The following is a 576,716-nucleotide window of genomic DNA, read 5'->3' on the forward strand; positions in this document are numbered from 1 at the left end:
CTCTATCAAAGTACAAGTAGCATTCTTCAAATGAATAGAAAAAAAATCCTAAAATTTAGAGTGAACCACAAAAGACCCCAAATGGCCAAACCTATTCTGAGCAAGAAGAACAAAGGTCAAGGACTAATTGACTTCAAAATCTACTGCAAAGCTATAGTAACCAAAACAACATGGTCCTGGCATAGACACAGACACATAAACCAATGGAACAGAATAGAGAATCCAGACATAAATCCCCACATTTACAGCCACCTCATCTTCAACAAAGGTGCCAAGAACATACAACGAGGAAAGGCAGCCTTTTCAATAAATCGTTCTGGGAAAACTAGATAAGCATATGCAGAAAAATGAAACTGGATCCCTATCTCTTACCACACATAAAAATCAAAATAGTTTAAAGATTCAAATCTGAGACCTAAAACTATGACACTACTATAGGAAAACTCTCCAGGATATTGTTATTGGCAAAGATATTTTGTGTAAGACTTCAAAAGCACAGGCAACCAAAGCAAAAGTAGACAAATGGGATTATATAAAGCTAAAAAGCTTCTGCACAGCAAAAACAAACAAACAAAAAAACAAAAAAACAAAAACAGAAACAAACAAACAACAAAAAACAAACAAGCAAAAAACCATCAACAAAATGAAGAGATAACCAACAGAATGGTATAAAATATTTGCAAACTATCCATTAAAGAAGAGATTAATAACAAGAATGTATAAGGTACTCAAACAATTCAATAGCAAAAAACAAATAATTAGTTTTTAAAATGTGCAAAAGATCTGAACAGACATTTCTCAAAAGAAGACATACTAATGGCCAACAGGTATATTTCAGAAATGCTCAACATTATTAATCATCAGAGAAATATAAATAAAAACTATCATATTCTCTCATTTTAGTTAAAATGACTTGTATCAAAAAGACTGGGAGTAATGGATGCTGGAAAGGATGGAGAGTCAGAGGAACCCTCGTACACTGTTGGGAGAATGTACATTAGTACAGTCATTATAGAGAACGGTATGAAAGTTTCTCAAAAAGCTGAAAATAGAATTACCATACGAACCAGCAATCCCACCATATGAGCCAGTTATCCCACAATAACCCCTAGGTATACACCCCAAAGAAAGGAAATCAGTGTATCAAAGAGACATCTGTACTCCCATATTTATTGCAGCACTATTTGCAGTAGTGAAGATATGGAATCAAACTAAGTGCCATCAATGGATGAATGGATGAAGAAAATGTGATATTTATAAAAAATGGAATGTTATTCCACCATAAAAAGAATGAGATCCTGTCTTATATGAGTTCGTTCTGAGTCCCCAGCCAAAACTCACCTTGAATTGTAATAATTCCCACATGTCAAGGGCAGGACCAGGTGGAGATAATTGAATCATGGGAGTGGTTTTCCCTGTGCTGTTCTCATGATGGTTAGCGAGTTCTCATGAGATCTGATGGTTTTATAAGGGGCTTCCCCTTTCACTTGGCACTCATTCTGTCTCCTGTCACCCTGTGAAGAGATGCCTTCCACCATGATTGTATGGTTCCTGAGGACTTCCCAGCCATGTGTACTGTGAGTCAATTTACTAAACCTCTTTTCTTTATAAATTACCCAGTCTTGGATATTTCTTCATAGCAGCATGAGAATGGACTATCCACTGCAGCAACATGGATAAAACTGCAGGTCATTTAGTTAAGTGAAATAAGCCAGACACAGAAAGATAAATATCACATGTTCTCACTCATAATGTGGGAGCTTAAAAAGTGGATCTCATGAAGATAGAAAGTAGAATGGTGGTTACCAGAGGCCAGGAAGTTTGGTGGTCCATGAGGAGATGTTGATTAATGGGTATAATTATATTGCTTGATAGAAAAAATAAGACCTAGTGTTCAATAGATCAGTAGGATGATTATAGTCAACATTAATCTACAGTACATTTCAAAATAACAAAAAGAATAATTTGAATGTTCTAGCATAAAGAAAAGTTGAATATTTAAAATGATGGATATCTCAATTATCCTGATTTGATATTTACAAATTATATTACTGTATGAAGTTATCACATGTATCCCCAAAATATGTACATCTACAAAAATATGTATATCTACAAAAACTATAAATATCTAATACAGTTAAAAGATTCTAGAAATCAGGGAAACAAGAGGAAGCTAGCAGTGCAACAGGAAAGATAATGGCAAAGAGAGATTGTGTGTGTGTGTGTGTGTGTGTATGTGTGTGTGTGTGTGTGTGTGTGTCTGTATGTCTGTGTCTGTGTTTCAGAGGAGGAGGAGAACAAAGAGGAAGAGAAGGAAGAAGAAAACTGTGAGGACGAAGAGGGAAGCTACACAGAGAGACAGCTCGTAATTTTTTTTCACAAGATTTAGAGAAGCTGGAACATTCTTTATCTCCTAGTCCTCTAATTTTGTAATGTTTTCCGTTTTCTGTACAACCTCCTTGCTCCTTACTATTTACCACCTGAAAGGGCATTGCTAAAGAAGAGATCCAAGCAAGTTTTCCAATCTCATTTCGATAGCAGCAGCAGCTGCTGCCTGGAATTTCAGTAGCAAGTAACTGAACACATCAACTTTCTGCAACCTTTCCAGTCCTTCTATGCTCACTTGTGATCTCCCTGGAATTCTTCCTTTTCTCCTTCTCCCCAAGTTAAAGTTAAGGTAAAGGTTATTGTGAGGAGATTCATAAAAATACACAGACTTAAAGAGAGCCTAGACTAACCTATGGGTTAGCCCGTATGTTTCTCCTGTCCTCACAAGCATTTCTGGACCATCTAACATACTGGACACGCAATGCTCTCTCTTTCTCTCCTTTGCAACTGTGGCTGTTTATCTTCTTCCACTTCCACCCAAGCTGGTAGTTTGTAATTGAACTGATGGATGGTAGGAACTATATGAAGCCAGTCATTTGTATCTTATAAAAGCCTAGACTCATTAAAGAAATTATTACATGCATCCACAATGTGGAGAGTAAAAGGAGAAGATCTTTGTAGACAGTAAGAGACAGAGAGAAAAAAAAAAGAGCCTAGCAACAGGGTGAGAAAAGGATGGAATTTGGTAGGCAAGAACAACGCAAACTCACTCTGCTTCTAGCACTGCCCTGGGGATGAAGGAGGAGAGAGTTTGGGCAGCTGAGTTTTAGCACCAACAAAGACCAGTCTGCAAAGGAGCACCAGAGCTCCAGGTATCTTGAACATCAAAGGATTGTGAGGACTTAGAAGCAACACGCATCTGAAAGGGACCAGCATGAATCCCATACTGGAAGTGCCTCCTAAAATATTTGCTTTGCATAAAACTCTAGGACCTTTGCACAATCCTAGAGGAACATGGAGGATTTTGCCAGACAGACTGGTGGCATAGGAGCTTAGGTTTGGATTTAAATTCATTTTATGAAATGAAGAAATGTGATGTTTCTTACTCTGACTGCTCTGCGAGTATTATTAATATAAAGAGGTACACATACAAAAAATACACAATCATGATATATGTTTATATGTGTATGATTATATAATCATCAAAAACATTATTTCTGTAGATTACATGTGGAAGATAACAATCCTTTTAAACAAATGTTAGTCTCCCCTTTGAGGGTTATGAGCCTCATTACGGTCAGGAATTCCTCCCTAACGGAGTCCTTTGCCCCAGAGCCCCTTTTGTGGGCATGCAGAATTCTAATACTCATGTTCTTGGCTCTCCATCTAATTAGAAACTAAAGAGAGGTTTTTGTTTTCAGCTCTCATAGTGCAATTCCATCTAAAACAGTTGCTACCTTAATTCTCTGAGGTGGAGTGCAAGCCTATGTCAGCCTGTTCAATATTTTAAGACACAAGTTCCTCACGTCTCAGCAAATGGAAACCTTCAGGGTTGTGGCAAGTCTTCAACATGTATGTCTCTCCAATTCTCCATTTCCTCTATTTAGTAGCAAGTTGTATGTGTGTGTGTGTGTGTGTGCGTGCATGCATGTGTGCATGTGTATGCACATGTATGTGTCTGATTGGTGGATTATTCCTCTATTTTTGTATAGCATTATCATTTCTCATTTTAAAACATTATTTCCTGTTACTGACCCTCCGTTCCAGAAACACATTGCTTTCTTTCTGTGTACTGGAGTGTAGCAACACAAAAACTCAGCCAACAATTTCAGTTGGTGGTCTGATGAACTCTCATAAATGCCTTGTTTACAGCATAAGAACGTAAGTACATATTTATGTATATCTCTGACAAAATATCCTTTCTGCATATCTGATGGCCATTAATTTGGACTTAACTAGTTTTGTCCCGAAATGAAATTCCAAGGGTCAGGAAAGAATATTAGGTACTTGAAAAATTTCTTCTGCCTGGTACAAATATTAAATTAAATTTATATGCTAATTGGAACAATAATGGTCCTTTGGATGATTCTGCATTACAAGCATCAACTGAAATAAGGTCCCCAGTTGTCACTGAGAACATCAAAGGGATCTTACCTTGAGGAATAAATATGTGATTATAGTGATTATGTGTGAATTGTGGTTATATTCTTCAATAAAGAAACATGCTGGGATTTACAACTCTCCTCTGAGACTTAGTCAAACAAATTAACACATATTGAACACCCACAGCATTCCTGGAGCAGAATAAACAAATTATTTCACCAACCTGCAAAACATCAACTAGTGGACTAAGCTGCACAATGAACTCAGCTGAGCATGGCCCCAAGCAGAACAATTAAGCAGGCGGAATTTATTTTCACTGGGGATTACGTCTCCATTGTGCAATCTAGAATGGTTTGGACTGGACGTCAGAACTGGATTCTGTTTCCAGCTGTGGCATCTGATAGCTGCATAAGGGTATCCAAGACACTTCACCTTCCTGAGTTTTAATTTCCTAATTTTGAAATGGGAAATCACTGCTTCTGTCTCACGGAGAGTTTCAAAGGAAACAACAAGTGGGAAATTACTATTCAAATTGCTAAACATTCTACAGTCATAAAATATTGTTTATCTGCTTCAGTTTTTCCTCAATACTTTCCTAAAGCAGTTTTTATTTTCATGATCTAATCCCTCTTCTCCTTTTTCTTCTAAATCTTCTCTCCAATCCCCGCTACATTGCTAAATCAGAATGCTGTCCAATTCTCAGTTCTCATCTTACTTAACGAATCAGCAGCGTTTGACAGAATTCACAGATTACTTTATCTTCCTTAAAACATTGTCTATATTGAAGAAATAACATTCCAAGGATACAGTGCACTGTACACAGATATATCTTCTAACATATTTGTCTATATCTTCTATCACTTTATATCTTGGGAAATAACTTTTTTATTGTCTTTCTGCACATTAGAATGATTTTTTCCTTGGAAACAAAATGCATATCTTTATGTTTTGGTACTTTTTTATCCAAAGCAATGAGAAAAATGCCTGGTATGAAATAAACAGACAATAAATAATTTTTAAATGAATGAATAAATGAGTATCCTTGTTACTGAACCTGAATATAAAACTAGCCTTAATAATTTTCCATTCTAGGGAAAAAGCTTTGTGAGATAAGAGAAGTTAAGTGGCTTTTAAAGTAGACACTTTTACATCGATTGAAGTAGGTTTGATTGTTTGTGTCTAGAATTATTTACGAAGCTGATTCCAACTAGCATATCAATTTGAAATAGCTGGGGGACCCAGACAAAGGGGAATTTATATACATTCACAATCTCTTTCATGGTTCTTTACTGGGTACTTATAAGACTGGAGAAAAGAGAAGAAATTGGCAAGAGCCCCCTGCTTAGTAGTGCATATGTGAGAAGGTGATTGGATGCTTCTGGAATCAAACACAAATCATAACCCACTTTCCTGGATTCTTCCCTCCTATGTTGCCAAAAAGCTGAGCCTCTGGGGCAGGCATAGAAAACCCTTTTATCCCAGAGCACGGGAAGAGATTCTTGTATTCTTATGTAATTGTTTTAATATTGTTATATTTAAATAAGGCAGAAGCTATATTTCTAATACTCCTGTATGCCATTTTTCATTTTATGTTGAAATTAATTTAACATAAAATGAAATTTTATTTTATTAACAAATGAAAGTTAATTGTTCTCTGGAGTTCCATGGGTAATTTTTTTTTTCATTTTAGCTTTAAAACTTTCTCCCAAAGTAGCAGGATGCCAGGCAATTTTGTTCAAGATTTCAGCAACTCCAGTAATAGGTTTCAGACACCATTACAATGGCCCTTTCTAATATTCAGCAGGGAGATGAAAGTTATAAGAAAGTGTCAAGTAAAATGACTTGGAATTCTTTTTAAAAACCATGATATCAGAGGTGAAGAATTCTTTTATGTAGCCTATCAATAGTCTTGAAAGAGAAGAAGAAATAATGAATGAACATGAAAATAAGTCAATAAAAATTACCAAAACTGAAGCACAAGGAGAAAATAGAGTGGAGAAAGGGAAACAGCAGAAAAGGGCATCCAAAAGCTGTGGGCTATGTGTCAGTCTGACATATATACACTTGGTGATCTTGGAGGAGACAGAACAGAGCAGATGATTATGTGAAAATATAATTGCAAAAATGTACCAAAAATAGTGGAAGATATCAAACCATGGGTCCAGAAGATGAGAAAATGTCAACATGGTAATTCTAAAAAATAGATACATTACAGTCAAACTGCTAGAAGCCAAAGCTAAAGAAAAATCCTACAGGCAGACAGAGGAAAGAAAAAGAAATGTTATCAACAAAATACACAAAAATGACGACAAGAATCATAGCAAGATTCTCATTAGAAACTATATTATATTATATTATAGTACCCTATGCTGTACTATATGACTGTATCATGCACCAGAAGACAAAGCGTTGGCTTTGAAATATTGTCAACCCAAAATTCTATACCCAGCAAACATATTTTTAAGAATGAGAGATACAAATGTCAAAAGATGAAATAAACATGTTTTCAGAAAAACAAGAGAATTGACCGCTGGTAGAACAATATGTTTTTAAAAATAGACTTTCAGTTATAAGGAGTGTGAGATCAGACCAAAGCTTGGATCCACACAAAGAAATAAAGAGTGCACGAAATGATAAAAATGAGGATAGTAAGATAGATGTTTTAATCTAATTTTTAATAACTTTAAGAGATAACTGTCGGCTCAAGCCTGTAATCCCAGCACTTTGGGAGGCCGAGACGGGCGGATCACGAGGTCAGGAGATCGAGACCATCCTGGCTAACATAGTGAAACCCCGTCTCTACTAAAAAATACAAAAAACTAGCCAGGCGTGGCGGCGGGCGCCTGTAGTCCCAGCCACTCGGGAGGCTGAGGCAGGAGAATGGCATACACCCGGGAGGCGGAGCTTGCAGTGAGCTGAGATCCAGCCACTGCACTCCAGCCTGGGTGACAGAGCGAGACTCCGTCTCAAAAAAAAAAAAAAAAAAAAAAAAAGATAACTGTCTAAAGTAAAACTCATAGGTTTAGAACATATGAAACTAAGTTGTTCATCCAATAATTCTGTTCAGAATAAATTGGATGACAACAATCATGTAAAGAAGAAGGGGAAAAACTTGAAAGTATATGATTGTAAAGTTGTTGCACACTGCAAATGAGGTGGTAAATATTTAAAGGTAACCATGGTAAGTTAATGGTTTCTTTTGTAATCTATAAAGTACTAAAAACATGTACACCTAATAAACCAACAGTAAAAATTAAATAAAGTTATTTTTGAAAATATTCAATTAATCCAAAGAAAACAGAAAAAAGAAGAAAGGTGAATGAACTTGGATGTGTTCAAATAGAATACACTCATGAGTTAGTAAATACAAACACAATTATATTAAGAATTATACATAATGTAAATGTCTAAACACTCAAATCAAATGGCAGACATTGAGAGACTGGTTAAAAAATTCCAACCACTGGCTGTCTACAAGAAATCCAATTTAATTATAAATATGTGTAGAGATTTAAAGTTAAAGGATGGGAAATAATTATAGTATGAAAGCATTAACTCAGGAAAGCTATACTCACTATTTGTATCAGATAAAGTAGACTTCAAAACAAATAGTTCCAGAGGGAAAAAGAGGTATTATATAATAATAAAAGAATCAAGTAGTCAATTAGCTCTAAAAATTCTGTATGTGTATGCATCAAACTATGCAGTTTCCGAATGCATGAAGCAAAAACTGGTAGACCTGCAAAGAGAAATAGAAAAGTCTACAATTGTATTGGACATCTCAATATTCCTCTTTTAGTAACTGAATAAGTAAATGGGAATCAGTAAGGATAATGAAAACCTGGACAACATAAGCTGGGCATGGTGGCTCATGCCTATAATCCCACCACTTCGGGAGGCTGAGGTGAGTGGATCACCTGAGGTCAGGAGTTCGAGACGAGCCTGGCCAAGCTGATGAAACCCTGTCTCTACTAAGAATACCAAAATTAGCTGGGCATGTTGGCAGGCACCTGTAATATCCCAGCTACTCAGGAGGCTGAAGCAGGAGAATCACTTGAACAAGGGAGGCAGAGGTTGTAGTGAGCCAAGATCATGCCATTGCACTCCAGCCTGGGCCTCAGAGCGAGACTCTGTTTCAAAAAAAAAAAAAAAGAAAGAAAAAAAAGAAAACCTGGACAACACTACCAACAACTTGACTGAATTAATATTTTGAATACACTATACAGCATGAACTAAATACGTATTTGCATAAGCACATGAAACTTTTGCCAAGATACACTGTATTCTCAGCTATGAAGAAACATCAACAAATTTTGGACAATTGAAATCAGGCAACATATGCTATCTCACCAAATGGAATTAAAATAAAAATCAATAATAGAAAGAAATCTAGAAATGCTCAAATATTTGAGACTAAATAACACGCTTTAAAATAGCCCATGGGTCAAACAGCAAAACAGCAATAGAAACCTAAAAATATTTTACACTGAATGAAAATGAAAACACAACATATGGAACACACCTAAAACAGTGCTTAAATTGCCATTTATGTAACATTAAATGCCAATTTACAAAAACAATAATATTTTTGAAACAATATTATAAGATTTTAAGAAACCATGAAAAATAAGAGAAGCAAATTAAACTCAAAGCATGCAGACAAATGGAAATAGTAAAAATTAGAGCAGACTTCAATGAAATTTAGAAAACAAAACCTGATTACTTGAAAAAAATTAATAAAAATATAACAAAGATACTCAAGTAAAAGTTTAGGACATGATAGCTGCACAGCTGAATTCTACCAAATATTCTAAAAAGAACTGGTTCCAATCCTTTTCAAAATTTTTTAAAAATCCAAACTCATTTTATAAGGTCAGCATTACCCTGAGACCAAAGCCAGAAAAGGACACTACACGAAAAAAAATTTACAGACCAACAGCCCTAATAATCATAGATGCAAAAATTCTCAATATTAGCAAATGAATCCAACAGCACATTAAAAGGATCATTTGCCATGATTCAGTGGGAGTTATTTCTGGGATGCCAGAATTGTCCAACATAATCAATAAATGTGATACACCACATTAACAAAATAAAGGATAAAACTCATATGATCATCTTAACAGATGCAGAAAATGTTTTTGACAAAATTCAGCACTCTTTCATGATAATAGCTTAAGGATAGAATAAATATATATCAACATACTAAAGGCCATATATGACAAGCTCACAGCTAACAACATACTTAACGGTGAACATCTGAAAGCTTTTCCTCTCAGATCAGGAGTAAACGGAAGTGCTCACTCTCACCACTACCACTTAAAATAGTGTTCAAAGTCCTAGCCAGAGCAATCAGGCAAGAAAACAAAATAAAATACATCCAAATCAGAAAGAAATAAGTTAAATTGTCTGCAGATGTAATCTTATGTATAGAAAACTCTAAAGATTTCCCCCAAAACAGTTAGAACTAATAAATAAATTCAGTAAAGTAGCAATATACAAAAATCAACATGTAAAAATCAATTGTATTATATCTCATGCTCATGGATTGGAAAGTTAACACTGTTAAAATATCTATACTACATAAAGCAATCCACAGAGTCAGTGAAATCCTTATCAAAATTCCTATAGGAATTTTCACAGAAATTGCAAAAACCACCCTAAGATTCTTACGAAATTACAAAAGACTCTAAATAGACAACATAATCTTGACTAAGAAGAACAAAGCCGGAGGCCTCATACTTCCTGATTTCTAAACATATTACAATGCGTAGTAATCAAAACAGTTTGTTAATGGCATAAAAACAAACACATTAACCAATGGAACAGAATAGAGAACCCAGAAACAAACACACACAAATGCAGTCATTGTGGTTTGAATGTGTCCCGTCCAAAATTCAGATGTTGACAATGTGATGGCATTAAGAGGTTGGGCCTTTAAAAGAGGATTACACCATGAGGGCTCCTTCCACATAAATGAGATTAAAGTCTTCATAAAAGAGGTTTCATGCAGCATTCAGCAACTTGTCCTTAGAACTTTTGCCATTTGAAGTCATAAGTTTCTCTTTTTCAGGGAATATAGACATCACCAGATGACCAAAACCTGCCGGTACCTTAATCTTGGTCTTGCCAGCCTCTACAACTGTGAGAAATAAATTTCTATTCTTTATACATTACCCAGTCTGTAGTATTCTCTTATAGCAGCACAAATGGACTAAGACAACAGTCAACTCATCTTTGATAATGGCCCAAGAGTATACAACATGAAAAGGATAGTCTGTTTGATGAGTAGTTTTGGGAAAACTGGATATAAATAATTTGAAAGGGAATACAACACTTTCATCATTCATAGGTAATGTGATTGTAAACATAGAAATCTAGAATAATCTAAACAGTTTTTTAAATTAACAAAAGGATTTAGTAGAGTATCTGGATACAACCTAAATATACACATAGCAATGTATTCCTATATAACAGAAAAAACTAGGAAAAAAGTATCACTTACAATAGCATTAAACAATCTAAAAATATTAGGAATTCATAAAATTTGTGAAAATCTCCATGGAGAAAATTATAATTTTATTGAGGAATATTAAAAAGACTGAAAGTAAAAGGAAGGTATGCTATGTTTATGGAAAAAATATTTTTCAGATGTAAATTTTATCAAAATTAATCTATAAATTTCATGAGATTCTCATATAAAAGTGAGAAGAAATAAGAACAGGAAAGATACTCTTGAAGCTATGGTAATTAAGACAGTGTTTTTTTTTTTTTTTTTTTTTAGCACAGAGATAAGGAGCATAGACCAGTGACACAGATCAGGAGTTCAAATACAGGCCCTCATATATATGGACACAAAATGACAGACACCGTAACATGTCAATAGGTAACTGGCAAGCTTCAACAAATGGAACTGGGCCAGTGAAATGGCCACTTGAAAAAAAAATTTTTAAGTGTATTTCCAGATAGATGAAGAGCCTGAAAGTAAAAGACAAATCTATAAAACTTTAGGAGATAAGAAAATATCTCCATGAAGCAGAGTAGGAGAATATTTCTTAAACAATATACAGAAGTCACTAAGTAAAAAGGAAATATCAAAAAATTCAAACACATTCAAATTTTTAAAAATCATTCATAAAAGCAATATTAATGAGAGTGAAAAGCCATTGGAAGGGAGGTTATGATTGCAACACGTATCTTGAACAAAGATCTGGTATACCAGTGAAATCTTACAAATCAAGAATAAATACACCACCACCTAAAAGAAAATGAGTAAATAAGGCTTTAACAGTTTCCTTACAAAAGATGAGATCCAGGTGACCTGTAATGCATTAAACTGTGTCTCTCAAAAATTCATATAGTGAAGTCCTAGCCCCCAATATTGCAGAATGCAATAAAATTTACAAATTGGGATTGTTGCTTATGTAATTAGTTAAGATAAGGTCACACCGAAGGAAAGTGAGCTCCTAACTCATTATGATCGTCGTCTTATCAAAAGAGGAAATATGGACACAGACACACACACAGGGAGAATGCCATGTGAACATTACGGCAGAGATTGGGTTGGTGCATCTAAAAACCAAGAAACACAAAAGATTGCCAACAAACCATCAGGAGCAAGTCAGGAGGCACAGAAGAGATTCTTTCTCACAGCCCACAGAAGGAACCAACACTGCCAGCACCCCAGACTTGCAGCCTCCAGAACTGTGAGACAGTAAGTGTCTGTTTAAGCCATCCAGTTTGTGGTCTTTGTTATAGCAGCCCAAGCAAACTAATTCATGGTCAATTAACCTAAGAAAATGTGACCAAGCTAGTAATTAGGAAAATCAAAGTAATAATAACCTATTTCTACCCACCCATCAGATTGGCAATAGTACAAAAATATCAATGACTGGTGAGGATGTAGAGCAATAGAACTATCCTGTCATCCACTACTTTTGACAACCACTTTCCAAACAGTTTGGAACAACTTGATATCATCTGGTAAGTTAAATCTATACACTATTTCCTGATTCAGAAACTCTACTGTCTGGTGTATACCCTAGTGACTAATCAGTGTGTATAATGATTTCTATGCACCCAGGATACATACACAAAAATGTGTAATTAGAAGCTAAATGAGAAACAAACTAAATCTATCAATAGCAAAGTAAATAAGCAGATCAGTGTATATAGTTGACACTTGAACAAGACAGGTTTGAACTGCACGGGTCCACTTACATAGGAATTTTATTTTTCAGTAAAAGCAGTAGGCGCTCTATATGGGCAGGTTCCATGTCCACACGTGGATCAAAAATACTGTACCTTATTCACAGAATGTGAAACCCTTATATAGGCAGGTATAACTTTTCATATCTGCAGGGCCAACTGTGAGACTTGAGTATGTGCTGATTTTGGTATCCATGGGTAGTCCTGGAACCAATGTCTCATGAATACTGAAGGCCAACTGTATTTCTTGCAGCAATGAAAAAAAGTAAAGCTACGCACAACAATATGGATGACCATCACAAACAAAATTTTAAAAATGTGATACAGATGGTGACATAGGTGTTTGCTTTATGATTATTTGTTAAACCAAATCAGCACATTATTTGCTTTTCTTTAGTTATATTTCACAGTTTAAAAATTCTAATATTTGTTTTCTATTTGGGGGAAGTCCCACCCAATGTCTTCAATCTTCAGGTAGAAATTTGCCACTTGGCTACCTCTAAATGCACAGTCCAGAAGAGTAAAAACAGCAACAATGACAAGATTCTGTTTAAGAAAAAAGAAGAAGATAGATATTTGGTAAGGAATTAGCAGTATCTGCTCCCCTCATTCTAGTCATTGTTTGACATGCATTCTGCAATTCTACTTTTTCTTTTTTCTTTTTTTTATATACTTTTAAGGTATATATTTTTTCATACAACAATGTGCATAAATGAGGTCTGCTCTAAAACTTGAAGAATAAATTTTCTACATTGAACTTAGTGTGAATGAGTATGTCAGCGGTTACCTTGATTTACTTCTAAAAAACTTTCAAGCGGAAGTGTGCATCCTCAAGAACTAATCCCTCTGTGGGACAGATTATAGCCTATCCCTCTTCTGTGGAGTTGGCCTCTCACTCAACTTGGCATAGTGATCTAGAGAGGCCAGGCCTGGAACTATTTCCTGGTTCTGCTGAAGAGATAAGGAGATAAATGGGATTATACTTTTCAGAATTTATCATTGCATTTTTACCTCAGGATCACTCTTCTTTTTTCTAAATTTCAGAGGTTTTTGTGTGATGCCTGAAATCTTCTGTGTGATGCCTGAGCCAATCCTTATTCATAATTCTTTTCCCCCTAGTAACTTAAGGAGCCTCTCTGGAAGTGGGGAGAGACAGAAGTGGAAGGGCTGCTTCGAAAACTTTTGCTTTGTTGACACAAAGGGATCTTTTCTGCTTGTACAGAATGTTGTGGAGATGTTGGCAGGTGTGATGCAGCAAGCATGGGGACTAAAGCAAATCATGGATTGTGGAGCAGAACTTGGACCAAATCCAAATCCCAATAAGCATTGCTGAACACTTGCATCAGCTCAGGATTGCCTATCTATAGACTCCCACATCACACACCATTAGATGCAGAGGCTACATCCTAAGATGTATTCCAGAAATGTTAGAACATAAAAATTATTTCTCACTCTGTCTACCTGTAGAAAAATAGAGGCCGTTGTTGTAGGGCCCCATCCAGGGGCCTATGTCATATAAATTACTAAACAACAGTTTATCGATCCATTCTCATGCTGCTATAAAGAACTACCCAAGACTGGGTAATTTATAAAGAGAAGAGGTTTAATTGACTCACAGTTTCACAGGCTGTGCAGAAGGCACGGCTGGGAAGGCCTCCAGAAACTTACAATCATAGCTGAAAGTGAAGGGGAAGCAGACACATCTTCATATGGCAGCAGGAGACAGAGAGAGTGAAGGGGGAAGTACTACACAATTTTAAACAACTAGATCACATGAGAACTCTATCACAAGAACAGCAAGGGGGAGGTCCACCCCCATGATCCAATCACCTCCCACCAGGGTCCTCCTCCAACACATGGGGATTACAATTCAACATGAGAATTGGGTTGGAACACAGAGCCAAACCATATCAGACAGTCATTTGAAATTTGACTTAAAATCAGGAAACTACCTAGATAAGAGATTATAAATAACTTCAAAAACAATTTGGTAATAAACTCCCGATAAGTCATATATTTTTTAAAAATCCAGCTAAACTAAAACTAAACAAAAATGCTAATAATAGAGAGGCTTTCAAGTTCAGAAGAGATAACACTAGTTTAATTCCTCATCTTTATTCTCTCTCTCTCTCTTTTTTTTTTCTTTAGACAGAGTCTTGCTCTGTCACCCAGGCTGGAGTGGCATGATCTGGGCTCACTGCAGCCTCCGCCTCATGGGTTCAAGCAATTTGCCTGCCTTGGCCTCCCAAGTAGCTGGGATTACAGGCGCTGTGCACCATCACACCTGACTAATTTTTGTATTTTTAGTAGAGAGAGTATTTCACCATGTTGGCCAGGCTGGTCTTGAACTCCTGATCTCAGATGATCCACCCGCCTCAGCCTCCCAAAGTGTTGAGATTACAGGTGGGAGCCACCGTGCCTGGACTCCTTATCTCTTTTCTTACCTTAAAGAAGTTAACTAACATTTTAGTCTCAATTACTTAATCTGTTACTTAGTTAGTAATACCTTTTTTATAACATTATTGCTATACATGGAAAACAGCAATTACATTTCTAGTACATAGTACTTTTTCAATAAATAGCAGCTATCATTAAAGCTCACAAAATCATGTCATTCCCTAAGGTCACTAGCCATGTCAATTGATTCTTTTTGGGGCAATTGATTTTTCTTTTATATAATAAGTGGATTAGACAAAATGACTCTAATGTTCTATAACTACATAAGACAAAAATTGTCCCTATAAAGCAGCATCTCATACAAGTGGAGTTGCAGAGACAGAAAATGATCTTGAGTTCTAGTCCTAATTCTACTGCTGCCTACCAGGTCAACAGAGAAACCACAGATCCCCTCTGTGTAGAATTACGGGGTTGAGTGAATATGATCTCTGATAGTCTCTGATGCTGTTGGTATCAGACAAAAATGTCTGATACTTTTGGTCACGGTGGGCAGAAAACATGTGAAAGCAGAAGTGAGTTCAAAGCTGGAAGAGTTCACCATATTTCAGGATCAACTGCTGAGAGTTGGATGTCTGGCACTATTTTGATCAAAAGCTCAAACCTGTGCCCCTTGACTCTGGTGTCCAGTGCTGGGAAGTCTATTTGAGACAAAGTTGCTTCCCTTGCTCTAGGATAAAAGGGAAGTTATAGGCTCGTATTAATTAAATGTCTATAAAGTGTGGATGAGTGAGGCACATATACAATGAAAGTGAAAAGGGATGTAACCAGCCTAAGGAAGGAGTTCCAAATTCCATCAGCACACATTAGGCCTATACGAAGAGCTAATACAATAATTATAGAAAAGGGATTATAAGCACGAGGACCTGAAAATCCCCTTTGATTTTTTTTTTTTAATGGAGACGGAGTCTCTCTCTATCACCCAGGCTGGAGCGCAGTGGCATGATCTCACTGCAACCTCCGCCACCTGGGTTCAAGCAGTTCTTCTACCTCAGTCTCCCAAGTAGCTAGGATTACAGGTGCCACACCCAGCTATTTATTTATTTATTTATTTATTTATTTATTTTTTGTATTTAGTAGAGATGGGGTTTCACCATGTTGCCCAGGCTGGTCTCGAACTCTTGAGCTCAGGCAATCTGCCCGCCTTGGCCTCCCAAAGAGCTGGGAAAATCCTCTTTGAATGTAAGGGACAGGTTACCTAAGAGAAAGGCACAGCATTGCAAACATAAAATTAAGTAAGTAGCTAATTTCAGAGGAAAAGACTGAGTTTTAGAAAGCCCCTGTTCACTAGCAATAAAAAATGTGACCATACAAAACAGCCTGTAGCATCATTTCCAGCTTAGGCCAGTTAGTAGGGAGGAAATCATGATGTGTTGTGTGTGTGGTCTGGGCCTCAAGCCATTGGAAAATGCTTAGAAGTATTTGATCTACTATGTTTGTAAGTCTGATTTACTTGATTTACAATTTCAGTACTTAGCAAAATGTTGTTAGATCTGTATTTGAGTGTTTAAAATAAAATCTGTACGTATCTTAGTCAATTAAACATTTGAGATAATACAGATGTTTTAAAGTTGTCATTGTAGTTTAACATTTCCAAGGCAATTTTATTAAATACATAAAATGGTTTTGTTTGAAAAAGAATTTGATCTCAAATATCAAATTCAGAAAAGCATTGTTTCAAAATTACTGAATGTAAAAATAAAATAAGATTTATAATTCAAACTTAACGTCTTGAAAATTTTTAATTTAAAAATTGTACATTTAATCATAGGAATATTGATTAAAATCCAAGTTTTGGATGGAATTCCTGTTCCTGAACAAAATCTCCACTGGTATTATTCCTTTCAGTATTTGTCTTCCTCTAGTCTGGCTACCCTAGGCAAAGTGCAGCAGAAGGTAGAAGAATCCCATCATCAGTAGGTAGGCACAAATCTAATAAATGTTTCTGCCCATGCCTGCATCTGTAGTGCCACCTAGTGTCAGAGAGGGATGATAACATTTTTAGAAGTCAAGCGTGGAGCGTGAAACCTATTTCAATTATCAATTTTTTCTTAAATTCTTAATGCGTGAAATTTTCCAAAATCATGGTGTCTAAAGCCCTTTTTTCCCCTTCTGTCTCATGGCATTTTGTGTTTTCTTGTTTATATTCCCATAGCACAGTCTATTCATATCATTGAGTATATTTCTTTGCTTTGCGTTTAGTGAAACCTCTGCCTCCGTGCAGCTTGTGCACTAGTAAGATTTTCACCTCTGTCATACCATTTATCACAGTTGTTTCATATCATCATCCTTTATATATGTCCACCTCTTTTATTGCCTGGGAGTTGTTTTCTCAATAGCGCCTCATTACTAAAGAGGGCCCTGCATTGTGTTCAATGAATACTTACGGAATTAAATAGATGTGCAAAAAAGAATATTGAGCATGATGTACAAATAAATTGATTTTATAGATTTAATGTTCCTTTCGTCTTTGTGTGTTTGGTCAACAACTATTTTCTTCATCTGTTTTATGCTGGAAGTCACACTGTTGTATACTTTCTAGCTAGAATAAGATACAAGATAATGGAATTTCTCTTATTTTGCATGAGAATGATTAGATGCTTATAAAAGAAAATGACCAAGTCTATGATTTTTACAAAATAACATCATTTGGTCATCTTTTCTACTGTATTCTATTTCCTAATTTATCAAATGTTATGTGTCATGTGAGAAAAATTATTCAAGTACTACATATACAAACATCATCTTCCACAAACATGTCATACTGTTAAATAAACATATCATTAAAGAATCACAATGTTCAACTCATTAAAAGAAATTATAATTTTTTAAAAAGATAATTAATACTGGATGAGTTGAGGTAGAAATAATAGGTAATAATAATAGTAGTAGAATAATAGAAATAATAATGAATAAAAAATAATAGAAATACTTTATTTGATCCCAGGATACCTGATATCAAATGTACCATTTTAAGGAATCTTATATACTAGTCTTTTAAAAATGTAAACAATATTAACTAGATTCGCAATAAAGAAGCTGGTCTCCATAATTTTCATGTATTTGAAGTTCATGCAAATACAGAATGTAAAAACACCTATGATTTTTGTTTCCTCATTCTAACCCCTAGAATGTGTGAATATGCAATATAACATAGCAAAGTCAGGCTAAGGTTGCTGATAAAATGATATTTCCTAATCAGCTGACCTTACAAAAGAAAGTTTAGCCTGGCTAATCCAGGTGGGCCCAATGTAATCATGAGGATCCTTAAAAGTGGAAGAGAGAATCAGGAGAGAGCACCAGAGGTGGTAGCATGAGAAGAAACTCAGCCTGACTTTGCTGGCTTTGCAGATGGAGGAAGAGGGCCAAGAGTGAAGAGCGCAGCCTCTAAAAACTGGAAAAGGCCAGAAAACAGATTCTTTGTAAGAACTCTCAGAAAGAAACACTGCCCTGAGGGCACCTTGATTTTAGCCCAATATGTTAGTCCATTATTGCACTGCTATAAAGAAATGCCTGAGACTGGGTAATTTATGAAAACAAGAGGTTTAAGTGGCTCATGTTTCTGCAGGCTGTACAGGAAGCATAACAGCATCTGCTCCACTTCTGGGGAGGTCTCAGGAAACTAACAATGATGGTGGAAGGTGAAGGGTAAGCAGGCATGTCTCACATGGCTAGAGCAGGAAGAAGAGAGTTGCAGGGAGGTTCGTGGAGGGGATGGTACTAACCCATTCATGAGAAACTGCCCCCATGATCCAATCATCTCCCACCAGGCTCCACCTCCAACACTGAGGATTGCAGTCTAACATGAGATATTGACGAGGACATAGATCCAAACCATATCACCCAGTGAAACCCGTGCCAAACTCCTAATCTAGAGAATTGCAAGTTAATAAATCTGTGTTCTTTCTTTGCTACTAGATGTGTGGTATTGTGTTGTGGCAGTGATAGGAAATTAATTCATTCCTACATTCTTCTACTAAAGAATGATAGAAACTGTTAAAATTGCATTCCATTAGCTGTCAATATTGTTTATATTAAGTATTTAAATTAGGCTGCAAAAGTCAGGCAAGGAATAAACAATCCAGCCTTTTGATAGCAATACCAGAAGGAGTTCATTAACTTGGGATTTCCTAACATCCAGTTAGTAATATATTGAGAAAGACCAAAGATCAAACCCCTATTATGGAGTAAGAGTTATAGTCATTTATTTAGTATATATGTATATACAAATTGTTCGTACACAATATATAGTATATATGAGCAATTTATTTCATAACTTCACTCCATATATATGTGTGTGTGCACATATACATATACACATATATACATATTTTTTCACATGCATATTTTATACAGATGCATGTGTACATATGTGTGTGCATACACACACACATATATATAAAATCAGGAACGTGTAAAAATATAATATAGCAGACAAAACATCTTAGTTAGTTACTGGCCAATCTGCATTTGACTCTTTTCCTGTGCTTTAAAAGTGATATTGAATTTTCTCTGGATTTTCTATGCTGTTCTGATCCAGTTCGTGTTGCAACCCCATTTTCTTGTACCAAAACCTTTATCACAATTTGTAAAAGAGTCTCAGTACGTAAAATTTTAATTGCTTCTAGATTTTGTAATAAATACTTTTATAAGGTTTTGCCTTCTCCAATAGATGTGAAAAATGCCAAGTTCTTACTTTGCCTATTATCCCAGAGTGACTTTGCTTTTAGTTTTTTCAGTGCTTCAGCTCTGCACTGAGTTCTGATGTCTCTTCTAAGTCCTCTGTCTGTGTGTACTCACAACATTGGTAGAGCGAAGTTAAATCCTCCAATATGATATCGGGTCAGGAGCGTAGCTTGAGATCTGTTTTCCTCACGGCTCTGCTACTTATTACCTATGTGACTTGGAACAAATTTTGTTGTCCTCCTTATTACTCCATTTTCTCATCTATAGAATGGGAGATATTAATACACACCTAACAGAGTGGTTGTCAGGATGAGATGAGTATATATAACACTCATCCACACAAACATCTACCATATAAAATACCATTCCATGGTAGTGAATGCTACCATGAAAGTTGTGCTAACCAGAACTAGTATTATCAAGAAGTACAAGGGGACTTAGCTTCTACATGTATGAATATGAGTACTGGTATGATATTGTCAAGACTCTCTTCCTCTCTTAGATCTGCTTTTCATTTGCACTTATCTCATTTTCAGGGTCTCTTTGTGGTAGCAAGATGATTGGCAATAGCTTCATCTTCTGAGCAAAGATAGCAGGATAAAAACAAACAAACAACAGAGTATATCTTTATAAGTGCTTCAATAAAAATCCCAGAAATAGTTCTGATTGGCCCCAATGGAATCATGTGACCAGTCCCTAAACCAATCACCATGTCCAGAGGAATACAAGACTCTTTTTGGACAGCCTGGAAACAGAAGCAAAATAAAATCCAGGGAAACAGAAGTGAAAAAGCTGACACAAATAACAAGCAAAAGCTTCCAGAAACATCTCTGCATTCAGCTGCATAGATCCTGTACAAACGAGTCTGGTGAGGGGCCCAAGCAGCTGCTGAAATCCAGTCAATTCCCTCTTGTCCCACCTGACTGGGAGCCGAAGACCATCAGGTGTCGTTTGTGCTAGCTGTGGCCCGGATCACATTCCCTTCTCCACTGCATGTCCCCAGGCAATGAGTAGGGCCAAACTGAGAGAAGGAGAAATGCTTTGAACTTTGTCAGATGAGTAGGTTGCAAAAATTTTCTCCCATTCTGTAGGTTGCCTGTTCACTCTGATGGTAGTTTCTTTTGCTGTGCAGAAGCTCTTTAGTTTAATTAGATCCCATTTGTCAATTTTGGCTTTTGCTGCCATTGCTTTTGGTGTTTTAGACATGAAGTCCTTGCCCATGCCTATGTCCTGAATGGTACTACCTAGGTTTTCTTCTAGGGTTTTTATGGTATTAGGTCTAACATTTAAGTCTCTAATCCATCTTGAATTAATTTTCGTAAAAGGAGTAAGGAAAGGATCCAATTTCAGCTTTCTACTTATGGGCTAATATCCAGAACCTACAAAGAACTCAAACAAATTTACAAGAAAAAAACAAACAACCCCATCAAAAAGTGGGCAAAGGATATGAACAGACATTTCTCAAAAGAAGACATTCATACAGCCAACAGACACATGAAAAAATGCTCATCATCACTCGCCATCAGAGAAATGCAAATCAAAACCACAATGAGATATCATCTCACACCAGTTAGAATGGCAATCATGAAAAAGTCAGGAAACAACAGGTGCTGGAGAGGATGTGGAGAAATAGGAACACTTTTACACTGTTGGTGGGATTGTAAACTAGTTCAACCATTATGGAAAACAGTATGGCAATTCCTCAAGGATCTAGAACTAGATGTACCATATGACCCAGCCATCCCACTACTGGGAATATACCCAAAGGATTATAAATCATGCTGCTATAAAGACACGCACATGTATGTTTATTGCGGCACTATTCACAATAGCAAAGACTTGGAATCAACCCAAATATCCATCTGTGACAGACTGGATTAAGAAAATGTGGCACATATGCACCATGGAATATTATGCAGCCATAAAAAAGGATGAGTTTGCGTCCTTTGTAGGGACATGGATGCAGTTGGAAACCATCATTCTTAGCAAACTATCACAAGAACAGAAAACCAAACACCACATGTTCTCACTCATAGGTGGGAACTGAACAATGAGATCACTTGGACTCGGGAAGGGGAACATCACACATTGGGGCCTATCATGGGGAGGGGGGAGTGGGGAGGGATTGCATTGGGAGTTATACCTGATGTAAATGACGAATTGATGGGTGCTGACGAGTTGATGGGTGCAGCACACCAACATGGCACAAGTATACATATGTAACAAACCTCCACGTTATGCACATGTACCCTAGAACTTAAAGTATAATTAAAAAAAAAAAAAAAAAAGAAATGCTTTGAACTGAAGGGGAGATTAAAGTCTTATTTTGATTTGACGAGGTATTTTAATACCTAAAAATTACTAGTAATATTCTTTATGTCTTTAAAAAAGACATAAAGAAGAACATTAAAATTACTCGTCATTCCATCTACCCGTATCATTCTTTTTTTTTTTTTTTTTTTTTTTTTTTGAGATGGAGTCTCGCTCTGTCGCCCAGGCTGGAGTGCAGTGGCCGGATCTCAGCTCACTGCAAGCTCCGCCTCCCGGGTTCCCGCCATTCTCCTGCCTCAGCCTCCCGAGTAGCTGGGACTACAGGCGCCCGCCACTACGCCCGGCTAATTTTTTGTATTTTTAGTAGAGACGGGGTTTCACCGTGTTAGCCAGGATGGTCTTGATCTCTTGACCTCGTGATCCACCTGCCTCGACCTCCCAAAGTGCTGGGATTACAGGCATGAGCCACCGCACCAGACCGTAATATTCTTATAATACCTAAAAGGGACTGGAAAACCGTGGAATCACCCAAGATACATTAAGGGATGAAGAGAGATAAGACAGAGCAAACCCGAAGATAGTAGTTGGAACAAATGCATAAAACTGTGTTCTGGTCGTGCCTGTTAAGTCAGCTCACTCACTAAAGCTGGTTACTTGTGGGCATTATGGTCTCTTTATACCACTGCTGAATTTAAAAATTTGTATCAAGAATATATTTATCACTAGGCACGCACCAGAAAAAAAGTTTCATTTCTCTGAAAAACTGAAGAAAGAGGCCAAGAAAGGAAGCCAATCTTTATTGATGTGAACTATGAACTCAGCCCTGTACCTTCTTGATCCCCTGGAATGCTCTCGAAGATCCTGAGACACGTTATTGTTTCACAGTTGAGGAAACGGAAGCTCAGAGATGATAAGTGATTTAACCCAATTCAAAGCAATGGTATATGGTGTGGGGAGGGTCAAATTTAGTCCATTTTGATGAAACGGTATTGAATTTCTCATCTCCTATTGTGTGAAAGTGAAAGCAGTTGTACAATGGGCCCCATCTAAATCTCCACAGTCATTGAGCACTTCCTTGGGAACCCACACATTGGTCCCTCAAATCTTAACCTGCCTGGAGTCACCACACAGCCTTGACCTAGGTTAAAGTGAACTGAAGCTGATAAGGGTGTTGCGTAGTCCAGTTTCTAATCCAAACAGCTGAAGAACAGGGTGCACGCCATAAATCACTGAACTTCACAACAGTGAACTTTTAATGTGGAGGCAGAGAATTTTTTTCATATTTGTTCCAAAAAAAAATTAAGTTAAATTTTTGCATTCAAATTCCATTCTGTTCCTGGGGAAGGTGTGCATTCACTGGCGGATACATCCTCCTTTTCTCTTTGCGGGAACTGCAAAACCTACAAAGCCAAAAAATCTACTATCTAGCCCTTTTGTTTAAAAAAAAGAAAGAAAGAAATGCCAATCCCTGTCCTAGAGTGTTGGTTGTTAAAGTTGATTGCATATTACAATCACCTGAGGAGTTTTTAAAATTCCAGATGCCCATGCCACAGGCCAGACCAATTAATTCAGGACTTCACAGGCCAGACCAATTAATTCAGGACTTCACAGGGGGTGGAACTGGTGTCATTTTACAAAGGTCTCTACTAAGTTGAGAACTCCAGAGCAATGGTTTTCAAATATTGGTGAGCACAGCAATCACCTGGCCTGACTGTCAAAAATGCAGTCCAGGGCCACGTTTCCAGATTGTCTGATCTGATAGGACTGGCAGGGTTCCAGGAACCTACATCAGCATATCAGGGCTTCTGACATAGGAGCCTGAGGACTTTATTTCAGAACTGACCAAGGCACACGCCTTCTAATTTCATAAAACTTGCTTTATTAAAAGTTTCACATCAACTCAAGTATTTACAGAACCACGATTTACAAGAATGAGTCATTATTACAAAGTACAACCTGTACCAGCAGTCCTACTCCTTTTCATTAAAAATGATCCTGCACACAGAAAAAATTTCACCCACATCCTATTTTACTTAACCTCTGAGTGTCATTACTGCTGTAAATATCAGGCAAAAAAGACGAGTTTCTCCGGAACAATTCACAGTCTCTATGATTGCCCTTAGGAGTCTGCTTTTTATTAGCATAGAAAGAAGGAATGAATAACTGTTAATAATTTGAAACATCTAGAAAGATTTTTATTCCTCTGACTGTGCTTAAGGTTGCTTTAAGAATTAGCAGGACAAAAAGATCATTTTTATTTAATGGTAACATTTAAAAATTAATAATAACTTACCTTTTAGGGCAGCAGTGTCAGTGACCAAAATTTCTAATCAAATTATGATAAATGTGAACCAAACCTGTTGTTTTTACAGGGTCACTGCACTATCTGCCTAATGGCAGGGACCTTAAATCAGTAGTTCCCACATGACTTCACTTTCTTTTTTTTTTTTGCTTTGAGACGGAGTCTCGCTCTGTGGCCCAGGCTGGAGTGCAGTGGCCGGATCTCAGCTCACTGCAAGCTCCGCCTCCCGGGTTCCCGCCATTCTCCTGCCTCAGCCTCCCGAGTGGCTGGGACTACAGGCGCCCGCCACCTCGCCCGGCTAGTTTTTTGTATTGTTAGTAGAGACGGGGTTTCACCGTGTTAGCCAGGATGGTCTCGATCTCCTGACCTCGTGATCCGCCCGTCTCGGCCTCCCAAAGTGCTGGGATTACAGGCTTGAGCCACCGCGCCCGGCCTGACTTCACTTTCTACATTTGCAGGACCTGTGTGTGGCAGTGGCTTTTCAGATTCCTCCTCCTTCTTTGGGCATTACTAGGATAAATGTAATTAAAGTAGTCAGTGAGCTCCTCATTAAGCCTGCCTTTCACAACTACTGAGATCCTAGTGGAGTTTCACATAGGTCTTTCACAGTCTCATGGAACAATCACCATCTGATCACTTATTTTCCTTTTTTTTTTTTGACAGGGTCTCACTCTGTCACCCATGCTGGAGTGCAGTAGCACAATCTCAGCTCACTGCAACCTCCCTCTCCTGGGTTCAAGCGATTCTCCTACCTCAGCCTTCCGAGTCATTGGGACCTACACCCGGCCAATTTTTGTATTTTTAGTAAAGACAGGGTTTCACCAGGTTGGCCAGGCTGGTCTTGAACTCCTGACCTCAAGTGATCCACCTGCCACAGCCTCGCAAAGTGCTAGGATTACACTCCTGGCCTATTTTTATTTCATTTATCCTCATGTCTCCTAAAGGCTTGTTAGGATCCCGATCGATATCTGTGCAGTCAGGCAACGGGAGAAAAGTGAAGGAAAGCACACGTGAGATATTGATTGATTGCTTTAGGTTCTAAAATTCAAAGAAATCAAAATATCCAATACGGTTCTAAAGAAAACCTAGCACGTCCCTCCTAGTAGCATAGTCATTTGGCTGCATGGATTAACAATCCAACCTTCCACAAGATGAAATAACTTTTGGAAAAAAATGAGTTTTTTTTTTCTAGAAGAGGAGATGCTAAGCACCAAAGAGATGAGCGGGAAGGAAGGTCAGTTTTTCCTCAGTGCAGTGAACAGGACTGATTCTAAAGCAAGGAACTCCTGGCAACTTGCGGTTCCTCCCTCAGTGTCAGAATTTTAAAAACCAACAAATGCCATATTTCAATTGGTCACAAGATGGCAGAATTTCAGCACATTCACACAGATAATGGCCTCCCCATCAGGATTAATGGATGGTAGTGATTTAAGCGTGACACTCTCCTCTCAAGAGACTTCATACTCTCATAAATGAAATACGAATATGGTTCAAGGGCTTATGTTTTATAGTCTTAAAATACCGAGAGTCAGCGATTCACATAATGTAATTGGCATCCACAAATGTTAAAGCTATGGAAAAGGTTCTAGTTTTGTTAATGGGCCTCTCATCTATCTCGCTGGATGAGGCCTGGGAACCACCTGGACTTTGTTTTCCTTTGCTAAGCCTTTCTCAGAAGGAACAAGTCTTGCTGCTACTGTGGACGCACAGCTTCTGGGAGTTCCACAGGACCACGTGCGGACAAAGGAAGGGACGCAAACTTTGACGGTAGAAATAAAGGAAAAGGGGCTGGGTGTGGTGGCTCACGCCTGTAATCCCAGCACTTTGGGAGGCCGAGGCAGGCGGATCACGAGGTCAGGAGATCGAGACCATCTTGGCTAACATGGTGAAACCCTGTCTTTATTAAAAATACAAAAAATTAGCCGGGCGTGGTGGGGGGCGCCTGTAGTCCCAGGTACTCGGGAGGCTGAGGCGGGAGAAAGATGTAAACCTGGGAGGCGGAGCTTGCAGTGAGCAAAGATTGCGCCACTGCACTCAAGCCTGGGCAACAAAGCGAGATGCCGCCTAAAAAAAAAAAAAAAAGAAAAGAAAGAAAGGAAAAGGTTGTGGGGAGAAAGAGAATGTTTTAGCTTTGAGTTAAAGAAAGATGGACGAAGAATTGTCCAGTAGGGTACAATCTGTCAGAAAACCGTAGACTGTGATATAGCTCTAGCACATTCATTCATTCGTTCATTCATCTGTCCATCCGATATTTATTGAGCAATTGTGTCTCACTAGGCAGTATGGCGGTCTCAAGGGATGGGAAAAAGGGGGAAAAATATTCTACCCTCAAAGAGCCAGTCCATTAGAACATTTCTTGAAATGACTGAGAAAAAGAAAAATTCCATATGATAACTAGACTAAAACAAAACTACAGAACAATTGGGAAAGGAACTGGTGGAATTACAAGCCATGTGAAAAATGCCAAGAGCGCACCCTGCAGCGATTATCAATAAGGAGTAATGGGGGCCATGAGATCAGATAAAAAGTCAGAAATGGGGTGCTTCTGGGGAGTTAGGGGTTGAACATTTATTTGTAGGAAGGTTGGGACCCTATGTGGTGGAGGAACTTGGGACTGGAATTAGAAACAACAAAAAATAGTTGAGTTTCATCAGAGATTTCAGAACTGGCTCCTTGTACGACCTTGAGCGATTAGCTAAATCTTTGTAAGCTTCAATTCCTTCATCTGTAAAATGGATCCTGCAATAACTGACTCGGGGAGCTAATAAGGATGATAAAAGTGAAAACATAAGGGAGTGTGCCTGGAATAGAATTGTTCATTACGTAATGTCAGTTGTTCTTTTTCCGTGTCAGACCATTTGAGAAAGTTAGCAGAAATTATAGGGAGAGCAGGGCCCTCCAGGCTGCATAGCTAAACAAACACACTTTCATCCCAGAAGCCCAGATCCTCCTTGGCACTCATACCTGCAGTAAAGGCAACCGTGATGGATTCCTGGGCTTAGAAATCCAGAGCTAACTAGATAGAGGCCCCATACTGCATTCCACCAAGGGACATGGAAACACACTGTTTGCCTTTTTACACAAACATGGATACATGCTCCTCATGATGAAGAGAAAGGGAGAGAGAGAGTTTAAACTATGAACCCTCTTTACACAGTACAATCACATGCTCCTGTTCATGTAACTACACAACAGTCTGGGATGTGATCTCCTAGCTTTTGACTGATGTGTGTGTGTGTGTGTGTCTGTCTGTCTGTGTCTGTGTATGTGTGTGTGTGCATGTGTGTGTATGTGTATGTCCTCATATATGCATGTCCGTGTACCTGTACCTGTAACTCAGATGCTGGCCGTCTCCAGAGGAACCCATCTCTTTCCCTTTCCAATCTGGAAGCTGATGGTAGCATTTTTCTATACTCTACAAAAAGGAAATTCACTCCACAGAGCATTAGGGAGTGATGTAGAATTTGCCGAAGTCTCCTTCACCCTATGGCAATTCTTTTCTAAGTCTTCCTTCACCACCACCACCAATTGGGAATTCACTTCTCTTTTCCCTAACACTGCACCAAGCCTTGAACCTGCCCACTGCCTTTCTTTATCATACTGAGCCTCTGCCTCCTTCCCTGTGAACTTCAGTCCTCAGGCTGAGGCACTTTTCTGATGTACAAGGGTCTTTTCAAAGCTTCTTTTCAACAAAGATGATCCCTTCGTCAAAATAATTTCTGTGCCAGTTATCATAAAGATTAATAATTTTCTCCATGCTATAATATCTATATGACTATAACTGCATACATTATTACATATACGAATGTTTTTAACATGAAATGGAATCATACGATCATATCATGCACATTGTTTCCTGATTTTCAGTTGCTTCTCAATTATATATTTTGTGTATCTTTCCAAGTCATTAGAAATAAGTCAAACTCATTTTTTAAATTACTGAATAAAATTAGTACTTTAATGTGAGACATGGTCAATTTCTTTGTGCTGTAATTTTGTTATTGACAAGATAGAACATAATAACACAGAGCTATAATGAGAATTCCTCAGCTACAATATTAGAGACCTTCAGTTGCTTAGAATAAGTGAGCTACATAAATAATAAAAATTACGTTAGCTATATAAACAATGCTAATCAAAGTTGCTAATACTTCATCAGCATTTTTCTATGTGCCAGGACCTATTCATAGTCATTTATATGCACTAACTCATTTAATCCTCATAGCAACCCTATGAAGGAGATACTATTATTATTCCCATTTTATAGATGATCTTTCTGAGTCATGGGAAAGTCAGTACATTGCTCAAGGCAACACAGCCAATAAGTGACATTGCCAAAATGCAGTGAGTCTGGCTCTAGAGTCTGTGTTGTTAATCACTAAACCATCTATCATTATCTCCAACAGGAAATACTTTGTACAAGCTTGCTTGCCAGGGACCCGAACTGGCTGTCATTGACCAAATTTAATAAACATGCTCACTGCAAGTGGCGCTCCAGCTGATCCTGGCGTGGGGCTCTCTGCACTGCTCCAAATTAGGCAGCCAGGCCAAAAGAAGATATGTAGCATCCATGGGGAACAAAGCGAGGCAAGGTCTGCTGAGCAAGGCATGGTTTGGAGGGAAAAGTGGGGTTGCCGGGAGAAGCTACAAGGAGTCAGAATAAAATAATTAAGAGGAATACTGCCAGGCACCTGGCCCAGCTGAGGAAGCCTCTGAGGTGTGCATGCCAAACCTCAGCAGCTCCAAGCCCAGCTCCCAGAATAGCAGGAAGAAGGCACACTGCCAGCGAGCCACTTATTATAGCCAGAGCTGGGAGCACTTAATCAGATGCATCCGGTTTGTGTTCACAAGATATTAGGCGGAAATATGTGGTCAACTGCAATGAATTGGCATGCCCTGTAGTGGGCCAGCCATTGCCGGAAGCCATGTCTCCGGCAAATTGAAACCTAATCTTTCTCTCCTCTAAGTGCCTGCCACAACTAACTGATTATGTACATTTTATCTCTGTATGATATACTATCTAAGGAAGAGGAAATATTTCTTTTTTTTTTTTTGTGATGGCCCAATGGAAATTGAGAATGCATAAAGCTAGTAGGACCAAATCCATGGAATACCCAAGGCAAGTACCCATCAGATAAGGCCAGTCTCCTACCTCCAGCAGGTTACTACACAGCGAATGTCATCTGATGCATCAGGCCCAGGGAGACTGGCATAGAAAACATGAAAACATTATGGAGAGGGTTAAAATGACCCTAAGTATTGCTGAGCTTCCTTTTCTGCCAGGAATTCCCACAAATGACATATCATTGTTGCTAGTTGGCTCCAAAGTCTTCCTGAATTAAGAGCTACCAGTTGGCGATCTCAGTGTACTTGGGGTGTTTAATATTCTTTTGAGTATTTTTTTTTCTCCTAAAATAGCATTGCAGACACTCCTGGTGTCCTGTCCAGATTCCCTTACCAGGCAAGTGCAGTCATCATCCAGTTACTGTGACTGTTCCAGAGGATTGCCACCTCACCAGGACATGACTGGAAGATTGTACTAATCCTACAAATGTCCTATGGCCTGTGGCAGACTGAAGTGAGGTTACGACAGTTCAGCCACCTTACCCACAGGCAATGCAAACTTTTTGTTGCATTTAAACTTTAAAATTCCTTGGGGGATCAGTCTGAAGCTAATATTCTCCTAAAACCTTGATTTGTCTCATTTCTTATTGTGCCCTATCTCGTTTCCCTTCCTCCCTCGTTTCCCTTCCTCCCCTATAGGTTCATCCTGAAAGTGTCCCCTCAGTAATTCACCTATACAAAAATCCCTGCCTCAGGCTCTGCTTCTCAGAACCCTGGCCTAAAACAGCATGTAAAATCTTTGTCAGCAAAAACCTTATAGTAAACACATGCCACCAGAGCAATACAATGCAGTTTTCCCAATCTCAGCTGTTCATACACTACCTACATTATTTTCCCATACTTGCGTATTGCTTATACAGCTATTTACCTAGCAGTTATTTGTAAATAGTTTTCAAACTAACTTCTTTTTCAAAAAACTAACCTTACCCTAGAAAAATCATAATTCTGCAACCATGATTTTGAGGCATTAATGAGATGTATCAATTACATATTGAAATAATGTGTTTATATATGTATATTTACATATGGGCATTAATCTATGTATAACTTAAAATTATTCTATCTTTCACCATGAATTATATGTACATGAGCCACGTCTTTAAAAACATCATAAAATGAAAAGTATGGTTTGTAAAAATCTGTTTTTCTACTTTATAGTGCTACTGCAGAGCCATCTCATATTGAAGGTAGAATAAATTCTTGCTGATGTTTCTAAATTCAATAAATACTTTTTAATTTTCTCTTAGCCCCTGATCTTGCCAATAGTTCTAAGGGGATGCACAAAACATGAACTAAAAAGAGGAAAGAAGGATCAATTTTTTTAAAATAAAGAAATAATTTAAAAATCCTTAGCATTCTATCTTCAGTGCTTAGATTTTTCTGGGATCATCTGCTAATCTGCTCCTGTCACACAGGAACATTTTACTCAATGATTGAATTGACAGAGACTTGCAAGGAAAGAGGAGCTTCCAGAAACTTGAAATTCCTGTTGCAAGGATGATTATCTGATATCATGAAACTCAGATACTCCTCTCAGAAAAGGAAGAGCCATTGATGGCCATTACGGCAGGTTTTGGACCATACAAGAATGCTTTACATTGTACCTTTTCCTCCAAGTTGCAGCAATGCATAAACCACATGACCCTCACACAGAGTATTTCAGTGTGGAAGGTAAAAGCTCAACTGTCAACAAAATACTTTAGGGTCAGGATTTTGATTCTCATCTCCAGCATAATGTCTTTTCTGATCCATTCATCCTTCATAAATTCTTTCAGGAACAATCTAGTATTGAGGAAGTAGAAGCCTGAAGACCACTGTGTCTTGAAATGCATGCTTTGCACAGTTGCAAAGATTGCCAAAATCATACGTTTCAAACCTGACAGGACAAGTTTAAAATTAGACACTAAGGAAGCATAGCACCTGTAAATCAGGGAAATGAGTGCAAGCTTGGTATTAAAAAAACCTACTTAACTAAGTCATAAAATTATTTCCAAAACTAAAACCTGTTCTTTAAAATGTAATTCCTCATGTTTTTATCCACCTGAGCATGCTTCATTGAATGACAAGATCTGCTGACAGCAGAACTTCAGCTCCATTAATATATCGATTAATATATCTGTGCCTAGGATTTCCTGGTACTGGGTATAGGATTTCTCTGATGCAGGAAAGTACATCATCTTGGTCTTATTCTTTAACTGGCAAGGAGTTTTCTTTTATAAGAGATTTGATTATATATTCCAGTAGTAGTTATATGAGTTTAATTTTTTAAATACAATCCCTATATGTCCCTTCATTCTCAGAGGGTTTTCTTCTTAAAGGCTCCTTATTGTGAGAGTAGCTGCTTGAGTGGTCTGTCTGCTTCCATTACTCAATAGTTATAGCCTCAGAAGTCTAATTCTGTCCTTTCTTGTAGCTCTCTAATTTAGCTGAGTATATCAACAAGAGACATTATACCTTAAAACCAAGTCAATCCTCTCTCCGTGGTGGAATGTGGACCAAAATATAAGAACTTTTAATTATATACTTTAAATTAAAAAATAGGAAAGTAAGCTTTTCTAACACATCATATCTGGATTTATACTGGTGTCCTAATATATTTATATGGAAAAGAGGCAAGTGTCACATATGGTCACTGAGGCATGCTGGGAGAAGGGCAGAAGTTCTAAGTACAGAGGAGGGGTCAGTCCTGGCTTCATGCCATAGACTTCATGCCATCTTGCAAAAAAACATGGACTAAACATAATAGGAATAATCCACAGACAAAGAAAAATTGGCAGAAACTTCCACTTCTAGTTTGACCTCTTTACCAAGCACATCAAAAGGTTGAAAACAATGAGGATGTAATTAGATAAGACAGGAAGTAAACCAAAATGATTTGAAATTATCCAGGTTGTTTGAATCTCATGCTAGGTGTGTTTGCTGCCTTGAAATGTTTGCAAATGATAATACAGAGTCATCATGATTAGTGAGACATTTGGGATCTGAGCATCCAGAGAATGCAGACAAACCTTTACAATTTTTTCCAGTGATGTTTCAAGTCGCATTAAGCCCAATTTGCTAGCCTGTTCAGGGAGAATTAGTGATTGTCAGTAATGTGCTACCCAGAAGATATATTTCTCAAAATAAATATATAATCTATTCCTCCAAGGTAAAGGTGAGTTTTTTTTTAACAAAGAGTGAGAACCTACCTATTTTTAAAGGCACTTGTCATGCAAAATATATTTGAGAACTGCTATCAGTTAATGTTTGGATCGGTATGTGATTTTGTTGCTGAAAATTACATCACTTATGAAAACTCTCATATCTGCATGCTTAAAAATACAGCCATAAATGTATCATTTAACCTGTATCAAAAATATCCCAAATAGTTTTGATGGATTTTGAATCGTATTTTTAAAAAGAGAAATGCAACATATTACTACTTATTTTCAAGAACAATAATCAACATTGGGGAAAACAGAAATACAATAACTGAATTTTAACAAAAACTTTTGTGTAATTGATGGGTGGGATATAAAAATCAGTATCATAATACTGATTTCCAAACCTTTGGAAATGGAAACAATAGTACCCATAGTGAATAATAAACTAGATAGGAGAAACAACAGATTAGATATTGCTGAAAAAATGTTACTGAATTTAAAGGCATAGTAATGGAAACTTCCTGAAATGAAACAGAACAGAAACAGAAAAAAGCACCACTGATCTGTGGGACAATTTCCTAATATTCATGTAATTGGAGTCCTCAAAGGAGATGAGACAGAGGAGAAGAAATATAAGATGAAATATGGACAAGTTTTTCTTCCACATCTGAAGAAATATATAATATAAATGCACAGATCCAATAATCTCAATAAATGCTAAGTATATGTTGAGAGATATGAAGAAAATCACACCAAAATACATCATGTGCAAACTGCTCAAAACCAATGATACATAGAAAATTCTAAAAGCAGCCTAAGAAGTGAGACCTGTTAGGTACAAAAGAACAAGAATAAGCATAATGGTAGATTTCTCATTAGAAACAATTAAGCGAGAAATAAATGGAGTGAAATCTTTAAAGTACTGAAAGAAAAATACTGCCAGCCAGATTTTATACTCAGATAAAATATATTTGAAAATGAAGACAAAATAAAGACTTTTTAACACATAAAAATTTAAAGAATTTATCTACAACTACTTAAACTTTAATTGATGTTCAAGAAAGTCCTTTAGGAAGAATTAAAATTACAGTAGATGGAAATGTGGGTCTACACAAAGATACGAAGAGCAATGGAAATGGTACCTATGCAGGGAAATCTGTAAGATTGTTTCCTTATTATTTAAATGTCCTTAAAGAGTAATAGATCATTTAATCAAAAATAATTACAATGTACTGGTAATAACATATGTACAAATAAAATGTGTAACAGGAACAGCATAAGGATGGGAAAAGAAAAATGAAAGTATACTGCTACTGTGTTTCTTACACTATACATGAAGTAGTATGATATTACTGGAAAAAAAAGACTGTGATAAGATAAAGATGCATACTATAAACCTTAAACCAATCAGTAAAGTAATGCAAAAAGAATTATAGCTAATAAGTCAAAAAGTAGATGAACTCAAATTATAGAAATTTATAATTTATTCAAAGGAAGATAAGAAAGGGATAAAATGGAAACAAAGAACAAATAAAACAAAGATAAAATAAGATCATACATTTAAACCCAACTATATTAATAATCTTATTAAATTCAATTTATGTAAACACCCAATTATAATGTGAAGATTGGCACATCTGATTAAAAAAGCAAACCTATCTATATGTTTTCTGTGAGAAACACTTCAAAAATAAAGATAGAGTAGGTAAAAAATAAAAGGATAGAAAAAGATATACCATGCGTACCCTAATCCAAAGAGAAGGAAATGGCTATGTTAGTATAAAGCAGAATATGTTTCAGAGCAAACAGTATTAACATGGATAGAGTCATTTCACAATACAACAAGCTCAATCTACCCAGAGAACATAACAATTCTAAGTTTTTGTACCCTTAATAACAGAGCTTTTGTATACATGAAGAAAAAATGGATAGAATTGTAAGGAGAAATAGACATATCTATAATCATTGTTTGAGACTTCAACACCACTTTCTCAATAGCTACTAGAACTATAGAGAATATAAGTGTATAGAAGACTTGAACAACACTATCAACCAATTTGACCTATTTGACATCTATGTGATATTCTACCCAACAGCAACAGAATACACTTTATTTTCAAGTGCACAAGGAATATTTACTACGATAGACCACATTGTGGGCTTAACTTTTGACAAAGTTAAAAAGATTTAGGTCATAAAAAATACTTTCTCTGGGCACAATGACTTAAATAAAAAACTAATAACAGAACAGGAAGATCTCTGGAAAAATACTCAAATGTTTGTAAAGTAAGCCCACGGATCAAGAAAAAATCAAAGGCGGAAATTATAAAGTATTTTGAGCAAAGGTAAATGAAAACACAATATACCAACATTCATGAGATGCACCTAAATCAGTGATTCTCAGCTCGGGTAATTTTGCCCACTTGCCTTCAGCGGACATTTAGTGATGTCTATAGACATGTTTGATTGTCACAATGGTGAGGAAGAGGAGAGATGCTATTGGCATCTAGTAGGAAGGAATCAGGGATTCTGCTAAACCTCCTACAATGCACAGGAGAGCTCCCTGTAATAAAGCAGTATCCAGTTCCAAAATGTCCATAGTACCTCTATCGAGAAATTTTGATCTCTACCAATAACAAGGGAAAATGTTATAGCACTAAACACCTATATTTAAAAAGAACAAAAATCAAATAAATGAATTCAGCTTCTGCTTTAAGAAACTAAAGGATCAAATTAAGCCCAAAGCAAAAGAAAAGAAATAATAAAGACTTGAGCAGAAATCAATATTTTTAATGGAAAAACAATAGGTAAAATCAATAAAACCTAAAGTTGGTTTATTCTGAAGATCAGCAATATTTATAAACATCTAGCCAAACTGATCAGGAAAAAGAAGAAAGAAGACACAAATTATCATATCAGAAATAAAAGAGATATTCAAATGATAATAAGTTCATTCAAGAAAAAATAGATACCTTGCATAGATCTATACCTATAAAAGAAATTAAAATTTTAATTACACGACTTCCAAATAAGAAAATTGTAGGTCTGGATGGCTTCACTGGTAGATTCATGCAAATATTTAAGAAACAGATAATACTAATTCTATACAAACTTCTTCAGAATATAAATGGAACTTCATCACAAATTGTGCTATGATAACATTACTCTGATACCATAACCGCACCATGATATTACAAGAAAATAAACTATATTACAATATCCTTCTTGAGCATAGGTGTAAAAAAATCCCAGAATTATTTTTAAAACTCTTAACAGTGTTTATGTATTGGAAGACTCAATATTATTAAGATTTCAATCTTCTCCCAAGTTAATTTACAGATTCAAGGCAGTCTCAATCAAATTGCAGCAGGCTTTTATAGAAATGTACAAGCTCATTCTCAAGTTCACAGGAAAATGGGGGAGACTAGAATAGCAAAGCAACCTGTAAAAAGAATAAAGTTGGAGGACTAACACTACCTGTTTTCAAAACTTGTAAAGCTACAGTAATCAAGATAGAGTATTATTAACCTCAAAATTGACAAATAGATTTGTGAGACCGGTAGGAAGTTCAGAAATAAACTCTTGCATATAAGGACAACTTATTTTTCACAAAAGTGCAAAAGCAATTTATTGGAAAAAGGTTTTTTTTTTTTTTTTTTTTTTTTTTTTTTTCAGAAAATAATGCTGGAAAAATGTTCCTTTTTTTTTTTTTTAAAAAAAGAACTTTAATCCATACTTTATATACAAAAACTAATTCAAAATGGATCACAGTCTAATTGCTAGAAGAAAACATGTGAGAAAATCTTTTTGACCTAGGGTAAGGCAAAGATTTTTTTGATACAACACCAAAAACATGATTCAAAGATTTAAAAATATGATAACTTGAACTACATTAAAATAAAAAACTTTCTATTATTTGAAAGACACTGTTAAGAGAATGAACAACAAGGAATAGACTGGAATAAAATATTTGCAAATTGCATAGGATAAAGAAATTTTATCTAAAATATATAAATAACTCTTGGAACAAATAATAAGAAAAGTAACGACTTAAACAAAAAAGGGAGAAAAGGACTGAACAGACAGTTTACCAAATAAAAGAAATGGATGGCAAATAAACACCTATGGTAAAATTAAATTTATAATTTAGGTACAGTAAGAGGTTAGCAATAATAAATAATAAAATGAAAATTATAATACACTGTAATAAAAATTATGTTAGTGTAATATCTCAATCTCTCTCTCTCATACACACACATACACACACACACAATATCTTATTATACAGTACTCACCTATTTTTGGACTGTGGTTGACTGTGGGTAACTGAAGCCACAGAAGACAAAGCCACAACAAGAGGTAACTACTGTATATTTCTTTCCTAATCATTCTGGTTCTGCAGAAATAGCTATAGAATAGGTCTCCGTCTCATTGGACCAACTGTGAGATAGATTTGACCAAGGTCAGTCTGTTTAATTAGATCTTGTCCTTCATAAACTTCCACTCTGATAATCATACTGATGTGTCATTATGAGCCTCCAAGTGTTAATGTCTATTCTGTCAGTATCTAATAATTCCTGGGAGCCCTAGGACATTTTCCTGTTCCCATTTCACAGCTGCTCTAGTTAATGGCCATAACTCTCTTTAGAGAAGACTTGGGACTGGCTGTAAAACATGGTCTCCACTTTATTTGAGAAGTTTAAAGCTTGTGAACTGAGTGAAAACTAGCTGAGAAGCTGTAAACCTTTTTTGAAGGCTCATTAATATTAAAATTTTAATTTTAACATTTTCTGATGTAGAGAGTCAAAGTCTAGGTTTAAATTTAGTTTTGTTTAAATATTGCTTTTTATTCTCAGTACTTGGGTGATGGGCACTGAGAATAAACTCCAAGTTTTGGAGTCAGCATCATGCAATATATTCAGGCAACAAACTTGTACATATACCCCCGAATCCAAAATAACAGTTGAAAACTAAAAAAAAAAAAAAAAAAGACAACAATGTTTCTAATATATTTATTGGAGTATAGTTAATATACACAAAGTGTACATATTTAAAATGCACGGTGTAATATTTTGACCAATGTACATACCCATGAAGCCATCACTATAATCAAGATAATGCAAACATACATCATATTTTAAAGTTACCATGTATCCCTTGGTAAGCTCTCCTTCCTGTCCCTCCTCCTTAATCCTAAGGCAACCACTGGTCTACTTTCTGTTATTTTACATTTGTTTGCATTTTCTAGAATATTCTATAAATGGAATCATACAGTACATACTATTTTGTGTATAGTTTCTTTCACTCAGCATAATCATTTTAAGATTCATTCACATTATTGCTTCTATCAATAGTTCAATGCGAAATAGAATTCCACTGCACAAATATGCCATCATTTGTTTATCCACTCACATGTTGATGAACATTTGGATTGATTCCAGTTTGTGGGCTATTACAAATTAAACTGATATAAACATTCATGTACAAGTTTTTGAATGGACGTACGCCTTCATTTCTCTTGAGTGAAAACAATAGGGACATGTTCTAAGAAATGCATCATTAGGTGATTTTGTAGTTTTGTGAAGACCATGAAGTATTTACACAAACCTAGATAATATAGCCTACCACACACCGAGGTTATGTTGTATAGCCTATTGCTCGTAGGCTGCAAACCTGTACAGCTTGTCACTGTACGGAATATTGTAGGCAACTGTATCATAATAGTATTTGTGTATCAAAATATGTCTAAACATAGAAAAGGTACAGTAAAAATATGGTACACAATACAAAAATGGAGGCTGGGCAAGGTGGCTCACACCTGTAATTCCAGCACTTTGAGAGGCCAAAGTAGGCAGATAATTTGAGGTCAGGAGTTCAAGACCAGCCTGGCCAACATGGTGAAACGCTGTCTCTACTAAAAATACAAAAAAAAAAAAAAGAGTCAGGCATGGTGGTGTGCACCTGTAATCCTGGCTACTTGGAAGGCTGAGGCATGAGAATAACTTGAACCCAGGAGGCAGAGGTTGCAGTGAGCCAAGATCATGCTACTGCACTCCAAACTGGGTGACAGAGTGAGACCCTGTCTCAAAAAATCTCTCTCTATATAAATGGTGCCCCTGTATAGGGCATTTACTATAATGGAGCTTTCAGGACTGGAAGTTGCTCTGGGTGAGCAAGTGAGAGAGTGGTGTGTGAATGTGAAGGCCTAGGACATTATTACATGCTAATGTAGACTTGATAAACACTGGACACTTAACCTACATTAAATTTATGAAAAAATGTTCTTCAATAATAAATTAACTTTAGTTACTGCAATGTTTTTTACTTTATATACTTTTTAAATTTTAACTTTTGACTCTTGTAATAATATTTAGCTTAAAACACAAACACAATGTACAACTATAGAAATATTTTCTTCCTCTATGTGCTTTTTCTATACAGTTTTTTCTGTATTTAGTTTTTTGTTGTTGTTAAAAACTCAGACTCAAGTGCACATATTAGCCTAAGCCTACACAGTGTCAGGATCATCATCACTGTCTTCCAACTCCACATCTTGTCCCATTAGAAGGTCCTCAGGGGCAATATCACTCATGCACTGTCATTTCCTATGATAACAATGCCTCTCAGACGAATACTCCTGAAGGAACTGCCTGAGGCTGTTTTACAGTTAACTTCAGTTTTTAATAAGGAGAAGGAATACACTCTAAAGTAGCAGTAAAAAGTACAGTGTAGCATTACCAGGTGGTAGGAAATTTGCAATGGAGCTAACCATTACAATCTTACAGGACTGCATCATATCTGTGGTCCACCATTAACCAAAATACTGTCATGCAGAACATGACTCTATATGGGGTTTGGAACTATCCATGGTTTCAGGTATCCAGTGTGGGCCTTGGAAGGTATCCTCCACAGTAAGAGGTCGGCAGGGGCGGGGTATTATTGTAATTGGTAAAAGACGGGACCTTTAGGCTCGTCCCCTGATTCATGACTATCACGATATGAAGGATCAAGTGAAAGTTCCTCCAATCAAACCCCCGTCCAACTCCCTCACCAAAGCAGTAAGTCAAAAACAACACCATGTCCCTAGGTGTAGTAAAGAGATTAGTGCTACCGTCTAAGAACTGAACATCTCTGGGTACAGTTTTTACCATTTAACTTGCCCATTTGGCTGGTGCAGAGGTTAACAGGTTCTGGAAGAATGACGGTGAATTATTGACAACATAATCAGAGGTAATCCTAATCACAGATGTAGCTCAGAATGTGGTATCTTTATTAGAGAAAATTAGCATAGCACCTGGCTCATGGTATGCAACTATTCTGGATATGGAAATGTCTTTCATGTCTGCAGGGTTTCTATCCAGTACACATTTGTAGGACTTACAGAAAACCATCTTCATTGTTGTGATATCTTGTCCAACATCACATCCAACTGGGATACCTTTAATGCCTAGAAAGTACAGCAATGAGCTCTACTTACAATTCACTGATGTTTCATGTATCCTATCACCCAGAAAAACCAAGCAGTAGAATGGTCTGTTGAGAATTCATTATGGTACCAGCTGGCATGCAATTCCTTAAATATGGGATGCTGTCCTTTTGGATGTGGTATGTGGCATCACCCAACCAACGGACGATACATGGAATGCTTTTAAAATCTAACTCCAAGATTCATAATACTTACGTTCTTAATTGAAAATGATGTTGCAACATTGTTTTCAAATAAAGAGGCAACCAGAGTATGCACTAAAAACTGTAGGAAAAATTACAATAAAGATGTGACGGATACAAATATAGGTTATTTTTCTGGATTTTTTATAATGTCTGAGGTATTTATTAACATTTGTTTAATTTATTGAGATTCTGTCCTCATTCAAAATAAATATTTGCTTTTACATGTAATATTGTATTTTCAGTTGTGTATTCTTTTTCTTAAAAAAGGCTTCCCAAACTCTATAAGCCTTAAGGCTGTATATTTACCTTTGCCTCTAAAGTTGCTCGGTGTCACTTGACCAAGTCATTTCTCCCACACTATCACACAGTTCCAGGCTGTCACCATGTAAAGGGTCTAGGATGGTCACTCTCCTTTGCTCTATTATTAAGGTGATTTAGGAATTTGACATTAGTTACTTTCTAGAGGATTCAAAATAGATTTTTTTAAACCGAAGCTTCACAGGACCCAAGTATTCTAAAGCATGAGAATATGATACATCACCCACTAATAAAACTGACTTCATTTTAATATCCCGACTGGAATACTGCAGAATGATTTTTAGGTAGTTGTTTATTTATTTAGTTTTAAATATAAGCCTTTTCTACATTTAACTTGTTTCCAAAATGCATGTGTGCTTTCAGTCATCAGCACCAAAAATCTGGACTCTTATTAATTACTTAGAAACATTTCACATAAAATACGGAGATGCCAAAGTATTTTAAATTCTCTCTGATATAATTTGAGAGTAGATATAAATAAATGACTCCCTTTGTGATGAAATAGATTATCAAGTCCTCCAATTTGAATATCAGAAATACTAATAACACACACACGCACACACAAAATGCCCTAGAGTGAAAACGTGTGCTTGATTGAATGAGAAATATAAAAAGGCATTTTGTTCCTATAAATTACAGAATCAAATTATTGATAGAATTGGATGTGTATGTGTGGAAGGAAACAGCCAAAATACAGTTCTTGTTTCCTCATCATCCTTATCTCTGCTTAACCATGGTAGGTTAATGGAGATATCTTACTGGATCCATTATTTCAATACAGATGTCACTAACTTCTCTCAGACATAGTTTAATTGCTGTTAGTTTCTAATGAAATTTATAATCCTGAGGGAAAGTGAACCTCCTTCAATAAGGTTCACTAGCTCACTACAGAATACTAAGCAGCACAAATTACTGATACTGACATAATTAATAATACTGCTTGGGAAGAAATTTATTCCAAAGGTTTGGCCAAGAATTAAATGTATTAGATACTATACAGAATAATATATTTTCTAACCTATCACTATTCTAATGTAATATGCTACGATAATATTGATCATTTTTCAAAATATAGACTAAGAATCCCTTATTTGCAACACTAAAATTCATAGCAATTCTGACGCCTGTATTTTGTCATAGCTGCTGAACTGGAATTTTGCCAACCGAGATATGAACAACATTGTTCTTAATGTGTAGTAAGATCAAGGGACTTTTTCCTACTGATGTTTATTTTGATAAAATGTTATATAAAATGGGAAGCCGAGCAAGATGGCTGAATAGAAGCCACCACCGATCATCTTCCCCACAAGAATACCAAATTTAACAGCTATTAATATCTTCATTTAAAAAGCACCTTCATAAGCACCAAAAATCAGACAAGTGATTGTAGTACTTAGTTTTAACTTCGTATCACTGGAAGAGGCCCTGAAGAGGGTAGGAAAGACAGTCTTGAATTGCTTAGGCCACCCCTCCCCACTCCCTGGCAGCAGCTGTGTGGTACACAGAGGAAATTGTGGGACCTTGCGTTAGAACTCAGTGCTGCAAACACCGGGTGGAACTCAGTCAATGCCCATGGAGGGAGCATTTAGATCAGCCCTAGTCAGAGGGAAATCACTCATCTCATCAGTCAGAACTAGAGTTTTGTCAAGCCTCACCACCACAGGTTAAAGTGACCTGGAGTTCTAAATAAGCTTGAAAGACTGTCTAGGCCACAATGACTGCAACTCCTATGCAAACAGTAGTGCTGTGCTGTGCCTGGAGCCAGTGGACTTGGTGGGCACGTGCCCTAATGAGACACCAGCAGTGAAAGCTAAGGGAGTTTTTGCATCACCATTCCCCAAAGTCAGGCAGCATGAGTCACAGCTCCAAAAGAGACCCGTTTCTTCAACTTGAAGAGAACAGAAGGAGTAAAGAGGGCTTTGTCTTGCACATTGGATACCAGCTCAGCCACAGTAGGAGAGGGCACAGGACAGAGCCATAAGGTCCACATTCCAGGCCCTAGCTCCTGGATGACATTTCTGGACACTTGCTCCCTTGAAAGGAGGCGCCCAATCTTGCAGGATTTTTTTTACCACCTGATGACTAAAGAGCCCTTGGTCCCTGAAAATCAGCAGCAGTACTTATGCAGTACTCACCATGGGATATGGGTTTGACTCTGGTATGTGCTGACTTCAGGTTTGACCCAGCACAGTTCCAGTGATGGTGGCCACAGGAGTAATGTGTCACCCCTGCCCCAGCTCTGGGTGCTTATCACAGAGAGAGACTTGGTTTGTTTGGGAGAAAGTAAAGGAAGAATGTAAGAGTCTCTTCCTGGTAATTCAGAGAATTCTTCCAGATCTTATCCAAGATCACCAAGGTGATACCTCTGCCAACTGGTAAGAACCACAACATTACTGCACTTGGAATGCCCCCTATTGCAGATAAAATTGCGGTGAACAAAAACTTAAATTCCAACACCGAAGTCCTTTTCAATACCTGGAAAACCTTCCAAAGAAGGACAGTTACAAAAAGAGTTCAGACTGCAAAGACTATAATAAAATACTGAACTCTTCAATGACCAGAAGCCAGCTAACAATCACAAGCATCAAGACCATCTAGGAAAACATGACCTCACCAAACAAACTAAATAAGAAATCAGAAACAAATTCTGGAGAGACAAAGATATGTGACCTTTCACACAGATAATTCAAAATAGCTGTGACAACATTTAGCTCTGTATCCCCACCTAAATCTCATGTCAATTGTCATTCCCAGTGTTGGATGAAGGGCCTGCTGGGAGGTGACTGAATCATGGGTGCAGACTTCCCTCTTTCTCTTCCCACGATAGAGTTCTCATGAGATCTGGTTATTTGAAAGTGTGTAGCCCCTCCCCTTTCTCTCTTTCTTCCTCCTGCAGGCCATGTAGGATGTGCCAGTTTCCCCTTCACCTTCCGTCATAATTGTAAGTTTCTTGAAGCCTCCAGAGCCGTACTTCCTGTACAGCCTGAAGAACTCTGAGTCAATGAAATTTTTCTTTGTAAATTACCCAGTCTCAGGTAGTTATTTACAGTGGCGTGAGAATTAACTAATACAAGCTGTTTTGAGAAAACTCCAAGAAATTCAAGGTAACATAAAGAAGGGATTCAGAATTCTAACAAATAAATTTAACAAAGAAATTGAAATAATTTAAAAAAATCAAGTAGAAATTTTGGAGCTGAAAAATGGAAGTGACCTACTGAAGAATACATCATGCCTATACGATCTACAAAAAGCCTTAAAAGGGGAAATCTAAGAATTATTGGTTTTCAAGAGGAGGTAGAAAAAGCTAGGTAGAAAGTTTATTCAAAAGGATAAACAGATAACTTCACCAACATAGAGAAAGATACTTAATACAAAAAGGTTATAGAACACCAATATTTGAGTACAAGAAGGTTATAGAAACCCAAGAATATTTAACCCAAAGAAGATTAACTCAAGGCATTTAATAATCAAATGGCTAAAGGTCAAGGATAAATAAAGGACTCGAAAAGCAGCAAGAAAAAAGAAACAAGTAACATAAAATGGAGCTGCAATACACCTGGCAGCAGACTTTTTAATGGAAACTTTACAGGCCAGGTGAGATTTGCATGACATATTTAAAGTGCTGAAGGAAAAAAAATAAAACTTTACTCTGAAATAGTACATCTGGCAAAAATATCCTTCAAACGTGAAGGAGAAATAGACTTTGCCAGACAAACACAAGCTGAGAGATTTCATCAACACCAGACCTCTCCTACAAGAAATGCTAAAGGGAGTTCTTCAAACTGAAAGAAAAGAACATTAATGAGCGATAAGAAATCAAGTGAAGATAAAAAAACTCACTGTTAATAGTAAGTACACAGAAAAACAGAATATTATAACACTGTAATTTTGGTATGTAGACTCCTGATACCTTCAGTAGAAAGATGAAAAAATGAAACGATAAAAAATAACTACAACTTTTCAAGACATAGCACATTAAAGTTTAAATAGAAAAGACAAAAAGTCTAAAAGCAAGAGGATGAAATTAAAGTGTGGAGTTTTCATTAGTTTTCTTTTCACTTGCTTCTTGTTATGCAATCAGTGTTAAGTTGTTGTCAGTTTAAAATAATGGGTTACAGGATAGTACTTGCAATCCCAAATTGAAAAACATACAATGAATACACAAAAAATTAAAAGCAATAAATTAAAACATGCCACAAGAGAAAATTATCTTCATTTAAAAAAAGACAAGAAGGAAAGAAAGAAAGAAGAGATCAAAACCCAAGCAAAAAACTAACAAAATGGCAGGAGTAAGGTTTTACTTATCAATAGTAACATTGAATGTCAACGCAATAAACTCTCCAGTGAAAAGACACAAACAGGTTGAATGGATTATAAAAAGCAAGAGCCAACAAACCGTTATCTACAAGAAACACACTTCACCAATAGAGACACACATAGATTGAAAATGAAGGGATATAAAAAGATATTCAATGCTGATGGAAATCAAGAAAGAACAGAAGTAGCTACACTTCTATCAGACAAAATAGAATTCAAGAAAAAAGCTATAAAAAAGACAAGTTCGTTTTATGATAAATGGGTCAATTCAGCAAGAGGATATAACAACTTTAAATATTTATGCACCCAACATTGAGGTACCCAGATATATAAAGCAAATCTTGTTAGGGTTAAAGAGAGAGATAGACCCCAAAAGAATAATAGTTGGAGACTCCAACACCCCACTTTCTACATTGGTCAGATCTTCTAAACAGAAAATCAGCAAAGAAACATTGGACTTAATCTGCACTATACAGCATATGAACCTCATAGATATTTACAGAACATTTCATTCAACAACTGCAGAATACACATTCTTTTTCTCAGCAAATCGATCATTCTAAAGAATGAATGATATATTAGGCCCCAAACACGTCTCAAAACGTTGAAAAAATTGAAACATTTTCTCTGACTACAATTGAATACAACTATAGATCAATAACAAGAGGAATTCTGGAAACTATACAAATACAAAGAAATAAAACAATATTCTCCTGAATGTCTAGCAAGTCAATGAAGAGATGAGGAAGGAAATTGAAAAATTTCTTGAAACAAATGATAAGGGAAAGAGAACATACCAAAACCTGTGGGATAGAGCAAAAACAGTAATAAGAGAGACGTTTATAGCTATAAATGCCTACATCTAAAAAAGAAAAACTTGAAATAAACAACCTATCAATGCATCTTAAGGAACTAGAAAAGCAAGAGCAAACTGAACCCAAAATTAGTAGAAGCACGGAAATAACAAATATTAGAGCAGAAATAAGTGAAATTGAAATAAAAACAATAATACCAAAGATCAGCGAGATAAAGAGTTGTTTTTTTGAAAGAATAAAAAAAAATTGACAAAACTTTAGCCAGAATAACAACCAAAAAGAGAGAAGACACAAATAATTAAAATCACAGATGAAAAAGGAAACATTACAACTGATACCACAGAAATTCAAAGGACCATTATAGGCTATTATAAAGGACTATATGCCAACAAATTGGAAAATCTAGAAGAAAAGAATAAATTCCTAGACACATACAACCTCCCATGATTGAACCAGGAAGAAATATAAAACCTGAACAGATCAATAGTAATTAATGAGATTGAAGCTGTAATAAAAAGTCTCCCAGTAAAGAATATCCCAGAATCCTATGGCTTCACTGCTGAATTCTACCAATCATTTAAAGAAGAACTAATACCAACCCTACTCAAACTATTTCTATGTATTAATCCATTCTCACATTGATATAAGAAAATATCCAAGACTGAGTAACTTATAAAAGAAAGAGGTTTCATTGACTTGCACTTTTATGTGACTGAGAGGCCTCAGGAAACTTACAATTATAGCAGAAGGCACTTCTTTACAGGGCAGTAGGAGAGAGAATGAGTGCAAGCTGAGGAAATGCCAGACACTTATAAAACCATCAGCTCTCAGGAGAACTTACTATCATGAGGAGAGCATGGGGGAAACTGCCCCCATGATCCAATTACCTCCACCTGGTCCTGCCATTGATATGTAGGGATTATGGGGATTACAATTCAAGGTGGGATTTGTGTGGGGACACAGAGCCAAACCATATAATTTCACCCTGGACCCTCCCAAATCTCATGTCTTTTCACATTTCAAAACAAATCATACCTTCTCAACAGTCTCCCAAATTCTTAATTTCAGCATTAACTCAAATGTTCACAGTCCAAAGTTCATCTGAAACAAGGGAAGTCCCTTCTGCCTATGAGCCTGTAAAATCAAAAGCAAGATAGGTACTTCCTAGATACAATGGGGAAACAGACATTGGGTAAATGCTCCCATTCCAAGTGGGAGATTTAATAAGGCAGTCATTAAACCTTAAAATTCTTTTGACTACATGTCTCACATTCAGGTCATGCTGATGCAAGAGGTGGGCTCCCCCAGCCTTGGGCAGCTCCACCCCTGTGGCTTTGCAGGGTACAGCCCCACTCCTGGCTGCTTTCACTGGCTAGTGCTGAGTGTCTGCTGATTTTCCAGGCACACAGTACAAGCTGTTGGTAGATCTGGCTTTCTGGGGTCAGGAGGATGGTGGCTCTCTTCTCACAGCTCCACTAGGTGGTGCCCCTGTGGGGACTCTGTGTGAAGGCTCCAACCCCACATTTCCCTTCCACATTTCCCTATCAGAGGTTCTCCACAAGGGGCTCTGCCCCTGCAGAAGAGTTCAGCCTGGACTTCCAGGTGTTTCCATACATTCTCTGAAATCTAGGCAGAGGTTCCCAAACCTCAGTTCTTGTCCTCTGTGCACCTGTAGGACCAACACCACATGAAAGCTGTCAATTCTTGAGGCTTGCACCCTCTGAAGCAACAGCCTGAGCTGTACCTTGGCCCTGTTCAGCCATGGCTGGAGCAGCTGGGGCACAGAGCACCAAGTTCTGAGGCTGTACACAACAGGGGAGGGGGCATCCCAGGAAACCATTTTTCCCTCCTAGGCCTCCAGGCCTGTAATGGGAGGGGCTACTGTGAACATCTCTGACATGCTCTGAAGACATTTTCCCCACTGTCTCGGTGATTGGCATTTGGCTCCTCTTACTTATCCAAATTTCTGCAACCAGCTTGAATTTCTCCCCAGAAAATGGGATTTTTGTTTTCTACTGCATTGTCAGGCTGCAAGTTTTCTAAACTTTTATGCTGTGTCACCTCTTGAATTTCTAAGATTTGCTCTTTAGAAATTTCCGCCCCTGGATATTCTAAATCATCTCTCTTAAGTTCAGAGTTCCACAGATCTCTAGGGCAGAGGCAAAAAGCCTCTAGTCTCTTTGCTAAAGCATAGCAAGAATGACCTTTACTCCAGTTCCCAACAAGTTTCTTGTCTCCATTTGAGACCACCTCAGCCTGGACTTCATTGTCCATATCACTATCAGCATTTTGGTCAAAGCCATTCAACAAGTCTCTAGGAAGTTCCAAACTTGCCCACATTTTCCTGTCTTCTTCTCAGTCCTCCAAACTGTTTCAACTTCTGCCTGTTACCCAGTTCCAAAGTCACTTCAACATTTTCAGGTATCTTTATAATAGCACCCCACTCTCCATGGTACCAGTTTCCTGTATTTGTTCATTCTCATGTTGCTACAAGGAAATATCTGAGACTGGGTAATTTACAAGGGAAAGAAGTTTAATACTCACAGTTCTGATTGACTGGGAAGGCCCCAGGAAACTTATAATTATGATAGTAGGCACCTCTTCACAGGGTGGCAGGAGAGAGAATGAGTGCAAGCAGAATAAATGCCAGATGCTTATAAAAACCACCAGATCTCTTGAGAACTCAGTCACTGTCATGAGAACAGCAGGGGTGAACCACTCCCACAATCCAATTACCTCCACCTGGTCCTGCCGTGTGGCGATTATGGGGATTACAATTCGAGGTGAGATATGGGGGGGAGGGGAGGGGACACATAATCAAACCATATCATCCTATAAATAGAAGAGGAGGGAATACTTTTAAACTCATTTTATAAGGCCGGTATTACCCATATACCAAAACCAGTCATAAATGCATTGGAAAAAAAAAAAAAAAACAAACTACACTCCAATATCCCTGATGAACATTGATGCAAGAATCCTCAACCAAATACTAGCAAACAAAATTCGACAGCACATTAAAAAGATTATTGAATATGATGAAGTGAGATTTGTCTAAGGGATGCAAGAATGTTTTAACATATGAAAATCAGTCAATGTGACAGCATATAAACAGAATGAAGAATAAAAACCATATGATCATTTCAACTGATACTGAAATTGCATCTGATAAAATTCAATATTCCTTCATGACAAAAACCCTCAAGAAACTGGGGTTAGAAGGAACATACCTCAACACAATAAAAGGTATATATGACAGACCAACAGCTAATGTCATACTGAATGGGGAAAAACTGAAAGCCTTTCCTCTAAGATCTGTAATATGACAAAGATGCCCACTGTCATGACTATTGTTTAACATAGTACTGGAAGTCCTGGCTAGAGCAGTCAGACATGAGAGATATAAAGGCCATCCAAACTGAAAAGCAAGAAATCAAATTATCCTTGTTTGAAGATGATATGATTTTATATTTGAAAAAATCTAACAAACCTATTTCCTTAAAAATTATTGGAACTGACAGGCAAATTCAGTACAGTTTCAGGACACAAAATCAACATACAGAAATCAGTAACACTCCTATATGCCAACAGCAAACAATCTGAAAAAGAAATCAAGAGAGTAATCCCATTTTAAAAAGCTATGAATAAAATTAAATACATAGAAATTAACTGAACCAAAGAAGTGAAAGATGTTTACAATGAAAACTATGAAACACTGATAAAAGTAATTGAAGAGGGCACAAGAAATGGAAAGATCTTCCATGTTCATGAATTGAAAGAATCAATATTGTCAAAATGCCCGTACAACCCAAAACCATCTACATATTCCTTGTAATACCTATCAAAATACCAATGACATTCTTTACAGGAATACAGAAAACCCCTCTTAAAATTAATATGGAACTGCAAAAGACCCAGAACAGAAAAAGCAATTCTGAACAAAATTAACGGAACTAGAGAAATGACATTATCTGACTTCACATTATACTACAGAGCTATAATTACCTTTAAAAGCATAGTACAGGCATAAAAACAGACACATAGACCAATGGAACAAATAAAAAACCCAGAAACAAATTCATACATCTACAGTGAAGTCTTTTTTGAAAAAGTTTCCAACAACATACATTGAGGAAAGGAAAGTCTCTTTAGTAAATGGTGCTGGGTAAACTGGATATCCATATGTAAAAGGATAAAATTAGACCTCTACCTCTTGCCGTATACAAAAATCAAATCAAAATGGATTTAAGACAAACCTAAGACCAAGCTATGAAACTACTAAAAGAAAACATTGGAGCAACTCTCTAGGGCATCCGATTCAGCAAAGATTTATTGAATAATATTCTACAAGCACAGGCGACCAAAGCAAACATGGACAAATGGGATCACATCAAGTTAAAAAGCTTCTGCACGGCAAAGGATGCAACCAACAAAATGAAGAGACAATCCACAGAATGGGAGAAAATATCTGCAAACTATCCACCTGACAAGGGATTAATAACCAGAATGTATAAGGAGCTCAAAAACTCTGTAGGAAAAAATCTAATAATCTGATTTTTAATATGGGCAAAGGACACGAATAGGCATTTCTCGAAAGACATACAAACTGCAAACAGGTATATGAAAAGGTGCTTAACCTCACTGATCATCAGAGAAATGCAAATCAAAACTACAATGAGATATTATGTCATCCTAGTCTAAAATGGCTTATAACCGTGCTTGCTTCGGCAGCACATATACTAAAACTGGAACGATACAGAGAAGATTAGCATGGCCCCTGAGCAAGGATGACACACAAATTTGTGAAGCATTCCATATTTTTCATACTGAATGGGCAAAAACTGGAAGCATTCCCTTTGAAAACTGGCACAAGACAGGGATGCCCTCTCTCACCGCTCCTATTCAACATAATGTTGGAAGTTCTGGCTAGGGCAATCAGGCAAGAGAAAGAAATAAAGGGTATTCAGTTAGGAAAAGAGGAAGTCAAATTGTCCTTGTTTGCAGATGACATGATTGTATATTTAGAAAACTCCATTGTCTCAGCCCAAAATCTCGTTAAGCTGATAAGGAACTTCAGCAAAGTCTCAGGATAAAAAATCAATGTGCAAAAATCACAAGCATTCTTATACACCAGTAACAGACAAACAGAGAGCCAAATCATGAATGAACTTCCATTCACAATTGCTTCAAAGACAATAAAATACCTATGAATTCAACTTACAAGGGATGTAAAGGACCTCTTCAAGGAGAACTACAAACCACTGTTCAACAAAATAAAAGAGAACACAAACAAATGGAAGAACATTCCATGCTCATGGACAGGAAGAATCAATATCGTGAAAATGGCCATACTGCCCAAGGTAATTTATAGATTCCATGCCATCCCCATCAAACTACCAATGACTTTCTTCACAGAATTGGAAAAACTACTTTAAATTTCATATGGAACCAAAAAAGAGCCCGCATTGCCAAGACAATCCTCAGCAAAAGGAACAAAGCTGGAGGCATCATGCTACCTGACTTCAAACTATACTACAAGGCTACAGTAACCAAAACAGCGATATAGACCAATGGAACAGAACAGAGCCCTCAGAAATAATACAAACATAATTTTCTCTTTTTAAAACTGACATGGTATATACATATGATTTTAGCTGCATTATTATGCATTATTATGCATACTCACCCACATTTAAAATACTTTACAAAAAAATTAAAGGCAAATTGCAATCTAAAATATTTTATTTGCAATACATATTACATGTTAAAGAAGATTAAATTATGAGACTACATAGTATTTTTTAAATTAAATAAAAAGTAGAATGGGAAATCAAATAAAAAATGGGACTGAATATAAACAAGAAATTCACAAAAGAAATTTTAAAAAATAATGTGTTCAACCACTTTAGTAATCAGGAAAATGCTAGTTATACTGTATGTATTGGGCATATATTATATCTCATTAATTTGAATGATATTATGCAATGTTTCTAAAGGTGTAAAAAGCTCTTGTATTCTATTGGTTGCTACACTTTCCTCTTCAGAAAGCAATACACTTAGTAGTTTTTTCTATCCATTTATACATATGCTTATTTTTTGTACATAAGTGGGATCACACTGTAAACACTGTTCTACAAATTTCTTCTTTCTGTTAATATAAAAGTATAAACATTTTATAAAAACTCATAAACTGTTGGTTGTTAGGCATCAATTTGAGGGTAATTTAGAAAAATTAATGAAAATATAAGCTATCCACACTTTCTTGCCTTAGCTAATTTACTTCTATGACTCTGTCATACAGATTGTGTGCATGTACACACGATGTATGAAAAGGAATATTACAAGCAGTGTTGTTCATAATAGTAGATCATAGAAAGCAATGTATGTTTCATCCCAGGCAAGTGATTTGCTACTTAGTGGAATATTTCATGTTATACTATGGTAATTGCTGAAAAAAATAAGGTGCTCTTAAGTGTGCTGAAGTATAAAGATACACAGATATTGTTAAAGAGAAAAAGCAATTTGCAGAATCCTACGTACAATATGATCCCACTGATGTACAAATGCATATACATATGTATAAATGGAGAAAAAAACGCTAAGAGTATTGCTTTCTGAAGAGGGCACTATAATCCACAGAGTGGGTACAGAAAGGAAATTTTTATATTTTATTCCACATACTTTTATAATGCTGAAAAATTTACATTCAGCGTGTGTTTGATGAGCCCATTGGCTTTAGAGTATATAAAATTTTACACAAAATAGTAATATAAAAATAGCAATAGTAAGGCCACCAATTAAAAGAAAGATGTGGAATATTATAGATTAATTTTAAAATGGATGGATGAATCAATTTACTAAACACATGGAAATATTGAGGACATAAGTAGGAACACAATGAATATGTTTGAAATTAAATAAAAAGATTAGCCTTATATAATATTTTTAGAATGTAATTTTTTCAATTTTAATTTTTAAAATTTTATGGGCATATAGTAGTTATATATATTTATGTGATATGGGATATGTTGATACAGTCATATGATGTATAATAATCACATCAGCGTAAATGAGATATCCATCACCTGAAGCATTTATCCTTTGTTACAAATCATCCGACTATACCCTTTTAGTTATTTTAAAATGTACAATTAAATTATTATTGACTATAGTCAGCCTGTTGTACTACCAAATATTGATCTATTCATTCTTTCTGTGTTTTTGTACCCATTAATCATCCACCCTTTACACTCCTTACTACCTTTCCCAGCCTCTGGTAACCATCTTTCTACTCTCTCTCTCTGACTTCAGTTGTTTTAATTTTTAGCTCCTGCAAATACGTGAAAACATGGGACTTTATGTCTTTCTGTGCCTGACTTATTTCACTCAACATAAAGACCTCCAGTTCCATCCATGTTGTAAATGACAAAATCTCATTCCTCTTTATGGCTGAATAGTATTCCATTGTGTATACCTACCTGACACTTAGGTTGCTTCAGAATCTTAGTTATTGTGAATAGTGCTGCAATAAACCTGGGAGTGCAGACAGTACTTCAGTATACTGATATTCTTTCTTTTGGGTGTATACCTAGCAGTAAAATTGCTGGATTTTATAGCAGCTCTGCTTTGAGGTTTTTGAAGAAACTCCAAACCGTTCTCCATAGTGGTTGTACTAATTTACATTCCCACCAACAGTGTATGAGAGTTCCCTTTTCTCCGTATCCTTACCAGCATTTGTTATTGCCTGTCTTTTGGTTGTAAGCCATTTTTTTTTCATTATACTTTAAGTTCTAGGGTACATGTGCACAACGTGCAGTTTGTTACATATGTATACATGTGCCATGTTTGTGTGTTGCACCCATTAACTCGTCATTTATATTAGGTATATCTCCTAATGCTATTCCTCCCTCCTACCCCCTCCCCACAATAGGACCCAGTGTGTGATGTTCCCCTTCCTGTGTGCAAGTGATCTCATTGTTCAATTCCCACCTATGAGTGAGAACATGTGGTATTTGGTTTTCTGTTCTTGCGATAGTTTGCTGAGATGGATGGTTTCCAGCTGCATCCATGTCCCTACAAAGGACACAAACTCATCCTTTTTTATGGCTGCATAGTATTCCATGGTGTATATGTGCCACATTTTCTTAATCCAGTCTGTCACTGATGGACATTTGGGTTGATTTCAAGTTTTGCTATTGTGAATAGTGCCGCAATAAATATACGTGTGCATGTGTCTTTATAGCAGCATGACTTATAATCCTTTGGGTATATACTCAGTAATGGGATGGCTGGAGTCAAATGGTATTTCTAGTTCTAGACCCTTGAGGAATCGCCACACTGTTTTCCATAATGGTTGAACTAGTTTACAGTCCCACCAACAGTGTAAAAGTGTTCCTATTTCTCCACATCCTCTCCAGCACCTGTTGTTTCCTGATTTTTTAATGATTGCCATTCTAACTAGTGTGAGATGGTATCTCATTATGGTTTTGATTTGCATTTCTCTGATGGCGAGTGATGATGAGCATTTTTTCCTGTGTCTGTTGGCTGTATGAATGTCTTCTTTCGAGAAGGGTCTGTTCATATCCTTTGCCCACTTTTTGATGGGGTTGTTTGTTTTTTTCTTGTAAATTTGATTGAGTTCTTTATAGTTTCTTTTGCTGTGCAGAAGCTCTTTAGTTTAATTAGATCCCATTTGTCAATTTTGGTTTTAGTTGCAATTGCTTTTGGCATTTTAGTCATGAAGTCTTTGCCCAAGCCTATGTCCTAAATAGTATTGCCTAGGTTTTCTTCTAGGGTTTTTATGGTTTTGGGTTTTCACTTAAGTCTTTAATGCATCTTGAGTTAATTTTTGTATAAGGTGTAAGGAAAAGGCCCAGTTTCAGTTTTCTGCATATGGCTAGCCAGTCTTCCCAACACCATTTAGTGAATAGGAGATCTTTCCCCATTGCTGGTTCTTGTCAGGTTTGTCTAAGATCAGATGGTTATAAATGTGTGGTGTTATTTCTGAGGCATCTATTCAGGTTCATTGGCCTGAAGTTTTCTTTTTCTGTTGTGTGTCTTCCCAGTTTTGGTATCAGGATGATGCTGATTTCATAAAATGAATTAGGGAGGACTCCCTCCTTCTTAATTGTTTGGAATAGTTTAAGAAGAAATAGTGCCAGCTCCTCTTTGTACTTCTTGTAGAATTCGACTGTGAATCCATCTGGTAGCGGGCTTTTTTTTTTTTTTTTGGTTGGTAGGCTATTAATTGCTGCTTCAATTTCAGAACTGTTATTGGTCTATTTAGGGATTTGACTTCTTCCTGGTTTAGCCTCGGGCGGTATATATGTCCAGGAATTTATCCATTTCTTCTAGATTTTCTAGTTTATTTATGTGGAGGTGCTTATAGTATTCTCTTATGGTAGTGTGTATTTCCGTGGGGTCAATGGTGATATCACCTTTATCATGTTTTATTGTTCTATTTGATTTTTCTCTTTTCTTCTTTATTTGTCTAGCTAGTGGTCTATCTATTTTGTTAATTTTTTTTCAAAAAACCAGCTTCTAGATTCAATGATTTTCTTTGGAGGGTTTTTTGTGTCTCTATCACCTTCAGTTCTGCTCTGATGATAGTTATTTCTGGTCTTCTGCTAGCTTTTGAATTAGTTTGCTCTTGCCTCTCTAGCTCTTTTAATTGTGATATTAGGGTGTCAATTTGAGATTTTTCATCTTTCTGATGTGGGCATTTAGTGCTATAAATTTCTCTCTTAACACTGCTTTAGCTGTGTCCCAGGATTCTGGTACATTGTTTCTTTGTTCTCATTGGTTTCAAAGAACTTCTTGATTTCTACCTTAATTTCATTATTTACCCAGGGGTCATTCAGAAGCAGGTTGTTCAATTTCCATGTAATTGTGTGGTTTTGAGTGAGTTTCTTAATCCTGAGCTCTAGTTTGATTGCACTGTGGTCTGAGAGACTGTTTGTTACAATTTCAGTTCTTTTGCATTTGCTGAGGGGTGTTTTACTTCCAATTATGTGGTTGATTTTAGAATAAGTGCCATGTGGCTCTGAGAAGAATGTATATTCTGTTGATTTGGGGTGGAGAATTCTGTAGGTGTCTATTAGGCCCATTTGATTCAGAGCTGAGTTCAGGTCCTGAATATCCTTGTTAATTTTTGTCTTGTGGACCTGTCTAATATTGACAGTGGGATGTTAAAGTCTCTTACTATTATTGTGGGGGAGTCAAAGTCTCTTCATAGGTCTCTAAGAACTTGTTTTATGAATCTGGGTGCTACTGTATTGGGTGCATATATATATTCAGCATAGTTAGCTCATCTTATTGAATTGTTCTCGTTACCATTATGTAATGCCCTTCTTTGTCTTGTTTGATCTTCATTGGCTCAAATTCTGTTTTGTTAGAGACAAGAATTGAAAACTTGCTTTTTTTTTTTTTTTTTCTTTCCATTTGCTTGGTAAATTGTCCTCCATCCCTTTAGTTTGAGCCTATGTGTGTCTTTGCACATGAGATGGGTCTCCTGAATACAGCACACTGATGGGTCTTGGCTCTTTATCCAATTTGCCAGTCTGTGTCTTCTAATTGGGGCATTCAGCCCATTTAAGGTTAATATTGCTGTGTGTGAATTTGATTCTGTCATCATGATGCTCTTTGGTAATTTTGCACACTAGCTGATGCAGTTTCTTCATAGTGTCATTGGTCTTCATATTTTGGTGTGTTTTGGCAGTAGCCGATGCCAGTTTTCCTTTCCATATTTAGTGCTTCTTTCAGGAGCTCTTGGAAGGCAGGTCTGGTGGTAACAAAATCCCTCAATACTTGCTCTTCTGGAAAGGATTTTATTTCTCCTTTGCTTATGAAGCTTAGTTTGGCTGGATATGAAATTCTGGGTTGAAAATTCTTTTCTTTAAGAATGTTGAATATTGGCCCCAAATCTATTCTGGCTTATAGAGTTTCTGCTAAGAGGTCCACACCTAGTCTGATGGGCTTCCCTAAGTAGGTGACCTGGCCTTTCTCTCTGACTGCCCTTAACATTTTTTCCTTCATTTCAGTCTTGAAGAATCTGATGGTTATGTGTCTTGGGGTTGATCTTCTCTTGGAGTATCTTAGTGGTGTTCTCTGTATTTCCTGAATTTGCATGTTGGCCTGTATTGCTATGTTGGGGACATTCTTCTGGATAATATCCTGAAGTTTTCCAGCTTGCTTCTCTGTCTCCTTCAGATACTCAAATCAATCGTAAGTTCAGTCTTTTTACAAAGTCCCATATGTCTTAGCGGCTTCGTTGATTCCTTTTCATTCTTTTTTGTCTAGTCTTGTCTGCATGCCTTATTTCAGCAAGGCGGCCTTCAAACTCTGATACCCTTTCTTCTGCTTGGTCGATTTGGCTATTGATACTTGTGTATGCTTCACGAAGTTCTTGCGCTGGGTTTTTCAGCTCCGTCAGGTCACTTATGTTTCTCTCTAAACTGGTTACTGTAGTTAGTAGCTCTTCTAACCTTTTATCAAGGTTCTTAGCTTCTTTGCATTGGTTTAGAACATCCTCCCTTAGCTCAGTATTTTTTTTTTTTTATTACCCATTTTCTGAAGCCTACTTCTGTCAATTCTTCTGTCTTATCCTCTGTCCAGTTCTGCACCCTTGCTGGAGAGGTGTTGTGATCATTTGAAGAAGAGACATTCTGGTCTTTTGGGTTTTCAGCACTTTTTCATTGATTCTTTCTCATCTTCATGAGGTTGTCTAGTTTCAATCTCTGGTGCTCCTGATCCTTGGATGGGGTTTTTGTGGGGGCTTTTTGTTGTTTTTTATGCTGTTGTTGTTGCTTTCTGTTTGTTTTCTTTCAATGGTCAGGTACTTCTTCTGTGGGGATGCTGCAGTTTGTTGGGGGTTCACTTCAGGCCCTATTCATCTGGTTCACTACCGTGCCAGCAGATGTCACTTAAGGAGGCTAGAGAACAGCAAAGATGGGTGCCTGCTCCTTCTTCTGGGATTTCTGACCTCAAGGGACATCAACTTGATGCCAGTAGGATTGCTCCTGTGTGGGATGTCTGACAACCCCTGTTAGAGCGTCTCACCCAGTTGAGTGGCATGGGGAACAGGACCATTTAATGAAGCACTTGGTTGAGGGGACATGCTTCACTGGAGGGAAAGACACTCATCTGCACTGCCAGGATTCCTCAAAACTTCCAGGAGGAAAGGCTAAGTCTGCTGGGTCCACAGAGACTGCAGCCACCCCTCCCCTTATGGGCTCTGGCCCAGGGAGACCTGACTTCTGTCCCTGAGCCTCTGACTGGAGTTGTTGGAGTTCCTGCAGGGAAGCCCCACCCAATGCAGAAGGAAGGCTGGATCAGGGTCAGGTCTGAAGAGGCACTCTGGCTGCAGTCTGCCACAGCTGGTGTGTTGGGCTGTGGGGGATATGTTTTGGGATATCAAAACAAGCCATCCAGTCTCCCTGGCTCCAGCAGGGGAAAAGCACAGCCTGGAACTATAGAGATGGATGCTGCCATTACCCCACCCAGGGAGCTTAGAGTGTTAGGCAGTTGTGAGTCCCAGTGCTGGCTGCTGCCCCTCCCCCAAGGAGCTCAAATGGCTTAGAAAGCAAGCAGTAGCAGCTGTGGTGCTGGTTGCACCTCCGGCCAGGAGCTCAGTAGGCTTAAGCATATTCCAGCTGAGAGGCTGTTGAGCTGAATGGCTCCGGGGTTAGGACGCTAGGACTGGATGGCATGGGTTCACAAGTGGGATCTTCCAATCCCTGGGTTGCACAGTTCCGTGGAATAAGCATGGTTCCCCGGTTCCCCGGTTCCCCAGCTGGGTAGCATGCTCACTTACCGCCTCTCTTAAAATGACAGTGGGGTGGGGCTCTCCTGCCCCGTGTGGCTCTCACAGGGGCCACTGCACCACACTGTTCCTTCCTCTCCGTGGATCATGCCAGCCTCCTAGTCAGTTCTGATGAGAGAACCTGGATACCTTGGTTGCCAGTGAAGGATTCACGGGCTTATTATGTTCTTTTCAATAGGAGCCTCCGAACGCTGCTCACCTCTTTTCTTGTAAATTACCCAGTCTCGGGTATTTCTATTTTTCTTTCTTTCTTCTTTTTTGAGATGGAGTTTTACTCTGGTCACCAAGGCTGGACTACAATGGCGCGATCTAGGCTCACTGCAACCTCTGCCTCACAGATTCAAGTGATTCTTCTGCCTCAGCCTCCCAAATAGCTGGGATTACAGGTGACCACCACCATGCTGGGATAATTTTTGTATTTTTAGTAGAGATGGGGTTTCACCACGTTGGCCAGGCTGTTCTCGAACTCCTGACCTCAGGTGATCCACCCACCTGGACCTCCCAAAGTGCTGGGATTACGGTCATGAGCCACCAGGCCCTGCCTCAGGTATTTCTTTACAGCAGTACAAGAACAGCCTAATACAATACCATTATGGAAAACAGTCTGGAGGTTCCTGAAAAAAATTAAAATAGAATTGTCGTGTAATCTGGCAATCCCACTACTGGATATATATCTAAAAGAAATGAAATCAGTATGCCAAAGACCTATCTTAACTTCCATATTCATTGCCACATTATTCACAAAAGCCAAGATACGATACAATCAGACTAAGTGTCCATTAGTGCATTAATGGATTGATAAATGTGATATATGTGTATATACAATGGCATATTATTCAGCCCGAAAAAAAGAAAGAAATTCTACCATTTGCAACAATGTGGATGAACCTGTAGGACATTATGTTAAGAGAAAAAAGGCAGGCCCTGGAATACAAATGCAACATGATCTCACTTAAATGTGAACTTAAAAATTCAAACTGATAAAAGCAAAGAGTAAAATGGTAATTACCAGGGGCAGTGGGTGGGGTGAGGGTGGGGGTAGGTTTTAGGAAATGCTGATGAAAGAATACAAAATTTCACTTAGGAGGAATAAATTCAGGAGGTTTATTGTAAAATATGGTGAGTACAGTTAATAATAATATATTGTGTATTGAAAATTACTAAATGTAGATTTTAAGTCTTCTCACCATGAGAAAAGATCAATATGTGAGGTAATATATGCATTAATTAGCTTGATTTAGCCATTCTACAATGTATACATATTTTAAAACATCACGTTGTATATCATAAATTGCACTACTTTTATTTGTCAAAAATAAATTTACTTTAAAAATAAAAGTAAAATTAATTTGTCAATTAAAAAATTTAAAAACACAATCTACTATATAAATTCATCAGTTCAAAAATCAGAATGAAAAGTTAAAAATTGTTTTAACTTTAATAACATTACAACTTATGAGTTATAAATAAGAGAAAAATTTGTAATATAGAAAAATATACTAAAAGTTAAAAGTAAGACACTGAATGTTGCATCTAAGTTTTCATATAAATTAGTTCTTTATAATATCTTCAAGCTTAAAAAAATCTGGGAATCAAAAAGCCGCCTAATTTTTTGTTTTCAATGTTTTTTCTTTATTTATGTTATCTTAGCCCATCTTACCAAAAGTTGTTTTTTTATTTGTCTTTTCAAAAACTAAACTTGCATCTTCTCTTTTTAAATTTGTTGGTATATGGCAGGTGTGCATATTTATGGGGAAGATTAAGTGTTTTGATACAAGCATGCAATGTGATATAAGCATATCATGGAGAATGGTGTCTCCATCGCCTTAAGTATTTATCCTTTGAGTTAGAAAAAATTCAGTTACACTCTTTAAGTTACTTTAAAATATACAGTTAAGTTTATTATTGACCATAGTCGCCTTGTTGTGCTATCAAATACTAGGTCTTATTCATTCTTTCTTACTACTGTTTTTGTACCCACTAACTATCCCCACCTTCCCCACCATTTCCAACCTCACCTTCCCACTACTCTTCCCAGCCTCTGGTAGCCATCTTTCTACTCTCTATGTCCATGAGTTCAATTGTTTTGACTTTTAAATCCCACGAAATGTGAGACCACGTAATGTTTGTCTTGTTGTGCCTTGTTTATTTCACTTATCATAATGATCTCCAGTTCCATCCACATTGTTGCAAATGACTGGATCTCATTCTTTTTTATGGCTGAAGTACTCTGTTGTGTATATATACCCCATTTTCTTTATCCATTCGTCTGTTAATGGACACTTAGTTTACTTTCAAATGTTAGCTATTTTAAACAGTGTTGCAACAAACTTAGGAGAGCAGCTAGCTCTTCAATATACTAATTTCCTTTCTTTTGGGTATATACCCAAAAGTGGGATTGCTGGATCATATAATAGCTCAATTTTTAGCTTTTATGAGAAACCTCTAAACTGCCCTCCATAGTGGTTCTACTAATTTACATTCTCACCAAGCATCATATGAGGGTTTCATTTTCTCCACATCCTTGCCAACATATTTTATCGCCTGTCTTTTGGATATAAGCCATTTTAATTGGGATGACATGATACCTCATTGTAGTTTGGATTTGCATTTCTCTGATGATTAGTGATGTTGAGCACCTTTTCATGTATCTGTTTGCCATTTGTATGTCTAATAATTATTAGATTTTTTAGGTTTTTTTATAGAGTTGTTTGAGCTCCTTACATATTCTGGTTATTAATCACTCATCCCAATCTGTGGGTTTTCTCTTCGGTTTGTTGATTGTATCCTTGGCTGTGCAGAAGTTTTTTAACCTGACATGATTCAATTTGTTCATTTTTGCTTTGGTTACCTGTATTTGTGGGGCATTGCTCAATAAATTTTTGCCTAGACCCATGTCCTAGAGATTTTCCTCAATGTTTCCTTGTAGTAGTCTTATAGTTTGAGGTCTTAGATTTAAGTCATTAATTCGTTTTGATTTTTTTTCCAGTAAATGGTGAGAGATGGGGCCTCGTTTTATTCTCCTTCTTAAGGACATCTAGTTTTCCCAGCACCATTTATTGAAAAGACTGTCTTTTTTCCCAGTGTATGTTCTTGGCACCTTTGTAGAAAATGAGTTCACTCTAGGTGTGTGTATTTGTTCCTGTGTTCTCTATTCTGTTCCATTGGTCTATGTGTCTGCTTTTATGACCGTATCATACTGTTTCAGTTACTATAGCTCTATAGAATAATTTGAAGTCAAATTAATGTGAATCCTTCAATTGTGTCCTTTTTGTGTAGGCTAGCTTTGTCTATTCTGGGTCTTTTGTCGTTCTGTATAAACTTTAGGATTGTCTTTTCCATTTCTATGAAGAATGTCAGTAGTATTTTCATAAGAATTACATTGAATATGTAGATTGCTTTGGGTAGTATGAACATTTTAACATATTAATTCTTTCAATCTATGAACATGGAATATTTTTCCGTTTTTGTGTCCTCTCCAACTTCTTTCATTTGTGTTTTATAGTTTTCATTAGAGATCTTCTACTTCCTTGGTTAATTCCTAGGTATTTAATTTTATATGAGGCTATTGTACATAGGATTACTGTTTTGTTTAATTTTCACATTGTTCACTCTTGGTATGTAGAAATGCTACTGATTTTTTGTATGTTGATTTTATATTCTACAACTTGACTGAATTCATTTATCTGCTCTAATAATTTTCTTGTGGAATCTTTTGTTTTTTCCAAATATAAGATCATGTCATCTGCAAACAAGGATAATTTGACTTCTTCCACTCTAATTTGAATGCTTTTATATCTTTCTCTTGTCTGACTGCTCCAGTTAGGACTTCCAGTACTTTGCTGAGTAACCATGGTAACAGTGGTCATCCTTGTTCCAGATTTTAGAGGAAATGTTTTCAGTTTTTCTCCATTTAGATGATACTAGCTGTGGGTTTGTCGTATGCAGCTTTTTTATGGTGAGGCATGTTGCTTCTATCCACTTTTTAAGTGACTTTGTCATGAAGGAAAGTTGGCTTTTATAAATGCTTCTTCAGCATCAATTGTAATGACGATATAGTTTTTATCCTTCATTCTGTTGATGTATCACATTGACTGGGTTGCATATGTTGAATCATCCTTGCATCCCAGGGATAGATCTCATTTGATCGTGATACATGATCTTTCTAATATATTGTTGAATTCGACTCGAAAATATTTTTTGACAACTTTTGCATTGATATTTTTCAGAGATATTGGCCTATTTTCATTTTTGATATGTCTTTTTCTGGTTTTGGTATCAGGGTAATACTGGCCTCATAGAATGCATTGGAAGTATTCCCGCCTCTTCTATTTTTGGAAATAGCTTGGGTAGAGTTGGTGTTAATTCTTCCTTAAATGTTTGATAGAAGTCAGCAGTGAAGCCATCAGGTCCCAGGCTTTTCCTTACTGGTAGACTTTTTATTATGGCTTCACTCTCATTACTTGTTATTGTTCTGTTTAGGTTCTAGATTTCTCCCTGCTCCAATCTTGTTAGGTTGTGTATATCTATGAATTTTTTCAATTCTTCTAGATTTTCCAAATATATCAGCATATTAGTTGCTCATTGTAGCCACAAATGATCCTTTGAATTTCTGTAGTTTTAGTTATAATGTCTCCTTTTTCATTTTTGATTTTATTTATTTGGATCTTATCTCTTTTTCTTAGTCTGGCTAAAGTTTTGTCAATTTTGGTTTTCAAAAAAAAAAAAAAACTTTTTGACTCACTGATCTCTGTCTGGTATTGTTCTTATTTCAATCTCATTTATTTCTGCTCTGATCTTTTCTTCTACCAATTTTGTTACTCTTTTTAAATTTTTTTTCTTCTACCAACTTTGGGTTGGGTTTTTTTCTTGCTTTTCTAGTTCTTTAAGATGCATTGGTAGATTTTTTTTTTTTTTGAGGTTTTTAAGTTTTTCTCTCTTTTTATTTTGATCTAGGCCCTTATAACTATAAAATAGTCTCTTATACTGCTTTTGCCGTATCTCATAGGTTTCAGTACATTGTGTTTCCATTATTATTTGTTTCAATAAATGTTTCAATTTCCTTCTTAATTTCTTCATTGACTTCATTTAGGAACATATTGTTTAATTTCCATGTATTTTTATAGTTTCCAAAATTCCTCTTGTTATTTATTTCTAATTTTATTTCACCGTAGTCAGAGAAGATGCTTGACATTACTTCAATTTTTTTTGAGTGTTTTAAGAATTGTTTTGTGGCCTAATATATAATCTATCCTTGACAATGATCCATGTGCTGAGGAAAAGAATATGTAATCTTCAGCTCTTGGATAATTTTTTTTTTTTTTTTTTAATGGAGTCTCGCTCTGTCACCAGGCTAGAGTGCAGCAGCATAATCTCGGCTAACTGCAACTTCTGCCTCCCAGGTTCAAGTGATTCTCCTGCCTCAGCCTCCCGAATAGCTGGGATTGCAGGTGCTCACCACCATGCCCAGCTAATTTTTTTGTATTATTAGTAGAGATGGGGTTTCACCATTTTGGCCAGGATGGTCTCAATCTCTGGACCTTGTGATCCATCCATCTTGGACTCCCAAAGTGCTGGGATTACAGGTGTGAGCCACCGCACCTGGCTGGAAGAAATATTTGTAAATATCTATTAGATCCATTTGGTCTATAGTGCAGATTAAGTCTGATGTTTCTATGTTGATTTTCTGTCTACAAGATCTGTTCAAGGCTGAAAGTGGGGTGTTGAAGTCTCCAGCTATTATTTTATTGAGATCTATCTCTCTCTTTAGCTCTCATAAGATTTACTTTACATATCTAGGTGCTCCAGTGTTGGGTGCATATATATTTAAAATTGTTATATCCTCTTGTGAAATTGCCATTTTATCATTATATAGTGACCTTCTTTGCCTCTTCTAATAGTTTTGGTCTCGAAGTCTATTTTGTCTTATACAAGTATAGTGACTCTTGCTCTCTTTTTATTTCCATTGTCATGGAATATATTTTTTCATTTATTTGTTTTCAGTTTATTTGTGTCTATATAGGTGAAGTGTGTTTCTTGTAGGCAACAGATCATTGGTTCTTGTTTTTTATATCCATTCAGCCTGTCTATGTCTTTTGATTGGAGCGTTTAGTCCATTTACATTCAATGTTTTATTATTATTATTATTATTATACTTTAAGTTCTAGGGTACATGTGCATAACGTGGAGGTTTGTTACATATGTATACTTGTGCCATGTTGGTGTGCTGCACCCATCAACTCGTCAGCACCCATCAATTCATCATTTACATCAGGTATAACTCCCAATGCAATCCCTCCCCACTCCCCCCTCCCCATGATAGGCCCCAATGTGTGATGTTCCCCTTCCCGAGTCCAAGTGATCTCATTGTTCAGTTCCCACCTATGAGTGAGAACATGTGGTGTTTGGTTTTCTGTTCTTGTGATAGTTTGCTAAGAATGATGGTTTCCAACTGCATCCATGTCCCTACAAAGGACGCAAACTCATCCTTTTTTATGGCTGCATAATATTCCATGGTGCATATGTGCCACATTTTCTTAATCCAGTCTGTCACAGATGGATATTTGGGTTGATTCCAAGTCTTTGCTATTGTGAATAGTGCCGCAATAAACATACGTGTGCGTGTCTTTATAGCAGCATGATTTATAATCCTTTGGGTATATTCCCAGTAGTGGGATGGCTGGGTCATATGGTACATCTAGTTCTAGATCCTTGAGGAATTGCCATACTGTTTTCCATAATGGTTGAACTAGTTTACAATCCCACCAACAGTGTAAAAGTGTTCCTATTTCTCCACATCCTCTCCAGCACCTGTTGTTTCCTGACTTTTTCATGATTGCCATTCTAACTGGTGTGAGATGGTATCTCATTGTGGTTTTGATTTGCATTTCTCTGATGGCGAGTGACGATGAGCATTTTTTCATGTGTCTGTTGGCTGTATGAATGTCTTCTTTTGAGAAATGTCTGTTCATATCCTTTGCCCACTTTTTGATGGGATTGTTTTTTTCTTGTAAATTTGTTTGAGTTCTTTGTAGGTTCTGGATATCAGCCCTTTGTCAGATGAGTACATTGCAAAAATTTTCTCCCATTCTGTAGGTTGCCGGTTCACTCTGATGGTAGTTTCTTTTGCTGTGCAGAAGCTCTTTAGTTTAATTAGATCCCATTTGTCAATTTTGGTTTTTGCTGCCATTGCTTTTGGTGTTTTAGACATGAAGTCCTTGCCCATGCCTATGTCCTGAATGGTACTACCTAGGTTTTCTTCTAGGGTTTTTATGGTATTAGGTCTAACATTTAAGTCTCTAATCCACCTTGAATTAATTTTTGTAAAAGGAGTAAGGAAAGGATCCAGTTTCAGCTTTCTACTTATGGCTAGCCAATTTTCCCAGCCCCATTTATTAAATAGGGAATCCTTTCCCCATTTCTTGTTTCTCTCAGGTTTGTCAAAGATCAGATGGCTGTAGATGTGTGGTATACCATTCCTTCTGAAGCTATTCCAATCAATAGAAAAAGAGGGACTCCTCCCTAACTCATTTTATGAGGCCAACATCATCCTCATACCAAAGTCTGGCAGAGACACAACAAAAAAAGAGAATTTTAGACCAATATCCCTGATGAACATCGATGCAAAAATCCTCAATAAAATACTGGCAAACCGGATTCAGCAGCACATCCAAAAGCTTATCCACCATGATCAAGTGGGCTTCATCCCTGGGATGCAAGGCTGGTTCAACATTCACAAATCAATAAACATAATCCAGCATATAAACAGAACCAAAGACAAGAACCACATGATTATCTCAATAGATGCAGAAAAGGCTTTTGACAAAATTCAACAGCCCTTCATGCTAAAAATGCTCAATAAAGTCAGTATTGATGGAACGTACCTCAAAATAATAAGAGCTATTTATGACAAACCCACAGCCAATATCATACTGAATGGGCAAAAACTGGAAAAATTCCCTTTGAAAACTGGCACAAGACAGGGATGCCCTCTCTCACCGCTCCTATTCAACATAGTGTTGGAAGTTCTGGCTAGGGCAATCAGGCAAGAGAAAGAAATAAAGGTATTCAGTTAGGAAAAGAAGAAGTCAAATTGTCCCTGTTTGCAGATGACATGATTGTATATTTAGAAAACCCCATTGTCTCAGCCCAAAATCTCCTTAATCTGATAAGCAACTTCAGCAAAGTCTCAGGATACAAAATTAATGTGCAAAAATCACAAGCATTCTTATACAACAGTAACAGACAAACAGAGAGCCAAATCATGAATGAACTTCCATTCACAATTGCTTCAAAGAGAATAAAATACCTAGAAATCCAACTTACAAGGGATGTAAAGGACCTCTTCAAGGAGAACTACAAACCACTGCTCAGTGAAATAAAAGAGGACACAAACAAATGGAAGAACATACCATGCTCATGGATAGGAAGAATCAATATCGTGAAAATGGCCATACTGCCCAAGGTTATTTATAGATTCAATGCCATCCCCATCAAGCTACCAACGAGTTTCTTCACAGATTTGGAAAAAAGTGCTTTAAAGTTCATATGGAACCAAAAAAGAGCCCGCATTGCCAAGACAATCCTAAGTCAAAAGAACAAAGCTGGAGGCATCATGGTACCTGACTTCAAACTATACTACAAGGCTACAGTAACCAAAACAGCATGGTACTGGTACCAAAACAGAGATATAGACCAATGGAACAGAACAGGGTCCTCAGAAATAATACCACACATCTACATTCAATGTTTTTACTGACCAGTAAGGACTTACTCCCACCATTTTTTTTCTGGTTGTTTTGTCATCTTCTCTTCCTTCCTTCTTTCCTTTCTTTTTTCCTATAGTGAAGGTGATTTTCTCTAGTGATATGATTTAGTTTTTTGCTTCTTATTTTTTGTGTTACACTATATGATTTTAGTTTGGGGTTACCATGAGGCTTGCAAGTCCTATTTTATGACCCATTATTTTAACCTGTTAACAACTTGACACACTTTGCCAAACCAAACTAACAAACAAGCAAAAAGCAAATAAAAGAAAACTCTATGCCTTAACTTCATCCACAAGGTTTTTAATTTTTCATTGTTTCTATGAATATCTTAATGCACTATCTGTGTCTTGAAAAGTTTTTGTAGTTATTATTTTTGATTGGTTTGTCATTTAACCTTTCTACTTAGGATAATGTAGTTTACACACCACAGTTACAGTGTTATAACATTTTGTGTTTTTCTGTGTACTTACTATTACCAGTAAGTTTTGCACCTTCAGATGGTTATTTATTGCTTATTAATGTCATTTTTTGACAGAAGTACTCTCTTTAGCATTTCTCATAGAACAGGTCTGATATTAATGAAATCCCTCAGCTTCTATTTCCCTGGGAAAGTCTTAATTTCTTCTTTACGCTTAAAGGATTTTTTTTGCAGGATATAATATTCCAGGTAAACTTTTTTTTTCCCTTCAGAACTTTAAATATGTCATGCCACTCTCTCCTGGCCAGTAAGGTCTCTACTAAAAAGTCTGTTGCCAGATACATTAGTGCTCCATCGAGTTTTATTTGTTTCTTTTGTCTTGCTGCTTTTAGAATCCTTTCTCTATCCTTGACTGTTGGGAGCTTGATTATTAAATGTTTTCAGATAGTCTTCTTTGGGTTGTACTTGGCTTGGCGTCCCATAATACTCTTGTACTTGGATATTGACATACTTCTCTAGATTTGAGAAGTTCTCTGTTATATTATCTCTTTGAATAAACTTTCTACCCCATCTCTTTCTATAACCCCTATTTAAGGCCAACGACTCTTAGATTTGCTCCTTTGATTCTATTTTCTAGATAGTGTAGGTATGCTTCATTTTTTAAATCATTTTTTCTTTTGTCTCCTCTGACTGTGTATTTTCAAATAGCTGTCTTCAAACTCATTGAGTCTTTCTTCTACTTGATCCATTGTTTTATTAAAGGACTCTGATGCACTTTTCAGTATGAAAAATTACATTTTTCAGCTCCAGAATTTTAGCTTGATTCTTTTTATTTTTTCGAATTCTTTGTTAAATTTATCTAATAGAATTCTGAATTCCTTCTCTGTGTTATCCTCAATTTCTTTAAATTTCCTCAACACAGCTATTTTGGATTCCCTTTCTGAACAGTCACATATCTCTGTTTTTCTAGGATCAGTCCTTGGTGCTTTATTTAGGTCACGTGGTAAGGCCATGTCTTCCTGGGTGGTGTTGGTGCTAGTGTATGTTTTTCAGCATCTGGGCACTGAAGAGTTAGATATTCATTATAGTCTTCACTGTCTAGGTTTATTAGTAGCTGTTTCTCTCGGGAAGGCTTTCAACATATTTGAAAGGACTTCGGTGTTGAGATCTAAGATGTATCTACTTTAGTGGCCACCCCAAGCTCAGTAATATTGGGGTTCTTTCAGGCTCATAGAGATACCACCTTGATACTGTTGGACAAAATCTTAGAGAATTCTCTGGATTACCAGGCAGAAACTCATGTTCTTTTCCCTTACTTTCTCCCAAACATACAGAATCTCTATCTCTGTTTTGAGCCACCTGAAGCTAGGAATAGAGTGACACAATCACCCCTGTGGCCTCCACCACAATGACTGTGCTCGGTCAGATCTGAAGCCAGCACATAGCTAGGCCTCACCTAAAGTCTGCGAAAACCACTACCTGGCTACTTCCTATGTTCACTGAAGACCCTGGGGTTCTGCAATTAGCAGGTGCAAAGCCAGGCAGGCCTGTGTCCTTCCCTTCAGTGTGGCAAGGTGCCCCAGGCCCCAGGTGGGTCCAGAGGTGTCTGGGAGTCAGGGAGTAGAGTCCAAAACCTTAGAAGTCTACATGGTGTTCTATTATATTCTGACTCAATTGGCACTCAAACCACAAGAAGAAGTACTTGCCACTCTTTCCACCCCTTTCCAAAGGTAGAGGAATCTCACTCTGTAGCAGCCCCTTGCCCCCCACCACTGCCCCAGGCCACAAAGAGTACTGCTAGACAACTAGCCAATGTTCCGTTAAGGACCAAGTTTTCTTAAGTCAGCTCGTTCTGAACGCTGCCTGGCCTAGAACTCACCCTCTGGGGCAATGGGTTCCCCTCTGGCCCAGGGCAGTCCCAGAAATGCTATCCAAGAGTCAAATCCTGGAAATGAGGACTCCAAAAGCCCCCTTGGTGCTCTGCTTGTTTGTGGCTGTGGTGGTACTGAAAGTGCAAGACAAAAGTACCCTTTACTTTCCCCTCTTCTTTTCTCAAACAGAAGGAGTTTTGCCCTGTAGCCACCACAGCTTGTAATGTGCTGCATCCCACCCGAAGCCAGCAAGTCTTAGAGGCTCACTCAAAGCCCTCAACATAGTACCTAGGTATTGCTGCTCATTGTTCGTGCCCCAAGGGCTCTTCAGTTACACCATAATGAATGCTGGCAGGACTAGGTCCTTTTCTTCAAGGCAGCAGTTTCACTTCTGGTCCAGGGTGTGTCTAGAAATGTCCTCTGAAAGCTAGGGCCTTGTACAGGGGCCTCATGACTGTGTTTGGTGCCCTATCCTGCTATAACTGAACTGGTATCCAAGATGCAAACAAAGTCCTTCTCACTCTTTTCTTTCCTCTCCTCAAACAGAAGGAAGGGGTCATTTTGGAACCATGAGCTGTGCCCCTGGGGTTAGGGAAGGGGTGATGCCATCACTCCCTTGGCTGTCCCAATTGGTGTCTCATCCCCCCACCTCCCCACACACCCGCCGGTTCATTGTCTCTGGGCCTAGCTCAGCATTAGTACTCGCCTAAGATTTGCAGTATTTATGGCCTAAACTGCCTTTCAAGTTTACTTGGAGACACAGAGTGCTATAGTTTTCAGTGGCAAGATTTGCAGGCACTCAAATTCTGACCATTGGGATCCATGATTCTCCTCTGGCTAGGGCTGGTTTAAAATGCTTCCTCTGTGGATAGGCGTCAGCTGAGTTTGGTCCAGTTTTCCCTTCTGCTCTAACAGGACGGCACTGAGTTTAATTCCTCACAATTACTCTGCTCTCCCTGCCCTAGTGTCCAGAGATGCTCTCCTTTCCATGCCATGCTGCCACTTCCAGGGGTGGAGGAGGAGTTACACTGGTGATTCAGGGAGTGTTTTCTATCTCTTCAGTGCATCTTTCAGGGATGTGAAGTAGAAACCAGGTACTATAGTGCTCACCTAATTTTGGGGCTTATGAAGGTGTTTTTTCTGTGTAGATAGTTGTTAACTTGGTGTCCTTGCAGGGGGTGATGATCAATGGAGCCTTTTATTCTGCCATCTTGCTCCTCTTCAACTTGCATCTTCTTAAGCCATGCTGTCATTATGTGACTTTTATGTATACTTTTAGTAACTTTGTAGCTTATGTTTGCTTGCTTTCCTTTCATTGACACCTGATAATTGTACATATTTTGGAGGTACAAGGTGATGTTTCAATATGTATATATACATCGTGTAACAATCAAATCATAGTAATTATTATATCCATCACCTTAAACATTTATCATTTGTTTGTTATGAGAACATTCAAATTCCTCTCTTCTAGCTATTTGAAATATATAATAATGCATTATTGTTAGCTATAGTTACTCCACTGTATAATAAAGTACCAGAACTTATTCCTACTAACTATAACATAGTACCTATTGAGCAATCTCTCTCCATCTCCCTTTCCTCTCTATTCTCCCCAGTCTCTGGTAATCAATATTCTACTCTCAACTTCTATGAGATCAATTCACAAAAACATGGATGAGCCTAGAAAACATTATACTTGACTGTCTGTTTGTTATTGTCTTATTTTAACTTCTCTTGACTTTATTTATGTTTGTTAATTGGTAAGTTTGGATATTTGGACCCTGCAAATCTCATGTTGAAATGCCTCAATTTTGGAGGTGAGCCCTGGTGGGAGGTGTTTGGCTCCTGGTAGTGGGTCCCTCCTGTATAGCTTGGTGCCCTTCCCGAGGTAATGAGTGAGTTCTCACTTGATTAGTTCATGCAGGAGTTGGTTGTTTAAAAAATTCTGGCATTTCTCTTGCTCTGTCTCTCAGTGTGTGACATGCCTGCTCCACCCTTGCATCCCACCACAATTGTAAGCTTCCTGGGACCCTCATCAGAAGAATATTCTGGCCCTATGCTTCTTATACAGTCTGCAGAACTGTGTACCAAAATAAAACTCTTTTCTTTATATATTACCCAGCCTCAGGTATTTATTTGTAGCAACACAAAATAGACTAACACATTCACATTTAAAGTTAATCTATTTTCTAAATTTCTGAATTACAAAAATTCAGACCAACAAATTTCAGGACATCCATTATTTTGCACAGTTCAGTAGGTAGATGCAAATTTCATGTAAATTTCATGGAAAACTTGACATTTAGTTATTGATTTCTCAGCATTCCTAAATATGTGTTTCTCATTGAGTGCAAGTAATGACATTTAAATTTTTTTGGTTTGGGGTTGACTTACATTTTCCGTAGCAGAATTTTCCTATATTAATACTTTCTAAACTCCATTGCCCAGAAGCATGAAGTTACTAACTCTTTTTTAGCAGAACATCTTTGCCACTTTCTCAGGGCCTGGCATATGTTTGAGTTTTTCTTTGAACATCTGTAAGTAGAAAAATGTTCTACTTCACATTAATATGGAGCTCTACTTTTACTTTATGTTCCAGTTCCATTGCACAACTCAGTAACAGGCAGTAATTTCATGGTTTATAAAGAACTTGGAATGGTGTTGGGTATTTTGTTTATAAAAATTGAAAATGTAAATCTCGTAGTTTCTGCAGTTACTGATATCTTGTGACATGATAATTTAGAGTAAACTTTGTTTTTCTACCATTTTAAATTTCAAAGATCATAAGGAAGATTAAGGAGGGATGTATACTACCAAAGCAAGTGAATCATCTTTTTTTGGATCATCATCCACAGGGTCTATTAATTTGTAAAGCCCTAGCGTCTACAAACAAATCTTCTGTAGCTCTTTCTTAATGTTTATGTAACTTTGCTATTATAATCTGGAAAATGACCATAAGTAACACTAAGTCTTTATATTTAGGTAAACAAAAACAACAGAGGTTTTTAGTACCAAGAACAGGCCAGTGTATTTAATTTAGGATCAATAGCACAACAGTAGTTGATGTGGATCAGCAGAGATCTACAAGAATTAGTAGCTTTGAGAGTTAGCAGTGAGATTCCCAGGATATCCTTTAGCTCTTCAAGGTCATTGTTGAAGGACCTCATGGCACCAATATTTAATTGGCTTCTTAAATTCAAAGTAACTTGACTCATTTTGCTTTATAATAGCTTTGAGTGTATCAGTAGTTGGAATTTTAAAGAATCATTTTCTTGTAAAAAATTTCTGAACATGAAATTTTGCCGATATTGCTGCAGTTATAAAATAGTAGATGCATGCATATTTGATTTTTTGCATTTCTAACTTCAACTCTCTAAAAATAACAATATTCACACTTTCTTTCTACTTAAATAAATCCAAAGAAAAGTGTTTCAAAACATAAGGAATGGAAACATAATAAAACCAACAAGGTTTAAAGCTATAGGACTTAGCCAAAAATACTTAACACATAATAAACACTTAATAAGTTCCTAATGAATAAAAGAATAAATTATTCAGTGAGAGTCTTTGCAAAACTAAAGATTATGTAATGATAAAAGAAATATTAAACCAAATAAGACTGAAATACTATTGACAAAATGTTTAATAAATCATATATACACACAGAAATCTTTATGTTGGATTCTTACTTACATTTACATATTCAGATTGCTCCATTAAGGTAGGCTGTGATACTTATCTTATAAACAGATTATACCATCATAGCTATGTAAGAGAAGCCCTCCGCAGACTTATGTATAGGGGTACAATTTGTCTTCATTCTGATGAAGGGAGAGAAGGAGAATTTTTCCCTCCATCTATTTCTAGAGAGCCTACTGCTACATTCTGAAAAGCCAGAAAATGAAAATCAGCCTAATTCTCAGTCTTTAGATTTCCTCTTTTCAGTACCGACACTCTCCCTTAGTGATCTCAGACACTTTCACAGTTTTAAATATCATTTAAAAAATTGAATATGCCTAAATATATTACTCCGGTCCAGACCTAACCCCTCATTTACAGAACAATTCGTCTGATTCCTATTCAGCATCATCATTTAGATGTCTAATAAATATCACAAAATTAACATATGCACATGTCCACTTTGAACTATTATTTCCTCAAAACCTGCACTACTTCTTCCTTTTTTTAAAAAAATTTTTTAGAGACAGGATCTCACTTTGTCACCCATGCTGGAGTAGAGTAGCACAATCATACTTAACTGCAACTCAAACTCCTGGGTTCAAGTGATCCTCCCATTTCAGCCTCCCAAGTGTCATTCATTTTCAAATGATGGCAAGTTCATCATTTCTGTCCAGGCCAAAAACATGAGTTTCATCTTCCTTCCTTCTTTACTTCCTTTTCCCCTTCCTCCCTTCCTCCCTTCCTCCTTTCCTCCATCCGTCTGTCTTTCTTTCTTTTTTCTTTCTTTCTTTTCTTTCTTTCTTTCTTTCTTTCTTTCTTTCTTTCTTTCTTTCTTTCTTTCTTTCTTTCTTTCTTTCCTTCTTTCTCTCTCTCTCTCTTTCTTTCTTTCTCTTCTTTCTTTCTTTCTTTCTTTCTTTCTTTCTTTCTTTCTTTCTTTCTTTCTTTCTTTCTTTCTTTCTTTCTTTCTTTCTTTCTTTCTCTTTCTTTCTTTCTTCCTTGTTCTTTCTCATCCTCTTTCTTCCTTTTTATTTTTTTATGTGCCTTTGTCTGGGTTTTATATCAGGATAACACTGGTCTTGTAGAATGAGGTTAGAAGTATTCACTCCTCCTCTATTTTGGGGAATAGTTTTGAGTAGCACTGGTATTAGTTGCTCTTTAAGTGTTTGGTAGAATTTAGCAGTAAAGCCATCAGGTCCTGGACTTTTATTTACTGGGTGACTCTTTATTACACATTCAATCTCATTACTTGTTATTGGTATATCTATATTTTGGGTTTCTTTCTGGTTCAATCTTGGTAGGTTGTAGGTATTTAGCAATTTGTCCATTTCTTCTTGATTTTCCAATTTCTTGGCATACAGTTGCTCATGATAGCAACTAACGATCCTCTGAATTTCTGCAGTATCTGTTGTAATCACTTCTGATTTTATTTATTTGGACCTTGTCTCTTTTTACTTAGCCTGACTAAAGTTTTGTTAATATTGTTTAACTTTTCAAAAAAGCAACTTTTCATTTTGTTCATCTTTTGTATTTTTTATTTGTTTCAATTTCATTTATTTCTGCTCTGATCTTTATAATATTCTCTTTCTTCTACCAATTTAGGGTTTGGTTTGTTCTTGCTTTCATAGCTCTTTAAGATGCGTCATTATATTGTTTATTTGAAAATTTTCCTCTTTTTCAATGTAGGCACTATAAACTTCCCTCTTAGTACTGTCTTTGCTGCATCACATAGGTTTTGGTATGTTTCGTTTCCATTATCACTTGTTTCAAGAAGTTTTTCAATGTCCTTCTTAATTTCTTCATTGACCCACTGGTCATTCAGGAGCACAGTGTCTAATTTTTATGTATTTATATAGTTTCCAAAATTCCTCTTGTTATTTATTTCTAATTTTATTTCTTTGTGGTCAAAGAAGGTGCTTGATATTATTTCAATGTTTTTTAGTGTTTTAAGAATTGTTTTGTGACCTAACATATGGTCCATCCTTGAGAATTAACCCCGTGATAAGGAAAACGATGTTTATTCTGCAGCCCTTGGATGAAATAATTTGTAAATGTCCATTAGATCTATTTGGTTTGTAATGCAGATTAAGTCTGATGTTTTGTGGTTGACTTTCTGTCTGGAAGATCATCCAATGCTGAAAATGGGGTCTTGAAGTCTCCAACTATTATTGTATTGAACATATCTTTTTCTTTAGTGCTAATAATATTTCCTTTTTATATCTGGGTTCTCCACGGTTGGGTGCATGTATGTTTAAAGTTGTTATATCCTCTTGTGGAACTGACCCTCTTTAATCATTATATAGTGATCTTTGTCTCTTCCTACAGTTTTGATCTTGAAATCTATTTTGTCTGATATAAGTATAGCAACTCGTGTCCTTCTTTGGTTTTCATTGTCATGAAATACATTCTTCAATCCCTTTATTTTCAGTCTATATGTATCTTTACAGGTAAAGTGACTGGAGTCAAAATCTCATAAGTCTTCCTGGTGGTCTATTGTTTTGCAGCTGAGCTGGCATACAAGCAACTATATGCAATACCTGCCACTCTTCTCTCGGCTTTCCAAAGGCAGTAGAACCTCAACCCATAGCCACTGCCACCTTGGCTGTGAGGAGCACTGCCAGACTACTGCCTGTGTTCCTTTAAGGCCCAAGGTCTCTTAAGTCAGATTGTAGTGAATTCTGCCTGGCCTGAGACTCACCCTTCAGGGAAGTAGGCTCTCCTCTGGACCAGGACAGGTCCAGAAATGTCTTCCAAGGGCCAAATCCTGGAATAGAAAACCCCAAGAGACTACTTCGTGTTCTACTCCACTGTGGCTGTGTTGCTACCTAAGATGCAAGACAAAGTCCCCTTCACTTTTCCCTCTGCTTTTCTCAAGCAGAAGGAGTGTTGCTCCACAGCCACCACAGCTGGTAATGGGCCGAGTCTCATCTGAAGCTAGCAAGTCTCAGAGACTCACTAAGGCCCTTGATGTAGTACCTGGGTACTGCTGCTGGTTATTCAGAGCCCAAGGGCTCTTCAGGTAGCAGATAATGAATGCTGCCGGGACTGGGTCCTTTTCTTCAAGGAAGCAAGTCCCCTCTGACCCAGGGTGTGTCTAGAAGTGTCTAGGAGCTAGGGCTTGGAACGGGGACCTCATAACTGTGTTTGGTGCCCTATCCTGATGTGATTGAGCTGATATCCAAGATGCAAGACAAGTCCTCCCCACTCTTCCCTCTTCTCTCCTCAAGCAGAAGGAAGGGTCTCTTTTGGAGCCATGAGCTGTGCCACCATGGGTTAGGAGAGGGGTGATACCAGCACTCCTTTGGCTGCCCCAACTGGTGTCTCAGTGTGTCACGTATCCCCCAGTCCACTGTCTCTGGTCCTAGTTCAGCTCTAGAGCTCACTTAAGAGTTGCCATCCTTATGGTCTAGACTTCCTTTCAAGTTTATGTAGAGATTGAGAGCACTTTGGCCCTTGGTGGTCCAGGTTTGGACCACTGGTATTGGTGATTCCCCTCTGGCTAGGGCTGGTTTAAATGTTCCCTCTGTGTGTGGACACCAGCTGAGTTTGGTCTGGCTTTCCTTTCTGCCCTAACAGGATAGCACTGAGTTCAATGAGTCATAAATTGCTGTCTTCTCCTTCTGTCAGCACCCAGAGATGCTCTCTGCACCAGGCCGCTGCTGCTCAGGGTTATGCTGGGAGATTTAGGACTGTTTTCTATCTCTTCAGTGTCTCTTTCAGTGATATGAAGTGAAAACCAGGTACTATGAGAGTTCACCTGATTTTTGGTTCTTATGTAGGTGTTTTTTCTGTGTAGATAGTTTCTAACATGGTGTCCTTGTGGTGGGGGCAACAGGTGGAGCTTTCCATTCCACCATCTTGCTCTGTCTCTCTCCTATACAGAATTCTTGCTTGGAGTTTTCATTTTGTTTTTCTGGATTTTTATTTTCTTAATTTTAAAAAATGCATTAAAATTCATGCTTTTTAGTATAAAGTTTGATGGGTTTTGACAAATGACAAAGTTATATAGCTGCCAATGAAATAAAGATTTAGAATATTTTCATTACCTCAAAAGTCGTGTGTGCCTTTTAAGTTAACCCCTTGCATCACTCCAGTCCTTGGCAACCATTGGTCTGGTTTTGTTCTCCATAGTTTTGCCATTTCTAAAGTGACTCATAAATGAGTACATACAGATTGTGACTTTTTGTGTCTGACTTCACTTAGCATAACACATTTTGAGAGTCATTTACATTGTTACATTATCAGTGGCTCAGTTACTTTTATTTCTGAATAATATTCTGTTGGATGCATGGACTATGGTTTGTCTGCCCAATTACATTTGAAAGATTGCCTGGATTTTGAGTAAAATTATCACCCTCATGAAAATGACTTTCCCTTATGTGTTCCTCTCCTTGATCATTCACCAACCTTTTGCTCTGCACCCAGTTCCCCAGGATCAATCATATGCAGATATTGTTACCTTGTTGTCTCCTACTTGTTGTTCCCTTAAAAAAGTGGACGTTAACCTAGGGTAAAGTTTAATATCTCACCTTAGACAATTAAACCAAAACATTAAAATAAACATTTTATATTTCAATATTTGATGGTATAATTACCACTGGTAATTATTCTACTTTATTCATTCAACCCATACTCTCTGTGTAGCTACTTATTTTCTGGAACTAACTTAAGTGCTCAGGAGAAATCGCTCAGGAAGTACCTGACATAATCCCTGCTCTTTCAGAGTTCATAGTGATGAAAAAGAAAACAAAATATCAATACTAAATAGACTAGGTGGGTTATGAAAACTTAAACTCTAGAAGTATGCTTCTAGAGGAAGTAAAGTTTGAGCAGAAATAAGACTACATTTGGGAGAGGAACATTCCAGGCAAAGAGAATAGCACACATCACAGTATCAGGAGGGAGCATTGTATGAATGAGTTTTAGAAGTTCAGAGAGCAAAGGTGATGAAGATATCACAAGAGATTTGAGATTCAGGTAAGAGATAGATTGTTTAGGGCCCATGGATCAGAGGAATTCTTTTTTTTTTTTTTTTTTTTTTTGACAGATTTTCACTCTTGTCACTCAGGCTGGAGTGAAATGGGGAGATCTCAGCTCACTGCAACCTCCACCTCCCCAGTTCGAGTGATTCTCCTGTCTCAGCCTCCTGAGTAGCTGGGATTACAGGTGCCTGACACCATGCCCAGCTAATTTTTGTATTTTAATAGAGATCAGGTTTCACTATGTTGGCCAGCCTGGTCTCAAACTCCTGATCTCAGATGATCCACCTGCCTCGGCCTCCCAAAGGGCTGGGATTATAGCCATGAGCCATCACGCCTGGCCCAAGCTAAGGAATCTTACTACTATCCTAGAAGCATTTGGAAACCATTGGTTAGTTTTATGTAGAAGAGTCTGGTTAATCAGACTGAAGTTACAAAAACTGGTTCTACCTTGATGCAGTTGGAAATACTTTTTTGTTGTACTCCAGGCTGAAGTGGAGGAAGCCAAAGAGGATAGAAGTAGACTAGACTCATACAAATAGGTATTCATGAAGATATTGTAATAGTTCGAGCAAAAGATAAAGATAATTTGAACTAAAGTACAGGTAGGGTGGGATAGAGAGAAATGAATTGACACAACAACTATTTCAGAAGCAAGAGAACAGGACATTGAATCACGCTGGATTTAGTGCTGTTGGAGGTGAGTAGATGGAGAAAGAGGCATAAGGAATGACACCTGGGTTTCTGACTTTTGTGGATGGTTTGGGCTTGGTATAGTTTACAGAGCTAGAAGTTTCTGGGGGAAATTATTGAGTTCAGTTTCAGACCTGTTAAGTTTGAGAAGTTCGAAACACTTACAAGGAGATTCAAGCATGCAGCTAGCTTTGTGAGTGTGAAATACAAAAGAGTGTTTTACTAAGGCTACTGACAGGACCCTGTGGTTCATCCGCATAGGTAGGGATTGAAGATGTGGCCAATGATTAGACTGGCAAAGGCAAAGATTCAGAGGAAAACAGGGAAAGCCTAGGATTAAGAATTGAAAATTGCAACATTAAATGGACAGGAAGGTGAAAATGAACAAGCAAGGGAGATACAGAAAGAACAGTCAGACATATAGACACAAATCAGGGTAGTGTAAGATTACGGAAAGTTGGAGAAGAGAATGCTTGAGGAAGAAGAGAATAGCCAACATAGCATAATCTCCCAAGAGGTTCCCAGTGGACTTTGGTGAGAGCAGTGCTCAGGAGATAATGGGAACAGAAGCCCTACAGAGTGGTTTGAAGAGCAAGTAGAAGCTGAAAAATATGGAGACCAAGTATACACAACCGTACAAAAATCATTGCTGTGAAGGGGCAGTGTCTGTGGCGAAAGACAGAGAGAAAGAAAAGGTGGCAGCCAAGGACAAGCAAGGTCCAGAGAAGACCTTCTTTCCTTCAGTTGTGAAGTTATGAACATGGCTAAAAACCCAAAGGATGGAATCCATCAAAATAGCGCAAAAAAAAGCTAGAAGTAATGAGCTCCAGAAAATAGGTGGTAAAATTTTCTTTATATGGTTACAGAGAGAGAGAGAGAGAGAGAGAGAGAGCGCTCCTTGTGCTCAATAAGACAGAAAGGAATTGAATATGGGTTGGAGTTACGTTTACTGTAAAGGAAGATAAAAAAAGTTGTCACCTCTGTTTCCTCTGTAAGGTAGAAGGTGAAGCCAAAACACTGAAAAGTTTTGCAGGGGAGAGGGTTGAAGCTTTGAGATGAGTAGAAAAGACAGAAAGTGGTCACTGTAGAGTGAGATAGTGAGTTAACAGAGAATGGACATAGGCTTCACATATATTGATCCCTGATCAGATTTCACTCAAATCATCCTAAGATACATTAAATGCTTACTCTTATAATTTTTCCACATTATCAAATTATTAACTGAAACAGGTGAAATCTCTACATACAATCCCCACTCCCAAACTGCTTCTCTTACAGATATTCACACTAAGCAAGCGTATCTAGAAACGTGTGACTTTCCTGTTTTGCGTTTTCTTTTTGTGTTTTGATGAGGAGGATGTTTTAGTTTTCCCTTGGGTACTTCATTTTCTCTAGAATTACTGTGCCTTGTTTAAATTTTTTCTCCTAAGTCCCTCTGCTAAGACAGGTAATAACACCAATCTATCAGTGGCACCCCCTCATCTCTTCAGAGCACGGTCTTCTTTACCCCTTCTCTCACAGTTACATTTGAATATATCATTAGCTTTGGAATTTCAGCATAAAATTGATTTAGTGTAATTGATTTGAAGTGTGATTGTCAATGCAACATTGCTATACCTGCTATAGTACTATAACTGCTGAGGTACAATCCTTAGCAGTTAAGGCAGTGGATTTTCAAAATATGCAATTAATGTTTTCATAGTTTTTACATAGCACCTGAAATCACCATCACCAAATTTTTCATGATTAGATATTGGTAGCTGCTTTTAAGTGGCACATATGTAGGCACTATGTGTGGCACTGAGTTGACTGTAAATGTTGCATTGCACCTTTAATTTGAAGGGAAGTAAAGAAGGAAGGGAAGGAAGCATGAGCAGATACCATTTCCACTTAGTAAACACTACGTCTTGCTTTAGCTATGAATTACACTCAGGTTCTGTTCTTGCTTTTTATGCCAAGCTAAAGTGAATCAGCCAGTGCAGCGATGCTAATACTTTAAATTATAGTTAGCCAAAAAACCTAGTTAGGAAGAAAGGCTAAATTAGTAGATGATAGCAATGTCTGGAATATTCAGAAAAAAATATTTTAGAAGTTCTTTAGTCAAGACATTTCATATAAATAAAATATGGGATAAAATTGTATAATTTAAGCCTGTCTAATGTCTTTTATTAAAGTTTTAGGGCAATTAAATGAAATGCTAGCAACCAACAGAATTCTAGTATATGACTGAATGAAGGTATAATATCTAAAAACATGACAATCTGCATTTCTTTTTTTTTTTTTTTTTATTATACTTTAAGTTCTAGGGTACATGTGCATAACGTGCAGGTTTGTTACATATGTATACTTATGCCATGTTGGTGTGCTGCACCCATCAACTCGTCAGCACCCATCAATTCATCATTTATATCATGTATAACTCCCCAATGCAATCCCTCCCTCCTCCCCCCTCCCCCTCCCCCCTCCCCATGATAGGCCCCAGTGCGTGATGTTCCCCTTCCCGAGTCCAAGTGATCTCATTGTTCAGTTCCCACCTATGAGTGAGAACATGCGGTGTTTGGTTTTCTCTTCTTGTGACAGTTTGCTAAGAATGATGGTTTCCAGCTGCATCCATGTCCCTACAAAGGACGCAAACTCATCCTTTTTTATGGCTGCATAGTATTCCATGGTGTATATGTGCCACATTTTCTTAATCCAGTCTGTCACAGATGGACATTTGGGTTGATTCCAAGTCTTTGCTATTGTGAATAGTGCCGCAATAAACATACGTGTACATGTGTCTTTGTAGTAGAATAATTTATAATCCTTTGGGTATATACCCAGTAGTGGGATGGCTGGGTCATATGGTACATCTAGTTCTAGATCCTTGAGGAATTGCCATACTGTTTTCCATAATGGTTGAACTAGTTTACAATCCCACCAACAGTGTAAAAGTGTTCCTATTTCTCCACATCCTCTCCAACACCTGTTGTTTCCTGACTTCTTAATGATTGCCATTCTAACTGGTGTGAGATGGTATCTCATTGTGGTTTTGATTTGCATTTCTCTGATGGCGAGTGACGATGAGCATTTTTTCATGTGTCTGTTGGCTGTATGAATATCTTCTTTTGAGAAATGTCTGTTCATATCCTTTCCCCACTTTTTGATGGGGTTGTTTGTTTTTTTCTCATATATTTGTTTGAGTTCTTTGTAGATTCTGGATATTAGCCCTTTGTCAGATGAGTAGGTTGCAAAAATTTTCTCCCATTCTGTAGGTTGCCTGTGCACTCTGATGGTAGTTTCTTTTGCTGTGCAAAAGCTCTTTAGTTTAATTAGATCCCATTTGTCAATGTTTGCTTTTGCTGCCGTTGCTTTTGGTGTTTTAGACATGAAGTCCTTGCCCATGCCTATGTCCTGAATGGTACTACCTAGATTTTCTTCTAGGGTTTTTATGGTATTAGGTCTAACATTTAAGTCTCTAATCCATCTTGAATTAATCTTCGTATAAGGGGTAAGGAAAGGATCCAGTTTCAGCTTTCTACTTATGGCTAGCCAATTTTCCCAGCACCATTTATTAAATGGGGAATCCTTTCCCCATTTCTTGTTTCTCTCAGGTTTGTCAAAGATCAGATGGCTGTAGATGTGTGGTATTATTTCTGAGGACTCTGTTCTGTTCCATTGGTCTATATCTCTGTTTTGGTACCAGTACCATGCTGTTTTGGTTACTGTAGCCTTGTAGTATAATTTGAAGTCAGGTAGCGTGACGCCTCCAGCTTTGTCCTTTTGACTTAGGATTGTCTTGGCAATGCGGGCTCTTTTTTGGTTCCATATGAACTTTAAAGCAGTTTTTTCCAATTCTGTGAAGAAACTCATTAGTAGCTTGATGGGGATGGCATTGAATCTATAAATAACCTTGGGGAGTATGGCCATTTTCACGATATTGATTCTTCCTATCCATGAGCATGGTATGTTCTTCCATTTGTTTGTGTCCTCTTTTATTTCACTGAGCAGTGGTTTGTAGTTCTCCTTGAAGAGGTCCTTTACATCCCTTGTAAGCTGGATTCCTAGGTATTTTATTCTCTTTGAAGCAATTGTGAATGGAAGTTCATTCCTGATTTGGCTCTCTGCTTGTCTGTTACTGGTGTATAAGAATGCTTGTGATTTTTGCACTTTAATTTTGTATCCTGAGACTTTGCTGAAGTTGCTTATCAGCTTAAGGAGATTTTGGGCTGAGACGATGGGGTTTTCTAAATATACAATCATGTCATCTGCAAACAGGGACAATTTGACTTCTTCTTTTCCTAACTGGATACCCTTGATTTCTTTCTCTTGCCTGATTGCCCTAGCCAGAACTTCCAACACTATGTTGAATAGGAGTGGTGAGAGAGGGCATCCCTGTCTTGTGCCAGTTTTCAAAGGGAATTTTTCCAGTTTTTGCCCATTCAGTATGATATTAGCTGTGGGTTTGTCATAAATAGCTCTTATTATTTTGAGGTACGTTCCATCAATACCGAATTTATTGAGCGTTTTTAGCATGAAGGGCTGTTGAATTTTGTCAAAAGCCTTTTCTGCATCTATTGAGACAATCATGTGGTTCTTGTCTTTGGTTCTGTTTATATGCTGGATTACGTTTATTGATTTGCTAATGTTGAACCAGCCTTGCATCCCAGGGATGAAGCCCACTTGATCGTGGTGGATAAGCTTTTTGATGTGCTGCTGAATCCGGTTTGCCAGTATTTTATTGAGAATTTTTGCATCAATGTTCATCAGGGATATTGGTCTAAAATTCTCTTTTTTTGTTGTGTCTCTGCCAGGCTTTGGTATCAGGATGATGTTGGCCTCATAAAATGAGTTAGGGAGGGTTCCCTCTTTTTCTATTGGACAATCTGCATTTCTAATGTAGGGTTGTTTATCCTGTAGCCTGTAATTTTTGTCCGATGATACATATCTGCTCACACTTTCTATGTATGTTTCCTTATTTCTTTAAGTATATAATTTTGTGTTATAAAACATATCTTGTAATGCAATATTCTTATTTGATTTTCTTTAAACACGTAAGAATCAAGTACAAATAAGATAGGTCTCTTAATAGGAATCTTGCAGGGGGGGGGGTGGTAAATATAATGGGAAAAGCCTCTCTGTGTAAAAGCAAAAATGACCTTTAGTGTATTTAGACTGTTTTTCAAGTGTAGCAAGAGTAATAAGCCTTGGCAGTTGGAACATGCCATTCACCTGAGGGCTGGCTGTCAATCATTCTAGTTTTGAAAGACACAAAACGTATGGATTGTCAACACATCATTTAGGCGAGAAACCAGTGCTCATCATGAGAAAAAATTAAAACAAATGCTCAGATAAACAGAAAATCAAAATGCTTCCTGGTCATTTTCTTCTAAGAGCTTAATACAGATAATCTACAGTTTATATGCTATAAAAATTGTAACATGTGAGATACGGACAAAAAACTGAATGGCTATTAGTTTTCCAGTGGAATATGGTCTAGAGATCAATTGCTCTAATTTTTCTCTTTATTCCATAAAAAGTAAATTATTTGTCATTGAACATCCCCCATAAATACAACTATCTAATACTGAAACTGCTGACAGTCTCATAGGCTATTTCAGTAGTGGAAGCCAAGACTAAACACACTGAACTACATTAGAGTCGGTCCCTGGAGGACAGAATTGAGCTTCATTGGCAAGGGCACTGTAAGAGTTCCATTTGACTCCTCATTAAACATCTCACAGGGATTCTAGCTGCTTCTCTGTGTTGGCTCTTGCTTTTCCATAGAAGAGATAGATGTGAACCACATAGGCAAAGACACATTTCTACATATTTAGGAAAAGATCTCTTTTCTTGGTAAAAACCAAGCCTCCTATAGATTTTAAAAAGATCTTCCAGTTTCATGATCATTAACCACCTTTTTACAATTTTCAAAGAAAGTAGAGAGCTTTATTTAAATTTGTGAGAATTTGTTTTTCAATGATTGTTTTATGGCAGGTAAGAGATTTTATTATTTTTCTGTGTTTATTTTTTCTCCAGGAAAAGTAGCATTAGAGGAAAATTGTTGGTGATAACGATCTCAGCCTTCTTTACCTAACAGTGGGGTTGTCATAATGAAATCTGGACCAATATGTAGAAGCAATTGGTGAAACATAAATTACTATATGCACTGTATATTGCCACTGGCTGTTTTGTTGATTTGGAGTCTTGAGAATAGCATAATAAGATTTATCATACTTTGGAAGTATTGTACTGAAAAATCAGTCAATAGTTCAAAGAAACACAAAACATGCTCTATGAATTGAAAACCCCACACTGTGGATGACACAGCATTCACATTCTTTATGAGAGCCTCTTCTAGGACAATTCAAAACACTGTTATGGTTTAAGTGCAATAAAAACAAATGAAAGTATTTTATCCAGCAATAGCAGTGTAAAATACTTTTCTCTAGAGAGGAAATTTTCTGTGATTATAAAATAATACTTTCAGTCTTCAGCCCATCTAACCACAATGTTACTAATAAAATAACAACAATGCCAATCACTAATGCTTTACTACTTACTGTTTACTGTTATTGTTCCTCCAAAGTGGTCCACATATACATATGCACAAAGACAGAAAGAGCTGAATGAGTTGTGATATATGACTAAGAGAAAAACAGAAAGACACAGCAAAATATGATTATTTAAAAGTGTGCCTCATTATGAAAATTCTTTTAGCATTTACAAGATTAATTTACGATCAGAACTGTTTTCAAATGCCCTACACACATCAGGCAACATTATATCCATGTGTAAACACACACATACACAAACACACAAATGAATATCATCATACAGACGCATAATTCACAGACACATTTTAAAACTAAAGGCTACTCCAAAGAGAAATTGCTGGCATCCTGTGAGTGTAACTGCTGCCCTTGGCCTATACATACCTTATGTTCTAGAGGTTAGATCACTTTACAGCCACTTCTGAGGGTTAGTGGGAATAAAATGCTGCTTCAGGAGAATCAAAATAAAAAGAAAACGTATTAAACCAAAGTTCCTATGAGTGCAATCCCAAGAACTAAATGTTCAGATAGCTCGTAAGTCTGACCCAGAGGGAGGGAAGAGCAGCTAACATTTTCTCAAAAGAAGAAAATGTCCAAACCAATGAAGAGTGGACACGAAGGACCTGAAGAGAGCATGTGATTGGAATAAGGCGAACACAAAAGAAGCTTCTAAAAGAAGACACCACGGACAATATTCTCATGTAAATTGAGACCATCATTCTCTATTTTCATGCATATGAATTTTGGTACATGTATACATCTATATACATATACATATATTCACACTTATGTAAATATACTCAATCTAAAACTTTCTTAAGACACATACATACAACAACCAAATGATTAGTGTTTGGCCATTGCTCATGCAGCAAAAGCTGAGAAAGCACAGCCCTGGGTCCTTTTCTCAGGCCACCACTCCCTAGCTGTGTGACTGACAACGTCTATGCCTGAACGCCTACATTCATGACCAGGGTGGCCTTTCCTGTCTCCTGGTGCCCAAGCATGTCTCCGGTATAAATAAGTTCCAATACTGACAGGGCACAGCAAGGGTAATTTACATGACAATAAGAAATGATTTCTATCTGAATGGTGCATAGCAGAGTTGATTTGGACAGATTTATCTTTAAAAAAATACACATAACAAAAAAGGAGACAGGTAGGAGATTGGGGACTACAGCTTGAAAGTCATTGCTGTGATTCTAAAACGTCCCAGTAAAATTATTCACAGATAATTGTTACAAAATGTAACTGCGGTGGCTCACCCCTGTAATCCCAGCACTTGGGAGGGCAAGGTGGGCGGATCACGAGGTCAGGAGATGGAGACCATCTCTGCTAACATGGTGAAACCCCGTCTCTACTAAAAATACAAAAAAGAAAAAAGAAAAAGAAAATAGCCGGGCTTGGTGGCAGGCTCCTGTAGTCCCAGCTACTTGGGAGGCTGAGGGAGGCTGAGGCAGGAGAATGGCGTGAACCCCGGAGGTGGAGCTTGCAGTGAGCTGAGACTGCGCCACTGCACTCCAGCCTGGGCGACAGAGTGAAACCCCGTCTCAAAAAATAAATAAATAAATAAATAAATAAATAAAATAAAAAACCATATATATATATATAAATCTGTACATACCGTTGACACTTGGACAGCACAGAGAATCATGCAGTTGAAAATCCACATATAACTTTGGATTCACCAAAAACTTAACTACTAATAGCCTACTCTTGACCAGAAGTCTTACTGATAACATAATAAACAGTTAATTAACACACATTATGTGTTGTATGTACTGTATACTGTATTCTTACAATAAAGTACGCTAGAGAACAGAAAATGTTATTAAGAAAACCATAAGGAGGAGAAAATACATTTACATTCATTGAGTGGAGGTGAATTATCCTAAAAGTCTTTAACGTCATCCTTTTCAGATTGATCAGGCTGAGTAGGAGGAGCAAGGTTTGGTCTTGCTGTCTCAAGGCTGGCAGAGGTGGAAGAAAATCTGCATATAACTGGACCCAACAGTTCAAACCCGTGTTGCTCAAGGGTCATACATGTAAAACATTGTGACTTTTTCCCCCCTTCCATATTCAGCTTCAGGTGACCCGACACACTTTGCTATCAAAAGAGAATCTGAAATGTACAATAACTGGATTTCAAATGGAAAACGTACATAATTGTGCTAATTGTTCCTGGGTGAGTGAGGGACGGAGAGGGTGAGAGTATTTAAATGGGATGGAGAGAATGGAAGCAGTGGGGAAGGAGAAAAAATATCCTTCCTATAACACACACACTCACACTATACACTCTATGTCTACAGTCACAACTACTCAAGTGTTATTGATCCTTTATAACTGCAACTGAGTACAGATGTAGCAAGACTGAGAGGGAACTGGGATCTGGCGGCTAGATTGCTCAAGAGGGGTCAGGGAAAACCCTCAGAACTCCTGAGACCCAGAGATTGTGGGAAGGGTTGAGGCGGAGTCTGCAGTGGGGGCTGTCCAGCAGTAGTAGGCAGCGGCAGACCCTGGTGGAGGGTTGGGAGGCCGCTGTCATTTTATGGGTCGGCAGCCAGCGTGAGAGTGTCCCTGCTGCCAGAGGACCACGGCGGGCTCGGCGCGGGGCCTCCACCTCTCGCTCACCACGCGGACCCTGCGCCTCCTCCGGCAGCCGCGGTGGTGGCGGCGGCAGAGCCTCGCCCACTCCAATCCCCACCCTCTCCATCCTTAGTCATTAAAGAACAGCAGCGCCTGGCACGTTCTTGGAGGACCCCCGGCGCAGAGGAGGAAAGGGAGCAGGCGCAGGGGGACTGGAAAGGCAGCATGCGCCCGCCAGGAGCAACCTCGGCGCCCAGGGTCTGAGGCTGCAGCCCCAGTTCGCCATTGTGAGCCGCCGCCGGGGGAGTCCGCTGGCGCAACCGTGCCCCCGAATCCCCGTCCGCGCAGCGATGGGGCACCTGTCCACCGGGATACACGGCGGCCGCCGCCTCCTGCCTCTGCTCTGGCTCTTTGTGCTGTTCAAGGTAGGGGAGCTCCGCCACCCCTCCTTCCCAGCGGTCCGGGCTGCATCCGCGCTCCGGCGCCCTCGCTCTGCCGTGGGGAGCGGCGCGCCCCAGGGCGCGATGGCCCAGCCGCGGGAAGCGACTGCCGTGCAGTCTGGGCGCACGCTTTGTTGTCCTTGCGTGTGCGTGTTCCTGGTGGTCTTGAGAGGTAGGGGGCGGCAGGGGGAAGAATAAGGGAAGTTTGCTCCTTCCAGCTTTCGCCCTTTGTGCTCTTTTATCGCCGCTGAAATCCACATCAAAGGTGGGCTTGTTGAATAGTGCTTTCTCAGGCAAAATGAGGTCACTTTCTTTTCTGGTTTCCACAGCACCCCAACGCTGCTTAACCTTTCCGCCCTCCCTCTCACAGAATGTGTGGCTGCTTTGTCTTAATTTTCCTTACTGCTGGAATTACACGCTGGGGAATGGAGGGGGACTGAGCTCCCTGGCCACAAATGGACTGCCAGGGCTACGTTAGGGCAGACTTTTATTTGAATAAGGAGTGTCAGGTAGAGCTTGGGAAGGATTCCTCTCCCCAACTCCTATCAACATCTTTAGAATTCCTTTTAAAAGTCTCTAGACTTTCTCCACTGTATTTACAGATGATAGTACCCCTAGATTTAATGGTGGAAAATATATAATAATTAACTTTTTCCTATCTTCTTTGGAATGTGCTACCCTGAGGTTTTACTTTGAGAAAAATGAAAAGGAAAGGAGTTGCTTTTGAAAAATCAGTTTGACAACTCTATCGCACATACCTTTTTTTGAAGAAATGTCAGCTAGATGTTTTTCTTGGACGGAGATGTGAAGTTATGAAGTGATTGTCTATCACTCATGTCTTCGGTGGATCTACGTTAGTTCTGTCATTCGTCCTTTCCCCTCTCCGCAAAGCAAACTCAAGAACGTGGACAGGTGACTCGGAGCTATCCTTTCAGGACCACAGTGATACTTACCCTAGAAATGGATGCCAGGTTAATGGATCCAGAGGTTTTCTTATTTTAGAGTCACTTCTTGCTTATATGCACCATTAATTATGAATGCCTGAAAAGAATATAGTGAAACAGGACCGATGGATTCAGAACAGCATTAATTTTAAATACTCCATACTTTCATTTATCTTCATGAAAAATAGAAAAAGAATTTCAGGGCAAAACAGCAACAGAATGCCAAAGTAAGACCCTAAATTATATTTAATATGTTTTTACATTTTTTCTTAAGTTATCAATAATCATTAATTTTAAAAATATGGTAACTAATAAGCTCAGTTATATGTTTTTACTGTAGGAGCTTGTTCTTTTGTATACACCACAAATGCATTAGACTTATTAGGTTGTCTATTAGTCATTTTCTAACTATTTATCAAACTGTCACAACCGTTTTACCTATGCAATAATTGTCATGAACCAAAAATGAGAAACCAAGTCACTATGCATTTTATCCAACAACAGCTAAGAGTGATATGTATGACTTCTGATCCAAACCTAACGTTTAGCACAACTGCAGGTTTTTGCTTGAGTTCTTTATAATGAGATAATTCCAGAAATAAGAGAATGACTTGGTTGGGAGTGAGGGTAAGGTTTTACAATTAAAATAAAATAAATGTGGCCATTGTTTGACTTAAAACTCGATATTGGAATGAGAAAATGCAGTTAGTGACGGCGTAATGAAAATGTTAGTGATTGTCATAGAAGTCCAGCCTGCTTCACGTAATAGGTATATTCCTGAACATTGCAGGTAAATGTATATTATGACGAACTGCTCGCATAGTAAATACATTGTCAAAGTTTGCCATTTCAATAATAATTATTGTAATGGGACACATAATTTTGTGAGAAAAATCATTGTCCTTTATTTTATGTGAATGTAATATTTTTGTCACCTGAATATAAAATATATCAAAGGAAAGAAGAAAAGACTGTATATATTAAATATCTTCTATGTGCCGGTTTTTTTAGGTATTTTACATATGTTATTTCCTTTAATCCTATTTTGCTGCAGTTGACAAGAGTTGTTCAAAGTGGTAAATTGGGCACATAGTGTAATGTCTTACATTTAGGGGATAGTATATTACATGGTGCATTGGGCACAGGGTATAATCTCTTTAAAATTTGGAGATATTTTTTAATTAAAAGTCCTGATTAAGTGCCAGTAAAATAGATCTACTCAAGCAGATGGTGACTGGAAGATAAGAAAAAAATCCATTATTAAATACCAAACTGCTAACTGTATCTCAATAATAAAATCCAAAATGTTCCACGTGTGCCGAGTCAGAAATAAAACATTCTCTCAACTGTCCCTTGCCAAAAAAATTTCCATAGTTTTCACTATAGTTAATACATTTTTCATTACTCCATATGAGTATCCTTTATATAAGAGTGAAAATCCTGAAGGAACATAAGACAGAGGAATTCAAGTATGAGGCTTAATTTATAGGTTTACATTTTCCACAACTCAAAACTAAGCCGTTGGATATCAGTGGTGGAAAAGTAGGAAAGTTTGAATGTGTATGAATGGCTATAACCAGTTCCATTGAGGGAGACTAAATGTGACTGGCCAAGAAAGTCTTTGTGCCATCATTCCTTATCCATGAAGCGGTGATGAGCACATATAATCGGGCATCTCAGACTGTCTAAATCATCCACTGCACATTATGAAGCTAATATCTACATAATTTATCTTGCCTAAACATAATGTTGGTTATGAAAATTTTTATTTTTATATCAATATTGATGGTGTATATAAAATAGAAGCAAAAAATGGAACTCTATTATTAAATTGAAGGCTACTAATTTCAAAGTCTTCTATGGATGAATGCAAGTGAGATATTTATCTGGTGAGCCTCGCTGTTGTGTGTCTTCCCATAATTCCCAGTGAAAGAAATGTAACTTCCCACACTTGTCCTATCTTTACTAAAGCCTTTCTAGAAAATGCCTTCCTGTATCAGTTTACTCAGTGTAAGTACTTTGTCTACTAAAGCGCAAATTGTGGAATATGACATCATAGGAATTTGAAGTTGGCCTTCCCTGAAATGTTGCTTTTTAGTAGTCAGCTGGAAGAGATATCATCAAATAATATTAAATTTAAAAAGAGTCTTAATATTGTATTTTCTGAAACAAGTTTATATTTAATTCTATAATACGTGAGTGTTATGATACTGGCCATTCTACTCTTATCCAGGGGAAATATCTGCTTTTCACGGTCTGTCTGCCTTTCTCCCCTTTCCTATGTCTCCCCTTCCAACCCCATACACACACATAAACAAGTTTCACTTTTCGTGGTTGAGATTTCATCCACATATTGCACAGTGTTGGCAGGTGAACCATAATCCTTTCATTTTGCTGGAGTAGCTTAGATCCTTTCCATCACAATGAAGTTTGCTGCCCTAACTCCCATGTCATCTGACTCCTTTAATAAATCATATTGCCAACCTTTTGGAGAAAGCTTTTTACATGTGACATCTCCAGTAGGTTGGCAAAGGCTCCCTGGGCCATGCTTCTACAGATGATCGAGTAATAATCCTTCCCACTGTGAACATATGTTTGCTTTTGTTCTTTGTTTTGTGAGAGACCATTGTTGTATGAAGGAATGGAAAATTCACATTACACCTCTGCCTCATTTTGGCCCAAAAGAAAATACACATTTATATGGATAACTGATTAAAAACAATATGAGTTGTACTTTATTTTAAAATATAACACAATTTCTACCATCTAAATATCCAACTTAAAGGTATTTAAATGTATAAGCGGATTTACTCCTGAACTTTATAAATATATTTCTAACTTGAGGCTTGAGGGGTTGTAAAAGAATGTTTGATGTCAGATACAGTTGATGCAACTAAATAAAACATTGTAACTGGTAGCAATGTGGCACAATAGAAGGCTTAACAACAATGACCACAGATATCAAGTTCTCATTTTCTCCCTAATGTAATGCCTCTCCGTACACAGTTCCAGTGATGTTGCATTTTCAGAAACATAGCCCAGTGCGATAATGAGCTTTACTGTAAAGCACTTAATGTTTTCATTTAATTACTCCAAATATATTGTAAATATTTTTGAAATAAAGGAATGTCTACTGTAATATTTCTATCTTCCATGGTGCTACTATGTGGTGTTAGGAATTTAATAGAAGGTTAATAAACAGATTTAAATTTTCTGCATTATATAAAAGCTCTGAGAATTATGAAATATTATAATAGTGACTTGTGAACACATCTTTAAAGAAAATATAGGAAAATTATCATTATGGGAGTTAAATAATCATAATTACAATGCATTCGTTACATTAAAAGAGTAAAAATTTTACCAATCACTTATATTAGGATCTTATTAAAACCATAAATTAAAATATCTATGTGTTATTTTTTTCCTGAAAATGTAATACTCTCAACTGCTCATTTATTCGTTAATGTTGCCTCACCTCTCATAAATGTTATTAAAGAAAAGGTAGCAAATAACATACTAGGAGAAATTGATGTTTTAACCTCTATGGGTGACCTACAATTTCAGATAGTACCCAGATATACAGGTAATATTTTTGCCTCCTCTTGCGCATCACCACTCCCATATGACCACAACCAACAAGAACTGACCAAGATTTCTGTGTTCCTAGTAGAAATCCTCCTAATGTTTTGTCAGACATCACCCTTAAGAGATGAAGTCTTTTCTACACCCTGGTCTTGGTTATACCTATGGTGGTGTTTAATCCAGGGTCATATAACCCAATTTCTTACAGAACAGTTCTATAGTCATTTTAAATACCCATTATATCAGCTCTTTTTGCTTCAATAAGTATGTAAGTTTTTTTTGTGTGTGTGTGCATTGTTGTCATTAATTTGAGGAACCCAAACAAGGCCAATGTGGCCCAAGTAAAGTGAGCAAGAGTGTGAATGGATTGGGATGAGTGTGAGTGGGTTCCTTCTCTCCTGGTGCTATTGACTCCAGCAGGTCCCATATGGTTTCTGTCAGCCAATAAGGGTGGCTCACGCCTGTAATCCCAGCACTTTGGGAACCTGAAGCAGGTGGATCACCTGAGGTCAGGAGTTCGATACCAGCCTGGCCAACGTGGTGAAACCCTGTCTCTACTAAAAATACAAAAAATAGCTGGGCGTGGTGGCAGGCACCTGTAATCCCAGTTACTCGGGAGGCTGACGCAGGAGAATCACTTGAACCCGGAAGGTGGAGGTTGCAGTGAGCCAAGATCACACCACTGCACTCCAGCCTGAGCGACGAGAGTGAAACTCCGTCTCAAAAAAAAAAAAAAAAAAAAAGAAAAGTATATGTGAATAACCTCCTTAATTGAACACCTCTCATATAATCTGCTATCACAGATAACTCCTAATGTTTCCCTTTTCCAAGCTTGTTCTAGGTCTTCAGAACACCAATTCTTAAATTTTTTTTTCTTCTACACATTGTGACTTTGAATTTATTTCTATGAGTAGGATCATATCTTATCCTTGTGCCAGAAAAGCGTTCGCAACTCTTTCAGCATCTAATTCTCCAGTGAAAGATTTCTTCTTTCCTTAGACATTCTAGTTACTTAAAGGCCAGCTCCTTTTTCTTCTGAATATATTAAAACCACCAAACAAACAGAAGATGTTTGAAACAAGGTTGCAGGGATTTCTTGATAAAAGGCTTTTTTTTCTTTCCTTTTTTCAGAAAATTGAGATGAAAGGGAGAAAAGTGATATATGCTTGGAAAAATATTTCAGAAACAAAGAATCAGAAATGGAAATAGGAATTCAAGCTTGAGAGCGGTATTGCAAATTATGAGTATGAATGGTAATTTCTGCAAGAAAATGAATATAGGGAAAATTAGAGAATGAAATGAAGAACATTTGATGAAAACAAATACACTGCTATTCTATTTATATGCAAATAAATGTATTTTCTTATCAAATACTCTTTATCTATTTGGTTTTCCACTCTTTATAAATAGGAATGCTGCACAGTTCATTTTTCTAACGAAACTATTCCTATCTTAATGACAATTTAAACTAAATAAACCTGTTTTTTAATGTCGTTTTTGGTACATTTACTAGCAAATTAAAAGAATAAGAATGCAATTTATCTACAAGTAGTGGTTTAAGATCAGAATTTTTTAATAATAATCTACATGAGATTTAAATGATGAATGTTTCTCTTTTTTGTGCTATTTCATTTTACTGTTTTCAGATAACTGAGACTTTTGTTTTATTTTCCTCTTTCTGCTCACTAAGTTTTTAATATCAGTGATTTATGTAATGGGTGAGGAAGGGCATCATATGACTGTACCATGCCCTCAATACTGGTCCTTCGTTATTACCCGCCATTGACCAAATTAAGTGCAGAGGAATTTTTGACCCTGGTTCTCTCAACCTTTAACCCATATCAGAGACCAGTTATGAGCCTGCTGTGCTGATCCGTGTCTTGTGATTCTCCCTTGGTTCCACCCATAGGAATTTGTGAACGGCATGTACAAACCAGATGTCAGAGAATTCAAAAGAATGTTCAGTGCCGTTTGTGTCTTCGGTCCTATCTGAAGTCTGATTCCCACCTCCCGTACTTACTTTCTGAATCAATATTCCATTTTGATAAACTCTAGTATTCCTGCTTTTGGATCCTGGCATTAATTATAATGAACCTCTCCTTGTCTTTTAGTTTCCTTGAAAGAGCATCGTATAAACATTTTTTGGCTGACCAATCTTTTCCCAATGCCAAAATGGCAAGATTGAGAAGCTCCTTTTCTTCTTCAATACTGTCTTTTGTATTCCAGAATGAAGACTTACTGCCCAATTCCATTTAGTTAATCAAACATCCATTAAGCATCTAATAAGTGCCAGGAATTTTACTAGATATTTTAGGTACAGAAGTGGATAATACTCAGTTGAATCCCTGCCAATGGCATAGTGGGAACATGGACACAGAAGATGGTCATTAAAATATGGTGTTTTGTTTTAAGGAGGAAAATGTGGGCTGCTAAAGGAGAGACACTTAACTATTTAGTGGTTTGGGAAATGATTTCTGTTAAGATGATTCCTGAGCTGAGTCCTGAAGCATACGTATGAGTTAGGTTTAAAAATACACACACATTGGCAGAGAAAACTGCACGAGCAAAGGCCCAGTGTTGTGAAAAGCATGGCAGAGTTTAGGAAAAGGCAGATATATATATCAAAGGCAATGAAGCAACAGGAGCCAGATCAGGGAGACTTCTATACGCTGAGCCAGAAAGTAGGATGTCCATATTCTCTAGGTGAAGAGGCCTTATTGAAGGGTTTAATCAAGGCATTAGTGAGGTAAGAGTTGCATTTCAGATAGAGCTCTTTGCCTGCAAGAAAGGCTATACCAAAGGTAGAGCAAGCATGGAAGAATTACACTAGTAGTTATTGTAATTATCCAATTAAGAGATGATGAACATTGGCATTAGGGTGACAGACAGTAAAAGAGTGGCAATGCTGAAAAACAGCTGCATTGGCAAGACTGATTAGATGTGAAAAATTGGGGAGAGTAGGATGTAGGGTAATTTCTTGGTAACCAACCCTCTTGCCTGGAAGAGTAGTGGTCTCAAGATAGCATGTGTGCTGGATAGTCTACTCTCGAGATCAACTCACCCCTCCACTGTGCCCAGTGCCAGGAAGCGTCCCTCTATGGACCATTTCTTCCTGTTCCCTTGCCCTTTGGCTCCTAGTGAGTTTGGCCGATAGAAGGCACTAGCCAAAGATTACTGCTAGAAGGAAGGAGAAATCAAGTCATTTATTCTCCTGGCCTCCATGCTGGCCAGCCCCCATTAGGCAGTGGCTTCATTCTCTCTTCCAATTCTATAGTCAGCCCCTCTTACAAGGCTGATATTCTGGCCAAATTCCTGAAACAGTTCTCTGTCCTTATCCCTTGAGATCAATAGCTTCTCCCTGCTTCTAGACCCTAAGTATGTTTTCTCCATGCTTAATACAGTATTTCTGCTCCACACCTTGATGCCTTCGGCTAGTCCATCCCTTCATTTCATTCTCTGGGTTTTTCTTCTTGAGTGTCCTGCTGAGACCCTGAGTGATATAAGACATGGTGGTTTAGTGGTAGACTTTTGAGTTTGAAGCAGCTGAAAACAAGGAAACAAACAAAAACAGGTACTTGATTATGAGCCTGAAGGGTAGAGGAGATGGAAGGCCTGGAGATGTGAATGGGATCCCCTAGCAGAGAGAAAGGGAGAGAAGGGCAGTGGGCCGGAAGGGGGTCTTGAGAGGCACCAATTTTTAATGTCAGGAAAATAAGGAATCTAAGAAGCTGAAGGCGCAGTCAGAGAGGTACAGAAGGAAAGCAAAATTAAGGAAACCCAAGATCTAGGAAATTTCAAATGGAGGACTTGGCAAACAGCATCTAATGCAACAGAGAGGTCCTATAAGCTAAGATCTGGAAAATATCTTTGCATTAGGAAATAGGTAGGCTATTGGACTCTATGGAGACTGGGGAGTACAAATGCTTCTGGGAATTGAAGAATCAAAAAGCACCCCGTTATCTGAGAAGAGCATAGGTGCCAGGTGAGATCAGAGAGACCTGAGGTCAATATCAGTTCTCCACTGTGCTATTTACTGGCAGTAGGATGTTGGGAAAGTTATTTCACCTCTCTGGATTCCCTTTTGGTCATCTCTTATACATATGTCTTAGAATTATTGTCAGGAATTACTGGGAAAATGACCATAAAGTGCTGGGAACAGTGCCTAGAATACAGTAAACACTCAATTAGTGTTGTGTACCACAATAAACTGAGGAGAAAAATAGTAAAAATAGGCAAAGCAAAGTCAAAGAGGTAGGGCAATAAAAATGTGTACAGAGCAGCATTTCCCAAAATATGCTCCACCGTATATTGGAGAGGCTGGCAATACTCTCGCATTGAATGTTATTAAAAATGAATACCTTTGTGGTGACATGAATTTGGGAAATTATTAGTTTAACTGTGTTTAAACTAGAATTAACTTGTTTTTGTGTGCCAGAATTTCTTAGAACTTTTAATATGTTAACACGTATTGTGTCATCCGCAGGAGAAATATGGTGTATAACATTTTCAAACTTGTTTGATTATAGTATCCTTTTCCTTTTTTTTTTTTTTTTTTTTTTTTTTTTTGTGATGGAGTCTTGCTCTGCCACCAAGTCTGGAATGCAGTGACATGATCTAGGCTCACCGCAACCTCTGCCTTCCAGGTTCAAGCGATTCTCTGGCCTCAGCCTCCCAAGTGGCTGGGATTACAGGCATGTGCCAGCATGCTCAGCTAATTTTTGTATTTTTAGTAGAGTCGGAGTTTCAAGATGTTGGGCAGGTTAGTCTTGAACTTCTGACCTCAGGAGAATAATGAATATGCTCTAAGAAACAATATTTATCCTCATACACTAGATCCTGTTTATCTTTCCTTTGCTTAAAAAATGATAAATGTAACCTTAAGGATAAAGAAAATATAGCAGCAAGATCAACTATAACTTAAATCTCAGGATCAGGAGAAATAACTTGGAAAACAATCATCCCAACTTTCTTATAAAACACTGATGTTCAGGAAAATGCTTTTGGAAGAAAATATGTAGATATCCTCTTATTTTATGGATTGTACTAACTCTGGCTTCAGTAACTGTACATGTAAAATGTTTCTTTGAGTTTTGAATCAAAAAATGAAACATACATTTTAACATCATTTTACAATGTGATTTTCTTAATATATAGCTTTGCAGACCAATCAATTTTGTTTAGTATATGTCGTTGAATCATAAAGCCATATTTTTTCAAAGACCATCTAGTTCAAAATGTAAGCTGATGCTCAGATATTGTCTCTAATATCACTGCCAATTAATCATAAAGGGTGACATTACCAACAGCTGTAAAGTAGCTGTTCCACCTTTAGACAACAGTTTTGTTGTTTTGTTGTTTCTGTGTTTTGGCTTGATTTGGTTTGGTCTTGAGATTAACTATTTCTGGTTGTAGCATTCACATGTTACTTCCATCTCTGCTTGACTTTAGTGGAGCACTATATAGTGACTGCTCTCGCTCTCATGGATGTTATGAATAAATGCTTTGCCAACAGACCTGATGGCTTTTAAAGATAAAATGTGAGAAGCTTGTCATCTCACCATTCTGTCCTCATCCTCCATCACACCACTTTAAGCTATTTACAACAGCCCAAATTTTCTGCCTATTGCCATTTTTTTCTTTTTTGTAGTCACGATAACAAATTGAGTGGAAGACAGTTTTTATTCTTCCCGAGGGAGTTCCATGATGAACCATGGTAAGGAGTTGGGGATGCTAGTGTGAGAAAAATGCATGGCATGTAGTTAGCATTCTATATATGCAGATTTTATATTATTCCAATCTCTGCTCAGAAAACGTTTTTATTCAGCATGTCTTTCTGAACAGCCTATCTAAAATCATCCCTATCACTCTAACATTTTACCACTCTTACCTAAGCTTCTTTTTCTTCAGAGAATGTATCATTCAGTACATGACATTACATTGTATTTTTATGATAATTTAACTCCTCTACTGGAATATTTATAGGTTTCATGAGAGCAAGGACTTCGTTCATTGTGTTCATTGTTGTATCCTCAGCACCTGGAAGAGTGCCTGGCCTATGGTAATGTCTAGGGAACATTTGTTGAATGAGTGAACGAATGAGTGTTGAATAAATAAATGGAGTGAAGTAGGTCAAACGGAAGGTATGGGACAGACTCGATCCAGAGGAAGAGCAGGATGCAGGCATGCAAGCACAGGGAGTAGAGAAGCTGCACAGTCAGATGAGCTAGGAAGGAGAGTCTATCAGGCAGGCACTGCTGAGTTGGGCTGGTGAGGCAGTGGCATCAGGGTGGAGGATGACCTGAAGATGCCATTTTGCTCTGGTGGAGGGAACAGAGGTTTTATTACCACAGGTGAAAATGAACTTGTTTAGACGTCAAGATAATGTTCCTGACACTTTTTTCTTCTCTTTATTTTATCAGGTTAGAGTAAACCACTGAAGACAAATGATGGGTGCCCAAGTCATAAATAGGTTCCCTTGTGTAATGAAGCAGAAACATAGCTTTTCTGATCATTTATTCTCCATCTTATTCATTGACTGTGCCTATAATTTACTTACTTATAAAAACAAGTTTTCTGAGTTTTTAAAATGTAAAAATTTGTTTTTGTTTTGGCTCTACAGTTTGAAAATATCAAATTGAAAATTAATGTGTAAATCTTTTTCTCTCTCACCATGCATGTCAATATAACCAGATTGTCTCTAGACCTCAAAAGGCATTTCTGGAAACTCACACAACTAACAGAAGCTCAGATGATAAATTATTATTTTTCTTCAAAACTTAAAACTTTTATGATTTCCTTTACTTTTGAAAATTTTATTTTTATTTTTTAAATGCATATAGATACATCACGGAAATTTTAAAAATGACTTTTTCAAAATGATTGTCTTTTCTTGGATAAAATTCCATCAGGTAACTTCTTATAGAAACAACTGGTAATTTTTATACTCAGTTGAAATACTAGGTGGTAAATATTTTATAATGCAACACAGACAGTGAGTTAAACATGCTGATTCATGGGTGCTACATACATTAAAGTGTTAGTATATATAGACCAAAAACCTGGATTGTCAAGATTTTCAAGTGACTAACATACAAAATATATGCTTAAGACAATTGCTATTACTTAAATAATTCAGTATTTCTCTGGTAAGTCGAAAGGTATTACATAATCTTGTAATGCACTGATCTATATCCATAGTCTATTAACTGTGCTGAAAAAGTACTGAAGTTTGGGTTAGCTGTATTTTTTATTCTACAACTTTAATTTTGTTTTCGTTTGTTGGTAAATCAATATATTATCCAAAGCCAAAAATAGAAGAAAATTGTGATCAAATTATTTACACTCTCACATACATGACTGAAAGGAGTTTTTGCTCTTCCCTTTATAAATTTATGATCAGGAGACTCACTTCTGGAGAGTATAAAAATAACATTAATAATTCTTTGATTAATGAATTGTTTTCCTTAAAATTAATAATCTTCTTTACTTAACATCAAATCAAAATTTCTGGAAACATTTGAGAACACATTTGCACAAGTCTTTTTCTGTCTCTGCAGTGGCTACACTAGAATTAGGCTAATTGTCACACATTACCCTGTCTCTGAGAGAAGCCAGGAATTTCCAATTTAAGTCAAGTTGGTGATCCATAAAATAGATATCCTAGTAAAATTACTATGAGCTTTCTACTTACTTTGATATTGTGCTGATAACTAAAGTGTAATTATAAAAATTGAAGTGTTGTTACTGCCAAATACCACAAATATAAACATCACACTTATAATAGTAAATACTGACACCATCACCTTAAGAAGTATCTTCTCATTTGGATGTACTTAAAATTCTTAGATCTTTATCTAGGAAAAAAAATTGGCTTCTAAGGTTCGTGAATGTTAAGTTGATCAACAAGATAAATAGTAAAAGATCAAGGGAATGGTGTATTGTCTGCATGTATTATTAAACATTGAGTCATATGGTCATCTTTTGAAGGATTATAGGAAAAAAAAAGGTTATTATGAAATGCATTGGTGTAATAGCCTTATTTACATATAAACATAGTGATGAGATGTGGCCAAGTGTATTCTGCATTGTCATGGGGGAATTTCCTCTGCAATTTTCCCTAACTAAATTATACTTTTTAATCAGTCTTTCAGAACTGACGATAGGCCTTATTCAAAGTGATTAGATACTTGAGATTTTTAATATGGAAATTGTAGTATTGACAAAGCTTTGCTAAAATAATTGTAAGGACTTAGAGCTAAATACTTTGGTATTCATTCTAAAAACTTAGTTTATGAAGTTTTGTTAATTTTTTTAATTAACAAAATTTGCTAAAACTGAGCCACCCTTACAATGTGTCTCAGATTGCTTCCTTGGATTTACATTTTGTTTATTTGCAACAAATAAAATACAGTTGCATCTTTAAACCCTTTTTCCATCTCTGTGCTATTACCTTGGTTCATTTCCACTGCTAGATTGATGCAACATCTTTCTTTTCTGAAGGATAATTGAGAAACTAATGAGAATCTTTCCATTGAAATTCTTGTTGCTACACTGAGGACTTCAATTAGCCTCTTTACTACATAGCTGCTTATGGTTCTTAAGTAAGGCATTCTTAATTTGATATCTTTAAGCCTAAATCAGGTGTGCATCATCATGCATGACAATTCTGTAATAACATACAAAGAACTGGAAAACTGATAGATGTTCACAGTGGAAGATGTATAAAATACAACAGGCAGAAAAAGAATATCATCATTCCCAAACACTGCATTCCAAAATAGCTACCATCTGGAGACATATATTTCCAAATCTTTTCCTATGTCTGTGCATTTGAGGGTGTATGTTTAAAAAAAAGTATAAAACTTCCCTACTATACATGCTTTCTTCTCTTAAAGGTGTTGTGATAATTTTCTCAAGACCTGAACATTTTCACTCTTCTGCAATTTAGTACATTAACCCATATGTCCTGGTCAAATTGCATGCAATTCCCAAGTGTATTTGTGTTGTTTAAAGACATAGATGATCATAGATACAGACTGTAACCATGAAGTGGGGAAAAGGAATTTGTTGAGCAAAGAGATTGTTGTCTGTGTGTGTGGCCACCATTAGTGTTGAAGAGTTACTTAAGAAAAACACACATACAAAACTTCAGATGCTATATTGATGGGCATTTATTTTCTTTTTTTCACAGCTAAATACTGTGCATAAGAAACTTAAGTATAAAGGCATGCCGGTAAACAAAAAAGATACAGGATTGAATTCTGGTTGTATTCTTTACTAGCTATGGCATTTGGCAGTGTACTGATCTCTTCATAGAAGACAAATCACAGTGGCTGCCCAGATCACTATTCCTCTAGCAGCCCAGTCTGCCATCCCACCAGGTCAGCCAATGCCCAACCTTGCTAATATCTTGCTAATCTTGGAGGAAAATTTCTTCTCCTCTTTGATCCACATTGTCTGAAGTGGGGATACCAGTCTCCTACTTGACCTCACTGCTCTGGGCAGAGCAAACAGCCAAGAGGTGAACACCTGACCTAAGTCCGTGTGGGGACTGCACCTCGCTGACCACTGTTTTTGGAATTGGCATGTGGTCTAAGCCAGAACTATCAGAACCTAGTCCTACAATTGTCTTCAAACCGGCAATGGCAGGGGAGGTGAAAGAATATTTTCCTTTCCAGTTGTGGAGCTAAGGCATGAACTTGGACAGTGTCCTCAACCATAAAACTGACTTAGGAAGAAACATTTTGTAGGAAGAAATATTTTGTAGCAGAAAAGAAGCCAGCAGGAACAGTAGAGACTCCAGCGAGACTACCATTCATTGCAGGAAGATGATCTCATTCCTCAGACTCCAGTGAGTCACTCCATAGGTACTTAGAAAAATTACAAATTTACTAAAATTCAATTCCATCATAACCAAGCAGGCCTAATAGTGATACTTGGGATCCTTATGTAAACTGAATCAGAGTGATTATGTAATTTATCATACCAACCAGAACACTTCCGGGAGTGAAGGGATCCTTATGCCAGGGCAGAAGACACAAATCAGCCTGTTCTGGGAAAACCATGATGGATGGTTACCTCTTCCTGAAAACACAAACAAGCAATACGTTTTGTGCAGTATGCAGTCACTAGTTCCTCGCCCGTCTCACTCATCCATGAAAATCTCTGCTCTAAGTAAGATGAACTAACCGTAGAAGAGGGATTGCAATTATCTTAATCAAAAACTAAAACCTGTACACACATATTCCTAGAAACTTCGTACTGCTCCCAAACTGAGAATAACCAAAATGTCCTTCAATAAGTAAAAGGTTTAAACACCGTGGTGCATCCATGCCATAGAATATTACTCAGCAATGAAAAGGAGTGAACCATTGATACACAGAGCCACTTAAGTGAACTTCAGGAAAATTATGTTGAGTGGAAAACATCCATCTCAAAAGGTCTCATTCTGTATGATTTCATTATAGAACATTATGATGAAGGAAAGTTTCATGGTTGCCAAAGACTAGGGATTAGGGGAATGGGGAATAGCTGCATGTAGCTAAAAGGGGGTAACATGAGGAAGCCTTGAAATAATGAAACAGTTATATACCTTGATTGTGGCGGTAATTACATAAAATTATACATGTGAAAATTGTAAGATCTAGACATACACTCACAAATGAGCACATATGTAACTGGTGAAATCTGTATATGCTCTATGAGATGTACTAATGTCAATTTCACAGTTTGGATTTTTCTTGTTTTAATACGTAAGATATCAACATTGGGGGAGGCAGGGTCAAGGGTACCTGGAACTTTCCTGTATATTTCTTTGCAACTTCCTATAAATCTGTAGTTATCTCCAAGAAAATGTTTTTTAAAAGCTTCATTAGGTTTTTCAAAGCTCGCTGTTTTGTTTTTTTTGTGTGGCACTCTGCTATGCATTTTAATAGTGGATAGATAATAGTCTTTGTCCTATAGGGACTGTCTCAGAAAAACAATAACTACAATTGCAGGGAAAATAAGTTATCGAAACAAATGTGGAGCAATTTAGGAACATACACAAAATACACAAGGACCTCTATAAAATACCATTTGCTTTAAACCCAAATTTATTATGAAGCAGGTTGTATATTGGACTGTATTATATTGGACTGTATTCTTACAAGGTTTATCTAGAAAGTTCTTGAAGGGACCAAGCGTTAAGGCATTCCCCTTCATAATTCCCACAACATTGTTAAAGGCAACATTTTAATGACTCTTCAGAAAAACAGATAAAAATAGAAATTATCATTGTAGGAGATAAGGGCAAAATATTAATTGATGAAGTAATATTCTTCCATTCTTTTAGTAATTATTAAGTAGCGTATCTGGAAATAGTATAAATAAGTTTGAACAAAATAGAAAGTATAAGATAAGCTTACAAGGTTTGAGTAAAACAGGAGCAGAGTAGAGGAAAAGGATGGATGAAGTATTAATGTGAAGATGAATAGATGTTCAGATATTTCCACCAATCAATCATCAAACATACATTAAGGTACACATGTGAGGAAGGCACTGCGTTCCTCATTTTTATGAGTATAAAACAAAGCTATTTTCCTAAGAAATCTATGATATAAGTGTAATAACATAAACATGTAAGAAGCTAAAGGACAATATATGAGTTAATACTATAATAGAAGCTTTGAAGTATTAACCTATTAATTTGTAAATGAATGAGAAAGAGAATTGTATTCAAATAAGTGTCCTTGCATTCAGATAAAGGAAAAAGCTCTTGGGCTGGAGGGAGCACTGATTTCATGAAGGAAGACAAAATGTAATATAAGTCCAATAGAGTTTAAATAGTTAGAGTACGTTAAGAAAAACATTTCACATTGGAGAAACAGAAGAACAGAAGTAGAAACACGAGAAAATGTAAGTTACGTTTAGGAGGCTTGAATAAAACGGTGGGGATAGATTCAGGTCCTGAGGAGGATGAGTAGTTGGAAATGAGGTTGAAAAGGTGGTTTTGCCCACCCATGAACTTCTATCCATAATAATCTACTCAATAATGCTACAAAGGGAAACATTAAAATGAGCTTTAGTTCAGCAGTAGTGTGCAGGAAAAAAAATTATCATACCTCATTTTAGCTTTAATTGCTTTTATAATTCCGAATTTGCCGTTTAATGCAAATGCTTAATTCTAAATACGTGTGCTCTGTCTTAATTAGATAAAATAATCCTCTGTTGCTTGGGTAGTTCAGCAAATTAGTCCCTAGACTTAAACTCCCCTGGATCATGTTGTTTATGCATTAATCGGTATGCACTCTTAGAGATAAATGAAAAATAAATGGATTTTTTCAGAGACAAGTTGTAACTGTCAGCATACTTTCAAATTTTTATCCTCTGCATGTGACTAAAAATTTGCCATTGTTTACTATAGTAATTACAATTCATATATATATGCCCCCATACTTGTAGAATTTCTTCTACATGTTTATATTTTATTTAAAACTACATGTTGCTAGCCAAAGCTAAGTAGAGAATCTAAATCTCACTATTATGTATAAAGCCATACCACCAACTCAACAATCAAGATTCTATCCGCGTTTGTATGTATGTCCCAAAGGAACTAATCAGTATAGGTAACTCAAGCGGAAGTTAAATGATTTAGTTCTTCCAAGCCTCACTGCCTTATTGATAATGATGGAGAGGATACTGATGATCACTACCATCAATTGAGTGACTGCTGTTTATCGGGGACACTCCTAGGAGCTTTACGTACATTGTCTCATCAAATCTTTACATACTCCTATATATTATAATCATTTCAGTAATGGGGAAACTGAGTTTCAGAGAGAAACTAAAGGAGTTAGGAGTGCAACCTTGGTCCATTTGACCACAGAACTCTACACACACCGTAACATACCATACTTCTTTGTGTGAAAACTCTGACATGGCTTGTATTGCCCCATTTATTGGTTTATCACTTCTTCCTCTTCCTCTTACTATAGAAATATCTCAAGACACAGGTGAACTGAATCAGTCCTCGGTTGGGACTGCCTTTTGGACAGAAATGGGGTAGGGATTACTCCTGGAGACAGCTGATTCCTGCCCATCCAAAATCATTCTTGCAGTTTCTTTTTTCTGTCCGTCAATCTGTCAGGCACATGTTCCCAGAAAAAAAGCCTGCTATCGGGGGATTCCTATATATTCATAAATGTCAGACTTATTCTTTTGTTTTTTATCTTCTTCAGTGTAATAGATTTGATGCTTCTGTACTTTGTAAGATAATTACACAGAGCTGAATGTAATGTTATGTGCTGATGGGGAGAACTGGTGTTTTAAATTCTTATTTTATTTTTATTTTATTTTATTTTATTTTTGAGACAGAGTCTCGCTCTGCCGCCCAGGCTGGAGCGCAGTGGCCGGATCTCGGCTCACTGCAAGCTCCGCCTTCCGGGTTCACGCCAATCTCCTGCCTCAGCCTCACGAGTGGCTGGGACTACAGGCACCCGCCACCACGCCCGGCTAATTTTTTGTAGTTTTTAGTAGAGACGGGGTTTCACCGTGTTAGCAAGGATGGTCTCGGCCTCCCAAAGTGCTGGGATCACAGGCTTGAGCCACCGCGCCCAGCCTTAAATTCTTTTAAATCTGGAGCTTTTATGGTCAACTATAGAAGCACAACGCCAGACTCATGCCCTGGCTTTAGAAGCCTACATGAGATTTTGTGATTTGCTGGCTTTATGAGACTTTTACACCTCAGATTGGCCTTTCCCTCCAAGAAAGATACCACCAGACAACAACAATTTTAACACTAATGTCTTCCTTTTGATTACATTAGATTTGCAAATTAAACAGATTAATAGTAGTGTTCTGTGTTCCTCTCAGCTCTTCTGTTTAATACTCTTATCTGACAAAGTGTAAATAGAAGACATAATTAATTACTCATGACTTGCATGTCAAATTGCATAAAAAAATTACAGGCCCAGGAGGCCCATTATTACATATCTGACTGTTCAGTGAAATTAGTTTTGCAAAGAAAAAGCATACCTTAAGATAAGCGTTTTGTTTGTTTTTCTTTTCTTTTTATTTAATTTATTAGAGTATCTGCAAAATAAAGTGAAAGAACAACATTAACTCTTAATACAAAATTAAGGAGCTTAATTCATTTGCCCAAGGATATGTTATTTTGGCTTTTTTTATTTTTTAGTTTGTCCATGAGATATTAAACTTTGCATATGAAAGTTATAAGGTGGTGATGCTTCTATAAAAGGAAGACCCCAGAATTTGCCTATTTTCTCTTTAGTATATGTCCCACAGAGAAAGTTATTAGTCAAGCAGGCTATGCCATACTCCCTCCTCTATAAATTGTCTCAACCTTGAGCTGGGAAATGTACTGCCACGACTGAAAAAAAATGGAATAATTTTCTAGCCACTTCTTGTCTTATCTGTCTAGAGTTGATCTGAATGAAATGAGGTCTCTGCTTCAACCGGAGAGCTCAGCATTTCATATTTAGCTCTCAATCTGTTTCATGATAATTTTTGAAGGAACAGACCGCTTATGACAAAATGTGCTGTACTGTTATTAAAGGCATACTGCCTTTACAGAGTTCCATCACTTGTAACAAAGTGTTGGCTGGGAAGAATGCTTGAATGTGCATATCTTCTGAGGTTTTTCTAACAGCTATTACATAAAATATAGTATGTGCCTCAGGTAAGAGAAAACCAAGTACCTGATTAGAAAAAAAAAAAAAAAGGTCATAGCATTGTCAGTAGAGCAAAGCAGCATAAAGCAAAGATTACCTGCCTGCAATCATTAGTCACTTCACCTCTCTGTAAAAATGAGAACCGTAATCACTTCTACCTTGCGGGATTACTGTGAGGTCTAAATGAGCTAATCTGTGAAAGCACTTTGTAAACTGTAAAGCACAATTTAAATACATATTATCTTATCAAAAATGTCTGCATCACCTGTTTCATTGACTCTGGGATGGAGAGATTTTCTTCTCCACATTTTTGTGTATCTGTGCATGTGTATAGCATGTTTCATGGAAGCCTATAATTAACACGGTAGTACTTTCTTTTTCTTTTTATAAACTAAAGTTTGCCATAGCCAAGTGCATTTTCTGTCACCTGAAGTCACAGCTTAATTATGTGCCTGGAATGACTTAATATATAAAAGTCATACAATATTTCTGTCTAGTGGCAAATACTTTTATGTTAGCCCCGTCTTTTATATACTGACCGGATCATTCTCATTAAAAATCATTGCTTATCTAATTTCACACCTATACCATCCAGCATTGTTTGTACAGTGTTTTATGTCTATGATCACCAATCATCTTTCATATGTTATATTGGAGCATAATTTATTCTTTCTTTCCATGAACAATTATAGAGCATCAATTGTATGCCAAATACTGTGCTAATAATTATTCACTGTCTCCTTGGATTTCACTTATCTGTAGGTAAAAATGGTTACATATTTATAATAATAACTCCAATTACAGTGCAGTTGGCTCAACCTGTACACACCCAATATCAGCCTTTTTCCTATGAAGAGCCTTCACAGGAGTTGCTCAGTGCCCAGTGGGGCTTGGCTGTGGAACCCTCGTTCTGTGTCCTTCTATCCTCAAAGGTTTCCTGTTAGACATCTGCCCTGCTCAACCAGGTGCTGCCAACCCCAGCACCTTCCTTGATGTACCCAAAATCTTCCCATCCTTGAAAACTAAGCCTTTCTTAGTATGTCAAACTGTTGCTTTGGTTTTTTTGTTTGTCAGCTGTGGGCCAATAGGTTTCTGGAATTTCAGTGCCACTAATTATTCAGTTATGTGTCCCAGCATAATTATGTGTGAAGGTGTGTGAAGTCCATTTAGGCACAAGCTGGGATCTCCACTCCCGACCCCATCACATTAAGAATAGCAAAAATTACTTATCTCATTTTGTCTTCCTCTCATTTGCCTTGTCCATCTTCTAGCGGAGTTGAATAAGCTAGTGGACCATGAAATAATCAAATGCAGGATAGCATACAGGAAGATGAAAAACATAAATATAGTCAAATTTTTAAAGCCTGTGTTACATTTATCATGTGTGTAAAAGTTTTGACATCTTGATTGAATGTGAAAATAGATACAAGGTAAAAGGTTTATTTTTGTTTGATACTGTGCTCCATGTATTTATTTCTAATTTCCACAATGGATGAGATATTACAAATTATTGAAAGTCCTAATTATCTCAAACATATTTGCATTTTACGTTAAATGTCCTCAATAAGCAACCATTTAATATGAATTTAAAATTAAAATGCAAAGGCTGGACACGGTGGTTCATGTCTATAATCTCAGCACTTTGGGAGGCCAAAGCGGGAGGGTCACTTAAGTCCAGGAGTTCCAGAATAATCTGGGCAATGTGGCGAGATCCCTATCTCTACAAAAAAATTCAGAATTACCTGGGCGTGGTGGCACACACCTGCGGTTCCAGCTACTTGAGAGGCTGAGATGGGAGAATCGCTTGAGCAGGGGAAGTCGGGGTTGCAGTGAACGTGATTGTGCCAGTGCACTCCAGACAAGATGACAGAGCAAGACCCTGTCTCAAAAATAAATAATATTTTTTATTTTTATTTTTTATTTTTTTTGAGACGGAGTCTAGCTCTGTCGCCCATGCTGGAGTGCAGTGGGGCGATCTTGGCTCACTGCAAGCTCCGCCTCCCGGATTCACGCCATTCTCCTGCCTCAGACCACAGGCACCTGCCACCATGCCCGGCTAAGCTTTAGTATTTTTTAGTAGAAACAGTATTTCACCCTGTGAGCCAGGTTGGTCTCGATCTCCTGACCTCATGATCTGCCCGCCTCGGCCTCCCAAAGTTCTGGGATTACAGGCGTGAGCCACCGCACCCGGCCATAAATAAATAACCTTTTAAAGAAAAGTTTCATTCTTTATAGAAACATATCCTACGTTGAAGGAGAGTTTTAATGTGAGTCTATATAATCATTGTCAGGTTCTAACTAAAAAGAAGGCAAATATAAAAACCTGGCTTTGTGACTTGAAGAACACAAGAAATAATAATGAGAACTATGCACCACTTCACAATTCTCACACTTGGACATTGTTAATGTTGAAGCCCCAGGATTATGGAAACATTGGAAATATGCCACACTGTGATCACATTGATTCGTAGAATTAATAGTAGGTATCATCCAAATGGTTCTAAAATACATTTTTTAAGTGTGAAATGTCTCTCACAAAGATGGTCATGACTTTTCAGAGCACTCTTTTGCAAATAAATAATTCTGGATAGCCAAATTCTGCTAGACCTCCCTATACAGAAATCTCATAAAACTCAGATAAATGCAAATAAGTCAATGAAAAGAATACCTCTCTACCTTCCTCCTAACTCAGCCACTTAAGACTAATATTACCTCAATTAAAGCGATGAAAGCAGATGTGGTATACATTATTGATATTGCTCCACACTGAAAGTTAAAACTTTTATATACGTTCTCTCAGATTATATAAAACTCATATAAAATTTACTTAATGAAGTTTTCAAAATAGTATATGGAAAAAAGGGTAAGTTTGTGATTTCATGGCTGTTTTCATATGCTGATCTCAATTCAATATCGTCTCTCTCTTTTCACAAACCATCTGGGAGATTGACAAGTTGCATCTCACCAGATGGCCTAGCATACCAACCTCACACTTCCGTGGCACCATCATCCCTCCATGATAAATCCTGAAATGCTTTAATACAATGTTCCTGCTGGGGAAAAACTCCACAGCTCATGTCTTAAGAACCAGCTCATCGTCGCCCACTTCATTTCCCAAGGTTGAAATGGGATATGATTTCCACTGGGTGCTAAATTATTCTATGGCTCAGAGGAATTAAGTGATTCCAGCTGAATACACCACTGAGCTCCTATCATCCTATCTTTCTACAATCTCTTTTCTTATTCTCTGTTTCCCTTACTACTCCCTGGTTTATTCTTTTACAACTTACACTTTACAGAGAGATTCCATTCTTTTTTCCTCTCCTTTTCCACATACATAAATCACTGGAATGTATACTTTAAAGCATCAGAAAGCAACTACAGTTTTGAGCTGTGGTTCATGTCTTCCTGAACCTAGCATGCAGAGAGTTGATACTGTACAATACAAAACTGAATTGTCTGTGTCAATTATTTTATAGTATAACTACATATTTAAAAGACGCATGGACATGTGTGTTTATTGTGGCACTACTCACAATAGCAAAGACTTAGAACCAACCAAATGCCCATCAATGATAGACTGGATAAAGAAAATGTGGCACATATACACCATGGCATACTATGCAGCCATAAAAAAGGATAAGTTCATGTCCTTTGCAGGGACATGGATGAAGCTGGAAACCATCATTCTCAGCAAACTAACACAAGAACAGAAAACCAAACACCATTTGTTCTCTCATAAATAGGAGTTGAACAATGAGAACACACAGATACAAGGAGAGGAACATCACATACCAGGTCCTGTCGGGGGGTGGGAGGGTTAGCATTAGGAGAAATACCTAATGTAGATGATGGGTTAATGATGCAGCAAACCAACAAGGCACGTTTATACCTGTGTAACACACCTGCACGTTCTGCACATGTATCCAAAACTTAAAGTATAATAATAATAAAAGACACTGCCTGGGAAGAGATTCTTAAGACCCTTCCTTCTTCCTTTTGCCTTTACAAATGTCAGGGAGGCACTAAAGAACAAACTGTGGAGGAAAAAGACCTGAAAAAATATCTTTTTTTCCCCTAGCTGACAGATCAAATCCGACTTCAATATCTTCCCCCATTCCCTCCCCTACGTTTCCCCTCTGAGCCTCTCTCATAAGTTTTATAAATTCTTCCAGTCATTTAGTGTTCAAGAAGAGAGTCCAAATCAGAAACTTTGATGAATATGATAGGTCTTATTTCTCTGGTGCCTTGATCATCTTTCTTTAAATACAGTGAATTTTAGCTTCCAAGTTACTTTTTCTTCTCTCTTTCTTGACTTTTAGACTTCACTACGTCTGTATTCTCTGACAAACATATAAACTGCTTATATCTTCACCCTCATGTTTTGCATATCAAATCCAACTCTCTGCTAAATTTTTCTTTTCATTTAGTAGTAACTGACTACCATAAATGTACTATCACTGTAAGAACAAACCATGTCATAGAGAAGTTTGCCTCTAGGAACTTTATTTCAACTCTTTTTACTTAAGTTTTCAAAACGCTACTTTATATGTTATTTTATTTCTCCCATTGCATCCCAGGTTGGGTCAGATGACAGTATACCTGCATCATCTTTATACGTGGATATCAGCTTCCATTTCCTATTCTCCCAGATGCAGAGCTGTAGGAAGTTGTCTGCAGCTTGCCGGGCACATAAAGATCTTTATGGAACAGTCTCTGCACAATCCAACATAATACTGACCTCAGAGAAGTGTGGTGCTTTCCTTGGGTATGACTTTGTCGACTAGAAGATTAGCCAGTGTTTCTCAAAAATACTGAATGGTCTATTTGGTGTAGATAAAAAGGGAAATTGTGATGATTAATGAAAGAGGAATTTCTTGATATGGAAAGAATAAGATTAGTTCTTTCATGAAGATAGGGAGACCAACAGCTAATTCAGTTAGTTAAAGGATAATGGAATAGAGCAAGATGAAAATCTGTCATCTGACTTCCCTGCTTAAAACATACAAATAGTTTTTCATGGTTCTTCAGAAAATGTCCACAATTCTTCAAGGGTTTAAAGTCTTTCATGATCTGATTTATTATTACTTTGTTAGTATCATCTCTTATCAATTCCTCACTTTTTTATGGTGTAATCATTCTGAATTGTTCTCCATTCCTCAAACTTGATACTCATTCTCACCTTCCTCTAATCCTCTCTAATCATTCTCTCTGCCTGGAAAATTCCTAACTCTACACTCTTCCCTTAACCCAACAAGTGGCTCCTCATCCTCCAGGTCTCAGCTAAGATGACACTCTATTCACACATGCATTCCTGACCTCCTCTCCTTTAAAACTGGGAGAAGTACTTCAGTTTTTTCCTCCTCCCTAGTAAACCTTCCCCACTCCATCCTTAATTGGCTATCTGGAAAAGTCCTATTTATTTATCAAGACACAACTTAAAACAATTTTCTAATCTTTGAAACCATCCCAGCCTCATTCAAGTGTAGTTGACTCTTTTCCTTCTTAATACATCGCTATAACTTGAATTTGTCTATTATTGATTAAATTACACTGCTATGACAAGATTTCCCTGTATATTTGTATTCCCAACCAGGTAACAATATAATCTCCTTAAAGAGAGAGACTGTCATATATACACTATTACCATTTTACCCCCAAATATACTCTTTCCTCACCTGCTCGTCTTACAGATGTAATTAATGTTTAGTTACCTGTCTGTTACTCTGTAAGCCTTCTAAGGGAGGGACCATGTTTAATTCACCACTCTTTACCTACCACTTTTCACAAAGCTTGGCACATACAGACACTCGGATACTTTTAGAATGAATGTATGAGCTTGCATTTGTATACAGAAGATAAATTTTTCTGCAAGTATTAACAAAAAAGGGCTGAACCAGAGACTCTTGGTAGTTTTCTGTAGCGTTTACTAATATTGATAATATATGATAAATTGGAGGTCATAGAAAATGCATCCGGTCTATTTAGTTATAATGTATTTGCCTGGTCCATGCATGGCAGAGATCTAGAAAAAATAACACTTATGAAAAGTTATGACAAATAAATCAGACAAGAATACCAAATTATACAATTTACCTATGACCCTAAAAATGGTCTAATATACTTAAAAGATATACGTAATATCCTCTACATACATTTATTTTTTTCAACAAGTATTGTCTAAAGATCATCTAAAATGTGCTAGGCTGTGTTGATAGAAAAAACAATGCAGCCCAAAAGATGTCCATACCCTAACCCTAACCCTAACTGTGGAAGCTGTAAATGTGTTTTCTTACACGACAAAAGAGACTTTGCCAACTGGATTAAGATTAAGGACCCCAGAAATAATCCCACACATCTACAATCATCTGATCTTTGACAAACCTGACAAAAACAAGAAATGGGGGAAGGATTCCCTATTTAATAAATGGTGCTGGGAAAACTGGCTAGCCATATGTAGAAAGCTGAAACTGGATCCCTTCCTTACACCTTATACAAAAGTTAATTCAAGATGGATTAAAGACTTAAATGTTAGACCTAAAACCATAAGATCCCTAGAAGAAAACCTAGGCAATACCATTCAGGCCATAGGCATGGGCAAAGACTTCATGACTGAAACACCAAAAGCAATGGCAACAAAAACCAAAATTGACAAATGGTATCTAATTAAACTAAAGAGCTTAGAGCTTCTGCACAGCAAAAGAAACTACCATCAAAGTAAACAGGCAACCTACAGAATGGGAGAAAATTTTTACAGTCTATCCATCTGACAAAGGGCTACTATTCAGAATCGACAAAGAATTTAAACAAATTTACAAGAAAAAAGTCAAACAAATCCATCAAAAAGTGGGCAAAGGATATGAGCAGACACTTCTCAAAAGAAGACATTTATGCAGCCAACAGACACAGGAAAAAATGCTCATCATCACTGGCCATCAGATAAATGCAAATCAAAACCACAATGAGATATCATCTCACACCAGTTAGAATGGCAATCACTAAAAAGTCAGGAAACAACAGGTGCTGGAGAGGATGTGGAGAAATAGGAACGCTTTTACACTGTTGGTGGGACTGTAAACTAGTTCAACCACTGTGGAAGACAGTGTGGCAATTCCTCAAGGATCTAGAACTAGAAATACCATATGACCCAGCCATCCCATTTACTGGGTATATACCCAAATGATTATAAATCATGCTGCTATAAAGACACATGCACACGTATGTTTATTGTGGCACTATTCACAATAGCAAAGACTTGGAACCAACCCAAATGTCCATCAATAATAGACTGGATTAAGAAAATGTGGCACATATACACCATGGAATACTATGCAGCCATAAAAAGTGATTAGTTCATGTCCTTTGTAGGGGCATGGATGAAGCTGGAAACCATCATTCTGAGCAAACTATCACAAGGACAGAAAACCAAGCACCATATGTTCTCACTCATAGGTGGAAATTGAACAATGAGAACACTTGGAAGCAGGGTGGGGAACATCACACACAGGGGCCTGTCATTGGGTGGGGGGAGGAGGGAGGGATAGCATTAGGAGATATACCTAATATAAATGACGAGTTAACGGGTGCAGCACACCAACATGGCACATGTATACATATGTAACAGACCTGCATGTTGTGAACATGTACCCTAGAACTTAAAGTATAATGAAAAAAAAAAAAAAAAGATTAAGGACCTTACAACAGCAAGATTATCTGGAATTTCTAGCCGGGCTCTCCAATCACATAAGTCCTTAAAACTAGAAGAGGAAGGTAAAAGACTAGGTCAGGGAAATGGACACAGAGAGACTCCACCTGCCATTGCTGGCTTTGAAGATGCAGGAGGAAGGTTATAAGCCAAGGTAGGCAGGCAGTCTCTAGAATCTGGGAATAGTCCTCGAAGAAATTGTGACCTCAATCCTTATAACAGGAAGAAACTAAATTCTGCGAACAACAGTGAATGAGTTTAAAAAAAAAAATTATAGAGCCCCTAGAAAGGAACACAATTCTTCTGATACCTTGATTTTAGCCCAGTGAGACCCATGACAGACTTCTGACCTGTAGAACTGTAGGATAATACATCTGTTTTAAGTCATTATGTTTACATAAATTTGTTGGGCCGCAATAGAAAACTAATGCATCACTGGGCTAAATGCTTGGGAGAGAACAATAGATACTCTTAATTACTGTCTCTTTTTTATGGCATTTTTAAAGACCATCAAATAATCTCGCCTGCAAAACACATTTATGGAACAAGTAATATTAATACAGTATAATAAAACTTATAGTAGATGTATATAAGTTTTATACTTCAAGAAATAGTGATGGAATTAAGGAAGGTGTCAAATCTATTCAGAGTGGGATCAGGGAAAATTTCAGAGAACAAACCATTTTAAGATGGGTCTTCAAGTAATAAATACTAGTTTTCCAATTGTATAGATGGGGGATACGATTTACTACAATGTTAAGCTAAGAAGGAGTGCAACTGGAGATGGATGAGTGATAGATGAATGAGTGACATGAGGACTTGTTGGTCACACAAAATATATTTGGATGTATAATGTGGAATAATTTGCATCTAGAAAGTTTGCTCCAGCTGCAATATGTGGAGAATGGAAGAAGGGCAACACTGTATACAGAGGCTGCTACCATAGGCTAAGTAAGAAAGGATGAGGTCTCTGTTTCATAATAGCCACCATTTATTGGAACTTGGCTATGTGTCAGCAACTGTAACAACACTTTACGTATATAATTCCATTTAGTCTCTATTAGTTAACTCTGCAAAGTGGATGTCATTTCCATCTCACAGATTAAGAAACCAAAGTTTAGACAGATGTGCCCCTAAAAAAGAAATACCCCACAAAAAGCTAACAAAAGTAGGATTCAAACCCAGTTGGTAATCACATTAAAACCTGTGCTTTAATTCACTCTACCATGGCAGGAATACGGAATCAATATAAGAAGATAGAAAGAGAGAGATTGAGTTAATAGGCAAAATTACCTAAGCTTATTGTTGATTACACATAGGACAAGGAAGAGAGAAGAATTGCGGCCTACTGACAGTTTTTGGATTTGAGTTACAGGCGAAAGGAGTTGCAACTAAGATAGGAACCAAAGTAGAAGACATCTTCTGAGTCAGGAATAAAAGTTAAGCTCTGGGTGAATTTAAAGTGTGTATTGGATAGCCAGGTAGAGATGCCCAGAAGCCAGTCTGGAATTTGGAACTGGGACATGGACTGAACAGAAAGATTTGGAAATCATCTGCCTGTAGGTAACTTTCATGGTCTGGAACGCTTCATGTAAAAATGTTGGAGAAATCTCCTGCTTCTAATGAATAGTGAAAGAATCTATCCTTATCTGTGCTCTGAAAGAAACTTTCATCTGAGACTCCCTGAGAAGATGGCTCAGCCTAACACCAACGCTGACTACCAGACTGGGGGTGCTGGCAAAATGGCAAACTGAGAGTGTCAAGGGCTTTGCCTGTGTCCCGCTTGGTAAGGTCAGAACCTTGTTCCCGTGGAAGACCTACTATGCCATACGGCTCTGCTGCATCAACAGCCAGTCTGAACGTAAAACACTTTGCTTTCGACACTGTTTTTAACCTCTTAATGAGCATACTGACTTCCCACCCTACCCCCCAATTAGCTGCATATCAATCAGTCAATTAGCAGATTGACAGCTCAGCCAAGGAACAGTGAAGGCTGGCGTTGCAATTGATTGTTAAATCTGTCTTGAATTTGCTACTGGAAAATGAGAGAAGTTTAGGGTAAATACTGCTCCCTGTATTCCTGACTGAAATCTTTTAGACAAAATAATTGCTATCAAATATTCTGATATAGGAATTCTTGAAACTGTCTGGTTACTTTACTAGAGAGGGAAGCAGCCACTAACTGCAAAAGGCTACCTCTGTTGTACCAGACGCACAAGAAGAGATTTTCACCATTGCAGAGCTATTTATACACAGCCAACTTCTGTCCTCAGTTCACATATACACACAACTCCCATTGATATCAATGGAAGCTGCGGACATGTGGCTGAGAACAGAATTTGGCCCACTGAGCTGCAAGGCTTGGCATTCTTTTGCTCACTATGACAACTTCAGAACTGGATCTCTTAGCACATGTGCATTTAGAAGAAGAGTTCTTGATTTATTTTCTTTTTTTTCTCCCCTCTTTATCTCGGCCTTGAAAAACAAAACGGAAACTTGAGAAACTACTGGCAGCAATGGGTTTCTTGCATAGAATGAACTGTGTGGGGGACTTGGAGAAACAGAGACCATACAAGTATTTGGATTCAAAAACTTGACAAAATAGTTTTATGTAAGTGTGCTGCCACTCGCAGGATGCTGACTAACAGCTTGGTTTCACAGTCATCCTTAAAATAAAAGCAAAAGATGCCATGAAACAACTTTTACACACGTAAAATTATCAAGTCCAGTATTTAATTTGCAGATGACATATTCCAGAGAATATTTGAAACCTGTCATTAATATGTACTTTTATTCTTCTTATAGGAATTGCCCTTTCTCTAGTCCAAGTGATTTTAGTAGGGCTATCAGGAAGACTCCTGCCTCCTTGTAAGTGTACATGTCAGGCTAGGCAATCAGTGTATCCAGTCCTCTTGGAAACAAAAAGCCTATTAACCAAGAAGAGACAACCAGCATATGATATTTCAAAGATTATATGGAACAGGGAAACAGGCTCTCCTCTGAGGTCAGGAGATTAAAGGATACAAAGTCTTTTAGCTTTGGGGGGCCAGTTTTGTACCACTTGGAGAAAAACGGCAGGTAATGAAGCCAACAGGGAGGAAAGTAAAGAAGGAAAAGGAGAAAACATTTTTATAATATTTAAATCCCCGGATCTAGCCATGCCTTACTGAATTTTTCCACTATGAGCAAAAAATTAATCTCTTTATTCTTAAACTGGTTAGAGCTGAATCTCTAATAACTTGTAACCTATAGGAATTTAACAAAAAACATTGCTCCTTCATTCACTCTAGAGATTTTCTCTGCCAAAATATATTTTCTTACTGTGTTCAAACACTCAGATTTCACCATCTTTGTATATACTGAAACTTTCCTAAATAAATAGCCTCAGGAAAAAACATGTGATTTGCAATGACTGTGGATGCTCTGCACACTAAGATAAACAGGAAGATTATACTAGAGAACGCAAAGCACACAATGTCTCCATGTCTCTGCTCTGTTGGGAAAGAGGAAGCCAGTGGAGGGCCCTCTTTGTGGATGCACTTTGAGGAAGCACCTCATTATCTGGGCTCTTGGCTGTTGCCCAATGTGGTGCCCTGATGGAGTCTGAGCCCAGCATGTAGCTCTGGTAATGGATCCAGTGACAGATAGACTGTGCTACAAGGTGCATTATACTTGACCAGCCATCATTACATTGGTTCTCCCCAAATTATTTGATTGACATTTTTAGAGAAAGTCAGGAACTGTTCATGATTGGTAGCCAGGAAGCCACTATTTTCAAATAAGTGAACACCAAGAATGAAGGTGCAAAGGAAGAGACTTAAAGAAATGGGAAGGGTCTAGGGAAATGGGTCTTCTGCCATTGTGAAATTTAGATTTCACATTTTAGGATGTGTGGGCCATCCTAAAATTAGGAGAATGTGATTCAGCCTTGATACACATGAATTGGAAGAATAGCTTATATAAGCAGCCTTAGTTATGTCTATTTGGCATAGCAATAAATCTTATGCAAAACCTTAATAGTTTATTGTGCAGTAGATTCCCATCAGTTACCCAGAAAATATATGTCTTATATGTCAATATATCATGCAGTAGATTCCCATTAATCATCCAGAAAATATGTCTTAGGAATAAGTTATCTACTGCCTGAGGAATTTAACTTAATTGTTGAAGAAACTGTTTGCCTTCAGCATGGACTGATTTGTTGCATCATTATCAGTGAGTGTTGCCTCACATATAATAACCGATTTTCCAGACATTCACCTTATTACTCCTATTTATGTGCAGGCTACAATATTCATTAGACATAGAAGTCCCCCTTACCACACATGAAAACACATACACCTACCTACCCACTTATCTACCCTACCCTACCCACCACACACACATAAGAGGACTTCAAAAAGTTCAAGGACAAATAGAATTAAAAGATAAAAACTAAAAAGATGAACTTGCTTTTCAACATGTCATCAAGTTCAAGACACTTCTTATAAGTTACGATACCAGCCATTTAATCCGTCCCTAAAGAATTGAGGCTCCTAAGAATTTAACCATGTTGTCGCAGTCTTTTTTACATTATTAAGTGAGGAAAGATAGGTAGTCTTTACAGATTTTTTTTTTTAACATTAAGAAACAAAAAGAAGTCAGAATGAGCCAAGTCAGGACTATAAGTTGGATGTCTAATGAATTCCCATCAATATTCTCACAATATTGCCCTTGTTTGATGAGAAGCATGAGCAGAAGCATTGTTGTGGTGGAGAAGCATTGTCATGATGAAGCTTTCCTGGGCATTTTTCCTCAAAGGCTTTGGTTAACTCTCAAAACACTCATAATAGGCAGAAACTATTGTTCTTTGGCCATCCGGTATGTCAACAATCAAAATGTTCTGAGCATTCCAAAAAACTGTTGCCATGACCATTGCCTTTGACTAGTCCACTTTTGCTTTGATTGTACCATTTCCACCTCCTGGAGCCATTACTTTGATTCTGCTTTGTTTTCAGGATCATCCTAGTAAAGCCATGTTTCACCCCCAGTTCTTCAAAGGAATGCTTCAGGGTCTTCATCCCACTCGTTTCCATAAAAGCTCTGCTCTTGTCTGCAGCTGATCTAGGCACATTGGTTTTGGCACCCATCAAGTGAAAAATTTGCTCATTTTTTTTTCAATCAGAGCTGTGTAGGCTGAACAAACTAAGATGTCTATGGTGTTGGTTATTTGTGCCATTAACTGTTGGTCCTCCTCAAACAGGGCATTACATTTAAAAAACAAAACAAACAAGTAGGGCACTAACAAGATTACGTTTTTGCACACGAATTGATGTAGATGGTCTGCCACTGTGGGCCTCATCTTCAACATTGTTTCATTGCTTCTTTTTTTTTTTCGTCTCCCAGGCTGGAGTGCAGTGGCGCGATCTCGGCCACTGCTCCGCCTCCCGGGTTCACGCCATTCTCCTGCCTCAGCCTCGGGAGTAGCTGCGACTACAGGCGCCCGTCACCGCGCCTGGCTAATTTTTTTTTTTTAGTAGAGACAGGGTTTCATCGTGTTAGCCAGGATGGTCTCCATGTCCTAAACTCGTGATCCGCCCGCCTCAGCCTCCCAAAGTGCTGGGATTACAGGCGTGAAACACTGCCCCCGGCCTGTTTCATTCCTTCTTAAAATTTTTGAGACATCCATTTGTAAACTGATTTCTTTGTGGCATTGTCCCCACAAACTTCTTATAAAACATCAATGATTTCACCATTCTTCCACTCAAGCTTCACCATAAATGTGATGTTTGTTCTTGCCTTAATTTTAACAGAATTAATGTTGTTTTCACAGGGGGTCTTTTCAAATGGATGCCTTATCCTTCTTCCGGCTTCAAACTAGATTGTATTTATGCGCATTATAACAAGTTAGTAAGAGTTTATTTTGGTGCAAAAATTTTTTGAAATCCATCTATAGTTTTTTCGTAAACGCATTTTCCATGAACTTTCCAAAGACCTCTTTTCCATCATGGATCTAAAAAATGTTAAGATTTAACTAGCTTCACTCATCTAAGAGAATCACTAAGCATTTATTTGACTGCTTGTTTTTCTTCTACTTCACAGTGTTCATTTGTTTCTTACTGCATATAATAAAAGGAACCATATAAAAAAGTTTTTTACATGGTGTAATAAGCACCTTATATACATTGTCTTTCTGGATACTCACAACAGCCTTGTGAGACAAAGACAACCCCATTTTACAAATGACAAAAACAAGGCTTAAGGATATGAAATAACCAAGCAAATGAGTTTGATTCCAAAGCTCATTCTAATAACCACTAAGTAAATGTCAGTGCATTGTTGTTTATTTTTACCAAATTTTATAAAAGGTCTCTAAAGACCCAAATCCTCTGTGCGTTTAGTTACAATCACCCTTCTACATTTCCCCCCAATAAATTTTCCCCTGGTCTATACCTATCTTCTTTGTTCTATTATTTTTGAAATTTTGAATAGTAAAGAAATCTGGGAGAGGGAGGATGAGGAGAGAGAGAAAGGAAGACAGAATCACACCGATTAAAATGAATTTACAACGTAAGACAACTATGGCTCACACTGGTGGCATTTCCCTATGTGTCTGTGCAATGCTCTTACCTGAGATGGGCCTTTTAAAGGTTGGGTTGAACGTCTGTTCCTCAGTTATTGCTCCTTCACTCCCCAAAATCTTCCCCTACAAAGGACTGAATATAATCATCAAAAATGACCTTTCCTTCCTTAGTCCCAGGTTTGTTTGGGATTTCATGTAATAAACTAGAGTATGGGCACCTTCTTCCACTGATTGCCATGTTCATTTCATGGCCTTAGTCAAGTGCCTTGGCTGCGAATTTTCCCTCTCGGCACTGAAAACCCAGTTTTGCTGGGCAATTTTAGTTCCCAATACGAAGAAAACCCTTCCAGCATGTAAATGTAATGCTTGGTGAGGCCTCTCCTGAAAAGCAGTGTTGCCTTCCCATACAAGATGAGACATATGGAGATTAACTTTAATGTCTAATCTGTTGCAAAGGTGAAACTAAATTCTATTTCTATCTTTCTCCTCATCTGAAATGAAAAGAAAATGCTTGAAATTTTGCCCCCCAAAATAGAGCACTTTGATCAAACCATTTTAATGTGATATTCCTATGTCTTCATTAAGTTTCCAGACAGTTTCAATGTTTATTGAACTAAATTGATAGGGTTAAACCTCTTTGTAAGTATAAACTAAAGTTTTTATGCCTATTTCTATTATTGTATAAAAGAAAAATAACAAAAAAGTATCTATTCGTTTGAGGAGGTAGCTGGTATTTGCTAGCAAAGGAGAACAGCCATATAATTAACTGTGTCAAAATGTTTTCTTTGTTCACAGTTAATCTAACTGCAGCTGCTAGGAGGCAGAATGCATAAATATGACTGTGTACTTTTAATTACAGAAAATGACAGGCGTAAGTTGTGACTGGAGCCGTGCCTGAGATTGTTATGTGCAAAAATGTTGCTCAGAGACTCATTGAATTAATAAGTAGCCTTTTGTTTTTGGTGTCCAAATTGTATAGATGTTACTAGCAACTAAAATAAAACTAAAATTCAGAATTTTAATCAGCCAAAGAAAATGTAAATATAATCTTGTAACATATTTAGAGAAATCATGGCACATAATAACCATTTGATACTGAACATTATATACAATAATAGAATGTGATTTTGTCTTGGAGCAAGAAATGCTCTACATAAGTGAATTTTCTAGAGGTACCTTTAAGAATTAAATTCTTTCTCCCAATTTTCCTCTCCATTCTATGCAAATAAGTCACTCCCAATTCTAATTTTTTTCCCTAGGTGCTCTAATAATAATGAAGACAAAATATCTCATACTTGCTAATTTTTCTGTTTTGATAATACATAGTAATGCCTGTAAATGGAGGGGTGGGTAGCTCTGGGCCTGGAGTTCATTCTTCTCTAAGTGTTGATACTTATGAGATAGTATGAAAGAGAAATGAAGCAGCACTTCAGTATTTGGGACATTGTTCTTTTCCTCTTTCCCTTTGCTCTTCTACCTTTATTGGCTGAATAGTATAGCAGAATGTTCACTGGGCTTTACATCAAACGTATTTTATATTCATTGTAACTCTGAGCGAAGAACATCTCTGAAAATCAGTTCATTTCTTTATATGGATGAAACAGGATAATCAATGTTTAAATTTTAAATATAACGATTGCTCAGAAATGTTATTCCTTTTCTTTTTTATTTTTCTCCTCTATAATATTTTTAATCACCTTTTTATTATACATCTTTTCTCCTTTCTGTGCTATGGTAGACAGGTGGGGGGTGTGGTGGTATTGGCTAAGGAGGCTTAACGGGTCACGGTCAATGCTGTAGATAATTGCTGTTTTCAGCTGTCTTGTTGCCTTCATTCTATTGTTTATCCCTGCACGCAGCCACTATGGGGGTGGCTGTCACCTTGGTGACAGCAGTTTTGTGCTGTGCATGTGGTGTGAACACTGGCTTAAAGCAGAGTATAAACAGGTCCTGCCGCCTCAAGTAATTCGGTGTAAGCAGACAGACTCTTGCCTTTGTTCTCTTAGCAGCTCTGCTGCTGAAATACACTAATAATAGAACATGTTAGTTGAAATTATGCCTCTCCATCTCTAATTACTGCATGCCAAACTATTCTGACTGCTACTGTCATTTCCCAACAACTGATGGCTGCAGGTGATTGTTTCAGATTGTGCTCAAGGGACTTCTTCCACTCATTCTCCCTTTGCCCCACTACGTCATGTGTTCAATAACTTGACTGATTAATATCAGTATGCTGAATGGTTTGAATGAAATAGAAATGAACATTAAGAAAATATTTTAAAATCAGCAGATGCTCATAGTGGCTTTTCTCTGTGTAAAGAGAAGTGGAACAGTCATAGAAATTGTTTAGTTAAGATGATCTATGCATTCCTCAACCCAATTTTCCTGATTTTGGCAAAGACAATTATTCAATTCCATCCCTACTCCTAACTAACTCCCCCACGTCTCCATGCATTTCAGACACACCTTCAACCATGACCTGATATTCTTCCTGCTGCAGACAGCCAGCTCTGTTCAGTCAGGCTTTGGATCCTGGAGACTCTCTCATCTAGTTTCTAAGTTTTACAGATGAAGAAATTCTGTGTTACATGAACTGTCCAAGATCTCACAGTAGTTTAAGCAAAGATAGAAGACAAATCCAGCATTCCCAATGGTTGATATCGTATGCTCTGTGCCTCATTTCATTGTATCATTTACCTGTTATTTAATCTAACAGATGTTGCTGAACAGAAGTTGTTAGTGGCAGGTACAAATCCCAGGCCAACATTGAAAGTTTATCACTGTCAGAACTTCTGTTCAGTTTTAGTTACATCTGCTAAGGATTCTAAGCACAGTGTGCATGAACCTTCCAAAAGATCCTTGGCATTTTTACATCACTTTTGTTTCCTCCTGCTTTTTACATTTTATTGAATGAGGTCAAAATGATGAAGGCATGTACAGTTTACATAATTGTGCACTCAAACTTGAATTTGACACACATCCAGAATTGGGTCTAATTCTGTAAAATAAAACCTCAGTTGGAACTGGGCTATGCTGAGAAGCAAGTTTGATATAAATGACACTCAAGATCACCATGTATTTTCCAGATGATCAGACCTGCTGTTTCTAAAAGAGTACATCACTTTGTAGACCACTAAATGCAAATTGTATTTTAAACTGTAGATTTAGGGGAGGAGGGGTAATTAAGAGTTACAATAATATTGATTCTTACCCATGTATGAGTACAGATGATATTTTCATTTATTCAGGCGTTCTTTTATATCTTTCATTATTGTTTTACTCATTTTTGATGCCCTTATTAGATTCAATCTCTGATATTATAAAGGTTTGCTCACTCTTGTGAATTGATCTACTTTTCTTTTTCTTTTTCTTTCATTTTTTTTTTTTTTTTTTTTTTTTGAGATGGAGTCTCACTCTGTCGGCCAGGCTGGAGTGCAGTGGCATGATCTCCTGGGATCGAGTGATTCTCCTGCCTTGGCCTCCTGAGTAGCTGGCACTACAGACACCCACCACCATGCCCAGCTAACTTTATTTACTTATTTATTTATTTATTTATTTATTTTGTATTTTTAGTGGAGACGGAGTTTCACCATATTGGCCAGGCTGGTCTGGTCTCGAACCAACTCTTGTGTGCGGATCAAGTGATCCGCCTGCCTGGGCCTCTCAAAGTGCTGGAATTAGAGGCATGAGCTACTGCACCGGGCGATTGGATCTACTTTTCTGTCGTGGTTTTCAAGTTTGTGTTGGCTGACTTACTAAAGAAAATTTTATGTTTTGATACCGATTCTTTGTTCAGCATCTTTCTAGGACTTTCTTCTCAGTTCATGTAGTTTGTCTTTCTATCTTTCTAATCTTATCTTGAACAGTCCCCTTAGCTTTGTTCCAACGACAGGGACCTTCAAATACTTCCTAAAATTCCCGAAGCGTTTTCCTTACCCAAAGCCTTTGCTTTTCCTATGTCTCAAATGTTCTTCATTTGAGAAGAACCCAAGTGGTTAGCTCCATTTTCTTTATCTTTCAAGCCTCCACTTAAAAATCAACTTATTGCAGAGATTATTCCTAATTATACCATCAAATGTGGGCCCTTCCCTCTATTGTGCTTTTTCAAAATCCCCAGCATCACGTTTTCACCCTTCTTAAAATGTATCAAAAGCTGGAATTGTTTTATTTACTTGCATTTTTTACATTAAAATATGTGTTTCATCAGGAAAGGAGCTTATCAGTGTGGCTTACTATTAAGCCTGGTAATAGCCAGGTACTATTACTAGCACCTGAAGCTGTGTCTGACAACTTGTAGATCAGAAAATATAAGAATACAAGAAGAGTGACCTGAGACTAATGATTTAACATCTCTAATTGTAAGTAGAAAATACATTTCAGAGCATATAGTGATACACTCTGTCTCCATTGTAAAAGAATAAAAATACGATATAATCATAATGAATATCCATGACAATGAAACATTGTGAAATTTTCTGGTACAAGTCCTGTCCCCAAGTGCCACACAGGAACAACAACAAAAAGTCAAGAATAATGCATAGGAACTCAGAATCCTAGTACTGTATGAGCCAGCTGAATTTAAACAGTTTGTGATTGATTTAGTATCTCTCTCTCGCTCTCTCTCTATATATATGTATATATAGACAGCGATATATATAGTGTATATACACACACACTTGTATATATATACACAAATACACACATTGTGTGTGTGTGTTTTAACATATAAACATATAGGCATATGTTTAAACATACAAATATAAGAGAAAATTTGTATATGTTGAAACATAAACCAATATAAGAGAAATTATGGTAAATATTTAATAAATAGTTCAAGAATCACTTGCTGTAGAAATTCAGAACATGGGCTGGGTGTGGTGGCCCACTGCCTGTAATCCCAGCCCTTTGGGAGGCCAAGGTGGGCAGATTAAGAGGTCAGGAGATCAAGACCAGCTTGGCCAACATGGTGAAAACCCATCTCTACTAAAAATACAACAAAAATTAACCTGGCGTAGTGGTGCATGCCTGTAATCCCGACTACTCAGGAGGCTGAGGGAGGAGAATTGCTTGAACCTGGGAAGCGAAGGTTGCAGTGAGCTGAGATTGCACTACTGCACTCCAGCCTGGGCGACAGAGCAAGACTTAGTCTCAAAAAAAAGCAATTCAGAACATGTATCCAGCACCCAGTGTATCAATAGAAGAATAGGGCTTATTTGACTAAGGGTCATTAACAGTGTTCAGTTAATGAACCTTGAATTGGCCACAGAAAACAATATTCTGATCTGTCAAAGAAATGTTACCAAGTGCTTACTGCATTCAGCATTGTATTTAGTTTGTTGAAGAGCAGAATGACTAAATGAATGAATGAACTTTAAAATTGAGTTAGTTATGTGGATGTTTGACAAATGTACAAAAAGAATCAACAAAGTTTTATTACTATGCAAATGTTATGCTGCATTTTAATTTCTATTTAGCCTCTAATATGCAACATTAAATCAAACTATTGTGTACAAGAACCTTAAAGTTCATTTAATGTGATTTTAATTCATGTTATAAATTAAATGATTTACAATGTAAATGGAGAAATGTCTTATATCTTAGTTTAGACTCGTCAGCTTTCCAGGCTAATTTTGTGCACAGTAATACTAACTGTAGACAGACAGAGTACATGAACTACAGTGTCCAATCATAGATCGAACCTACAATAAACTTCTGTGTGGAGGAGAACACATTGTCCTCCTTCTCTCCATTCTCATATCAAGCTCCTCTGGTACTGCATTGCTGGTTAGCACAAACTCTCCCATAAACAGCATTTAAGGGTATGCTGCTATTGCTGAAGTACACACTGCTATTGCATCCCATTCTTCAAGCTTCTGATGCATCACTGAAAGTCATTCAGGACTCTGGATTCACCAGGAACTATAAAAGCCACCAGCAACCACTGAGAAGGCAATGCAATTGAAGTGTAACCCTGGTTGGAAAGTAAATAGGGAATTGGGTGTTGAGTCCCTGTGTATTATTCTTGGCCAAATACATCAGAGCTAACATGCCAGGTTTTGTCCGAAAGTGTTGTATTCGCTTTTATTTTCACAAGTTCAATATAATTCCATTATTACAAGTTCATCTATTTCTTAATGTTTTAAATACATTTTATCTAAGTATTGTTTTGTGTTAGATTTACTCTGAATATGTCGGGCCTTTATAGAGAAACAGTAAATAGGAAATATGATATAATATTTACAGAAAATATTCTCCAGTTAATGTATCTTATTATTATGTGCTCTTCCTTATGTGGTAGAGTTTATAAAGTTATTGAGTTCATTAGAAAGTGAATTAAGAACATGAAATAGGTCCAGTAAAATATGAACCCATACATCAAAAAAAATCTCATCTCCAAGTGGCTTGAAGTTTAGTGTAAATCCAGTATCGCTCCAAAATAAAGAAAAGGATATTATAGTATGCATATTCAAATGTATTAATAAAATTGTGTGAAACCTTTTTTTTTTTAAAGAAATGTAAATCTGAGTTAAGTGTTCTGGCTGTTACAGATTAATAGATACACAACTCTCTAATTTCAAATTTGAAAAGCTAAACTTGTGCACCAAAATATTTTCAGCTAAAATATTTTTAAACATTATGTTTTTTCTATTATTACTTGAGCTTTTTAAACTTAGTAATTTAAACTAATCTTGGAACACTTGCAAAGTGTGGTGGAAATGAAGAAGAAATAAGCTGTAAATTCAATATGGCTGAAGTTTAATTTCTGTGCCGTCCTTGAGTATGTCTAGGGAGGAAAATTGGCACTCTCTTAACAAAACAAACCAGAGCTTAGTTTCTACATAGAACAAGGTTTGAAATGAATATGGAATGAAAGTAAATATTTAGAAGATTAATTCCTTGAGCTTCCTCAATACCTTAGTTTTGCAAGACTTTGAAACCATCTTCTCTAGGGACAAAAGAAAGTAATTACCTCTCCTCCACATGATGTTTAATCATGCTCTATTTTTCGAAGAACAGCTGTGCAACACTGGCTGGGCTACAAATTAAACACACCTCCTTCAACTTGCTTAGATTTAAAAGATAATGAATATGTTGGGTGACAGAATCTGAATTCAAAAAGATTTTAATAGACCAGAGCTACAAGCTGAAAACAAGATCAAAGTAATCAAGGATAAATGTAAGGTCCTATACTTGAGTCCAAGAAACCAAGTGAGCAAATACAGGGTGGGGAAGATATGACTTAATGGCAACAGAATGAATTAAGCACCACAGAATTTAGAAGCTATATTTTGTAAGAAGCTAAATATGAGTTCATGGTTTCATCTGATTAAAAAAAAATAGAATGCGGCACATGGTACATAAGTAAAAGCATTCATCATTGAAGACCTAACCTAGTTTGATATAACATAACATAAATTTGAGGGACTTACAGCTCTTTGCAAACAAATGCTATCACTGTTATTTTAATACTTGTTCGAGCAGAGATCAAAGGATCTACGCTGACACAATCTTCCTTTTACTAGTTGTGCTAAAACTCTGACAGTTTCTGTTATGATAGAATTTGTAAATGCTTAGACTGGCATCAGAATATTATGTGTGTTAAAAATTAGCATATATACCACACATGAATGAATGAAACAAGGTGTAGCCTAATGAAATTATGTTGTAGAACTATTCATTTAACTTATGTCACATTTGTTAAATCTAGATTGCTTTCATAGTTCTGGCAAAGACTAACAAGTGACCATTGTGTAATAGAGAAAGAAAATAGAACCTATGTAAAAATCACAGGGTCTAGAAATATGATGTATAAAATATTTTGAGACTTCAGTCTAGGAATATGATATATGAGACATTTTGAGCCTTCGGTTCAAAGCATAAAGAGTGAAACATGATACATTTACCAGAAAATTAACTAAACTTCTAAACACAAGTAAAAGAGAGAAGTTATTATTATCTTTGTGAATATTCATTATTACAGAATTGGTAAATTTCCCAGGTAGAAAAAGTGTTTTCTTGGCTTCTCTCTCTACAGATAAATCACTGTAGTAAAAACTCTCACGGGACTGTGGGGTGGGTTTTCTAGAAATATTTACCACAATTGATTTTTGTGGGTTCCTAAATGCTGTAATCTAAAACCTCATTTATCAACTTTCTGTCTGCTTTATTGTAATTGCAGAGTTTTCTATTACTATATCATGACAGGTCAGAGCAGTGCTGTGACAAGGAGCCTCTGTATTAGTAAAGATACACATTCCACACACCAGCCCAGCAATCCAGATTATTGACTGTAATTAAACTCACAGGGGAGTTAAACTTGTTTGACAAGAAAGGGGGTGGGATGATTTGCAGGATTTAATAAGTCATAGCAACAATGACACATGCCTGCCCCAAAATTTTCTCTGAATTTTTGCAGGGTCTGTACACATTTAGAAAAGATCAAATAATTTCGTTCTGCAAGAGAATAGTATATATTTATAAAGCACTGAATCCTGGAATCACTGGTCCCATTAATTGAACAACATAAGCATGCTTCTTGAAGAAATTCATATACCAAATTTTGTTATTCTAATATCCGTTCATTACAGTCAGACTTCTGGCCTGGGTTCAGAAACAATGCCATTTTTAATGGATTGTTTGCTAAATCTCTTGCTTTCTGTAGTTTAACTCATTTTTTATCATTTCTTCTTCTGATTTTGACTCATTTTTCTTTCCACAATTAGGCTTTGTCCCCCTTCTGCATCACTTCTCCAGCTTTGACCATTTTCTTCTAATTTTTGCCAAGAATTCGGAATCTAATTTTGATGACATTGATTTTGCTATGCTCCACATATCCCCCGACCATTCAATGAAGGTCCATAGGAACCCTACATTCTGGGTGTCCTGATCTCTTCCCACTTCTTCCACCTATCTTCCTGCCTCTTTTTCCCATATTTGGCCAATCCACATGATCGTCCAATGTATGTAAGTGAGACTCAAACAAAAGCATAGAAAACTTTCTTTTCAAAAAGTAAAAACCATTCACTCTTTTGAATATTACTGTTTGAAATGTGTTTAGGTCCTTTGGGGGAATGGCTATATATGTGTATATATGTATGTATGTATCTCCACAGTGGTAGCAAACAAAATCAATAAAGTGTATTTTTGATGACTCCCTTTTATTACAGGATAAGACCAATAAACATTAGAATCATTTAAACCTACAGCACAGAGATTGAAATACTTGTTTTATGTAGGTCCAGTTTCTATTCTCTGAATTTTTCATTAGCTATAGAAACTTTACTGGATACTGGATACAGTAAAAAAAAAAAAAAAAAAAAAAAAAAAAAAGGAAGAAGATTTCAGAACAATGTGAGCAAAATTTCAGATGCAGCAAAATAGAATCTTGAGAAGAATAAATAAAGCAAATTAGCTAGTAGAGTCATGGACTTTAGCTAAGGCTAAAGTGGGACTGCAGTGAGGGTAAATTTTTTCAGACCCCTAAATTAGTATCTTCAGCCTGAGTCTCCCATGGAACTCCAGATTCACATACACGACTGTATACTTATGTTCTCCACTTAAATGTATAATAGATGTCTCAAACGTAACAGACCTGAAACTAGGCTTCTCAAATTCTCTCGCCAAACCTGTAGTCTTCCCTATCTCAGTTAGTAACAACTCCACCCTCCCAGTTGGTCAGGTTAAAAAGTGCGAATCATCTTTGACATCTCTCTTCACATGCCACAATGCCCACCCCAAATGAAATGAAGTGGACAGAATGCCCCATGGACCTGACGGGCTGTTGTTGGGGTAACCACCATGCTCATAACCTTAATCCTGCACCAAGCCTGAACTGAAGTGAAGTCAACTCTGCCCTGGGCAGTAGTGCCTTCTCTTCATGCCTTTCTGGGTCACAAGGTAACTAAAGAGGCCATAAAGACTGCTTACTTTACTCATTTAATCCATTCATGGATCAATCATCTAAACATTTCTCAATAAAACCCTTTAGTAGCTTCATTTCCCATTCAGAGGAAAAGTCATTACAATAAGCTGCAAAACTCACCAGGGTCTGGACTCCTCCGTGTTCTCCTACTTGATACCAGGTTCACTCCATTCCTGCCAAACCTTTAGCTGTTCCCCCAACGTGCCAGGCTTGCTCCGGCCCATGGCTTTGCCCTGGCTCTTCCCTCTATCTGGTACTCCCACTCTCACCACCACCACACCATGCCCGGGATTATTTCCTTACCATTTTCGGCGATTGACGCAAATTCAATCTTCGGGAGCCTTGTCTAGCTGCTTTATATAAAGGTGTAATTAAACCATTTCCATACCACCTGCGGCACCTTCTAGCACCATTCCTTTATTTATTTTCCTTGTTAGCACTTTTGCCACTGGATCACTGCATGATTGATTGATTGATAGATGGATTTTTATTGATTGTCTTCCTTTCTACAATGTAGGCAAGGGTTTTTTCCTGTTCCCAGGATAGCTACATCCACAGCAGTTAGAACATGTACAGTCCTGAGTAAAACTCAAAAAGCAGAGTTGAATGAATGTGGCATTTGAAAGGAATGAATACATGTTAAGAACATAGATAAATATGAAGTTTATTTATAAGCCCTGGATTTATCCTCTAGATAATTTTCTCCAAAGTGTTTATTCTCTGCCTATCTTATTTGTTCCTTTTAAAATATATCTCCTGGCCGGGCGCGGTGGCTCAAGCCTGTAATCCCAGCGCTTTGGGAGGCCGAGACGGGCGGATCACGAGGTCAGAAGATCGAGACCATCCTGGCTAACATGGTGAAACCCCGTCTCTACTAAAAAATACAAAAAAAAAAAAAAAACTAGCCGGGTGAGGTGGCGGGCGCCTGTAGTCCCAGCTACTCGGGAGGCTGAGGCAGGAGAATGGCGTAAACCCAGGAGGCGGAGCTTGCAGTGAGCTGAGATCCGGCCACTGCACTCCAGCCCGGGCGACAGAGCGAGACTCCGTCTCAAAAAATAAAAAAAAAATTAAAAAAAAATAAAATATATCTCCTGAATTGTTATATTAGATTGCACATTGAGAATGTTATATCACATAATTCCTGTTGACTGCTGAACCTTTAATTGTTGGAAGTGCTTAAGTGGACCTGTTATATTTTTAAGATGACATAGAGGGTTGTCTCTTAGTTGAAAATAAAGGATGTTTGCTCCAGGGACTGGAAAGCATACAGAGGTAACAACCTCTCATTCTACAAGCAACTCCCGTGGGGGCTGTGAAATCTTAGGGCGGAGAATCACTGAGGTGGCAAATCCTCCTCTCACTAAGGAAGCCTGTTAGATGGATGGTGCTTAGCTTGCTGATGTGCTTCTTCATTAATTCTCTAACCACTGTGAGGGTGTGAGGGAGACTGCTGAATGTTTTGAAAGGAGTTTTAATTGGGCCTTCAGTCAATACAGTTTTCTAAAACTAAAATTAAAAAAACCTTTCCCAGTGGATAGGGTCAGTGACACATAGTCTGGAACAAGAAGGAATGATTTCTTTGAGTTAGTGTGTTTTAGGGGAACACACCCTATGATTAAAAGCAATTCTCAGCTTAAAAGATGAGGCAGGAAATGAAGCAGCCAGTTTTTTCTCTCGACTTTAGGGTCTTCAACCAGTTTTTCATTCACCTGCTCTTACAGATGTATCAACAATCAGAGGTACAGAGCTCAGTCTGAACCTAGCAGATAGGATGCGAAACCTTCTCAGTCAAATCCTCATAGTTTATTTAAGCTAAACAATCCATCCAATTTTACCTTCTTTGTAAGCCTACCTAAGTCAAAATAAATGATGGACCATTAAATAAAATATGCAATTGGAATTACTAGATTCTCAATGTCATACCTAACATAAACTATAAGCTTTGTCATTGCATTAACTCATGTCTCTTTCCTCATATGCCCGAGCTTTTTATGAAACTAAAAATGATTTTCAGCCTCTAAAGTCTCCCTTCATATATATTGATTATATATCCTAGAATATGGAAAATTCTTTCAAATGAAAACTGAGTCATATCAATCAACAACAAAAAACATATTTCTGCCCGGGCATGGTGGCCCATGCCTATAATCCCAGCACTTTGAGAGGCCGAGACGGTTGGATCACCTAAGGTCAGGAGTTCAAGACCAGCCTGACCAACAAGGAGAAACCACGTCTCTACTAAAAATACAAAACTTAGACGGGTGTGGTGGTGGGCACCTGTAGTCCCAGCTACTCAGGAGGCTAAGACAGGAGAATTGCTTGAACCCGGTAAGTGGAGCCGAGATCGCCCCACTCCACTCCACCCTGGGCGACAAAGCAAGACTCCATCTCAAAAAACATTTTTTTAAATGTATTTCCTCCTCAATGAATTATATGTTATCTCAATTATATGACACATATTTTAACAGAAGGTTTTTGAGTAAATTTCTTGCAGACAGTCTTTTTATGAATTCTAGATATTCACAGAAACTAGTGTGAGCCTTTAGAATATTTTAAAGAAAAAATTATAAAGCTTTCCTCCCTGTTGCTCTACATTCTTAAAATCCCAGCCTCCTTTATGTCTAAATTCATCAGTGAAATATACGAAAAAAGGTAGCAAATACAGCTCTTAATACCAACTTAACATCTGTCATAACTAATTCAGTGAAAACAAATCTGTAACCCCCAAATGAATTCCAAAGTGATTAAAGTCATAATTGCAAATTAGAACTGTAAAATAATGAAAAGGAACTATGTGTGAATATTAATTTAATTATAGCATATAGAAAACTTCTCAAAGCATGAGTCTAAAGGTGTAGAATTTTAATCTCCTGTATATCAAATTTCATTATAAATATGTAGGAAGGCCAAAACAATTCAGGCAAGAGGACAATGGTAATATATGTATGAGAGGTGTCATATTTTTTGTATTGTTGATATTCTTAATCCTTAAAGCATTTTTGCAAATCAATATAGAAGAGGAATATTTCAATAAAAAAACACAAAAAAATTGTTAAAAATCAAAGCCATGAAACTATGCATATATTTAATCTAATAAATCCACTTAGGAATCTAAACTGAAGAATAATCAAAGATAATACAAAGCTTTTGTTAGAAACAAATGCAATTTTACCTATGAAAAATGTTCATTGAAACACTACTTAGAATATCAAAGAACTAAAACAGCTTAAATTTCCAACAATCAGAGATTGTGAGTTATGGCATATTCATACTCTGCAAACCAGAACAGTAATGCTGCATAAAATATCCAACAACATGGATAACGTACATAACGTATTGCTAAACAAAAAAAATGGATTACATAATACTATAATGCAAGTTATAATCTGGATCTTCAGCAAACTATTCACGTCAGCTTTTTCTAGTTGGTGAGATAATGATTTTCCAAATTTTCCACAATAAGTAAGTATTGTATTTGCAATTAGAAAAGATGATATATTGTAAAAGTTGTAGTACTTTATAACCAGCAAACATTCTTCTAATGTTAAATAAAGAACATAACCTCAAGCTCACTTTTTTTTTTCTTTTCTTTTTGAGACCGAGTCTCACTCTGTTGCCCAGTCTAGAGTGCAGTGGCACAATCTCGGCTCATTGCAACCTCCACCTCCTGGGTTCAAGAAATTCTCTGCCTAGCCTTCTGAGGAGCTGAGATTACAGGCACCCATCACCATGCCTGCCTAATATTTTGTATTTTTAGTAGCAACAGGGTTTCACCATCTTGGCCAGGTTGGTCTTGAACTCCTGACCTCAGGTGATCCAATGGCCTCCGTCTCCCAAAATGCTGGGATTACAGGCGTGAGCCACCGTGCCTGGCAAGCTCACTTTGTTATTTTAAGCACTGATTACAATAAAATGATCAGCCCTACGCATTCACTAAGGCTGACATAATATTGTATATGTGTGTTTGTGTTTGTGATTTTATTACGTATATGTACAACCTTTTTTATTTCTTATTAATATAATTAGGCTTTGTTCCCCACTCAAATCTCATCTTAAACTGTATTCCCCATATCCCCATGTGTTACGAGAGAGACCAGGTGGAGGTAATTTAATCATGGGGATGGTTTCCCCCATGCTGTTCTCCTGATAGTGAGTGAGTTCTCACGAGATCTGATGGCTTTACAAGGGGCTCTTCCACCTTCAGTCGGCACTTCTCCTCCTGACTGCCTTGTGAAGAAAGTGCCTTATTTCTGCTTCACTTTCTGCTGTGATTGTAAGTTTCCTGAGGCCGCTCCAGTCATGCTGAACTGTGAGTCACCTAAACCTCTTTTTTTTATAAATTGCCCAGTCTCAGGCAGTTATTTCTAGCAGTATGAAACCAAACTAATACACTTATATTTTGCAAACTGAAATTGTCTTTGAAGGCAATTTTACTTTGCAAAATTCTTCACATTGTGAACTCCTCTAAAAGAAAATTGTGTTCACTAAATGTGGATCAAGAATTATTATATGTGCCAAGTGTCTGCGGCATATTAGTGATTGTATATACCCCTAATGAATCATTTATATACCCTGAAAATATTTTCTGCCCTCTTAGCATGTAGGGGTACAGTTCAAAACTTGAGATATTTGATTACCATGAATCTTGGTGCCTGAGGAGAATAAGCTAGAAAGAGCTTTCCTCTTTACTGTCTATAGCAGGAACCACTTATACAGTATATCTCTCTAATTCCATAATTCCTTTCATCAAAAAGACCCCTAAAGTCTATTATGAAGCTAATTAGGCGACTCATTTATTTTTAAAACCCTGCCCCTCTTGTTTACCCACAGCTACTATGTGGCAGCGAAAATGCAATTTGATAGTTTCTTGTTTCAGAAAGGAGTGAAAGAATAACTTCTCTAATTAAAACCACTATGATTTTGTGGGATTTTATTTTTCTTTAAGTGGGAGGACAGTGTAATTACACAGATTGGAATGCAGCCAAAACAGTAAAGTTAACTGCCTAAAAGTGAAATATCAGGCAAGACATTGCCTATATTAGTAAGTTGTTGCAGATGGAGTGGAGGTACATGAGGATACACAGGACACTCTCTAGTGGCCTGTGAATTGAACCTACCACTAAAAATAAACTAAATAATTATTATTATGAAATGTGATAATCACACTCAGTTTTCCTCTATAGTAGACAGAGAATAAATAGACTGTCTTAGTTGATGTCCATAATTTATATAGGCAAAGCTGCAGAGGATATTATTTTGTGCTGGATTTGGACTAAAACTAGTGTAGGCAAATGGACCATCTATTTTTGTCAGTTGATTAATTGGAAGTTGGTTCTGAGTCAGTTAATGGCATGACTGTCACAAGGGCAAATTGGAGTGTAAGTTTATAGGACAGGCAGCAATTAGTGTTTCCAGATGTTTTACATGGAATCAAGTGAAAATACATGGAAAAATTAAAGTAGAAGTAATTACAGTACCAATGAGATGCTGTTACCATATTCAGATCCATAACTAAAATACTAGGTAAAGTGGTATAGGGGCTTTATGGAAACAAACATAAATATGAGATCATGAAGTTGAATTTAGGCTTTGCTGCTCTGTACCATTAATGCTAGCATGATGACAGCAAATTGTCTTGTGAGCAGCATACTATAGGACAGGAAAACAAAGCAATTTGGATGCTGAGATTGACATCACAACTGAAGGCCCTGAGAACAAATCTTCATCAGTCGTTTTACGTAGTTTCATACTGAAGGATTTTTTTAAGAAGCAGATCTTAGGTGTGGTGGAAATGGAGAGATTTCTTAAGTTTCCAAAAGTCTATATGAATCTATTATTAATGTCACCAGTACTTTTTCATCTTTCCTCCCCAGCCACTCTGCTGTTTCTTGAATGTAAGATATTATCAAGCTATTCTAGTTTTTTGTGGAGGGAAATGTTTAACTGGCAAAAGCTGAGGAGACAGGAAAGCTGAAGGAATATATTTTGAGTGGTATTTATTCAAAATATAATTATTAAACACCTACTATGTGCAAATCATTTTACATAACATAGAAATTGACAATCAACACTCAATAAATATTGACTTCACCCTTCTTGTTTACTAGCAAGGATACATTTTCTCAGATACAAAGGTGGTAGACTATACAAGAACAAAGATTATCAAAAAATGTAATACAAAATTCTAAGACAGGAATTCATAATCTGTGTTCCAGGGGCTTGTTTGGGATTTGGGCTTATGACCCTATTTTAAAATGAGTCATTTTGTACTCACAAATGTATATTTTGGGGGGTATGGGTCTCTATCTTGAAGGTAAGTTCATCGTATTTTTTCAAGACTCGGTCACCTCAAAAATTCTAGGACAATTGGTTGAAGAAAAGGAATAAGCATGACTAATAAGTAGAGAACATAATGATTAGTACAGACATTTGCTAACAACGGCTTTGAAAATGTTTAAACACAATATATTTATTACCTAGTTTTAGAACGGCACAGAAAAATTTTAAGGCAAGAGTAATATCCATAGGAAGCACATGACTTCTCCGAAATGGAAACTGGCTCACTGAAATACTGGGAAGGAAGGAAGTTAAAAATAACAGTTAAGATTCAGTCAAGGGGCTTGAAACTTCTGAGACTTCAGAGTGAGGATTTCCATAAATCCACTTCTTCATGAAAACACTGAAAAAAATTTCCTTCAGAACTCTGAAAATTAGTCAAATACATGTAACCATTTGAGGAGTGTTTTATTTATTAAAAAACTGCGGAACTTGAGTAAGAACAAGAAAGTTTATGGCTTTTTAACTTGACCTAAACCCTTGCCCCTCTCCCCAGTTTTGAGTAGCCTTAAAAACCAACAGTCTTGGAGCACGGGAAGAGGCAGTGCAATTTTGGAACTCCTCAAATAGTAACATCCCCAGAGTATCACCACTATTTAATCTGTCTTGAAGCTCTCTGGAAAAGCTGTATTCACAGGGCATTGTCATTATTTGACCTGATTCAGAAACCAAAAGCCCTATCTGCAGGGCATTGTTGAAAACAATTACCACAGCAATTGTTTAACATCACAGATGACACAATACCAGCTGGGGTGAACAAGAGCCTGAACAAAAACATAAAAGGAAGACCTGCCAATGAGATATCCATAGGGGTCTTTGTAAAACCCTGACATATTGTGAGGGATTTAGAAGCCACATGTATAAGTAGGGCTGTGTGCATGCTGAGGAAAGACCAAAGAGTGCCCCAGTCTCTCAACTCTGACTGATGTTGAGCCCCTGTACCAGGAGGAAGTGAAGGCAAAGGCAGAATTTAAAACTGTCTGAGCATTGCTGAAGTGCCCCAACACACACAAAGCGCCTCGGCAAAGGGTTGTCTTACTGGTTCACGGTACTCTAAAAAATATCTAAGCAATCACTAGCTGACCACTTAGCTAATCAGAGACTTCAGTGGTTGCCCAGTAGAGTAAATACAGACTTTACAGAATTAGCCCTAGAAAATCTCTAAATAACAAACAGCAACAAGAACAAAAATCAACAACAAACCCTGGGGAAAACATCTGACTTTCAGATTTGCCACATTTTATGATTTGCAATGTCCGATTTTTAAGAGGAAAATTGTGGTGCATACACAGGGGAAAAAAATTTTGTCAGTAGAAAATCTGTTCCCCGAGGGGACCCAGATTTTAGACTTACTAGACAAACTTTAATTAAGCTCTTATAAAGGTGTTTAAAGAACTAACAGGAATCCTTTTCAAAGAATTAAAAGACAGTATGATAATAATTCACCCGATAAAGATTATCAGTAAAGAAACAGAAATTAGGCCAGGTGCTATGACTCATGCCTGTAATCCCAGCACTTTGGGAGGCCAAGGTGGGTGGATCACAAGGTCAGGAGTTCGCAACCAGCCTGGCCAAGATGGTGAAACCCCATCTTTACTAAAAATACAAAAATTAGCCAGGTGCAGTGGCGGGCACCTGTAATCCCAACTACTCGGGAGGCTGAGGTAGGAGAATCACCTGAACCTAGGAGGCAGAGGTTGCAGTGAGCTGAGACTATGTCACTGCACTACAGCCTGGGCAACAGAGCAAGACTCTGTCCCCCACCAAAAAAAAAAAAAAAAAAGAAACAGAAATTATTTTAAAAACACAAACAGATATTCTGGAGCTTTAAAGCGTAATAGCTAAAACAGCATATTTGAGTTGACTCAACAGCATATTTGAGTTGGCAAAAGAAAGATCAAAAGACAGAAGGATTAGTGAACTTTAAGACAGGTCAATTGAGATTACCCAGTCAAAAGAACAGAAAAAAAAAATGTTTGAAGACAAATGAATACAGTTTCAGGGACCTGTAGGACACCATCAAGCATATCAACATACACATTATGTGAGCTCCAGAAATAGAAAAGGGAGTGAACGGGGCAGAAAAAATATCTGAAGAAAATCATAGCCATAAACTCCCCAAATTTGATGAAAAGCATAAGATAAAGTCAAGGAGACCCACACCTAGTCAGACTGTCAAAAGACAAAGCAAAAATGTTGTAATCAACAAGAGAAAAAAAAGACTCATCCTGTAGAAAATATTTAATGAGATTAATGGCTGATTTCTCATCAGAAATCAGGGAGGCCAAAAGGCAGTGGAACTGACATTCAATATGTTGAAAGAACAATACTGTCAACCCATAATTCTATATTCAGCAAAACTATCTTTCAAAAATGAAGGAGAGATTGAGATATTTTCAGGTAAATAGAAACTGAGAGAATTTGTTACTAGCAAATTTTCCCTACAAGACTTACTAAAGGGAGAATTTCAAACTGAAATGAAAATACACTAGCCAGTAACTCAAATTCACGTGATGAAATACAGAGCCTCCATAAAGATAACTATACAGAAGTCTTAATTCATTCAGGATGCTATAGTAAAAATACCACAAACTTGGTGCCTTAAACAACAAATACTTATTTCTCACAGTTCTGGAGTCTGGGAAATCCAAGATCAAGGTGCCAACAGGTTCAGCATCTGGCAGGGTCCCACTTACTAGTTTACAGACAGCTATATTCTTGCTGTGTCCTTACATGACAGAATGGGGTCAGAGAGTTATCTAGGGTTCTTTTAAATAAAGGCATTAATACCATTAATGTGGGCTCCACTCTCATAACCTAATCACCTCCCAAAAGTCCCGCACCCTAATTCTATCACATTGGGGGTTAGTACTTCAATATATAAATGTTAAGGGGACACAAACATTTAGTCCAGTGTAATAGGTAAATAGAAAAAGTTTAAATGTAATTTTATGTAACTCTTTTCTTCTTCCTTATGATTTAAAAGACAGTTGCACCAATTGTTAAACTGTGTTGATGGGTTTATAATGTACAAAGATGTAATTTCTATGAAAATAATAATACAAAGAGATGGGGAGAGTAGAGCTATATCAGAGTAAAGTCTCAGTATATTATTAACTTAGTGTTAATATGAACTAGGTTATTTTAACTTAAGTTGTTAAGTATAATTCCAGAGCAACCACTAAGAAAATAACTAAAAAATTAGAGTAAAAGAAACAATAAAATAATTAAAATAGTGCACAAGAAAATGTCTATTGAATACAAAAGAGAGTAGTTTTGGAAGCATGTATAAACAAAGACATAAGAACTGTAGAGAAGAGCTACTATAATGACAAATGTAAATCCCACCTTAAACTCTCTAATAAAAAGGCAAGTGATTTCAGAAAAGATTTTAAAAGTGAGTCAACTATACACTGTCTGCAAGAGACACATTTTAGATTCAAAGAAATACATAGGTTGAAAGTTAAAAAGTGAAAAATATTCTATACAAACAGTAACCAAACTTAAAACTGAGAGAATTAAAGGAAAATATAAATAATTTAAAAATTATAGTTGGAAAATTCAGTATCTCACTATCAAAAATAGATAGAACACCTGAGCAAAAGGTCAACAAGGAACTAGAAGACTTGAACAACACTATACACCAACTAGCCTTAAACATCTATAGGATACTCCATTCAACGACAGCAGAATACACATTTTTCTCAAGTATACACAGACTATTTTACAAGATAGACAATACACTAAGTCCTTAGACAAACCTCAGTAAACTTAAAAGAACTTAAGTCATACAAAATACGTTCTCTGACCACAAGAAAATAAAATCGGAAACCAATAACAGAGGGAAATTTGGGGAATTCACAAATATGTGAAAATTAAACAACACACTTCTAAATAACCAATGGGTCAAAGGATAAATAACATGTGAAATTTTAAAATACTTTGAAATGAATGAAAATGAGAATGTAACATACTAAAACTTATGAGATATAGCTAAAATAGTGTTTAGAAATTTACATCTGTGAATGTCTATATTACAAAACAAAATAGATCTTAAATCAATAGCCTAATGTTCCACCTTAAGAACCTAGAAAAAGGAGAGCAAACTAAACCTAAAGCAAGCAAACAGAAGTAAATAATTTCAAAAGTTAGAGTAAATGTAAATGAAATGGGGAATTAAAGAAAAAAAAAAACGAGAAAAATCAAAGAAACCAAAGTTGGTTTTTTGAAAAGATCAACAAAATGTGTAAACTGTAGCTAGACTGACCAAGAAATAGAGCATACTCGGATTACTGAACTCAGGAATGAAAAAAGAGACAGTCCTATTGTCCTTATAAAAGCCAGGATAAGAAAACACACTATTATAATGTATATTCTTATAAGAAAATACACTATTATAATGTATATTCTTATAAGAAAATACACTATTGTCTTCTAATAAGAAAATACACTATTAACAACCCCATACCAACAAAGTGGATAACTTTGGTGAAACAGATAAATTTCTAGAAAAACACAAAATACCAAAGGTAACTAAACAATAATGGAAACCAACCAAAGATGAATGGAGAGGATCAGGTGTGCCGGCTCATGCCTGTAATGCTAGCACTTTGGAGGCGGAGATGGGTGGATCACCTTAGATCAGGAGTTCAAGACCAGCCTTGCCAACATGGTGAAACACCTGTCTCTACTAAAAATACAAAAAAAAAAAAAAAAAAAAAAAAAAGATCGGCCAGGCGTGGTAGCACACATCTGTAATTCCAGCTACTAGGGAAGCTGAAGCAGGAGAATGGCTTGAGCACAGGAGGTGGAGGTTCCAGTGACCCCAGATTGTGCCATTGCACTCCAGCCTGGGTGACAGAGAACAACTCCATCTCAAAAAAAAAAAAAAAAAAAAAAAAAAAGAAAAGAAAAAAAGGTGAATGGAGAGACAAATATAATTTGGTATAAATAATAGAATATAATTTGGCAATAAAAAAGAATGAATTACTGATACATGCTCAACATGTATCAACCTTGAAAATACAATGTGTCAAGGATGCTGATCACAAAAGTACACATATTATATGATTCAATTTATATGAAATAGGCAAATTTATACAGACCAAAAATAAATTAATAGTTGCCTAGATCCGAGAGGCTGAAAGAAATGGGGGATGACTGATAATGTAGGTAAGGTTTCTTTTTGGGGTGATGAAAATATTCTAAAATTAGGTTGTAGTGATGGTTGCACAACCCAGGTAATACACTAAAAACCACTTTAGTATATCATTTAAAGTGATTGTGCACTTTAAATGAATAAATTTAGTGTAATGTGAATTATATCTCAAAACAACTGGTTTTTATTTTTTTAAACCAATGAAGAAATGAAGTGCTGGTTTTTATGTTTATTGCTTCCATGCGAATATTTTCGTCTAGAATAACATGTAATGTATTGAGTATCAAACTCCAGCATATCACCTAATAATCACTTGGCTTCAAACAAGTTACTTGAATGTTCTCAGATCCTGGTATTTCCACTTAAAAATGGAAGAAATAATACATCACAGGGATTTTGAGAGACTATATATTAAATAATGGCACACTTTAGATCCCTAATGAATATTAGTTGCCTTCCTTCCTTCCACCAAGGGCCGTAGGCTCAAGAGAAGAATAATAGTCATGGACAATTCTTAAATTACAAATAGGGAATTCAATAAATCCAAGAAACCAAAGGTTATATGTAAATTTTATGTTTTTGTCAATGGAGGGGAAGGATAACTAAATGAGGCAAGGAGAGGAAGAAAAGGTGGATAGGGAAACCTGCATGAAAAGAGAGAGAGAAGTCGAATGAACAAGCACAATGAAATAGACTCAAAGAATAGCAACTTATGTATATTTTTAAAGACATATTGGGCCAAATTAAATGGGATTTGGATCATTCTAATTAAAATTAAAACCATGCTGCATTTGCTTGTTCAGAAAAATTCATCTAAAGGTAAAATTTTGCTAGTGGCCCACAGGGCTTTATATCTCAATCTGTTTTGGAATCTGATGAGGTGATGAAGTAGAAAAATCATAGAAACATAAATTTCACCAATAGAACTAAGAAAATAAGTAACCTCTACTGCACTGTCAAATTTTTTCTTGCACTAAAAATTTAAAGGTTTTTTTAATTAACTTTTCAATTGTATTAATTGTATGCTAAAGAAACTTAGATCAAAATATACTTTCATTTGAGTGAGTTTCAATCACTAGTCTTAGAAAGAACATTCAATAATATTTGATAGGATTTTACTTCTGCGAATGGATTTTTTAAAGAAGAAGACATACTATATAGAATAGCAGTATAAAAGAATATAATCACTGAAAGACTAATTTGTAGTTTTCAAGATATAGCATAATAAAGTTCTTACAATATAATAGCCTAGTACATCATAGGCCGATACCACGCTAGACAGTACATTATAGGCTGAATACTGTTCTTTCATGAGGTTTATCTTTGAAAATAAAAATCATCTAGTTTCTACAATTAATTAATGGTGTATCCTTACAGTTTATATTAACTAAATATTCTCAGAATATAATTTTTAAGATTCTTGTTTTATCTACATCACAAAGTTTATTCTTCAGTTTTTGCATTTTCAGTTGCATTAATATTATTTGAATGTAGGATAGATAGACTTTGCTTTAAATTCTTGCTATAAAGCATTGATATTTGGGCTTAATAATGGTTTCTCTCAATGTCCTACTCAGAGCAATTTAAGTCACATAATCCCGACCAGAAGCATAACTCCATGGTTGTTTTCTATATCCCTAGTATAGCAGTGATAAAGCCATGAATGCTAAATGTACTGTGTTTTTTCAGCCAACAATGGGCAAATGACATTTCTAAGGCTATGTATCAGTTCCTACTTCTCATCATTAATCCCCTGTCCCTTCCAAACCTCAACTGTTGCTTTACAAATAATTAAGAAGACAATAACAACCTCTTAATGACACCCTGCAGCATCTTTACGACAGAAAGGGAAAGAGGTCGTGTTTATTGGCATATATTTTCTCTGGATGTTTTCTCCTTTTCTCAACTCCCATGGAAAATTTGCTAACATACATACTTGCTTTTGTTAATGGCAATAGTAGACTTAATGTGTTTAATTCCCTGCTCCTTTTTCTTCCTCTAAGTGAAAAAGACCTTTCAAGCAGTGTTTAGATTTCACCTTCAAAGTTTTAGTTGGAAAAATGATTTTCCATATTTAATGAAAGTTTGGTGACTTTCTAAATTTAAGCAATTTTTAAACTCTGAGTTTAAAATTCCCCCATCTAAAAGAGAGGTATACCTAACAATGATAGCCTTTCATGGAAGATTAACTGAGCAAAATAAATTAGAAACATCTAACAATATTTGTTGTTATTTTTATAATCTTCATTCTGAGGCCCAAATTCTCTAGCAAACAGAGACCAAGATAAAAGCTCATTGGCTATTATTTTATTCAAGAATATAATTTCAGGGAAATAGGAAGAAGGAAAAAGAGAGATGGCATCAAAAAAGTGAGAAATATATATATATATATAATATATCTCCAAACCAAATTGAGAAATATATCTCCAAACCAAATTGAGAAATTTTTTCTCCAAATGGAGAAAAAAACCTCCAAACTAAATTGAGAATGTATATGGGATTGCAAAGCCTGCTGCATCTTGGTGCCAAGCAAACTGCAGACATTTTTGACAGTCTTTCTAAAGCCTAGATGAATGACTGCATCTCAGGGCAATCCATTTGGGGAAATAAACAGAGAAGGATTGATCTGCTAGTTCCCATTTCCTTAAGTTCAAAGATTCACCTCAAGGGACATTAACTTCCCCACACTTCCAGGTGGCAAGTGCCTGGATTCTGAGATCCCTGGAATCTGACATCTCAATACCAACAGGGAGGCCCTGGGACAGGAGGGAAGAATTTCAAAGCACAGGCCGTGGAGACAGAATTTCTCTCAGAATGGTGCATCTTGACCTCTCAGAGCCCGTGCAGAGCTGGTCACACCACAGTAACAGGGCCCTCCAAGACAGATGAGGCTGAAAGAAATAGGGCAGGCATAGAAGCGTCTGATTCATTCTCCTTCAAAACAAAGTTTTGTAGGCAATATATTCATTTGTCAAGTGACAGGAAGTCTTTTGAATCAATATGTTCTTGTTCTGTTTTGGGGTTACAGGCAGTATGAAAAAGCTTGATTATAATCACTCACAAAAACCTATAAAAACCAGATTTTTTAAGACACTGCAACTAAGTACAACATCTGGCTTTTATTATAAGTCTTTTTAGAATTGTATTTTTAGTTGACAAATAATTGTACATATTTATGGTTTGATATACATATACATTGTAGAATAGTCAAATCAGGCTATTTAATGCATTCATCACTGCACACACTTATCATTTCTTTGTGGTGAGAACATTAAAATTCATTCTTTTAGCAATTTAAAAATATACAATATAATATTATTAACAATAATCACCATGCTGTGCAATAGATCAGGAGGTCTGATTCCTAATACCTAACTGAAGCTCGATATTCTTTGACCAACATCTCCCCTTTCCTTGTCTACCCCAACCATATCCCGCAGGACCTGGTAACCACTATTCTACTATACTTCTGAGTTTAACTTCTTTTTGATTCCACATGTAAGTGAGATCACATAGTAATTGTTTTTCTGTACCTGGCTTACTTCACTAAAAATAATGTCCTCCATATCCATCCATGTTGTCACAAATGGCAGAATTTTCTTCTTTTTTAAGACCAAATAGTATTCCATTGTATGTATATACCACATTTCTAAAAACCTGTTTGTCTACTGATGGATGCACTCTGTTTCCCTTTCTTGGCTATCATGACTAATGCTGCAGTGAACATGGGAATTTTACAGCGTTGGCTTTTTTATCAACATAAATGACTTAATGTTGATGATAAAAACCAATGCTGCAAAATATTTGAAGAGGTTGATTCTGAGCGAAATATGAGAACCAGGGCTTATGATACAGCCTCGGGACATCCTGAGAACAAGTGCCCAAGGTGATTGGGTTACAGCTTAATTTTAAACATGTGAGGGGCACAGAAGCTACAGGCAAAGACATAAATCAATACATGCAAAACATACGTTGTTTTGGCCCAGAAAGGCGGAACATCTCAAAGCAAGAGCTTCCAGGTCATAGGTGGATTCAAAGATTTTCTGAGTGACAATTAGTTCAAAGAGTTAAGGTTTACTGGTAAATATCTCTTATTAGATCTTAAAAGGTGTCAGACTCTCTGGAAAAGACCTAGTAAGGGAAAGAGATACTCTATGGAATGCAAATTTCCCCTGCAAGAGATGGCTTTGCAAAACCACTTCAAAATATGTCAAAGAAGTCTATTTTGGGGTAAAATACTTTGATTTCCTTCAGGGTCTGCTGTCTGTCGTGTGATGCTATACCAAAGTCAGGATAGAATCGGGTATCTTATTTCTACAGAGTCTGTTTTTCAGTCTTATGATCTCTATTTTAACATTAATGCTAGTCAGTTGTGCCTAAACGCCAAAGATAGGAGAGTATAATAAGGCATGAAAGACCTCCCTCCCAGTCATGGCTTGAACTAGATTTTAAGTTTTCTTTGGGATCCCCTTGGCCAAGAGGGAGGTCCATTCAGTTGCGTGGGGGTCAGGGGGCTTAGAATTTTATTTTTGATTTACAGTACTGATTTCAATTCCTTTGAATATGTACCTAGTAGAGGGATTGCTGGGTCATTATAAATCTTTATATGTATTACAATTTTGTTAATTAGGCCACTGTCTTAGTTAGTTTGAACTGCCATAACAAAATACCATAGACTGGGTGGCTAAAACAACAGAAATTTATTTTCTCATAGTTCTGGAGGAATGGAAAAGCTAAGATCGAGGTTCTGGCTGATTTGATGGCTAGCCAGAGCTCTCATCCTAGGTGGTAGTCAGCCACCTTCTCTCGGATTCTCACATGGCAGAGATAGAGACTTCTCTCTCTCTTCCTCTTCTTATAAGGCCACCAATTTTATCAAATTAGGAACCCCCCACTTTATAACCCTTTTGACCTTAATTATCTCCTTAAAGTCCTATCTCCAAATGCAGTTACATTATGGGTTAGGGCGTCAGCATATGAATCTGAGAGGAACACAATTCAGTCCACAGCATTTGCATATCACAGAAAACAAATCCATAAAAATGTTAATACAATATAGAATTTGAATGGTTCAAAACCTTTTTATTTTTGTGAATTAAATATTTTTGTGAATTAAAATATTTCTGCATGCAAAAAATTGTGAGGTTTTCTTGTATAGAGCAAAATTTTCTAATCTTAAAAGCAAGACCTATGACAAATAGAAAATGTTACTTAATGCTGAAAGCAATATATCCTTGTCATTTTCAGGTAAGAAAACTGTGGTTAGTGATTATCTGAGCCTAAACATAATGTCATAACCTTAAATTGAATAAGTTTGATTAAATTATTTTTACCAGAAAATTTATGACTGATTTCCATAAAATAATCCATTTAGTCAATTCAACAATTTACAGGGCTGAAAATATTTATTGTAACTTGAAATTCATTTTATTTCAAACAATATGGCAGATTAAATCACCCAGAATCCTCCAGAACAAAGTGTGTTAAATGTAACCTTTAAAATGAATGAATGAGCTGAAGACAATAAGGGAAATCCAGGGAGTGGAGGAAAAGGCAAGAACAGGGTACCAAGGAGAAGTATAACGTTGATGCTTCCTCACAACTTGAGGGCAACTACGGATTCAGACACCTGGAGTTTGATGTCAGTATAAAGCAGGAAATCAGACTGGAGGTCAAGTCATACACAGCTGGAACCCAGAAAGGTATACACTTGGCCTTGGAGAGGAAGCAGGTTAGGAGAGAGTGACTTACAAGAAAAATTGACCAGCAGTGGTAAAGAGTATAGAAGGATAGATGCGGCCGGGCGCGTTGGATCACGCCTGTAATCCCAGCACTTTGGGAGGCCGAGGCGGGCGGATCATGAGGTCAGGAGATGGAGACCATCCTGGCTAACACGGTGAAACTCATCTCTACTAAAAATACAAAAGGTAGCCGGGCATGATGGTGTGTGCCTATAGTCCCAGCTACTCAGGAGGCTGAAGCAGGTGAATCTGTTGAACTCGGGAGGTGGAGGTTGCAGCAAGCAGAGATCACGCCACTGCACTCCAGCCTGGGCGACAGAGCAAGACTCCATTTCAAAAAAAAAAAAAAAAAAAAAGAAGAAGAAGAAGGACAGATGATAGATAGATAGGTAGATAGATAGATAGATAGATAGATAGATACATACATACATACATACATACATACATACATACATAGATTTTTAAAAAGGGATATAGAAATAAAGGTATACTTCTCTTAGCCTTGGCTCTGGGTGGAGGTTTAAAAATAATATTTCCTTTAGATTTTATAAATGCAAACTAAGTCATATTTAGGGTTATGGAGCCAGAAATCACACTAACTGTAGAGTTCACAAAGCTGCAGAGAATATTTTGTTTGTGATGAATCTAGATCTTTCAAGCACCTGAAGAAATATATCCCTCACTCAAGCCATCCAGAACTCACAAATATGAATTCAAGTTCAAAGACACACAAAAAAATAAGGAAACAAGCCTCAAAGTGCTAGAGTCTACAGAAACAACAAGAGACATAACCAGTTGCATGAGATTTCATATATTTGCCTTATCAGATGCAGAATTAAAATAAGAATAAATGAACAGATGTTATATTTAAATAAAGAAGAAATAAAGAGACTATCAAAACTGGTCACTCATATTTGAAAAAGAACAAAAACTAACTTCTACTTCTGAGAAATGTTAATGAATAATATTAAATGGAGCAGTTAACTAGTAGAATACAACTGACAAAAAGATTATGAAATAAATATAAACAAATATACATATCCATATATGTATCTCTGATAACCTGAAATGTATTTATTGATATATGTATTACCTTATATGTATGCATGTGTGTATCATGTTGAACTATGTGAAATTGCCATGTTGTACGGCAAAAACAGTCACATATAGGCAATTTCATATGGTTAAGCCTATATATGAATATTGGATTGAAGATGCACTATATGATATAGGTTTTCCATATAACGGTGAAAAAAAATTCTTTTGCTTTAAGAATTCTCAGAGTTCTGTCTCACAGCACATAGTCTATATGACAGTAACTTTTTTTATCAGAATTGTGGAATTCACACACAGGTCATATACTGCTCATGATAATGATGCTCAATAGTTAATTGACTTTGTCAGGCACTCGCCTATATCTTCCCACTTTCCTCTCTAACAGTCAAGTTTCTAGACCCAAGGCTCTTGTTTCTCCAAAACTGCTTGCAGAGATAGCTATGCCTTCTTTGCCATTTATTTAAGGCTACCACTTATTAGTGACATCTGATATTAGATTCTTGTAAGATGAAGATTGGAGACTGGCTTGAAGTATCTGTCAGGAAGCTTTTCTACTTTCAGATTATATTGCATACAAAAACTCTTGCAAGCCAAATCTGTTTTGGAATTAAAATAACATGAGCAACCTTAAAAAACATTATTCCATGTATGCACACGTATCAAGAAAAACACTGCTTCCATCATGCCACCCCACTTCATTGTTTGCAGGGTATCATTGAAATTCATGTACTCAGTGATCAGAATCTCCTGAACCCTGCCTCCAGACCTCATTTCCAAACATACACCCTAACCTCCAAAACAAATTTGGTCTTTAGCCTCCTCCAATAACAATAGTTATTTTTAAAAGTCCAAACTCTTTAACATGTTGTTATATTTTAAAAGCCCAGGGAGGAGGGGGTAAGGGATCTCCTTACTCCGCAGAACTTCTAAGTTCCCAATCAGTTGTTCAAGAACACAATGTCATTCCTCACGCTTTCTTTGCCTGTAAGCTGTTCTCACCCACCTGGTGAAATCTACTTCCCTCTTCATATGTCACCCCCTCAGTGAAGTCCTCCTTGATGTCTTCAGGAGCATTTAATGGTTTTTCCTCTATGTCCCCTTAGTACTTTCTTCATATCTCTACTTGTCTCTCCCACTAGACCATAAATTCACTTTTGTCAGCACCATGCCATCTGAATACACCAGTGTCTAAAACATAACCTGGTACTATATATGTCTGCTGAATGAATGAATTAAAAAACAAATGAATGCAGGTTATTTACATCAGAGCAATCATGATAGAAACACTAATATTTTACTGTGCAACAAGCCAGAACAATGTTAAAAGAGTGGTCTTCAAATTCAAAACTATCTTCCCGATGACACCAGCCTTAGAAGAACAGTTTCTGTGTTACCATTGTTGTGCTGGAATTCAAAGGGTTTTTCTTGGTTCTTATAGAGACTACAGCTGTACATCTCCAAGGCTAATTATTCTTCTGATCTCATGGTTTGATTCATGTGAATTGTGACACCCTATAAGGAAAGTAAAAAGAGATCCCCTTAGTTATAAACAATGCTCATTATAGAACAACCTCCAGCCGAGCCAATGCAGAAGACCTCAGGGAATACTAAAAAAAAGACAGTGGATTTTTTTTCCTTGCAAGCACAAAATATTTTTTAACCGTAAAAAGCAATGTGAAGGTTTGTCATCCTGGTAAAAGGATGATTAATCTCCATCGTGTTAGAATATAACATATGGATTACCTGAAAAAGTTTTAAATTTTATCGAGGAAAAAAAAGTAAATTTAAGAATTACTGCATATAAATTTTATATACTTCTTTTAGATAATATAGAAGAGCTAGCCACTCACCCACCCTGAGTTTTATTGTGCAATTCTGGCTTTTTTATTGAAACTGCATTGAGGCTTTCTTCTTCCCATGTTTTAAACTGTGCTGAAATTATAAGATTTGAAAAGCCTTTGTTAATAGCTAGAGTCCTGCCATTACCGAATGCCAAGAGAGTAATGAAACACCTAAAATGATAAGGTGCTAGTGTCTGAGCAGAATAGACCTTTAATTGGAAAAAGTTCATGCATTAATATTCAACATTAAGCAGTGATTAATAGATACACCATGTGGATTTTTTTTAGGAGGATAGATAACAGTGTGTCCAATTTTAATGTAATCTAGTGACAATTTCAGCATGTTACTCTAAAATGCTCTATCTGATTAGTTTCAGAGGCATAAAAAGAAAATATTTTCTAGTGAGCACATCCTCTGTGTTAACAGCAAACTCCTTAAAATAATTTTATTCTCTGAAATTGTTGCCATAGCTAGCTGGAAGATTTTCATGTTTAATAACCACATGATATATATATAGAGAGAGAGAGAATGAAATCCGCATAAGGTGTCCATTCTTTTCTCTATTCTAGAAAAAAAAAATCTACTCTTATTGACCTCTTTCCTTACTCTGACTGACTGATAAAGGAAAAAGGTTTTATTTTCTCTGCCTTTTAATCTATTTTGATGGTATTTGTTTTTTCTCCAGGGAATCTTTTTTTTTTTTTTTTTTTTTGAGACGGAGTCTCATTGTCTCCCAGGTTGGAGTGCAGTGGCACGATCTCGGCTCACTGCAAGTTGCACCTCCCAGGTTCATGGCATTCTCCTGCCTCAGCCTCCCGAGTAGCTGGGACTACAGGCGCCCGCCACCACGCCCGGGTAATTTTTTTTTTTTTTTTTTTTTTTTTTTTTTTGTATTTTTAGTAGAGACAGGGTTTCACCGTGTTAGCCAGGATGGTCTCGATCTCCTGACCTCATGATCCACCCGCCTTGGGCTCACAAAATGCTGGGATTACAGGCATGAGCCACTACACCCGGCCTCTCCAGGGAATCTTTAAATAACCAGGTAATAAGAATTCTCAGAGTGGACAGTACACTAATGTGAAAGTGAAGAATGACATCCAGGATAACTATTCTCTCTTTGTATTCAGGGGGCTCAGTCTATTAATAAAGAGATTTTGTCTAACCATATTCCTCAAATATTGCTGTCAATAGAGTAAATTGCTGTTATCCATTTAATGTGAGAAACTCATATTTCTCACAGCTTCATCTATCACCCGATCCCTTCCTTTCACCTTAAATCTAGACTTCTAATGCCAAACACCTTCTGGATAAAATTTGTGTTTAACTCTACATCTGGGGTTAAATTTTAATCTACCCAACCAATGTAGCTCTCCTTCCAACATTGCCTGTTTCTCATTAACACAATCAGTTAGTTACCCTGGCTCAAGAAATTGAGAGGAAAATGGGACTTATGTGCTCCTTCGCTTCATGTTTCTAGAGTCTCCAAATGAAAGTTTCCTTAAAAAACTTTTTCAAGCCCTGTTTTAATCTAGATCCCACACAAAAGCAAAACAAGAGACCAAATCTTATATAAAGTTAGTTTATTTGAGAACATAGTTATAGAGAACATGCATGAGAGGCAGCAGTTTTGACCAGAGAAGGGGAAAAAAAAATTCAAAAACATGCTATTGATGAGCTTCCCCAAGAGCAAGCATTGCTTAATCTCACAGGATTTTTCTGGGGAGCCTTATGAAATAAGTTTGAGAACTAATAGCTTAGGGGCAACAGGGGAAAGCATTTATCCATTGGTCTCCATCCCCATTACTTAAGGTTGGAATTTAAGTAATGCATTTCTGCTTGTGCATGAATGAAGGCCAGATGTGGTCCCATGGTGTATTAGTCCGGTTTCATACTGCTGATAAAGACATACCCGAGACTGGGTAGTTTATAAGGAAAAAGAGATTTAATAAACTCATGGTTCTGTGTGGCCAGGGAGGCCTCACGATCATGGCGGAATGCGAAAGGCACATCTCAAATGGCGGCAGACAAGAGAAGACAGTTTGTGCAGGGAAAGTCCCCTTTGTAAAACCATCAGATCTCATGAGACTTATTCACTATCAAAGAATAGCATGGGAAAAACCTGCCATCTCCCAGTGGGTCCCTCCCACAACACGAGAGAATGATGGGAGCTACAATTCAAGATGAGATTTGGGTGGGGACACAGCCAAACCGTATCACATGGGTATCGCATACCATGGTGCCAGAGAAGTCTCGTGGCAGAAAATAAGAATTATATGGTGTAGGCCCAAAGTGAGATACTATAAGGGTGGACTGGGGCAAAGCTAATTGAAACATTTAATGGAACTAACTAGCACAGCAGTGGCTGGGTAAGAGATGGTCTGAGAGGATATGAAATGGCCAATATACCCTTAGTCTGCTCAGGCTACTATAACAAAATACCATAGACTGAATGACTTAAACAACAGCAATTTATTTCTCACAGGCATGAAGTCTGGGAAGTCCAAGGTCAAGGTGTCAGACCATTCAGTTCCTGGTTTAAGGGTCCTTCTGCTCGTTTTCAGACAGTTGTCTTCTTGCTGTATCCTCACATGGTGGGAGAAAATGAGAGCAAGCTCTCTAGTCTCTTCTTATGCAGACACTAATCCCATCAATGAAAACCCTACCCTCATGACCTTATCTAAAGTACCTTCTGAAGGCCCCACTTCCAATACCATTACATTATGGGCTAGAGTTCAACATGGAATTTTGGGAGGATGTAAACATTCAGTCTATAATGCAGCCCATCCCTTGCACCATTCAGATCCAAAATGTCTTTTATAAAGTGCAAGCAATCATAGAGTTCCCCTTCAAGGTAATTTAAGTCACAATCTCTGAAAAGGCTTAGTACCAGTTATTATTGGAACAAATTCCAGTCTTCACTATTGCAGCCAATTTCAAGGTCATAATTCATATTTATAACCTCCCTTCTTTACTATTTATTCTATTCATTCCCCTCACCATTTGTAACACTTTGGCTGGCCTAGGGTTCTTTGCTGGTTGGATCCAGACTTTTATACTTGAGAGATCTGAGCCCTTAGTTGAGTTGCATTTGTTATATTTGTCCACTCACGTTTTCCCTAGATCAGGAAACACAGATATTCACCCCTCATGAACACTGTGATTCCACACACACTCCTTCATGTCCCCATTCCATATCACCAATCCTAGACTTCATAGAAATTAGGGTCAGTCCCTCCCTTAGAATAGTCATTACTCACCTTGGCTACCACAATGGCATGGGCAGCCCAAAGTGATGAAGTGGTAGCTGTAGTCTCGACTTAAAGTGAGACAGAGTAAAGGTTCCACTTTGTCTCCTGGTCAAAACAATCTCTTTCTAGAAATTAACGCCATGAATCCTGCAAAACCTGTTTGTGGGGATGGGGAGCACAGATTTCACAAGTGAGTCACTGGGAATGATAGTGAGATGAGCCAATTCTACTTTTGACCCTTGGTTCTGGGACCCATGTATTTTAGCTACTGCAGACAGCACCATATAACAGCCATCAATTTAGTGCATGTACCACATCCAAGAGAACAGCAACCCAACCCATAGGATATTATACTCAAGTTTTTGTCTTCACTGGGCCTCTAGTAACCATTCAATTATTCTGGTTCTAAGTGATGAGATATAGACAGACAAGTGAGCTGTGTGTTTATATGCCCATTCTTCAACCTTCTATATCATAAAACTAGTCCCCGAGACTGAGAAAATTTAGTGTAAGAAACTATACAAATATATATATCAGATGTTGTATGAGCCCTAGGACAATAATGGTATTAGCAGTGACCCCAGAGGAAGAAAAGGCAAATCTCTATGAAAGGGTGTCAATTCATGAGAGGATTAACTTCTGCTCTTCCAGGGAAACTAAGTCTAATATGATCAACCTACCACCAACTGGCTATAGCCATGTTCTTGAAGAATTGGTGTTACAATGAGGGCTTAGCATCATTTTGTGTGCCGGCTAGTTGGCAGTAGTTAGATAAGCTTTAAAGAAAGGGAGCCAAGGCCAGGCATGGTGGCTCACACCTATAATCCCAGCACTTTGGAAGGCCAAGGCGGGTGGATCATTTGAGGTGAGGAGTTCAAGACCAACCTGACCGATATGGTGAAACTCCATCTCTACTAAAAATATAAAAATTAGCCAGGCATAGTGGGTGCACACTTGTAATCCCAGCTACTTGGGAGACTGAGGTGGGAGAATTGCTTGAACCTTCGAGGCGGAGGTTGCAGTGTGCTGAGATGGAGCCACTGCACTCCAGCTTGGGTGACAGAATAAGACCCTGTCTCAAAAAATAAATAAATAAAAAGAAGAAGAAGGAAAAAGAAGGGGAGCCCTGCTGTGGAACCTGCCTAGATATCTCCCTGTTATTGTAGTAACTCTGTTCGTGGCCCCATCCTGCTAGCACTAGGGTTGTTAAAGGAAGAGGCTTGCTGACATCCACAGGACAAATCCTATGTACCTGGTTACTGAGTGCCTCTTCTGAGGTAGATGCTCGCTGATGGGCATTAAAATGAGACACATATACACACTTTGTGGCCATTTCATAGATCCAATTGCATGTATCTTTCTATGATTTTTTTGTTTATTTCTAATTGTCTTTCTTTGGAGTCTTAACCAACTAGCCAAACCATTAACCTCCCAGAAGCCCAAAACTCAGATCACTTTTTCTTGCATGCAAAGTGAACTCCCTATTGTTATCTTTGAAGATCTGCCTTCACCATGTTTTCTTAGCGCCATCCCTGGATGAACCTATAGTGTAATGATTATCCGGTAAAACTAACATAAAAAAAATCACACCAACGTATCTGTGAATCAAGCTCAAATTTCTGATTCCTTTGTCATTTAGTCACAGGGAAGCCAATGATGCCATAGCTATGAGTGGTGGGTAAGGGACTGGTACCTCACAGATACCTTGGGAAGCCAATGATGCCATAGCTATGAGTGGTGGGTAAGGGACTGGTACCTCACAGATACCTTAGGAGTTTTCCCACCTATTTGTATAATTTACTATGTCTTTTGGAACTTCTCAGGCCCAATATTGAATAGTACATTCATAATGGATCATTGCTCTTCCTGCTCACCTTTATGACATAGTAGATTTGATAATATCCAGCTCAGTCCCATAGTCAATTTGTGTTCCAAGATTGTGCATGCAGCCTCTACCAGAATTCAGTATCATGTCAGGTCAGGAATTATCTTTCAAATGTTCCATAATTCTCTGTTATAGGAGGAATGGCCTTGCTCTAGTACACTAGGACTTTTTTTTGCTGAGAATCTTCTGTTTAAGTTTGTCTTCTGCAACATATAGGCAACTTGCCAGGACAGCTAAAACCTAGCCAGTTCTTCCTAATTATGTCAAGTACCATTTATGTCACTGTCTTAGTCAGTTTTCTGTTGCTATGACTGAATACCTGGGACTGGGTAATATATGAAGAAAAGAAATCTATTTCTTACAATTTGGGAAGCTAGGGAGTCCAATATCAAGAGAGCCCATCTTGTGAAGGCCTTCTTGCTGGGTGAGGGGGACTCTGCAGAGCCCAGAGGCTATGCAGGGCATCACATGGCAAGCGGGCTCAAGAAAGAGGGCCAATCTGGCTTTTTATAACGGAACCACTCTTGTGACAACCAACCAACTCTTGTGATAACCCAATGATCTATTAATTCATTAATATATTAAGCCATGAATGGACTAATCCATTCATAAGGCCAGAGCCCTTATGGCCCAATCATCTCTTAAAAGTCCCACCTCCCAACATTGTTACATTGGAGATTATGTTTCAACATGAGTTTCAGAGGGCACAAACATTCAAACCATAGCCAACATAGTGAGCCAATAGGATGTGTTTCAGAATATTAAAATGATGGAAGTCCTGATGACTATATAGTGACAGAGAGCAGGAGACTTAACATAGCTCTGAGATAAAGCAACAAATGTATATTATTCTTCATCTGTGTAAGTCATCTGCTTTTTAATTTCTCTTACTGAGAGGGACTGAGGGATCACATCCACCAAACCAGTAGTACGAAGCAGCAGTGTACCAAGTGCCAGAGGCTGAGTTGATCCTTTCTTGAAAAGATACTACGTTCAACTTGTAATTTGGATGATCGTTTAGTTACTTTTTAGAGTTCATTGTCATAGGCCCTGATCTATTGGGTTTATTTATAAGCTGAACAAGAATTAATTAGTGTTATGAGGGGACTAATAACTTATGCAACTCTTAAGTATTTCATAGTTGTGTTAACCTCTGAAATTCCTTTCGCCGTGAAGTACGATTTCTGATTACCATCTTTGCTGGAATGGAACAAGATGGGGATGCACATTAAGGAGATTTTACTTGGCCTTTCCAAATATAATGGCTGCTACTTCATAATCAGGTAGTCAATGTAAGGTTCTTCCATCTATAGAGTATATTTATCCAAATTATATATTTAGGTGCCTAGGGAAGTAACTACAGGGCTTGTCTATGTTCCTGTTAGATTTATTTGAGATAGACTCCAACCCAAACTCTGCTTATCAACTGAAGACACCACAGGAGTGGAAGAAATCACACCTAATAGAACAGATGAGAACTCTGGTAACACTGCTATTTAAAAAGGCGGCAAAGAAAAACACTCAGCAAAAGGACAGAGGAAGAGAGATCAGAACAGAGAATGAATGAGAGCAATATGCAGCAAACCTAGGAAGGAAAATATTTTAAGGAGAAAGAATCGGTCACCAATGTGAAATATCACTGAGTATCACAATGGGATAAACAATGAAATGAGGCAAATAGTTGTGGAAAATGGGAAGACATTATTTTCCTTTGCTAGAGCAGTTGAAGCAGAAGAGCAGGAACAGATGTAGGATCATAGCAGGGTGAGAAGTGTCTGGAAACTGAGGAAATGTAGGCAATCGAGTTTAAATATTTCAGTAAGTTGGACCTTGGAAAGAGGAAGGGTGAAGGGATGATGGCTTGAAGAGCAGGAAGAAACAGAGCAAGGTTTTTGTGGTTCTTCCTGCTACTGTTGTTTAGGACTGGGGATGGTATTAATATGTCTTAATCAGATCACAAACAGAAATCAAAATATAAGAGAGTTCACAGAGATTCTTCTTTATCCCCAAAGCCTCCATTCTTCTAATTCTAATATTAATGATAAAATAAAAATCTCTATAGCCTCCTTCTTGTATTAGAATCATTGATCTCTTATATTGGCTGTTTTTGTGTCCTATATCTTAATTTTATTTTCTTATCGCTGGTGACTTAATGTAGTAAAATTTGTAGTAAAATTTGCAAAACTACTAGACTACAGCATGAGAGAAGAAAGGAATAGTCACCATTACCTGGCCTAAATTGAAGCTGCTCAAATTTGAATTGTTATTGCTTTTGAGGAGACAGCAAACTATTTCAGCTTATTGTTCCTTAATATATGACAGCACTGGACAATTAAAGATCATACACACACACAAGATGATGGAAACTCTTGTATTGCAAAATGGGATATTCTGGTGTGCCAGAAAAGATTGATTAAGCAGTGAACCTCAGACAAAGTGGATGGTTGTTTCCAAATAATCAGGCCTTTGGAATTATTGAGGTTATAAATGAAAGCAGGTGTCTAATTTCTGATGAATGCATTTACCACTGTGAACACAGATCACCAGTGTGCACATGCATACATCTGTGTGTGTAGTACACCATTTTTAGAAGATCCCATATTCTATAGAAGTTAATTTCCTTTATTGCTTTTTATTCACAGAGTGACTCTGAATGTGTTCTCATAGAAATAAATCTGAATATATGTGACGTGTGTTGTGAAGATATGTGTAAATTTGTACAGAAATACATAGGTTCAGATATGTAAATGAACATATTTGGGCATATATATTTGTGTTTGCATGTGAAAATTAAGGTATAGTGACAGGTGCTGAACTCAATTGAATTGTACTTGTGTCTTTAAATATAATAAAACATTTTCTTTTAAATGTTGGAAAATAATTATTAAGTATGCATAATTAACTGATAATAACATAAATTTCTTAAGAAATATTATAGCCTTAAATGTTACTAAATTACAAAAAAAAACTGGAGTTATTGGAAAAAATTGCTCTAACTCAGCCCTCTTTTTATAGTAAAGAATTAACTATAAAATATGTGAATCCAAAATATTATTCTTACCTTGATGTGATATTAATGTATGTTTAGGAAAAATCAAAAGGGAATTCTTTATTGAACAAGGAATCCAGCAACAGCAATTCATGGAGCCAGATCAGGTACCTACAGGCTCATCCTCTATTAAGTTTTTCATCTAACATAGGCTCACTCTTCAACACTGTATGGACTTTATGATTCTATAGAGGAAGAAAATAAAATGGAAGTCAAGGAAGCATTTTTATTAGGCCATTTACTCCTCTTAATATAGTCTTTCCCTTTGAGCATTTACAATAAAAATGGACTTAATCTTTTGCCTTCCCATGGGAAGTCTAACAAAAGAAAATGGAATTGTAGAAAGACCACACATATCACAGACAAAGTATTTTTAGAAACTGCTCTCTCAGGAAGTGGCTAAGTTTTATGGCTGATATAATTAAGTCAATCTTAGGGAACTTCACCATTTTTTGACACCCAGAATCTTAGCTTTAGCATGAGTTGATTTTTTTTTCTTTTCTTATAATGCATCACTAAATTGTAAGAACATTCGATAATTGTCCTCAATAGAAAGTTCCTATAATACATTGAAATCATATAATATTTTAGCCACTGGCATATCATAAAAATGTATAACCCAAAGACTACATTTATTTCTAATTATATTTGCTTTCCTTAGCCACCAAGATCTAAGTAACAGATAATATTTATATTTCTAACAACTGTGCTTTATTTATGCAAATGAAGAACAGAAATAAGCTTTCATTATTAAGAAACAACTATGTGCCTGTCACTGCGAAATATGCTTTCACATATATTGCTGACTCCTTGCAATAACCCTAAAAGATTAATATCAGTAACCCATTTTATAGACAGTACAACCAAAAAGTTAGATTCAGATCCAGATCTTTCTGATTGAAAAGCCCCTACTTTGGACTGACAGAGAGAATGAAGACTTACTTCAGCTTGATTGTCTTGAATGGGCTTCAGTTATTCACTGTTCTCCAAGCCAGCCACACTTGTCTGCAACTAGATTTCACAGGTTCATTTTACCTCCAACTAAGTGAGAATATGGACATCCACAACCCTCAGTGCTGGCCCTTGGAAGTCTCAATGTCCCACAAGGCGTAGGGTTTGTGGCTTTGGTCCTGGTTCGTGTATCCATCAACCAACCGTTACTGAGCACCTAGTATTTTAGGGACTAGGAAGAAAACACAGAAAGTTTCAGCCTTTGTGGATCTTACATCCTATCCGTTCTATGTGGTTGGGTGTAGGGAGATATAGCTAAATGCATAAATAAGTCTCTGAATACTCTTTGACTAATATCACCAAAACCATACCTGCTTAAGGACTTAAATCTTTTTAAGGTAGGCCTTATGGAAGTTGGGGATATGCATTATTATAGCAATGGATTACCATCTGCCGTGACCCCACCCCAGTTCGTAGTTACCCTGAATAATTTAAGAGTCAAAGGAATAAACCCCAAGTCAAAACCAGTATCCACAAAACAGGAGCATGAGGCGAGGCAAGGGTTAATTGTTGCTCCCAACATAGAGCTGCTCCCATCTTTAATGTGAAGATAAATATGAAAACGAAAAGGAGAAATCTAAAGTGATCCTGATGGGTCTGATTTAGGAGCCACTTCAAATGCTAACAACATCATTAGGAGCACATAAATAGGCTGCTCATTGTGTTGGTGAAAGCGGTTGTTCGCAGCAGCACAATATTGTTTAAATGTTCAGAAACAATCTCTTAATATAACTCCCCACCAATTTTTGTTTTGGTTTAGTGTTTTAAAATCATAGTTTTTTGGCACCCTGAAGTCAAGTCTTGTTCCCATGTGCATTTTTACTTTCTCTCGTTATGTTTCGTCTTTGACCCTCAGTGGAGAAAACGGACGTGTTCCAATTCCAGGGCTACTATTTATATGCTAGCTATAGCTATATTTTTTACCAAAAAAAAAAAAAAAAAAAAAAAAAACTCTCTGAATCTTGGCTTGTAGGAAGTTCATTTTTACTGTAGGAACAATAATGCCTACCATAGAGTGTTTTGAGAATCCAATGAAACTTAACTTGCCTAAATGCGTAAGTAGGCATTTGGTAAATTTAGCTAAATCCCTGGAATATCTGTTCGGTTTTAACACTGTATGAATGTAATATTTTACAGAAACTCTTTTTTTTTTAATTTTGTGCCTGATTCAAGTAGATCTTCAATGAATACTTGTGAATTAAATATTTTCAACATAATGCACATAATGAAAGTAACTATGTACAACTTGATGGTTGTCATATTCGTGGCATATCAAATCATTGTACCACGAGTGTTTTAATTCAGAATAAAAACTCAGTTTTCTTAGTAGTTTTTCTCTTTAGAGTGTGGCTCAACACTAGAAGAGCTCTTTAAACATCAGAGCTGCTCCACAATGGAATGAATTGAATTGTTCAGCAGTAAACTCCACATTTCTGCAAATATTAACAAAAAGGCTGAATGAACACCTATCAAGAAGGTGGTCAGAGAGGATTTCCAAATTGGCCCCAAGTGACTTCAAAGTTATCCCCTCTCGATGATCTCATAATACTAAATATGAAGTGTTTCATTTAAATGCAAGTAAGAAAAAAGAAGCTTTGATTTCCTATTGCATATTTCACCGGGGTACTTTGAGCATTACTCCATTCCAAATTCCCTTTGTAGAAAATAATACTTACTCACAATAAAATTGCCCTGCCAAGGCACTCTTCTGAGTTTTGACATGTATTAACCTACGTAGTTCTCACAAAAACGCTAAGAGGTATGTACTAGTGGTATTGCTCTGTCACACATAAGGAAAACGAGGCACAGAAAAGCTAAATAACTTGCCCCAGGTGAAGTAAGAAAGAAAATGTTGGAGCTAGGAGTTAAATCCAGGCAGTCCAGCTCTGAAGCCCACTACTAGCATGCAGTACCAAGGGCCTCACATAATACAATCTTGTTTCTCATGAATCCAGACTTTGTCCCACTAATCTAGAAGCACTTTGAAGGCAGGGGCCATTTCTGTTTTCATTCACCACTGCACCTATAGTACTTGACATATAATAGTTAAATAATGAATAATTTTGTTTCATGTATAAAGATTATCACTTATTTTTCGTATCTTTTATCATAGAAAAACATATTGCTTAGCTTTCATACCAAGGTATTATTTACTATTTAGAGGTAAGAAGTGGTTCAGAAATATTTGTTTGTACTATATTCAGAATCAAAAGACCTTTGGCTGGGCATGGTGGCTCTCACCTGTAATCCCAGCACTTTGGGAGGCCGAGATAGGAGGATCACTTGTGGTCAGGGGTTCGAGACCAACCTGGCCAACATGGCAAAACCTCATCTCTACTAAAAATACAAAACTTAGATGGGTGTGGTGGCGTACACCTGTAATCCCAGTTACTCGGGAGGCTGAGGCAGGAGAATCACTTGAACCCAGGAGGCAGAGGTTGCACTGAGCCCAGATTGCACCACTGCACTCCAGCCTGAGTGACAGAGTGAGACTCTGTCTCAAAAAGAAAAAAAAGAATTGGCCAGGTTCAAGCAATTCTTCTGCCTCAGACTCCCAAGTAGCTGGGATTACAGACATGCACCACCATGCCCAGCTAATTTTGTATTTTTAGTAAACACAGGGTTTCACCATGTTGGCCATGGCTGGTCTCGAACTCCTGACCTCAGGTGATCCAACCACCTCAGCCTCCCAACGTGCTGAGATTACAGGCATGAGCCACTGCACCAATGTGCCCCATTTTCTTAGGCTAAAGCCTGAAGTCCTATACAAGACCTACAAAACCCTTTATGATGAAACCCCAGCAGCCTCACCTGCTGCACCTTGTACCACTGTGCCTGTTGTTCCTTGCCTTTAGTCTATCTCACCATCATTTCTTCTTCATGCCTGTGTCATTCCCACATCAGTGGCTCTGCATGCCATTCCATTGGCCTAGAACATGCTCTCCTTTCCTCCACTGCCATCCTTACCTAGTTCATTCCTACTCCCCAAAAGCTACTCTCTGACAAAGACATAGTCTCCAACTCCTCCAACTGGGCACCTTGCATTGTGACAGGCTTTCATCATACTCTATACATTTCCATTGTGCAAAGTACCAATATTTTAATTAGCTTATTCTGTTTCTTATTCATTTGTTCAACAGATACTTGTAGATGAGCACCTATTTTAGACTGGGTACTTTTCTAGTCCCAAAATATAGCCATGAACAAAATATACCAAAACTCCTACCTTCATGTATCTTCCATTCTAGTGAGAAATAGTAAGTATCCCCACTACAATATAAGTTACATATAGTCTGTGACTATTTCTGTCTTGTTCACTGACGCATCCCCTAGCACCTAGCACAAATTGTTGTTTATGGTATATTTCAGCAAAAATAGCTTGGGTAATAATATGGAACACAAAGAACCTTAACATTTTAGTGGCTTGAAGCAATGCAGAGTTTTTGGTGGCTTTTTTTTTTTTTTTAAGTCATTCTACATGCCCATCAGGTTGACTGAGAATGCTTCCTATCTTGCCACAGTCATTCAGAAACATGGGCCAGTGGTACAGACATTATCTCAAATGTTGCCAATCACTATGACAGAAGAAAGAAAACTATGCAGAGATTTAACCAGTAGTTAAATGACTCCCCAGAGTTTTAGCAGAAATTAAATACTCCAGCTTAGACATGCGCAAGACACTTCCGCTTACGAATCACTGCTCAAAATTAGTCATCTCCCCATAGCCAACTATAAGTGACCAAAAGGAAAAGCCATATTTTAATTGTCAGCGGTACTACTGGCTAACTCAGATGGAAAACAATAAATATTTGGGGAAAAGATGACTGAATCACAATGAACAGTAGTTGTGATATAGATAAAAGCCCTACCTCTTTCTCTATGAAATATACCTGTTCATAGGATGTGCATAGCATGGATAGACTAGGCTAATGATAAAATGAGTTTCCATTCTTTCAGCTTACAAAATCTACTGATAGTTTGCTTAAACACAACCAAGAATGACAAATTTGCTATCCACAGCATATGGAGTAGACATCCTATAGACAAATAACTGAGAATTCACTGTATATTAAAAAATGTTTCTTCATATGAACTACACCATATTTCATAGGTCAATTTCATTAGACTGGCTCACATGGCTGGTCTGACTGAGACACAGTCTACAGAGTTGATTAAAAAGTAAGATTGATTGCACATCTTGTTCTTCTTGCTGACTATAATTTTGTATTTTGCCTGAACATTCAATTTTCTATGTTTAATTAAAAATTAATTAAAATTTGTTAGAATATAAATTGCATCTCATCATTTCATTGAATCCTAACTATAGGTCATGCCTCCTAAACACAGAAATGGTCTAGCATTTTATTTCAATATGAAGCAGAAGAATTGTCAGGATTATTTGGTGCCCAGATGGGGATTTGGTATTTGTTTAACTAAATTCTGCTCTAATTTAGGGCATGAAAGGAGGCTTTTGGACTTAATTTAGAAGGTTTAGCAAGAGTGACAAGAAAATCCAATAGGGGGCTGGGCACAGTGGCTCACGCCTGTAATCCCAGCACTTTGGGAGGCCGAGGCAGGCAGATCACAAGATCAGGAGATTGAGACCATCTTGGCCAACATGGTGAAACCCCATCTCTATTAAAAATACAAAAATTACCTGGATGTGTTGGTATGCACCTGTAGTCCCAGCTACTTGGGAGATTGAGGCAGGAGAATCCCTTGAACCCAAGAGGCAGAGGTTGCAGTGAGCAGAAATTATGCCACTGTACTCCAGCCTGGAGACAGAGTGAGACTCCATTTCAAAACAAAAAGAAAGAAAGAAAAAGAAAGCCCAATAGGAATTCCTCCTCAAGGTTTACGATTTTTGTAAAAATCTGTTTGTGTCTGCTTAGTGGAATTCTCAACTACAAAATTCTGATGATTATAAGCCCTTCTGAAGGAACAATCCATAACACTATGTCTTAGATCAGTGCTTCCCATCTATGGTCCATGGACATATACTCAGGAGCCTAAGTATTCTCTATATAAATTGTTAAATGTTATGTTTCTATTTGATACAATGTATATTGTTCAAATTGTATATATTCTACATAATCAGGGTGACAAATGTTGACATTTGCTTTTATGCTTGTTATTTCACTGACACCAAGCAGTACTATACTACTTTAGTTATTCTAACCATTTAATATATAGAGAATAATAAGAGAAGAGTGGATTCAAGCCAAGTATCATGTAAAGGACAAGCTAAGTAAAGGATAGTTTTAAAGTAAGAAGATTAATGTCAACATAACTACATAAAACTAAAAAGAACCTATACTGTCACAGTCAGTACTAAACATACCCACCAAATGCGGTGTAGAGTCAGCAAAGATCATCTGCCATGTTAAAACAATGTTGACAATTTGTATCTTAAGTGTTTTAGTTTTATTTGATTGGTAAATTGTGTTATATTCTATATGCACCATAAACATTTGATTTCTTATTCATCTGAGAGTTTATATCTGATTTGACTTCACTAAAAATAAAATTCAAATCCCTTACTATGATATGTAAGTCCCTGAATCACGTGGCCTCTTCCTACCTGGCTTGTTGCCACCTTGCTACATTATGCTTTGACCATCAAGCTCCTGCTTCATCCGCATTTCTGGCAGTTCTTTTTGTACTGGTGTGTCTTCTGCCTGGACAACTCTTTGGACTCTTACTAAAAATACTTCCTGGCCTGCCGCAATGGCTCACGCCTGTAATTCCAGCACTTTGGGAGGCCAAGGCAGGTGGATCACCTGAGGTCACGAGTTCGAGACCAGCCTGGCCAACATGGTGAAACTCTGTCTCTAGTAAAAACACAAAAATTAGACTGGCGTGGTGGCAAGCACCTGTAATCCCAGGTACTCTGGAGGCTGAGTCAGGAGAATCGCTTGAACCCGGGAAGCAGAGGTTGCAATGAGCCAATATCATGCCACTGCACTCCAGCTTGGGTGACACAGTCAAAAACATACAAACAAAAAATACTTCTCACTTCTCCAATTTTAGCTTAATTATCCCCTGTTCGGTGTGGCCCTACTTGACTTCCCTATTTAAAGGGAAGCCCATTTACTCCCCTACCATTACTTCTTAGCAGTGTCCCTTGTTCATTTCCTTCGTGGTACTTAGTTCAATTTATAATTTTTTATTTTGTTTACCTGAATATTGCTTGACTCCCGCCTAATCACCAAACATAGAATAGGCACACACACACACACACACACATACACCAGAATGTGAATTTCATGAGTACAGAGAGTCCATGGTATTATTATTTATTTTATACCTATTTCTTAAAAGAGTGCTTGGGGCCTGGAGCAATGGCTCACGCCTGTAATCCCAGCACTTTGGGGGGCTGAGGCGGGTGGATCACGAGGTCAGGAGATCGAGACCATCCTGGCTAACACAGTGAAACCCCGTCTCTACTAAAAATACAAAAAATTAGCCAGGCGTGGTGGCGGGCGCCTACAGTCCCAGCTACTCGGGAGGCTGAGGCAGGAGAATGGTGTGAACCCGGCAGGCAGAGCTTGCAGTGAGCCGAGATGGCGCCACTGCACTCCAGCCTGGGAGACAGAGCGAGACACCGTCTCAAAAAAAAAAAAAAAAAAGAATGTTTGATACATAAAATGAGTAGTATTTGACCAAATAACAAAATCCATCTCTCACTCATGTCCAGAACTATATTCCTTAAAGTCTTTGCTAATTTTATGAGAGGAAAATGGCATGTTATTATTTTAATTTGCCTCTGTGATTACTCATGGTATTGGACATCTAAATTTATTTATTGGCTATACATAATTTGTCACGGAATTTCATATACTGTACTTTCTGTTAGGAAATTGTTTATTTATTTGTGTTATTTGTGTAATCAGAGGAATAATATTTTAATCAACTTGTGTATTTAAAAAATGTCTCCACTTTGCTCTTTGGCTTTCAATATGTTGTGATTTCTTTTGGTACCCAATGCTCTCCTTTTATGGCATGAAGGCCTGTTCAGTGTTTTTCCAGTGGAAGTTGTTAATCATATTTCATCAGTGAATAATCTGAGACTAAGAGAAAAAAAAACCTTACAAATGACTCATATTTGGTAGGATCTAACTCTAAAATCCATATTCTTTTCACTCTACATGTCAACTGACTTCCATACAGTTGGAGAGGCACCTTACCTCAATATTTGCAGCAGATAGTTGTCTTAGTTTGAGCTGCTATTCCAAAAGCACCATAGACTGGGTAGCAGAAATTGATTTCTCACAGTTTTAGAGGCTGGAAAGTCTAAGATCAAGGTGCTGGCCAATTTGGTTCCTAGTGAGGGCTGTCTTCCTGATTTGAAGATGGATGCCTCCTTGCTGTGTCTCACATGTGGAGAGAGAGATCATCTCTCTCATGTCTCTTCTTATAAAGGTACTAATCCCATTCGTGAAGGTTTCGCCTTCATTTCCTAGTTATCTTCCAAAAGCCCCACCTCCAAATATTGGGGATTAAGGCTTCAACATATGAATTTGGGGCAACATAAACATTTAGTCCATAGCAGATAGTTAAGTAAATCTATATTAAATCTATATTTCTGTGCATATGTTTAAGGGAGGAAATATGTTTCATTGCTTTATTGTCATAGTCACATGAATATGTCACGAATATCATCTAACAAAAGGGATCCAGGGACCCTGAATTTTAGGAAGCCTATCTTGATGGTTTCTAATGGAAATTGCTTATTTGCCTGCATTAAGATTGTGCCAGCCAACTGAAACTTGATGTTTCTGAGCTTTGGACCAACCTTTTATCATTTCAGTGTGGTGACAGTGTATCTCATATTAATCAGAAATTCTAATTGATCAGAAACTCTAATTGATATGAGTTCTAATCAGAACTCACAGTTCCATATGCCTTTGGTTAATACAAATGGGAAAAGGCATTATTTCCTAGTTACCTATTAGGTAGACAAAAATGTTTTCTAATATAGAATCCATGAGGGGAGAAGATAACAATATTACCCTTTGCAAAAAAAGTTTTAAGTCATTATCTAGGACCACCTTTATTCCCATCTGACTGTACAAAGTATTGGCTGTTAAGAGAATGCAGGACTTTAAAATGACTTTCTCATATTTAATTTATTAGAAGTCAGTTAATTGTTACATCCTGAACCACAAGCTTATTTAATACTAGAAGATGAGTTAATAATAAACTGCTCCATTTCATCAAGAGTGGTGGGCCTATACCGTTACCAATGAAGCAGAACCAAAGGAGGAAGACATGAGGTACAGTGACAAAGAAGTGGGAGAGAATTGCAATATAATATGTTCAATTGTGAAATCAAGTGCACATTTAAATATTTTTGTGTTATTGCTAAAGGAAATGTTATTTTTGATTAAGTTATTAAAGTCATTAAATTTGATTTTTTTATTCTCTAACTAAATTATTTTATTTTAATCTGTGGTTTGGTCAAGTTGTCTTTGGCCTACCATCCCACAAGACATCAGTGACAATGTTGGTACCAGAATTCAGGGGTCACCAGAGTCCATTGTAGTATTCTTGTAACCATACTTCACTACATTTTTTTTTTTTTTTTTCTTTTTTTTTTTTGAGACAGAGTCTCGCTCTGTCGCCCAGGCTGGAGTGCAGTGGCGCGATCTCAGCTCACTGCAAGCTCTGCCTCCTGGGTTTACGCCATTCTCCTGCCTCAGCCTCCCCAGTAGCTGGGACTACAGGCGCCCGCCACCTCGCCCGGCTAGTTTTTTGTATTTTTTAGCAGAGACGGGGTTTCACCGTGTTAGCCAGGATGGTCTCGATCTTCTGACCTCGTGATCCGCCCGTCTCGGCCTCCCAAAGTGCTGGGATACTTCACTACTTCTAACTCAGAGGATGATTTGATTTGTAATTACCAGAATTACATGTGCAATCTATCTTCTGCTGGCACTTCTGTGTACGCGGCCATTGCACATGGATACTGTTAAAATAAATTGAGTAACACATGTAGAGGCCGGGCGCGGTGGCTCAAGCCTGTAATCCTAGCACTTTGGGAGGCCGAGACGGGCGGATCACGAGGTCAGGAGATAGAGACCATCCTGGCTAACCCGGTGAAACCCTGTCTCTACTAAAAAATACAAAAAACTAGCCGGGCGAGGTGGCGGGTGCCTGTAGTCCCAGCTACTCAGGAGGCTGAGGCAGGAGAATGGCGTCAACCCGGGAGGCGGAGCTTGCAGTGAGCTGAGATCTGGCCACTGCACTCCAGCCTGGGCAACAGAGCGAGACTCCGTCTCAAAAAAAAAAAAAAAAAAAAAAAAAACACATGTAGAGATACATGCAGAGATAAACGATTTCTGTAAGCCCAGAAAAGATACAAAGAGCCATGAAACTTTAAATGAAATCCGTGTTCCTGGAGCAGCCAAATCAATCATGATCCCCAGCAAGAACATGCTTTGATCAGCATCAATTTTTCATACAGTCTTACATACAATGGTCACCTTGAAATACTGTCATTTAAAAAAATTAATTTCCATAGTGATTTTTAACCTTGTTTTGGTGTTATAGCCCCTTTATTTGTTCAATTTCTGATTAGGCTATATTATATGCATTTATTTCTCTAATGGGCCTCCTTAGTTGAACAGGCAATAATGCCATAATATGAGATTAAATACAATTATGACTGCCTTCTCAATGGCTTGAAATATACTCACAGTAAAAAAATAAATGCTATAAATGCAAAGTGCCCTGGTAGAATTGTGCTTATAGAGGGAGACAGCACAAAATGTCAGATAAATGATGAGGCTCAGAAAGGATCTTTATAACATTTTGTTAACTTTCTGTCAGTTTTCATTTTACATAACAAGATAGACTAAAAAACAATAATATGAGAACAATTTTGCATCAATATGAAGAGAAATAGAAGAACATTTTGTTTTTCCAGAACTGTTTTATCTCATCACTAAAGTAGCATAGACTTAGCAATTAAATGGTATAAAGCTGATGAAATTAAGAGCTAAAACAAAGACATGGAACTAGCCCATGGTTTGGTATGTAAAGTGTGTTTCTGCCAGTTGTTCTTTGTACTATTTAATTCAGTCACAATCTCAGTGATTTCCCCGAGCTTTTGGATCACAGAAATGAGAATGTTGCTATTCCTCCACTGCAGGGCTGTGGACCCCTCATTGTTTACCTGAAGATAAGCTTCATCTCTCAGTTAAAGGCGAAATTATATTCTGGCCTCCAATCTAGTGCTTTTGTTAACTCAGCATTATTTAGAAAAATCTAAGGACAAGAGTCAGTCTGGACCCTGGTGTGGCTTCTATGTGAAATTCAGTTTATTTGAAGGCTCATTGAAATTCATTTTGTACATAAACAAAAACCTACCAGGTTTTTTCCCTCAAATTCATTTGATCACCAGATCTGAAAGTATTGAATACATCCCTAAAACCTAGTGCAGTGTCTAATCCTGAAGACACTTCAAAATATTAGTCTTGGGGCAATTCTGGGTTCTGTGAGAGAAACAGAAAAATCAGATGATGCATTTCTTCCTTCAGGTACTTTAGCATCTACTTGGAATGCCAAAGCAGAACAACTAGAGAATAAAAGCTATGTGTGTATTGCGTAACCAGCTTATGTACTATAACCCACAACCAAAATCCAACCTGCTATTACAGCTAGGGTTTCTAACTTTTCTCTTAAAAACATACCTACTCCTCTTCTTCTGATTATGAAAATTGAACACTATAACAATTTTAAAAAGAAAGGGAAAATGAAAACTAGAAAGGAAAAGCATACAGATGACTATTTCTTTACATTTTTCTCTGATCTTTGTGTGAGAGACTTGAAACGAATTCTTTATTTATCAAGCTCATTCACTTTACCTTCCTAGCAATTTCAAAGTTGACTGCTCCTACAAGATGAGGAAATTAAATGATGAGAGAGAAGTAGGCACTGATGGGATGGGATGAAGGATTTGATGATAAGGACTGATTTGATCTCCTTAAAATCCTAGACTCTAGCCCAGGATTATTGTCTTAAGTATTCTCTTCTGCTATCATCCAATTCAGTCTCTAGGATTAAGATACTGTTGTTCTAAGAAACAATGTATATTTTCTATCTACTATATGAATCTTTCCCTCCTTTGGATATGCTTGGATGCTTCTCTGTGTGGGTGGGTGATTTTTAAAGATGTTCGTTATTATTGGTCTCTACTAGAATCACCTGCTCTTTTTTTTTATTATGCCACATTGGAAAAAGAAAGATAAAGTCAGTTATTTTTCCTTTATACTCTGTGGAAGGCTGCATTATCAAGTATCTCTCCCCAAATAAGATCAATCATATCCTGTTTTGATAAAATGGCCAGTGTTGCTTCACCTTCTTTCTGTATGTTATGTTGAGGAAGTTTTTTAACTTTGAGGGAAGTCAAAGTTTTTGTTGTTGTTGTTGTTTGAGACAGAGTCTCACTTTGTCACTCAGGCTGGAGTACAGTGGCATGATCTCCCTCACTGCAAACTTCGCCTCCTGGGTTCAAGTCATCCTTCTGTTTCAGCCTCCTGAGTAGCTGGGACTACAGGCGCCCACCACCACCCTTGGCTAATTTTTGTATTTTTAGTAGAGACGGGGTTTCGTCAGGTTGGCCAGGCTGGTCTTGAACTCCTGACCTCAAATGATCTGCCTGCCTTGCCCTCCCAAAGTGCTGGGATTACAGGCATGAGCCACTGTGCCTGGCCAGAAGTCAAAGCTTCTGTGTCAGTGTTTTCACAAACATTATCTCTGAGGTGTGCAGATGTGTCTTATTTTCCATTTTAAAAGTGATATATAACACTGTTAGCTCCTCTTAGCCTCGGTATTTTTACCTGTAAAATGTCAATACTAACATCTACTTCTTTGGACTGTTAAGAATGTGGGATACTTTTAAAGTAGTAAGTTTGGCACATATGGGTCCAATAATGGTACTTCCTATTATAATTAATATCTTAAGTGTACTTTTCCTTCAGGGTTGAATTCAAGTTCTAGTGTCCTCTAGAAGACCTTTCCTGAGAACTCAATCATTTCTAATTATTTCTCACTTTAAGCCCTTCTCCATTTGTTATTTATCTTTTGGTATATGCTACTTTGTATATATGAAGTATAGATATAAATATTTGTCCAATCTCTCCAACTAGATTATGAACCTCAAGAGATGATGAATAATAAATAATGCCACTTTGTACCTCTAGTACCTAACAGAGTGCCTACTGACTAGTAGATGCTCGATGAAAGTTAAGAATAATTATATTTCCATTTCTTCATTTCTTGAATAAATTGGATTTCTGTATTATCCCAGAATTATTATTTTTAAAATAATATATTATTTTATAGTAATAACTAAGTCAGATGATCTAAGTTAAAACTTTCATCAGAATCTAAGAAAACAAGGATTTGATGGAAGCCAGCCAATAAATATTACAGCTGTGTCAAAACAGCGTAGCTGTTTCTCACTGTGCCAATTTATTTTACCCAAGGTGTTGCAATTTTGAGATACCTGACAAAAAAAGGGTCAAAGGTATTGTCAGTCTACACAGACAATCATATGTTGGTCACATCTGCTGAAAAACATGGGTTTATGTGGAAGTTTTCCCTGACACTTAGGAAACAGCATAAGCCAAGATAAAATTTGCTTTCATTTGTCAATGCAACATCAATACTTCTACGAGCAGTAGACTCGAGTTTTAAAGTAGTGACAACCCACAGGATGTATTCTTCCATTGTCTTATATATAACAAGCTGTTTCTCTCCCTGTCTATTAGGATATTCTTATATTGCTATAAAGAAATGACACTGGATAATTCGTAAAGAAAAGAAGTTTAATGGGCTTATGTTTCTGCAGATTGTACAGGAAGTAGGACACTGGTCATCTGCTTCTAGGGAGGCCCTGAGAAGCTTTTACAATCATGGCAGAAGGGGAAGCAGAAGCTTACATGTCACGTGGTGAGAGCAGGTGCAAATGAGTGCAAAGAAGGTGCTACACACTTTTAAATGACCAGATCTCATGAGAACTCACCGACTATCTCAAGGACAGTACCAAGGGGGATGGTGCTAAACTCTTCACCCCCATGACCCAATCACCTCCCACCAGACCCTATCTCCAACATTGGGGATTACATTTCAATATGAGTGGGGACATATGATTTGGGTGGAAACACAGATCCAAACTATGTCACCCTGTTACCCTCTGAGTGGGGACCTCCAGATTTAACAACCTTAGGGAAATGGAGTAGGAGAGCATCATGGTAATGATTCCTGCCTGACTAAGGTATAACAAAGAGTTACTAAAGAAAAATGAAAAAAAAAGAGACAGAAAAACAGAAAGCAGGAATAAAAAGTTTTGTAAATGCAAGAAAAAATATGTTTGCATGAAAATGTCACAAGAAGTATCAAATGAATAAACACAATTTATGAAACATACATGTCATAGTTAATTTTATGTGTCAACTTGACTTGGCCATGGATGCTCAAATACCTCATTAAATATTATTTCTAGGAGTGCCTGTGAGGATGTTTCCAGGAGAGATAAGTATTGGAATGGATGAACTGAGTAAAGCAGATGGCACACTCCAACATGGATGGGCATCATTCAATCCACTGAGGGCTTGAATAGAGCAAAAAGACAGAAGAACGCTGGGTTCACCTGCTCTCTGCTGGACTACTTGGGCTGGGACATCTATCTTCTTCTGCCTTTGATGCTTCTGGTTCTCAGGCCTGGGGATTTAGCCTGGAATCTACACCATTGACCCTCTCGCTTTCAGGCCTTTGAGCTTCACCTGGCCTTCCTGCATGTCCAGATTGCAGACAGCAGATTCTGTGATTTCTTAGCCTCCATAATCATGTGAGCCAATATGTTATAATAAATATCTTTAAAAATATAGAGTTAATAAAATTTGCATCCTACTATAAATGTAAGCATTGTGACAGAGAATACTTTAGTCAGTCTCAAATCCTACATTTGAGATTGAAATTTAAAATGGTTTAGGATGAGGAAACCACAGCGTCCTTATCGAAGGAGTGACTTACTGACTTCTACATCCAGTATAGCTCCTCGTATTTGACAATAAAATTGAAACAATAGTAGTTTAAATCTTGGCACATAGAAATTACATGTCCCTGACCCGCTAATTTTCTGCAATCAGGATGCTAGACAATTAACTTCCTAAAGAAAACACATGGACAATTATGCAATGTTTTTGATAATGAAGAAATGTTAGTTCACTAAATAAAGTAAAATCTGAGGAAGCTATGAGAAGTATGAAGTTAATTATTATGAAAAAGAAATTTGAGCTATATCTTAAAATGAATACTCCTTAGGTCAGTTAGTAATTTTTAAAATTACTTAACTGAAAAAATTATTAACGTGTATCTTTACTTCCAGAGTCAATTAATTATCTAGATTTTTATCCCACTGTTCTCTAAATTGTTCTCTTCAGACAACTATATATGGTCAAAGTTATATTTGCCTAAGTTTTCCTCCATGTTTGCTTCCATTGTTTACACAAAAAACTTAGGCTATTTTTTTATGTGAAAATAAAAAATAGGGAGTTACATGCAGTTCTTTTTCCTGCTGACCAAGCAAGTTTTCTTCAGAGAGAGCAGTCCCATTTTCAACTTCTTTAGAGAATCCACTTTCTTTGTTCTTCCTGGACATGTGTCTTTTGCTTGGAATGGGAACAGAAAAGGTGAGACTGCCTCCGGAGAATCTAAAAGCAAAGTAGTGGGTCTGTAAGATCTCAACATAATCAACAGTAAGCTGTGTATCCATAGGTGTGATACAGAATGCTGTCATACATCTCACCACCACTCCAAAGCTTTACCATGCTGCTTAGCACATTCAAGCCTCATCTCAGATCTTGCCGGACTCATTAAGATGGAGAGTCTAAAGGACAAAACTAAATGCTTGCATGATGTTTAAATTGGGCAACAGAAATACAATCTACCTAGAAAGTGGTGTCGTGTTATTCCATTTTTCAAGAGTTTAATCCTCACATTGGTTGTTATTTGCTATGAAGACTCAAGGCTTCATTTCACTTGATTTAGCCTAGCCCTACCACAGTGATGGCAAAATAAGTTATATCAGCCCAGCAGCATGCATCAGACAGTCTGAAAACATTCTAAATGATTACCACTGAATAAGAGAAAAGAGAGCCATCAAGCCTCATTGACAGAGGCATGTCAAATCATCTACCAAGATTATTTACCACCCTGTTTATTGTTTTACTCACCAGAAACCCTCACGCAGCTCTCTTCAGACCCTGTGTCAGCGAAATTACAAAATGTCCTTGGGATCATTCACACGCAGTTGAAACTATGAATCTTTAATCTGGAAATGCCAAATTTTCTGGGAAGAAAAGCATTTGAAAAATGCCTTACAATGTCATTATTTCCTGCCCTAAGGGCTGCTGCCCCTTTTGAAAACCAATTTTTAGAAATCAGACTTTTTTCAATACTTTGTAAGTCCTTGAACCAATGTACAATGTCAGCTACAATATTTTATGTGTTTCAAGACAAATAAAATTCTTTTTTATTAATAGTTATATGTCTGGCCCTTAAAATGCTGTAAAATAAAATGCTTCACTGTAGGAAAGGCTATCATGGGGTCATTGGATAAGTTACTAAAAATATTTTTTTCGTTTTTAGGACATTTTAAGTTTAGCTTCTGCTGCTGTTGAAATAAAGAAAACCCTTAATTAACATTTCTGCAACTTCTCATTTTTTTGTCATCTTCTGTATAACTAGTTGAGTCATTACATGAGGGCAACTTTAGTAAACAAATCTGGTAATTTTTTTGGATAACATTTTATTTTGTGTCTTCTTATAAATGAATATTTAATGATCTTTACATTCTGCAAAAAGATTTACACTTTCAAATGCTAGCCATTAATTAATGGAAGCAGTACAACATTTTATAAAACACCTTTATTTATTTTTAGAAACACCCCAGTGTATAGAGGTTTTTTGTTGTTGTTTTGTTTTTGTTTTTGTTTTCTGAGACGGAATCTCACTCTGTCTCCAAGGCTAGAGTGCTGTGGCGCAATCTTGTCTCACTGACAACTTCACCTCCCAGGTTCAGGTGATTCTCCTGCCTCAGCCTCCCAAGTAGACAGAATTACAGGCATGCGCCACCACACCTGGCTAATTTTTGTATTTTTAGTAGAGACAGAGTTTTATCATGTTTGCTAGGCTGGTCTTGAGCTCCTGACTTCAAATGGTCCACCTACCTTGGCCGCCCGAAGTGCTGGGATTACAGGAGTGAGCCACCGTGCCTGACCTCAATCTTTTAAAATACCTTAAAATCTTTTTTTGATCTTAAAGTGTGATTTAAAAATCTATTAATGTATTCTTATTTAAAGCATGTAATCATTCACTATATAAATCACACCCAATCATTAATTGTATCAAGGACCATTATCAGGCCAGGATCAAGCCTGTAATCCCAGCACTTTGGGAAACCCAGGTGGGCGGGATCACTTGAGGCCAGGAGTTTGAGACCAGCCTGGGCAACTTGGTGAAACCCCATCTCTATAAAAAATACAAAAAATCAGCTGGGCGTGGTGGCAGGTGCCTGTAGTCTCAGCTACTTGGGAGGCTGAGGCACAAGAATTGCTTGAACCTGGGAGGCAGAGATTGCAATGAGCCAAGATGGTGCCACTGCATTCCAGCCTGGGTGATAGAGCGAGATCCTGTCTCAAAAAACAAAAACAAGGCCGGGCATGGTGACTCATGCCTGTGATCGCAGCACTTTGGGAGACAGAGGCAGGTGGATCACCTCAGGTCAGGAGTTCGAGACTAACCTGGCCAACATGGCGAAACCCCGTCTCTACTAAAAATACAAAAATTAGCTGGGTGTGGTGGTGCATGCCTGTAATTCTGTCTACTTGGGAGGCTGAGGCAGGAGAATCACCTGAACCTGGGAGGTGAAGTTGTCAGTGAGACAAGATTGCGCCACAGCACTCTAGCCTTGGAGACAGAGTGAGATTCCGTCTCAGAAAACAAAAACAAAAACAAAAACCAAAACAAAGTAGTAGTCCCAGCTACTCAGGAGACTGAGGCAGGAGAATCACTTGAACCTAAGAGGTGGAGGTTGCACTGAGCCAAGATCGTGCCACAGCACTCCAGCCTGGGCAACAGAGCAAGACTCCACTTCAATAAAAATAAATAAATAAATAAATAAATAAATAAATAATATAAAAGACTGAGACTTTTTTTAAGTGGTGAGAATATTTCATTTGAGCAAAGCATTCCTCAGCTAAAAAAAAAAAAAAACAAGCTTTGAATGTTCTGACTTAGGAACAAGTAATGTACTGAAAACTGAAGTTTAAGTGTCAATATGCTAAATAAATATTTACATTTCCCTAAGTACAAGTCATAAATTGCGAAGTAACTAGAAAGGAAACTATTGATCTTCAGCTTATCTGCCTTTGTGCAGTTATTTATCAGGTTCAATATTTGACAAACTTGTCTAACCATAAGAACCGTCTGGGCCCCTTGTTAAAATACTGATACCCAGAAGTAATTTAACATGTCATGATATATGTTTAGAAAGGTCTCCTGGTTGAATCAGAGGAGTGTGCTTCAACTTTGAATCACATAGGAACAATGTTCATAACATTTAAGAGGTCTTGTTAAAATGCAGATTTAGATGTATGTATTACAACATTTTGGGTGATGTTGTTCTGCAGACTACATCTTGAGTAGCAAAGCATTGCAGAAGCATGCAAGATCCCGGAACAGAACACCTTATCTAGTAGGTCCTCCACAAATGTTTATTACTCAATCAGAATCTAGCCAGGTGCAGCGGCATTAAATGTCTTTTTTTCTTTTCTCCTTTCTTCTCCCTTGCCCTAGCTTGGAGCTGTGCATAGAAATTATTTTATTTTATCCTGTAAATTGAGCACTTCTTTTTGTTTTATAGAGGTGTGCGCTTTCTGTTGAGTATCTTTCTAAGAGCCATTATAGTGTGACTCATCTTTCTGATAGTATTTATTTCAAATTTTAATTTATTCAGCTGCTTCAATCACATTCATAAGTTATCTTTTAGAATACCTTCTCTCCTTCACACTTACCTTGGCCAGAAACCTAACTATCTGAATACTTGTAAGAGAACCAAGAAAGTATGGACTAATGGTTTATTTTAAAAAGCACAAAGAAGGAAGAAATGGATGTGATTTTTTTCTTGGAAACAGGAATTTAATCACCTAATAGAGTCTCTTAGAAAAGTATCATTCCCAAATCTGTCCTTGATTTTGAATACTAAATTGCCTAAATCCACCTAATTGTTGTTTAAACCTAGGACACCAAGGAGAATGTGAGAACAATACCGTCTATTAATCTCTTCAAGAATAAGCTCAAAAACGAACTCCACCAATTGATGTGGAAAGCATTTCATGCATGGGACGTTCTAACCCGGGAAATGGTAAAGAGCTGGCATAGCAAAGGTGGAGGGGCTAAGGAAGAACACTGAGAGATGGGACAGGGATGACTTGCCATTCACGCGTCACATGAAAACACCCACAGGTTTTGGAAAATCCATAAATAACCTAAATTCTCTTTTCTCCTCTTTTCTCCTGGCCCATCCAGCTACCCAAAGTCAAAAAAAAGAAAGAAAGAAAGAAAGAAAGAAAGAAAGAAAGAAAGAAAAAAGCCCTAACAGCCTCTTTGCTATGTCTCAGCTAATCAGCAGCTGCTCACATAAGAAAAAGTAAATAATATTCACTCTTTCAAATTGTTTCTCTCTTCACTTTTCCTTACATAAATCAGGATTTGTTAGGTGAAATGAATTTATTACACACTCTATTGATTGTATAAGTAAAATAATGTGCTAAAAATTAGCTACATGTCTTTTTATTACTTTTTGAAAAAAGAGAAGGGTTTAGTTTGAAGTATCTAATTAATGACAGTCAGCCTGAACTATTAAGAGGATGTCAGGCAGAACAGAGCAAACATGTCCTTTTTGCTACAGAATGCCAACATTATATCAACAGGTAACAATCACAGGATAAACCTGTTTGCCTAACAAGATAAAGAACTTTCTTAAAATCAGAATTCCAATACAGTCTCTCATTCAAATTCAGGGGTTATATAACTTAGAATGGGACAAATAGCACTTATATTTTAATCTCTAATTTTTGTCTGTCTGCACCACTTCAGGCCAGGAACTATTTCTTATTCATTCTTCCCTCTCCTGCACCTAGGAGAGTGTCTAGCTCATCTTCATTACACAAATTTTATTGAGCAGTTCTGAAAGGCACAGATTTAAGACTTCGGAACCTTTCCCAATACCATGCCCTTGTCGTGTTGAATGAACAAATGAATCATGAGTTTCAAGCTTACTTAATGTTTCCCACATGTCATGATTAATGGTCAGATTAAATCTTGATTCCTCTCTCTCTCTCTCTCTCTTTTTTTTTTTTTGGAGACAGAGTCTGGCTCTGTCACCCAGGCTGGAGTGCAGTGGCACAATCTCAGCTCACTGCGAGCTCCGCCTCCCAGGTTCACACCATTCTTCTGCCTCAGCCTCCCAAGTAGCTGGGACTACAGGCGCCCAGCACCACGCCCGGCTAATTTTTTGTATTTTTAGTAGAGATGGGGTTTCACCGTGTTAGCCAGGATGGTCTTGATCTCCTGACCTCGTGATCCGCCGACCTCAGCCTCCCAAAGTGCTGGGATTACAGGCGCGAGTCACCGCGCCCGGCCGGTTCCGGTCTCTTAATCCAATTTCCCAGGGTCTTTACTGAAAGCCCTCTATTAAGAACTGAGCAGTTTCTTATATCCCATCAGTGGTTTTGTCACTTCCTTTTTTTTTCCTACCAACATGCTCCTCTCTTTCTCTATTTAAGTGAAGTTGCGCAGTTTTTTTCTCTAAGCTATAAACAACTACAGTTGGGATCCCCGGCCTTCCCTTCATTACCTTTATGACTATGCCTTTGTGTCAGTGATTGGCCAGAGACAAATAGTAATAATAGAAAATCAATACACTGTATAGGGAGAAGTGGAAAAGTGGCTGGATATAAGTTTTACATTAAGGTTCAGTCTATACACATTTATACAAATTAGATGTAATTGATAGATTATCTTAGTATTATTCACACAACATTATTTGCACCTTCCTGAGAGGATTCTACCCTCCCAAGATTCGTGGAACTATCTAAACAACTTCCTAGGAATGATCCTCTCCCTTACTCCTACACAGTCCAACTACATGCAAAGGTGCCCAGCACATGGTTAAAAAACATTACTACCTGTGCAAATACAGATGCTACTCAACTTATAATGGGGATACATCCTGATAAACCCATCGTAAGTCAAAAAATACATTTAATACCCTGATAAGCCCATCGTAAAGTCACAAAAGCATAAGTAAAACCATTGTAAGTCAGGAACCTTCTGTATAAGATATCAAGACAAATAAAAGAGAATACCACACATACTACTTGTGAACTTTTAATAACTCTGAACACAAACATCTTGAATATAATAATCGGATAGATGATCTTTAATTCATGTCTTTATGAAAATAGCAAAAGAATATATTGAGAATGATTGAATCAAATTTGCTCTAACAAAACCTTGCTTCTCAGTGTGACCCCTGATCGTCAGCATTGAAATCACCTAGAAGCTTCCTAGGAATGCAGAAACTAGGGCCCACCCCAGACTTACTAACTCAGAATCTGCATTTTTAACAAGGTCCCAAGAAAATCAGTACCCACATTATATTCAAGAAGCCACTGTAATGAATACGCACTAAGTATTGATCACACTCCAGTTCCTTCTTAGAAAAGAACTCATGGCAGGGCTTAACCAGTGTGACTAAAGGAATGATCTCACTGTTGGTCTGTCCTAAATTTTCCTTTGTGTCTACCCTGAACTGAGATTCATCAGGGCCTTTAATACTAGGATTTAGTCTTTCGTTATGCATGCACTCAAATTAGAGCCTTTGTCCTCTGAGTCTTTACAGATGATATCTCTCAACGATGCTGGGAGTGTGGCCTAAAGCAGTGTAATACTAAGTGAAGTCAGAAAACTGGCTGCCCATCTGCAAATTGTTTGTTACTTGTCTGCCATAAGATAGCAACTTTGGTAGAATATGCATGATGACATAAGAAGCTTGTGCCAAAATGTAAATCACCTACATCACTAGGCACACTCTTAATTTCAGCTGCTCTTTTTTCTTAGTAAAACTTTTTCAGTGAAGGAAGTAGCATGTTGATTTCTACTCAAGCATAGCTTGTTACCTCCTTGTGGACAAGAACTTTGAATAGCACAGGCAAAATGATTAAATGCAGAAGGCTTCTCCACTTGCTACAATGTGAACGTGGTTAATCACAACAGGCCCTACATATTAGAGCACAAATTAATTATGACTACAGATTAACTGCTTTGTTAACTCCATAATTTCTCTTGGGTTCACAGCTAGATTCCCAGTACCTGGCAAAGAGATGGCCTTCAGTGTCTGTTGAGTGAATGAACTGCCTAGCTCAACTCTCACTATTTACCTGTTGTTGTAGTTGTTGCTTCTGGCTTGGGTTTATAAAGTTCCTGAGGTATGGGTACTGTTGGTTTTACCTAAAGAGGCTTCAGCAGAAGAGAATGCAGGGAGCAATCACACAAGAACTAGAAAAGACAAGGAAGGTTTTATGAGGAAAATGAAGATTAATCTAGAATTTGAAGGAAAAATGGGACCCACATCAACAGCATAGAGAAAAGGGGATTCCTGGCAAGGAGAACATGGAATTTTGTGGAATGCGCAGAATGTAGGAGGTAGGAATACATACGGCATTTCAAGGAATGAGTGTGCCATGTATCAATAGCCAAAGACAAAGGCAATGGAGTACTGGGAGGAAGTGTTAAGAATTATGAATGGACCAGATTCTTACTTTAACATCTTTGTTTTTTTCCCTGAGCCTAATGTGCTTCCAAACTTGCCTCTTTTATTAAATGATATTCATAACAAAAAAAAATTAAAGTCCTTCCTTGCCTGTTTCCTCTATACACATAAAAATTAAACATTTAAATAAAAGGAGAAAAATTGTGACTTTTTTTAAAGCTTCAGGAGTAAGATTTCACGTACAGATGACACATTTTCTACAATGTAAAATTTAGAACATTACTAATGAATATTAAATACTAGATCAATCTTTCAAGTTAGAGTATACAGAAGATAAAAATAGGTGCAATTTGGAAAGAACAAAGGTGAACTTGAAGCATACAGTGAATAGGCACGGATCAGCTACAAATTTTAGCAGATATTCATGTGCATATTGAAATAAGCCTCCTTTTCCTTCATTTGTGCCAACAAGTCCATTTATCCTTTTTAAGATGCTCCAGTAATGATAGGGTTGTGGCGGGGGGGGCTAATTGATGTGATCTAATTTTTCAGACTCAGGAGTTTTGGAGAAAGGTCAGTGTAACAAAAAAGCTGCCCATTAGAAATAACATACATAAACTGTCAGAAAAGAGTGCAAGCCAGAAGATAAAGCAATTCAGATTGCTTCGCTTCTTTTCCAAGATTCTTGGGAAAAAAAAAAAAAATTTCATTACGCATAAGAAGTATAGCTAAATACTTAACTGAAGCTAAAACAAAATCATGTTTTCTAACAGTTCAGGCGAATTTCAAGCCATCCAGGCCACAGGATAATGACGTCCTCCAAGTATGACCTACAGGGAACTTTTCTTCTAGTTAATGAACAAACTACAGCAAGAAAATTAATTTATGCAACGCATTTACTTGTTGATGCCCTTCGAGAGTGTAGCATTTCAGTAGGCACTGTGTACACGAGAAAAAGTAGAAGAAAATGTCAAAGCTAGTTATTTGATGTTTGTTTGTTTTTTCCCCAGAGAAAACAGAGGTAATCCAACATTAGACAGAATTTGTCAAGATCACTAGATGTACATTCAAAACATCCACTCAACAAACCAATTGAGTTAGTTACATGTAAGAGTGTCACCTCTGACTCATATTTTTCAGGACTCCCTGGGTGCCTTTTTAAAATTTAAGTCTGATATTGCCTGTTTCATAACTTACGAGGCAGTGCCCTCATTCCTTAGCAAGTCATGAGAACTTCTAAATCCCAGTTCTGCCTGATTATTCAACCTGGTTCCACTCTTGTGCCAGCCACTTCATACTTAATCCTCTACCATTGCTACCACCAGTGTGTGAATGCATATCACCTCTGTGCATTGTACCACGATTCTCCCACTGCCTAGAATAAGACCACACTTTTTTCACCCTGAAACAGAGCCATTCAGTTGTGGAAACTCAACTCAGGCACCTCTTCCTTCCTGTCTTACTGCATTTCCTGACTAACCCATGCCACCATTGAATGGCTCCTTAAGACTTAAGTCCTCTTATTTTTGCAGTGATTAGATGAAATACGTAATTATTTAGCACCATGCCTGAATGTAGTAAATAACCATCATTATACAACACGTTATTATAATTACACTGGAGAGACAATATAACATGGTGGTTAAATGAGTAAAATTTGCCATTACACTGCCTATCTTTCAGTACTTATTGTTCTGTGAATTTGGTCAAGTTAACGGGCCCTCCCCTCTGGGTCAGTTTTCTTACCTGCAAAATGGGTACAATAATAGTTTCTACCTCACGGGGTGTTTGTAAGAGTTGAATGAGTTAGTACAGAGAAAGCACTTAGTGTCTACCACATAGTAAGTATGCAATAAATGTTAACTGTGCTGCTGCTACTGATGTTCTTTTTAAACACTTTAATAAAAGATTTCAAATATATGCAAAATTAGAGACAATGGTATCCATATACTGAACACACAGCTTTAGCAATTATCAAATTTTGCCATTATTGTTTATTTATCTATTTCTCTTTGGTCTGTTTTTCATTAGTGTAGTATTTTAAAGCAAATTCCAGACATTATCATCCGTTTCCCTTTAAATGCTGCGCTAAACAATAATGACTTTCAACATAGAACCACAGTACCTTTGACATCCCTATCTTGTAAATACGTCTAAATAGGATATTTAATTGAACTTATTTATTTTCCTATCTTTCCTTCTGGGCTGTAAATCCTTGAAAGCAGTTGTTGTGATATTTAATTCATTTAAGCTGTAGCTCACTGACTAGAACATGGTGGTAGTGCAATAAATGTACTTTTTAAAGAGAGGAAAGTAAAAAAGAGAAAAGGGAGAGAGTCAAGGAGGAGGGAGTAGGAAAGGCTCATATAACAAAATAAGACATTAAACAAAAGTTGACCTTAAAATAGATATAGTACAACTAGTGCCAGAATAGCAGTAAGTACCAAATGCTGTGATCCTAGAGAGGTGTCTCAGAAACCTATGCACGGCCAGGTTTAATTTGCCAGCAGGTTGTTACTTCATTGACAGGTCAGGTAGAGAAGAAGAAAGCAAAAATAAAAGAGTGTATGATTCTGTATCACAATGGTATCAGAGTGTTTATTTTGGAGTCTGTGTCTATTTCTCATTTCCAGTAATTTACGATATTACTTATCATTATTAAAGGAACCTTATTTTTAAAGCCCTATGACACCTAGTGTGAAGCAGAGAGTTCGCAAAGTTTAAACATCAGATTGTTAAATTCTGGAGTGGCTTTAACTAGCTCTGTGATCTCGGGCAAGTTACTTGCTTTCTCTGCTTCAGTTCTTCATTTTTAAAGTGTGACAGGATTAGCACCTATCTTACAGGCATGACATGCTTAGAACAATACCTGATACATGAAAAGAATTTTTAAAATTTTATCTATTATTATCTGGTTATAAGAGAACAACAAAATAAAACAAATATGAAGCTCGCCCATTTAAAGAAAACAAAAAAGAGTGATTTCATTTAAGATACTTCCTCTGCCATGGAATTGCTAAATGCTAAATGCTAAATGAAACTTTGCAGCAATTCCAGAAGAACTTGCCCCAGGGAGTAGGATTGGATTTTGCCAAACTGAAGATTTCAGATTTACCAGCTTTTTTGTTGTAATTCATCCTTACCTCTGTCTAATGTGGTTGCAAAGGGAAAGAAGACATCATAATTGTACGAAAGTGTTTTAACTGGGTTTTTTTGTTTGTTTTTACTAATTGTTTCAGGGCATTTGAGGCAATTGTAAAAGCTTACACATGGTAACCACTACATAAATACTAAAGTGATGGCTTGGTACAAAAATGGCTTTATGATGAATAAAATCACCAAAAGACTTGAAAAAGAGTTATAAAAATCATCCATAATTGAGTGCCAACTTTGGGCCTAATGTTTTATGTAGTAGGTAGAACCCAATAACTGCCAAATAATTGACTTTAGAAAAGTTTGGACAAAATACATTTTTTCTATTCCTCCAGATAGTTGGGTTCTCATTTTTCACAGGGGAAATGAGGGTTTAGATAGATAGGGGACTTGTATAAACCACGTGCTGGGCCCAGGTTTTCAGGCTCATCTTATTAGTGGCTAATTCCAATGTCCCTTGCGTATGTAGGAAATGTTTGCTACAATAAAGAAGAAGCTGAGCAATAAGATATTAAATATTTTGAAAAGGGTAAATATTTGCTGATTTATCAAAGGAAGCACAAAGCATTGAGTACTTTAGCAGAAGAAATGGATTAAAGATGTGAGACTCATGTCACATAAACCAAAGACCATTTCTCCTCCGGATAATAATGAGATTGTCACATCTATGAATTTCTATGTATGTATTCCATTGTACATCCTCTCTCTCTAAATTTTAAAAAGTTACTATCATGGCTGGGCGCGGTGGCTCACGCCTGTAATCCCAGCACTGTGGGAGGCCGAGGCGGGCAGATCACGAGGTCAGGAGATCCAGACCATCCTGGCTAACATGGTGAAACGCCGTCTCTACTAAAAATACAAAAACAAAATTAGCGGGGCGTGGTGGCGGACGCCTGTAATCCCAGCTAGTCGGGAGGCGGAGGCAGGAGAACCGCATGAACCCAGGAGGCGGAAATTGCAGTGAGCGGAGATCGCGCCACTGTACTCCAGTCTGGGCGACAGAGCGAGACTCCGTCTCAAAAAAAAAAAAAAAAAAGGTTACGATCATGTTGATATGCAAAAGGAGCTTGTGTGTTTGTTTAACTTTTTGAGGAGAAAGTGAGAAAGAGAAAATATTTTACATTCCAAGAGAAAAGCACTTTAGAGAAATTGAAGCAAAAACTGGGAAGAAGGCAGGGCCAACTGGTGGAAAGTCTCCCAGGCTGAAAGAGAGGAGCACTGAGCCCTGACCTACTTCTCACTAATTGCTGTGAACCGCTCAATTCCTTGCCCTTCCTGGTCTTCAGATTCTTCTTCTATAAAACAAGATGGCTGCAGAAAGACTCTCTGAGGTTTCTTGGAGTTTTTACAATTTACCAATCTTGTGAAATTAGACCATTACTTATCTTTAAATGTTTTTGCAAAGTGTTAAGATGGAAGAAATAAACTGGTAAAATATAAAATAGTTTGCAATCACAAATATTTTCCATATTTAATTATAGTTTATTTTTCATAGAAGTGTAAATTGAGGTGGGTTACAGTGTTAAGACAATATTAGACCAGTTTGGAAAAAAAAAAAAAAAGCTAGAAAGTTCTATGCACTTACATATTTTGTGATAATCAGATATTAGTCACCATTCTTTACATAAACCCAATGTTACTAATTACTTAAGCTTTAAGATGAATGCCAACATTTTGATTTATTCACATCCATAACATAATTTGGAGAACCTAGAAATTTTTTTGTTTTTACATTTGTGCAATGACGTTTCAGGTTTATTTGGTTTTAGAGTTCCTTCTTTTCTTTCAACATGATGCTGAGAAATACAAGTAATAGGATAATCACAGGTTCATTCCTAGCCATCACTTTTGCCTGTCAATATCCTAATTACTTCCCTACTCCACTTAGATGACTCAGAGTCCATGCCATGAATACTGATGATGAGAGATGATGCAATTGGAAGAACTTATTGTAACTCCATCCTGTCCTTTAACTTTCATTGTTTCTCCAGCCAAGAATTTAAGGGCACAAGTTAGAGGAGAGTCTGGTCATCAAAATAAAATTCATTAGCCTTTTAAAATATGTCAGGCTAGTAAGACAAGCAGGCTGCAAGGAGAAGCATCTCTGACTTTGCTGGACAGCATTTCCAATTATCAGCATCTTCTGGCATTTTAAGTTATAACTGAATATTCTCAAAGTAAATGTTGCAAGAATATGAAGTGTAGCATAAGTATTATCTTTTCAGTGACATCTAATCTTATTTATTTACAGAGAGTGTATTCTATTTTAAATCATATATTTATAGAACATCAAAATTCACACATTTGACAAGTTTTTTGAAGAGCCTTTTCCATTGGAGTATAAAGATGGAAATTTTGTTAATGGCATTTGATTGATATTCCATTTTCCTTTAATATTTGAAAATGTTATGTTGCTCATATTTTAAGTAGGAATGGATCTATTAACTACCATGGAATCAATTTATAGTTACTCATGAAAATAAAGCAGAAAGAATTTTTAAATAAATATTCACTCTTTATTTACAAAGATTTATTAGGTCTCTGCTATGTGCCAGTCCTAGAGAAATAAACTAGTGATGGCCTGCATCCTTTAGAAGCTTACAATGTCTTGGGAGAAGTACACATAGAATGATTAAATGAATCAGGAGATGGTGAGCTCCATAGCTGATGTATACACACACAAAAAATGGGTGCATGAAAGAGGGTCACCTTATTTCTTCTGATAAGGTTATGAAGGTATCCTAGAAGAAAAACATCTGAGCTGAGTCTTAAAACGGTGAGAGAATATTCCCAGATGAAGAAAGGGGAGCAGGCCATCTCAGGCAGAGGAGACATCAATAGATTTTCAGCAAAGTGTGTAGAGTGTTTAAGGACTGATTGTCAGGTCAACGTGGCCCAAGGGAAAATGGTGAAGGTTAGTTGGGCCCAACTGTTCAGGTCATGAAGTCAGATGGGAGGATGGTTCCCATCTCATCTGGGAGGGAGAGATGCCTTCCTTAGGCATCAAGTGCTTTCTTCTTAAAGCTGCAGTTACTTCACCACTGTTTAAATTTGTGTTTTCCCAATTGTCAGAGACTACAGTCAGACTGCCTCTTGGATTTCAATAATCTTTGATTTACCTGTTTGCACCTTTCACATACTTGTTATTGTTTGCATTTTAACTTGTAGAAGCTCTTTATAAATATGAGTAGTCATCCTTTGTCATTTTTGTTATGCTCATACTTCCATAGTACTTTGCTAGTTTTGTTATTTTTGTCTATGATTTTACCCCATACACAAGATTTATTTTATGAGTTTAGCTAACAAATACTTATTATGTGCAAGGTTTTGTCCTAATGTTCTTTACAAATGTTAACACATTTAATCTTCATAACAACCCTGTGGGGAAGGTATTAATGTGCCTACATTACAGGTAAGAAAACTGAGCCACATCTCGAAGGCCACATAACTTTCCAAGCCTCAGTGTGGTAGGCGTGAGGCCAGGGAATGCTTTAAAGTCCTGCTTTGAGCCTCCGCTAAGCTGTTTTCTTTCAAATTTGTCTTCTGTTCCTTTATGGTACCTGTATTTTACATCTTATTAAAGAAGGCCTTGCCCAGCTCAGATTATAAAATAACCTCTTAGACATTCTTCTAATAATTTTATAGTTCTGTGACTTTTGGGTTTAGAATTTTAATCAATCTGCAATGTATTCTTGTGCATGATTTGAGTTAGAAACCTTCTCAAATGTTGTATTATTTATTGCAATAACCACTGTTTCTCTCATTTATTTGAAATGATAAATTCCTTCTTGTAAAATAGATTTTCATATATGCGTGCATTTCTTTATAACTTTTTAATTATATTTCACTGTTCAATTTGTTCATTCCTTCACTAATACCATACATTGTTCTAATTACTGTTACTTTTTAGCATTGAAATTGATGTTTAAGTGCTCCCTTTTAAAAAAAAAATTTGTCACTGTTCCCATTTATTTATAAACTCCTCCAAATAAATATATAGAATTAGTGTCATACATTTTATAAAGTTGGTTTGTTTTGGTGGAGGGAGTTAAATATTGACTTGGGATGCAATAAACTTATAACATTAATTTGAAGAAAACTGATATTGTCAAAATAATTAACTTTTTCATACTAGAATATGGGGTGTCTTTTCATTTATTAAGGTCTTTCTTGTATTTCACCACATTTTTAGCTTTTTTCTTAAGTCTTACACAGTGTTTGGTAAGCTTATTTCTAAGTATTTTATCATTGTTTTCCACTTTTAATGAGATTTCAAATTCCATTAAAATTTCTAATTGGATCCTGCTGATGTATAGAAAAACTATTAATATTTGCATGTCTTTCTTGTGTATAATTGCTATATTAAATTATCTTATTAATTCTAGTCGTTTTTCAATTAGTTATCTTGGAATTTTTCTTAGTCATATCCATGAAAATTGTTAGCTTTATCTCTTGTTTTGCAATGTTTACACTTTTTAATTATATTGTCTCATTGTGGGTAGGTACTTATAATGAAAACTATTCGTGATAATATTCTTAATTTTCTAGTTCCTGGTTTTAATTGAAATTCTTTGTATATTTCATCAGTTAGATTGTTCTTACACAGTAGTTTGATTTTTATTCCTGGACTAGTTATTCCATTTTCACATTTAAATGACACTTTGGCTGCTTTAGATTCTCAATCCTTTGTCTCAGAACTTTCTAGCATCTTTCCAAACATAGTATCCTGTGTTTTAGGGAAGTCTGAGACCAATCTGAGAGTTTTTCCATTGTGCTACCTTAGAATCATCCACTCCCTTCCTTGGTTTTTAAAATTCTCTTCATTCTTGAAATTCAAGGATTTTATCCAAATTTCACCTAAATGTGTGTAGATTTGGAGTTAGGTTTTCCAGATAAAATACCAGACACTCAGTTAAATTAAAGTTCAGATAAATAACAAATAAAAACTATTTCCCAGCTGTATGCATTCTTATTTGCCCAATCTGATAATTCTAATGGGGTATTGACTGTTGTTATGTTATTATTATTATTAATTATTGTTATTACTGTTTGGTAGTCAATGGGCTGTTTTAAAATAAAGTCCTTTTTCAGATCAGACCAATGTCTTTCAGTTACTTCTTTGACACAGTGTAGCAGGTCAGAAAACTAGTTCTTAAAATCATTGTGTATATTGAATGTAGTCCTACATTTAACTCCCAGACAAGCTGTTTATGATTTAATAGTATGTCTTAGGCTCTTAGATGCTTGCATGCTAGAATAAGACAAAAAATATTAGGCCGTTCCTTTTTCTCCTTTATTCTCTGTCCTTTTCATCTGGAAAAACAGATATTGGAAATTCTTCATCTATTCCCTATGTCTCATAACTTTTCTATTAAATGTATGTATTTTTGTCTTTTATGCCTCATGTTTTGGGAGTTTATCTTCACCCACATTAATTTTAATACGTATGCCTAATAAATTTATTTAAAATTTCTACTTTTAATGAGATTTCAAATTGCCTTAAAATTTCTAATTGTGTCTTGCTGATATATAGAAAAACTATTAATGTTTGCAAGTCTGTCTTGTATGTAATTGCTATATTAAATTATTTTATTAATTCTAGTGGTTTTTCAATTAGCTGTCTTGGGAATTTTTCTTAGTCATATCTATGAAAATTGTTAACTTTATCTCTTCTTTTGCAAAGTTTACACATTTTAATTATATTGTCTCATTATGGATATGTATTTATAAAAACTATTTGTGATAATATTCTTAATTTTAAATTAAGAATTTGTTTAAATATATTAACCTTACATGTGTAAATTTATTAGGTCTGATAATTTTATTATAAGACCTTCACTAAAATGTTAAATTTTAGCTATCATGGTTTTAATTTCAAAAATCCTTTTTCTTGATCTTAGGTTATTTCTTTTTCATAGCAATTTGTTCTGGCTCTATGACTTTTGAGTTCTTTTCTGTTTTAACATTATTGTGAGTTCCTCTAAGATCGATCAACTTTCTCCTTTTACACAAACATATTGGATGATTTTCCTCAAATATCTGGTGAATCTTGATTTCCATTCTTATTATGTTATTAATATTTATAAATGAAGTATTGGTTTATCAACATAGGTAACTAAAGTGATTTTAACAATAGTTATGAAAGGATGATTTTGCACTATGCTTCTTCCCTGAACAGGAGAGAGAAACGTGTGTGTCTGGTTTTCCTTTTCTTTTTTTTTTTTTTTTTTTGAGACGGAGTCTTGCTCTGTCGCCCAGGCTGGAGTGCAGTGGCCGGATCTCAGCTCACTGCAAGCTCCGCCTCCCGGGTTCACGCCATTCTCCTGCCTCAGCCTCCCGAGTAGTTGGGACCACAGGCGCCCGCCACCTCGCCCGGCTAATTTTTTGTATTTTTAGTAGAGACGGGGTTTCACCGTGTTAGCCAGGATGGTCTCGATCTCCTGACCTCGTGATCCGCCCGTCTCGGCCTCCCAAAGTGCTGGGATTACAGGCTTGAGCCACCGCGCCCGGCCTGGTTTTCCTTTTCTTATTATGCAAGCAGGAAGAACCAGAAAAGCAGGGGCACTTTCAGTATTGCCAAAGCAAGTGCTTATCTGGGTGGTACTTTTAAGATCAAGTGCTTTGGCAAAGGATGAGGTAAAATTAAAAGACAATAGCATCACTGTTTTCAGAACTTCATTCACAGCCATTACGACAAATAATTTTGTTGCAAGGGTGTTTGATACCTGAAATAACATAATGATACTTAGCACTCTCTCTGTCTGTTCACAATTGTCTGCAAAAAGCAAGGGAAAGCATAGAGGTCATGCATGGTGTTATTTTTCATTTGTGGGAGTAGTATACATGTTCTTATTTTGATATTAAAATTAGGAAAGATTAGTGGTCAAAACTGAAAGTATACAGCTTTAGTGTGACATAATTCAGTTTCTTATAAGAGTACCCCAAAGTACTTTGTATTGTGCTTGCAATGTTTCTGTAAGTTAAAATTATTTAATAAAAAAGGATTTTTTTATAATCAAGGACTCTAAAGATGGAAACTTATAATTAGATTTAGGTTTAACTTAAAGTGACAGAAAACACAAAATATTACTGTTTCAAATAAGATAGAATTTATATCTTACCTACATAATTTAAGTGGTCATCCAAGCCTGGAATGGTGCTCCTTGGTGCCAGAAACTTGGGTTCGTTCTGTCTTGCAGCCTCTCCATGCAGGAATTCCATGTTCGGGTCAGCCCATGGTCTAAGACAAATGCTGGAATTTCAGCAGTTCCATTCACATTCCAGCCAGCAAGAAGGAGCAGATGATTGCCAAAAAGTGCACTCCTTTCCTTTAGGAACACTTTCTAAAAGTTTTACTTTCTTCCTGCATCCCGGTGTCTAGGAACTGGTCACATAACCATATCTAGCTACAAGGAAAACTAATAAATACAAAAGCTGATAATTACTCCTCAGCATTCCTGTGCCTACTAAAAATCATAATTATTGTAGAAATTGGATATTGAAGACAATGAAGAGTATTTGCCACACCATTTGAACAGGGCAGTGTTTGTCGAATCTCGTGAAGCTCATAGTCATCCATTCCAAAGACATCCGTGTGTGCTTATCATGTACGAAGCACTGTGCTAGGGCTTGAGATTAAAATGTTGAGAATGACACACTTGGTCTCTGTGCTCATGGAGTTTTAGGCTAACGGGAAAGGTGGGGATTCAAGACCTAATGAAACATATTTGAATATTAATAAAAGCTAAGAGACTGTGAAGAGGGAAATTATCACATGTTCTGAGAATGTTTCACGGAAGGACTTTGCCAAGCCAGGGCAGGATGATGATGATCTAAGAAGGCTTTCCTGAGGACATGATACATGTACTCAAATCCAAAGGATGAATGGGAATATGCAAAGGAGAGGCTAGAGTGGGAATATCAAAGAAGACAGCATACACACAAATCTCACAGTGAAAAGAATAATAATCCAGTTAAGAAACTGAAAGATCTTTATGGCTGGAATACAGCAAACAAGGGGGAAAGCAGGAGAAAATGAGACTAGAAAGGTTCTCAAGGTTAAAATAATGTAGAGTCAAATGCAGGCCACATACAGTTATTTGTGTCATTAAAGGGTTTGAGGCAGAGAGCAACGTGACCTGTTTTATACATTGAAAAAATGTTCTAAATGCAATGTAGAAAACAACTGGATGAGTGTGAAAGGAGACTATGCTGGAGTTCAGGCAAGGTGGGAGAGAGAGCAATGTGGACAGAATCAAGAGATATTCAAGAGATTAAAAACAGTAAGTCTTGATGATAATTTAGATAAGAAAGAATGAAGGGAAAAGAGGAGTTGAAGGTGATTCCCACATTTCCAGATTGTACAAATGGATGGATGGTGGACCATTTATTTTCTGAAAAAGAGAAATATCAAATACCAATTAGGGGCGAGATGTTGATTTTTAGTTTGATTTAAGAGCCTTGAGTTTGCAGTGCCTTTCTGACGTTCAAGTAGGCATTTCAGGTAGGCACTTAAACATACAAATCTGGAACACTGAGAAAATAGCAAGCTTAGAGATACAGATTTGAGAGGTTTTTGCACATACGTAGTTAGTAACTAAACCACAGTTTCAGAGAGGAGCCCCTACAGAGATAGCAGGGAGAGAGTTGAAAAAAGACAAGGATCTAGGACTTGAATATGAAAGGCAGGCAGAAGAAGGGTGGCAGAAGGCAGCAATGGAGACTGAGGAGGATGGGTGAGAAGGTAGGGCTCTGTTGGGGGTTTGTACTGTGATAGAAGCCGAGGGATTCTAAAGCACTAAACAGGCAAATTCTTCCTTGACTTCTTAAGTCAAGGAAGAGGAGGGCTGAAAGAAAAAATTGAGAATACAGAAGGGATCTGAAATGTTACTGCAAGGATGAGATGTGACAAGTATCTCTTAAAGACGGTGGTGGTGGGTGTGTCTGTATATCTTTGTTATGCATCAATATTTGAACCATTTGGGGAGATGTCAGTCAAAGAATACAAAATTTCAGTTTGGCAGGAGGAATAAGTTCAAGAGATCTATTGTATATCACGGACGCTTAGTAACAATATATTGCATACTTGAAAAATTTCTTAGATCCTAAGTATTCCCACCACACACAAAAAAAACTGTGTGAGGTAATGCAATGTTAATTAGCTTGATTTAACCATTCCACAATATACACATATATCAAAAAATTATGTTGTACAGTATAAATATATACAATTTTCATTTGTCAATTAAAAGTAAATGAACGAATGAATTAACTAAAATATTTGGATCACTCTGAAACTGAATTCTGAAATGATGCTAAAAGGACTTGACTTTGTTAAAGACAGAATTTTCTTAGAATATATGGAAATAGTAATTAGTGCCTAAAAACTGTATTCAATATTTTGATATTGACCTCAATAAAAAATGTATAATCAATTTTTGAACTTCTAGTCACTCAGGGAACAGACAGAATGGTTACTATTTGTTGTCCTAAAGCAAGGGTAGCATATGGGCTTGTCCCAGGAACAACCAGTTGGTCTTCAACTAAAAAAGTGGATATTTCCATCAGGGACATTTGCCTGGACACCACCATGTTAGATTCTAAAACTTAAATGTGTGTCCCACCCCAACTTTGCCTTTAGTCCCTGAAAGAATGGATCTGGGGGCCAGGCGCGGTGGCTCACGCCTGTAATCCCAGCACTGTGGGAGGCCAAGGCGGGTGGATCACGAGGTCAGGAGATCGAGACCATCCTGGCTAACACGGTGAAACCCTGTCTCTACTAAAAAAAATACAAAAAATTAGCTGGGGGAGGTGGAGGGCACCTGTAGTCCCAGGTACTGGGGATGCTGAGGCAAGAGAATGGCGTGAACCCGGGGCGGAGCCTGCAGTGAGCCAAAATTGCTCCATTGCACTCCAGCCTGGGAGGTGGAGCGAGACTCCGTCTCAAAAGAAAAAAAGAATGGACCTGGGTTTGAGAGAGGAGAATAGTGAGGGTCATCCCTCTTCATCTCAGGAGGAATTAAGTAGCTATTTCACTAACTCTGGGAAGAATTTGCCTTTAAAATTATACCTTTTGGAAAGATATACAATATAATTATCTTCCTTCAAAATGTGAATTATTTGATCTTTTTCTCACTTCAGCTTTTCAAAAATTTCGCATAAGGAGCCCTATTCAATTATCTTCTTCCATGATTAAAACATTTTAGTAGGTGTGCAACCAAATTGCCAAACTAAGACAAATCTTGTTATTTTAAAAGAACATTATAATTTCAATTGTTCTAATAATTATTATTTTATAGAGCAAATTATATATGAATGCAATTTTCAAAGCAAATGAAAACATGATAAAACAAATTCATGGTTTTTCTATACTGCTACAAATTTGGATAATTTCAAAGTGATTATCTTACATTTGGCTTTTTACCTTGGAAAATATTAGTATTAGAAAAACTGTGCAAAATTTTGGAATCTAGACTAAAGAACAATAGATTATGATAATAACTGTTTACTATTCTTATTTTATTATTTCTTCTAAACCTGCTCTTTCAATCTGGAGAAGCATGTCTAGTCTCTCTCCATATTCACACTGCATATTATAACATGGTGTTAATAATCTGAATATTCCATGGCCAATCAACCTTCTTTAGACACTAATATTCATTATGAGACTGAGCTTAACAACTGTTTTTTGTTTTTGTTTTGCTTTTTTAGCTTTTAAGTTTAGGAGTATGTATGCAGGTTGGTTATATAGATAAACTCATGTCATGGGGGTTTATTGTACAGATTATTTCATCATCCAGATATTATAATCCTAGTACCCATTTTTTATTTTTCCTGATCCTCTTCCTCCTCTCACCCACCACCCTGATGTAGGGCCCAGTGTGCATTGTTCCCTTTATTAGATCATTGTTCTTATCATTTAGCTCCCACTTATAAGTGAGAACATGCAGTATTTGGTTTTCCATTCCTGCAATGGTTTGCTAAGGATAATGGCCTCCACCTCCATGCGTGTCCCTGCAAAGGACATGATCTCATTATTTTTTATTGCTGTATATATTCCATGATGTATATATAACACATTTTCCTTATCCAGTCTACTGCTCAAGGTCATTTAGGTTGATTCTGTGTCTTCGCTATGTGAATAGTGCTGCAATGAACATACGTGTGCATGTGTCCTCATGATAGAACAATTTCTATTCCTTTGGGTATATACCCAGTAATGGGATTGGGGTTGAAGTGGTAGTTCTATTTTCAGTTGTTTTAGGAATCGCCACAGTGTCTTCCACAATGATTGAATTAATTTACACTAGCACCATCAATGTATAAGCATTCCCTTTTCTCCACAACCTTGCCAGTATCTGTTATTTTGTGACTTTTGAATCACAGCCATTCTGACTGGTGTGAGACAGCATCTCATTGTGGTTTTGATTTGCATTTCCCTAATGATCAGTGATGCTGAGCTTTTTTCATATGCTTGTTGGCCAAATGAATGTCTTCTGTAGAAAAGTGTTTATTCATGTTCTTTGCCCACTTTTTAATGTGGTTATTTTTTTTTGTAAATTTAAGTTCCTTATAGATGCTGGATATTAGACCTTTGCCAGATACACAGTTTGCAAAATTTTTCTCCCATTCTGTAGGTTGTCAGCTTTCTCTGTCGATAGTTTTCATTTGTTTATTTTTGTTGTTTTTGCTGTGCAGACACTCTTTAATTAGATACAATTTTTCAATTTTTGGTTTTGTCACAATTACTTTTGATGTCTTCCCCATGAAATCTTTGCCATTCCTATATCCAGGATGGTGTTGCCTAGGTTGTCTTTCAGGGTTTTTATAGTTTTGAGCCTTTTTTTTTTTTTTTTTTTTTTTTTTTTTGACAGAGTCTCACTCTGTCACCCAGGCTGAAATGCAGTGGCGCTGATCTCAGTTCACTGCAATCTCTGCCTCCCGAGTTCAGGCAATCCTCCTGCTTCAGCCTCCCGAGTAGCTGGAACTACAGGCTCGTGCCACCATGCTTAGCTAACTTTTTGTATTTTTTTTTTTTCGTAGAGACGGAGTTTCACAGTGTTAGCCAGGATGGTCTCGATATACTGTCCTTGTGATCTGCCTGCCTCAGCCTCCCAAAGTGCTGGGATTACAGGCATGAGCCACCGCGCCAGGCCAGTCTTGGGTTTTGGGCTTTACTTTTAAGTGTTTAATCCATGTTGGGTTGATTTTTGTACATGGTGGAAGGAAAGGGTCCAGTTTCAATCTTCTGCGTATGGCTAGCCAGTTATTCCAACACCATCTATTGAATGGGGAGTCTTTTCCTCATTGCTTGTTTTTGTCAGCTTTGTTGAAGATCAGATGGATATAGGTGTGTGACATTATTTCTGGACTCTCTATTCTGTTCCTTTGGTCTACATACCTGTTTTTGTGCCAATACCATCCTGTTTTGGTCACTGTAGCCTGCAGTATAGTTTGAAATTGGGTAGCGTGATGCCTCCCGCTTTGTTCTTTTTGTTTAGTATTGCCTTGGCTACTCAGGCCCTTTTTTTATTCTATATGAATTTTAAAATAGTTTTTTTCTAGTTCTGTGAAAAATGCCATTGGTAGCAGCTGGTTTTTGTTTGTTTGTTCATTTGTTTTTGAAACAGAATGTTGTTCTGTGCCTTAAGTTTGAAAATCTTCCAAAATTTTCTGTCCTTTTGCTGAATATGTGGTCTATTGGTCATAATGCAGCCACTGAATTCCCTGTTAACATGCATATCGTGGGTTCTTCTTTCTATTCAGTATGCACAGAAGTTGCTCTCTTGAAAATGAGTAGTCCAGTAAAATGCCCTTTGCAGAGTTATATCCCATTTTTCTAGAAATAAATTCTACCAAATATTAGCACAACTGAATAACACTTTTAACAATGTTTAAACTATTGCCTTTTTAGTTGAAAGCAAACATAAACTCAGCTGAAATGTCTTAAGTTCAAATGCACTAATTTTCAATTTCATATCAAATTTCAGAATACTTTTAGGTTTCTATTCAGCACTTCCGTCTTCATACATAAGCAACAGAGTATCACTAAAACTCATTTGGGTGGCATGTCTCTCGTATAAGTAAAGGTAAAGACTAAGGACAAGTAAGTTCTTTATTTTTGATCAGAGTGAATGGTAAAATAGTAAAGATCAGTATTTCCCGGAAAACGAGAAATTTTTTTTTCAGCAGGAGTTTACAAATCTACTTGGCCATTGAACATTTTTCACAGATGACATCAAAGGTATTATTCACATAAATGCATGGAAATTTTTTTCAGACTTATGTAGGTGTTATTATGTTAAATAAAACACAGACCTACTTAAACATCACTTAATTCATGGTCGGCCTTTCAACAAGCTGGCCAGATTTGGTTGATGTTTCAAGAACTACTAAAATTTCAACGAAGTGAATGTCTGTGAAATGTTCTGAAATTTAAAAGAGCTGTTGAATGTGTGCAAAGATTTAGCTATAGGGATGTTCAATGAATTGCTGATTAGCACAATGAAAATGTGAAACAACCTAAATAAGCAATAATAGGAGTTTGATTAAATACATTATACTGTATCCATAATAATTTGGCCCTTTTGGTTGCAAGAATCACAGATACAGTCAGTCAATTTCAAAATAATAGGTGCTTTTGCAAAGAAGCATTAGCATCTCTGCTGCAAGACATAGCCCTAACTCCTACCCTTCTTCTGTCAAGGTGGTCTATTGGTATAAATTTTAAAGACACCAGTGCCCCCTGTTTTTCCCTAACTTAGCAGAGAAGATCTGACAAACTTATTCAGTCACTATCATTTATGAAGCATCTCCTGTATTCACAATGTGTGGGCAAGAGGCTGATATGGGGTAATAGACTTTCCCAACTATAATAGGGTAAGAGTGATTGTAGCTATCAAAAATATGACAGATCTTTCAAAAGTATGTGAAATTACTCATTTAATGATGACCCATAAGTCATGATTTTCTACTGTTTGGCATAGCTTCACAAAGCACAATTTTCATATGTACTGAAAACTAAAACAAAGGAAAAGTATGAAAATGTTTGTGTAACTGAGCTGACATGACATCAGTCATAAAATCTCTGCTTGGCAATCTCATCTGTCATTCTTTCAAAAATAACTTATTTATTAATGTCAATAGTGATGCTGCTTTGCACTCTATTGAATATAAATCTCTTGTTCTTTTGGCATTTTGGCTAAGGTTGGCTAAATTATCTTAGTAAATAAATTAGCAAAGCACTTTTTTTTTCTTTTTGGCAATCTCTCTATAATTCCTCTTTACCTGTGTCAGTTTTTCTCTTTTCCTCATATTTCGCAAATATATATCACCATTGGTTCTTCTTTCTCTTGATTTGGAATTCCTGAGAAATGTTGTTCCGTAGTAACCAGTATTCTAAGGTTAGATGAAATAACCAGGCCTTAGTGAGAAATTATTGTTCAGTACCATGGATAGCAGAACACTTATTTCTCCAAATACTAACACATACTCCTGCAAATTGTAGCTGCCTTATCACTGAAAACATTCCTATCAACATGTCTTTGGCTCAGGCTATTATTTTCAGGCCAAGAAGTTCTAGTCAGACTAGCCAGATTGGCTATCCTTTTTAAACTATCTGTGGCAAAAGATCAAGGTTTTTCCCCTGCTCGATCTACTGTGTACCAATATGTTCATCAAAAATAAATTTATAAAAAGTTAAAGCAAACACACAAAATACAAGCAGTAATTTCTTTTTATTATTACATAAAAAACAAACATAATATAGTCTGGCAAATTGCTATGACAGTTTTAAACAGCCCTGTGATGGCATCCGGTTGATAAAAGTGAGTGAAGCCCCAGTATGTGAGAGAGGCAGAGAGTTTCCCTCTGTGACTTACCTTTCCACTGGAGATTCAAGCAACCCAGGCCAAGAGAGCACTTTGCTTCTCCTAAGCCCTGGAGTTAACTTAGGGAGAGTTTTGGAGATGCTGTGAAGGAAAGACACCAGGAAAAGTGGCAAACATTTTCTCAGACCCTGGATGAGAGCAGGATGCCATTTTAAATCTGGGTGCATACAAAGTCAGCCATTCTTTGGTGCCCTAGCAGCATGGCTACAGAGGCACTTCAGTCTTAGGCCAGAGATTAAAGCATCTTCTCTGGAGTGGGGTGGGGGCCTCCACAGCCAGAACTGTGAAAAAGTGTCTCAGCAGTAATCTCTGGAATTGTGCTCTCCCCCATCACAGGCAGGAGGAGAGCTGCTACAGTTGCGGTTTCTTCTGAGCAGCAAGACTTGCAGCCAAGGCCAGCTTGGCAATCTGGAACTGATCTGTGTATGCCATTACTGAGTGCCGCATCTTCCTCCCCTGAGATCGTGGTACAACAGAGCCCTCTCTGCTCCATCCCTAGGCAGAAATCTGGGTATTTGGAACACCTGCTTGTCTGAACCAGCAGCCTGAGCCACATCACCCTTCCTTGACATCTATTGTAGTACAGAGAGGGTCTCTCTGCTCCATGCCCAGCCAGATCTCTAAGCATTCAGAGCACCCATTCACCTGGTTCGGCAGCTGGAGCCACCTATCCTTCCTGTGCAAAGACTGGTGCAGAGGAACCCTCTCTGCTACATGCCCAGGAAGATCTCCAGACATTCAGAGCACCTGCTTGCTTAGTTTAGCAGCCAGAGTCACCCCACCCTTCCTATGCAGAGATCTTTGTGCAGCAGGGCTCTCTCCAGACTTTTGGGGCATTGCTCACCAAAAGTCTCCAGACTTTTGGGGCATTGCTCACCAGGACCATCAAGACTGTCCAAAGATCTTGGTGCAAGGAAGACCTCTCTGTTCACACTCAGGCAGATCGCCAGACATTCTGAGCATCCAGTCATCTGGTTCAGCAACCTGAGCTGCCCCACCATTTATGGACATAGATCATGGTATAGCAAGACCCTTTCTGCTCCATGCTCAGGCAGATCTCCCGGCATCTAGAATACCTGCTTGCCTGGTGTTCTAAACACAGAACTTGGAGCAAAGGAGGTTTCCTGAATCCACATTTAGACACACCTCTGGGTGTCTGGTAGCCACCTACTGGATTCTCACTTGGTACTGGTGCTTGTGCCTGCATCAGGGGACCTACAGGCAGACCTGCCCAACTGGTCCCATCCTTTGTGGGTCCTGCCCCCACAGCGCTGAGCAGGGACCTCAGACCAATGTGTATTCTATGAATCAACCCATTGCCTGGGGCAACAGAGAACTTCCACCTCTAAACACAGATCAAGTACATACCCAGCCACTTTGGCCACAGCTGGCTCTTACCTATAAGTGCTATCTACAGGCTTGTAGGACAAACTCCACAGCCCAATATAAAACCTGTTGAAAGAAGCGCATACTGCTACAGAAGCAAAACTGAAAGACCCTACTCAGCATTCTTTACAGTCACACCCCATAGGGAGTAGGGAAGGGAAAGAGAATAATAGTAATTATATTTGTTATAAGGAAAGAAAGATAAAGGAAAAGTCCTACCTGTATAAAAAAATACAAAATACAAAAATTAGAAGTGCCAGTGTCTCCAGGTGAGAAGCAACCAGCACAAGAATTCCAGCACCGTGAAAAACCTGAATGCAGTGAAACCGCAAAAAGATTCTCCAGCAATGGTCCCTAGCCAAAAATAAAAACTCGGAAATAATAAATAAAAATTCAAAGCATGGATTGCAAGGAAGCTCATTCAGATCCAAGGCAAGGTTGAAAATCAACAAAAAGAAATTTCTAAAGCAACCCAGGAAGGGAATGAAAAGATAAATATCTTAAAAAGAAATCAATCAGAGCTTCTGGAATTGAAAAACTCACCTAAGGAATTCCAAAATACAAATGAAACCTTTATCAATTGACTGAACCAAGCAGAAGAAAGAATTTCAGAGATTGAAGACCGTTTTTTTGAACTAACCCAATATGGCAAAAATAAAAAAGAAGAATTTTAAAAATGAGCAGTCCTCATGAAATATGGGGTTATGTAAGATGACTAAATGTATGAATTATTGGCATTCCTGAGAGAGAAGGAAAAAGCAAACAACCTGGAAAATATAGTTGAAAGAATAATTCAAGCAACATGCCCAATCTAGCTAGGAAGATAGATGTCCAGACACAGGACATTCAGAGAATACCTGTGAGACACTACACAAAACAAATATCAAGTCATGTAGACTACAAACCATGTAGTCCCCAGACTGACCGAGGTCAACACTAAAGAAAAAACTTTAAAGACTGCTAGAGGAAAAAGGACAGATCATGGACAAAGGGAACCCCATCAAGCTAATAGAGAACTTGTCAGCAGAAACCTTACAAGCCAGGAGAGACTGGAGCCTATTTTCAGCATTCTTAAAGAAAAGAAATTCCAACCAATAATTCTATATCTCAACAAACTAAGGTTTATAAGTGAAAGAGAAATAAAATATTTTCCAAACAGGCAAGTCCTAAGGGAATTCATTACCACTAGACCAGCCTTAAGAGAGATCCTTAAGGGAGTTCTAAATACAGAAATGAAAGAAGGATACCTGTGACCACAAAAACACACTGAAGTACACAGTCTGCAGACCATGTAAAATAACTACATGATAGAAACTACAAAGCAACCAGCTAACAACTTCATGGTAGGATCAAAACTTCACTTATCAATATTAACTTTAAATGTTAATGGTCTCAATGTGCCACTTAAAAGACACAGAGCGGCAAGGTGGATAAAAATACAAGAGTTGCTTCTTCTCCAAGAAAACACCAAATGGTGGATGATGCCTGTGCAGCGAGGGGGCCAGGAGGCCCCAGGAGCCCTGGGATGGGGAACCGCTGTGGCTTCCACGGATGTGTCAGCAGTGGCATCTGGGCTGTGATCACAGCCATGGATGGGACTGGGGCTGAGGCCACGGAGCTCCCTGAGGCAAGGCCAAGGATGACTGGATGCCCGTTACTGAGCTGGGCCTCCTGGTCAAGGACAAGAAGATCAGGTCCCTGGAGGAGATCTATCTCTTCTCTCTGCCCATCAAGGAATTTGAGATCATTGACTTTTTCTTGGGGGCCTCTCTCAAGGACAAGGATTTGAAGATTATAATGGTGCAGAAGCAGACCCACGTCGGCCAGTGCACCAGGTTCAAAGCATTTGTTGCCATCGGGGACTATGATAGCCATTTCGGTCTGGGTGTTAAGTGCTCCAAGGAGGTGGTCACTGCCATCTGCAGGACCATCATCCTGGCCAAGCTCTCCATTGTCCCCATGTGCAGAGGCTACTGGGGGAACAAGATCAGCAAACCCCACACTGTCCCTTGCAAGGTGACAGGCCGCTGTAGCTCTCTGCTGGTGCACCTCATCCCCGAGTTCAGGGACACTGGCATCGTCTTGGCCTCTGTGCCCAAGAAGCTACTCATGATGACTGGTATCGATGACTGCTACACCTCAGCCAGAGGCTGCACTGCCACCCTGGGCAACTTTGCCAAGGCCATCTTTGATGCCATCTCTAAGACATACCTGACCCTCGACCTCTGGAAGGAGACTGTATTCACCAAGTTTCCCTATCAGGAATTCACTGACCACCTCTTCAAGACCCACACCAGAGTCTCCATGCAGAGGACCCAGGCTCCAGCTGTGGCTACAACATAGGGTTTTTATACAAGAAAAATAAAGTGAATTAAACCTGAAAAAAAAATATACAAGACTCATCAGTCTGCTGTGTTCATGAAACCCATCTTACATGTAAAGACACCCATAGGCTCAAAGTACAGGGTTGGAGAAAGATCTACCATGCAAACAGAGAAGAAATAAAAGCAGGGGTCACAGGCCAGGTGCAGTGGCTCACACCTGTAATCCCAGCACTTTGGGAGACCAAGCAAACAGATCGCTTGAGCCCAAGAGTTCAAAACAAGCCTGGACAACATAGGAAGACCCCATCCCTTAAATCAAAAAAAAAAAAAAAAAAAAAAGCAGGGGTCGCTATTCTTCTATCTGGTAAAACATACTTTAAAAAAACAACAGTAAAAAAAGACAAAGAAGGGCATTACATAATGATAAGGGTTCAATTCGACAAGAAGACTGGACTCTCATAAATATGTATGCATCAACTTTGGAGCAACCAGATTTATAAGCCTGCTAAAAGACTTAGACAACCACACAATAATGGTAGGGGTCTTCAACCCCCAAATGACAGCACCAGAAGGTCATGAAGGCAGCAAACTAACAAAGAAACTCTGAACTTAAACTCAACACTTGACCAAGTAGACCTAAAGAAGGTCTACAAAACACTCAACCCACAAACCACAGAGTATGCATTCTTCTCATCTGCACATGGAACATACTCCAAGATTGACCACATGCTCTACCATAAAGCAAGTCTCAATGAAATAAATATCAGATCAACCATACTCTCAAACCACAATGGGATAAAAACAGAAATCAATACCAAGAAAATCTCTTAAAACTACACAATTACATGGAAATTAAACAACTTGATCCTCAATGACTTTTGGGTAAACAATGAAATCAAGGCAGAAATTTAAAAATTCTTTGAAATAAATGAAAACAGAGATACAACATACCAAAATCTCTGGGATTCAGCAAAAGCAGTATTAAGAGGAAAGTTTATAGTGGTAAATGCCTACCTCAAAGAGTTAGAACGATCTCAAATTAACGATCTAACATCACATATAGAAGAACTAGAAAAACAAGAACAAACTAACCCCAAAGTTCTCAGAAGAAAAGAAATAACTAAAACCAGGGCAGACATTGAGAATAAAATTGAGACCCAAAAAATTCATACAAAGTATCAACAAAACTAAAAGTTGGTTACTTGAAAGAATAAACAAGATCAGAAATGACAAAGATCAGCACAATCAGAAATGACAAAAATGACATTACAACGGATCCCACCAAAATACAGAAAGTCCTCGGAGACCATTATGAACCCCTCTACACACAAAAAGTAGAATATCTAGAGGAAACGATAAATTCTTGGAAACACACAATTTCCCAAGATTGAATCAAGAAGAAATTGAAACATTGAACACACCAATATCAAGTTCTGAAACTTGACCAGTAATAAAATAAAAACTACCAACCAATAAAAGCCCCAGACCAGACAGATTTACAGCCAAATTCTACCAGATGTACAAAAAACTTGTACCAATTCTACTGCAGCTATTTCAAAAAATCAAGAAGGGAGTCCCTTCTAACACATTCTAAAAAGCCAGTATCAGGCCAATACCAAAACCTGGCAAAGACACAATGAAAATAAAGAAAATTACAGGCCAATATTCCTGATGAACATAGATGCAAAAATCTTCAACAAAATGCTAGCAAACTGAATTCAGAAACACATTAAAAAGCTAATTCACCATGATCAAGTAGGTGTCATTCCTGGCATGCAAGGTTGATTCAATGTACACAAATCAATAAATGTGACTCACCATCTAAAGAATTAAAAACAAAAACAATATGATCATCTCAGACACAGGGAATGCTTTTGATAAAATCCAACAACTTTTTGTGATAAAAACCCTCAACAAACTAGGCATCAAAGGAACATACTTCAAAATAATAAGAGCAATCTATGACAAACCCACAGGCAGCATCATACTGAATGGGCAAAAATTTCCAATTTTTGCATTCCCTTTGAGAAATGGAAAAATGGAAAAAAACAAGGATGCCCACTCTCACCACTCCTATTCAACATAGTACTGGAATTGGTAGCCAGAGAAATCAGGCAAGAGAAAGAAATAAAAGGCAACCAAATAGGAAAAGAAGTCAAACTATCTCTTGTCATGGACAATATGATTCTATACATTGACAACCCTAAAGACTCCACCAAAAGCCTCCTGGAACTGATAAACTACTTCAGCAAAGTTTCAGGATACAAAATCAATGTTCAAAAATTAGTAGCATTTTTATACACCAATAACATTCAAGCTGAGGGCCAAAACAAAAATGCAATCCCATTTACAATAGCTACACACACACACACACACACAAAATACCTGGAAGTACATCTAAACAAAAGAAGAACCACAAAACACTGCAAAAAGAAATCAGATGACACACACAAACGAAAAAACATTCCATTCTCATAGATTAGAAGAATCAACATCATTAAATTGGCCATACTGCCCAAAGCAATCTATACTTTTAATACTACTCCTATCAAGCTACCAACATCATTTTTCACAGAACTGTAAAAAAAAAAAAAAAACTATTCTAAAATTTATACAGACCAAAAAAGAGTCCAAATAGTCTAAGCAATCCTAAGCAGAAAGAACAAAGCCAGAGGCATCACATTATACAACTTCAAACTACACTTTATGGCTACAGTACCAAAACAGCGTGGTATTCTTACAGAAACAGATACGTAGACAAATAGAACAGAATAGAGAACCCATAAATAAAGTCTGTGCCATCTGATGCGTAGAACACCTAAAGCCATCTGATCTTTGACCAAGCTGACAAAAATAAGCAATGGGGAAAGAATTACCTAGTCAGTAATAAATAGTACTGGGATAGCTGTCCAGCCATATGCAGAAGAATGAAACTGGATCCCATATAAAATATACAAAAGTTAACTGAAAATTGATTAAAAATTTAAACATAAGACTTCAAACTACAAGAATTCTAGAAGAAAACCTAGGAAACACCAATCTGGTCATCGGCCTAGGGAAAGTATTAATGACAAAATTCTCAAAAGCAATTTTAACTAAAACAAAAAATGACAAGTGGACCTAGTTAAACTAAAGAGCTTCTACACACCAAAAGGAACTATCAACAGAGTGAACAGACAACCTAGAGAAAGGGAGAGAATGTTCACAAACTGCGTCTGACAAAGTTCTAATATCTAGAATCCATATGAAACTTAAACAATTGAACAAGCAAAAAACAAATAACCCCATTAAAAATAGGCAAAATACATGAACAGACACATCTCAAAAGAAGACACACAAGAAACATGAAAAGATGCTCATCATCGCTAATCATCAGAGAAACGCAAAACAAAACCGCAACGAGATAGCATCTCATACCAGTCAGAATGGCTGTGACTAAAACATGAGAAAACAGCAGATGTCAGCGAGGCTGTGGAGAAAAGGGAATGCTCCTACACTGTTGGTGGGAATGAAAGTTCAGCCACTATGGAAAGTAGTTTTGAGATTTCTCAAAGAAGTTAAAACAGAAGTGTCATTTGACCCTGCAATCTCATTAATGGGTATATATCCAAGAGAAAACAAATCATTCTACCAAAAAGACACCTGCACTCACATGTTCATCGCAGCACTATTTGTGATAACAAAATCAAGGAATTAACCTAGGGGCCTATGAGCAGTTGAATGGATAAAGAAAATATGGCACATATAGACCATGGAATACTATGCAGCCATAGAAGAGAACAAAATTATGTCCTTTGCTGCAACATGGATGCAGCTGAAGGCCATTATCCTAAGCAAATTAACACAGGAACAGAAAACCAAGTCCTGACTATTCTCACTTATAAGTGGCTGATAAACATCCACTACTTACAGACATAAAGATGGCAACAATAGACAATGGGGACTACTCCAGGGGAGAGGGAGAGAGGAGGGCAAGGGTTTAAAAACTAGCTGTTGGGTACTGTGATTAATACCTAGGTGATGGGATCATTTGTATCCCAAACCTCAGCATCACACAGTATATCCTGATAACAAACCTGTGTATGTACCCCCAAATCAAAAATAAAAATCAAGAAAGGAAAAAAGAAGTTTTAAAGGCAAATCCTCCATTGATATACTTACTTTGTTACGTATAACGCCATAGACAATTTGTTCCCCTCCTCCGCCCAAATTTGTTTGCCGAAACATAATCCCCGATATGACAATATTTGAAGGTAAAGCCTTCAGGAGGTGATTTGTTCCCTTATAAAAGAGGTCCCAGAGAGATCTCCCTCCCCTTCCACCATGTGATGACACAGCAAAATGACGGCCATCTATAAACCAAGAAATGGGTCCTCATCATGCACCAAATCTAACAGTGCCCTGATCTTTGACTTCCCAGCTCCCAGAGCTGTGAAAAATAAATTTCTGTTGTTTATAAGCTATCTAGTCCATGTTTTTTTTATAGCAAGCTGAACAAACTATAATAGATGACTTATAAACAGTTTTCAGACTGGCCTTATTCCACAGACCAGTCTTTGAATAGTAATCACTAAAAAATTAGGACTTCTTGTCTCTCAATGGGTTCTACAATTGGAAACCACAATAATGTTTCAAGTACCCAAAAAATATGATATAAGGCAGTCACTTAAAATGAATATAAGCAAAGAATATTTATTGACGTGCTAAGTTTTTTCCATACATTAATGGGAAAAAGCATATTAGAAAGCAACAAGATCCCACTTTTATTAAAGAACAACAGCAGGTTGAAAGAGTCAGAAAGTATAAAGGTGGTTACTTCTGGGTAATGGACTTACAAGAATTTTATTTTCCTTTGTTGTTAATGTTTTATTAGCTATATATGCTAATTTGTATAGTGGTCATATATTTCTTTTATCTAAATATTAGGACTCATTGAAATGGATTATTATTTTAAAATTGATTATTTATTCAATATTTTTATATTTCAATCTAGGGTCTGTTACTGAGTCCCTATGTGCTTTTATAAATGGCTGGATAGGCACCTCTGTAAATAAAGTACATAGCCTTAGAGCCTGACACAATGTAAGTGCACAGTAAACATTTATTGTAAGAAAATGAAAGGAGTGAAGTTCTTTGGTTCTTATTTTTAAAGCATTGAGTGTCAAAAATGTATTTGGTTGAGTACCATCAATTTCATGTGGCCTAACCTAATGTTAAGTGGAGTTACAGCTAAGTAAAATGTTCCGTCCTGCTTTGAGTTAACAACCAATCATGCGCTTACACCAAATGGTGGATAATCATTACTTTTATTTTATAAAAATGTAGTTTGGTATCTCCATTTAGAAAAAAAATTACTTCATTAAAGTGAATCAACTTAAATTGACTTGGATTTGTTACTCTACATTTCTGCTTGATTTCCTTATTGTAAATTATGTTCAATAAATTAATCCTTATCTCCCTAGGCCAGGTCTGGAACAAAACTCAGCCAAATATTAAAATGGGAGGACGGAAACAGTTCAACTGAAACATATTAGCAAAATCTAAGTTAGATGAATTTATGCTTTTTAGGATGCAGAGCACTCATGAAATTGACATTTGTAAAGCAGCATTTGTAGCATATTGATTAAAAATATTCAATATATGGATTTTTTAAAATAGTGAATCACTCATTACTCTAATGCCTCGTTAATACAGTGTCAATCTATTCGGAACAATGCATAATAGCAGCGCACTTTCTCAGCATGTTATTGTATTGTTCAATTTGAACAACAACAACAACAACAAATAATCCCAAGCCTTTTCCTTAAATTTTGGGGGTTTGTTTTCCAAATTATACAGGTTTTGGGGTACTAGAAGTTTAAATTTTACTAATGTAAACTACATTTCTCTAACTAAAGACTCATGGTCAATGTAAAGAAAATTATTATTATAGAAGAAATTGAATCAGAAAAACACCTTTCAAAATCTCCTAGTTCCCTGCCCTATCCACCAAAGAGAGGGAAGGCAAGGAGGTCACCACAAGATACTCAGAGCAGCATTTGCTGCAGCAACTAAAATAATGGGAGACTCATTTCATTCTTCCTTATGTACCTGGAAATATAAGTAGGAAAACATATTTTATTTTATCAATTAAAGTATTTTATTCTAATATTTGCTAGGGACAGGAAGACAGAACAGGGAAGAAGGCAAATATATGATGCCCGATGGATTCTTTTGAATAAAATTCCACAGGGACAGTTCCTAGTACTGGCAAAAATCATTTTCAACATACAGTGTAAGCAAGTTACTTGGGATGTCATAAGTAAGATAGAAGTCAGATAAAAGTTGTAATAGAAGTCCTTTTTTCTTAGGGTAAATAAATATAAGTAGGAAAAGATATTAATTTTATTAATTAATTAAAACATTTTATTTGTATAAAATATTTTATTTTTTATAAAATACAAGTAGGAAAAGATGTCCTCAAAATCCATCTCACTCTGCCAGCAGGGAGTGTTTGAGGAAAAGTCTACCCTCAGCAGGGAAGCTTGGAAAGAGTTGGCCAAGTTGCAATTATGTCAAGAACGTAACACCTGCAGAGAGCACATATTACTCATATTTGGGATACTCATGACACATCATCTAGCCCCGTCCTCCCTGCATGTTAGCACACAGTGAGCACACCCACTTTCCAGTGACTTCTTGGTATTTTGCTTACTGAAGCCTACCTTCAGCATATGAATCATCTAGCCCTCTGCAAAGAGCTGCCTGGAAAGAATAAGGTTTTAGAGAACCAGCCCTATGGATTGATCATTGGTTCTGACCACACAACTATTATGACAAGTGAAATAGAATAACAACAAATGGCTATGATTTTTTTTTCTTTGTGGATGGATTTCATGGGGGGTGGCAGTAGAAAGTATAAATGACATACAAGAAAGAATATTAAGCTCCAAAATTGTGCTTAAGTAAATCTGGAATAAAAAACTGCAGCAGATTCTTATTGCTCATTTCCAGCCCCTTTGCAGAGAATAAAAAGGCAAAGCAATGTGGGTGAAAAGCAAGGAATTTGCCACCTTAGCTTTGAATACCATTTCATTTATGAGTTTAATTGCTTCCCCACCAGTCTTCACTAATTTCACTTGATCTCCATCAAGAAAGATGGAGAAGGTTTTGATGAGCAAGACAGCACTGACAAAATTAGATGTAGGATTAAAAAAGAAAATCAACCCATAATGTAAGGAATTACTAAATTTAAAGACAACTAATGAATTCCTGGGCAAGCATGATGGATGCATTCAAACATAGATTCGTGAATTTGCCACAATCCTATGCCTCATAACTATGACTTTTCACCAAAAAGCAAATTTTTAAGAGCCAAATTTGCCATCTATGTTAGTTGGTTACATCTTATAGTCTTTGAACAAAAAGGACAATTATAGACACATTGAGTTCCTGGTTCTTTGGAAACTAATGGTTTCATTCTGTGCAGATTAATGGTCAAATTCATCAGGTTCATTTCAAAAAAAAAAAATCCCCTGTATAAGGGAAATTGTGGATTTCATGTCAGTCTTCTCAGGAAATATTTATTTTATTTTGAAATATAATTCCAGTTGATCTGCCTAGCAGAAACAAGTGAAATTGCTTCTGTTATCATTGAGATAGAGTGATTTCCATTTTCAGATATTCTAAATGGCATTTACTTATGGTAACTGTAACAATAGAGTAACACATTTACAGCAATATGATAACAATATAGAACTACTCTGAAACATATGCCGTATATCTCATTTCTTAGCCTATAAGATACTGAAATGCCAAACATTCCATACATGTGTACTTCTCCTACTTACCACATTCCAGGTAACTTTCTTACACTGTATGTTAAAAATGATTTTTTCCTAATACTAGAAACTTTCCCTATGGAATCTTATTCAAAAGAATCCACCTGGCATTATATATTTGCCTTCTTCTCTATTCTATCTTCCTGTTCCTAGCAAAAAAAAAAGCACTGATTAAGAAGGAAGTGCGATAAGGAACAGAAAATAGCATTATCTGCCTGCACTTATAGAAAAGTCTTGCACTGTAACTATTCATCAGACATTTGTTGGATGTTTTCCACAATCACCTCATACCTGTTAGGAGGGCTATTATCCAAAAGCCAAGAGAAAACAAGTGTGCGCAAGGTTGTGGAGAAAAGAGAACCCTTGCACACTGTTGATGGGAGTGTAAATTGCTACAGCCATAGGGAAAACAGTATGGAGAACTCTCAAAAAATTAAAAATAAAACTACCATACAATCCAGCAATCTTTTATCTGGGCATATGCCCAAACGAAATGAAACAAGCAACTCCAAGAGATGTCGGCTCTTCCGTGTTCACTGTAGCATTATTCACAATAGCCAAAACATAAAAACAATCTCAGTTTCCGTTGATCAAAAAATGGATTAAAATAATTGGGGTACTATGTATATATACAATGGAATATTATTCATCCTTAAGGATGAAGAAAGTTCTATAATGTATAACAACATGGATGAACCCAAAGAACAAGACATTACGCTGAGTGAAATAAGCCAGACACAGAAGGACAAATACTATATGGACTTACTTGTATGTGGAATCTGAAAAAAAAAAAAAAGGTGAATACATATAGAATATTGATAAAAGAAAAACTTTGGCAGAATTAAATTTAAAGTTTAACTGAGCAAAGAACAATTTGCAAATCAGGCAGCCCCCAGAATCACAGTAGATTCAGAGACTGCAGCGCAACCACGTAGTGAAAGAAGATTTATAGACAAAAAAAAAAAAAGGAAATTATATACAGAAATCAGCAGTGAGGTACAGAAACAACTGGATTGGTTCCAGGTTGGAATCTGCCTTATTTGAATACAGTTTGAACACTTAGCAGTCTATGAGTGGCTGAAGTATGGCCGCTGGGATTGGCCAAGACGCAGTTATTGCTACAGGTGCATACTCCTAAGCTTGGTTTTCAGTTTTGTCTGACTTTTAAGTTAGGTTACAGTTCATCCACATGGACTCAAATATAGAAATATGGAGTCCTTCTCTGGCCATATTTAGTTTTCTTTAACAGTATAAGGGTGCATACCATGGGCAGGGAAGAGGAAGAAATGAGGAGACATAGGTCAAAGGGAACAAATTTGCAGTTATATAGGATGAACAGGCCAAGAGATCCACTGTACAGTAGGAGGACTATCATTAATAACATTGTATTGCAATACTGAAAATTTACTGAGAGTAGATGCTCTTACTATAGAAATAAAAATATGGAAAGTGATGGATATGTTAAATTGCTTACCTATAGTAATCATTTCATTGTGGCTATGCATAGCAAAACCTCATGTTATACACCTTACATTTATACAATGAAAATAGTATTGTACCAATGTTAATTTCTTAATTTTGGCAAATGCATCATGGTAATCTAAGATGTTACGGTAGGGCAAATTGAGTAAAGAATATACAGGAACTCTCTGTACTATCTTTGATACTCTTCTATAAGTCTAAAATTACTCTAAAATAAAATGGTTCTGTACTTAGTACTATTTGCCCCTAATAAATTTTCATCACCATTTTCACTGCCCCAGAGGATCTGACTAAGTCACCTCCAAGGCTCCTTTTAATTTTAAATTGATGATTTATGATTCAAGTAAGGATCACTTCCTGTGTGAAACATTCTTTTATTTATCCAGCTAAATACAATCTCGTTTTCTTAGTCCCCTTCCCTTTTTCTTGTCATGCTCTATATGTTATACATCTATGTCCATGTCTTATGGCTCCTATTATATTTGCTAGTTCTCTAAGCGATGCTGCATTTTTGACTTGATATTTCCTACAGTCCTATGGCAGTGGCCTGCATTCAGGAAATTCCCTCTGAAATTGAATGAATTACAAAAGCAACATTCCTGCCAATAAAGAGGTTTTGTACTATGAGGTATTTACCAGTTTTTTCTCTCCTGAATATTAGAGACCCTCTACCAGAAGTAGCTTAAGGAAACAACTCTTTCCCAGTCTCTATTCAGATCCTCTCTACCTTCGCTTTCTAGCCCGTCATCCTGTGTTGGCCAAAATGATTTGACAACATTATAGAAACCTGTCGTTATACCAGGAACACAATTTTTAAGCCTTTCTACCCATAATTGTTTGATTTAATTCTTAAAGTTCAGGCCAGGCATGGTGCCTCATGCCTGTAATCCCAGTACTTTGGGAGGCCGAGGCAGGCAGATCGTCTGGGCTCAGGATTTCAAGAACTGCCTGGGCAACACGGTGAAACCTCGTCTCTACAAAAAGTACAAAAATTAGCTGGGTGTGGTGGTGTGTGCCAATAGTCCCAGCTACTTGGGAGTCTGGGGTGGAAGGATTGCTTGAGCCTGAGAGGTCAAGGCCACAGTGAGCCATGATCACACCACTGCACTCTAGCCTGGGTAACAGAGTTACATGCTGTCTCAAAAAATAAATAAATAAATAAATAAATAAACTACCAAGCCAGCACTCCAAGAACTGCTAAAAGGAGCTCTAAATCTTGAAACAAATCCTCAAAATACATCAAAACAAAACCCCCTCAAAGCATAAGTCTCACAGGACCTCTAAAATAACAATAAAGAAAAAAAGGTATTCAGGCAACAAATAGCACAATGAATAGAATGGTACCTCCCATCTTAATACTAACATTGAATGTAAACGGCCTAAATGCTCCACTTAAATGACACAGAATGGCAGAATGGATGAGAATTCACCAAGCAAGTATCTGCTGCCTTCAAGAGACTCACCTAACACACAAAGACCATAAACTTAAGGTAAAGGGATGGAAAAAGATATTCCATGCAAATGGGTACAAAAAGCAAGCAGGAGTAGCTATTCTTATATAAGACAAAGCAAACTTTAAAGCAATAGTGTTAAAAAAGATAAAGAGGAACACTATATAATGATAAAAGGCCTTGTTCGACAGGAAAGTATCATAATCCTATATATGTATATTCATCTAATGCTGGAGCTCCCAAATTTATAAAACAATTACTATTAGACCTAAGAAATGAGATAGATAGCAACACAATAATAGTGGAAGACTTCAATATTCCACTGACAGCACTAGACAGGTCATTAAGACAGAAAGTCAACAAGAAACAATGGATTTAAACTATACCCTAGAACAAATGTACTTAACAAATATTTACAGAACATTCTCCCCATCAAACACAGAATATGCATTCTGTTCATCAGCACATGGAACATTCTCCAGGATAGACTGGATGATAGGCCACAAAACAAGTCTCAATCAATTTAAGAAAATTGAAATTATATCAAGCACTCTCTCAGACCACAGTGGAATAAAACTGGAAATCAACTCCAAAAGGAAATTTCAAAACCATGCAAATATATAGAAATTAAATAACCTGCTCCTGAATGACCATTGGGTCAACAATGAAATCAAGACACAATTAAAAATTCTTTGAACTGACTGATAATAGTGACATAACCTATCAAAACCTCTGGAATACAGCAAAGGCTGTGCTGATAGAAAACTCCATAGCCTTGAATGCCTACATCAAAAAGTCTGAAAGAGCACAAATAGACAACCCAAGGTCACACCTCAAGGAACTTGGGAAACAAGAACAAACCAAACTCAAACCTAGCAGAAGAAAAGAAATAAGATAAGAGCAGAACTAAACAAAATTGAAACAAAAAATACACAAAGATAAATGAAACAAAAAACTGTTTTTTTGAAAGGATAAATAAAACCGATAGACTGTTAGTGAGATTAACCAACGAAAGACGAGAGAAGATCCAAATAAGCTCAAATAGAAATGAAAAAGGAGATATCACAACTGACACCACAGAAATACAAAAGATCATTCAAGGCTACTATGAACACCTTTATGTGCATAAATTAGAAAACCTGGAGGAGACGGATAAATTCCTGGAAATATACAACCCTCCTAGCTTAAACCAGGAAGAATTAGAAACCCTGAACAAGTCAAATAACAAGCAGCAAGAATGAAATGGTACAAAAAATTGTTGCCAAAAACAGAAGTCCAGTACTAGACGATTCACAGGTGAATCCTATCAGACATTCAAAGAAGAATTTGTACCAATCCTGTTGACACTATTCCACAAAATACAGAAAGAGGAAATTCTCCCTAAATCATTCTATGAAGCCAGCATCACCCTAATACCAAAACCAGGAAAGAACATAACAAAAAAAGAAAACTACAGACCAATATCCCTGATGAATATACATGCAAAAAGTCTTTAACAAAATACTAGCTAACTGAATACAACAGCATATCAAAAAGGTGATTCACAATGATCAAGTGGATTTCATACCACCTCACAGAGATGCAGGGATAGTTTAACATACACAAGTCAATAAAAATGATACACCACATAAATGGAATTAAAAACAAAAAAATAAATCTTAAAGTCTAGGATTTCTGCCTTTACTACACAGAGTCAACCAACTCTATCTGCTACTTTTTCTAGGTCTAAATCTGTTTCACAATCATTACAACCCAGGAAACATAATAGGTGCAACACTCTTTTCTGACTCTTTGATAGAACATTTTCATTTGGAAAAAATCTCATTTAGTTGTCTGATATGGAAGCAGTTTCATGATTTTCCAGATCTGAGTGAGAAAAAGAATATTTAAGTCAAGATTACCCATAAAATTTTGAAACACACATTCCTTTTTTTTTCTTGATAGAAGAATAAGATTTCAAATTTTATTTTCAAAAACCCATTATAGAAAATAATTTTTTATTTTATGTATGCCTAACAAGGAGAAAATCTGGACCGGCTAATTTTTGTATTTTTAGTAGAGATGGCATTTCACCATGTTGGCCAGGCTGGTCTCTAACTCCTGACCTCAGGTGATCCGCCCTCCTCAGCTTTCCAAAGCTCTGAGATTACAGGTGTGAGCCACCACACCTCCAGCCTGGATGACAGAGCGAGATTCAGAAAAGAAAGAAGGAAAGAAAGAAAGAAAAGGAAAGAAAGAAAGAAAAGGAAAGAAGGAAAGAAAGAAAGAGAGAGAGAGAGAGAGAGAGAGAGAGAGAAAGAAAGAAAGAAAGAAAGAAAGAAAGAAAGAAAGAAAGAAAGAAAGAAAGAAAGAAAGAAAGAAAGAAAGAAAGAAAGAAGAAAGAAAGAGACAAGAAAAGAAGAGGAAGAGGAAGAAGGAGAAGAGGAAGAAGAAGAGGAAGAGGAAGAGGAGGAGGAGGAAGAAGAAGAGGAAGGAGGAGGAGAAGGAAAGGAGGGAAGGAAGGAAGGAAGGAAGGAAGGAAGGAAGGAAGGAAGGAAGGAAGGAAGGAAGGAAGGAAGGAAGGAAGGAAGGAAAGGTTTTTCCTGACTTTTTTGGTAAAACATGCCATTGTCACTTTGATAGGAAGTATGCTAAATTTGCAGATTGCACAATAAGAAGTAAGGACATTTGAACAATAATAAGTCTCCTGGTCCATGTACACAGGACACCTTTCCGATCGTTTGTATCTTTTTCTTTCATTAATGTTTTGTAGTTTTTAGTACAAGTCATTTACCACTATAATTGTTTATTCCTAAGTGTTTTATTCTTTTTAAAGCTATTACAGATGGGATTGTTTCTTTTTTCTTTTTCTTTTTTTTTTTTTTTTTTTTTGGAGAGGGAGTCTAGCTCTGTCGCCCAGGCTGGAGTGCAGTGGCCAGATCTCAGCTCACTGCAAGCTCCGCCTCCCGGGTTGACGCCATGCTCCTGCCTCAGCCTCCCGAGTAGCTGGGACTACAGACGCCCGCCACCTCGCCCGGCTAGTTTTTTGTATTTTTTAGTAGAGACGGGGTTTCACGGTGTTAGCCAGGATGGTCTCGATCTCCTGACCTCGTGATCCGCCCATCTCGGCCTCCCAAAGCGCTGGGATTACAGGCTTGAGCCACTGCGCCCAGCCGGGATTGTTTCTTAATTTCCTTTTCAGATATTAAAAATGATTCATTGTTAATATTTAGAAATACAGCTGATTTTGTATGTTGATTTTGTGTTCTGTGACTTTACTGAACTCATTTGTTACTTCTAACAGTTTTTTTTTCTTTTGGTGGAAACTTTAGGGTTTTCTATATATCAGGTAATGTCATCTGCAAACAGGGACAATTTGACTTCCTCCTTTTCAGTTTGAATGCCTTGTATTTCTTTTTCTTGCCTAATTTCTCTGTCTAGGACTTCCAGAGGAGAAATACCTAATGTAGATGACAGGTTGATGGGTGCAGCAAACCACCATGGAACATGTATACTTATGTAACAAACCTGCACATTCTGCACATGTACCCCAGAACTTATAGTATAATAATAAAAAAAAAAAGGGTGGTAAAAGTGGGCATCCTTGTCCTGTTCTAGATTTTAGAGAAAAACTTTCCATTTTCAGCATTGAGTATAATGTTAACTTTGAGCATTTCATGTATATCCTTTACTATATTGAGTTAATTTCCTTCTATTGCCAACTTGTTGAGAATTATCATAAAAGGGTGTGGAATTTTATCGTGTTTTTTTCTGCATTTATTGAGATGATAGTGTGGTTTTTACCCTTTATTCTATTAACGTGGTATATCACATTAGTTGATTTTCATATGTTGAATCACCCTTGCATCCCAGGGATAAATCTCACTCGGTCATGGTGTCTGATCCTTTTAATATGCTGTTGCGTTTGGTTGGCTAGCATTTTGTTGAGGATTTTTGCATTTATGTTTTTCAGGGTTATTGGCCTGTAGTTTGTTTTCCTTACAGTGTCTTTGTTTGGCATTGGTATCAGAGCCAAAGTATTTTACTTGGTATTTTATTATTTGGCCTAAGAAGATGAGTTTGAAAGTATTCTGCTTCCTAGATTCTTTGGAAGAAATTGAGAAGGATTGATGTTAGTTCTTTAAATGTTTGGTAGGAGTCACCGCTGGATTTTTCTTTGTGGAGAAGTGTTTGATTACTGACTCAATATCCTTACTAGTTATAGGTCTTTTCCGATTTTCTGTTGCTCAATAATTCAGTCTTGGTAGGTTGTATGTTCCTAAAAATATAGCCATGTCTTCTAGGTTATCCAGTGTACTGGTATATCATTGTTCATAGTAGCCTCATGATTCTTTTTATTTCTAAGGTATCAATTACAATGTCTCTGCTTCTGTTTTCATTTATTTGAATTCTCTCTTTTTTCCTCAGTTACACTATGGGGAAAAGTTACACTAATATCTTGTTAATCTTATCTTTTAAACAAACTAATTCATTTATTAATTTTAAAATCATTTTTCTATTTTATATTTCATTTGGTTCTGTTCTAATCTTTATTATTTTCTTTCTTCTGCTTATTTTGGGCTTAATGTATTCTTTTTCTGGTTCTTTGGGGTGTAAAATTAGGTTGTTTACTTAAGATGATCTTTTTCCCATGCTGATGCTTCCCTCCATTTCTCCTCTCTTGGACATCAGACTCCAGGTTCCTCAGCCTTTGGACTCTTGGACTTGCATCAGTGGTTTGCTTGGGCTCTTGGGCCTTCGGCCACAGACTGAAGGTTGCACTGTTGGCTTTCCTGCTTTTGAGACTTTTGGCTTCAGACTGAGCCACTACTGGCTTCTTTTTTCCCCAGTTCACAGACAGCCTATTGTGGGACTTTGCCTTTTGATCATGTGAGCCAATTCTCCCTAATAAACTCCCTTTCATATATATACGTATCCTATTAGTTCTGTCCCTCTAGAGAACCATGAATAATACAGCATATAACTGGAACTTGAGGTTTTTAAAATCCATTTAGCAATTTCTAAGTCTTCATGGAGAGTTTAATCCATTTGATCATTGCTAAGGGAGGATTTACTATTGCCTTGTTGTTAATTGTTTTCTGTCTGACCTGCAATTCTTTTCTCTCTCTTTTATCTCTGGTTGTCTTCCTTTGTATTTTTTAAAATTTTTTATATTGATATTTTATATTGCAGTTTTATATTGATATTTTATGTAGGTATTATCTTTGTGGTTACCATAGGTTTACATAACACAACTTTTATTATGTTGTCTATTTTAAGCTGATAACAACTTATTTTCAATCATATACAAAAATCCCCACCCCCACATACTTTGTTATATTATTGATGTCACAATTCACACGTTTTTATATTATGTATCTTTTAAAATATTTGTATAGATGTAGTTACTTTAGTACTTTTCTGGCTTTTAACTTTTATCCTGAAAGTAAAAGTAATTTATACACCACATTACAGTTTTACAGTGTTCTGTATTTGTCTATGTATTTATCTTCACCAAAAATTTTTGTACTTCCCTTTGCTTTTGTTCTGTCATTTCACATCATTTTGTTTCAACTTAAAGAACTCTCTTAAGCATTTCTTGTAAAGCAGCTCTAATAGTGATGAACTTCCTCAACTTGTGTTTCTTTGGGAAAGTCTTTATCTCTCTTCATTTTTGAATGATGGTGTTGGCCATATATAGTATTCTTAGTTGACAGATATTTTTCTTTCAGCACTTTGAATATATCATCTTGCTCTCTACTGACATGCAAGGTTTCTGCTGAGAAATCTGCTGACAGCCTTATGCAGATTCCCCGTACATGATAAGTCATTTTTTTCTTGTTGCTTTCAAAATTCTATTTATCTTTGGTTTTTGAACAATTTGATTATAATGCATCTCAGTGTGGATGTCTTTGGATTTATCTTATTTGGAGCTCTTAGACTTCCTTTTTAATCCAGATTTGGGTAATTTCCAACCATTATCTATTTGAATAAACTTTCTTTCCATTTCTGTCTCTCTTCTTCTTGTGAAATTCCCATAATGCATATATAGGCCACTTGATGGTGCCCCGTAAGTCCCTTAAGTGAGCTTTTATCACTCTTTTTCATTTTCATTTTTTTGGTAATCTTTTTTAATGTTTTCTATCTCTTTGTTGAAATTCTCACTTTGTTCATGCATGTTCTATTGACCTCATTGAGCATCTTTCTGATGGTTATTTTGAATTCTCCATCAGCGACATAATATATCTACATTGCAACAAGTGTAATTTCTGGAGATTAATCTTGTACTTTGTTTTGGACATATTTACCTGCTGGTTTTTCCCTTGGTTCTTTATTTTATTATATCTGAATATTAGACAAAACAGCTACCTCTTCCAGCCTTCATGGACTGGCCTCGAACAAAAGAAGACCTTCACCTATCAGCCTGACCAGAGATTCTGGGGACTTCTCAAATCTGCATGCTAGTCAAAACCACCAGCTATGTTCTTAGTAGCTCCCAGATGTCTAGAATGTACTGGGTCTCGTCTGCATTCTAAGACAAGTGAGACAGAAGCCAGTTCCTCAGGCAATCTCTAGAAAAATTGAAATGTTGAACATGTGGTCCAACACTTTCTTTCCTCAGGAAGTAGATGAGATCTGTCATTTTTCTCCCACTTGCTCTGTGCTGAGCAAGACCCTCCCAGGTCTGTGATGGCTGCCGGCATGCTAGTTCAAACAGCCATCTTTATTTTTAGTAGCTCCAAGTATCTAGAATATGCTGATTTTCATTTGCACTCTGAAACAGGTGAGACAGAAGTCAGATCCTTGGGCAACCCCCAGGAAAATCAGAATGTGAACACATACTGTAGTTCTTTCCTTCCCTCTCCAGAGAGAACCTGGGAGTTGGGAGTTTCCTCCCAAGCATATGGCAATATGCTGAGGGTAGGGATTACGGTTAGAGGATGTCTCAAATTTTCCTATCGCTTCAATGTGGTTAGTTTTCTGTTCACCTCAAATCCAAGAGCTTCTCAACTGGTTTCTGGATTTATTACAAAGGGAGTTGGTCTGTGTATGGTTGTTGAATCATTGGGTTTATGATGGGAAGGAAGATCCAAGTCTTCCTATTCTGCTATACTGCTGATGTTACTCTCCTCTAATACTTGAATGCCTTCTATGTAACAGAGAATTTTCATGCACATTATCTCGTTTCCTTTTCTTACAATTCTAAATACAAAGTTGACAAAAACCATATCATAAAGTATAAGATTTAGTAAAAACATAGGCTCAAAATTTTTAATCACAAAGCTGGTAAGAGGATTTGAACTCAGGTGCCCAAAGCAGAGTGTAGTGCTCCTCTACCCAGGGTGTCAAGGAGATGTGTCAATGTGTGGCACATGGTTTTATGTTCCTTGGGCTTATTTAAAGCTTCTGAGCCTCATGTGTGTGTTGCTGTAGTGGTGGAAACCACCATCTTGCTAAGAAGGCTTCACACTGGATTGACAGCAAATTACCTTTTCCATTGATTCACCTATTTTCACACTGAAAATAATTCTCAGTATTTTTGAGTCAATAAACAAGAATGACTTGTTTATGCCAGGCTTAGGCCTAGATGGCTCAGGGTCTTGCTGATGGAACTGTTCACGCCTGCAAACTATGAGATAAAAACTTCGAAAACTAAGGCCTTGCTACCAGCATGTGTCTTGTGGACCAGCAGCATTAGCACCACATAGAAGCTTATTAGAAATGTGGAATTGCAGGCTGTATCCCAGACCTCCTGATTTCATATGCCTTTTAATTTGAAAAAACCCTACTCTAAAGCACAATATATATTTTGATGCTTTTCTCATGATGTAATAATTTTCTAGTATGTTTGTGACTAAATGCAGTAAAGAAAGCCCTCAATTTCTTATTTTTCTATGTTCACTAATTTTAAAATAATAAATAATGAAGGAAGAGTCTTCATTACCTCTTAGAAAACAATCACTTATTTACAACAATAGCTTTACAACTCCAACAATTCATCTAAATGCCCGATTTGCCCTGTACCTCTACAGCAGGCACACAGAGCCAACCTGGGTAAGCTATATTCTTTATGGGAAAAAAAAGAGAAAAATAAGTTGATTTGGTAAATTTTTGAAGTTGAAACATTGTAATGGAAATACCACTGGACTGGGTTCAAGAAGACCTGTGTTTAAGTGAGAATTTTCCTCAAACCGTCAAGATATTCTTGGACAGGACTCTTCCCTTTTCTGGGTTTGGGTTTCCTCATGTGTATTAAGAAGTTGGTACAATCTGGGTTCCAAGGCCTTTTCCCACTCAGAACACTTGCTAATTTTTCTTTAATAGATCTCTCCTTGTTCCCCTTGGAAACCAAAAATAAAATTCTTAGGCCCCCCAACCATCTGAACAGACTTCCTCCTCAGCCAGGGCACTCTTAAATTTTAACCTGAAAGACCAGTTCTGGTCATGACAGGAATCATGACAGGTAGAGTCAGACATGCCTCACTCTACCTCTCTGGTATTAACATGAACACAGACTTTAAGCCTGATAAGAAACATTTTACAACCCAGTCTCTGAACCCTGCTACCTGAAGGCTTCCTCTGCAAATAAGAACTTTGGTCTCCACAATTCTTTATCTTAACCCAGACATTTCTTTCAATTGATCCCAGATCTTTACATAAACTCAACCAATTGTCAAGCAGAAAATTTTCACATCTACCTATAAGCTGGAAATACAAGCTCTGAGTCGTCCTACCGTTTTGGACCAAACCAATGTATTTCTTAAATGTATTTGATTGAAGCCTCATGTCTCCCTAAAATGTATACACCAAGCTGCACCATAACCACCTTGGACACATGTTCTCAGGGTTTCTCAAGGGCTGCACCACATGGTCACTCATATTTGGCTCAGAATAAATCTCTTCAAATATTTTACAGAGTGTGACTCTTTTTGTCAACATCTTCATTTCCTCCACCACTGCTATTTACTAGACCAAATCACTCTTCCTTCATTTATTGCTGCAGCAATCTGTTTTGTTGTTGTTGTTGTTCTTGTTGTTTGTTTCTTTTTGTTTTGTTTTGTTTTTGAGACGGAATCTCGCTCTGTCGCCCAGGCTGGAGTGCAGTGGCCAGATCTCGGCTCACTGCAAGCTTCGCCTCCCGGGTTCACGCCATTCTCCTGCCTCAGCCTCCCGAGTAGCTGGGACTACAGGCGCCCGCCACCTCGCCCGGCTAGATTTTTGTGTTTTTTAGTAGAGATGGGGTTTCACCGTGTTAGCCAGGATGGTCTCCATCTCCTGACCTTGTGATCCACCCGCCACGGCCTCCCAAAGTGCTGGGATTACAGGCGTGAGCCACCGTACCTGGCCTGCTACAGCATTTTAACTAGTTTCCTGATTCCTGTTCTCTCGGTTTTCTGCTCCCTCAATTCAACTATTCGTTCCTTTGTTCTAAAAAGAAAAGCTGACCATATTCATCTTATGTTTGGAACACCTTAACCGCCCCAAGGCCCTTTCTGTTCCTTGAAGGTGCTATGCTCATCTTCTGTCCCTGACCACACTGCTACTTCCCATCCCCTCTCGCCTGAAATACACCACACACACCAGCCTCTTCACTTAGCTGAGTGTTGCTCATCTTTTTTCTTTTGAGATGGGGTTTCACCCTTGTTGCCCAGGCTGGAATGCAATGGTGCAATCTCGGCTCACTGCAACCTCCACCTTCTGGGTTCAAGTGGTTCTGCCTCAGCCTCCCAAGTAGCTGGAATTACAGGTGTGCTCCACCATTCCCGACTAATTTTGTATTTTTTCAGTAGAGACGGGGTTTCATCATGTTGGCCAGGCTGGTCTCAAACTCCTGACCTTAAGTGACCCACCCACCTCAGCCTCCCAAAGTGCTGGGATTACAGGTGTGAGCCACCACACTCAGCCTTGCTCACCTTTTAAGCATCATCTTCACCATCACTGGGAAGATACTCTTGTTGCCATGGTGCTCTGCCCTTTTAGTCATAATACTTGTTGCTTCTTACTATTATTGTTTATTTGTAACTTATCTCTGTGTGGGCTGAGACCCGTTTCCCGTGCTCACAATCATATTCTTGTAGATAACACCAAGTAAGCACTAAAAATAATTGCTTGAATTGCCTATGCGAATTCTTGTCTCCCACTTCCTTTGTTGATTAAATAATAATAAGCTCTAAATATTGCTTTAAGGAATAGGCATAATTCACTCAAGACATGTAGAAAAATTCCTGGCATTTATTATTCACTTAATATATGCTAGCTATTACAATTGTTATTATCCTCTTCTCTCTTTAATTACAGCAGTCAGTATGGGCTTAATTATAATTACCTGATAACTAAAGATCTCCTTCTCACTTTGAAGCTAAAAAAGTAGATGCATTAATCAATTAACCAAATGCATCAGTTTAATAGTACTTCTTATTCCAATGAAACAATCATACTGTTATATGCTATATACATAATTCATATTTATTATAAATTATGCACCAATATATTTGCAAAATAATGCATTGAATTATTATAAAATATTATTACATTCTTCTGAAAATGGTCTGTGACTTGTTTTCTCAAAGCTTAACTTAATGGGAAAGGCTTGAGAGAAATTGTCATTTTAAAGAAAATAAATCCTGGATACTTATGACCTAAAAGGAAATCTGGCATGCATCTCTTAATATTCTTAGAAATTACTCAAAGGTTCAGCTTTTATTAATTCATAACTCTTCAAAGTTATGAATCGATAGATCCTAAATCTCCACCCAATCTCCCACCCAATATTTGAATCTCCGTGGCACCACCTTAGCCCAGTGATTGAACAGTCACTGCATGGAAAGGGAGAATATTAAAGCTCTATTAGTTCCCATAGCAACATGTGATTTATTAAGATTTTATCTATGTTTTTTTAAGAATGCATTCTCTGCAAATCAGAAACAAATTATAACATAGTCATAGAAGAAAAAAAGGAAGATGGATGGTGGATAAGGAAACAATTGAGATATTTATATTAGTTTCTTTCTTTGCCAGACACTAAATAATTATATATGTAGGAGTTATGACCAGAAAAGATGCAAAATATCAGTCTTATTCTGTCACTATTATATCATTCAACATTACTCTTATTCCCAATTTGCAAGCTTTCTTCATTGTCTCCTAGCTATTCTTTGTTTATATTCTTTCTCTCCATCTGATTCCCCCTTCCTCCCTTTTTACCTTCATGCTTCTCTTCCTACTAGCTCTCTTTGTTTGTCCAGGTATTCTTTCATTTCTATAATACAATAATACGGTTTTACCTTAATAACCCAGAAACTGAACTATAATAATAATAAAAAATATTCTGACATAGGAGGGGTAGGCTGGACAGCCACAGTGATAATATGTGGTTAAAGGCTCAAAACATGTAGGTTGGGTAGATGGATGGATAGATAAATAATTGTACAGATATTCCTCAAGTTCCAAACAGTAAAGTACTGTGCTGTATACTGTGATAGATAATAGGTGAGGTCTCATTCTCTGTACTTCAATGGCTAAAATCTCCCAGAAATTTTATATACAGAACTAACTAAACATAGCACAAAGGAAATGGTAAGAAACAATGCAAAGAGAGGAAGAAGTGAGAAAAAAGAGGCACAGCAGAAGAGAGAAGGGGAATTTTATGCAGGGAGGAGGAAATAGAAATAAAGTAGTTAACAAATGGAAAATTAACATGGACTACAAGAAAGGCATGTTTCAGAACTTCAAGCACATTAACATTGGTTTTCTTCAAATCATGTGGATCCAACACATGGCCACTGGTGAAAATGCTGCATGCTATGACTTCATTAAGTTTTTTTTTTTTTTTTTTTTTTGTAAGACTGAATCTCACTCTGTCACCCAAGCTGGAGTGCAGTGACACAATCTTGGCTCACTGCAAGCTCCACCTCCTGGGTTTAAGGGATTCTCCTGCCTCAGCCTCCTGAGTAACTGGGAATACAGGCACACGCCACCACACCCAACTAATTTTTTTTTTTTTTTTTTTTTTTAATTTTTAGTAGAGAGGGGGTTTCACTATGTTGGCTAGGCAGGTCTCTTGGCCTCAAGTGATCTGCCCGCCTTGGCCTCCCAAAGTGCTGGGATTACAGGTATGAGCCATTGTGCTCATTAGTCTTTATTATAAATTGAATAAAACCTTGGTAAATAGAGATATTTTGTTTCTTGTAACCTGGGTGGATTATTGTAAATTAGCATCATATGCTTGTTTCAGACCACCAATAACAGCCATCTTTATGAACAGAGGCTTTCAAATAATAGGCAAATGTGGGAAAAGAGACTTAAACATTTCTGTAAAGAATTCTACGAAAATTTTCAACATGGTCATTAGAATTTGTACCATTAAAATTTTCTAATAATAAAAATCATTTTAAAACATTATTTTAATGATGCTAAATTTCTACTTTTTACTTTTTGAAATACATACGGTAGCAAGCAATGAGAAAATATTTAATGATGACATGCCAATTAACGAGTTCAATATGTCGAGTAAAAGTAATAATGTTTCCTTAACACCAAATAGTACAGCATGATTTATATAAATGCCCATCTTTCCAAAGAATGGAACCGTTTCACATGGTGCAGTAAATTGAATACTGTCTTTTTACAGCTGTTCACAAAGACAAAGATATTTTTGAGCTTAATTTATAAAACATAAATATCATATTGTTGTTCCAGCCTTCTTCTAATTCAAAATAGCATCAGTGCTGGCTGAACATATTATTCATGCATTGGAAAGTTAGAAATGGTGACAATTTGAAGTTAACATTGTGAAATGAAGATGAATGTGCAAAATGTTCCAGCTTTATTCTGTTTTCTATGAATAATCTGAACATATTTCTTCTTTATATATTGGTTTAAGAAGATGTTATAAATACCTAACTTGGGGACAGAAGGATTTTAGTAAAGAAGAAGAGACATTTAAAATTACTTCTACGTCTTACTCTAAGAACAATCTGCCAATTAGTAGAGCTGTATGTTTCCAGGTACAGAAGGATGTGTCCTAAGATTCAGACAGAAGGTTGTGAGTTTACAGGAAGAAAGAAACTGATTCCTTCTGGGGTGTTCTAAAGGCTTCTCACAGAAAGTGGTACTTGAATAGTGTCAGATATTTGAAGCAGGGACAGGATATTTCAACAAGAAGGAATGCATAAATAGGACATAGGCAGGGAAGCAGCCAGGGCATATGGAGACTGAGGAGTTTGGCTGTTTAATGGAGTTCATGGAGGTTGTGACAGAGAAGTAGTGGCAGATAAGATGGATGGTAAATTGGGGGCTAATTGTGGAAGGTTTTGAGTGCTAAGCTAAGTAATTTAGTTTTTATTTGGTAATGAATAAGAAACCCTATGGTTTATTTTTCCCTAAGTTTTAAAATGCTGAATACTCACATGATTAGAGCTGGCTATTTATCGGATACCTAGAAACCACCCAGCTATGTTAGGTGGTTTATAAATATTATCCAATATGATCATGACAAAAGTATGGCTGAAAGATGTATTAACCCCATTTTTCAGATGAGAGAACTGAGTATCAGGCTATATAATTTGCCTGTGTACAATAATCTAACAAGCAGATTTTTTAATCAAAATCATTTTGCTCATTACTCTACATAATCCTGTTGTTTTCATAATTCTATTGTTTTAACAAAATCCTATTCCACTATAATCCCATTATGCTTCATAATCTAGTATTTTGAAGAAGATAAAAATAGAAAAGATTGAGAATATGTCAGAGGCTATTTTAATAGCACAAGAAGTGATCATTCTGATTCAATTATGTTTGTCACTAGTTCAAGTAACAGCAAATCTGAGTTATCATGGTTTCTGAAAAAATGCACATTGAAAAATTGTATGATGGTTATTTTAGATTTTTAGCATGATATTGAGGGTTCCTATGCAAGGGAAAATTTAAATTTGTTTTTTGACTGTTGGGTTTCTTAGGTTATTCAGAAAGTTTTGCAATGCCTGTAATGGGAACTTCCCTAGTAATATGCATTAAACGTAATTTCCACTTTTTTAAACCATCAAAATTAAGCATATATTGTGTATAACATTTAAACTATGGCAAGCACCTTAATTACATTTTTTCATTTTAATCTCACAACAATCTTGTAATGTTGGTGTTCTTCTTCCATTTTATAGATGAAGAACCTAAGGCTGAGAGAAATTTTGTCTGTATACGACGCAACCAACATTCATATTCAGCTCTATTTGTCTTTAAATCACTACAGTTTCCACTACAGCCGATTTTCCTGTAACTCCTCATGTAATAAAAATGACTGATCTTAAAGTGATATTCATATCTCATGATTGAAAAAGAATAAGAAATCATCCGTGGCACAAACCTGCAATGCAGGGAGTGTAGAATCAGTTTTAATACATAGGCTTTGGGATCAAAGGAATGTGAGATTAATTCTCATATCCACCATCTTAAAGCTGTGTGGCCTTAGATATATTACTTAATCTTTCAGAGGCTGGACTACTATTCTGAAAAGTGCAAACAGTAATATCTGCTTCAGGGAGTTGTTAAGAGGATTAAGTGAAATAATGCCTAAAAAGTACTTAACACAAAGTAGGCTCTTAATAAAAGCAAACTCTAGGTGCATAACAGACTATGCTATTTCCTTGATTCTCATAGCTTCATCTCTGAGTCAATCACTTCCAAATATTAGATTCAGACCTCTCTTCTGAATTCTGGATCCATGTATCCCATCACCTACTTGGCATCTGCACTTGGATGCCCACAGGCATCTCATACTTTGTATACATCAAACTGAACTAATGATATATGTCACCCTCCCTCCTTCCCAGTTAGTATCTGCTCCCCTGCAGTTGGTTTTTTTTTTTTTATGGTAGTGAGGTAGGGGTGAGTGTTTGTGTGTGTGTGTGTGTGTGTGTGTACAAATCAACACTGTAACCAGCCCACAACTAATCCATTCTTAAGTAACTCAGTGCTAAGGGATATGCCTTCTAAATTCCCCCCGATACTACCCTAGTCCTAGTGGCCATAATTTCTCTCCTAGCCTAATGCAGTCACATCCACTGCTGCCTATACTCACCAACCAGTTAGCCATACTCTAACCAGAGGGACCTTCTTAATGCCCCTTGAGTTTTAAGATTGGCTTAAAGTCTCATTCCACTTTGATGGAAATCCAAATCCCCCTTGCAGTTTTTGTTAACTTGGTATAAACATTCATTCTTATAAATTCTTCTTCCCTCAGGAGCCAGTTTCCACAAATACTGCTTCTGTGCCGTAACACCTCCAGATGAAACTCAGCCCCTTCTACAATCCATCCATGGATGATCCACTCATACAAAGCACTTGTGAGCATAGCCGACTTTAGTGAACATTGGGACTCAGAGAGATGGAGAACTATTTGCTATTCATAACGTGAACTCCAATGGTGCATTAGGTATTTCCAGTCTTGAATGTCCTCTGCCTACCTCACCATCTGGATGTGTCCACTGGCAGATTGCCTCTTCTTCATTCCAGCATCATACCATCTTGGGGGCTCTTATCTTATACCCTTTCTTTATTCCAGATTTCTTTATTCTTTATTCAAATCCTTTGTGATTTGAATCCCAGTTTGGATGCCTGGTTTTTGTTTGTTTGCCTGGGTTCCTCAACTCACACCATTAGTATTTCCTTCTATCCCAAGTTGTTAGTTACCAAGTATTTTTCCAATAAAATTTTCCACCCCCAGTAGGAATTCTGGAGTCAGCAAGTAACATCATAACCTTTTTGCTTCTATTACATAATGTAAATCAGATCACCCCACTTCCCTGCCAAATAACCCGTAAGTGGCTTCCCATTGCCTTTAGCATAAAGCCTCTAACTTTTTTAGAAGGGTCTACAAAGCTTCCCATGATGTCTCCTCTACTGGCCATTCTAATGTTGTTTTGGTTTCTCATCCACATTGTGCTTTCTCCAGCACCCAGGCCTTCATATTCACTGTCCTTAGGTCCTGTGCTTTCTCCAACTCATCATCAGGTCAACTCTTACCAGCCCATAGGTCTCTGCCTAACTAGCACTTACTCTAGGCTAGAGCCACCTGCTAGGAGCTCCTTGATCATCAGGTATTTCTTAACAATACTTTCTCCACTTGCAGTTATCTAGTTATTTAAAATAATGTATTTCCTCTCTCTCCACAAACTGAAAACACTACTAGGACAGAAACCAGATTTCTTGTCTTAACTATCACGTTCTTAGCAAGAAGCATACAGCAGGCACTTAATTGTTAAAAACTATCTGAAGGTAAACGTTGAGTCAAGCATCTGTGTAAAGTATTGCCCTAAATCTCCCTTAACTTCTGGGCTTTAATTTATTCTGCATACATAGGAATCAGTCTTTCAGAAGACCCAGAAAACCTTAGTGAAGGTGGAGAGCTCAATAAACTATTTGCTTTAAAGCTCTGACAATTTTGTTGTTGCTGATATTAACAACTCAACAAGAAGGGGAGTTAAAGGGCAGTGCGTACAAAAGGTCACAAGTGTACTGCCTAAATATGCTGTGAGCTTCGTAAGTAGGCTGCACTCTTGTTCGCTGTCATCAGGATTTAATTAACTGGTGTCACAGCTGAATTGACATTTCATGCCTGTGGGGAAATTTGACGGAACTCATCCATTCCAAAATAAATGATTAGCACCACCGTCTTTCACATGATCTTTCAATAAGTGGGACAGCTACATTTTCACAACTTGCTGGGGAAAAACCATTTTTAAACTTGAAATACCAGTAAGCATGGAAAAGAAGGATGGGAAATAATAAAGTCAGGCAAAATGATATTTGTGGGTGCTTCATTTTATGAAAATAAAACTTGTTTCAGAGGCAAAACGAACCTGTCAGGAACCCCTGTTTTTCATAACAAATTATGCCGGAAGAATGTGGCACAGTTTTGGAATTTGCCTGATCACTGAACTGTTGAGAACAAATGTATTTTTATGGGTTGCTGGGTTGTGGGCCGACCCCCTACCCAGTCAGTCACCAGCCAAGCACAGCTTCCAAGTCTTTAAACTTCTCAGCACAGTAGGCCCTAAAACTGTTCCCATGGTAACCTTCCATCAAACAGGTGAGCTGTAAAACAGGTGAGCTCAGGCTGTTATTTGCAGGCAAAATGAGAAAAAGAAATACTGGCTGCTCTTTTTCGTGATGCCACAAATAGAAGTAATACTGATTACTGAATAAATAGACTGAAAGTCAGAATAGTTGTTGAACCAATTAGGAATCATGGCGTTAGTATCCTGACCAAAAAAAAAAAAAAAAAAAAATACAGCTCCTAAAATGTATACGTCTCAAAGAAAATCAATGAGAAAACAGATCACAAATTGTGTAGAAACATTAGTCATTGTTTTTGGAGGATCTCCTAAATATCCGGTCCTTGGATAGAAAAGGTGTACATATGATTTCATTTGTCCCTAACCCCCAAAAAAACTGTCATAATAAGCTTTTAGTATTTCCATGATTTACCTTAAATAACTGAGGTTCAAAGAATAAAAATGAGAGACTGTCACTTAAGTGGGATTTGAACCCGGGTCTCTGTGTCTCCAAAATTTCTGTTTTTTTCATGATGCTACACTTTTTGAGCATTTATCAAGCATATTTTAAAAGAAGTCAGTCACAGTTTGTGCAGAGGGAATTTGCCACCAATTAAGTACAGATGTGAAAGGCAGCATTTGGGAAATCATCTTGGCTCCAGGATCTTACTGTCTGGGGACTGTAGTATAATAGAGTCACAAAATCTGTAGTTATAAGAATTGCCTTGAGCGCTGTTTCCTCCACAATATAATAGGGTAGCCTTGAGAAATCCATTAAATTTCTTGAACCTCAGTTTCTTCTTCTGTGAATTGAGATAATAACTTAATGGAATGTTCTGAGAATCAAGGGAGAAAATATATTTGAAAGTGCTTTCTAAAATATAAAATGTGATATATGACTATTAGTATTACCCTACATATCACATAAAATCTTGGCACATCTCTTTGGCACAACAGTTTCTTTTCACTTAAAACTGGCCAGTTGAATTCTTTCCTCAAGCGTGTTTTATTTAATCTCCAAAATTAAGAGTTGTGCAGAGCTTCCAGTCTGAGTTCATTTTAGAAGTCAGGAAATAATTGTTACATTATTATATATATTCAACTGTCATTATACACATGCACACATATATGGCAACTTGATAAGAAAATATCATTTGTATTTATTTTAAATTAATGCTTAACTGGTGACAGACTTTAGCTATCACTTACACTCTGGTTGGGCCAAGAAAATAGTGTATGATTTAGAAACTGAAGGACAAAAGATGAGTAATGGTCAAGGAAATGGCAGTGCAAGGAATTCAAGGGTTGTAATCCGGCAGCCTACAGGCTGGGGCTGACCTGCCAATGTATTTTCTTTGGCCAGCAGGGGTTTATTTTGTTGTAATTGTGCTTTTTAATGATGCTCTTAAACAATGCATGTACCCTCCAGTTTGCTAACATCCCATCATTTGTATCTCTTATACCTGGCTGCCTCTCACATGTATATTACCTGCCTGACAGTAATAGGGAGTTGGGAGTCCCTTTACCAAATAACAGGCAAAAGAGATGAGTCTTCTTCATTCTGAAACCATAAAGAATGTTGGGAGGCTGAGGCAGGCAGATTGCTTGAGCTTAGGAGTTTGAGACCAGCATGGGCAACATGGTGAAACCCCGTCTCTACAAAAAATACAAAAAAATAAGCAGACTTGGTGGTGCATGCCTGTGGTCCCAGCTACTTGGGAGGCTTACCAAGATCTACTTACTGAGATCCAGCCACTGCATTCCAGCCTGCATCTGACCATTTAACACAGGAAAGACTGAGCATGCACTGGGCTCAAGCACCAAATCCCGCAGGAGTAGAGAACTGGCATACTGTATCTGAAGAGATACATTTAGGATACATATTAAAAAGTCTAGTATTACACAGCCGGTTGTAAATATTCTAATTCAACAAGCATTTAAGAACCTGCCATATGAGCTTCAGGAAAGTTTCTGGCACACAATAAGTATGATATAAGTGGATGTTCTTTGTTATGTCATCATCATCATCATCCTTATTATCATCATTGCTATTATTATTGGTCAGACACAATTCTAGGAAGGGCAAAGGCTCCTAACTCCTGTTTTCCTCTTTACTCCCAAGTAAAGGGTATCCCCAGTGTTCTGCTCAGTTTCTGATGCATGCTTGTTGCCCAAAATATATCTGAGGAATGGCTGCATAAATAATGGAAGATTAGAGAGAGGCTGTCCCTGGCCTTTGAGATCAACAGTCAAAACCTGCTCTGACAATTTCTGAGAGCTGTGAATAATTCTAGCCAAGTGTCAGAAGGAGCCTGGCAAGTGTAGCTCTGGGACTCCGATTTTCCTGAAGGAACTGAAAAGAAAGAATACCTGGGTGGAAAAGGTATCCTGGTAGCTGGACAGGAAGGATGTTTAGTGGATGCATTACGTAATGTCTGCAGAGAATCATGGTCATAAGTGCTATGTAAGCACCAAACATCATTAATATTACTATTTAAAAGAACTGAGCAGCCTATTCCTTCCTAGGTGGTAACCTGAGCACAGCAGGATTTTACTAAGTCTGATCATTTATTGGGTTGCCAGCTGGAGCACTGACCATGCTGTGGATGTACGTCACACAGTCTGATTTGGTGCAGCCAGCACTGGCTCTGACTCAGCATCTTACCTGCCTGAACTATTGCAACACCCTCCTTATTGTCTATTGGCCTTACATCAGCCCAGTCAGCCTGTTATTCTGCATACTCCTAATTATATAAGTCTTGCTAAACTAATTGAATCATATCACTTTTCCGCATTACAATAGTTCATGATTTCCTTTGGCCTAAAAAATGGCCAAACTCCTTAGCAAGGCACATCTTGGTCTTGGGCCACCAGCACTCTATTCTGAGCATCCTCCGTTGATCTAAACACTCTAGCGGTCTCTGGATGTTCTTCCCTCTTAACAAGTGACTTTTCTGACCTGCGTTCCCCTGGCAAACTCATGAGCATCTTTCAAACATCGCTTGCTCCCTGAAGCCTTCCCTCACACCCATCTGCAGAAGCAGAATTGAGAGCGTTCTTGTCTACATGTCCGTGGCACTGAACAGTTCTCTTGTATTGGCCAGGATATTGGGATGCAAATCTTGGAAGTCTAGATCAAACAAATCAAAGAATATGTTGGGATTTATTCACTCGTGTCACCAAACTGCACAGTGACTGGGTCTTTGGATGAGTGTGACCAGGGCCTCAGACCAAATCAGGAGTCTGCCACTAGCAACTATCTTCATGGGGCAGGAATGACAAACACTTCAGCTCTGCATTCATACCTACTTAAAGCCAGAAAGGAACAAGAGCTCCTTCCCATGAATTCTAGTTATAAAACTTCAGAGGAACCACTCTGGATGGCCTGGCTTCATCCATATGAGCATCACAGGAAGGGGACCGGGTGCCACGATTCCCCTAGACTGCTTCAAGGTACCTGCTCAGACCCAGTGATGGGGTAGCATGATTAGCAACCCTCGTCAGGACCTCATTAGATTGAGAGTGGGAAAGAAGCAGTGTCCCATAAGAAGGTGCAAGCTCAGATAGAATTTCAGACAGGCAGAAGAGTAGGTGTCATCTGGACTGTTATTCAAATTCGATAACTAATAACACTTCAGATCCTAACTGTGTATTTGAGTTTTTGAGTTTGCCTCTCACTACAGAGTGAGCTCCTAGAGTGCAAGTACCCATCTGACTCATGTGCCTCTGCTCTCACCTAGCATGATGCCTGGTGCCTGGTTGCCACTTAGCTCATGCCTGTGTGTTCTTGAATTAACAAATGGATAGGTCTCCAGTGCTCTGTGAACAAAACATCCAGTGAACATAATTACAGAATTCCGTAGTGTTTGGAAGTTAGTTAAACGAATGTTTATGGAACTGCTATAATTTAAAAGACATCGAGTGGCTCACACCTGTAATCCTACACTTTGAGAGGCTGAGGCGGGCAGATCACCTGAGGTCAGGAGTTCGAGAACAGCCTGGCCAACATGGTGAAACCCCATCTCTACTAAAAAAGTACAAAAATTAGCCGGGCATGGTGGTGGGCACCTGTAATCCCAGCTACTCAGGAGGCTGAGGCAGGAGAATTGCTTGAACCCGAGAGACAGAGGTTGCAGTGAGCCGACACGGTGCCACTACACTCCAGCCTGAGCGACAGAGTGAGACTCCATCTCAAAGAAAAAAAAAAAGAAAGAAAGAAAAAAAAAAGACATTGAGTGACTCAAAACTAAAATATAACACAATAACCTTTGAAATACAACTAGTATTTATTGAGTTCATAGTGTTAGCATTTTTACAGAAGACATTTAATCCTCACAAAAATTCCATGAGTTTCAGGAATTAACCCTATTTTATAATTTAAGAATATGAAATTAAGAGCTCCTTGGACTTCCCCTAGTTCTTACAGGTAAAAGGCTACAGAGGCGGAATAGAAACCCAGGCCTCTGATCTCAAGTCTGTTGCCTTGCTCTTAAGCAAGTTATTTAACCTGTCTGGGTAAAATGGAGATAATAACACTTGTTTCTAAGGATTGCTGTGAGGAGTAAAAGAAAAAAACATATATAAACAAATTAGCACATAGCCTGGTCCAGATGAGGGGATTAAGAGACAATAGTGCTATATATGTCAATGATGGCGGGCGATTTCCTTTGATTCTGACTGGTACATATCTCTGGCCAGTTTGGTTCCTTGTCCCACAGCCCAGGGACTCATCCTGTGTTAGTCACCTCTTTAGTGCTACCCACTCTGTCTCCAGTAGCTTCTCTCCCCGAAGACTGCTTCTAGAACAGGTCAGAGGCACCTGGGCTCCCCCTTCGTGCTGAAGCCAAGTGCCCAGCCCCCTTTTGCTGCCTCAGTTAGCTGGCCCCACTGGTTATGGAAAGATAAGTACCAAGAGGCATAAGGATATATGGATCCTAGACCTCGTCCTGACATCAATTAGCTGTATGACATTTGCACCGCTGTTTTCTCAAGCATACAATGAGAGCTGGACCAGAGAAATCACTATATTAAATTTGTTATGTAAAGGAAATTTCAGCAAAAATATTTTTCCTGCAGAGTCAAGCAATACTATTATTTTGTCTCAAAAAAGTTTCACATTTTTTTTTTACAGTAACCAAGTAAATCAGCATCGGACTTTCGTACATTTATCAGATCAATTTCTATTACTTTTAACTGTTCCTTCCTGCTCTACTTCTCAGCAGGGATTACGTGCCTGCAGCGTACTCTCGAAATTTTCTCCTGAACATAGATTCCAGGAAAAGCTAAGGTAAAGACGATAGAGTAGAAAGCAAGAGCACAGATGACACTTCTTTTAGGCGCACTGCCTAGATCTCACTTGGCCTGCTGCCTTCCTCTCATTAGTTGCACCAACTGAATCTGATTAGCCCACTCTGATTTATTTTTGGCAACCTGGGAGTGCATGGGCCAATGCTTATTTTCATGGCTGATACAATCATCTCCAAAGCTGTCGTTAGCATTTGGAAGATTAGTACCTTTCTCTGGATGATTTTACTGCCTAGGAAGCATCATGACACACATTACACATATATTTCTTAAACACTTTACAAAATTGAGTCTATTTACTCCTCTTCTTATTATCACAACCACCTTCTGTTATTGGCTGCTAAAACATAGAGAAAAAAGTATTGATAATTACATATTTGATGCTTAAAAAACTTATTGTTTTCTGAGTTAGTGAATCACCCGCTATAATCAATAAGAACTAAAAGCCAGATTTCAATGCTACTGGATACTCAGTGCCTGAGTTGTCTACATTTTGCTTAATAAACTTTCCCATTATGCACCGAACAGTACTATCTATGTGAAAAGTGAATAATAAGGAAATATGAATACACATTTTCTCCTAAAAATGCAACTTTCAGATATGAAGCACGATATCTATATGATTTCTATTTATATTTGTTGACGGTAAGATTTATTAGTAAGGATCATTATTTTTAGGTCTTTGAGATACAAAAATTCTGAGATTCCAAATAAATCCTAAAATATACTTAGTGTAAAAAACATTACCATGAAAAATGAAACACTTTGGCAAATTGTCCAATAGGTTAAAAGTAAAAGGATTTTTTCATCAGCTCCCAGTTAATTTGAAAGCGTATTTATAATCAGGATTCCCCATTCACTAAGCATTTCATAAGTAAACAACCACTGACCACCACCAAACTTGCAGCTCCTGGAGGCAGGATTTTGGATCCCCAGTACTTAGCAGACTGTGTGATTCTTAGTAGGTTCTTAATTTGTATCGACTAAATGAGTATTTCAATTAGTAACTTCTATCATGGATGTGATTACTCTTTCTTTACCTCGTTCCCAAGTCTTCTCTATCCAATGAGGACATCCCAGCTGTTCCAGATACCCTCTTGTAAAGTCTGTCTATAGAAGATTCTAAGGAAAGCAAAAGGATAGAAGAGAAGAAAAGATAAAATTTGCAGAGAGAGAAGTTTAAAGAGAGAAGGGCACTATGATAGGGAGGAAATGAGAAGTTTAAGAAGTATTGCTGGAGACCTCAGGTGCACTTAAGAATTGGGGTCTAATTTGTTTGTTGTTGTTGTTGTGCCAGAATTTTAGAAGTATTTCAATGCTGATGAATTTTCCTTAAGAGGAAGGGAAGATGAGGAGGCAGAAGATGTTGAGGCCAACCTACATATTACTTGTGTTCCCTGCTTGATCCTGGCAATGTATTCACCGTGAGATAAGGGAGGGCTCTTTGTTTTGCTTAGGAAGGCTAGCGGGAGGGCTCTTTGCTTTCCTTAGGAAATACATTATATTCCCCACACTAAAGTAAGCTGATGATGCTAGAGGAAGAATTGGTGTGCCTAGTAAACCGAGGATCCAACTCCATCGGGTCAGCTGTAGCAGCAAGGATATGGGGGCATTCAGGAGCAGCAGGAGTTAGCTTCAGAGCATGAGTGGGAACAAAGTGGCAGGAACAGGTGCACCTTTGGGCAAAGTAGCCCACCAGAACAGGAGCTGATGACTTCACTAGACTGTCAAGTGTCCCCACTGCACTTTGGGCCTGTCCATCATAAGCACACGTTGTGCTGATAGCCTCCATGGCACCATCACAGGGATGGGAGGGCATCCCATCTACCTTTGAGGCCTGGAATCTCTGGGTGCATGGGTATCTCTTGCACACCTGTGACCCAGCACCACACTATACACTCATCAACAAATGTTCCTCACCCATGTGCATTGCTCAGGGCTTGCTCCTGGACTGCTGGCACCACCCTGCTCCACCAAGCAGGGGACAACCCTGACCCAGCTGCTCGTGCTTCTGATGTCCAAGAAAATTGTTCCCCACATTCTCAATTCATTGTTCACACCCACTATTGATTCGACACCCCCTTGGGACACTGACAGAGCAAAGTTGGAGGGTATGGGTACAACAGCAGACTGCACATAGGGCCACGAACCATTAACAATGCAATACTTCTAGATTTGGTGCAGGAGGCTAGGATGTCTGTGATTCTCAGCTAATAGGTTTTACAAGAAAGTATAGTAAGGGAAAAGAGATCATGCATCTATGATAGCAACCTGGACCTTTCTAGTCATATTAAGGTACTGACAATTGCTTAAATTACTAATAGAAGTCTATTAATTTCAAATCTTAGTTGATGAAATGCTATGGTTGAAAATGTCAACTGTCTTTTAAAAATTCTACAGGTGAATGATCCTGACTTAGTCAGGTCTTAATGTGCATTGGTGTTAATCCCGATTTACATTATACAGGTAATAATCTAAGATCATTTTTTCTTTTTAAGCATTAGGAACCTGTGTGCATGTGTGTTTAATTTGGGTATGGGGAAGGGAGAAGAAACAGAGAATTTTGTTCACCCTATTGGCAAAAAAGGGCCAACAGGCACAGGTCACAACCACAGGCAAAAGGAGGTTATAGTAGCCTATTATTAAATTTTTTAAAATACAAACCCTTCTCTCACGTTCACCCACTCTGAGGAGGAACAGAAGATTCCCAACCCCCAAACCCCTCTATTCTAGTGTTTCCATATGTAAAGCCTGAGATGGTGAGGGTAAGAATTAAAAAATTATTTATGAAGGGGAAAAAGACATCTGTTGCTATCTTAACCTTCAGACCCTCCCGTCCCCAGCCCCTTTTGCTTCTTCAGAAGGAGCCCCTGGGAATCAATATGAGTATAGAACAAGCCCTTCCTCTAGAGGGGCACTCAAACCCCAACATGGTATTGGAAGCTCTGGGGTTAACTGAGGAAGAGGGGGAGAATGGATAGCACCTCAACCTAGCAGGGGATGGGGTCTGCCCTTCATTACCATATAGTCAGCCAGCTGGACAGACGGCAGCCTGTGTCTCAATTGCTACCGTCTAATAATGACTTTTTCCTTTTATGTGTTGTCCTCCCCAGTATTTCATAGACAGCCTCCCTCGCCTCCACTGGAGACACTAGGTTTCTTGATCTTTTCTTCAAAGAGAAGGGAGGGGAGAGGAGGTTGTAGGTGGGGCAAAGCCCATCTCGTCTCTTCATCTAAGTCAGAGCATTTGCTCTCCTAAAAGGAACCTAGAAGGAAAGTTCTCCAAGTTCTTGCTCAGATAGGAGCAGATTTCTCTCCCTCAGCAGAAGGACAAGACAGTAGCAGAATACACTGGTCTTGATGAGTGATGCCATCAGTACTGAGTAGCAGAGAGGGAGATTTCAGGAGGCAGGGAGGTAGGGCACATCTGGCGCTGGTCTCACCCTGATGCAGAAGCCTAGCCCTGCACTGTTCTCCTCTTTAGATGAGTATGACAATCACCACGGTCCTGTTCACTGGAGCTGAATGTGCGGGAAGACCAGGCACCCATGAGGCAAGGGGTCTTCCCTCAGTCTTGTTGTGGAGGCAGTACACTACTTGAGCACTAAATATTTTTAAATTCCTTTCAGTTGTGTGGCTGTATTCTTCAGGACATTGGCTAGGACTAAATGACTGAGGATGAAACCAAATATGTCTATACTGCAAAGATTCTCTTGATTTTTTTAAAAAAAGGCCTTTGAATAACACAGAACTATGTTCAGTTCTAGAATTACTTTTTTTTGTTTCTATTTCTCTGGTGAAATTGTCTACCCTTTCATTCATTATGAGCATAGTTTTAGTTTATTAAGCATAGTTATAATATCTGATTTAAAGTACTTGGCTACATCCAAAACCTGGATTTTCTCTTGAAAATTTGTCACATTTTCTTGGATATTTGTATATGGACTAATTTTGGATGATTTCTTGAATATTGTATTGTTATAAAGACTATAATATTTATGTTTCATGATTAAACTAATATTTTTGTCTTAGCAAGAAATTCACTTGGTTGGATGAAAACTACACATGCTTTTTCGTGAGTGGCAGCTTGAACCTTAGGACCATTCTTTTAGCTTTGGCTGGGCTACCTGCAGCCTGACCACCTCATGAATGGCTCAGGAATCAGCCTGAGGTTTGGACAGACTTTAGGACCCCCTCGTTTTGGCTCACTCCTTTTCAGGATTACCCACTCACTTCCCATTACTGGTGGTTGCCAAGATTCTCTTATCTTTTGCCTCAGGCCAGAAAGACTGAGATTTTGTCAGAGTTTCAGCTATCTCACACTGTGCTGAGTGAAGCCTCTGCCCTCTGGCTATAAGCTGAGATAGAAGATGGATGGGCAGACAGGTGGATGGATGGATGGATGGATGGATGGATGGATGGATGGATGGATGGATGAATGGATGGACAGACACACAGATAGACAGACACAGACAGACACAGATAGATAGATAGATAGATAGATAGATAGATAGATAGATAGATAGATAGATAGATAGAAAAATAACTCATTCTGTGCCAATACCTTCTGCCAAGTGTCAACTTCCCTCCAAAATCTCTGCTTTGTTCATGATTCAGTCTTTAGTTGTTTATTTGGTAATTTGTCCAGAGTGTATGGTTATTATTTGCTGGAGGAACAGTCAGAGAGGAACTTTCATGGCCATAACTGAAGCAGAACTTGCAGAAGCATAATTCAAAAGAAAGAAAAGGGTAATGGAGAAGGAAAAGAGCTAGCATTTGTTAAGCTCCATGTATAGGCAACATATTAAATACTTTTTCTGTTCTTTTTCTGTGTTCTTATGTTTTATCCTTCTTGCCCAAACAGTGAAATGCTCTTATGAACTTTAGGCTAGCCTCACAATTCCCCCTGGACCACTGACAATATAGCATGGCTCATATTTTGTGTTTAATCCCAGAAGTACATTGCTCAATGTTAGAAACATGCCCATGTGTCTGGAATAACTGCCTTGATACATTCTCCTAGAATTTTTCTAGGACGCCGCAGCCTCACTCATATTTTTTCAAAACATGTAATTTCACCAGCATAGCTGAAACCAAGAACTTCCCTAGTACCTAAGTGTCAAAACGACTTTCATTCATTATTGACTCCTTCACAAGATGTTTAGTTTATTACATGACATAGTCCAATAAAGGAACATTTTAAAAGTTCATTCTCATGCCTAGCTCATATTACAGAAATCTGCCTAGGATCACCCACATCAAAAGCACTTAGCATATACCAGGTACTGATCCTAGAGCTGGAGATGCAGCTGGAAATAACATGCAGTTCCTGACCTTAGAGGACTTATGGTGAGATTATCGGGAACACAATTTAGTCTATTCAGTGTTAAGACAGAATTAAATTTGTTTATGCCAGACATTCTTTATAAGTACTAGGGCCTGTAAACACTGGATTTCTAAAAACTAAAATAAGAAGAAAAAGTCAGTACATTTTTTGGTCTATAAAGCCTCTTGGAGAGTAGTGATGTACACTGTGTGCTTCATTTGGTTGCTGAAAATATGTGAAAAACCAAAATCAATAAGTTAAACTGTTGGTGGAAATGTAAATTAGTTCAGCCATTATGGAAAACAGTATGGAGGTTCCTCAAAAACCTAAAAATAGAACTACCATAGGATCCAGCAATCCCACTACTGGGTATCTATCCAAAGGAAAGGAAATCAGTATGTTGATGATTTCTCTGCACTCCCATGTCTATTGCAGCAGTCTTCACAGGAGACAAGATACAAAATCAACGTAAGTGTCCATCAGAGGGTGAATGGATAAGGAAAAGATTATGTGTGTGTATATATATGTGTGTATATATGGAATATCATTCAGCCTTAAAATAAAAAGGAAATTCTGTCATTTGCCACCACATGGATGAACCCAAAGGACATTACATCAAGTGAAATAACCCAAGCACTGGAAGATAAATACCACGTTTTTAACTCACATGTGAATGCAAAAAAAAAAAAAAAAAAACTTGCAAGTTGCTCTAGCAGAAGTCGTTACTAGAGTCAAGGAAGGGAGAGAGAGGGGGACAGCCAAAGGCTGGTTAAGGGATACAAAAGTATATGTAGACAGGAAGAATAAGTTCTAATGATCTATAGTACTATAGGGGGACTATATTAACACTTTATCGTGTATTTTCAAATAGCTAGAAGAGCGGATTTTGAATGTTCCCAACACAAAGAAATGATAAATATTTGATGTGGTTGATAAGCTAATTACCCTGATTTGCTCATTACACAATGTATATATGTATCAAAATTTCACACAGTACCCCACAAAGATGTAAAATTGTTATGTATCAATTAAAAATAATAATAAAACCAAAATCAATAAATTGAGTAATTTGTTAGAGGCAAATGCCCATATATCATTCATTCAATCAGCCATTCCTTCATTGATGCAACAGAAACTTACCAGTTATGTGTTATGTGACAGACTCGGTGTTAGGAAAGTAAGTTAGGAGATGAAGACAAATTAACATGTGGAACAATAATTAGGCTGATTTTTTGTAATTGTGACCATGGGCAAGTGACTTTATCTTTCTGAGCCTCAGTTTCCTCAGCTACAAAGTGAGATTAAAAATAACGATACCTATATCAGGAGGTTATTTTCAATATTAAATGTGATATTTTTATATATAGAGCACCTGGCATACTGGTTGGATCCCAGTAGATTCTTAATGAGTTTCAGCAATTTTTCCATCCTGCTACTATAGAAGAGAAATTTGAGGCCCATTGCAGTGAGTAACTTACTCACCCGGGGCACTACACACCTAGAAGATAAATTAAACACAAGCATGTGGTACAAAGTACACGAGTCTTGTTTGAGACCAGAAAGAAAGATTAATTCTGCCTGTGGAGTCTGAGACAGAATCAGGGAGGAATATTTAACCAATTCCATGGATGACTTTCCAGATATTGTCCATAAACATATATCTGGAGACTTGGAGCAAAGTTTTTAAAAAGTCCATCAACTGCTGATCCCCTAGACACCTGCAGATCTTCCATCTGATCTCTTCCTCACTAATATAGCTTCCTTCATCTTTAAGAGGTTATGCTGGTTAATCTTTAATGACAAGGATCAACACCAGTTTCTCAATCCTGACTTTTTTATAATCTTCAGAACTAGCAGGTAAGAGGAAAAAGAGGAAATAACTGCCTTGATATGTTCTCCTAGCATCGCTCCCTCTAAAGTAAAAAGAGTACTTCTTTAAACCATGTAATTTTGCCAGCACAGTTGAAACCAAGAACTTCCCTAGAACTTGAGTGTCAAAATGACTCATTCATTATTTAATCCTCCACAAGATGTTTATTTTGTTTATTACATGACATTGTCCATAAACTGGAAGCAGCTTCAGTGGAAAAAAATCCTCAAAGTAAAACCCTGAGAAGATTATTAGTCCTAAGAAGGATAATCTCTTTCTGATTTTCCTTGTGTAGCTAAAATACCTATATAACTCTATTTTAAGAAATAAGACTTATCACAAACATTAGTTTATGATATACAATAGTATGTAAAAATGATCTTAGTATAACTTTATTGCCAATTATCTGAATATAACCTCCATCTCTTTTTTTTCTTTCTTTCAACAGAACGCTACACCTTTCCATGTAACTGTCCAAGATGATAATAACATCGTTGTCTCATTAGAAACTTCAGACGTCATCAGTCCAGCATCTGTGTATGTTGTGAAGATAACTGGTGAATCCAAAAATTATTTCTTCGAATTTGAGGAATTCGACAGCACTTTGCCTCCTCCTGTTGTTTTTAAGGCCAGTTATCATGGCCTTTATTATATAATCACTCTGGTAGTGGTAAATGGAAATGTGGTGACCAAGCCATCCAGATCAATCACTGTGTTAACAAGTAAGCATCATGTGTAATATTCTCCCCTTTTTCTTCTTATTGTTTCCCTGTTTCTTCTCATGTGGCTTGAATTGAGAGAAGCCACCCAGAATGGCAAAATCACTTGCCTTGACACCAAGTGACATAGATTCAATGTTATGAGCTATATTAGCAATATAGCTTCTTGCTGGAGTTTGATGTTTACTCTTTACCTTGTGATAACAAAAATATTTTTAAACCAAAAAAAGTAATCCTCAACGAAGGAGTATATTTTGAGACTGAATGGCAATTTCAAATTCATGATTGAACTGTGTAATATTCTGCTGTAGTACTTAATAATGTCATCATAACTTGTCTATTTTTTCCAGAGCATGTACTCTCATATTTAGCAATTCAGTTTGGGGACAATGAACTGATACTCCTATTTAGCCTGCTCAAATTCAGGTATAGGTCTTTGGCTGAGAGAGAGAAAAAGATATATTTATTTATCACTTGTTATTCCCTACCTCATCTTCAAAATAGCTTTGCCTTCTACTTCTTAAGAAAAAATGCCAAGCAAAAAAATTACCGGCATTTTAACATTCATGAGTCCATGTCATAAAGAGTTAAGGCTGACATTGGGAAATTTTTAGGAATAGTTTTAACTCCGTGTGATTTTTTTTCACTTTACTCACTGACTTTAATATCTAATCTCAAATTAAGATGTGACTCTACTGTCTATGCTGACATGTGGAAGGAAAACTGGTATCTGTAAGACAGCAGAGTTTATCACTAGCACAATACAATGGCTCAGCAAAGTCCCTTTTGCTTATGTTCTTCAGTGCAAGTTTTGCAACAGCTGCAATTTGTTAAATGCCATCTACCCATGATTGTTCTGGTGATAACTAAGGGAAAAGACAGTGATATTGTCTGTTGGGAGAAAAGGAAACAGAAACTACAAGAAGCAAAAACTCAGAACCAAGCTAGAGGACATATTTTTAACACATCCGTCAAAAATTAATTAAAGTCTCTATTGGCAGAGTCCCAGGATCAGCAGTGAGTCCTAAAAATTAGGAATGGTGTAGACCCAAGACCTTCAAAGTTTATAGACATAATGAACAAATCTATTAGCTGAATTAAAGGGAGAACTTACCTGGTAAAATACTGTCTTAAACAAGCTCTAGAAAAAGACGAATTGCAAGTCAGATTTAGGCAGCAGATATAGACACATAATGCCTATAATACAAACTCCTTGAAATCAAAACCTGTCTTACTTATCTCCATAATTCATAAACACCTAGCCCAAGGCTTATGCTTGCTTAATAGATAATACATAAATATTAGTTCAATTTAGTTGAGCAAGTAATAGGAGAGATCCACAGGAAAGAAAATAAGGCACAAAGAAAAATAGATTTAGGACTGTAATGACGATTGCTGATCCAACATCTCTGAGCATGCACTCAGCCATTCCTCATCAGTTGCAGCTGAATGATTCAGCCCTTTAGCTAAGCCTTCGTGAAGAAATTTGATAGGTAAGTCAATGCTAAAAGATTTCTAGAATATCACTTAGCATTTATGATGAGTTCCATTCAAAATATATTCTATTTTCCTTTGTGATGTTTTCCTTTGACCTGTAGGGCTTACAAGTGTGTTGAATATCCAAACATTTGGAAATTTTGCAGCCATCTTTTTTTATTGATTTCTAGAGGAAGTGCTGTTGTGATCACAGAACATATTTTATATGATTCATTTACTTGAAAATTGTTGAGATTTGTTTTATGGGCCCAAATATGGTCTTTCTTGCTGTGTATTCTGTGAGTACTTCCTGGGTGAAGTTTCAATAAGTACCAACGAGGTCACGTTGTTTGTTCAAGTCTTCTATAACCTTACTGATTTTCTGTTTATTTTTTCTAATAATGACTGATAGAGGAATCTGAAAGTCTCCACTTGTAACTGTAAATTTGTCTATTTCTCCTTTCACTTATTTTGGTTTATGCTTTACATATTTTGAAGCTCTGTTGTTATGAGGTGCAAAAGCTTTTAAGATTGCTGTGTCTTCTTGATAAACTGATCCTTTTGACTGTATGTAATGTCCCTCTATATTCCAAACAATATGCCTTGTGTTAATTTCCCTTTTGTCTGATATTAAAGTAGCCATTTAGTTTTCTTTTTTAGGTGTTTGTGTGGCATACTTAATCCATCCTTTTGCTTTCAGCCTACTTCTGTCTTTACATGTAAAACGGTTTCCTATAGACAGCACAGAGATGAGTCTTGCTTTTTTTTCCAATCTAAAAATCGCTGTCTTTTAACTGGAGTACTTAGGACAGCACTATCCAATAAAAAGAGAATGTTAACCTCACATGTAATAGTAGATTTTCTGGTAGACATATTAAAATGCTTTTTAAAAAGGTGAAATCAATTTTAATAACATGGTTTACTTAATCCGTTACATTCAAAATATTATTTCAACATATAATCAATATACAAATTTACCCATTTTTTTACTTTCAAACAGAAATTAAATTTAAATAAAAGTAAAGCTGCACTAGCCTAATTTTAATTGCTCAATAGCCATATGAAGCTAGTTACTACCAATTTAAATGTATAGGTTTAGACAATATACATGTAATGTAATTATTAATATTTATTATTATAATATAATACAATTATTTCTATGGTTGAATTTGAATTTACCATATTGCTAGGCTGTTAGGTAGAATGAGCAGTGAGTCAATCTAGTCAATAGTTGAGCTGGGTTTGAGGTATTAGATACCTTCCGTTCATCACAGATTTCCAGTTCTTCCCATGGTAGGCTGCCAGGAGTGGTAGAGGGTGTTTCTCAGTGTTTCAGTTCCACCCTCAGTATGCAGCAAGCCCTGAACACCGGCACCACAGAAGAGGTCCTCCAGCAATAGACTGCTCTTGTTTTTCTCTCATCGCTAACTTTTTGGCGGGGACAGAAGATGTTCTTGGTTCTCATGGTCCAGCCTCAGGCTTAGGCAGACCCTGTGACGTTCGATGGGACATTCTTGACATTTTTACCCCTCAAATTACACTAACACTGAAATTCTACATTAAATCTGTGGGTCAGAGAGTTTCCTGCCTCTTCTCCAGTGGTAACAGAACCACTGATACTCTACTTTGTATCAATGTAGGACTCTGGGCCCTAAAGAGTTTCTGCTCCTCTCCCAGGATCAGGCGTCTTTTGTTTCTATTCACCCTTCAAAAGAAGGGATGTTTTCCTGAGAACTGGAAGGGAAAGATTTTTCTGCCCCTCCACAATACATTAAGGTTTGTATTCAGGAAAGATCCAGAGAAGTAAGTTTTCTTGTTGGCCTCTTAGTGGTTTCAATTATCATCTGCATGCCTATTACCTCCCACACCCATCCCCAACCCCCAGAAGGAGGCTCTCTCCAGTCCCTATATTCATGAGACTGCCTCTGGTAGTCCTCATGAGCATGGGGTAGAGGCCCAAGGGGAAAGCGAGAGAGAGACAGTAGACTCTATTTGTGTCTGCGTCTCCCAGTTAGTCTAGACAAGTGGTGACCCAGGACTTCGGGATGATGGAAATGTTCTATATCCATATTGTCCAACATAGTAGCCACTAATTTTTAATTTTAATTAGTTTTAGTTCATTTAAAATTTTATTTAAATAGCTCCATGTAGCTAATGACTACCATATTGGACAGAGCAATTCTATGCATCCACTTAGACCACACTTAGCCTTTATGAATCCATTAAAATTGGAACTGCTTTCTTCTTACCTGCTTCAATGTTGTATCCTCTTCCTGCTGTACTTTGCCAAAAGGTGAAATAGTGTGTCGCCTCCCTCCAGAGGGGTTGTTTACGCCTTGGAATTCATATTACTTGGTTGACTTGCTACCTCACCTCTCCTGTAACCTCAAGAATAGTTATGATTTTGTAGATTACATGGCTTTTGCTTGTTGAGGTGGAGAAGAAGTGATATTGTCCTGGGGCTTTCTACATGTTAAGGGGAAGAGGAAACACGTATTGATTTCCAAAGAGTAAAATTAATTCATGATGGCCTATCAAATATTGTCTTGTACCCCATTGTTAAAGGCTCAATTACATTATCCCAAATTTAAGGAGCAATAATAAGTTGGGAATATAAGAAGTGGGGATTAGTGCACAAATATTTCTGTGACATTAGGTACGAGCTGGCATTTAGTGACATTTGGGTTTCAGCTTCCACCTTCATAAAAGAGGGAATTAAAGTACATGATGACTAAGATAACTTTTGAGCTCTGAAACTAACATTATCTGTCAGTTAATGATGTGTTTTTGCCATCTTTATTTTTCTAACTGAAAGCTTTTTAAACAAGTTTAGAAAACATTTGTAGTATCTGCTCACAGAGTTGACATATTTCTCTTGAGAATAAAAGAGTACCTTTGTAGCAGTCATTTATTGTGTGTTAGATGCTTGTCTTGATGAAATAAGTAATGACAAAGCAATTGGCCCCAGGGCAGTCCTTTGATATTTCGCTATAGTTGTTCTGAGTCTGTCACTCTTAGAGAAAGCTGAAAAACATGTCAAAGAATAAATTTGGCATAGCAGAGTCATTTGGCCAGTTCAAAAGAATTTCACAACCCTTAGGCTGTGACACCTCATTAATATTTAATTGATTGAGAACCTTCAGTATATTGCATGCACTTCAGAGGGAAGGGGTAGTTTCTCAGCAGGTAAAAGGATACCTGGAATCAGTTGCTTGGAAATTGAGGAAATGTCACATACACACAGCTGTGTCACGTGTCAGTGAAGTTCTACAGATAGTGGCTATACACATTAAAGAATACACAAGGAGACACTCTACAAATATAATATTCTATACACACCTATTCTAAATAAAAATAACTCATGAGTTTTTATTTTAGTTATCAGGTACATTCTCTGTGCCATGTCCTAAGTACTAAAGAAATAAAGATAGATAAAAACACTCATAATCAAAGATGTTATACTATAGTGGAAGAGACAAATAAAAACCATTACAAATAATATGATAACTGCTATTGTAACCAGAAAGGGGTCCCAATCCAGACCCCCAAGATAGGATTCTTGGATCTCAGGCAAGAAAGAATTCAGGGCGAGTGCATTCTGGGGGTTGGGGATGGGTGTGGGAGGCAATAGGCATGCAGATGATAATTGAAACCACTAAGAGGCCAACAAGAAAACTTACTTCTCTGGATCTTTCCTGAATACAAACCTTAATGTATTGTGGAGGGGCAGAAAAATCTTTCCCTTCCAGTTCTCAGGAAAACATCCCTTCTTTTGAAGGGTGAATAGAAACAAAAGACGCCTGATCCTGGGAGAGGAGCAGAAACTCTTTAGGGCCCAGAGTCCTACATTGATACAAAGTAGAGTATCAGTGGTTCTGTTACCACTGGAGAAGAGGCAGGAAACTCTCTGACCCACAGATTTAATGTAGAATTTCAGTGTTAGTGTAATTTGAGGGGTAGAAATGTCAAGAATGTCCCATCGAACGTCACAGGGTCTGCCTAAGCCTGAGGCTGGACCATGAGAACCAAGAACATCTTCTGTCCCCGCCAAAAAGTTAGCGATGAGAGAAAAACAAGAGCAGTCTATTGCTGGAGGACCTCTTCTGTGGTGCCGGTGTTCAGGGCTTGCCGCATACTGAGGGTGGAACTGAAACACTGAGAAACACCCTCTACCACTCCTGGCAGCCTACCATGGGAAGAACTGGAAATCTGTGATGAACGGAAGGTATCTAATACCTCAAACCCAGCTCAACTATTGACTAGATTGACTCACTGCTCATTCTACCTAACAGCCTAGCAATATGGTAAATTCAAATTCAACCATAGAAATAATTGTATTATATTATAATAATAAATATTAATAATTACATTACATGTATATTGTCTAAACCTACACATTTAAATTGGTAGTAACTAGCTTCATATGGCTATTGAGCAATTAAAATTAGGCTAGTGCAGCAAACTTTTTCTATGAAGTCTTAGATAATAAGTGTGTTATGCTTTAAGGGCCATACAGTCTATATTGCAACTACACAACTCTGCTGTTGCAAACAACAGCAGCCACACACGATACATAAACAAATGATCATGACTATGTTATAATTAAACTTTATTTAGAGACATCAACATTTGATTTTTTATATAATTTTCATGTGCCATGAGATACTATTCTTCTTTTGTTTAGGTCCAACATCTAAAAATGTAAAAGCCTTTCTTAGCTTAAAAGTCAAACAAAACAGGTGGCAGAACAGATTTGGCTTTGTGGACTGTAGTTTGCTCACTTGATCTGTCATATCATTATAATATGTAATATTGGGATAATTAGAGTACCTATTTGGTGGGGGGCATTATAAAATAATACAAAGTAAGCTCCTTAACAAAGCATGCAATACAGGATCAATCAATAGAATATGTATCAATGGCACTAAATAGAAAGTTACTCGAGGTGTCAGAAGTGAAGGAGATTGAGACAGATTAAGCAGGGAAATATCAGTGAGATGGAGGTGACTGGTTTAGGACAAAGATTCTGACTAATGTGAGAATATCAAGTAGCCTACAGACATTGAAATTTTGAGCAGAAATGAATAAGAAAATTAAGGGGAGAATGGAGGCAGGGAGAATAATTTAGAAAGTTGTTGAAATGCTTGAGGAAAGAAATGATGAGGACTTGAACTAAGGTACTGGGTGTGATGGTCACCACCTAGCTTGGACCGTGAGCAGCTGCTGCTGCCAGACCTACCTCACTGGTATGCTTCGATGTAGCTGAGGTGCCAGGTCAGGTCTCAAATCATCATCTAAACACCAAACAGTAGCTCTGGCCTCAGTCCAGTCCCTTTTCGCTGTGCCTGCCGTCAGAAGTGAGGGTCTAATCCCAGATCCTCTCTCTCAAGAGAACTTGGCCGGAAGAGACACATTCTTCAGTTGGTCACATCAGAGGTTCCTGAACATGAACACAATTGCTTCTTTAGTTTTCATTCTTTAGTCCGGCTAAACAGAGCAATCTCAGAAAGGAGCAACTTTTAGCAGTTAGCATTTAATAAGTAATACAGAGCACTTTTGTTTTCTTTAAACAGTATGTGCTCCACATTTGCGTTTATTTCTTTGTCTCTTCTCTGAGATAGTCACATCCAGAACTTTCAAAACTTTCCTATTCATGATCTCTCTTGAATGATTCAGAGATAATTCAGGGGCATAAAATATTGTTCAATTTGAACATGAGTTTTCATTATGTGAGACACCTAATGAGGGAAAAAATAATCATACTAAATGTCATTTTTTATTAAAGAGAAAACTAGGAACTTAGGCTAGGATTTCTTGTCAAAATAATGCAGTCCATTCTTCTTGTCATCCACTTTTTGCTCCTACCACAAAGCAAAAAGAAAAGCAGAAGCACATTTCCAGACCCAAAACCACAATAGTTCTCGAAGAACCAGAAACCAAATAAAAACTCAAAGTGGGGAAATGGGCTGAAGTAATGGGTCCTCTGTGCTCTGGGTCTGGAAAAGACACTACTGAGTCTGGACCCCAGTATAGTCAGAAGGACTGAAATGCTCCATGCTAGACAGGGCACAGTGCCAGGCTCTCTGCTTATAGCAAAGATTCTTCCTGTTTGACACACACACAAAAATACATATATAAAGACCTGAGGATGCAGGGGACACATATGCATCTTACTGCCAAGGTCCAAGGCTAGTTACTGTCTCACTCAGTGAATGAATCTATAGTGATAACCACTATATCATCCACAATATTAAGAATGGCAAAATAATGTCATATGTCTTGTTGTAGACCGGGTGCTTTGGTGGGCGGACAGGATGCAATGGCTTAATTGTTTTAAAAGCAAGGCATAATAAGAGAGAAATGGGGAGATGAAAAAGCATCAAATGAGCCCAGAGCCTGTGTCTCAAAACACATGAAAAACTTATGCTAAAAAAGATAGATATCAAAACAACTATAACAGTTCAGATTATATTTTAAATAGCAATTTAACAAAAATTTAATTATGTTTATAATGTTCAAGGACATAAATGTAAGAACCGCCTCCAGTTTTTGAAACCAGGTAATTAGTGAAAAAAAAAATTGGCAAAAACAGTGCAGTGCTGTGCCTACAGTTGCACACACTCAGGAGGTTGAGGCAGGAGGATCCCTTGATTCCAGCAGTTCAAATCGAGGCTGGACAACATGATGAGACCCTATCTCAAAAAAAATTTGCAGAAATAAAATAAAAACATATATAATAAACATGAATAAATTAAAACTTTTATAAATGAAAACATAATCATTTAAATTAATTTAAAATTTCATTCATCAAACAAGATAAAATTACTTTGATTGATTAAAGTTAAAGTTTACTAATTGAAAAGCTTCAGTAGATAGGACAAATTCTATACTGATAACAGTTATAAAGAGCTAGTAAATTGGAGGATAATACCATGCAATTTGCCCCATAATATAGCACAGTGAGGCAATTCACAGGCATGGAAGTGGGAAAGGCTCTAAGAAGGTTTAAGGATTCATGAAAAAGAAGGAGGGAATGGTGGGCACAATATTTGGAGAGATTATTATGAGAATTTCCAAGACTTGAAGAATGACATGAATTCACAGACTGACAGAGCATTCCAACTAAGTACCTAATAGAGTAATTCAAAACTAAAACCATGCCTAAATATATAATGCTATATTATTGCTATTATGTATCATCAGATTATTAAGGCTAAATAAAAATAAATAAATAAGCTTGAAAGATACAAGAGGAAAAAAGCAAAGTATCTACAAAGGAATGACTATTCTACTGACAGAAGTCTTCCCTTCTGCAATAACTGGTGAAAGAAAACAAAAAAGAAAATCGTCAAAGTACTGACAAAAATACCTGTCTACCTAGAATTTTATACCCAGATACATCAAGAATAAACCACATTAAGAATAAAGATAAAATAAAGAAATTTTCTAATATATAAAGCCTAGAGAACTTAACACCTATAGCTCTGGGTTAAAGAACTGTTAATAGACAAATTTCAGCAAGAAAAAAGGTGAATCCAGAAGGAAAGTCCAGGACACAATTTTAAAAAATGACAATGGGAATATGGTATATGACAAAGATTGTGTTACAAATTAGCAGGAGCAGATGGAAAAAGAACCCCAAAACAGGCAAAAGAATTTAACAGTTCTAAGAAAAGGAAAGCTGATTGACCAAAAAACATAAGAAAAAATAATTAATCTCCATGAGCAGGAAATTAAAACAAAGAGACAAAATTTCACACACCTCAGAGTGGCAAAAATTAAAAAGACTGGTATCAGCGAATGTGGAAAATAATATGGAGAAAGAGGAACTATCATACACTGCTAATAGATATGTAAATTGCCCTAATCTAGTTAGAAAACTTTCTAAGAATATCTGATAGAGATGATGTGTAGACCCTACTATCCAGGATTTGCCACCTAAAGAGACATGCTGGAAACATTTATTGCAGCATTATTTGTAAGAGTGAATGATTGAAAGCAATTACTCTACTAAAATAATAACAGGTATATTGTGTGGGTTGTATAGCAAAATGGACACGAAAATAAAATTTTTAGATATTCTTGTATCAAGAGTGATAAATCTTAAAACAATGTTAGGCAATAAAAAGCTGCAGGATAGTTATGATAATTTACATAATAATTTAAAACATGAAACAATGTTGGATGCTTACAAATATATGTTTTAAAAACATGCATGAGAAGATAAATACCAGATTCAGAGCAATAATTCCTTCTGGTCATGGTGGGAAAAGAATGGGGTTTGGGTAAGTTACATGGGGGAATTTCAACTACATTTTCTAAGACTTTATTTATTTGAAAAATTAAAACATCTGTGGACAAGAAAGTAATGAACAAAGATATTAAATGATTCACCTTGTCCAACAACTCCATTTCTCTGCCCAGTCCAGGCTGGTCCTAAGAAAAGAAAGGGAAGTACAATGGAGTGACTGACAGGGTGAGGACTATTGACTTAGATTAGGATTTAGCCTTGTCATCACTGAAATGCCTGTTAGTAACTATAGCACTGGTTTATACCACACCACTTAATTTCTAAAAAGAAAGATAATGAGAGAAGTCACTGGCGAGATAGCAAAATATTTTTATACTATACATTTGAGTTCTTCTAAAAACAGTAGTTCTTGGATTGAATACTCCTCAGTAATGCTTAGACATCAACAGGATTTTCAGCTGACCTGGGTCATTTACATTGAAGCTGAGGGAAACATATAAAACAAACATTTAAACAGGCATTTTAAGACATTCTCTTAAAGTTTAAGTAGCTTGTTGCAGGAAAAAAAAAAAAATTGGAAAATAAAATATCTGTTCTCTAATCCTCCTGTCTGTCTTGAATTTCAAAGTCTGACCGTGGCTTTGATGTGCAGACTTCATGCCTCAGGGCATGAAAGATTAAGTGCCCTTCTAACTTCTCTTTTCAGTAGAAGAAACCCTGATGAGGATGTGAAACAGGACTGCAACAGTGGAGGAGTTACTGCTCTGTGGCTGCTTTTTCTGTTTCCTTTCATTTTAGTTCTCTTAGGGCCAGAGTCAATAGCTGGATCTGGTAGACTCCATGGGTTAGTAAATTAGGCTGGGTCGAAAGAAAAAACTTGAAGCAGTTCAAAACTTCTTTGGGAGTTTTGAACTCAAAACAGAGTCTTCGAGGGTTGGCTGATTGGTTGGTTGGTTGGTTGGTTGGTTGACATGGTACATAAGTAAGTACGTGAGTTCCTTCTGAAATGTTACCTGCATGTAGGAAGACTAGGGATGAGGCAAAGATAAAATTCAAACCTTTTAACCAGAGACTATAGCACATAGTCTACAGTGACATGATCATAAAATACAGTGGAGTCTGAAGGTCTTCCTAGCTTTTTTGTAGATGTTGGCTTGGTTTTTCAGAAAATTTCAGGAAAAATCAAAGCATTAACATGTAGCTTCAATTATTTCTGGGTTTCTTAAAGTCAAAAGCAAAGATAGATTAAGAAGACCCTGAGCAACAAAATAAAATATATCCTGCTACAGATTGAGACATACTAGATACTCAATAGTTATTTATTGAAAGAACTAAGTCAAATTTGGAGTTCTCATGTTATTGAAATTGAAATTTTTTGAATGTAAATTTAAACTAAGGACATTTCTTTAGGTCAGGCTATAGATGATGTCCAAGAATCCCCTCAATTCTGAAATTGTGAATCAAAAAAATTTTTTCTGTCAATCTAAAATTGTCAAAAGGGTCAGAATCCCATTTAAAGGGAGTTTTTTCAAGCACAAAGTGTGAGGCTAGACCACCTGGAAACACCAACTCCTAAAGCATTCAGGCAGTGCTCTGAAGTAGTGCAACTAGGATCTCATTTCTTATAGGCAGAGACAGAGAAGTTTTTATCAGGATTACAAAAAATTATTCATACAAGGTTGACACCTGGTTAACAGAAATTTCACTGGTTATAAGCAGTGTTTCTTTTGGGGAAGGGTACATTTAACATTTTTTTACACAGAGTGTGATAGTTATTTATAGGTTTTCTGTCATCCGGCCTAGGCAAAGCAGGACAACAAAGAGGGGAAGTTAATCTACAACAAGGGTCATTAATTAAGAAGGCAGGAGATTTTTGTCCCTGACATTATTTAATTCTCTCTAGTCATTGTACAGAACAAGAAAAATAAAATGAGTTAATCTGTAATTTGAGAACAGAAGTTATAACTATGTGACTCAGATCACAGTTACATCTTTCGCATGCTTAAGGTGATTTTTGGGGTTCCAACAGCTTTTAAATTTTATTTATCTTCATATTTTTTTCTTTTTTTTTTTTTTTTTTTTTTTTTTTTTTGCGATTTCACTATTGTTGCCCAGGCTGGAGTGCAATGGCACTATCTCTGCTCACTGCAACCTCTGCCTCCCAGGTTCAAGTGATTCTCCTGCCTTAGCCTCCCAAGTAGCTGGGATTACAGGTGTGTGTCACCACGCTCGGCTAATTTTGTATTTTTAGTAGAGACAAGGTTTCTCCGTTTGGTCAGGCTGGTCTCAAACTCCTGACCTCAGGTGATCTGCCCGCCTTGGCCTCCCAAAATGCTGGAATTACAGGTGACCCCAAACGAAATTATTTAACATATCTTATTAATAAAATCATACAAGTAAAATCTGTTTAATAGCTTCTTCAGAAAGGTGCAAAATGCATTATTTACAAGAAATTTGCACGACAGTGGGAGGGGAAGGAAATGCAGACATATATCGATAATGGATTTTTAAAAATGAGTATTTTTAAAGTTTTCCAGTGAATGAACTACTCAAGCAAAATAGAAATATTTTCTTTAAACTTCTATAGAAAAAGTGGTTTGAGAAACACCACAAAATATATTTTTTACAACATTGGAGAGTTTAAAATTTTATACTTCATATGGAAAAACAAGTGCTGTGTTCACACGAAGAAATAAATGATCATATAACTATCATCGGTCTGAGCCAAAATTTATTTTCTGTTACTGGTCTGTTACTAATATCAAATTTCCTTCGCATGAGAAAAAGAAAAATAAACTGGGAATCTGAAGATACAGACTGTCATGTACTTGTTAAATTAGCTTGGACAAGTAATTTAGTCTGTGAGTCATCATTATATTTACCAGTGGGAAGGATATATTAATATTTGCTCTTCCTAGATATCAGGACTGTTGCAAAAGGAAAAATAAATGTAAAAGTTTTTCAAAAATCAGAAAGCACTATATAAAATGTACTTTATTAATTACTGCTAAGAACATTCAATTCATGGGTACTGAGGAGTATAGTGCCCACAGACAGTGAAAATATGTGTGAATTTCTGGTAGGTGTAATCCTTGGTTCATTCAAATATTGATATCGGTCTTTCTCTCTCCTCTTTCTTTTCCCTTTCTCCATTTGCTTCACTTCTATAGAACCTCTACCTGTAACCAGTGTTTCCATATATGACTATAAACCTTCTCCTGAAACAGGAGTCCTGTTTGAAATTCATTACCCAGAAAAATATAACGTTTTCACAAGAGTGAACATTAGCTACTGGGAAGGTAAAGACTTCCGGACAATGCTATATAAAGGTAAGCAGCAAAAGGAAGGCTGAATCAATGATGACCCTCACTTTTTACACAGCTTTTCCCAAATGATGTTCTCTCTTACTGCAAAGAGGTTTTATAATTCACTATTTGACCTATAAATGAGCCATTAAAAATAATTATTGACTTATGAAAATCATGCTATGAGGAAACCTAGAACATCTGGTTCATTTCTTGAGAGTCATGTGTCATGTGTACAGCATGAGAAACACTCAAATTATTATCACTTACATGTTACTCTTCCTTAACAGCATGCCTGGTACAGGAAATAAATTCAGACTTAAGTTTAGAAGCACAAGTAACCATTTCCTTCTGGGTATGATAGATGGGCATTTCCGGGACTGGGAAGCCAGAGTGGTGCCTTTTGCAAAGTTTCACTTGGAGATGATCCAGCATCCTCAAATGCGATGCTGTATGACCAGCTAAATGAGTACATTAACATACAAAAATTAGTTTTGCTTTTTTATTCGCTTGATGGGAACCTTGTGGGGAAGGGAGAGAAAAGAGCCCAGGAGAAGTAATACTTCAAATCAGTCAAAGGAACAAAATCAACTTCTCTGGGTAGAAGGGGCTGGAGGGAGAGGGAAGAGAGGGCATTCAGTTTCATTTGGGAGTGAATCCTAGTGAAGGAACTTGAATACTCTCAGAACACATCGGGTGGGGGTGGGAGGTAGGTAATGCTACCGGAGTTGGCTAACTGTAGCTGGAAACATGTATTGGTGGGAAGAGAAAGAGTATTGAGGCACACAGAGCATGACATCCAGAAAAATGTCACTTGGACTTGCTGCTGTTACACACTCATTTCTTCCATGGATTTATTTTTTCTGAGACACTATTTAAAATATAAGCAGTGGGGCTGGGAGCGGTGGCTCACGTCTGTAATTCCAGCACTTTGGGAGGCCGAGGTGGGCAGATCACTTGAGTTCAGGAGTTCGAGACTAGCCTGGCCAACATGGTGAAACACTGTCTCTACTAAAACATACCAAAAAAACTAGCCGGGTGTTGTGGCGGGTCCCTGTAATTCCAGATACTCAGGAGGCTGAGACAGAAGAATGGCTTGAACCCGGGAGGCAGAGGTTGCCATGAGCCAAGGTCACACCACTGCACTCCAGCCTGGGCAACAGAGCAAGGCTCCATCTCAAAATGAATGAATGAATGAATGAAATATACGCAGTGAATTTAGTGTTTTTAAACTTTGAAAAAATCAAAGAAACATAAATTCCACAAATTATTATGTTGTTTATTTACAATGAAAACAGATAATCTGCAAATTAATAAATGGAAAGTTGTTTATAGATCATATGCAAATATATTTATGAATGATTAAAAAGCAATTACTGAAACTTTTGTTAATCATAAATTTTAAAATAATTAATATAATCCCATTCTTAAGTCAATTACTTCTTATTACTTCTTCAAACTATTTTTAGATTTCAATTCAATAAGTGGTATTTTTAGTTTTTTCTCTCATTTCTTTTGAGTTGGATTGGATTTTTAGTTTATTGTTATTCTCTTTAAAGTTTTCTAAGTGGAGTCCAAACTTTTATTATTTCTATTTTTGGGCAGGTTCTGTCTTCAAACTGGCAAATAAACCAGTTTTAAATTAGGCTAGTTTTTCTAAATGAAAACTTTTCTTGTAAAATTGCTTTTTTTCAGGTCATAAGGTGGCAAAATACCTTGAATTTTTATCTTAAAGTAAATGGCCAGTGTAAACTTAACATCTACAATTTCTTTATATTATCTCCTTCAATTAATACATACCCCAAAAGTTCCTATCATAAAAAGTTAACTCCAATTGTGTTCGATTTTCTCAGGAATTTTGTCAGTGAAAGCCCTTCAGGATTGAGTCTAAACATTCAACGTTTCGTCTCTAGCCTTCTACTAACTCTTTATTATTAACCATAACAGTAGTTGAAGGAAATATTATGTTGTGAATGTTTAACCATAATTGTTTCAAACTTTCCAGAAGTGTGTGACATTTAGAAGACCATATTTTTCATGCAATTGATTTTCTCTTCACAGATTTCTTTAAGGGAAAAACAGTATTTAATCACTGGCTGCCGGGAATGTGTTATAGTAATATCACCTTTCAGCTGGTATCTGAGGCAACTTTTAATAAAAGTACCCTTGTTGAGTACAGTGGTGTCAGTCATGAACCCAAACAGCACAGAACTGGTAAGTCTCCTGAAGAATCAAATACAGTGAAAAAATAATTCAGTTATATTTTGCTATATATTTATTTTTTATCCTAAGAAATATTCTGGTCCAGAGCAAAGAAAGAAAATGCATATGTTTAATAACCTAAAACAGATTTTATATCAATGTAAAAAGAACTGGGCAAAATATTCAATAAGAAAAATCTAAAATATGTCAATGCAATCATAGATTTGTAATCTTTGAATAAAAACTACTATATTATTGCCAAAGGTTATAATTAAGTAACTTACCCAGATCTAGTAGACATCAGTTATTACTGACAAGTGGCCCTATGGCAGAAAAAAGAGGGAAGACATTCTAGTATGGTTTATCAGATTATTAAAGGAAAATATTGAAATTCAAATGTATCTGAAACTTGAAGTACTTAATTTTCGTAACACCAATAATATAAAGCACTATTGTAGAATGGATGGATAGATGCATGGATGGATGGAAGAATGAATGGGTAAAATAAGCATATATCTACTAAGTACCCATCACCAATATAAGCAACATCGCATGTGCCTAATGTGCCTGAGTACTTAATAGGAAAGCTGGAGAGGCCATTCTGACGAGCATCAGGAAAGGATTATGATAGATTACTTCTAAGGTCTTGACAATTTGAAATTCTAAGATATCATGATTCTTATTCATTAGTCTAAGACCAGGAAACTATTTCAGCTAAATCACTAACTCACCTAATGTCAACATTTAAGATTCTATTTATGTTTTTCATTATTCAATGTAAGTAGAAAAACATTAATTGAGCACCTTCTACCTGGAATTTGTTCTAAGTACTGAGACATGAAGACAAAGACTGATAAGACAGGATCCTTGTCCTCAAAAAATGGTACTCGTAATACACAAATGGCACTAATACAAGGCAGAATGAGATAAATATTATAAAAGAGGTACAAAGTTATTTAACAGCACAAAGGAGAGAGAAATTTTTATTAGAAGTTCATGGGGCCTAGCGTGGTGGCTCATGCCTGTAATCTCAGCACTTTTGGAGGCTGAGGCGGGTGGATCACCTGAGGTCAGGAGTTTGAGGCCAGCCTAGCCAATATGATGAAACCCCATCTCTACTAAAAATACAAAAACTAGCCGGTCTTGATGGCTGGTGCCTGTAATCCCAGCTACTCGGGAGGCTGAGGCAGGAGAACCGCTTGAACCCAGGAGGCGGAGGTTGCAGTGAGCCCAGACCACGCCATTGCACTCTAGCCTGAGCAACAGAGAGAGATTCTGAAACCCCGTCTCTACTACAAAATACAAAAAATCTAGCCGGGCATGGTGGCGGGCGCCTGTGGTCCCAGCTACTCGGGAGGCTGAGGCAGGAGAATGGCGTAAACCCAGGAGGCGGAGCTTGCAGTGAGCTGAGATCAGGCCACTGCACTCCAGCCTGGGCGACAGAGCGAGACTCCACCTCAAAAAAAAAAAAAAAAAAAAAAAATTTAAAAAAAGTTCATGGAAGAGGTGATAATTGAACTGCTATTTGAAGGTCAAATAGAAACTGTTATAGGCAGAGACTATGCAGTGTGTCTTTGTAGTTTTCTCCCTGTAAGTAAAGTGTGCTTCCATAATTTACGAACTCATTTTGTGCTTATATGTTTCATTTTAGAGAGGTGAGGAGTGAAGCCATATTTCTAACATGTATGTTAACATCTCTAAAGGCAGCACACGCATGCAACTCTCCTAGGTGCAACTATGTCACATGGAGTATTTTCATCTTCATAGCTATAAGTACACTATACTTGTTTTTTCTTTGTAATAAAAATCCAGAAACAGAGATACATTTTTTTGTAAGTGAGATTATGATAAACTGAAAAATATTTACATACTCTGCTTTTAGAAGTGGTTAAATTACCACTTCAACAAGCATAATACTGCAAGTTAATATATTTGAAGTGTGACTAGTGGTGTGTTAACAGGTACACATCATCCACAAAATGTTAGAAGTATGTATATGGAGAAAAACACAGTTTATCTTGACGTAAATTTGTCTGTGTATTAGAAGTAAAATTAAATTCCATTTTTAAAAATCTGCTTTTGTCCCTGACTCATTAAGAAATTAAGCATTCACTCTAATTGAATTAAAAATTACTTGAAAATGAAAATTCTCTCTCTTACAGCCCCTTATCCACCCCAGAATATTTCCGTTCGTATCGTAAACTTGAACAAAAACAACTGGGAAGAACAGAGTGGCAATTTCCCAGAGGAATCCTTCATGAGATCACAAGATACAATAGGAAAAGAAAAACTCTTCCATTTTACAGAAGAAACCCCTGAAATTCCCTCGGGCAACACTTCTTCCGGTTGGCCTGATTTTAATAGCAGTGACTATGAAACTACGTCTCAGCCATATTGGTGGGACAGTGCATCTGCAACTCCTGAAAGTGAAGATGAATTTGTCAGCGTACTTCCCATGGAATACGAAAATAACAGTACACTCAGTGAGACAGAGAAGTCAACATCAGGCTCTCTCTCCTTTTTCCCTGTGCAAATGATATTGACCTGGTTACCACCCAAACCACCCACTGCTTTTGATGGCTTCCATATTCATATTGAACGAGAAGGTAAAGCAGTAGTAAATCAGAGGAAATAAGAACTGATACAAAGGAAGGGGAATTGAAGTGTTTTTAAATTTGAGTTTAGAAACACTGATCATAGACAGTCAACAGCCAAAGAATAATGATAAAGAAAGGGAAGAATTTAATTGGGTATCCAATGCAGACAGAGCAGAAAACCCAAATGAATAGACTGGGTAAGAATCAGAAGGTTTGGGTGATTCACAGGTTGTGAGTACTGCCAACTGTATACATTTTACTGCCTGATATTTCTCGTGTCTCAGAACAATGAGGAAAACATCATATTTGGAAATATTTTGAATCAAAGATCTAACTATCCCAGAATATTACAGCATATCCTAGAGAAATTTTCTGTTTTCTCATATGCAAATTTTCAAACATGGCAGTAAAGTAATACTTATGAACACATTACTACTTTCCTCAAGAATATGAGGCTTGTGTCCTGCTAACCAGCTACTCTTGTTCCCTTTAGGGTGTGCCCCTCTGGAACAAGCACCACAGTTTTCCAAAGAGAAGCTGATAGTAAAATGGAAAATACACAGCTACTGACATTTCCATATAGCTACTATATTACATTTTGCATTGACTAACTCAGCATCTGAGATTCATCTTTATATTTTAGCCCACTAGCTTAGGAAAGTAGAGCCATGACTTCCAGCAAGCTTGGGTCATGATACCTACCTCAATTGTTGTTTGGTAGATTTTTATGGTTATTTGTTGTTTGTTTAGTTTTTACAGTAATATACTTCATTTTCCATTTTCCGGTCTAGTAGTTTGAGTGGCAGAGGTTATACTTTGTAAAAATTTGAAGTTACAATGATAGCCTTATTTTTAGAGTGAGAGTTTAAGGCCCATGTAGTCTCACATACTGACATATTATTTACTCCTATTTTACTTAATAGCATGAGATACAACAAAAATCTGTGGATTCTTCTATACAGGATGATACAGCATTCCAAATAACACATAAAATGAAAATTCTTAATTATTTGAGTCAAAAGTCATTTTCTTGGAATTGCCTACATTTTTTTAAAGTTTCCCTAATTGTCTTTTATTTTTCTGTTCCTAAATATGTTCCCATGGCAAATAGGATCTTGTCATTACAAAAATTTTGTACTGCCTGTTCTCATGGAGGTTCTATTATGCATTTATCTGACTACAGTGTCTTCTTTTGAAGGCTGTTGTAGTCACCAACTGATGATAATGACTTCAAATGAAGTAATAAGCAGCAGAGGATGGATGGACTGTGATGCATTGTGAAATAATTCTTTCTTTAAGAAGATCTGAAAGCAAATGGATGAAGGAAAAATATTACCATGATTATTATTTTTAAATTTTACTTTAAGTTCTGGGGTACATCAGAAAATAGATCTTTAAAAATGAGATGTATTTTAAATAAACATTAAAGCGCTTCTGAATGGTTAATGCTACCACAAAGAACTTACAAGATATTGGATGCTGGTTATTTTTTAGCCCTTACCTCGTGATGAGGAAGCCAACAAGTGTTATCTTTTCCTGACTATCTACTTCTGTTGTGTAAACATAATTTTGTTGGGTAGGAGTACATAAAGATGCACAGTGTAGACCCATCCCTAGTTTTATTGATTTGAATGCCGTATTTGAGTTTTGTTATTTGGAAGGTTGTAAAAATACTGAACTCTTACTTATATTCTTTAATAGTACCTTTAGTTTAGAGGTGTAACTGAACTTGACAAAAGGAGGGAACATTTAAAATACCTATTTTTTTTTTCATTAATTGACTTGTCTATACCCAGGGCCTTTCCAGGTGTCAATTCATATATCTTCTCTTTTCTATACATGATTTAGAGAACTTTACGGAATATTTGACGGTGGATGAAGAAGCACATGAATTTGTCGCAGAACTGAAGGAACCTGGGAAATATAAGTTATCTGTGACAACCTTTAGTTCCTCAGGATCTTGTGAAAGTCGAAAAAGTCAGTCAGCAAAATCACTCAGCTTTTATATCAGTAAGTAACAAAGAGATCATTTTACACTTACTGGGGAGCTAGAACAAGGGAACTGGTGAGATTATTGATGCTCAGATGTCAACTATTCACAAACCTTAGAGATGCGGAGAAGTCTTCAAGATCAGGAGAGGCTGAGATCCACAAGCTTTGGACAGCAGAGGAAATATATGCATATTTAATAGTAGCAATCCTATCCACGGGCTTAACTTGAGGATTCTTTTCACTATTGTGATAATTGAATATTTATTAAACTGACCTTCCACATTAGCCATAACAAACCCTCCAAGGATGTGGACATATAGTTTGGGAAATACAACATTTGCTTGAGGCCATAATGAAATGACATTATAGGACTGTGAAAAATCTCGTTAGAGTATTGAGCTCGTGAAGCTCTAAAGAAAGACAAAGATTCAAGTACACCCAGGTGGTCTCCATAAAATTGGTGGAAAAAGCCATAGCTAGAGCAACCTAAAAGCCCCAATGTCAAGTCCTAGGGTGGCCTCTACCAATTCCGTAAGAGTAACAGCACAGCAAAAGTTAGCCTCTGAAGGTTGCACAAACAGTACCTGCCTCTATAACGTGTTTGGCTAACCTGACTATGTTTACTGGAAGTATAGAGGTCAAAAATCAGCAACCTACCCTATCAGGAGTTACATGTGCCTCCAATCAGTAGAAAGAAAAACCAGAAGGCAAAGAATAAAAATTGCTTTCAGAAAAGGATAACCACCACATATCCTATTGCCATATGGAACGGCAAAATACCACCTTTCGTTCAAGAATGGATGAGAGCAAAAGAGGAGCTCAATTTATGCAGCAGCTTAAAAATGTTAAAACTTTCCCATATAATATTTTTACTAAAAGAAAAACCAAAAATATCACCTCTGGCAAAAGAAAGGCCTTAAAGATTTATCAGACGCATAGAAAATGTATTCCCAACTGCCTTGTGTGCCTTTCAAGTGTTAGAGTCCTTGGACATGTGATTACTTAAGAAAGAGAACAAAGTTGAGGATTTCATTCTTTCCATAAGACTAAAAACGCCTCACTGACCAAATAGTCTCTTTCTGCACCAGTACAGATCTACCGCACATGTGAACAGCCTCCATGAAAACTCTGCAACAATTCTGGTCTTTCTGACTTTTCTCTTCTCTGAATTCCTATTCTGTCTCATAGTACACAGCACAAAACACAGAACTTATTAGTGTGTGGTATTTTTCTAGATTTATTTTAGGTGCATCTTGCTTCTCATGTCAAATTGTAAAATCCTAGGCTGGAGTTATACCGTTTGCATATTTATTCATTCTCTTGCACATTCAAGAAATATTTATGGAACCACTTGTATCTTTCATGCGCTCTGCTCTATTCTTAGAGTATCTAAAGTGACTAGTGCCATTGAGGATATGTCGGAATTGCTCAAAAATGTGATAACTTTAAAGAGATGCATCTGAATATTTATCTAGAAAAATACAGGCTACCAGAAGTTTTGTTTTTTCTCTGTTGCTAAAAGAATGACTTTTTAAGTGCTTAGGAGATTCTGTTCTGTGGTAATGAGTTATTCAGATGTACTGCATATACTTCTTTGGTTTAAAAAATGGATATCGCATATATAAATACACCTAACTGGGTAAATGAGCAACAAATTAGGGTGGCTCACGTTTGCTCAGCATAATGTAGTCACACACCAGCTGAAGTATATTTGCAGCCCATTTTTCCTGACCAAACTGTTTCACATATTCTGGTGTTGAGCTGTTACATTACAATTTATTATATGTTTATGTTGTTGCATTATAATTTACATTTATGTAGCTTTGAAGGCCTTCCCAGAGATGAGAATTCAGGTAGGAATTTGCACTAGTCTGCCAATAGCCTTATGAAGGGAACACTTTCATTACCCCCATTTTTCACATTAAAAAACAAACTGAATTGCAGAAAGTTCAGTGACTTCCCCAAGTGTCAAAATTAAGATTAGAACTCAGGAATATTTGATAACAAAATCCATTTTCATTTAGCCTGCAATGACCCAATTCCTCGGGTTGATTATCAGGTCAGTCATAAGGTAAAACTATTAAATAACTGAATTTGTTTTGCTTCCTTCAACCTTTGCCCTCTGTGCCCCCACTACACCAGTACTCTTCAGAACAGTAGCAACACTTCGCGTTTATGTAGTTCGCTAATACGTATTATCTCATTTGATCCCAACAGCAACTTTATGAGGTAAATTAATACAGATTGTCACAAAGCGCTAACTCAGGAGACAGGAGGGCTGGGTTGGGTCACAAGCACTTACTAGCTCTGTGACTTCAGGCAGCTTGTTTATATCTCTGGGCCTCAGTTTCCTCATCAGGAACTGTATTAGTCCGTTTTCACACTGCTATAAAGAACTACTTGAGACTGAGTAATTTATAAAGGAAAGAGGTTTAATTGACTCACAGTTCAGCATGGCAGGGAGGTCTCAGGAAACTTACAATCATGGCAGAAGGCAAAGGGGAAGCAAGAACCTTCTTCACAGGGTGGCAGGACAGAGAGAGAGAGAGCAGGGGAAACTGCCACTTTTAAACCATCAGATCTCGTGAGAACTCCCTCATTATCTTGAGAACAGCATGGGGGAAACCGCCTCCATGATCTAATTACCTCCCATCAGGTCCCTCCCTCGATAAGTGGGGATTACAATTCGAGATGACATTGGGTGGGGACAGAGCCAAACCATATCAGCAAAATAAGGCAGTGGGTCTCTAAAGTTCTGCTCTATTCTAAAATTCCATGATTTATCCATTTAACAGATGCAATGACTGAGATTCAGAGACATTAACTCATTTGTCCAAAGTTGCACCACTAACAAGGACCAAACTGAGTCTTAGTGCAATTATCCTGTCTCCAAATTTTTACTATTTCATAGTGCTCCAGGAAGTCTCATGCAGGGTTGAGAGCATGGATTTTGGAATCAGACTTCCTGTGTGTGAAACTTAGTTCGACTTACCCTCTCTCTGCCTCAGTTTTCGCATCTGACAAGTGAGATTTAATAAAAGTACTTATCTCATTGGCTTGTTATAAAAGTTAAAGGGGCCAGGCACGGTGGCTCACACCTGTAACCCCAGCACTTTGGGAGGCCAAGGTAGGCGGATCACCTGAGGTCAGGAGTTCGAGACTAGTCTGGCCAACATGGTGAAACCCTCTCTCTACTAAAAGTACAAATATTAGCCAGGCATGGTGGTGGGCACTGTAATCCCAGCTACTCGGGAGGCTGAGGCAGGAGAATCGCTTGAACCCAGTAGGTGGAGGTTGCAGTGAGCCAAGATAAGGCTGCGCTCCAGCCTGGGTGACAGAGTGACATTCCATCTCAAAATAAATAAACAAATAAGTAAATAAATATAAGTTAAAGGAATGAAATACGTAATACATATAAACTTGAAGTTTACATGCTAAAAAGCAGTTTATATGCTGAAAAGCAGTTTATATGTAAGCATCCGTGTTTTAAGCTCAACCACTACTGTGATGTCCTAGACATCTTCCCAAGAGAACTACGGTAGCACCCTTGTGTCTGTGGTGTCACTGACCTGCCAGGAACAAATATATAAATATATAATGGATTCCATATCTCTTTACTAGAATTAATATCATTTTTTATTATCATTTCCTTTGCACCATTTACACCGAACCTTAGTTTGTCCTCCCCAGTAGAGCCACTTGCTCCTTTTCCTCTCCTGGGTCTCAGCCTAGGAATATAGTATTAAATTAAGGAGCTGAGATATGCATCCTAAGCAAATAAATGGAATTTTCATATTTGCATTTCAGCAGGGAATTTCTGCAGATAATAATCACCTTAACATGTCTTGAGTCCTTACTAGGTGTCAGGCACTGTGTTAAGAACCACTTTATGAACATAAGAGAACAAAGCTAAAGATGGGCACTTCTATGGAGATATTTTATGGTAAGGATCCTGTTGTATTCCTCAAATTATCACCCAGGTTTCAGCCAGCTTCTTTAACGGAGCCAGCCTGTTGCGTGTTTCTTCTCTAATAGAGTCACAGCCTGCCTTTTTGTTCTCACTGTTGCCAAATTCAAACGTTTTCACATGATAGTAGTCTAGGCTGATTTGGATCTCGAAGTAATTATTCCTAGAGACCAAAGATCCTAGTAGCAAAGGAATTATAAGCCCTGATGAAATGCCACACTGCCACGCTCACTCTTTGTTGAAAGAGAAGTAAATTTTCTCTGGTGAAGAATTTACCAGAATACTCTCACATGCACATGACGATTGAAGTGGCGCTTTCGTTTCTGCTGTTATTGCTGAGGCTGCTGTTTAGATCAAGGTGAGGTCAAGGGGTAGAGGGTTGCAGCTGGGCAGAGGACCTGAAGAGTTGCCAGTCTGACCACCCATCTTACTTTGAATCTCATTGTAAGGGCGAAAAGAAAACATGATTTTTTAAACCAGAATCTCTTATCTTAATCAGTGCAATGTGCAGCCTCCCCTGTGTTCCAATTTGAAATGTACAGGTCCTTCAGGAGACTGGATTGAAGAACTGACTGAGAAGCCCCAGCACGTGAGTGTCCACGTTTTAAGCTCAACCACTGCCTTGATGTCCTGGACATCTTCCCAAGAGAACTACAACAGCACCATTGTGTCTGTGGTGTCGCTGACCTGCCAGAAACAAAAGGAAAGCCAGAGGCTTGAAAAACAGTACTGCACTCAGGTAAAGGAGAGAAAATGAGGATGGGCTCGCCAGTCCCACCTAAGCACAGCCTTACAGGGCAATGCCACGGAGGCAATTGCAGGAAGCCATGCTGAGGTCTGCTGGGATGGGTGTGTTGTATGAGTGTTCCCAAGAGCCAGAGGGGCCAGAAATGAGTGGGAATGGCTTTTCCATGGCACTGTCATCTCCCTTTCTCTTCATAGGAGGGCCGTGTTCCTTTCTCTTTCATTCCTTATTCAAGAGAATTTGCTGAGCACCTATGATGTGCCAGGTACTAAGAGAGATGTTAGAAATTTTTAAACATCCTGCTCTTGCAGAGCTTATAATCTAGTGAGAACAATACATAAGTGAACCTATAATGACTGCACTGTATAGAATAAGGCCTCAGCTTAAAATGAATGATGAGAGTCCAGAGGAGTTCACAGAAGAAGGAGCTGAGCATGAGTAACATGGATGAAGGGGAAAGAGGATTTGGAAACTGGTTGGAGAAAACATCGCAGAGGAGACAACCAAGCAGAGGGTTGGAGGGGTTTTTGTGTGTTTGTTTTACTTTTTTCCATTCCTTTAATTTTCATTTTTACTGTAAAAGTAACATATTATTGTTTAAAAAAAAAAAAAAAACTTAAAAATGTAAAGAATATAAAGTAGGCTGGGCACGGTGGCTCACGCCTGTAATCCCAGCACTTTGGGAGGCCAAGGCGGGTGGATCACCTGAGGTCAGGAGTTCAAGACCAGCCTGGCCAACATAGTGAAACCTCGTCTCCACTAAAAATACAAAAATTAGCCAGGCTTGGTGGCACGTGCCTGTAATCCCAGCTGCTAGGGGAAGCTGAGGCAGGAGAATCGCTTGAACCTGGGAGGTAGGGGTTGCAGTGAGCTGAGATGTTGCCACTGCACTCCAGCCTGGGCGACAAAGCGAGACTCGGTCTCGAAAATAAATAAATAAATAAATAATATAAAGTAAAAAACTACCCCCTCACCAGTTACAACTGAAAAGAGCTTTGAAGAATATATAGGAGTCAGCTGTGCACAGAGGCGAGCGAGGGGCAGGCAGAGACAGTGTGCAACTCTAGTCCTGTGAGTGGTTAGCAGAAGGAATGCACATGCCAGACCAATCCTTAGTAAAACCGTGCGACTGGAGCCGAGTGGACCTTGCTCTCAGATGCCCTGAGAACCTGCGGCCCAGTCCTATTTTTCTAAATTCTGGCCTTATGTTTTTACACGGTCAAATTTGGTGGTTCTTGGTGTCTTACAAACATATTTTCTTCCCTAAAGGCAAAAGGAAAAAAATAGTTATCAATTCATGTGGAGTACATTGGAAATGTAATGTGCAGAAAAGATGTTTGCTGTATGAGAGCTATTTGGGATGTTTCCATTCCTCCTAGGAAAATTAAGCATTTAATGAAATTCAAACAATGATAAATTGTGAATTGATAAGATGAATTCAGGAATCGTGTTCTTTGAAGCACTAGAAAGCCATAGAATGCTGAGATAAGCCCTTACTTGAAAATGAGGCGTCCCTTGAGTTGAATTAAATTAAGGAATAAATATGCTAAACCGATTAACTAGTAATCACAGTTCATTGTGTAACTTATTAGCTTCCTTTCCTGAGTGTACCCAAGATGACTGACTCATTACATTGACAGAAAAACGTGTTTTCCCCTACAGACCTTGACCTAGAACTCAACTGCTTCAAGGTAGATTTCTCCCCTTGCCCTACCTAATATACACATTATATATCTTTCACATAAGATTACAAAGGTTAAAGGAAGAGATAGATATTGTAAATTATCAATGAGCCAGAAAAGACTAGTCCAAATGTAATTTTACAATATCTTCTCAAAATGCAAATAGGAAAACAGAACATGAAATGTCCTATTCAGCATTATAAGCAAGAAGACTAATATTTAAAGGGGAGAGCAGAAATGAGACCACCATGCTAGGCATCATCTCAATTACCACAAGAACTTTTTGAGATTTGTATAATATACCACAATAGTCCATTATGCCACTAAATAAATGTGTAGAAAAGCACCAATGGAAAGATCACAGAAAGTGGAAATAAGACCATCTCAGACTCAAAGGAACCTATACTATCATCTAGTTCAACCCTATTATTTAAGAGTCTATCATATACAGGTGCAGTGGCTGCTGTAATCCCAGCACTTTCGGAAGCTAAGGTGGGCAGATCACTTGAGCTCAGAAGCTCAAGACTAGCCTGGGCAACATAGAGAAACCCTGTCTCCACGAAAAAAAAAAAAAAAAATTATCTATCATATACTTATTTCGACTACTATGCTTTCTAGTACATTTTTCTCCTTATTCCTTTAGCTGAGGAGGAATAGAATAGAACTGGTATCCAATTGGAGAGACATTGGACTCAACTAAATTCTCAGGAATGAGGACTAAGACAGTCAGGAAAAATATTGGGATGCTAAATGAGTGGAAATTAAGGGGGAGTGGAGTGTGAAATTATTTTGTAAAAAATAAAACACATTACTTAACATGCAGAATGCAGAGACATTCCACTTTTCCTCCTCCAACACACACCCAAGGAGGTCCAGGCTAAATAAAAAGGCATGGAGAAACATAGAAGTGTAAATATAGGTTAGTAGCTCAGTAAATATTCAGAAATTGGGGAGGATGGAAACTAGTGTTTATAACTTATTACCAAGTCAGGTAATCTGTAATCCAATTACCCTTTTGTCATTTTAAAAATAATATGATGTATGTGCCCATAGCTACTTCTTATTCTTGTTTGTTTGTTTCTTTGTACGTTTTTTATGAGACGGAGTCTCGCTCTGTTGCCAGGCTGGAGTGTGGAGTGCAAAGTCAGGATCTCGGCTCACTGCAACCTCTGCCTCCTGGGTTCACGCGATTCTCCTGCCTCAGCCTCTCAATTAGCTGTGACTACAGGTGTGCACCACCACGCCTAGCTAATTTTTGTATTTTTAGTTGAGACAGGGTTTCACCATGTTGACCAGGATGTTCTCAATCTCTTGACCTCATGATCCACCCACCTCGGCCTTCCAAAGTGATGGGATTACAGGCGTGAGCCACCGTGCCCGGTTATAATGGCATATTTAAACAGCTATGATTCCAGATAGTCATTTGAATAGTTAGAATCAACTATTACCTAAAATATTATCAAAAGAAAGGAACCTTAACATTACCCTGAAACAATCTATGCTCCTTATGTCCTTTATTATTCTAAACATTCTAAATAGGCAAAATGGGTTATTAATGAGCTAGGTCAGCATTTACACTTATAGTCAGATGTCTACAATGTGTTAAGTTTAAATGGAGCAATTTTTTTGGTTTTTTGGGGGGGTTTTTTGAGATGGAGTCTTGCTCTGTCACCTAGGCTCAAGTGTAGCGGCATAATCTCGGCTCACTGCAACCTCCACCTCCCAGTTGCAAGCGATTCTCTTGCCTCAGCCTCCCAAGGAGCTGGAACTACAGAAGTGAGCCACCACGCCTCGCTAATTTTTGTGTTTTTAGTAGAGTCAGGGTTTCACCATGTTGGCCAGGCTGGTCTCGAATTCCCAACCTCAGGTGATCTACCCGGCTCAGCCTCCCAAAGTGCTGGGATTATAGGCGTGAGCCACTGCACCCGGCCTGGAGCAATGTTGATGATATAACACATTATGTGGTTCAATAGCATATTATTTATGTATATATGTTAGAAGAAGGCCTAGAATAATGCACATCAAAATGTCAGGATTTGTGGGAGGAGAACAAACAAAACTTCCAATTTACTTCATTTGTTCTTTTATTGGGTGAGCAATTTTTACAATAAGCATATATGTTTTATCATATAAAGTGTATTTTAAATAAATAAAATAATACTGCTTAGTTGTGGATAATATGCATCTTCTTATCATAGTTTGTCTCTTTAGAAAATTCTCTATCAGGCCGGGCATGGCAGTTCATGCATGCAATCCCAGCACTTTGGGAGGTCAAGACAGGAAAGGCGCTTGAGACCAGGAGTTTGAGACCAGCCTGGCCAACATAATGAAACCCTGTCTCTACTAGAAACACAAAAATAAGCTGAGCATGATGGCGCACACCTGTAATTCCAGCTACTTGGGTAGCTGAAGCACAAGAATCACTTGAACCCAGGAGGCAGAGGTTGCAGTGAGCCAAGATCGTGCCACTGCACTCCAGCTTGGGCAACAGAGTGACAGAGCAAGACTCTGTCTCAAAAAGAAAGAAAAGAGAAGAAAGAAAGAGAGAAAGAGAGGAAGAAAGGAAAGAAAGCAAAAAGAAAAAGAAGAGAAGAAAAGAGAAAGAAAGGAAAGAAAGAAAGAAAGACAGAAATAAAGAAAGAAGAAGGAAAGGAAAGGAGGAAGGAATGTAGGAAGGAAGGAAGGAAGGAAAGGAAGGAAAAGGAAGGAAGGGAAGGAAGGAAGGAAGAAAGGAAAGAAGAAAGAAAGGAAGAAGAAAACAGAAAGAAGAAAAAGAAAGAAGAAGAAGAAGAAAGTACCGAAAGGAAGCTCCCGGGAGGAGGGAGGGAGGAGGAGGAAGGAAGGAAGGAAGGAAGGAAGGAAGGAAGGAAGGAAGGAAGGAAGGAAGGAAGGAAAATTCTCTATCAGATGAAGAGATCTAGTTGACTAAATCTGCCTATATGGCTTCCAGCAGAATTAAAAATCTAAAAGTTGTGCAAGATACCCTGATATGAAAGAGTATAAATTGGAAAGAAAGAATGAAAATGCCAATTTATTAATTCAATGTAATCTTATTTTGTTCAAGCCAGTGGAAAGTAAATTTTGGTATATGGCTCCTTTTACTTACATGTAGAGCAAGTTGTACCAATTCAGATTACATAATTTCTACTGTGTATAATCAGTTTCCAGTGCGGAAAGTTTTAAAATTCGTATCATGTCACCAGTTCTATATTAATCCTTAAAATCTTAATGAGACTCCAAAAAACACCTTACAGCATAGATAAGCTGTAAACAACATTGTTCTCCATTGATTCATGTTCCTTATTGGAGCGATTCCACAATTTTATGTATCCTAGAGGTCAAAAAGTTAATAAGATGAATAAAGGTTAGTATTTATTGATACTCGGTTTAAATATTCTCAAACTCTATGAGGTATATAATTTTATTACCTATATTTTAGCAACGAAGTAACCAAGGCAAGAATTTTCAATAAATTGTAAAGCATAAATAAACCCCCATGCTAATAATGAGCAGAGTCAGGATTTGATTCCAGGTAGTCCGAAAAAAGAATCTGTGTTCTTTCCACCAAGCAATACTCTCTTAAATATTGGAGACACTGAAGGTCAAAGCAGCACCTTAACCTTTTAGTTGAATGATCAATTATTATGCGTGCCAACATTCAACTTTAATAAATGCATTTTATTCATCTATATGTTCTCACTGTTTTTCTCTATATGGTATTTGTTATGTATCCAAATTTTTTTTTAAAAGAGCAGGGCCAGGTGTGGTGGCTCACGCCTGTAATCCTAGCACTCTAGGAGGACCAGGCGGGCAGATCACCTCAGGTCAAGAGTTCAAGACCAGCCTGGCCAACATGGTGAAACCCTGTCTCCACTAAAAATACAAAAATTAGCTGGACGTGGTGGTGCGCAACTGTAATCACAGCTACTCAGGAGCCTGAGTCAGGAGAATCGCTTGAACCTGGGAGGTGGAGGTTGCAGTGAGCTGAGATTGCACCACTTCACTCCAGCCTGGGCGACAGAGCAAGACTCCGTCTCAAGAAAAAAAAAAAAGAACAGTAAAGAAAGTCTCATCTACATGAGAAGTGTTCTCTACAGTATTATTTTAGGGGACTACAACAGCCTGGCAGGGTGCTTACCAGGACATCTCGATGCTTAGCACAGTGACCTGCCCATAGTGTAGATTAGAGATCCCAGCACTAGGCTTCCAGTCCCAACACTGTATCTAAATATATGACCTTGGCCATTCTCTGGCTTTACTACATTTATTAAATGAGCACTTTGGACTAGGTCATCTCTAAGGTCATTTCCATTTCTTTCTTTCTTTTTTTTTTTTTTTTTTTTTGAGAGCTTGTTTCACTCTGTTTCCCAGGCTGGAGTGCAGTGGCATGATCTTGGCTCACTGCAACCTCTGCCTCGTGAGTTCAAGCAATTCTCCTACCCCAGTCTCCTGAGTAGCTGAGATTACAGGCACCCGCCACCATGCCTGGCTAATTTTCTTTGTATTTTAGTAGAGACAGGGTTTCACCATGTTCATCAGGCTGGTCTTGAACTCCTGACTTCAAATGATCCGCCTGCCTTGGCCCCCCAAAGTGCTGGGATTACACACGTGAGTCACTATGCCCGGCGGTCATTTCCATTTCTATAATTAGATATTATATGCTTCTAAGTGACAGGAGACTAAAGACATTTCTGTACTGATATTTGCATGTAATCAGCTGACACTACAATTTAGAATGTCAGACTATCCTCATGGTATTGCTGATTTGATTATGGTTAGAGGCTGATGTATCTCTAGTGTGCATAGTTACAATTGACATTGATGGGTATAAAGCAGTTCACAGGGCTTAGAATAGAAAAAATTTGAATCTTCTAGGTTCCCTTCAAAGTTCACATAAACTATAAATCATTCTAATTTTGGAATCTGACAGCTTCAGTAAAGCCTTCTGGATTTCAAAGTCATCTGTGATTCCAAAAAGAGTCTCTGAATATTATTTCAGCCTCTGTGTAACATTCTGAAAGCCCACCTCTAAATAAATCTTATCGGGTGTTTGGTTTAAAGGTGAACTCAAGCAAACCTGTTATTGAAAATCTGGTTCCTGGTGCCCAGTACCAGGTGGTAATATACCTAAGGAAAGGCCCTTTGATTGGACCACCTTCAGATCCTGTGACATTTGCTATTGGTAAGTTGCTGGCCAAAAGAAGAATGAGTGACCTATATATTAGGGTACTGACTGGAGGGGTGCAATGTGCAAGCTCAAATCATTATCATCATATTTGGAAAGCCTATCTTAGTTCATCCAATATGCTACCTTCAGAGTAATAAACAACTAGAATTGTATACTTGGAAAACATTCTTAATATTTATTACTTGTGGAAAAACTCAGAGGCAAACATACTTACTTTAGTTTTCAATGATTACACAACAAGAGTAAAGCTGTGTGCTGTGGCACACACCTACAGTTCCAGCTACTTGGGAGGCTGAGGAGGGAGGACTCCTTGAGCCCAGAAGTTGTTTTTTGTTGTTGTTGTTGTTGTTGTTTTTGAGACAGAGTCTCGCTCTGTCACCCAGGTTGGAATGCAGTGGTGCGATCTCAGCTCACTGCAACTTCCGCCTCCCAGGTTCAAGCGATTCTCCTGCCTCAGCCTCCTGAGCAGCTGGGACCACAGGCACGTGCCACCACACCTGGCTAATTTTTTGTATTTTTTGAAGAGATGGGGTTTCACCATGTTAGCCAGGATGGTCTTGATCTCCTGACCTCACGATCTGCCCGTCTTGGCCTCCCAAAGTGCTGGGATTACAGGCATGAGCCACCACGCCTAGCCGAGCCCAGAAGTTGTAATCCAGCCTTGGTAACACAGCAGACGTTGTCTCAAAAAAAAAAAAAGAAGAGAAAGAAAGAAGAAAGAGAGAGAGAAGAAGAAAAAGAAAGAAGAAAAAAGAAAGAAGAAAGAAAGAAAGAAAAAGAGAAAGAGAGAGAGAGATCTCTCTTCTCGCGAGCTCGGAGAGATCTTCTGCTATTCTTTCGTAGGGGGTCTGAGGGAGGGAGGGAGGAAGGGATTGTATCAGAAGAGTGAAAATTTGGGTCATTAAATACAAGTTTGAGGCCATTGCTAAGACAGTAAACATTCCTTCTTAACTTTATGTTTCTACCCCCTCCTCTCTTCTTTTTAGTTCCCACAGGAATAAAGGATTTAATGCTCTATCCCTTGGGTCCTACGGCAGTGGTTCTGAGCTGGACCAGACCTTATTTAGGCGTGTTCAGAAAATACGTGGTTGAAATGTTTTATTTCAACCCTGCTACAATGACATCAGAGTGGACAACCTACTATGAAATAGCAGCAACTGTCTCCTTAACTGCATCCGTGGTAATCTTCCCTTAACCAACTGTCACTCTTTCCTATGGGAACAGGCAAGCCTTTATGTACCAAATGTATCTTTAAAAAATTATCTATAAATTTGATTATTTTGTAAATACACATAGTGTGTTAGTTCATTTTCACGTTGCTGATAAAGAAACACCCACGACTGAGCAATTTACAAAAGAAAGAAGTTTAATTGGACTTACAGTTCCACGTGGCTGGGGAAGCCTCACAATCACGACAGAAGGCAAGGAACAGCAGGTCACGTCTTACACAGATGGCAGCAAGCAAAGAGAGCTTGTGCAGGAAAACTCTGTCTTATAATAACCATCAGATCTCATGAGACTTACTCACTATCACAACAACGGCATGGGAAAGACATGCCCCCATGATTCAGTTACTTCCCACCAGGTCCCTCCCACAACAAGTGGGAATTCAAGATAAGATTTGGGTGGGAACACAACCAAACCATATTATTCTTCCCCTTGCCCCTCCGAAATCTCATGTCCTCACATTTCAAAACCAACCATGCCTTCCCAACAGTCCTGAAAAGTCTTTACTAATTAACTCGAAAGTGCACAGTCAAAAGTCTCGTCTGAGACAAGGCAAGTCCCTTCCGCCTATGAGTCTGTAAAATCAAAACCAAGTTAGTTACTTCCTAGATACATTCGGGGTACAGGCATTGATACAGCTGTTCCAAATGGGAAACATTGACCAAAACAAAGAGGCTACAGGCCCTATGCAACTCCAAAATCCAGTGGGACAGTCAAATCTCAAAGCTCCAAAATCATCTCCTTTGACTCTATGTCTCACATCCAGGTCATGCTGATGCAACAGGTGCGTTCCTATGGTCTATGGGCAGTTCCAGTCCTGTGGCTTTGCAGCATATAACCCCCCTCCTGGCTGCATTCACAGGCTGGCATTGAGTGTCTGCAGCTTTTCCAGGTGCACAGTGCAAGCTGTCAGTGGGTCTACCACTCTGGGGTCTGGAGGATGGCGGCCCTCTTCTCACAGCTCCACTAGGCAGTACCCCAGTAGGGACTCTGTGTGGGGTCTCTGGCCCCACGTTTCCCTTCTACATTGCCCTAGCAGAGGTTCTCCATGAGGGCCCTGCGCTGCTGCAGCAAACTTTTGCCTGGGCATCCAAGTGTTTCCATACATTTTCTGAAATCTAAGTGGAGGTTCCCAAACCTCAATTCTTGACTCCTGTGCACCCACAGTCTCAACACCACATGGAAGCTGCCAAGGCTTGGGGTTTGCACCCTCTGAAGCCACCACCTGATCTCTACGTTGGCCCCTTTCACCCATGGCTGGGATGCAGGGCATCAAGTTTCTAGGCTGCACACAGCACAGGGACCCTGGGCCTGGGCCGCGAAACCACTTTTTCTTCCTAGGCCTCCAGGCCTGTGATGGGAGGGGCTTCCATGAAGACCTCTGACCTGACCTGGAGACATTTTTCCCATTGTCTTGGGGATTAACATTCAGCTCCTCATTATTTATTCAAATTTCTGCAGCTAACTTGAATTTCTCCTCAGAAAATGGGATTTTCTTTTCTATCACATTGTCAAGTTGCAAATTAACTTTTATGCTCTGTTTACCTTTTAAAACTGAAAGCCTTTAACAGCACCAAGTCACCTCTTGAATGCTTTGCTGCTTAGAAATGTATTCTGCCAGATACCCTAAATCATCTCTCTTAAGTTCAAAGTTCCAAAATCCCTAAGGGAGGCACAAAATGCTGCCAGTATCTTTGCTAAAACATAACAAGAATCCCCTTTGCTCCAGCTCCTAACAAGTTCTTCATCCCTATCTGAGACCACCTCAGCCTAGATTTCATTGTCCATATCATTATCAGCATTTTGGTCAAAGCCATTCAACAAGTCTCTAGGGAGTTCCAAACTTTCCCACATTTTACTGTCTTCTGAGCCCTCCAGACTATTCCAACCTGTGCCTGTTACCCAGTTCCAAAGTCACTTCCACATTTTTGGGTATCTTCTCAGCAGCACCCCACTCTCAGTACCAATTTACTGTATTAGTTCATTTTCATGCTGCTGACAAAGACATATACAAGACTGGGCAATTTACAAAAGAAGGAGGTTTAATAGGGTTTACAGTTCCACGTGGCTGGGGAAGCCCCACAATCATGGCAGAAGGCAAAGAGGAGCAAGTCATGTCTTACATGGATGGTACCAAGGGAGAGAGCTTGTGCAGGAAAACGCCCCCTTATAATAACCATCAGATCTAATGAGACTTACTCACTATCATCAGAACAGCACAGAAAAGACCTGCCCCCATGATTCAGTTACCTCCCACCAGCTCCCTCCCACAACACGTGGGGAATTCAAGATGAGATTTGGGTGGGGATACAGCCAAACCATATCAGATAGGTATGGCTATTTTCAAAGTTTTTTCGTTGTTTTTGCTTTTAGGTTTTGAGATTCTCTTTTGTTTTGAGAGGGAGGGAAAGAGATAATTGTGTGAAGCTAGCAGTTATCTCTAATTGAATGTATTTGTTAATCAACATTTTTTCCTAAGCACAGAATAGAGCAATCAAGTGCTTATTGCTTCTCTCAGATCCTGGGGAGGAACACAAAGAGATTTCCCTTTAGTATTCAATAGTTAGTTTGACACTGCCTAATTTTAATGATGCCTCTTCATGGCATCCACAGATCAGTTAAATACCTCTAATGTCAGGCTTTTAGAGGATGGTTTTTAAGAAAACAGGTAAAAATTGCTCTTTCTGAAATTGAGATAATTTTGAAAAGTGTAGATTACCCATGGGCTATTCACAAAGTACACAGTTGCTCTCTACCCAGTTGAAGACTCTGAAGGACTCCTGTTCATGGTTTACCTTGAAAAAACACCGAGTTGTGAGAGGTTACTTGTCTTAGAAATAGGGAGAAATGTATGTACAGTCACTTATAAATAAGCACTATTTCATGTGTGTAATATTACGAAATTGCAAAATGAAACAACTATTGGAAATCTGTGGCTGTATATCTTTAAATCACTTTTTAAAATTTATATTTTTGTATTTTACTTTCTATCTCATTTCATTCTAGAAAGAATATTTTATTATAGTAAATTTAGGAACTACAAAAAGACAATATAAAGGAAAATTAAAATTACTCATTAATTTTTTATGAAAGTAACTCTACTCCAAAAATAGTACTTTCTCCCACAGTCTTTTGTCTCCTTGCTTGCTTTTCTCATTCAGAGAATAGCTAATCTGCTGCCAGCATGGTACTACAACTTCCGGGTTACCATGGTGACGTGGGGAGATCCAGAATTGAGCTGCTGTGACAGCTCTACCATCAGCTTCATAACAGGTGAGGCATGTGTGGGGAATGGTTCCACGAGGAGGGAGCATTATCCTGAGGAGTTACCAAGGTTCCAAATCTCTAGAAAGTGCCAGTCATTCACCCAGCACTGGTGAACATCAGTTTCATGGGAGATAATATTGATTCTGATCATTCATTATTTTGTTTAGTTGATAATCTTTGAAAATCAAAATACCATTTTTATTCTGAGTTACCACCATTGACTTATTTTATTTTGAGGCACTGACCTTGATGTACTCCCCAGCTGGGATTGATTAGAATAGAGATATGGCAGGCACAGCCATCAGCTTCACACTGCACAGTCAATTGATTTTACCTATATGATTATTATATTTGTTAGAGTGCCCCCACTTTCTTATTAATTAAGCCATTTTTAAAGTCATAGGCTGACTGCAGTAGGGTTCATTGTGGAAATAAAAAAATAGGGTTTAGAGACAGATAGATCTGGATTTGAATAGACCCTCCCACACACCACATATAACCTTGAGCACGTTAACGTTTCTAAACCTGTTTTTTTTAATGTGGAAAATGAGGATGATAATAGTATCAGTTGTCTGTTATTACAACTTCATTATTATATAAGCTACTTTGCAAAATACATGGCACAAAGTTTAAGCACTTAAAAAACGATTAGTCTTAGATCCTCGGAAACCTTAAATTATGTAGTTGCACCATCAGTAGTCAGAGATAGCAGTGAAAAGGGGAAATTCATCAAAGAAACACTAATCTTTGTTGTTTGAACTAAGACGTTTCAAGAAACTTTTATCAAACGACAAGGTTGTAATTACAGTTGTCCTGAGAAAACAGAGGAGAAAAATACTGCTTAGAAGAATAATTTTGGCAAACAGTTGGACATCTAGTTAACTCTGTTGAAATTTATCAGTGAAAAAAATTAGAAAGAAATCAATCATCTGTGAATTCTTACACAATTAACTTCCATAAGCATGTCTCTTTTCTCTACTAGCCAATATCCAGAGCACCTTTTGTTCCAGATTTTAATAGTAATATTAGAGCATAAAAGTGAAAGAATACCCAAAAAGGAGAAAATAGCAATTACTTGGCAAGCGCTGTGTTAGGCGTTTACCTATATTGATAATCACATATTTAATTATAATTAAACTTCACTGTATCAATAATTCTTATAATTTAACTATACTGATATAAACGTTCTGAGAATGCTCTTTCCTTCTCACCACGACAGTTGTCTGGAAAAAGCCCAGATGTAACATCTCAACCTGGGACTGCTCATTTCTAGCTGTCAAACTTTGAGCAAATTATCTTAATGATTCTGGGCTTCTATTTTCTCACAGGTAGAACCCCCTAAAATGTCAGCTACATAGGCTCTAAAGCCTACTTGGAGACAACTGGGTAGTAGAGCAAAACTTAATATATTGCACACCACCTTGACAGTCTTTGCACTGTCTCTTAAGGGGGGCAAAAGAAATGAAATATTAATAGGATTTGGCTTTCTGGCTCGAGTGATTTAAAGTATGCCTTTCAAGATGGGAAACTGACTAGGATTCGGCATACTTCATAACAGTTTAAATGGACATAGCAAGCCTGGATTCATAAACTATGGTTAATAAACAAGCTACTTACCTGGTAAGCAGTCTGTTGTCTCCAATGTATTGATGTTGACGATTTTCTATCTTTTCCTGGGTCAAATAAATAAATGATGCCGAACCAGCAGTCTGTAGGTATTGTCTGAGCATAGTGACAGAGATGGTCTCAATTCTCACATCTATAAAATGGGTATAATAATAATAAATAAATAATAACAAATATCTCACAGTATGTGTGAGAATTAAATCATGTAACGTAAGTCACTATTATAATATATATGATAGATTATTATCATGTTTATACTTATTTTTTAAACCAGTTGAAAATTCTAGTAGGCTTTTTTTTAATCTTCTTTTTTTTACATTTTACTTTAAATTCTGGGATGCATGTACAGAACATGCAGGTTTGTTACATAGATATACATATGCCATGGTGGTTTGCTGCACCTATCAACCTGTCATCTAGGTTTTAAGCCCCTCATACATTAGGTATTTGTCCTAATGCTCTCCCTCCCCTTGCCCTCCACCCCCCGACAGGCCTCATATAATGCTAATACTTATAACAAACATTCATAACTAGCTATGCTTTCAAAAATAATTATTCACTGAAGAATTTGTAATATATAAAGTAAAAACGCATGTGTGTGATGTTTTTTACCTTCTTATTTAAAGCAAATAAGAATCTCATGCTTAACTCTCCTATGCTTTAATTTTCCAAATTGTGTGGTATAAAAGGAAATAAGAACAAAATATTTGAATTAGGTGTGATTTATTAGGCACTCAAGTATACCATCTTTGTTAGGCAATTCAGTTGACTAGCCCTCAATCGTAGTAATTATGCTGAGGGGCCAAATTATTAATAAACAAATAGTGACATCTTGTGGCCTTCCAGCAATATGCTAGGTTTTAAAGCAACAACATGGAAATAAAAATCTGACATGTTGAGAGGAAAGATACATACTTCTGGGTTTGCAATTTTAAAGATGTTTCTTTTCCTCACTAAAATTGGAACATGAGACAATATCCTTCGAAGAAATATATGCATAGGTTCTTGTATATGATGAAATATGTTGGAATATATTAGGAGGTTATAAAGAAGCCAAGGTTATTTTCCTTTAGTAGAATATTCTGAAATATTATGTAGATTTGTGTTGTTAGATGAATTGTTGATCTTTCAAGATTTTATTGCTAAGCATGCTATATAAATGCTACTCCTATTTCACATGAAACAGAAATGCATTTTTACTTTATATATTACAAATTCTTCAGTGAATATTTTTTAAAGCATAGCTAGTTATGAATGTTTGTTGTAAGTATTAGCACCATATTAGGAGAAATGATTCTTTATAGAAATTTTCCAAAGATTTTAGTTGATATTGTGCTGTATCTCAGAATGGAACACCGACTGTCTTCAAACCAACGTACACATGGTATTTAAATTCAACTGCGTATTTGTTTTTTAAAATAATCAGAGTTAGCAGTTACTTTAAAAAGTATTTAAAATATGTTTTCAGAGCCTATATAGTATAAAGCTTGTGATGAATTCTCCTCCCTAGTTAGCAAATTTTTAATTTTTTTTTTTTTCTTTTTGGCTGGGCGTAGAAGCTCATGCCTGTAATCCCAGCACTTTGGGAGACCAAGATGGGCAGATTGCTTGAGCCAGGAGTTCGAGACCAGCCTAGGCAACATAGAAAGACCCCGGCTCTACAAAAAATACAAAAATTAGCCGGGTATGTGGCTACAGGTACCTGTGGTCCTAGCTACTTGGTAAGCTGAGGCAGGAGGGATGCTTGAGCCTGGGAGGTCGAGGCTGCAGTGAGCCGAGATTGTGCCACTGCACTACCACTTGCGTGACAGAGTGAGACCCTGACTCAAAAATAAAAATAAAAATAAAATAAATTAAAAGTATTTTTTTTTTTTTTTTTTTTTTTTTTTTTTGAGACAGGGTCTTACTCTGTCACCCAGGCTGGAATGCAGTGGCAGGCTCATGGTTCACTGCAGCCTGGACGTCCTGGGCTCAAATAGTCCTACCCCCTCAGCCTCCCTAGTAGCTAGGACAACAGGGTGTGCCACCATGCCCGGCTGAATTTTGTAATTTTTTGTAGAGATGGGGTTTTGCTATGTGGCCCAGGCTGGTCTCCAACTCCTGGACTCAAGCGATCCACCTACCTCAGCTTCCTGAAATGCAGGGATTACAGGCATTCCCTGCTTAAATTTTTGAAAATTTAAATGTGTAAGATGATAAAGTAGCAAGCTCAGTGTTAGAATTTAGCTTTGAGGCAGGAGAATGGCGTAAACCCGGGAGGCGGAGCTTGCAGTGAGCTGAGATCCGGCCACTGCACTCCAGCCCGGGCGACAGAGCAAGACTCCGTCTCAAAAAAAAAAAAAAAAAAAAAAAAAAAAAAAAAAACTTGTTCTTCCCTTCTTTCCTCTCTCACTACTTACTCAGCAGCATTTATTAAGAGCCTGTTTTCTGCAAAGCACTGGGCTAGAACACTGTCAATAATAACGTCTTGTTATTTTATGGAAGTAACATTTGTCTTCTATCCTACTTGTAGTACTATGATCTTCTATCTTTCTACCCTTGTATCTTACTGTTCTTAATTCCCATAAACGTCTTTGCTGCAAGTAAATAAAAGAGACTTAGTTTACAGGACTCTAAGTTTTTTAATCCTATTTGAATAATGACTCCACTGACGCCTATTAATATTAATTGGTTGATGTAACAAATATACCCAAATAAGTGAACTTTTTAGGAATTTTGTAATGGTGAAATTTATATAAAAGACTTTGATATCCTCAGGTACAGATGGGTCTGGGTGTCTTGTATCTTAGATTTACAAGACGTGGGATCCCATAAAACAAGTGACCATCCTGTATCACCGTCCTTCACTGTTAATGAGAGGTCCTGAAGTTACCAGGACTATCGTGTGCTGTGAATTCTAATTCGCTAAGTTGACTCTATGTAGGATTTCATGCTCTACTAGTAAGTAATTTATTTATCTGTCTATTATGCTAAATTGTGCCTTGTTTCTCCCTTGTAGCCCCAGTGGCTCCAGAAATCACTTCTGTGGAATATTTCAACAGTCTGTTATATATCAGTTGGACATATGGGGATGATACAACAGACTTGTCCCATTCTAGAATGCTTCACTGGATGGTTGTTGCAGAAGGAAAAAAGAAAATTAAAAAGAGTGTATGTTTCTTTGAATGCCAGTATTGGGTGTCTGTAAATTTAGTTTTATGAACTATTGAAAACCACTAAGCAATCATTTATTGACGCATCAAATGTTTGCAATGCCAGTTGTCTGTTTTAGGCTCTGGAGATAAGACAGTGAACAAAAGTTAAATTCTTCCTCTCATAGAGCTTACCATTTAATCTTTAACAATGAGCTGTAAGAGCTGCAACTATTGATTTCATTTATATTTAGAATTATGATTTCAGCTTTTCCTTCAGGATGCCAAACATTTTCAAGAAAACTACAATTAGCATATTTCCGATTTTTTCCCATATATCACCAACACCTAAAGATTTGGGGACTTTGGGACTACTGATTTCTTTTCTCCAAAATATGCTTTTTGATGTTTGTTGATTAGGGTACAGACTAAACTACTGTAATAAAGAAACAAACAAAAGAAGAGTGGCTCAAACAAAATAGAAGTTTATACCTCTCCCATTAAAGCACAGGACTAACCGGGCACTTCTGCTTTAAGGGGTCGTCCAGGGAGGCAAATTCTGTTTTGCTGTTCCATCTGCCACTATGCATAGTCCTTGTCTCTAGAGAGGAACCTTTATCATCATTACCTCCATGTTCCAGCCTGTAGGAAGGAGAAAAGAAAAGGGAGGATGTGGGAGCCCAGCACTTACAGGATATGAACTGAACTATAAGTTGTCCATGTGACTTCTACTTACAATCCACTGATCAGAACTAGGTCATATCGTCCCCTCTAGCTGTAGGAGAAGATAAGAAATAACAATGGCCCTTAGGTAGGAAGCCACACGTCTACAGATATGAGTAGGTTTCTTTTGAACTTCTTAGAATGTACGTATCAGTAGCAACTCAGTAATTTTCTCTTCTAAAACCTCTTATGAATATATGAGAAAATGTCAGAATGAGATCCATTCCAAAAAAGGGAATTAATCACAAAATTGTTCTGATGTATATAATGCATTGTTAAGGCTACCTTGCATTGGGCCCAGCTGAGGAATTTATAAAATTTTCAGAAGATATAATGTATCTATAATACAATAAATCGCAGAGTGCAGCATAGAACAGAGAGGGAATGTGTCTGCTATAGTCCTTTAGTTTTTTGGGGTGGTGCACTGACTCATTCACGAAAAGTTTAAACCCTCGATTTTGATGATCTTGCAGGTAACACGCAATGTCATGACTGCAATTCTCAGCTTGCCTCCAGGCGACATCTACAACCTCTCAGTAACTGCTTGTACTGAAAGAGGAAGTAATACCTCCATGCTCCGCCTTGTCAAGCTAGGTAAGAAGAGGACACAGAGATGGGTGTAAAATAATCATGTTGGGAGAACTAATGTTTGCATCATTTGATTCAGCAAGAGCTCCTCAATTCAATGAAATAACAGAAAAATGGCTAATTTTTATGAGTAGAAAATAGACATTCGTATTAGCAAAAGAGTATGTTCAACTTGGTACAAGTTTCTGTGAGTGGGATATATACTGTTCTGGGAAACGGTGGTGTTCACTATTCTTGGTAAGGTTAAAGAAACCAGGTAGTCATAGAATTTTGGAGATGGAAGCACATTAGAGATTATCTAACGCAGTGTTCACAACCCTATAAGACAACATTCTATTTTCATATTAATATTATGTAGGCCGGGCGCGGTGGCTCAAGCCTGTAATCCCAGCACTTTGGGAGGCCGAGACGGGCGGATCACGAAGTCAGGAGATCGAGAGCATCCTGGCTAACACGGTGAAACCTCATCTCTACTAAAAAAATACAAAAAACTAGCCGGGCGAGGTGATAGGCGCCTGTAGTCCCAGCTACTCGGGAGGCTGAGGCAGGAGAATGGCATAAACCCGGGAGGCGGAGCTTGCAGTGAGCTGAGATCTGGCCACTGCACTCCAGCCTGAGCAACAGAGCCAGACTCCGTCTCAAAAAAAACAAAAAAAAAATTACGTAATACCCTCTTTATTATCTTAAATAGTAACGGATTTAAAAATCTACATATTGATTTTTTAAAGTTTATATAGTTTCCTAACTCTAGTATACAATCAAGACAAAAAGAAACTAATTTATAATAAAATAATATGGATTCCCTATGTATATGTTCAGACACAACTACTCTAAAAGACATAATGAAATTACCTGATGCCTGGATATAATTAAAATGAATAAGTTGGGGGTTATAAGAAATAAAAAGATCACTAGTCTTTTATATAAGAAGTATAAAAATAAGCTAAGAAATGAACAATTTAACATAAATTAATTAATAACAAATAACTAAACAAGCATAGATAACAGGTAGATCCTAGAATAAAAACTAGAGTTAAGATAAGTACTAAAAGATGAGATATATTGTCATATAATGAGAGAAAGATGGAAATAATTTTAATTAAAGTAGGGACAACACACCAAAAGTTTATAAATGGCAGCACAGAAGCAAGCTGGCTTCACTCCCCTCTACCCAACGGAAAACCAAAAGCAAATATACAGCTCTGAGATTTTCACCAGCAACAACCCAGAACTCAAATATGAGAATGAAACAGATTCCAGAGCCGTAGAGAAGTGAAAAAGCTCTGGGCAGATGGTAGGAGAATCAGGCTTCCACATTCATGACACCTCCCCCGCGATTCTGCCTGGCAACAAGTGTGCAGAAAATCTTCTGCCAACTCATGTTTCTACACTGGAAAAAGTGAGGTTGAGGTAGTCAACTAGTTTCCCCACTATGTTGTGTTCCCCTGGCAGGAAATCTGTCCTTGCCTTAAGCCACAGGAAACATCGTGACTGCCTGAAAGGAGAAATAGCTTGAGGATAGGCAGAAACAAAGAGGTGAGGTGGAACTACCATTCCCAGTCCCAGCAACTCTGCTCTGTAACTTGGCCAAAGGAGACACCAAATCAGAGTGGCTGTTCAGCAGCACCATACTGTAGGAGGTATATTTCACAGGTCCCTTGGGCAGGAGCCCCCCAGCCAACTTTGACACACTGCCAGGATAATTCCTTTAAGACCTTTCCTTCTCAGGACAGGCAGAGCCAAGGCAAGTCTGGATTTAAGGTGCCACCTAGAGCTGACATGTAGGCAGTGATCTAGTGGTAAAGATTTGCTGAGCAAATATAGCCAATAAAGACACAACAAGGCAAGGCAGACATAGGAAAGTGGACTAAATAGTTAATTCTTTAATGCAAGACATAGATCTATGCCCATAAGAAACAACATCAAACAGGGAACTGTGACCCCCCTCCCAGAAAAGGACAAAGCAAAAATCCAATGACTGACCCTAACAAGATGGTGATTTGTGAGCTCTCTGAACAAGAATTCAAAATCCAGTTTAAGGAAAATCAGTGATGTCCAGGAAAACACAGAAAAGCAATTCAGAAATTTATCAGAGAAATTTTTTAATCAAACAGAATCTTGGTACTGGGAAATATGTTTGCTGAGCTGAAAAACTCATCACAGCAGAATGGACAAAGGAGAGGAATGATTCAGGAAGCTCAAAGCCTATTTGAAAATACACCATTAGAGGAGCAAAAAGAAAAATAAGACTGAAAGTAGTGAAGTCTGCCTGTAAGACATATAAAAAAGGCCGGGCAAGGTGGCTCATGCCTGTATCCCAGCACTTTGGGAGGCTGAGGCGGGTGGATCACGAGGTCAGGAGATCGAGACCATCCTGGCTAACCCGGTGAAACCCTGTCTCTACTAAAAAAATACAAAAAAACTAGCTGGGCGAGGTGGCGGGCGCCTGTAGTCCCAGCTACTCAGGAGGCTGAGGCAGGAGAATGGCGTAAACCTGGGAGGTGGAGCTTGCAGTAAGCTGAGATCGCGCCACTGCACTCCAGCCTGGGTGACAGAGCGAGACTCTGTCTCAACAACAACAACAAAAAAACCTTAAAAGATCAAACATAAGAATTATTAGTATTCAAGGGGGAGCTGAGCAAGGAAGTTTACTCAAAGAAATAATAATAGAAAACATTCCAAAACGTGAGAAAGATATAATTAGCCAGGTTCAGGAGGGTCTGAGAATACCAAACAGATACCACTCAAATAAGATCATCCCAAAGCAGATAATAATAAAACTCTCAAAGGTCAAAAACAAAGAGAAGGTCCTGAAAGCATCAAGAGAAAAGGAGCAAATAACAGGTAAACAAGCTGCAATTCATCTGGCAACAAACTGTACACGCTATGAGGAAGAACATTTTCACAGTGCTCAAAGAAAAAACTGCCATCCAAGAATAATGTATCCAGCAAAATTGTCCTTCAAATATGAAGGAAAGATAAAGTATTTCTCAGAAAAACAAAAGATGAAAGAATTCACCACTACTAGACCTGTCGTACAAGAAATGCAAGAGAGTTATTCAATCTGAGAGAAAAAGATGCATGTAAAAAGAAAACTTTTCAAGGTATTAGACCTTTGGGAAAATTAAATCCATGGACCAACCCACGATGTTCTATTACTGTAATTGAGGTGTACAATCCATCCATAACTCTGTTATAAAGCCCAAAAGACAAACCTTTTAAAAACAATAATAGCTACAGCAACCTGTTAAGAGACAGGTAATGTAAAGCATGTAAACTGAGGCAACAAAGTCAAAATTGGGGGGTGGAGAGAAATGAAGTTAAAAGGTAAATTTTTGGGTGTGGTGGTTTTGCTTTTGTTTCTATTCTTTTGCTCATGATCTAAGATAACTCGTCATCTCTTTAAAGTAACTTGTTATGGCCGGGCATGGTGGCTCATGCCTGTAATCCAGCACTTTGGGAGGTCAAGGTTGGTGAATTGCTTGAGCCCAGGAATTCAAGACCTCATCTCTACTTAAAAAAAAAAAAAAAAAAAACTGAGTATAGTGACACATGCCTGTGGTCCCAGCTACTTGGGAGGCTGAGGCAGGAGGATCACTTTAGCCCAGAGGTTGAGGCTGCAGTGAGCTGTGATTGTAACACTGCTGCACTCCAGCCTGTGTGACAGAGCAAGACCCCCATCTTAAAAATAAGCAAATAAATAAATAAACTTGTTATATCTATAAGATTTTTTATAAGCCTTGTGGTAACCACAGCACAAAATCATATAATCAGTGAATTAAAAATAAAAAACAACAAATTAATACATAGCACTTAATAATCACTTAACCACAAAGAATGAAAGGAAAAGACGATTCTCAAAACAACCTGAAAACAGGCAACAAAATGGCAGTAGTAAATCTGTACTTAGCAGTAATAACACTGGATGTAAATGGCCTCAATTCTCAATTAAAAGTCACAGTGTGGATGAATGGATAAAAAAATAAGACCCAACTATATGTTGCCTTTAAGAAACCCACTTCACCTGTAAAGACACACAGGGACTGAAAGTGAAGGGGTGGAAAAAGATATTCCATGCAACTGGAAAACAAGCAAAAAGACAGATGTAGCTATGCTTATGTTAGATAAAATAGGCCACAAATCTAAAATTGTAAAAACAGACAAAGAGGGTTACTATATGATAAAGAGATCAGTTTAGCAAGAGGATATAACAACTATAAATGTCTACGCACCCAACACTGGAGCTCCTAAGTATATAAAGTAAACATTAAGTGATCTAAAGGAACAGATAGACTTGATTACAATGATAGTAGGGGACTTCACCACCCCACTCTCAGTAACATATAGATCATCCAATAGAATATCAATGAAGAAACAACAGAGTTAAACTACACATGAGACCTGATAGGCCTAACAGACATTTAAAGAACATTTCACCCAACTGCTAGAGAATACACATTGTTTTAACTGCACATGGAACATTCTCTAGAATATATCATATCTTAGGACACAAAACAAGTCCCAACAAATTCAAAAAGTAGAAATCATATCAAGTATCTTTTCTGACCACAATGGAATAAGACTAGAAAGTGATAACAAGAGAAACCTCAAAAAACACACAAACACATGGGAATTGAACACATTCCTGAACAACAAATGAGTCAATGAAGAAATTAAGAAAAGAATTTTTAAAATTCTTGAAACAAATGAAAATGAAAATACAACATACCAAAATCTGTGGAATATAGCAAAAGCCATAGTATGAGGGAAGTTTCTAGCAATAAATGCCCTTAATATAAAAAAGTAAAAAGTTCAAATGCACAACCTAATGATGCATCTGAAGGAACTAAAAAGCAAAAGCAAACCAAATACTAAATTAGTAGAAGGAAAAAAATATAAATGTCAGAGCAGGTAAATGAAATTGAGACTAAAAATAAATACAGAAGATCAACATAACAAAAAGTTGGTTATTTAAAAAGATAAAATCAACAAACCTTTGGCTAGATTGAGAAAAAAAGAGAGAAGACCCAAAGAAATAAAATCAGAAACAAAAAAGTAGACATAACAAGAGACCTCATAAATACAAAGAATCATTAGAGACTACTATGAACAACTATAAACCAACAAATTGGAAAACTAGAAGAAATGAATAAACTCCTGAACATACCTAACGAGATTGAACCATTAAGAAAGAGAAAACCTTAACAAACCAATAATGAGCAATGAGATGAAAGTCATAATAAAGTCTCCTACCAAAGAAAGCCCAGGTCCTGATGGCTTGACCCATGAATTTCACCAGACACTTAAAGAACTAATGCCAATCCTGCTCAAACTCTTCAAAAAAGTTGAATAGGAAGGAATACTTCCAAATTCATTCTGTAAGATAATATGCCAAGAAAAATAATAGGCTGTGGATGAGGAAAAACAGATACTTTAACATTCTTGCAAATGAACTGGATCTTTTTGTGTAGTGTAATGTCAAAATAATTCTTTATAGTATGACATACAACTGGAAAGTGACTGTGTAACACAAAACACATCTTCTACATTCAAAAATTGACCATTTATTGCAGTATACATTTAGTTTCTGATACTTATAGGGAAACTTGAAGACAGTATCCTAAAATCTGCCACAGACAATGGAGGATAGATTGACACAAAGTTGTGTGGTAGACCTTTAGAGGCAGTATGACTGAAAGAGTGGCAACTCAAAATTAAATGCATAATTTCAATATGTAATTTTCACAGCAGAGATTTTATAATTTCCATATTTCAGAAATTAAGTCTATCAAATGGTAATAAAAGTGTTTTCCATATAGTCAATGCAATTTAGTAAGATCATTTCTTAAGATGTCTGCTAATTTTTGCGTCTGAATCTGTTCATAGCAGTCTCACGTCATCTCTGTTATTACATGTGTTCATATTAGCAGCTGTAAGTAACGACTAATTCATGGTTGTTTTATTATATAGCTTAAATACCATAAGTAGCATTGTTGACAGTGATGTACTTTTAGAAAACTTTCAGAAAATCTGAAAAGCAAAAAATACGATCTTTCCTCAATTTACCCAGTAATTGCATTTCTCCAGAACTCAATGCATAAGTCACTGAGTCTTAAATTTCTTTGTCTCATATTTGCCATGACAAAAACCAAGCTTTTGTGCTGAAATACTTTAAAATCGTATAGGTAATTTGGAAATATGTGATGTATTGATTCGGCACTATGGAAGTCAAAATTATATTATTGAATAATTTATAATTTTAAATACTATCTTAATTTGATTTAAATATGCCTTTTCATGACAACTTTCTTCTAAATTATTTTACTTAATTCCTTTTTAAAAACTTTCAATACTATGTAGTGAAGTACTTGCAATTTACAAATTGTGGATTTTCGCTGGTGTGACATTTGAAAGTTATGTGGGTTGTGGGACATGGGACAATTTTTCATTTGGTGTCCTCTTAATAATTCCAGGACAGCTAGCATTTCTAAGTCCTGACCACAAAAGAACAGCTAGCTAATTCCCTCTGTTGTGACTAATAAACATTCCTCCAAACTTCCAAACACCCTCAAGGGGGCGCTAGTGCTCCATTTGAGGATCAAGGGTAGCCTCTTACCTTTCCTGCACTGAAGGCAATCAGTTCTTCCTCCCTTGTGGTCTATACTTAAATTCTACGAATGTGGAGAGCACCAACTTCCAACTTTGCATAATCTTTCTATTAAGAAAAAAGTTGCCTGTGTACCAATTCCAACCATTATCTCTAACTCTGTCCTCTGTGGGTGTAAAGGATCATTCAAAAACTCATTTCCAGGTAACTGTAATTACTTGAAAACTGTGCTCACATTCCCAACGTCTTCCTTTTTCCAAGCTTTACTATTACAGGAAGCTGTTAAGTGTTTCTCAGGTCCTAGCAGCTTTCTCCAACTCATTTGGTTTTTCAGTCTCCCTTAAAATTTAAGTTCAGAGGTGGTCTTATCAAAGCAGCATTTCGTGGGCCTATTGGATACTTCACTGAAATTTCTATGTGACATCATAGTCTATGGTGCTTCAAGAATACAAGTCAAAGTCATGAACTGGTACAATTGTATCTACATAGGACTGTGAGTTAAAACCATGATAGTTTCCCAAACTTATCAAAATGTTTGGAGTCTCCATGTCTCCCTGATAACAAAATGGACTATGTAAACCAGCTTGGAAAATTTCTTTAAACTTTACAAGAAGGAAAGGTGAGTTTTCATGGAAATTATTTCTAGTTAATATAACCCTTAGAATCAATAAGCTTTTTCTTATTGGTATCTTAAATATCAAATGGAATATTGTTTCTATGTTATTCCTCTCTGTAGACAAGGCAATCTGTATATGATGTGCCTTTCTTATTTTCTTGAAAACAAACAATGTTGGTTTTTATCCTTTGGTCAAAAGATCTGTTCTACTAATCATGTTATTGTGCATATAAGCCCTTTCCATTTTGTATAACACAATGCCTGAACACGTATAACTGCTTAACAGATACTGTTGAATGAATTGAAATTGTGGACCTCAGAACATAGTATGCCAGTTAATATTTAATCAGAACAAGTTTCACCTTTCAGAGAAGTGAAATAATATCTTGCTTTAGTGGTACCTGAATTGCAGGTTGTGTGTGTGTATGTGTGTGTGTGTTTTAACAGAACTTTCATTCTAGTTGTTTTATGTTTCTTCACAGCATTCATTTTGATATATATAGAAGTCATAGTCATTCTCCTTTAGGGAAAAATACAACTTTGGCACATAGATTTTTCAGAGCATGTTTGAATCAGAATGCCGTTGTTAAAGCTAGGGCCAAAATAGGTTGGACTAACCTGCAGTGCAATTTATCTGTAATAAAGGCCCCTTTAGAATGCCTCTGAATGACTCCTGTGTCATGGAGGATAGGTCCTGCCTCTATGGAAAGAAACCAAACTACCGATGAGTCCAGTGTCATATAAATTAATCCAAGATGTCATGTGCAAGGATAGAAAGCCCTCAAAACAGTTGCCAATAATTCTTGATATTGTATCATCAATAAACATCCACAAAAAGACATGCACCAATAATGATGCCTTTCCCAGGATGTTGAACCAACCATCCCATTAGGAATTTTAGGTTGCCAGCAGTTTCATGATACTTTGGTGGTATGTGATGACAGGTCACTTTGGCAGTCAGTCATTACAAATATCAATCAAATCTGCCTCTAGGACTTGTCATTTTACAAGAACTCATTGGTCTGCATATGACTGTGGCTTCAACCAGTAACCAATCATATTTCTAGTCTTAGTGAATCAACCTGGATCCCTGATCCAACTTTAAGAGGACTTGCTAAGTCTACATAAGTCTACAAAAAAGAAAAAGAAAGGAAAAAAAAAAAAAGAATGAGACGTGTTGGACACGTGACAAATAGTTCTCTGGTAATAGAATATCCATTCATCAATCCATTTAACTAATACATATTGAGAACCTTCTAAGTACTACTCAGATGCCAGACTACTTGTGGTAGTAGTGATGGTAATGAACCCAGAGTGCTACTTTCACTTTCTGTTCACAAGGAGCTTATGATCTAGTGAAGGAGAAGATGGTAGTAAGTGCTGTACAGTGCTCTGCAACAGGGAAATGTGGTGCAGAATGACTATGTGGTCAAAGCTTTCTTTGAGAAAGCCATGGATGATAACAAGAAGAACCAGCCACGAAAAGGCCAAGAAGGAGGATGCCAGGCAGAGGGAAAAGGCAGGCCTGAGTATAGGTCTTTGAAGGCATGCAGTTGGAATATTATTTTCAGAGTAATGAAGGGACATTTAGAGGAACTTAAATAATCCGATTTACATTTAAAACAATCCCTCTGGTTGCTTAATGAGAAAGGGATTACTGTATCAACAATGAAAGTAGGGGAACTGATTAAGGGGCTATTTGTGCCAGCTTTAAAAATAATATTCTAATTCAAAGAGGTTGCAAGAGAGTGATGGTAACTTTGACTACAGTGGATTGTAATGGAGATGAAGAGAAGTGGACAGAATTCAGGAGCTCTTTTGGAGGTTGTATCCACAGAACTTTCTGATAGGGCAGAAACAGGAAGTGAGAGAAAGGGAAATTAATGACTCCCAGGCTTCACTTCTTGAGCAACTAGGACGAATGGTGGCGCAATTCACTGAGATTGAGATGACTAGTAAAACTACAGGAGGAGGACATTTAAGGATTCTTCTTTGGATGTAAAAAAAAAATTTTTTAATGATTATTGGATATCCTGGTGCAGATGTGAAGGCCAGGGGAGAATTCTGGGCTGGACATATAAATTTGGAAGTGTCTGGATGAAATCACCAAGTAGTAAGTAAAGATAGAGAAGAAAAGAGAAGTCCTGGATTGAATCTGGAAGAACCACTCCAGCAGTTAGAAATTCAGCTTAGCAGGAAGAATCAGAAAGAGAGAGTGGAAAGGAAAAGCTAAGGAGGTCAGAGAAAACAAAACAAAACAAAAAAACCAGAATTGCACACCACTGTCATCAAATTTCTGCTTTATCCTGACCACAGACATGTTTGAAGCACGTTCAAGATAAGGAATCATATAACTTTAGTGCCAGTAGAGCTCTTGGAGATAATTCAGTACTGTGTCCTCATTTGAACAAGCTGGCGTTTAGAGAAATGTGACACGCTTTATCCATTGTTAGGTCTTGGTCCAGAAACAGTCATTTCGTACTTTTTATCCATCTGCTCCTTCTATTTTTCTAGACTGAGGTGTGGTCTTTTTCCTACAAACTTCATTTTTCTATTAAAACATTTCACAAAACAGGGAGGAGTCTCATACCCACTTTTGTGACTTTCTGTTCCTCTTTCGGAGTTTGATCTTAGGGACATTGGCTTGATTTTCTTAATCTCAATCATAGAAACTTTTATAGAGATTAGAAATCTTTAAAACATAATTTGGCTATGGACAAGGAAAAAATCAAAATACTTTGAAATGTTAAGTATTTGGGGAATAGTAGGCTTTTTCTCTCTGTCTCTCTCAAATACGGATATAGATATAGATATATAGAAATCTGTAGGCCACCAGTCAGCTAGAAAGAAGCTGATAAAATGCTTAAGGTCTTATACTTAAAAAAAAAAAAAAGTTATTCATCTTGTAAATCAGCAAATATTGAATATTTATTTAGCATTTACTATATGCCACACCCTCTTCTTGGTTCTGAGCGCACAGAAATGAACAAAACTGACAAAAATGTCAACTCTCATTCTAATGGAGAAAAGGAGATGATAAACATAAATATAAGAATGTTAAATGGCGATAAGTGTCATGGAGAAAAGTGAAAGAGGAAAAGAGGATAGGAAGTGCTATGGGGGATGGGTGCTATTTTTGTGGGGAGTAGAATAAGTGTCACTGTGAAGGGATGTTTGAGTCAGAGGCTAAAGGAAATGAGGGAGTAAGCCAAAGAGATCCCTGGGATGAGATTCTGTAGGCAGAGGGAACCACAGGTGCACAGCTCTGGAGGCAGTAGTGTTCCTGGCAAGTTCGAGGAAAGGCAAGCAGGCAGTGTGGCTGGAGTGGAACAAACAAAGTGGAGAGTTGTAGAAATTGGGCAGAGAGGTAGCAAGGGAACAGAGCATGTAGGGTCGTTGAAAAGACACTTTCCTGTGAGTGAGATGATTCTCCATTGCATGCTTTAAGCAGAGGCGCATAACCTAATGGGTTGCACTGTGTCACTCTGGTGATAATAGATTGTTCAGGGCAAGGATAAGGACAGGAGGGAACCAATTAGGTAATATGACCATACATCCCTCTTGCCTTAGCCAATACCACTTTACACTTCTTATGGATTAGTTAAAAGGCAGTAATCCTCTTTAAGATTTGGGGTAAGGCTTTTCTGCCCCAAAAATGTTCCCGTGTGGACACTTCTGATAAATTACATGGTCACCTTCAAGTTTAAAGAACATTGAGTCTGTCCAGATAAGAGATTATACTTGTTTAGGTCAGACTAGGAACCACACAGGAGATGAAAAGTGGTCAGATTCAAAACTTATTTTGAAGGTGTTGCTGAGAGAATCTGCTGATGGACTTAGATGTTGTCTATGAATGAATAAAAGAAGCCTAGAGACCCACCAAGATTTGGGGCCTGAGCAATTGGAAAGACAGAGGTTTTATTTATTACTTGGAAAAGGTTATGGGAGAGGTTGGTTTGGGGGCAATGTCAGAAATTCAGGTCTGGATGGGCCAATACTTTGAAGGTTCCTGTGAAACCATTAAATAACAAATACTGAGCAGGCAGTTAGACAAAGGGGCTTGGATTCAGTGAAGACTTCAGGACTGAAAATATAAATTTGAGTGTAGGAAGGAGACAGATGTGATGAGTTAACAAAGACTCAATAAAGAAAAAATAATGCTATCCAGGAACTAAGCCCTGGGCCATTCCAACTTTAAGATGTGGAGATGTGAGTAAAAACCAGCAAAAGAGACTGAGGAGCCAGGGAAGCAAGGAAAAGCACAGAAAAGTGTCCTGTCCCAGGAGCCAAGGGAAGAGAGCGCCTCAGTGAATGGAGATTGCCCAGGTCAAACCTGTGAAAAAATCTGGTAAGATGAGGAATGAGAATTGACCACCGATTTTAGCAACCCAGAAGTCACTGGTGATTTTGAGAAGGGGCATTTGGGTGCCATGGTGACAGAAAAAAAATCTAATTAAAAGATGTTCAAAGAGAATGAAAGGAGAAAACCATGAAATAGCTAGAATAACAAAACCTTTGAGGATTATATTATAAAGGGAAGGAGAGAAAATGCACAGGAGCTAAAGGATAGAAGAATCCAAGAGATTTTGTTAGTTTTCTGTTTTTATTTTGTTTTCTTTAAGTGACTGAAAGCAGCTTGTAACTGTAGGCTAAGCAAAATGATTCAACAAAACAGAGAAAACTGTTGATGGAAGATAGTTAGAGGTGAGACTTGGTGTGATGTCCTTGATTGGAGAGAGGAGATGGAACCCAGGGAGCCAGTGGAAGGATTCGGTCTGGATGTATCTTCAGGAAGACAATGACAGACAGAGAGTATGGGCATTAATAGGACCCTGAGCAGAGTGAAGGTCATGATGGCAGCTTGTGGATGGTTTCTTTTGATTGACTTCTTGTAAGATAAACACATGCATGTTCTTTCGGTTTGTAGGGGGCAATACCTGTCGTGCTGCTCTTCTGATATATACCTCCATGGCCAGCACCCCCATGCAAGAATTGTTTTCAGATTTAGGCTCTCAGTGACAGCCATGCCATGGTCCCATGGCTCTGTACCTGGGCCTGACATTAACCAATCCCTCACCTCAATATACCCCTCCTCACTGCAGTCTTCTGAGTGTCACTGTGGTTTGTCAACTGCCCAGAGACATGCCAAACTGCTTTAGTGCTTCTTTCTTTCTTTCTTTCTTTTTTTTTTTTTTTGAGACGGAGTCTCAGTCTGTCATCCAGGCTGGAGTGCAGTGGCCTGATCTCTGTTCACTGCAACCTCCGCCTTCCGGGTTCAAGCGATTCTCCTGCCTCAGCCTCCCAAGTAGCTGGGATTACAGGCGTGCACCACCACGCCCAGCTAATTTTTGTATTTTTAGTAGAGATGGGGGTTTCACCTTTTGGTCAGGCTGGTCTCGAACCCTGACCTTATGATCCGCCCACAAATGCCTCCCATAATGCTGGGATTATAGGCGTAAGCCACCGCACCTGGGCCACTTTAACACTTCTCTAAAGGCATTTCTCCTGCCCATCATAAGGTACTGCATATTCTGCAGGTACATGATCCTCTCCAATGTATTGGAAGGATCTGAAAGGTGGACACATAGGGCAATGACTGTGAAGTCTGGCACTGACCTAAATACCTGAGCAGGTGCCCACTCTGGAAAAGTTGGTCTTCTAAGCAAAGGAACTTTCAGGAGGCCTTGTCATCACCACTTATATGCAACTGAACGAGTAACTCACTGATTGGGAGGAAATCAGTTGTTTCCCCTTAATTAGGGGTCCAAAGGTGTGGAATCCCAGTTCTTGCCCTTGCCATCATATTGTGTTACCATAGCAAAGTAACTCAGACCCTCTGAATTCCAGCTTCCTATCTACAAAATGAGTCTGGGCTAGATAATCCTTTATGCTCCTTCAACTTTTAGAATTTCGTTCCATACCTGAGTTCAGAATAAAAGCAACAAGATTAATGATGCAATGAAAGTACTGATCTTTTTCTAAGAATTTTGCAATATATGACTCCTAACAAAATAAAAATGTTAAGTAAAAGCACGTATTCCTGGAACCATTGAAAAGGAGGAATTCAGATATTTGTTTTGAAACTAAGCAAAGAGAATCAGAAAAGTGAAGGGGTGGGAAGTGGGTAGATGATGAGAAATTATTTAGTAGGTACAATGTATGTTACATAGGTAATGAATATCCTGAAAGCCCTGACTTCACCACTATGCAATCTATGTATATAACGAAATTACACTAGTATCCCATAAACATGCAAATTTTTTAAAAATTAAAAAGGAAAAGAAACTAAGTAATGTTAAATGGGAGCTTTTCTCTGAAAAACTCTATTGATCTTTAGAAGTTACGTAAGGTACTAAAACTATCAACCCACCTAGTGATTCACAGAGAGGATATTATGCTTGCTATCTCTAATCCATAAAGAATATGGGTAAGGCTGGGCACAGTGGCTCACTGCCTGTAATCCCAGCACTTTGGGAGGCCAAGGCAGGCAGATTACTTGAGCTCAGGAGCTCTAGAACAGCCTGGCCAACATGGTGAAACCCCGTTTCTACTAAAAATACAAAAATTAGCTGGGCATAGTTGTGGGTACCTGTAATCCCAACTATTCAGGACGCTGAGGCAGGAGAATTTTTTGAACCCGGGAGCAGAGGTTGCTGTGTGCCGAGACTGCGCTACTGCACTCCAGTCTGGGTGACAGAGTAAGACTCTGTCTCAAAAAAAAAAAAAAAAAAAAAAAAAAATTGGCCGGGCGCGGTGGCTCAAGCCTGTAATCCCAGCACTTTGGGAGGCCGAGACGGGCGGATCACGAGGTCAGGAGATCGAGACCATCCTGGCTAACACGGTGAAACCCCGTCTCTACTAAAAAATACAAAAAAACTAGCCGGGCGAGGTGGCGGGCGCCTGTAGTCCCAGCTACTTGGGAGGCTGAGGCAGGAGAATGGCGTAAACCCGGGAGACGGAGCTTGCAGTGAGCTGAGATCCGGCCACTGCACTCCAGCCTGGGCGGCAGAGCGAGACTCCGTCTCAAAAAAAAAAAAAGAATATAGTTAAAAAGTAATGAAAATGACAGACATTTCCAACTCCTGAGAAAATTTTATTTTTATATATAGGAAAAAGGCCTCACAATTTAATGTGTTCTCAGGTGCTGAATATTTGCCTGAATTTTTTTTTTATTTCCTGGTATTTTTTTTAAATGTTCAAATTACATGTTAAATGTGTCTAGGAAAATAATTTCCCTAAGTCAACAAGAAAAGGTCGAATAAACTTCAGGTCTAACAAAGGCTTCTGCTGTTTATAAATATTTCTCTCCTTAATTTCATTGCATATCAATCTTAACTCACCCTGAATAAGTTCTGTACCTCTTGTTTATTTTCTTTTCACATAGTGCTTTCTTTTGCAGATGTTATTTCACCAACTTGAGCATAATTTCTGCAGCCTACACTGCTTAAGTTGCAGATGCTTCCTTTGGCCAAGTCGAATATGCTTTATGACTTACACTAGTTAATATAGAGTTGCTTGAGTTGAGGAAAATAAAAATAAATTTAAAAGACTTATTACAATATAGATGTTAACAATTATGCTTTGCATATGAAGAGCATCCTAGAAAATTGTTATCAGTGAGGTTAGAGATTGAAAATAAATTTTGTTATGTGGGTCATGGACTAAGATAATTTCAACAATGCTTTTCTACTTAATTTTCCTTATTACCAATGTCACACATTTGTAAAATGACTCACCACGCTGGTCCTTATGGATATAATCTTGTCCTCATAAACATTACTCCCTAGGCAGCTAAATTAATGAGTCACATTAAAAGAAGAAACAATGTAATAGCTATCAGAGAAAGATGGGTTTTAGACAATAAACACATTACATTCTGCTCCTAGGCTAAATATTTCATCTGACTATTCCCTTTGGAATTCCCGAGAAAAGGAAGAGATTTGCTGCCAGAGCACAGAATAAGAATCAGACACAAGGTCGTACTTCAGGAAGGTCACTTTCACTCCCCAGAGATCCCAGGCAACAGCTTGAGCCTCTCATAATCCAATCTAAATTAAATGGTAGAGATGGCCTTCAGCCTTCCAGTCTGCCCATATTCTATGCATGGTACTTGATTTTCTTATAAAATTAGATTGGATTCCCAGTCCAAACCCAGACAGGTAAGGAATGAGAGAGAAGAAAAAATAGGGAGGGCCAGCTATTTGAGCGGAACACCAGCAATGTTAGAAAGCTTTCAGAGGGTATTTAAAAGCAAACAACCCTATATCTATACCTCATTTTATGAAAATGGTAGGTCAATCCCCTTTACCCATATACATAGGTACTCACACCAAATATCATGGACTATGAAATTATTTCAAACAAAAGGAAATTTGACATTTTGGAGCATGAGAATATTGAAAATGTTAAGACTGAAAATGTCATTTAGAGAAGTAAAAAGCAATAGCCAGGAGATGTTCTATAACTAATATCTACATGACTTTACATTATATAAAGTGTTTGTGTATACATTGTCTTAAATTTCATTTACTCTTCACAACATTTTTGGGGTTTTCCCATCCTTCTGCTTTAGAAGATAGACTATATTTGATATTTTATAGGGTTTAAACCCTCATGTGCAGAAAGGGACATATTTGGTATTTTGAATAGTGAGAGACTGTATTAGTTTGCTAGGGCTGCCATAGCAAAATACCACAGACTGGGTGACTTAAACGACAGAAATTTGTTTTCTCACAGATCTGGAGTCCGGAAGTTCAAGGTCCACGTGTGAGCAAAGTAGGCTTCTCCTGAGGCTTGCAGATGATCACTTTGTAACTGGGTCCTCACTCGGTCTTTTTGTTGTGCACATACATCTCTTTACTGTCTATATTTCCTCCTCTTATAAGGACACCAGTCTGATTAGATTAGGACATATGCTAACAACTTCATTTAAATTAATCACCTCTTTAAAAGCCCTATTCACCCCAGGGTGTGGTGGCTCACACCTGTAATCCCAACACTTTGGGAGGCCGAGGTGGGTGGATCACTTGAGGTCAGGAGTTCGAGACTAGTGTTGCCAACATGGTGAAACCATGTCTCTACTAAAAATATAAAAATTAGCCCAGCATGGTGGCAGGCCCCTGTAGTCCCAGCTACTCAGGAGGCTGAGGTGGGAAGATCACTTGAATCTGGGAGGTGGAGGTTGCAGTGAGCCAAGATCATGCCACTGTACTCCAGCCTGGGCGACAGAGCAAGACTCCACCTCAAAAATAATAATAATAATAATAAAATTCAGTCACATTCTGAGGTACTGAGGGTTAGGGTTTCAGCATATGAATTTAGGGGGAGGGGATGTAATTCATCCCATAACAAAGATAGAAAGCAATCAAAATGCTTTTGATGTAATCGTATTCCCTATCATATGCAATTGCCTAAATAATATTTAGCCACTATCCACTTTAATTTTGTGCCTCTGAGAATGGAGAACATGAGTCATGTAAACCAGGGGTGTCCAGCCTTTTGGCTTTTGGATTCCATGTGCCACACTGGAAGAAGAAGAATTGTCTTGGGCCACACATAAAATACACTAACACTGATGAATCAAAAAAAAATCACAAAAAAAATCTCACAATGTTTTGAGAAAGTGTATGAATTTGTGTTGGGCTGTATCCAAAGCCATTCTGGGCGGCATGCAGCCTACAGGCCATGGGTTGGACAAGCTTGATCTAAACCATCCTAGGCTGTAGCACTGAGCTGGCCTTGACTTCTCATGAGATGTGGAACCGCTCCAGCCAGTTTTTGCCAGGAATTTCCAGACTTCTACTCTAGGCAATAAGAAGAAATGCTCTAACTCAGTACTGTTCATTTGAAACATAATAAGAGCCACATGTATAATTTTCAATTTTCTAGTAGCCACATTAAAAATTAGTAAAAAGAAACAGGTAAAATTGAATTCAATATACTTTATGTAACCAAATATATCCAACGTCATATTGTTCCAACATATAATCAATATAAGTAATTATTAATGAGATATTTTATTCTTTTCTCATACTAAGTCTTCGAAATTCTGTCTGTATTTTACATTCGCAGCACCTATCAATTTAGACTAGCCACATTTCAAGTACACAACAACTACATGTGGCTAGTGGCTGTGTTGGACAATTCACATTCCAATTCTTACATTTTAAAACATTTCCTGGGACAGTTGTTATCTTGAGTAGGAAAATCTAATTAAAAGCACTCCCAATTCAATTATACTTCCACTTGTGAAATCTTGTAATAGTAATAAGTTCATAATTATAATGACAATAAATTGTAATAATTTTCTTTGTTTCCTTTGGGATACCAGAGTTAAATTTCTGCCTGATTAATTTAGGGAAGCACACCTATCACAAAGATCCTGAACAGTCCTCAAGCAGGTGATTTGTGTATGTTATTCATTGACCTACAGAGCTGACATGTAAACATCTTTCAGAAAAAGAGCACAGTGATAACAGGTGCAGGGACCTTGAAATAATCCATTGCCTTCATAGTCCACCCAAAAAGAAAAATTTGTTATGTGACTGTTAGATGTCCCAGACCTTTAGGAGATTTTCCTGAGGATCGTATCACCTACAGCCACATTCTCAGCCAGAACAAAGGAAACCCTCACTGCAGTATTCATGTCGTATTCCTTGGACCACTGGGAGCTCTTGCAATAATTCATGATAGTTCTTGACTCTGCCCCTGAAATTTGATAATTTTATCTACATGATCACCATAAAAACAGAAGAGAACATTAAGATACAACCCCAGCATGTCTGGTCTTGCCTGGTGCTTGAATCCTCCTCTTTTGGTTGATGAATCTTGACTCATGTTTTAAATCAGCCGATAAATAAGATTTATTGAGTACCTATAGGTGGCTATTTCAAATGAAGACAAAGTCATTTATAACACATGACCCCTGTTCTTAAAGAGTCTAATAGGATCTACTAGAGTCAGGCCTTCACTCACATAGATTACATAGGAAATAATTAAAGGCTGTAGAATGTCAGAGAAGGGATAAATCATCAAGAGAAAGAGTCACCAAATGAGACTTCAAGGAGGTGGTAAGACTTTTTCTTAATCTTCGAATGAGCAGAATAAAGAGCATAGTGATTGAACATAAACGTGGGCTGACATAGAGCTCTGCCCCTCTGAAGGTCAGTGAGAAGACTAGCTTTCCCAGGAGGCAGCACATCTCTGTGTTAGGAATGGTGGTGAAGCTGGATGGATAGTATGCAGCCAATTTAAGCAGGATCTTAAAGACATGGTATGTTTGGATCTGATACCACAGACAATGCACAGATAGGATTCAACATGGCAAAATGGCATTTTAAGGTGATTTTCATCCATCATTGACAAAATGAAGAAAGAACTGATTAGAGCCAGGGAAAAAGAGGTACAGCACGTTTGTGATGATCAATAAGTGTGATGACAAAAGTCTGGACATGCAATATAATTTAAATATACATCAAAGGAGGCCGGGCGTGGTGGCTCATGCCTGTAATCCTAGCTCCCAGCACTTTGGGAGGCTAAGGCAGGCAGATCACAGCAACAGGAGATCGAGACCATCCTGGCCAACATGGTGAAACTCCGTCTCTACTAAAAATACAAAAAAAATTAGCTGGGCGTGGTGGCACACGCCTATAGTTCCAGCTACTCAGGAGGCTGTGGCAGGAGAATTTTTTGAACCCGAGAGGCGGAGGTTGCAGTGAGCCGAGACTGCACCACGGCACTCCAGCCTGGTGACAGAGCAAGACTCCAGTCTCAAGAAAAAAAAAGATTAAAGGAAAAGGTAACGAGTTTTTAGAAGATGTGCTCTCTGGGACTGAAAAATAAGGGGAGAGCCTCAGAATTGTGACTGAGGAACAATTCTGCAGTGTGCATTTTTAAAAATGAAAAGCCCAGGCTCAGCCTAACCATTCATCTATGCCGCCAACAACTTCACACTTGGTTCCATAGATCCAAGTTCCACATGAGTCAGAATCCCTGAAGGACATACTTATATTAGCAATGGCAGTTATAAAGGAAATGAGAAGTGGAAATTGACCTCTGTGTTTCACTGGCAGTCTTCATCAGAGCAGAAGTGGGACAATACCGTGTGTGGAGGACTGGACAACTCATGACAAGTGAAAAAGAGGTCCTGACATCTATTGTGAATTTTGCTTGCCTAAGATGAACTCATCTCTTCCCTCCTTCAACTCTTCTGTCTAACCTTGTCAAGTTGCTGCAGAAAAGAAGCATGCTTCTTTTTAGTTGGATATAAGTTTAGGCGATCTATGATAAATCATGTCAAGAATGATTTTGACATACTTCTTGGTCCTGGGCAGAGCCATAATGATGATATTCTAGAAATAAGGTTCAAATCTTCCCACACAAAGATGTGTACCTGTCAAAGCAGTGAAATGGCCGACAGGACTCTTTCAAGCACCTCTAAAGCATAGGGGCTGGAGAACAGACTTAGGAGAGTGGGACAGAAAATGAAAAATCCAAGTAACAAGCAGGAAGAAACCTACAACAGTGGGTAGTTGTCTGACAGGCGCATACAGGTGGATGGAGGATGCTGTTATGTGAACCTAGCAGCAAGATACAAGATGTTCAAATAAGCAATGTCAGGGGGTCTGACAGCAGGTAATAGGGACCCCAGCTCAAGACCTTGAGTTCAGGCACAGCACTGTGCATACTGGGGAACTTGGAGAGAAAGACAACATCCAAAAGACAGCGTCACGGGCAGAAGACCAGGAGACATTCAGGAATGGAGAATGAGACAGAAGATGACTATTAGAATTGAGGAACAGGCAGAGTTTTTTGGTCTCAAGGGAACAACGCCAGTGACTCAATTACTAGAAATATGTATGAAGAGGACAGACAACACAGCTTCCTGGATGAATGGATTTATTTATTATCAAGATAAAATGTCTAAGATAAAAATCTATCTCTAACATTTTATTAATCGTCCAATCCTCTTCTATCAATTATTTTCTTAAAAAATTATATTATCAGCCGGGCACGATGGCTCACACGTATAATCCCAGTACTTTGGGAGGCCAAAGCGGGTGGATTGCTGAAGCCAGGGAGTTTGAGACCAGCCTGAGCAACATGGCAAAACTCTGTCTCTATAAAAAACTACAGGCCGGGCGCGGTGGCTCAAGCCTGTAATCCCAGCACTTTGGGAGGCCGAGACGGGCGGATCACAAGGTCAGGAGATCGAGACCATCCTGGCTAATACGGTGAAACCCCGTCTCTACTAAAGAATACAAAAAACTAGCCGGGCGACGAGGCGGGCGCCTGTAGTCCCAGCTACTTGGGAGGCTGAGGCAGGAGAATGGCGTGAACCTGGGAGGCGGAGCTTGCAGTGAGCTGAGATCCGGCCACGGCACTCCAGCCTGGGCGACAGAGCCAGACTTCCGTCTCAAAAAATAATAATAATAAAAAATAAAAATAAAAAACTACAAAAATAAGCCAGGTATTCCCAGTTACTTGGGAAGTTGAGGCAGGAGGATCACTTGAGCCAGGGAAGATGAGGCTGCAGTGAGCTGTGTTCGCACTACTGCACTCCAGCCTGGGTGACAGAGTGAGACCCCACCTCAAAAAAAAAAAAAAAAAAAAAAAAAAAAATCATACTATCTGTTTAGCTTTATCTTTTTTAATTTCGACTAAATTTTCAAGCAGCGATTTTTCTGTCTGAATTGTTCCAAATAGTTTCCAGAGAAAGGAAGACAGGTTGTTGGCTAAATACCTAACTGCATCTCATCATTAAAAGGAAACACTCCAAATTTCATTTTTCTCCACCTTTATTAAGTGCAGATTTTTGTTTCTCATCCAAAAGTTTTGTATAATCAGGGCAATGCTAACTCCAGTATAAATGACACAGAAACTATTAATAGATTATGTCTGTGATGAAACTGAAGTAGAAAACAGAAGTGTTCCAAAAAGAGAAGTAAAACAATGGAAGGGGGAAAAGGCAAACTATTCTGCCTTCCAAGTTAGATAGCTATCTTTATGAAAGGACATATTTCAAAAGCAATATGAAGTCTTTGTGGTGCTCTTACCTACCTATGTTTGAATTTGGGGGATGCTTCACCTGCTTATTAGTGAAAGAAGAAAGAATACGTTAAATTAAATTTTTTAAAACTTTTTTTTTGCTCAGAACCAGCTCCACCAAAATCACTCTTCGCAGTGAACAAAACGCAGACCTCAGTGACTTTGCTGTGGGTGGAAGAGGGAGTAGCTGATTTCTTTGAAGTTTTCTGTCAACAAGTTGGCTCCAGTCAGAAAACCAAACTTCAGGTACTATACCTTTTGATCTACCTTTTCTCAGTTAATTTTAATTAAGGCTAATTATCTGGGCAAAATAAGAATCTTCTATTTCTTTGAGCTATATAAAATGAAAACTGTTTATTTGCTCTTTTGTGTTTCAGGGATAGAAATGAACAGTATGCTTAGACCAAGCCCACAAGTTGTTATGAGAAAGTTTATCTTTGTCTGTATCGCTTGTTCCTAATTCATAAGCCACTCCAGGTCAGAGAAAGGAATAAAGGTCGTAGCCCATTGAATTGATAAAGGGAAGGACGACCCTACCATATAAAATATAATTTAACAAATATGAACCAATTGCCAAATATGTAAAAGGCACTGTGTAGAACACACATGATAGAGTCAATATTTGCCTTCAAGACATTTTTAGATGGTGTGGACATTGCATAAGTATAGAAAAAAAGTAAAGTAAAATATAAGTACCACAAGAGAGGTCCATACTACCAAGAGAATTTAAAAGAAACGTGCATATCTAGTTTGTAAGGGGGACAGTCTTGCTGCAAAATGAAGACTGAGAGAAGGCTGTTGCTAAAGTTCTAGAATTACAAATGGCAGATGTGATAAACAGAGCTGTTCACCAGGTCAGAATGAATGCAAGGAAAGAGATGAACCTGCAGTTCTAGGAGTGGCAATGCCACAAGGAAAAAATATTTCACAGCCAGAGGTGGAAGGAAAAGGACAGATTTGTTAGGGATTTTACATAATACAGTGTGTAGACTAATACTGTGAACGTAAGTAATTGATTTTTTTTAAATAATGAAGTTCATGAGATTGAGTAGAAAAAAGGATTGCTGGGAGTGCAAATCTTTTCATATTGAATGCTAAGATAATTTGCTTTGATTCCTTTCTCCTTTTGAGATTCCCTTCTATGAGTGTATCTCTTGTTGATTTGTACTGAACAGCTGAATTTTCCCTATTCTAAGAATCCATTTGGAGAATAACTGCTCTGCCAATAATGGATTTTCTTCTCTATAACTACAGTGATGCCTTCCTTTAAGAAAACAATGGTTAGTTAGCTACTTGCTACAACTGAGTCCTGTTAGCAAAAGTCTTTGCTTAGAATAATTCTTTTATAGAATAGTGAAAGCAAAGGAAGTGGAAGAAAATGCTGATGGCTGTCATCTCTTTATGCAAGGGGGTTTCAAAATCTTGTTTTGAAAAAGATGCTGGCTCATCTTTTGCTGTTGTACAGTAGTACTTGTCACTGGTCTGGTCATGGGTCCACCAAGTTAGCAACTTTTTTGACTCAAGAATAGGTTAATACTAAATGTTTCTTAGTGCGGATAGTTGCCATGTTTTAGTGGATGTTATATAATAGCTAAGAATGCAGACAAAGGGGTAGTGTCCTTAATATATAAAGAATTGCTACAAGTCAAAAAGGTAAAGATCAACAACCCAAAACAAATATTTCATAGGAAAATAAATACAGAAGTCTCTTGAACAGATGAAAAATTGAGCAACCTCACTTATGGTTAAAAAAATGCAAAATAAAACTACAAAATACAATTTTCACTAGTAATAATGGAAAAGTTCAGAGTTTGCAAATGTATAGTGTTGGAAAGAATGTAGGGAGGCAGGCATTGTCACGCATTGATGCCATAGTTGAGTAACTTGAAAAATGCCTATAGAGAACCATTTTTCAATAGCTTTCAAAATTTTAAATATGTACTTTTTGATTCAGCAATCAAAATTTTAAAAGTACACTTTTTGACTCAGCAGTTCAAAGAATATGACACTAGCAAAGAATATATGTGTATGTGTGTATGTTCACACATACATACAAATTGCATGCATACATTGTGTGTGTATATATATATGTGTGTGTGTGTATGTTTGTCTTTATATGTACATGTGTGTGTCTTCCCAAATTTGTGAAATGATGTTCATTGTAGGATTGTTTGCAATAGCAAAAAAAAAAAAAAACACACCATTTACGCGTTCATCAACAGGGGCTCATTAAATAAAGTACTGTATGTCCTTTCGACGGATTTCTATCCAGCCCTTAAAAAGAATAAAACAGCTTAATCTGCACTGATATGGAAAAAGCACCAAAATATATTGATAACTAAGGTAAAAAAAAATAAGCAGAACATTGTGTAAGCTAAGCAATCACTTATGTTTTTTAACAGTGTCATATGTTTGTACATCCATAAAATGCGTATGGGAAGAAGAATAATGCCTGACAATGGCTGCTTTCATGGAAGGGAATTGGTCAGATCAGGAATGGGGAAAAGAAGGAAACATTTTTCAATGCTATTCTTTGTCATCTTGTAAATTTTTTACTCTGTCAGTCTATTACCAACTCAACTATGAAATATATTTTTTTAAAATACAGATGAAGATAACCCAAAAATTTATCTTATTTTCTGAAACCCCAGGAACCCGTTGCTGTTGCTTCCCATGTCGTGACCATCTCCAGCCTTCTTCCTGCCACTGCCTATAATTGTAGTGTCACCAGCTTTAGCCATGACAGCCCCAGTGTCCCTACGTTCATAGCCGTCTCAACAATGGGTAATTATACACATTAGTGGAATCTGGTCTTTGGAAGTTCTTTCCATATTTTTTTCCATATTTTTCTCACTTTTTCTTTTTGAATATATATATATGTATTTGTGCCAATATTCCACCAAGAAATCCCAAGCTTCAGGGTCAGAGTCCTTAATTTCAATGCCAAAGTGCACTTACTACCTATGGCGTTAGAGAAAGACATTTGGTGCCTCTGAGCTTTTCTTTCATCCGTAAAATTGGAATAATAATATGTAACTTTCTGAGTTGTTTTGAAACTTAGAAATAAAATACGTAAATCCTTAGTATGTGCTGTCTAAATGCTAGCTGCTAACTCATCTCATCTTCTTTAGGAATAGGCACAGTACTCCTATCAATCCAATTTCATCTATTTAGCCTTGGTCTTAACCTGTCACTGATCAGAGAATGACATAATTATAACTGGGTCAAAGCAAGAAAGTTTCCAATCCAACCAAAAGTATAAGTGGGAAAATTAGAGATTAACGAAAGGTCTGGAATGATGGTGTTTATTTCCTTATTCTTTTCTTAGTTGTATTACATGTGTTACTCCTAGTTTGTTAGAGTCTGATTCTGCAATCTGAGACCCTCTATGAAGCCTGTTGTAACAAAGCCACTCATAATTTTACTGGTTTAGTTCCATTTCTATAATATTAGTCATATATTTAGCTGCTATATTCAGGGATGACTGCAGTGAACTGTTTTCTTTTTTCTTTTTCTTTTTCTGTTTTTAATTTTTGTTTTTCAGAAAAGAGGACAAAAAATATACCTGCAAAGTATTTTAATGGTCTCTCATTCCTACATCCTTGTACACTTTCTAAAGTATACAGTTGATCATGAATAATGAGTTAGAAGTGCCAACCCCTGCATAGTTGAAAATCCACGTATACGGCCGGGCGCGGTGGCTCAAGCCTGTAATCCCAGCACTTTGGGAGGCCGAGACGGGCGGATCACGAGGTCAGGAGATCGAGACCATCCTGGCTAATACGGTGAAACCCCGTCTCTACTAAAAAATACAAAAAAAAAAAAAACTAGCCGGGCGACGAGGCGGGCGCCTGTAGTCCCAGCTACTCGGGAGGCTGAGACAGGAGAATGGCATGAACCCGGGAGGCGGAGCTTGCAGTGAGCTGAGAGCCGGCCACTGCACTCCAGCCTGGGCGGCAGAGCAAGACTCCGTCTCAAAAAAAAAAAAAAAAAAAAGAAAGAAAATCCACGTATAATTGTTGACTCTCCAAAACTTAACTATTCATAGACTACTGTTGACCCAAAGTCTTACCAATAATACAGACAGTTGATTAACACATTTTGGTATGTTACACTTATTATATATTGTATTCTTACAATAAAGTAAGCTAGAGAAAAAAATGTTATTAAGAAAATCATAAGGAAGAGAAAATACATGAACTATTCATTAAGTGGAAGGAGATCTTCATAAAGATCTTCCTCATGATCTTCATATTCAGTAGGCTAAGGAGGAGGAGGAAGAGGAGAGTTTGGTCTTGCTGTCTCAAGGGTGGCAGGGAGGAAAGATAATCCATATATATGTGAACCTGTACAGTTCAAACTCATTTTGTTCAAGGGCCAATTGTATCTTAATGCCCATCATTCCTTGTCAGCTCCATGACAACGTAGCACAACAGGTGATATTATTAAACTTATTTACAGATGAAAAAAATGAGGCCCACAGAACAGATGAAATGGCTTCTCTCCAAATAGCAGTACTCAAGTGAAAAAACTCTTCTGACCATGAGTCTATTATTCTTTCTGTTTAAGCACTCTACTCATAAACTGGAGCCAAGCTGTCCCAAATGGGAAGTCATAAGTACCCAAAACCTTAGGGATCAGATGCGCCCGCTCATTCTGTGATTTTATGATCAATGCAAAAGATCATATGAGTCCTCAGGCCCATTTTGAAGAGTTTTACAAGAATATTTAACTTATGTTCCTGCCTTTGATATCCTGTTCTTCCGTGTAGTATGAAGAAGTAGACAATGTGTAAGTGCCATAGGAGACAAGTCTTTATATAGAGTACATGAAAAGGACATGACCCCTGTTCTTCAGGGCTCTACAACCTATTAATAGGTTTAATCTCTTGGGTTGTGCAGATGGAAAACCTCTAAACATATGGCCATGGATCATCAGAATGCCTGCTTCTAGTAATGTGTTAAGTGCTTCAGCAGATGGTAGTTTGCTAATGCCTTTTTCATATACATTATTAGTGGTAAGCAAAGTATACAATTGTGCTTTCTGACTTCAAAATCATGGGCACAAAATAAGAGCTTGCCATCCTCTAAGCTTGCGAAAATGCTAGAAAATGATAATGCATGATAATGACTTCTATATTTTTAGCTTCCAAATGAATTTGAACTGTGGCACAGGTATTCTTCATTCTTCAGTTTCCCTGTGCAAGAATTTCCTTTAGGCCTTTGAAATGGACTCAATTCTTCCAGACACCTGAATACCACTTATCAGTCTAGTTTGCTAAGTTACAGTTGACCAGAAAGAGGTCATTGTTGGCTTGGGGAACATGATTGTTACTGTTATTGATATCATCGTAAGTTCACTGCTCTTAAGACTAAATGAAAAACAATGAATGGTTCTGTTTAGTTCCCTATAACAGAACCTATGATGAAAATGCACGACTTATCTCTTTAGTTACAGAGATGAATCCCAATGTGGTAGTGATCTCCGTGCTGGCCATCCTTAGCACACTTCTAATTGGACTGTTGCTTGTTACCCTCATTATTCTTAGGAAAAAGCATCTGCAGATGGCTAGGTAAGTTAAGTTTTACTAATCTTTTTTCCACAATCTTTAAAATATCTTTATCTGCCATGTATATATTGTTTTTGCAAACCAAAGTTGATTTTAGTTTTCACTGTCTGTTTCTATTTTGTGTGTTTTCTAAATAGACTTTGAAACATTATATTGGAAAATATTACCATTGAAATGAGAAAGCAAATGATTGCTTGTTTACACAAAGTCAGACCTCTTGCTATCAATCTTGGCATTTGAAGTAGCCCATATATGGGGATCCATTACATCTGGGTACTTTCAGAACACATTTGGAGTAAAAGAAATATCTATGTCTGTTCGGTATATTAATGAAAAAAGTTAATAAAAATGGAGATGACAAGAAAGAACGGGGAGGAAAATCCTCTCCATAATTTTAAGCTGTTTTATTGGAAAATATTTGTACAGTTTATGATTAGGTCCATTAGCAATCTCTACTAGTTTTATTCCTATTACTCAGAGTTGTAGCCAGCTTAGTTTTTCTTGCAATTAGAAATGCCTTTGATTTATGATTTCAGTGCTTCCCTGTTCCTTTGACCACTGATGTATTGCTCATCAGAGCACATTCTCAAGTAGTTTCTGTGGCCCCCTGTATTATCGATCAATTCCCTTAAAAACTGTTGCTTATTTGAACACTACTTGGTTTGGGAAATTTGATTAACATTTATATTTGCCCAATGTTAAACTACTGAATTATAAATTAACATTTTTCTCCTGTCTCAGAGGTCTTTCACTGACATATTCATAAATAAATTCATCCATCCAATAGTGATCTAATCAGTGCCTGACATGGCATATCCAAAGAAAAATCAGACATCAAAGCTGTCCATGAGGAACTTATCTACTTAGCTGGATATATGAATAGAATAGATAGATAGATTTAAAGGCATAAGCTGACACGTAGCATAAGGAGAATTTAAAAAAGGATGCCATGAAAGTAGAGAATAAAGACTAATTCTGAAATTCAAAATTAACTTCTTGAAAGTTGGCATTCGAATAATCTTAAAAGGGTAAGAAGAGATGTGGGATTGCACTGTAACTACAGTGGAGCACTCTGAAATTACACTCCTTGAGGTCAAATCTTTTTTTTTTTTTTTTTTTTTTTTTTGAGACAGAGTCTCACTCTGTCACCCAGGCTGGAGTGCAATGGCGCCATCTTGGTTCACTGCAAGCTCCGCTTCTCAGGTTCAAGCGATTCTTCGCCTGAGTAGCTGGGATTACAGGCACGCACCAGTAGGCCTAGCTAATTTTTGTATTTTTAGTAGAGACAGGGTTTCGCCATGTTGGCCAGGGTGGTCTCGAACTCCTGACCTTAAGTCATCTGCCTGCTTCAGCCTGCCAAAGTGCTGCGACTACAGGCATGAGTCACCATGTTCTGCCTCCTTGAGGTCGAATCTTGACTTCCAACTTGTGGGAATTTGTGTAAGTCACTGAAACTTCATGTGTTCATATTACAAATATTGATACATATATGACAGTATATGAAACAGACAAAAAAATGTGCCTTCATGGAGCTCATAATCTAGTAGAAGAAAAAGACAATAAACAATAAAGATATAAGTAAAAGGACTGCACCTTATGTTAGCAGGTGATAAAGAAAGGAAACAAAACCAAGTAAGGGAGATAAGCAGTACCAGTGTGGGGATAAGGTTCCTGGGAGGTGAGTAGGCTCCACTGAAATAGTGGCATTGGAGCAAATACTCGAAGCACATGAGGGAGTAGCCTGTGTTATCTGTGGGAAGAGTGTGCCCAGTAGCAAGAACAGCTGGTGTAAAGGTCCTGGGGTAGGAGCACGACTGGGATGTTCAAAGTGTAGCAGAGGGGCCGTTGTGACTAAAGCGGAGGAAGACAAGAGTAGAAGGAGATGTCAAGTCATACAGGGCTTCGTATGCCGTTTGGACTTTGGCTTTTACTCAGTAAAATGAGCAGGCATTGCAGGCTCTGGGGCAGAAGATTGACGGCATCTGACTTAGATTTAACACTTTCATTTTGACTTTTATGTAGAAAACAGGCTGCAATGAGGCAAGGACAGAGACAGGCATATCAATCGTGGTAGCCAGGAATCCAGGCAAGAGATGGTAATAGTTCAGTCCAGAGTAGCAACACTGAAGGCAGAGAGAAGCCATCAGATTCTGGAAGTATTTTGAAAATAGGAGCAACAGGATTTGCTAATAAGTTGATGGGGGGAGGGAATGGAAATGAAAAAAGGAGTTGAGGCTGTAATGCCAGCACTTTGGGAGGCCGAGCCAGGCGGATCACCTGTGGTCAGGAGTTGGAGACCAGCCTGACCAACATGGAGAAACCCTGTCTCTACTAAAAATACAAAACTAGCCGGGCATGGTGGCGCATGCCTGTAATCCCAGCTACTCGGGAGGCTGAGCCAAGATTGCGCCATTGCACTCCAGCCTGGGCAACAAGAGTGAAACTCCATCTCGAAAAACAAACAAACAAACAAACAAAAGAGTTGAGGCCAACTCCAGGTTTTTGGCCCAAACACTTGAAAGGATGGAGCTGCCATCAACTGAAAGAGGATTCCAGGTCAGAGTTGGGGGAACATCAAGACTTCAGTTTTGGAAATTGTATTAGTCAGAGATCTCTAGAGAGCCAAAACTAATGGGATATATATATACATATATAATATATATGTTACATAGGATATATATTATATATAATAGGATATATATTATATAGGATATATATTATATATTATAATAGGATATATAAATTAGATATTATATATATAGGTATATGGGAGTTTATTACATATTAACTTCCACAATCACAAGGTCCCACAATAGGCTGTCTGCAAGCTTGAGGAGAAATGAGAGCCAATCCGAATCTCAAAACTGAAGAACTTGGAGTCCAGTGTTCAAGGGCAGGAAGCGTCCAGCACAGGAGAAAGATGTAGGCTAGGAGGCTAGGCCAGTCTCTTTTCACGTTTTTCTGCCTGCTTTATATTCACTGGCAGCTGGTTAGATTGTGCCCACCCAATTAAGGTTGGGTCTGCCTTTCCCAGCCCACTGACTGACTCAAATGTTAATCTCCTTTGGCAACACCTTCACAGACACACCCAGGATCAATACGTTGTATCTTTCAATCCAATCAAGCTGACACTCAGTATTAACCACCATAGAAATGTTAAGTTTGAGATAACTTGCAAGTGCAGGTGCAGAGTCGCCGCGTGAACATAAAAGTCTAATGTTTGAAAGAGAACTTTTGGTTGAAGATACAAATTTGAAGAGTTGTTAGCTCAGCACAGTGGCTCACACTTGTAATCCCAGCACTTTGGGAGGCAGACAGATCACTTGAGGTCAGGAGTTTGACACCAGCCTGGCCAACATGGTGAAACCCCGTCTCTACTAAAAATACAAAAAATTAGCCAGGCTTGGTGGCAGGCGCCTGTAATCCCAGCTACTCAGGAGGCTGAAGCAGAAGAATCACTTGGACTCGGGAAGCTGAGGTTGCAGTGAGCCGAGATTACACCACTGCACCCCAGCCTGGGTGACTGAGTGAAACTCTATCTCAGGAAAAAAAAAAAAAAGAGAGTTGTTAACATATAAATTGCATTAGAGCTTTAGACTGGTTGAAATTCAGGGAGTAAATGTAAAAGAAGGTCCTGCATTAATCACTGGAACAATCAATATTAAGGTTTTCAGGGAGAAAAGAAGACAACAGAAAGACACTGACTAGAGGCAGCCAGTGGAGTAAAAAGACAGCTAAGGGAGTGTGGTGGCCTGGAAGCTAGGGGAACAATGTGTATGCAGAAGAGATGATAATCGCCCCTCCATTAGTGGATATTTAGGAGCATTAATGCAGTAATAATATAGCATGATGCTCAACTCATAGGAAGTGTGCAGTAAATGTTAGCTCATAATAGTAATGATGGAGGAGGTAGTAATAGATGTAGTAATGCAAGTAGTGGTATTTTTGAGCATTTTTAGTGGTACATCCCAAAGATATTTAGGAGGGATGGTTCTGATTCTTTCAGCTAGTTATTAAAACAGAGATTCCCATCATTTTTCATGCCATGATCCTTTATGGCAGTCTGGCGAACTCTCCTAAGAATAATGCTTCCATTTTCTGTGCCTAAAATAAAATACATAGGATTATACAACTATATTGAAATATGATAATCATAATATTTAAAAAGCAAATGTGTTGTATGCTTTTTAATTAGTACATTAAATGTCAATATATAATAGTCTAACATTTTCATCATGGTGATGAATATGACCAATATTTCAAGATATCTGCAGCAAGTCTATTATTAAAAAAGATGTAATTTCTATTGTTAGCAAATCACACATGTGGATATTATGATGGTTTGGTACCTACTTTAATGATAGAAGGGAACTGCTAAGTTTAGTCACAGGTTGTGAAAATAAATATGTACCTTTTTCCCACATTTGTTCATAGAGCCCTAAATTCTATCTTTGGAACCCCAGATTAAAACCCTTAAGTTAGAGGTAAAATAAATCCCATATATAGGAAATCGACATAGGAAAATTCATTAGTGAGGTGTAATTTATAATACACAATGATATTATATTAGTGTATTTTTCAAAAGAAGAAAATTGTTCTTGGAACACCCTAATAACAGGTGGATAATTCAAGTAATTAGCACATTGTGCCAATAATGTTAAAATCTCTGCTTCAGTTCTGAATATTAAATCATTAATTCCATATAAATAAAAAATGAGATACATGAGCCCCAGTGAGCTGTTATTCATGCATGAAATTAGCCAAAAGGTAGAGAAGGCATGAGAATATGTTTACTTTTTCTCTACTTCTGGGAAAAAAAAAACTTCAACAGTGTTTTTCCTAGCAGATTAATAGGACACATTTCGGATAATAGGCACGCCAGAAGCTTCCCTATTTCAGTACATTCCGCTCTTTTTTTTTTTTTTTTTTTTTTTTTTGAGATGGAGTCTCGCTCTGCCGCCCAATCTGGAGTGCAGTGGCCAGATCTCAGCTCACTGCAAGCTCCGCCTCCTGGGTTTACGCCATTCTCCTGGCTCAGCCTCCCGAGTAGCTGGGACTACAGGCGCCGGCCACCTCGCCCGGCTAGTTTTTTGTATTTTTTAGTAGAGACGGGGTTTCACCATGTTAGCCAGGATGGTCTCGATCTCCTGACCTCGTGATCCGCCTGTCTCGGCCTCCCAAAGTGCTGGGATTACAGGCTTGAGCCACTGCGCCCGGCCTCATTCCACTCTTTTATTCTAATCTCCAGTGATGAATAATACAGGCATCGCAATATAAGAGAAAGATTTCGGAGGAAGTAAACAATCCACTTGATCCACTATCATTGTAGAGAGGAAATCAAAATGCCATAAAACAAAACCCTACGAAGATTTTTTGCTAAAGATGGAAAATGCTTCGTTCATCTAGGAGAGTTTCCATATTACTATTAAAGGCTTTGTAAAAAGTAAATAAATATTATACACCAAATAGTTCAAATATTTATTTTAGAATCATGAATGCCCTTTGGAATGGATTGTGAAGTGAATTCTTTTGGCCTCAAATAATTTGATTTGCAACCTTGCAAAAGATTTTTTCATTTCGTTTTATCTTTCTGTTTTGCATTGTATGCCAAAGGGGAACATATGGAACTTGTATTAGCTTCTTTTTATTTATTTATTTATTTATTTTGTTTTTTCTTTTTGAGACAGAGTCTTGCTCTGTCCCCCAGGCTGGAGTGCAGTGGCGCGATCTCGGCTCACCACAACCTCTGTCTGCCAGGTTCAAGCAATTCTCCTGCCTCAGCCTCCCGAGTAGCTGGAATTACAGGCACATGCCACCACCCCCAGCTAGTTTTTGTATCTTTAGTAGAGACAGGGTTTCGCCATGTTGGCCAGGCTGGTCTCCAACTCCTGACCTCAGGTGATCCGCCCAACTCGGCCTCCCAAAGTGCTGGGATTACAGGCATGAGCCACTGCGCCCGGCCTAGCTTCTTTTTTTTAATTTAATGCTATGGTGATAAGCTAGTAAAGACTCTCTTTACTTTTATGTCAACGTAAGAATGCTTTGTCAAGCAGTAACCTTGATTTTGTGGTTCCTTTAAAACAGGGAGTGTGGAGCGGGTACATTTGTCAACTTTGCATCCTTAGAGAGGGATGGAAAGCTTCCATACAACTGGTGAGTATTGTTTTGGAACAAGCTTCTACATAGTTTAACTGTGCTGTGTGTGCTCCAAAGTCAATTTTACTATCCTTTGGGGATAGTTTTGTCTGATTATCCTTTTGTAATTTCAGTGATGGTAGACTTCACTGGCTGGATCTTCACAGAATATAATGGTTTATATAAGCTCAGCGCAGTTCTGAAGTAGGGAAAACATCATGGTCTGCTCTGTATTTACAATATTAAACAAGGGACTGAAACAGTGGTGCACAGGAGCCCACACCTGTGCTGAAAAAGGGCTTAAATGCAGTAGCCACACTGAACAAGTGGTGGCTAAACGCAAGAGAATAGATTCCAATGAAGCAGCTTGAGACAGATCAGCATCTCTATTTTATTTATTTTATTTTATTTTAATTTATTTTTTATTGTTTTGTATTTTTTAAGGAGAAAGAATCCTCCCCCGCTTTGGTCACCCAGGCTGGAGTGCAGGATGATCTCAGCTCACTGCAATCTCTGCCTCCTGGGCTCGAGTAATATTTCCATCTCAGCCTCCCGAGTAGCTGGGACTACACACACGCACCACCAAATCTGGCTAATTTTTAAATATTTGTAGAGACGAAATCTCACTATATTGCCCAGGCTGGTCTCGAACTCCTGGGCTGAAGTGATCCTCCCACCTCGGCCTCCCAAACTGCTGGGATTACAGGTGTGAGCCACTATGCCCACCCAGCATCTCCATTTTAAACTCACATTTCAGTGCCTGAGGCAATAACAGCCACCACTTCTGTTAAAAAATTATACAGCCCAGGCTGGGCACGGTGGCTCACGCCTGTAATCCCAGCACTTTGGGAGGCCGAGACGGGCGGATCACGAGGTCAGGAGATCGAGACCATCCTGGCTAACACGGTGAAACCCCGTCTGTACTAAAAATACAAAAAAAACTAGCCGGGGGGAGTGGTGGCGGGCTCCTGTAGTCCCAGCTACTCGGGAGGCTGAGGCAGGAGAATGGCGTGAACCCGAGAGGCGGAGCTTGCAGTGAGCCGAGATCGCGCCACTGCATTCCAGCCTGGGCGACACTGAGCAAGACTCCATCTCAAAAAAAAAAGAAAAAAAAAAAATTATACAGCCCAGCATTCAGTTCTCATGTTTACAGATAAATAAATATCAAAGTCAGGGAAGTTTCATAAGAAAACATGGCTTCATTTTTCTTTATGCTTGAGTATTAAGGATGTGGAGGGAGGAAGTGTTCGAATTTTAAAGAGCGTTGTCAAGAGATTAAATTGGTTGACATTATACCTGACAATGATAGATGAAGATTAACAATCTTACCCAGTTCAATCAATGTCCAACAAAAGTACTAATTAAATAAACATTTAACATGAAACTGGTACTACTTACATGATCTAGTTTGTTTCTTTTGCAAGAAACTAAGCAAAGTATACGCAAATGAATATATGTCATATTAATCATTGTTAAGTTATTTCTTTATGTTTTCTAACTCCTAAAATGGTTAATCTTAAAGAAATACACATGGGAGACTGGAAATTTTACAGAATCAATGAGGGAGGGAGAACTTTATTTAGGATATAAATTTTACTTCCCTCAGTGTAGCTGATACTCTAGTTGAAAATCTAGTTGAAACTAGATTTCTTTTAATAAGACAGTATGTTGTGCCACTTTAAAATTTTAACAAGAATAGAATTTTGCTATTAAAAAACAACCCAACTGTGAAGAAAAAGAAATCCATCAACCCTTGATGGTGAAAAGTTAGGAAACGTTACTAGGTTTGTTCAAATATATTAGTACTCTTTCCAAAATTAAGAGATTGACTCACTGATACTTGTTTCTTGCCTGGTTCACCCTTTTAAAAGGTCCAATGGGAGACTGGTGATGAGTGGCCCATCTAGGAATCAGTCCGATTATATGTATTTAATACTTGTGACTCATGAGAGTTAGGTATTAACTAACTTCACAGCCAGTCACAATTCATAGAATTTATGGGAGACCAGTCATGGGAGAACTGCAGCAAAAGAGAATTCACTTCAAGATCTTTCTATAAAATCAAGCACGTCTTGCATCTCTTCACAAAGACAGTTTTGCGACTCTAGCATTTTCTAGCTGACTGAGAATAAGTATCTCAGTGAAGATTTGTAATAAATGAAGTGAAAAGGTGACAATATTTTTCCCCCTAATTCTCAGAATAACTATAGATGCAGTCACAAGGTATTTTTAAATCTATATTAATGGATGTTCTCTTTGACAAGTGGTTTGAATATCTGAAACCAGGCATTTTAAATCAACAGTCTGAATTAGAATTAAAGTGAAACTAAACTATTTTGCTCCTACTTAGCTGAATATCAGTGAGGTCACAGACTAAGTAGTTGATGAGCTACTTATCTTGAATGAATGATGTCAGAGTACCATCCATACCTCTGTTTTAAGGGTTATATTTACAAATTGTATAGTAATTTTAAAATAATACAGAAAGTCACACTTAGTAGTGCAGCTTTATAAGAATGTCTCTTAAAAGCTTAGTCTTCATTGGAATCAGTATATGTGTATATGTAAACTGACCTTTTTTTTTTTTTTTTTTGAGATGGAATCTCGCTCTGTCGCCCAGGCTGGAGTGCAGTGACACAATCTCGGCTCACTGCAAGCTCTGCCTCCCGGGTTTACGCCATTCTCCTGCCTCAGTCTCCCGAGTAGCTGGGACTACAGGCACCCACCGCCACGCCCAGCTAATTTTTTGTATTTTTTTGGTAGAGACGGAGTTTCACTGTGTTAGCAAGGATGGTCTCGAACTCCTGACCTCATGATCCGCCCGCCTCGGCCTCCCAAAGTGCTGGGATTACAGGCGTGAGCCACTGTGCTCAGCCTAAACTGACCGTTTCTATTTTCTCACACAAGCTGCTATTTAGCTGTCAAATTATGTTATAGAGGTTTCTTAAAATAGGCTTAAGCATAGGAAGAATAATATGCAAGAATAAGCCTCAAGATAACTAATGAGGCATTTAAGTGCTTCATTTGACTGAATGCAAAATGTAATCACCTGGTAGCAGACTAATTGACACAAAATAAGTTGAAAGAAATATATCTGATTACAATAAGGTCATGCATGAATAAAAACTGATTTTGTCAATATTGTAGCATTAAGCCCTCACATTTATATTTCACAAAATGGATTAATATTTAATTGTAATTAAGGTGCTTGTCATATTAATTAATCCCAGTAGGTAATTTACTTATATCTATTCACAGTTTATATTACTAACTCTTGCAACTTTTTCATCTTTCCATTTGTTATCTATTAATGCACACAGGCGTAGGAGTATATTTGCTTTCTTAACCCTGCTACCCTCATGTCTTTGGACTGATTATCTTTTGGCATTTTATATTAATCCTTGGTAAGTGATTTTTTTTTTTTTACTGTTTAACACAAACTCTTTAAAAGTCAGCTTTCAAGAAGTAAACAAAAAGGAAAGTTTCTTTTTAACTATTTTGTATGTTCAATAACATCTAAAGTTATTAATCACGTATTGAAGTGAATTAAAGCAGTTAACGGTACAAGGATGTTAACTATAAGGTTTTCTGTTAAATTTTTTTCCTTGATGTTCTTGGCAAGCCTTTTTTCCCGTTTAATACTGGTTATTTGCTTCTTCATTGAGTTAATCCATTGGCCTCTCATCTTTGCAAATAATGCCTTCCATTTTCCATTATCATCTTCATCCATTAGAGAGCTCCAAATTTCCAAGACGGTAGAAATGCATTAAGAAGGAGAAATCAGAGTCTATACAGTCCTCTGTATCTGAGGCCTCCTTGTTTTTATAATAATGCTAACTCAGTGACTATGAAACAGCTGACTATATGCAAGCCTCTTTGTATGATTATTTCATTCTCCCCCACAATCCTGCAGAGAGTATTTTAGTCCCATTTTAGAAAAGTGGAAATGGAGGCTTAAGGAGATTAACTTTCTTAAAAGCACATTCCGCTATGTACAAAATCCAGGTTCCAAACTCAGGTCTCTCTGAAATCTGTTCTTTCCTCTGTAAAGAGCGGACTCCTTGAATTTCTTATTTTCTTAACTTCTAGATCATTTTAATGATCAAATCTTGAAGTGTTTCTTTTGACTTTTTAATAGGTAATAATAAGAGTAACCTTGAATTCTGAGACTAAAGAATCAAAAACTATTTCTTTTCCTGTGCTGTAAGATAAAAGGTAGCGGTTTCCCAGGGAACTGACAAAAGAAGTAATTGTCCTTAAATATTAATATGTAGTGTTTAGGTACTAAATTATGTATAGACAGATCCATAAATGTGGACAACTTGAAAAGGTCTCAGAAGAAAACAATAAAAATATCTCATAGACTGGAAAAAAATAGCTTATAGGGTGGTGGTGTGGGCATGAGCAATCTGGAGCATTTATTTATTCAAAAAGACAACTGACCAAATATTCTTCAGCTCCTCCAAGGACAGAATAAATACAGCTGGCAGAATTTAGGATTTCAAGTTGCACTGGAAGAAACATAAAAAAGGATTTCCTCAAAGTAGAGATTGTTAATTCCAGAATTCATATCTTCTTTAAAAAAAAAAGAGACTAGAGGAAAGCTTTTGAAACAAAGTAGACATGATGTATAAGTAATTAAGTCAAAGGAATGTGCTAGATGCTGAGGAACCATTCACTGTTATTCTAAGTTCGTTGTTATTATGGTTTTTAGTATAGGGCTTCAGCATAGTCAACTCCATATTTTCAGTATTTGATATCAAATAGTTTTCACGTATGAATAGCACACATAAATTCCATTTCGACCTTTAAAATATACATTTACTTTTAACCGAACATCTACTAATCATCCTCAAATAGTGTGCCTATCGTTAAAATACTGATAGCAAATACCCATAAAGTATCCCAGATTGCAAATAAAATGAAAGAAAGATGCATATATCATTTCATTGCTTAATTCTCTGAGACTTTCTCATTTTTCACAGCTCATTTTTAAGCTTCTGTAAGGTAGGCCTGTGCGAATAAGCAAGTATTCCTTAATAGGTCTCGTTGATGAACATATCTTCAAATTTCAGCAACTCTCACAAGGTCTGCTATTTATAGTACCAATCAAATAGCACGAAACCCAACTTATGGGGAGAAAATACCCTTCAGTAATTTTTAGAAAAATCACCTTGAAACTGTAAATGGTTGTCTCCAGGTGAGAAGAGAAGGTAAAACATAGAGCTCCATGCTTTTCATCACCTCAGTAGATTTCACACATACTAACTAGTGAAAACATACTGGATATAAACTATGTTCTCAGCCCTTTTGTACAATGCCAGATACAAAAGAAGTGAAATTCATGTTCCCTGCTCATTGAAATACAGCTTCTACTCACACAACCACTCCAATTCCCTGTTTGCTTCATCTAATAACTTGTGGTTATTTTCCCCTGCTTTCATTGGCTAAAGAGTCATTTTTAATCCTCCTAATGATGTGTTTGTCTTCATATTTCACCTACCCTGTTAACAACAGCTGTAAATAACACAGCCATCTCACCAGATGCACACTGCCTAACACACTGTCCAACTTTCTTTCTAAACTGTCGATTTCTTGGAAATATATATTCCTGTTGATTTTCTAAAACCCATCTGATGTCACTAGTGGTTTGTTTGGAAATCAAAAAAACTCTTTCTCTCTCTCATAGTGTTGCTCGAATCTTTTCCTGGGGTGGTAGCAGAATCAGTGTGGAGCACCAGTGCCCAGTTAGGTTAGTCTCAGGATTGTGTTCTGCAAGGATTTCTGACTTTCATAACTTACAGTATGTTTTCTATCGAAAGAAATCATCTAAGTCGAACTAGCTATATCTAGATTTAGTGTTAAATCCTTTTTTTTTTTTTAACTGCCATAACGACCCTCATGCTTTACTCAGGTATTCATCTGCTTGTTCTCAATCGTAAGCAGTTGGCATTTTAAGCAATAAATGGCATTTAGTTGAAAATGCTCAGCTTTACTCATGATGATTGCATGTTCTATTTGAAGAATGATATAATCCTAAAGTTCTTTTTAAGATTTGGGGATGGTTTCTGCTTACCTCATCAAAGAGTAAGCAGCACTTACAAAACTGGAGACTTTCAGAGTTTTGTTTTGTCTTATTTTAACCATTATAAATCCCACGTCCTTGCTATTGCTTTTTTGGAATGAATTGCAGTGTGGATGGCTTTCCAAGACTGTCATAACCATGACTAACTTATGCAGAATGTATCTTAACTTTTGAAGTCATTAGGATTTTGAACCTTCCTAATGTAAGTGAAAGAGAAAAAATTACAAGTGCACAATCCTCTATGCATATATGCTGTATGTATGTCTGATGGGGGTTATTTATTGATTTGGAAAATCTTTTGCAATGAAAAGGCGATACCCTACATGTCCCACAAAATCGTCACTGTAACATGTGCACATATTGGCTCCTTCCAGAATGTGCTTAAGTTAAAATTGCTAGCAAAGTCTTAATCTGCATGAATTTTCCCCCGGTTTTAGTCTTGTTCTAGTCTTGGAATTAGCACAGGAATTGAAAATGTAGGAACATTTTATCAGTGTTGCTGTGGAGTTTCATAATTCAATCCTGTCATGTTCCACAGCCTTAGGATACAGAAACTCTTTGGAATCAGCAAGATCTAAATAGAACGATGCAAATTGTATACAAATCATGATTACTTTTGCCAATAAGTATATGATATGCCATACAAAACGTAGTATAATTATATATTATATTGAAAGTTCATTCAATAAGGAATGCGATTGAAAGAAAAAAATGTGTCTCTCCTCCATGAATCAAGTTTCTACACAGCTGCCGAGTAGTAGCAGCTTAATATTTCAGCACTGAATTTATTCAATGTTACCCTCTTACATACATTTGTTACTTCCTAGTTTCCTTTAAAGCCTGTTTGGATAGGAAAGTATTTTTTTGTTCACTCCTGATCACAAAATATGTTGGCAGCCTCCTGACTTCACCAGAGCTGTTAGTCATCTCCGCTGACATTCTGCTTTCCGAAAGCACTGAAGTAATTGGCACTTACCACAAGAAGTAAATATGGAATTCCTAAAACTAACTAAATTACCATCACGGGGCTGAATAAAAAACACTATCAATAAATATTCCTTTAGGTTCCCAAACGTCTATAATATACAGCTATGTCCAACATGACAATGTTTTTTGAGGGGATCAGGGAGAGGCAGAGTAAAAACTGGACTGATTTTTCCCTCTAAATCTCAGGTATGGAAGACAAAGAGGATGAGGGAGGAAAAAATAGAACAGGAACCATTGAATGGATTGTTTTCACTTAGAAGTGGGAGGAAATTAAAGCTACCTGAAAACCACAAACACCACTTGCCTTGGTGGATGTGTTCCTACATTTCCTGACCTGCGTTACTTTCTCTTCATCCACAAGTCCCATCTTTTCAATCAGAACATCACAAGCCCAAGTCTAGTACTCAATTGTTAAAGGAATCATTAAGTGAAATTCTGAGGGTAACATGGCAGAGATATTTTGTTTCAGTTCAATTGAATAAGCATTTATTGACCACCCACTATGTGTTTCATTAACGATGCTCAGCCCTGGGGGGAAGTTATAAAGTGAGTGTAGCAAGGTGTGTACCTGCAACTAACAGTCACACAATGTGAGAAACTCTCCGTTTGCAAAGTGCTGTGAAAGCACAAAGTAGTGCTTCATCCTGCTAAAAGCTTTCAGGAAGTGGAGATATCCGAACATTCATAATTGTGAATATAAATAAATATTTGGACACATTAAAGTACTAAGATTACAACTGGTTATTTACTATAGACTGTTTATTTTCTGAAAAGCGGGTGCTTCCATCAAAATTATGTAAAGACCTCTGAGAATTACTTACAAAATTTTGCTATAATGTCATTCATACAATCAATCATGTTTTCATATTTATTATTTATAGAAGATAATAATACAATCACAAAGTGCTTCGATAGATACTGTTAGCTTTAGATAACTTAGGTGAGTTGGGTGAAAACAATTACGGCAATTATCCCCTAAACAAATATAACTAACTAAAGCATGTATTAGCATTTCTTGTGTTTCAGCTTATAGACTAGTAATGATGAAGAGCAAGCAGGAATAGGTCCATTTCTTCAGATAGCTTAAAAATTAGTTCAAGATGAAATAAAAACAATGCCATTGTAGAATTGTATAAGATACATGTCCACACTGACAGCACACATTCACATCCCCAAAGAAAAATGTCAGAAAAAGTTATTTTAGTCTTTAATTAAGAAAACAACATTCCACCCTCTCTTTATTAGTTCTCCATTTTATTCCCCAATTCTTCCTGCCTGCCTGTAGAAACTGGAGTGTTCAGGTGGTAGATAAATACTTCTATACATTTACAAACTGCTCTAGCAACTTAATTGACAGCAGTTAAAAATTTCATTTCTAGAACTCAGTTCTTGGCAAATGGAAAGTATAAAGTGCAGATATGTTCATGCAATCTAGTGGAGTTTTAAAAAATGAATCTGAAATTATTATTATCTTCTCATGTAAGGAAAAGTAATTAAACAAACCTGATGTGTGTTAATGAAAATTAAATAAAACTGAGGTACCTGATGTAATTATTTAAAGCTCTTCAAGTTTAATTCTTATGTTAATCAGTTATTTTGCCCAGATAAATTTGTCTTTTCTTTTTTAATTATTAGGAGTAAAAATGGTTTAAAGAAGAGGAAACTGACAAAGTAAGTTTTTCTTACTATGTCATTTAAAAGGATGTTTGTTATAATAATCTTAATGTTCCAATTAAAGATTGTTTGTCTTCAAATAGAAGAGATGCTTAAGAAAGAGGCAAATGCATATTATGATAGCTAAGCACAGTAATGTATTGGTCATTTATGCCTGAGTGGCAGTGGCCACTAGAAAAGTGTATCACAGAAATCACATCAGAAATAAGGACAATGTTTATCATATCAAATCTGAGAGAGTGGATCGTTAGTAATTTTTAAAGTCTTGGAGGAGGAAATGTAGTATTCTAAATATAGTATATGAAAACCTAATATTTAACTACATCAAAGAGTTTCAAAAATCCTTTTAGTATTTTGAAATTCTGTGTTTATTGCAGGAAAAGGCTTTTACTCTATTTGATATTATAATAAATACTTTGATAATGCTGTCTCAAGAAACCTGTATAATAAATAGAAAAGATAATGAACCTAGCCTATGGTTTTCCTTATCTATTAAACCATTAAATCAGAAGAATTACGATTGTGGTGAGTGAAAATTAACCCCCAGTTGATTTCAAAAGCCTATTAGATTATCACCTCCACACCTTTTCTTAGTTATATTTCTACCTATGAAGAGTGGAACTTTCCTTTATATAGAGTTTGTTCTTGATACCTGCCTAGATAGAACACTGGTGAATTAGTACAAGAAGGCAATTAGGGGATCCAGCGAGGTCTGTGGCATCTATGCTTATAGAAAGAAATCATGAGTAATCCATGACATAATCCAAAAGAAAAGTTGATGTAAAAATGTTTCTAGTTAGTCTTAAGTGGCATATAATTTTATGGCATGTATGAAAACAGAGTAATTTTTTCTAAGTCAATTTCATTTTTTATTTATTTTTATTTTTAAATTTATTTTATTTTATTTTTTTGAAATGAAGTCTTGCTCTGTCACCCAGGGTGGAGTGCAGTGGCACAATCTTGGCTCACTGCAACCTCCATCTCCTGGGTGCAAGTGATTCTCCTGCCTCAGCCTCCCAAGTAGCTGGTACTATAGGCACATGCCACCATGCTTGGCTAATTTTTGTATTTTCAGTAGAGATGAAATTTCACCATATTGGTCAGGCTGTTCTAGAACTCCTGACCTCATGTGATCCACCCTCCTCAGTCTCCCAAAGTGCTGGGATTACAGGCGTGAGCCACCGTGTCCAGTCTCTAAGTCAATTTCAAAGCAGCACACATTCCATTGGCTCATACCAACTGATGTAGGAGAGATAAGACCAGACTGAATAGAGGAGAGGGTACCGTCAACTGGGAGGGATGATTTCACAAAAACAGAAAGACTTTGTTACCAAAAACTATTGGTTGGATTGGCAGGTGAGCTAAAGAGGCAGAGTCTAGAGCATTTTGAAGATAGTGTCCTCGGACAAAAAGGAGAGACTATCAAGGCTTGCTCCTCCCAAGACCCAGGCAAAGAAAAGAAGGAGAAACAAGACCCAGACAAAAGATATGGTAGAGATTAGGAGTGGTAGAACATACCCACACGCAAAAAAAAACTCACATCAATTCAGCTTCCACCTTCCCCCTCTTATTTTCCTCTGAGTCCTCTCTCCTTCTCTAGAAGACAGTTCTTGAGAAGCTTTCCTCTCACCTTTTTATTTGCCTTCTCTACCATTTCTCTTTCACTCCAAATGCCCCACCACTACCGTGTCCCCCTGGTTCTCATTTTCTATCTCCACTTGTCTTCATTCCATCCTTCCTTTCCTTCACCTCCTCTTTTCCTTTTTCCTCTGTAGGTATTTGTCCTTTTGGTCTTTGCTCCCTTCCAGCTTTCTTTTTCTTCTCCTTGTCATTCTCCTTCTCCCTATGTCCATTCTTCTGTTTGCTATTCCTTCCTCTCTCTCTCTTTTTCCCTCTGCTTCTTGCTTTTGCTTTTTTTTAACCCATAAATACTTTGTCTGGTTTGCCTTCAGTGTACATGTGCCCATTTTCCTAGTAACAAGATGAAAGCCAGAGTTGTTAAATCCAACTTTAAGGCCAATACACAGCCCAAAGACACCAGCCAGAGATTGCCGTTCTAAGGGAGTTCATTCCAGGAGAGGAGTCCCAACCTTAGCCCATTATTTTGGAAGGATAACAAGTTTGAAGTGGGACAAGTTCTGAACCAGGACTTACTCTCCCTGGATTCCAGTGAGAATTCTACTGCTTTGTAGACATGTGATGTTGGGCTACTCATTTAACTCTCTTAGCTGTGGCTCTTCTGCTGGAGCGTGGAGCTAACGTTGTCTATTCCTACCTCAGGGATCGATTAAGCAAGATAACGCATGTGAATATTTACGAAGTGTAGCATGTTTTATAAATGAGTTATTATTATTAACTAAAAACATTTCAAAGTATTCTCTGGAAGATATAACGCCCTCTAAAATTTACTAAAATATTAACATAAAGGAATTCATCAGATGAGCTAATCAACAATTTAAATGAGCATTATTAAATACTACGTATTTGCTAATTAGACATAAGACCACAGTTAGGCCGGGAGCAGTGGCTCATACCTGTAATCCCAGCACATCGGGAGGCTAAGGCAGGTGGATCACTTGAAGTCAGGAGTTCAAGACCACCCTGGACAACATGGTGAAACCAAATCTCTACTAAAAATACAAAAATTAGCCAGGCGTGGTGGCACCTGCCTGTAGTCCCAGCTACTTGGGAGGCTAAGGCAGGAGAATCGCTTGAACACAGGAGGCAGAAGTTGCAGTGAGCCTAAATAGTGCCACTACACTCCAGTTTGGGTGACAGAGCGAGACTCTGTCTCAAAACAAAAAAGACCACAGTTAGATGATATAGGCTGAGTAACATGCCACAAGACCAAGGGAAGGGTCAACTATAAGGACCCTGCCAAAGTGGAAAAGCTTGAGTTAGATGACAGAATGTGGCATTCTGCAGAAGCAGAGAGCTACTTTAGACAGCACATTGGTTTAGGTAGGCTCTAGAGGAGATAAGCAGCTACAGAAAACTACAGGAGGTAAAATTGGATTCTTATTCAAAAAAAACAACGAAGTGAGAACTGCTGCTGCAGATGCAGAAACATAAGCTCAGGTGTGTTACTTGATTGAATCTAGATATGCAAGCCTCTAAAGATGACACTCCAGTGAGACCCTGGGAGCTTTCTAGACAAAAGTTTCATCCCACTGATCCTGCCTCTGCTTTGGAGAGACTGTAGCTAGCAGCACAATTCCTTATACTTGTAAAGCTGTTGAAACTTACAAAGTTCTTTATATACCGTATGTCAAGCTCGTAGCTATAACTATTGTATTTTATGGATGAGAACATTGACTCTGAAAGAGTTAGGTGATTCTCTAGGATAACACAGTCAATAAAGCAAAACCGTAATTGAAACAGGTCTTTGGAATCTATTCCTTTGTTATCTTCCATATGCCAGAGTTTTCTAGAGGCAACATATATGGGGGTGTTTATATGAGTATGTGTGTATATAGTACTGTACTGCTAGAGTAAGAGTCAAGTGATAATCTAGAGATTTCTCCTATCAAGGAAGCTGGATATATATGCCTTTCTTTTCAATTGCAATATATTAAGGATTGGTAACTTGAATCAAAAAAAAGAAAAAAAAAAGGTGAGTGCTAACCTTAGAGAAGTAAAACTTCTATTTTCTCCAAGAAAATTAAGAAGTATGATATTAATATATTATACCTATCAGCAAGAATTTTAAAGTGTATATATATTTCTTTGTGTTTGGCAAAGCCCGGTTCAACTGGATGACTTTGATGCCTATATTAAGGATATGGCCAAAGACTCTGACTATAAATTTTCTCTTCAGTTTGAGGTGAGTGGTTAAGGCATTTTCTACCTTCTATAATGGAAAGGGCCTGGGAATTGTGGGGTTTGTGTTGGGATCAAGTCCCTGCTCACTGGCAGTGCTTGTGATGTGTTTGCATAACAAAAAGGGTGTTGGCAGGTGGGGGTAGGAGGTGCTGATCTGCTGGTTCAGAGCAAGGGCTGTCAATCCTTGCTGACTAGGCAAGGCCTCAGGTGGCACCAATGAGGGGAAGAAGAGAATAGGTGCAGGTACTAAGGTAGCAAACATAGGTATAGTAGAAGCCATCATAATTAGGGTTTCAGGGAAATTGAGAGTACAAAAAGAAAAATGCAAGCTGAGGCATGAAGCCTGAGACAGACTTTCCCTTTCAGGGGATTTGTAGTGTTTCTCATGCTTCTTAGGCCACAGTAGGGGCGAATAGTGAATAAAACTGACCCCCTTTGTGTCCTGGGCGTATAACATCCTGGAGTGGGGCCTTTCAAACTGTAGGACTCCTGGCATTCTACTTAATAATTTTTGTGCAGTTTTATTTTCTTTCCTTGGACACATTGGGGAGATAAATTTACACATGATTTGTGTTAAGAAAAAGATTGCCAACGTCTCTTTTTTTTCTGAAGGACACATATTTCTTTGGATCTAAAACCATGTGTCAGAAGAGATGGAAGTGAGTCTAAGATCTCAGCAGTGTGGGGGAAGATAATTAGTTCTCACTTTTTCCTACCACATATTTTATAGCTCATAACAGTCTAAATGGCCTCCCATCCTTCAGGTTTCTATAGCATGGCTTGAGTGTTCAGTGATTCAGGGAAAAGGGGAAGATAAAGTGATTTTTCTAAATTCTGCAGTTTTTTTGGTTTTTTTTATAAAGCCTTTTAAGTGCTCTTTTCTACTAAGGTAGCTGCTTTTTCTTCATTTTTTAAAATCATTTCTCCTTTCCACTTATCAGCCAAGGACAGCTGTAGTCTGCAAAAAGCATCAGTGGTCCTGGTGTGGAGACACTAACGGTGAATTTGAGGATGAGAAGAATCTTATACATTACCAAATACAAAGACCCCTAACTACCACCTGTGTCCTGAAAAATTCTACACAGAGCCTGCTCACTTATCCATTGCACGCAGGTGCCTAGGAAATTATAGATGCTACACCAAATGCTATACTCAAAGACATTCAATTTGAATTGGAAATGAATGATGAGGATGGCATTTCAGAAAGTATATCAAGGAAAGGAGGAATTTTTTCTAAGCAAACATGAGGCAAACCTGAGAAAATAAATAGCTAGATGATTCCGACAATGGTGATAGAAATTATGGTGTAGCTACACTTTTAACCTTATTAAAGTCACATTTTCTTAATTCCTGCATGCCCCTTGGTGGCACAGCTAGGATCATTACCTCCGCTGGCAACTCACAGTTTATGTCTCGAAACCCAAGTGTAACTATCACTGTTTCTGAATTGTATGATTATAAAAAATTCAACAAGTCATTTTCCAGTAAACATATTCTTTTAGTTGTGAGTGACAAAAACATAGCACAAACTAGTTTAGACTAAAGGAAAGGGGGTTTATTCAAAGGATACTAAGGTATCTCACACAAGCAAAGAAAGGGTTGAGTAGTTAAACCACGGGGAGGGAAGCAGCACAGTTTCAGGGATGACTGGAGCCAGGGACTAGAGCCCTGCAGAGGCCTCTCTATTTCTCTCTCTGCCTTGGTTTCACTTTGTTCACTTTGTTTCACTGAACACCGAGCTCTTTTTCTTTTTTCTTTTTTTTTTTTTTGAGACGGAGTCTCGCTCTGTTGCCCAGGCTGGAGTGCAGTGGCACGATCTCGGCTGACTGCAAGCTCCGCCTCCCGGGTTCAAGCAGTTCTCCTGCCTCAGCCTCCCGAGTAGCTGGGACTACAGGACCCCGCTACTATGCCTGGCTAACTTTTGTATTTTTAGTAGAGACAGGGTTTCAGCATACTGGCCAGGCTGGTATCAAACTCCTTACTTTGTGATCTAGCTGCCTCGGCCTCCCAAAGTGCTGGGATTACAGCTGTGAGCCATGACGCCCAGTCCAACCTCTTTTTCATGGTGAAAAGCAGCCAACAACAACCTTTGAGCACCACAGCCTTTTGTTTCCATGGTTTCCAAAGGGAACTATTGTCTCTCTTGTTTGTAGTTTGAAAATTGACAGGGGAGGATTTTGATGGACAAGCCTGTGTCATGGTGCCCATTCAAACTAATCACAGCCAGAGAGGGCAGATGCACAGAATCTCTAACTGGAACCATGTGGTCAAGTAGTAAAACCTAAGAAGGGCATTATCTCCCAATAAAGAGAGGGTATTGGGAGAACCAGGCACTAAGTGATGAGCATGCTGTCTTTAGATATCACAAAACTATGAAAAGCAGAATTATAAATTGTATGTGCTAAATGTTCAATTTATAATATGCTGAGGGCTTTTATACATTCAATGGATAAATGGATACATTTAGCCTGACTTCATTGGATTTATAAGGGAGTCAGAAATGTGCTAAACTAGGAATCTAAAAACCTAAATCCTCACTACAGTGTGGCTACTAATTATTAACATTTTAAAAAACATGTTTTTTTCTTAACCAATTGATACATAACAAGTTGGGGGGGATGATGTATTACCTACAGATTTTTTATGTAGTGAACATGCTCATGTATAAGTTTCAATTTATCCAACTACTTTGTTGGAGTAATTCCTATGGATTGAAACTGCCCAGGCAAAGTATATGCAAAATCTGCATTTTGAGTAAATTTCCCATAAGTGGAGTAAGCTTTCCCAGTGTTTGAGTGTTCCCCACTTCCTAAAACTATACAAACAGTAGATACCCACATTTGTAATCATTGATAATGTCACATTACAAAGAAATTACTTTCTTATCTGTTAATGGTAAGCTACATCATCTTCATATAGCACTATTAGTCATTTGTGTTACTTCATTTTCCTCTGTTTCTTTTATTTTCATGTGCCTTATAATCTTCACCATTTTGTTACTGATTTCTAATAGCTGATTTATGATTAAAGAGGTTAACATTTTGTCGAGCACTGCAAGTGAAATATCATTTTTTCTCATTTTTTTATATTGGGGTTTTATTTGGAGTTTGTACAGAAGTCGTGTGCTGAAAAATAATCATGTTCTGCTTTTAAGTACATTTTCTCATCACCTTAGTTTCTTTATGTATAAAATGGGTGAGTTGAACTAGATCAATGGTTCCCAACTGGACAAGTACCAGTCAGCCCCCAGAGGAAATCTGAAAATGTGTGGGAGTGGTTTTGGTTGTTATAATAGCTTAGGAGGAGGATGCTAACAGTATTTTATGGAAGAGGGACAGGGCGTTAAATGTTCTTCATGAGTGGGACAGTCTTGCACAATGGAGAACTGTCCTAGACCAAATGTGTTTGAGAAATATGGGTTAAATATGAGATGAGGCTACAACCAAGCTTTATAACCCATGTGTATTAGTCAGGGTTCTCCAGAGAAACCAATGGGATGTTTATATAGAACGAATATGATTTATATAGAGAGAGATCTATTTTAAGGTATTGGCTTATGAGGTCATGGAGGCTGGCAAGTCTGAAACCTGAAGGGCAGGCTGGCAGGCTGGAGACCCAAGGAAAAGTTGAGGTTGCAGTTTTGAGTCTGAGGGCAATGGGGAGGCAGAATTCCTCCCTCCTTGTGGGACCCATCTGTTCTCTTCAGGCCTTCAACTGACTGGATGAGGCCCAGCCACATTACGTAGCATTATCAGCCTTCCTCAAACTCTACTTACATAAACGTTAATCACATATGAGAAAAATTCACAGCAGCAGACTGGTGTTTGGCCAAGCAACTGGACACTATAGCCTGGTCAAGTTGACATATAAAATTAACCATTACACCATGATTTGAAGGTCTTTAATATTGTTATTTATTATGATGCTCTCTTCATACATTTCTATTCTTAGAACATTATTGGTCATGTATGTTATTAATTGGGTGGTAAGTCCTGATATTGTTTACATGTTCTGGTGGGAAAACACAACTTACTCTCTAGGGCTCTGTTTTAAGTCACAGGCTTAGACTGTATGTTTTGGACTCACATTTGCTCAAGCAGTGGCCCACTGGTCCAATTTACTTCCTTTTTCATTTGACAGACTTCAGGTATTACCAGTCCTCAGTCCCATTCTGCCCCTACATCCTCAGAGTCAGTGTCAGGGTTTCCTCGCTGATTTTCATAGAAGTATTGTGCTCCTGTGCCTGATTTCAGGGTGTATGCTGGACCTTTCACATGGCAGCCCTCAAATTTTCTTGAAATATATTGATAGCTAATTGAGGCTTAAGGAAAAAAATGCTCCTAGCTCTAATGAGAATTCAGGAGGGTATGAGATGACCGAATCACCTTGGTCTAGATAATTCCAGCAGCTGAACTTTTACTTGTTCTGTTTATATTAATGCCTAGTATTTGTATTCATTTTTATGCTGACATTGAAATATCACATTTGCATTGAGAAATTACATCATTTATAAGTATTCTGCAAATTGAAACCAATGTCTGGATTTACATATATTACCAATACAGCTGTAAGTCATACATGAAGCTATATGAGTTACTAATTTGTGTTTACTGAATAAATTTCTTCTTTCCTCTGAATCTGATTTTAAATCTGCTAGAAAGATTGATTATCCTTCTGATAAAAATATACACCTTTCCTTTAAAAGTCTTGGGACCCAGGGATTAAAACAGGTTCCTCGTTTTTTACGTTTCACATGGGAAAGATTTTGAAGAACCAGACCTTATAACCGAAATGTGAGAGTCCAGAAGACATATCACATATTGCTCATTCTGCTATTAATGCCTGTACTTAGTGCTTGTTCAGGATACTAGTAAAGGCCCTCACCATCTCTGTTCAGACATGTGGCTGCAAAGATAAAAAACAAACAAACAAACAAACAAAAAAACAAACTACAGAACTGGCCGTGCAGTTCACAAGAGGTGACCTTTGATTTCTGGTAGTAGAATTTACTTGCTATACATGGAACTTCTTCTGTCAACACCACGGGCACATTGTTTCTCTTCCCTTTTTCCATGCCTACAAACAAGTAATCTAGTAGTCTAGTTCATCTGGCTGAGATGTCCAACCTATCCCAAAGCAAACACCAAAAGCAAACTGACACTGTTACAGACCCTAAGACCAGAATACAGATTGTGCTGTCCTCAGAAGATGATGTTGCAGGTTATGGGGTAAATATTTGTGATCCCCCAAAATTCCTATGTTTAATCCCTAACCCCCAAAGTGATGGTATTTGGAGATGGAGCCCTTGCTAAGTAATTAGAATGAGATGAGCTCATGAGGGTGAGGACTTCATGGTGGGATTGTTGCAGGACTTTTCCTTAGTTCAGCTAAAGAGGAGGTCCTTGTCCATCTCACAGCCATGAAAATTTAGGTCACAGGCTGTTTGGAGGGTGAGTAAAACAGGGTTTTACTGGGTGAAAAGGAAGAAAAGGGAGAAACAGGGACTCTCACTAGGCTGGAGTCCCTGCTAGAGCACTTCCCACCGGCAGCTTGAATCTCAGGTTCCACACAGGAAGAGGAGAGACCAGGCTCCTTCCCCACTGCAAACATGGTGAACTTCCCGAGGCTCTACCTCTGTCAGCAGGCTAGTTGGAGTTTCTCCAAGGACCCCCTCCTACCTGACTGTCTCAGGATTAGCCAAGACAGTCTCAGGATTAGCCAAGACAAGATGCCTAAGAATGAAATCTACCTTGTTGGCATCTTGATCTTGGACTTCGCAACCTCCAGAACTGTGAGACATAAATCTCTACTGTTTAAACCACCACTCTCTAGTGTTTTGTTACGGCAGCCCAAGTCAACTAATATAATGTATATGCTTGTGCTTTGCTTTCCAAGACCTGTATGCTTCAAACACAGCCAACAAAACGTAGCCTGCTATTGGGTTTGGGTGACCGTATTAGTTCCTATGGCTGCCATAACAAATTACCACAGTTGTGGTGGTTTAAAAGAGCAGAAATTTATTCTCACAATTGCAGAGCCAGAATTCCAAAATCAAAGTGTCAGCAGGGCCATACTCCCCCTGAAGGCTCTAGGGAAGATTTTTCTTTGCCTCTTTCAGCTTCTGTTGGCCGCAGTGACTCCTTGGCTTGCAGCTGCATAACTCTGATCTGTCTCCATCTTTACATTCCTTTTCCTCTACTCCGGGATGATCTCATCTCATGTTCTTTAACTTAATTACAACTGCAAAGACACTTTCTCCAAATTAGATCACATTCACAGGTTCTAGGGGTTAGGACATAGACGTGTCTTATTGGGGATCACCAATCAACCCACTACAGATGACTGTATAGCCTAGAAAAAAAGGGTGATAAATTATATTTAGAAGCAAAACTGACAAAAGAAAATTCAAAAATGATTTATGTGGGTTTCAGGTTTATCACTCCATACTTTGTCTTCATAAAGATTTAAGCCAATGGAATTTCCATATGGTTGGAAAGAAAATAACTTCAAAGCTACTGAACTGGAAACTTAATATTTTATTTTCCACTTAGTGACAGGCTAAATTACAAAGGCTGCAAAGCATATTGTGTTTACATGCAGTTCCCACTTTGCTGCAATTCAACTTTGGCAACTTCCACTTACAGTGTTCAGCCAATTAAACCTCTCTTATCAACTTAGAGTATTTACAGCAAGAAGGCAACACACAGCTAAAGTTCTATCAGTTTAGTCAGCTTCCACATGTGCTCAAACACTCAGCCTCAATCTGTTTCCACAATTCCTTTTGTATCTGAGGCCTTTTCCCGTGGCTTACCAGTCTGTCCCCAAAGCAAGGAAACTGGGGGAAGAGTTATTGGTCTGCTGGCATACATGGCAAAGGAGGAAGAAATTGTGGAGCCAGGCAAAGCAAAACAAAGAATCATCGCAAAAGTATTTCACAATGATTATCAATAGTGCTGTATTAGTATTTGTTGAGTTAAATTATTCCATTTGATAGTCACTATAAAAAAGGAAGGTATGGAGAAATTACTAGCCTTATCTTACAGGTAATTGAACTGATGTTAAAAAAAAGAAAGTTAACTACCCTTCCACGAACATACAGTTTATAAGTGGCACATCAAAATATGTGAGATATTTTGAAAAAATATCTATGCATTCTAAAGGAGGTTGATTTCTAAAATAATTCAAGCAATTTAAATAAGCTTATAACTACCAAAAGGAACTAACCTAAACCTTACACTGATTTAGTTGAAATTTACTAAAAATAAGTTGTTTCTTACAAGAAAAATATAGTCAACCTTTGAATACCCTTTAAAATGGAATGCTCCATTATAAAGTAACAATGGCAAGCATCTACCTAAATATATTTGGCAAGTAAGTGCTTGAGATGGAAGAAAACCAATTTTGTGAGTTGAAAATCAAATGTAACATAGTTTGTATGTAAGACTGACATCAACTTAGTCCAAAGAACTTGAGATATTGTCATCTTGAAAAGCCAAAAGTGATGAGAAATCAAAGGAAGAGAGAAATCTGGGCAAATTTTGTTGGTTCATCCATGTTGGCTACAGTCAGGCAACCCAATGCCGTTAAGCACAAGGTAATTTGCCACCACGGATCTTCTATTTAAAAGCATCAGAAGACCCAATAACTTGATTAATAAAACATGTGCTTTGCAAAGAACAATTGCATAAAGACACAAAGGGCATGAAAGAGATATCCCTATTCAATACTAGAACATGGTCCAATGGGTCCAATGTCTCCAATTCTCTTCAAGAGTGTTAAAAGATGCTCCAAAATTCTTCTCCCAGGAAAGTATTCCTCCAACTTTGATTCCTTGAAGTAATAATTGGGAGGAATTATGAAGAGTAAAACTTGGGCTCAATATTAACTTTCTATAAATGTAAATAAAATTTCTAACAAGTGATTTCTGTCTCACTTAATAGTCTTATAGAAAGATGCACACTACAGTGGTAATCCTGCTTATACACGGTTATGTACACTGTTTATTAATATTCCTCTAAAATTTGTATAGGAATATAACTAGATCCACTGCATTGGTTGTGCATTGTACAACTCCAGTGGACACCATTCACATAGACCACAATGTGAATGATGCCTCCAAGAAATACAGATGGCCTGACCACAATCCCTTTGTTTCCTATAAGACACATGGCGTAGCAACTTAGAAATCCCCCTTACCCCATAACATACCATTTTTGAAGTGTGACGGTTATTTATATAAAAATTTCCTATCAGTGCACCTTCTGAAATGAGCTTTATAAGAGTACCAATATATGGAGGCAGACATTTGAATGTTCTTATTCTCACTAAAGGATTTTCCCCAACAACTACAGATCCATCTTTATGTTTGAGGTTTCATCACCAGATATTCAGATATTTACTACCAGATATTTAGTGACTGTTAATCCTATACTTTTTTTTTTTTTTTTTTTTTTTTTTTTTTTTTTTTGAGATGGAGCCTCGCTCTGTCGCCCAGGCTGGAGTGCAGTGGCTGGATCCCAGCTCACTGCAAGCTCCACCTCCCAGGTTTACGCCATTCTCCTGCCTCAGCCTCCTGAGTAGCTGGGACTACAGGCGCCCGCCACCTCACCCAGCTAGTTTTTTGTATTTTTTAGTAGAGACGGGGTTTCACCGTGTTAGCCAGGATGGTCTCGATCTCCTGACCTTGTGATCCGCCTGTCTCGGCCTCCCAAAGTTCTGGGATTACAGGCTTGAGCCACCGCGCCCGGCCTAATCCTATACTTTTTAACATGGAGATTGTTCCCTACTCCTTCCTCACTCTTTTTTTACTATTTTCTCTAAGGCTCATTGCCTCCAAGGAAAAAAAAAAACGTAGATTCCTTCAGAGAATAGGAAATGTTTATACAAATTTCATAAACTTAAGTAACCCTATTCCTCTAAAAATCTGAAAAACATTTTTATTTTCAAATTTTTCATACCCTGAGTGTTATACGTATAGTTCTTACTTCTCCAAATGACCACTAAGTTATCCAAGGTATTTATGTGTTGTATTAGATAGCTATTACCACAGTAATGCTATATGAGAAACTACCTCAAAATCTCTACAATAACATTTACTTTTCTCACTCATGGGTCTGTGGAACAGCTGGGGCAGTTCTGCTTCAGGCTGTGGGTCAGAGTCAGGTCTGCCCTCTGTGTCTCCTCATTCTGGGACTAGCAGCTTCCCTGGTCATGTCCTTTTCATGGCAGATGGCAGACACCCAAGAGGGCAAACCAAACAAGCAAGTGCATTGAAAGCTCCCGATTGGACTTGATTTCTACCTAAGATCATTGGCCAAAACAAGTTGACAATAGTGGGGTAGAAGAGTACACTCCGCCTCTAATGGGAGCTACTGCAGTGTCATATACCAAAGGGCTTGTGAGCAATAAACCAGTGTGAACGATAATCCAATTCACACCATGTGTGGAAATCTCAAATCCATTCTCTGTCCTTTACAGGAGTTGAAATTGATTGGACTGGATATCCCACACTTTGCTGCAGATCTTCCACTGAATCGATGTAAAAACCGTTACACAAACATCCTACCATGTAAGATCATCAATTGTGCCAATCCTACCCATGTCTTTTAAGGGTTGAAGGACTGTCATTGCAGATTAATCAATTTCACCAATCTCTGACCACACCCAGCTGTGGTCTGGATCTCAAGGCCACATCTGAGATTGCACTGATCTCACTCTGCTTTGATGTCTTTAGATCTTATCATATGGAGGAAGATTTAATTATTGTGCTTTTAAATGAATTGTATCTGAACAAAAAGACTGACCATTTGGCCCTTTAGAGATTAGAAAGCCATAGTCAAATTGGGGACTGGATCACTTGTACTCTCATAAAATATTTTCAGTCAATTCATTGATAATGGAAAGAGGCAAATTGAAAGGCAATGCAATATATTTAAATTCCTTCTCTAACTTCTGACAAGTTATATAGTGGTTTAGCATTTTGTAATAAAAAGCAACATTCAAGAAAAAAGGTAATATAAAGTACTTACAAAACAATTAAAATACATTCCCGTTTATATTTCACTTTTCTCTCTACTACACGCTGTGGGAGCTAGGCACGAATGGAAAAGTGAGAAAAGGAAGGCTGAAAACGCTCTATAAAGAGAAGTCTCTTCTTGATATGGTTTCTTGATGAAATTAGATATATTATCATAATAACATTTCACATCTGTCCACAGTTCAGAAATTACTTCTTTCATTTAATGTCCACCTACAAAAGAAACCCATGCATCTTCTCTTCTCTAGGCTTCCTGAAAGTAGTGAACTCTCTGGACATCTCTAGGTGAAGTGAAAACTGTGTGCTTAGGCTACATACTATAGCTGTCCAATCAGTCTCACAGATATTTTAGTTCCTGAAATACTCTGCACAACCCCTAAACAATCCTGGAAACAATTCTTTCAAGGACAGGAGAGCTGGTAGTGAAAAAAAAAATAGTGGTTGGAAGATATTCACTTATTTATTTAAACAACAAACTAAAGTTGAAGAATGGCTAAAATATCAGGCTAAAAATTATTATCTACCTACTCTGTCACTGACTGATTTAACGTAATATTGGATAGAGAGGGTCAAAATAATTTTTCCTTCCATCCTGAATTTTAATATTTTTTTCTCCTTATTCTCTACAGATGACTTCAGCCGTGTGAGATTAGTCTCCATGAACGAAGAGGAAGGTGCAGACTACATCAATGCCAACTATATTCCTGTAAGTAGAAAAAAAAAATCAGGCACCCCAGTGCTAACCCAGCCAGATAAAGACTAGCAGGGCTATATGGATGTGTCAAACAGTTCAAAAGAGAGCCATTCGCAACCCAGCAATTGAATTCTAAAAAGTCTGCATTACCCCACTTCATAATAAAGAATAGAAAAAAAAGTCCATAGACTAGTAATGTTTCTCTTTCTTTATAAAGGACCAGTGAAAGCGTCCTTTATGTTTAAATCTTGTGTTTAAATTTCAGTTTCAGCAACCAAATTCAAAGGGTTCCACGCTAGCACCTGCACTTTTAAAATATAAAGATCGTTATTATTGTCATAAAAAGGTGTGGATGTGATTTTTGCAGCCTTCTGGAGAACAATGCTTACAATCACACAGACTAATTATGGTCAGTTACTCTGATAGCCTCTTTGATTAAAAAAGGAGAAAACGTTACATAGGTGTGTGATCCTTTGCCAATTTTATCACCAGTAAATTTTCAGTTTTTTTCCCATAGGCGTTGAGCAGCATTTGGTGCTGACAGTGGCTGGTTAGGTGATAATTTTGTCACTTATCTTTCAGGGATACAACTCACCCCAGGAGTATATTGCCACCCAGGGGCCACTGCCTGAAACCAGAAATGACTTCTGGAAGATGGTCCTGCAACAGAAGTCTCAGATTATTGTCATGCTCACTCAGTGTAATGAGAAAAGGAGGGTACGTACTTACTGAAGCAGTTCCCACTTAGCAGCAAAACCTGCTCCAGCCTCTGCCATTGATGAAATGCTTGCTGTTTTCAAAGTCAAATAAAACATAGAGACAAAGCGCTAAATTTAAAACATTGTATTCGGGAAGCAAGAATTACAATTTGGGGGCAAACACACAGACCTGGTGGTCTCTGCAGTGTTCAAAGGAAAAAAGAGAAGGTTGGAAGTCTTCTAAAAAGGAGAAATACTGCATATTGTTTTGCAGGAAAGTTCATTAGCACTAGTAAAGTTTTGGGGAGCTGGCAAGCTCGGATTGGTGAATGGATGGTGGTGGGTAAAACTAGTCTCAGAGTCGCAGCAGGTTGTTTCAGTTGCTATTAGATAACAATGGTTTCAAGTTACTAACGGCAGTTTCGGCAACCAGGGCTTACAGAGAATTATATTCCTGGAACAATGTTACGCGTTCTGAGTGCTTTTTTTTTTTTTTTTTTTTTTTTTTTTTTTGAGACAGAGCCTCTCTCTGTCGCGCAGGCTGGAATGCAATGGCGCGATCTGGGCTCACTGCAACCTCTGCCTCCCGGGTTCAAGCAATTCTCCTGCCTCAGCTTCCCAAGTAGCTGGGGTGTTCTGAGTGCTTTATCCTCTGACCCCTCAACTCTGTTTTAGTTAGGTATGATAAGAATGACCCACGTCATGTGATAAGAATTCACACTATGTAGCAAAAACGATTGTATTTGCTTTACGTTTCATCTTCACCAGGGTCCTATCTAATTTTTCAGAGGCAAATACCTTTGTTTTCCCTAAGTGAACACAGGCTTAATTGCTTTCCTAGCCTGTTTGTTTTAAACAATTGTTTTGTCCTTGCTTCAGGTGAAATGTGACCATTACTGGCCATTCACGGAAGAACCTATAGCCTACGGAGACATCACTGTGGAGATGATTTCAGAGGAAGAGCAGGACGACTGGGCCTGTAGACACTTCCGGATCAACTATGTAAGTCACCAAGCAGAGAGGAGGTGCTGTCCCTGTGCTGCCACCTACCCCACCACCGCCGGGCAAAGTGCTGGGAGACCGCCCCAGTGAGCACTTGGAGCTTTGCAATGCTGCCTCCTTCAAGAGGAAAAATCCACTTTCAGTGTCACTGTTTCCCATTTCATCAGTGATGGTGGGGATGATATGCTTGTTTTGGAGAGGCTGAGAAGATGCAGTAAAAAGTCTGCACTAGTTCATCTCAAATTAGTTCAGGATCATAGAAGACACTGTTAATCATTGCTTATCAGGCATCATTGAGGACAGACGTGTTCTCATTACTTATATTAATCATATATGAATATAATTAGGGTCTATAAGGCACACTTACATTTTAAATTAAATAATGAAACCATGATTTAGTAGTTTGGGTTTTGTTTGTTTGTTTTTTCTCATTTTGTTCTGGTTTGGTTTTCATTGTTTGGAAGGTACTTCTAGGTCTTATTAATCATAATTCCCTATCGCTCTTGAAGGGCTATTGATTTCTGATTGATAACACATCCAAAAAAAAAAAAAAAAGTCTGTTTTTCTCACAAGGCCTGCCACCTTTCTGCTGACAAGTCTCTGAGCAAACGCTGAATATTTCTGTGACAGACTTAGGTGCTAACATCAATCGAAGTCATGCCATTGACCTCAGCCTATAGAATGTAGAGTTTTTACTGTTAATAGCCCTCTCCACTTGAACATGCTCTCTACGAAGACAAAATTGAATAGGAAAGTTCTCACTGAGATGTTCTTCCCTGCTTAGAAACAATCCTTTCTAATAGTTAAGGAAATAGCAAATTGTAGCCTGTGGAACAAATTTACCCACTGCCTGTTGGATAAAGCCCATGAGCTAAGAATGGTTTTTACATTTTTTTAATGGTTGAAAAGAAATCAACTGAGCATGGTGGTTCATGCTTGTAATCCCAGCACTTTGAGAGGCTGAGGCGAGCAGGTCACTTGAGCACAGGATTTCAAGATCGCCTAAGCAACACAAGGAGACCCCATCTGACTAAAAATACAAAAATTAGCTGGCATAGTGGTACACACCTGTAGTCCCAGCTACTCAAGAGTCTGAGGTGGGAAAATTGCTTGAGCTCAGTGGGGGGAGGTTGCAGTGAGCCAAGATTGTGCCACTACACTTCAGCCTGGGCAACAAGAGCAAGACTCTGTCTACACACACACACACACACTCACACAAATCAACAAAAAAATATATTTTATATGAACTACTATATGTAAATTATGTGAAATTTAGATTTCAATGTCCATATATAACATTTTATTAGAACACAGCCTACATTGTTTACGAATTGTCTATACTACTTCTGTGCTACATCAAGCTTGAGTAGTTGCAACCGAAACTATATGATCTGCAAAAACTAAAATATTTACTAACTGTCCCTTTGCAGAAAATGTTCTCTGACCCTTAAAATAGGCAATGGAAACAAAGATTGCCCATATCAATACAACGTAAGAACTTGATACTGCCTACTTATTGATATGTACTAGAGAAAAATCACTTCTTAATCATTGTTAACTGGCAGTTAACAATGTCTTTTATGATCAGGAGAATTTAGGCAAATCCCCGTATAACTCTAACAGACTGTGTTTAGTGTTGTTTCAGTCGTTTGAAATTCACATTGCTTCCTTGTTAAGCACGTTTTTACTCAAATGCAGAGTTTCAGCTTAAGTGTCACCTCCTTTGTGGAGTCTTCTCTGGGCTCGGACACCATTAGCCCTTTCCTCTACTGGGGCAGAGTCTCAAGTAAGCTGCTTTATCACAGCACACCATAGATAGTTACAATTCTCGCTTTTTGTGTCTGCCTCCCCAGTATACTGTGAGTTTCAGAAGCAAGTGCTCTCTCCCTGTGGAATGAATAAATCAGTGAATGAAGGAGTTATATCAAAAATAATAAGGCACTTGTAAAGCATCAATAGACTTTCCATCAGAGAAAATATTTGTCAATCCGTATGCCATTTGAACTCTGTTTTTTGTTCTTAGCTATTTCAATTGAAAAGCCAGTGCAAACTGATAACCAAATACAGTACGAATCTGTCCCTAGGTTTGCATATAGGAGAAAAAATTTCAGAGCACAAAATAGGGTCTGTTCCACTGCCTAGTCTGTTGACAAAGAAGAGTCACATAGATTATTGCAGGGTCAGTACTATGCTTCTTCTCTTTGGTCTGAAATGATGACCTGTCTTTCAATGACAAGCATGTGAAGGACTTGAAAAATAGGAATAAAACATTGAACAGTAGTGTTTGCTTGTAAGGAATTTACTTGTTACAAGCATCTGGTACCAGAGTGCCCCCTTTTGGCCATAAGTATGATGAATCTAAATGCTAAGCTCCTACAATGAAGGCTAAGTTGCCCAAAGAACATTGTGCTGTGCTAATTAATATATTTTTCAATTTGTTTCATTTTTTTGTTTATACCCTTCTTTATCCATTCCATTTTGATATGTGGAAACTTTTCCAATTACAAAAAGATAAAATTACATAAATAAGGAACTCAAGGTAAGAGAAATTTAGGAATAGCTAAGTAAGATAAAACCAGAAGAGTTTTCTCCTTTAACAAGAAAGGAGAAAAATGACCATAACACACAACTTGTCACTTTCTACTACTTGGAACTTGGCACAAACTGAGTGAGAGCTGGAGACTAAAGATCATGAAAAACATGTTTGTTGCCAGGGACTTTGTGCCTTGCTATTCAGGTTGCTATTCAGGCTGACCCCAGTTCCAGGACCCCTGCCTTGTAGCTGCGGAGAAACTAACTACAATTTAATGATTTCCTGATTTTAAATGATTTTAAATTACCTTGCACTTTTTTTTTTTTTTTTTGAGACAGAGTCTCACTCTGTCGCCTGAGCTGGCGTGCAGTGGTGTGATCTTGGCTCACTACAAGCTCCGCCTCCTGGGTTCACGCCATTCTCCTGCCTCAGCCTCCCGAGTAGCTGGGACTACAGGCTCCCACCACCATGCCAGCTAACTTTTTTTGTATTTTTAGTAGAGATGGGGTTTTACTGTGTTAGTCAGGATGGTCTCGATCTCCTGACCTTGTGATCCACCCACCTCGGCCTCCCAAAGTGCTGGGATTACAGGCATAAGCCACCGCGCCTGGCCCACCTTGCACTTTTTAACTGAATACATTTTCACCTCAACTGTACTGGAATATATATATTGGCTACAATGTACACGTGTTATACAAATTATGATCGGCATTTGAACAGGGCAAGCATTTTCCTGAACTTCCCTGGCAACCAAAGTTATCTGGTGGCTGAGTATTCTTAAATCCTCTTGACGTTGCATAAGTAGATTATTCTGCACAGTTCATTATGCCCAAGATAGTTTCTCAACATACTTCCTGAAGAGAGCAGTGAGGGTAGCCAGTGTCTTTGTAGACTTCATGTTCTGTGTGTCAAGCCAGAATCCTTGAACATAGTAGGGGAGGCGTTGCATGCTACTGGGGATATATTAGGTGCCAAGGGTACAATGGGTGTAGGGGAGGTAATAACTTATGTATATTTAAATAAATCTTACATATTTACTTATACATTTTTTTATGAATTGTCTTTATCATTTATTTTCTGCCTAAGACCACTGACTCTTTGGAATTCATTTCTCTTTTAATACCTGAACTTAAACCTTAGTTCAAAATGGACAGCGAGGTCAAGCTTCCCTCCTTCGCAGTTAGGTTACAGTATTCCATCCTCTGAGTGAATTCTAGGCTCTTCACAAGTTTGAGGAATGAGGGATGAATCAGACCTTCATGAAGCCTGGGTTTGGGATATTTCTGACAGTTGATAACAAGTGGAAAATATATCACTCTTACAAATTAGTTGGAACTAAAAAGAATTGATCTGGAAAGATCCACCTTCTAGTTAATATGTACTCAGTGCAGAGGGAACAACAATATATTTTATGTATGGGTTAATAGGAATAGGATACATATACAAGTTATACTCACTTACTAGGGATTCCCAGAACCAACCATACAATTGCATGGAGCTGGATGACAGTGAGTGATAGTAAGGAGGTACTAGTAAATAATAATATCACAAACATGATTACACTTAATCCACACAACAACTCTTGTTATAAGTATCATTAGGCCACTTTTAGATATGAGAAAACTGAAGCTCAGTGAGGTGGGTCCTCTAGTATCAAAGCCCAAGACAAGGATTCTCATATACGTGATTTTGTGAAAGTGCATTCTTGGGGAAAGCCCATAAGGGAGCAAGGGAAGCAGGTTGATAGAGAAGAAGCCCTACAGAGAATTCAGCTGAGGTCTCACCTGTGCTGGATCCCACAAACAATGCTGGGGCGTGAACAGCACCATGGTATTGTCTCACTCTGAAAGAGGCTGGATTTTTGTACCCCACAATTAGTCGGGCATTAGCTCTGGGCTGCCCTCAGCAGGAGAATGCAACCTCTTAGGCATTTTCCATCGAAGTCCCTCTGTGCAGTGGAAGGCAACTATCAAGAGATGGGTACTGCTGTGCTGTTAGCAGCAACTGGGAAAAGTGTGCCTCAAGCTGGCAAAGGTATCTAAAGGGCACCAACAGCACTTTCTACAGTGTTTAATTCATTAGCCAAAGCTGATGCAGCTTCTAAATGACAGAGCCAGGATGCAAACCCTAATCTGCTTAAGCTTTTGTCCTTAATTACACAGGTACAGATTAGCCTACTTATCCTACTATTTGAAGCTTTATATAATTAGTGTGTTTTTTTTTTTCTTCATTACCTATTTTATGCCAGATATGGTGCTTAAAACTAGAAAGGAAGGAAAGTGTCCTGACCAGGAGTGGAACATGGCTCTACCTTTTTGCATGATTAACCTGTGATCGCTAGTGGAGTCCTGGGTCATCCTAACAGTGAACTGAAAAATTAATTCTTGTTTTTGGTTTTGTTTCTTTAAAGGCTGACGAGATGCAGGATGTGATGCATTTTAACTACACAGCATGGCCTGATCATGGTGTGCCCACAGCAAATGCTGCAGAAAGTATCCTGCAGTTTGTACACATGGTCCGACAGCAAGCTACCAAGAGCAAAGGTCCCATGATTATACACTGCAGGTAACCTCATCAACTGCATAGTCTATTAAATATTAGGAGTTGATTCTGTAAGGGGAATAGCTCACCATTCCATAAGCCCTTATCAGATTTAGTTGAAAATTAAATGAATTCTGATTTTTTAAACTATGATTAATTGATGTCTTACTATATACAATACTTATTATGGCTTTCTTGTATCTATACCCTATAAGATAGATGTTATTATTCCCATTTTTAAATGGAAAAAAATAGAGAAGGGTAGAGATGTTAAAGGATTCACACAAGTTCATGCAACCAGAACGTGGAGGAGTTAGTATTCGAATCCAGGCATGCCAATCTGCAAAGATCATGCCCTTAATATGTGATATTATCCTGCCCCATCAAGGATTCTGAGTAGTTACAACATGGACAAATACAAGGTCAAATTATAGAAAGCTGATCCCAGCTCAACATTATATGAATAGACATGAAAACTAGAAAAAGAAAAGAAAAAAATGAAAATATTCAGCTTTTGAAGATAAACATATTTGCTACGTTTCCTCTTCAGCATTGTCTCTTAAATTTTCAGACAGTAGAATGAAAAAGGATATAGGATGTAAAAAAATCAGGGTCCACACTAATTCCCAACAGGAACAGTTATCATTAAATTTAATTTGTTCTTCCTACTATATGAACAAAGCTCCATCAAAATCTATCTCTGTGATACAATACTGCTGTAAAATCCTTATGCAACCTCAAAAGAATAGGGGACATAAACATGCTCCAATGGCGTGACAGGTGGTGGTGGGATGAAGATGTGAAGGGAAGCATTGGCAGCCATGCCAACCTAAGCAAATAAATCTACAATCCCAGACCTACTGCCTTGGCCCTTGTGAATTAGAATGGCTAGAATGAGGATGTATGTGTGTGCATTCATGTGTGTTTGTGTGGAGTGTGCATCTCCCTGGAAAGGAAAATGCTTCATAAACTACTAAGTTTCTGTTTAGGGCAGATATCGTTGCCGTCAATCCACTGTAGGCATTCATAGGTTAAAGGATGTGCTTTAGCAGATAAGATTATCTGTTCTCAAAATGGTTTTTTTCAAGAGCAGAAAATGAAGCTGTTCAACTCTGGGGTCAAACTCATGGATTCCTTTCATGGAAGATAGTAAGTGCAGTTCTGGATATGACTTTACAGGCGCTTACTCAGTAGCAGATCATTTTATCTGAGAAATCCTGGGAGGGAAGAGTTGTCTAGTAGAAAAAGCAACCTTAAACTCAAGGTTTATAGAGTGGGATTTTTCTAGCAAACTCCATATAATTGGCTTGAACTTTCTCTTTTCCCATCATTTCACAGGAATTCAAAGCTTAGAGCCATTTGGCTCTTTGCTGAGGAGTGGAGGGAAAAAAGGGCTGACTTCAACACATAGAACTAGGGACTGTGAAGGGGCAGTTGGCCGGCGCATGTCCGTCCACTTCCACCTGTGCCCTGAGCACTGGGATTGGGGGACTGGCTGAGACTGGGTCCACATTTTTCATGTGATTTTAAGGTAACTATTTCAAAGGTCCCTGTGAGATGGAAGCAGGCTCAGGACCCACTAAAAGGGCAGGCGTGCTGTAAGACAGGTCTGGGGTGGTGAACTGAACTTAGGGTTGAAGATACACAAATCTCTGTGGTCCCAGAGCTAGAGTTAGAGTATGGACATCTCAACTGGACTTTTGAGCTGGTCTGAGGGCTTAACTCTGATGGTGTTCAAAAGACAGGGTATTGTTTATGTGCATCAGCTCTCTGAATGCAGAAATCAGCTCCCGAGAGTACTCAACGTGGAATCCCTACTTTTCTCCAGAAGCAGAGACCCTGAAAAAGGGTGTGGCCAATGCAGTGCAAATCTCTCTCAGGAAGGTAGACATGACAGTCAGAAATGTGACATTAGAAGGAACACCAAGCACAACTGCATACTTAAAAATCAGTTAAGTGGAAGATATTGTCAGGAGCTTAGACTTCTTTTTTCCACAAGGGTACTATTTGTAGTTTTTTAGAAATCATCAATTTTATTTCAACAGTAAAGTAGCCCCATCTGGGCTGGCCGCAGTGGCTCACGCCTCTAATTCCAGCACTTTGGGAGGCCAAGGTGGGAGGATCACCTGAGGTCAGGAGTTCGAGACCAGCCTGGCTAACATGGCAAAACTCCATCTCTACTAAAAATACAAAACTTAGCCAGGCGTGGTGGCGCATGCCTATATTCCCAGCTACTCGGGAGGCTGAGGCAGGAGAATCACTTGAACCCAAGAGGCAGAGGTTGCAGTGAGCCGAGATCACGCCATTGCCTTCGAGCCTGGGCAACAGAGCAAGACTCCATCTCAAAAAAGAAAAAAGAGAAAAAAAAGAAGGACCATCTGAATAATGTGCCATCGGAACATTCTTTTGCAGTGCTGGAGTGGGACGGACGGGAACATTCATTGCCCTGGACAGGCTCTTGCAGCACATTCGGGATCATGAGTTTGTCGACATCTTAGGGCTGGTGTCAGAAATGAGGTCATACCGGATGTCTATGGTACAGACAGAGGTAGGAACATAATCTATATGCATTTTTAAATTTTCCCTGGACTGAAAAACTTACCATTATTCAATGGTATGCTTCAACACAATTCTCTCAAACTTCTTTGTCTCTGTATTTCCCATTTTCTTATTGTATATGTTCAAACGGCTTTGAGGCATAAAAGAAATAGACACTAGCCTCCAGAAAACCATTTGGTGTATAGTGATTACACTTTTATTGGCATCATAATTCAGAGTGCATGGGTAGATTCCTAAGAGTAAAACCTCTTTGAACAGACTCAGAGTCAATTGCAGATAACAGCCATCCTGGGTAAATGCCACCAAATAGAGACTGTAGAACTGGTGCAATTTGATTTATATTTGAAATGTTGGATTTGATTCAATACATTTGTCATTAGTTTATCCTACATGTGACTCTATCCCAAATTCACTTTTCGTGATGATTAGAAGTTGGATTTGAGCTTTCTGTCCCTTTTATGATTTTAAAGATTCCCAGTCCCTACCAGCATTGCCTGTTCCCTTCATGTCAGTGATGAAGATTTATTATTTTAACAACATGGAAGCATCCTCTGAAATATCCAACAGTGTTATGTGCTCCGTCTTCCTCCTCTTCTCCCAAGTCCTCCCACCCTGAAAGCCTGAGGATGCACTTAGTCTGGAGTGGCAACCCAAGGCAACGCTGGCAGACAGCACCACCTGCCTCAGATCAGCCGTGGGTGTGTACCTCTGTGGGCGCAAAAACCCAAGTACAACAGCTTCTTCGTAAATCTCATCACCCACCCAACTGGCGACTTCTTAGCCTCAGTCTTACAACAATCCTTTTTCTCAAAGAGTGTGTGTGGGTGGAACACTTGGGTAGAACACAACCTGGCCTGACCTGTATCAGGATATTTTAAAAATGCTTTGATCTTCCTCATGGTTTTCCTACCCAGCACCACTAGATGTCAGCATCACTTCAAAAGCCCAGAGTAATGGCGGCCGTCTCAGCTCTGTTTCTGCTTTCCCACTCCCTTTGCTTTTCTTTCCTCCTACCTCCCCAGTCTTATCTCACCAACTTTTGGCAAGGCTGTTTCAATGCATCCATTTCTGAGCTACAGCAGGATCATACCACTTGCGAAAGAGTTATCCTCGTTAATATTCAGACCTCTCATTGATAATTAGGAAGCAAGTACAATTGGTTTCCTCACTTTCTTGATTTCAGTCATGCTGCCTGGTAATTTAGTGTGGTGGGGACATCAACATCACTTTTTAATCATAAGTTTAAAATGTCTGGTTTCCCAGAGGAGTCCACTATCTGGTGAGTAAACAGTGCTTTATTAATCACTCCATGTTTTTGGCTTTTACTTCCATAAATTTGCACCCTGATATGTGATGAAAACTCCACGTTATGTATACGAATCTCCAAGCTTCAAAGAGCCACACCTTATTTTAAGTATTTTGTATTTAATGAATGGTCTTCCCAATTTACTTAATTCATACCTTTTAAAACTTAATAGATTTTGGGGCCGGGCGCGGTGGCTCACGCCTGTAATCCCAACACTACAGGGAGGCCGAGGAGGGCGGATCACCCAAGGTCAGGAGTTCGAGACCAGCCTGGCCAACATGGTAAAACCCTGACTCTACTAAAAATATAAAAAAATTAGCCGGGCGTGGTAGTGGGCGCCTGTAATCCCAGTTACTCAGGAGGCTGAGGCAGGAGAATCGCTTGAACCCAGGAGGCAGAGCTTGCAGTGAGCCGAGATCACACCACTGCACTCCAGTCTGGTGACAGAGTGAGACTCTGTCTCGAGAAAAACAACAAAAAATAATTAAAATTAATTATTAAATAATTAAATGAAAAATAAAGTACAGTGTCCCTTCCCTGAACTCTCATGGGAAGTTCAAAGTCAGCAAAGAGGGCAGAGGTCCCCCGGGTTGCCTACTTTTTCCAACTTTTCTTGCTTGACCCTTGATTCCCTCAGGAACTCGTGGTGGATGTTTTCCAGTTCCAGTTATTTATCTGTGTCTGTTTTTTTTTTTTTTCTTTCTTTTAACTTATGTCTAGAACATCTTGTTCATTTACTTTTATTTTTTCCCTGTTCCTCTGCTCACCATGGTTCATCCTGTATTTTGAATACAGATTGATCTGCCTAAGATTCTCCTTTAGCCTATTCACATTCAAAGTCTGCTGCCAGGTCACAAAAGTTAACAAGGAAAGAACAAAGTAAAAAAAGCTTATTCTTTTCACATGTATCCTCCTAGAGTACTCCTTTGACACTAATGATTTTCAAGAGAATGAAATGATTCTCCAATTGAGCTTTGTTTATATGTACATAATCAACCCACGTAGACCATATTTCCTCCCGTCACTGGTATCTAATTTTCCAGCCTTCCCTACATTGCCCTGATTCCACCACTCCACCTCACCCAAAAAATTGCAGAAGTAGCTCATAGGATGAGCCATATCTCCAGGTGCATATATCAGGGTCATTGCAACATGCCTGGACTGCACTGTGACCTGCCCTCTTCCTCTTCCTCACCTGACCAGACACGCTCCATGGGCTTCTTCACACAAATAGAGGCGTATTTAGAAAGAATGCCAGACCCTGGGGGGAGGCCCAAGTCTCCACTTTACTGCTGCACAAGTCATGTCACCTCTCAAGGCTCCCATTTCTCTTCTGTAAAACACGAATGATAACTTTCACTCATTTTTGTAAAGTAGACATGATGGGAAATAATATAACCTAGATAACTGCTTTGAAACTGTGAACTGTCACTTATGAATGATGTTCTCCTCTCTTCTATTTTTACCGAATATTTTGTTTGGTTTTCCTCTAATACCCTTCCCTGGAGGTCAGCTGGGGCTTTGCTTTGAGCAGCCTCTCCTCCTGATCTGCAGTTTGGATTTCTCAGGGACTTTCAAGGACAAGTCTCTCCAGGTCTTTATTTACTCTCCTTGTGGTCTTTTTGTTTGGTTGTTTTTTGTTTTGATACAAAATGTAGCCACTAAGTAGATGCAGATTGAAAGTCCAGGCAATCTCTGGTCTTATCTATTGCCTGTGTTGACATAACACTAGAAACAATGGATTAGGTGTCCATGTGTGATGACCACAAGTAGTAGCTCAGCCGCTGATACCATCACCACAAAAGGGAATACATTTTCTCCAAACCGTAGTTGAAAAATACAGGTTAGGCTGAGGTATCAACCCAGTGATGTTTGAAATATTAATTTTATTTTTTGTATGAAGTTGTTACACAGGAGGCTTCTTAAAATCCTATGGATATCTTGACTGGATCTTATTTAAATGTTATTTCTAGTGGTATTACTTATAGAGAAACTCTGGGAAACAAAGAAAAAGGAGGAACACTATGAAATTACCCTTCCTTCTTGGCAGAAAGAAAATTTTGGTGATTTTATCTTGGCTTTCATTCAAGTATAACTTTTATATGATTGTGCTCATATTATATGTATATATGTATCTATATGTATTACTTTACATTCTATTTACATTCTAGGTTTCTCATTTAGGATTTTACTATGTAGCCTGTATAGTATCAAAAATTACCTAAAACTCTATACATCTCATTTTAAGGACAGACTAATGTTTCATTATAGACACACTATTGCATACTTAAACCAATCTCCTTTTTTTTTTGTTTGTTTGTTTTGTTTTTTTGTTTGTTTTTTGTTTTTTGTTTTGAGACGGAGTCTCGCTCTGTTGCCCAGGCTGGAGTGCAGTGGCCGGATCTCAGCTCACTGCAAGCTCCACCTCCCGGGTTTACGCCATTCTCCTGCCTCAGCCTCCCAAGTAGCTGGGACTACAGACGCCCGCCAACTCGCCTGGCTAGTTTTTTGTATTTTTAGTAGAGACGGGGTTTCGCCGTGTTAGCTAGGATGGTCTCGATCTCCTGACCTCGCGATCCACCCGTCTCGGCCTCCCAAAGTGCTGGGATTACAGGCTTGAGCCACCGCGCCCGGCCCCGATCTCCTTTTTATAGAACATTAAATTGGATTATTTCCCACTTTTTACTATTATCTGTGTCCACACCATTATTGGCACTTTATTAATTCTGCCTCTGCAAATAATAGATAAAATGGACTGCCTCAACAAACTTGTCATCATCAAATATTATCTTTTCCTTTTAGCTTTGTCCACTACATAGATGGAAAATAATGATTTCACTTTACTTTTTATTACTTGACTATTTTTGGCATATTTTAATATTTCCTGAGTTTACTTCAAAAGTCATTTAATAAGCACAAGCTAAGTGCTAGGCATTAGGAATAAAAATACATAGTTTCTACCTTCCAGGGAATATTTGGCCTAGTGGCTGATGTCCTTTACTTATTTGTCTATTTGTATGTTACGGATTTAGATGACTTTATCACAAAAATAAAGGTATCAATATTCTGTCATAATTCTAGAAAATATTTTTCTCACCCAGTTTCTGGTTTACCCTATGTTTTATTCTTTTTAACTTTTTAAAATATACAGTAGATTGAAATTTTTATTTGTAATTGATTCTACTGCTCTTAATTTTAGAAATTCCTTTCCTAAAGTGATCAGAAATTAACCAATATTTTCCTCTATATTTTTAATGACAATTTATTAAATTACCTGGAATTTACTTTGGTGTATGATAAGGGGATATCCTTTTTTTTTTTTTTTTTTTCAAAATAGCCCTGTAATTTGATTGAGTATTCATTTCCTTTAACATTAATAATGATCTAATGTACAGCATGGTGAACAGAGTTCATAATACCATATTGTATACTTGAAATTTGCTAGGAAAGTGGATCTTAAGGGTTCTCACCACACACACACAAATATATATACACATATATATACACACATATATATAAACATATATATAATCTGGGGTGATGAATGTGTTAACTAGCTTGATGGTGGTAATCATTTCATAATATATGTATATCAAATCATCACATTGTACACCTTAAATATATACAATTTTTATTATACTGCAATAAAGTTAGGGGAAAAAATTCCACTGTTTTTAAAAAAAAAGCCATGATGTTCTAAGCTCTATTATTAATCAAAATACTTTTACAGTTGATTCTCTTGGATTTTCTAGTTATAAAATTGTATCTCTGTAAATAATGAAAATGGTTTCCTTTAACAGCAGATCTTGATCATTAAAACTATCATAGTATAAAATATTATGTCTTTGCACATATCTGCTCTGAAACCTGTTTTTGTCTTTTGTTCCAGGAGCAGTACATTTTTATCCATCAGTGTGTGCAACTGATGTGGATGAAGAAGAAGCAGCAGTTCTGCATCAGTGATGTCATATACGAGAATGTTAGCAAGTCCTAGTTCAGAATCCGGAGCAGTAAGTGGAGAAGAGCTCGCCATAAGTGCTCAGTCTTAGAACTATTAGAGGGGGACGTGATGGATGGGACAAAAGACAGCAGTAGCCATTTGTATTGACTCTGACTTCACAAGAGTATTGCTTCCCAGCTCCTGGCTTCACATGGGTGGTCACAGGGAGAAACAAGTACTGTAGCAGATCTTTGAGTTTCAATGCAGCTTGGTTGGTGTTAGCAACAAACAGGAGTTTCTGCACCTCATGATGACTTCACCTCCATTCCCTCTACTCAGAACCCTAAATTATTCTGTTATTGGATCTGTGCCTGTAATATCAGGATACTACCATCCAAATCTATCTAAATATCTTGTGCAGATATTTTATTGATTACAAGGGCTGTATAAGGGGTTACCAAAAAGGCATGAGCTGGATTGGACACTCCTAAAACCAAAAACAGCAGTGACAATAGAGTCTCAGGATAGCAGAGTCTGAAAATGCCTTGATCTCTCCTATTATGTGAGCCCTTACTTGAGCTTCATGAAGGTGCTTGTAACATATTCAATGCCTTGTACTCCAATTTTGACTAGGAGATCAGATTTTGGAGGTGTAAGTAATCTTGGCTGAGGTAACAGTAATCTGCCCATTTAGTTCAGTAAACAGACTGTAGAGTGTCTGACTATACTGGAGGGAGAGGAGTCAATGACAGGGTAGGGAGAGGACAGTGGTGCATGATGGGAGAATCCTGAAAGTCTGGGAAGCATATGGACCAGTGGGCAGCAGGATAGGATTAGTGCTGCACCTGTACATCCATCAAGAGAGACAGAGCACACAATGGAACAGGAAGGATAAAAAATAAAGAAAGAGAGAAACAAATTTGTTGGGAGACGGAAAGACATTCAGACCCACAGAGAGGTGGCAGCACACAGAGAAAGATACACAGATCAGCCCACATCTGCATGGGTTGTGAGACTGAGCATAGTGAGAGCAGTGGTGGAGCAGGAGAAGGTTGCCATGATACCAGGCTGCTTACTGTCTTTCTCTGTCTCATTCACAGGAGAGGACATGATGTGCACCCATCCTCCCTTGCTTCCAGATTGTTTTAGGGGGCCCTGATAGTCATTATTCTAAAAAGAGGCCCTGCTTTGTGATATGTGGCCAAGGAGATAATTCATCTCACAGAAGCACCGGGAAGACTTAGCCTTAAAGAGCCTACAGTGTCTTTTTGGACTCTTTCACTTCGGGACATTTAATAATGGACCAAATTCAATAGAACACCAGGAAGGTCAAGACGCTCTCCAAAGGGCAGGAAGTACGGCACTTCCGAAGAGTTTCGTTGGCCCTTTGCTGGTTGGGCTGAGTTTTTTATTTTTAAGTGTTTGTTTTTAAGTGCAATAATTTTTGTATGTGTGTGATTCTTATCAGAAAGTTGAATTGTTTTCTGCCTACACCATTCATCAGCCCCATTACCCAGGAAGGAACAGGCATTGTTAGCATCAGATTATACCTCATTATTCAAAGGAGGCATGGCCACACAAGAAGAAATGGTCGTTCTGCTTCAAGGAAATTGAGCCAGCACTATCTGTACTCCAGCATCACTGGATCTGGAGTGGGCAGGTTGGACACGGAAGAAAGGGGTTCTACCCACAGATCAACTGTGTAATCTTTTCCTATTCCAAATATGAAAAGCTATAATTCAACTTCAAAGTAGAGTAGAAAAAAATTTGTCTTAACTGTTCTAGTTCTTGATGGTTTTCTTCCGTATTAACAGTTGGTGTTTCTTCCTTGGCCCTTTTGGACTAATGTTACTGTCCAGGTTCTTTCTCGAGAAACCACATCTGGTTCAGAAGAGTGTCAAGTCGGACTCTAAACTCCGTTGCTGTCTGAGCAATCTTGGTGCCTAGACTTTGCATTCCTTGTTCTGTTGACCTGCATACATGTGAGAGCTATTTCTTTAAGAACTATCTAGGCTGTGAAAACGCACTTTCTTTCCCCCAAAGAGCTGGGAATTTATGAAGTTATGGCAATGAACTGCAGCATGCTGGGACAATTATTTGACTCCACTTTTTTTGGTAATATTGTCAAATGTCTCTGTGGATTCTGACAGAGATTTCTCTTTGTTTTGTTATTCTTTTGGTTGTCAGTTTCATTTTAACGAGTGTGACTAGTAACATTTTATTCTTTGGATTTTGTATAATTACAGTACATGATTGTGTATTGTGACATGAATGCTGTCAAAATGACATTGATGGCATTGTGAAACCTGTTACTTTGTGTCACTTCCTGATAAATAAGAGGTGATGACATGGATATACAACAAAACACTTTGAGTTGAAAGTAAACACAAACTGGCTGCTTCCCCGTGGCAACTGTGGCTGTTGTGAGCCTCCATGTGTGTGCTTCCAGAAGGCTTTGCTCCTCTTCATGCACCTGACACTGCCCCTTCCCCTGGCTTCCCTCCATCCTTGATCATCTTCATGAAGCCACAGATAGAAGATCAGCTTAATATTTTATCAGTGACCTCAGTGATGGTGAAGGATGCCAAATGAACAGCTCTGCACCCCACCGTCTCTTGTCACTGAGAAGGCTTGGCCATGGCAGACCTTGGCAGAGTTTCTTGCAAGATCTGGCCAGTGACTCTCAGTTTCACCTTGCAGGGTGAATGGCAGAGGATGCCCATACCCTGCAGGTTAACAGCTTGGGCTCCTCAGGGATTGTCAGTTCCTACTCACCTTCCTGCTACCACCTCCTCCTCTTCTTCTCACCCCCCACTCCTTTATTTCCCTTTTTGGACATTTTAATAACATATCGCACCACTCTCAGGAACAAACATGGTTAATGAAAGGTGGCAAAGGGATGTGTGACATTCTTAGATTTTCACACATGGACAGTCAGGAGTGAAATGTGCAACCTTGGAAGGGCTGATACAATGTATGGTAAGCTGACATACATTTCCAACACTGCAGCTCAGAGCGTACAGAAGTTTTGCAGCCTGGAACATTGCTTCCCATGAAACAAAGCACTTCATAAATATTTTATGTTTTTCTTGAGCACCCCGTCAAGGTAGGGATCGAATAGTGCCCGATCAATTTTCCCAAAAGGAAAGAGGAAATATCCAGAGTTTAGACTGAAGGCTCATAGTCAAAACTGCAGGAAGGTCACACTGTTCACTGGACCACTGTTGCTCCTCAGTTTGTAGAGCTTATGATGGAAAAGGCATCAGTCTATCAAAATACTTGATTAATCCCGATAATCACTTTGGAATTATCTCTCCTGGGTCTCAGTTAATAAACTAAAGAATGACCTAATCATAGCTCCATATCTAGAAACAGTTATAAGAAGTATCGGATATGATAATTGACCCAAAGGTGCTTTGTGTCTTGTTCTCTTGTATATGTTCCATAAAGCTACTCTAACCAGCTCTGTTTCCACACTAGGACCCAACTTTAAGCATTCAGGAGGGAGGGTTCCAGAGCCTCTGCATTATTAATTAGGGTTTTTAAAATTCATTTGAGTAGTGCTTTGTTCCAAAAGAACACAGGGCCCTTAGCGCATATATTCATAATAGCCTGTATGGCACACAAAAAGATCTAAAAACTTGAGCATTACAAAACATTTCACTTTGAGTGCTATTTTTTCTTTTTGAGACAGAGTCTCTCACTGTTGCCCAGGCTGTGGTGTAATGGCACAATGGCGTGATCTTGGCTCATTGCAGCCTCCACCTCCCGGGTTCAAGTGATTCTTCTGCCTCCGCCTCCTGAGTAGCTGAGATTATAGGTGCGCACCACAACGCCCAGCTAATTTTTTGTATTTTTAGTAGGAACGGGGTTTCACCTTGTTGGCCTGGCTGGGCTCAAACTCCTGACCTCAGGTGATCCACCCACCTCAGCCTCCCAAAGTGCTGATGGAATTACAGGTCTGAGCCACCATGCCAGGCCTTGAGTGCTATTGAGATCAAATTCCTTGGCTGCAAAAGATAATTTATGAAGTTAATTGAGAAACTACCATTAGGATCTAATTAATAAATGTAAGAGTTGACACCATTATATCCATTACTTCATATGATGATTTTATTTAACTTGAAAAGAAAAGAGGGATGGATGACAGCATTTTTTGGAAAAGCATTTTAATTCAGGATCTATAATTTCCCACTGTAAAGACAACATTGCCTCCAAAATGTAAAATTAGAAGAGTTACTACTTTTTTTTTAATGTCAGATTTTATAATGTATCTCCTTTCCTAAAAACTGTTCCTACTCCCAAAAAGGTGACACAGCTCTCAAAGGAGGCTGTGGTGTCAACAGGCAAAGCAGGATCAGGGGCTTTGTTTTTGAATTTTTTGCAGGCCACTTGATAGCTGCTTGCTAGAGTATTGGCTCTTAGCCAAGGAGTTAAAGTTACTGAGTCCAATGTCTATGAGCCAAAATTCTCCCTGCTTTCTAGCAAGGAGGCCTTCCTTTACACCTCAGGAAATGTCTGATGTAATGTGCTTCAAATAGCTGGCTTGCTTCCTAGCTCACAGATCTCTAGTCTGGTACTTGGCACAGGGATGAAGTCCAAGAGCCATGCCCATCATCGAATATAACATTCACTTTAGCCAAAGGGGTTATAAAGCAACAAAATATAACCTGCAAAACCTGCAGACTTCCATCCCTGATTTTTCATAGCCTCATTTGGAACCATTTGAAGGAAGTTTCAGCTGTGACATCTCTGACCCCTGGCCTTCCAGAAGAGTAAGATTTTTGCCTTTAGTTTTATCTGGTGATTATCACAAGGCCTTTTCCTGGTGGGTCACTGGATTAAAGATGGAGTATAAGGTTTAGCTCTGGGAGTTGCATTAGAGGAGGGACATGAACAGACTGAAGGCTGTCCAGACATGGTCACCAGATCCACCGGAAATGTGGGAAAATAACAGGTTGTGCTAACAAAACCTGGGAAAACGGGGGCTATTAAATCTGGAGTAAAGGAAGTCATTTATTGAATCATTCAGTCAACAAACGTGTGTTTATCTAATCATATGGAGGAATCAATCAATCCATCTATCCATCCATTGTGGTATATCACACACATTGGTGATACATTTGCTGGTAGAGAATTGGAAAGTCAGGCCTGGGAAATCAGGACTCTTATCTGGAAAACTAGCTTCTGCTTTTGCATCACATGCTTATGACACAAGGTCATCCACATTTTACCTCTTTTATATTCCTCTTTTATATTCCAAGGTCTGTGATTGGGAGGGTAGGTGCCAGGGGAGGGGGTTCAGGTGTCACCCTGGAAAAACCCAGTTAGCCTAGGCCAGATACCAGCTTCAGATGCTCTTACCAAGTCTATTGAAGACTATCAGGATGGCCCTTAGAGACTGTGGGCGATTGGCTTGTAACAAGGTGGCAAGTAATGTACTAAACTATTCCTGGTATTGTTTTCAGATCCTTACACACGTTATCTTCTGATGCCCTATGCGATGGACTGAATTTGTCCCCCCAAAATCCGTACGTTGAAATCCTAACCCCTAATGTAATGATATTAGAAGGTGGGGCCTGCTTGACCACTTGCAATATGCTAGGCCCTGTGGTAAGCAAACATATGATGGCTTTTAAAAATAGGCTATATAATCAGTTTTAATACTGTTGTTGAAAGGTTCAAGAAAGCCTTAGTCAAGTCTTTTTCAACATTTTTACTTATATCTTCCACAACTTCGTCAATATATCTTCCGGACATACCCACCAGCCATCATATTTAATGATGTTAAATATTTTCCCCAATGGCTTGTATAACAGAAACAACAAATACTCATTGTTTTTGTTACTCATAAACCACTAGAAACCCTGACATGATCGCTTTTGCTTGATAAGAATCATCAGACTAGTCCTGCCCTCCTACTCATAACAAGACTCTCCTCAACCATATTCCTGGTGGATGGCTAAGTCTTTTCTACTGAACACTTTCAGAGGGAGGAATCGCTCCTAGGGTGACAAAGCATTTTTTCTTTTGTTTACACATCCAAGGACCTTACTGACATTAAGAATGTATGAGTCTGTGCCCCCTGTGGGCATGGGCTTGAAGCCCAAATCTACTTCCCCATCTTGGGGGGGGAAAAAAAAGGTTCTGCAACTGCTTTGAATACCGGACTGGCTTCTCACTTGGCAGCAAAGGAGATGGCACTTATACCTGACTCAGGGAGCAATGGGAGTTTCTTTCTAATGTGTTAATCCCTTTATGTTCATATCCTCAACTTCAAAACATCATTAGGAGGTGAGAATACTCATTTACCAGGTGACGAAGTTGAGAGACAATAAGGTGAAGAGGCAGTGTAGTTAAATTACAACTACAGGGTTAGAAAGTGGCAGAAGCAGGATTCCAAGCCAGCTCTGCCCAGCCCTAAACCTTCTCCCTCACAACTTCATGCTGTTTCTCGTTCATACTTGGCATGGATAAAGTACAGTAGGATGGAATTAATAGCTTCATCTCCAGGTAATGTGCTTAATACAGAGGGGAGGCATTCAAGTTGAGAAATGGTAAATCCCTAATCTTCTAAGGAAATCATTGATTTATTGACCCTTTCATGCCAGGCACCGTAGAAGGGGCTATGGCTATGAAGATGGATGCAACGAGATTCTTGCTTCTAGTTTACATTCCAGTAGGGGAAATCAGAAGTAAAAATAAGGGCAACGAAGTGTAACAGACACCATGATAGAAACAAAAGGCATCCAATGTAGGTCCAAGGGAAGGGCAGGTGATTTTTTTTTTTTTTTTTTTCTGGAAGGGTCAGGAAACACTATACTACTATATTAAAGGACTAATAACTATAGGGCCACATTAAGCAATACTAAAGAGGAACACTCATTGCTCATTCAGCAAACATGAAGCACCCGTGTGCATCAGTCACTGGGGCCCATATGGATGAGTAATCCTCCCACCCTGCCTTCTGAACCTGTGCCCATATGGATGACCACTCCTCCCACCCTGCCTTCTGAACCTGTTCTTCTTGGCACCTTCCAAAGTGACCATTTCTCTTAAGACGTCCACGAATAGCTCCAGCTCATGTATCACTCAGCAGAATCCACTGGATTTATTCTTACTGCTAACCTAACAGAGCATATCGGGACTACTTTTCAAGACCCTTTGCAGAGTTCTGGCCAATGGAAGGTGTGCTTTCTGGGCCTCTGGACCATGAAAATTACCCAGGAGTAGCCGGGCGTGGTGGTTCACACCTGTAATCCCAGCACTTTGGGAGGCCAAGACAGGCAGATCACAAAGTCAGGAGATGGAGACCATCCTGGCTAACACAGTGAAACCCCATCTCTACTAAAAATACAAAAAAATTAGCCAGGTGTGGTGGTGGGCACCTGTAGTCCCAGCTGCTTGGGAGGCTGAGGCAGGAGAATGGCATGAACCTGTGAGGCAGAGCTTGCAGTGAGACAAGATTGCGCCACTGCACTCCAACCTGGGTGACAGAAAACAACAACAACAACAACAACAACAACAACAACAAAGAAAGAAAGAAAAGAAAATTACGCAGGAGCAGCCTTCCATTCCACCCTCCCCCACCCACGTCTTTCTCCTCTCTCTCTCTCTCTCTCTCTCTCTCTCTCTCTCTCTCTCTCTCTCTCTCTGTGTGTGTGTGTGTGTGTCTCTTTCTCTCTTTCCCTCCCCTCTACCCCAACATAGATGGCAGTGCCACAGGTAGGAGGACCCTGGGTCCCTGAATCACCACTTGGGGAAGGCATATCTCGCAGCATTGGCCCATTATGTGATCAAGAAATAGATTTCTATTGCGTTGTCACTGAGGCTTGGTGATTGTCAGTTACAGCAATCAACCTGCCCTTAACTAATATGGCAGCACAAGGATAACCTTTACAACGACGTTCCATCTAAGTTACAACAGGAAGTTTTCAGAGCAATGGTGTGTGACTGCCCAGTAAAATTCTCAGAAGACAGTTAGAGATGAAGCAGTGCAGAGCAAAGTAAACCCACAACGCAAAACAAGGGTTCAGGAAAGGCCACAGAGCAATAATGGTTCCTTTAATAAATAAACTTTTTAATGGAAATATATGAATTCTTCCTTATAAGTTGTTTTCCTCCAAGTTAAATCTCTCCTGATCTTTTGGTTGTCATTGCTTTTCACACCCCATCATAAGACCATGACTCAGGACACCCACTAGAATTTCTTACCCTTACACTAGGCCACTGCCTCTGAATCAGACTCCTGGATTCCTATTAACAATATACCCCAGAGTGGTTTCACATCAACAAAAGCTCACACATACAGGAGCCCATGAGGCTTGGCGTGTGGAGCGATGCTGGGCAGCCCAGTCCTTTGCTTTTTGTGTGTTTCCTGGTGCGTTCCAGGGCCATGGTCACAGTTCAAAGCCAGCTGACACAAAATATTTTTATTCAGTTCTAAGAACACCAAAATGTCCAAAGGGCAGTTTAAACTAGAAAAAGTTAACTGTAACCACTAAATCCTTTATAAATATAAAACAGGATGGTCTTAGAAGGGTTCCTTCATGTCCAAAACCAAATTAGATCATATTGTCCCTTAACCAATGAACTTGGGAAGCAGCACAGGATGGGGTCCAGCAGGGCAGCAGAGCAGAGGGGCTTAGAATAAGGGACTGTGGATGAAGAGAGGCTTGAGCTAAGTTTCTGCTCCTGACTACATGTAACTCAGTCATCTAATCTATGAAATGACATCGTGATGGTAGCTTTCACATAGGGAGTCTTAGTCAGGGCTGTTGTAACAAAGCACCATAAATTAAGTGACTTAAACATTTATTACAGTTCTGGAGGCAGTCCAAGATCAAGATGCCAGCATGGTGGGTCCTGGTGACAGCCCTCTTCTGAGTAGCAGACAGCTACCTTCTTGTTGTATGCTCACATGGCAGAAACAAGGCAAGAGAGCTCTCTGGGGTCCCTTTTATCAGGGCACTGATCCCATTCATGAAGCTTCCACCTTCATGATATAATTACTTCCCAAAGGCCCCACCTTCTAGTATCATTACATTAGGGGTTAGGATTTCAACGTACGGATTTTGGGGGGACAAATTCAGTCCATCACATAGGGCATCAGAAGATAACGTGTGTAAGGATCTGAAAACAATACCAGGAATAGTTTAGTACATTACTTGCCACCTTGTTACAAGCCAATCCCCCACAGTCTCTAAGGGCCATCCTGATAGTCTTCTATAGACTTGGTAAGAGCACCTGAAGCTGGTATCTGGCCTAGACTAACTGGGTTTTTCCAGGGTGACACCTGAACCCCCTCCCCTGGCACCTACCCTCCCAATCACAGACCTTGGAATATAAAAGAGGAATATAAAAGAGGTAAAATGTGGATGACCTTGTGTCATAAGCATGTGATGCAAAAGCAAAAGCTAGTTTTCCAGATAAGAGTCCTGATTTCCCAGGCCTGACTTTCCAATTCTCTACCAGCAAATGTATCACCAATGTGTGTGTTTTATGTCCAGTGCATGTAATCTATGCTAGCGGGTTTCCCAGAAAAGCAATGTCCGCACCTAATTTACATTCCATGAAGATGTCTGCAGCTGTACAGATAATCTGTACAAATCCCTTGCACTAAAACTATGTCTAGAAAGCTGACTAATTCTAAGACAAGACAGTCAATTTGTACAAACCTTAATATGTACGTACGCCTGGGTCAACTTAAGAAGAGATGCTTGGAGTGAACAGACACCGCTTGTGAACACCACTTAATCCCTCTGTGAACTGGTTTCCTTGTTTGTTAATGGCAATAATAAGACTCTCCTCCACAGAGTTGTGCTGAGGATTAAATGTAAAGCCCTTGGCATGGTGCCTGGTGGTCTGGGGGTGCAAAGTGGCATAATTGAGAAAGTATAGTCTTTAGAGTCACAGAACTCTGTGCTCTTACACTCACTAGCAGTGTGGCCTTGAGAAGTCACCTACTATTTCTCAGCTTAAGTGTCCCCACAATAAACAGGTAATATCTACGTTTTGGAGTTGTGGTAAAACTTACAACTGGTTGTGTAAAGCACCGGCCAAAAGCCTGGGAGAGTCAGCATAGCAAAAATGCAGTATGATTCTTCAGATTTCCAAATCTCTCCCTCTCTCAGTGCGTTTAGGTCACCAAACCCACCTACTCCTTTCAGTACCAAGACATCTACAGAGTGAGTGTGCCCCTTTGATTCCTCAGTCCCACGTAGGCGCCCTTATCATGAGCACGCCCGCCCACAAGGTCAGCTCCCAGAGCAGCGGTAACAACCCAACCTGTTAAGTGCTGCCACACTTGGAGTCAGCAGCTCCCGTAAGAGGCAGAAGTTTGGCCGGGCACCGTGGCCCATGCCTGTAATCCCAGCACTTTGGGAGGCCAAGGCCAGCAGATTACCTGAGGTCAGGAGTTCAACCCCAGACTAGCCTGGCCAATATGGTGAAACCCCGTCTCTACTAAAAATATATGTTTAAAAGAATTAGCTGGGCATGGTGGCCCGTGCCTGCAATCCCAATTACTCGGGAGGCGGAGGCAGGAGAATCGTTTGAACCCAGGAGGCAGAGGTTGCAGTGAGCTGAGATCACGCCATTGCACTACAGCCTGGGCGACAGAGCAAAACTCCATATCAAAATAAAAAAAAAAGAGGCAGAGGTTTTGTCTGCACGTACATGTCACATATTGGGATGGGAAACTCAGCTGGAAAAATACTAAAAGAATTTGGAAGCATCCAGGCAATTTCAGATATCTGTTTTAATTTGCATTCTGTAAATCCACTGCACTGTCACCAAGGTATAATGTCACAATAGTCATTTTCCCATTTTTTTTTTCCATTTGCTGCAATGCAAATGAAACAAATTACCCAAACTTCCAAATTCCATCCTATAATAAGATTGGTTTTGGAGATGAGGCAATAAACTAACTTCCCTGTGCTGTTTTCCTAATAAAAATTGCGCCCTTACTTATATACTGCAAGATACTAGGTTGCTACAGGCTATTAACACCCATGACCTGCTTACCTTGCAAAGAGCTGTATTTTGTGTGTGTGTATGAGACAGAGTCTCGCTCTGTCGCCCAGGCTGGAGTGCAGTGGCGCGATCTCAGGAGAAATGTATTTTGTGAGCTAGAAACAGCTCATGGCACCTGTCTTAGCCTCTTTTAGCCTGTGTTCCAATAGCTTTGCTGCTTTGGTGCCTTCACTAGTGAAAGACCAATCCTTTTCCCATATCCCTCCTAAGAGCTGGAGAGGACACTGTCGTTCTGCTTACCGGATGAACCACACCACAGATTAACTTGAAGCAAATGTGTTTGGTTTGGGCCTGGCTATTACAGGCAGGGTTGAGACTAAGATCCACTAATTTTTGCCCTGATTTATTGGTATTTTTATGTAATGTCTACTCCAAAGCATAAATGTGGACCTATGAGAGAATGTCCAAAGGTAATTTTTCTATCTAAACAAAATAGTGCTTTGAGGAGGTGGTCAGTCATCTGAAATTCCCCATAGATACAAATGACCTTTGCAACTGACAATTACATCTCCTGGTTCAACTGCTGCCTGGAACAATCAGTGTCCAGAGTCCACCTTCATGTGCACCTGCAAGGGCCTTCATGGGCCCTGGATTTCCAAGGTCCAGAGATTTCCAAACAAAGCTCCAGACTCCTCTCTGCAGCTTCAGTGCCGATTTTACCTGTGTTATATAGAGGCATACTATATAAAATTTCATTTTTTAAAAAAGTGCTTTTTCTGCTTAAATTGTTGTATACACCGACCTATATAATACATGAGAGAATAAAAGGTTTGCATGGTATATAGAAGTCCAAGAAATTGAGTCAAAATTTAGTTGTCCGCTTTGTAATCTTTTACAAGCTAAACTAATCTGAGTTTCAATTTCTTCTCTTATAAAGTGGGATATATGTGAAAGTGCTCAGCACACATGAATTCAGTTCCTGTTTCCCTTTCCTTAGAATAGACGGGAGAGCAGAAGGCCTTGGCATATGATACCAGTTCAGAGTAAGAAACAATGAAACAGGACAGACTCTGAAAGATCTAGAGATTTCAATATCTCGCCGGTTTGTGTGCGTCTGTGTGTACGTGTGTGTGTGTGTGTGTGTGTGTGTGTGTGTTCATGCATGTGTGCTTTATTCCATTTTTCCATGGGCTGAAAGGGCTTTCATTTCATTTTTGGAGTAAACAGGAATGATTGAACATGGGGAAATTATATTCTACTCCATACGCAGGGCTTTCCTACCCAAGGCAGCCCAGAAATGGAGCAGGAATTGGGCCAACTGCCTGGGACTACAGTCAGGAAGGAAAGAGCCGTGAGAGCTGCCTGGACCAGGACCATCTGGGCCCTGCAGCAGTCCTGCCTCATCGCCCAAGCTCAAGGTGATGTGCCCAAAGCTCTTTCGAAGGCATTTCAACTGTTAAGATAACCCAGGTCATATAGAAATCCATGTTCGGGACCTTAGTTCTCTCAGAGCATGTAATAGCCACACCCTCCTCCAATTCAGCTTCACGTTTAATTGTGTAGTTCTTAGTAATTCTGTCTTATCAGAATTATACTAACTTTTCATTTTTTAACCTTTCTTTCACAAATGTGATGAGATAAATCTGAACATTTGGGTATTAGAAGCTATTTCTTCTGCTAAGTGTGCCCCCCACCCAAAACAAAAACAACAAAAACAAAAAACAACTGAGCATTTCCTGAAAAACTGCTCTCAGAACACTGGCTTCTTTTCCTGTCCTCAACTGAGGATAGAAAGGAACAAAGAGACAAGCAAAGGGGCTGTGAGATGATGTGGGAGCAGGTCTTTAAAATGTAGGAGAAAAGAAGGGATTGGGGAACCAAGATGATGGAGAGAGAATGGGTGGGGAAAAAGAAACAAGTCCTGCAAACTGAAATTCCTATATAGAACCCAGAACTGCTGAGAATGCAACCTTTCTCTGGAAGTCACTTGCAGCAACCATGGCTTTATAAGTGTTTTATGCTTTATTTTAGTTTTTTTTTAATAGGTATGCAAGAGAAAGCTGGTATTATAGAATGATAAAATGCTTTCCTTTCCCAATCCGTTCCTAAGGGCCCTTTGTACAACCCTACGAACATCTTTCCTGCTAGTTACTAAGTTAAGGTCATGCCCTTTGGGAAAAACTAAGTGTCACAGCACAAAATTACAGTCTCTGGGAAGTCAGCGCTGCTAGTTTTAGGATGTAATTTTGTCCTAAGAAATCAGTAAAACTAGATTCAGGGATAAATAAGGCAAACTGCAGTGGTTCTTTAGATTGTATATTCCTTGATGGCAGAGACCCTGTCCGGGTTTCTCCTTGAATATCCGATTCTAAAAGTAAACACGTGCTAAATGTTTACTGAATGAACATTGTCTCCTACTTAGAAACAACCAGTCTTCATATAAACTCCTTTATGGACTGTCTACAATTTTCTAATGTTGTTCCACCTTCCTTATGCAAGCATTGAGAAGACAGTGAGAAGACTCAGACCTGGTGAGATCTCCACCCAACCCCTAGTGCAACCTCTATAAAGTTAATTTTAGGAAACAAGTGAATCCCATATTTCCGATAAATTTTCTTAGAGAAAAGTGTGAAAAGAAGAGTTTTAAGTGATTAGAATAACTCCCACATTAGCTTCCCATGACCCAGTGCCTATTAAGGAGAGGGAACGAGATAGAATCTATTGGTCCCCTTTGATAAGCAGTACAAGACTGTCTTATCTGGGATAAGGAAAACTTGCCAGCTCTCCACCGGGGGACAGTTCTGCAACCTCAGAGCAGCATGCTAAAATTCAAGCAGAGCAAGATAGTCCCACTGAACTGAAGAGGCAAAGACCAGAAGAATTCAGTTCACCTGAAGTGCCTGAAATTTCTAAAAAGTGGCACAAGGGTGTAGGGATTTGTGCAGAGTGGCCACAGAAATCTGTAAGTGAATCTACCTCCCATCCTTAGCATAGGCAACATCACCCAAGGCCTACCAGTGACTGTCACAAGGCTGAGAGTGGACTAGAGAGCTACCAGGGTAGTTGTGCAAGGGGCATTCGCAGTCCAGCTCAGCAAAAGTGAGATTTGTTTGGCACCTTTTAACAACCTGGGATGTAAATTCAGCTAAGATTAAAAATATCCTGGGCATTCATCCAAAATGCAAAAAGGACCTTAGAACTAAGGAGCCTAGAGTAAAAACTGGTCTTCTCAGGTACAAACAAAGCCTAGAACTATGCCCTGACAAGATTTGCAGAGGAGAGTTTTTAGATCAAGTCCCACTAAGTTAGAGGCTCTTGCAAAAAACATTTTGCTTCCCATAATTCATTCTAACAAAGCATAAAACCAAGCCTATACAATTCTAAAGTGATCAGCCGGTATTGAACTCCCTGCTAGAACAAAAATAAACATTCCTCAAGGAAAGATAACATATTCTAGGATATCTGAAACATACCATCTGCAATGTCAAATACATAATAAAAAATTAGGACACACACAAAGAAACAGGACAATAGGACCAATGTTAGTGGGGAAAGCAATGAACAGAAAGTGAGCATGAGAAGGCTCAAATGTTAAACTCAGCAGATGAAGATTGTGAAGTAGCCTTTGTGCATTATGGAAATAAAAGTGTGTTCAAAGAATTAAGGGAAAATATATTATTTTATGAGTAAACAAATAGTCTTAGCAGAGAAATGGAAGTTATATAAACCAACTAAATGCAAATTCTAGAACTTACACAATAATTGAAATGAAAAATTTTCTTGATTGGCTCAATAGAAAAGAGAAGATCACAGATTTAAAAAAAAAAAGAGCTGGTGAATCTGAATATTGAGAGAAATTTTAGTATCTAAATAATAGGGAACATATGTATTTTAAAAATTAATAGAGATTCAGGGATCTTGGGGAATGATACAAAATGGCCTAATATGTATGTATATAATAGGAGGCTTAGGAGAGAAAAAAAGAGGAGAAAAAATATCAGAGGAATATGCCTTCTAATGATGAGAAAGCATTGATTCATACATCCAGAAACTCATTGAATCCTGAATAGGCAAACTACCAAGAAAACCACATCAACTTGATAATCAAGCAGTTGAAAATGAAAGATACCAAAAAGAACCTTGAAAAAAGCCAAAGGGAAAAGCACGAATGATGGCTGTCATGTCATCAGGAACAATGAAACCCAAAAATCAATGAAATGACATTTTTAAAGTGCCAGAGTTAAAAATGGTAACCTAGAATTTTGTATTTGTACACAGTGAAAATATGCTTTAAAAAGCAAGGTGAAACTGCTCCCAGTTTTGGCCAAGGTGAAGTCAGAGGGACTAGATTTACCCTCCAGTCTGAAACAATTGAAAAAAACAAAATACATGAAAGGGCAGCTTTCAAGATATTGAACACTAGACGATGAATGCCAGTGATTACAGAAAGATAAAAAATGCATGAGGAAATGTTTCCTACAATTGTTCCAGCTTTCTGCCTAAAGATTGTTTCTGGCTGGGTGCAGTGGCTCACGCCTATAATCCTAACACTTTGGGAGGTCAAGGCAGGAGGATCGCTTGAAGCCAGGTGTTAAAGACTAGTGAGACCCTGACTCTAAAAAAAAAAAATAGATAAATACACACAAAACAAAAAGATTGTTTCCAAGCTATAGTGCAGGGAGCCCATGAGGACTCCAGATCCCTTGAGTTGGGAAGACAAAGTTGATAGTGTGAGAAGGACAAGGGAACTAAAGTTCACAGGACAGAGTGGCAGAGAGGAGAGAACTATCCAAAGATCTTCACAGGGTCCCCATAGCTTCTCCAAGTTAGTATTGATAAGGGCATACATAGGAGAAAACTGCCCAAGGCTGAGAAAAGAACCACCTGAAAGAATTAGAAGGAACAATTTCCAGAGCTTGACACAGGATCAGAAATAGTTCTCATTCCCACCAGACAAAGTGAAAAACATTATAATTCATGGAACAATACGTGGCATATTCAGAAGGGATTTGACTTAATGGTGGGATAAAATTAGCCCTTGTATAAATACTGCTTTGGTTTAACCTAACAAAGCTTAAAAGCCAGATCAGAAAGGATCAAACTATTTCCAAGTAACTTAATAGTATCCCAAAACAAATCTCAGTAATAGTTTATAAAGATAAAAAGTGTGCAACACATGATAAGATAAAATTCCCAATGTCTGACATCAAATTAAAAATTATATGTCATACAGAGAAATTAGACCTGTAGTGAAGGCAACAAAATCAATTAAAATCAAGCTAGAAGCTACAAAGATGATAGAGTAAACAAAGATATTAGGAGAGATTCTTTTTCAATTTTTCTATTATGGTAAAATACACACAGAATTCACCATCTTTAACGTGTTTACGTGTATGATTCAGTGGTATTAAATACATTCATAATGTTATGCAGTTGTATCATTGCTGTTCATCTCCAAAACACTTTTCATCTTGTTAAATGGAAACTCTATACCCGTTAAACAGTAACTGTGGATATTAGTCCCTTAACAGATACACAACTTGGAAGCATTTTTTCCCAATACGTTGGCTGCCATTTTTGCTCTGTTGATAGTGTATGTTCATGCACAACTAAAAAGAAATTAATGAACTCTTATTTTCTATTTTTTCCTTATGTTTTCTCTGTTTTTGGTATAATATCCAAGAAATAATTGCCAAATTCAATGTTGCAAATTTTTGCCCTATGTTTTCTTCTAAGAGTTTCATAGTTTTAGGTCTTACATTTAGGTCATGGATCCATTCAAGTTAAATTTTGTTAGGTAAGGCCCCGACTTCATTCTTCTGTATGTGAATATCTAGTATTTCCAGCACTGTTTGTTGAAAAGACTGTTTTCTCCCCCATTGACTGGTCTTGGTACCCCTGTGAAAACTCATTTGACTATAGAGGCAAGGGTTTATTTCTGGACTCTATTCTATTTCATTGGTCTATATGTCTTTTTTTTTTCAAGTTTTATTTTAGATTTGGGGGTACATGTGCAGATTTGTTACAAAGGTATATCACATGATGTTGAGGTTTGGGATGTGAACACACCCGTCACCCAGATAGTACCCCGTAAGTAGCAAAGTACCCCATAAGTAGCTTTTTCACCCTTGCCCCGACCTCTGTCCCTCCTTGATTTTGGAGTCCCCAGTGACTACTGTTCCCATCTTTATGTCCATGAGTACCCAGTGTTTAGCTCCAACTTATAACTGAGAACATGTAATATTTGTTTTTCCATGTCTGCATTAATTCACTTAGGATAATGGCCTCCAGTGCCATCCATGCTGCTGCAAAGAACATGATTTCATTCTTTTTATGGCTGTGTGGTATTCCATGGTGTACATTTTCCTTATACAATCTATTGTTGATGGACACTGAAGTTGATTCCGTGTCTTTGCTATAGTGAATAGTGCTACTATGAATATGCAAGTGTATGTCTTTTTGGTAGAATGATTTGTTTTCCGCTCTTACTGCCTAAGCTGGAGTGCAATGGCACAATCTCAGCTCACCACAACCTCCGCCTCCTGGGTTCAAGTGATTCTCAGCCTCCCGAGTAGCTGGGATTACAGGCATGCGCCGCCACGCCCAGCTAATTTTGTATTTTTAGTAGAGATGGGGTTTCTCCATGTTGGTCAGGCTGAACTCGAACGCCCAGCCTCAGGTGATCTGACCACCTCCGCCTCCCACAGTGCTCGGATTACAGGCGTGAGCCACCGCGCCCGGCCAATTTGTTTTCTTTTGGATATATACCCAGTCATGGAATTGCTAGGTCAAATGATAGTTCTGTTTTAGGTTCTTTGAGAAATCTCCGAACTGCTTTCCACAGTGGCTGAACTAATTTACATTCCCACCAACGATGTGTGCGTGTTCCCTTTTCTCTGTAGCTTCACCATCTGTTTTTTGAGTTTTTAATAATTGCCATTCTGACTGTGAGATGGTCTCTCATTGTTATTTTGATTTGCATTCCTCTGATCATTAGTAATGATGAGCATTTTTTCATATGTTTGCAGGCTGCTTACATGTCTTCTTTCTAAAAATGTCTGTTCATGTCCTTTGCCTACTTTTTTTTCTTTTTTTTTTTTTTCCTGAGATGGAGTTTCGCTCTTGTTGCCCAGGCTGGAGTGCAATGGCATGATCTCGGCTCAGTGCAACCTCCACTTCCTGGGTTCAAGAGATTCTCCTGCCTCATCCTCCTGAGTAGCTGGGATTGTAGGCATGCATCACTATGCCTGGCTAATTTTGTATTTTTAGTAGAGACAGGGTTTCATCATGTTGGTCATGCTAGTCTTGAACTCCTGACCTCAGGTGATCCACCCACCTCAGTCTCCCAAAGTGCTGGGATTACAGGCATGAGCCACCACACCTGGCCCTTTGCCTACTTTTGAAAGTGCTTGTTTGTTTTTCACTTGTTGATTTGCTTACGTTCTTTATAAATTCTGGATATTAGACCTTCGTCGGATGCATAGTTTGCAAATATTTTCCCTCATTCTGTAGGTTGTCTGTCTACTCTGTTGATAGTTTCTTTTGCTGTGTAGAAGCTCTTTAGTTTAATTAGGTCCTACTTGTCCATTTTTTTGTTGTTGTTGTAATAGCAATAAATTCTTTGCCAAGACCAGGGTCAAGAGGGTATTTCCTAGGTTTTCTAGGATTTTTATAGCTTGAGGCTTTACCTTTAAGTCTTTAATCCATCTTGAGTTAATTTTTGTGTGTGGTAATAGGTAGGGGTCTAGTATCATTCTTCTGCATATGGCTAGCCAGTCATCCCAGCACCATTTATTGAATAGGGAGTCCTTTTCCCCCTGTTTATTTTTGAAAACTTTGTCAAAGATAAGATAATTGTAGGTAGGCAACTTTATTTCTGGGTTCTCTATTCTTCTTCATTGGTTTATGTGTCTGCTTCTGTACCAGTATCATGCGTTTTTGATTACTGTAGGCTTGAAGTATAGTTTGAAGTTAGATAATATAATCCTTTTTACTTAAGGTTGCTTTCGGTGTTCAGGTTTCTTTTTGGTTCCATATGAATTTTAGAATAGTTTTTTTCTAATTCTGTGAAAAGTAACAATGGTAGTTTGATAGGAAGATAATTGACTTTATAGATTGTTTTAGGTAGTATGGCCATTTTCACAATATTGATTCTTCCAATCTATGAGCATGGAATGTTTTTCCATTTGTTTGTGTCATCTATGATTTCTTTCACCAATGTTTTGCAGTTCTCCTTGTAGAGATATTTTACCTCCCTGGTTAGCTGAATTTCTAGGTATTTGTATGTGTCTGTGGCTCAGCTTGAATGTTATTGGTGGGTAGATATGGTACTGAGTTTTGTCCATTGATGTCCTATCCTAAAACTTTACTTAAGCCTTTCAGTTTTAGGAGGGTTTTGGCAAAGTTGTTAGGGTTTTTCTTAGGGATAGAACCATATCAAGAGTGAAGAGAGATAGATTGACTTTTTTTTTTTCTATTTGGATTCATTTTATTTCTTTCTCTTGCCTGATTGCTCTGCCAAGGACTTCCAGTACTATGTTGAATAGGAGTGGAGAAACTGGGTATCCTTGTCTTGTTCGAATTCTCAAGGGGAATGCTTTCAGGTTTTGCTGGCTTAGTATGATGTCAACTATGGGTTTGACATAGATGGTTTTTATTATTTTGGGTTATAGTTCATTGATGCCTGGTTTATTGAAGGTTTTTTTTTTATCATGAAGAGACGTTAGATTTTATCAAAATCATTTTCCATACCTGTTGAGATGATCACATAGTCTTTGTTTTTAATTCTGTTTATGTGGTGAATCCCATTTATTGATTTGCATATGTACATTGAGCCAACCTTGCATCCTAAGAATAAGGCCTCCTTGATTGTGATAAATTAACTTTCTCATGTGCTGATGGATTCAATTTGCTAGAATTTTGTTAAGGCTTTTTTGAATCTATATTCGTAGGGAATATTGGCCTTTAGTTTTCATATTTAATTGAGCCTTTGCCAGATTTTGGCATCAGGATGATGCTGGCTTCATAGAATGAGTTAGGGAGGAGCCACTCCTCCTTAATTTTTTGGAATAGTTTCAGTAGGATTCATACCAGCTCATTTGTATGTCTGGCAAAATTTGGCTATGAATTCCTCTGGTCCAGGGCTTTTTTGGTTGGTAGATTTTTTATTACTGATTCAATTTTGGAACTCATTGCTGGTGTGCTGAGGTTTTCAATTTCTTCCTGATGCAATCTTGAGAGGTTGTGTGTTTCCTGGAGTTTACCCATTTCTTCTAGATTTTCTAGTTTGTGTATGTAGAGTTTTTCATAATAGTCTCTGAGGATTTTTTGTATTTCTGTGGGATTGATTGTAATGTCACCTTTGTCATTTCTGATCGTGCTTATTTGGATCTTTGTTTTTCTTTGTTAATCTAGCTAGTGGTCTATCAATCTTATTTATCTCTTCAAAAAACCAACTTTCAATTTCATCGATCCTTTGTATGGATGTTTGGGTCTCAATTTGATTGAGTTCTGCTTGGACTTCACTTCTTTTTTTGCTTGCTTTATTTTGTTCATGTTTTTCTAGTTCCTTTAGATGTGTTGTTATCTCATTAATTTGAGAACTTTCTAACTTTTTGAGATAGGTGTTTGGCACTATAAACTTTCCTGGTAATAACACTGCTTTTGCTACCTCCCAGAAATTTTGGTGTTTTCTCTGTTTTTATTTATTTCAAATATATTTTTTTAATTTCTGGATTAACTTTGTTGTGTATCCAAAAGTAATTCAGGAGCTAGTTATATAATTTCCATGTAATTGTAAGGTTTTGAGAGATTTTGGTAATGATTTCTATTTTTATTCCACTGCAGTCCAAGAGTATGGTTGGTATGATTTTAACATTTTTAAAATTTATTGAGATTTGCTTTATGGCTGAGCAAGTGATCAGTCTTAGTGTATGTTCCATGTGCTGATGAGAAGAATGTATACTCTGTGTTAATGGGTACAGTGTTCTGTAGATGACTATCAGGTCTAATCGATCAAGTGTTGAATTTAAGTTGGAATTTCTTTGTTACTTTTCTGCCTTGATGGTCTGTCTAATGCTGTCAGTGGGGTGTTGAAGTCTCCTACTATTATTGTGTGGCTGTCTATATCTTCTTATACATTTAAAGGTACCTGTTTCATGAGCCTGGGTTCTCCAATGTTGGGTGTGTATGTATTTAGAATAGTTAAGTCTTGTTGAATGAACACTTTATTATTATATAATGACTTTCTTTGTCCTGTTTAACTGTTGTTTGCTTAATGTCTGCTTTATCTGATATAGGAATAGCAACTTCTGCTCCTTTTGAAGAAGTCTCTTGAAAACAGAAGACGGTTGGGTTTTTTTTTTTTTTTTTTTTTAATTCAACTTGCCACACTGTGCCTTTTACACAGGGCATTTAGATGATTTACATTCAAGTTTAATATTTGTAGGTGAGAGTTTGACCCTGTCATGTTATTAGCTGGTTACTTTGTAGTCTCTATTGTGTAGTTACTTTATAATACCTGTGAGCTATGTACTTAGTGTGTTTTTGTGGTAGCAGATATTGCTCTTTCATTTCCATGTTTAGAACTCCCCAGGCCTAAAGGATATCTTATGAGACTGTTCTAGGGGTAATCAATTCCCTTAGCAATTGCTTGTCTGGAAAAGATTTTATTTCTCCTTTGCTCATGAAGCTTAGTTTTGGTGGGATATGAAATTCTTGGTTGGAATTTCTTTTTTTTTTTTTTTTTTTTTTTTTTTTTTTTTTTTTTTTTGCGGAGTTTCGCTCTTGTTGCCCAGGCTGGAGTGCAGTGGTGCGATCTTGGCTCACTGCAACCTCCACCTCCCGGATTCAAGCAATTCTTCTGCTTCAGCCTCCCAAGTAGCTGGATTACAGGTGCCTGCCACTACGCCCGGCTAATTTTTTTGTATTTTTAGTAGAGGTAGGGTTTCTCCATGTTGGTCAGGCTGGTCTCGAACTCCCAACCTCAGGTGATCCACCTGCCTCAGCCTCCCAAAGTGCTGGGATTACAGGCATGGGCCGCCATGCCCAGTGGAATTTCTTTTCCTTCAAGGATCCTGAAAATAGGCCTCCAATCTCTCCTGGCTTGGATTATGCTGAGAAGTCTGCTGTTAGCCTGATGGAGTTTCCTTTATGAGTGATTTGACCCTTTTCTCTAACACCTTTTAAGATTTTTTTTTCTTTCATGTTGACCTCGGAAAGTCTGATGACTAAGAGTCTTGGAGACAGTTGTCTTGTTTAGTATTCTCTAGCAGGTGTTCTCTAAATTTCTTGAATTTGTATGTCAACTTCTCTAGCAAGATTGGGGAAATTTTCATGGACCATATCCTCAAATATATTTTCCAAGGTGCTTATTTTTTATTCCTTCTCTCTCAGGAATGTCAATGAGTCATAGTGTGGGGGTCTGTCCCGCAGACCCTGACCCAGTGACAGATGAATGAAGTACACTGACACACACATATTCTGCTTTGCCAGTTCAACTGAGTGTCCGGGTCAATCAGTCGCAGCCGTGGCCCTGACCAGCCAGTGAGACTTGCATTTATTCAGTAAAGATTAATTGACAAAGGCTTGAGTCAACACCACTAGAGGGTAACTGACATTGTGGACTTCCCGAGTAGAAAGCAATTAAGCACCTGTGGTAGATCAAAGATTAGTCTTAGGACCACATGAGTAAACAAGCTAGTGAGGTAAACTCCCCACATTCCTTTGTTTCTACTTTAATTTATTTAACTAAGGGGACAAGGCTGCCTTCAGCCAAGTTTATTACTGGAGCTTATGCAACCCCCCCAGGCCTTCCAAGAAGGTTTGCATCTTTTTTTTTTTTTTTTTTTCAATTTTCTATCAATTTTTATTCATTTGTTTTTTGTTTTTTTTTTTATTTTTTATTTTTTATTATACTTTAAGTTCTAGGGTACATGTGCATAACGTGCAGGTTTGTTACATATGTATATTTGTGCCATGTTGGTGTGCTGCACCCATCAACTCGTCAGCACCCATCAATTCATCATTTATATCATGTATAACTCCCCAATGCAATCCCTCCCCCCTCCCCGCTCCCCATGATAGGCCCCAGTGTGTGATGTTCCCCTTCCCGAGTCCAAGTGATCTCATTGTTCAGTTCCCACCTATGAGTGAGAACATGCGGTGTTTGGTTTTCTGTTCTTGTGATAGTTTGCTAAGAATGATGGTTTCCAGCTACATCCATGTCCCTACAAAGGACGCAAACTCATCCTTTTTTATGGCTGCATAGTATTCCATGGTGTATATGTGCCACATTTTTGTAATCCAGTCTGTCACAGATGGACATTTGGGTTGATTCCAAGTCTTTGCTATTGTGAATAGTGCTGCAATAAACATACGTGTGCATGTGTCTTTGTAGTAGAATAATTTATAATCCTTTGGGTATATACCCAGTAGTGGGATGGCTGGGTCATATGGTACATCTAGTTCTAGATCCTTGAGGAATTGCCATACTGTTTTCCATAATGGTTGAACTAGTTTACAATCCCACCAACAGTGTAAAAGTGTTCCTATTTCTCCACATCCTCTCCAACAACTGTTGTTTCCTGATTTTTTAATGATTGCCATTCTAACTGGTGTGAGATGGTATCTCATTGTGGTTTTGATTTGCATTTCTCTGATGGCGAGTGATGATGAGCATTTCTTCATGTGTCTGTTGGCTGTATGAATGTCTTCTTTTGAGAAATGTCTGTTCATATCCTTTCCCCACTTTTTGATGGGGTTGTTTGTTTTTTTCTTGTATATTTGTTTGAGTTCTTTGTAGATTCTGGATATTAGCCCTTTGTCAGATGAGTAGATTGCAAAAATTTTCTCCCATTCTGTAGGTTGCCTGTTCACTCTGATGGTAGTTTCTTTTGCTGTGCAGAAGCTCTTTAGTTTAATTAGATCCCATTTGTCAATTTTTGCTTTTGCTGCCATTGCTTTTGGTGTTTTAGACATGACGTCCTTGCCCATGCCTATGTCCTGAATGGTACTACCTAGATTTTCTTCTAGGGTTTTTATGGTATTCGGTCTAACATTTAAGTCTCTAATCCATCTTGAATTAATCTTCGTATAAGGAGTAAGGAAAGGATCCAGTTTCAGCTTTCTACTTATGGCTAGCCAATTTTCCCAGCACCATTTATTAAATAGGGAATCCTTTCCCCATTTCTTGTTTTTGTCAGGTTTGTCAAAGATCAGATGGCTGTAGATGTGTGGTATTATTTCTGAGGACTCTGTTCTGTTCCATTGGTCTATAGCTCTGTTTTGGTACCAGTACCATGCTGTTTTGGTTACTGTAGCCTTGTAGTATAGTTTGAAGTCAGGTAGCGTGACGCCTCCAGCTTTGTCCTTTTGACTTAGGATTGTCTTGGCAATGCGGGCTCTTTTTTGGTTCCATATGAACTTTAAAGCAGTTTTTTCCAATTCTGTGAAGAAACTCATTGGTAGCTTGATGGGGATGGTATTGAATCTATAAATTACCTTGGGCAGTATGGCCATTTTCACGATATTGATTCTTCCTATCCATGAGCGTGGTATGTTCTTCCATTTGTTTGTGTCCTCTTTGATTTCACTGAGCAGTGGTTTGTAGTTCTCCTTGAAGAGGTCCTTTACATCCCTTGTAAGTTGGATTCCTAGGTATTTTATTCTCTTTGAAGAAATTGTGAATGGAAGTTCATTCCTGATTTGGCTCTCTGCTTGTCTGTTACTGGTGTATAAGAATGCTTGTGATTTTTGCACATTAATTTTGTATCCTGAGATTTCGCTGAAGTTGCTTATCAGCTTAAGGATATTTTGGGCTGAGACGATGGGGTTTTCTAAATATACAATCATGTCATCTGCAAACAGGGACAATTTGACTTCTTCTTTTCCTAAATGAATACCCTTGATTTCTTTCTCTTGCCTGATTGTCCTAGCCAGAACTTCCAACACTATGTTGAATAGGAGTGGTGAGAGAGGGCATCCCTGTCTTGTACCAGTTTTCAAGGGGAATTTTTCCAGTTTTTGCCCATTCAGTATGATATTAGCTGTGGGTTTGTCATAAATAGCTCTTATTATTTTGAGGTACGTTCCATCAATACCGAATTTATTGAGCATTTTTAGCATGAAGTGCTGTTGAATTTTGTCAAAAGCCTTTTCTGCATCTATTGAGATAATCATGTGGTTCTTGACTTTGGTTCTGTTTATATGCTGGATTATGTTTATTGATTTGTGAATGTTGAACCAGCCTTGCATCCCAGGGATGAAGCCCACTTGATCATGGTGGATAAGCTTTTTGATGTGCTGCTGAATCCGGTTTGCCAGTATTTTATTGAGGATTTTTGCATCGATGTTCATCAGGGATATTGGTCTAAAATTCTCTTTTGTTGTTGTGTCTCTGCCAGGCTTTGGTATCAGGATGATGTTGGCCTCATAAAATGAGTTAGGGAGGATTCCCTCTTTTTCTATTGATTGGAATAGTTTCAGAAGGAATGGTACCAGCTCCTCCTTGTACCTCTGGTAGAATTCAGCTGTGAATCCATCTGGTCCTGGACTTTTTTTGGTGGGTAGGCTATTAATTGTTGCCTCAATTTCATAGCCTGCTATTGGTCTATTCAGGGATTCAACTTCTTCCTGGTTTAGTCTTGGGAGAGTGTAAGTGTCCAGGAAATTATCCATTTCTTCTAGATTTTCTACTTGATTTGCGTAGAGGTGTTTATAGTATTCTCTGATGGTAGTTTGTATTTCTGTGGGGTCGGTGGTGATATCCCCTTTATCATTTTTTATTGCATCTATTTGATTCCTCTCTCTTTTCTTCTTTATTAGTCTTGCTAGTGGTCTGTCAATTTTGTTGATCTTTTCAAAAAACCAGCTCCTGGATTCATTGATTTTTTGGAGGGTTTTTTGTGTCTCTATCTCCTTCAGTTCTGCTCTGATCTTAGTTATTTCTGGCCTTCTGTTAGCTTTTGAATGTGTTTGCTCTTGCCTCTCTAGTTCTGTTAATTGTGATGTTAGAGTGTCAATTTTAGATCTTTCCAGCTTTCTCTTGTGGGCATTTAGTGTTATAAATTTCCCTCTACACACTGCTTTAAATGTGTCCCAGAGATTCTGGTATGTTGTATCTTTGTTCTCATTGGTTTCAAAGAACATCTTTATTTCTGCCTTCATTTCATTATGTACCCAGTAGTCATTCAGGAGCAGGTTGTTCAGTTTCCATGTAGTTGAGCGGTTTTGATTGAGTTTCTTAGTCCTGAGTTCTAGTTTGATTGCCCTGTGGTCTGAGAGACAGTTTGTTATAATTTCTGTTCTTTTACATTTGCTGAGGAGTGCTTTACTTCCAATTATGTGGTCAATTTTGGAATAAGTGCGATGTGGTGCTGAGAAGAATGTATATTCTGTTGATTTGGGGTGGAGAGTTCTATAGATGTCTATTAGGTCCGCTTGGTGCAGAGATGAGTTCAATTCCTGGATATCCTTGTTAACTTTCTGTCTCGTTGATCTGTCTAATGTTGACAGTGGAGTGTTGAAGTCTCCCATTATTATTGTATGGGAGTCTAAGTCTCTTTGTAAGTCTCTAAGGACTTGCTTTATGAATCTGGGTACTCCTGTATTGGGTGCACATATATTTAGGATAGTTAGCTCTTCCTGTTGAATTGATCCCTTTACCATTATGTAATGGCCTTCTTTGTCTCTTTTGATCTTTGATGGTTTAAAGTCTGTTTTATCAGAGACTAGGATTGGAACCCCTGCTTTTTTTTGTTCTCCATTTGCTTGGTAGATCTTTCTCCATCCCTTTATTTTGAGCCTATGTATGTCTCTTCATGTGAGATGGGTCTCCTGAATACAGCAGACTGATGGGTCTTGACTCTTTATCCAGTTTGCCAGTCTGTGTCTTTTAATTGGAGCATTTAGTCCATTAACATTTAAGGTTAATATTGTTATGTGTGAACTTGATCCTGCCATTATGATATTAACTGGTTATTTTGCTCGTTAGTTGATGCAGTTTCTTCCTAGCCTCGATGGTCTTTATATTTTGGCATGTTTTTGCAATGACTGGTACCGGTTGTTCCTTTCCATGTTTAGGGCTTCCTTCAGGGTCTCTTGTAAGGCAGGCCTGGTGGTGACAAAATCTCTAAGCATTTGCTTATCTGTAAAGGATTCTATTTCTCCCTCACTTATGAAACTTAGTTTGGCTGGATATGAAATTCTGGGTTGAAAATTCTTTTCTTTAAGAACGTTGAATATTGGCCCCCACTCTCTTCTGGCTTGTAGAGTTTCTGCCGAGAGATCTGCTGTTAGTCTGATGGGCTTCCCTTTGTGGGTAACCCGACCTTTCTCTCTGGCTGCCCTTAAGATTTTTTCCTTCATTTCAACTTTGGTGAATCTGGCAATTATGTGTCTTGGAGTTGCTCTTCTGGAGGAGTATCTTTGTGGCGTTCTCTGTATTTCCTGAATTTGAATGTTGGCCTGCCCTATGAGGTTGGGGAAGTTCTCCTGGATGATATCCTGAAGAGTGTTTTCCAACTTGGTTCCATTGTCCCCCTCACTTTCAGGCACCCCAATCAGACGTAGATTTGGTCTTTTTACATAATCCCATACTTCTTGTAGGCTTTGTTCATTTCTTTTTCTTCTTTTTTCTTTTGGTTTCTCTTCTTGCTTCATTTCATTCATTTGATCCTCAATCGCTGATACTCTTTCTTCCAGTTGATCGAGTCGGTTACTGAAGCTTGTGCATTTGTCACGTATTTCTCGTGTCATGGTTTTCATCTCTGTCATTTCGTTTATGACCTTCTCTGCATTAATTAGTCTAGCTGTCAATTCTTCCACTCTTTTTTCAAGATTTTTAGTTTCTTTGCGCTGGGTACATAATTCCTCCTTTAGCTCTGAGAAGTTTGATGGACTGAAGCCTTCTTCTCTCATCTCGTCAAAGTCATTCTCTGACCAGCTTCGATCCGTTGCTGGTGATGAGCTGCGCTCCTTTGCAGGGGGAGATGTGCTCTTATTTTTTGAATTTCCAGCTTTTCTGCCCTGCTTTTTCCCCGTCTTTGTGGTTTGATCTGTCTCTGGTCTTTGATGATGGTGACGTACTGATGGGGTTTTGGTATAGGTGTCCTTCCTGTTTGATAGTTTTCCTTCTGACAGTCAGGACCCTCAGCTATAGGTCTGTTGGAGATTGCTTGAGGTCCACTCCAGACCTGTTTGCCTGGGTATCAGCAGCAGAGGTTGCAGAAGATAGAATATTGCTGAACAGCGAGTGTACCTGTCTGATTCTTCCTTTGGAAGCTTCCTCTCAGGGGTGTACTCCACCCTGTGAGGTGTGGGGTGTCAGACTGCCCCTAGTGGGGGATGTCTCCCAGTTAGGCTACTCAGTGGTCAGGGACCCACTTGAGCAGGCAGTCTGTCCGTTCTCAGATCTCAACCTCCGTGTTGGGAGATCCACTGCTCTCTTCAAAGCTGTCAGACAGAGTCGTTCGCGTCTGCTCCGGCCTCTGCTGTTTCCCCTGTTGTTTTTTAGCTGAGCCCTGCCCCCAGAGGTGGAGTCTATAGAGACAGGCAGGTTTCCTTGAGCTGCTGTGAGCTCCACCCAGTTCGAGCTTCCCAGCGGCTTTGTTTACCTACTTAAGCCTCAGCAATGGCGGGCGCCCCTCCCCCAGCCTCGCTGCTGCCTTGTGGTTAGATCGCCGCCACAGACTGCTGTGTTAACAATGAGGGAGGCTCCGTGGGCATGGGACCCTCCCGGCCAGGTGAGGGATATATTCTTCTGGTGTGCCCGTTGCTTAAAGCGCGGTATTGGGGTGGGAATTACCCGATTTTCCAGGTGTTGTGTGTCTCAGTTCCCCTGGCTAGGAAAAGGGATTCCCTTCCCCCTTGCACGTCCCAGGTGAGGCGATGCCTCGCCCTGCTTCAGCTCTGGCTGGTCAGGCTGCAGCAGCTGACCAGCACCGATTGTCCGGCACTCCCTAGTGAGATGACCCCAGTACCTCAGTTGAAAATGCAGAAATCACCGGTCTTCTGTGTTGCTCGCGCTGGGAGTTGGAGACTGGAGCTGTTCCTATTCGGCCATCTTGCTCCGCCCCCCCCCCCGAAGGTTTGCATCTTATAATTTTCCCTGCCATCCTGACCGAACCCCCACATCATAGATTTGGTTTCTTTACATAATCACATATTTCATGGAAGCTTTGTTCATTTTTATTTTTTTAAGTTTATTTTTTAAAATGTATTTATTTATTTATTTTTGAAATAGTTTCTTTCTCTGTAGCCCAGGCTGATGTGCAGTGGCACAACCATGGCTCACTGCATCCTTGACCTCCCTGGTTCAAGCTACCTTCCTGTCTCAGTCTCCTGAGTAGCTGGGATTATAAGCATGTGCTACCATACATGGCTAATTTTATTTATTTTAATTTTTTAATTTTTGATAGGGGTGGAGTTTCACCATGTTAGCCAGGCTGGTCTCTAACTCATGGACTCAAGTGATCTACCTGCCTTGGCTTCCCAAAGTGCTAAGATTACAAGTGTGAGCCATCACATCCAGCCTGTTCAATTTTTAAAATTCTTTTTTCTTCATTTTATCTGACTGGGTTGATTTGAAGCACTAGCCTTCTAGCTCTGAAATTCTTTCTCAGCTTTGTTCAGTCTGTTGTTAAAGCTTCCAACTGTATTTTGAAATTACTGTAGTGAAGCTTTCAATTCCAGAAGTTCAGCTTTGTTCTTTCTTTAAATGGTCATCTTTTAACTCTTGGATCATTTTATTGGCTTCCTTGGATGGGGTATCAACTTTCTCTTGAATCTCATTGAATTTCCTTGCTATCTAAATTTTGAATTCTGTCTTCCTTTTTAGATATTTCAATCTGATTAGAATCCATTGCTGGGGAGATACTGTCATCCTTTGGAGCTATGGAAATACTCTGACTTTTTGAATTGCTGGGCTTCCTGTACTGTTTCATTCTCATCTGAGAGGTCTGGTGTTTCTTTATCTTTTTGAAGTTGCTGTCATTTGGATGAGGCTTTTTTGTTTTTATATTCTTTTTTCTCTTGAGGGTTTGATTGTGGTGTATGCTGTGTGTATAGTTGATGGATTTTGTTTCTAGGTGCTTTCAGAGGACCAAGGCTCTATACAGGTTCTTCAGCTGTGGCTAGTTTTCTTCGTTGGGAATTGAAGGAATTTTTGCTTGATGGTGTAATTCACACTCCAATCCAGTAATATGGTGCTTAAGAGTAAAGGCTGGCAGGTATGTTCTTACTCAACTGTGTACCTCTTGTATTTCTTCAGTGTGTTCACAGAAGAGCTCTGGAGAGGAGATGCAGGCGTGAGCAATAATTCCCTCACCAAGTCTGTTCCTGGGCCTTGGGGGAGGCCCTTTCAATCACTGGCTCTATGCCTGCATCTCCTTAGCCCCAAGAGGGTCTTTGGTTGGCTGCAGCCTACCCTCTTGATATGGTTTGGCTCTGTGTCACCACCCAAATCTTGTCTAGAGATGTAATCCCCATAATCCCTACATGTCAAGGGAGGGATCTGGTGGGAGGTGATTGAATCATGGGGGCAGTTTCCCCCATGAGGTTCTCATGATAATGAGTTCTCATGAGATTTGACAGTTTGTAAGTGGCAGTTTCCTCTGCTTTCTTCTCTCTTCTGCTGCTTTATGAAAAAGCTGCTTAGGTCACCAGGGGACCCACAGCTTCCCAGGAACCCACTGGTCCTCTCAGCTTGGCAGAGTTAGAGTGGGCTCTGGGGTATATCTGCAAGTGCTCTGGTGATGCAGTGGGTCAAGGGCAGATCTCTGGGCAGGGCAGTTGTGCTGTGGGTGTGCAGCTTGTATGGTACCTGAGGCTCAGGGTAGCTGAGCTCAGCAGATAGTTGTGGGCTCTGCCCAGGTCACACCCTCCCAATTGTCCCAAGCTCACACCCTCTGGCATCTGTCCCAAGAGCAGGCCCAGCCAGCTAGTTTTGTTCCAAGCCTTCTGTGCCTAGATCACTGAGCTGTTCAAGTGTTCCAGGCCACAGGGCTCCCTCAGGCAGAATTTGCATCTGGTCAATGGGCTACACTCTTCCAAGACCAGTCTTGTGGAGGAAGGGGCACCTAGCTTCGCACCTGCACCAGTACACAAACTCTCATGTCATTCTTCTCAGTGTTCTGGAAGTGGAAACTCTTCCCCTGCTTGAGTTCAGACCACAGATCTCAGCATAATATCCCTGGACAGTGTGCTCAGATTCTGGGGAGTTAGGACCAGGTCCCTACCTTTGTTCCCCTCTGGCCCCTCGGGGTCAAGCAGCGAGCACAGCCGCTGAACTGGGGTCTGAACTGCTCCCAGGCCACTGGCAAAACACTCAGGTGGGGCAGTAGTATATGTCTATTTGCAAGTACCACACTATTTTTATTACTGTGGCTTTGTGGTAAGTTTTGAAATCATGAAGTGTGAATCCTCCAGCTTTTTTCTTCTTTTTCAGAATTTCTTTTGGGGGCAGGGAGCTATTTACAGTCCCTTGAGATTTCATATGAATGTTAGGATAGGTTTCTCTATTTCGACAAAAAACAAAGCAAATCCAAAAAACAACTCACATCATTGGGATTTTCAGAGAGATTGCCAATCTAAATCTGTAGACTGGCTCAGATATTATTATCTTAACAGTATTAAGTCTTCCAATCCGTGAATACGGGATTTTGTTCCATTTATTTGTGCCCTCTTTAATTTCTCTCAGAAATGTTTCATAGTTTTCACTGGACAAATTTCACACTGCCTTGTATAATTCCTAAGGATTTTATTTTTGTTTTATGCTACTATAAATAAAATTTTTAGATTTATTTTTTAACTTTTCTGTATATTTTAAGCTATTTTCCTTGTGACTAGCATGAGAATTACATTTAACATCTTGAAGTTATAACATGCTATACCAGCTTAACTTCCAACAAACTCTGTTCCTTTAACAGCTATGTCCCCATCTGCTTCAGTTTTTGGTGTCACAAAATTACATTTTTATACATTGTGGATCCAGAAACATAAACTAATAAATCTCTTAATAAAAATGTGAAGTTTCACTAGGTTTGACAATAATTGTTTTTAAAATGTATTAGCCTCTCAATCATATGGAAAACAAGAAGTGGAATTACATGCCAATGTTACAATAATACTAGTTTTTATAATTGCCCATGTATTTACCATCACTGAGATCCGTATTTTGTCTATGTTTGTCAACAGTAACTGCAAGTTACTGTTCGGTATGCTTTCATTTCAAACTTCAGGACTCCCTTTAGCATTTCCTGCAGGGGAGGTCTATTGGTAAAAAAGTTCCCTCAGCTTTTGTTTATTTTGGAATGTCATAATTTCTCCTTCATTCTTGAAGGACAAGTTTTGCCCAATGTAGGATTCTTGGTTTAAAGTTTTGGGGTTTTTTTCCCCCTTTTAAGCATTTGAAATGTATTAATCCACTGCCTTCTGGTTTTTAAAGTTTCTGATGAGAAATCTGCTGATAATCTTATCAGGGATTCCTGGTAGGTGATGACTCATTTCCCTCTCGCTACTTTTAAGATTCTGTTTTTGGATTTGGACACTTTGGTTATAATGAATCTCAGTGGTGTCTCTTTGAGTTCATAATTCATCTTATTTGGAGTTCATTAAGTTTCTAGAATGCTTATATTCAGATACTTCATCAAATTTAAGATGTTTGTGGCCATTGTTTCTTCCAATATTTTCTCTACTCTTCCTTCCTCCATTCTCCCTCTTGGGCTCCCACAGTGCATATGTTGGTTGACTTAATGGTGTTTCACAGGTTGGTTCTGTTCACTTTTTCTTCTATTTTTTTCTTCTTCTTGATCCTCATACTTGATCATTTACATTGTCCTATCTTCAATTTCACTGATTCTTTCCTCTGCCTGCTCAAATATGTCTTTGTATTCCTATAGTAATTTTTCATCTTAGTTATTATACTTTTAGACTTCAGGATTCTATTTCTTTTTATGTTATCTATCGTAATTTCCATTTCGTCCATACATAGTTTTCTTCCTCCACGTCTTCCTTTAGTTCTTCGGTATATTTAAGGCAGCTTCTTTAGTCTTTATCTAGTCGATCTGCCATCATATCTTTTTCAGGGATCATTTCTGTTGGTTTTTCTCCTTTGAATGGGCTCTATTTTCAGTTTCTTTGTATGCCTTGTGATTTTTTTTGTTGTTGAAAACCGGACGTTTGCATCTACGAATGTGGTAACTCGAGGTATCAGTCTCCTCCTTAAGACCCTGTTAGATGCCTCCTTTCCCCCAGTTTGCTGTTTTCTGCTACTGTTTGTTTTTTGAATTGTTGTAGGCTATCTCTGTGTTGAATATCAACATGAGGTGTAAAGTTAAGGTCTTCACACATGTTTCCTGAACCTGTGCCTTCTCCTAGGCTTGTACAATGACCTTCTAATTTCCCCCTTATATATGGTTGCTTTAGAATGTACTAGTTTTCAATGTCTGGCTCCCAAAAGGAGAAAAAAAATGAAGAAAAAGAAAAAATGGTGTCAGCCTTTAAAGTCTCTAAAAGTCACCTTCAGCCTGTGGGAAGGGTTTGACAATAATGTGTGGAGGAAACAACAATGGTCTCTGCCTCTTTGCACCTCTATGATCAGAGAACAGATCCCCAGTGTTGGGGGGACAGGCCCGTTTTGCCCACTTCGGCTCCCACAAGCTGTGTGCAGGCTCTTCCTGGAACATGTGCGCATCTGATGCCACAGGGCTTGGGAGTGGCGAATGGGTAGCTACTACTGGGCTAACAGCAAAATTGTTATTATTAATTTTTGTTATTTACCAAAATTAACTGCCAATTACCAACCAAGGTTTTCCCTGAAAGTTGCAAGGCATCAATGGATTCCAGAGTTTCAAAAGAGTTACATCAAATAGATTCTGCCAGTGTAATTACTGTCTAGGTGGGTAGACAGATTTCTGTTATTTCTTACTCTGCCATCTTCACAGAATCCTCTTTTAAAACTGATATTCTAACTATATTCCATATAATTGGGAAAGCTGAAAAATACTGAGTGAGCAAAGCAGATATACAGAAGATACTTTAAGAAAACAAAACACCCAAGTCAGACTTTATGAAACTATAATGTCTGAGATGAAAATATAATGGAAGCAATTAAAAGCAGATTAGAAGAATAAAAGGTTAGTGAACTTGAAGACAGAAACAGGAACTACCCAAATAAAACAGGGGAAACAAAAACTTGGTAAAAAATTAACAGAGCCTCAACGACCTTGGAAAAACTTCAAATGGCCTAATACACATAAAATCGGAATCTCCCAAAAAGAGAAGGTAGGAGGGACAGAAAAATGTTAAAGCAATAATGGCTAAAAGTCTTACAAATTTAATAAAAGCTATAATTTCACAGTTCCAAGAAGCTCAACATGAAGAACTAGAAACAAGAAAACTACACAAAGGCACACAAAAACCAATTGGCTATAAGCCGGTAAAATAGAGCTTTACTCTGGCACCACCAGTTGAGACCAGTAGTAGCAGGTTATTCTGTTTTACAGCTTTTACCCTAACATTTTTGGGATCAACATCACTGCACTCTCTCAGAGGTGCCAGCATCAAATGGCCAGAATCTCCTCCTCAGAGGTCTCTGTCCCAGCTCTACAGGGGGCTTTCCTCTGTGCTACTGAGGCACCAGGACCAACACCAGACCGTGCCTCCTTTTCATGGATCCTAGTCCAAGCTTTCTAAGACTCTCCTTCCAAGCTTCTAAATGCTGATAAACCTAATCCCTTCCCTTTGCTCTGTAGCCCTAGGGGTGACAGCTGCTTCCTATTACAGCCACCTCTGTGAGGTCTTAGTGTTCTCTTTTTGCCTGTTTAACCAATTCTTTACATTAAGTTCTCTATATTAAATGCTACTTAAATAACAGAGAAAGATGATTGCATCTTGTTAGGTAAAATCATAAGCTTTTTCTATTTTTAAAATTTTTTAATCAATTTTTTTAGAGATAGGATCTCATTCCATCACCCAGGTTGACATGCAGTGGTGCAATCATGGCTCACTACAGCCTTGAACTCCTGGCTCAAGCGATACTTTCACCTTGGACTCCGAAGTAACAGGGACTACAGGTGAATGCCACCACACCTGGCTACATTTTTTTTTGTAGAGATGAGGTGTCACTTTGTTGGCCAGGCTGGTCCTGAACTCCTGGGCTCAAGCAATTCTCTCATCTTGGCCTACCAAAGTACTGGGATTATAGGCATGAGCCACTGCTCCTGGCCCACGTTTTAAAAATTATTGTTGTATGAAATTTCAGATATGTACAGAAGAGCAAGTGTAGAGGCTAAGTACTAGAGATTGGAATGGGTTATGAGTTATTCTCTCAGCTTCAAATCCATCTCTTTATTCTTATCTTTGAGATTTGGGGCTTTGCCAGGTGCATGCTCAATAGACTGTGCCCAAAGCATGTGCTATAGTGAGACAGATGGCTAGAGAGGGAACAAGGGCCTTCTCCCTCCTGTTTTACTTCCTGTTGCTACCAACATCACCCCAGTAGTGGATCTTCACTCAATAAGTAGCAAATGATTCCCAGAGCAGTAGTTGGCTCAATTTACCAGTTTTCTTTTTCTCATGGTCGCAGAGGCATCCTCATTGTGCGCTCTTAGAGATTCAAGCACCAGCTACCTGCCATGCTCTTCTCCAAAGTCTAGGTCTCAGAGCCATGGATTTTCTGAACTGTTTTTCAATTCCTGAAACCTTTCCTAAATACCTGAGGCAAAAGCACTGATTAGGCTGTGTCTCCCTGTTAGCCTTGTGGGGTCTTTCCTCAAATCCTCAGATACCAGTGACCAAACCCCTCAGATGTCTGGATCCAAACTCTGTAGTGCTGCTCTCTCAAGATTCTAAATTCCAGGAACCTCTTCTCTTTGTTCCCATACCCTTAGCTGACGAGACTACTTTCTGCAATTACTACCTCTGTGATACATTCCTTTGGCATCTTATAGCATAAAGATGTAAATTACACCAATTCTTTTCATATGCTATTTTACACACAGGTTATTTTAACTTTGGAATCTTATTTTCTTTCATCTTATCCCTTTCCATAAAGGCTAAACTATACATATGTATCAGTCCTTCTGAAATGTAAAAGATCTAAACTAATTCGTCTTTATCATGCTCATGTTTGTTCCACTTTATCCAAGGGGCAGTGTTATAGAGAGACCAAGAGATATAGGATGAGAAACTCCCACATCCTTCAGGTTCTGGGGAAAATTAGCTTCTAGGAAGCTAAATCTCCTCATCTGTAATAACTCATATAGAGTTGTTGTAAATATCCAGGAAAGCATTTATGTGGAAGCATTTAGCAATCATAAGTGCAGTGTAAATTAGCTCCATTACCATTACCAAATATGACTAGATGGTAGAAGGAAAAGATAACGAAACGAGAGGTGAAAAGAAAAAAAATAACCGAAAAAAGTATTCTAGAGTTTCTCTACCCACTCAGAAATAGAATAATATATAGTTTTTAAGAAATGTGGATCTCTACTTTTTCCCATTACATTCAACTCAAATCCTCAGCCCATATAGCACAGATCCTTTTTGCCAATGAGACAGAAGTCGTTTATCAACAGACAGCAAATACTGTTTATTGCAGACTTTCCAGCTGACTCATGTGAAAAAGGCACTATGAAAATTAATGAATCTAGATAATTTCTCTAAATGATTTATGTTAAAATATACAACATTCTTACATAACATCTGTTTTATATATGTGAAATAATATAACATTTAATGACAAAAATTGTGTTTCCAAAAATAACATTTGTTGAAGGTTAGGTATCTTTCTTTTCTCTATGTGGACTCTTTCACAGGATTAAAATATGTGTAAATTAAGTGCTTCTTATTACCAGAAAGACTTGACACAGATAAACACATAAAATGGCCCCATTTCCTTTTAACTACTTATATCAACATTCAGAACTGAGGCTTTCATTAAGCAAAATACTGTAATGCACATCAATGCAGACTACTTCCTTTGCTAGATTTTGAGCAGACATGACCTCTTTCCCATTTGTGCTTTCTCATATATAAGAACACAGTATACATAATAAGCAGAATATAAACTAAATCAAAATACAAGCTACACAAGGAATTGCAATTGACAGAGCCACGACAAACTGTCTTGAGAATGCTCCATAGATTGATATTTGCATGTCCAAGGTATGGCTGTACTTTACAGTTCATTCAAATGTTTTAATTGTTTTAAACTGTTGGCATTAAGAACTTTAAATAAATCTAAATATTCTTCCATTGATTATGTCAGAGAAGAGACCTAAGTAAGCAGAGGCTAGCCTACAGTGAGCTACGCCCTGAATGACAGACACTATATTCACAGGCACAATCGAAACTGCTTAGATTTTGAATCATGGACAATACTGTTGCTTTGTTGCAGTGAAGAACTCCACCACCATCAAAACAATTCCTGCTTATACCCCGGGATGGGGGTTGAATAATTAATCTAATAAAGGAAACTTCACCTTGGTAAAGTAAGAAAAATATTTTCCAAGGTCAAAAAATTCAGTTTTAATTTTTTCAGTTTTAATAAAAATAATGCGCCTAGAAGCAAATCCTGTGCTCACTCAGGTTTGCATGGGTTTTTTAGGGCGATAAATTATACCCAGAAAAATGAATCTGACATTCCCTTCAAGACTTCTTAAAACAAAGCATGTTGGAATAATGCCAAAAACAATGGAGTTTAAAAACAAACAAACAAATTAGTGACTGCTTCCTTCATCAAAAGATTCCACTCCTGAATCACTAGCAGCAGCACTGATTTTTTCCTGTCGTCTTCTCATAATTTCTTGTAACTCGGAGCTGCCACTGCTATCCTGAAAGATAAATAGTTCAGACAAGATGGTTACTGAATCGTGCAGGCTGCAGGTCATATCATGAAATGGCTCAGGACAAAAGTCTACTGTGGTTTTCTTCGAGTATCTCTTTAGGAAAGCTAACAGCTCCCCTTTTTAAGTGAAGCTTCCGCACTTCACTCATATATCACAGTAATAATTTTTCATTTTGTAAAGTCTGTTAAGGCAATTCACCCACCAGGCCTTTCACTAGAACGTGATAAAGATAATCAATAATGTATGTGTAGTACTCTAGGTTTGCTGAGAGGAAAAAGAGGATATGTGTACAATAAGCATAATAACATGGTAAATTATCAAAGAACTCTTTTGGGATCAAACAAGATACTGATCTGCCTTTAGAAGATTTTAACTCAGGCCAGAGTGGGCTCAGAATTCACCCAGTTTCCCCTCCATATAGTTCTGACCCTCCGATCATGCTGGCTTTCCTTTCCCATCAACTGAAGTCTCTGGCAACACAGGCGAATAATCTAAAAGATTAACTAGATCCAAGGAAAGGGTGAGGTGGTAGAAGGTGGCTGAGGAACATGAAGAACCTCAGGTGGTCAGCCTCTGCCCCAGTTCCCATCCGGAGAATAGGAAGAGAACAAGAAGCAAGAGGCCATCCTGAAGTGGGTGGTGACAGCAAATGACAATCATGATAGGCAGGTGTGGGATGAAGGAATTCAGAAATTTTAGGAATATGAAATTTTCTAACATGCCTTGAAGAAGTCATTATACACTCTCAACAAAATTAAATATAGTGGTAAAACTGCTTGAGAAAAATATATAATCCTTATTAACATTCAACATATGGAAAGTAATCAAACTTTAATATGGAGCCTTCAAGATTAAAGTTGTAGGGAAAACCTCCAAGGGAAATATAATTTCTCTGGATTCAGAATGGCTACGGGGTGATATGCATGAAGTGAGAATTATTTAACTGTTGAATTTATAGAATATACCTGCTAGAGATGATCATGGATCAATTTCATGCCAAAGCCTACATTCTTTCATTTGAGTCCAAGTATAATTTTCATGAAACTATTAAGAACTGTGAGATGTAACAGTTGGAAACTACTACCCATACATAGCACATTTTAAGTCTAAAATAGGATATTAGAAGCTTAGTATAAACCAATCTAGAAAACATGGACTCTCCTGCTTTCATACAGACCATTGTGACTAAATACTTTTCAGGGCTCTCTATTTTCAGTGATCTCTACCTAATGTATCTTTCCCGATTATTGAGATGTATTACTAGACCTAACACACAAAGCCAGGGTTTTACAATCTTATAACCTATACACTATGAGAATCTCAAAAAATATATATTAAGACTAGGCGAGTGTTCTGGCCTCTTAAGGCTCTTACTCAGAAGCTAATTTCCACTGTTACGTCAAAATTAAATTTCCTATAGAAGTAGAGAATACATATAAAATGAGAACATTATGCTTTTTGTTAAGTGTCCAAAAGTATGTGCTCAAGCTTCACGTCATATGAGCATTTACAACAAATTAACCTTCCGGAAAATGTCATTGATGATCTCAGTGACAAATTTACAAAAGCAGAGTTAAATTTAATTCAGCTCTGCTAAGAAAGGGAAATTGGCCAATATGGACATAAACAGTTATTCCCAGAGCTTTCAATTTGCAGAAAAACACCACCTTAGGTTGACAAGTCATACCTCTAATGCAGCTTTTTGTACAGTGATTTGGCTATAGACTCTCGCCCCTTCAGGGCAGACTGTCCTCAGTTCATCCTTATTGAGAGAGAAAAGTTGTGCACCATTTAATACTCCAAGACTATTGACAGTCCTGAAAGAAAGAAAAGAAAAAGAAACTGAGCATTAAAAATATTGCCTGCAAACAAAGGAGAAAAGTATCTGTTCCTGCCAGTAACTTCTCTTTTCTAAGTGTTCCATACCCTGGAACCCTTATTAAATGCCAGCACAGTCTTTATAGTCAGGGCAATGACAAGCTTCTTTCATGATCATGACCCCGAGGCTATACAGATTATTAATTACAAAGTATCAAAAAGGAGCCAATTGGGTTTAGGGTCATTGTTTAATACCAATTCCTTGGGATTTGGTGTTTCATAGAAGGAATAGATCACTTTCTAGTAACCTGGCAACTGACCAACCATTGTACCTCATTTTTCAATCATGCTGGGTAGGTGAGTTTATAATATGTCAAGGTTCCTTGAATATGTATTATTCTAAGAGTTCAATGTGCCTACATGTGAAATGTTTATAGACTTTTATATAGACAAATAGAACCTTTACTATGGGTTTATTAAAGGAAAAGTTCTATTAAGATTATAATTGATGCTAGGTAACACTGTCTATTTTTTATTTGCCAGAGACACTATAACCTGCAGCAGGAGGAAAACTTATGCTGTATGTCCTATGTGGTCTAGGAAGTTCTGCTAAGACCATGGTCCTACCTAGGTTACATCAGAGTAATCTGATGGAGAAAAGAAGCTACGGGCCTGAAAGCTGCTGACAGTTTGCTTAAAGAACTAATAATGAACAGATACTACCAACTCGAGAATGGGGTGGCATCAAATGATAATTACCTATGCTTATTTTAGTTCTTTCTCAGCTATGAACAGCTATAGTGATTTCTTGAGTATGGCACAAAGTATGCAGTCTGTGCCCTTATGTTTTTTAAGAGTTATCTGTGACATCTAAGTAAGCAAATTGAAAACAATGCATGTTGTACACACAGAATTGCAAGGTATTCAGAGAGAGACTTACACAGGGTTGAATCCCTTTGACTGTAACCACGTCTTCACGTCCTCTGGTGTGGAGTCGTAAGTGATATTGATAACTCTCACGTTCTGCCGGGGCACATGGAATTTCTTCTGAGCGGCACTCCGACCAATGGTCAGTCTGTGGATGAGTTCATCCTGCACTTCCTCCATCTGAGATTTCCTTCCTAGACACCAACAGGGAGTAGGCTCTTTTTGAAAATCCCTAATATTACATCACCCTCTCTAGAAGCCAATCTCTATAATCCTTTGACCCCAGGAGGACCTACAATCTAGTGTTCCTACCATCTTTCCTCACTTTTATCCTCGCCTGGTATAAATTCCATGATCAATTATTAAAATAACTCCCTGGCTCTTCTCTAGTCACTTCATTGTACTCCTTTGGCAAAACCCCAATCCTGGTTAAATCTAACTTTCTGCGTATTCTGTGCCTGCACCTGCACAGCTGAATATAACACAACAATGCTGAATGATCTCATGTTAAATTCATGATTATGAACCTTAACTTGGCGTTAATGCTTCCTGACAATCATACTACATTTCTTTAGACTGGTGGCTCTCAACTAGGGACAATTTTGGCCCCAGAGGACATTTGGGAATATCTGGAGACACTTTTGGTTGTCACAATTGAGGAAGAAAAAGGGGAAAGGCTGCTGCTGTCACGCAGTGGGTAGAAGCCTGGGATGCACAAAACATTCTATAATATCAGCCTCTCCTACAGCAGAGAATAACCCAGCCTCAAAGGCCAAGAGGGCCCGGCTTGAGAAATCCTGCCTAAGGTCATGTAACTGCCCACTGTCTTAGACAAGTATTGAATATATTCTACTTTCTCTCTACAAACCTCTAACCCTATTGCCCAATCCTCACCTTGAGCTGATGATCTCATTTCCTAATTTATGAACAAAAGAGTTAGAAGAAAACCTCCGTAAGTTCCCTTACCAGCACTTTCCCCATATGCTTTGCTTGCCTTTCTATTATGTTATATAGGAAATGTTTCCCTGCTTCCAAGGCTAACCCTCCATGTATGCACTAGGCCTCAAGTTCTCTGCCTATTCAAATAGTCATTTCTCCCTTATTTATCCTGTTATTAATTTTCCTTCTTCACTGAATCAGTTCATCAGCCTGCAAACATGCTATTATTTTATGATTCTGTTACCTTTAAACAAGCCCTTTTTACCACGTCCTTTCCCAGCTACTGGCCATTTTTCTGCTCCTTTTACGGCAAAAGTCCATGAAAAGTTGCCTGTACTAGTGGACTCCAATTCCCATTCTCCTATTTTCTCTTAATGTCATCAAAATTCAATTTTGCTTTTCCCCCCATCTCTCTACTACACTTTGCTAAACTCCAGCCAATTCTTTCCCAGCTACTATCTCATTTAACCTGTCAGCACACATTTGAAGCAGGAGATTCCTCCTTGAAATATTTTCTTCCTGTGGCCTTCAGGATACTACAGTCTCCTCACTTTCCTCCCATGTCTCTGGATTCCCCGTCTCTGGATCCTCTTCTGAATATTCTCATCTCTCCAACTAAGTAATATTAAGGTGCTCTAGGGGACAATCCTGAGACTCATCTCTGCCGGCACTACCTCCATCAATGACCACTGTGCTTAGGTCCACGGCCATTTAAAAGATGATGGTTATCAAATTATTTTTCCAGTTCTCTTACTCGGAACTTAGGTCCATATATGTTGTCTACTTGATATATTCATTTGGATATCTGCTAAATAGCTCAAATGCATGTCAATATAGCATCCCAAACCAGACTTCCTGATCTTCTTCCTGAAGCTTGCTTTTATAAACTCTTAGACTTGCTTTTTAGACTTCTCAACTCACTTAATGACAATTCTCTCTTTCCAGTCTGGCAAAATATCACGGAGCTGCACTTGATTCTCTGTCCTATGCTATATCCAATTCATTAGCAGATCCTATTAGTCTGACCTCATAATGTATCCAAAATCCAATGATTTCACTGTATTCTTTCTGTTGTCAGCTTGGTCTGAGTCACCAGCCTATTAACAGATCTCTCTGCTTCTACTCCCTACCACCCTACCCCTTTCTCTTCATTCTCTTCTCAATATAACAACTAAGTGATTCTTTTAAAATGAAAGTCAGGCCAGGTGGCTCACGCCTGTAATCCAAGCACTTTGGGAGGCTGAGGCAGGCGGATCACAAGGTCAAGAAATTGAGACCATCCTGGCAAACATGGTGAAACTCTGTCCTACTAAAAACACAAAAATTAGCTGGGCATGGTGGCGCGTGCCTGTAGCCCCAGCTACTCGGGAGGCTGAGGCAGGAGAATCGCTTGAACCCGGGAGGCGGAGGTTTCAGTGAGCCAAGATTGCGCCACTGTAGTCCAGCCTGGCAAGAGAGCAAGACTCCGTCTCAAAAAAGAAAAAAAAAAGTAAGATGTTGCAGCTCCTCTGCTCAAAACATTCCCAAGTGATCCTAATTACTCCCAGTAAAAGGCCCTAGAAGACCTCCACCTCTCTAAAGCCACTCCACAACTCTTCTGGAGCCCTTCACTCTTGCTCCCAATGGCTCCCTTGGCACTCTTCAAATTTAAAGGCTATTCCAGTCTCCTCTGCCTGGAATGCTTTACCCTGCGTCTCCACATGGCTTATTCCTCCCCACCTTTATATTTCCCCCTGATGTATATAAAATTGCAACCCCTCCCCAAAAGCACTCTCTATCCACATAGTTTTCTTAGTCTCCAAACCACTTACCATCTTCTTCATAGATAGTTTTGTCTATCAACCTAATTGTTTTTTTTTGTTTTGTTTTGTTTTGTTTGTTTGTTTGTTTTTGTGAAATGGAGTCTTGCTCTGTTGCCAGGCTGGAGTGCAGTGGTGCGATCTTAGCTCACTGCAACCTCCACCTCCTGGGTTCAAGCAATTCTCCTGCCTCAGCCTCCTGGAGTAGCTGGGACTATAGGTGTGTACCACCATGCCCACGCCCAGCTGATTTTTGTATTTTTAGTAGAGATGGAGTTTCATCCTTTTGGCCAGGATGATCTCAATCTGCTGACCTCATGATCCGCCCGCCTCAGCCTCCCAAAGTGCTGGGATTACAGGCATGAGTCACCACGCCAGCCAACTTAAATCGTTTTTTAAACTACCTCCTTTCATTAAAATATAAGCCTGAGGAGAAAATGGACGCTTCCCTTTTTTTTGTTTGCATCTATATCCTAACACCTGGAACGGTGCTTTAATTCAGTAACTACTTGTTGACTAAACAAGCATTCTGCTGACTTTTTCACTGAGACTTTGAGAATCATCATGTACAAACCCCTTAAATAATCAGATAAGAAAATGAAGGCCAAAAACAGAGAAATGATCCGTCAAAGTCACATTTCAATTAGTAGAATAATTTAGCTAGAATTGGATCTTCTGACTTTCAGCACAGGGCTGTTTTATAGCCAAAGTCATTAAAATCACCTTTGATTAACTTCCCTAGCTACTCCTTTTTCCTAGTCATTTGTGCTAATGGAAAAGATGTGTGTGTATATGAACATACTGTCATGACAAAAATAGGAAAGACATAAAAGTATGGGAAGGGGAATAACGTGTCTGTGTATTTAAAAATATGTGTGTATCTATACATAGGTACATTACCTTGTTTGTTTTCACTTTCAAGAAATAAGAACAATCTAAGTTGGCAAGTGACAATAACCTCATCACTCATGGAGCTTTTTGTGACCAATGTTCTATGATTTTTTTCCCCTAGGGAAAGGGTTTTAGAAAGTGTTTGGTGCCCCTGGGAAATAAGGGAAAGTGTGAATAGTGTTATTTCAGTCTAATTTTTTTAACGCTTCAAGTATCTAGGAAATCTTTTGAAGGAGAAGTCAAAAAAGGGGAAAACGGGAGGGAGGGAGGAGTAGGGGGTGCTAGAGAGACTGAGAGAGAGAGAATACTATTGATTGCTACATTTAAGTATACATTACATGCATTTCATTAGTTACCTTTTAAAAAATCACTACATCAAACTGTCAAACAGCACATGAGTGCATCTCAAAGGAATAAAAAATAAAATGTATCACCACATTAAAAGATTTGGTTTCTTATCTGCTGACTTTGCCAGTATATCGATCATCACCAGTCTGCAGCATAGTTTTCTTCCAGGAAGCACAAAAAAAAACCCTCCACCTAACGTGTTCCTGGGCTTTTGGTTTCCATTTCCAATGTTCTAACACACAACAAACCAGAATAACTTTACACCTTTCTAAAATAACACTCTGATTACAAAAGATTAAACTCATATAAAAGGACTAGCATTTCAAAGGAAATGGGAGAAATACAAAGCAACTAAAGTGTTGGTATCTTAAAAGGGATAAAAGGAGAACCTTTTGGGATCCTGCGATAAAACAGTCTGAATAGCTTCTATGACACAAGGCTTCGCAGCTATTTTGAATAGGCAGCACACAGACTTCCAGAAAAGGGCTTCACTCTTGCCACTTGCTACGTTGTAAAAACAGGCATGTTGGCTTTTTCCCCCTGTTCATACCTGCTACTTGATGGATTTCTATGAGTATTTACTTCCTAGTTCCTTCCATTTTATTTTTACCAGAAGTTTAGGCAGTAAGCAGAGAATGTGGGTAGCATGAGTAGGCGTATTTTGAAAGAAATCTGGCTATCAATAAACACACACTGAAATATGTGTACTGTCTGGTTCTAAACGAACATTAGGCCCCAACATTCATTCAGAAAACAACAGTTCTGCAATAAAGTTATCAAGAAATATTTGTTTCATAAAGATAAATATATTTATTTAACGCCAAACTGTATTTCTGAGATATTTTAAAAAGGAACTTACATAAGTTGCAAATATATTGTAAGATTTTTATTGCTCTAAGGAAACAAGTATGTGTGTTAATTTTGGGAGAGATGTTTATATTTTATACACCAATGCCACCCTTTGACTTATGAAAAACAGACTTGAAAATGATGAGTCACAATTATCAGGAGAGTTCTCTATCTTTAAAAGTATGCAAACTATGCCTCTTTCCCACTAGGTTATTCTTGGTTTCTCAGAGCGAACAAAGAACAGACTGTCCTAACCCACACACTGCTCCAAATGGCGACTGGATGCCGATGAACTCTGATCCTAGCTAGGCCTGGAGAAAGAGTCCCACCATGTCAAAGATGACTATGCTGACGTCTCTACAGAGGGAAATGCTATAAACTTGTGGGAAGAATAAAGAAGGGAACAGTTATTTCTAAGAGGAAGTTTTCTCCTTAGGGAACTCAATAAAAATATTTATAGAAATTTCTCATCTTAAAACTATGTCTTTAGTGTCTTTGAAAAAGAAAGCTCTTTTTAAAAACTCCATGTAATTTTAAAAACTTAGTAGGATATTCTATTTTATTATGATTATACACACTCACACACACAGTTGTTTTTGCCATACAGAAAGAGCTAATCACTTTCCAAAACTTCATTTTTCCTTTAGTTTTCTGGTAAGATAGATATGACAGTCATTTAAATTGGACATACCGTGGGAGAAAAATCAATGAGTAAAAGTAGGCTTATGCTTATTGCATTTAACCAGAATTTTTAGAATTGTTAAATAGTAATAGTTTTAGTGTCTTTTTTATTTTTTAATTTATCAAGAATGTCCACAACTGAACAGATGTGTGGCAATGACTTACTGAGGTGAGAAAAACAGGAGGAGTGAAAGATTCAGTAATCTAGTTTTCAACATAAATAGAAAGCATCCAATCTCAGCTATAAAGTTAATAGCTCCATACTGGTATCTGGATGTCAGAGATGAGTTTTAATATGATGACTAATTTGGGAATCATTCTTTTCCCAACGATATAAACAGTACTGAAAGAAATGGAAATAGAATGAACTACAGTAAAAGTATGTTTATGCGGAAAATGAAGGCAGAACCCTAAGAGACCCACATTGAGGGAAAGATAGATATCCGTCTCTCTCTCTCTGCCTCTCTGTCTCTCTGTCTCTCTGTCTGTCTCTCTCTCTCTCTTTCTCTCTCTCTCTCACACACACACACACACACTTTATATACTTTTGTCATATTGAGGAAATATGAAATATCCTCATAGCTCTGGTTTTCCAAGAGTTTTTACATATCAAGTATAGATAAAGCAAAGTAACTTTGTAATACGTTTAAAACACCAAATTTGGAGATTAAATTGACGTGCCATATACTACAAGGTTAAACAAAATTTATCTTAAAATTACCTGCAGTTTTCAAAATATCTACACCACTATTGACCAATAATACAAATAAGGATAATCCAAAGTTGGTCATAGTGTCTTTTTAGTTTATTTAAATATGGTTTTCATAGAAACCATTTATATGAAACATCAAATTTAAATTTATGAAAATATGGCACTGAAGTGTAAGTCACATGAAATTTGAATTTGGAGGGTAAATCTGTGACTACTATTGGCCGGTGATTATATTAACATGGTGTGATTGTGCAGCTACTGTGAATAGCAAGAGGAAGAGAAGTAGGAAGGTTATGATGATGATGATGACGATGACAGCATGTAGTTAGTGACTGCGTATTATGTGTCATACAGAGGTCAGAATCAGTCAGGGGTTTTCAACCTCAGCACCATCGACATTTTCGGCCAGATAACTCTGTTTGTTGGGGGCTATCCTGTGCATTGTAAGTTGTTGCTAAACTTCCCTGGTCTCTACCCATTAGACATCAGCAGCATCTCCCCAGTTTTGACAACCAAAAATGTCTTCAGGCTGTATCAAATGTCCTCAGAAGGACAGAGAAGAGGACAAAATCGCTCCTGGCTGAGAAGCACTGAATTAGATGTTTTCTATGCATTATCTCATTAAATCCTCACACTTATCCTATGAAGCAGATACTATTATTTTTCTCCACTTCTCAGATACTGAAGTGCTGAGAGGATAATTAAACCACTGAAGGTCAGGCAGCTGGCAAGTGCTGTTTCACTACACAAATTCCAGGACGTCTGGCTCCAGAGTCTGCATTCAACCATCATGATAGATTGGAAAAGGAGTAGAAAGTCATGCATTAGAGAGCGGAGAGAATCCTTCCTGTTTCTCAGAACCATGTAGATGATGAGAAACCAGGTGAAAATCTTTGCAATCTATTAAGTACCATGCAAGTATAAAGGACTATTATTTATATTTAATACAAGTAGAATCAACAGTGAACAATATTTTACTTAGTAGTGCTTTTAATTTGCAGAAGACATTTTTTGCCTCCCTGGGAAACTTACGGTCCACTGGAAGTTGTTTGTGTCTCTGGCTGTCTCGCATGATATTGACACCACTGTCACTGGAGCTGCTGTTTTGACGTGTTACATTTGCTGGGACCTTTGACACAGGAACAGGTGCTGGAGTGGAAGGGGGAAGGGGGACAGGAACAGGAGCTGGTGTTGGAGGAGGTGATGGAGCAGGGGGAGTATCAGCTGGTCTTGGGCCATACTCCATCCTTTGTTTCTATAAAAAGGCAAATAATCAACTTAAAATTTAAAAAATATAAACCTAGGCTAGGAAAACAAATTATACATCGATAGGACATTGTTAGCTATTTTTAAACTTACTTGCAAACCCATTACAAATTTATCTGTAATCCTATATGGTATAATGACCATTAAAAATGGTATCTTAAACATTCTACATAATTTGTTCAAAGTCAAAATGTCAGTTAAGGAGTCACAAGGCTACGTCAATAGCAAATAGTAGTATTATAATAATAAATGTCAAGAAAACTGAATTTGGGCTTGGAATCACACAAGACCAGGGGAGGTAGAAAGATTTATAATTATTTTTAAATTTATGCTAATAGTAATTTGCAATTGCACTGGAAGTCTAAATGTCAATAGCATAAAGCATCACTTACTCATTTTAAATGTATGCTATATTCAAAGATTTTAAATTCTGTTTCCAATAAATAATTTTAAAATATTGGTATTATTTTGTTCAAGGCATAACTTTTTCTGCCAGCATCTTAATGCTAATTTATTAAAATTAGAAATTTCCCTCGTTAAAATGGAAATGTCGTGAGGTGGATGGTTGTGAGGATAATGGTATGGTTTTTAAATGTTTATGATTGCAACTCACAAAGGAATACTAGAAAGGGACCTGTGGCCGTTTGTATTAAAAAAGGTAGGTGTGACAAAATGCTTTTCAATAATTTTAAAAACATGATTGTTAGGCATACCTATAAAACAGCATTTGTGAATATTCCTTATGAAAGCACACACAATAGTTAACACTTTAAATCTAAATAAAATAATTTTAATAGGTAACGCATTGTGAGAGGCTCCAAATTCTCAAAAGGCACATTTTCTTTTTAGAATCAAAGATACAGGGCAATTATTTGTAATTAAGGCAAAGTTTAGATACTGCACTGGCACAATTTTAATTATTCTAATTTAGGATTAGCATATTACATGCAAAAAGACCTTTTGGTAATCTGGTCCTTTGATTAGAACAGTATTTAGTTTTAAATTCTAAAATGGCCCAAATATCAGGTAATATTGATTTTAAGAGAGTCCTCCCAATTTCCACAGAGATCAAAAACAAAAATACACACCACACACAGACACATCACTTTTTCATTAAACTATTACTCAAAAACAACACATCAACCTTCATCAGTCACCTTCATGGCAAATGACTAACACCTGTGGAAACCGATGTGGGAAGGAGCCCTCATTCTTTTCAGCTCTTTCTTTCAAATCTGCCACTCACCGACCAGTGGGATGGGGTCGAGGAAGTGGGAAGTGTATTAGGAAAGGATGGAAGTATATCTGAAAGGAGTGTTTATAATGCTGGTAGATGCTGAGGGAAGAAGGAGGGTAAGGAGGAGAGAGGCAGGACAGGAGGGAAGGAAGGAGTAGAGGGTAAGATTCTCAGAGTGAAAGAAGGGAGTTAGGTGGGACGGAAACTGAGTTTCTAATCCCCTTAGCATTCAAGGCTTAGAAATATTTCTAATGTATTCAATACTGTATTAGAATAAAAGAATGAATTGTTATAATTATTCCCCACAAAACAATCTTCCTATATTTGGGCCAATAAAATACTTAAAGCAGTCAAAATACAGCAAACATCACCAGAATGTAATACCTAGCACACACAAAAGGCATCTGATTAATGTATACGCAATGTTCCCTTGGCAAGAATGTCCTCTGCACATAATTTCATGAAGGGCTAATGAATTCTCACATTAGTGTTTCAAAAGCATCATAGTTTCAATTATTGTTTTTAAAACCTAAACAAACAAAAATGCCATGAGCCCTGCTTTCCATGACATGATTCATAGTTTTTGCTTTTGCTAGTCATCAAATACTACTGTGAGAAAGTGAATAAACTGTGTTACTGTCACAATCAAGCCTGAAAACAAACTCACCAAATGTTCTGTGCCTTATTTCATTCATGCCATTGTTACATAATGCAACTTTATCAGTATGACCTAACAAAATAATAGGTTTAAAATACATATTTGATTAAAGAAACCCATATGAAAATGTATGCCATAAATTATATTTACTTGCATATTTTCCTCTTAGTCATCTCCTCCTGCCCCATGTTTCCAACCTCTGACATGAAAAGGGGGGAAGTACTTTCCTTGAATCGTGACAACTGGTTCTGAATGGCAACCAAGACAGCTCTTCCACGGAAACTGTTTGAAATTCTTCATGTGGAAGAAAAAGAATCAACACTGACTCCTTATGTCACTTTTCTGTGTCCCTCCCTAGCTTCTCTACTCCTCTTTACCTACCACCCAACTGCTGCTCTCCCTTTCCTTATGTTTGTCTCTTGGCTATTTTTTGTTGAAGCCACAGAATTAATGATTCCAATGTACCTCAGTCTATGGAATGTCTTGGAGAACAGAAGGGCACTCTGAACATTTTTCTCCTGAACCAAAGGTACTGAAGCTCCAAATTCAAAAAAGAAATTCTGACCAACTGTTCTTGGTTTGCCTGAGACTTTCCCAGTAATTAACACTGAAAGTCCCACATCTTCACAAACCCCTCAGACTCCCCAACTAGGAACTGGGAGGGTTGGTCAGCCTGGTGTGGACCTACTTTTGCACCCAACTGTCACTTCCTTACTCTTGCCTGTGATATCCCACAAATACAAAGTTCTGTTAGAAGTAAAATGTATCTTTTTGTCTTTCTTTCTCTGAAAGAAGGCAGAATTAATAGACCCCATAGAAAATTTACTTTCCTATTTATAATTAAGTTGGAATGAGTCACTTTTCTTTAGCAACTTCAGCTGAGTAGAAATTCTAAAGAATTAAAGAATGCTATTGAGAGATAAGGTCCTGATTCATACAAGATGCTGCTTCAGAGGGGAAATTATGCAAGTAAGCTCAACAAAGCCATTAAAATTGAACTGTTCTTAAATATTTAACCTACTCTAAATTACACATTTTTCCTCTAAATTTGGTTTCTTTGGAACTCTGCAGTGAAAACTAAGCACAGCTGGAACATTTGGAGGGTGTTAAGTCCAGAGACTGAATCCAAAAAATTATATTAAAAAGAAGTGCCATGAGGGAACGAATGTGGGTTACCTCCGACAGCTCGCCAAGTAATTGCTATTAGGAAAATGGAGCAAATCACATCAAATGAGAAAATTAATACAGGAAATGGAATTACAATAACATCAATTATAATTCACATCAAATATCAGAAAGAGTAAATTAGTCTGACAGTAAAATTACATGCCCACAATCAACCAGTGAAGGAGCCTGTAAATCTGTAATTAATTCCCATCACTATTTAGCCATGGGAAACTAATCATATAGATTCTACTACAGTAGAAACAGTGTAAAGTACTTCAATAGTAAGTATTTGTATGCTCAAGTAAAATACTAAGATATAGGTTTATTTTATTCTTATTGCTCATAAAGAATACAATTAGAATGCATTAAATGTAAGAGTAATTCTTGTTTAATTAGCTGATTTTACAAAAGGTAATACTGCATGCATTATGGTGTGATTTTAGTGAGCTTTAGTTTCACACTTTGTGAGCAGCCTGAACAAACACAGAATATTTAATAAAATTATGTACATGTGCATGTCAGACAGTAATTATCAATACTTTATATATGTATAAAAATACATATATATATTTAGAGTGGGTATTATTCAAATTATCATTAAGAAGTCTCTGGGAAAATGTCAATACATGTGGCAGAATAAAAAGTAAATATCTTTGTCTAAAAACCATGCCTATAATTAATGAGCAGAGTCTTCCGAGATTAATTTTTAAAAAACAGTTTTGAAGAACTGAATATTATCAGGAGCTTGGCCTGGCTGGAAGAGTATGAAGCCATCTTTGGTAAAATGGTCACTCTGTCCAGCAGTATCTAAATGTCTGGACTGAGCTTAAAAAATAGCACTAATAACATAGGCTGAAATTAGTAGTGTTAGTGGTTTAGTAATCACCTGTAGAAAATATTTCCACTTTTAATTTAGGGCTATAATGAATGAGAAGATTTTATACCTAAACTGGATTGTAGAGACCACATAACTGACTCCTTCTATTTTATGACCAAGCGAATTGGAACACAGAAATATAAAATACTCTCTTTAAGGACTAGGACCCTCATCTACCAATACCTAGATTGGGGCTTTTCTCATGGTATCATATTACAATATCTCTTGTTAGACAATAGAGAATATGGGAAATGTTTTGTTGAATTCGCATGATCACAGAGACTGGACATTCATAATTATTTGAATCTTGGTAGAGTAAGAATACCTATAATAATAATACATGCACAGATAATAATTAAGAATAAATGAAAGACTTCTTTAGTCAGTCCACTGGATATATAATAAATAACATCAGGGGAGGAGGTGATTTCTGCTCTTGGCATATAGCTTGCAAATTTAAATGGGCACAAGCGTAATTCTAGTAGATGAGCAGCCACAGGGCTAGAGGTCTGAGAATCAAGTCAAAATAAAGATCAGGAAACTTTATGTGGCAAGTAGCTTCCAGGTGGGGAGAAAGCACCCTGGATGTCCATCTATTGCCCGGCTAAAATACTATAAAGCCTTGGAATGCTCTACAACAACATTTTTATCAAAAGACGTGTTATCTCTCCATAATCTCTCCTCAGCATTGACTTCCTTTCTCTGTGGTTTATTCCATCTTTTATGTCAGTATCTTTTGTATATTTTTATTACTCTCCCTTTTATGTTTAAAACTTTGCTGAAGCCATGGGGGAAATACATTAGGTGGGAATGGTTGTCTTTACAGAGCTGTTAAAAACCACTTCAAATGTGAGGATATTAAATAGCCTGGACTCTCAGGGACACCAGGTGGCAATTCAACACCTATTCACTGGTGGTGCCTGGTATGAGCATCGCTGTTATCAGAACAGAATCTCTGATAAAAAGTGTGTGAACAATAGGCAAGAGCTGCACTTGTGCCCTTCACCCAGAAACTGCCATTATTTATATCAATTTCTTTATAGGAAATGTAAGGGCATAAGAATAAGAGTCACGACTGTGTCCATTTTTTAAACATTTGGTGACTCACAGATGTTGCATGGAAATAGTTTACATCTAATTCCCTTACTTCCACCACTTACAAAATGTCCTATTCTAAGTAAATCATATAATGTGGGTTATTTTCCTAAATTATAAAATAATGAAAGATACTATGGAATCCAGGGAATGGATACATAAGGCAAAAATCAAATTCCAAGGATTGTGACTGATCAGATCAACTTTTACCACAGTATAATGCAAAGTAAAGCTATTCTGAGAAAATACCACTTCAAACATTAATACAGAGAAAAACTATGGGTTTATACAAAAAGAGATGATAACCTTTTTTTTTCCTTCTTCTTCTTTTTCTTGTTTTGAGATGGAGTCTTGCTCTGTTGCCAGGCTGGAGTGCAGTGGCACAATCTCGGCTCACTGCAACCTCTGCTTCCTGGGTTCAAGCGATTCTCCTGCCTCAGTCTGCTGAGTAGCTGGGATTACAGGTGTGTGCCATCATGCCTGGGTAATTTTTGTACTTTTGGTAGAGACAGGGTTTTGCTATGTTGGCCAGGCTGGTCTCAAACTCCTGACCTCAAATGATTTGCCTGCCTTGGCCTCCCAAAGTTTTGGGATTACAGGCGTGAGCCATTGTGCCCACCCGAAATAACCTTTTGTAATCACTGCTCTCTAGAACAGCACAATGCAACACAGCACAGGCTCTGGATCCGGAGCACTGGGGCCCAATCCTGGCTTCATACAGCTGTATAAATCTGGGCAAGTTATTTCTACACCTTAGTTTCCCATGAAAAAATGTGCCTCCTTCACAAGGTTGTTATGGGAATTAAACGAATTTGGATTTGCCAAGTGCTTAAACAATGCCTGGCACAGCGTGAGCACTGGCCACTGGCATATCTTCTCTAGAGTGGAATATCTGTGAATGTTGTTCTCTGTGAATGTGAAGCCAACTTAAGTAATGAATCATTGCTTGCCTTTTGGCAGCATGGTGCAGGAATCTAAAATATTTTTGTTAAAAGAAGTTTCTTTGTATTTCTTCAAAGTTTTGATATCATTAGATGAGAGACAGATGGAAGGGAAAACAAGTGTGTGGGCTCTATCTGAGGAGGAGAGAGAGGGTCACACTGCTCTCGATACAGCAAGCATGCAGGAAGGAGCAAAGCATTGGCAGATGACCTGTGGACTCAAGCAGGCTTTCGGGAAGGATCTGCTTGGTGCTAGGCTTTCTATTGTTCTTTTTACCAAGCGTGTAAGATGCCAGTGCTCAATACGTATTTGTGGAATGAGTGAATAAAAAGATGAGTAAGACATAAAATTGTAATCCAGTTGAGTTTTATAAGGCTAGGGTATTAGGATCAGTGGAATCTATATAAATATTGTGGTATCTTAATTATCATTCTGAAATAAGTTACAGGATTTTTCCTTAGATATTTTAGATATGGGTATCCGGTGACACTGTTGTAGAGATATAAAAATGACTGGCACATATTTCCAAAGATGTTTTCTTTTCCATTTTCCTCTATTCTTTTTTTTTTTAAAGACTATATTATAAATGTTTTGAGAATAGGAATCCTTTTAGAGTAGGACTGATGCCAGGTAGCAGACAGCAAAGCAGACTGTGAAGCTTGCTTATTAAAATTTTACAAGGTCTTAGTGGTTTTGTTGAGCTCAGCCCAAAATTTTCAGGACGTGTTAAAAAGCAGATTGTTTTTAATACATTTTAAAAGTAAGGCCCTCAACCTGAACAGCATACGCTTCTGTATATACACAGAAAGCCTCTGTACACATTTCTACATACACCATTTCGTTTGTAGTTGCAATCAGAATTTTTAAGAATAAAGTAGCATAGTGTTGAAAAGTTTAAAACGAAATAGCCAAATAGGCAATCCCTATAAGAACCACAAGTTTCTATTTACATAAAGTAGCAAAATAAACTCCTGAAACTTGTGAACTCTTTAAAAAATGCCTTGGTTGTGCCAAAGTTGACAAAAATAAAAGATGAGGTTCTGTTTAAGAAAGGAGGAATAGGTTTGACATTCCCTGAAAATACTTTCCCTGCCTATGATATATATTAATAGTTTTGGTTCAGTTTTAGACAGAAGCAAACTTTTAAACGGAAAAGTCAACTTATGGCTCAAGCCAAGAATCAGAACTAAAGAAAAAGACAAGACTGAACAGTAAACAGCAAAAGGTAACAGACATTAAACTCCTTAGGAATTCTCAGGTAGGAGAAAATTTCTATTATAGAATTTATACTATTGCATGTTTAAGTATTTTATTTTATCAAAGTTTGCTTATTTCCAGCAATCACGCACACAAAAACAAATTTGGATAATTGCTTTCAACACTTAAAATATAAACTTTTGCCTTCTGCTCACATATGGGGATCAGGGATATCCTTTATGAATAGTGCTTCTCAGAGCTTACCATGAACTGCATATTAAAATTAGTTGATACAGCCCAAGGTATGTACTCTACCATTATTTTAAGTATAGGTTTCAAGCATATACTACCTCTATAGGAAAGAAAATGAAGAACTGGTATTCATGAACCAGACAGAAGCCTATATTATATTAGGTAAACAGATATTAAACTCAGAAAAGTAGGAACTAAGAAAAGAAAAAGGTATAAAAACTAAGAAAATTCACTTCAAAAACCCATGGGAAATGGAGGAGACCATACCTTGAATAACTCAAATTCCTTCTTTGGCATCAACAGCTAATGACAAATGATGAACATACAATAAGTAATACATAATATATACGCACATCAGGCCAGCCAAAACATAAAACAGCAAATAATTTCCATTGCCATCACTTTAAGTTACCGAGATAGAGAAATTATACACAAATTCTTTATTTTGAATGTTTGCTTGGTTCATGGATTCTAGTAAGGCCAAGTCCCTCTGGATAAGCACAGGACCAACCCCAGGAATGAATGTCATGAGGAGCCATAAGTACTGAAGTAAATTGTCATGAGGAGCCATACGTACTGAAGTAAATTGTCATGGCAGCAGAAGTATGACCACAATTGCAGCTTTGGATAATCTGTATTTTTTTAAGCCTAGATCTGGTATAAAAATTACTGATTTCACTGCATATTCTATGCAGCTTCTACTCAAATTCATGACATTATTATGAGGTCAGGTGTGATCTTTTTCGCAAGACTTCGAAAATTAAAAGAATTCTTTCTCGGGGAATGAGAAGCCACCCTAGGTTTATAGGCTGTACCTGAGAGAGTCCATCCATTCTTTGTTTACAGACCTGACTCTAGAGAGCCTGTCACAGGTCTAAAATTCCTGAATTTAAAAGCAAGTTAATTCAGATGTTAGGGTGAATGAGCTGACCAGGGTCACTGAAATCCTGAAAATGTGGCATGGGCCCTAAGAATGGACCTTCATAGGCCTTCGATGATCAGGAAGAGAGAATCTGACCTATCTAATCTATATCATAATTACATTTTAATCTTAAAATCAAGAGAGTAAAAATATTGTAATCCAGCTGAACAAGTACTCATGTACTGGTGTAAGGTGAGATGAGTGCAAGTTCAAGGCTGGTCAGTGGCAGATCATTTAAGAGACTGAAGGCAAGGGCTAAAGATGAACTGCTGGATACCAAGCCATGATCTCAGTGGCATCCTCTATCAAGAGGAAGCCACTAGTGGATAGGAGAGCTGTAGGTAAAAAGACAGAAATACCATTTCTTCAAATGTCAGAAATACTATAGATGGGGGAAAAAGCTTTCAGAGAATCAAGCACCTACTGCTAAACATTTTGAACAATTTCTAGAAGTAAATCAGAAAACATATGTGTAATTTTCCCTGTGTCTCTCACCATTGCCACTCCCCAACCAATTACTCTAGAAAAAATATATAACCAACTACATCTCAAAATGATCAATACACAAAGGTGTTTAAATCCTCTTTAAGAGTGATAGCTTTGTAAATGTGTACATACTACATTTTACTAAGAAATCATGCTCACCTGTATAGTATGAGTATAAGGTGGATCAGCACGCCCCAATCCAGATTCTGGAGGTCTCACAATATCCAAAATGTTATTTGGCACAAATCCAGAGTCTCCACTTGCATTTCGAACTTTCCACCATTGCTTCCGATCATCAAGTATCTGTCACGTGCAAGAAAATAAAGGTATAATTTCCATATAAAAGCCATTTTACGAAGGAAGTTCTCTAGACTTCAACAAAGAAAATTTTTCTACTTCTGATAATTAACTCACCATCAACGTAGTGTTGATTGAATGATTCTCAGGAATTACACTAAGACATTTATGAGTATACAGTAGGTAAGGTATCATTATGGTGAATCTACCCACGGTCCATTTTACCTCCAAAGAACGGTCTGCATTATTTGAAGTACTTAAGGACTAAAGTACTTAAAGGACTTAAGGACTAAAATGACTTTTGGAAAAACCCATTGTCTCCATTTTGGTGATAGAAAGAAAAAGTATATAAAAATTACTTTTTTTCTTATAAAATTTATTGTGATAATTCACCTTATATATTCAAGAAGATGAACTCTCAATTAGAACCTAACAAAGAGAAGTTGGTGTTGTGGTGGATTATCCCTAACTTCATTAGCTCAATGACTGCTGAGTATATCTGTGCAAGGATATAGGATAAAAAAAGAAAATGTCTCTTATTGAATTATTATGTGCATCCACATCTGAATTGATAACTAGCCTTGGCTCCAAAATGAAGAAATATCAGAAGAAAGAGGGCAAGGAAGACAGCAAAGGAAGTTAAAAAGCCCATTCCCTCCCCTCCCCACAAAAAACAAATAAAGGAGTATTCTAAACCTATCCCCTTAGAAGGAGTATCTATATACCTCTTCTAAATAGATGTAGGTATTTCTCAAATACCATGTCTTTAGTAATGTAACACTTTTGAAGGAAAGTTGAGTTATATACCAAAAGAGTAATACAATAGAACTACATTATTAAGAGTATAAAAAAGAAAAAATTGTATTACCTCTAAAATATCATCCTTTAGAACTGAGAGCTCACTGTTGTTCCTTGCTACAAAGTCATACTTGGATTTGGCATATTTCTTGGGTTGTGTTTTCAGTGGTTCATAATTTCTATAAAAAGAAAGAAAAAAGATTATTATTCTGCTAGCTCTTCCTAAAGGATAAAAACAGAAAACATTAAGACAAGCCAGATCCTACCAGAAAACTTTCTGAAAAGTTACAGCAGTTTCATTTTATTATATTTTACATTATGATAAATACAAGTTACTTTAAAGTTCTTACTATTAAAATGAACAAACTACGGCCATGGAAAAAAACAAATAATGCAAAATCACAAGGCTAGGTGGTACTTAGAAAAATCAAGAATCCAAGTCTATAAATTCTTTGTCTACTAAATACATATACTGGATATTTTGTTAATTACCATCTCTACCATAAAAGAACTAGATAAAGATAAATGTCAGTATTTTTCATAAAATTAAAGGAGATTGAAAATAATTTCCATGGTGGTAATTTTAGTTATATGTTGATTTCACTAATTCAGGCAATGTCTGCAATTCAGTAACCAAATATGTAAATTTAAAATTTATAACTAGGCATCAGTTTTTAGAACCACTTTGCCCAGTTATCTAAATTGCAAAAAAGATAGAGATGCATTAAGTATGAGACTAGTAACACTTTCAAATAAATAAGTAAATAAATAATTTAATTCACCATAAACTTTCAAAAAGTGTATGGGCCCTATTTTTTAAAAATAAAACTTCCTTCAAAAACCAAATACCTCTTCTAATCATTAAATGAGTACTAATAGACTTAATGATTTAACTAAAGATTACTTTTATATGTAACGCAATATACTTGATGCATTAAATATTTGTATTTTTTTCATCTATTTCAATAATAAAATTACTTTAACCCTTTATTAATTTTACTCCCTAGTCTTCTCCTCCATTTACATTCCCACATTTATTTACACATCTCTACAAGGGAAATAGCAGGTAGAGACTAAAGATGTTAGGTCATCCTACCCCTGTCAAGTTGCCATTCTTTTTGCTGTCTACCAAGTTCTCTGGAATGCTGAGTTATACCAGGGCCTGCAGAACAGTTGTAGACATAATGTATCCTGTCATCATAGGTTTTTGTTACCTCTTAGGTAGTAACTCCATTGGAGGAGGGAGATAGGGACAAAGAAAAAAGAAGACCAGTATAGAACACCTTATAGACAAGCATGTACGAACAGCTTATTGGCTATTTTTAGTACATTAAAAAGAAGATTGGTGGAAAAGGTGAAATTATGGCGAAGTAATTATTATATGTTATCAATAATAATAATTTTAAAACTGTGTTCCATGGATTTCCCATCCCTATCCCTACTAGAATAGCTCTGCTTTTATTTACTTTATATATTCACATTGAATCTACTCAGATTTCATTTGGGGGATAAAAGAGATTCAATTACCCCAAACATTAGGAAAACAGTAATTTCAGTGTTTTATCTTCCTCTCTTCCCCTATTTTCCTTTCTCCTGTGATCTGCAAAATAATCACTATTAATAATGGAGAGTTAAGGGTCTATAACAAAGTTTTTTTTATCTTGCAGGTCTCAGAAGTGTTTACCTGAAGTGCTTTAGACTTTACAAATCTTTATGGCTCACAGTTTCTTGCCCTCTATAGGTTAGGCATAGATATGACACTGACCATAGTCATCAAACAGATAATCACAATTTGTAATTTTTCAGAGGTACCAAACTTTCTTGGCCAGGCGCGGTGGCTCGTGCCCCTAATCCCAGCATTTGGGAGGCCGAGGAGGGCGGATCACCTGAGGTCAGGAGTTTGAGACCAGCCTGTCCAATATGGTGAAACCCCATCCCTACTAAAAATACAAAATTAGCTGGGCATGGTAGCACATGCCTGTAACCCCAGCTACTGAGGAGGCTGAGGTGGGAGAATCGCTTGAAACCAGGAGGCGGAGGTTGCAGTAGGCCGAGATTGTGCCATTGCACTCCAGCCTGGGCGACAAGAGCAAAACTCTGTCTCGAAAAAAAAAAAAAAAAAAAAAAAAAAAAAAAAAAAAAAAAAAAAGAGGTACCAAAGTTTCTTAAGAGCTATGGAATGTAACAAAATGTATGGGCTCAGTTTCTGATTTGGAATAATAGATATGCCACTTGATAGAGAGCAGACATATAGACAGTAGTAATTTGAGAATTTCTCTAAAATATTAATTGCATCTGACAGCAATAAGCTATAAAACTCAAAGGTATGGGCTCTAAATTCAACAAACGGTCTACCTAATGGCATAGTAATTTCACAGAACAGTGAATATACTTCATATGACATTGTTAAGCTAAATATGTGCTGAGAAACCCTCTGTACTTCCATACTTGAGTCCTGTGGACAAATCATAACCTAATTTAGTAGGTAGACACATTGAAAACCCAATTTAGGAGTATGCTTCTGTAACAATAGCTGAGTCTCAGCCAATCCCAGCAGCCATACTTCAAGCACTCATAGGCCACTGACTGTTCAAATTGTCTGCAAATGCCATACTGCAACCAGTCCAGCTGTTTCTATACCTCACGTCCGTTTTCTGTACGTCACTTTCCTTTTTTTGTCTATACATTTGCTCTGACCATGATGCATCCCTGGAGTCTCTCTGAATCTGCTGCGATTATGGGGGCTCCCCAATTCATGAGCCATTTTTCCCCCCTTTTCTCAATTACACTGTTAAATTTAATTTGTCTGAAGTTTTTCTTCTAACAGTATCTACCGCATTCCTGCTAGGTAATAGAGTTTAAGGTCAATAATTATTTATAACAACAAATTCCAAACCTCTGTATATTTTACATCAGACCACAATTTTCAGAGAGTTTTTCAAAATGATGACAAATTTTCTTAGCAACATAGAACATCAATGATTCATGTATTTATCAACTATCCTAGCTCCTATTAAGTCCAGTGAAGCAGAATCCATAAGAATAACTGAGATAAAAAATCTACCCACCATTCAAGGTATTCAAAAAAATTCTTTCTATGGTGAAATTCTGACCACTCTAGTCTATTATCCCTTCATGGAATTTCCTTCACTATATTTTATTTAAATTTCTATTTATCAAAGGTTACTAAAAGAAACCTTATAAAATTCACGACAGCCTTCTCTGTGGTGAGGAAAAAAAATTGTTAAAAACAAATGTCCCTGACATCACCTATCCCATCTTACATTAAGTTTCATGAGACAAATATTATTGAGAATTTAGGAGTAAGAAAAGCATTTTTTATTCCAATGAACTGATACTCATTCCTTTTCCTAATGTTAGCAAATGATTATGTTTCTCTTTTTGTTCTGACAGCCAGAAATCTGAAAGACAAATCTGAAATTCAACAATAGTGTCAACTTTTATACTTTATAAAAATTCTCATCTTCCCTCTTAACTTCTTAATTTTATATTTTATTTCATTATTTGATTTTCAATAATACTACTACTTTAACTACATATAATTTAAGTGAGGTAACTGAATCTATTTTGGAAGTAGAAGGGGTACAAAGATATAACTAAATCAATAAACCAAAGTTACATTTCCCTGATACTTGATAAAGATCATAAAAATCAAGGTAAGCTTTTAAAAGACTCTGTGGTAAGGTGCCCAAAATAAATGGCAGAGTTTATTCCATCAGTAATATTATCCCTTATAGATATGCAGGTGAAGGACAGGGAAGTAGTGACTCTGAAATACTGGATACACTCTCATGCACTTATTCATCCAATCCATCAATCAAATAAATCTACACTTAGTGAGTGACCACAGTATGCTAGATGTGGTCTTAAAATGGAACCTGATAAAAGTTTTCTAATGTCAATATGTACTCTACATATGCACTCAAGTTGTTTTCTAGTCACTTAGCTGTGGAAAACCATCCAAATTACTGAAGTGATAAAACTGAAAGAAACCTATTAATCTGAAATGATTTCTATAATATTGACATCTAAGACAGAAAGAAAGAAAAAAGAAAATATTAAGACGAGTACTAAGTTAGTTAAGGATTTCAATGAAATAATGTTCAAGCTTCAAAACTGATTTCCAACTGTATCTACTAAAAATTAATTATGTAATTAAAACATTCTCACATGTTGGCATTTAAAATATATATTATTCATTGCTGACTTTTCTTTGTACTCAACTTAATGTCACTGGTGCCCTTGGAGTTATACCTGTGTAATTTCTACAGCAATTACTTAAGCATTACCTGTCACCATCCCTGACGAAGAACAAAAATTTTGAATCCCACTTTCTTCAGATTATATTAAGAAAAGAGTGTACAGAAAAGAAATAAAGGGCATATAACTCTTGTGGTAAGAGAGGCTTTGAAGCAGGAAAATACTAGGCTGAGTTCTCTACCCCCTGTTCACTGAATGACCCTCCTCCTATACCCATGCTATCAAGATTTTACCTCCTTTTCTCTTTTCTACATGGCTTGGCTCTATGTAGACCTCACTTATTAAAAACAAGACTGGAAATAAAAAAAGAGAACTTATTCCAGTTCCTTTATTTCTTCTCATCCCAATTCTCCATCTCTGCCTATATTAAATTTTTAAGAGTGAAAATATAGAAGAATAAATGAAGTATAAAACTGGAAAGTCAAGATAAAAAGATGAAATAGCAAGAATGACAAATAAGGCATTGACCCTGTTTAAATATTTAGTTTATATTCAGTTTAAATATATCTATCTAAAGGAAGCCTTATTTGTTTTCATTGGGTGAAGATAAAAATGGAAACTGTTTCCTTTAAAAGCTACAGAGCTGGAAGGATCCTCAGAGACCATCTGGTACAAACTAATGGAGGGTTTCAAGACAATTCTTTCTTCTTAATGTACACATTTTGTCAGAAGTATCTTTTAAAAAATGGAAAGTCATCCAAAGGCATTTGCACTAAATGAGAATTACAGACTGAAGGTCCAGACATCTTTTGTTGATCAAAACCAGTTTTCTAAAGGAACAACTGAAACTTTATCAACTAATTAACAGATAAAAAGTTTAAAGAAGCAGTAGACAATACAGACACTGTCACCTCTGTTAGCACTAGATCAGACAGTTATCCACAGCTCTCAATAGGGTGCTCATTAAATGTTACCTATCTACATGGCGATTAGAAGTTGGCTTAAAAGCAACAGCAGCTTCCCCTTGGTCCAGGTGGGGTCCTCTTGCGTAAATGTTGCTACCGAACGCATAGCCATCCACTGGATGATACTCTGATGCACTGGAATGCTGAAAGACAAAGTAGGGCAGATTAAAGAATCACCAAATACTATTTGAATCAGCACTCAGGTCAGTCAACAAGATCTCTCAACTATATTGTGATAAGTTTTCATTTTCAAGTGACGGATCATTATGTTAACACATTATGAAATGGGAGTGATACATTCCCATGACTTACTTATAATAAGAAAAGTCATTAGTGCAAAGGGTAATCTTGCTCTTTTCTGTTCAAGAACCTGTCACCACTCTAGCAAAGTAAATATTGTCACATGAAAATCAACTGAACTCTATGCATTAAAATTATACCGACTTCTCCTTTTTTTCAATTTTAAAATGATACACAGAACATTATAGTATTTTCAATTTTTTAAAACACAGCAGCACTATTATCATCTTTACTGCTAAGGGGAACACAGAAAGGCACAACTAAATGGATCTTGACAGCCAAGAGTCCAGGATAAGAGCATGCTGGAGTCATTTCTTTTTTGCAGTTAAGATAATTCAGACAGGAAACTACTGGGAGCGACCAAGAGTGACAGTTGAGATTCACAGGTCCCACTGAGGACCATGGTTTTAAAGCTATAGACCAGCAATCCCCAACATTTTTGGTAGCAGGACTGGTTTCATGGAAGGCAATTTTTCCATGGACCCCAGGGCCAGGGATGACGGGGATGGTTTTGGGATGAAACTGTTCCTCCTCAGATCATCAGGCATTAGATTTTCATAAGTGTGTAACCTAGATCCCTTGTATGTGCAGTTCACAAGAGGGTTCTTGCTCCTAATGGAATCTAAAGGCGCAGCTCATCTGACAGGAGGTGGCGCTCAGGCGGTAATGCTCCCAGGCCTGCCGCTCACCTCCTGCAGTGAGGTCCAGTTTCTAACAGGCCACGCACCAGTACTGGTCCACGACCCAGGGACCGGCGACCCCTGCTATAGAGAATACACGCTCATATTGGGAGAAAACAAACAAAAACTCCCCAAAGCCTTTACATTGTTTCTTTATATGAAAATGAGATCTGGAAGAAGCATGACAGACACTGAAGCACTGGAATTCCTTGGCTATTTTTGTTATGGATTTTGTGTATTTGTTTATGGATTCACTGGGGCAAAATAGTTGAAACTGAGAATGTTTCAGAAAAGTCTTAGACATATGGTTACCACAGTTAATTCTAATGTCAAAGTAAGCAGGAGGAGGGCTGAGTTTATCCACGGACAGGGCAGGTGACGTTTATATATACAAAATCAGGATACTGTGCTTAATATAAATACAAATAAACAAGTTTCAGGCATTTAAATTAAAAAAATCTGAGCTCAATTAATTCAGTTTATCATTTCCCTGGGAAAGAGTAGAGGCACTACATTAGATTAGGTAATCTTTAATTAAAGGCTGTTTTAAAGAGGGGAGTGCTCTGTTAGAAGCACCCACACCTTTTGCCCAGCTCTGAACATAACAGTGAAGTCAGCAGTATGAAATCACTGGGTCCTGAGAGTGACTGGGAATACTGAAAGGGAGAAGAGAAATGATGAGAAATGACTAACTGTGATGACTACCAAAGCTTGCTTAGGGTTCAGAAGAAGTAAAGAAGCTGAGTACTGCCACCCATATTTGTCACTCTGTGTCACCTATGTCTTTCAATCCTAAACAAAAATCGTAAGATCCTGAATTACCCAAGTCTTGTTGCAAATGCATTTATTATAGTAGCAATAAAGTATAATAAAATCTCTCTTCTAGGGATGATTACATTTTTATGCATTTTAAGTCACCATTACTTGGCCTCTTTTCCAACAAAATCTCAAGGCATAAAATTCCCTGGAACTGCTAGCATGTGTTTTTCATTTTTTAAAACCTCTGAATAACTACTTCAGCCATAAAATGAAATATAGTTTATAACAGGAAAATGATAACTCATTACAAGTAAGGATTCTCAATAATTCCTCTTTTAAAATTACTTATTCAGTGAAAGTAGACAAACTTACATCCTGGGAGCCCATTACTCCCTTCTTAAATACACAAATTGAGAATGAAATCACAAAAGTGAATTTCTGAGGCATACATTATAAAGTGAGTATATTTTCTTATTTAAGATATGAAGCCTATAAGCTAGAAATTTTTTATGATGTAAAAATAGTCAGCTGTAACTATAGCAACAGCAAGTGTATCATAATTTCATGTTTGATTATATTTTCTTTCCTCTAGAAAAACTGCCCTTTAAGTGGAAAGAAAGTTCACAGTGATGAGGCCTGAACTCTGAAATACAGGCAGGGATATATGCTTGCCAACTGAGCAGTGAGGTCATCTTAATTATTCATTTAGAGGGAAGAACAGGCAAGGAATCCACCTCCTCCCGTATAATACAGCCAGAGGAAAAAAACAATTACATTAGAAAAAAATAATTTCAAAGTAATATGTTGCTTTATCTTTAAAGTTTCAGGAATGGAACCAAACTTCTATAATACTATTGTTATTGTCCAAATAATAGTCCACAAAGGGAACAATTTTTAAAATTTAATTTAGATAAACATTTTGCCTTAAAAGTAGTCACAGGATATAATACACCATGGTTTGACAATTCATTCCTTCATACCACATTTGCCACATTATAAATACCTATGATAGCCTGAGAAAACTAATCTAAGGAATTAATAAAAATAACAGGACTTTGAGGCCGGGCGCGGTGGCTCAAGCCTGTAATCCCAGCACTTTGGGAGGCCGAGACGGGCGGATCACGAGGTCAGGAGATCGAGACCACCCTGGCTAACCCGGTGAAACCCCGTCTCTACTAAAAAATACAAAAAATTAGCCGGGCGAGGTGGCGGGCGCCTGTAGTCCCAGCTACTCGGGAGGCTGAGGCAGGAGAATGGCGTAAATCCGGGAGGCGGAGCTTGCAGTGAGCTGAGATCCGGCCACTGCACTCCAGCCTGGGCGACAGAGTGAGACTCCGTCTCAAAAAAAATAAAAATAAAAATAAAAATAAAAATAACAGGACTTTGGGAAGATCTCGTCATCATTTACTGTTTTTTCTTCAAACTAGATGTCATTCACCTAATTCTTCAGGTTCTGCCCATCCTATTTGTGTTTGGTCCAGCTTTACTCAGTGTTCAATGTTCCTTTCCAACAAACAAGAAGAGTCACAGAAACATCATTTGTAGGGAATGTGACAAGACAGCATACTCAATTTCATTCTCTCAACTGGATTTCCAAATAGGTTATACTCTAAAGATGACTAAATACTTAAAAGATAAAATGAATGTTAAGATCTCCTCAAGGTGTATAGTTTTATAAATGATCATTTGAACCTAAGGACTAGAGTACAGAAGAACTTTGGTCCTCTAGCAAGGGTCATAGGACTCCAGAGGTTTAGAACTAGGCAAAAGGGAAGAAAGAAAACAAACAGAAGACAAAAGTAGGCAAAGCAACATGAAGAGAAGAAGGAGAGAAAATAATTAGTGGCATTCAGGAAACAGCTGATTGGGACAGGTTAGAGGATCTAGGTTCAGGGAACTGTCTAGAGAGCCTGATAAGGGGAGAGGAAAACAGAAAGAAATAAGCCAAAGGGCAGTAGTGCAATTCCCTGACAAGGAGAGAAAGTCATCCTAAAATAGCTTACTTAGGATTGCCGGAGCCAGCAGAACAGTGGCAACAAGGGGAGGGGGAGGGCTGACAGGCTATAGGAGAGCAATTTGGGTTGGGGTTGGGCTTCACGGAGGCACAGAGCAACTGTCACAAAAAATGACAGAGGCAAGAGAGAGACGTAATTCAGGAGAGAGTAACATTCAGACTTGATTCTAGAACAATTTTCAGATCAATAAAACGAGAACTTGCAATCAGAATTACAAGAGAATACACCGATAATTACACTGTCTACAACGGGTAATGTTAAAAAAAAAAAAACTACCTCGGTGGATAATCTTTTTATTTCCTGTTTGCGCTGATGTTCTGCTACATTTGCCACAGATTCTGCCAGTTGATAAAGATCTTGTTCCATTGTTGCTCCCATAAAGTTCAGCATTGGGGGCTCCCAGCCATTGCGGAACCGTGGAACATATGGTGGAATAAACTGTTCTTTTGGCCACTCTGCTCTGTAGGAGGGAATGAAGGCGTATAAACAATAAAATCTAGGAATGTATCCATACTCACAGTTATCTTCGGTAAGGCTAGACATACACATGCACACACACATAAACAACAAAAACAGCACGTAGACCTAATCTGTCTTCCATCCACCCAAAAACAAAAAGCACACGTGTTTATGCCAGTATTTCACACCAATAAAATGAAAGAAAGATTGAAATCTGTTGCATGATCTGTTTTCACAACATTGCCCCAATTCTCTGTTAAACTCAAGTTTTTAACATGGGTATGGGTTTTTAAAAATTTGTGTAAGAAGGGAGAGTGGAGCTAGGAGTATGATAAGTATTTAGACTTATCGAACTTCTCGAACATTTAAAGTAGTTTCAGATTCCTAACTTTCCCTTTACTCCCCTCCCATCATTATTGAAACCTCCTGGTATTAGACGTATCTTTCAAAAGAGAAACAGCCCAGCAAGTTCTTAAGGTTTATGATTTTTAAATTTATGAAGTCCCCTAAAATGAAACAGACGGCCAGTTTTATAAATTAAATGTATCAGCTCTGTTTTAATCAGTAAAGTCAGCTAATCTGTAATCACAAGCATATCGGTTCATCATTTAATGACACTGAGTGAAACTTATTTCTATAAGATCCTAATCACTCATGAACCACAAAAATAACTGGAAATGAGGGCTTCGTTTTTGCTAGAATATGTTGCTTTATCTTTCATATTTAATTCTTCATGCTATATTTCTACTATGATGAAATCAGCCATCTTATTCAGATTGTTATAGATTTTCATGGTTCTTTTTATCTTTATGAGTTTTTAAATCAGTCAGTACATTCATTTCCAAAGACTCTTAACAATCAGGATCTAAAATGACCCTTTCTGCATGTTAACAGCTAACAATATATTTCGTTTTGACGTAGTTTTTTGAATGTTAATTTTCTTATTTTATTTTAAGATAGAATCCTAAACAAAGAAATTAAGGAGCCTGAGCTATATTTGTAATGTGAGGCCTGATCAATTTAATAAGCTTCATGAAATTAAAGGATGCCACCTAAGCTTATCATAAAATCATAACCTATATAAATCTAATAGATTTAAGTGATCTATTTACAATTGAATATTATTCAGCCATAAAAACGAAAGAAATCCTGTCATTTGCAGCAACATGGATGGAACTGGAGGTCATTCTGTTAAGCAAAATAAGCTCACTCATATGCAGAAGCTAAAAAAAGTGGATTTCATGAAGGTAGAGAGTAGACTGGTGGTTACTAGTAGCTAACAGGGATGGGGCAGGGTTACAGGGAGATGAAGAGAAGTTGATTAATGGATACAAACATACATTGAATAGAAGAACTAAGACCCAGTGTTAGATAGATCAGTAGGGTGACTATAGTTAGCACTAACCTATTGTACATTTCAAAATAGCTAGAAGAGAAAAACTCAAATGTTCCTAGCATAAATATTTAAGATATTTAAGGTGACGGATATCCTAATTACCCTGATTTCATCTTTATACATTATGTGAATGTATCAAAATTTCATATGTACCCTGAAAATATGTACAACTATTAATAATGTATCAGTTAAAAATTATAAAAATAAAAAGATTTAACCAGTTTTATACAGTATAAGAACAGTATTATATGGCATACACTGTGCTATACTAATACATAAATAGTATAAATAAATGTAAATATTTTCAATTTAAAAGCAACAACTGCAATGCTTTCAAAGAATTCTCTGCTTAACTATATTCCAACACAAGCAACTGTCAAAATCCAAAAAATAAGTGGAAAAGTTTGTATATGTTTCAATAGGAGAAAAATGGAGAAAAAACATTATGAATTGGCCCATGACTCTTAGGCTAGCCCATTCAAAACCATTAGGAAGATAAATGTCTAAGTGGCCATACTAAGTGATTTGTTCTAAGTGATGAAATAAATAAAAAGATTTAGATAAACGAGCAAAGCAAAAATTATTTATTTACAATCATCAAATTAGAAATATTTTCTTACCTTGCCTTGCTCAGCAAGCATTAGCACTACAATTGTTAATAATCTGTCTTCCATAATCACTTTACTGACAAATGTATAATACTAAAAATTACCCACTCTTCCTTTTCAGTTCCTTTTCAGTTCCACTGTGACCCTCTAGTCCTGAAGAATACTGATTTATAAGGAGCCTCTACTAAAACATTAGCATCTCAAAAGGCCTCTGCCTCCAGTTACTTCTGTCCTTGTCCTTGCTAGCCTCAACTACCAGACTGACCTTTCGAAAACATAGATGTCATTATGTCACACCTCTATTCACAAAGTTATTGGTTCTCCACAGCCTACAGAACCATGCTCCAACTCTTTAGCATGGCACTGAAAGCCTGCATAATCCAGCCCTCAACTCTATCTGCTCATTTTAATACCCTCTTCCTCCTGCCCTTCCACAATCATCTGCTACCCGAAGTCCATATTCTAGAGAAACACATCTTCATCCTCTCTTCCCTTGACTACCTCATGCTTTCACTTCTGCTTCTCTCTCTACCTGGACAGGCCCCTGCCCTGCTATGGAATTGTGGAAATCCTACTCATCCTGCTAAAAGGCAGTTTAGCAAACTAATGATGAATACTGACTCCAGAGCTACATGGCACGAGTTCACATCCCTGCTCTGTCACTTACAAGTTGTGTGACCTTGGGCAAATTACTTATCCTCTCTGGGCCTTACTTTCCTCATCTGCAAAATAGGGATAATAAGAGTAGTTATGTAAAGTGCATGGACTAGCAAGCACTGTGCACGCGCGCGCGTGTGTATGTGTGTGAACTCTATGTGTACCTGTCGATTTTAAATGCCAGCTCTTCTTTGAAAGCTAACTACCCTCCTGTCTAAATCTTCTTCCTGACTGCTCCCCTTGACAACCAACAGCATTTTGTTTATGACTCACTCCTAAGGTATATCACGCCTTATATTACATACACTTCTATCTCTTCCACTAGATTTGTAGCTTTTAAGGGTTTAGGCTTTTTCATCCTATGACACTTAGCCCCCGTATGTGCAAGGTTAAATAAATGTCTCATTAGATCCATGTAATAAAGAACGGTACTTAAGGCATTATAGGTGGCAAATGCTGAACCCATATATGCTTACCTGGCTTTCATCCAAGTTTCTCCCAAAGACATCCACAGCTGCCGTTCATCACCATTGACAGTATAATTTAAGAAATCAATTGTGTCCTTAGTCAATAGGGGACTAAGTACTGAACTGGCTAGTTCAGGACCTCCTGTTGCCTGCACCACCTAAAATAACAAACCATTTTTAGCAAGAAGATGATTATTCTTTGTGTATTTTCAAAATGTGTAGACAAAATGGCAGATATGCCAAAATATGCACTACTTTTTAATAGTCATATTACATTTTGATGCTGTGCAATACGCTACCGAATGAAAAACAGCTTGTCAAATCAGCTTGTCCAGCCCAGCAGTGCTTTAAATTCTAAAATGAAAGTTAACAATTTAACAACTTTCACAGCATCTGCCTATGGGCTGCATATGACTATAGTTTCTCTGGAAGATACTAAAGGCTATGCAGAGAACTCTAGATCAGGTGATTTTACTATCCCTGTTTTTTTTTGTTGTTGTTGTTTTAAATATGTGTTTCTCTACTGGCAAATCTATTATGCTAAACTTGAAAAATACAGTTCCCAAGATGAATACTATCAAGAGAAACAATACTATCAAGAGTTAACAGTCTATGGCTGTGCCTATACAGACACATAAAAAATAAAAGGATCCAGGGAGGAAGGTGAAACAGGAATGAGAACTAGTATTCTGAATCTATGGTACTTTTCTCCAGAATTATTTTTGGAAAATTTCCCTGATTTAATACGGATAATTTAATGACAGCAGAAACAAACAAACAGGTGCAATTCTCTGATAAGTAAAATGAGGATAAGTAGATGTCCAAAAACGGCTCTAAATTTACTTCTTATGAGTATTTTCTGGCTTAGAAAAACGGTAGTTATCTCCTAGAGCAGAAACCAGAGTCCCTTTATAAAATCTTCCCTTCTCAGAGATGTGGCACAAGAAGAAAGGAGATTTTTTGAATGGCTCCAATCATCCAGGTGTTCTCAGCATGCTATGCTGTTCTAGGCCTCTGTGTATTTGCACATGCTGTTCCCAGTTCGCCAGAAGGCCCTTCCCCATTATTCAGAACTCTACTCAGGTCCCAAGTCTTGGGAAAGCCTGTGTTAACCCCACAGTGTAACTCTGATGTACCACTCCCCACCCTGCATCCTCTAAATAATTTAGGCATATTAGTAACACATTATATTGTTACACTGTGATTTATGCATATGAGTAACACACTACACTGTTACACTGTAATTTATGCATATTAGTAACACATTACACTATTACACTGTAATTTATGGCTTTTCAGTTTCCCCTCTTTGAGGATTTGGACTAAGACTTATCTGACTTTCAATTGCAGATGATACAGTGGTACTGGAATGAATGAAAAAAGATGGCAGATAAAGGAGGAAAGCTAACCCTTATTTGAGAACAAAACCTACCCTGTCTACCTAGCATAGTAATTTTTAACTTCCAACCTTGAACACATTTCCAATAAATATGTAGGAATAAGAGGGAAAAGTAAAACTAAAGAAAATGAGTAGATGAATATAAAAATCTCTGATTTGACAAAGAGGAAATAAAATGAAAGAAACTGTAAATGAAAGGTTAAGAGCCATGATTCCCTCTCAAGAACGTGCGCAGGCACATGTGCTGTGGCTATGCTTGTGTGTATATGTCTATGCTGAGGGAAGAGGAGAGCAACTTGCAGGTGTAAAGCCACATCATGCCTGGTCAGTAGCAGGCCCTGAATAGATGTTCCTCCCCATCTCCCTTGTCCAAGTAAAATGTCTGGGGCCCTGTAGGGAGAACATTAGATGGACCAGCAAAATATTATGATTGTAGGGACCATTAATAAGGAGTAATTTTTGAGAAAAGCAGAGATACTGAACATTGGCAAGTAAACCAATGTTTTCAGGTACATAACCTGATCACAAAGACCAATTTGTATATGTCAGGGAAACCAGTCTTGTTATGTTATAGCTCTACTCTGTGTAATGACTAGATATCTACATATGGTCTCTGAAAGTGTGTGAAATAAAGAAGAGGCAGCAGAAACTACTTTATAAATAATACTTCCAAAAACTCCAACTAAGATAGCATCAAAAATGTTAAAAAATAAGGAATATAAATTTTGTTAAGGAGCTAGTATCAGTTTCTTTGCATATGTATTCCCTTGGTCTCCGTCTAATTTTTTAAAAGCAATTACATAGCAAGAATTATTCAGAAATAATTAGGCAAGTAGAAATCTGATGCTCCATATATAGCAACAACATATGGAAGCATTCATAAATTACTGATGTACTCTTAGACTTTCATCTTCTAATGCCTTATTGCTTAGCTTCTGACATTCATGTTGATAATGTTATTTACTTTCCTATGTTTGTAAAGCAATACTCATTTCATATTCTACTTCAGGTCTTGTCTACTTATCTCTGGGGAAAGAAGGATGAGAGTTATCCTCCCTTACTGCCTCTTGTCAATCTTACTTGCTGGTTCTTCCCATTCTCCTAACATCAGATGCCCAGGGCTCAACCAGTCCTTGGCCTGATTTCTCTATTGAACTCCAAATTCACATACTCAACTATCAATTCAAATTTCCCCATCTCCCCATCTGGATGCAACTCAATTTTGATATGTCTAAAACTGAATTCTTCACCACCTCCAAAAACCTGCTCTACCCAGTCTTCCCATCTTGGTTAATCATCACTCCATCCTGTCAGTCTTAGGCCAAAAAGCTGGGAACGATCCTTGGCTCTTGCACAGTATATCCAATCTAGCAGCAAATTTATAACCAGATCAGACTTCTCACCACCTTCAACGATACTATGTCCAAGCACCATAATCTCCCATCTGCATTATTTTAGTAATGACCCTAGCTTCTTCTTCCCCAAAATTTCTAAACATTATAGCCAGGGCAATCCTTTTCTGCTGAAAACTCAATTGTCAAAGGTTTCCCAATTCCTGATACAGACAAACAAGATGTATCTTCCTGTTACCCTGCTGATATCATCTCTTTCTAATCTTTTCTTCCTTCATTCCATTGAAGTTACAGTATCTACGTATTCCAAGAACATCCTTTGCATGTTACCACCTCAGAACATTTACACATTAACTATTCTTTGTCTGGAATTCTCTTCTTTCAGGGATCCACAGGATCCATTCTTTACTTCCTTTACTCCAATGACATCTTCTCATTGAGGCTTCCTTTAACCAACCCTACTCAAAAAGTGCAACACTCTGTTTCCCACACACATACACACATGCGTGCATCTCCCTGGAGAACTCCCAGTTCTCCTTCGCTCCTCTATTTTTCTGCATAGCATGTGATTTTTAGACTACTGTATTACTCAGACATTTATTTAGGTTATTGGTTACCTCTCTGTGCTACAATATAAGTTCTAACAGTGTAAGAATTTTTGTCCGTTTTGTTCCTAATGAGTTACTTTAAAGCCAAGCACAGAGGAGGCTCTCAATTTGTATTTGTAGAATAAGTACATAAATGAATAAACAAGTCAGAGACAGTTCAAGAGATGAAGGAACACCTCAATAAAAAGAACATGGGTCTCTGAATGACTTCATGGAGCAAACCATCCATGAAGAACTAGACTTCTCATGATTATTTTGTGAGAATGAGAAAAACATCTACATTATTCAAGGCACTGAATATTATATACTAGTATACATTGAAACACTGGTATACAATAAATCTTTATTTATTTTCATATCCCTAGCACTGTCAGAGATACCAGCTTCCTCAACTATAAAATAAGGTGCTTAAACTAGATGACTTACAAGGTTCTTTTAAATTCTCAAATTTTACATTCTTGATGTTTACACAAATGGCAAAGAAATAGTACCCAAACAAGGTAATGAAGAAAAGCAGTTTAGATAATACAGACAGACACTTGGGGTTAAAAAATATACTAAGAATGATTCTTTCTTAAACTAATAAAATCTCACCATATTTAATGGAGTAAACAAAAAGTGAACCAAATCTGCAGCACTAGGATTCTGAATATGAGACTTCAGCTTGGCCTGCAACATGAAGAAAGCAGAAAATAGATTACTATCAAGCAAAGTCAGACACTCAGAAAGGTCCAACATAGACTCAGTTTCATTTTAAATCTATTCTTTAGCATGAATAGAGTGAGAATAGAAGTCATTGTTTTTCAATCAAGTCTCATAGATATATATGTTTTAAAATTTGTTGTTTTAATTGAAGGCAAATCAAAACATACATACCCCCCAAAAATCTATAAAAACAATTTTATTTCTTAATTTAATCAGAAACATCCTGACTAGACTTTCATCTTTTTCATTTATTTCTTCTAATTCTATATACATAAATTTCACTTACCAGAAGGTTAAATCCATGTTTAAACTTTTGGAAACAGTCAAGAAATTCATCAGGAGGTGGAGGTTTTGCCCGCAGCGTTAAGACACCCTCTAATGAAATAAGCAAGAGGAGGAGATCAGAGCAAAATCCAAGAAAATTTATTAAATGGAAAAACAAAAACCACATTTATGTCTGTAAAATTTGAGGATCTCATCAGACATGCTACCTAGCTACTGGGCTACATCTCATAGTCTGACTGTAAGAAACTGAGAAGATACAAAGTTCAAAATGGATTGCTCTGTCTTTAGGCACTACAAATAACTCATTTAATTTCATAAACATACATTGTAGCCTTTCTCTATGGCAGGCATTGTGCTTATCATTGTGAAGGGTATAAAAGTGAGTAAGTGACAAGCCATGCCTTAAAAGCTAATAAAACACATGAATCAGATAAATAACAAGACAATACCAATCGTTATGAGAAGAGACTTACCTGGTTGGGAGATAAGGAAATGGATACTTAAAAGGTATTAGATGGAGAAAGTAGCCTCTAAGATGGGATTTGAAAAAGTTTGGTCCAGGGCGATGTGGTGGGAAAAACATCATGGTTGTATAAAAACAGCATAAGCAAAAACAAGGAAAGGGGGAATTGCATGTATATGAAACAACAAACAAAAGCAGAGAAACATGAGAATGGAAGGGTAGATCAAGGTTAGATTGTGGATACCCTTGATTTCCAGGGTGAACAGTTGTACTTAAATCAACAGAACGTGGAACTAGCGTGCTTTACAGCAGAAGCATGAAGTGGCTGAACGCTTTTGAAGATTGTTCTCACAGCATGAAAAAGTGGAGGCTTAAAACTGCTTAGAAAGCAGGGTAAAAAAAATGATAGTAGCTTGAACTGGATATGAAAAAAGGGAAATAACTGGATATAGGAGATGTTGAGAAAATAAAATTGATGTTGGCTACAAGCTAGAGAATGAAGTCATAGAAGAATCTGTGGTTTTCAATCTGGGTGATCAAGAGGATAGTATATCTTTCACAGAGAATTTCAAAAGGAGTAAGTGGTTTATGATACCAGGAAGCAATAGTACTTAATTTCAGAATATGTGGAGAGGACGCACATTCATGTATTCACATGTAGAAGACAAAGCCAAAGGTGATATGCTTATCATATAAATATGTGGTAGAGAAAGATTTGGAAATTATCTGTAATGTAAGGGATATTTATTTACTATTTTATATCTTTCCATCTCTACCATTTTGTCAGCGGAAGTATAAACATTACTTCCATAAGTTTAATTTTATATAGCTGAGGCCATTTTAAATAGCTGAACAGCAGCATACTTCAAAATTGTCTATATGTGACTTCATATGTGACCTGAATGTACTGTTTAAAGTTTTGTGATAAAAAATTCAAATCCATTGAAACTTTTAAATATTTTAATAAGTCAACCCTTTTATTTAACAAATAATATGGTTCTAGTTGATAATAGAATAAATTCAAATATAAGAAGAATAGAGCTATGTCTTTCTTTAACAGACACTTAATTTTACAATAACTAATCAAAACTACAGACAGATGATCACTGCCTGAATCTCAGAGTCTCTGCGATTTAGGTAAAATATTCCAGGATCTTTCTTCACTATATAGCTGACTTATAACCAAAATGGACTCTTCCTGAGTTCATCTTACTCTTTGCCTAAATCTCAGGTGCTACCCCAAAACTAGAAGAGGAACCCTAGTCCACAATCAATGAAGTTTTGCTAAGCAGTTCATGAGGGTCAAAACTCTGCCTAGTACCAGAGTTCTTTTTTTTTTTTTTTTTGACACAGAGTTTCACTCTCATTGCCCAGGCCGGAGTGCATTGGCGCCACCTCGGCTCACTGCAACCTCCGCCAGGTTCAAGCGATTCTCCTGTCTCAGCCTCCGGAGTAGCTGCGATTACAGGCACATGCCACCATGCCCAGCTAATTTTTGTATTTTTATAGAGATGAGGTTTCATCACATTGGACAGGCTGGTCTCAAACTCCTGACTTCAGGTGATCTGCCCACCTCAGCCTCCCAAAGTGCTGGATTACAGGGGTGAGGCACTGCGCCCAGCCAGTACTGGAGTTCTAACCAGTCATTAGAAGATTAAGAAAATCCAACTTACCTCCTGGTCCTTTCTTTTTACCTTTCTTATTTTTCTTCCTTTTAGAAAGTTCAGAAAATGCTTCTGCTGCTTTTTGGAGTTTCGTGATAAAAAATTCAATGTCATCCAAAATGTGGTTTAAGATTTGCTGAAATTAGAAATTATAGAATAAAATATAAAACAAAATGTTTACCTTAGCTGTACACTGTTAGTAAATAACAGAAAGGTTTTTTTTAGAAAAAGTAGCAGCCCACATGCCAATTTCAAGTTTATTACTAATTACAAGAATCAAACTAAATATACCTGTAGCCAACATCTGACATTTACATTTTTCTTTAGCTTACTTTTGCTCTATTTTCAATGTCATCAAGGAAGCATTCACAATAACTACTTGGATTATTATTTTCAATTGCTCTAATTTTCCCAGTGTTCTCCCACACAGTTAGGAGGAAAATTCTAAACTACGTTTTGTTAGCAGAGCACTGACATTTTTGCTTTACTGATAAATGTTCCAATAAAGCACTGACAACATTATTTCATGGAATTAAAGGTACACAGATTGCTGTGATAACCTAATAGCTAATCTATGATACTAAGCATTAATAAGAATTTCCACGTGACAAAATAGAATTAATAATGCACCATGCTATCAGAGATCACTGGAATGAATTTGATTATCTTACATACTATAGTCTTAGTTGCCTTTCTCCAGTATGTGTGAAACCTGACATTCTTCTAATTTAAGACTAGAAATTGGGGTTAAATAAACTTTTCAGTATAACACGTAATAGTGTGATATAAAAATTGAATTCCAAATTTCAAATTCCTTTCAGTATTTATTTCTCAATAAGCTAGTAACATGCGTATAGTATAAAAAGTAATTATATTAACAGTATATTCTATATCTCATTTATAGAATGAGAATGCTATAATAAAGCATTTACAGCATTCTCATTCTGTAAATCACTATGAAGAAATGAAAACAAATGTAGCATTATCTTTTACAAAAGCATTACAATTTACAAATCTATCCTTTAAAAATGCCACTTAACTTTTTTGTTTATTCTAAAATACACTGTTAATAAATGCCAAGAAGACATATTAAAAAGATATTTCAATTATGAATTACAAACTATAATACAATAAAAACTGCACCATTCCTGACAGCTAATAATTCAGCCTAAGTTCCAATGTAAACTAGTTAATATGCTGATTCTTCTATCACAGCCCAAGTCTACTAACTAAATACTGGCATAAAGGCAAAAATGGTTAAGGCAAAACTAATTCAAAGGGCATAACCATCACTGGAAACAGAAAACACAGTTTCCATAAAACATCTTTATTTAAATTAGCTTCATTTTCTTATGAAGTTTTTTTTCCTCTTAAAAAAAAAAAAAAGCCAATGATCTAAAAGCGACTCCTATACTTACCACATCTCTGTCAATGCGGGCTGCCATCATCTCAGGCGTTTCTTCCTGCTCATGATACTGCCTTGGTTTCTCAACTGTAGAAAGGAGAATCATGTCTTTCAACCTTTTACTCACACAATACCAATATAGGCAATTAAAACATAAAAATTAGTTTAAAAGGAGGACCATTCGCAAAAGGGAACACCTCCACTGGATACACAAGTCAAAACTGTGCTCATCAGCCATGAAATGCATCCTTGTCAACACTAACAGGAGCACCTGGGCAGAGCTTAAGTATTGGTCCTCTCACCTTTATGATGTTTATTTAACTTGTAATATCCCCTCTATTCTCTCTCTTCCCTGAGTCAGCTACCTGTAGAACCAACCTTAACTTAGCACCATTTAATTCCTACACAAGCCAGAAATATAAACCAGCAGTTAAGCTTTTACTTCTCAAAAGCTGGTCAACTAAGTTCTAATGCAACAGAGCTATAATTTTTATACATTCCAATACGTGACCACAGTAAAGCTTTGGGAGTTCTGACAGCAGAGTGCTTCTTAAAATTTAAGTGTAATTAAGCTTAAAACCCACAATATTGGGCTCATTAATTTGAAGCTACAAGCTTTAAAAGCAGACAGAAATTTTCACATTAAAAAATAAATGTCCATTCAAGATATTAAGGTTGCTCAGTTGGCTAGAGCATGATGTTACTCATGAAGTTATTATCATGAACTCCTTCCTGGTATGAGTCAGTTAATACTACCTCTAAACACAGAGAGTTGTTACAGATATTTCATGGAAGAATTAATTTTAAAATATATGGATGGAACAACAGAAATGAAACACCACAAATGGAAATACAACTCATGATACATCATCATGACTCATGATGTTCAATACAGAGAACTGCAAAAAAATATTGGAAACTTTGTATTGCTATTCTTCCTATGCACTAACTTTACCTATAACTGGAACACTTGCCAACAAAAAAAGAAAGAAAGAAGAAATAACCATGTCTTATGAAACTTAATTAGTGGCTGTTAACTACTTTAAGATAATTAAAATTTCTACCTATGAAATCTTGCCAGTTAGCTACTATTTTACACATAGTTAGCTGCTACCTTGGCTGTAGTGGACTACCACAGAAAGCACTAAGTTGAGGTTGAAATAGCTATTAGGAACTCTACAGAGGTCCCCAAAATATATCATTTGGAGGGCACAGTGACAGGGAGATATAGTATTTCTTGGGCTCTGTCAGGTCTGAGACACAACTAGGAACCCTAGTGCCACTGGCGCTATTCCACAGAGATCACCTTTGGAAGTCAGGGGTAGATATACCTCAGGGATTCAAAGGAGAAGCAGTTCAGCCTGAGTCAGCCAGAGCCTTCAGAGGAACCAGAAAGACACTCCTCTTGAGGGGCTTTCCAACTAAAAACTGGACTGGATCCAGGCCAAATCTGAATAATAAGTCTTCTGTTTAGTCTAGTGGCAAAGTAAAGTTCTGAAAGCCTTGTCTCACTTAGTTTAAACAGATGACATTGCAGAAAATATTTCAGATAAAATTTAATGAAAGCTCAGAAACCCTAGGGATAAATTCTCTCTTTATTATAAATTATATTAGGTTCGGCAGGGCAAAGCGGCACACGCCTGTAATTCCAGCACTTTTGGAGGCTGAGGCGGGAGGATCACGAGGTCAGGAGATCAAGACAATCTTGGCTAACATGGTGAAACCCCGTCTCTACTAAAAATACAAAAATTAGCCAGGTATGGTGGCATGCGCCTGTAATCTCAGCTACTTAGGAGGCTGAGGCAGGAGAATCGCTTGAACCCAGGAGGCAGAGACTGCAGTGAGCTGAGATCGAACCACTGCACTCCAGCCTGGGTGATAGAGCGAGACTCCATCTCAAAAAAAAAAAAAAAAAAAAAAGTGTGTATATATATATATGGTTCAACATATATATATTATGTATTATATATACATCATACAAGATGTATTATATATACATTATATAATATATATAAGGTTCAACATATATTTTTACAGGTTTGTTCAGAATGTCTGTAAGCTTGTCTTATCCTTCCTCTACTTCAGACCCTCTTCATCAAAACAGTAACAACAAAAACACCATAAGTACACAAAAAGTACAGAATACAATAAATTACTGTATTTTAAACATTTTAAATACAAAGCAGATCAATACAAATTGACATAATTTATGAAAACAGAAACTTACAAAATTAAACTACATAGCTCTATTAATTTTTTTTAAATGAATGCATCAAAGACTTTTTTTCATATATTCGGTAGCTCGGCTTACATTTAAACCTCCGAAAAAACCTTTAAGAATACAAGAAACCTAAACAAAATAGAAAACAATTCAGAAAGAAAACGAACTCAATTTGGCAAAATGAGAACCACAAATTATGCTTCCTATTCTGTAGTCGGTACTATCATAAACATTATTTACTTTCAGATTCACAGCAACCCATGAATTATTATCCGCATTTTAGAGATGAGGCTGAAGTACAGAGAGACAACTTCCCAAGACCACGCAGGTGGACAGATCAGGTCTTGCTTCGGAGCCCAACTTTTACCCTGCACATCCAAAGAAGAGTCCGAGGTGCCTCATTTTTGGAAATGAGTTATATCGTTTAACTATAGTGCCAGATACCCTGTGTGAATAATACTTTATTGGTTAAAGAATAAGAAAGTTGGCCAGGCGCGGTGGCTCACGCCTGTAATCCCAGCACTTCGGGAGGCCGAGGCGGGCAGATCACGACGTCAGGAGATCTAGACCATCCTGGATAACACGGTGAAACCCCATTTCTACTAAAAATACAAAAAATTGGCTGGCCCGTGGTGGTGGGCGCCTGTAGTCCCAGCTACTCCGGAGGCTGAGGCAGGAGAATGGCGTGAACCCGGGAGGCGGAGCTTGCAGTGAGCCAAGATCAGGCCACTCTAGCCTGGGAGACAGGGAGACTCTCTCTCAAAAAAAAAAAAAAAAAAAAAAATTAGAAAGTTAAGAAGTCCCACTGCAGTAGAGGCAAAAGAATGAGGCTCTAGCGTTCATCAGATTCAAGCCTGCTGAATCACAACTTATTCGCCCTTAAAATGAAGAGACTAGACCAAACACATTTTAAGGCATTTTTTAGTTATAAACATTTCAGATTCTAGTAAAATATTCTAACATATAAAAAGTAACACTAAAAACACAGGTGAAACACAATGAGATCTCAGTTATTACTGATGAAGCAGTAGATAGCAGCTCTCATTTTTCCACAGCAGACTTACAGAACTGTTGTTATCTGTCTGAATGCTCAGACCCCTACACCATATTTCCATTCAAACATTTAGCTACAGGATCTAGCAATATAATTCATCAAAAATTACACACTAAGAAAAGATAGCCCACCAAAATGTCAGGTGACTTTTAGCACTAGAAGGCTATCCACTGAGTTGCTTTGGTTGTTTAGTAATATAATGATGTCCTAACTTGTCTATTTTAATGAATATATTACTAATAAGACAGATACACATTAAATTTAAAAAAATGACTTTATAGCAACATAAGCTAAAACAGGGAGGTTTTTTTTAAGCAAGTAGGAAATTATAATTCAGTGTTTTTAGGAAGTTGTTTGGCAATATGTGTCAAGAGTTTTTTAAAGGCTAATATTCTTGGCCCATAATTTCACTTCTAGAAATCTATCCTATGGAAATAACCAGAGATATGGTCAAAGATTTATAAATGAAGATGTCCATCATTATTGATAAAAAATAAACTATGAAATAATATTTCAAAATTGAGAATGGTTGAAAATGATAATATAAACAATTATATATTCATCAAAAATCAACTTTTAAAAATGTTATATGGCAAAATATGCATCATAAAATTCTAAAAATCAGTATTCAAAACTGTGTATACAACATGAACTTTATTGTTTAAGAAATAAGACTAGAAAGTAAAATCAACTTGTCAACAGGATGATGAAAATTACAGATGAATTTATTTCCCTAGTTATACAGTTCCAAGTTTTATACATTCCAAATTTTTCAAATTTTACATAATGATTATTTGTATAATAAAAATATATAAGGTTATATTTTTTTAAAAAAAGTAACACTAAGTTCTATGTTATAATTGTTTTTAAACAGAATGCCAAGGTGAAATGATGCCACGCTCATAGGGCCCACTTGACAAGTACAGTCGTATGATGAATACCTTTTACCCTTCTCCACTGCCAGCAGCCAACCACTGTCCTGACAACCTTTCCATCAATATGACAAACTTGTCCAAAAAGGGACTGTAGTTAAATAATAAAAACTGGAAATAATTTTAAGTGCGGTCTTTAAAAAAAACCAGTACATATTTTGTTGCCATCTTTTTAACTGTCAATCAAGTGAAACTTCCTCTCTCAGCATTAAAAAAAAAAAAAGACTCTAACCCTAACACCATACTTATTAAATGGTGAGTCTAAACTCTTACAGATAATAATCTTAACAAAATTCAAGGCTTAACTTTCTTTCACCTAAGATTTGATTTTTTTTTTTTTTTTTTTTTTTTTTTGAAATGGAGTTTTGCTCTTGTTGTCCAGGCTGGAGTGCAATGGCGTGATCTCAGCTCATTGCAACCTCTGCCTCTCAGGTTCAAGCGATTCTCCTGTATCAGCCATCCCAGTAGCTGGGATTACAGGTGCATGCCACCACGCCCACCTAATTTTAGTATTTTTAGTACAGACAGGGTTTCATCATATTGGTCAGGCTGATCTCGAACTCCTGGCCTCAGGTGATCCGCTCGCCTCACAGCCTCCCAAAGTGCTGGGATTACAGGCATGAGACACTGAGCCCAGCCAGATTTGATTTTTTTAAAAAGTAACCTCAAGCTTCAGTTCTGAAATCAGCATCAGAATTTGAAAGCAAGACCTATGCCCCAACCCAAAGTAAGTGTTCAATAAGTATTAATTCTAGGAAGACTCACAGTCCCCTTGGTCAGCTGCCCATGCAGACCAGGCTGCCACTCGACTTCTAACATCCACCTGGGTGACGGTCCCAGGGGGCGCAGGGGCAGGAGCTCTGGGTGGAGGCGGTATACCAGGGTCTGCGTTGGAAATCATCCTTAAAAAGATGAAAACAAATAGAATTTTTACCATCTCTATTTCTATAACATATCAATTAACTCAACTTGTGGTACTAGTTATTAAAATTCAGAAACAACTATGTCAAGGGGCAATAAGGATTTCCTAAGCATTCCATATGATGCATATTCATGAATGCATATGAAATAAAAAAAAATTAACAGTCAGCTGAAAACTAGGTTGATTTTCTTTCTGAGTCTCATGTGATTTGGAAGAGCCATGGAACAATTACAATCCTACTGTCTAGCTTGTATTTCCCTAGGATACCTTCTCTTCAAGTGCCACTCATCTTTCATGACTCTGTGACTTCCAACGCAAGTGAAGCCGTATCAGAGAAAGACCAAAAATACGGAGAGCAAAGGAGCAAACGCACTGACAAACTTGGGAGAACAAATGTGTTGAGACTACAGGTTATGATCTATACAATATAATAATATACTTCCATGGAAAATAATTCTTCTAACTCTTTGGGGGAAAAAAGCCTTAGAAACAAATCAATTCCACCCCTTGATTTCTTTTAATAATTTTACCTCAGGGCATCAGGCCGCCTCTTCTGTTTCCCTCCTTTACTGTCACTGACTGCACTTTCAATATCTTCACTAATTAGGTTTGCCTGCAAGGAGATACAAGTTACCTGAAAGTTGATAGATTTTTCTGAGTCTTGATATGTAGTTTAAAACAGGAAAAGGGATTGTTCCTTGTCTGAATCAGTAAGTATCTTGATGTAAAAAGTCTTTTTATAAAAATTTTATGAAACATGACTCTTGTGGTTTTTATAATGGTGAACTATATAATGACAAGATTTTAAACACTGAAGAAATGTTTAAAGATTATCTTAAAGGGAAACTATCCTTGAATAAAGGAAATGAAGAAGGCAAAGAAAGGATATGCATATGCTAAAAATGAAACTGAGTAAAAATCTCTAATTGGGAAGAAATTAAGGGGTTAGAAATTCCCACACATAGAACAAACAGAGTTCTTTCCCTTTCTCATCCTCAAGATCCACTGGATATCTATTAACCTGAGCAAAACAAATATTTGGGTTTAAGGCAAATCCACTACACCCATGAGATAAACACCAACACTAGGTTGTACCCCTTTGGGTAACCACTTTATTTTGTCACTTCAGGTAAAAGTTAACTTTCTACAAACAATTAACTTTTCCAATACTTTTCCAGTAAGAACATTCAGTTAGATATTTCTTGGGGATCAATGTGAGATTCACAGGTAAGAAGTTTTTGTTTGGTTGCAAAGTTTGTTTAGAGCCAGTGATTATCACTCTATATTAGAATGTTGATGAGATGCACCATCTATGTTTGTGCCTCCTTGTTCTACGTAATGTTTTCTCAAATATGTACGCTTGTATTTCTTTTACAGTAAGCATCGATAATCATAAAATTTTGGAAATGATAGGATATTTAAAAGAGCATCTCATCGGTTCCTTCTAATTAATAAAACTGAGGAGTACTTGTATGAAAGGGCCTGGCCAAGGTCATGTTGCTCGTTAAATGAGAGTGCCAGTGCATCCCAGTCCAGTGTGACTTCCTACGACCATTAAGTTTCAATAAGACATTACAAACATCCTGTCAAAGGCTTTCTGTTACATAAGATACTAAAATTGAAGATGAAAAGACAATTAAAAATAATTTTAAAAAAAAAACCCAAAGAAAAACTGAAGATGCCTAGGAATCATCAATTTCTTATACTGGGGCTATTATATTTCTAAGAAAAATTTTGCTGCAAAGGTGGGCAGGAGCAGTGCATGAAGTCCTATAATAAAGAAACTTTAAAAATCAAAACCAATATTGCACAATGAGCCATATAAAATAAACTGCATTTTTCATTGCGTTTATATTTTTAACTAGCCAAGGGAAAAATGTCTCATATGCAGAGTATGAAACCAATGTAGTAAATGCATATAGTGCTTGGTGGTATGCGAGCTTTTGGAGTTAGGACAGAACTATATTCAGTAAATACATTTTGAATCCATTATCATTACCATTCCATATCAAATAAAGCAAACTCTTTGTTCCCAAACTTAAAATCCAGAAACTTTACACTATGGCGTAGTAACTTTTAGCTCCCAGGGGGACTTTTTAGAGTACAGATACAAACATCGAATCTGAAATGTTTTTTAACTTAGGCCTCTGGTTTATAAAATGTTTGAATTAAATTTCACTATATTTTTAAAGCAAAATGTTCCCTTTAATATTTATTGAATATATCTAACCTTACAAAAATTATAATATACTATGACCTTCAAAAGGCACTATACAAAAATCTGATGAATATCACTTACACAAATTACCTAAATGCCAGTTCTTTTAGAAGAAGGTTTTTAGAAAGTCATCTATGATGTAAATTGAAATTAGAAGAAAATTATAAAATACAGTTTACAGTCAATTTTACTTTATCTATCATCTTTAAATGTCAAAAAATACAGAAAAGATCAAGTGACTGTGCTAATCTCCTAAAAGTTCTTTATAAAATAAAATTACATGGATATTTTATAATGTATCATCAAAATGTTAAATCACTGCCTTAGCAAAGTACCAATTAACACAAAATGATTTCTCTTTTAAAGAAAACAACTCCGGAAATAAACACATTCAAGGTTGAAGATAACTTCTAAGGTCCAATAAAGCATCACAAATTATAATCATTTGAAATTACACTGTACTTTGAAATAGAAACTTTCAGGACACATCCTGTTATTACTGGCTCATCTATTTTCACATATCATTTGGGAATTACAAATCCTGGGCAATGATTCGAGTCACATAATTAAATGGTGAACTTTAAATCAATATCGTGGGAAATGTCTAAGTACTTCATTGCAGTAGTCCATGCTATGTGATTAGTGCAAAATAAATTAGAATTACATGATTATTTACTGTCCACAAAGCATGATTTCTGAACAATCAATTTTTAATTACAAGTTTAAGGCATTTGATGTGAATTTAATATATTATCTACCCTTTAAAAAAAAAAAAAAAACAGAATGCCTCTTATTTTTAAGAGACACAATCTCACTCTGTTGCCCAGGCTGGAGTACAGAGGGGCGACTATAGCTCACTATAATCTCCAACTCCTGCCTCAAGAGATTTTCCTCCCTCAGCCACCTGAGTAGCTGAGACTACAAGTGTGTACAACCACACCTGGCTAATTTTTTAAATTTTTTCAGTAGAGACTGGGTCTTGCCATGTTGTCCAGGCTGGGCTTGAAGTCCTGGCCTCAAGCCATCTTACAGCCTCGGCCTCCCAAAGCACTGGGATTACAAGTGTGAGCTACTCTGCCTGCCCCTGATTTTATTAACATCACCCTAATTTCTTTATTTACTTGCCATGGAAATCCTAGGGAAGATACTAAGGTATTTGTTTTCCTTACAAGATTCTCAGGAACTAAAAATCTAGTACCTAATATGAGATATATTATCAAAATAGGTAATTCAAAAGCTGCCAGAACGTCTGCTTAAAGAGGAAACAAAAATTTCACCTTTCTCTTACCTTAACCTCATCACACTGGAAAAGATGAAGATCTGGCTTGTTCTGGGTTGGCTCTTTGCACACCAGGGCAAGCACTGAATCATAGCTGCATGAATGCATCACAGCTTGGCAGTGCTGGATTGTGTTTAAAGGAAAATTCTCCAGTTCATTCTATAAATAAAGTAAGCATTTTATTTTGTCAAACTTCCACCCATTTTCAAACAATCTGAAATGACTGTAAACATTAATATTTGTGGCATTTTCTTGAAAATAAAATAGTATAAATTTTACACACTTGCCTTTGATTCTAAATCAATCAGGCTCACAGCTCTGTCATCCACTTGAAGAATCATATCTTGAGTCCACACTTTGCCCTTGGCATCAAGCAATTTCAACTTCCTTATTCCATCATCAACAGTGATCATAGCATCTTTCCGATCCAGGATAAATGTAGTCAAGTGCTTACGATTGGCAAAAAGGAAAAAGATTTATAACAGATACAAATACATACAACCTCTTACATTTCCAATACATTTTCCAAAAGAAAATCAAATTAACCTGAGGTCAGCTAGCAGAGAACGACAAACATAAAGTGCTCTTAAAACTTCATGACTATTTTAACGAGAGAATAAAGCCAAGCAGGGTTTTTTGGGGTTTTTTGAATAGAAGAAATGGTGTTTTGACTCATAAGATACCTAAATCTGTTTCATACTGAGCCATGTTGAACTACATAAACATGATATTAAAACAACTTCTTAACAGCTTAAATAATATTCTCTTTAAGTATAATTTTCCCTATTTTATTCTCTATTATGGTTATTTAAATGCTGAACCTAGCAGCATTTAAACAGCAGGCTATCTGTATCGGAGCTTTAAAACTATGGACACTGATTGTAGCAACAGCACAATTCTAGTCTACAGGAGCTGTCAAACTATTTAATCCACTAAAACCACTTACTGAAACAAAACTGTTTAAATTTGATTAAGCATGCTTGAGATAGGTAGAAAACTGAAAAGAAGAGCAATTTAAAAATTACTTCTCTGCTTAAATATTTTCTATTATAAGCAGAGGTCATCTAGATAAATTCCAACCAAGAGCAAATATCTTAAAAGAGAGCAAAAACTTAAAAAGAACCCTTATTTAACTAGAACTAGTAATAATTTTAGTTAAACTAGAAACTAAACTGCTCACTGAAACTGTCAAAGGCTTAATTTCAAGAAGATTCTACAGTACAAAGTAGAAGCCATTATCCTTTTTTAAATGAAATAAGGGCCGGGCGTGGTGGCTCAAGCCTGTAATCCCAGCACTTTGGGAGGCCGAGACGGGTGGATCACGAGGTCAGGAGATCGAGACCATCCTGGCGAACAAGGTGAAACCCGTCTCTACTAAAAAATACAAAAAAAAAAATAGCCGGGCGAGGTGGCGGGCGCCTGTAGTCCCAGCTACTCGGGAGGCTGAGGCAGGAGAATGGCATGAACCTGGGAGGCGGAGCTTGCAGTGAGCTGAGATCCGGCCACTGCACTCCAGCCTGGGCGACAGAGCGAGACCATCTCAAAAATAAATAAATAAATAAATGAAATAAGACTGGCAATGATAAATGAGTGGTAGTTATGATTTTAAATCATTCTTTATGAAAATAGACCACAGACTAACAAGATACTTTACATGTAACATCTGTTTTAAAAAACCTAAACAAAAAGGTCAGTGCAAGTTAAAATACATCATAAGAATGAAATAAAACCGAATTCTGATTTAACTTCCAACATTTATGTTCCTCAAGTGTCACTCTAAATACTAGTAAATGCCAAAGCATCTTACTTCAACACGGTATTGAGATACGTCTGACACACTGCTGACACTGTCCCGTGCATAATTCTTCCTTTGTTCTGAAAGAGAAATTGAAAAAGCCATGATTTGTTGCCTACTAACCTGAAGTTCATATATTGGTATCATGTGGTTATCTCTAAAACTAGTCTATCTCACGTATAAATACAGTAGCTGACAAGTTGTCATTGTGTGGTGTATCTGAAAACACTCATTATTCGCAGTAAATCTAAAAACCACAAGAACGTCTAAATAATAGGCAAGAACAATTAGATCCAATCTATGTTTTTAGAATTCCAAAGGTTAACAAGATTATAAATATTATAAGAAAAAAAGTTATTTCCTGTAAAGGTTTTTTTAATCAGTCAGGGACCTACTGTTTTGACAAATCAATTACAACTGGCTTATAAATTTCATCTGTTACTGCACTGATATCAAAATATAATTGCAAATATTGTCATAGATACTGTATTATATGAGTTAGACTACATTATTAAAATAATAGACACTACAAGGAACAACTCCTTTTGCAGTATCCAAACTGGGATACTGTTAGAGGAGATTTAAAACATGATTCAATCACATGGCTTGCCATTAAATATTAACAGTTTTCACACATCTACAGAACACACAAATGTGATACTTAGAATCATAAATATAAGCTGATAGGAAAAACAAGAAAGTCAGGTAGAAAGTTATTGCACCAAACTACTTAAAAAGCAAAAAGAAACCTTTAATTTTCTTTTCTGAAATGCTGCAAAACCAAAAAATAACATTAAAATATAAAATGTATGTTGGCAATATTCGGCATTTGTTACTGTCTTTTTAAAATTTGTATTTTTTTAAAATAGGGAACACTTCATGAATTTGCATGCCATCCCTGCACAGAGGCCACGCTAATCTCTGTATCATTCCAATTTTAGTATACGTGCTGCCAAAGTGAGAACCATTTGTTACTTTCTAATCAAGCAACTTGCTTATTTGTAAATTCAGAGTTGCCCTGTTTCTTCTAAACAGAATGCTATGATGAAAAATAACTTTGAGAGGGAGCTGTCAGATTTGTTCTTCCAGCTTCAGCTGTGTCACTAAGTAGGAAACCAAATTTGGGCAAGACACTTAAAACCCTGGGCCTCAGCACCCTTACTGTAAAATAAAAGGGTTAAACAAGGTCAAACCTAAACGCCTTTAAGGATTTAACATTCTGACATATAGATATGCCTTAGCTTCCCCAACAACCTGTTTTCTTTGTAAATGTAAACCTATTTATTTTAGTTAATATAGTTATTCTATAACAGAGAAGTTGTTTGGAAAGTTCTGCTGAACATAAAAGCTGAGCAAGTCCAAAAATATAAAGTGCATATGTACATATGCAGACTCAGAACGTTAACACAGAATTTTAAGAAAACTTAATAAATTTTCGTTTTACAACACATATGAAAGTAACTTTTCATTTATATTTACTTGTACAATTTAGATTAAAATCTCCATATCCTTGCATCAATATTACTCTGATACTCCAATACATTCCATTTTTGCTTTTGCAGCATTAAAAGTACTTAATAAAAACAGAAGCACTACAAAATTCACTCTCTGCTACCTTTCTTTTTTTGTTTGGATGATGACCTGAGGAAGTATGATCCATCTGGTCCTACCAAAATAATGGCATCAAAAAGAAAGATCTGGTTTCACCTAAAATTTTCTCTCCCAATATAACAAAACATAAACTTTCACTTACATGACTGTATTCCATATATTTTTAAAAAGTGAACGACCACGATTTTTCTGATTAGGTGTTGCGGATTAATCAGTGTGAGATATTAACACATGGCTAATTGTCCTTGCGACAGCCGTTACGACTCTTGTAATACAACATATAATTCAGGAATATATTTCACAAAACCACATCTAGAAACAATCACTATTTCAGAGTCACTGGTTCACCATATTCTAACACAACTGTCCATGACAGATTCAGAGCAGGAGAGTTCTGCTTACTTTGATCTGACCTTAGGACAGTAAAAGAAATGGCAGTGGTTGCCGTGACACCTAGTCACGGGAACTCCTGGATGTTCAAATGCTTGTCTTTTGGGTAATTTACTGGCAAATACAACAGTTGAAGATCTGAAACACTGTGTTTCTATTTAGATATTCTCATTATGAAGTATTAATAATTTATCCCTGACCTCCCGATTTCCTAACATATAGTTTCCCAATCCCACAGAAACATAATTTACAGAAATGAAAAGAAAAACTATCTGATAGCATTTTTAAACAGTGTGACATTACTGATCCCTCTGATTGCCTAGAAGATATGGTGTCATTTCTAATATTCCAAATTAAGAACCCACTTTAGGAATTCCTAAGCTGCTTTCTCTCCTATATTGTACAATAAATAAGTTGTATAAGAAACTACCTTTTAAAGATCCTAAAAATGTATAAACGCCATAAAATGGATTTATAAATAAATTAGTAGTTCCAGTGATTTTTAAGTCAATCCATAAGTAAAGGTTAATATTAACATTTTAATAGGCAATTTTGAAAGACATTTCCTAAAAGGCAATTATAATACATTTCTTTTTTATGAGAATCATATATATTCACAAGAACAGGTATAAATAGTAATTAGGCTCCTAAGCTAGAAATCTCACCAAAGCCTTAAAACAGTATAAAAAGCCTAACTAAAATCTCTCGACACTACTCAAGATGAATCCTCTAATGAAATTCACCACTGTTGCTAACAGTGGTTCTCATCCTTGGCTGCATGTTAGAATGAACTTGATAAAACAGTGTGCAGCTCATCTACTATATACTATCTCTTTAAGCAGAACATTTTCCTTTCCAAATTAAGAATGTAAATGTGGTCAAATGGTATATTAAATAATAAATACATGAATAAATATGGCAGTAGGGTTTTAGCTTTCTAGTAGTACAAGCTGCTCAACTCCCAATATAAGACGAAGTCTATTTCCCCTCCTATTCTGGCCCCTGCCTCTCTTTATCTCTCAGAATCAATTAGAGGTAGGATGAAATTTACTTGCCTATAGAACCACTGGTTGTGTTTCACTATTTTGCCTATTAGCTTTTATGTTATGGTCCAGAATGTACAGCTCCAAACAGACAGAATTACATGAATTCAGTAACCAGTGATGAAAACTCTTTACATACAATTTTATTATACACTATTGCAAAAACTGATATTCAACTCCCAGATCAGAAATACTAAATTTAGGTTTCATTTAATTTGTTAATTAGTTGAACTACAAGTATAAAAAGCATCCAGGTCTTGGTATTTATACTTAATTCCCTTTCACCTGCATTGCTGTTTACGCATAATATAACATTTGAAACGGCTAATATTCAGAGATACAGCTAATATTTAGAATTATTGTTCTCTTTCTCTGAAAACAAAAATGTTCCTTAGAGAGTAAGGATTTGGCCACTAACAAGAAAAAGGTAACATAAAAGCAGCTGCTGAGTACTCCTCTCTCTAAATAAAACAATGGGCTAGAACTCTTATTACTTTATAATTACGAAAACTTTCAACCACAGTAAAGGAGAATTCCTTTCCCAGTATCTTAGTGTCTACATATATTTATTCCATAGAGGAGAGGCGCTTAATGGGATCAGTGATGAGCACTGAGTGATAATTACAAGCTCTCAATATCAGGCAACTACAATCGCAGTTTGACGAATGAGTATCTGAACCAAGATACCATTATGAAAAACAAACAAAATCATTTCTTTAAAACTACATTATTTAAGAAGTAATTTTATTGGCCTGTTCAACAAATTATTAAAATGGCTTATTCCATGAGGTAAAAAAGGAGTTTTAAAATTTTCAGCTAAGTTGGGAAAACTGCCAAACTGTCTTTTTGAGTCAATTGCTGTGCCACATTCTATCAAGCTGAATTTTTGACTCAAACATTTAGCTCAATTTCCTGATACTATTTAATGAATTAGAAGCCATATACATCTTAAGAATTTCAAAAAAAATTTTTTTGTTCTGTAAAAAAAAAAAAAAAAAAAGATTTCAATGTTTTCTCTAAGTAAAATACATACCGTAAATAATAAGGATGGGCAAAAGAGAAACAGATTTTCACTCTTAAGTGCTACTTGAATATGTAAGAAATTGCTTGGGCTTTAATTATAACAATTAAACAGAGAGACTAGCTCCAAACCAAGATCAGGAGATAGAGAGACACACGAAGAGAAAGAAAGCTAGGTATGAAAAGGACAACATATGGAATGGATATGTGTTAAGAAAAATTCAGGAACACTGCTACAAGAGAGTTGAATCAAGCACTGTGTAGAACTGAAGTTTATAGTAAACCCAATTATACAGAAATTCACCATGCAGTTTATAGGTTACTTAATACTCAATGCTTACCAACACCTCCTTGAGAAGAAAAAACAAAGATGGAAAAACACAAATATATTTTCCTACTTGTTAACATCACAAAGCAGTTTAAACTTAAGGTTAAAATAAGACTTAAGGCCAGGCGTGGTGGCTCACACCTGTAATCCCAGTACTTGGGAGGCCCAGGTAGGCCCTTCACTTGAGGTCAGGTGTTCAAGACCAGCCTGGCCAACATGGCGAAAGGCTGTCTCTACTAAAAATACCAAAATTAGCCAGGTGTGGTGGCACGTGCCTATAATTTCAGCTACTCAGGAGGCTGAAGCAGGAGAATTACTTGAACTAGGATGTGGAGACTGCAGTCAGCTGAAATTGTGTCATGGCACTCCAGCCTGGGTGACAGAGCGAGACCCTATCTCAAAAAATAAAAATAAAAATAAAATGAGACTTAAAAGAGTACCTTTCTATCAAACTGACCCAATAGTATTTGTCCTCCCAATAATAAAATCTCAAAGTTAACTGTAGGTGTTGGTAATGACAACAAAATATTGGTAATTGGTAATTCAATGAAATGAGTTTTCTAGAGACAAAATGACTTTAAGCAGTTGGTAATTCATGAAATGATCACATTCCAAATTAAGCAATATCTAGTTTAAAGAGAAGTTACCGTTCTAGAAAGTCCAGCTATTTAGAACATAGCATAATACCCACACTTAAGTAAATGAAGTCTTCTAAGTGTTTGTTAGAGATGTCACCATGTCTTTACATTAACACGTGCATATTTTAACATACAGACTCTAGTGGAAAAGACTCTCTCAGCGGGCGCGGTGGCTCATGCCTGTAATCCCAGCACTTTGGAAGACGGAGGCAGGCGGATCACAAGGTCAGGAGATCAAGACAATCCTGGCTAACACGGTGAAACCCAGTCTCTACTAAAAATACAAAAAAATTAGCCAGGCATGGTGGCGGGCGCCTGTAGTCCCAGCTACTCGGGAGGCTGAGGCAGGGGAATGGCATGAACCCAGGAAGTGGAGGTTGCAGTGAGCCAAGATTGCGTCACTGCTCTCCAACCTGGGCCACAGAGCAAGACTCCGTCTGAAAAAACAAAACAAAACAAAACAAAACAAAAAAAAAACAACTCTCAAGTCCCCACTTAGAACCTATTTACTAAGAACATTTTTTTATGTAGTTTCCCAGCCCATAGATATCAGAAGCCATGCTAGAAGCTCACATGTTATAACAACATGGAAAAGGGACAGGCTTGAGACCCAGTCACATGGAAAAAGCAGCCCTAAATATTCAGAAGGGAGATGAATCTGAATGATTTGGTGTAAAGGTAAGGAATGCAGCCCCTGAGTTTCACAGTGCATAAACTAATGTGCACACACATGATCCTTTGTCACCAAGAAGATCATGTACCAAGAAGATCTGGCACCAACTGCTGTCAGACCCAAGGAAAGGGAGTATTTAATATACTTTACAGGTATTTTCCCTTAAGAACAATTTTAAATTTTAGTGATTAAAGGCTTTGACAGACAGTCTAGCTGGAAAAAATTATAAAATTTCCAGTATTCTGATAACAGTAGCTAAATAAAATGTTACTGTTATGAGATAACTGGAGGAGAAAGAAATTAATATTTATCTTCCTAAGTAAGTGTTATGGTGTCAGGGACGATAATGATGCAGAGTCTTTCACATGCTGGCTCGAAAATTTCTTGTATGATAATTTTAAAATGTCAAAATCGAGTTATTAAAATTGCCACATATTTTCACTATTTTCCTTGAATAAATTAATATGTATTCAAATAAGCAAATTTATTGTCATATACAAGCATAGTTCACAATACATTTATGCCACTTATAAAAAATATTTCTAGAACATTATAGGGAGCGAATATGGAATATAAGTTTTAAAATATATAATGAAAGTCACCTCTTGATTCTGTCAAAACATCACTATAATGAATTGTCTAACATTTGGAGGTAATATCAAAATATTAAATTTGAGAGTCTTGATGAATCTGAGGACCCAGGACAGAAAGTGACTCTCCAGTACCACTCCCCATTTCCATGATGGCGTTATTACTTCTGTTTTCTCATATAAACTTACCACAGAGTTATTATCGTTTTTATTTTATACATGAGGAAACTGGGGTCAATCATTTGTGCAAAACAGCAGCCATTTGGTAGCAGTACCATGATTCAGATCCTCTGACCTCCAAAACCCCTGCTGCCTTTCTGAGCACATTCAGTGGAAGTAATCCGGGTGGCCCATTATGGTGTCAGACCTGAAAAGTGTTCTCATGAAAAACTCTACATGAAACTTCAGATAGAGTATCTAGACTGTGGTCAGTGCATAAAAAACAGTGTGAACATTCATGTTCCAGTGCACAAGACAGTATCCTCCTGTTACAAAGATGTTCATGAAGGCAAATTAATTCTTGGAAGATGATTTCAACTCATTTAAAATTGTAAAAGGATAAATTTTACATAAGATGCATAAACTGTGAGAAAACAAACTGTATCACAAATCTCTTTACTAAATTTCCAGTTAAGAAGAGACACTGCCAGCACACACTGTTTAAGTTGCAGATGTGGTTTCTTTCCTCTTTGTGTAATACCCACCATTGTCTCTCAACACACCACACAAAACACACAAAGAGTGCCTTGCCTCTGAGAGTTCTCAGAAAATGCCTGTGGAATGAATGGACAGATGGATGAATGACAAGGGAGAAATATGTTCATGTTTTGAAGATACATATAATCTCTTCTTGGTGACAAAGGATCATGTGTGTGCACATTAGCTTATGTGCTGTGAAACTATTCCTTACCTTTACACCAAATCATTCAGATTCATCTCCCTTCTGAATATTTAGGGCTGCTTTTTCCATGTGGCTGGGTCTCAAGCCTGTCTCTTTTTCATGTTGTTATAACATGCATACTTCTAGCACGTGACAATAGACGCTATACATAAGTTAAAACTATGCAGACTGGGATGCTAAACACTTCCAAAGCTACCTAAAAAAAACTTCAACTAGAATCTGTTTATTGCAAAGCTATCTTCAAAACATGAACATATTTCTCCCTTGTCATTCATCCATCTGTCCATTCATTCCATAGGCTTTTTCTGAGAACTCTCAGAGGGAAGGTACTGTGTGTACGTCTTTGTGCGGTGTGTTGAGAGACAGTGGTGGGTATTAGAAACAAAGAGGAAAGAAATCACATCTGCAACTTAAAGCCATCTTACTTGTAAGCCCAATCCATTGCTAAGACCTATTTCCTCCCTATAAATGCTTCTTGGATTTGCCCCTTTCTATCCATTTCTTTCTGTCTTGTTTCACATATACACTGTTCATTTTCATTATAGTATACACAATTGTTACACTGTAATCAAGTTCTAAGTTATGTGACTTTGATAATCATCTAACTTGAAAAGGGGGCCTCACTATGCTTTATATGTAAAAGGAGGGAAATAAAATTTACTGCTTAAAAGCTAATGATTTTCCAGGCCGGTCTCGAACTCCTGACCTCAGGTAGTCCACCCACCCTGGCCTCCCAAAGTGCTGGGATCACAGGCGTGAGCAACCCCGTCTCTACTAGAAATACAAAAATTAGCCAGATGTGGTGGCACGGGCCTATAGTCCCTGCTACTCTGGATGCTGAGGCAAGAGAATTGCTTGAACCCAGGAGGCAGAGGTTGCAGTGAGCTGAGATCATGCCAATGCACTCCAGCCTGGGCAACAAAGTGAGACTTTGTCTCCAAAAAAAATAAACTAAAATAAAAGTAAGAGTTTTCAATCCGTGGATCTAAGATTTTATACAGTTGCTTCTAACACAATATAAACATTAAAATTTACAGGTGAGTTCTATATTCTATTCTTACTTCTTTCTTAGCTCTCTGAAATTAGATTTTAGATCTGTGGTATTTGTGAGAGCATTAATACTCTTTCTCCTTATTAAAACTCTTTAGGCTATTATTAGGTGTCTAATTTGCCATATTACTTATATCTCTAATTCACTTATTTCCATGCACAGTCATCAAATTCATCCTCAATATTACTACCAGAGTGAGCCAGAGCAACTCTGACCTATTACTATGCTGATTAAAACACATCAAAGGCTGCTCATTCATTGTAAACAATGCCTAAATTCCTTAGTATAATTCTTCCCAATGTGGTCTATGTTCATTTTTTCTTTCTTTTTTTTTTTTTTTTTTTGAGATGGAGTCTCGCTCTGTCGCCCAGGCTGGAGTGCAGTGGCCGGATCTCAGCTCACTGCAAGCTCCGCCTCCCGGGTTTATGCCATTCTCCCGCCTCAGCCTCCCGAGTAGCTGGGACTACAGGCGCCCGCCACCTCGCCCGGCTAGTTTTTTGTATTTTTTAGTAGAGACGAGGTTTCACCATGTTCGCCAGGATGGTCTCGATCTTCTGACCTCGTGATCCGCCCGTCTCGGCCTCCCAAAGTGCTGGGATTACAGGCTTGAGCCACCGCGCCCGGCCTATGTTCATTTTTTCAATCTTATTTCCCAATGCACCAGCATGCACTCTCCAGTTAACACCAAATTGCTTGCATCTCATTAATTCATTACACTCATTCTGCAAGTATTTCTGAGCATAAATTATATATTAGCCACTATGCCAATAAGCACAGGGAATCCTGAAGTGAACAAGACAAATATGGGCCACCTTCACAGCCTTGACAGTCCCGCTTAAAAGGGTTTCATACTGTCTGTAGCATCCTCTGGTCCCTGAAATGCCGAAGAACACAATATAACTTTCACAGCTCAGCTCAAGGCTCAATTCCCCTATTAAATTCTTTCTGACCAACCCTCACCATTGCACCTCATACACACTACCATCTAAGCACATTTAGCCTTTTATTATAACAATGGGTTTACTAGTCTATTGCACCAAAATGGCACATAGGCAACAGCCATCTCTTAGTCATCTTTGAAATGAATGAAAGAACACAGAAATAAAGACTATGAAGATCATGGCATAACATACTTAATAAATACTGTACTTAATAAATATCTGTCTTCAAATGAAAGGCTGAAAGAATATATCTTATTCTTATCAAAAAAATATTTTTACTGTTATCTTCAAGTTATTCTCCAGACTGTAAGTCCCTTAAAGTCAGGGGTCATATATTTTTGGTCCTGTTCTTTACACATATTACTGACAAAATATTTATTGACTACATTCTCTAGATCTACAATTCATAGCTATTAGACCACGGTAAGAATGTCACAATACTTAATAAACTGAAACCAACCATAATCAGATTAATAAGGCTATAAAAAGCATAGGCATGTATAGTATTAAATCCATTTTATGAAGGTCTGATTTCAGTGATAATGCCAATTCACTAAAACTATAGGTAGAAAAACAATCACAAAACCTTAGAATTGTTTATTCTTAAGCAGCCAAGAAGTTGTAGATCTAGATAATGCAAAAAAGAATTCCACAATTTAGAAAATGCTGTTGGTTCCTATAGTACATAATAACAATAATATCAACAATAATAATAGCAAACACATACAGCATTTTCTGCTTGCCAAGAACAGTTCTAAGTATTTTGCATGCACTAACTAACTTACTTAACGCTCATTTCAACCCTGTGAGATACCCCCATTACACAGATAAGCAAAATTAGGCACATACAGGTAAATTAATTTGCCCAAGATCATTCAGATAATAAATAACTGAATTTGAACCTAGGAAGTCTGGTTCCAGAGTCTTTGCTATTAACCAGAGTATTATTCTCATTCTTTATTGTTAGTGGCCATCCAGACCCTATGCAAATACATGCCATCCTAAACATATGTGGTAAATTTCAGGAGTCCTCGACTTTTTGTTACTTATGACTTCCATTTTATATCTGAAGTGTAAAAAAATAGCATGTATATGTGAGACAATCCAGAGAGGGCGCTGAGAGTAAGATCAGGGAAAAAGCGTAATTATTTTGCAGTGCATAAAGAAATTATATAATAGCTATTAGACATACTGTAATAATATCCCCCAAAATTCAAGAGCTACAAGGAAAAAGTTCTGTCACCTGTCAGCCCACCACCAACTAGATCAGTCACAAAGACCAACAAACATTATTACAAGCAGTAAATGGGAAAAGCCACCTAAGGCATTGGCGCCATGCATAGGACTTCTGAAAGCACTGCAATACATTTCATCTGTAGTTCTAAAATGTATAACAGAAAGCAGAGTTCACAGCTTTGGTAGTTTTTATAAAAACTCTTCTTTAAAATAATCCTTATTTAGCTGTCACCGCCTCATTCCAAACAATATTAAGTGTGTGGGTTCAAACCATGAGTTTGAAAATGTAATTTGTAAAAAGTGGTTAGAAACAGAATTATACTCTATCCAATAAACCTACCATAAAGGGCCTTCGCACTTGTTTTTGAACCATGTTCTCTGTCCATCTGGGAAAAGGTAGGTGATGATCCGTAGCCACTGTAATAATTTTTAAAAAAAGGTCATTGTGTTGGGTTAAAGTCCAATATAAGTAATAGAAGCTCAACTAGAAAATAAAAATTCCAATGCACTATAATCACCACGTGTTTAAAAGAACATACTGATGGCCGGACACGGTGGCTCATGCCTGTAATCCTAGCACTTTGGGAGGCTGACGTGGGTAGATCACCCGAGGTCAGTAGTTCGTGACCAACCTGACCAACATGGAGAAGCCCGGTCTCTACTGAAAATACAAAATTAGCTGGCAGTGGTGGCACATGCCTGTAGTTTCAGCTACTTGGGAGGCTGAAGCAGAAGAATCGCTTGAACCCGGGAGGTGGAAGTTGCAGTGAGCCGAGATGGTGCCACTGCACTCCAGCCTGCGACAGAGCAAGACTCTGTCTCAAAAACAAAACAAGAAAAAAAATTAGCTAGGCATGGTGGCAGGCACCTGTAATCCCAGCTATGCAGGAGGCTATCTAACCTCTCGTTACTAATATGCTATGTGAAATAAATAGTCCTTTATTTGAATTTTATTCATCTTTTCAGTAAACATTTTTTTAAGACCCCAAACCTAGAAGAATGAGGAGTATGGGAGGGGGAAACAGGGTGCTGTCAATAAAACAAGTACATAAAATAATTATAATAGAATGTGATATCTGGGTAAAAGTAATAGATATGACATGTAAAATCAAAGAAGGGCTAACTCTTTATCAACATATCTAAGAAAACTTTACTACCGTATTGATATAAGCAGAATCTAAATGAATGGAAAGAAGCTCTATAAACAGGCAGAGAATCAAGTGAGGAAAAGGTATGTGGAACTGACTCAAGAAATAGCACAGTGTCTGTGGAAAGATGCCGTTAATGTAACATTTCCAGAATAGACAAATGACTGGAGAAGCCATGGCAAATTGAGGGCTTTCAGCATCATGATTCAGAATTACATTTTATTATATTCTCTCGAAATAGTAAATATTACCTGTTATGAAAAAATGATGAGTAAAACATATATCACAATGGCCGATGTCAAACAGTAACATTAATTGTAATATATAAGATTGAGTCAGGGTTATGATTTCAAGTTATACCTGGACCCACTGGAATTATTTTGTTAGTCTGACTGACCTTTTCTAGTTTTATGCAATGGTAAATAATTTGATTAGTTTATACTAAATGACATTTAACCCTTCTCAAATGCCAATATTTTACAGATAACAATAACAGAATGCACCACAGAAATTCAAAGTTTTGAAATAGATTATATATTCATCCATGAAAAGCAATAATACATAAAGTACTAGAATGAAATATCTTCCAAATGTGAGATCAATATCATTATCATGAGGCTATTTGCTTTACCATCTTATTCTGATCAGACATAGTAAACTTTCAACGATAACATGTATTGTAACAAAGATATTACATATTAATAAGGAATGAACTACTGAACTACACAACAAAATAAAAGTAATCTTTTCACTAAAAATATAAAACAATTAAAATCACCAAATCGAATCCCCCCAAAACATATTAAATATAAACCTTTCAACTTACTTCATCTGAGATGGGTATATTCCAAAACTACTGGGATGATTAGAAATATGACCATTCATTGTGTCTTTCACTCGTGCGTTCTAAAAAAACGAAGACACATAGATTAAAGGCAATAAAAAGGTCAAGACATCTCAGTTTAAAAACTTATTCATTCAACAAATATGTGTTGCTGCCAGGAATTATAGTAGAAATACAAAGATAAAGATCCCCACCCTCAAAGAGCTCAGGCCCCAGAGGTATAGATGAACATTTAAACAAAGATCCAACTGGCATTTAAAATTAATATGTTAAAATTGTAAGCAAATTTAGGTGAACAAAAGAAAATTCTAAAATATAGTTCTGAGTCCTCAAAGCATACAGACATAATTCTACATTCTGCCCAAACTCATAATCAACTATCACTTTTATGAGATGTTATTTTGTTTACTGTTCCATTATAAAAGTAATAGAAACTCATTTAATTTTAAAAGTTGAGAAATACAGAAAAGTACAAAAGCAAAAAGCATTACCCAGAGTCCTATCGTTAACGGACAACCAGGTAACAGTTACCTTGCAGTCTTTTTGCCTACAAGTGGTTTTCTTTCCTCCCTTCCTTCTTTTATTTCTTCTTTCCTTCAAAGCACATTTGACAACATGTGCTTTGTCAAATGCACAAATGCACATGGATATATCTTTTCTCAAGAAAGTTTTCATTCACACGCTTCTTTTACTTTTCACAAGAAAATAACTTTAAAAATCAATACCAGACGTTCAACCTCAAAAACTATTTTTAAATCCATTTTACAGATTGAATAAACTTCCTTCAAACAAGACAAATAATGAGTAAAATTTCCTCATTACCAAATGGAATGGCCTTTTCTTTCTTCTAGACAACATTGCTGTACCCAATTTATTTCTATTCATTCTTAGATATTTGGTCCTGTCCAGGTTTTGTGTCACTAAGCTATCCTGGATTCTGTCTTATTTTTCTGACTTTTGCCTTTTCAAATATATTATATTACTATGTCCTCTCAATAACTGTGAATTAGGCAGGACACACCCCAGCTTTATGGGCCAAGGGGGTGAAAGCATGAACAAATACTGATTATGAAGTTTCAGGTCCTGTGATGGATATTAGGACCACCAAAGTGAACCAAACAGACATGGTCCCAACTATAGGCCTACAGTCTAGTGGGGGGGAAACAGATAATGAATAAATATAAAATTTTCAGTTGTACTTATTAATATTATTACAAAGGGAACATTCATCATAACATGGATGCATATAATAAGGGAACTTAACTCAGATTGGAAGAGCATAGAAAGTCTACATAAAGAAATAATATTCAAGATCTGGTCACTTTGAGTTAATTCTTTCTCATTCTTCAGGTCTCACTTCAATCACAGTGTCCTCAGGGAAAGATTTTACTGACCTTCCTGAATAGATAAGATCCCACTATCAGACACTCTCCACACTATAAATAATTTTTCAAAGCATTTATCACATTCATAACTTTTCCTTTACTTAAATTAATACCTGACTCTTCACTAAACTCTTAGCCCCCAAAAGGCATGAATTTTTGTTTGATGACTTCTGCTTTTCAAACAAGAGAAGGGTACCAGGCACAGAACAGGTGTTCATTAAATATTTATTCAAAGAAAGAAAGAAGGAAATTCATATGAGTCCCACTCTTCAAAGAGTTTATTGTATTCTTAGGGAAACAAAGTTAATTCACGTAAAACAAATAGTAAGGAATTAAGTCCCAATGTATGTAGCTCTATTTTAAATCTGTTAGAAGTTTGGAGAGGGAAAAAGCCATGAAGACTGTCTTTACTTTCTGGAAGGACTGGGACTTGACCGTGTTCTTAAAAAATGGATAAGAATGGCCCTCAAAACACTGGAATTTAATTCAAGCTTCCCTATCCACTGCTTAAAAGCAACTTTATAAATTAAGAAGCAAAGAAAGATTGGCTTCTGCCCTGTACATTCACTGTACTTACAAAATTACATGTATATTACATTGCTGTGCTCCATTTTTGTTGTTTTCCTTTTTCAGTTTACACTTAGATACCATCAGTGTTGTGCTGGTAAACCAATTCTCAGGGTGGGACAAGGCAGAGGGCCTGATTCTAGCGCTTATTGATTTCCATGGTATAAATATTCCCACCATGGCCAATTTCAAGCAGTCGGTGGTTTAATAGCAGCTTATGAAATTCCTAAATCCTTCACAATTGGCTCTCATAAGCCTAAAGGATCCAACTACAGCACATCATTGCTACGTTCTATAATGTGGGCCAGAACAGAGGCCTGGAATAACATTATGGAACTAGAGATAGTCTGGAATTTTAACACTATTCCTGGCACTAATTGGGCTAGGAAAGTCAATTAAGCCTCTGTCTCAATGTTCTCGTCAGTAAAACAGAGATAATTCTTCGTCTTCTGAGCTCACAGTGCTAGTGTGAAGATGAAAGGAGACAGATGTGCAAGTTCCTTCCAAAACTGAAAAAAAGGAAGTGTTCTTTCAAAGCAAGCTGCTTCATTCAGTATATAAGCTAAACCCGCAGGGTTTGTGCTGATTTGGATCTGGTTTGCATTTTAAAACCACAGCAGCTGGTTTTAATGAAAAGTGATAGCCACAGCATCTCATCTTTTCATGTTTAGTTGTTCATGACAATCAAATAAATGCATGGTCTCTGTTTTGTTTCAAAATAGTGATCTGTTAGAATAAGAGAACATTAGAAAAGGGGATAGAAAATGTCAATTTGCTAAATTGAATTTTAAATATAGAAACTTTTTGTCATTTGGCAATCACAGGTTCACTTATCACGGTGGCTTATGCAGCAAATATGGAGGCTTTCAAATGCCCAGTGTGAGCAATTGCAGTGTATACCATGCAAAAGAAACAATTACAAATGTTTGTCTTTTTTTCCATTAGGCTTTTAAGACATACCCAGTTTATACCCATATACACCATATACACAATTAAAAATAATGATCAACTCTAACTGAAAAATTAAGTGGTCTTTATTTTTATACACTGTTAAAGCAACCTAAAAACTGAGGAGATAAAGGTGTTTTTTTTTTTTAATCACTTTTAAGTGTAAAGATTCACAAATGCAGTTAATCACACTAACTATATAATTCTACTGAAAGTATACACTAACGCCATCATCATAGCTACCATCTACAGTTGGCTCTTGAACACCAGAAGGTTGAACTGCAGAGTTCACTTATAAGCAATTTTTCCTCCACTTCTGCCGCCCTGAGACAGCAAAATCAACCCCTCTACTTCCTCTCCCTCAGCCTACTCAACATGAAGACAAGGATGAAGACCTTCATGATGATCCACTTCTATCTCATGAATAGTGAACATATTTTCTCTTCCTTAAGATTTTATTTTCTCTAGCTTACTTTATTTTACAATATTTAATACATATACAAAATATGTTAATCACTGTTTACATTATCTTAGGTAGACAGTAGGCTATTAGTATATGTTTTAGAGGAGTCGAAGTTATACACAGATTTTCGACTGAGTGGGGGTCAGCACCCCTAATCCCTGTGTTTGCTCAAGGGTCAGCTATATTTGATTTTAAGTAACAGCATCAATTTCCTTATGAAAACACTTTTAGTAAGTTGTAGTTACTATGATTTTATCTTTATTCTCTACAGAAGATAAAATTCTTTGGCAATTAGAAGGATACAAATGATACATTTAAGATCTAAGTTAAGCGTATCAAAAATGTAACACACTATAATTTTCAAAAAGAAAGGAAGTGGAATGTATAAAAAATGACTTTAAGAAGAAACAAACAAAGCTATGAGGCTAACTCAGCAAATTAAATTTGTACTAGAAAGTTTTAAGATTCTCAAATATAAGTTTTAGATTTCTTTTCTTTACTCTTGCTTGCATCTAGTATCAATTTTCAAATTGGCAGATGAGTATGTAGTCATGACTCAATGTTAAAACTACCTACCCCATCTTGCTGCCACATAATTAGTAACTCTCCGCATATTTAACTGTCCTTCAAATGACTTGTGTTCTCAGAAAATATCACAGATGTTTTTTTATCTACAGAAGTGTGTTTTTGTGTGTTTAGACATGACATTGAAACATCTATGTCTAGGTTTCAATTTAATTTAATTGATGTCTCCCAGTCTAAGTTACAAACAAGTGGGAGGGGGCATTATCATTACTCAGGATTTTAACTAAAAGATCAGTGAAACTTAATTTCTACTAATACTTTGTGACACTGTCTACCAATGATTTTGCTTAAAACATTTTAAAAAAAATCTTCTTTAAACCTCTTAAATCATCACACATTCTGTCTCCTGCAGTGTCTTCTAGAGCAATCACGTTTTAATATCTCTTACCAGTACCATTGGTAAAGATGGCACCATGTATTTTTCTATGCTATTTGTTCAAACATCAAGTAACAAAGAATTTTTATGTGTGAATAAACTCAAATAACTAATAAGGATATTAAGATCTTGTAACAATAATGTGGTTAATGCCTGTGAAGGTATCACAATAATTTCTAGGCCATATAGAAGAATAGTATTTTCTCAAGACCAGTATCAGTGTAAATAGAGTAGTTTCATGCCTTTAAATCAACACAATAAAATCACTTAAAACAGTTAACTTAGTTCCTCTTTCTCTATGACAAAATTCTTAAGTTTATAAATTAGAACATAATTTTGGGAAAAGTCTATGATCAAATCAGAATGTTGTTTGCTTAACAAGTGGCTGAAGAAAACTACTTATAACAAAATGTAATATGCAACTTTAGAAAGAACTACTTTAGCACTAATTATGTTTGCTATTGTGATGGATTTCATAGGAAGGCCTAACACAGAAAAGAGCCATAGACCTATCCGAATACTACTATTGTATTTCCCTCCAATTCTTGTCTATTCCCTGAGTTGCTATGATGACATCATCAGCACACGTGTACTATTGGATGCTATACTACACGTGGAAATTACTATATCTCAGTTCAAAATACTGTTGATATTTTACCGACTTGGGAAACTATGCTAATTTTAAAAAGAATCACTTCTATTTATTGAGTTTTAACCCTGCATCAGGTATCATGCTAAATGTACTCTATTGTCTTATTTAATCTTCACATTAGTTTTTGAAGGAAGTACTATTCTTCATTCTCATTTTATAGATGAAGAAATTGAAACAAAGAGACTGCCATTTGTGTGGTATTTTGAAACTTAAAATCATATAGTGCCATGAATGACTGAAAATAATGTCTTATTTGCATCTAAGGTAAAATCCTAGGCAGAAGAGAATGCAAAGGAGAAAGCAAAGGAAAACATTTAATGAGCCCCCACTTCATATGACATTTTACAAATATCACCTCACTTTATCCTTAAAACAACATTATCAGCTAGTTATTGGCTCTATTTGTGGGTGAGATGACAGCCTCAAGGCGGTTAAGTCATTCGCCTAAGTGGTAATGATACGGAAGGGAAGAGAGTGGTCCCTTTAAATAATACAGAAGTGGAGAAGGGAAGTGCTGGGGAGAGGAAGGCATGGTCACTGGTTAGGGCTCCACGGACCTAGATGAGGACAGGCATTTTTGTTTTCCTGCCCAAATGTTGCATTTCCCAAGACCACCCTGGCCTGCCATGCCCCCATCCTGTGCCTATAAAAACCCTGAGAACCTAGCAGGCAGACACATAAGCAGCTGGACATTGAGAGGGGCACATCGGCAGAGGAACACACCGACAGGCACCAGCATGCTGCAGGCCACTGACCAGCAGAATGACCCGGAGTTTGGATTTTGGCTGGGGCAGTCCGAGGAGATCCCAGGCTACTGAGCAGCCGGACTCCAGGGGAAAACCATCTCCCTTCTGGCTTCCCTCATCTGCTGAGAGCTACCTCCACTCAATAAAACCCTGCACTCATTCTCCAAGCCCACATGTGAATCGATTCTTCTGGTACACCAAGGCAATAATCCCAGGATACAGAAAGCCCCCTGTCCTTGCAATAAGGTAGAGGGTCTAATTGAGCTGGTTAACACAAGCCGTCTATAGACAGCAAAACTAAAAGAGCATCCTGTAACACACACCCACTGGGGCTTCATCTGTAAACATTCACCCCTAGACACTGCTGTGGGGTTGGAACCTCACAGCCTGTCGTCTGCATGCTCCCCTAGAGGTCTGAGCAGCAGGCACTGAAGCAACAAGCCACACCCGCATTGCATGCCCTGTGAGGGGGACAAAGGAACTTTTCTTGTTTCAGTAACACAAGAAGCTAAAATTAGAAGCAGAACTCAAACTCTGATCTGACTGACTTATATTCCTTTTTTTTTTCCAGTAAGTTACACCATTGTGTGATAGTTTGACCATTGTGTGCTTGCCAAAAGTTTTCAGTTTTATTCACTCTGATGTGCAATTATATTCTTTATTCTAATCAACATTTCTTTCTTTTTTTTTTTTTTATTATACTTTAAGTTCCAGGGTACATGTGCATAACGTGCAGGTTTGTTACATATGTATACTTGTGCCATGTTGGTGTGCTGCACCCATCAACTCGTCAGCACCCATCAATTCGTCATTTATATCAGGTATAACTCCCAATGCAATCCCTCCCCCCTCCCCCCTCCCCATGATAGGCCCCAGTGTGTGATGTTCCCCTTCCCGAGTCCAAGTGATCTCATTGTTCAGTTCCCACCTATGAGTGAGAACATGCGGTGTTTGGTTTTCTCTTCTTGTGATAGTTTGCTAAGAATGATGGTTTCCAGCTGCATCCATGTCCCTACAAAGGACGCAAACTCATCCTTTTTTATGGCTGCATAATATTCCATGGTGTATATGTGCCACATTTTCTTAATCCAGTCTGTCACAGATGGACATTTGGGTTGATTCCAAGTCTTTGCTATTGTGAATAGTGCCGCAATAAACATACGTGTGCATGTGTCTTTATAGCAGCATGATTTATAATCCTTTGGGTATATACCCAGTAGTGGGATGGCTGGGTCATATGGTACTTCTAGTTCTAGATCCTTGAGGAATTGCCATACTGTTTTCCATAATGGTTGAACTAGTTTACAGTCCCACCAACAGTGTAAAAGTGTTCCTATTTCTCCACATCCTCTCCAGCACCTGTTGTTTCCTGACTTTTTAATGATTGCCATTCTAACCGGTGTGAGATGGTATCTCATTGTGGTTTTGATTTGCATTTCTCAAAATGCTAGTTTTTGGAAAGGAAGAGTATTTACTGAGAAAACTAGGATTAAATATATTTTTAATGCTAAATGTCCTTTTTCCATAATAGCACCACATGCTAAATTAGTACAGTTCAACATACTTTACAAAAGCAAACAGATAAAGACTTACCAGGGCCTGACATAAACCAGCTGGGTGGGTAGATAGAAAAGCATACTCTAAAAACATCTTTTTAAAAAGTTTTGTTTGGTTTTTAATTGACAAATAATAATAGTATATATTTATAGCGTACAATGTGGTGTTTTGATACATGTATAACTATGAAATTATTAAATCAAGTTAATTAGCATATTCAACACCTCAAATATTTATCATTTCTTTGTGGTAAGAACATTTAAAACCCTCTCTGTTAGCTATTTTGAAATATACAAAACATTAGTATTAACTACAGTCACTGTGCTGTGCAATTGGTCACCAGAACTTATTCCTCCTAACTGAAACTGTGTACCCGTTGTTAAGTGAATTAAGCCAGGCACAGAGATTTCACTTATACGCAGAATCTAAAAAAGCTGTATTCACGGAAATAGAAAGTAGGATGGTAGTTAGCAGAGGCTGGGGGTGGGGGAAGGAGGTGGACCAGGAGAGGAGAAACATTGGTAATATCATCTTTAATGAGACTGAAACTCCTGAATTCAAATTCCATTCTGGCGTATTAAATGGCCTCTAAAAATAGTAAACCGTAAAACATTACAGGTACAGCAAGAAGAGCTATAACCCACAGATGAGATATAATATTTTAATATTTAACCACCCTGTCACCACATGATTACCTTCCTCTGCATCACCTAGAGCAAAGGACATTAAGCAGCAAACAAAATACTGCAGGTGACTTACTGCATTTCCGTACAGCTCCTTAAGAGGATCAATCTTTTCTAAAATGTACAATATATCTTTATAAATGCTTACAACCTACAAAGTGGAAAATGGTACCTTTAGGCAACTGCTGTACTGAATTCATCCCACTTTTCTAAATCATAAATACATCTCCCAAATATTACTACAAGTAAAAACCTAACTGTTAAACCACACAGGACATTTTTAAAAAGTATACGAATTCTATTTTTGTAAAGGTTAAATAACTCTTTCTAGTGTATTATAATGCACAGACTTACACTACCCCCAAACTACTTCTCATATATTTTATTGACAGTCACTATTTCTTATCTCAACTTCCTCTCCTCCTGCCTGCCATAATATTCTAACATTGATTGTTTTGATAAGAGAACACAGAGGTATTGTATCTTATCAAGGATTATCCATTGTTTCAATTTGTCTGTTCTATTTTAGCAATACATGGTGTTACAGATCCAATGGCCAGCAGAATGATTATATGGGGGAAGGTAATTGCTTTCTAACAGAATACTTTGTTTACTTTTCTAGGTATCAGACTGTATCAAGAGCAACATGTATAACTTTTTAAGTCCATGAAAAGTTCATGACTAAGCAGGTAAGGTAAAACCGTCAATTCTTAACTGTTCCTTCTTCCTATTATCCTATGCCTCTTAACATTTTGTCCACAAAGATAAAAAGGTACTCTTTTCAAAATACTATTTTTCATTTATCTTCAAGAATAGAGGAAGTCCTAATAGGCTGCTAGAAAGTGATGCAACAAAGAAGAGGCAAGACCAAACAAAAAAGTCAGTTCCACTAACTGTCTATATTGGCTGAATATAAAATAAAAAAACAGGCCAGATTGTCAGTAGGTAATCCTACTAAGAAAACAAATCTCTAGCACCTCATCCAACTCACAGAAAACCTAGGACAAACTTTCCTTGAAGCTTTCCTGCTTATAAAGAAATTTTAGGGGCGGGGGGAAGCATCTTTAAGAAAAGACCACATTATAGGCAATAGAAGACAGCAAAGTGTGAAGTTCAAGGGCAACTAGATTAGGGGTGGATCTAGAGGATAGAATCTCCCTCAAAGAATGACTGGACCAAAAAAGGCAAGAGAGGCCGGGCACAGTGGTCTACTATGCCTGTAATCCCAACACTTCCGGAAGTCAAGGTGGGGGTACTGCTTGAGGCCAGGAATTCGAGACCAGCCTGGTCAACATAGTAAGGTCCCATTTCTACCAATAATAAAAAAAAATTAACAAAAAAGAAAGAAAGATAATGACTTTTAGAAATGTATAGTATAATGGGGCAGAGAGACATCCAAAGGATCATTTATAGTACAGTGTGGCAGGTGGAAGGTCAGTATGCAAGGCCTGTGCCTAGGGCTGGAAGTGGGAGATATTCAGTTCGTAACTGCCTTCCTTCACAGGCTGTGATGCAGGAGCTAAGCCAGAAGGCAAAAGAGAAGAGCAAAGGCAGGAGATGGCTTTGGACACTTAGGAAACTGTCAGCAGTTTGGTAGGAAGTTATGAGGGATGAGGTTAGAGATGAAGTGAGAATCATATCACAGAGGACGAATTACAGATACACCACATTTTTGTGAGACTAAAGTTCAGTGTTTATTTATTGTTATCTATGTAAATGCGATTCACAGTATACTAAGAATACCCTTCCATTTTTTACATTTGTCTTCTATTTGTTAATAAGTATCTCCCCCCCAACTCTTAGTGTTCCTATGTCCCCCTCGTTAATTTTATTACTTTACACCACCAGAAGTGGAGCCCTCCTTTCAATACACTGAAGCACTACCCATTCTATCATTACTCTAACATTTCTGTCTTTCTGCAGGCTTCTTTCCCAGATATATGACTGCTCCACTCGAACTGATTACTCTCTAAGGTCCAAACAGCTTTCATCATGGGATCCACATTCCTCATCGCCCTGTGTATCCCCTTCATCTTCCTCCTGTCTTGGAGCCTTGCTTCCTGGATCCTGGACCTCCCTCTTTCCATGCTTTTTCTTTTATATTTTGGTAGGGCACATACTTCAGGGAACTTCCTGAGAAAGAGTATTAGAAAAGTACATTTTTCAAACTTTATATGACAAAAAATGTGTTTATTCTACCTTTACACATGATGGACTGTTTGTCTTGGTTTCAAATTGTAGATTTTAAGAGGTTTTTTGTTTTGTTTCGCCACAGAATTTTGAAGCCATTGTGGTTCTGTCTTCAATGGCCCCTGCTGAATGTTAGGGGCCACTCTGACTCCCTATTTTTTGTATAGAGCCTGTCTGTTTTCTTCTGCTGGAGTCTAGGATCTTCATTTTTACCCCTGATGCTCTGAAATGTTATGGTGCTATACAATGGTATGGGTGTTTTTTGAAAAATTCAGCATATTGGAAACACAATAGGCCTTTTCAAACTTGAACATCATTTTCCTAAAGTCCAGGAAATTTTCTTTTGCTATTTCTTTCATAGTTTCCTTACTATATATATATATATTTCCTTTTCCTAAACAATTCAGTTGCTCAGAGTAGGACCTCCTGGTCTAAGTCTCTACTTTTGTATTTTCTCTTTTGTTTTTCATTTTGTAACTTTTTTTTCTACTTTCTGGGTAGCTTCCTCTTTTTTATCTTCAAAAAACATTTTGAGTTTCTTATTTCTTCTATCAGTTCCATTTTCCAGGAGTACATAAGAAAAAGAAAGCTTCCTTTTCTTATAGTGTCTATACTTATTTTCTAATTACAGTATATTCTCTGATCTTTCTGAGTACATTCATGATAATGTTTTTAAGTTTTCTTCTCCCTTCATTGTCTCTTTATGACAATCTCCTTGTTTTCTCTAGGTTTGTTTTGGCTCCTGAATTGCTTTAAATATCAGGTGATTACTGGTTATTACTCATATTGAAGATGAAGCCCTAAAAAGCTGGCAAGAAAGTCAGTGTATATGGGTGGGGCTTGTGAACAAGTGGGCTTCCCTGCACAGCAGTCCTGTTAGTAGACCCCAACCATCAGTGTCTACAGGTCTTTTGCATAGATCAATCAGGTTCTCCAAGGAAGTATCTTCCAATTCCACATTTAGAGAATGTAAAGCTGACTGCCAAAACTTTGGCAGTAAGTGGAAGAAGTCAGCCAGGGTGTCTTGCTGTTTAGTAAGCATTTCATTTCATCTTTCACCTTCTCTCTGTGCCTTGGTATCCCCAACCGAGTCCTCTAGTTCACATTCTCCACAGAATAAACTACTGGTTTTACTGGAGTGTGAGGAGGCAGCTGGGATCCAAGTTCACTTTAAACACATAACTAATACACCCTACTATTCTCAGCCTCATTCTCACTGTCGAGGCGGTTGGAGGTTCTGAAGTGAAAATAAGGTTGTTTCTCAATGTCTTTCAATAGTAGCTTAGGTTTCAGCATCTGAGGACTTCTAGGTTAATCACAATTATCCACGGGCTTTACAGAGTCCCTTTGCCTCACTGGCTTCCTGCATTTTAAAAATCCCTTTACTGTTATTTTATTTGGAGGAAGTGAAACAAATGCATATACCACCATGGAATACTATGCAGCCATAAAAAGGAATGAGATCATGTCCTTTGCAGAGACATGGATGAAGCTGGAAGCCATTATCCTCAGCAAACTAACACAGTAACAGAAAACCAAACACTGCATAGTCTCACACATAAGTGAGAGCTGAACAATGAGAACACATGGACAGAGGGAGGCGAAAAATACACACCAAGGCCTATCAGATAGAGATGGGGGAAGAGGAGGGAGAGCATCAGGACAAATAGCTAATGCATGCCAGACTTGATACCTAAGTGATGGGTTGATAGGGGCAGGAAACCACAATGGCACATATGTACCTATGTAACAAACTTGCATGTTTAGCACATGTATCCCAGAACTTAAAGTAAATTTTTTTCAAAAAATGAAACAAATGTATATGCTTAGTCTGCCATTTTTCTGTAGCATAGTTTCATTCTCTAAACATTAAGAAATATTTGTCAATGAAAAACCCAGATAAAAAATTCAAGTCACCTCTAATATGAACTTGAGAGGTTCAGGTGGACTATGAAATATGAGTACAAGTTTATACTAAAAATAAAGGTACCATAACAACCAGAGTGAAAGTAACACACACAAAAAATTTACATTTGACAAAGTCAGCTGGTATTTTGGTAGTATATGTTTAACTACCTATTGTTATTATAACAACAAACTCTGCTTTCAAATCCCAGAGAAAAAACAATACTCTAAAGCATGGACATGAGGCTATATCCCCAGTTAAATCAGACATTACTGTTCATGAAAAGCTCTTGCTTTAATTGCTTTTCTGGAAATTATTTAGGTGCCTAAATAAAACGTGGAATTCATCCTTAGGTAAATAACCACTACTTTATCCATTTTTATTAATGTTTTTCCCAAAGAGAAGCCCATTTAAATTGATAAGCTGGGAACAAATTATTTGTGAACTACTCCAGCAAAAGCAGAGATATCTGTGCATTAGTTTTAAAATTCAAGTTGCCTGTAACAGTAGTATGAAATTCTCTTCTCTCTTCTTGAGAGTTTACCTACTTACATAGTCATAAAATATAAAGGAAGAACAAAAAGTTAATTCCAATGTGAAAAAATAATTAAGCCTATTATATTTCATATTTAAAAGTCAGTAAATATAAGCTTTGACTGTGAATAGCACTACCTTTGAAAAATGTGCGATTATAATAGAAGTTCTCAAAACCAGCAGTAAAGTTCTTCATAACCATGAAATCATCCATGAATGCAGTAAATTTAGACATATCTCACTATTTCATTATTGTAAAAATAATGCTTATTTATTAAGTATTTTAATGTGTCAGCCACTGTGCAAGCACTTTACATGCGTTATCTTCCTTACTTCTTATTAAGAGGTAATAAGAACTTCTTATTCCTACTTTAATGAGAATCTGAGACTTATTAGAGTTATAAGTAAAGGTAATTTGGCCATGACATCAGCAACAAGTTGTGCTTTTACTAATGAAAATCCAGTATTTTGAAGTTGGCTGGGGAAATGTCAACATGGATTAATTAAAAACTAAAAGAACTTTTAAACATGATTATTCAAACAAGATTCATTCAACATTAATTGGCAACTGCCAATCTTCATTCATTCACTCATTCATCTAACAAATATTTCCTACATAACCAGAATGTGCCCATCAGTGCTCTCTCAAAGTCCAGTACAACTTTCTAGAATAATAGAAATGCACTGTATTAGCACTGCTCAATACAGTAGCTGAGCACAAGTGTTGAGCACTTGAAATATGGCTAGTGCCACTAAGAAACTGAATTTTAAGTTTTATTACATATAAATTAGTTTAAATTTAAATGTTAATAACCACATACAGACTAACAGCTACCACACTAGACAGGGTAGCTCTACATATTGAGTACACAGTTAGCAAAACAGACAGGGTTCCTACCTTCATGGAGCTTACAATCTAGTGAGAGGAGAGCACGAAATAAGAAAATGAGGTGGGGCATGGTGGCTCGCATCTGTAATCCCAGCACTTTGGGAGGCCGAGGTGGGTGGCTTACCTGAGGTCAGGAGTTTGAGACCAGCCTGGCCAACATGGCGAAACCCCATCTCTACCAAAAATATAAAAATCAGTCAGACATGGTGGCAGGCACCTGTAATCCCAGCTACTTGGGAGGCTGAGACAGGAGAATCACTTGAGCCCAGGAGGCGGAGGTTGTAAAAAGAATAAATATGACAACTTCTGTTAATTTATTAAAAAGTAAAAATAAAACAGATAGCATTTATAAGGATACAAACACAGACTAAACTGCGTCAAACCTAGCTATGAACTTCTCAAAAGTACGGGGCTGAGAGATTCATTCTGAAAATGTTATCTCAGGATTTCTCTATTTAAAATCCAGGATAATTAGTCTATCTTTAAAACAAAGAATTTATGCATTTATTGAAGGTGTTTTTAATGTTTCAAGACAGGTGAAACAATATTCTGTTGACAATAAAAATGTGAAAATAATTCTGAATGAGAATGCTATTATTTACTATATTTCAGGTAGCAGTTTGAACATAAGCAAAACAAACTAAAAGACAGTAGTGATGAAGAAACACAAAAATAAAACAGTAAAATCTATAAAACACTAACTTTAGAGACTTTCCAAGTTTAAGAACATGGACTTGACTGGGCGCAGTGGCTCACACCTGTAATTCCAGCACTTTAGGGGGCCAAGGCGGGCAGATCACGAGGTTAGGAGTTCGTGACCAGACTGGCCAGCATCGTGAAACCCCGTCTCTACTAAAAATACAAAAAATTAGCTGGGTATGGTGACCCATACCTGTAATCCCAGCTAACTGGGAGGCTGAGGCAGAAGAATTGCTTGAACCCAGGAGGCGGAGGTTGCAGCAGAACATGGGCTTGATGAATCAGAAGGTCAGAGAAAAACACCTGAACTGCTATTCCACTTGGGAAGAAATGGGGCTTTTTTACACGTCCACTTTTAGGCCAGTGTCAATTTATAAACCCCCAAAAATATTTGCCAGGAATTACATTCCTAAACTTGGGCATCTGGAATTAAAACCAAGCAGAAACACACCACTTTACAGAATTAATAAGTGAAAAACGGTGTTTGGATTAGCAGGCAAGGGAGAATGACCAAAGAACCTTCATGTTCTCGGATCACATTATGTAGATTTTTGTTTGGGAATTTCAGATAGATTTGTTTGGGTAAGCAGGCTATTTTAGGTCAGAAAGAAGAGGAGATTTGAAGAGGGAATTATCCTAAGGCCAGCATTTGCATTTCTTTCTTTCTATTCCCACAGTTCCCATCTCTAAGCAACTGGGAAAATGGCCTGTAGACTGAAGAAAGGAAAACTTGAGGGAGAAACACAAACTGATTAAAATGCGTTGCTTATAGGAAGAAAAAGTTTAACTTTTCTAAATAATCCCTCAAATTAATTCCAGCTCTTGATTAAATAAATGGGATATCACTTACATGGCATAACTGCTGTCCCCCATTCTAAGCCAAATGGTGGTACAAAATCAGGGCACGAAGGAAAACTAAACTATTACTAACTGCCGACAGCAGTGACAGCAGGAAGAGGAAGAGGCAGAGCAGCAGCAGCAGCAGTGGCAATGGCTTACATCTAGAAAACACGGCGTGACAGCCACAGTTCTAACTGCTTTCCATGTGTCATTTTCTTTTAATTGTCACAACTGCCTCATGAAGTAGGAACAATTATCATTCCCACTTTACAGATGAGCAAGCCAGGTACAGAGCTTAAGAACATGTTCACTGTCAAAGAGGTAATTAATAGTAGATGTGGGATAAAATTCAACCGCTTTGCCACATAGAGGTAAGTAACGGCTAGAGTTTTTTACCCAAAAATCACATGGTCACATGACCTCTAAAAAGAACTACAAGGATTTTTTTCTTCATTTGCCAAAATTTACAGATGATACTCCTACACCTGTCTAAAAAAGAACTGATAATCTAGCTTTACTGATAAGCAAGAAGAAAAGGGAACTGGATTCTGAAAGTTTAGGAAGTCCAAGCGGTAGATGATCAGGATTATTAGAAATAGTATCAATATGAAGGCCAAGGTAGTACCAGAATAAAGACAATGGACACTAGAATGACAAAAGAATCACCAAATTCCAAAGGAGCATGGCATCACCTTGACTTTGTCCCATTAAGTTCATGCCTATTACAGAAATTTCTCTATGGGAACAAATTTCCAGTTGTATAAAAGCTATCGATAAAACTAGAATTGAGACTTTTATATCCAACTTTGAGGCAACATATGTTTTATAAAGCATGGGGACATGTGAATGATTATGAAAGAAATACGTATTTTAAAAGACTTTCTGAAACTGTTTAATAAAGGTAAAATGGCAAAACTCCAGAATTTCCTAAAATCTTTTATAAAAAATTATGCCTGTGAATATTTTATTACTTGGCCAAATGGAGATGTTTATCTCAAATCTTCTTATAAGAAAAGACAGAATAAAACAATGTTCTAAAAGTAATTTTAAAATCTTACTGGAAAATACTTTAACCAAGTAAGTTAAAACAGAAAATATTCAGCCGCCCTAGCTTCTAACAAGAAGTACTCAAGGAAAAGAACAAGCAGTGTCAACTAGACTCCCCAACCCCCCTCTTTAACTTAACCTCATCCACACAGTAAACAGACATCTCTCTCCTCCAGCCTCTCCATGTTGATCTCTTATTGCCAGCCAACTTCCTTATTTTCCTCAAATGGAGTGGAAAAATAAATCTTCATCCTTTAAAAAAAAAAACAATTTAGCTGCTAAGAAGCCCTGGGAATAGCACGTACCAGCACATAGTAGCATATTCAAACTAGTTAGCTGGGGAAAACATGACTTTCCCTGCTCTCCTAAAAACTGAGCTGTTCAATTCCAGATCCTAACAAAGAAATTTTTCCAGGATACCAATTTGTAATTTAGGAGATAGGAGATTCAGTGTTTACAAGAATGCTGTTTAATCTCAACTGCCTCTGTTGAAACCTCAGGGAAGGTCAGTTTTGCCAAGAGCCACAGGACTGCTTCCCCATTATGAAGGAAATAGGATAAAACAACGTAGCATATTCTTGTAAATGTTGTATATGTCAAGAATGAAAATCAAAGACTCCAATTAATCAAGGCCCAGATGCTTCAGATTTGAAAAAATGAAAATGACCATCAATCTACTAATATAAATGGGCAAAGGACAGATGATCCACAGCATGGCTCACCACAACCTACAAATGATCCCTCCACCAATTTGACTGCCCCTGCAAACCTTACAGAAAGCTGCTCCCCAACAGGAGGAGAGCAAGCTTACCCACAAGGCAGTTTCCTAGAGTCCAAAGACCTATTCCTAAAAGAAAGTAATACTTCTGTTGAGAAGAAAAATGCCTTTGAGTTGCTTTTTCATAGCTATTGGAAATAATAAAAACTTACTGAGTACATCCCTGTGCTTTTATTGTGGTATTTTGCCATAGTGAAAAGAAAATAGTATGAAGATGAGCAGTCCTGAGTGTAAATCCTGACTAACATCTCTCTGTGACTCTAGACAAGTTATTATCCTATCTCAGCCTCGGTTTACTCATCTGTAAAATGAGAATATTGTTATGAAGATTATATGCAAAAACACACATAGATCATTTGACATCTATATCTATCAGTTCCTTTATTTTCCTGCAGAATTATATATTTAAGAGAAATAGAGAAGTTTTCTTTAAATATTAGTTATAAAATGAAATTCACTAAAAACCAGTTGCATTCAACCAATTACAACTCAAGAGAAACATATGACAATTAAACAGTGTTACCAACTACATACTCACGCATACAATTTTTCAGTGTACAATTCAAGGTTCACCACGATTTTGGCTTACATAATTTTTCTAGTAATCCATATTCTGTCAAATACTCCTACATATAAACCTTCATTCCCACCACTCTGTCCTGAGCATATCTTGACTGACTCACCTTTAAGTGTCTGTTCTTATCCTAAATGCCCTTTCCACTACTTTATACCTCCCATTTAGCAGTTTCTCAATTCCTCAATTCCCACCCCTTTTTAAAAGTCTTCCCTTAGGCCTGACGCAGTGACTCACACCTGTAATCCCAGCATTTTGGCAGGCTGAAGTCGGCAGATCACAAGGTCAGGAGTTCAAGACCAGCCTGGCCAACATGGTGAAACCCCACCTCTACTTAAAACACAAACATTAGCTGGACATGGTGGTGCACAACGTGTAGTCCCAGCTACTCTGGAGGCTGAGGCACAAGAATCGCTTGAACACAGGAGGCATTTTGGCAAATGAAGAAAAAAATCCTTGTAGTTCTTTTTAGAGGTCATGTGACCATGTGATTTTTGGGTAAAAAACTCAACATTAACAATATTTAGTCAATTGGCAATTATTTATCATGTTTAATGTTTTTTAATGTGGTTATGAAGAACCACTCTAATGTATTATTTTCTATCTTCTAAACAACTGAGTTGTGGCAAACTAGTACAGTCTTTTGCAAAATAATCCCTGAACTGAAATTGTGCTATAAAGAGTTATATGAGTGTGCTAAAAGAGAAGTCATAGAATTCTAACGACTAAAGTGTGTATTATCACCAATATAAATTCCTCTAAAATTTACGCAACTGGTCACCTGACTCCACTCCTTTCTGAAGCAAAACTGATGTGAAAACAGAAACTAATTTAGAAGTACAGAATTAAATTGAAAATTTAAAGAAAAATTTATTCCACAGAATTTCTATAGTCCCAATTAGATAAAGAGCCTCAATGCCAACTGAGCAGAAAAACCAATGAAGGCACTGCTGTTAGTGTAGCCGTGTATCAATGATGATTTTAACATCTGAAAAGCAGAACTTTTGGTAAAAGTATGTCTATTTATATCAAGGAGGTTCAAAACTGACTCAGAGGAAAAAGTACTATGCTCTGACTCACCAAGACCACTTCCTGAAACACCCAATGTTTTTCTTGGAAGGAAGTCCATACAAGTGCCATTTCTTTCAAACACTGATTAGACAAAATTGAAGTCTATCACAAAATAGACAAAGGACATATATTTTCTAAAACCAGCCAGGTTTCCAAGTAAAGAACATTTCCATAAACATATGGTCAGGAGAAAGAAGACTTTAAAAATAGTCAAAAATTGGTAATATAAGGTATATTATAAAGAATAAACTACTACCTACCTATGTCCATCGTTATGCCGTAGTCTCTTAATGATAAACAACCTTATGACTTCAATCTGCTAAATTAACTAATATCTTTGGCTTCAAAACAGTCACTTTTTAAAAAGGTAATTCTTTTCTCTCTCTGAATCAACTGTGCCACCAATATTTTATAACAATTTACAAAAACAACACTAAGTCCATGTATGTGTCAAACATTGTTGTAAGTTCTTTGCACGCATTAATTTAATTGATAATCACAACTCTAAAAGGCAGGTACTACTTTCATCTCCAGTTTACAGATGAGGAAACTGGGGCACAGAACAATGAAGTGCCTTGCCCAGTATCACACAGTTAGTACATGGTAAAGCCTTAAACACAGGCAGACCAACACAAGAGCCCAAACTCAGATTCTATGCTATGTGTGTATGTGTGACCCATCCCCCTTTAGAATGCTTGATAGTAACTTAAACACACTTAAGCATACACACACACACAATTACACATATACAGATATGTATTAACATTTCACATCTACATAATCCATGCCTAGATTCAGGTATGTCCTTCTCATCCATTAGTTTAAAAATTTTAATGAAACTAATTATATCAATAGGACTTTAGTACAAATAACGCCAAGTCCTCAATCTGAAAGAACAACTACTTGGATAAGCTTTGAAACATTACACTGTCCAGATACATTTATGTCAATCTCACTTGTTTTTTAGTTTTGAAACATTGGAAATATCTCACAGATCTATAAAAACACCAAAACGATACTGCCCTGGATACAGCCCTTAGGGGAAGAAAAATAACATAACATTTCCTTCTTCAAAATAACAAGCAATTAAATGGGATCTTGCTGTTTGTTTCCTCTTGAGTAATCTAGACTAAAAAGAGTTCAAACATCTGACTCTTACAATATTTTGCTTTCAGTAGAAAGGCTATCCTTTCAGATGTCAAGTCAGCTAATAAGTATTCACTCATATTTATAACTGGTTCATGGAAACTAGTTTAAACATCAAATGACTACACATGTGAAAAAGAAATTCTTAAGTAGTTTGTGAGTCAGGCTAAGCACCATGAAATAAACCACACTTCTCTGCCGTGCAGATTATTAGGAGGCAGTATAAGAAGAACAAATTTATTCCAAAAGGGCAAAGCCCTTACAGCAGCAGCCTAAGGAAACAGAATATATTCCCACTGTTAACACCACTCTGGAGATGCTAAAGATTCCGAGGCGCTCTTGGAAGCCTGCCTGTCCAGTGTGAGACAGTATCATCTTGGGAGAGTATCATCCTATTTCCTTAAAATCTATCATTTTACACAGGCAACAAGGTGAATAAAATTCTACCACTGGAAATTAATTCATTCTTTTGAATTAAGCATTTTCGTCCATAGAAAGTACTTTTAAACTACAAACGCTTCTGGGAGTAATAATGTATCATGTTATTAACATTTAAGTGTGGATTATGAGATACTTTCTCCTACGATAAGAGGACTCTGGGGTAATGTATGAATGCCTATGAGATCAGTGTCTGGAAAACTTCATAGAGCAGCAGCAAGCTACTGAAGAAAAAAAAATGCATGCTTAATACTTTTACCTATCTCTAAAACATATATCCAGGATATTAAATATGAAGAAAAAAATTGCATGCTTAATATTTTACCTATATCCAATACATATATATCCAGTATATTAATTAATTATGAAATTATGAAAGGAATTCTAGCTTATGCATGCAATGGTTATTAAAGGTAAACATTCTATAGAGTGAGCAAAATCACATGAGAAGTTCATTCGGGGCCAGGTGTGGTGGCTCACGCCTTTAATCTCAGCACTTTGGGAGGCCAAGGTGGGTGGATCACAAGGTCAGGAGATCAAGACCACCCTGGCCAACATGTTGAAACCCCATCTCTACTAAAAATACAAAAATTAGTTGGGTGCAGTGGTGTGTGCCTGTAATCCCAGCTATTCGCGAGGCTGAGCCACGAGAATTGCTTGAACCCAAGAGGCAGAGGTCGCAGTGAGCCGAGATTATGCCATTGCACCCCAGCCTGGTGACAGAGTGAGACTCTATCTCAAAAAATAAATAAATAAAAATAAAAATAAATACAAAAAAGAAGTTCATTCGGTATGTTTTGGACCTTTATGCCTACAAGGTATTGTGCTTTGCATGATGACATATAATAAACATACTTTCTCTCGTCTGGGAACATTCAACTTAGCAAGATGGATAGATATACAAACAGATAATTACAATGCATTTTAGTAAATGTTATTATGGTACGAACAATGTACTAGGAAAGTGTCTACCTATGGAAGCTGCTGGTAGGTTTCATATAGGAACAGATAGTAAAATCAGGTCTTGAAAGACAGTGAGGAGTGCACCAGTTGGTACATGTATAGGTAGTTAGAGAACATTCCAGACACATACAAAGGATATGGAAGGACATGAATTTCAGGAAATAGTGAGATATTCAGTGTGGCTGCAATACAGAACATATAAAAAGAAGATGTGAGGAAGAAAAGCTTGATGCCAGATTGTGAGGGGCCTTGTAGAGTATATAAAGGAGTTAGGACTTAATCTTTTAGGAGATAGTAAGGAGTAACAATCATATTACTAATGTTTAAGAAAATAACTATGCAGGCATTATGGAAGGCAGACTAGATCAGGGAATGAAGTTGACACTTTCAGGAAGCAAAGTTGATTATTTGAGATAATTGTATCTGTTTCTTTCATTTCTATGGGAATCTTCCCACCTGTATTCTGCTCTATGTAATTTTTTTTTTTTTTTTTTGGAAAAACTTAGACTTACCTTTGCTATTCCCCTAATGTCTCCAAACTCCATTATTCTCCAAAGAGAAACCAATATACAAATTTTAAATGTGCCCACCACTTACCTCTAAGGACACAGACCATATTTCCTAGAATTATTAGTTACAAAAGAAATCCAATGAAGCTATTTTCATCCTATTTTAGAAAAGTTCATTTTAAAATTCGAAAGACTATAAGAATAGAGGGTTTTGCTGTTGGGTTTTTTTGTTCGTTCATTTAAAATATCCCTTTAATGGTGTAGTCATTGTGGAAAACAGTATGGCAGCTCCTCAAAAAAAAATCAAGCTCGGGCGGATCACGAGGTCAGGAGATCAAGACCATCCTGGCTAACATGGTGAAACCCCGTCTCTACTAAAAAATACAAAAAAACTAGCCGGGCGAGGTGGCGGGCACCTGTAGTCCCAGCTACTCCGGAGGCTGAGGCAGGAGAATGGCGTAAACCCGGAAGGCGGAGCTTGCAGTGAGCTGAGATCCGGCCACTGCACTCCAGCCCGGGCGACAGAGCAAGACTCCGTCTCAAAAAGAAAATAAAAATAAAAAAATCAAGCATAGAATTACTATATGATCCAGCAGTTCTTCTTCTGGGTATATACCCAAAAGAACTGAAAGTAGAGACTAGATATTTGTACACCCATGTTCATATCAACATTATTCACAAGAGCCAAAAGGTAGATGCAACCCAAGTGATGTCCATTCACAGATGAATAAGTAAAATATGGTATATCTACATAAGGGAATGATTTATCCTTTAAAAGGAAACAGACATCTCTCATCTATACTACAACATGGATGAACCCTGCAGCCATTACACTAAGTAAAATAAGCCAGTCATAAAGGGACGAACACTCTATGATTCTACTTAAATGAAGAACTTGGAATAGTCAAATTCAAAGACACAGAAAGTAGAATGGTGGCTGCGAGGGACTGTGGAGGGTAGAGAATGGGCAGTTATTGTTTGGGGGCACAGAGATTCCATTCAGGAAGATAAAAAACTCCTAGAGATGGATGGTCATGATGACTGCACAACAATGTGAATACACTTAATGACAATATACTATACATTTAAAGATGGTTAAGTTGGTAAATTTAATATCAACTTTATCACAATAATTAAAGAAATCTGAGGAACAAATGAACTACTGAATGTCTGTGAGCCTATCAGGTAGAGCCACCTGGTCTGTAAGGCAAAGGCTAGATCTTATTGTAGCTGCTTCTGTTATATGGATGTACTAGATGATTAACAATCTCCTTTGTGTGTGTGCACGCGCACACACATGCACACACACACACAGCTAGAACTGTCCTTAAAATCCTGTGTGTATATACACAGACATATATACATATACATGTGTGATTTTTTTAAATTTGAACTAAACTAGGTTAACATTGTATTCTACTTTAATAAAGATCAAGAAACACAATCTCTAATTTACAAAAGCAATAAACTGAACTGCATTTTGATGAAAAAAAAAAAAAGCTCGCTGGTCTAGTTTTATACCAACTCCTATTTTCTGGTCCAGTTCTAACATTATCTTGCAGGGACTTTCGCAAATTCCATTTCTCACTGATTCTTAATTTTTACACTACTCAAACAGAATAGGACTCCTTGCTTCACCCTACACACCGATCTCACAGTGTACTGAGAAGGTAAAATAAGAAAATGAATACATGACATTACTTTTAAAATATTCAATGATTTGGAATAGATATGTTGTTTTATGAACACATGTGAAATCACTCAAAAAATTTTCAGTGTCTATTTTTCACTTTTTAATTGAGCTTTTAAACAATCTAATATGCATATAAGTTTGGGTAAAACATTCATTCAACAAAATAAAACCCACTAGTACTCCAAGGGGTTTAAAAAAATCTGTTCAATAAGGTGATTTCAACAAATGTTTATGGCAATTGGAGAAGAAAACATTTAGATCTTGTTTTCATAATTAACTAATCCATTATTAAATCTCATACAAAATATTAATAATTATAAAATGACGTTAATTAAAGTACTCAACACTCATTTAAAAAGCAAAATTAACACATGAATGTAACTTCCTTTTAAAAAGTTATTGACATTTTATGGCAAATCAGTTGTTGACTGCAGTAGTTAGAATACCCTCTTGGAAATGAGCCCAGGGACATTGTTGATATCTTAGTAAATTTTAATACTTAGAAATAACCTGTTTTAAATCAATAAGAGTTCTCACTCTGCCAGTACCATTAATCCCCCTCCCAACACACCTTGTGCAAGCCTCTATTTTTTGTAAGGAGGGGTGTCTTTTTCCTCACTGTTCAAGACTTCCAACTCTTAGCAAACACTAACCTCAACTGCTAGCCAACATTACCATTTTCGTAAGGAAAAACAGACTTATGATACCTAGTAGGAAGACATTAAAACCCCCAATGTTTGATATCATTAACTAAAGTTCACTAAAGTTTAAGCTTATGTAAAACATCCACAAGTATCATTATGAAATTCTTGTACAATCAGAGGCACATGTGTTGTTGCTACCACCTATTGCTATTTTTTTAATTCAAAGAAGACTAGCATTCAAGAATGACCCTGAATCTATTTTCTTTCCTTCTGTCTCCAAATCCCAGTCTTCTCCTCACCTAAGGTTACTCTCTCTTTCTTTAATTCTGCAAACCAGTATGGTAAACATCTTGTAAAATGGTCCCTTCTACTGAGACAGCTAAGTGGGAGGGGGTCCCTGGCAAAACTCCTGCCTGTTTGCACACTGGGGTGGAGCCTAAGGAAGTTTGCACCTTTGCAGAGGGGAGGAGCCTGGCCTTTCCTTTTCCTATGTGGAACCTGGGATCCAAAAGCAAGGCAGGAAGCACTGTAGCATCGACTTCGGCCTTGTGGAGAGACCCCGTTCACCCTTTTTTTCCTTTTCACCCAATAAAACCCTGCTTTTACTCACCCTTCAAACTGTCTGTGAGCCTAAACTTTCGTGGCCATGGGAAAAGGACCCCAGATTTAACTGAACTAAGGAAAAGTCCTGCAACACTGTAGTTACTATAGTCTTAATTCACAGACGTGGGAAACGTGCAACCCTCTCCCTCTTCTCTTTCTATTTATAAATTCCTTAATGCACCCAAACCTATAAATGAAATTATCTCAATTTGGAAGTTCAAATTTGATTCTGAAGAAATAAGCTCTTCTAATAGAAAGTATTTGAGTATTTAACTTCTTTATTAAATCTCTAAGCCTGATTATCATGTGTTATTTAGTCACCAGTGATCACCCAGAGAACCCAAGATCATGTGTTCTAGCACAGAACACCCTCCCTCAGCAGGTTATTTTTCAAAAAGTGGCTGTATTCATTCTATCTCAGGTTTACTGCTGACACTGTAATAATGCAGATTTACTTCTCCTTCTCAGGAGCAGATCCAGTTGTAGTATCCTACATTCATTTTTCCTGCATTTTCTGCTCAGACCGTCTCCAGATCAAGCTCCATCCAGACACTGAGACGGCAGTTAAGAAGGGTTGGGAAAGTGGCCTAGGGTAATCTTCTGGGGTTACCAGCAATCTGAAGAACTTAATGTAATTAGGTTGGCTTCAGAAAAGAGAAAAGTAGACTACATCCAGGGAATCCCTGTACTCACAATCATACCAGGAATCCCCTAGGAAAATGTCCATTCCTTCTTATCCGCCCAATAAATCTTGCTGGGGGCTTACTATATAGCAGCAAGTACTGTACTTACAAAGCTGGATATAAATGATGAACGAAGCAGATACAATTTCTCTCCTCAAATGTGTTGGAAGATACAATGCTATTTCCTTGAATATGCCAAGTTCTTCCTTCCTTGAGGCCTATCACACTTGTCTAGAATAATTAACTTTTATATCTTCGCCTATCTAAATCTTGTATCTCAGCTTAAATGGCCCCTTCTTGGGAAACCATTCCCTGACTCACCAGTGCATCCTAGATTCCTACATTACATGTTTTCACAGCACTCTGAAATTCTCTTCATATATCTTTACTGTTAGACATTTGGGCCAATATTTGCTTAATATCTGCATTTCAAAAATAAAGTACTAGCTGGTATACTTTCTATTGAAGCAAAACATACTTTTTGTATTTTGCATTTTCTTTCCAAAACATCTTGAATCTCATCTTTCTTTTAGGTGAATATTACATTTTTAATATGAAACTAGAATTTTCTGTTCTTTATATTTTATTTATAAGTTTTTTTACAACTTATCCAAAGATATTCTTCCTTGTGCAAATTTTGTAATAAAATGACACAATTCTCCAACCTACTCTATTGTCTATGTGTACAATTTTTTTTCTTTTTTACATACTAACTAAATTTACACAAATGCCCATATTTGATATCTAGTTAGCAAACCAGATAAGCTTATATTTCAATCCTTATTAAATATAAAACTTTAGGCTTACTTAGCCTCTACAAGCCTAGTTTCTTCATTTGTAAACTGGTTACAGTATCTCTCAAGGGTAAGAACAATCAAAGTATGCAAAGCCCCTAGCAAAAGAGCAGGCTAAATAAATGACAAGTCTTTCCTCCAGGTGGGAGAAAGGCACATAGTTGAGAATGTAGCCCCTGTGAAATATGACACTTTATAGTACCTAATCTAATTTCCTAAAAGGGAACAAGTCTAACTTTTTTCTTCATGCGATATATTTCAGGTCAGGGGTTGACAAACTTTCGGTAAAGGGCCAGGTTATAAATATTTTAGGCTTTGTGGGCCACATACAGTCTCTGTCAATACTCTTCATTTTTGTTTTTAATAACCCACTAAAAATGTAAAAAGCATTCTCAGCTTGTAGAAAGAAAACAGCCCAATGGCTAGCGTTTGCTGACCCTCTGCTTTGAGTTCATCATTACTCATCAATTCCACCCTTACTTTTCCTACTACTTCATCTTAATCAATACCCAACTGAACAACTACTCTCCTTCCTATTTATTACGCTTTCAGTATAACAAACACTAATTAAGTACTTGCTCATCTGTAAGGGCCTGTGAGGTAACTCACTACCTTAAAAAAAAAAAAAAATCACATGCTACAAAACAAGTACAAAGCCTTCCCAAGACTTCCTCTAGTGTCGCCTTGTTCTTCCCTCTCATTTCTGAGTGTATTACTAGTAATGATTTATGCTCATGACCAGATTTCTCTTACCACAATCTTGTCATTAAGTTGGTGGTTTTAATTCCTTTGTAAGAATTTGATTACGCTTTTCGTACCACAGAGTTACAAGTCCCCTAGTGTTCATTTTTCATTAGACTCTCTCCTTACAATTCTGAAGTACTATTATAACTCACATTCTTTTGCTCCCCGACTTCCAACACAATCTTTTCATCCTCTTTCTGTAGTTCAGTTCACCTCCCTATCCCTAATTCTCTAATTGTTTTCTTCCCCTTTTATGTATAAGCCCCAGGATAAAAATTCTGGTTTAGGTATGAGAATGAGTTTCTGTTATTGCTCTGCCTATGATGATCAGTGCATTCTTACCCTGAGTAGTGTTGTTTCCTCATCTACCATAGGGATCGAAACAGCCTATGATGCCAATCAGAGACAGTTATTAAATGCAGATGAAATAACACATGTGAAAGCTACTTATCTGTAATCTACAAAGTAAGAGAACACTAAGATCTAAATCAGACTCGATTCAAGAATTGGCTCTGCCATTTATGAGTTATTGACCACGGGCAAGTTAATTACCCCTCTAAGCCTCACTTTCCTCATCTGTAAAAACAGTAATAATACCTACTGTATCAGGTTTTGTGAGAATTCCTTAACATAATCCATGTTAAGCACTTATCATAGTGCTTAGCACATAGTTAAGGCTCAAAAATGTTAACATAATTGTTTTTTGAGGGAAAGATATATTCCTATTCCAGGCAGCCACAGGTCTTGTATGTAAATTATTGGGAAGTGGTGCAGGATGGGTTATCTGAAATTGGAGGGGAAGTTATAATACAAAATATGAATGGATGTGGCTCATAACGTGTGGTAAAGTGAGAGAGCCGGAAAATGTCTGAGGTGTGTGCATGTACACTTTGTGTGTCCTAGGCAGCTCATTTTAGTTGAGTGAAATTTTCTGTGCACGCCTACTATTTCTCAGGTGAAATCACGCATAAGCAAAAGTGAAATTTGCATTATGCTCAAAGTGTTCCCTAGTATCAATCATGCAGGAACAAAAACTCCCATTTTTCAAAACAATCATTACAGCAGAATTGACTATATTTATTCTCACACTATGAACTCACGAAAAATGTTATCTGAGGTAGAATTGTAGTCACTATCTACAAAGCCTGTGTTACTCTTCAATATCCTATCAGTCCAAAGTGTTTCCCTAGTCAGAGCTGTCCTTTACCTGTCAGTATTGAGCCACTATGCAACATGATTTAAAGCATTTCTTAGCTGTAGCCTTGATCGTTTCGTCAGCTTTCCCTGCTGGGGACAGCTTGATTCAAAGAGCCATGCCACACTTGTTTAGATTGCCAGTTGATCCCCTGTCCCCAAATGTCCATTCCAAGAAAGGAGTAAAATGTCTTGTAATCAATAACACTGTCATATCATTCCATTTTTTTCAATAACCAAATATTTATAATAAGCATGTACTGAATGCAAGGCAACCTAGGAGAAACAAGCCAAAACCACCTCTAACCCATCATAGTAAGAGAGAGTAATTCAATCAGTTAAACTCAGTCATTAGAAAGGGAGTAAAATATAACACATGTAAACATAGATATAACAGAAGATGGAACACAAAACACCCTAAGAAAATGCAGAAAGAAGAAGGGGAGACCAGGAAAAATTTAATGGCAGTGGTCAGCAAACCTTAAGGATGAGGTAGATTTTGAATATGAGGGAGAGACTTTCTAATTACACCATGTATCAAGAAAAAGAGGCAGGAATGGAAACTGTAAAGCATAAAGAAGAAGCTTAGGCCATATATTAAGATATATGACTCAAAAGATAAGTTACACACTGGACATTAAATTTCTTATAATGGGAAGTGGGAAATCTACTCACAATTTTTAGCCAGAAGACTGTAGCATGAATTATGAATGGGCAAAGGGAGCCCAGTTGGCTTTTAGAATCCAGGCTTTGAATAAGTTAAGAGAATTGAGTCTTTGGAATGCTAGGCCAGAGCAGCAGGAGGGCTTTCCCCACCCACAATCCCCGGCTTTGTGTCCAAGATTGATATTCATGGCTCTGCTTCATGCAGTGGTCCCCAACCTTTTTGGCACCAGGGACTGGTTGCATGGAAGACAATTTTTCCAAGGCAGGAGTAGGGGGGTTGGGGGGATGGATCAGAATGAAACTGTTCCCCTTCAGATCATCAGGCATTAGTTAGATTGTCATAAGGAACACACAACCTAGATCCCTCACACGTGCAGTTCACAATGGGGTTCAACTCCTGTGAGAATCTAATGATGTTGCTGGTCTGACAGGAGGCAGAGCTCAGGCAGTGATGCTTACTGGCCTACTGCTCACCTCCTGCTGTGCAGCCCAGTTCCTAAAAGGCTGCCAACCAGTACTGAACCACGGCCCAGGGGTTGGGGGACCCCCTGGCTTAAGGGATATTAACTATGTCATTTGGTGTGGCCAATTGTATAAACGGTGAAATAAAGAAAAATTACTTGCATAATGAGGAAAAGTATTTTTTTAGAAACAAAGAAGACAGAGAATCAAGTGGCATCTAATACTACACTAATAATGAGATGTCAGAGAATTGTTACCAGAGCATTAAATCTAGTGATTAGAATAACATGATTGGCAAAGTTAAATAATATTGCTCTAAATTACATCTAAATATCTGACACAAAGAATTTTTAATAATCAAGAAAATGCACACAAATGTTCCTAAAACCAAGCTCTTGAACAAATGTTGATACAAAATCTAAGACAAGCTTAAGAAACAAGAAACTCACATTTCATTCAGCTCAGATCTTACATTATCAAGTACAGAGAGACAATATTTCACAAACTGCATTTGCATTTTAGAAAATATATTGAGCATTAAAACTACCACAAGTTTCTTCTAACCAAATTAACAAACCTAGTTAATATACTTTGTACACATGATCCTGTATCAAAATGCCACAAATTTAACCAAAGTATAATTTCTTCATGTAGCTGGAAAGTCAATTTTTAAGTGCTTACATGTCAAATTAAATAAGTGAAAATACATACACAAACTTAAACTCTAAAAAGAAAGAAATTTTAAAATACTGAATTGCTTACATTAGAAATATCCTATATGATAAATGATCAAAAGACCATATGATAACCTACCTCATTATATTCTCTTCAAAAAATATTTATACAATTCAACTAAGCTGTTATTTAAAAGCCTAGAATTTTTTTTTAAGCAGTCTGGCTCTGTCGCCCTGGCTGGAGTGTAATGGCACAATCACAGCTCACTGCAGTCTCAGTCTCCTAGGATCAAGCCATCCTCCTTGCCTTAGTCTCTTGAATAGCTGAGACTAAAGGCATGCACCACCATGCCAAGCTAATTTGTTTTTTGTTTTTTGTTTTCGGTAGAGACAAGGTCTCACTATGATGCCCAGGCTGGCCTTGAACTCGTGGGTTCAAGTAATCCTCCCGCCTCAGCCTCCCAAAGTGCTGGGATTACAGGCATAAGTAACAGAACCTGGCCAAAAGTCTAAAGTGTAATGAGTTCATTTTCGTCACTTTAAAACACCAAGGTTCACACCTACCTTGATGATTCAATGACAAATGACATCACTGAAAAGTAAACTAAAAAGGAGACTTCTCTATACAATTTATGTCAGAACTATTTACACAGAAATGAGACTAAGCAGCGTTATCTCCTCCATAGTCATTTCCTCTTATATACAATTTAAGTTATATTGAAAAAAAAATTGTTTCCAAGTCTAGTTGCTGAAAAACGGAAAACTCTTTTATAACTCAAGGTACGGCAGACACAAGGGTATCTTACTAAAGGTGTGGACAGGTGGATCAGGGAACAAAATATTTTACATACCATTCCAAGAACATATATGGAGATTTATACTCCACATTAATACTGCCATTTGCCTTAGAGTCTGGCCACTAAAGCTGACCAAAGCTTTATAGCAAGGGTAAGAATACACCAGGCCATAAGCATCTTGAGGAACCTCACCTATTTATGCTACAAAAAAAGCTGTATACAATATTTCTGTGGGTAGTTAAAATTTGTGTAAATTGATAATACTCTTTACAGCATAGAAGGGTCTTAAGAAATAATAGAGACATTAAAAGAAAATCAACACATCCAAGAATATATTTCAAAAAAGGATCAAAACAGCCATAACCATGGCACCTAAACTCAAGAACCTACTACATTTCCCAAGACCAAAACAGTGACTTAACCAGTTATTTACTTTTGCTTTCTCTCTAGTCTGTGATACAATGTTATTAGCTCTTATTTGTTTTTAAATAGCCCTGCACTTAATTACTAGTAACAGAATAACAAAAAAGTTCCTTCTGAATAAGATTAAACGTAACAAATCAATAAGAACTACTTATAGATCTTTATATATCATGCATTATATGTTTGTCACTAACTCAAGTTTGATATTTAAAACATCATAATTACAAAATTGAATATTTTGAAAGAGTTGTTTCTTAAAAGCTTCCATTAATTGACTATTTAAACATTTACAAGTTCCATTAATATACATGGGCTTTAAAAAAAAACTTTAAATACACATATTCAACTGCATTTTAGGTCCCAAGCAAAATGTTTACACAGAAATTTGGCAGTGTTAAATCTGTGGACTCAAAGCCAATAACAACCTAAGAAGTCTAAACCTGGCTAATAAGCAAATTTTCATAGTACAACTAACATTGTATAAACAATCCAAAGCAGTTAATATTTATAAGATAATCAATGTTTTGCATATAAGGTTAAGTTCAAAGCAATTTTTTTAAACATTTGATATATTATGCCCACGGATTCCTAATTTGTAATACTCAACAGACCTCTGCTTAGCTATAATACGAGGGGAAAAATTATTCTCTTAAACACCATGACCTAAAGGAAAGAAATCCTCTGAATCTCCACCTCTGTAAGCCAGAAGACAGGAAGCAAGACCCTGTGGAGACTGGGTTACCACTAATTTCACCAAGTTCAGAATCCACTTGGAATACCAAATGGGAAGTTAAAAAGCAATTAAACGGCTTACTTGGACTAAAAGTATTGCTACATGTTTCAAGGTCTACAAATACCCTTTATAATAATTATGCCTTTGAGAGCCCTCCTTAGCAAAGAAAATATTAACAAACTCAAATTTACCTACCCACACAGTCCAGGAAATACTCCTCTAAGTAATCGTCCAGGCAATACTGAGAGGCCATTCCACTCAGTTTACTTATGTGCCAAGTGACCTTTGGCACAGTGTCAGAAAGGGTGGGACTCTAAGCGTCAGTTTCGGCATTGTACTGTACAGAACACAATTTCTGATTTGGTTTCTCTAGGGCGTTAACTAAGATTTCCTCCTCTTGTTAAGTAAGTAAACGTAGCTACTTACTACACTTCCAACTCTTGCCTAAGATTAATTTTTTTTTTTAAGTTTTAAGTGGTGCAAATAATACTGGCTAGCACTGACTGAAAGCTTACTGTGTGGTCTAAATTAACGCTATATAGATAGACACCATTATTAGTCCCATTTTAGAGAGGCAGAATGTGAAAAACAGTGGTTAATAAGTAACTTATGGGAATTTCAGATACAGAAATACGGTCAACTGAGCTCATGAAGACTTCCCACTACAGACACTAAGAAAAGAAGAAATTAAGTGTAACAAAATTAAATACATAGCTTTACTTGCAATAAAGATAATTCCCTGATGCCAAACCAAAGCCAGAACCGATGGCCAAAATGGTAAGCACAAAAGCATACACTGTCAGCTGCGGCCAACACTGGAGCTATGGGGATAATCACTGGAGTCTCTTTAGCACTTAAGTATAGATTGAAATTGGTAACAAGATGCCCCTTGAAGGAGAAAGAACGGAAGAAAGTGCTCCCTCAAGAGAGAAAGAGCACTCTGCTGGATTTCCAGCCCCATTTAGGACAACTCTAAAGCAGTCCTGATACTTATGCAGGGACAGAAGGGGAGGCCCTGGGCACACATGAGGTATAATGTTGGTACTGAGATGCTTCCAGAAAACCAGGGCTGTCTTCAAAGGTCTAACCTCATAGTTAAAAAGTGGTGGTAGGGTCAGGGGAGGAGAAATTCACTGATAGTCATATTAAGACTTCAAGGGAGCTTGTCTCAGAATCTGGGTGAAGAGGACAGGAGAAATGCTATAAATGCTGTAAGAAATTAAAATCCTAAACCTATGGCACAACAGTTTCGAAATTTGAATCTTATTTGTATGAGAATCTCCTTGGTAAAAAAATTAAGAATCTCCAATCTAAGGAATTAGGTCCTGGGCCAGTGAAATCTCTAAAGTATCTAGAAGAAACAAACACAAAACTACTTTAAAGTGATGATAGATAAACAAGGCCCCATGGGATTTCTTTGGGTAGAAAAACCAAACAAACCAAAACAAAACAAAAAACAATCCCCACTGAAGATGAGCTTATAAATTTAGAGATTACAAAATATGTGAGAAAATGATTTACTGTGATTATTAACAAATATGCCAAACAGAAAATTGACTGCTCAACTAATTTTTAATATGAAGATACCAAAAAAGTATATTTAAATTATTAAAGAAATGGAGAAAGAAAAAAGAGCCTATAAAGAACATAAAACTAAAAAATTTGTATATTTTATAAAACCAAATTATATTTGCATAAAGATACGGCACAGGCTGGGTACGGTGGTTCACACCCGTAATCCCAGCTCTTTAAGAGGCCAAGGTGGGAGGATCCCTTAAGTCCAGGAAGCCAAAAGCAGCCTGGGCAACATACCAAGACCCCATCTCCACAAAAAGTTCAGCAATCAGCCAAGCATGGTGGTGCACACCAGCAGTCCCAGCTGCTCAAGAGGCTGAGGCAGGAGGACTGCTTGAGCCCCGGAGTGAGCTATGATCACGCCACTGTATTCCAGCCTGTGTGACTGAGCAGGACCCATCTCTTGAATCTATTTCTTATTTGGAATAAAAAAGTGCTGCTTGTTGCCAGTGCAGTATTCTTGGGGCAAATGGGAAATGGGTTTTAAAAAAAAAAAAAAGTACATTCTCTGTATACGGCACTCAGAGTTTTCATCAGGTTTCTATAACTTTAAAAGGGAAAAGCATCACTATAAATAGAATTTTTAAAATGTATTGAGAAAAGCAATAGTCAATGTCAGAAGTCAATTGTCTGGCAGAACCTATTCTACATCCACTTTTGTTCTCTACCATCTCTCAAGCTCCTGACCACTGTATGTTGCAACTCTTTATTCCTGAAAATTCTGACCCATCCCCTGGGCCATTCCTTCCCATCTCCAGCATCTCTGCAAAAGAAGATTGAATGGAAACTGTGACATGCCACCCACATCTCCTTTCAGGACTGAAGGACTGATTCCCCAACTGCTGCAGTGCTGCCTGCAGACAACCTTCAACCGTCAGCTCTTTCAGGATGGCCTCACCTCACCCAGTATCACACTCCCTTCCCAGGGAAGCCCACAACCAAAGATTGGTTGACATGTAGAAGACAAAGCCTTGGTCCCCTTTCTCCAACTGGGGACAATGGTGAGGAGACATCTCACCGTACCCAGCCTGTGCCATTAGAGCACCACCCCACAGGGTCAGCCCAACATCTTATTTGAGACTACACGGCAGCCCAACATCCCCCTTGGCCCAACAGTGTTTCCTTCCTTTCCTTCATCCACAGCGGCTGACCCAAGAGCACTTTCTTTTTTTTCTTTTCTTTTTTTTGTGGGGGATGGAGTTTCACTCTGCCGCCCAGGCTGGAGCGCAGTGGCACAATCTTGGCTCACTGCAGCCTCCACCTCCTGGGTTAAAGTGATTCTCCTGCCTCAGCTTCCCGAATAGCTGGAACTACAGGTGTGCGCCACTATTCCTGGCTAATTTTTTGTGTTTTTAATAGAGATGGGTTTCACCATGTTGACCAGGCTGGTCTCGAAATGCTGACCTCAGGTGATCTGCTGGCCTCGGCCTCCCAAAGTGCTGGGATTACAGGCGTGAGCCACCATGCCTGGCCCCCAAGAACACTTTCTAATAAACTTTCCAGAACATTAATTTCCATCTCATAATCTGCTTTCTGGAGAACCCAAACTGTAACAGAAGGACATCAGGGAAACAAGCAAACAAACAAACAAACAAACATGGCAGGACACTGAAACTGAAGGGAGTAAGAAGAGGATAATAATATTAAGTCTTGAAACCAATGGAGAGAACAGCAGAAAGTACTAATATAATTTCCCTGGTGAGAAAATTAGTATTAAAAGTAGCAGGAAGAAAACCCTCCAAAATGAAGAATGTAATCAAAATAAATGCTATAATCATAAAATTCCAACCCAACATTTCAAGGTATCACTAAACTTGAAACCAGAAAGAAATCTGAGAGTGTCAATTCCAATCCCTGTCATTTTTAAGATACTGTCTCTTAAAAATGGTCCATAGGTCTGCCAAATGCCAAAAAATGTTGCTGCTTGGAAATAGACAGTTTCCTAATAATAAGTTAACAGGTACAGTTAGTTAATACCTTGCTGTTAAACAAAATTTGGCTCCTGAATTATCTAGCAGTAAAGATGTTAATGAAGTCTTATGAAAGGCTAATCCGGCACAGGCTGATATATGACAAATCATTGTCCAAATACTAATTTCAAAAATGGCATGGACTGAAACCATCCATAGTCATTCATATGCATACACAGGATATCAATGATGTGGGACAATTCTAAACAAAGCTCATGAGGTATTTGCTGATTCCTTCAGTTTTCTACTATATAGGGCAGTTTACCAGAAATAGACACATGAAATATTATATATTTGAAATGTGACAGATTTGGTTACTGCACCTTTTTCCAAAGCTCTTGAAGGAAGCTGGAAATTGCACACACACACATCTTTACTGGTAACCTTGCCCTACATTCCCATACTTTGTAACTACAAATATAGAGGCAGACAAAATAGGCTGTAACATAACCTGTCAGCTAAGATCATCAGATCCAAAATGATGTGAGGTCACTTACATAAACTGTTAGGACAACCAAGCAGAATTGATCAACAATGTCACAATCCATTCATCTTGGAAGTATAAGCAAAATTTCACTTTCAGTTCCTGTATTGTTCAACCCCAATTCCTCATCGGTCCTTTATTCTTTCTTCTCATAAGATCCACTATCTGCTTTGTCTTCTCTAAACCAATCCTTCTTCTCCTAACTTTAAAACCTTCTTCAGTGGGAGCAAGAAACCCAAAAGAAGTTTCTAAAGAAATACTCTAAACTACATATTGTCAAATTTCAATTACATACATGCTAAGCTAGTTAAATTCGTATGGCTAAAATGACTAACCAAATGCTTTAACAACTTACCTGGAGAGGGACAGGAGATGTAATATGACTCATCTTTGGGAGAATCATATCTAACTAAAATTATAGTCATGCAAACGTGCATGGCATGTAAATGACGGGAATTTGTTAAAATATTCAATGAGTCAGTATGGGCTGAAGCTATTGTTTGGCTGTAGAGCTAGGATTAAAGGTAGAAAAAACAAAAAAAGGGGGCCAGGCACAGTGGCTCATGCCTGTAATCCCAGCACTTTGGGAGGCAGAGGCGAGTGGATCACCTGAGGTCAGGAGTTCAAGGGGCAACATGGTGAAACCCCGTCTCTACTAAAAATACAAAAATCAGCTGGGCACAGTGGCATGTGCCTGTAATCCCAGCTACTTGGGAGGTGGAGGCAGCAGAATCGCTTAAGCCTGGGAGGCAGAAAGTTGCAGGGAGCAGAGATTGCACCATTGTACTTCAGCCTGGGTGACAGCACGAGACTCTGTCTCCAAAAAAAAGAAAAAACAAAGAAAAAAACAAAAATGAAATGGACACTTTTGGCATGAATAAATATAAATAGCAGGACCAATAGTATACGTTCTTTCCATAAGTTATTTAGAAGAGTGAGACCATAAATTAAGTGTACATATGGCATTAGTAATCTAAGTCAGGAAAATATTGATTTGAGAAAGATGAACTGCAAAATTATGTAACAGCGAATATAAATGAACAAAATGGTAGTTTTGCCTTAAATTGGCAATGTTTAGGAATGCATTAAGGGAAACACCACACACATTAATTTGATTACGGATTTTAAACGTCATTTTCAACCTAGAAATCACTGTATAGCTCCAATAAGACACGATCTTATTTGGCAATTTCAGTTAAAAAGCCAGCAAGACACAAAAAAATTGGGGGAAAAAGTGATTTCTCATTTCCATTCATGTCCTATAACTAAAGATGAGTTGTAAAGTGTCAAGACCTCAGTACAAGGAAACCAAAAGCTTGTGTTTGTGCACCAAGTCTGCCACTTAATAGCTCTATAACCTTTGGTGAGTAACTTAACCTCTCTCAGCCTCCACTTCCTCACCTGTAAAATGAGACCAGTGAGACCAATTTGTACAGTCTCATTCAGATCCAATACCCCAGAACATTTTCCTAACTCAAATTTAAAAGGAGAAAGCCTATTTAATTAGATTTTGGCTAGAAGACAGTAACTAGCAGTTTTACACTTTTCAACATAAAATTTCTGAAAAAAGAAATAACCAAATAGTCACAAAACCTAATGACGAATAAGGAAAAATTATGAGTCACTATGAGGACATCTGCAATTCACCTTACAAATTGTTGAGTAACAATATTTATAGAGCCTCCCATTTCTGTTGAAACTTTCCCATTTAAATACAGAATCTGCTAAAACACAATAGGTACAAAGAATCGAAGCAGGGAAAATGAAAGCTTTTGGCATGTAGTATCAATATTTCCCATAATTATTAAGATTTTACTTAGACTTTCCTCATTTCACCTGGCTCAAATGGAACTCCTATCCTCTGTAATTAGCTTGCTGAGTGCATATCAAGAGTCTCATATTCTACCAAATGAGCTAGCTGGACATGTTGGTGAATGCATATCAAAAGAATTGTCTAGAAGTTCCTTGTAAAACAGCATTTTTAAACTTACAATGTTGTCCTCAAAGCCTGTCCTTTCCACAAAAAGTTAAACTCTAAAAAAAAAAAATGACAGGACTACTTCAGCTTATTAAAAACGTGAGTACTTCTGGGTTCTTAAGTGCCATTTAGAAAAAAAAAAAAGGCATTTCTCACAGAAGTATCAATCCTTTCTGCAGTGTTTTTACCTTAACTCTGAAATACTGTCAGGAAATTATCACATTAGCTAGGTAGCGAGACTTAACCTCTCCTACCTGTAATCATGTGCTATATAGCAATGGGAAGGAAGCGAGGAAGGAAGGAAGAGAAAGGGGCAAATCAGTAAATACAAAAAAGGAACTGTGAATGCTGATAAGGTGTCCTCTTATCAAAAAATCAGGGGAAATGTCCAAGTTTAATTCCAAAGGATGTACCTATTGAAACACTGCAAAACATCATCATATATATGTATATATACACATACATAAACATACATATATACATACATACATACTTACATATAAGTTAATTACTGAGCAAGCAGCCTTGACAAGTCAGGAAGCATTACAATACACAGAAATGTTCTCACTCATAGGTGGGAACTGAACAATGAGATCACTTGGACTCGGGAAGGGGAACATCACACACCGGGGCCTATCATGGGGAGGGGGGAGGGGGAAGGGATTGCATTGGGGAGTTATACATGATATAAATGATGAATTGATGGGTGCTGACGAGTTGATGGGTGCAGCACACCAACATGGCACAAATATACATATGTAACAAACCTGCACGTTATGCACATGTACCCTAGAACTTAAAGTATAATAAAAAACAAACAAAATTAAAAAAAAATAAAAAATAAATAAAAATGAATTCATAACTTTAAAAAAAAAAAACGCCTGTTTTCTGAGTAGCAGTTTAGAAAAAGCTGTGCAAATAGTTGTTAAAATGATATAGCTTATGTCATCCTTCCTTTAAAAGTAAAACCTGCAATTAAATTTGCACATCAAATGATCCTTGAAGCTTGTATGTTACCAGTAAATAGGAGTGATAGAAGAGGCTTGAAAGCAGACAAGCCGTGTCAGTGACACATAACAGAAATGCAGTCATATAAAGAGAAGATATTACAGCAACACATGATCTGAAGCTGAATGCCACCGTGATACACCTATATTAAATTGCTAGAGGATATATCAGTTTTTAAAATGGTTTAATTTCTTTGAATATCATTGGACTAGAGTTGGCCCAGGTGGCAGAATTTAGTTAGGGCCTTTGGCTGAAAATTGTTAATGCAGTCAAGGTTTACCCTGGCTGAGCAAAATATGAAGGATCCCTTTCAAGTTTATTTTCAACTGATAAAATGCTTACTCTCCTAACCCGTTCTTATCCTTTATTTAGATTATAGTTTAAGACCTCTTAATTACAATTCTAAAAATGGTATCTAATCCCCTTCTATTTTTGACATGGGGCTATGAAAAACAGATTAAACCAACTATGTCAAGAGGTGGCATGTTATGGCCAAAAAGCCATGGATTTGAAATCTAAACCTTAATTATTTTCCTGGCTATACAATTTAGTGTTATGTGACAAACAAATCATCAGTATTGGCAGCAGAACACAGTTGTAAATAATTCAGGTTCATGTACAAAACAGGCTCATATCCCAACTTCATACTTTAAGGCTATACAACTTTGACCACATTACTAAATCTGTTTGCTTATCTATAAAATGAAAATAAGAGTATCTTCTTCACATATTATTTTCAAATAATATACGAAAAGAGTATAGCATAGTACCTGATTAACTATAAGTAATAAATGGTAGATTTAAAAAATCACATCTGAGTTTTCTCTTCTAAATAATTCAAATATTTCCCCCTTGCTAGATAACACTTGGGATCAAATGAGATAAGATAAATTGTAACTTCTTTTTTTAAGAGATAAGGTCTTCCTGTATTGCCTAGGCTAGACTTGAACCCCTGGGCTAAAGCAATCCTTCTGCCTCAGCCTCCTGAGTAGCTGGGATTACAGACGTGCCATTATGCCCAACTAGAACTCTTCTTTACTCCAGGGTGACTAAGAACATAATGGTCACACTACTGATATAACCAAAGCATACTGTAAAAGAGGTTCATTGACAGTCACATTCTGCTAAGTGTTACAAATAATCATACACTTAGTGCTCATAAAATTGGGTGTTCCTTAAATCTGGTCATGTTATTTACTTAGAACGCTTCAGTGTTGTCTGACTGCTGTTATAGCAAAATCAAAACCTCTTACTGTCACCTAAAAGCCCTTTTAGGATCTGTCCCCTGCCTCACTTTTCAGCTTTGTTTCTTTCCATTGCCTCCTTACTCACTTTGGCCCAGCCCTGGACTCCCTGGGCATGTTGCTCCCTCTGCCTGAAACTCAAGTTTTCCATTCCTTAGCAATTCTCATCTTTTAAGCCTGTTTATCTACCACTTGCTCAGAGAAGCACACCCAGATATTTGAAGTGCTGTATGAGATTATCTCTCCCCAGACCTAACCCACCCTCTTGCATTAATCTCTGTGTAAGGGACATTTTTTATTTTATCCTGACCACTTACTACAGTTGGTGATGTTGCATGTCATTTATTTTTGTCCTATCTGTCCCATTAGAATATATACTTTTTGAGGGCAAGGGCCAGCCTTTGTTTACCACTGTATCCCCAGCACTTAGTACAATAGTTGGCATATAATAGGTAAAGGCAATCAAAATATGTCCACATATACTCAAAGTGAAAAGGAAGCAAGAAAATACTATAACACAAATACCACAACAGAGTAACTCAAACTTTTCCCATTCACAATCTGTAGGAAACTCCCCCACCCATGTCTGTAATATACAGTCATATGCCATTCCCCACTCACAAAAATAAACCTAACACACATCAAATAGTTTTTTAATTGACAAATAAAACCAAATAGATTTTTTAACTCCAGTGGCTCATCTCCAAACTGTTTTCCTAGATGTAACGAGGGAAAGAAAGCAATGCTGGAAAAACTACATAATACTCAGCTAAAAGAACGAGGTTTGTGGAGCTCAACAAAAAAAAGTGACCGTCTGGAAGCAGCCAGTTCTGTGAACCAATAGAAGAAAATTTCATCTCCAAACCCTCAAGCAGCTCTCCAGTTAGAAGGCACACTGCTCTACATCTCAGCCCATCAGTTTTCCTCCTTTGGAATAGTACGTTTCATCCTCCATTTCTTGTGAAAGACAACAATCTTGTTTGCCTTTGTCTTGTGCATCAGGTTAAAAGGATTTTCCTGAAAACTTAAAAGTAATAAAAGCACACTTTACTACAACCAAGAGAAATAAGAAGTGCCTGCAGGATTTCTAGTGTTTCATCCAGCACCAAATATCAGACATTTTTATTTTTTATTATATTTTACAAATATTATTTCTGATCATAAAAGTAAATCCATGGCAGAAAGTTAGAACATTCAAAAATATTTTAAGAACAAAAATCATGAGTCATCCTACTAGCCAGAGATAAATGCTTTCACATTTTATATATTTTTCTAGTGTTTTTTTTTAATGCATACATACTTTTTTTTCCAAAGGGGGCTACTGTCTGTATGGTTTTATAACCTTTTAACTCAAAGTATCCTGAGAAGTCACAACAAAAAGACCATCGCACTATGATTTCTCATTGAAGCCTTCCACATCAGGGGTGTCCAATCTTTTGGTTTCCCTGGGCTACAATAGAAGGAGAAGAATTGTCTTGAGCCACACAGAAAATACACTAACGATAGCTGATGAGCTACAAAAAAAAAAAAAAAAAAAAAAAAAAAAAAAAAAAAAAAAAAAAAAAAAAAGCAAGAAAAAATCATAACGTTTTAAGAAAGTTTATAAATTTGTGTTGGACCGTGCTCAAAGCTGTCCTGGGCCTCGGGTTGGACAAGCTTGTTCTACAGCCCATTTAAAACAGTTACCCCCACCCCCCAAAAAATTATGTAACTAATCTTTCCTTGAGCAGTTACATTGCTAATATTTATTATAAAAATCTGCAACAAAAAAATAAAAGACAATCTAAAACTGCCATCCTTGAAAGTAAATCTTTATGCCTATTCCAGCATGTTGTCTTAATGTAAAATTCTAAAGATGCTATGTAAAAGGATATGCCCATCTCTACATTATTAATACACTGTCCAAATTTCCCTTCAGAGATGTTACACCAACTTAGTGCATTCAGACTGCTATAGCAAAAATGCCTTATGCTGGGTAATTTGTAAAAAAAAAAAAAAAAAAAAAAAAAAAAAATTTATTTCTCACAGCAACAAAGGCTGTGCAAAATCAAAGCGCCAGCAGATTCAGTGTCTGGTGAGGACTTGTTCTTTGCTTCAAAGATGGCACCTTTGTGTCTTCACATGGCAGAAGGGGCAAACAGTTCCTTCTCACCTCTTTTATAAAGGCACAAATCTCATTCATGAGGGCTCTCCATGACTTAATTACCTTCCAAAAGACCCCATCTCTTAATACTATCACATTGAAGATTAGGTTTCAAATATGAATTATGGAGCGATACATTCAGACTACAGCACCCAGCCACCAGTAGAATTTTTTTGCTGTTATCTTACACTCTCACCAAAACACTGGATAGCACTTGTTTTAAAAAAAAAAAAAAAATTTTTTCAAGGTTGAGCACAGTGGCTTATGTCTATAATCCCAGAATTTTGGGAGGCTGAGGGGGATGCATCGCTTGAATCCAGGAGCTCGAGACCACCCTGGGCAACATGGTGAAATCCCATCTCTACAAAAAATACAAAAACTTAGCTGAGCATGGTGACACACACCTGTAGCTTCAGCTACCTGGAAGGCTGCTGTGGGAGAATCACTTGAGCCTGGGAGGTAAAGGTTGCAGTGAGCCGTGATTGTGCCACTGCACTCCAGCCTGAGCAACTGAGTGAGACCTTGTCTCAAAAAAAAAAAAAAAAAAAAAAAAAAAAAAAAAAAAAAAAAAAACTTTTTCAATCTGATAGAGGAAAAAATTACTATTTCTTTGCTTAGTAATGATGTTACCCTTTCTTTTCTCTTAAAGTTTTCAATGTTTTCTTGCTGATTTTTCGTCTTTTTCCTTTTACATCAATAGGAATCATTTGTTAGTCATCAGCGTGGGTTTTTCATTGTATATGTATAAGGTATAAATATGCATAATATTTTTCCTCAAGATCAAAATATACACACAACTTGGATTTATGTCTTCAGTGTCAAGTTCTAAGTTAAAAAATTAATGCAAATCTATTCTATATCTACACTTCAAAAAAGGTTATAGATTATGTCTTTCTGTATTATCAATAACATCCTTAAGTTAAAAACCACATGTTTATCTTTTTATAAATCTCATGAAGTAGTAATCCTTTCTGTATACCTCCATAGATTATTCCAATTATACTTAATCCAAAACCAAAAGTTTTTGATCAACTTTCAAGTAAAGTCATTTTATACTTTACTTGAAAGTACAAGAAGATGAAATTTACCCATTAACCTCATGCTACCTCTCCAAATCCCAGAAGGTCACCTTAATTTTTACTGCAAATACAGAATTAAGTTTGAAGATAACCAACAGGTTAACTATACTCGTACAAAACCACCATTACATCATTTATATAGAGACAGCTGTCATTATTTTTTATCTTTTATTGATTTTGAATATTCTAGTATTCATTGACTTAACAGAAAAATTCTGTGGCTTCTTAATATGAAATCAAAACATCACCTTTGGATCAGTGAATCCTAAGATTTATGAAGTTTCAGAATTTTCATCTCAGACTCCCAGGATAAACTGTGTACTTTATGTATAAGGTATGTGTCGAATGTCACCAAAAAGTCTGCTTTCAAAGACTTCAACATTAGGTAAACATGAGACTTAGATACAGAAAGAAAAAGTAGCTTTTCTGAATATGAATAAAGTTTATCAAAGTTTTCTGTGTTGTCAAATCATAGAAATTAATTCAAATCAGCTCTAATTGTATTTCAAATTTTGGCTGTTATGGTATAGTAAGTACATATTAAATAGTCACTTTGTGTGAGTCTTATGTATTGATATTTTAGAAAGACATATGATATGCATAAGTATATCTCCCATAAAAATTATCTTGGCATTGCTCTATTTTGTAAGGGAGACTGTTTACAGACATCTCAATATCTTCAAGTATGGATATCACTTTACTTTAAAAATTTTTCAGTCTCTGATATGGTTTGGCTATGTCCCCACCCAAATCTCATCTTGAACTGTAGCTCCCATAATTCCCACGTGTCATAGGAGGAACCTAGTGGGAAATAACTGAATCATGGGATAGTTTCCTCCATACTGTTTTCATGGTAGTGAATAAATCTCAAGAGATCTGAAAGTTTTATAAGGGGTTTTCCCTTTCACTTGGCTCTCATTCTCTCTTGCCTGCCACCATGTAAGGCATGCCTTTTACCCTCTGCCATGATTGTGAGGCCTCCCTAGCCGCATGGAACTATGAGTCCATTTAACCTCTTTTTCTTTATAAATTACCCAGTCTTGGGTATGTCTTTATCAGCAGTATGAAAACAGACTAATACAACCTCCAAAGTTCTTTTCTCCTAAAACTTAAAATAGCATAAATGCATGAAAATAATGAGTCTTCAGTTCACATTGTCATTTTGAATTATTTCACAATGAAAAAAATTCAACATCCACAAATCACTCACTCCTAGGTATCTTGTTAGGAAAAAAAAAAAAGGACTTTCTTATTCAAGGTAAATGTCATTCTGCATTCCAATAGGATACCACAAGTCCACAGGTCTGTGTCAATAAACCAGAATAAGCCAGCAAATCTGACACTTACCTGCTAGATAACTGAAGCAATTTCTACTCGTTTATGGGGACTGTCTGGAATTTTAGCAGCAACATGCTTTATCTCATACCACTAACTGTGTATCACCTGAAATCACTCTCAGAGATCTCAGGAAAAGCCATGTAGCTGATGCAGTGGCTCACACCTGTAATCCCAGCTACTTGGGAGGCTGAGGCAGGAGGATCACTTGAGCAGGAGGACTGAACAGGAATTCAAATCCAGCCTGGGCAATATAGTGATACCCTGTCTCAAAAAAAAAAGAAAGAAAAAAAACCAAGAAAAATCTGTGCGGGTGTGCACACACATTTTGCAGTTTACACAGCACTTCATTTACACTGTCCTGCCTAATTCTCATACCTTTGTTACCGTATGAAAAATTCTAAAATAGGGTAACACAATGGGTCTTCATTATATGGTGATTTACTCACCACCACAGTATCAACCTTGAACATCAGACCTGCAAAGATCTCATTATTTCATTAAAAGAATCCTGATTCATCATCATCAAATAACAGAAATGAAAAAAAAAGATGGAAACATATGAATTTTTAAAATTTACAAGCTCTGTCAACATACAAGTTTTATTATATATTTATCAGATGTGTCTTAAGCATTTGTTGAAATTTGTCTCACATCAGTAGGCTGATTGGTTCAAAAAATGAGATGCAGAATTTGGCCTTTAGGTTTATCTGTATTACATATAAAAGTATAGATACACATATTAAAAGCATACATATACCACATGCATACACTGAACAGCATAAACACTGAACAAAACATAAATCTAATGAAAAAATCATACTTAAATATAAGATCAGAAGACTTTAATATGATGGCTAGTTATTAGTCACTCAGGAAAACTGAATAGACAGAAAGATTTAAGGAAGCAAATTGCTACTTCTCCTCCAGTAAGACTTTTGTAGGGAGCTGATATCTGAGGATTATTTCACAAGAGAAATTAAAGAGCTGACAAAGGAAGAAGGATTGGGTGCCTTTTTTTCAGATGAAGGACATGTTGAGGAACAAAGATTACAAGCAGGAAAGCAGCAAGAAACAAGAGGATTAATTACACTGTCAAGAGTGACAGAGTGATGGGATTTACTGAGGGGGCTGGAAATCTCAGACTCATCTGTGGGATATAAAACTCAGTCTCTGTGGTTGGCAAGGAAGAAAATCTTAAAAACAAATCCCTGAAGAGGATACCACTGGCTCAGCAGAGTTCAAATATCTGCCAAAGTTCAAGTAGAAGGACTAGAATAAAAGCTCTGTAGTGATACATGCAAGGTAGTTATAAAAAATGGTCAAGAGAGGGGGTCAGATTTTGTGAAAAAGCCTGATGTCTGTGTGGCGACAGCAAAAAATGAAGATACACACTTACACACATACACACGGAATGCTTTCTTGCTAGAGATATTAGTGATATAGCGAGCATTCCTTAAAACAGTGAGACGGCAAAAAGAGGCAAATTTTGAAGTGACAATCTGTAGCTTTATTATTCTTAACTTGGTCTGAGCTGGTAATTAGCTAATCTGTTCCTGCTTTGCCTCCTGAAAGAATGAATAAAGATTTCCTGAGTGCCTACTATGGAGTGTGTACTATATTAGGGATAAATGAAAACATACAGTCATCCTAGAAGCAGAAATGATTACTCCAGTTTCATTAGTGATGTAGGAGGGAAAGAGAGGAAAATCTAATTCAGGCTAATTATATAGAAAGCTATTTTCATTACTGAAAGTTATGAGTTAGAAAAGACACAGCATAACCAGAACTGTACTAATTTAAATCTTGTTGCATATGACAACTTAGATTTAAATTGTTAAACAGTTAAGAATGACTACAATTCAGTGAGTGGTATTTTTTCAGGGTCTGAAATTCACTAGCTCTCTGAAACCATCATTCCACTCAGGAAATTTTATGAATTTGTTTAGTTAAATCTAAGTTAAGTACAAGTGACTATGGTTTTACTGTTTAAATTTCTTACAAAGCCTGGGCACCTGGGGTTCTGATTACTTCCCTGGTGGATTTAATATCTACCTTTATATGTAGGACTTTACACAACTGGGTTTGCTTTAGAAGCAATGATCCCAAGTAGATTAACTCTCTATATCCCCAAGTAGATTGACCATTTGGCACATAGGATATATCTCTAAATCAACAACTCATTTTATTACCCCAAACTGTTTTACTTGTGTCCATCACTCCTCATTCTTGTGTTTTATTTTAAACATAATTGAAACACTTTAATATTTCCTTTAATGTTGGAAGATACTAATAAATTTAACTTAAGACAACTGACCCATTGCTATAACTTTTGTAAATACAGTAAAGCAAAGTATTTAAAATTCTGACTCATTAAAATAAAGAATAAGGCTGGGCGCAGTGGCTCACGCCTGTAATGTCAGCACTTTGGGAGGCCGAGGTGGGCGGATCATGAGGTCAGGAGTTCGAGACCAGACTGACCAACCTGGTGAAACCCCGTCTCTACTAAAAATACAAAAATTAGCCGGGCATGGTGGTGCATGCCTGTAATCCAGCTACTCTGGAGGCCGAGGCAGGAGAATCTCTTGAACCTGGGAAGCAGAGGCTGCAGTGAGCCAAGATCATGCCACTGCACTCCAGCCTGGGTGACAGAGCGAGACCATCCCTCCCCCAAAAAAAGTAATAAATAAGTCTAGTTTCCAAGACACTTTTATCAAGATGGTTATCCCATAATGCTTTAATAAATGATGAAAAACTTGTAACTGCAGCATAGAATAATACCCTACCAGGTCTGATTGCAATGGAAAGATTTAAAGCCCTGTGAAATGAGTAAGCCCCTGCTACTTAGCACTGAAAGGGAATAATCAACAGATTAAAAGCATTGATGTAGCTAATTCTACTAAATCATTAGTTTTGCATTCTACCTACTAGCTTTTTAGTGATGGAACTTTAACTGTTACCGAAAGTGTAGTCAACTGGTATTATAGAAGGAAAACACAAGTGACCTAATCCAGAAGAATCATGCCAACCATAAAACTCAGCAGACTATTCATCACCATGGCAATAACTCTCAAAGCAGACACGGAAGCCAATTCATAGATTCCACTTTCAAACCAGGGGGTTTCTTGGGGGTGTATGTGTGTGTATATAATTTATCCAGTGTCCTGTGCCAAGCTAATAACAATCCAAGATGAAGCTTAAAGAAACTATAGCAGTGGCCCTTTTAATAAGACTGGGTCCTGACTCATGGAAAGGTAATCTGTTCCTCACTACAAAGAACCTTAGAGAATGTTACACAAACACAACAATAATAATCAGGAACGCTCTCCTGGGTGCTGAGTCATTAATTGAATTCGAAGAGTCAGGCATTACTCCTAATACCACCATATTTATGTGAGGATAGCATGTATCTTTTACATGAAAATACAAGTCCTGAAATAATAGATTTTACTATTTACATTTCAGTGAAATATTTATGCTTTGTGACTTACTTGAACACAAAATAACACTCCATTTCTGAGACTTTCAATAAGTTTAAACTGAAAATGTTGGTTGCAGAGATGCTATTTCTAGAAATATTTAAAGCACAATATATGTTAATATCAAACTTTGGTAGCAAAATATTCAAGCCAATAAAAATGGGCTAAAGGACACTATGAAAACGAAAAGACAAGCCACAGACTAGCAGAAAATATTTGTAAATCCATCTTTTTTAAAAACATTTCTTGTAAGGCACTGTGCTGGCAGCAAATTCCCAGTTCTTTTGTCTGAGAAAGTCTTCACTCCTCCTTCACTTTTGAAGGATAATTTTACTGGATACTGAATTCTAAGTGATTTTTGTTTCTGTTTTCCAATAGTTTAAATATTTTATTCAACTCTCTTCTTGCTTACATGTTTTTTGAAGAGATGTCCAACGTAATTCTTACCCTTAATCCCCTAAAGGTAAGGTGAAGTTACCCCTCAACCTTTCAAAAATCTTCCCTTTGTTTTTGAATTTCTGCAATTTAAATAAGATATGCCTGTCTGTAGATTTTTTGGTGTTTATCCTGAGCTTGGTGTCTGTCATTAATTTTGAGCTTCCAAGATTTGTGGTTTGATGTCTGTCGTTAATTTTGGAAAATTCTCAGTCATTATTATTTCAAATATTTCTTTTGATCCTTTCTCTCTTTCTTCTCTTCATGGTATTCCCATTCTGCATATGTTACACCTTCTGTAATTGTCTCATAGTTCTTAAATATTCTGTTTCAGTTTTTTCATTTTTCTTATGCCTTCAGTTAGGAAAGTTTCTATTGCCCTACCTCCAAGCTCACCGATTCTTTCATTAGCCCTCTCCAATCTACTGATGGCATCAAAGGAATCAAAGGCATTCTGCATTTCTGTTAGTTTTGAATTTCTTTAGTTGTGTCCCACAAATTTTGATATATTCTGTTTTCATTTTTATTTAGTCAATGTATTTTTTATCTCCCTTGAAACTTCCTCTTTATCCTATGGATTATTTAGAAGCATGTTGCGTATCTTCTCAATGTTGGAGATTTACTCATCTTTCTGTTATTGATTGCTAGTTTGACTCCACTGTGTTCACAGAATGCATGTATGATTTCAATCTGTCTAAATATGTTGAGGTACTTTTCATAAGCAGGAATATGGTTTATTTTGATATGTACAGTGCCTTCATTAATGTTTACATAGGTATGATTAACTCTCAAGGTCTGTACCTCCCCACAACCTCTTGAATAGTATTTCCAGATTAATCCTGTTTAAATACATTTTGATTTAAGTATTCACAATACACTTCTAGGGATCAAGAACCTAAAATGGCTCCACACTGGCTATCACAACACTGTAAATTCACCTGTGTAGCTTCTGAAGTCCACCATCACCTGGAACCCTCTCCATTGTATCAACTCCCATCTCTATGACTTTGGGAGCATCTCAACTTTTCCTTAGTTTTGATAACTATATTGATAATTACAGTTATTTGATAAACACTTTTGTAGTACACGCACACACACACACACACACACACACACAGTCATTTACCCATTCAGCTAACTTATGAAATAGGTAGGATAATCAGTGATTTTACAACAGAGGAAATAAAAGCTCAGAGTTTGCTACTTGCCCAAGACCACCTAAGTGGCAGAGCCAGGTTTTAAATTCAGATCTTGATTACTCTAAAACTTCTGTTGTCCATCACTGGAAGAAGAATAAAAGCATGACTTTTCCTTTAGCACTTGATTCCATCCAGTTTAATTTAACCAATATTTGGGAGTATAAACTGTAAGCATGGAGCTAGGTACTTGAAGACAATCTGAAAAATAAAGATTCCACAAGATACACTAGAACTAGACTATAATTGTCTGCAGGCAGCTTAAAAACTATGGGACTTTAAGATAGATAATTCTAGTTTGTGAATAAAATTATAAACTCTTTGAGGGCAGGGGTCTTTTCTTTACCCTAGCATATGACTATTCAATCTTCTCTATATTTGCTTCCTGTTTTCCTTTTAAGAGAATTACGAACCTATTAGGACCACTATACATTGTTATCAGTATTGACTAGTTTCTGACCGCTGCTCATCAATACTTCCTTTCTTTTTGGTTCCTTAAGAGAGTCTCCCATAATAGCTATGTCCTCAAATTATAACATACCCCTTCAGTTCCTTCACTCCCCTCAGAAAATAACTGCATCTCCCACACAACTAAAAAAAGAGATACAAATGGCATGCCCTCCTTTACATTTAAATAAGAACATCTACAATAGCACACAAGGTCTATTAGATGTTAAATACTGCTTTAAAAATAGATTCACAGGCCAGGCGCGGTGGCTCAAGCCTGTAATCCCAGCACTTTGGGAGGCCGAGACGGGCGGATCACGAGGTCAGGAGATCGAGACCATCCTGGCTAACCCGGTGAAACCTCATCTCTACTAAAAAATACAAAAAATTAGCCGGGCGAGGTGGCGGGCGCCTGTAGTCCCAGCTACTCGGGAGGCTGAGGCAGGAGAATGGCGTAAACCCGGGAGGCGGAGCTTGCAGTGAGCTGAGATCTGGCCACTGCACTCCAGCCTGGGCGACAGAGCGAGACTCCGTCTCAAAAAAAAAAAAAAAAAAAAAAAATCACAAATGACATTTAAACTATTCCATTTACTTATTTCAGAAATGCACCTTGTGCAAAAAGTTCAGTCAAAAATATATATCATAGTACCTTAAATGCATGTCTTTATGTGACATAGAAATTCATCTTTTTTAGATAGAATAATTAAAATGTCGTGGGCAACTGCTATCCAGGTTTTTAGCTAGCTTAACCAAATCCTCTAAACAGAATTCCTGTAGCCTTCGAAATGTTTATTCTTTTTTCAAAGTATTTTGAAGACAAATTCAGAATATAAAACTTTAATAAGACTTCCACCATTAAAAATGTTTAATTGACTTTTCTTTTTTTTTCTTTTGAGACAGAGTCTCTCTGTTGCCCAGGCTGAAGTGCAATGGCATGATCTCGGCTCACTGCAACCTCAGCTTCCCGTGTTCGAGCTACTCTCCTGCCTCAGCTTCCCAAGTAGCTGGGATTACAGGCGCCTGCCACCATGCCCAGCTAATTTTTGTACTTTCAGTAGAGACGAGGTTTCACCATGTTGGCCAGGCTGGTCTCAGAATCCCAACCTCACCCACCTTGGCCTCCCAAAGTGCTAGAAATACAGGCATGAGCCACTGCGCTTGGCCTTAATTGACTTTTAATTGTTTTTTTTACATCATGTGACTGACTTCATGTTAAAGATTCTAAGAGGTAAAGTATTTTCTGAATACAGAAGATTTTTTTCTAGTATTCTTGCATAAACAGATTTCATTTTGTCTTCATGTAAGGGTGAATAATTTCAATCATCCCCCAAACTGGCAGCAAGAAGCTATTCAATGTGCTGCTAGCTAACCCCTACAGCTTGTGCAGTCATATTCTGAATGAAAACCAGAAGATAAAGTGTGTGTATGCATGTGTGTGTGTGTAGGCAAAAGGAAGCTGGAGGGTTAATCACTATATATATCTCTTCCTTAAAATCTGATTTCAGGATGGAATTTTTTCATTTTATCCATAAAAAGGAAACAAACTAAAAAGGTAGATTTTTTTTCTTTCAAATTGGCTACTACTTAAATAACTGCCTACTCCTGAGAGTAGGTAAGCCTAAAGTTAAATTATGCATTTCATAAAACTCTAAGCCTATTCCCAGTAACGCAGCTCATTAGTGACCAATTAACCCATTTTCATAATCCTATAGTAATCTCAGCCAGAAATGTTGACACATCTCTAGGGCTGGCTGGATAGTCTCATCTTAATGAAGATGAATGGTGTATCAAAGAAACTATGACTACACACAATTCGTCAAGGTGATCTACTGTATCGAGACCTTCATCAACAACGCATTCCATTTTGAGCCCCTTAGTACAAAACTCCCTTTAGGTTTTCCCACATAATCATGGTGATAATGACAACAACAATGAGGAGAAGATACCCGTAATAACAATAATTACATTATTCTGTGAACTTCTTTGTGCTCCACAATGTACTAGGCATTTTATATATACTATCTCATTTAAGCCTAACAATCCCAACACTATACCCTCTTTACAACTATAAAACTTAAGGCTCAGAGAGCATGCATGCCCAAAACTAAACAGTGAAGACTATGAAACCCGGTCTTTTTGCTACATCCTACACTCACTATCTACATAAAAAAGCAACTGGTAAATGTTCCTTAAAACTATTTTTCTTTAAATAGTCAATTATTTTTTGGAGAAGTCAAATAAATGACTTACTGTTTACTAAGAAATATTTCTTAAAGATAAAAAAGAATATGATTTGCAATAAAGAGAACACAAAAGTACTTGCCAGATTACTCATAGTTTGGAGGTTACAGTGGCCACAGGAGAATGAAACTCTTGGGCTAGCTCTGAAGATTAAAGGACATGTTGTTAATCATTGTTAAGGCCTTGAATACAGTCACCTCAGTCATTATGCAAGGAACAGAATAAGTAAGCTATGAGAGGAAAATATAACATTTTCTTCTAGACTAAGACACAGAAATAGCAGCTGCAACATTAGACAAAAATGCCCACCTAGGTAGTCATGACCACCACACTAGAATCGAACAATACCTAAATAATGGAGTACATGGAGATGATTTTACTAGCAGCTGACCAGCATTCCTCTCCCAAAACAGATACTGGAAAGAAATATAGTATATTCGTCCATTTTCACACTGCTATAAAGATACTATACAAGATTGGGTAATTTATAAAGGAAAGAGGTTAAAGTGACTCCCAGTTCCACAGGCTTAACAGGAAGCATGGCTAGGAGGCCTCAGGAAACTTAGAATCACGGTGCAAGGTGAAGGGAAAGTAAGCCTGTCCAACAGGCGAGAGGGGAGTGTGTGTGAAGGAGGAACTGTTCAACACAATAAAACCATCAGATCTCATGAGAACTCACTCTCTATCAAGAGAACAGCATGGGGAAAACCATTCCCATGATCCAATCACCTCCCACTAGGTCCCTCCCTCAACACAGAGGGATTCTGGGGATTACAATTTGAGATGAGATTTGGGTGGGGACACAAAGCAAAACCATTATCCTATAATAATTACGTTCATTCAGTAGTATCCTGGCACCTTTAAAAAACCTAGGTATATCTTTTGTGAGATGAAGAAAAAATAAAAGGACATGCGAAAAAACCTCAGCCCAGAGATAAGAGGACCACGTGTTCTTGGTGGATGAAAAAGTAACAACAACAGAAATAAAGGCAGGTAAAAAGAAAACCAAACAAACAGAAAAACTCATGGAGATAGAAGAAATATCCATTCCATTTTACTAAGCATCATACCACATATATCAAGGCATCCAGATGAATGATTAAAATTCTAGAGAAGGGACTAGGGTTTTCTCCACAGCAAGAAAAGTAAAAACGTTGAAAATAATATAAGCTGGTTTTTAATGGAAAATTCATTTTTATTTTTATTTTATTGAAAAGGGGTCTCACTCTGTCACCCAGGCTGGAGTACAGTGATACAATCTCAGCTCACTGCAGCCTTGACCTCCTGGACTCAAGGGATCCTCCCACCTCAGCCTCCGGAGTAGGTGAGACCCACAGCTAACTTTTGTATTTTTTGTAGAGACAAGGTTTCTCCATGTTGCCCAGGCTGGTCTCAAACTCCTGAGCTCAAGTAATCCTCCCACCTCAGCCTCCCAAAGTGCTGGGATTACAAGAGTGAGTCACCACGCCTGGCCAGAAAATTCATTTTTAATTACCTATAGATTAATAATTCCTTCAAAAATTTCCAAGTGATGTGTAATTCTAAAAATGCCAATGCTTTCAAAACCATATAATCAGTTTAGTTTTGTTTTCTTTCCTCCTTAGTTGCTTCCTCCTCTCCCTTTTCTTCTATTTGTTCGCCAGTTTATTCAGAAACAACATATAAGATGGCCCTGTCTTACTACTGTTCCAGGGGCACTAGGCTACAATAACATTCAAAAGTTTCATGCTTAAAAAGATTCTCTGCATCTAACTGTTAATTCCCATTTAACTCACTGTGACAGTTCACAATATTAATACTTTTACCTTACATTTTTCATAATAAAATACTTTCATATCCATGATCTCAATTGATTCTTATAACATGTAAGCTGGAAGGTAAGCAGGTCCAACTGCCACATCATTCCCATTTTAAAAATAAGCAAACTGACACAAAGACGTCAAGGAACTAGGGTCACAACACTGAAGGGCATCTGCAGCACAGCCCAGGTGTTGACAGGGAGCTCCGAACACCTAGCCTGGGACCCTCATCACGACTTCACACTAACAGCATTTCATGGATAACTGCAGTATTTCTGAGTATATGCAAATGACAAAGTTTCCAAAGAAACAGCAGACTGATTTAAATATACTAATTTTTCTACAAATGAACTCACCTCAGAAATGAAAATAAGCTCCAATTCTTAACGTTTCTACTTCAGTCCAATGAAGGTTAAATTAAAGGGGTTCTGCATGTAACAAAATGATAAAAGTAAAATATTCATTTTGAAGCACAATATGCAACCCATAGTTGCTTTTGCTTAATAAGTATAAGTATATTTCATTCTCTCCTATACTTTTTTGTTCCCTCTTTTTTATCAAGATTCAAAATTATATAGATGGAAACAATGAAGAGGAAAGAGATCATGAAGGATCAAATATTGTCAAATGGTGCATCCCATGTTAATGCTACTTGACTTAATCCTTACAGTAACCTTGGGAAGTAGTGAAAAAGCTAACATTCTAAGATTAAAACTATGATTTGAATCCATGTCTAATCCCAAATACCTCAAAGCTACTTTATTTTGCATCTTTTTAATATTTTTCTAGCATTTTATAAACTGTAAGTAAAATAGGCACATTTAAGTATTTCTTCTATGTAGTTGGGCACATGTATTGAGCTCAAAGCCTATAAACATAGTAATCAGGTTATTTAAATTGTAGACCTTTTAAAAGTACATGTTATTAAATGTAACCTATATCTGTGTAACTTACTATTGTAAAATATATGTTGAATATGTATCCATCAATTAAATATTTAAATAATCCATAATTGGGGATATTTTTAAAAACTCAAATAGAAAAAAATGCCAATAATAGGACAAAGACGAAGAATTTGTGGTTTTTTGTGTTTTGTGACAGGGTCTTGCTCTGTTGCCCAGGCTGAAGTACAGTGTCACTATCATAGCTCACTACAGCCTTAACCTCCTGGGCTCAAGCAATCCTTCCACCTTGGTCTCCCAAGTAGCTAGGACTACAGGTGTGTACCACCACATCCAGCTACTTTTTAAATTTTTTTGTAGAGATAAGGTCTCACTATGTTGCCCAGGCTAGTCTCAAACTCCTGAGCTCAAGCAATCCTCCTGCCTCAGCCTGCCAAAGTGCTGGGATTATAATCACGAGCCACTGTGCCCGGCCGAGTTTGTGTTTTAAACCAAAAACTACCCTAGTAGTGGCACTTTAATGAACTATAATAATTAACAATATTAACTTTTTTATAACATGAGTCTAGCAGCAAGGAAAATGGACTTTGGAGTAAGGGAGATCTGCATTTGAATTCCAACGCCGTAAGTTAACACTATGGAAATACTGAAGATGAGAATTCCATTCTTCTGTACAGATGTTAATATAATAAAAAAATCACTTGCCTGCAGGCCACACATATTTGACAACCTGAGCAATGTCATAAAGAAAGTGTAAAACCTATATGGCTAGCTAAATAGATGTCACACCCTCTATGTGCTGAACTTCTGCATTTTACTCACAGAAGACGCCCTCAAGCTTGGTTAAGATCTTATTAATAAATCTTTCTTTTTGTTTAGGTTCTAATGTTTCTACTTTTTTATACAAACTTTATACAAACATTTTTTATACAAACTTTAAAATTAGCAATCAATCCGCAGCAGGTTAGAAGCATTAAATTTGAATTTAGGAAGTTAGGGTTGCTAGATGTGGCAGAAAGAAAGAATATAAGAAAGAAATTGATATATTATAATAATAAGAGAAAAATAATACAAAAGATGCAAAGAAAAAATGCATAAGGCATCCTGAGAGTATGTGATCTAGAACCAAACAACCAAGCATATATCAATACCCTCCATGGAGACACTGTATTACAGCCCAAATAAACAGTATGCATAATGATGAATTTACATTATGCTTACGAAGGATGGGATGTGCTCAATGCTTATAAGAAAAATTATCCTAAATCATTAAAAAAATAAAATCTTCATATTTAAAGTAACGCACTTTAATTCATGTAGCTAGACAGCTAGGAAACTCACTTGTTTTTGAATTTGAAAAGCACACTATTAGGTAAACCTGATAAATGAGATGTTAGAATAGTTAATAGAACAACTATTAGGGGCTCAGGCCTCATACCTAGTACCAGATAGTGTACTAAACACAACAGTGTAGGTTTTTTCTTTCAAAAAGCTCATAGCTCAATAGAAAACACCACCATAAATATGAATAAATTGTAATACTATTTGGTACTGTAACAGAGGTTAAACAAAAGACATATAATGTTTAGTTTTCTCCTTTTATGACATTATCAGCTACTGAAGTTCAAAGCCTAGACGCTTTAGTTCAGAAAGGGTTGCGAAGCATGACTTTAAGAAGGCTGAAACAAACAAAATAGTTTAGAAGAAATATACCAAAGGCAAGACACTGTAACATAGATTAAAAATAAGCATCAGAAGTTCCATCCCTCCTCCTTTCTACAAAGAAAAATAATGACAATAACAACAACTAACATTTAATGAGAGCTTACTGTGTTCCAGGCTCTGCCCTAAGTGCCCAACGTATATGAACTCATTTAATCATCACAATGACCTTATGAGGGAAGATCTATTATTATCCTAAATTAATAGATGATAAAATTGAGGTATGAAGACACTAAATTATTTGCCCAAAGTGACACTGGTAAGTGAAGAACTAAAATGGTAAACAGAAAGTGTGGCTTCAGAGCCCATGATGCTAACTATTATGTACCCAAATATTAAAAACTTAATGATGCCATTGTGTTGTAGAAGGTACAGTTCTCAAAGCATATCCTAGTGACTCTTTTTTAAGAGCTATTATTAAAACTGTTTCAACAGTCCTTCAACACAAATTATTTTCCATTTTTGCTCATTTACCAATATATGTTTATGATTTGGATCTATTTGCTCTATATTCCTCAGGTGCTTTTTGTAAGTACATCAAAAATTTCCATATGACTCCTGCCATTAAAAACTCAGAGACTAAGAAAGAGTAGCATTTTTCCATTTTTTATACAAACTTTAAAATTAGCTAAACAAATAGTAAATGAGAATTCGCTCTTCATAGAAATATTATTTTAATCTTACATACAAACTACCAAAATACATATATTTCCTAGTGGTATTTCTGGTAGACAGTGTTTAATACATAGTAGCTAATATTTTAATCATGAATATCCAACTATTATTCTAATTAATATCACTTTTATTCTAACTAATATTAGAGTCATTTCTCAAATGCCAGCAATATTTCCCATAGGTGTAAATGATCATTTAGAAACACATCCACTCTGAGTGACTAAGAAACCCTTCTGTACATTGCAGCTATTAGTAGGCTTCACATAATTACAAGATTTTGCCTATAACGCCTATTCACCTAAGTTGTGAATATTAAGGATAAATAATATTGTTAGGAAAATTTAAAGATGGGCTTCTGTCACTTAAATACCCAAAGTTAACTTACATTTTCAATATGTTTGGTGCTTGAAGGATTAATCTATACTAAAAATATCAAAATAATTCATTGAACTTACTGAAGGTCCTTCTATAAGGACATTCTTAGCCCTGAAGATAAAATATTAACAAAGAACAACTTCCCTCTAACTCACTTTATCCCCTGGGCCATTCTGCATTTACCTTAAAGCACTTACGTTGTATTTAATATCAGTCATTTGTTTGCATATTTGTCGCATAGTTGGAATATAAACTACAAAAGGACACAGGCCAACTTGCTTTTTTTGTAATACCAGCACCTACAAAGTCCTGGCAGTAGCAGGTGCTTAATAAATGTTTGTTGAATCCACATACAAGCATATATCTTCATTCCAAGGACTTCAGATTAAATCATTAAGCATGCCACAGTTAAACAGTCCATGGTGGAGCTAAATCTACCAACCCTGAGACTTGACTCTCGAGAGACTTTCATTTGGTCTTATTCTGACCCCTTTGCCCACAGAGGCATGTCTATGCAGATTGCTCTAATATAGCACAGACTACATTCCTGGATTACTCTTCTAAGCCTAGATCCTTTAATCTATAATAATAGCTACCACTCACTGATAGCACTCTATGTGCCAGGTACAACATCAAACACATCATATACCTTAGTTCATGTGATCTTTACAATAACCTGAGAGTAGTATTACTCCCATTTTACAGGTGAAGATGCTGAGGCCTTAAAGAGGTTATGAAAAGTGTTTAAAGTCCCAAGGTCATGGAGCAGAGGCAAGATTTGAGCCACATTTGTCAGACAGTACAGTCCACATTCTCGATCACTGACATTCCTAAACAGAAAGTATGATGATTAATTTTGGGTGCCAACTTCATTAAATTAAGGAATACCTAGATAGCTGGTAAAACATTACTTCTGTGTGTATCTGTGATGGTGTTTCTGGAAGAGATTAGTGTGTGAGTTGGTGGACTGGTGAGAAGGATCTGCTGCCCTGAATGTGGATGGGCACCCATCCAATCGACTGGGGGACCAGATGGAACAAAAAGGTGGAGGAAGGGTGAATTTCTTCCTACTCTTCCATAGTCAGGACACCCTTCTTCTTCTGACCTTGGATGTTAGAACTCCAGGGTCTCTGGCTTTTGGACCCTGAGACTCATACCTGCAGCTCCTCGAGCTCTTAGGCCCTCAGCTTCCCTGGTTCACAATCGACTAACCTGGTTCTCCAGCTTGCAGATGGCCTATCGTGGGACTTATTGGCCTCTACAATTGTGTTAGTCAATTCCCCTAATAAACCTCTTATAATCCATCCATCCATCCATCCATCCATCCATCCATCCATCCATCCATAAATACATATCCTATTGTTTCTGTCTCTGAAGAACTCTGACTAGTACAGAAGGCTACTAGTAAACAAAGCTTTTCAAAGAAGCCTCTAAAGGTCCCTTGAGAGTCACTTTAGATAGTTTTTAATGAGCTTTTAAAAAGCAATGTTTGTTGCCTTGTGGGAGTCTACCATTTTCAACTCTTACATTCTCTGACACACAGGGACTCAGGAATACAGAAAATACTAACCAAAAGAAGCTACTCCGAGGTGATGGCAAAGTTAAGGATAAAAATCATGCTCAAAGGAAAAATCTGAGCAGTCTAGAAATCTTGTGAGCAAAACACTAGAAAAAAAAATCAAACTCCTAGATGCACAATCTTATTGCATAAAGGACCAAATCCCTATTAATAACTAAAATCCTTATAGGGCTTAAAAACTCTAGAGCACTTACAAGTATACACACTAAGTTCACTAAATAGGAAATTCCTAGGCTGGGAGCGGTGGCTCACACCTGGAATCCCAGCACTGTGGGAAGCCAAGGTGGGCAGATCATGAGGTCAGGAGTTGGAGACCAGCCTGGCCAACATGGTGAAACCCCATCTCTACTAAAAACACAAAAATTAGTCAGGTGTGGTGGTGTATGCCTGTAATCCCAGCGACTCGGGAGGCCAAGGGAGGAGAATTGCCCGAACCCAGAAGGTGGAGGTTGCAGTGAACCAAGATCGTGCCACTGCACTCCAGCCTGGGCGACAGAGCAAGACTCCATCTAGAAAAAATTTTAAAAATAAAAATAAATAAACAAATGGGAAGTTCCTGAGGCAAAAAAACTGCCGCCAGAACATATGTGTCACATAGATTTAATGCTAAAACTTTCATGAGAGGCAGTGCAAACAGGAATAAGGCTAAGGAATAAGACAGTCTCTCCCAAGTTTAAACTTCAGCTCTGCCAATTAATACATGACTTCAGGAAAGGTACTTATCAACTACTCTGAGCCTCAGTTTCCAGTATGTAAAATGGAAACAATAATACCTCCCTGTAGTGAAATTAAGAGAAACATGGCTAATGCATCATGTCCACAACCATTAAGTTGAGTACATCTATGTGGATTGGTAATGATAGAAAAAAGGTAAATTTCTTTTTTAAAAAATGGTGCTTTTAGTAACCTGTATGTTCCAAAGCAGCTGCAGCCAAGAAACTGACCAATAATGGAGACTTGTCCTAAAGTCCAAGTTCCCAGGCAGAACTGGACTGCCCACAAGGGAGACCCTACCCAGAGAGGTATATCTAAAAAACTGCTCTTCAGCAACGTGGGCTTCATGGGCAGGCAGCTGCATAGAGTCATGGGCTCAAAAGGTCCAGGACCTTGTTCTGTGATAATAATCTTTAAATTCTTAATAACTGTATCTTTGAATTTGTGTTTTGTACATAAAGCCCAATGGGATAACAGAGCTTGGCTTAACACTGTGGCTCATGTGCAGTCCTGCTCCTGGCCAGCCCCCTCCACTAGGAACAGAAACTGGGTTGCAGAGAGGAAATGGCCACCCCCTCTTGAGCCAGTGGTGAGATACCACTTTAGGTAGGTGACTCAGTGGGGTCCTCTTGCCCACCCCCAATTCAGGCACCAAGTGAATCCTGGCAGGACTGTTTGTAGGCTGATCATCTGCAGTTTGGGGTAGAAGGGGAAGGTGACTTTCCTAGCTGGAACCCCCACATTTCATTTTGCTCTTGGCCCTGCAATTTATCTAGCCTGCCCTGTCCCTGACTTTGTGATGGCAACAAAAACACTACCAAGAGAAGAGAGGTAATTGGTTAGCAAATATCATTTTTTAAAGTGTAAAGTCCACTGGGAAACTATTAGCTACTCCAGGTTAGATTAATCAAACTGTTGCCTTTGCAACATGGCATTGAGACCAGCAACACCAAGTCTTAATGATTAAGGAAAAAGAAACTTTGTTCTAGAGTGGAGCTCAACAACCATGGATATAGCACTTTGTTAAAAGAGCTGGCCTCTTCCTTCCTCTTTCACCCTATGAGATACCACGTGATAGCGTCTTCCTCTGCCCCTTCCTTATTTAATTGGTCCTTCAAAGAAATTTATTTAAATGCAGATACTGTTCTAGATCCAAGTATACAAGGATGAACTACAGTGACTGAAACTGACCAGTAAGAATAACAATAGCTAATATTTGAGCACTTGCCAGCTAATATTTGCTGCCTAAAGCACCATTGAGAAGGATTCTCACGACTCTTTCAAGGTTCCAGGCTCTTTAATTCTAATAACAAGCCTATGAAGGTAAGTTGTAATACTGTCCTATTTCAAGAGACAAGAAAATTGAAATATGTAGAATTTGAGTAACTCACAAATTCATACAGGTACTAAGTGGTAAAGGTTGGTTTCAAACTTAAACAATTACAACACAGTATGATAAATGCTGAAACACAGGTTATGGGAATAGTATAAACAAGAATTTAAGTAAACCAAGTAGTTATGGATAACGTTAACAAATACTTTTAAAAGTCTTGTGTGAACTAGCCTAAAAACTTAACTGTCTATGATGATGATGATGATGATGATGATGATGATGATTACTAATTTTTGAGATGGAGTCTTGCTGTGCCGCCAGGCTAGAGTGCAGTGGCGTGATCTTAGCTCACTGCAACGTCCACCTCCCAGGTTCAAGTGATTCTCCTGCCTCAGCCTCCCGAGTAGCTGGGATTACTGGCATGCACCGCCACGCCCAGCTAATTTTTGTATTTTTAGTAGAGATGGGGTTTCATCATGTTGGACAGGATGGTCTCCATCTCCTGACCTCATGATCCACCTACCTCAGCCTCCCAAAGTGCTGGGATTACAGGCGTGAGCCACCACGCCTGGCCAATTGTCCATTATTTTTAAAAGTATTTGTAAAGAAAAACTCTGTTTCAAAGAAATTAGTATAAAAGAACACTTTACAACCTAATTGATTATTACAGACTAAGTTCAGTAGATTTTAGCTTCCTCACCTGAGAAACAAAAGAACTAGACTAGATCAGGATAGCAAGTACATGACGTTTGTGCGGGCACTCCCCATTCCCATAAAAGACATCAATAATTTATCATTACACTCTTTAATGCTGAGCTGAACCCAAAAATGTGGGAATTCTCAACCTTGCTCTAAACAGCCACTACTAAATTCTAAAGTCAGCATGGAAATGGAAACCAGGTATTATCCCTGAATTAGACAATCTCCACAGTCCCTATCTGACTCCAAAAATCTATGACTATGTATCAAAAAAAAAAAATTCTTTAAACCACAGAAAAAGAAATCACTTTTATTTTGTCAGGTGAGTGTACCAATCATTGCTAGCAAAATACAGACCTCTCATTATTTACTTTCAAATCCTTGAAATACACAAAGAGGAATTAAATAAAGACACTGCCCCATCTTTAAAATTTTCATAGACTATCTAGACAATAGCTCAAGTTCTCTGCCTTTTAGTAGAAACATCAAGAGCTATGAGCTATTATATGTGGTTTCCCAGTACACGTAAGTTTAAAACAACAAAGGATGAATGACTAGGGCAAATACGTTGTCCAAATGAAACTAGTTAACATTATTAAACTGAATTACTATCATGACAATAAATGCAATCATGCCATAAAATGTCACAAAGCCTTATGAGGGTTGAAGGGTTACATCATTTTCTTTAACACACAGCTTTTATGTGGGATTGCATTCTATGAACACCTTTATAGGAGAAAAAGAAGCATCATACAATTATATAATCAGGCCAGTACTGGTATTTTTGAGGTGAGTTTGCCTATACCAGTGTATTAAACAAATGTTTCAGTCAGTGATGCATCTAATAGATAACTAATCTTTCCTTGAAGCAGGAGTCAGGGGGAGACTTCCTAGAACTAAACTGCCCTCAGTAGTACTGTGTCAAAGGATTATATTGCATGCTAACCAGCCAGTCAATCCTCCTTAGCTGCTAAATATAATTTAACACCTAGAATATCAGCCCCATATTATTATCTGCCTAATCAAACACTTCTCCTTGATTTCTAATTTGTTCAAAATAGAACAAATTTTCTTTCCCACCGCAAGCTTTCCCACCATAAGCTTACTCTTCAAATGTTCTCACTTATTTTAACGGCACTTCCTTTCTCCTCATCACTCTAGCCATTGGTGACTCTATCATCGCACGTCTGGATTATCAAAATGAGCTTAACTGGTCTTCCAATTTTAAATAACTTCCCCCTTCTAATCAATCTTCTTTTTCTAAGACTGTAAGAATTCATTCAAAAAGCACTGCTGTCCTCTCTCTCAGAACCAACAATGGCAACACATGAGATCATACAACATAAGAAACATTAGCTTATTAATCAAGAAGCTTGGGTTCTAGCCCCAATTCCTCCTCTCAGTAATTTGAGCAACTCAGTTTGGTTTCCTCACCTGAAAAGCAAATCCTGGATTAGAAGAGCTCTGGAATCCCTTCCATAGGACAACAACAAATCTCTTATCCTGGAAATCATGGTTCACCATAATTTAGCTAATCAAACTCACCTGCGATCATCCCCAAGCATATTCTCCTATTGTCTGCTACTGTTTGTATGCTCCTGAATTATGTCAGTTACCATAGCGCCCTACTAATTAGTTCTTCTTAGAAAATGAACTAATCTTCCTTTCTTACCAAAACTGCTCTCAAACAAAAGGGTTAACAAGGGACTCCTTTCTTCGTCTTTTTCTGATATTTTTAAATTCTCTACAGTCAATACATATTTTGTATGCAGGAAGTGTTCAGAGAAAATAAACTTTTCAAACCAGAACTACAAAGTAAAATTATCTCAATACATGAAGCCTAACCTAGTAACCCTCAATAATATATCCTATTTTTCTTCCTAGAGATTTTATTTGCTGTGCACATTTGGAATATTAACTTTAAAACAACCTATATAAACTGTGGTCCTAATGTAAAGACTCAACAGTTAATAAACTGATTTTATTTTGGTTCTTTTAAGTGCACGGTCTAATTTATTAATGGTAAGCTGAAGTGGATATCATATATAGCTAATATGGTTATGAGAAAGTGCTTAATCTTAGTACATTAACAAACTTACTCCATTTCCTAGAAACCCAATCTATTTTTCAAACCAAAATGCACTATTTTAGGAGCAACTGGTTAGTTCCAGTACTACCAATGCAGTAATTTTATAAGTTAAATTATTTTTGTGAACCGATTGGAGAACCCCTAGTTACCATCTACAACACTAATAGTAAGAAAGTGGCAAATGATCAAAAAAGTAACTAGTGGGGACCCCAAAACATATTTTCCTTTCCCTCAGCCATCATTCAGCTTACAGAAGGAAGAAATGAATGATCCAGAGATAGTACCCTATTCTCCAGAATCTTCAGTGACTTGATTTCAATATAAAACAGCATAAATACTCCAATTTAAGAAAAAGTAGCCAGGCGCAGTGGCTCATGCCCGTAATCCCAGCACTTTGGGAGGCTGAGGTGGGCAGATCACAAGATCTGGAGATCGAGACCATCCTGGCTAACATGGTGAAACCCCATCTCTACAAAAATACAAAAAATTATCTGGGCATGGTGGCAGGTGCCCATAGTCCCAGCTACTTAGGAGGCTGAGGCAGGAGAATTGCTTGAACCAGGGAGGTGGAGACTGCCTCCAGTGAGCCGAGATCGCACCACTGCACTCCAGCCTTGGCAACAGAGCAAGACTCCATCTCAAAAACCAAAACCAAAACCAAACCAAACCAAACAAAACAAAACAAAAGTAATGCCCCATGCATGCAAAAAGGGCAGAGAATTTGCTATCAAAAGGTCTGTGCCAAGCCCCACAACTCAATAACTCATAGTCAAGTCTCAGAGCTCCTTATCCTCAGATTCCTTAACAGCAAAATGGGAGAAAATCATAATACCAGTCATGTCTACTGCATAAGATCACTGAGAAGCAAATGATATAACAATGTAAAATGTTTTGAAAACTTCAAAATTCTTCACAAATATCAATTAAAATATTATGAAGCAATATTCTTAAGTCAAATGCTCACCAATTTTAAGTATTCAACTATTACCAAATAAATTCACCAAGTAGGAAAACTAAAGTGATGAGGATTAGAAAGGAAAGAATTATCCTCAATAATATCAATTTTCTAAGTCTGGATTTTTACACATCTTGTTTTTTTTTTTTTTTAAAGTAGGACACAACAAAACTCTACAGAAACAATTTCAGTCAATTAAGTGTCTGAACACCTACACCTTTTCTTAAAGATCTCCAGGGAGAGAAATTCCACAGTTCCCTTTGTATTTTTCACTCTGGATCTGAACAACTCAGATAAAGTATAAGCACGTAGCTTTCATTCCTTTCATCTGATATAAAGAAAGGAAAATATACCCAGTTGGTTTAAAATGGAATAACTCTAGGTAGAAAATTCTATTCTGCAACAAGTTTTATGTCAGGTAAAGACAAAATATCCAATGTATAACAGATCTAAGCTTTTCCTCTTTTATTCACATATACTCCTTAAAGGGCAAAAACATCCATTGCCTAGCCCCTCTTCTCATCAAAAAAACCCTATCTGGTTTCCTAAATTTCATAATGGAATGCTAACTTTGACACTTGCTAATCCAGAATATAAAACGTATAGTCTTCTCTTCCCTCCATATCATAGAACATCAGCACTTTATGTACTTGTCATATGTTAACGTTAAACTCCAGCAATGTAAATACTGAGATAACTGATGCCAGAGGGAACTTAAGGTACTTTTAACTATTTTTGTCAAGATCCATCCTAGTGTTCTTTTGGAAGAGCTAAATGTTGAACTATATTAACCTTCATTGGTCATAAAATGTATTGATTACCTATTTAAGGTTATGCCTTAGGCTCTCACTAAGGGCCAATATAAGAAATGAGTAATTAAAATTTTTATTCCAGTTTCCAACACTGTCCAATAGGTTTTTCAATATATCTTTTAATATAATATTATTTATAGCACTCGCTGTCTGTGGCATTTCATTGACAATTCATGCATTATAATTTATTGAAATTCTTATTTGCTTGTCTATCACGTACCCTGGACAGTATCCTCAAGGGTAGGAATGTCTTGTTCAACATTATTTCTCAAACACTGAGCAAAGGGCTTGCACATAATAGAGCTCAATAATCATTTGCCTAATGATTAAATCATTTATAATAATTTGTTTCCAAGATATATGTTCAGTCCAAAATAGAAAATAATCTCCTTACAAGAAACCACATTTTCCACATTTTCCTTTTGTTTTTCTTCTTCACTCTTGCTGTGACTATGCCTCACTCAAAGCAGGGACTCAATAAATACTTGATGATGACAATAACAATTAAGATAGCGGTAGTGGTAGGAAGAAAAATTAACCTAATCAAAACAACATATATCATATTGTTCATAATATCTTTGTATTACATTGTTCATTATTTATTAAAATCAAACATAAAATTAAGTGATTATATGTTGAGATTACAGATATTTTCTTCTTTATTTCCTGTTTTCTAACATTAGTTAGGGAATATTAGTTGTGCTTCCACACATCAGTAAGCCCAAAATAAATCAGTTCCTTATGTAAACAAAATCTAGCAGACTATAGTACTTCATCTAAGAAAAACGAATCTCCTTCCGTAGAATAGTTACACTTCAGAAACCTAAAAGCCCACTGCCTTTTGTTCCTTTTGTCTAAGATTTCAGATCACTTTCCTGTTTCTTCCTGCTGAGGACAACTTTCTCCAGAATTGGACTCTATTTTTCTAAACCTGCCGGGTGCTTGGATGAAGATAAGAAGAAAATGGGGAGCCAAGAGTGACAACGATCTCCCACCCTGTAGAGGACACACCTGCCACTCCAGTGCTGAGTGAGAGTTTGCCATGGCCCTGCCCTAATTCCAACTCCAGTTTTAGTTCATAGCTGGCAAAGCAGTTGTCCCTGACAAACAAGCTTGGCTTCATACTCCATCCTATGGCAGACATACATGCACATGCACACACAAAAAATGCTCCTATTTATATATGAAACAATGTTTACTACAGTCCAAGGTGCTTTGATCCCATAAGCAGTCCAATCACTCAATGAAGATAAAAACCTAAAAAAGAAATTCCTTGACATGTGTCTATCAAGATAAACTCCCCCCCCACTCAATTTGAGCATTTGCGTTGTACTCTACCTAAGTTTTCATTTTCCCAGAATCATAGTGTTTGAAAAGTATACCTCTTTATGGTCTCATATGGACAATGCTAGACTCCAGAAGTATAGGCAGATGAAGAGATGAATCTGACACCTGGAAATATTCACTCTGGTTCCCAGATTCAAGAAGCCTCAAGCAGTGAATAATTGCTCAACACCAACCACAGGATGCCAAAGTAAGCCAGCAAGAATGAAAACAGTGGATGCTTTTCATTGCTTTGTTGAGTACTTGAAACCATAGCTATTATTCATATGATACTGAATAGAAACATACTTCCAGCATTGCTGTGTGTAAACATGTTGACTATCCATATAAGCAATTTTTAAAGACCATGGTTTAGAAACATATCTACCAATTAAGATTCTGGATTTATATTAACTCAAAAAGAAGCATCTTATGTAAAAATATCCCTTCTTTTTTTAGTATCGAAAGGATTTTCTTTCTGAACCCTTCAGCTCAAGCTACAGTATACTGCAAGAACAAAACTCTTAGTACATTAGACAGTAAAAGTAAATGTTAAGATACAGAAGGACACTGTTTCTCTCCTTGTCACAATAAGGACCAAATCCTTAGTTCAGCATTCAATAATCCACATTATCACTGGGTGTGGTGGCACATGCCTGTAAATCCCAGCATTTTGGGAGGCCGTGGCAGGCGGATCACTTGAGGTCACGAGTTCGAGACCAGCCCGACCAACATGGTGAAACCCTGTCTCTACTAAAAATATAATAATTAGCCAGGCATAGTGGTGTTTGCGTGTAATCCCAGCTACTAGCAAGGCTGAGGCAGGAGAATCGCTTGAACCTGAGAGATGAAGGCTGCCGTGAGCTGAGATCACGCCACTGTACTCCAGCCTGGACGACAAAGTGAGACTCCATCTCAAGAAAAAAAAGAATCCACATTATCAATGTCTGCCTTCTAGCCTCAACTCCACTGATCCCAACATTTATTCATTCATTTTGGCAAAAATATATGGCACTATAGCAACAAACAAGGCTTCAATGATCCCAATCCTAAAAAGCTCACATCCAAGTGTCCTCCAGGCAAACCAGTCAATTAGTGTGCCCTGCAAACACTTACTTAACAAATACTTAATGGATAGATTAAATACTGGGCAGTTTCAGAAACTAGGGACATAGCAGGAAAAAAAGGGGGCAACATTTTTTGCCTTTACAAAGGTCACAACCCTAGTGAAAGAAAGAATATACCTATCCCTTGTACTTTTATGCTATGTTCATGCCATTTCTCTCTCTCTTCCCTCCCTCCTCTATACTTTCCCTCCTCCTTAGTAACCTTCTTACCATATTCTACTTATACCATAGCTCAGATAACATGTTAGACGTTAACTAGACTTCTGATGAAGACACTGAGACTCAAGCAGGAGTTAAATCTGGCATGCGTGTAGGCATGGGTGTGGGGGAGGTGGAGAGCCAGCAAAGTGTAGAAAATCAAGGAGGATTAAGAGATTCTGAGCAGGTTTCTAAGGCCAAGGCAAAGTGCCAATACAGGAAATCAGTGACTGGATTTAAGGTATAGTTGAGAATTTCATCATATAAGCAAGACAGAAGGCCAGTTATCAGACTGGGACATAAAGTTAATACAGAATCAGTAGCAATGGTGCTTGATATCAAGAAAAGCAGCTCCGAATCAGAACTACTAAAATTCCCCTAAACAGCTGGCCCCTCTAGCCTAGGTTGAGCCCTTTCGCAGGAGTCAAATATTCCCAGCAATAGAATTAAAAGAAATTCAGGGGCCCAGAGTCAGAAACATTATTATATTGAGCCCCCAGATTATCTGAGGAAAAAAAAGTCTTTATAATTGTCATAACCAATGGGTATGATTTCCCTTCTCTTTCCTGGTCAGGAGGCAGAGGAGATGGGCCTGAGAAATTATACCCTGACAGTGAAGATGTTAATAATGATGATGTTGGTCATGATAAAAATAGTAGGAAAATTAATTGTAATAACAGTAATAATTGTAATGCCTCTTTATCAATCATGTAACACCTTAAAAATACCTTTGAATCCACTATCTCATTGCATTATCATAAAATCCTATGAGAAAGGCAAGGCAAGAACCATTACTTTCCTAACAACATCAACACTATTAGTTGCATCATTTCAGTTACATGATGGTAAAAGGGGCAATTGTGGGATAACCATCATTTATTTATAGCTCTGTGGCTTAAAGAAATGTGACTCAGGCAGCAACTAGATCTTCAGAAATTAGGATATCTCTTTGAGCTGCAAATCCAGTGCTGAACAAGAGACCCTGGACAGGGCCACTGCAGGAAGAAATGCACCACCCCTACAACCCCTGCCCCCTGCAACACGTCAAAGTAATTTTGCTTTGTTTAGAAACATTTTTGTGTCTCCGAAACATTATCAAGAAAATTCCTAGACATTTCTTGTTACTTTTTAAAAGATTTTTTAATAAAGTAAAAATTAAGTAAAATTGTAAAAATGCTACTAGTAATGCATCATAATCATAGAAATCAAAGCTGGTATGAAAATGGAAGATCTTTAAAAATGAAGCTCTGTAGAATGACAAGGTCTTTGTTTCTTTTTCAGAATTCCTTCTTGATAGTTTCAAATAGCTCCTACTACATTTGAGACTGGACAGATGGTAAGACCTGTAAATGCTATTGCTGTTACCATTATTCGGATAAGACATAACTAATATTATCATACAATCCAGGTACAAAAGCATAAGTTGCATCAGATTCAGCAGATATATTTCCATTTGAGGGAGACCTTGGATGCTCATTTCCATCTTATGGATGTTACAAAGTGGCCAAAAGATAACACGTACTAAAACTCTAATGCAAGCACATCTCAAAAGTATTTCCAGTGATCAAAATAATGATACATAATACATGAACTATACCAGTTCAATCTCATTCAAATCTGACCACTTCCTCTCTCATGTTTACTCCAGAAGCTCTGTTTAAACTCAAGTATGGTGTTAAATAAATTCCACTCCTGAATTTTATTGAGCAATTTGATGCTTTCATATTACCAATAAACCATATTTTTTAAAAACCAAATTTAAACAAAATATGTAAACATTAAGTAACAATGAGGGCAATTGCTGTTTCCACAGGGTCACTCATGCAAGGAAAGGGACAGCTGGGCATTTCATCCTATACCTGAGGAGGTGAAAGAAAGGCCAGAGCCAATGGTTCACCCGCCAGGTCACCATCTGGCTTGGGACCAAACAGAACAACAGAGCCTGGCAAAAGAGTCACTGTGTTGTGCCTCCAGCTGGGCATCAGCTTTATCCCAACGGACACTCTTTGGGTTCACAGCTTCACACCATTCTCCTTGGCATGAATTCTCTCTATGCCAGGGAAGGTGAGGACAAGATTCTGTCACACTAAGTGTTGGGCTGACCTCAGTTAAGACACTTGTTCCATTTGGAAAAAACATAAAGAGTTTAAATGACTCTTGTTCTATAAACTCCAAGAATCCAGAACTCAAACCAAAACTGTAAGCAGAGGAAGGAAAAGATGGAGCTGGCAGGGGTCATGAGCTTGGCAGGAAAGGGAAAAGCAGGAATGGAAATCCTGAATCTCTTCCCACGACACCATTTTAAATTTGAAATACAGGGGGAAAAACAAGAAGGATGACTCACATAATAACATATTCCTGTTTTATTTAGTAGCTGATCTGAGGATTTAGTAGTTGGCATGGCTTGAAAGCAAGTGAGGAATAAGTGAATAGGTATTCATCCTTAGACCCTATCCAAACAGAGCAACAGTCATATATGCCACCAGAGATAAAGAGATCCAGAGAACTCTCAAACCATTTTTCCATAACTAGAAATTATTTTTCCTTTCTTTGAACACCCAACTTCATGTGTTCCAAGTAAATAGTCTACAAGATTTCACTAAAAAATGTGAATGAAATTTGCAAAAGAAACCAACAAAAAAGTCTCTACCATATTAGCTTACAAAATTAGAACAACAATATTAGCTCTCTTTTTCCCCCAAGTGTTAGAGACAGGAATGTGGACTGGCTGAGCAATGTGTTGTGATGTGATAAGGCCAGTGCAATCATTAAGCTCCCTGGGTATTTCTGCCATCCGGTTACTTTCTACTCCACCTCTCCAAGGCAGAAAGGGAAGCAGTGCTGCTTCTCCTCTGAAGCCTAAACCTTGCGACTGCAAATCAAAATACCACCTTGGCCTGATGTGCGCATACCCAGAATGCTGTCCAGTGGTCAGGTCAGCTTGATCCTAGTGGTCAGAGATGTTAGGAGAGAAGCTGAATACAGATTACATCTATCAAAGGTGTGTATAGATGACATTACTCATCTAGAGGTACACTTTCAGAGCCTCTGCAAAGTCTATCATCCATTTCCTTCTGTTTTCAAGCTGTTGGAAAATCAAGTTCTTCTTGACACTTGAAAGTATTCATCTTGAGATTACAGATATGAGCTGCTGCACCCAGCCTTTGCTTTTTTCTTGACGTGAAATCTTACATGCAAAACCTATATATTCAACAGATTAAAATTGAGATACTCTTGTGGGAGGAGAAAAGGGGCAAGGTAAGCTGAACTCCTGAAACTCCGGCTTTCCTCCTCTCCCACCAAGATGGGCTTCCGACATCTCAGAAGGACCACTGATTTTTGAGAGCAATCTCTCTGAGCCTGTTTCTTTCATATGCAAAATAAAGACATTGTCACTGGGTCGTTGCAGGTATTGCATGAAATGATAAACTGAGTAAAGGATTTAGCACAAAAAGCAAGTATAAAGCACGAAATATATCCAAAAAAAAGAGAAAGAAAGTATTCATCTTGGAACCACCTGAAGCAGTGGTCTCTTTCTATGGGTTCTCTCCTCGACAAATCCTTAAACTGGTCCCTCTATCCTAAGTACCCAAACCCACACCTCCACTCCAAAATTTAGCTTTCTCTCCACCCTCCTCCCTTCCTGTCTACCACTGTTCAAAAGTCTTCCCCCAGTGATTCCTTCCTGCCCCTACATTAACTATTTACCATGTAGTTTTGCTTCATTTCTTAAATAATTCTATATTCTTTCACCTTTATCTCACCTTCCCAGAGTTAAACATACAGAGCTTCCTATCACCACATGCCTCTCAGAACTGTACACTTTCCAGAACTGATTGGTATTTTGATTGCTCCTTCCCCAGCTAGATAGGATTACTCTTATATCTTCCTACAATTCTGAAGCAGCTCTAATCACATCTTCCCTCTGTATAAAGATATAACACCATTTTACTTGGCAACAGTTATAGTCTGACTTAATTTACTAAACTGTTGATTGATTTATCCAATCATTTATGAAGTTTTTCCTGTAGCCAGTTACTTAGGAAAAAATGTTGCTAGATATTCAATCTGGGAGCAAGTAACAGGTGAAACTGTAGAGCCTACAAAATTAAATATCATGAGTTTGACCACATTAGCAAAGTAGTCTAGCCAACAGCGTTTTACCAGAAAGAGAACAATGAAATAAATGGAAATATTTCTCCTTCGTCTTAAATTATATGTTCTATCAAGAAATTCAAATATAATTTGGGAGAGAAAAATATAATTAAATGTGCCACTATCAAACCAAAAACAAATGAAAAATGTATTTCTTTATTCTTATATACCAGAACCGAATAAACAAACACAATAAGAAAACTATGGTTTCATATTGGCTGAAAAACTTTAAAGGCTCCATATAGTTACCTTTGATCCACTTTTTTTCATAAGCATGCAACTAGTATTAAAAAGCGTCGTTCATCTATATAGAATTAACCCGATCAACAACTATTTAGGACACTAGATACTAGCATAGTTCCTTAATATATTGTACCTTATATTTTTTCAAAAATCATACAACAGTATCCTGACAGCCTTCACTTCATAGACATTCATTTTGCTCACTATTTCTTATTTACATAGGAAGAAATTTGGAACATGACAGATCTATATTTTAAAATACATACATTTCTATCTTCAGAAAAAGATACATTCAAACCCCTAAACTACAGGACTAATAGAACTTGTAACATAAGAGTACACTTAAAACGTGTTTTCTTATAATTCTGTATGACAAAAAAATAATTCAGAAACAGCATTGACCAGCCTTGGGAGACTAGAGTCTACAGTCATCATAATAACATCATTTTAGTCTTCTGGAAAATAAAAACCTTTTAGTTGAATCATCTTGAAATACAAATTAAGTATTACTCAATCTACCCCCTTTGAATGCTGTTCATGTTAGTTTTCATCCATAAGCTCCAAGAGGAGAATGATCATATTTCATACATTTTATGTTCCTAGTAACTGTAATAGAAACCTAATAATATTTATTAAATCAGGCTACAAAATGAAGACACTGAATTAAATGATTTCTAAAATTGTTTCCATTTTAAATACCCTCAAAACAATGGTGTAGAGCAAAATGTTCTTGACAAGAAACTTGCTAGAAGCTGATTCTACCCAAAATTAAACTTTCCTTCCAATTGCATATTAATAACAAAGAGGTAAGGTATTCATTTAAGATGAAGAGATGGGCTGGGCACAGTGGCTTACACCTGGAATCCCAGCACTTTGGGACAGATCACGAGGTCAGGAGATCGAGACCATCCTGGCCAACATGGTGAAACCTCATCTCTACTAAAAAAGACAAAAATTAGCCGGGCATGGTGGCACGTGCCTGTAATCCCAGTTGCTCAGGAGGCTGAGGCAGGAGAATCGCTTGAACCCAGGAGCCAGAGGTTGCAGTGAGTCGAGATCGTGCCACTGCACTCCAGCCTGGCAACAGAGCGAGACTCCGTCTGAAAAAAGAAAAAGAAAAAGAAGAAAGATGAAGTGGCCACCACTTAAGTGATCAAGCATCATCAGTAACACGTCACACTGACATTACATGTCCCCTAATGTGATGCAATAGGAAATGCAGACCATCATTTATGTAGTACTCTTGTCATACTGTTTAACCTGTGCATTAGTTATGTACTGCTCTGTAATAAATTCCTCATAACTTAGCAGCTTGGAAGAACAATAGTGTAAGGTACTAGCTCTCACAGTTTCTTTGCATCAAGAATTCTGAGAGACTTCAGCTGAACAGCTGTCTGCTTCTCATGCCTACTCAACTAGAAGACTCAAAAGCCAGGAGATGGAATCATGTGAAGGCCCATTCACTGTCAGCTTGAGACCTTAGCTGGAGTTGTGTAACATCTTCACACTGCCTAGGCTTCCTCACAGTGTGATGACTAAGTTCCCAGTGTCAGCACACCAGGAAAGAGTAAGCCAGTCTTAAGTCACAGCATGACTTCTACCTTACTTCATTGGTCACCTGTCAGTCACACGCCCTTGCCCACATCCAAGGAGAGCAAAGACCACCTCTCAGCTGCAGGAATGTCAGCCACATTTTTTATAAAGGATGTGAGACAGACCAAGTATCTTAGTGCAGCTAGTTTTGCAAAATACAATCTGCCACAACCCGATGAATCTAATCATGAAGAAACAAGACAAATCTATAACACAGAACATTCAACAAGACAACTGGCCTGAACTCTTCAAAAAATCAATTTCACAAAGACAAAAAGAGGTGGGGTACGTTCCAGATCTGTCCAACAGAACTTTCTTTGATGATGGAAATAGTCCATGTTCGTGCTGTTCAATAGAGTATCCATTAGCCAAATAGGACCTGTGAGCACTTGAAATGTTGCTAGTATGTAAGGAACCGAATTAAAGTTTAATCAGTTTCAATTTTACATGTGGCTAGTGGCTACCATACTGTACAGCACTGGTACAGATTAAAGAAGGCCTGTCAGAGACAAGATAACTAAACGCAACACATTGGCCTTGATTAGATCCTAGTTCAAACAAACAATAGGACTATGAAAGCAATTTTCTTTTCTTTTTTTTTTTTTTTTTGAGACGGAGTCTTGCTCTGTCGCCCAGGCTGGAGTGCAGTGGCCGGATCTCAGCTCACTGCAAGCTCCGCCTCCCGGGTTCACGCCATTCTCCTGCCTCAGCCTCCCGAGTAGCTGGGACTACAGGCGCCCGCCAGGTCGCCCGGCTAGTTTTTTGTATTTTTAGTAGAGACGGGGTTTCACCATGTTAGCCAGGATGGTCTTGATCTCCTGACCTCGTGATCCGCCCGTCTCCGCCTCCCAAAGTGCTGGGATTACAGGCTTGAGCCACCGCGCCCGGCCATGAAAGCAATTTTCATATGATTGCAGAAATTTGAAAATAGACTGTATAGCTGATGATAATATTCAATGAGTGCTAAATTTTTTGAGTATGAAAGTGATATAGTGGTTATGTAGGAGAATGTCCTCGTTCTTAGGAGATATATAATCAGTGATGAAGTGCCTTAATGTCTGCAGCCTACTAACAAATGGTTGGAGGCAGGGAAATATACATACATGTATACATGGGGGCAAGGAAGAACAAATTCAAATACTGTAAAATGCTAATAATCAGTGAATGGGGAGGAAGCATATATGTTCACTGTACTATTCAATGTTTCTACAGATTTTTAAAAATTTTTTAATTAAAAGATGCAGGGGAATTAAACTCTCTCCCTTCTCCAATTCTTCTTATATAAACCATATTATCAAAATTAGCTTATGTGTTAATATTTCATAATATGATATTGTTATATCCTTATATCCCCTACGTTTTATTTGGGATTTCATAATTGCCAACAGAGTGCTATAATACACTAAAAATGCCTCAAAAAACATGTTTTGATTAACTGACTAATTTTAAAAGGAACATCTATTAATTCAATTGGGAAGCTGAATAGTTTCTTGCCAAATAAATGTACATTATGCTTTGAAGGTAACAATTAGCTATACTTCCATAATTTTGATCTGAATCAACATACAACTAATTTTATGCAATAAAAAATTATAATGACCATCTACTGTATTTAATATTTATCCATTAAGAAAGATACTAGCATTGACAAATTAAACCTTTATATACTAAAAAGTCTTCAGTGTCTTAAACTTCAGTAGGAAAAACAGAATTCCAATTGTGTTTTCATTATAAAATTATGGTTACACATAGACCATATGTTAGGTCACAAAACAAGTCTCTAAACATTCAGAAAACATGAAATAATATCAAGCATCTTCCCTAACCACAAAGGAATAAAACTAAAAATCAGTAACAAGAGAAATTTTGGAAAATATACTGATACAAGGAAATTAAACAATATGCTCATGAATAACCACTGGGTCAATGAAGAAATTAAGAAGGAAATTGAAGAATTTCTTGAAACAAATGATAATGGAAACGTAACATACCAAAACCTATGTGAAACAGCAAACGCAGTACTAACAGGAAAGTTTACAGCTATAAGTGCCTATATCAAAAAAGAAAAACTTCAAATAAACAACACACCAATGCCTCTTAAAGAACCAGAAAAGCAAAAGCAAACCAAACCCAAAATTCATAGAAAAAAGGAAATGATAAAGATCAGAGCAGAAATAAGAAAAATTAAAAAGAAGAAAATACCAAAAAATATCAATGAAACTAAAAGTTGGTTTTCTGATTAGTTAAACAAAGTTGATGAACTTTTAGCCACACTAAGAAAGAAAGAGAGAAGATCTAAGTAAATAAAATCAGAGATGAAAAAGTAGACATTACAGCTGATACCACAGAAATTCAAAGGATCATTAGTAGCTACTAGGAGCAACTATATGCCAATAAACTGGAAAATCTAGAAGAAATGGACAAATTCCTAGACACATACAACCTAACAAGATTGAACTATGAAGAAATTCAAATGTGAACAGACCAAAAATAAGTAATAAAATTGAAGATGTAATAAAAAGTCTCCCAGTAAAAAAAAAAAAAAAAAAGCCCAAGACCCAATAGCTTCACTGCTGAATTCTACAAACATTTAAAGAAGAGTTAATACGAATCCTACTCAAACTATTCTGAAAACATAGAGGAGAGGGGAATGCTTCCAAACTCATTCTATAAGCTCAGTATTACCTTGATAACAGAACCAGACAAAGACATAGCAAAAAGGGAAACTATGAGCCAATATCTCCACTAAATATTGATATACAAATCCTCAAAAAAATACCAGCAAACCAAATTCAACAATACCTTTAAAAGATCATTCATCATAACCAGGAGGGATAAATCCCACCAATAGAGGAATTGTTCAACATAAACAAATCCATCAACGTGATATATCCTATCAACAGAATGAAGGACACAAACTATATAATCATATCAACTGATGCCAAAAATGCATTTGATTAAATTTAACATCCCTTCATGATAAAAACCCTCAAAAAGTTGGGAACAGAAAGAACATACCTCAATGTAATAAAAGCCATATATGACAGTCCCACAACTAGTATCATATTGAATGGGGAAAACCCGAAAGCCTTTCCTCTAAGATCTGGCAGACAAGAAGTATGCTCACTTTCACCACTATCATTCAACGTACTACTCCTAGCTAGAGCACTCAGACAAGAGAAAGAAAGAAAGGGCATCCAAATTGGAAGAGAAAAATCAAAATTATCCTTGTTTGCAGATGATATGATCTTACATTTGGAAAAACCTAAAGACACCACGTCAAAAACTATTAAAACTGATAAATTCAGTAAAGTTGCAGGATATATAAACAAATTACAAAAATCAGTAGTATTTCTATATGCTAACAGACAACAATCTGAAAAAGAAAAAAAAAGTAATCTTATTTACAACAGCCACAAATAAAATTAACCTAGGAATTAACCAAAGAAGTGAAGATCTTGATCATGAAAACTAAAAAACACAGATGAAAGAAATTGAAGAGGACACCAAAAAATGGAAAATATTCTATGTTCATGGAGTGAAAGAATCAATATTGTTAAAATTTCCATACTTCCCAAATCAATCTACAGATTCAATGAAATCCCTGTCAAAATATCCATGACATTCTTCACAGAAATAGAAAAACCAATCCTAAAATTTATATGGAACCACAAAAGACCCAGTATAGTCAAAGCTATCCTAATCAAAAAGAACTAGAAGAATCACATTACCTGATTTCAAATTTTATTATAGAGCTATAGTAACCAAAATGGCATGGAACTGGAATAAAAACAGACACATAGACCAACAGAACAGAATAGAGAACCCAGAACAAATCCACACATCTACAGTCGACTCATTTTCAACAAAGGTGCCAAGAACATACGCTGGGGAAAAGACAGACTCTTCAATAAGTGGTGCTAGGAAAAGTGGATATCCATATTCAGAAGAAGGAAACTAGACCCCTACCTCTCGCCGCATATAAAAATCAAAGCTAAATAGATTAAAGGCTTCAATCTAAGACCTCAAACTATGAAACTACTACAAGAAAACATTGGAGAAACTCTCCAGGACATTGATCTAGGTGAAAATTTCTTGTTGCCACAAGAACAGGCAACCAAAGCAAAAAGGGACAAATGGGATCACATCAAGTTAAAAACCTTCTGAATAGCAAATGAAACAACAAAGTGAAGAGACAACCCACAGAATCAGAGAAAATATTTGCAAACTATCCATCTGACAAGGGATGAATAATCAGAATATATACAGAGCTCACACAACTCTATAGGAAAACATCTAATAATCCAATCAAAAATGGACAAAAGATTTGAATAGACATTTCTCAAAGGAAGACATATAAATGGCAAACAGGCATATGAAAAGGTGCTCAACATCACTGATCATCAGAGAAATGCAAATTAAAACTACAATAAGATATCATCTCATGCCAGTTAACATGGCTTTTATCCAAAAGACAGACAATAACAAATGCTGACAAGGATGTAGAGAAAAGGGAACCCTCATACACTGTTGGTGGTGATGTAAATTACTGCAACCACTATGCAGAACAGTTTGGCAGTGCCTCAAAAAACTAAAAGGAGAGCTACATTATCATCAGCAATCCCACTGTGAGGTATAAACCCAAAAGAAAGGAAATCAGTATATCAAAGGGATATCTGCACTCCCATATTTGTGGCAGCACTGTTCACAATCACCAAGATTTGGAAGCAACCTAAGTGTCCATCAACAGATGAATGGATAAAGTAAACGTGGTACTAACACACAATGGAGTACTATTCATAAAATGAATCCTGTCATTTGCAATAATATAGGTGGAACTGGAAGTCATTATGTTAAGTGTAATAAGCCAGGCACAGAAAAACATCATATGTTCTCACTTATTTGTAAGACCTAGAAATCAAAAAAATTGAACACATGGAGAGAGTATAGAAGGATGTTTACCAGAGGCTGGGAAGGTGGAGTGGGGTATGGTTAATGAGTATAAAAAAATAGTTAAAAAGAATAAGACCTAGTATTTGATAGCACAACAGGGTGACTATAGTCAATAATAATTTAATTGTACATTTTAAATAGCTAAAATAACATAATTGGATTGTCTGTAACACAAACGATAAATGCTTGAGGGATAGATAGCCCATTTTCCATGATGTGATTATTATGCGTTGCATGCCTGTATCAAAACAGCTCATGTATTCCCATAAATATACATACCTTTTATATACCCACAAAAATCAAAAATACATAATTTAAAAATAAAACATTAAATAAAAAATTACAGTTAGTATTACTCATACAGGCTTATATTTTAAAATAGATAGGAGTTGCTTTTTTTTTTTTTTTTTTTCTAAGACAGACTATAATCATACCTGGATAGGAGGGAAAATGAATGTGTATGCTAATGCTTAATAGTGATATCTGACTGGGTTCAAACACTAAACTTTCCAAGTTGGCAAAAAATAAATAAAAATGTAAAGCAAGGCAATGAAATAAGGAACACAATATTCAACAACCCTAAAGGATGGCACATGTGGGTCAATTCCAAAATAAATGGAGAAAGTACACTAATCAGGGAATGCAGAAAGAGCCTGACCATTGCCTTAGTCTTCCGACAATGCATGTCTGAGGCAACAGAATAAGAAGCAGAGGAGAGTTGACAGCAAGGCAATTTACCATCCTGCACCAGTGACTGTGCCAGCTTCATAACAAGCGGCCTCTGTTCCTTAATGGAAAAGACTCAGGGATTCTCAACTTTAAATAGTATTTATAAAAGAAGTATGCTGCTCTCATCTAGATGATAAAATTAGAAAAAAATTAAACTCCCGAGGCTACATGTGCACACGCTACATGGCACTCTCCTTTCTCCATCCTGTTTCAGCCTGGTATGAAATTTTTATGTAACCCTCCCATACCATAGCCAGTGTTCTACTCTAGACATCAAAACCACAAATTCCAGAATCATTTCACACACACAACATACCTACCCAATGCCTCTACCCCATTTATGTCCCCATAATTTTTTACAAAAATATACAAAAATTAATTATCTCTCAAGTAGATTTCTTGCTATATGAAAACTATGACTTGCTTTTCATTCACAACAATGCTTGGCATGGTATTGATACAAAGTTGGAATTTGAAAAATATTATATCAGTTTATTAGTATATTCTCACACTGCTAATAGACATACCTGAGACTAATTTATAAAGGAAAGGAGGTTTAATGGACTCACAGTTCCACATGGCTAGGGAGGCCTCATAATCATGTTTGAAGGCAAAGGAGGAGCAAAGTAACATCTTACATGGTAGCAGGCAAGAGAGCATATGCAGGGGAACTCCCGTTTATAAAACCATCAGATCTCGTGAGACTTACTCACTGTCACAAGAACAGCACCATGGGAAAGATCCACCCCCATGATTCAATTACCTCCCACCGGGTCCCTCTCATAACACATGGGAATTATGGGAGCTACAATTCAAGATGAGCTTTGGGTGGGGACACAGTAAAACCATATTAATCAGTCAAGGTAGAAGGAGCTGAATGAGAAGTCAAGAGACAATCGTCAAGGTAGAAGGAGCTGAATGAGAAGTCAAGAGACAATCTGTTCAAGTCAACAAGGTTCCAGGTAAATTAAGAAATATTCCAGGATCAGCAGGAGAGAGGCAAAATATCAGAAAAAGTTACCAGGACTGATTTTACATAAACCGTAAAACCAACAGGCCTTTGGAGAACTTTTCTCTCTCTAAATCTATGACTATACAGCCTACAGATTTTATTTTCAGGACTTGATGAAACTTTAACTAGATAATATAATATCTGAACCTCGGAAGCCAGAAATTATACTTTACCAATTTAACTCTTTTCAGTCAATAACTATGTCTGACGTCAGCAATTCTGAGGTGCTAGATCTTAGGGAAAGGGAAAGGTTCAGCTAAGACAATTTAAGTAAAACCTTGACCCCTTCTTCCTTTAAGCTCTGATCTTAAGGTAAGAACATCAGGTCTCACACTTTCTGGGGAATAAAGATCTAATACAAGTAATTCAATAAAAAACAAGTAGTACCTACAACCATTATAACTAAACATTATCAATGTCAAGTACAATATCACTCTCCAAAAACGAAGCCATTAATCATTTTCCATTGAATTATTTTATATTGAAAGTCAGAATTTTTCTATAAACTGAGATTAATCCTTGTTTAATGATATCTGTCAGGTTATAATTGACCTTAGAAGCCCTTCAAGTTATGAGGTCATAGCCAACTTAGAATTCCCAGAGAAATCCAAAGAAAAAGGAGCAGAGCCAATTTTTAGCATTTTAAAGCTTTTTCAGTTTGCAAATCAAAACTCATGTCAGGCAGACTTTAACAAAAGAACCTGAAAAAAGTACCTAAATGAAACAAAACAAGCCTTTATCCCAAAAAGTAATGCCTAGTAATGGTTCCTTCACTGTATAAGTCATTTGACTAGAATAAACTGTAGACTACAAGTAAAAGTCTCATGTATAAATACCACCAAGGGGCATGGGTGCGCAATTCCATACTTGTATTTCTACCCATGTCAACTGGTGACTTGCACATGCTACGCCAACAAATCTTACAGCAATCAGATGTTAAAGAGTTTGAAAAATAGTCCTTTGCTGAGGGCAAAAATAAGTAAATAAACAAATAAAGGAAAAAACAACAACAGATGCACCCAAAAAGAGAGAAGGATCAAGAAGCTGTACCCTTCAGTAGCTTTTAGTAAGACAAAAATTTTTTTTAATGATTAAAACAAAATAATGAGATAGTGAAATTATTGGGGGTACAGAAGAACTAAATAAAAAATGGCCAAGAGAAACTGGAAAAAGAGATTTCTTCAGAAAAGTAAGCTGTCGTAAATTAGTGTTACAAAGAAGTGATCTTCAAAATATCTACAGGGAGTTGAAGGAATTACAAAAGTCTTGTAAAAGGCAATAGTATTTTGGTTTTTGATACACATCTACATTTGGAGAAAAGTTTTTTTGTTTATACTTTACCAATTTGTGGTTTTTTGGTTTTTTTGTTTTTTTTTTTTTTTGAGACGGAGTCTTGCTCTGTCGCCCAGGCTGGAGTACAGTGGCACAATCTCGGCTCACTGCAACCTCTGCCTCCCGGGTTCAAGCAATTCTCCTGCCTCAGCCTCCTGAGTATTTGGGATTACAGGGACGCGGCACCACACCCAGCTAATTTTTTTGTATTTTTAGTAGAGATGGGGTTTCACCATGTTGGTCAGGCTAGTCTCAAACTCCTGACCTGGTGATCTGCCTGCCTCAGCCTCCCAAAGTGCGGGGATTATAGGCGTGAGCCACCGTGTCCAGCCGAAAAGTTTTAAGAGAGAAAAAAATACTCTTCCGTAATTTGTTTGAAAGAAAGGAAGGAAGGAAGGAAGGAAGGAAGGAAGGAAGGAAGGAAGGAAGGAAGGAAGGAAGGAAGGAAGGAAGGAAGGAAGGAAGGAAGGAAGGAAGGAAGGAAGGAAGGAAGGAAGGAAGGAGAAAGAGAAAGAAAGAGAAAAGGAAAGAAAAGAAAAGAAAAAAAGAAAAGAAAAGAAAAGAAAAGAAAAGAAAAGAAAAGAAAAGAAAAGAAAAGAAAAGAAAAGAAACGAAAAGAAAAGAAAAGAAAAGAAAAAAGAAAGCTCCGGCCTGGCGCAGTAGCTCACGCCTGTAATCCCAGCACTTTGGGAGGCTGAGGCGGGTGGATCACCTGAGGTCAGGAGTTTCAGACCATCCTGGCCAACATGGTGAAACCCCATCTCTACTAAAAGATACAAAAAATAAAAATAAAAAATAAATAGCTGGGCATAGTAGTGGGCACCTGTAGTCCCAGCTACTTGGGAGGCTGAGGCAGGAGAATCCCTTGAACCAGGGAGGCGGAGCTTGCAGTGAGCCGAGATCACGCCACTGCACTCCAGCCTGGTGATAGAGCGAGACTCCATCTCAAAAAAAAAAAAAAAACTATGTATCTATCTATCTACCTATCTATCTATCTATCTATCTATGTGCAGAAAAATGTTTCCGCATAAAATTGTACACAGAACAAAACCGTTAAACGACACAGTGGCATAAAATGAAACCCTCCTCTAGGAACACCCTACTGAATGGAACACAGGAAGCTGACAATATCAAGTCAGTCTTAGGCCGTAAAGAAGTACTTTATTACCCACACTGTTACTCTATTTTCCATAACAGTGAACTAAATGCCTTATTTTTCCAATAAATTAAAAAAGGTTTCTATTCACCCACCTCTATCAACACTAAATACTTGTTTCAAACTGAGATATATCTTCTTCTTTGCTAAACATGGTTGTTAGAATAAGGAAATTGAAATGGTTGGTGGCGAAAGCTCTCCTTCCAGGAATACTTGTCAAAATACTCATTTGTCATTTTTAAGCTATCTGGAAATCTGTTTTCCCAACAGGATTTTGCAAAGCAAAACATTTCAAGTGGAAAAATATATTACAGAATTGTCTTTCCCCAGAGAATAAAATGGGTATTTTTCGTTGTTATTTTACAAATAAAGTTTTCCATTCAATTTAGAATAATGTAAAGAAATGCTAAGTATTACCTTAGAAACTGGAGACACGCTTTTCTTCCATTGCAGTTAAGAATTCACCTAAGTAAAAACCTATAGAATATTAGAGTTGGAAGAAATCTTAGAGATATTCAATTTTTAAAAAAACTGTTCTGGCTTATACAGTTAACTACTGAATAATAATAAAGGGAGGAAAATTACATTTAAGAATTTTAAGACTGGGCACGGTGGCTCATGTCTGTAATCCCAGCACTTTGGGAGGTCAAGGCGGGTGAATCACAAGGTCAGGAGTTCAAGACCAGCCTGGACAATATGGTGAAACCCTGTTTCTATTAAAAATACAAATTTTAGCCAGGCTTGGTGGCAGGCATCTGTAATCCCAGCTACTTGAGAGGCTGAGGCAGGAGAATCGCTTGAACCCAGGAGGCGGAGGTTGCAGTGAGCTGAGATCACACCACTGAACTCTAGCCTAGGCGACAGAGCAAGACTCCATCTCAAAAAAAAAAAAGAATTTTAAGAGCAAAGGTAGCAAGATAAGTTTCCCAACAAATTACCCTGAGTTAGGTGTGTAGTATTTACTACATATTAATTAATGAGAACGTCACTTTAGGAGTTGGGTTCTTGATACGTTAAGTCACAGAATTTTCAGAAGCCAGTTTTTTTGAAGGGAGAAAACAGGAGCTTTTTCAATATCACTCTCAAGCAAAATAATCTCCCTCTATTATAGTAGTGATCTGGCAGTCCACACACATCTACACAAGGAAAAGCTTTTTTTCCTAGCCCAAATAGGTGGATGGCTAACATTAAACGATACTGATATATATGAAGTCATCTTAAAGTTAATATCAGGGAAAACATGATACAATACTAAGACAAAAGCAGAGAGGTCTGGCACTCTGCAGATTCTCCAGGTTTACACACCTTTTGATTCAAAAAGAACCAAAACCATTTCTTATATATTATTTTAATCAGACTATACTTTCAACATTTTACAGATGAAATTATAATCACCTGAGCTTTTAAAAAATAAAAATTAGGCACAAATACACTTATTCATAATTGCACTGGCAAACAGTTCTTAGATATTTAAATCTTTGTGAAGAGACAGCCCCCTTCTTTTCCCATATGCCCCCAAGTCAAACCTAATCTCTTTCCCTGTCACCCACAAAATCTCACTTTATGTTCCACTAACCAGGATCGCATGAACTAACCTGAAAGAAAAAAACAAGAGTTCTCTACTTATAGAATAATGTTGGTAAAATAAATTGACACATGCTTAACAAAAAGCACACAAAATAAGAGATACAATCAGGCAAATATGGTATGTCATTCTTCCATTATTAACATAAAATTGTAATTCTACTTTTGCCAATTTTATCAACAGACTCTCAAAATAAATGCCACACTTGATATATATGTACAACACGAATAAGAAAAAATAAATGAAAAACGCATTTTCAAGGATATATTAAAGAAAATCACTCAGAGTTGTATGAAAAATAAGCAAACTAGTATTACCGTTATTACTCAACTTTGGAAAAGTTACACATACATAAGATGTTCTTGTTGGCAAATATTAGGATAAAACATTTTCATAGAAATATCTTAAGTATATCTGGAAAGCAAAACATTTAAGATGTTAAGATATAAGATGTATTTATGACTTAAAATAATCTCTACATAATTATGCTGCACATCACGAGGATATTCAAGACTCTATTGAATTTCTCCCCAAACAATGAACATCTCTATATAGTAACTCTATTTTCAGTCTTTTGTCTAACACTAGCATTCACGAGAATCTGATCACAGAGCAAAATAAATTGGACACAGTACAAAATTTTCCTGAACTTTCTGACCAAAGTTATGTTTTATTATTTCTCAGATGTATTCTGCAGTTATGCTGATTTTATTCTTAGCAGTTGATTAATACCCAAAATAGTTCCAGTGTCATAATTATTTGTAATTTTCATGGGTTTGTTTTTGTTTTCTCTTTTTGAGACTAGGGTCTCGCTCTGTCACCCAGGCTGGAGTGCAGTGGCATGATCTTGGCTCACTGCAGCCTCAAACTCCCAGGCTCAAGTAATCCTCCCACGTCAGCCTCCCGAGTAGCTGGGACTACAGGCACACACCACCATGGCTAATTTCTGTATTTTTTTGGAGAGATAGGGTTTCGTCATGTTGCCCACGTTGGTCTCAAACTCCAGGACTCAAGCGATCCACCCACCCAGTGACTTAAGGATCACTTGAGCCCAGGAGCTCAAGGCTGCAGTGAGCTATGATCACACCACTGCATTCCTGTCTGCATGACAGAGAAAGACCCTGTCAAAAAAAAAAAAAAAAAAAAAAAAAAAACAGAAGAAAGGAAAAGGAAAAAGAAAGGAAGGGAAAAAATAACATTATTCATACTATTAGAAATACTTGTAATTCCACTAGGATTCGAGAAAAAACAATGTGCTAAAGCATGGTTTTGTAGGCCCTTTTGGGTTTAGTTAATGAAATATCAAACAGATCTCACTGTCTTGCTCATAATACAAAAATCTTGAAAATTGTGCTCTAATGAGGGGAAAGGATAGAAAACAGTGAGACTGAAAGAATATCATCTTTGTTGGCTTTTTATTCCAAGAGCTCAGTTTCTTTGTGGAAAAAGTTATAATACTTTAAAACAATGGTTTACTTATTAAATCTGTGAGATGTTAAAGAGCATAATCATAGCCCACATTTAAAAGAATGGGAACTTGAAAAATGGGCATGTTTGCCAGAAGGGTTTATTCTAAATAACAGAGTACATTCTGATTGTCACCATGATTAAGCTTTTTCAGAGTATTTTAATTTAGGCTCAGTAAAAACTGTGGTCAGTATTTTTTTCTTTTTCATATTGAGAGTTGGGGTGTTACTGGCACAAATCTCATGATGAAAGATGCAAGACAAAAATTCATTTAGTTCATCATTTAACCAATACACATTGAGCTTCTATCACACAAAAGCACCACACCAGGCTTTGAGGCCTGTCCAAAAATAAAAATCAGATATGGAGCCTACCTTAGAGAAGCTTGATACCTGGTATCAGGTAAGACACACATATATAAATTACAGTTCACGAAAGAAAATAAGTGCCTAAGCGATCCGGAGAAAAAAAAATTAAGTGGGGGAGGTACCAAAGAAGGCAGATTATTCTACAACGGCAGATAAACTAGAGCTTAACTGATAGATTCGATTTGTATACAGAGATAAATTAAAAAGTTATTCCAAGTACAGACAAGAGGGACACTGAAGCAGAGACTGGGAAAACTGAGGTATACAGATGAAAGTGTATAGTACGTCACTTCGGCTAATGAGTAATTTATAGCACAGGGAGTAGTGAGGCTAAAATTAAAGAAAGTCACTAGGTTGTGAAGAGCCTGAAAAGGAAACCTTTGTTAGCAGTTTTTAAAGCAATGGACTGACATCATCTGAACTCAGCTTTAGCAAGACTGATCTGAAAGTAGTAATTAACACGAATTGAAGTAGGACAGTAGGACAGAGGCAGATACAGAGACATTCAGGAGGGAGTAGTTTAAGAAAATGGTCATATATAGCCTTAAAACAGTGAAAAACTGAACAGAAGGGGCAAAGGCGAGGGTTAACTTTAATGTGAAAGCAGCAGAATTTGGCAATCAGTTGGATATGGCAGGTAAAGGAGAAGGGATCACAGATGTGTTCTAATGGGCTAGAAATTCTCCTTAGGATTGCACCACACTCCAGCCTGGGTGACAGAGCAAGACTGTCTCTTAAAAACAAACAAACAAAAAAAGAAATTCTCCCTAGAACTGAACTATTTTTGTGGTTCTTTGTGGTAGTTTCAATACAAAAGAAAGAGGAAAAACTATTTTGCGTAATGATTAAATTACACAATGAACTCAAACGAGATTATCATAAAGAAGCTATTCCGTATTTCATTCATTCTTTCTTCCTCTTTTTTTTTAAGCTGTTTCTTTTTAAGCTTTAGAAATGAATTAGAGAAAACATGGCTGGAAGTCACCCAGTGACAAAGAAAACAAAACTCAAGTGTCATCTGATCATAACTTTCCTTTTGAACTCCAGGCATTAAGCCACTGAATATAAGAGTAAGCTTTACCTAAACACAAAGTGCAAACTATAAGAGATGGAAAAATTGAATGGTATTATAGACAAACTGCATCTGTCTCACAATTTTACCTCCAGATGTACTAGGAAAGAAAGCAGGTTAAATGGTCAAATAGTGAATGAATGAATTCTGTTCCGTTTTTCTATCATAGTTTATTTATATGTAGATCAGGGACTAGAATCTCACTAGCACCAAAAATCATTTTAACCATTCATTCATTGAAAAATATTAAAACAAAAACTGAGTACATACTGTGCACCCATCATTGTGCTAAGGGACAAGAGACAAAAGATTATTCAGACACATTCCTTACTTCCAAGTGCTCACAGACTGGTTAGAAAGAAACACAAGTAAAATAACCCATAAGCGACATAGTAACTACTTTAAAGTAAGTATGAGATTCTACAACTTGGGCAAAAAGAAGCAATGACGAGTTTTTTTCTAGGAAAGTGATCTTTAGATTGAATCTAAAATAATGAGTAGTTTGCCATATGATGGGGTTGACAAAGAGGAAACTCCAGGCAGAGGGAACAGTATATGCAAATTTATGAAAGAGTGAAACTACATGTGTCCAGGGAATTGCAATTATTACGGCATGTGTGGAATAGAAGAGCAAAAACACTGTGGCTGGAAAGGAAAGAAGGGACTCCTTCACAGAGAGCCTTCATTTGTACCACCCTAATGAGCATATGGGGAACCACTGAGGAATTTTAAGCAAGGTAGTAACATGATTAGCAGTGAGAGATGGAAGAGGAGAGTGCTCTGTCAGCCATTTGCAAGTAAGAATTAAAAAGATTTGATGACTGGTCAAATAAGGGTGGGACAGAAAGGTGGGTAAGAAAAAGAGTCCAGAAAAAAATCAGATTTCTAAGGTTGTCATTAGGATAAAAGTCACTCCAAGTAGAGAGACAGAAAGAGATGAGGGGGCCAGAGTAAAAGCAAGAAATTTATTTTGGAAAATGTGAAGTCTAAGGGGCCTGTGTGATATTCAGGTTCAGTCATAGTGTTAGAGCTCCCAAGAGAGGCATCAGCTGAAGAACTGAGAGTAATTGTTCTAAACAAAACATTGAGGTCACCTAGAAAGAGAATGAAACTTGGAATGTAACATGAAATGAGATAAGGGCTGAGAAAATAATTCGAGAAAATCCAGAAACTTTTCAACTTGTGAATGTTCTGAGAATACACAAAACCATGAACTGAGGCACAAACCAAAAAAAAAAAAAAAAAAAAAAAAAAAAAAAAACCATTGGCTCTCACTGCTGCCAACAGATGGTGCTAGAACTTACTTGAGAGTTGCACTTAGGAAGAATTTGGGATACCTATTCCATCCCAAGTAGCAGAGCTTCTGAATTAACATCTAAGTGTAGATGGGTAACAAAGCAGAGGTAGATGTTAATCAGGAAAGAACAACACCACCACAGGAGCCAAAGGATGAGAATATTCTTTTTATTTAAAAGAAGGCAAAAATCATTACAAACATACATTCACGCAGCAAATAAGTCTACAAAGCACCAGAAACCCTAAATGGTAAAAATTCATAGGGAATGAAACTCAGTTTATGTCCTCAAAGAGTTTACAGGTAAATGCTACAGCAAAATCAAGTAAAAACTGAACATTTTCCTTTTGGTTTAGCTTTTAGAAGATGGCAGGTGACCTACAGACATAAGCTCAGCATCAGACCACAGTGGGCTGGCTAATGTAGAAGAAGTGAAGAGGAAATCATAGACATTAAGCTTCTCTTCAAGAATCTTATGTGGAAACAAGACAGAAATAAGGCAGTAGCAAAAGGATGTTAAGAGACTATGTTCCATATATGCAGAATACCTCACCAGGACACATCTGAACTCCAAGAGCTTACTATATAAACACTTGGACATACGTACATATAAGAGAGAGAAGAATCACATTTTAAACTGACTCCATAATACATTTTGCAATAGAGGCCTGAATTATTAAAATTACATTCTAATGTTATTAATTGTGATTATTAATGGTTCTCTTACTATACTCTGGTTTAAGTCAAGTTGAAAATTAGAAGGCAATCATGAAGCAACAAAATTTCAATCATCCTCAGAAGAAGGAAATGAATGGGGATATCCTGGTATTAAATATATGCGTGGGACCAAATTATGTGTTAAATGGAGATAGATACATGAAACATTTTAGAACTGGGTTTACTGGCCCCTTCAAGAGATGAAGGAGAGAGATTTAAAAAAAATAAAAATATAAATATAAAAAGCTTTGGGGATAGGAAGAGAGACATGATGCAGTAGAAGCAAGCTAAGTATTCTAAGCTCAAGTACTTATTAGAAAGAATAACGTGATATTAACAAGTCTAGCTGACATAGTCTGCATCAGTTTTATCATTCCAGCAAATAATCTCAGGACAGCATATGACGTGAATCAAACGCATATCATAGGAAGAAGAAAGAAGTTCCTATCTGTGTCTAGTAAACACAGTGACAAGGTGGCAATCAAGCGAAGTCAATGTCTGACCAAACAAAAGTAATTCACATTGGTAACTATAATTCTCTCTCATTTTTGCAGTAGCAATTTATAAAATTTATAATAAAGGCTAGAAATCTTTTGTGACTTTAATAAACATAATCAATTTCATGCATTCATAAATGTTTGTTAAAAATGTTTTAAAAGCCTCATCTTCTTTGGATAGTTGAGCAATTGTCACCAGAAGTGTACAAACTAATTTACTGCAGAAAAGCAGGAAAATGATTCCACCATCTTTTACCAATATATTCAAATACTACCTTTGAAAACAAATCTTCAAAAATAACTAATTTTTAGTGTGTCATCAATTAAAAAAAAAAGATTCTCTGGTAATGGTTTGCTTGAGCCACAAATAAGAAGGAATAACCAAAATGAGGAACTAATGAATGTTTTCTTTTAGAAAAGAGGTGCCTGTATGCTACAGATTTGGTAAAACTGCAGAGATGAATTTATATACCTAAATGCCTCTTTCACCCCACCCCCCTCCAACTTGCACACAGGCCTAGTGTTATTTAAGCAAACAGTAAACAGCTATTACTCTTCAGTTAGGTAGACAGAACTTGGAAAATTAGTAGATCACAAGATTGCCACAGGGATGCCAACCATCTGTCTAGTAAGTATGGATGACTTCCTCCTCCCTGTGATCCTGTATTCTACAATGCTCAATAGGCAAGGTAAGGGAAAGGTTACAGGTTTGTTTGTATATACACATATAAAATCGTGACCAAAATATTTGGTCCAAATTACCAAGAAGGTGGGAAAACTCAGGGACTTTATTCTTCCACAGCCAACAAACTAATCAATGATTTGACAAATATTTATCTAAAGCCTTCTTTGTGCACAGAAATCTTTTTTTAGTTCAGTGTATAATGGCCCAATCCATGCATGCTGAGTTCGTATTTAAAAGCAATTCTTGACCCTGCTATCAAACAATTAAGCTCCCTGCAGTGCAAATAAAGAAGTTTTTTGAAACAGATAGTTATGAATCTTTCATTCATAGTAGCTAACTAGAAACACATGAGCCAAACCCATTGTGAGTATCATTTCGGTGGTGTGTAATTTGAGAGGTGTGTTAGAATGCGCTTGGCTCCACTAAAGAAGGGGGAGTCCACATTTTCCTTGCTTGTAAGTGAAATGCAAAAACAATTTTGCAACTTGGCAATTCATATGGCAGTCCTGAAGTTAACCACATTCAAAATTCAAGACAACAGAATTTTCCCCATCTCTAAGGTTTAACACTTTACAATCAGCCTAAGGTGTTAAATATGAATTCATTTTATGAATAATGGCTTCTTCACTCCCAAAAGTTTCCAGGAAAAAATACTGAATACTGTATATAAAAATGACATAAACCACACTTGTCTGGTCTGATCTTAAATTGAACTTAATAGTTTAAATACTCTTTCAAAGAGAATAATGGTATACTGTAATTTTCCCCAAAGCTCATAAATAGCCAATGTTCCTTTGTGGAATCATTGTAAAATACATGTAATTTGGAAATAGACTTATTTTATAAATCTGCAGTACCAGTATATGTAGAAAAACAATACAAGGCCGGGCGCGGTGGCTGAAGCCTGTAATCCCAGCACTTTGGGAGGCCGAGACGGGCGGATCACGAGGTCAGGAGATCGAGACCATCCTGGCTAACATGGTGAAACCCCGTCTCTACTAAAAATACAAAAAACTAGCCGGGCGACCTGGCGGGCGCCTGTAGTCCCAGCTACTCGGGAGGCTGAGGCAGGAGAATGGCGTAAACCCGGGAGGCGGAGCTTGCAGTGAGCTGAGATCCGGCCACTGCACTCCAGCCTGGGTGACAGAGCGAGACTCCGTCTCAAAAAAAAAAAAAAAAAAGAAAAGAAAAACAATACAAAATGTTAATATATTTACATTTGAATAGGAAAAAATGTGAATCTCTATTAAGGAAAGAGAGGGAGAGAAGCCAAAAAGATTATCCTTTATTTTCCAGATTTTTGAGCCCTTACCTAGAACCTGATGCTTCTGTTAACTTTTTATGCTTCTTTTCATTTAGGCGTCTAACATCACACAGTCCACAAGGATAAGAATGTTTTCTATCTTGTCAATTAGAGGATTCTCATTATTTAGTACTAGCACTTAATAGGCACTTATTTAATTTCTTTATTGACAGATAAATTTCATTAACTGAAACAAAATTATTTTCTATTAGATAAAGTTGTATATGCCCAGGACTGTTAGATCAAGAAACTAGACTGGGTTACATTAAGCTGATGGGCCTGCTGATGATTTAGCAAAATTCCTGTCTCATATATGCGTATCACAAGAAAGAACACTGGAAAAAGATGAAATGAATCAAACAAGATCTAACACCACTACAACAAACAAACTCACTTTCACATACAAAGGACAGTTTCATATGTATTTTATTATATATTCCATATGCATTTGTGTGCATATTTCTCTCCAACAATTTTTCTTTTAAAAGAAATTTTTGCCCAAGTATTTTCTTTTCCAGTGATTGGTATGGTTGACATCAGTAACAGAAATAGCAAGAATAATTAGAAAGGGAGAAAGGAGCAGCTGAAATGATCATAGCTAGAAGCTTTTAAATGTAATTTTGGGGGGAAATAATACACTTCTGGCTGAACTAGTTTCTCTAGCCTTAAAAGTTAAGCCATGTTCTCAAGTCATCCCCTGCAAAGGAGCAATCCGGTACTCTTCTGGAAGAGAGAAAAAACCAGCTGACTTAGGTGAATGACCTACTCTAAAAACCATCCCCTTAAGTTCACATGCACTCTCTCAGGAACTAACGCAGACCTAGATTAGCCTCTATGCATCAGTAAGCATTTGTTACGCCTAATACCCAAAACCCAACTGATGTCCGCATTAGCCCAATAATGTCAATGTTAGCTAGAAATGTCTGGCTCAATCTTGCAAGAATAGGAATTTCCACATTCAGAACTCAGTTTTTTATTTTGCAGCTATTTATTGAACACTTACTTAATATACACTTAAATCAAATAATATATTGCTCCTTACAGCATATAATCAAAGTTCCCTAGATGTAGCTCATGAAGAGCACGGTGTTGGTAAAAATGGCTTATGGGTTCTTGAGAAACGTTAGTGTTTCCCCTTTTGCTACTGCCAAACTACTTCTACATCAGATTCTACCACCACTTGTTTTTCCAATCATTTTACCACTCTATCTATTAGTTTGGAATCTTATTGAAAATTTCATATTTCCCAATAACAATAGTTTGATTATATCAATGCCTTTGAAAACCATAAACATAACACAAAATGTAATTGGTAGTCATTGGATTAAATTATCCCATATTTTTAGGTCTTTTATCCTGTAGTCCAATGAGAGGCTGACAAAATCATTCTTTAACAATTCCATTAACTGCCTGGCAGGGAGAAAAGATGAAAATAGCTAGAGATAACAGATATAGATGGAGGAAGGATATTGGAGGTAAGATGAAGTGACTTTTACATCCATTTTGAGATTCTTTACAATGCCATGGAGGAGCCTATATAAATTGTTTTTTACATTATATAACTCAAGATATATTTTAATTCAAATTCTAAAATTCCCTACAGTGATAAGGGGTACCTACAAAGCAAAATGAAACATACACACACACACACACACACACACACACACACACAAAACAAAAAACCAGCAGTATATGTCCTAATATATGAACAAAGTCACAGTGGACCCTTCTAATCGGTATAAAAACTGAATGGTGTTAAGATGCATTCCAGTTAAAGTTAAGCACTGTTAACACATGTATTCTGGACTAGATTTCACTCTCTTCATAATGAGATTTTACTATTTCCAAAATCACATACTTAGTACCCAAATAAGGTAAAGGCGATGAAGGCTTCAATCCCTCCTTTGTTTCAAACTCCCTAGCAGCCTAAACTTAACCTTCACTGTCACAACCACTATGAATGTCTCTTTTATTCAGACTTCTCTCTCCATGACTGAGATCTCACCAGGCAATAAGAAAGAGTTAGAATAGTAATTGGAAAGCTATCAAAGTTATGAAAAATATAATTTTCTATTAAAGCCACCTGAGGATTTAAAAAGGGTGTCAGAAACGAGCTAAAGGAGGGGGAACAGCTGGGAGGAGAAGAAGAGTTGGGGAAGGGGGTGATGAAGGAAAGCCCACACGGTTATTTATCTGCTTCAAGAGTTGTAAAAGACTATTTTCTTGACAAGACCATGGAAAGTAGCAAGTCTTCAGATAAAGCCGAAAATGTGAAATGTGGACAAAGTTTATGGATATTGTACTAACTGGGGCTGAAACTGTTTGTTTCAACAGTTTGGGTAAGAAATGTAAAAAAATTAAAATAACATAAAAAGAAATATGCTTTAAACCATTTATTCTGTAGTTCTGCAAACATAGCAAACATACAAACACACAAAAAATAGACTTTATTCCTAAATTTAAATGAAGCTATAATTTTTCCAATTTTCCTTACACATTATTGTTCAGGCTAGGCCATCATGGATTATTCACTTTAAAATAGAAGTGATAATACTTTAAGCAAATCTGAGAACGCACACAAAAATCTTTAGAGAGTGATTTTCAACAATGATTAAAAACACTCTGACACGCACTCTTCAGGCATACGCATTAATCCCACACCTTTGCATGCATGAGTATCATGTGAATAATGTTGCAAGTACTGGACCAATGACCAGATTTTTATCACAGAAAGGATTCCATTGCTATTAAATTATTCAGAATCGAACAAGGCCCCACAAAGGAGCTAAATAAAAGAACTACTGACAAAATTAATGTTCTGTCAACTAAAAGGATCTTGATGTGTAAAAAACAAAACAAAACAAAACAAAAAAAACACACTGTACTTTTTTGAAAACAGACCACACAATAGAGGTTCTGAGAATACAGATAAACACTAAAACAATAAAGACAACTCAGTCTGAAGATAGGGTTTCAAAAATCAACATTCCTGGATTAAAGAATAATATTTTTAAACTCCCAAATACATATAGTTTATCATAAAAGAGTTGAAGTTTTGAAAACCCACTGCAAAGGGAAATTGGAGATTACGTACACATGCATATAAACATGAACAAGCTGTTCATGCCTTTATGGGGGGAATAAAGATAGTAAATCTACTTAGAGGTAGTGTTTTCATTTCTTCCATATATGAAAGAAACTATCAAATGCAGAGTGTGCATGCCCAGGCAGAAAGTAAGTCATTAATTCACCAAGTTACTCACAAAATGAATTTCAAGAAATCCAAGCCCCCCAAAAAGAAGGCAAAGCAAGATTTTAAAATGTAACAGACCTTTTTTTTTTTTTTTTTTGAGATGGAGTTTTGCTCTTGTTGCCCAGGCTGGAGTGCAATGGCACAATCTTGGCTCACTACAACCTCCTGCCTCCCAGGGTTCAAGCAATTCTCCTGCCTCAGCCTCCCGAGTAGCTGGGATTACAGGTATGCGCCACCAAGCCCTGTTAATTTTGTGTTTTTAATAGAGACAGGGTTTCTCCATGTTTGTCAGGCTGGTCTCGAACTCCCAAACTCAGGTGATTCACTCGCCTTGGCTTCCTAAAATGCTGGGATTACAGGCGTGAGCCACCGTGCCCAGAAAAATGTAACAGACTTTTCACTAGCGAAACAGTTAAGTGTATCTTCTATCTCTATCATCAAAAGTATATCTTTCTTTAAATTCTAAAAGAGTACTTAAAATCATCTTATTATACATTCAGGTCTAAAATAACCATCAACTTTAAATATCAAAATTATTGTAGAAAATTAGATAAATTGTAATCAGTGTCTTTTCAAAAGAGAGAGATTTTACACATATTTTTATTTGCAGCTTTGTTTTTCCACTTCAGATACTGGAAACATTCTATTGTTGCATTAAACCAACAAATATCTCAATAATATACAAGTATTTCTATAATAAGGAACAACAGTAATATTCTAATGGTGTTAACAAAAGATAATTCAACAGCTCTCAATAAGGGACTTGAAAAATGTTTTTCCCTCATTTAAGTACAAACTTCCTTCTATCAATCTTTTTTCTATTTTTTCTTTCTCTTTTTCTTCTCCCCTTATATTAAAAACACCATTTTTCAATTATAGAACTCTGATCTCTTATCAAGCACATAATTCATTTAACAAGTTTTTTTTAGTACATTCCTAAATAGTATGTTTCAGGTTCTGTTCAGAAACTGTTTATGGCTTAGAATTTTAGGTAGCCTTAAACAGGACTAGATCTGGTTTCATAGATTATTACATTCTTTTGTTACTATGCTACTAAATGTAAGAATGGTTTGAAACAGGACCTCCAATTTCACCCAAAAACATGCAAGTTCCTCTTTCTTAAATTCCATATAATCACTTGAGTATCACAGGACTGAAAAAGCACACATGAATTTGTTTGCTACATAAAGAGCTACATTTAGAAGGCCATGTGACTAGAAGATTCATGCAATTCTTAAACAGGTTTGGTATCTTTATTCTCTTCTGCTACAATGTAATGAATACTCTGTTGTATTGTTGCTTACAAAAATGAAAAATAACTGCTCATTCAGTTCTAATACTCCTGTAAACTCTGAATGTGGGAATGTGCAGAACTTCCCACCACTCCCATCATGCCAACCTATTCCACAGATGTCAAACATGCTCATCTTTCCACCTGGAGAGAGATGAGTGTCTCACTTTGCCTCAAAAATTCATTCTATGAGACTCAAACATCACCTTCCCCAGTAAAGACTTTTCTGACTCCCTCGGCCACAGTGAGGCTCTCCTTTCTGCTATGTGCTGGGATTGGGAATACACACACACACACACACACACACACACACAAGCACACACTTTTCATTTAACATCCCCCACAGATAATAGTACCTACTTGACATTTCCACCTCTTAGACAAGAAAACCAAGGCAGATAAGGTCTGATTCCAAAGTCCATTGTTTGTTTGTTTTTTAATATATACTTCCTTCAGCTCCACACTGTACTAAAACGGGTGTCTGGCTACCTCCATTCTCTGAGCCTCCTGACAACAAAAGGCAGAGATCCTATCTTACTCATCTTTGTATTCCTGGTGTCTGGCACAGAACAGATACTCAACAAAAACTCAATAAAAAACGAATGAATAAACAAATAAAATGTAGTAATGCTCAACTTCCTATGTGAGGAAAACTCATCCCCTTTTAAGCACTTATGTAAAAGTATGATAGTAAGTGCTAACTTCATTCAGCAAGCCTTTTGTGAGTGTGTCATATATGGTGTGTTGGGCTTAAATACCTCGGGGAACTTAACTCAGTTCCCTGTCCTTGAGAAGCTTTAAATCCAATGAGGGAAAGAAATAAACAACTAGTTAATGCTACCATTACTTGTTTTACTTTGTCTAATTCCCCACAAATTTTTCTCTTTAAAAGAATCTCATTCTTTACAACCATGTTCCATCACCACATACCTCTGGTCAGTAGGATATAGATAAGTCAACAGAAAACAAAGCTAGAAGAATCTTTGTGGAGCTTAAATACACATTCTTTTTAGCTATTCTTGTTTAGCACAGTAGTCATTTGAGCAAGTATATAGCACAGTATTAAAGAAAAGAATATAATTAAGGACACCCTGATACCATCCTTGCCCTTTTTCTTTTACAAACGCAGCATGACCAAGTGGAAAGGGCATGGATTTTGGAATCAGGTCAGGGTTCTCATCCCAATTCTGTCCCTTTCTCCCCATGTGTGACACAAGTCGCTTTATCTTTCTGGGCCTATTCCTTCATCTGTAATTCGGAGATAAAGAAGCATGCCTTAAAGGGCTCTTGTAACAGTAAAGGAGAAAATGTATGTAACACATGCCACACAAAAGGTACTATTATTATGTGAGCTGCTCCACCTGCTTCTTGAAGAATACTGGTTCTAACTTCAGTGCAACAATATAAATATTTCTAATCCTGTCTTACTTTGTTTTCTGTTGCTTATAACAGAATACCTGAAATGGGTAATTCTAAAGAAAAGGAATTTATGTCTTACAGTTATGGAGGCTAAGAAGTCCACGGTCAAGGCGCTACATCTGGTGAGAGCCTTCTTGCTGGTAGGGACTCTCCAAGAGTTCCAGGACAATAGAGAACATCACATGGCAAGAGGGCTGAGTGTGCTCATGCGCTCACTCGGTCTCTCTTCCTTTCCTTACAAAGCCACCAGTCCCACTCCCATGATAACCCCTTAATCCATTAATTCATGAATGGATCAATCACTTCTTACAGGCTTCACCTCTCAACACTGCCACATTGAGGATGAAATTTCAACATGAGTTTTGGAGGGAACAAATATGCAAACTATAGTACACCACAATATCAATGACACAAAATGTATACCAAAAGAGAGGTACATTTGACTTTTGAAAAGACAGGTTTGAACTAACATGGGTCCACTTATACCCAGATTTTTTTCAATAAATATATTTGGAAAAATTTTTGGAGATTTGTGACAATTTAAAAACAGTTGGGCTGGGTGTGGTGGCTCATGCCTGTGATACCAGCACTTTGGGAGGCCAACTTGGAAAGATTGCTTGTGCCTAGGAGTTCAAAACCATCCTGGACAACACAGAGAGATCCTGTCTCTGCAAAAAATGAAAATAAAAATAAATTAGCCAGGCTTGGTGATACATGCCTATGGTCCCAGCTATTCAGAAGGCCGAGTGGGGAGGATCACCTGGGCCTGGGAGGTTGAGGCTGCAGTGAGCCCAAGATTGTGCCACTGCACTCCAGCCTGGGTGACAGTGAGACTCTGTCTCAAAAAAATTTTTTTAAATAAATAAATACAATAAAAACACAGACAAACCATGTAGCCGGGATAACAAAAAAAAAAGAAAAAAGGTATGTCATGAATGCATAATATATATATAAATACTAGTCTACTTTATCATTTTATGGCGGTAGCCATAAAATTTATTAGAAAAAATTAAAATTTATCAAAACTTACACACACATACGATACACAGTATCATTCACAGTCAAGAGAAATGTAAACAAATGTAAAGATGCATTATTAAGTCCTAACAGCATACAATGAACTGTAGTACATACTGTACTACTGTAATAATTTCATAGCCACTTCCTGTTGTTATTGCCGTGAGTTCAAGTGTCATGAGTATCCGCTTAATCCACTGTGTGATGTTAATCATCTCCGCGTGAGCAGTTCATCTCTCCGTTAAATTGCGTATCACAGTAAAAAATGATTTCTCGCTGTTCTCTTGTATTTTTCATCCTGTTTAGTGCAATACCACAAACCCTGAATGAAAACATGCCACTAGAGATGCCGGAAATGCTCCCCAGAAACAAAGTCATGACATTACGAGATAAAGTTGAATTGCTTGGTATGTAGCATAGATTGAGGTCTGCAGCTGCAGTTCCCAGCCCTGCCCCTCCATTCCCCGCCTTTTCAGACATAGGAGTCATCTTGTAAGCAGACAAAAACTTATAATATCAATAAGTACAGTACAGTACTGTATTTTCTCTCCCTTATGGTTTGCCTAATAAAATTTTCTTTTCTCTAGTTTATTGTAAGAATACAGTGTAATATACATATAACATACAAAACGTGGGTTAATAGACTGTGTTATCAGTAAGGCTTCCAGTCAACAGAAGGGTTACTAGTTAAGTTTTTGGGAAGTCCAAAATTATACACAAATTTCCGACTGTGCAGGGGCCAGTGCGTCTAACCCCTGCATTATTGAAGGGTCAACTGTACTTGAAAAAAGTCACTTGTAGCAGGAAGAACAGCGTGGGAAAAGATTCAAGACCATATAGTTAAGTCTCAGATTTCTAGCTGGTGCATACATCAACTGCCTCTTCTCAACATACACCCTGCAAATCCTTTATTCCAGATCCTTTTTGTGAAAAATCAAACTATTATTTCCTATGATAAGATCTAAAAGAACTGACAGATGTTACTCTATACTAACAATTCCATTTTCACAAAGAAGAATCTCTGAGTTAGTTAAAAAAAAAAAAGAGGAAAATGAATTATGTACAATGTCTAGAAGTAAATCTTGGCACACAGTACACGCTGTATTATATATTAGTTTCTAAGTCATTTCTCAACTGTTTAGGTAAGTAATTTTGCAGAACATGTAATAAAAAATTTAATAAAAACATTTTCCTTTCAATTCCAAACCTAATTTATAATTTAAAAATCACATTTACTTGTGCTGGTACAACTAGGAATCCATAAGCAAAAAAATTAAGCTAGACACAGACCTTATAACTTTCATAAAAATTAACTCTAAATGGATCACATACCTAAATGTAAAATGCAAAACTATAAAACTTCTAGGAAAAACACAGGATAAAATCTATGCAGCCTTGGCAAAGAGTTTTCAAATACAACACCAAAGCCTATCCATGAAATTTGTAAGTTGGCCTTATTAAAATTAAAGACATCTGTTCTGATAAAGACACTGTTAGGAAAACAAAAAGACAAACCAAACTGGGAGAAAATATTTGCAAAACACTTATCTGATAAAGCACCTGTATATAAAATGTATAAAGAACTCTTAAAACTCAACAATAAGAAAGCAACCCCATTAAAAAGTGGGCAAATGATCTGAACAGACATCACACCACAGAAGATGTACAGATGAAAAGGAGCATGTGAAAAGATGTTAATATCATATGTCATTAGGAAATAGTAAACTAAAGTAACAATGACATATTACTACACACCTATTAGAATGGATAAAATCCAAAAAAACTGACAAAATCAAATGTTAGCAAAGATGTGGGGCAATAAGAACTCACATTCATTGCTGGTGAAAATGTAATAGTACAGCCACTTTGGAAAACAGTTTGGCAATTTCTTACAAAGCTAACCATAATCTTACCACAGCATCCAGCAATTGTACTCCTAAATATTTATCCAACAGATATAAGAACTTATGTCCACCCAAAAACCTGCACGTGAATATTCATAGCAGCTTCATTCATAGTTGCCAAAAACTGGAAGCAACCAAAATATCCTTCAATAGGTGAATAAACAAACCATGACATATCTGATAATGATAGAAAGAAATGAGCTATTAAACCTCAAAGGGACATGGATGAACCTTAAATGTGTATTGCTAAATGAAAGAAGCCAGTCTGGCAAGGCTATATGATTCCAATTACACAACATCTGGAAAGGGCAAAAGTAAAGAGACAGTAAAAAGATTCGTGGTTTTCTGGGAGAGGGGCTCACAGAGGTTACGAGTGAAGCCCAGGGGATTTGTAATGTGTTGAAATTATTCGGTATGACACTATGATCCTTTAAGGATAGCTACATCAAATTAAGCATTTGTCAAAACCCAAAGAACTTCACAGGACAAAGAATAAACTTTAATGTATGCAAATGTAAGCAAATCATTTAGAAGGTCAAGGAATCCCAAGGTGGAATGCAAATTGTAACAAAGAAATCTAACTGTATTATAAATGGGTGCTACAATCTCACTGAAAAGGATAGGAGGAAAGGCGCTTGGCTGACTAACTCTAGAAATGAGTAGAGGCTGTGAGACTAAAAGCAAAAGGAATAGCACATAAACACTGTACTCTTGATGCTAAAGTTGTTTCCCATAGGAACATAGGTTAACAATTTGAATGCTGCTATACATCTATGAAAGAAATGAATGTATAAGCAAATGTATGGCAGATGGTGCAAGCCAGGTTTCTTCTCACTGTTGGAGTAAGTTTACATATAAACAAGGGGAGAAGGCTAGAATGATACCTGTGGTAATGAATTAGCATTACAGATAAAATGTAAATTCATAGTTAAACATGGATACAAACTGTTACATAAAAATATGTATAGATATGTTCATATACACACATGTATTTCCTGCTTTGTCACATGAGAGAACCTAGAAGCAATGACACCGCAGAAGCAACAAGCACACCTAGCACTCAGATCTTGGTTTCTAACACCATTCCCCTACAAAATGATCCAGATTCCTTGGAGAAATGACTGATTCTAGGACCGTGGCAAGATGTATACAGATGAACCTAGAGCATCTCATAGTAACAGAAAGTAAGGAAATGCTTCCAAAAAAACAAAATTCACATTGATGGTAGTATGTCAAAGAGGCACTGGTGCCAAGCTGTAACAAAATAAAGTAGCATTGGATTATAATCCAAAATATTTAGACAGATATTATATTTATATAATATATATACCCATGAGTCCAGAACAAAATAAATATGATTGAGTAAATAAACACATGGGGGAGAAGAGACAAATCTCCCATGGAGAAAAAAATCCAAGTAATTTATAGAGATACTCTGCCTTCACAGGGGGAAGCATAACTTTCTACTCCTTAAGTATAGGCCATAAACAGTCCTTCCAAGAGCACAGCATGAAAAAGGCAGAGAAAAGTGGAAAAACCTGATAAATACTACCTCAGCCAGGTGATAAAGATGAGTATCACAGTGACAAATCATGTTGATAGTATATACCCTTGATATGAGATGAAAATGGCACGTTACCTCTGTGATCTTTCTACCAAAAACCTATAATCACAGTCTAATCATGAGAAAAAACATTAGATAAATTCCAATGAAAATGCATTCTACAAAATACCCGACCAGTACTCCTCAAACATCACCAAAAACAAGGAAGCCTAACAAACTTTCACAGCCAAGAGGAGCCTAGGGAGACATTACAAGGAAATACATTTAGTGGTGTTCCGGATGGTAGGGTCCTGGAACAGAAAAAGGACATTAAAAACTAAGGAAATCTAAGTAAAGTATAAACTTTGTTAATTCTAATGTACTGATACTGGTTCATTAATAGTAACAAATACTAATATAAGATGTTAATAAGGGGGGAAGCTGGTATGGGGGTATACTGACACTGTATTTGTAGCTTTCCTGTAAATCCAAAACTTCTGAGAAATAAGGTCTATTTTTTTTTAAATCCCATTTAGGAATGCATCTAAAAAATACAGAAAATGTTGTAGTGAAGCACTGAAGAACCTTACACTTTCTTGCATATATTCAACTTAAAATGTTTGCAACTATACCAATGCAGAATTTTTCTTACAAAAATATTTTCAATCACTAACAGCTGCAAACAATTTCATGTAGTATTAATAATTCTCAGGAGGGATTTACTATAGCCAGAGTACTTTAATTAAAATTCTACTTTTTCCCCGACATACCTCTACAGATGTCCAAAAGTTTGTACCCTATCATTAACTTATGTTGTTTTGTGATGACCCATGTAACTACCAAGTATGTTTCATACAACTCGGGAAAGCTGAATTGTATGTAAATATTACATAAATCAGTGCTTAAATATTCATCCAATAGAACTTCAAGTATCTAAAGAGACAACTTTTAAAAAGCTATCATTTCCTATTCTGGATACTATGTTTTCTTATACAATCCTTGGTTCAAGTGACCTGCTACAGAATTAAAAGAGGTATGTAAAAGAAGGGAATAGAGAGAAGAATAAAAAGCAGTAGGGGAAAGGGTGTGAAATAGAGTGTAACAAAACAACTAGGATTTGGAATGTAATAAACACGAAGTAGACAGTAGCAAGCCTATGCCATAGCATAGAAAAGAACTGGTATCTGAAAAGAATCAGTATTGATAAAACCTTGAAAGCAGGAAAAAGCTAGAAATAAAAACAAAATGAATCTTTATGTTTGATCACAAACAAGCAAAATATTCAAAATTAGACATTAGGTTCCTGACAGGAAACAAAAGAAACATCACCCTATTAAGAGTGGGGCTATTAATAGTCTCAGTTAAATTACACTTGCTAGAAATTACTATATATAATATTCAATGACATTGGGAAGTGAAAAAAATTACAAAGAGAATGCACCAAGTCTTGTAAACAGCGGTTATTTCAGTATAGTAGAATTAAAAGCAAATTATATTTTCCTTCTTTTTTCCTGCTATAAAGTGAATGACTTGTGGTGCAATCTTACAAAGTCTCAATCTGTGTATTCTGCACTAAAGGCATTCTATTAACACTATTGTATTTGTGATACATTCTACCTTACCCTTTATGTGACAATTCTATACTGTTTTAACTTTCAAATTGTAAGTAAAAGTGTGAATTCGTGACCAAAAATTTTCCACACCAGCAAGTTAAGAACTACAGCAATTATGTTTAGAAAACTGCGATCCCAAACAAAAAATTCTATACTAGGTGAGACAGGATGACATTGACTTTAATTCCAATAGACTCACTACCACATGATGTCCATTACTACTGCTCACTTTCCAGAAGCCAAGGAGCTGTGGAAGAATAGAGTCCTTTCAATGAAAATAAACTAGAGGCAATATACAACACAGTTACTTTGAGAGTTTTTTTATTATGATTATTATTTTCAATATAAAGAAGCCTGCCCGGAATCCTAACTCTCTTATTTCTCAAAAACGACAAAGCCAAAAAATCACACTCTTCACGTATGTGAAGTCAAGTTTTATCTGAACTCATCCTAACATATTAGCTCTTTTACCTATTCCTCTTACTATCTAAGGCAAGAAACCTTGAAAAGAGAAGCAGTAACACTTTCCACTGAAACATATTTTGTAAAGGAGAGTTTTAAATCCTAATGCTTCACCGCTCTAGATGTCTACGGATTTCAAATCCTAATACCACGGCGTCCTGCCCCCCGCGAGATTCCAACAGTACTAGGGGCCCTATGGGAGGAAGAGGATTCAAGAAGCACTGCAGGAGAACGATCGGTGCAAAGATTTTGCAAACAGGTAGTCCTAGGAAGGAAAGTAAGAGTGAGAACATCGGAGAGAGCAGGGGGTACATGGGTGGGGAAACCCATTTCAAATGCATGAACTGACCACAACCGGAGAAAAGCCGTCTGTCTTCCCAAAAGTAAAATGGTGAGTAAAGTGGAGTAAGCTAAGAAAGTCAACAGCAATTAGGCATTGACAACGATTACGAAACAATGAGCTATCTTAAGTCGAGGGGGTGAAAGGGAGTGGGACCCTGTCCTAAAGGGTCATTTTGAAAAGAACCCCTCCCCATTTGAGGCGGGTGGAGAGAGCAGCTCAACAAATCCCAAGTCTAACATAATAAGCCGAGATTGGGATACTCGGTCTGCAGTCGCCCCACGGACCAGATGAGCGCAGGTGTATCTGCGGAAGCTCAGGTTACCACGAATATCACCGAGCCACGGAGAACCTTCCCAGCCCAGCCTCCCGGAGCCCTGGGCGCGGGTCTGCACGGGCCCCGCGGCTTGCCCGGACCCGGTGAGCGAACGCCTCTGGCCGCAGCGCCCTCGCGCACCTGGCTGCCAACACCAGTTGAAAGCAAAGTGAAGGGAGGCGGACGCGGCTCCTGGCACCGCTCCGATCCAGCACACAAAGGCGGATTTTTAAAATCGAGCGAGTCAAAGCCGCCGGACCCCCGGACCAGCGCCTTTCGCCAAGGGGCTCTTACCTCGGATCCGCCCTCGGGGCCACGGCTTTCTCTGGAGACGCCGCGATCCTAGGCGAGGTGGGAGGGGACCGGGAGAAAGCCCCCCAATCTGATTCGCGCCCAGCCAGTAGTCGGCGAGCCGCGGAGCCGCCTCCTGCGCCCAGCTGAAGAGCAGCGATCTCCGAGGCTAGCACAGCGCCGGCCTCGCGCCGGGCGAGACAGCCTCGCTAGCTGCTGCCTGTGAAGTCTGGAGCCGCCCGCCCGCTCGCGGCCAGTGCCAACCGCGCGCTGCGCATGCCCAGTGCCCGCGCGAGGAACGAGGGAGCGGGCGGGCAGGCGAGTGCGCGCCGCGCAGCCAGGAGCGGAATCCGCTCTCCGGGTCTTGCCGGCAGCCGAGCCGCGGAGTTCTGGTCGACTCCAGCGCTGGAGGCGAAGCGGCCGGTGAGGCCGGGTGGGCGGGAGAGGGACCGGAGGAAAGGAGACGGGGCGCTGCGCCAAGTTATCAAGGCCGCGATCAAAGTCGGACCAAGGCAGCGAGCCGACAGCGGGTTTTCCAGAAGTGCCCTAGCAGGACCGACTAGCAGGCAGGAGGCGCGGAAAGGAGCAAAGAGCGTGTGGAGAGCTTCGCCCCCCAGCGAGGGTGGACGCCCCGGGCGGAGAAGGCGCTCGGGTTGCAACACCCGGGGTCTGGCTGCAGCTCGTAACCCCTGCCCTATGGCGGCAAACAAGCCGCCCCTAATGACCAGCCAGCCTTCGTCTTCCTCCTCTGGCCCTCGGACCTATTTTCCCCCTTTTGTCGCTTTCCTCTTTTTTTTTTTTTTTTTTTTTGTCTCTCCAACCCATGCGGTAAAACTGGTGGTGCCCAAGGCCCTCCATCGGGTCCCTGGGACTGTCCCAACTGCCGGTCCTTAGCTCCAGCCTGCAAGCCCAGACCCGCCTCGCCCGGCTGCCTGGGAGTCTATTTTTCTTGTAGCTCTTGCCAAAAGCCCTGATGTGGTTTGAAGTAGTGGAGGCTTCTTTCACTTTGTGCCTCTCGTGCCTTAACCAACCCTCGTAACCTCCTCTCTGAGTAGTCTGAGTAGCTCATGGAGCCTCTAAAAGAGAAGTCCATCTTCTCATAGATATTGTGTTTTCTCACTCTTAAAACTCCTCATTGTCATAACTACTCTCCCAATCTCCCCATGCTGTCCTAATTTCGAAGTCAGTTGACTTCCAAAAGTCAACGAAAGCCTATAAATTAAACTTGGTTAAAAGAAATTGGACCTGCTTGCTTTGTGAAGCAAATAAAAGCACAGTCAGGGAGAAACGAGATAACATGCCAAGGTGGACATTAAAACCATTCTAAAAGTTGGAATCGATCTAACAGCTAAGTCCAGTCCCCTATTTTAAGTGAGAATCCTCTCTCCAATATTTCCACCACACCACTATCCACTTGAACATTTCCAATGTTGTAAATTTCTATTTTTTTATCATTACATATAACCATGATTATTTGTTGAATACCTATGCCAGGAACTAAGCAATTTACACACATTATTTCTAGTCCTTAAAATGAGATAGGCCTTATTATACCTATTAAACACATTAGGAAAATGAAACCCATTGGCTTTTTGCCAAAGCCAATGGTGACTGACGCCAGAATTAACAACTAGGTCTGCTTAACGTCATAGCCTGTATCATTTATGAACATCAAATCAACTTCTCTTATACTACTCATCTTGGTTCAGCCCCTAGGAACCACACAATATGAATCTCATTCTTTATAGACATTGCAAGCTTTGAAATAGTAGAGCAACTATTAAGTAACCAACAGATCTAATACATTTCTTCAAAAATTCTCTTTTGTTTTTCAAATAACAGTGAGCTGCCATAATCACACTACTGACCTTGCTTTGCATGTGTTTTGCTTTTTCATTCTCCTCTCTAAATTGTGCACTCAGAATACAACATTCAAATACAGTGGGCCAAGAACTGAGTTCCAGTTCTCCAGCTGCTGATCAGCCACCCCTTTGATCCAGGCACACACTACCTAGATTCAAATAGAACACCCAAGTCTATTTCACATGAACTAAATTAAACCATATCTTCCACCTTACGTAGTCTATACTTCCACGTATTTAAATCTTCATTTTTGTTTTATTCTTATTAAATTTTATCGTGTTTGTTTTAGGACATAATTTCAGATAAATACTAGTGATCACTTTTAACATAACATTTGTAAATTTAATAAATATACCTTATTTGGCTCCATTTATGTCTAGTAAGAAACAGTAACACAGAACAGGCTTTAAAAAGAGCCTGTGATATTATAAAATATATATTTGGTCTTCATCCCATTTTCAGACATATAGCTCCTAAAATCCTTGAAATCTCCAAAGTGATGAATATCTTTTTGTATTTTAATGAATTGGCTGATGACTGGGGGCTCCTGGATAGCTTCAGGATGGGGACTGGTCATAGGAGGACAAAGGCATGATTAGTGTGTTGGGACTTTCAGCCCCACCCTCTAACTTCCGGGGTTGGTTAACATTAAACTGATCACCAGTGGCCCATGACTTGATCAATCACGCCTACGCAATAAAGCCTCCACAAAAAAATAAATAAAATAAAATAAAAATAAAAATAATGGGTTACATGCACTTCCAGAGAGGGGAACATGAATAACAAAACACTTGGAAATTCCTGGATGGCAGTGCTCCCAAAGAGGGTATAAATCACCCTATGCATCCCTTCAACTGTATCCTCTGTAATACCCTTTATAAGAAAATGGTAAGCATGTTTCCCTGAGTTCTGTGAGCAGGTCTAGCAAAATAATCAAACCCAAGGAGGGAGTCATGGGAACCCTAATTTCTAGTTGTTCAGTCAGAAACACAAGTAAAGCCACCTGGGGCTTTTTTGATTGGCATCAAAGTCGGTGTAGTCTTGCAGGACTGAGCCCTCAACCTGTAGGATCTGACATTATCTCCAGGTAGATAGTATCAGAATTGAATTGAAGACACCCAGCTTCTGTCTGCTGCAGGATTGATTGATTGATTGCTGGTAGGGGAAATTCTCACACACTTCTTGGTAACCAGAGCTTACAGAAGTCTTCTATGTTGATTGTTGAATAAGAAAATAGAAAAGAACACTTAGGTTTGGGGTTTCTTTTCCCCTATATCTTCAGACAGTCCACCGCCAAAATAGATCTCCAAGATAACAGTCAGTTATGAACCAATACTTTTCAAGCACTTTGGTTCATGCAACCATACCATAACCAACATGCAGTTCATGAAGTTTTTCTAGATGCTTTGCTGAAATAAACATTTACTGTTTCTGGCATCCCAAATCTACTGGTCCAAGAAACTCTTTCAAAAAAAAAGGAAACTAGTTAGCTAAGATCTGTTTTCAGATTAACCCATTCTGGTATTAGTGATCCCCACTAAAACCATTGTTAATAATCTGGTTTATACTTTTGTTAAGAATCTATGTCAAACTTACCTATTTGGAGTATCACTATACACAAGTTTTTCCTTTTTGAAAATCTTATTGGTTTAGGTTGGCATTTGGGATGAAAATGATGTAGGAATGATGTAGAATGGAGATAGATACCTGGAGTGAATGGGGCATTCAAAATATGGAGCAGGGCAGGTGCGCTGGCTCACATCTGTAATCCCAGCACTTTAGGAGGCCGAGCCCGACCGATCACCAGAGGACAGGAGTTCGAGATTAGCCTGGTCAACATGGCGAAACCCCATCTCTACTAAAAATACAAATGTTAGCCAGGTGTGCCAGTGCATGCCTGTAGTCCCAGCTACTTGGAAGTCTGAGGCATGAGAATCACTTGAACCCAGGAGGCAGAGGTTGCAGTGAGCCAAGATCATGTGACTGCACTCTAGCCTGGGCGACAGAGCAATACTCTGTCCCAAAATATAGGAGCAGAGTCTACAGCTGGGTGTTAATGCTACATACAGAAAATGTGGGGCAATTATAATGACCGAATTTTATCTGGGGAGTAAGAGCTATCTCCACATTACCCAAGAGTCAGAAGAATTCTTCAAACATCCCTGTTCACTCCCACTCCCCATTCTGATGTATGAGTATAATTTAGGGACTGCTGTGTATACCTCTGTAGACTCACAGCCTTAAAGCCATATAACGTAAAACATATCCATGAGTAAATCTAGAAAAGGTACACTGTAGCTTAGAATATTATTATTATTATTATTATTATTATTATTATTATTATCTAAATCTTCTAAGTATAACTTGGTAGACAAGTAATTTCAGGTTGGCTACCACCATTGTTATTATTTCACATTGTTGAAAGAACAAACCAAATTACATGGATTATTATATTTGTTCTCACTTTAGGAGGTGCTTGGGCTTGCTTCTTACTTTGTAACTGATATTTATATTTCTTGTTAGTTATGGTTCTTTACACCCATATGAGTTAACAAACTCAATTTGCTTTAGCCTTCAAATGTCAAAATGCCCTAATTTCTTTTGTAATATGTAACTGTAAATGTATAGAAATTTTGAAGCATGACAGGAAGTATTCTTAAAAAGGAAATTTTTTCCAAATATATCCTCTATTTTCACCAAAAAGAAATTATATTAGTTAAAAATAAATAAATGCATATACAACATTGCTTACCCATGGATGATATCTTTTGCTTTTCCATCTTTTTTAATAATCAAGAATTAGTTTTCCATAAAGGGAAAAAATCCAACCAGTGTTACTTGAGTAAAAAGCACTGAAGTTCTGAAAAGAACTTGAATCTTTTGAAGAATTTAATGAGTGTGAAATGGTCATTCATTCAACAAATGCTTTTGGACTCACTAATAATTATAATTTGAAATAATAATTTAGTTGAATCCAGTAGTGTAGCTGAGGTAAGAGGGTAAATCAAGAGAGAATTTTGAAAGAAGGAAAAAGGGGAAAGAGACCAAATGAAACACATGGAAAAGGTAATGAAAATCTAAGAAAAAAGAGGAAACAAAATAAAATATAGAGGACATTGGGAGCTCCTTCAGGCAAAAAACTCCCCATCTTATACACTATACTTAAATGTGTGTAGAGAGTTGGCATGTATTTTTTTAAGCTTCACACAGAAAGGTAAATTAGGTGATTTGAAAAGTTCTCCAGCTACACATCACCTGGATCCTGCATAAAATATACTTTGATATGCATTGTAGGACTCTGAGATAGTAAAGGGAATCTCTCAGGGTCCAAAACGAAAACAAAACAAAACAAAATTGCTGAAGCAGGTGGGGTGGGCAGTAATCTTTTAAATAAGACTTAAACTGGCTACAAGGTGAAGAAGCTAATCTTTTAAATCCCATATTAGCTGACTCTGCTGGAAGGAAGTCAGTATAGTTTCAGGTCCTTGGGTCCACAAGTTCCTCTTCAAGAGAGATAGACAGAAATCCTCTTTGGAGAAAAATAACCTCAAGTTAGTGTCCCAGAATTTCCCACAAATAAACATCAACCAAATAGGAATTCATAATCAAAGATCTCAAGCCATATAAGAAAATTCTGCTGACATGAGTGTTAGCAGAATAAATAAACATAATTTGATTTATGAGGCAAAAAAACTAATTAGCTATGATCTGGCTGTATAAAGAAATGAAAAATTAAAATCATAAATAAAAACCTATCTAAGATGACTAGGCATACATGAAAAAGAACCCACTAGAACTTTTGGAAAGGAAAAATATAACTGCTAAAATATAAAACCCCATAAATGAGTTAAAGAGTGAATTAAACATAGTTGAAAAGAATAATGTAAGCTACATATGAAGAAATTATGCAGAATGCATCACAGAAGGTGAAAAAAGAGAGAAAATAATAAACATTAAGAGAGATGGAATATAGAGAATGTTAAGAGATTACTCACCTCTAATTAGAATCCCAGAATGAGAGACCTGGATCCTGCATAAAATATACTTTGATATGCACTGGAGTAAAGGCAAGAGCTAACAATGTTCCAAAATTAATATAGAACATGAATCTACACAAAAAGGAAGTCCTGGCTATGTACATGTATCAAGTAGGATACCTGAAAAGAAAATGAAATAGAGGCAGTACATATACAAGTATCACGTAAGATACATGAAAAAAAGCAAACCAATATAAACTACAGTGAAATTTCAAAACACCAAGGGAAAAGGCAAACTTAAAATCATCGAGGGGGGTAATATTACCTACAAAAGAAAAACAAGTAGACTGAATAATTTTCAGCAGCAATATGGCAGCCAGAAGACAGTGAAATATCTTCAAAATGTTGAATGAAAATAACCATTGACCTATAATTTAGTGTCCAGAAAAACTATATTTTCAGAACAAAAATGGAATTAAGACATTTTTAGATTAAAAACTATTCTTTTTACCACCTTCACTAGATGAACTTCTGCGATACACTTGCAAATGAAGGAGAGTGACCCAGTAGGAAATACTGGAATACAAGAAAAAATGGTGAAGAAATAAACTGATAAATATCTGGGTTAATATAAAGAGGCCTGGTCTGTACAAAATAATATTAATAAATAATATGAAATTTGTGAGGCTTAAAAGACACAATTTAAATGCTGGAGAATAACTTACAAGTCAGAAGGAGGATAATTAGAGTTAAGTCATTCTAAGGTTCTTGTATTGTTTTGAGGAGGTTAATATATTAATTTTAAGTGTCCTTAAGAAAAATATTCACAGTAAGATTTTAAGAGAAATGATCCATATGGTACTTCACAACCTCCATTTTACAGGTAAACACACACACACACACAAAGGTCACAAATCGTAGAGTTAGTATGTGATGAAGTTGGGATTTGAATTCAAGCAGAGAACATGGTTTTGACTGTTACACTCCACAATATTTTAAAGACTCTAAAAGAACGGAAACGTGATGTAGAAATTCCAAACCAGTAGAGGAAGGGAAAAAGAATAAGAAGTAAACAAATATTAACAACCAGTTTTCCTCTGTAGGCCATTAAAAAGCAAGAAAAAAGAAATGTAGAAGAAAAGGAGACATAGAAAGAGCGAAGGTAAAGACTGAGGAGAAAAACATTCAAACACGTAAATAATCACAATATAAATGGGCTAAACTCTCTAGTTAAAAGACAGAGTCAAAGCAGTTTTTAAAGATATAGCTATATGTTTTTACAAACATAAGAACATGGAAAGCTTAAGATATATCAATTATGTAATAATTAAAGCTAGTATAGCTATGTTGACATCACATGCAATGGACTTCAAGATAAAAAAAACATTGTGGCTAGGAAAGGTCATCACATAATGATAAAATCTGCAAGAGGAAATTGAAAAACCTATTATCATAGTGTAGCTATTTCAACACCCACTGTTATTTATATATCTCTATATCTATCTCCATCTCTCTCGATATATATATAGATTACTTATATAGAGACCTATATCAATATATATATATCATACGTATAATACATATGTGGCGTATAGCAATTAGAGAATACACATACTCAACAAACCCAAAAGAAATATTTGTAAAAATTAACCAGGATACCTTAACACATTTCTGAGAATTTGCATCATCTAGAAAAGGGTTTAAAAACCTTTTTGTGTGAAGGACCTGATAACAAAAGCTAAGGTTTTGGAGGTCAGTGGTCTCTGTTGCAACTACACAAGTCTACCACTGTGTAGCTCAATAGCAGCCATAGATGACACATAAGCAAACGACCTTAACTGTGTTCCAATTAATGTAAGACACGCTAAATTTGAATTTTATGTAATTTTTACACACCTCAAAATATTATCCTTCTTTTGTGTTGTTTGACCATTTAAAATGTACCAACCATTCTTAGTTTGCCAGCTGTAGAAAAACAGGTGACAGGCCAAGTGTGGCCCATAGGGTGGTGATTCACTGACCTCTGATCTTGACTCATCTGTTTGTAAGGCAGTAGAGTTAGAAATCAATAGCAGACTAATTTTTTAAACGTTTAAGTTTAAAATGAAATTTTAATTAATTGTACAGTTTAATTTCTAAAGATTAATTTAAATGGGATTTAAAAACAGACTCCCTGCCAGGCATGCTGGTTCATGCCTGTAATCCAAGAACTTTGGGAGGCCAAGGCGGGAAGATCACAAGGTCAGGAGTTCAAGCCCAGCCTGACTGATATGGTGAAACCCTGTCTCTACTAAAAATACAAAAAAAATTAGCCAGCTGTGGTGGCACATGCCTGCAATCCCAGCTACTCGGGGGCTGAGGCAGGAGAATCACTTGAACCCAGGAGGAGAAGGTTGCAATGAGCCGAGATCCCGCCACTGCATCATTCCAGCCTGGGTGACAAAGCGAGACTCCATCTCAAAAAAAAACAGACTCCCCAATAATGTATGACTAGAATAAGAAATCATAATAATAAAATTTATAAATACATAAAACTGCAAGAAAGAGAAATAAATTCTAGTATATTCTGTTAACAAAATAGACTATAGCAATGAACATGCGGGAGCAACCACTGTGTTCCTCAGTACAGATTACTCTTCGAAACTTAGAGTTGAGTGAAAAAAGTCATAGAAGATTATGCACAATAAGATACCCTTTTAAGATATCTCAGAAAAGCATAACTACATATTTATTATTTAGGAGCAATATACGTTTGACAAAAATTAGTTTGTAAACAAAGGAATGTTTATCACAAAATTCAGGATAGTAGTTAGCTCTGAAAGGCAGGAAAGGAATGAAATGAGGAAGCTAACATAGGTAAGTTGCAATAGTATTGTAAGGTGGGTCATGGGTGCTCATCTTAATTACTATTCTTGTTCCTCCTGGGAGAAAAATCGTAGAATTACATACAGTAGGGAGGACCTTAATGCAGGGAGACAACCATGGCTAGGGAAAGGCTAAAAGAGATGAGCCAGAATGACAGAAGAAGGACAATGGAATTGTTGCTCTAATTTGTGGTGAAAGTGCTCCAGTCATATTCTCTTGTTTACCTGGACTCAGGTCATCAGAGTGCCTTATTCCCTATTATTTCTGACCTTTGAATGACTGATGAGCTCTGTCAATTAAAAAATAAATAAATAAATAAATGCTTTCTGAAGAAGAGCACAGATATTCTGTTTCCAATTTTAAATGTGAAAGTTTGTTTTTATGAAAAGGTTGATTTCCACCAGAAATTTTAATGTTCTGTACAACTGAGGGAAATTTAATTTTTGAATTTGAGAGTTATTGATCCAATTACTAGTAACAGCTGAATGCTCTTTAAAATGCAAAAAAGACATTTGTTTTATCTTTTTGAGAGAATGGTGCTGTTTGTTCTGCAGAACTGGAAATCTGCCATTTACAAACAGCATTTATCTCACTATTTACAGCTTTTTCTAATCAGATCTAGGCTTTTTATTTTCCTACTTGTGCCTAAGGGAAAAAAAAAAAAAAAAAAAAACAGATGACAATGAAAAGGGAAGAAAGTAAAATAACCATGGGGGGAAAAACCCTTCAAAAAACTATCTGTTTAAAATTATAGTAGAGTTTTAAAATGGAATTCTACTATACAATTGAAAATGAGGTGGTGACATTAACTACTAGCTAGGATAGACAGCAAGATATATATTCATTAAGGTAGGGGGAGACCGCATGTTGCAATAAATTATGTGGTATGAATTAACTTATGTAAAAAAGAATAACAAATAAATATAAGCCAACATTCTACTGGTATTTTTATGGAAGCGAGGTTACAGTGTAATAGGAGTCACTTTCACTATTTCAGTTAATTTATTTCTATAATTGAATTTTAAGCCATGGACGTGTATTATTTTGTAGCAGAGAAAATTTAACTTAGTAATATTTTATTATTCAGTGTGGATTTTTCATGTTTCTCAATTCTTTACTCCTGCTAGAACTTGGGCAGATTTTTAAAACTCCCATCCTTAATGTCCAAAGTTGCATTTTCGTATCTTTAGGATTGCTGAGCTAGAATAATCGTTAGGCTATTTAACAATTCCCCCTGGGTAAGCTCATTGGCATTGCAAACACAGACACTGTTTCCTTTAGTTGGCACCCAAACTTTCTTCTTCCTTAACAGCAGAATCCTCAGCAGGGAAAATAAAACAAAAGAAAACTCCTATTATGAATTTGGAAAGTTTTAAAATGCAAATTCACATTTATCAATAGCTATCTCACTGAGATCACTTGTACTCAAGGTAACGCCAACAACCTTAAAGATCATGTTCCTGATCACAGCACAGAAATCCCAGTTTCGTTTTTGCTTTGGTTTTTTTAATCAAAAATTCATTGGTTGCTAAGAAATCCCAATTTGGGCAAGGCAAGAGCAAATATATCCCACAGATTTTAAATGTAACTTCATCTTAAAGGACTCAGAAACACATACACACCCCCCAACACACACACAGAGAAAGAAGGAGAGAATCTCTAAAGTATACTATAAACACTTGTTGGCTTTCCAAAAACACTAAGTTTCGTATCACTTTAATGAACACTTTGTAAATGCAAAGCTTTCAAATAATTTTCTTCACTTTATCGTATGAAGGATGCATTTCTTTCTTTCCTCCCTTCCTCCCTTCCTTCTTCCTTTCCCTTTCCCCTTCCCCTTCCCTTTTCCTTTTCCTTTTCCTTTTCCTTTTCCTTTCCTTGCCTTTCGTCCTGACAGAGTCTCACACTGCCATCCAGGCTGCAGTACAGTGGCACAATCTTGGCTCACTGCA

At 37.5% G+C, this 576,716-nt stretch overlaps 2 protein-coding genes and 2 non-coding genes across 9 annotated transcripts; 2 read left to right on the top strand and 2 right to left on the bottom strand.

Annotated features, from left to right (window-relative positions):
* The first annotated feature begins 50,455 nt into the window (after nt 1-50,455).
* LOC115900255 lies at nt 50,456-50,562 on the top strand. Its single transcript, XR_004059910.1, has one exon. It is a non-coding gene; the product is annotated as a U6 spliceosomal RNA (small nuclear RNA).
* Nucleotides 50,563-88,109: 37,547 nt separating this feature from the next.
* Nucleotides 88,110-361,068, top strand: PTPRO (protein tyrosine phosphatase receptor type O). 3 transcript variants are annotated; one of them, XM_010368473.2, is made up of 27 exons: nt 88,110-88,514; nt 245,569-245,842; nt 258,737-258,895; nt 260,933-261,085; nt 263,236-263,679; nt 265,519-265,680; nt 270,172-270,368; nt 277,118-277,238; nt 278,231-278,424; nt 281,633-281,744; nt 286,363-286,514; nt 287,692-287,812; nt 309,182-309,321; nt 311,727-311,859; nt 314,527-314,647; nt 320,729-320,797; nt 324,100-324,183; nt 329,487-329,522; nt 333,267-333,348; nt 342,825-342,915; nt 344,013-344,089; nt 344,660-344,794; nt 345,655-345,777; nt 350,721-350,875; nt 353,264-353,399; nt 358,606-358,726; nt 359,757-361,068. In XM_010368473.2, the coding sequence occupies exons 1-26, from the start codon at nt 88,440-88,442 to the stop codon at nt 358,708-358,710; spliced, it is 3,651 nt and encodes a 1,216-aa protein (XP_010366775.1). In that variant the 5' UTR covers nt 88,110-88,439; the 3' UTR covers nt 358,711-358,726; nt 359,757-361,068. The 3 variants fall into 3 exon arrangements, with proteins under 3 accessions (XP_010366775.1, XP_010366776.1, XP_030795551.1); XM_010368474.2 differs by lacking the exon at nt 324,100-324,183; XM_030939691.1 differs by lacking the exons at nt 88,110-88,514; nt 245,569-245,842; nt 258,737-258,895; ... (8 more) ...; nt 287,692-287,812; nt 324,100-324,183 and having other exon boundaries at nt 308,963-309,321.
* A 34,125-nt stretch (nt 361,069-395,193) lies between these two features.
* Nucleotides 395,194-566,476, bottom strand: EPS8 (epidermal growth factor receptor pathway substrate 8). Of its 4 annotated transcripts, none has more exons than XM_010368475.2 (22): nt 491,729-491,755; nt 476,084-476,196; nt 459,860-459,939; nt 458,226-458,302; nt 447,476-447,543; nt 445,956-446,117; nt 445,678-445,827; nt 442,702-442,784; nt 442,015-442,151; nt 437,056-437,129; nt 435,647-435,773; nt 433,512-433,600; nt 433,115-433,189; nt 429,171-429,319; nt 425,851-426,034; nt 421,830-421,963; nt 416,705-416,813; nt 415,699-415,842; nt 406,473-406,695; nt 399,235-399,415; nt 398,164-398,293; nt 395,194-396,461 (listed from the first exon to the last, which is right to left on the bottom strand). In XM_010368475.2, exons 2-22 carry the CDS (start codon nt 476,105-476,107, stop codon nt 396,348-396,350), a joined length of 2,514 nt encoding a protein of 837 aa, XP_010366777.2. In that variant the 5' UTR covers nt 476,108-476,196; nt 491,729-491,755; the 3' UTR covers nt 395,194-396,347. The 4 variants fall into 4 exon arrangements, with proteins under 4 accessions (XP_010366777.2, XP_010366778.2, XP_010366779.2 ...); XM_030939545.1 differs by lacking the exon at nt 491,729-491,755 and adding an exon at nt 566,063-566,183 and having other exon boundaries at nt 396,305-396,461; nt 476,106-476,196; XM_010368476.2 differs by lacking the exons at nt 476,084-476,196; nt 491,729-491,755 and adding an exon at nt 566,063-566,476.
* Nucleotides 448,325-448,428, bottom strand: LOC115900134. The gene has a single exon (XR_004059813.1). It is a non-coding gene; the product is annotated as a U6 spliceosomal RNA (small nuclear RNA).
* Nucleotides 566,477-576,716: the final 10,240 nt, after the last annotated feature.

This window comes from Rhinopithecus roxellana, chromosome 10, assembly GCF_007565055.1.
Source record: "Rhinopithecus roxellana isolate Shanxi Qingling chromosome 10, ASM756505v1, whole genome shotgun sequence".
NCBI classification, from domain to species: domain Eukaryota; kingdom Metazoa; phylum Chordata; class Mammalia; order Primates; family Cercopithecidae; genus Rhinopithecus; species Rhinopithecus roxellana.

Bases quoted from the DNA above. Each gene is read 5' to 3' on its own strand.
- EPS8 (XM_010368475.2), bottom strand. From the start codon at position 476,107: ATGTCTGTTTACTGTGTGGATGAG. The intron at 446,118-447,475 runs GTAAGATGCTTT...GCCAATCGTAAG, and splicing joins TATCTCAATACCGTGTTGAA to CACTTGACTACATTTATCCT. The intron at 437,130-442,014 runs GTGAGTCTTCCT...TCCTTTCTACAG, and splicing joins GGCAGCTGACCAAGGGGACT to TTGAGAAACCAAGGCAGTAT.
- PTPRO (XM_010368473.2), top strand. From the start codon at position 88,440: ATGGGGCACCTGTCCACCGGGATACACGGCGGCCGCCGCCTCCTGCCT. The intron at 281,745-286,362 runs GTGAGGCATGTG...TCTCCCTTGTAG, and splicing joins TACCATCAGCTTCATAACAG to CCCCAGTGGCTCCAGAAATC. The intron at 311,860-314,526 runs GTAATTATACAC...TTATCTCTTTAG, and splicing joins CATAGCCGTCTCAACAATGG to TTACAGAGATGAATCCCAAT.